The 406,038-nt window shown below is 46.4% G+C and overlaps 1 protein-coding gene across 2 annotated transcripts; it reads right to left on the bottom strand.

Moving 5' to 3' along the window:
- Positions 1–57,723: 57,723 nt before the first annotated feature.
- Positions 57,724–305,258, bottom strand: RAI2 (retinoic acid induced 2). 2 transcript variants are annotated; one of them, XM_069636830.1, is made up of 2 exons: positions 304,659–305,258; positions 57,724–60,034 (listed from the first exon to the last, which is right to left on the bottom strand). In XM_069636830.1, exon 2 carries the CDS (start codon positions 59,928–59,930, stop codon positions 58,254–58,256), a length of 1,677 nt encoding a protein of 558 aa, XP_069492931.1. In that variant the 5' UTR covers positions 59,931–60,034; positions 304,659–305,258; the 3' UTR covers positions 57,724–58,253. The 2 variants fall into 2 exon arrangements, with proteins under 2 accessions (XP_069492931.1, XP_069492932.1); XM_069636831.1 differs by lacking the exon at positions 304,659–305,258 and adding an exon at positions 304,295–304,634.
- Positions 305,259–406,038: the final 100,780 nt, after the last annotated feature.

The raw sequence follows: 406,038 nt of genomic DNA, 5'->3' as shown, positions 1-406,038 counted from the left end.
TGGAAGGGGAGCATTGCAGAATGGTGTGTGGTTGGAGGAAAGACACGTTCTGCAGGGCAGGCTTGGACCGGAAATGCATTCTTTTTGGTCACTCAACAGACTGCCATATTCTGTTATAGTGAAGTAAGTGGGCATAATGCTCTTTTGGGTGAGAGGGAAACCTGTGAAAGCTGGTCACCCAGGATCTGGTTGAAAGAGCAAGCAACAGAACCAAGCAAATGACAAACCAGGCTATGATGTGCCAGCAAGTGAGAAATCTGCCAGCAGCACAATCAGTACTGGTACCAGGTTCACTGCTCTAGTCTGGAGACAAACAGGAAGGTCATCAAGGTGCCACCCAAGTGGACATCAGGACCAGGGGAGGATTCTCCAGTGACATTAGAGAGTCCCACTGCTACCAGGCCAGCACTGGCAGCCTCGAGAAAAATGAGAAAGACATGCGAGATCTAAAATGTCTGACAGGCCAGTTATAGGCATAGCTGCACCCCATGAATACAAACCAATCCTAGCTTCACTGCAAGGGTCTAAGCAATCCCAGTTACTAAACGATTAGGCCTTTCAGGTGCAGACCATTCAAAATGACCCCCCAGGAGGCAATAGAAAGGTATGAACCTCAAACAATCCCAGTATATAGGTGGGTTCATGGATCAAGTTGTGACTGGCAGTTGGGGTATTCAGAGTGTGTTTCAAAGACTGTGGAGGAGAGGAGGCAGTGGAGATGAGGGGGGATGAGAAGGAGCCTAGTGGAAGTAGTGAGCGACCGGAGGAGGATGTAAAGAAGAGCAAATGAAGAAGTAGAGGTCCTGGTAACAGCAGGGAGAGGGTGAATGAAGAAAGGGTTAACATCGGAAAGAGGTGGTAAGAGACCGGAGGGGGTGATATCAGGAGGAGACATGGACAACCTGGGAAAAGAAGTAATGTTCAGCAGGGGCGTGTTTTCTATGTGAAGGCAGTGAGAGACAAGTGACGATAGTAACATCAGGAGCGAGGGAGAACCCCAAAGAGGAGTTTGGAACAGCTTGAGGAGGTGGAGTGCAAGCCAACAAAACCAGGAAGGTTCTGGTGGGCCAGACTGGTCCAAATCAGGACCAACCAGTGGGGTGAGGAATGAGACTTGTACAGGAAGGTTAAAGTAAGTTGGGAGAGGAAGGAGGACCTCAGAGGTCTAGATAGTGGTTGTGAGCACTTCTGGCTTCAACTCTAGCTGTATATATATCTGCTTGAGATGTCACAGTGACAGAAGTAGATTGTGCATCGGCTCATAACTAAAGGGAACGATTTGATGTTAGAGAGCCATTGGTATATGGCCCCGGAAATCATGCACCTAGTTGTTTACAAGGACTAGCCCACCCTATGAAAAGGTGTCTTGGCAAACCAAGGGGGAGAGACTTTGTTTCAGAGACAACCTGAACACGTTCTGATTTGTTAGTTTTTACTTTGTGTTCGACCTTCTATGCTTGTGTAAATAAAAGCCATCAAATGTACTTTCCGAGTCCAGTTGTTGTATGCCTCACTAGTCCTTTGTGACACTGCAGGTCAGCATATTCAGTGAAATGTTCCTGGTTGTTGCATTGCCTCCCTTTGGAATTTGCAGCCATATGAAGACGCCAATAGCGATCAGGTTTCCCATCCTTAGCACCTGCTCATAAATCAGTTCTGGCACACACCTCCAGCCAGTTCGTTAAGGCTGCCAATCACTTTATTGTGCCATTTTAGCCTCTGCCGAAGGAGGCATTCAGGTGCACATTCAGTGGCGGGCAAAGCAAATGTACCCCTTCCACTGCACAAAAAGCCAGGCCTCTGCCAACCACAGCCAATCACAGAATGATTGTATTTTATTGTATTTGGTTATTTATATAGCACTCTTTCCCCATTTGTATGGCCTCAATGCGCTTTGTGACTGAAACACCCTCAGTGCCCGTAATCAATGTGATGGAGGTTATAAGAGTTTAGAATTAAGAGATGCTTGTGTGCATTTTCGCCGGCTTAGGAGTTCAGTGGCTGGCTAGGCTCCACTAAGCAGCCCAAAGGTCAGGCACGTGGGTGGCCGCTGTTGGTGGTTTAGGATAGAGTGCTATTGTTGAAGATTCGATGTGAGTCCAGCTATACCGAATTTTCTTTTCGTTGGTAGTCACTGTATGCTAGTGGCAGAGGTGTTGAGATACGTCAGGGGTTTCAGTGTGGGCGGCTATGTGCGCTATTAGATCAGAATGGCATAGCCATAGCTGCATTCTATGGTGCATGGATGTTTGGCTGTGCCTGCGGCCTGTGTCTACAGAGGTAGTGTAAGGTATACGTACTGTATGCTTTAATGTAGTTCGGCTGCAGAGTTTTTTCTTTGTCAAATGTGGATGGCATGGTTTCATTGTTTGTGGTCTCTCTGGCGCAAAAGTCTGAGCTGTGAGAGCGAGTGAGGTTTATTGCAGTGTGCCTCCGCGTATGCTACCGGCTTCCCTGGTGTATTTATCGGGTACGAGTGTTGTTGTGCATAGGGCCGATAGTTTGTGAAGGTCAGCCAATGCGAACGCTGCCGTTATCTGTGCTGCAATAGGATGAGGAGTAAGGTGTATTGCAGTGTGCCTCAGCGAACGCTGCTGGCTTCCCTGCAGTATTTAACGGGTATGAGTGTTGTTGTGCATGGGGCGATAGTTTGTCAAGGTGAGCCGATGTGAATGCTGCCCGCATCTGTGCTGTAATTGGTGTATAGGAATGTTGGGTTCAGCAATGTAGTTTAGAGAGGGGTAGGGGTTCAAGAGGATGTTGGGAAAAGCCAGATTTTAGGGCCTTTCTGAATTTTAGGTGATTTTCAGTATTGTGAATATGTAGGGGTAGAGAGTTCCAGATAATGGGTGCTTGGATGGAGAACGAGGAACCGCCCAGCCTGGAGGAGTTGTAAAGTGGGCCCACTAGGCGATATGCTGTGCGAGATCCGAGTCTCCTTGAGGGCTGATAGCGCAGGATTTTGTGCTGAAGGAATTCTGGACCGATGTGGATTGCGCAGTGGGTGATGCACATGGCTTTACAGGTAGTGCGTCGACCAATCGGGAGCCAATGGAGGGCTTTTAATGTAGGGCTGATGTGTTCTCTGAGAGGTAGGTTAATGAGCAGGCGGGCGGCCGCATATTGGATTCTTTGGTGTTTCCCTAGTTGAAACACTGGAGCGCCTAGGTAGAGACAGTTTGCGTAGTCTGGGTGGGCAGGTTGATGGCTGAGAAGCGGTGAGGTAAGGAAAAATACGCCTGAGGATCCGTAGATGGAAGACGCAGGTTTTAGATGCAGAGGTGGTGTGTTGGGTGAGGGATAAGTCCGCGTCCAATGTTTTTTTACCATGTTTGAAGTTGCTGGTGCTAGTCCTAGGGATTAAGGCCCTGGAATCGGTTGGGGAAGGAGGGCTGTTTTGCCGCAAACTAGGATTTCAGTTTTCCCAGAATTGATTAGGTGGTTGTTCGTCATCCAATGGTCAATATCTGAGAGGCATGATGACAGGTCCTGACTGCCATAGCCTGGAGATTTTGGGATTTTAAGGGTGTCATCTGCATATGTGGGACACCTTTTCTTACTGGTCATGAGGTGGATGTGAACTGGAGGAGGGGCCTGTTTTGTGATCGATTTAAAATAGAATAGGAGATCCATGAGAGGGCTGTGTTTCTGATTCCTAGTGTTTGTAGCCTGTCTAGTAGGATAGTGTGATTGATGGTATTGAAGGCTGCGGAGAGTTCAAGTAGGATGAGTACAGCGCAGCCTTCTGCGTCGGTGTCTTGCTCGCTAAGAGTGCATGGACAGTTATTTATCACCAGTACATTGCATAGCAGAGCAAATACTTTGAACGCAGGTAGGCAGAAGCAATGATTCACACCCGCACGCATAGTTAGTAGATAAGTAGCACTTATATGGCTATTTATTCATAGCTAAGCATACATACAGCAATAAGTTGTAACAGAGAATAAATCACAGAAAAGATAATAAGCTAACAATAATACATCACCATGGTTGTAACTGAATTCCTCATCTCGCCAGAAGCGGCTGAAAGACCCTGGTAACAGCCAGGCCGAGAGCACAACAACCCACGGGGATTTCGGACCAAGGGGTCCCCCCTCCGACTGAGGTCTTTGTACTTTTCCCCGCCTGACTTTTTAAGAGCTCTGCATAATATGCCCTCCTCAAAAGGGGTGGCAATTTCTCAAACCTTCTGGCATTAGCGCTTGCGCGTTGATGAGTGACCGTTGGTTGCCGGCCAGGTCGACCGACGGTAACCCCAAGGAGCAAAGCGCTTCCCTCTCCTAAGGCACCACGGAAAACAATTCCATAACTCATCCTCAACCTTGGCACAGGCATAGCAAACCATAACAAACCTTATTGGATATCAGCCGGCACCTGTGGATACTAGCTTTCCCAGCACTGTGTCCTTGGCTGAGGCATGCATACCAGTCTCAGCAACAAATAACATTGAAAACATGTTTTTCAGTAAAATCTGTGTGCAAGTGCAGCTTTCACTGAAGCATGGAATAAATATCCATTATGGCTCCAAGTGCCCCCAGAATGCATTACACACCAGCGCCATGTTTTAGCTCAAGCATCACAGTCGGCTGTTCTTTTTAGGTTGTCCTAGAGCGGGACTAGGGAGGGTTCTGTTCCCTAGAGCGGCCTGAAGCCCGATTGTGCAGGGTCTAAGAGTTTGTTGGCTTCGGTGAAAAGGCCAAGCTGCTTGAATGCTGTGCGGTCCATGGGTTTGGCCATGAAGCGTGTATTGGAGATTGGACGGTAGTTCTGGGGAAGGAGTGGGTTGAGTGTCCGTTCTTTGAGGATGGGTTGATGTATGAGGTTTTTAGGGCTTCCGGGAAGGATCCTGATGTGATTGAGTGGTTGAGGATTGAGCGTGCGATGCTACCTGCACAGGTTGAGGCTAGGATGTTTTTGAGGAGTGTGGGTGGGCAGGCATCCTTAGGGGAGCCTGAAGAGCGGCTATCTGCTACAAGCGAGTAGAACTCCTGGTGTGAAATGGGAGAGAAAGAGTCAAAGATTTGTATCGAGGGGGGTGTTGATGAAGGTCAGCCTGTGGGTTGGTAGGGGGTGGAGGCATGTGTTCCAATTTAGAGGTGATGGGGTGTCTGTCAATAGTGACATTGTGTAAGTGTAATGATAAGGTGTCACATAGGGCTTGGGAGACGGGTCGGGGGTGGCTCGAGCAGGTTGGGGATTTGAATTTGGATATGATTCTATGCAGTTCCTTGCTTGGGTTTCAAGCATTTAGTATTTTGTTTTTTATCCCTCTTTATTGAAAAGTGAAAGACAACCAATTCAATAAATTTAAAACAAAGCTGTGCATCGTCATGCCAACCTTCATCACTTACCCAAATTTAAACAATCAGATGTAGTGGATACTCACATGCTAAACCAAATACAGTTAACCGTAGCTAGGCGATAGACTACTCAAATAGTCCTGGAATGGTCCCCACATATTTTTGGGTCTACAGGCCGGTGTAATCAACAAAATGTATGCTTCTTCACAGTCATTGACATGAGCCATTTCCTTCAGCCACATTTCAACTTTCGGTTCAGTCCTGGACTTCCACTTGAGCAGGATACATTTTTTCACTATCAAACAGCCCATATTGATTAGCCGTCTCTTTTCAGCAGAGATCTTCCCAATGTCACCAAACAGGTACTTAGGAAATTGCAGCGTCGGAGGAACATTAGTGCATATATCCGGAATCGCAGCCACTTCATCCCACAAACCTGTAATCCGAGGGCAGTCCCAGAACATATGTGTGTCAGCAGTCTCAGCACCACATCTATTACAGTTGGATCTCACCGAGGGGGCAAACCTGGAGACCCTCTCCGGGGTGTAATGCAGACAATTAAGGAGTTTGAATTTAATGAGTCGATGCCCTTTAGTGAGACCTCCATAGTGAGTCTGCACCAGCGTGCCCACCTAGTATCCTCCAGAGGGATGCCCAGATGCCTCTCCCAGCTCAGTCTGACAGGACCAGGCGGCAACTGCAAATCTTGGCATCTCTTATGCAATGCAGAAATGAACCCTCGGGTGTATCTGGAAGACACTACCCACTCCAGGGGCTGACAAACATCTGGCTCCTTAGGGAACGAGGACCATTTAGATCTAACTGCCGCTCTAATCCTGTAATATTGCAGAGTTTGGATGGGGTCTCTACCGAGCTTTTCGCCAAACTCCAGTAGAGTAACAAAAGTGCCCTCCGGGAAGAGGTCTTTCAGAGTCATCACACCCCCAGGATCCCAGCCCCCCCGAATAGACCCATTATACATGGGATGAAGCCCAGGGCAACGCAATAGGGGAATAGAGCCTGCATAAGGCTCAGTGCAATGTAGCCTCTTCAATACCCTCGACCAGGAATTAACAGTGGTGCGAACAGGGTCAAATGTACAGGTGTCAAGATGTTTGTTGGCAAGAACAATGGTGCACAGACAAGTGGAGGCAGCACTATATCTTTCCAAACCAGTGTGCAGTGGGAGAGCATGTGGATCATACCAATGGCTGGCAAAATGTGCCTGAGCAACCTTATAATAGAGTTCAAAATAAGGCGCCTGCAGTCCACCTTGTTCATATGGCTTAGTCATGGCCTCCCAGTTCATGCGAGGTGTATCGCTCCCCCCAACAAAAACCTATCGCCAAAGACCTAAGTTTATCAAAATACTTTCTCCCAGGCCACAAGGGTATATTGACAAAAAAGTAAAGTAATTTAGGGACAACAACCATTTTCAGAAGGGAGTTCCTACCGTATAGTGACAATGGTAATCTGGACCATATGTTCAATTTGTCAGTGAGAGTTTGTATATATGCCCAATGATTCTTAAGGAGCAGTGTTTGGTGCTGTTGTGTAATAATCCCCAAATATTTAATTTTATCTTGTGCCCATTTAAAACCCAAAAGGTTCAGTGGAGGGAGCGTGGCCTCATTCAACGGGAACAGTTCTGACTTTACCTCATTAACACGGTACCCAGAGAATATGGTGAATGTGCGGACTACTTCCAGTATTGGGGAGAGGTTGACTGACGGGTCCCTGATAAATAGTAATGCATCATCTGCATATAACGAGACTATGTGGGTAGGGCCAGTCATACGAAGACCACGATGTATGTGCCTAAGACGCAGGATGCAGGCGAGAGGTTCTATAGAGAGAGTAAGAAGCAACAGGGATAAGGGGCAGCCTTGACGTGTACCGGCGAGCAGGGATATGGGGGATACTGTGGAACCGGTCCTGACCTTCGCCTTCAGCACGGAATAGAGTAGCTTTACACATTGGATGAAATAATCACCCAGGCCCATCCACCAGAGTACCGAAAACAGAAACTGCCATGACACTGAATCAAACGCCTTTTCGGCATCTAATGAGGCAGCCACAGCTTGTGAATTCGGGTTGAGTTGTGACAGTATCCCAAAGAGTCTCTGCAAGTTATATGCCGTTGTCTGCCCCGGGATGAACTCAGACTGGTCTGGGTGGACCAGTTCTGGCATGTACGGGAGCAGCCTTGTCGCCAACAGCTTGGCCAGGATTTTAGCATCAGAATTAATCAAAGACAAGGGACGGTAGGAGCCCATATTTTTGGGGGGGGTCTGTTAGGCTTCAGAAGCACTGTGTTAGCGCCTCCGACAGACAGGGGGAGGGTTCCATGATGCAACGCTTCCTTCCAAGTTGTGAGTAAATGGGGGGCCAGGACCGAATTTAGCTCTTTGTATAATTCGATCCCGAGCCCATCTTGGCCAGGGGCCTTCCCGGATGGAAGAGATTTAATAGAATCGACTGAATGCCTGGCCAGCCGCCTCGCTGAGACTGGGGAGAGGTATGGAATCAAGGTAATGTGCCAGTTCCAAGGGGGAACACTGGTCTGAGTTGGAGTAGAGTGTTCTATAGAACTTATAGAATTCTGTGTTTATAGCTCAGGGAGAGTGATGGAGATTCCCTGCCTCATCAAGAATTCCCGAGATATGCTGCGTGACCGAGTCCCCTCGGACCGCCCGGGCCAGATGCCGTCCCGGTCTGTCTGCCTCTCCATATCTTCTAGCTTGGACAGGATGATATAGTAGCCGGACCTCTTGGTCCACCAACTCTTAGAACTTCAGAGGTTACCCTTAATACATCCAAGTAACGCCCGGTCAGGTGTGCGTGCATACTCGTCCTCCAGGTTTTTCAGGTCTACCTCAGCTTCTGCAAGATTTTTCCTGGTCTCACATAGCATCCCAGAGGCCTTGGAGATTATCTCCCCCCCTAACCCACACCTTAAAGGACTCCCACACTGTACCAGCTAGGGAAACCGAAGTTGCGTTCCTCTGAAAGAACTCCACTGACTCAGTGTGCAAGCTCTCAGTTAGCCCTGCATCTAACAGGCACCCCGGGGGCATGCGCCAAAGAGGGCGTATCGGGGCTGTGTCCTACCACTCAAGCGTCTGGGTAATGGGGGAATAGTTGGACAGGGTCTGTGGATGAATCACAGAACCAACCACCCGTGGCGCGAGGGAGACTGGAATCAGCCATAGGTCTATTCTGGAATGTGCGTTGTGCACTGTGGAATAATATGTATATTCACGTCCGGATGGGTTGCGAATACGCCATGGATCCATAAGATCGAAATGTGTCATTACACTGATCACCATACGACCTGCAGCAGAGAGCTCCCTCTGCATGTCCCTGGAGCGGTCCAGGGTGCAGTCGAGTATAAGATTGAGGTCACCCCCCAATATAATTTGTGAAGGTGGACCACCAATCAGGAGGTCAAGGATTTGGGAATAGAATTGGGGATCATCAACATAGGGCCATATGCATTCGCAAGCACAACCTTAACACCAAGTAATGAGCCCCATACAAGCACATACCTACCTAGTGGGTCAATATTTCGTTTATATTCTTGAAATTGTATAGAGTGGTGTATTAATCTGAGCACCCCACGTGACTGGGATGAATAACTGGTGTAGTACCGATGGGCACCCTAGGATTAGGCAAAGGATTCATTGGTGGGCCCTAGTGCATGTGTCTCCTGGAGCATTACTATTTTGGGGGAGCACCGGTTGATGTACGCAGACACTTTCCAGGCCTTGATAGGGTGGTTGAGGCCCCGAGAATTTCAAGACAAGAAGGTTAAATTAACATTCACACTGCTCATGGGTAAAAAGGTATAATTTCCATAATTGGCAAACTTTTAGCATGAACGAGGCACAAACACTGCTGTTGGAGAGTCTTTTACTTATTTTAAACTTTTGATTGTACAAACTTAATGTTAGAACAAAGCCAAACAGATCCCCCCACCCACATCATCACTCCCAACTTGACGATGCAAATCCTTTTAACACAGAGAATATCAAACCCTATGGAGTGCACTGTGAGCACGCCCTACGTGTCAGGCGGCAGACTGTACGTGCAATGCAGCCCCAGCGAAATATAAGGTCTTACCCAAATGGAATAACTGAGCTATCACAATCTGAAATGCCAGTATCAGTCATTGTCCATAATATCATGTGCATCCACGACCGGGGAGGACCTCTCACACCGTCCCAAGTCTCCCAGCGGGAGCGGGATGGAAATATTAGCTTCAATGTATGTTGTTGCTGCACTCAGGTCTTCAGAAAAATGAGCCCTGCCTCTGTGTTGTATGCGTAGTTTGGCAGGATACAGTAAGGCATATTGCGCCTGGCATGTACGCAGCAATTTCTTAACAGGGTTGAAGGACTTGCACCTGCATAGCACAGCCGCCACGAAATCAGGATAGATGTGGATGACAGAGGATTCAAAGCGCAATGCAGCACTCTCTAGCCAGGCAGAGGATCAGGTCCCTGTTGCAGTAGTTGAGCAGTCTCACAACCGTAGTGCGGGCGGAGTGCCAGGCCTGGTGACCGGGGCAAGAACTTGGTGTGCCCTCTCAACCAAGAAATGCTGTGAGAATTTGGAAGGATCAAGTAAGGATTTAAGAAAATTCTCAGTGAATTGTTCTATCGGACCTTTGCAGGCCGCCTCCGGGATCCCAACAATGCGAATGTTGTTGCGCCGTGAGCGCGATTCAAGGTCATCGCATTTACTGCGTACCCTGCTGAACTCCTGCTGAAGGTGTGCGATATCCGGGCATGTTTTGCAATCTGGTCCTCGTTTCCCCAACCATGGACTCCACCTCTGTGATACAGGCTCCCTCTTTTTCCAATGTGCCCTTCAGGGAGACAATGGTAGATACAATTTCATCTAACTTTATGTTCACAGCAAGAAAGCCATTTTGTACCGTAGCTAGTAGGTGATCCTCCTTGGACGTGGCGGCCGCAGGGACCGGCCCCACCGCAGTGGGACTTGAGTCGTCGACATGGGCCTTTTGTGATGTCTGCCGGCACGGACTGGACAGCAGAGTTCAAGGATCAAGGGGCCGACTATCAGGCACAGGGTAATCAATTCCCTCCTCACCCCCGACAGCAAGCCGCCAGATCATCCAACCCCGGCGACAGGAGCACCACATCCACCAGTTCTCAATCAGTTGGTGCGTCTGGATCAACTCAGCGATATTCTAATATCCTAGGAATATGGTGCATCAAGGTGGGGATCCACGGGGTGCAGCCGGCTGTGCGGCGACCAGCCCCGCAGCCGATGTTTAACAAGGAAGTGCTCAGGCATATGAGACCAGTCAGGTAACAGGAAGGGCTGGACCCTCGGTAACAACACGTCAGTGGCCGGATTATGGGCCCCAGTAGTGGCACAGGCGCTTCAGGACCAATTGAAGCCCAATGCAGGGGATATCAACGTAATTACAATAGGGGTTACTGCCACCACTTCCAATCACCAGCGTAGTCAGTATTCCATTCCCTGCAGGGCGCAGGTGAAGCAGTATCAGAGGGCCTCCAGTGGTGGGGTGGTGACTGTGGGGACAACCCGCCCACCACAAACCAAGAAAAGAATCCCAAATCACCCACGGGAGCTGTATAAGGGAGCCCACAAGGCAGCACCCCAATAATTCAGGAGGGGGGAGAAATACAGCCACCGGACTCCCCAAGCCAAGTCCAACCCTTCACTGGATAGGGACCCAAATCAGCCGCGCAACTCTGTTAAGTCCAGAAAGCGAGGGGATATACAAAGATCCTCATGGGGCCCACAGCAGCGTGGGAAATCAGCAGTCCTGCAAGGAGACGAGGCTCTCAGAGCTACAGCGCACTCCGGAGCAGGCCTCCCCAGCCAGGCCACAGCCCAGGAATGCGCGGTGGACTCGGGGGCTTGAGCAGGGACTCACCAGGAAAGTAGGATCAAGGCAGCAGTGTCAGCACCTCCGGCGGCCGCACTGCGCCGCCCAGGAGAGAGGGGGGAGGCAGTCCACCCGTGCTGGCAGACAGGCGAAGAGAAGCCCAAGAAGCCCCAGCGAGCTGCAGTCATCACGGAGGCAGCAATGGGACATTGCAGGCCAGTCACACGCAGGCCGCCCCCAGGTGCGGCGGCGCGAGGCAGCCCCGTAATCCAACTCACAGGAGCAGCACAGCACCCACACGCTGCAGTCCAGCCGCGGGCGGCAATCAGCGGCACCCTGCTCCGAAGAATCCAAATGAAGGGTGAGGTTTGCAGCAATATACGTCCTGGCAAGTGTCTCGGCGTTGCCTTCCCTGTAGTTCCGGGATGCAAACCCAGCATGGGAAGGCAGCCCAACTGCCAGCCAGGGCAGCCCACTCAAACACCACGATCTCAGCTCCGAGGCCCTGACTCCGCAGAGAATCTCAGCTGTGGGCGCTCGTGGCCTCACAGAATGTGGGGATATCAGCTGGCAGCAGTAAACATAGGGTAAGATCGGATTTAGTAACAAAACGGATTCCGTAGGGCAGGAGCTACGCACTCAGGCGGCCATCTTAGCTGCCGGCTCAACAGCGCCCCAGCATTTAGTATTCGGTTCTCATAGAATGTTTTCTTGATTTTTCTGATTTCCAGTCTGTATGCTCTGGTTTTTCTTCCTAGGGTGGTTTTGTTCTGGGTTGTAGGGTTGATTCTCCAGATCCATTCCAGACGGGGCTTGAGGGTTTTTAGCAATTTGAGTTTGGCGGTGAACCACCTGGGTGTTGGTCCTGATCTCTGAGAGGTCTGTTTTGTTGGAGTGAGGGATGCAAGGGGTATTGTAAGCCAGAGGTTGACGATTTGAATCACTTGGGGTTCTTCCTGGAGGGAATGTGTAGGGAGAAAGTTGAGGAGGGAGTGAGCTAGAGCTGGGGTAGTTACGACTTTATTCCATAGTGGAATGAGAGGAGAGGTGGTTAGTGGTGGTCGTGTGTGGCCTTGACCGCCAGCCGTTGTGCTCAGTGGTATGGAGAAGTAAACTGCTGGGTGATTAGTCCATGATAGGGGGCGGGAGGCTGGGTAGATAGGTTTGTAGTGCTGAAGATCACATTGAGGGTGTAACATCCTGTGTGGGTGGGTGTGGAAATGTATTGGGTCAGGTTGAGTGATCAGGTCATAGGGTTTGAGGGTGAGTCGAACCATATGTTGAAATCCCCTAAAATGGTGAGTGTTGGATGTAGGATGAGGTTGGTGGCCAGCGCTGCACCAAGTTTGTCTGCAAAGTTTTTGTTGTAGCCGGGGGGGTCTGTAGATGAGTAGGAAGCTGTGCGAGGTGGAGGGTGAGAGTTACAGTTTTATCAAGAGTGATTCGTAGTCTGTGTTGTTGGTTGCAGTGTCCTTAATTATAATTGGGAATTGGCGTTTGTGTAGTATTGAAAGTCCTCTGCCTCTTCACGATCTGTTCCGGACAGTAAGGTTGTAGCCTGGTGGGAAGGCCTTGTTCATGATGGGCTCGTAGTCATCAGCAAACCAGGTCTCAGTAATGAAAAGGATGTCTGGGTTTTCTTCTGTGATGAGGTCAGAGATGTGGAATTTATCTTTGGAGACTGACTGACCTTGCGTTGATGAGTACACAGGATAGTTGGTAGGGTGTCCTTGTAGGTGCTGGGTTGGTAGGTTTTTAGGGGGGCCGGAGTGAGGGGGCAAAGAGGTGGGTGGAGCAGAGTGAGGGGGGGAGGTGCAGTGTGGAGGAAGTGGAACAGCGGGAATGTGAGATGATGGTAATAGGGCTAGGACCGGGTTAGGTGTGGGTGGGGAGGTTTGGGTCCTATAGTGTGATGGCAGTGTTTGCGATCTGGGCTGGAGAATGGGCGATGCTAGGAGGGGCATAAGGTGCCTTTGGTCCGGGCCTTTCCTTGGCTTTAGGACAGTTCAAGGGGTGTGAATGAGAGGGTGAGGGGCTGTGGAGCTTGGGGTTTTGGCCAGAGCTGCTCTTGTTGCGCTGAGACTGGGGAAGCGCGAGTTGGAGGTGCTATGTTGTTTGGAAATGGTGTGAGCAGCTGGTGCAGGTGAGTGGTTGGTGGTGGGGGTGGTGTGTGACTCGTGTTTTATATGGCTCTCTGTGCAGTCCAGTATGTTCCGGGGGACAATGTTCTCTGCTCCCTCTCTCCATCTTGCCACTCTTAATTGAGCGGAGCGAGATCTACATGGGAGGGTAGCGATTCAGATTGCGGGGTGGTGGTCTGGTAAGGAGGGGCATATGTGAGGTGTAAGGGTTGCAGGTGGATGAGGTGCTGGGATGGGATGATGGGCTGTGTGTTGGTGGTGGTTGAGTTCAGCTGTGGTGGGTCACATCAGGCCTACCGGTGCACCAGCGTACTGCTCCGACTAGTGTGAGGTATGTTGTCCCTCTAGTGGGGTGGTCTGGGGGGACGAGGGGGGGAAGGGGTCCCACGGGTGAGTGGGTTGGGGAGGGGATGTAAGTTGCTGAGTGTTAAGAGCTTTTCAATGCTAACAAGGGTACAAGGTGCCCGTCACGGCTTTCCTTTTCCTTGAGATAAGCCTTAGGTGGGGGCAGTGTCATCTGCTTTGGGTTGTATATGTCAATGAAGGCTGGCTGTTGGTCGGTGGCTGCCTGCTTCCTCTGCTGACAACTGCAGAAACTTCATTGAGCTCCTTCTTTAGGAGTTGTTCTTTGCCTGGGGGGGTCCTTCACCAAGGGGCCCGAAGGGACAGGGGGCTGCCCTGGGAGTCTCATTAAAGAGGTGTAACCATTCAAGGGTGGCAGGGGATGTGAGAAAACACCAATCAGCAGGCGGGAAGGGAGGCAGGTTGGGCGAGAGGCACTTTGTGAGGAGCAGAAGGGGAGGGAAGCAGGCGCAGGGACTAGGGGCTATGCACTCACCTCATTGGATCGGACTGCAGAGGACTATGTTGCAGCAATGCTGAAAAAGTTATTCAATTTTTTCTCCCCTCCAGTGTCTCCCCCCACCAAAGAAAGCACCAGCAAAGGTCATCATCACCCCCCAATCTGGTTTATGTTTCTTTTCTATTTCAATGTAGCGTACACATTTCAGCGGAGCAACCTTTGGCCTAACATGAAATCAGTCTGCTACTTGAATGAAAAGATTAACTTTGCAGAGGGAACATTTTTCATAGACTTCCACCTTAGCAAACAATTACATTCTATCCCAAGAATAGGTAGCATGCAGCTCTCCAGGCATTTGGTTGTTACTCCCATGATGTCTCTCCATTTACTGCAGTACTCGTCACAGCCCACGATGCACCCTTTGCTCTAACATGAGACCCTTACTCTTGGCGAGTGGCACCTCTCCATTTTCTCCACATTGAGGGACTATACGGAAACGGTTCTGCCCATGCGCAATATTTTGGCTGAGTGCATGTTGTCATATGAGGATATGTTTTACAAAAAGACGTCCCCTACTTAAACAGTCAACACAAAAGAGTGTCCCAACAGGAAATTAAATCTAAACAGGAAATGATTTCCTATGATTTGTACGGTGTAGAGTATTGAAGGCAAGTAGAAAAAAAAATTGCTTCTAATCATTCTAATACACATTTAGAACGTCTTTATCTTTGTACTAAATAAATCACTTATAAAGGCATATTGGTATTCATTATTTGCACCATTCAACATTATTTATACACTGAACGGTGAAAATAATGAATACCAATATGCCTATGAATGTTGGCTGGGGTAGCTGCAGGGTCATAGCAACTCCCTTACAGCGTGCTTAGTTCAGTACATTACACCGTTATTGGTGTACTTTGTATGCCCAGGCTAGGTTTCCGTGACAAGCTCAAAATATTATCCTAATGAAATGTCTTTAATTTGAATTTTGGGTTGGGTTGTTGTGGGGTGAGGGCACCCTACAGATATTCAGATGTCAACTTCATGTAGAGTGCCTGATACCATCTCTGGTGTCTTTCAAGGTCCTTGCACATATTCACACAGGCAATTTCGATCTACCTTGAATGGAAAACGTGTACCCCCTCGTCTTCCTGCTTTATCTCATTACATGGAGTCCAATTTGAAGACAACCATAAATTTATTTGCTGCAATCGAGCAAATTCCCCAACTGTACCCATGATGCCTAAAATCATTGCCCTATAGATCAGCAATAAACCAAGTCTCATCTCTCTCTGGATTTCACTCACGCTGTCTACCATCACACGAGTGGGAAAGTCCACCCACAGAAGAGGACAATTAAGCACCAGGGTGAGGAAAGGTTGTACTGATTACTGGTTGAGGTTCCCATACATGCCAACGGTCCCTATTTGCAGTGGGAGGGGCAGACTCCTGATGTGTGCTTTCTTACGCTGAAATCACCCTCCCCAATACAACTCAATGTGCAGAGTTGCTTCTCAAAGTTACCCTTACAAAATATCAAAGAGTTAATGCTGTTCTGAATACTAGGATTTAAGTACATATGCGTGCTGTACATTTAGGTCCATGTCTGAGACCATTAACACCCTAATTAAGGAAAATGATGAGTAAATCGTGACCCATAAAACAGCTGTACAATCTGTGCATTGCTGTGTTTGTGGATGTATAGTCCAGAAATCAAAATGGGGCTGTAAGGCTTCATATGTAAGTGGGGATTGGTTTATGTTCAGTACGGGATATCTTTCCAAATGCCTCCATGAGCTCAGGATGTGTGTATTGTACATATACATATGCCCCATGTTTTATGTGACATGTAGTCCATAATGGTTATAAAAAAAATAAAAAAAAGACACACAACTTTGAGAGTCAGTAGATCATCAAAACAGGATATTATAAACATTAACAACATTTATTGTAAAATGTGGATACGTACAAACAATAATAAATAAAAATGAATACTGCACATTGACTAGCATTTGTTTATAGTCATATTTCAAGCTTCCAAAAACAAATAAGAGTATATAAAATCTCCTGCAATAAAAAGCAGAGGATACATCAAAAGAATAACTACACATTTCATGTGCTAAATATACCAGTTTACTGAATGGCCTGAAAATAACAGTTGAGCAGATTGAAACTCATTAGCCATTTGTTTCTGAAATAAACAGCATTTCGCAGAAGGCTGTCTTCGTGTATCAAATTAGGTGCAATATAGTGCTGAGATGTGTTGAAGAGAGGACCTATTTGGGTTAAAAATAGAAATATGTACAAATGTCTTTCTCAAATAAGGTAAGGGGTGATGGAAGTTGTGTGTCAAACATCCAGCCATAGCTTGCCTACCCTGTTCTACACTAATGCAGCATTCATATAGTGTAAGAGTGACACTACAAGCATCTAAAGCCAGGCTCTTTAACCTCTGGCTCTCCAGATGTGTTTATCAACCACCAGCCCTAGTCTTTGAAGGATTATGGGAGTCTGACCATGACATCTGGAAAGGCACAGGTTGCAGACCCCTGATATACAGGCTTTTGATGGCTAGAGGTACTCAATTGCTGCCAATGAGTTAGCATTTGTATTTTCATAACTGGCACTATCTTGCTATTTTCAAGTACCTAATGTTCTAATATAAATACAAAATGTACAGCCAGCATTGCAGCTTAAATGCAAAATTGACAATTCACCCTCAAACATTAACCATCAGCTGCAAGAGAAATTGCAACAAAGGATCCATCTTGTAAAATCAGATATTGAGAAGAACACTGCAGGAAATATTTTACAAAATGCTATCCAGAACAAAAAATAAGTTCCCAAAAGTATGGGAGCTCCCGTCCCCTGCATTCTATTGAAGGCCAGAATATAGCCTACAAATTCATAGATATGTCAAAGGCATACCGTTTGAAATAAATATATATATATACAGTTAATGATACATCATGTGATAATCGTAAATACATTTCCAAGTACACTCTTGTTGTGACAATGAAATGTGATTTAATATAAAACCCAACGCGTTTCAAGATTGCCATCTCTTCATCCTGGTTACAGTTCTTTGTAAGTACTGTAATTTAATAAGAAAGAAAGACTAAAGTAATTGTCTGTTCAGTTATAGTAACACTTCATAAGATACATGTATTTTATAGTGCACTGTAAGCTCGATAAGTCACCTCATGTGTTATGGTCCAATGGATATCTGTGTACTACCATTAGCTACCACTTGAGTACTCCTTGGAGGGATCAACCATAGCACTGAAAAGGAAATGTAAATGGAGAACCAATAAGTGGTCATGTTCAGTATTCGATGCAGCTGGTAAATTGAATCTGGTGTTCAAAAAATGAAATATATTCCTACTACCACTAAGGTCGAGGGATCTAAAAAAGGTTGATGGAATGTCACATTGTATTGAATGGTGCTCAATGGATAAGAAATGTCGTATCTAAAAGTGTAAACAGAATGGTGTACTTGATAGGTATAAAATTAGTTGATAGTGTCAATCGTCGTTGACATCTGTAAAGTCTCATACTAGACACAAGATACGTCCTCACCTTAGTGTCTATCCGCTAAGGTATACTATAATGAAAAGATTCTCCACTCAAATTGAGTCAAATTGACAAGAAATGTATTTCCTAATAATAAACGTAGTGTACCTTATAAGTATTAAATAAATAGATGATGTCAGTGATTATGGACCTCTTATAACTGTCCTGCTGACTACGAAATGAGACCTCACCTTAATGTCAGCCAAGTGAGGTATAGAAAAAAGTCCTTCACTCAATTTCTTATTATATAATGGGCACCAAGTCCCTAAAAAACATGAGGTAGGATGTGTAAGTCAATGTTACCATCAATAAAATGGCTCTAACAAAATTAATTGGAAAAAGTCCCAAAGTTTGCTTGAATACTTCGAGAATACTCACCAATAAATCATCAGTGGACAGAAATCCACCTGCTTGTATCATCAGCATCAGTCTAAAGCAGAGTCCGAGCCACCAAGATGGCCGCTATAAATGTGTGTGTGCAGGTGACGCAATGATGTCATTGCGTCACTCGCTGTAAGCTTTGTTTACAATTATTAACCAAAAATGTTTTATATAATAATGGTTTAAAAATCTTTGTTGTAATGTTGGCTATCGAACACTTCCAACATTATATTGTACTAGAATGTCAGGACTGTTAAGACGTACATACATTATATCAAAAGAAACGAGTTTATAGATAGGTGATCAAAATTTGTCAATGTTGGAAAAAAGTTGTGTGGAAGGTCAAAATTATCCACAATATTAGCACCTTATGACAGGATTAATCCTGTTGTAATTTCTTCGTCATAAGTGCTCTGTGGTACAGATCTCTGTATTCGAAGGATGTATCATATCTTTTATGGGCAATGTGTACTAGACTGTGTCCCAACAATAGGGGTATACAGATGTGGGATAACTAATCCCCAATGATGGCAAGATAGTCTCATAAACTTGTATAAAGGCATATCTCCGTAATGTTTTGTAATTGCATCTAAATCCTCAAAGAATGGAATGTGAAGACTGCTCAAAATCAAATATCCGGTGAATGAGAAAACTTAAGAGGTTACAAATGGGTCTTCTGAATAAAATATTCTAGTCGATTAACATCGTTTCAATGCCATTCCACATAGTCAAGATATGAAAGAAACAGTGGTCATGTGATAAAAACATTACATAGACGGTTCATGACTTTTATACAAAGTGTCATCTAAATATTTGGAATAGACCTCTATGGGCTTTATATGTAACAATAGATCACACTGTTGAATAATTACATTGACAAATATAGATTCAATATATCTTATGCAATCAAAGTTGGCAATGCAGTAGGAACACCTCATATAGACCTGTGAGTGTTCATATTCAAATAGGTCTAAAACCATTTAAGGGCACAAATGATATATTTATAGGTAGGGTGCAAGATAAAATTCTTCATTCATGCCGAAAGAACAAATGGCGTACACATGGTATATCTAATATAATTCCCATTAGGCTAGTTTTTTCTGTAAATCTCCCCTTGGGAGCGGGTGGACCACTTCCAGTATCACACATCTCATCTATGCTAATGTGTGTCTTGCCTCCTTGGAATACCTGTATACTGGGGATTTATCATTAGCAGTACTGTTGTTGGATTTGTGCTGCGTCCACCGTTCCTTTGCCTTTCTCACAGTTTGGCCCACAGAGTATTTCCCACAAGGGCATCTCAATGCATAAATTACACTTCATGTGCTACAGGTTGAAAACTGAAGGAGCATGATTTTTTTGCATGTATTTGAGTGTCCCCAATGTTGGTTTACGTTACACTCTCTCGGAGGACTTTCTGATCCTTTCTGCTTTGACCAAGGTACCCATAAAATTCTTGCCTCTCTTAAAGGCCATCATCGGAGGCTTTGGGAATAATTTGTGTAGCGATATGATATGATATTTTATTTCTATTGCGCTCGTACACAAGTGTTTCAGGGCAAGACAAGGCAAGGGACTGGAACAGGGGAGAACAAAACAGCGATCTTACTAGGCCTAGTGACATTGAGAACGCGCAAGTGCATGGGGGAGGGGAAAAGTGCATGGAAGGGGGAGAAGTGGAAAGTGCAAACCAGAGGAGAAACAGATAAATAACAATAAATAAATAATAAAGGCAACAAACAGTCTTAGTGCAGCCAGCAATTTGCAAGTGCTAGGTTTAAGACAGGGTAGGTCTGCTAAGTGCAGGAAGAAAAAGGGGGGGCTGTATGGGTACAGATACAGACAAAGACCCCAGTGCAAGGGGTGGCCCGGAGCCAGTGCGGGAGGGTGGCAGGGTGAGCAGGTACCTGGGCCCGGAGGACCGAGGGTGGCCAGGTGCACGGTGCCAAGAGAGAACAGATCAGCAGGGGAGAAGGGGAGCGAAGGCAGAAGAAAAGAGGAAGGTCTTGAGGTGCTTCCGGAACCGGAGATGGTTCTCCTCAAGTTTTAGAGTGGCATGGAGGCTGTTCCAGAGGGAGGCCCCAGCCGAAGACAGATATCTACCCCCAGCTCATTTCTTTGAAAAACGACTGACCCTGAGGGAGTTGGAGATAGAGGAGTGAAGAGCTCGAGAGGGGAGGTATTTGCGGAGGGATAGCTGAAGGTATTTTGGACCCAGGCCCCAGAAAGCCTTTTGGACAATGCAGAGGGTTTTGAATTTAATCCTTGCATCCACTGGGAGCCAATGGAGAGATTTCAAGGCTGGAGAGATACGATCCCAGGTCTGAGGCCAAGGACAAGTCTTGCAGTCGTGTTCTGGATTAGTTGCAGAGGGACGGAGAGTAGAGGCAGGTAGATTTAGAAAGAGGCTGTTACAATAGTCCAAGCTTGAGAGAACCAGAGCTTGGGATACCATGAGCTTCTGGGGGAAGGAGAGGAAAGGCAGAGTACCTCTGAGGAGGTGCAGCTGGAAATTTGACTTTTTAGAGACCTCAGAGATGTGGGCAGAGAATGAAAGGGTGGAGTCAAAGATGACCCTCAGGTTCTTAGCCTCGCAGGTGGGGGTAGCAGGAGGGCCAAGGGAGGCTGGCCAGAGAGAGAGGGGAAAGGATGGTGAAGGTGTGCCGATGAGGAGGATCTCCGTCTTGCTGGCGTTCAGACAAAGATCATTGGCGGCACACCAATCTTGAATGGCCGTTAGGCAATCGGAGATGAGAGTGGGAGAGGAGGTGGCAGAGGGCAGCCTGAAAAGAGTGTTGTCAGCGTAGCACTGGAAATTTGAGCAGAAAGTGGCAATGCAGTGGCCGAGAGTTGCCAGGTATTGTTTGAAAAGCCAGGGCGAGAGGTTAGACCCCAGGGGAACACCACAGGTAGAGAGGAAGATAGATGAAAGGAAGGACCCAAGTTGGACCTGGGAAGAGGTCAGCCAGGCCAGAGCCTGATCAGTGATACCCAGGTTTTCACGGAGACGGTTAAGCAGGATGGTATGGTTGACCGTGTCGAAGGCAGAAAAGAGATCGAGGAGGATGAGAACAGAGGGAATGTTAGAGTCAAGGTTGGAGAGCAGATCTTCACGGATGTTCAGGAGAGCAGTTTCCATGCTTCTGGCAGTTCTGAAGCCAGGCTGGTGGTCATGGAGACAGCCAACAGAATTAGAATGAAGGTTAAGCCGAGAGATGGCCAGCTTCTCCAGGAGTTTGCCAAGAAAGGGAGTAATGGAAATTGGGCGATAGTTAGCTGGACAAGAAGGGTCAGCTGTGAGTTACCTGAGACTAGGATGCACAAAGGAGTGCTTCAGAGGGGAGGGGAAGGATTCCGAGGCAAAGGAGTGGTTGCAAAAATCAGCAAGGGCCGGATCAAGGGTGCCAATGTGGTCCTTGATGGTTTTAGAGGAACAGAGATGACCCTGTTTTGACAAGTCTTTCATAGATCGGACTTGTCTAGCGACCTCTTCAGGGGAGAAAAGAGGAAAGGATGAGAAGGATGGTGGGGGGTGGCTAAGTCTGATAAAACGCCAGTTTTTCTTAATTATTCTGGACACGTGGTGACTCTGTGCAGAGTCTTTAGGGTACGGATCATCCTTGTGTTGTCCCTTTTAGGGGTTGTTCTTAAAAGGTCTACCGTCATGCGAGTCTCTGTCCTAGTTACAGCTTTCTCCAAAGTCTCAGATGGGTAGCCTTGTTTTTTAAATCTTTTTGGACATACAGTCATATTCATTCTGGAGTGTCACTGTGTTTTAAGGAATTCTCTTGTTCCTTAAACAGTGCCTGTACAGGACCCTTCCCTTAAGGTGTTCAAGGTGAAAGCTCCCAAAATGTAGAGTATTATTCACATCAGTTGTTTTTCGGTTAATATTAGTGCAAAGCTCATTCAGTTCAAAAGTGATCATCACTTTTAACAAAATGTAAATTGGGTTCCCCCACATCAACTGTGAACTTTATGTGGTCAAAGAATTGTGAGAATTCTACTCTTGTACCTTTCCATATGGCAAAGACATTGATGATGTACCTTCTCCAGAAAACAATTTTGGAAGACCAAGGTACTACATTGAGGATGCATGTGGATTCCAAGTGAAACAAAGATGTTGACATATGTTGGTACTACAGCTGAACCCATAGAGGTGCTTGAGATTTGGAGAAAGTATTGGCCCTTATATCTAGAGTAATTATTGTAAAGGATGATGTTTATAAGCTTGATGGCTAAGATTTGGTGTATTTGAACGTTATGTCTCAACAAGAACCACTCCATGGCTTCTATGCCTTCCCCATGGGGGATTGAGGTGTATAGACTGTTGACATCCAGCGAAAACAGAATCAGGTCAGGGTCAGTGAATTTGAGCTCACAGAGTCAATGTAGAAAGTGTGTGTGGTGTCATTGAGGTAGGCAGACGTTTGCTGTACCAGTGGCTGTAACACAGTGTCTAAATAGACCACTTGGCGGTCTAAGGCACTATTTGTACCACCAACTATTGGTCTAAATATTGACACATTGAACTTAGGTCTTTCCTATATTCAGCATAAAACAGCATACTTTTGAGGAACTAATGAATCTCTTCAAATTGATTCAAAAAATGTAATTTAAAGTTTTCTTCAAGACACTCCAGAATAAATATGACCTTCTGTCTGAAAGATTTTAAAAACGAGGATACTCATAGGAGATTTGGGCTAAATCTGTAACTAGGGTAGAGAATCACATGAGGGAAGACCTTTTAATACCAACCCCCTAAAGGGACAACACGAGGATGGGCCATACCCTAAGATACTCTGAAAACTGCCACCAAGTGGCCAGAATCATTAAGAAAAACTGGAGTTTTATCAGACTAGACTAGACCCAATGCTACAAAAATTATTGCCAGAGCCTCCGATGATGGCCTTTAAGCGAGGCGAGGCAAGAACTTTAGGGATACCTCGGTCAAAGCAGAAAGGATCAGAAAGTCCTCCCAATGAGTGTTACGTAAACCAAAATTGGGGACATTCCCTTGCCTGAATTGCCAACATTGCCTGAATGTCATCAAGGGAGACCATATTAGATGATATTAGACACCCCAAAACAGGCAAAAAATTATGCCTTGTCACTTTGCAACCTGTGACACATGAAGTGTCATTTATGCATTGAGATGCCCTTGTGGGAAATACTATGTGGGCCAAACTGTGAGAAAAGCAAAGGAACATTGGATGGGTCACAAATCCAACACCAGAACTGCTAATGATATATCCCTAGTATACAGACATTTCAAGGAGGCAAGACACACAGTAGCACAGATGAAATGTGTGATACTAAAAGTGGTCCACCCGCTCCCAGGAAGAGGTGATTTACAGAAAAAACAAGCCCAATAGAAATTATATTGGATATACCATTTGAATGCCATTTGTCCTTTAGGCATGAATGAAGAAATTTTCTGGGACCCTATACATAATTTCTGCCCTTAATTGGTTGTAGACTTATTTGAATATTAACACTTATAGGTCTATACTAGTTGTTCCTACCACAATGATAACTTTGATTGCATAAGAGATATTGACAGGGTAATTCAAGGAATTAATGTGTGCTGAAAACGGGGGTGCAAGCGTGAAAATCGCAGCACCGGCGTGCGAAAGCTGCGCAAGCACCCGTTTGGCGATTCATGGATGGCGCTGCGTGTGGCTTACCTGTGATCTGTGCCGAATCAGCATGTGGCACACATGTCATTGCGACATCCCGAAGGCTGTGCACGAGACGGCCAGTGAAGGCACACACCGCCCAGTGCACACACCTAAAAAGGGATGGAACACGCAGAATGGGGAACAATACGTGAAAATGTGGGCGTTACGGGAGAAGTACCTTGCCAAATCCTTGCAACGCCCACAGGCGCGCTAACAACACGTATTCATGGAATCGAACAGAGGAAACCTGCATGCCACAAAAGACGCGCTAAGCGGGAAACACATTTGCCAGGTGAAAGCTGGCGTAAGTGCCCCTGCACAGCATAAAAGTACACACAAACAACAAACAAGCTCATACCGCTACGATGAATGTACCGTTCCTCTCAGCAGTGGTCGTGGGACACCGCAGGAGGAGGATAGCAGGGCCCCACATTCTTTTACCCAGGGCCAGCCTTTTTGGGATGCCTGATGACTAGGTCTATGGCAGGTACAGGTTTCCACCCCATATCATCCTAGACCTCACATCACCCACCCTGTGCTCCCAAGCACTGAGCCCCTTGGAAAAGGTGCTCAATGTACTGAATTTCTTGGCCACCGGGTCATTTCAGCGGACAAGTGCCGTAGTTGGGGGTGTCTCACAGCCCACGCAGTCACGCTGCCTACACCAGGTGTTGGCGATCATGACTGCACGCCCCTCAGTCCGCAGGCACATATACATGCCCAGAACACCTGCAGAAAGGCAGGCCGTGGTCCAGGACTTTTACGGGGTGGCACACTTCCCCTAAGTGCTTGGTGCCATTGATTGCACCCATGTGGCTCTACGTCCTCCTAGGGCCAATGAGCACATCTATCGCAAACGCAAACACTGGCATTCCATCATCGTCCAGGTGGTATGCGATGCCAAGGGAATAATCACTTCTGTCTATGCAAACTATCCAGGGGCCACCCATTATAGTTTCATATTCAGAATGTCACCCCTAAACTGGGACCTGGAAGCTGGGAGGCATGGCGACACATGGCTCATTGGTGAGTACAAATGCCTGTGCACATGCATGCATGTCACACACAGAGAAATGGCAAAACCCAACTAATCACAACCATTAACACCTCCCCAGGGGACAGTGCCTACCCTCTGAGCACCTACATGATGACGCCAATACAGAACCCCACCGAAGGAAAGATACAATGCAGCCCATATTGCAACCCGAGGCATAGTGGAGCGCACATTCGGAGTGCTCAAGTCACGTTTCCGCTCCCTTGACCGCTCTGGTGGCCAGCTGCTAGATGCGCCCCCAGTAGTGTGCAGGATCATTGTGGCAGCCCGGCGGGGTGTGCCGGTGGACATGGTGGTGCCCCCACATCCCCAACCACATGCACAGCCACTGCGCATGGGAGGGGAAAGGGCACATGGCGAGGCAGCCCATACCCAGCTTGTGGCAACATTTTTCACCTGAAATCCCACTCCCGCGGAATGCACACAGGCCTGGCACATATCAGGTGACAATCGATGACAAATGGACAGTCAACTGTCACAACCCTACCACCCTGAGATTGTTTCCCTGGAAGTGCTACATTGTGTGCATCCCTAGCTATTTAAAGAGAGCCAATGCCGTGTCAGTAAAAGGCGCACATTCATGCTGCATAAAGGACTACCCCCCTTGCAAAACAGCACACCCAAATACTGCTATGTCACCCAACCCCTCCCAAACCCCATGTCACCCACCCGAGACACCATGGCATGGCATGCAATGTGAAAGCAACCAAATAAACGCACACCACATGACAACTGTCACAAAGTGCACCATCACAAATGGAAACAGGCCACTGAAAATTCCCTCTCACATATGAAAAAGAAACTGCACACATGAGCATGACAAATCATGAATACAGGACCCAACAGTGGCAACATCTGAAAGTGACCAATCACAATAATCCAAGTGTCACAATCTGACAAAGGCAGCATATCGACCCCTCCAGTCTTCAGTGAGTTGCTGGTAGGTAAATGTGGCAGGGTACTGCATACAGCATGAACTGCATCTGCAATGGACACAGGCAAGGTAACACATGAAGAAGCTACATGTAAATATGCATAATGAGCAATATTGAATACAATATAAAAATCAACCATGAAGTGGAGAAACCATCATTAATCCCCATTAGGGGTGTATACACAGTTTGGACTACAGACTGGCCACACAATTGATGGAAGCCCAATGCCTCTGTGTAAGTTACTGTCCCACTGTGCCACCCTTGCAAGCCCATGGAAAGGGGAAGCAAGAGTGGCATAGGTGTCTGGACCCCAAGCCTCAAACACAAGCCAAGCCTGTATGGGCCCAGCTGGAACACACAGTCAATGCCTATGGGTGCCACACAAAGCAACACACTGAATGCACAATAGACAAAAAAAAGGAAAAAGGAAAAATAAAAATTAAAGAAAAAAACAAAAATCAAAAATTGCCATGGGTAACCGGGGGTGGGGGGTGGGAACCACCCAGGAGGGAGGAGGTGCAGGGTGCACCCAAACACCCACATGCGTGGATAAAAAAAAATCCCTCCATATGCTCATGGCATGCATGGCTACCCGATAATGGGAGAACTGTCGTCGCTGTCGTCACCCTCTGGTGCTACATGAGAAGGTGTGCATGGTATGGGAGGCAGACCATGCAAAGCCCTGGCATGCTCCTCCATGGCAGCAAGCATGCAGGTTTGAAAGGTTTGATTCTGCAGGATGATGTTCCGGAGGTCCCCATGCAGCACGTCACGGGTAGCACAGAGTTCTGCCTGCAAGGCCTCACGTGATGCACAGATCTCCTCACGGGTTGCCTGGAGCTCAGCTGAGATGGTGCGTGTTAGCTGCTCCAGCTGCTGTTCTGACCTTCTACTCTGGGACACCTCAAGTGCACCCAGAGTACCTGTGAGGGAGGTGTTATCTTCCCTCAGGGCATCCCTGTGGGCCCGTGCCTCTGCAGATATGGCTGTGTGCGGAGCCCCCAGTTCAGCCCGTTGGTCCCTGTTGGCAGCCAACATGTCCTGCCTGTGTGAGCGGCATGTGGACCGCGTTGCCTGCTGCTGGAGCTCCAGCTGCCTTTTGGAGGGGAGAATGGAAGTGCCCACCCTATCCACAGCCTGAGCCATCATCTCACATGATGCCCCCTGTTGTTGTGCAATTGCATACATGAAGTTCTCCCACACCATATTGCCCGGTGGCGCACGGCCACCGTGTTGCTGGACACGACACCAGCCGGCCCCAAGGTGATGTGCACTTTTCTGTGCTGGCGCTGCCTGAGGCTGCAGAACTGCCTTCCTCCTTTGATCTGCTGCCCTAGGAACAGGAGCAAATAGTGTGGAATGTGACCCTGCATCCGTAACCGCCACAGGTGGACATTCCAACACTGAATGGGCCATTGAGAGGTCTACCCCCAGTGCAGGTGCATTGGACAGAACAGCATCCCTGGCAGAAACACTCACCTGTGACAGGACATTTGTGTCAATGTCAGATTCTGTACCTGAGCCATAAAGATCCTCAGAGGTGTACCCAGAGACACCTGTGGACAGGATGGTCTGTAGGAGCATAGGAGCAATGGTTTCTTATGTGGCCCCACCCCACATACTCCAGTGATGCTTGGTTGGGGCTCGGAGTACTCCTGCCCCTGCGCCATCTCCTCCTCCTCCACAGCATCTAGTGCCTCATCACCTGCACAAAATGAAAGTAGAAGTCATGAAGACACACATGAACAGCATAGCCGACACACATAGGCATCACAATGTACACATCCAATACATTAGACATGTCACATGACACAAACTCAGCCATGCATGCAGTGGCAATGAAGTGGAAGGGGACCCTGAAAGCAGACATGGATGACTACAAAATGGAAAAGCAACACATGTGCTGCATGGTGCATAGCCCCTGCATCACACATAAGCCTGTGAGTGGCATTGACCATCCACAAACGGGACACATGCCAGCATACAGATGGCATGTAGCATAGCCATGGCAGAACTGACAAGGACACTCAGATGGGAGTTAATCACTACTGTCCTCATCCATGTAAAATGCATATCATCAAACAGAACATGCAAAAGAGTGGAACAAAACACACGTGTCACACGCTGGAACAACACCAGTGTGTTCAAATACAGTGACTGGAGGCACATGGATACATCAATGGTAGGTCACTTGGGCATGACACAAGTGAATTGTCATGTTGAAGGTTCAACAGGGCTCAGAAGGGAGCGGGTGTAGTACATGTGTAGGTGCGCAGCAGTCAATCAGCCTGATTATTTTTGCTTGAAAAGTGCACATTTGTGCGTCTTTCTGGACAAAAATCCCAGTCTGAAGTATGGTGATATTTGGCCATAAAGGCACACAAATCTGCGTTTTTCATGCAAATGATTCCATGAATCAGGCAGAATAAAGAGAAAAACTGTAATAACAATGTCGTGGCATGATGGCAGTTTAAGGGCAAGTGTAGTCATCATGTGCAAAGTGTTTACAGTGGTCAGTAGGGATACAGTGAACCCCAAACCCAAGGGCAAGGGATGGCTTGGAGGCACTACATGGGTCACATATGGCAGTTATGACTACACATCCTGACCTGGCACTCGATCACAACACATCACTCAAGCAACATACTTATGGTCTGGACACACACACATGGGCACTCACCGGACATTGTCTTAAGATCTGGTAGGTCTCCCACTCCTTGGATCTGATCCTCTGCAATGAACCCTCCAGCGATTGCCTCATGTTCTGTGAGTTCATCCTCCTCTGGTGGTGACCCACTGCCAGTCACCAGAGTAGAGGCGTAATTAGAAGCCAGCTTGTTTTATGCTTGGCGTTTGAGGTCATTCCAATGCTTTGAGCAATCATCAGCTGTGCGCTTCACAAATCCCAAGGAACTAATGTGGTCCGCGATGCACTGCCAGTGGGCCCTATGCTGAGCAGGTGTTGTCTTGCACCCTGCTGTCACCAGCATGTCGCGGCCATTTTCTGACACGTAGCCCACAAGTGCATCTAATTCCACATTATTGAAACTCCGCTTCCTTGACGTGCCGGAGGGCTGAGCCGTGTCTGGGGTCCCAGCCTGTTCCGCAAGAGCACGTTTCTTCCTCTTGAGAGGTGGTGCGGACCCTGAGTGGCTTACGCCGTTCCATTCTGTATGGGCTGAAGCACAGGTGGACTGGGCACTGGAAGCAGGCAATGGCACGATGACTAAAGGTCTCACTGCAGGCATTGGCTGCTGGGTGCTGTTGCCAGGACCAAGCTGCACAACTGCCTTGGTGTGAGGGGCCGGGTCCAACACTGTCCCGGCTGGGTGACTCAGAGTGCCTCACCCTGGCTACTCGGGGCAGCAGATGACATTTCTGCCCCAGATCCACGTGGCCTGGTGACAGCAACTTTCACCGCCACACATGGCTTGGACTTCGTGACACGGAACTTGGCCTGTGAATCATCCCGTGCCTGTTCCGTGACCAATCCAGCACGTGCTAGTGGGCCTGAGCTGGGATGGTGTCAGCTGCATCTCCCTGACCCACTGGGGGGGGGCATAGGTGTCCCTGAATGGTCCTGGACACACTGCCCTCTTGGGCCACCCTGCCCACTTTGCCCACCGGTGCCACCTTGGCCACCCTGGCCACCCTGCTCATCCTGGCCATGTCCCCTACCGCTGACACCTATTTGAGGTCACCCACCTTTGCCTCCCTTAACACTTGGTCGCCTTCCAACCATGGCACTGATGTACTTGTGCGAATGGGAGGTGCAGAAAACAATTGTCCTGGGCAATTGGGGTGAAGGGAGCAGGGTACTAGATGGAATAGGTACCCCTGTGCTCCTATAAGGCTGTCTGTGACCCCTGGGGAAAAATGACGGGTCACCCAACGCTCAGGCACCCCAAAAACACAAGTGCACACGACCCCTCAGTAGCCCACATGCATGGAATTAAGGACCCCCAGTACACTGTAGCACCCAGAAACACAAAAAATGCATAGACATGGAACACGCAGGCTACAGTGACCTCTGAATGGGTACGCGACACACAGGGGCAACCGCAGTGGAAAAATAAGTGCGCGACTCACCGTCTGCCTTGAAAATGTACGGAAAAAACACAAACATGTGCGCGTTGGCAACACCCCCACCAAAACAAGATGTGAGCTCTGCCGCAGTAAAGAAGGAGTACACACTGCAACCGTTGTGCAGTAATCACGTGCCAACCTGCAAGAAGTAGAAGAATCACATGCTCGCTCTCCACAAAAAGCACATACAGGAAAATGATGTCCTACATGGACCTTTAACCCGTGTGCATAGCAACGCCTACGTGTGCCACGTCACTTACGCGCTAAGGGCCTTTCCTTGAACTACACGCACATGTGGTGATTTTTCATGTGCCAAGTCACTCTGCATCAAGCTGGCCATGCGACAACACATGGAAGACCACGCTCCTGCCCAGTTGGCCATTTACCTGCCCCCCGAAGCCCCGAGCAGCCTCCTATGAGCCATCTGCTGCTGCCAGACTGCCTGCTGCCAACGTGCCCTGCAATTAGGTGCCTGCACATCAGCCATCACCAGGGGTCAGTTGCTGTGACCACCCCTGCTGGAACAGAAGACTCCTGACTGGTGTTCCATTGCTCCACAGCCCAGCCCCAGGACCCAGTTGCCCACCCACACCTGCCTCTGTGGTTGCCATGTCGGGCCAAACAGCATCTGGGACCAGTGGCGACCCCCCCAGCAAGGAGGCAGAGGGCTGCCAGCTTCACTGCTAAAGAAGATGGCATCCTGGTGGACGAAGTCCTGGGGCATTATGATGCCCTCTTTGGACAAGCACACGCCAACAAGGATGGACGGGAGAGGATCTGGTTGGACATTGTGGGTTCTATCAACGTGGAGGGGGTGGCACCCCGCGACTGTAAACACGTCCATAAGCGCTGGGAGGACTTCAAGTCCAGGACCTTCACGAAGGCCCGGCGCCTCTTGGACGCAGTGGGGCGCCGGGTCCTGCTTACCACCAACCAGATGAGGGTCCTGGAGTGCATTCGCCCAGCGCTTCACCACCAGGTCCTCGAGAGGCAGACCCGTCTGGAGTCTAGCAATAAGTGTCCATGCGTTCTCTCATTCGACACAGTGGATGTTGAGGTGTGGCAGGAGTGTGCAGCTTGGACATGGCCGATGTATGGATTTGTAGGTGCAGGGGCATGACCGTGCTGCATGTGAGTCCAGTCATGTGTGCTGCACATCAATGGTGTATGTGTTGCAATGCATGATGCACAACTGCATGTGAGGATGCACACATGTTTGCATGCCTGTGTGTGGACTCACTGGATCACATTCAGGGAGGCATTTAGACTTCAAAATTTTTCCCGAAGTGTTATTCAAAACAATGTTTTTAGCACACAAAAACACTTATTGGGGTCCACCTTTTCAGTGTGGAGGCTGATCCTTATGTTGGTACCATTTAATGGGTGACCTCAGAGGATGGATTTCACAGAAGATTCCTCATAATGTATGGGGGCTCCTGTCCTTAGGCATGGGGTGCCTGGGGCTGTTGTCCATTTCAGAGACGATTGTGTGATTTCATAAAAACTTGGGGCCACATTTCAGTGAGGAACTATTTTTACTTTTTATTCGACCTTCATAAGAAGTGTGTGGTCCCTGAGTTATACGTCACTCGGTAGTATTTCAAGAGTGAGGTTTTTGTAGGAGAAATTTAAACTTTAAAAGCAACGAACTTCGTCCATAGTGCAGAGTTATATGGTGTTGTTCACAGGGTATCCCGAGTTGGTTTTTGGAATATCCTTAGTTAAAAAGTGGTCGACCGGTTTCGATGAATTTAATTGATCATCTTCTTCAGGACCTTGATTTTGGCTTGTCTCTAGGAGATCAGGGGTATGGAAGGGGCACCGTCATCCCTTTTACCTGGAATGAGGTATTTCTAAATGTCTTTGACTCAAGAGGTCCCTTAAGCGATTATGCATAGTCAAATGGGTAAAATCCCAGCGTCACTTTAAAGGGTTCAATAATCCCCAGAGTCAGTAAACTCTCTCTCTGTGGACTCAGCCATGTTTGAGGTGTGACACATGGCTGCTCATCCCACCTTCATGTACGTGCACGGTGTACATGTACGTATGTCTGTTTGGGGGGTGTGTGACTGAGACGCCATGGATGCATGCGACACGGACATGTAGGTACCCGATTGGCAGATGTGACACAGTGGACAATGATTGCACTGTGACAGGAGATGGAGATGGCCAGATGCATGTCTGTCTGGTGGCGTGTGTGCATGTGAATGGCATGCTCCATGATGCTTGTGACGTCATGCCACCCTTAGGATGTTCATGCAGTTCCATGTGAATGGATGCAGATGCCTGTTGCACGTTCCCTGCTTGTTTGTGCATGTGTGGGAGTTCAATTGTCCTGAGTGATGTGGATTGTGATGCCGTCTGTGATGTTTGCCACTGCCACTCATGTGCTATAGTCATGTGTCTAGCAGACTATTATACGGTGTCCTGATGCCTGTGTTCTGTCTCTCCCTGCCTGCAGCGTCGACTGATGAAGAGGGCGGAGACGGCGCTGTGGAGCCCAGCGGCAGAGATGCCACCGCCAGCCGGAGACGCAAGGCCCTGCCCCCCTCCGAGGTAATATCATCTTCCGGGAGCGAGGGGACTGGTGCCGCGTCCACGGTCACAGCTGCCAAGGGGAGGTCCAAGAGGCCAAGGTTGGATGTGGACTCCTCGGCAAATGAAGGGGCAGGTGAGCCCCACAGGACCATGCCACGGGAGACAGCACAGAGTCATCCAGGTTGGTGGGGGGTGTGGTTGAGGAGGAGGCCTTATCAGACCCACGCATGGGGCCTGGAGGGGGTGGTTCCACTGGTGCAAGTTGTGCAGTCCATGGGCAGGGGCAGGAGGCAGCCCAGGTTGCTGTGGAGGTGCCTGTGTACAATCCTGTCCCTAATCCTGTGACTGCCTCATCCTGCACCAGCAGGGATGCCTATGTCCAGGCCCCTTTGTAGCTAAAGGATGTGTCTACCTCAACTGGCCTTCCTCTACCTCCGGATGAGGATATCCGTGACAGGGTGGAGCCTGTCCTAGTTGGTGTCGCGTTGCGCACAAGGGTGATTCAGGATGATGTGTGTGGTTCCAGGCAGGACAACGCACATCATTTCGGACACCTGTGTGGCCTCGTCGACTTGCTAGGACAGGTTGTTGGCACAGGATTCCTCTGTGTGCTGGACGCTCTTGTGACCCCCTACTCATCTGCACACCCTATGCGCCAGTCATCCTCCGTGCTGTCTTCCTGCCCATTTCTCACCTGGGCACCCTGTGGACCTGCCCCATCCACCACGGCCAGGCTGGTGGGGAACACATCCCTGCTACAGTTGGAGGACCAATGGAAGATGTGCAGTCACCTATGAGCAGGGCTGCACCGGGGGATCCCATCGTCCCGGAGGCCATCGTGGATGCAGTCAGTTGGCATTAAGGTGGCGGCAGGCTTGAGGGGGGAGGCGTCAGGCCTCGGGCCGTCTACATCACAGGGGCAGGCATCGGCCGTGTGGCAGCGGTGGGCCTGCAGATAGGTGCAGAGCAGCGGCGGGCGGGGAGGCCACGGCTCACGATGGTCAGGGCGGAGAACTCCATGCACCGGGCATTGAGGCAGGCAGCGTTCCTGGAGGGGACTGGCAGGGAATTGGTGGAGACCATGGCGACGTCGCTGCGAGCCCTCTACGACACATCCCAGGCCTGCCTCCGGGACATCAACATGGAGTTCGATGATGCCCTGGCGAAAGACATTAATATCAAGAAGTGAGTCGTAGGACTAGCCCACCACTATTGTATATAGTTAATTAGGCTTAGGTTTTCTTTCGTTTCATTTTTATTTTGGAGTTGATGGACTTTGCTCCACTTTTTGTACATAGTTGTATTTCTGTAGGTATTTTGGTAGGTTTCATTTGGTTTTGGGAACATGGACCCTGAGAACTTTCATTGTATGTAGTTGTGCAACTGTGGACATTTTTATTTTCAGATTTTTCACACCCATGCTGTAATATTTTTTTTTCAGGACATGGACCACTGGGATTTTTTTCTTATTGATGACATTTTTTTGAATTGCCATCTCAGTTCTGTTCACTTTCATTTATCCTTGTCATTTTTGGTTTTCATTTCTGAAATGTCTTAATTTAATACATTTGCATCTGTTCATATATTTTGGTTGTGTGCTCTCATTGGTTTGGTGCATGTGTCAGTCGTCATTGCCTCAGTCATGTGGCGGTGGTGTGTGGCCATGTTTGGCATGTCTTTGTGTGCATGCATGTATGCTTCTGTGCATGACATGCCAAGGGGCCTGTACTGGGAAGTGGGGACAATGGATGGGTGTGGAGTTGCACCGTGGAGGGCAGTGTGGGGTGGCAATTGGGTGGACATTTGGTACATGCATGTATGTTGTATCAATGTGTTGGTTGGGTGGACTTGAGTCGGGGCCTGCTGGCAGGTTGCCGTCACTGGTGGGGGTGGGGGAGACATGAGTCGGGGCTTGCTGGGAGGTTTGCTGTTACTGGTGGGGGTGGGGGGACATGAGTCGGGGCCTGCTGGCAGGTGCCCGTCACTGGTGGGGGTTGGGGGGACATGAGTGGGGGCCTGCTGGCAGGTTGCTGTCACTGGTGGGGGGTGGGGGGACATGAGTCAGGGCCTGCTGGCAGGTTGCCATCACTGGTGGGGGTTTGGGGGGACATGAGTTGGGGCCTGCTGGCAGGTGCCTGTCACTGGTGGGGGGTGGGGGGACATGAGTGGGGGCCTGCTGGCAGGTGCCCGTCACTGGTGGGGGGGACATGAGTTGGGGCTCACTGCATGGTGCCATGTGGGCTGCCTGTGGGTCATGGTCACAGGTGTAGGGGGGTCCCCTGTGGTGTGGGCTGCCTGCGGGGCATGGTCAGGGGTGTTGGGTGGTCCCCTGTGGTGTGTGCTGCCTGCGGGGCATGGTCAATGGTGTTGGGTGTTCCCTGTGGTGTGGGCTGCCTGCGGGCATGGTCAGGGGTGTACAGGGGTCCCCTGTGGTGGGCTGCTTGCAGGACGTGGGGAGGGCACACCTGGGAGGGCCCACACAGCCAAATCGCGTGAAAGGCGCACTTGCGTACCTCGGAATACACATACCCCGCTCGCGCCGGTGAAATCACGTGAAGAGCACACTCGCATACCCCAGAATACACGTACGCCGCTTGCGCCGGTGAAATCGTGTGAAGAGCACACTCGCGTAGCCCAGAATACATGTTCCCCCTCACACCGGTGAAATTACGTGAAGAGCGCACTCGCGTACCCCGGAATATACGTACCCCGCTCGCACCAGCAAAATCACGTGAAAAGCGACTCGTGCACCCCAGAATACACGTACCCCGCTTGCGCCAGCCAAATTGCGTGGAAAGCACACTCACATACCCAAAGATTCGCACACCTGTGTGGAGAGGAGCCACATGCACCACCTGCAGGCAGCCCACACCACAGGGGACCCCCCTACACCCCGGACCATGCCCGGCGGCAGCCCTCATCACAGGGGACCACCCAACACCCCTGACCATGGCCCGCAGGCAGCCCACACCACAGGGGACCACCCAACACCCCTGCCCATGCCCCGCAGGCAGCCCTCACCACAGTGGACCACCCAACACCACTGACCATGCCCCACAAGCAGCCCATCACCCCTGACCATGACCCGCAGGCAGCGCTCACCACAGGGGACCACCCAACACCCCTGACCATGCACCACAGGCAGCCCACACCACAGGGGACCACCCTACACCCCCGCCCATACCCTGCAGGCAGCCACACCACAGGGGACACCCCTACAACCCTGACCATGCCCCACAGGCAGCCCACACCACAGGGGACCACCCTACACCCCTGTCGTTCTTGGGTGCGTAACTGGTGCTGCTGGATGTTTGCTGTGCCACGGCTGCAAATGGCTTTGGAAAGCAATGACTATGCGGTGCGTCTGAATGCTGTTTGGCACACACTGCTGGCGCACGCTCCCTTACTGCGCTGGCCGCGTGCACTAATTCTGCGCTGAATTCTATGAATTACCCCCTGAAACTATATTTGCCAATGTAATTACTCAACAGTATGACCTTTTGTTACATTTAAATCCCAAGGAGGTCTATCTCAAATATTTAGATGACACTTTGTATAAAAGGTCAAGAACCGTCTCTGAAATGTTTTTATTATGTAACCACTGTTTCTTTAATATCTTGATTATGGGGATGCGTATTGAAACGATGTTAATCCCCTAGAATATTTCATTTAGGTGAGCCATTTGTAACATCGTAAGCTTGCTCATTCACCTGATATTTGATTTTGATCAGTCTTCACATTCCATTATTTGAGGATCCAGACTCAATTACAATAGATTACGAAAACACGCCTTTTGACAACTTTCTGTGACAGTCTTTACAACGTCTTGACATCATTGGGGACTAGTTATCCCACATGTGTATACCCCTTTTGTTGGGACACAGGCTAGTACACATTGCCCATAAAGAATATAATATATACATCCTTCGAATACTAAGAAACCACACCAGGAATAATACTGTGATAAGGAGCCAATATTGTGGCTAATTTATACCTACCACACAACTTTTATTATTGACATGTGAAGACTCCCCTTTACTCTTACGTCCCATCCCCTTTCCTCCATACTGCATGGACGGAACCTTCTTCACCAGAAAAAACCTTCCTCTTTAAATTTAGAGGCGCGTGGGGGTGCTGCCCTGACTCCACCCTCTGGTTCCGCACCTCAGTACCCTTTTCCGCGTCGACAGGAATGGGCCGAATTCACCAGCGCTCTGGGTTTGGCTTCGGCCATGTAATTCCACGCACGGATACTTCTTCTCTTCTGTCTTTTTATCATTCAGGTACTCAGTCCACATGAGTCACGCTCCTCCCTGGCGCATGTTGACTTTTACAGGGTTCAGCAGGTGTCCATCCTGCGATGGGCTCTTTCCGACTAAAGACCCCCACGCCCTCTGCCTACGGTGCCTTGGCCCAGACCACGGCTGACAAGCTTGTACCATGTGCAACATGCTTTCCTCAAGGTCTAGCCAGGTGGAGGAAGCTCTTCCAGAGATCGCCTCCAAAGGACCTAAAGGACTTCATCTATCATCGATCCAGGCCCAAGGTAGAGGTGCTCTTTTCAAGTGCACCCTGCAAGGGAGACTCCTACCCAAAGACTCACCCGTGTGGGAGGGGCCGCCCAGGTCCTGGTACCAGCACAAGTACCGAGACTGAATCAGCTACCGGCCGACAGGCTGAGGAGTCAATAGATCCTCCCTTTGACAGTGGTGAGGGACCGGAAAGGTTCTTTTACCGGGTCTTCGCCCAAGGGGCTACGCCCTAGTACCGGCAACATGTCCGAGGGTGCGCCTGTACGCAGTTCTAGCGGCAGATCCGCTGAGGGCAAAATTCATACTGGGCCTTGGCCTGAGGAACAGAGTAGGCCCCATGATCCACACTCTCGGTAGGGCCCAGTGAGCCGAGCAACACGACGCAGGCAGGTGGAAGGCAGCTCGACAAAATGGCTGCCGTGCCAGAAAATCCAGACATCCGGCCGACGTCGCTCCAGGGAAGGAAGCAGGTGGAGGAACATGTGTCAACACACAACAGCTCCAGCAGCCGCTCGCTACCCCTTCAATATCGCCTACCACCACTCCGGCCTGCGAGGACAAGTTCTTTGAATGGTTCCTCTGGCTCATGAAATCTCCTCAGATGGGGGACATCCTCAGGGATGCCATCAGGGACGTGCCCCTGGGTCCTGTTCAGCCTCACCAGCCCGCTCAGACCCCCAGCCGATAGTCCAGGTGGTGCCGCCGCAGCCTGTGGCTCCGGTCTCCACACTGCAGCCCCCCGCTCCCAACTCCCTTCCTCCAGTGTTAAGCTCACCTGCTTCCCACAGGGGCGTCGATCGGACCCGGACAGGTGCGGTCTCCACCAACGTGATGCGTAGTGAAGAGATGACAGTCTGGACTGGCCCGCCTAATCTTGTCTGCTGGACTTGTAGAAGTATTCTCCTGCAAGTGGAGAAAGGGATTTAGCCACCCGTGTACTTTAGGGATGGCCTCCCAGCAGTTCTTTCGTTCTCTCCACTAATCACCTCCGATATTCCCTTTTGGTAACATCACCTTATGTTTTTAAATGATGAGCTCTCCATCCTGCATGGCATGCAGGGGCGCGTAGATACCAGTTACTTCACTGGGTTGAAGGTACTGGAGGAGTTCCGGAGGAATATTGACTCCAGTATCTATAAAGTTCAAAGAGTTCAATATGTCTGATGTTCACTCTTGTTCCATTCCCTCGTTAGGTTGCAGCTGGGTCCAAAAGAATATTGCCTGGAGGCAGCTGATGGCGTTCAGGTAAGAGTCTATATTACCAAACACTGTCCGGTAAAAGTTGCATGAGTTTAACTTGCTGTTTTCTCTCCCTTTATAGGTGCGGCATAGGAAGATGCGGCGAATTAAAGAAGAATACCTCCGGTGGTAAAGCAGGTAAGCCTATGGTGGCAAAGAGATTGTCCTTGTTGGTTTTCTCGGCTCACCTTGTTATTCCTTTTGTTTTCCCCCCAGGTGCTGGGTTTCGACGAAGAAAATGATGGAGGCAGTGCTGAGTCGAAAGATGCCGTGGACTGGTGAGTATAACGCGGCGCTGCTGCTGGCGAAGCGACGCGTGCTGAAAATGTCCTTTCCAGGCACAGATATGTGCTGGGTCCGGAATCAGGTAAGGAATCAAATAATGTCCGTGATCTAACCTCTTCTGCTTTCTTTTCCTTTTGTCTAGGAGCTCCGGATTCGAGGCGGGCGTGGCAGAAGACTGGATGCTGACTTGCAGACACGGTGAGCGTCACGCTGCTGGATGCAGAATAACGCAAAGCATGGGCTGCTGTTCGGGTGTGGTTTAAATAGCCTGCAAAGTTATCCCAGGTAAGAAGTTCCCCAGAACCACACCCGAGTGAAAAATAGTCATAGTAATAAAATAGTCCCATCCAGGCCTCACGTTGGCTTAGACTCATTTGCAGGATGGTCTGCATAAGGTAAGTAAAGTCTATGAGCCTGGCGCCATGTGGCGCCAGGACTGAATCCAAACAGCCCCCAGCCGGGGCTGTTGGGGTTTTAATGAGTATCTGGATGCCTGCTGATGGACTCGATCCGGATGCCCGGGGGTAGGCATCATGACATCCAGTCCCGGACCAACCGGACCCTCAGGTGGACACAGAGGAGGACCCTTACATGCCATCTTCAGCCAAGACCTTCCACGAATTTCTTGCAGGGCTGGCAAAGTACTTGGGCCTTCCTCAACCAGAGGTCGAGCAACCCGCAGAGGGGGTACTTGCAGAAGGCCTCACGTTACGTCCCATGACCAGAACGGGGATCCTGATGCAGAAGGATGTAGTTGCCTTGGCCAAGAAGCGTTGGCTCAAGTCTCACTCGGTCCAGCCAGTGAATAAATGTCTGGACGCCAAGTACAGGCAGATGGAGGGGGATACACTCTTGCTATCGGCCCATCCTCAGCCACACTCCTCTGTGATCTCTGTGGCATCACTACACTCAAAGCCTAAGTCGTCCTCAGCGTCCTCCTCTGCGGTACTGCTAGGCAAGGAGGAGAAGATCTTGGAGGTGTATGGGAAGAAGCTGTATTCCGACGCGTTCTTGCACCTTCATCAAGCCAACTCTGATGCCATGCTGGCAGCCGTTAACCTGAGGCTCTGGCGGGAAATTGCGGATTTCCTCCCAGAGCTTCCGGCACAGAGCCAATCACGATTCAAGGCGGGATTGGCAGAAGCCAAGATGGTGGTGCAGGACATCATGCAGTCCACCATGGCACACATTGACACCTCTGGCCGTGCCATCTGCATTGCCACAGACATGAGAAGAACGGCCTGGCTCCATGCTACGAAATTCAACCCAGATGTCCAGGATCGCATCTTAGATCTTCCGTACGAAGGGGCTGACCTCTTCCACTCCACAACAGACGAGGAGCTGGACAAAAAGAAAAATAGCTCACAAACGGCCAAGTCTTTATTCATTTGCCCAAAACGTACACCCAGTCACAGCAACGCTCAGACAAGAGACGTACATATGGAGGGTTCCGCGGCTTCCAAGAGTGGAGGTCCAGGCAGCCTGACCGTTCGCCGACTCAACATCGGCACAAACAACAAAAAGAGGGGTGGGGGGGGGGGGAGTAAGGGCTTTTTCCAATCCCCCTCCTCCGCAACAGCCTCAGAGGGAAAGAAGGCATGACACACACCTCCGAGTCCACGTGTCTCCAGTGGGGGGGCAGCGCTCTCTCCATGCACATTTCTGGCACCAGAATTTCGCTGACTCCTGATCCTCTCTGTAGTCTCAGTGGGGTACCGCCACCCTATCACAGCCTTTCCTCCCTCCTCCCCTCCCACAGGTTGGGACAGCAACTCTTTTGGCGGAGATCCTTTTGCTCATCCAGAGCCAGGCAGTGGAGGAAGTCCCAGCCTCCCAGCAAGGCTTGGGCTTTTACTTCAGGATTTTCGCCATTCAGAAGAAGCACCAGGCGGGCCTGAGAGTTGTTCTGACCTTTCCACCCTCGACCTCTCCCTACCTCTACAAAAATTCAAGATGGTTACACCAGCTTTGATGGCGGAGATATTGTGCAGGGGAGACTAGGTGTGCTCCCTGGATCTGAAGGACGCGTACCTACACGTCCTGATCTGGCAGCCTCATCGTTCTTTTCTACAATTCAGGATCATGGGCTACCATTTTCAATACAAGGTGCTTCCTTTCGGCCTCTGCGCCCAGGGTCTTTACCAGGCTGATGAACACAGTGGTGGCCCTCCTCAGGTCGCAGGGCCACCACATCAAATCGTACCTCAACGACTGGCTCATCAGGACCACATCTCCGGAAGCAGTGCACCATACTTCTCACGCTCTTATGAACACACTGCAGAGCTGGGTTTTTCACTCAACCTCAATAAGTCACAGCTGCAGCCCATGCAGAGACAGACCTTCTTTGGTCTCTTTTGGGACACGTGCTCCAAGAGATTTTCCCTCGGAGGACAAAATCACAGCCCTCAAGAGGGCCACCGCGCACTTCCTCAGCAGAGAAGTGACCTTGGCCTGGTGCTACCAACACCTACTGGTTCTCATGGCAGCAGTCCTCTTGGCCGTCCCCCACACGAGACTCTGGATGAGGAGGATACAGCTGCACTTGGCAGCCTCTTGGAACCAGGAGCGAGGCTCTCAGTCAGATTTTCAACGTTCCTCTATCACTTCACCCAGACCTCACATGGTGGTCCAGGGACAGCAACCTGTGGCTGGGCAAGCCCTTCTGGCAGCCTACCCCACAGGTCACCATCACCACGGACTCCTCTGTCGAGGGTTTGGGGGCCACCTGGGCAAGCACTGCATCCATGACACCTGGACCTGACAGGGGCACAGGACTACCACATCAATTGGTTGAAACTGAAGGCGATCTGGCTGGCGCTCAGATCCTTTCTTCCGGTTATCGAGGGCAAGGTCATCCTCATTCAGGCACACAACTCGACCAGCATGTTCTATGTCAACAAGCAGGGAGGTACCAGACCCCCCAACCCCCACTGTGCAGGCTTGCAGTCAGCATGTGGGAATGGGCCCTGGAGAACATCATCTACCTCATGGCTGCCACCTGCCGTGTGAATCCAACCCGGAGGCAGACAGGCTCAGCAGACTGGGAGCAGACACCTACGAGTGGAAATTGAATGACCTAGTACAAATGGCGACACCCCAGGTGGACCTCTTTGCCTCCTGGGACAACGGGAAGTGCCAACTGTTTGCTTCCTGGCAAGGTCAGGGCCAGGGCTCCCTGGGCAGCGCATTCCAGATTCAGTGGGACGGAATGACAGCATACGCCTTCCCGCCCACACCACTGACCCAGAGGGTGATATGCAAGATCAAGGAATCTCGCGACCACAGCATCATTCTAATAGCACCATGGTGGCCGGCCAGGCCATGGTTCCCAGAGCTGTTCAACCTCTCAGAGAGGCCACCCATTCGCCTCCTGATGGGTGCAGCGCATCTTCTGGTACAGCAGGGGGGCAGGGTCATCCACCCCGTGCCACACAAACTAGCCCTCACAGCGTGGTTCCTGAACAGGTCACGCTAGGGCACCTCAGCCTTTCCCAGGCTAACGTAGGGATCATACAGAGCGCCAGGAGCAAGTCTACCAGGGCCCAGTATAAGAGCAAGTGGTCCAGGTTCTACCACTGGGCAGACTCTAAGGGTATCAGCCCGCTTGCATGCACCTCAGACAACGTGCTCTCCTTCTCGGCGTACCTCGTCCATTCAGGCGTGCAGGTGGACACTTGCAGCACCTACGTGTCAGCCATTGGGGCATACAGAAACTCAGAAGAGGAGATTTTTTCCTCTTCCAACCAGATTGTTAGCAAACCTTTGATGGAACTCGCCAGGCTCTACCCGCCCATCAAGAGGCCACACCCTGTGTGGGACCTCGTCATAGTTCTGGGTGCCCTGGTGCACAAACCATTTGAACCAATGTGGGGACGCGGATATCAGGCTGGTTACCATTAAGACGGCCTTGCTAGTCTGCCTCCCCTCGGCTGGCAGAATCAGCGAAATCCAGGCGTTGGTCGCCTCAGAGCCATATACTACGTTTCACAGGGATAAAGTAGTCCTGCGGACACACCCAGCATTCTTGCCCAAGGTGCCTACTGCATTACATCTGAATGAAGAAGTAGTGCTGCCTATGTTTTTTGCTGAGCCCAAAGATGAGGCACAGAGACATCAGGTGTGCCTTGAAATTCTACTTGGACAGGACCAAGGGCTTCCGCAAAACCAATGCACTTTTTGTCACCTTCGGCGGATCAAGACTGGGGTATCAGGCTTCTAAGCCTCCATACAAAAAAGGTAGCAGGCGCCCCTCTCTCAAAAGAACAAGGCATGATAACCTGTTCAGTGGTTATTAACCACATTGAGAGTTCGCAGCCATTGCTTTTTGCTCACTGTACCTTCATAGATGGGAAATATCCATTTGCATATCAGTCTTTGTCCCGCCCACAAGGGCAGTCCAGCACCGAAATGCTATGGCAATTCCTCTCTGAACAAGAGTACCATCAGCAACCCCATACACGTGTTTCAGCCTTGTTGGGCATCATCAGTGAGGTGAAGCTGAGCCTCTCTAAGCACAGTGAGCAGGGAGTCCACGTCTGGTTGCCCCCAGGTAACCTAGGGTGACCAACCCCAAGTTCCTTTAAAAAATACAAAAAAGGTAGCAGGCGCCCCTCTCTCGAAAGAACAAGGCATGATAACCTGTTCAATGGTTATTAACCACATTGAGAGTTCGCAGCCATTGCTTTTTGCTCACTGTACCTTCACAGATGGGAAATATCCATTTGCATATCAGTCTTTGTCCCGCCCACAAGGGCAGTCCAGCACCGAAATGCTATGGCAATTCCTCTCTGAACAAGAGTACCATCAGCAACCCCATACACGTGTTTCAGCCTTGTTGGGCATCATCAGTGAGGTGAAGCTGAGCCTCTCTAAGCACAGTGAGCAGGGAGTCCACGTCTGGTTGCCCCCAGGTAACCTAGGGTGACCAACCCCAAGTTCCTTTAAAAAATACAAAAAAAGTAGCAGGCGCGCCTCTCTCGAAAGAACAAGGCATGATAACCTGTTCAGTGGTTATTAACCACATTGAGAGTTCGCAGCCATTGTTTTTTGCTCACTGTACCTTCACAGATGGGAAATATCCATAACCTGTTGGATGGTCTCGGCCATCAAAGAAGCTTATGAGGGACAGCACAAGCCACTGCCGGCCAACATCCGGCCAACATGCACACCCACGTGGTCAGAGCCAAGGCAACGGCCATCGCTTTCCAGCGGCATGTTCCCTGTAAATTCATAAGCAGGGCGGCCACATGGGCCACCCCCTCGGCTTTCTGCAAGCACTACTGTTTGGATGCTGGTTCTAGATCAGACGCGGCTTTCGGACAGGTGGTTCTTAGAAACCTGTTTGCTTAAGGAGAGTCTCCTCTCCACCCTGGGGCTACACTCAGTTGTAATCACCCATTAAGTATGGAGGAAAGGGGACAGGATGTAAGAGTAATCATACGTTACTCACCATAGTGACTAACGTACTCCGAGTCCTTAGCCCCCTTTCCTCCATGTGGAAGAAGGTTTTTTCTGGTGAATAGGGACGGCCATGCAGTATGGAGGAAAAGGGACTTAGGACAGTCACTACAGTGAGTAACTTATAATTTTTTGAATAACCAACTTCCTTTTTGTTATTGCTTGTGCACACATTGCCCATAATTATACAGAGATCTGCATCATATAACACTCATGGCGAATAAACCACAACAGGATTAGTCCTGTGATAAGGAGGCAATATTTTTGATAGATGGTCTCAATAGGTCAATGGTAGAAACTATCCGTATAAACTAATTTCTTTTGATATTATTTAGGTACATTTTAACAGTACTGACATTATAGTACACTATAATGTTGGAAGTGTTCCATATCCAACATTACAACTAAGATTTAGAAACCATTATTACATAAAGCCTTTTTGTGCACTTTAATTCCTAATTGTAAAGAAAGCTTACAGGGAGTGACGCAAAGACGTCATTGCTTCACCCACATGCACATAGTTATAGCGCCCATATTGGAGGCTCAGTCTCTGCTTTAGACTGATCCTGGTGATACAAGCATGTGAATTTCTGTCCACACATGGTGTATTGGAGAGTATTTTCAAAGCATTTAAGCAGATTTTGGGACATTTTCCAAAGTTACAGCCATCTTATTGATGGTAACGTAGTTACACATCCTACCTCTTATGTTGTTTAGGGACTTGACGCCCATTATCTACACTGTATAAGAAATTGAGTGGAGGACTTTTTTCTATATTATACCTCACCGGGCTGACATTAAGGTGAGGTCTCATTTGGCATTCAGAACAACACTTATAAGATGTCTATAATCACGGACAAACAGGCTATTTGTTGGATACTTATAAGGTACACTACTTGGTTTGTTTTTAGAACTTGAGCTTATTTTCAATTTGAATGGAGGATCTACTCATTATACCATACCTTACTGGATAGAGACTAAGATGAGGACGTATCTTGTGTCTAGTATGAGACTTTACAGATATCAACGACTATTGGCACTATCAACTTATTTGATCCTTATCAAGTACACCATTCTGTTCATTTTTAGATACTAAGTTTCTTATCCATTGAGGGTCTTTCAATACAATGTGATATCCCGCAACCTTTTTAGATTCCACGACCCTTGTGGTGTTAAGAATATATTTCACTTTTAGAACAACAGTTACCCTTTACCAACTACACCTAATACTGAACATAACCACTTACTGGTTCTCCATTTACATTTCCTTTTCAGTGCTATGGTTGATCCCTCCAAGGAGTACTCAAGTGGTAGTTAATGGTAGCACACAGATAGCCATTGGACCTTAACACCTATGATGTGACTTATCAAGCTTATGATGCACTATAAAATACATGTACCTTATGAAGTGTTACTATAACTGAATGGGCACTTTAGTCTTGTTTCTTAATAAATTACAGCGCTTACAAAGAACTGTACCCCTGATGAAGAGCTAATGTTGAAATGCGTTGGGTTTCATATTAAATCACATTTGATTGTGACAACAAGAGTGTACTTCAAAATGTATTCAAGATTATCATATGATGTATAATTAACTGTATACATATTTCTTTCGAACGATATGCTTTTGACATATTAATTAATTTGTTGGCTATATTCTGGCATTAGATAGTGGGTGTTCCAATACCTTTGGAAACTTATTTTTTGTTCTATATTTTATGTACAGTCCTGGTGCCAGGACTGGGTTTTTTCCCCAGCACCTTGAATTCAACTGTTTTTAATTTATTTTCAGTTTACTTATATTGTTTAAGAGGTGTGCATTGTGTAAATTCCTTTACAAAATGCTATCCAAGCATAATGTGTAGGCTGCTTAAAAATGCATTGTATTTTTGGTGCATCTATTTCCATGTTGTAATGCAGATTTAATTGAGAATACCCACAGTAATTTTCATTAAAGTGCTGATCGTCGTTGTCACAGTTCATATATAATTAGGTGGAAGAGGTGCATTTCATAGCCTATGAGAATTCAAAACTTATAAGAGCTATTACTACACAATATAATGCACTCTAAATATTGTTTTTGGAGGTGACCTCAGAGTTACAGACCCAACTCTTATAAGGATATTTCAAGCAACACTGATGCCTTTGGCTTTCAAAAAGACCATCCAAATTAGAACACGAGACATGATGCTGGTGTCATCATTCGAACAAAACAACAATCTCGGACCATCTAAGAGCCCTGACTACCTTGAAGATCAGATCCTGCAGGGATCAGTGAAGAGATAAGTTGGGGATGAGAGAGCACTGCCATATAATGAGGAACTCCCTAAGGGAACCATGTTTGTGATCACATGCAGTACGATTTTTAAGACAAATAGAAATAATCAGAACTGAAAGTGCTGACCCTGCACCATAAACCTGAGCTAGCTGTAATGGCTCCATCAAAGAATGATTTCACAATACGTGCCCTGCAGTTTCCACATTAAAACAATCTCATAAGACCATAGGAACAATCTGCTGGATCTTCACCATCTTGAAATGCAATCCACAGACACATCGATTCCTCTTCAAATTTGGATCCAGTTGGTGGTGTCCAGTCAAAGTTCCGAAAAAATAGTTTCGACAGGTAAATGTTTCGACACAAAAGTGCCGAAAACAAACGTTTACCATTTTAAAAAAAAAAAATTCAAAAGGGTTTATTTTAATTCGGTAAAAACATTCAAAACTCCCCCCCCCCCCCCCCCGACACTTTTGTGTTGGAACTTCTCACCAGTCAAAACTTTCTCGAAACAGTCACTATGAACCCCAGTTGAACTCCCAAGAGCCTAACATGCAAACACAAAATATATATCTCCAACCTCAATCCTATGCAGAGGTTCTTAGAGTGAGGGAGCAGGAATGATTGTTGAATGTCCATAACCAATGTCTGAGATTTTTCCTATTCTATAGATATTATCATGTTCATGCCAAAATCTGAAGCGAAGTTGAGAGGAAATTAATCCTTTAATGCTGAACATTATCTGGAAATAGAGGTGAAACAATGCTCCATCTGGTATCCAGATGACCAAATGCATGTAGATGTAGGTAGGCTCAGGGCATATCAGAAAGGATATTTCTGTGAGAGATTCAGGGGGCTGAGATTTCAATGTAAGGCGATGACCATAACCTCCACGATTGTCTCTCGCTAGAGCTACTGCAGCCTGAGAAAGGTGGACTAGGGCGGAAGGCTACCAGAATTCACACCAACTTTCTGTCATCGAATGCATTCTTCATAGAATCCTATGGCGTTGCAAAATGATTCTGGCCTAAAAACGGCAGTTAAAAGACAGACTCCTGCGACAAAGCAATCATTTATCTCCACAACCCAAAATGATGCATTGTGTCTACAAAAGACTGTTGCAAGAACCATTCCTTGTTCTTCATCGAATGCTACCTCACCTGTTTCTCCATCAGCTCAAATAGCTCTAAGCATTCAAAACCATTCTTGACTGTACTTATGGAACCTGTGAACCCGCCTTAATCTCGGGATGCCTAGTGGGTTGACCAAGGTGTCCGGGGACCTTCACGAGGTAGAAGATGGCCCCAGGGAAGTATGGGAAGGATCCGCTCGTCACCCTCACTTATCGCCCGTCGCAGGGCATGAGAAAATCAAATGCCAGATAAAAGTGCTTCTGGCCCTTCAAGGGCCTTCCCATGAGATCTGCAACCTCACTCGAGGCACTGTGTGCCCTCCCCAACCCATGCTCAACAAGATACAGTCCCCAACCTTACCAGAAGCTGTCATAACACATTTAAAAAACGGACAACACTTAACACGGGTCCCACTGCAGAAGTAGCTCTACTGCAGTCCATGGATGCTGGCACACTTGTACAGCCTAACAGACTAGAAATCGAAGGTGGAGGGCCAGCTTCTCATGCTACTGTCTAGCCACCGCTCAGATCACATGCTAAGACATGCACTACACCTGGGAGAAAATCTACAATAACCAATCACTGGGAAGAACTAATAAGGATACCCATGTGCATGCCTTAACATCCAGAACGACCCAAGCGGAGGACCCGCTATCGTCCCTTCTTACAATTGGACATTGCAAGAAGGGAAGGTGTGGGCATTTTAAAAAGGCTGTGGAAGGAGCGGGATTTGAGTTGGTGATTCAGGAAGGATTCTGTGCAAGTAGCAGTGAGACAGGAAATAGCAGATGAGGCTGAACAGAAAAGAGGGTCAAGAGACATCAGGGGGTGGTAGGAAGCAGAGATCAGGAAGAGGTGGTAAGAGGAAGGCATAAGGAGGTGGCCAGAAGAGGACATTAGGAGGTGGGAGACTGAAGCCATCAGGAGAATGTTAAGGACCAGGAGAAAGCACAAAGGCTAGTGAGGGGACACCTAGTGATCATAGGGATGAATGAAGGGACACACTTTGCCTAAGGCAGGGCGTAGGAGCGGAACCCCAATCTTTAAGGATAAAATACACAGTGGGAGGAAGAATGAGCATGTGGGGTTGCATTGATGGGAAGGTCCAGACACTAAAGAGCAGAGAAGTCGTGCAGATGGAAGACATCTGGACCCTAGGAAAAGGAGGGGAATAAGGCTCTCAGAAGCTCTTCTGGGGTGGGGGAGGAAAGACAACCTCAGTTGGATTTGTCTGAAAGATGGAAAAAAAAGGACAGCAGTATATGTGGATCGTAGCAGAGGCACAGTGCGTCTACAGGACCTGCAGGTAGGATCAGAGGTGGTAGAGACTGAGTGACCAGGTGTTGGCCCAGAAACCTGTGTTCTTCCTGACACTATGTGTGAGCTTGACCCTGGAGATTTTTGTTAATGAAACCTAATTTTACACAAGAGCATGTTTGGAATCCTAGACTCCCATAGCGTCGTATGACGAATCTGAAACCCACTGATAATGTCTGAGGTGTTTGCCGTGTTTTGCCGTGTTTGCCGTGCATGTTCCACATTGTAGAGACATACTCAAAGATGCATTTTTCAGCTCAGGTCCACCTTCTCATTCATTTTGTGACTAGCTGCATCCTTTGAAATCAAAGTAGGCCTAATAAACTAGGTGGATGGGCATCATTTTCAAAACTTTAGTAAAATCTGTGAAAAGGTTTTCCAGTTCATACCAGACAGAAATCTAAGAATGAAAACTTACCCACATCTCTCCTGATGAGCGGCTCTCATCTCATCCAACTTATACTTTGAGGATGGCTGATAAAGCCGAAATAGGCCCCCTTTCTTATGAAGTGAAAATAGAACAACTCTAGAAACTCAAGATTCTGTTGCAAATGCTAAAACACATAAGACCTCTGAACTGACATACTTGGCCATAGGATCATGAATTCAGCTTCCATTGGCTCATGATCCTCATCCTGGACCTTACAGACCCCCTCCTATAAAAATCCTCTCTCTTGAGGTCCACATTTAAGGGTAAAGCATCAGTCCCAGTTTATTCCAAGAGAAGAGTGCTCGAGTGCCTATGGCTCGTTTCTGGAGTCAAGCTTCACCTTGATTGAAGACTCATGACACAGGCACTGGAGCAGATCCAGGAAACCTAGGAAGAGCTGTTTTTGTTTCCTTACATGCATGTGTTTCACATATGAAGGGAAAAGGATTGCACTGGGTCAGATGTTTACACTTGATTACACTTCACACAATGCTTATATACTTGTAAGACCTTATTTCCGCACATAGCACAAAAGCCCATGCTGGTCAGGAAACCAACACCTGCATGATACTCCTTGCCTTTGTCTTCTTTAAACAATTACTGATAACACATGGCTTTCTGCCCAGCGCTCCCAATAAGGAGTGGATCTGTTCCTGGCCAGCTCTTATTCTCCCGTTAGTTCATCCTTCTATTCCTATGATGTCCTACTCATTGAGCCACCCAGAAGTCAATCAAGCCTGACTTACAGAAACATATTGCTCAGCTCTGGAGTCCAGAGAGCCCTGGCACTGCTATTCCTCAGAAGATACTAGAAAAAGGAGAAGACACACAAAGGAATGCTTATATGAAAGAAGAATGGTACTACAGAACTGATGTACAGAAGTAGCACCTCCATGATGCCTCCGTTAAACCTTTGGCACTTGCAGGTCATGTATCCACCATCTGAGATATTAATGCTGAATGCTCCAAAGTCTTCACTCCAAGGTTGGCAGAGCAGTGGACCCCCATTTCATGTAATTGTTTTTCATAAAATACACCAATCAAACTGCGCTTGTCCCATATATTCATTCAATGTCCTATACATCATTGGTATTTCCATCTTTATCATAAATAACCAGGCCTAAGCTTTGAAAATGAAGTCTTGCCCTAACAGAAATATTTGATGCCTAAGCACACAAAGATATGTATGCCTTAGCCGACACGCGCTTCGACCCTGGGTCGCTCTGGGTCCTCCTCGTGGCTGTACAATGGCAGGCCGGTCTAATACACATGATATCTAAACATAGTTCCCAAATAATTGAACAATCGGCAAAAACCAAAAACCTTTTTCGATAAATCTTTGTGCATATAGCAGTAAATGATCCCAAATGAGTGCATCTAATTTTAGGCGTTACCTCATCACAGTCGATATGCGAAATCAGTTGGCGCGAGTCACAGATCAACGACCTACAGTGGAGCAGGAGCTCCATCTGGGCACTGCAGGAGCAGTGTTTAGCCTAGGAGGAAAGAGCCCCTGTCCAGAGTATTACTGGTAAGCAGATTGCCATTCTGCACCCAAACCTTAAAGCCGTTCGAAAATTCATCTGAGCACTTCCGAAGTGCGTGCATCCTGCACATCCGATTCCATTTTAAATGGAAAAATGCTGCTAAAATCGCATTCTGCCGCCTGCACACCGAATCCACCATTGAGCACTACGAGGATTGCACCTTCCAAGATGGCGGTCCGAGAATTGCTTGCCTAGCACCTCCACCCAACCAAGCCTAAGCCCAGCTGCCTGGCTTCGGATTGGCTACTGGTGCTACATCTCGGCCTATCGGGCGCCGGCAGGCGTAAGCTGGCCCACCTCACCAAGGCCCAGGAAACAAGGCTGCTTCCTGTCACCAGCCTTCTCCCTCTGCCAGAATATCCCTGCGTGATTCGCTCCAGTACCTGTGCGTCAAGAAGGTAACACTGAAGCCCTAGCGGCTTCCTTTGCCTACCACTGTTGCCCTTACGGTGGCTCGGCCTAGGTGCCCAATTGCCCAGACTCATTCTGTTAAGTTTGTGACTGTCTCCAGTGCACACCGTTTTGTGTCCACACTACCGCTGCACTGAACTAAAACTTCTACCTGCACATCTACCCCTATCCTGAGTGTCTCACACCTACCAAGCTACCAGTTATATGCCATGCTATGGAACACTTGCTCCGCTGATACACATTTTATACCTGCCTTATATGTACTGCCTCACCTTTGCTGCTCAAACGACGTAGTGTAATATATGTACCGCCTACCCTAGTTGACCAACTACTATCTTGCTATGCTGCATCACTTGTATTTCATATTGGTGTTGATCACATTGCTAGTTGTAATTTTGCCTACTTTTATAACCAGCATTGCTATATTCTATATGCAGGGCGGCGACCTCGCCTAGGTGTCTAAAGCATCTTGTTTTACTTGTCTACCACTGCTGCATCATGCCTATCCTGTGCCATCATGCCTACACTGTGATTTAGCTTAGGTGCTTCACTAGTATTGACGCACTAGGTTCACCACTGTTGCATAACTGATCTAGCTTATACGCCTAGTTGCCCCTTACACTGGCGCACAATGGCTAATTGTTAACGTGGTAACAATAATGTTACCTAGATGTTCCATGCACCTATCTACAACGGGCCTTTGTACTAACTTGTATTACCTTCCTTTGCCTACCACTGTTGCCCTTACGGTGGCTCAGCCTAGGTGCCCAATTGCACTGACCCATTCTGTTGCTACTGCCCTGCAAGTTATTTTGTTGCTACTGCCCAGGCGCCCAATTGCACTGACCCATTCTGTTGCTACTGCCCTACATGTCATTTTGCAATGACCCATTCTGTTGCTACTGCCCTGCAAGTCATTTTGTTGCTACTGCTTAGGCGCCCAGCTGCATTACATTCTCTATTGTATTTGCGCTGTTTAAGTGGCTTCTGCTAATTGCTCCATTGTCCAGATGCCTCACTGACACCGCCCTATCTTTGCTGTTTAACTGTGCTCTGTGCTCAGGTACTCCCATTCATATGCTGCTTAGCTGCGCCATTTTTGTGCTATTTAGTCGTGACCTCGTCCAGGTGCCCCCACGCGCAGCGCCATACCCCTGACACTTTAACTGAGAAAGATGTTCATTTTAACAATACTGTACTGTACAATGGCTGCCACTACACACGTTGGTACCAGAAGCCAAGCATACTTCGCTCAGTCCCCACTAGCACCTACTTCAGACCCTAGCCCCCCCTACTTCGACAAACATAGTAACAAACAACGCCACTATCACTCAACTTATACATAATAGTGCTTCAGTGACAGCAACCGATGCTTCTCTACTCTGTGCCATGTCCAACAGAAACTCTAGACTCCGTGCCAGATTAACTAAAGTACATGAACCACTGAGAAGATCCCTACCGCCTACCAACCTGAAAACTAACTATAAGCCTAGCTTGAAACCTATTCATCCCAATCTGTCTCCGCCATTGTCCTCCACTAATTTAAATGCCTCCCAGACTAACAATCACAAGCGCAAGTTAAGTGATAACAATATAGCCAAACCTATCCTACTTAAAAAGGCACCTGAGCCCCCCCCCCCCAAAGGAGCGCTTCTCAATGTAAGATTGCTTGTCGCCCATGCCACTGACACAGCTGACCTAATTCCAGAAGGCAATTCGGATTTCCTTGGATCACAGAAACATGGCTTCACAATGCAGCAGGACCATCACTCATGTTAGCTATCCCTGATGGCTACACAATAGCTAGACAAGATCGAGACGGTGGACGAGGAGGTGGCATTGCCATCATTTCTAAAACTTGTCTCTCCCAAAGACTAGCCCCTACCCATCTGTCTCAATCGTGTGAAATTCTCTCTGCCAAATTCCAGATAAATAATTCACAATCACTCACCATCCACCTAATATATAGGCCGCCTGGTCCTCTGCATAACATACTTTCGAACAACCTTAAACCGTCCTCTCAATTACTCCTGTTAGGGGACTTCAACATAGGTTTCAATGACCAAATGGATAAAAACGCCACAGATATAGCTAATACAATCAACTTACTAGGTCGGGCTCAAAAAGTTAATAAACCCACCCACCTAAAAGGGAGAACACTGGATTGGATAGCGGACTACAACTGCACAGCTACTATCTCATCTATCCTGCCTCTATCATGGACAGACCATTCACTGGTGTCCTACCTATCCGCCGCTAGACCCACTCCATTGGCTCCTCCACTAGCGCCACCATGCCTAACCCGAATTAAAAAAAGTATTACAGTAGAGAAAGTAATCCCTGCTATCCTCCCCACCCTTGACGTGTTGCCAGAAAATCTTGAGCCCAGCATTTTAGTTCATGAATTCAACAATATTATGCTTAACACACTGGACAAAATTGCCCCTCCCAAATTAAGATCTAGCAAACCAATAGCTCATTTAAACAAATGGTTTACACCACAACTCAAAAGCCTTCGCATCTTGAAGAGAAAAAGAGAAACTAATTGGAGACTTTGCCCTTCCAATGAGAACAAAGCCAAATTAACCTCACTCTCCTTGCACTACAAGAAGCAACTCTTATGACGAGCGTATTGCCACTCCCAGGGCCATTCCACACGACTGGACTCCCCTTCACTTCCCCCTCCTCCCCCCACCCCGGTGTCCTGGGCTAAGGGTTCTACAGGCTTATGTTCAAGCCACTACTCGGTGGCTATGCTCCAAATCAAAAAAGAGCACAAGCATTTTTTATGTATAGCAAAACAGCCACTGAGGCAGGATTGTGAATGCTCTGGAATATTCTGTTATGCAACATTGCAACTAGAGGTTATTCATGCCCCCCTTGCAATGTTTCATTATGTTTCCCAATACAGGATTCTGTGTAGCCTGTTTACGCTGTGTATGCTGTCCTACCTACGAGCACAGCAAGTGATTTGATCACTATATGAAGAAATCCTATGTCCTGAAGAGGATGGTTCCTAACCGCTTATAACCGTCGAAACTGGTCGACCTGACCTGTTGTGGCCCCACCACAACACTTTATGATATCTCTAAGACAAGGAGGGGATACCAAGACACTAAATACCACAACCCAGTGTCAAATGGGTTTCTAGCACCTCAAGTGCGGAAAAACTGACATCGTTTTAAACTTTTTCTTTGTTCAGAATATATTTTTTATTTTTCCAACCTAGACAACCACCCCCATGAAAAGGATTTTGAGACATTTGGGTTAATAAAGGACTTACTTGGAAATCCCAATGCCCTTACACCATTCATGTTAGCTATAAGGTGCTTGAGTCATCACTTTGAGATATATTTTCCCTCTCTAAGCAACTTAGAACCTGTTTGGTGGTTGCTGTCGGTTTTTGTTTTTTCCCCAACAGGCTATTGATGTTACCACCATAAGTGGGGGATATCCACCACCCCACATAAAGAACACCATTCAATGACCCCCTGCCACCGATACAAAGCCCCACACTAAGGCTTGTTTACACTCAGGTCACCTCAGATATAATCCCCCTCCTCTCCACCACAGGTAGGGGTAAGGGTACCTGATCAGAGGGCCAGAACATCTCCTGATCTAGTGTTCATCCCGGACTTACCAACCTCCACTATCCATTCATGGCAGCTGTATACTGCTAATCTAAGTATCCTTTCCCCATTCAACCGTTTTTTTGTGTGCCATTATACCCGTACGGTTAGGGATGATAATTGTTCCTCTGGCTTAAGCAAGCCACAATTTGCCCTGTTGATATTTCCTGCCAGAGACCTATCTCCATTCATCACTAAACTGATGAATGCTTCCTTTGCCTTGGGTACCATCCCGGCCAACCTTAAACAGTCTTGGGTGCTCCCTCTCCTCAAGAAACAGACTCTAGATCCTCTCATCCCTACTAATTACCGGCCCTTTACCACGGTTCCATTTTTACTCAAAATATTGGACAAAGCCGCCTACAATCAAATTCAAAAACACCTCGAACTGCACAAACTCCTAGGTAATAGACAATCCGGCTCCTGCCCATTACATGGAACGGAAACAGCCTTAACCGATTTAAAATCCCAAATAGACGACCTGAGAGACAAAGGGAAGAAAGTACTTCTGCTCCTACTTGATCTCTCAGCTGGATTTGATCTAGTCGATCATAAGGTCCTCTGCAGACACATTGACTCTGCCGTCCACTTCTCTCTAGAGGCTATCAGATGGATTAAATCCTTCCTGAGCGAGAGAACTATGAGAGTCTTCTCGCCATCGGCAGCTGCAGACCCGACCCCTATCCTGTGCGGTGTTCCTCAGGGCTCCTGTGTCTCGCAAACTCTCTACAATATCTTCACCAAACCCCCGTTCGATGATCTGGACCATCTGGGTATCACCTACACCAACTACGCAGATGATACTCAGATTCTCCTCCCGCTTTCTGTGGATCATAGCAAGGACACGGAGTTGGTGAACAAAGTATATCTTATCATCCAAGCATGGATGGCCACTCATGGCCTATGCTTGAACGACGATAAGACTTGAGTTGTTAATCTTGGGCTCACAGGCCAACATCAAAAAACTAGGCCTGGAATATTCTTCATTTAATATCGACGGGAACACCATCAAAGTCTCCAAGGAGGTAAAAACTCTTGGTTTCTACTTGGACTCCACACTGTTTTTTGATAAACAGATAAAATCCCTGACCTCCTCCACAGCCTACACTTGTAAGCTGCTAAGAGCTGGCAAACCATTCCTCTCTGATGATAGCTGCCTGATCCTGGCCAGAGCCATAATACTCTCCAGAATTGATTGTTGTAATACCCTATTTAGCGGTGCTAATACAACCACCATCCGGGAAGTTCCAAACTTTACAAAATAATGCCTTAAGAGCAGCCCAAGGTATAAATAAAAGAACTCACATCTCTTCCCTTAGACGCCAACATAAATGGCTGACTACTGGCAATAAAATATAGCTAAAGACGTCGTCATTGACTCAAAAAGCTCTCAATAACACTGCCCCTCGCTACCTCACAGATAAACTTCAGAGAACAATCCCTCCTAGACCATCTAGAGCTGGTAATGTTAACTGCCTGTCTATACCTAGATACAGGCTTACCACTATTGGTGGTATTAGCTTCCCTGTTAAGGCAGCTAAATCTTGGAATTTATTGCCACAAGACTTGAGAGATTACCAACCTTACATACACTTCAGAATAAATGTTATAAAACACATAATCTCTACTGACCCCTAGCCTCATACCCTTTAGGCTGTGTTCGTAGCCGGAGGCATCTATGCACAGATTATCCTCATCTAACCAATTATCAGTGTTACACGGTGTGTAACATTCTGTAACTTGTAGATTTGTACATTGTATATTGTTGTAACCACATAAGCCGCTATATTTGTACATTGTATATTGTAATTACATAAGTATCTATATTATATCTGTATATTGTGTAACTATGTATGCCTTGCATTGTCATACTGGTGTGCCCTATTACCTACGGGTCTGGTGCACATAATAAGTGAATAAACAAGTACTGATATTGATTTCAAGTATTCATGCATTTCCATCCAAGATAATCTTATGCAAATAAGCTTGATCAATAAAAGAAGGATGCTTTTTTATGAGCATGCAGCCATACTCAGCATTCCGTGTGTTTCCACCAAAACCAAGGCTTATTTGCTTAAGATTATCTTGGGTGAAAACGCTTGAATACTTTAAATAAATATCAGTACTTGACTCACACCAACTGATTTAGCATATGAAGGCTGTGATGATGTAACGCCTAAAATTAGATGCTGTTATTTGGGCTCATTTACTACTATAAACACAAAGATTGATAGAAAACTTGTTTTCTTTACTTTCCAGATCATTCAATTATTTGTGAACTATGTTTAGATATCATATGACAGGTCTGCCATTATAAAGCCATGAGGAGGACCTAGAAAGGGTCTAAACATGTGTTGGCCAAGGCATAACTATCTCTGTGGGACTGGGAATCAAATGTTTCTGTGAGGGTAACTTCTTGTTTAAGGTTTAGGCCTGTTTATATTTGATGAAGATAGAAATACCCATGATGTATAGAAAATAAAAATTGAATGAAAATATGGGACAAGCGCAGTTTGATTGGTGTATTTTATGAAACACAGTGTATTTGGTTTGAGGTTGGGGCATGACCTCTTATACACCCACACACGCAGCAATCCATTTATGGCAGTTAGATTAGAGCAACGTTTTAGGATAAATTATACCTAGGTGCATTAATCACCTGGTTTGCCCAATTGCTATATTTCCCATTCCATTTCATGACTTAAGCCCAAAGAAGGATCCTGTTTGACCAACGCCCCCTGAATGGAAAAGACGAAAAGGAAAACCAAGTATCTTAAATGCATTTTTACATGGAGGCAGGTACTGTCATTCCATAGGGCAGGGGTGTACAATGTGCAGCTTTCCATGTAATTTGGACTATGAAAGTCTGGAGAGCGAAATGTTGCAGACCCCAGGCATAGATTAAATATTTGAAACAGTGATTTGTGGTTAGGCGTGTAGTGGTGCTTAGATATCTCTTATCTGGGGGAACGCTCAGACCGTATAAAATCGTGGAAAACCTTTTACGAAGAACATAGGCCTGCCTCCATGTGTGGGCTTAGCCGCCTTATGCAAGGATGGTGAAGAGCAGGACAAGCTGATAATTACTTTTTTTCGCGTTGTTGACCACTTGTTTATTGACAAAGCTTACTGATGGTTGGCCAAGATTTTTGAAAAAAACAAGGACAGTTGATCAATTACATAATTCCACAAAACATTAACACAAACAAACATTTATTTTTTTAAATATTCAATCTACCCATGAGGAGGACTTACACCATCAAAGCTCTTCATGGCAGTGGAAATAGCGTCACCCTCTTTTGTCTGAGCCAATGCTTCATCCGAGCAGCAAGAAATGTGAATGTTTGGTTGTGAAATTGTCTGTTATATTTACTGCTTCAGTAAATGCCAAGAATGTAAAAAGATAACGCTTTGTTGACTCTGCTGCTGTTCTGAACATATTATTGCACGGTCATCTCCCTCCCCACCCCCCCACCCCCCACTTGGCACCCTTTAAATCCCACCTCTCCCAACCCAAATAACTTACAAAGATATTTAAAGTTTTATATGCATAATCAAGTGCATCTTTGACATCGTACTTCCTCTTACAATTTAGAAAAACAAAAGTCAGCACATAATTACTTTCTTGGAAAAAAGGCGGCTAATCGTTGCTTTTTGATTGGAAGAATATGTATTTCTTGTGTGCCAATTTTCTTTAACTTTACATTCCTATTTTTTATAGGTTTTCTAAGTGAGTCTGCATTTTCCCGGGTTTCTGGTTGGCTCTTGCCATCGTAGCCATGCAGTCCTGTATCCTGGGGCATATCCCTCTTGAAGGAGAAGTTTTTGGTGGACACCCCAGAGAGCCCTTTTATCTTTCCGCAGAAAACGGCAGGCACAGCGTCTTTAACAGATACTATGACTTTTGCTGTTTGCGAAGCGGTCGACGCCTCACTGTTGCTGCCGGGCTTCGGCTCACAGACCACCCGGTTGCTTTGATCCGCCACCCACTTTTGCTGCCTGAGCAACTCGGAATGGCTAGTGCTCAGAATTCTGCTGTCCACGTGAACTGGGGATTCCTGGGTTTTAACCGGCGAGGCAAACTGGGCCACAGAGCTGGAGTTCTTCTCTACTGAAAGGCCTGGGTTCTCTTGCAAGAACCCACACGCTGCAGGCATTTCTGAATGGGAGCTTGGTGTATCACTTTTCATGTACGACGGGACAGATAGATCTAAAACTCCGTCCTCGTGGTAAGGTGGTGGACTCATTTCAATCTTCCTTTTTATCAATGGCAAACTCTTCATTGAAAGATCCAGAGCCTCGTTTTCGTTGCCCATTTTGATGACTGTATGGCGAGTGAATTGGGTAAACTCTCTCTTGTGCGTGGAGTCGAAGGGCTTGAATTCCTCCTTTTCAAGAGTGGTCTGTGTGCTTTTGCACTGGTACAGGCTGCTTGTGGAACATTTCACAAGTTCGGGATTCAGCTTAGAGTCTGCATTGTGGGGAACAGGAATTGGTATTGGAATGGGGATAGGCAATGGAACTGGGAGGGGAACGATGACAGGGTAAGGGACCAGAAGAGTCGCTGGGGGTACCAACGGAGAAAGGGGCGAGCTGAAGGCCTGGGGTGGCATGGAGTGAAGGTTGGCCGATAAGTAGTCTGGAGATGCTTGACAAGGGGATGAGCCCATGGAACTCTGAGATGGAAACAAATCCTGGAGGACAGCTGCAAAGCCAGGCGTTTGAAACAGTGGCGGTAACACAGACTCTTGCGTTTGATTTGAAGCTTTTTGGTCCAGCACCGGAGACTGTCCTACAGATGCTGATGGACCTGTGTATAAATGGCCCTGGATGGGGTTTGCAATGCACTGAGTGCCTGGAGGCAACACCAATGGTGAATTTAGGTGCTGAAAAACATGCTGCTCCAATAAAAGTGGCAGTGGCACTGGACCCTGGGTAGTCATCACATAGGGCGTACCACTTGAGTTTATTTGAGGCGCTGTGCTTCCACCCACCTGCAAATGTATGGGGAGGACGACCGGACTATCTCCTAAACAAATCGGCTGGAGCACCGTTGCAGCTACTTTCAGAGCCACCCCGTTTTGGGAATCGCCTGGAGGAGTTAAAAGGGATGTAGCTGGCATTGTCACTAAGGGCGGCAGTGCTTTCTTCATCATGCCGGTGGAGTTAATGTTCCAGGTCTCTGCTGTGATTAACTGCGTTACTCCATTCTCCAGTTTGTTGTTGGCAAGAGTAGAGGAAGGGTTGGTCACGTCCATGGGTAGGTTCTGAGAGTCTTTGTAAAGATCCTCCATTTTTAGGAATATAGAGACTTTGCTGAGCTAGAGCTTACATTGTTGCCAGCAGAGTCTGCAATGTCATAGATCTGCGAAGGCGGTCCACACCTACATAACTCCACCTGTAAACAGAAAAAAGGCACGGCTTAATTATGCAGCAAAGTGCAATATATAACATTACACACAGTAAGGTGGAGGGCATGTAGGGGTGTACAACAAAATATAATTCAAGATATCACTACAAAAGCTTGAGGACGGTTCTATGCGATTCCATCGACCACAATTACTTAGTGGTCTTCTAGTTTGTCTCTTCTATGTCAATTTTTGTTCTTGTAATGTGGGGGTCCTCCTATTCCCTGCGTCCTACCTGCCCCATCCCCATATTACCCCCACTTTGCCACCCCAAATCGATATGGGCGAGTTGAACTAGAAGACCACGACTTTTTTTGCAGTCGATGGCATCACTGCATACCCTTGGTGGTATATCATTATATCACTGCTAAGGCATCGGGATCTCTTTTCATTAATACAAAATTAACATTAGTGGTGTTTACTTTTTTGCAATAAAAAGTTTTTATTGGTTTTAAAAAAGAAAATGGGTAAAAAAAAATGACAAGAAGGAGGGCAACGTGGGTTCCACCCATAAAGCAAAAGAGATCATAACTTTCAAAACGTTACTTTGGTGTCGGTAAAAATAAAAAAAAGACTGTAGGTAGAGTTGGGGTGGAATGACATGGATACAGAAGCTTCTGCTTATCAGAATCAATACTTCCTGGAACTATAAGCACAGTATTGCAGGTAGAACGGTTTGGATACTGGTCATTTGGAATCAAATGATACTTTTTCACCATCATAATTGAGTTAATCGGTGCAGAAAACAGGTTTAACCCACTTTTTATCACACGTGATTCACACCCACAGGATGTGTCCCTGGCACTGAAGCTAGGACACTTACAACTGGAGTCCAGAAGCCCATTCTAGAACATGTTCCACAGTGTCGAGATCAAATTTGGACCATTACTCAATTCTCCTGTGAGAAAATATTTCTAGCTTGCATATTTCATAGAAAAGCAGATCGAAGTTTCCACAATGCTGAAAAAAACAGATTGACAGTTTCCGCTATTGTTGTAAGGCAAATATTCTCAAATTCCACATTGCCCACAGCAACAGAAACTGAGAGATTCTACATTGCCAATCCCCGCAGTGCTCAGTAACACAGAAACTACAGTTTGCACATTGCCAAGAAAAGTAGATCCGGCCATATTCCATGTTGCACAGTGAGCAAATATTCACATTCTCCACATTGCCTCAATATACAAGTACTGCCCATGTCTATACTGGGCCAGTATGTGGTACTGTTCATTTATAAAATGCCTGAGTTTTCATAGATGGCCAATTTTCAGTATCCCGGCAAGAAGCCATTGCCACTTTTACATGTTCCCCATAAGGAGGTATTGCCAGGTTCTACACCAGCCCCTCTGTCCTCAAAGGGAGCAATCCAATATGGAATCCCCTGCAGTGATCATAACACCTACATGCATGATTCATGAGCGCCATTGTCCCAAGGATAATCCTTGGTTGTGGATGGAGTCTCCACTGGCCTTCTCTTAGAGACTTGTGGACTATCGAATGTGGGTATCTGGACTAATCGAAAATTGATTAATCGAATTGAAATCCAACAAAATGTATTCATTGAAAGTCATTTCCATCAATATGCACTTTCATTGAATATATTTAGTTGGATTTCGATTAGGGTTAGGGTTGGGGTTAGATGGGGTGCCCTTGGGGGTTGGTGGGGTCGGTGGGGTGGAATCCCCCCCAATAAAGAAAATGTTACAAGAAACTGCCCAGTGCCGAAATACTTTAAAGATTTTACCTTTCAAAGTGCATATTCATCGAAACTTGTCCATTCCTTTATTCGATAGACAGGTTTCAATGAAAACGTACTTTTAAATGTTAAGATAGCATTTCGGTGTATTTATTTTTGTTGTATTTTTTTTCCATGGGTTTGCTTTTCGATGATACGGATTTGATTGAAAGACCATAAACCTCAAATGTGGCTGTTGGCTGAAAGGCAGCAACATCCCTTTGCATACTTCATGCGCGACATTGGCACTTCTGAATTAAATCTAGGGGAAGCTCTGGGTGCACTCAGGGACTTTGCTCAGTACCTGGAGGTCTCTCTGAACTCAGAGGGCATTGCTGTTGCTAGGTCTGGAAAAGACCCGGGGCTACGCTGATGTCGGAACTGTCGGGTCCGGGGGCTAGCTAGCCTTTTGGTTGTAGCTCCTGAGATTCTATCCGGGGCTACAACCAAAAGACCAGGGGCTATAGCCCTATTAGCCCCCCCAGCAACGCCTCTGGCTGTATGCAATCTTAACGTCACTCCGTCCAAGTTTTCACATTCTGGCCCCAATGCCCGATTCCCCCAACACACCCCTCCCTTCCCCCTTTCTTTATTAGGGAGAGAGGGGGCGGAGAACAAGTGGACTGCAGATTCCTCCACTCTATCCTCCTTCTGCAGCAACAAAACAGAAATCACGTCTGCGGGTGGCCCTCAGGGGAGTGACTCCACGGCTCCGCTCCTCCCAGCACTTGTGGCTGCGGGAGCATGGTCGGGAGTGAAAGTGTGAGGAGCTTCCAGGTCACAGTAAATAGGTTTGTTTATTTGTATTGCGCACCAGACCCTGGGGTATTAGGGTGCAGCAGTTACAGGAAGGTACAAAGCTTAGGTTACAGAGTTACATATTACATAAAGGGAAAAACATCCTAGTTACAAATGTACACAAGTAGAGTACATGTAGATACATGCCACACATGCAACATATATATTTACAGTCCTTACACTAGATTGCAGCTCCTTCAATAAGGAGTGAGTGGGTCTGAATTGCTGAGAGGTGGCTATATAGAAGATGGATGTACTGAGTAGTATAGGTGGGGATGGCCGCAATCAGTGCTGGTCAGAAGATTTAAGCCAGGAGAGTGTTGGACCTAAAGTTCAGGTAGGGTTGGGCTTCTCGTAGTGAGTGTGGCAGGGCGTTCCAAAGATGGGCTGCTTTAACAGGAAGGCTGCAGCCTCCGACTTTAGATAGCTTAAATATGGGAATAGAGAGGCAGTTTGAGTTGGCTAGTCTAGATGGTCTGGTTGAGGTCCGCCTGTGGAATCTCTCAGAGAGGTAGCTGGGAGCTGCATTGTTCAATGCTTTGTGGATCAGCGACACCCATTTTAGCTGGATTTTGTCAGTGGAAAGCCAGTTGTTTTGTCATTTAATCTCTTAGATATGCTCTCTTCTAAGTATTCCAAGTGCCGCTCTAAGTGTGTTGTTTTGGAGAATTTGAATTCTCCTAATGATGTATATGATGGGACCTATGTGAAGTGCGTTACAGTAACCTAGCCTAGACAGAATGAGGGCTCTAGTCAGGATTATGCAGGTTGAGACTGCATAAAATGTTAGCAGAATAAAGTAAGGGAAAATAGCCTTTTATTCCTCAGCTACTCAATGGTAATTTTCACACACAACATTTGATTGCAATAAAAGTGGATAAGTATTCCTAACAGTCACTTCAGCTGATCCCATGGTGTCTAGAACTGGGAAACGCATTGACACCATCTGCAGCTGTAATAAACCTCAGAATCATCATGGACAAAGAGTTAACACTAGAACCCCAAGTTAATACGATAATCCAGAAGTTAATACAATAATCCAGAAGTGCTTCTTCCACCTACAAACAATGAAAAAAATGTGACTATTCCTCTCATTCACGTACAAAACACAGGCCATCATATCCCTCATCCTGTCTAGAATAGATCATGCTAACAGCATATACCTCGGAATGCCAAACTACCTATTAAGGAAACTGCAACTAATACAAAATGCGGAAGGCAGACTTCTCCTTAAACTCAATAGAAGAAATCACATCAGACCCGCTCTTAGGATGTTACATTGGCTGCCGGTCAAAAAAGGAATCACTTTCAAAACAATGTGCATAACGCACAGAGAAATACACAGCCATGGAGTGGCATTTATTCAAAAGAAACTTACCATCTACAAACCAACCAGAACCCTGAGATCCTGCAACGAACCCAAGAACCCAAAGAATAGACAAAGAAAAACTCTTTGGATCAGCATTCTCCTACTTATCCGTGAAACTCTGGAACTCTCTTCCCAGGGAAATACGAACTATGGGGGACCATACACAAATCAGAAATCTTCTCAAAACCTGGCTTTTCAGCTCTGAACACAATGAAACCGACTGAACAGTGCCCGCACCCCTCGTAACTAGGCAAGTAATGAAAAAAGGAAAAGCAGCCCGAAAACGAATGCGGTATGAGTGATAGCACTGTGAGGAGAGACCTTACACAGAGATGCCCCCTCCCCTGCACCCCCTAAAGAGGGACTACTAAGAAACAGGAGAAACTGGTAGGCCCGACACGCAGGGACATTTCACCAAAATGCCAGGGGTAGCAGAAGTGACACCCTATGACCTTTGACCTCTGACGACATCACAGGCACTGATTGTCATCTGACGACTCCTCCTCGCCACCCCTGCCACTCCCCCCTCCCCACCCACCTGAAGTGACATCACGGAAGTGATGGGAACATGACCTTACAGCCCTTGACAAAACAGGAAGTGGCATCACATAGCATTGTTTCCAAGTACACTATGAAAAATATGGTTACGCTACCACTATAAAGTGATGAATAAGTTACTCTCTTACCTAGTAACGTTCTCTCGATGGGATGGTCCGACAACGTATTCCATATCTATGACAGTAATCACCACAGCTGTGCTGCTTCAGAAAATCTTCAGCGCCTGCGTCCTGTGTCGATGATGTCGATACGCCGGCCTTGCGGACCTCCTCCGACGGCCGACGTCACTGGATGTTATAAGTAGGACGCACAACGCCCGTAGCCTCAGTTGTAGTTTTTTTCCCAGAACGTGTGCCACCAGTATTCTGCCAGTCTGACACACAAAGCCTTGCAGAAACATAAGCTGCAATCACATAAGAAATTCTGTAGCGGGGAACGTAGGGAGGGAGCGATATGGAATACGTCGTTGGACCATCCATCGAAAGAACGTTACCAGGTAAGAGAGTAACTTGTTCTTCGAGGGGATTGGGTCCTCCGACGCATTTCATATCTATGACAGACTCCCAAAGCAGTACCAATGGAAGGAGGTGGGCAAAGAATTTAGAAAACAGAAATTTAGCATGCCCAATCAAATTGCGGAGTAAAGGACCACCTTGCCAAAGGCCAGATCCTGCCCCCGGATGGAATTGAGGGAATAGTGACATACAAAAGTATGTACTGAAGCCCAGGTGGCTGCATCACAGATGTTACGAATAGGAACACCCCTCTGCAGGGCAGTAGAGGCAGCCATACCCCTGGTAGAATGGGCCTGTAAGACGACCGGTAGGTCTTTACCTGCCAAGCGGTAACACTCAGAGATAGCCAAAATAATCCAGCGAGACAAAGTCTGTTTCGTCACAGCCTGTCCAAAACACTTTGCAGCGTAACCAATGAAGAGTTGATCGTCCACTCCGGGACATGCGTGAAATATAAAAGCTTAACGCTCTCCTAGGATCATGCCTATGGAGCCTCTCCTCTTCCTTACCAGGATGTGGAGGAGGATAAAATGCTGGAAGAACAACCTTCTGGCCTAAATGAAATTCCGACACCACCTTCGGAAGAAAAGAAGGACGAACTCTAAGGACAACCCTGTCCTTATGAAACACAGTGAAGGGTGGCTTAACTGAAAGTGCCTGTAACTAACTCACTCTGCGAGCGGAAGTGACCGCAACCAAAAATACAGTTTTAAGAGTAAACAGTCTCAAAGGGCATGAATGCAAAGGCTCAAACGGAGCACCCATCAGAAACTTGAGAACAAGGTTCAAATCCCAACCGGGCACCTGGAAAGGTGACGGAGGGAACACATTAGTGAGCCCTTTCAGAAACTGAGAAATTAAAAGGAATTTTAAAATAGGAACACTCTTCAGACGAGCGCTAAAATAAGGACAGCGCCGCCAGGTAACCTTTAATTGTACCCACTTGAAGTCCCCTGTGGGCCAAAGAAAGCAAAAAAGACAGAACCATGGGAATTTCACATGCAAAAGGATCCACATTCTTAAACCCTGCACCAGTCGCAGAACTTTCTCCAACGGCAACGGTACAGGGACTTTGTTGCGGGCCTTCTGGGCGAAAGCAACACCTCCATCACGTCTTCAAGGAGGTCCCAATCCCTATACCTCAACCTTTCAGAAACCAAGCGTGAAGGTTGAGGGATCTGACCTCTGGATGGAGAACCTGACCCCCCCTCCTGTGAGAGCAGATCGTCTCGGTAGGGAAGACGACGTGGAGGGCAGATGGACAAGTCGAGAAGGTCCGGGTACCACGTCCTCCGGGCCCACGCCGGAGCATTGAGGATCATCTGGGAACCGAACCTCCGTAACCTCCGCAGTACTTGCGGGATGACGGGGACTGGAAGAAACGGGTACAGCAGTGGGAATGAGCACTCCACCACGAACGCGTCTTATAAGGCTCCGTTTGGAGGAAATTCCCACGAGCAGAACCTCTCGCACTTCCGGTTGACACTGGAGGCGAAGAGATCCACTTGAGGGGTCCCCCAAAGGGTGAAGATCTCCAGGAGAATCTCCTGAGCCAACTACCACTCGTGAGAGATCGCGCTCTGCCTGCTCAGAGCGTCCGCCGTCTCGTTTTCGTCTCCTGCCAGATGAACTGCCGAGATCGAAACTTTCTGCTGGATTGCCCAGAACCAGAGCTGCATCGCCTCCCTGCACAGAGGAAGTGACCCTGCCCCCCCCTTTTTGTTGAGGTAGTGCATGGCCACCGTGTTGTCAGGATCAGGACATTCTTTCCTCGCACAGTCGGCAGAAAAGCCTTCAGGGCTAGCCTACCGGCTCTCAGTTCCAACAGATTGATAAGGAGTTTGGACTCCGACAGAGACCAACGACCGTTGACTGTCAACTCGTTGGCATGAGCTCCCCATCCCGTGAGGGATGCGTCCGTCACGATCGTCACCTCCGGCCAGGGCAGCCAAAATGGCGCCCCCTCATCAGATTGCCTTTGTCGGCCCACCACAGAAGGTCCTGGGCGACCGAAGACGGCACCTGAACAGGGTCCGACATCCTGCCGGAGGACTGAGACCCCTGGAGCTTGAGTGCCCATTGCAAAGATCTCATCCGCAACCTGGCCTCTGGCACCAGAAGAATGCAGGATGCCATGAGGCCGAGCAGTCTCAAGAACTCGAATGCTGAGAGAGTCTGGGCAAGTTGAAACTTGTGCACCATCTGCTGAATGTGATGAGCCCTCACCTGGGGAGGAAAACACTGCGCCAGGGACGTGTCGAGCACTGCTCCGATGTACTGGAACCTCTGAGTTGGTGTCAAATGGGACTTCTTTAAGTTGACGGAGAAGCCCAGCTTGTGGCAGGAGTGGCAGGTGACTGACAGATGATCCAGGACTTGCTCGGGAGAGTGCGCTCTGATCAACCAATTGTCCAGGTAGGGGAACACGTGAATCTCCCCTTTCCTGAGGTGCGTAAACCACCACTACCATGAGCTTGGTGAAGACTCTCGGGACGGATGTCAATCCGAACGGCAGGACCCGAAACTGAAAGTGCAAGTCGCCAACCGCGAACCTCAGCTACTTCTTGTGCTTTGGATGGATCGGCACCTGAAAATAAGCGTCCTTGAGGTCGAGAGACACCAACCAGTCCTGAAGTTGAAGGGCCTGGAGGACTTGAGAGAGAGTAACCATCTTGAACTTGTCCTTCCTGAGGAGTTTGTTCAAACTGCCCAAGTCCATGATGGGTCTCAATCCCCCGTCTTTCTTGGAAATCAAAAAATAAGGGTAATACCATCCCTTGTTCCTCTCCGCTACAGGCACCAGTTCTATGGCGCCTTTCTCCAGCAGGGATTGAATTTCCTGCGCAACGAGCGGATCCGGAGTCTTCAAAGAGATTCCCCGGTGGATTGTCTTGAGGCCTCTGCTGGAAAGGAAGACGGTAGCCGTGGGTTATGATCTCCAGAACCCATACATCTGAAGTAATGGCGCGCCACTCTGCAAGATGCTGTGCCAGCCTTCCCCCAACCGGCGAACCATAGGACATGGCCTCATGACTGAGCTGAAGCAGCTGCGGCGTTGCCGGATGGCAAAGAGGCAACAGCCCGAGTGGCCTTGGCACCTCAAGTACCTTGTTTTCCACCTCTGGCACTCCTACGGTGGCCGCTTTGACTGGCAGCTCCTCTCGCTTTACCAAAGGATGAGTAATAACAAAAGGAACCTCCCCTCCATTGCTCTCCCCTAGGACAAAAAGGCAGAGGTTGTCAAACTGCAGTGCCCAACGACTTCGCTGCAGCCTTTGAGGTCTGCAACCTCTCAAGGTTCTCGTCAGCCTTGCTGCCAAAAAGATGTTCCCCGTCAAAGGGCATGTTGAGGAGCCGGGCCTGCACATCAGGAGCAAACCTCGACTTCCGCAACCACGCAAACCTGCGTATCACAGTGCTCGCCACCATGGACCGGCTGACGCAATCTGCCATGACCAAACCCGACTGAACGGCCTCACACATGGCATCCTTGTCATCCTGAACCATGGCAAGAAAACCATCCCGTTCGTCCCCTTCGGGAATATGTTCAGCCGCCAAGGAAACACAGTTCCACAGAGTGTGCGTGAAACATGACAAGGCACATATGGAGTTGGCTGCCTGAAGTGCCATACCCCCTGCAGAAAACACTTTCTTTGCCCAGCCGTCAAAACGCTAGTCGTCCCTATCAGGAGGGATGGTAGGGTACAATGCCTGCTTTGGCGGGGCCATAGCCGCCTGCACCACCAAACTCTCCGGAGTTGGGTGCTTGGACAAGTAGCAGGGGTCACCACTGGCTGGGTGGTATTTCAGCAGCAAAGGCTTGCCCACTGCCGGGAGACTCTCCGGAGCAGTCCAAGCCGCTGCCACCCACCTCTGTAGAGCCATATGAAACGGCAGTACCGGGTCAGTTGGTGGACCAATGTCGAGGATATCCGTAAGGTCATCCTAAACAAACTCCCCCGGAGGAGCAGACCATCTTAAGTACTCGGTGACCCTCGTCATAAGGCGCCGGTACGAAGAATCGGCATGAGTGCCAGGCTCAGGCCTACAAAACTCCACCTCCGGAGAGGTGTCCAGCCCACTAGCTTATGTTAAATGTAAGCAATATATAAAAAACAAATCATTATTATTTGCCCAATCACACAATTTTGTTAATACGGTGGAATGCAGCTTTTCTGTTTCCAAATTATACACCTGTGCCATCACCAGTTTGACACAACTATATCATGCATCCATCAAAATCCCATTCAACACATCAAGCAAACTTACCAAGCCTCCCACCGCCTTATGTATTGTGCAATGGGTCGAGATGATTGGCATAGGTTTGATTGTTTAACCCGAGGACAGGCTGCAACATGCCTTCCATTGATTTGCGCTGCGTTCGAAGACCGATCAGCCAAGAAATACTCCCACTCACCAAATACTCTAGCCTATCATTTGTTTGACTTTTCTGTGAAACAACGGGGCCTTATAAGTGAACCTAACATCATATGAGGTTACAGAAACAGGATAGGCAAAACAGACATGGTTCCCTTTGAGGAGAAATGACCACATTGGGGATGCATATCTTCAGATGTTAAACCGGGAAAATAGGTGGATTAAAACATTCACAAAATGCATCTGTTTTTCCTCCAAAGTAGACTGTCAAAAACAAGGAAGTACACGCACTGTGAATTCATATTTGAAAAGTTGACTAACTTAATGAAACAAAACATACTTCCAGGTTTCAATAGAGATGATTAACTGCTTGAATTTTTAAAAAGGTGAGCACTCAGTATGTAAGCACTCAAAGGGGCCCTGGAAAGGTTTTTCAAATTGACCCCATTTTACCCCAACCGTTCCAACTAGGAGTTGGAGAGTTCTACCACAAAGAACATATGGAAAAAGTGGCTTAAATAGTGAATTTCAAAGCACATTTGTTAACATATTGGGATTAAACAGCAGTTAAACATAACAGAGGGATCTGGGGGGTGACAAGAAATGGAAGGAAGGGAGTAGGGTGCATGGGCGAGAGGGCAAAAGAGCAGAAAACTAGAGTACCCACAAAAAGAGGCTCAGGGTGCTGATGCCCAGTGGACAATTGCTGCAATTCCCTGAATGCCAGTCCACCTCTGGAATCAGCCATTGCTTGGTTACAGGGGACCTCTCAACCCTGCTCTGGGCGGCCAACAGAATCCGATTAGCTTAAGCCTATAGGAGACCAGCACATTTACATTCAAAAGTTCCACCCCGACTTGCTTGGAACTGAATTTTGGGATACCTTTATCCAGCACTTTCCCATGAAAAGGGACGCTTTTCTCTCTGTGTTCCATTAGGAAAGAATAAAAGGTTATCCATTCCCGTTGTGCTTAAGTGATATTCGTATATAAGTGATATGCATAAAAGTGACCGCCAACAGTTGTGGGTACTTTTTTGGGTTGTGAATAAGAAAAGGAGTTAATTTTGGAAAAAAGCGTTGCATCAATTATTTTGCTCCCATCTACACGGGATTTCATTCAACTCTTCGAAGCGCTGCTTGGTTTGAGCTTAAGGTAAGGAGGACCACTTAGAAGGAGATTAACTCCAGCAAAGAGTAAGTCAGTCCTACTTGGAGGTGCAGGTCAGCAGCTAAACTTGCCAAATCCGGTTATAAGCTTTCACTACAAACATTTGTACTTCTATAGAAATTCGGATCAATGCATGTGTCTTCAGGGCAGAGAAAAGGATGCATTCCTCTGAGAAAGCTGCACTTAAGACGCACAAGGCCGCCGCCGCCACCACCACCGGTTGAGATCTGGAAAATGCTCCAGCGAGTAATTACGTTTTAGCGATGGATGGAAGTAACAGAGCTTCTTTGCCAAAGATTATGAAAGCATTCCCATCTAAAAGTAATTTCCCTTATGGCGTGGCTTAGTTTCCAGAATTCGTAGGAAGCAACTCGATTCCACCGCAAGTTAAGGAAGTGTTCTACTTGCCATGTGACTTGGAAAGAGGCACAATGCAAAATGAATGCATTTTTACCAATCAAAAAAGACACAGCGCGGTGTCGTAATGATAGATTGCACATTTTAAATAGCATTGACATGTAATGGAGGCCTGTATTATTTGCAACATCCATTTAGCAAACTGATACGATTAAAACAAACCAAAACGAATGCTATAATGCTAAAATGACAAGCAGCATTTGTGTTGTAAACCCCTTGCAAGTAAAAGACCCGTTTCTCACATCCAAACACGTGCAGCATTGAATAGAGAATACACGAACTTCCTGAGGCTGAAAAGCGGGGATCCATGATATATGCGCAAATTAAAATGGTTGAATCCCATTTTGCCGAATGTTTTTAAAGCAAAATGCTGGTGGTGGTTCCCGTGTACCACCCTCACAAGCAAAAGGAAATCCTACCCCTTAGAGCTGACGGCCAACACCACCATCATGGTGGAAACAAGGACCTATGTGTGTATAAAGTCTACCTGGTCTGTAATGCGGTGGAGGGCCGAGGGCGGGGAATTCTGAAGCGTTGCCGTCTCGGGAGAGGAAGAGCAGCCACCCCGATCTTTCATATCTACATTTCGGGATAACGAGAGTGCCCGCAGAAGTGAGTGCTCTAGAAGTGTGAGAATGTTGGAACGGTTACTCAGAAAAGACGTGGCAGAATTGTGAAAAGCTTTAGGAGTAATGCAGACAGCCTTATACTTTATACGTTGTTCAACCGGGAGCCAACGTAAATAACGAAGGGCTGAAGATATATGGTCCCTATGGCGCAGATGCAACAAAAGCCTTGCAGCTGCATTTTGGACCCTTTGTGTTCTGGGTATGGACATTTTAGGCAATCCCAGATAAATGGCATTCCAAAAATCAAATCTGATAGATAAGAAAAAGCATTCAGAAGTTGGATCCTATGGAGGAACACAAAGTAATCCAGGAATCTCTTCAATGAGAGCAGGTGGAAGAAGCAAAAACTACAAACTAGAGAAATGTGGCCATCGAGAGATAACTAATCATCCAGACAGACTCGCACATTGCTAACCCTGGTAGCTGGAGCTGGGCAGGCTGCTAGTGTAGAAGGCCGGAACAGAGACGGCCAAGACCACACTGACGAATCCTCATAATTGGCAAACCTCTGCTTAGCCACAGTTGTCGAATATAACATTTCAGTTTTTTTTAATGTTACATTTTAGATTTGTATTCATCCACAGACTAATAATGTTCCGGGCATTCCTTGGCATGTCAGCTTGGAATCCCACAGCCTCTCCCACTTTAAAAATCAGTTATTTGTCATCAGCCTAAATATAAAACCTAACCTTGAATGATCTAGTTAGGTCCACTAGGGGTTTCATGTAAAGATTAAATAAGAGAACTCCAAGCTGACCCCTGGGGCACGCCACAAAACACCAGCTCAACAGCCAATTCAAATGGCGGTAGCACTACTGACTGAACTCTGTCGGTCAGAAACTATGTTGGCCGTGCTAGGGCCTTGCCTCCGATACCACAATTATAGAGGCCGGATAAGAGAATAGAGTGTCCGACTGTATCGAAAGCCACATAGGACCTCTGTGCCTCTGCAGTCAACCAACCGTATCGGGTCATCGATTGCTGCAACCACTACCATTTCAGTACTACATCCTGGTCTAAAACCTGCTTGCAATGTATCCAGCAGGCTCTGAGCTTCCACGTTTGGTTGCAGTTGTGGTGCGGCTACCACTTCCAGCAGCTTACTAGGATATGGAAGCAGAGAAATTGGACAATATTTAGAAATTTGATTGAGGCCAAAGGTTTTCTTAAGTAAAGGAGTCACACACTCTTAAATCATGCTGGAACTACACCTGTATCTAAAGAACTATTCATCAAGAGGCAGAGATCCAAGGCTATCAAAGTTCTTACATTCTTTACAGTCCTTGCCGGACAGGGGTCGCGTGGTGATCCCGACAGATGGCGAGTCACCAACACCTCCTGCAGGGAGGGTACAGAAAGTAAACTAAATGAAGAAAACAATCCCCCCCGGTGCTCTAAGCGCCTGCAAATTGCCATCCAAGAACGTAGCCTTTATCCACAGCTCGGTCTCCTTCAACACATATTGGAATTTAGTGATTTTATCCAGAAAGTTTGAGAAGGGATGAAAGACTTCCTTAAAGCCATTGGGGGACAGAGCTCAGACAAGGCTCTGAAACGTTCCTGAGCAGTATTTGAGCTAGAACATACGAGAGCCGAGAAATGTCTCTGCTCTGCCTGAATCAGCACGTTTTTGTATACATTCGTAGGCGTCGCTTGTACAAACATTGTGCCTGCTGTTCATAATTTTTTCTCCAGGCCCTTTCCAAGACTCTTAATTTACTTTTGTCATCTTTTAACACACTGGAGAACCACTCATTCTGCCTTCTACCCGTAACCTTGTCAACGGCAGCAGTAATTTTGGAATACAACCTTTCCAGAAGTTGTGATGGATCGGAGGGCAAAGGTCCCTGTTGGGATTCCCCCAATAAAAGGTGTCAAACTCTATATTGATGTAATGCGATTTGTGAGGAATAGAAGACAGACTGTCTGCATGTTCAAGTGGCAGATTTTCTATTAGCCTACTGCTAAAGGATATCGTAGCATCCTAGTCATTCAAGGAAAGGGAATTGGTGTATCCTTTTGTGGTTAAAAAAGGAGTTAAAACAATTGGGGTAAAATGGAATTCGACCAAATTTGGTATATCCTGAAAAGTGGCAGGCAGCAGCTTTTGTTTCCAGACGGAGAGGGGTGGTTTCGGGCAGCTCCTACAAAGACGTATACATTCTAATTGACTTGTACAGTTGGCCAGCTGGTGCAAGTGGATCTACATCACATGACCTCTTCCTCTCCCAACTAATAACCATTTGATGCTCTTTTTGAAGTTCTTTGTGGCTGCTCTGTCCTTTATTTCCCTTCTTAAGATGCCCCCCAATAACCTTTATGTTGTAGTTGGTCAGTTGATGCAAGTGGATCTTGGTCATGTGACATCTGCCCATTCCACCTTTCCCATGGATTCACTTGAAGCAAGCGTCTTCACCTTGTCTCTATGTCCAACCTCTCATAGAATGTCAATGGCCAGCTCAGCATACTCTATTCCATGCTGAGACCACCAACAGCCATGCACCAGGGAAACTTCTACTCAACAAACATAAGCCATACACATTTGGTATACAGAGGTACTCATTGACGGGAAGCGTGCAATTCTCGGACAAGGAAAGTGTTGGAGAAAATACCACAGACTAGAAGACCCTTTCATCCTGAGAGCCCTCCAATCAGGACGCAGGACACCTTGCCACAGTCAAAGCAAACTGCTTCACAACAACCATCATGAAAGCATCCAACAAGAGCAGGGCCATCATATATGGTTGGAAGCATTGCAACAACCCCAGCCAGTTACTACAATACTGCAATCTGCCGATAAAGTAATGCCATCAACAACTTGTACATCGACAACATAGACAAGATAAGCCAACACATTGGAAGACCCAAACCTCACAGATGTCCCATCCATATGTGCTTGTGACATATCCAGATGCACCAAATTTCTGACAGTGACTCTAGATGACTCAACCTACACATTAACAGCCCTCAAAATCCACCACCTACAAAGAAGACACCATCTCCTCTGCTGTGAAGGTTGCCTGGGACCTACTTACCTGCAATGTTGCTTACCTAAATACTGTCCTTCCCGAGCCCCCTGCTCATCTACCTCCAACCTTCTGCAAGTGAGCCGGTTCTCCAAGCAGTGATTTGGATGGAGATCCTTATCCTCAGCAGGTGCCTCCCTCTGGATAGCCTCCCGGCCGCTCTCCATCTTGAGCCTGACCTTCTTAAGTTCCGGAGACTCCTCAAGACTTTCCTCTTCTCCTTCTTCCTTCTCTCCCCCTCTACCTTGCTAACCTAGCTCTCTGCTCTTTCCCTCCCTCTCTCCTCTGCCTTACAACTTGCTGACTGGCCACTTGGTGTACCTCAGAGTCTCACAGGCCCAGGGCACCCCTGCCAGTCCTCTCTCGCACTTAACTTAGGGCCCTGCACCCCCACCCACCCTCACCACACTGCACTTGAGTAATAACCCTTGAGAGTGTCTCTCTCCGCACTGGGTGCACTTGGACCTCCCCCTCCCTGTGACTGTGCACTTGCATGATCCGGATGCACTGTGTCTGAAGATTGTCTGTCTGTTCTCCCTTGTCCTCGCCCCTTAATTGCACTTGGTAAAACTGCAGAATCTTTGTCAGGCCTATTTGCTTTGTCTCAACTGTTAAATGTATTACATGCAGTTATTCTGCCTGTGCAGACTATTATCGTTTCAGAATTTCACGGGCTCTGAGCGACTGTTTTTCCCTTGTTCCCACCCTCCTGGAGTGCTTTGAAACACTTGCCTGTGTATAGGCGCTTCACTGAAAACAGACGAGGTCCTACCGTTAACCATGACGCCGTCCTCAACATGCTTGGCAAGTGTTCAATGGAACAGTCCTGCAGTGTTTTGTCTCCTACCTCTCCAACATAGACCAACTCAATCAAATGAGCCCCAACATATTCCAATCACTCCGCAGTAGCGTATTCCCTGTCATCTTCAACCTCTTCATGGAACCTCTGGGTGAACTCCTCGCTGACATCAAGATATAACAATATGCAGATGACACACAAATGTAGAGACATCAGTTGACTCAAGAACGGTTTGTCCCTCATCCAAACCTGGATGCCAAGTCCCTGGCTGAAGCTCAACCTGACAAAGACAAAAATAATTCTCCTAGAAAACCACAAAAGCATACCCACGTCAAAAATTGGCTGGTTTACAAGAAGCTCAATATATTCACTCCTCAACTCTCACCCAGTGCAAAACCTCTGAGCTCTATTATTGACTGAGCTCTCATTCAAAAGACGTATTACTAAGAAGCTTGTGCTCCTCTCCAAAGTCAACCCTTTCATTCCTACCCTATGTTTCAGAAAGGTTGTCCAATTCCTGGTCCAAGATGCCCCTTCCGAAAGTCATCCAGCATGCCGTCACACACCTCATGAAAGGACTAAGAAAATGCAACCTTATCACCCCCATCCTAGAGAAGCTACACTAGTTACACTTTCAAGCAAGCATCATGTTCAAGACCGCCTGCATCACCTACCAAGCAGTCACAAGCAAAGGACCAACCTACCCGGCAGAGAAACTTACCATCTCTGGAGACCAGTGCACCACCCAAAGCCACAACATAGCTAGACTGGAAATAAAAACTGCAAGAGGGGAAAAAAACAGGAAGCATGCCTTTTCCTGCTACACACCTTATCTCTGAAACAAGTTACTAATGCAGATAAGACTGGCCCCATCTTTCCAACATATTAAAGGATAGTTCCGGGACTTTTTTTTTATTGTCCCTACGGGTCGGCCATGTGTTTGTAAGCATAAATCGGTAGATCGTAGGAAACTTTCCTATGGACCTTACCCGACTTTTCGCCCATTATCGCACTCGAAATCAGCCTCCATTTTGTGATAATCCTATCATTCCGCCGCATCGACCTGGCTCACCTGCCTTTGCGGCACTAAATCAAATCCCCCGCCCCTGAGCCTGACATCAGCAGACGCGTACTGCCCATTTCAAGCACGTCTCGTGTCAACAATCGCTGCGCCTCAGCTATTGACGTGTTGCCATGGAAATGGCAGGACGCCTCTTTCCCCAATAAGTATAAACAGACCGTTTCACAACATACAGCAGCAGATTTTCGATTCCATTCCTCTCTCTGTGTTACTTTGAGTATTCTGTGACTCGTTTCAGTGCTCTGGTCAGCTACCTTCGCCGCTTGTAGCCCGTGTGAACACCTGTACCATCTCTGTAAATTATTTTACTATCTTTACCACACAATGGCCACAATAATGCCGTATATGTACGAGCCCGAGTACACCGAGGAACTACTACTGGAAAGGCAAGCACGCGAAAACGATGGGGATTCGGACGGCAGTTGGGAGGACCAGTCAACGGATGAAGAGCCTGGACCATGTCGCATGGACGGCGTCTCCACCTGGTGCACGTGCAATCGGTGCGAGCTAATGCCAACTGAGGAGGAGAACTGCTGCTGCCGTGAAAATTCCGGGTGCTTGGCCTACATTTCGGAAAGCGAGCAAAGTCTGCAGGAAGGCGAGCAAAGTCCGCAATGCATCACCGAGCTGCCAGAGTTCAGGGAAGCCTGCCTCTCACGGACAGTGTTGAGGATGATGATGGTGCTTATGCACGAACTTCGTGGCACTGTTCGTCCGCGTAATCCGAGTAACGAGTAAGTATACTCTGTTTGTGATGTCAGTGATGCCACCACTATTTCATGGTCGTCTCCCACATATAAAATTACATTTACATATCATTCGAACGCATGTAAATTGGTTCCATATAGTGCATTTTCTAGATATAATTTTTTTCTAAGAAAAATGACATGTGTTACCTGAATCGACATTGATAAGAAAGTTTGGTCAGTTTAATACAGTTTGCATCTTTTTTTTTCACAGGTGGTACAGGCTGGTGGCCTATCGTTGCTTCACTTGGTGGCTTCACGGGAGGCTCGGACACCGCGTTCGGAGAGTAATACCTGCCTGTGCGGTACTTGCCATTAGACAACATTTCCCCAGTGACAGTGGACAATACCGCGGATTTTCCCTCGATGTGCTGCAACCTCAACTTTACAATGTGTAATGTTTATTATTTATGTTTAACTAAAATCTAAAATAAAGCCCAACATATATTTTAGCAATGGTTGTTTTGATTTTTTAAATGAATCTAGTGTGTCTCCGTTGAATAGCCTTCCAGTGCCTTGTCTTGTCACACCACATGTCTCCGGCCAGCATCCTCCCTCACGCTGGCCGCACACCTTCAATCCACATAACCGTTGAACCCATATATGCAGCAGTCATACATATATTATTTTGTGGGTTGGCATCAAGCGTTGGCAATAAAAAGCTGTTGGATTTTATTGATACAAAACATGGTTATAGGTAAATAATAAATATGGTTGATCATAATAAATCCTCTTTTTGGGCACCGGGTACAGAGATGACCCCCATATATTCTCCTGGGAGGGTGAGGTATTTATAAACTCACCCCCCTGCCTTCCATGTAGTAGATCCTGCAGCCATCCTCTTACATTCAGTTAGATGGCCTCTCCTTGGTGAGGCCCTGCGGCAAACGGGTCTTGTCTGCACGACCACCGCCCCGATCCACCCCCCCGCCCTATCAAAGGCAGTTCGCACCGGGGTACTTGTGCTGGCAAGTGGAGCTGTCAGGGAGCGATAAAGGCCAAGAGGTGCCAAAGACCATGTACACTTCAAAGTAGTCTATAGAGCATGGGTTGTTGTTCCCATGTCTACCTCCAGACCCCGTGTCTCCTGCCAAGCATCCCCCCTCACGCTGGACGGCCCCCTGCAATCCACATAAGTGTGTCTCCATTCACGAGTCTTCCTGTGTCTTGTCTGCACGACCACCGCCCCGATCCACCCCCCGCCCTATCAAAGGCAGTTCGCACCGGGGTACTTGCGCTGCTGGCAAGTGGAGCTGTCAGGGAGCGATAAAGGCCAAGAGGTGCCAAAGACCATGTACACTTCAAAGTGGTCTATAGAGCATGGGTTGTTGTTCCCATGTCTACCTCCAGACCCCGTGTCTCCTGCCAAGCATCCCCCCTCACGCTGGACGGCCCCCTGCAATCCACATAAGTGTGTCTCCATTCACGAGTCTTCCTGTGTCTTGTCTGCACGACCACCGCCCCGATCCACCCCCCGCCCTATCAAAGGCAGTTCGCACCGGGGTACTTGCGCTGCTGGCAAGTGGAGCTGTCAGGGAGCGATAAAGGCCAAGAGGTGCCAAAGACCATGTACACTTCAAAGTGGTCTATAGAGCATGGGTTGTTGTTCCCATGTCTACCTCCAGACCCCGTGTCTCCTGCCAAGCATCCCCCCTCACGCTGGACGGCCCCCTGCAATCCACATAAGTGTGTCTCCATTCACGAGTCTTCCTGTGTCTTGTCTGCACGACCACCGCCCCGATCCACCCCCCGCCCTATCAAAGGCAGTTCGCACCGGGGTACTTGCGCTGCTGGCAAGTGGAGCTGTCAGGGAGCGATAAAGGCCAAGAGGTGCCAAAGACCATGTACACTTCAAAGTGGTCTATAGAGCATGGGTTTGTTGTTCCCATGTCTACCTCCAGACCCTGTGTCTCCTGCCAAGCATCCCCCCTCACGCTGGACGGCCCCCTGCAGACCGCATAATGCCACGACATATACACGTCATTCATTCACAAACACACCCCTGTTTCGAATTCTTTATAACCCACTTCATATTTCTAATGAGAACTTCTTTGCGCTTTGCTAGTCAACCCGTGAAGGTGCTGGTTATCTGCTCTTCGTCTCTGTGAACTTCCGTGACCACTTTGAGCAAACTCGTCAGTTTGCAACCTGTGAACTGCTCCCTGTTCTACGACAAGAAACTACTCTGATCCCTGCATCTAACTGTTTGTTCGTCAAGGTAAGTCCATGTACCATAATCATTTTGCGTCCAATTTTTTAATTTATATCTATTTGCTAGTAGTCATCAAATTGCATCCATGTTTTCTTTTCGTTCACGACAGTACATGCAAGGAACTAGTCACATGTTCTGAGTTTAGTCAAATTACTTTTTCTATTTTTTTAAAGTTATTGAAATACTTATCCGCATGTGAATAACGTGTATAGTTCCAAGAACCAAAACAGACCTTGCATTGAACCTTTTATGTGTCATTTAATGTTTTAACACATTGGTATTCATAGAGAATTGTTGATCTTTACTTTTCAGAACTTTCCATAATGCCTGCCTGTTCCATTGGCGGTTGCCCTTCGAAGACCCATAACAAATTTGAAGATACTATAATGCATGTTTTCCCTAAGACAATAGATCAGATAAGAGAATGGGTCCGATATTGCGGATATCCAGCCTCTGAGCTAGAAAGTAGAGTCCTTGAAGTCTTTGCGGACAAGAGGGGTGATCGATACCGCATCTGCAGCAGGCACTTTAGCCCAGACATGTACTCCACATCATTGCTAATAAAGAAGAAAACACCGCGAGCGAGGCGAAAATTGCTCTCAACCGCTATTCCCACTCTATTCGTCCACATCCCTCCACTGGTGAGTCAAGTTTACGTATTTGTCTCTCGGCCTTGCGGTAGTGTGTAGCATTAGCTAACAATAATTTCCCCATTTATGTATCCACTCAATATGAAGGCGGAAGATTCTCCATCCGTGTCGTTATTGCAGTCATCAGCCACTTCAAGCGCCTATCGGGTAATCTTACTTAGCTATTCTGACACTGACTTGTTTTAGGCATGTAAATCAATAGTTTTAATTGATCGTGTAATCATTTTACCTAATGGTACACCACAGTACTCGTCCTCTAGTCTTTGTTTTCAGTTATAATTATTGTTATCCAAAATAATGCAAGTACTGTCTTTCAGGGAGATGCTGAGGAGTCCAACGCATTGACGACAACCGTAGATGTCACTCAGATGCTCGAGGTACGTTTCCGGACAGTTCCATCGATGGAGATCATCAGATCTTGCATTCTTGTAGCGTGATTGTTACACACAATGTTTCTTTCGTTTTTAGCCATTGGTATGTCCTTCTGTCGTCGCCCTCCTATGTGTCTTCTTTTTTCAATATTGTGTTCATTACTAATGAAAGTCCTATGTTTCAGGGAGTCGATGGAGCATTAGTCCAAGAAGAAGGGGGAGCATGCAGTTACGGGTCGGCGCAACAGCTTGCAGAAGTGTGCACCGCAGTTACAGCGTCCCTTGATGTTCTTATGCATTTCGAGGTATGGATACTGACAGATCAATCATGTGAGATCAAATGACGTGATTACATCCGCTATACTTCCTTCTTTATTAACGCAAGTACTATGTTTCAGGGAGCTGACGGAGCTTCTTCAACAAGAACATCACCCCTAGTAGTTGATGCAGATCTCTGGGTGGTGACACTTCCAACGATGGAGCAAATCGAATCATATTTAGATATCCATTATTTATTTTAGACAACTGATCATTTGTGCAGGTCTATTTAGATGAGCCGTTGACGCCTGCAGAAAGTTTATGTTCTTTTAAACAAAATAGAAAACCATACTAATGCAATTACTGTGTTTCAGGGAGTTGCTGAAGCGTCATCTTCAATAATATCATCAATGGAAGTCTATGCGGAGCCCGAGGTATGGATCTTGACAGTTCAATCTAACTAGATCAACAATGCGTGAACTATTGTCGTTTGAATGTTCTACACAATGCGTTCATTCGTGTTTTGCTATTGAGATGTACGTATGGGTATTGGTCCCCAAGTACATTTTGTGTTTTCAATATTATTATACATACTAATGAAAGTTCTATGTTTCAGGGAGTCGATGGAGCCTCAGTGAGTGATGGATGTGCTTATCATGAAAATATAGTCGTTGCAGCGCGAGAGGAAGTGGAGACATGCACACACGAGTCGGAGCAACAGCGTCCAGATGTTGAATTTCTAGGCAAGAAAGTTTCAAAGAAAAGAAAGCAAAAGAAGGTTAGTGTCCTGTTCACTATATTATGTTGTCTTTCACTGTCAATAGTTCAATACTGTAAGTTGTGTTTAAACTGAACATCCCTTTTCTAATCTGTCCTCTAGTTGCGAGTGGGTGTAAGAACTAGATCTACACAGACAGTGAAGCGAACGAGAGATGTTGCTTGTCAAACCTTTTGGCAGGGACTTGAGACTGGAGATGCATCGTGCCAATGGGAAGAATATGAAGTGATTGACAACGGAGCTATACCACCACCAGCCATTGATAGTGAATGTCCTCCTGGTAGTTTGGATGCAGTCGGAGATCAATTCACAGAATCCACACCCGCAAAAAATAAGAGCGCGCGAAAGTTGAAGACATTGTTTTTTTCTCCCATCTCCGGACAAGGAACAGATGTTGCAATGGAAGAGAATGAAGTGGACGACAATGAAACACCATCAATATCACTCAGCATAGCGGAAGACGATATCAGAGATTGTACCTTTCATGCGAGTGACATGTCCTCAACGTTACAGGCCGAACCAGCTGGGATGCAGAGTGACAGTATAAGGAAAGAGGCCAAATTCATTGTATTCGATAGCTGTTTGATGGATATTATTATGATGATGAAATGTGGGCATTGGGTTGGTGGGGAAGTATGTGGGGAGCCATTGATTAATGTGACTCGTGCAATTCGAGGCACTAACCTTAAAATACATGCCACCTGTACACAATATCATCCGTTCGCATGGTCTGCACAACCCATGCTGGGGCAACTGCCAGCAGGCAATCTACTTTGTGCAGCGGCCGCACTTTTTAGTGGTTCAAGTTTTAAAAAGTTACAGTATTTCTTTCAGTTTGTGGGAATCCATTTCATTGCGAAAAGTCAGTTCTACAAATACCAAACCGATTATCTATTTCCAGCCATCAGCGAAGCTTGGAGAATGGAAAAAATGTCAATGGAAAGTACATTCGCGGGCAAACGCTTCAGGCTAGCCGGTGATGGACAGTGCGACAGCCCAGGATTTTCAGCCAAGTACTGCACCTACCACTTTCAGGACATGGAAAGTAAGAAAATTGTGAGTTCGGTGGTCGTGCAGGTGTCACAAAGTACATCCTCAGTGGCCATGGAGAAAGTTGGCTTTGTAGCATCATTGCAAGAACTACAATCGCGGGGAATGGTGATCGACCTGATAGCCACGGACAGACACGTTTCAATTGCCAAGACAATGAGAGAAGAGTACAAAAATATAAATCACCAATTTGACGTATGGCATCTTGCAAAAACAATCAATAAAAAATTGTCGGCTGCAGGAAAAAAAAAAGATATGCAAGGTATTTCACAGTGGTCCAAGTCAATCAGCAACCATCTTTGGTGGAGCTCAAAAACATGTGAAGGGTCGTTGGAAATTCTACTGGAAAAATGGCGGTCAGTAATGTTGCACTGTAGCAACGTACATCGATGGTCGACAAATGAGCATTTCCACAAATGTGAACATGGCCATTTGTCCACAGAGGAGGCACGGAAGAAGAAGTGGTTGATTCCTTCATCACCCACTCACAAGGCCATTGAAAAGATTGTATTTGATAAAACTATAACAAGAGATTTGAGGGGACTCACGGAATTCTGCCACACAGGAGATTTGGAGGTGTTCCACAATATGTGCCTAAAGTACAGGCCCAAAAGATTGCATTTTGGCATGGAAGGCATGATAAATCGGACTCTTCTAGCGGTCTTGGCACATAACCATAATGTTGGCCGTCAACAAAGTAGGACGACCGGAACTTTAGGGACGCTTCGCTACAATAAGGCCTTCACTAAAAGAAGTAAACAATGGGTGATCAAACCAGTGTTTGAGGATATGCAATATGAGTTTATTGAGAGACTTATCGTAGATGTCCTCGATAGGCACATACATGGAGTGGTGAACGAACCTATGCAGGGGACAACTGCATTGCCACCCAACATTGCCTCTGTTCCATGTCCACCTAAAGCAGAGCTCATTGAGAAATACACATCACGGTTTAAATGATTGTAATTTGATTGTCTGTTCTCTCGAGTCTCCTCATGTTGCAGGCCCATTGCAATTAAACCAAACAGTAATATAAATCATTTTTACAAAAATTATAGAATGTTTCCGTATTACAAACACATGGCCGACCCATAGGGACAATAAAAAAAAAGGCACGCAGACAAGATGCCCTTACACTAACTGGAGCTAACTAGAAATGTGTGCTCGCTCAAAGTGAAGGTCAGCTGCTTTGATGTTTTGCTCGGGTGGCGGAACGGCCCACGACCCAGTATAAGGTTCTATTGTGATTTGACCTTGACAGGCCGAGACCATCCTGAAAGACTAAGAAAAGATAATGAATAAAATTTCAGAAACGAAACGATGAGCCACGTTCATTAGAAGAAGTAACGTCGGCAAAGAAGGAGTGGTGTTTCGGGTCTGCCCTACACAGAGACACAATGGAAAATGCAAATATAATGTAAGTAACTTTTGATGAGTTTATACCGCAATTTCATTACTATACAGTGGCTTTAAAGACGGGTTCAGTTGTACTTGTTCGTTCTATGTGGCATATTGTTTTCTACCGCGCACTATCTTGAGGAGAAACATCTGCTTTTACTGAAGCACCTCAAAACCTTCCTCTTTGCTTCTGCTTTCTCTCTCCCTCTCCCCTGCTACAACTGGTCCACTGTCTGCGACCTCGGTCCTGGGCCCTTCCACTCTCCACCTGCACTGCCTCCCTGTCAACCCCTGCACTGGGGGACTGTCTCAGTATCCTACAGCCCCCCCTTCCCAGCACTTGTTCTGCACTTAACTTGCACTTGCCACCAGCTGGCCCTATTTATTTATTATTTTATGCTACTTACCTTGTACTCCACTCCCCCCCCCCTCCCTGCCTCGCCACGCCTTTAAACACTTGTGTACACCCAGTAGCGCTGTCCTCGCTATGATTTTAATAAGGATCTGATGGTGAGACTAATTTCATTTTTTATGTTTTTAGGTACATCATTCACTACTGTCTGTGTCACGAGTACCGGACACCGGCGGACGGCTTCTACAGCCGCCAGTTGCTTCTCCGCGTGAACAACGTTACCACCCTGACCATTTTATGGGACGATCGCCAAGTACAAGTATGCCCTTACGCGGTACTAACGGTTAGATGCAACATACCTACCGTTGTGGTGGCCTAGTGCCTCGTTGTTGGAACAGCCATGCGATTATCAGTGCGACCGAAGAGCTTATTTTTATCGTAAACCAACACCCTGTGTACTGCACACGAACATCGCTTCCCTCAAGACGAACTAATTTGGATCGAGAGCAAAGAAAAATGCAAATCGCTGAATATTCTCTAAACATTTGATGTCCAATAAACGTACTTTGCCAAATGTACAATCTTGCCGTTTGCTTTTAAACCACGGTTTCACATTCCGAATTGTGGCGCTGTATTGTGAGATGCTCTAAGACCCTGTGTACAGCAAAGGACCATTGCGTTCCTCAATACGAACTTTTTGGAACATGAGCAAATAAAAATGCAAATCGCTGAATATTCTCTAAACATTTGATGTCAAATAAATGTACTTTACCACATTTACAATCTTGCGGTTTGATTTCAAAGTACAGTTTCATATTCCGAATTGTGGTGCGCTGTATTGTGAGCTGATCTGTGTTGATTTCCGGGGTCTGTGTGGAGTCGCGTAGAAGACGCCTGGGCGCGTTTGCCTACGCAGCTCAGTCACGTCACGGATAGAGGCGGGGAATATGAATGTTTTGATAAAGTCTGTTTCAGGGGCGGGGGATTTGATTTAGTGCCGCAAAGGCAGGTGAGCCAGGTCGATGCGGCGGAATGATAGGATTATCACAAAATGGAGGCTGATTTCGAGTGCGATAATGGGCGAAAAGTCGGGTAAGGTCCATAGGAAAGTTTCCCTCGATCTACCGATTTATGCTTACAAACACATGGCCGACCCGTAGGGACAATAAAAAAAAAGTCCCGGAACTATCCTTTAAGATGGACCCGAGGATCCTACTCTTCTAAGAACCTATTCTTCCCTCCAGTCAACCCTAATGTTTCCCTCTGGACTCCACCCCCCTCCCTGCTCGTCCTATCCTTCCCTGCTGCTCTTCTACGCCAGACTCGTTACTTGTAACACCATGGAGATAAAACAGTGGGAGGGGTTAGCCAGCATACGACAAATTACAGGAGGGAAAAGATAGGTGGGATAATTTGGAAGTAATATGGTTGTGGTGGTAGGCATGTGGGTTTCTTAACTGTGATTAATTATCGGTAAGCACAAAAGAATTTTCAAAATGCAAAACTCTTTAAAATAAAGGCTTTGCTGTTATGGTAATATGTAGACCAGACGATGCATGGTCACTCTCGATTATGGGGGCTCCCAGACCTTTTTGTGTATTTTTAGGAACTTGAGGTATCACCCCAAGTTACTCAGGGTAATCCAGACTTGGACCCCATGCTCACTGAGCGGAGACGGGGCACAACTCCACCTCACTGATGAGGCCTAACAAACACATATCTGGGGTTGCTGTCTGTACTCTTGTTCAGAGGAGAATTGGATAGCATTTCGCTGCTGGACTTCTCAAGTTGGTGTAAGTGGATATTTCTCATCCGTGAAAGTTACAGTGAGCTAAAACGTGGTTGTAGGCACTGCCAAGTGGGCACCTTCCCAAAGACCAGGCTATTTGGCTGTGTTCGCTCTTGGTAGAGGGGCTTCCAGACCCCTTTCCGTTTAAACCAAAGCCTTTATTGTTATGGTAATAGGTAGACCAGACGATGGATGGTACTAGATGTATTTGGTGTGAGATGGACTTGTGGTGTGATCAGATATGTCCCAAACAAGACTGGAGCTCCAAAATAATCGGATTGCTCCAAAAAATATTCTTTGAAAATCCCCAATTGATTAATCCCATCACTTAAAGCCTTAGTCTATTTGTCGTGTGCAACCAAATAACCGAAAAGCATTTTCAGACCCACTTGGGTTTTAGCATTAAACCATACGTAGGCATTCAGAGAGGCGCAATGGTTGCTTGGATCCTTTAGTCCAATGCCAGCACTGCGTTATACTCTGGAAGTGAAAGTGGATAATTCTAGCAGAGGAGGAACACAACACAGGCCGTGATCAGGAGAAGGATCAACGGTATGAGATAGGAGCTTAACATAAGCCATAGAGTACATGCTGTCAGGATAAGAAGATAACCACAAAGCACCCTGTGGGTATGATTATCTAGCCACATACCTGGGAGTATAACAGACAGTTTTGTCACAATCGAGTTTCATCTTCTTTAAGCTGATACAGTGTGTTTTTGTTTTCCCACAGGAAGGTAGTGAGAAGAATGTCCCTTTCCTCTAAGCAGAGAGAGGGAGGCTGTATGCTGGGGAAAATATGTCACCAGGGGATTTGCAAATATTGTACTTGGGTTCCTCGTTATCCACCCAGTCATTGAATGACTAAGGATGATTCCCTGTGGGGATTTCTGAGATTTAATAACATTATTTAAGATTGCGGAGCCTTAGAAAGAATTGGATATGCCAAGATATTTAAGGCCCTGATGACAGCACACAGAAAGTGCTGGATCCATTAAGAATTTAAATTAAACAAGGGTATGGGAGCCCCTCAACTGAGAACGAACATGGGTCAAATTCCCTGTTCTTCTCCGACTCGGGAGGGTGTACGACCACGTTTTAGCTCACTGCACCCTTCACAAAGGAGAAATATTAATTTGCATATCAGTCTGGTCCCACCTACAAGGGCAGTTCAGCACCGAAATGCAAGGCAATTCTCCTCTGAACAAGAGTAGCATCAGCAACCCCAGACACGCGTTTCGGCCTTGTTGGGCCTCCTCAGTGAGGCGAAGCTGAGCCTAGGCTGAAACACGTGTCTGGGGTTGCTGATGGTACTCTTGTTCAGAGGAGAATTGCCTAGCCTTTTGGTGCTGGACTGCCTTTGTGGGTGGGTCAAAGACGACAGTGAATATTTTCAGGAAGAATGTTCTAGTTCAATTAAGATGCCTTTTAAAAAGAGTAGGAAATAGGTTCTTAAATGTCACTAGGGCCTGTTATGGCAGGCCAGGCGGACAAAAACACTACAAATACATTTTAGGCTTGTTCTTCGGTCTTGACAGCGTGAAGAAAGGGCACTTCTCAACAGTTCCAGATAGCGCTTCCATAGGTTGAGTCAGTGTGCAAAACTGGTGAGACAACCACGTCCACAGGGTGAGGTCTCTGTCAAGATGGGTCACAACCATTGCTTCCAGCCAGTTGAATTGGTGTTTGAGACACAGTACATCGATGGATTCCACTGGGTTGAGTTGGTGGCTGAGACAGGCTAGACAATTGAGGGGCCTAAGGCAGTACAACATGGCTAACACGGTCGAGTCGGCTCAAAGAGCAGACTGAGGCCCAAGTATGCTGCGTTGCTCCTTTGTTGCTGGACCACACAGTCTAGGGTCTACAAGTATAAAGGGCTCCTTGTTCTTCCCTTCCCAGCCAGGAGAATTGCCAGAGAACACCTGCGGGGGTGCTTACCTACAGTGAGCAGGATCCTGGTTTGATAGTTCAGCCATAAGGTAGTCCTTGTCCAAACATCAGTTCACCCAACAAAGAAATTCCCCTGGGATACGTGAGGGAAGGGTCTTTCTCCCTCCTTGGAAGCCTCCATCTTCACCTCTACGATAGAGAAATGTAGGCAAACTGTGCCCACGATAGAGCTCCAGCGAAATCCTCCTCCTTCTGATGTCCAAACAGGAGTCAACTAAAAGGGGGGATCTCAGCCCCTTCAATTTGTCACAGAGGATTGGTATATTTCAAGCCTTCTGCAGGGTCGGACTGGGGCACAAAATTGCCTTGGGCACCAATGACAAAGTGGCCCACAGTTGCAAAACGCAATGACAGACTGTTTGAAGAGTTTTTTTGATAACAATGTAATGCAAATTGTCCCTACAGGTCAGTCAGAGCCTGATCTTCTGTATCCGATCTTGGCTATTATGATTGGTGTATTTTCCTGGTGATGTCACTTGCAGAGTGCTCTGTCTGCCGGAAGTGGGAATGGGGCACAGGAAGTGGGAGAAGTCTGGGATATTCCAAGATGGTGGGGCACTTCTCTGGACTGTAACTATTCTCCTGGCTACTCTAACTCTGTCCTCTCACTGGTCTGCCCTTTATCAAAGAGTCTCTAATAATTATCATCCTTGTGTGACTTTTCTCCTACTGGTAGAGCCTGTCCTTTACAACACAGGTGGTCTTCCTCCCTCCCAGGGGTAGATCCCGCTTTCCTGAAGACTTCCCAGAGAGAACAAAGGCTTTGCTGGGGCTGAGCCCAAATTATCTGTTTTGGGTGAAACTCAGTCCCAGACAGTGAATACACAGACGTCCCTGACAGAAGGAGTCATTAGAAACCAAGCGGTCAATAACAGCACAGCAATATATTTTTAACAGTAAAGTTGTAGACTCCCAGAGGCCACATATGAAAACCAGACAGGCCTTACATGTATTCATCTGCCACCAGGCCATGGGAGCACATAATTATGAAATGAGGCTATGGGCTGCCCTCGGTAAAAGGTAGTTCCTGGTTGTTTCATCTTTAGGTTCCATCAGACCCTTTGCATGTATGTACGTTACCCTGTAAATTCCATGTTTCCGAACCACACGGCAGCTGCTGAAGGGTGTCAGTACACAGTCTCAGCAAAGTTACATATTTATACTACTCTTCAGCATGGAGAATGAGGCTCAGAAGCAGAATTACTAGTCCGCCCTCACAGATGACATTCTGTCACGACTGGTCACCCACCTAGGGGATGCTTGGCTGCATGATATGTAGTCCCAGGCAATGCATGTCTGTGCCAATGCAAAATGCAAGAATAGGAATGGAACTCCTCAGGTATGTACAATAATAAATGTATACGTTTCGCTGGAGTTCTGTTTTGGGGGGAGCTGACCTGTGCCTGGCCTATGTGCAAAATATGTTACCCAACAGCATCACGCAATCACTGGCTCTGAGGAAGAGGTCAGGCTGGCAGGTACGAGCTGTATGCCACTGCTTGCCATATCCGCCCCATTGCCCGGCCATCTGAGTCTTTGCACCCCCTCCTGCTAGATAGTTGCACATTGCAAAAGGCATCTCAGAGGGACTAATGCCAGTAACACGTCCCCCAAATAGACGGTAACATTAATATGATTGCACGTGCTACAAACACGTCTGTATCTGACCACACACACCCCTGCCACACAAACCCTGGTTCGTTACCAAATCTTTTCATTATTTAGGAACAATAAACTGAAAAACAAACGAACACCCGTTTTAAAACATGTTTTTGAAAACGGCCTATTGTATCCCTATGATGCCTGCATAGCTAACACGCCCAAAAAACGTGCGCAGCTTGAAACGTGCTTCACATCATGAGTAACCAGCTTCTTTAATTGGCCAATTGATGGTCCTCATTACAAGTTTGGCAGTGTGGTAAAAGAACAGTGGTAATGCAGTCGTAACTGAGTTACCATTGCCTTACTGCCACATTACCACACCACCGAACTACAGGTTTGGAGGTAAGGCAAAGGAAGCATTCCTCTGTCTTACTGCCCAAAACCACCCAAATCAGCAGTTTTACCGCCAGTTGTAATCCCGCCGAAATCCTATGCATTCCAATTAAAGGGGACTAACACGGCCTACCACAATTTGTAATCCAGTGGTAATACAGCTGGACCAAGTGGTGATAACGGTAAAATCATTTGGTGGTATGTCAGTGGTATTACCACCGAGATATCACCACACTCGTAATGAGGATGAATGACTGAGACGATGACCTCAGCTATCAGTTTATTTTGCTATACACTTCTAAAAGTACAATAGTAAAACCTAGAGGCGATTTTGTTTTTAGGTATACAACAAATTGTTTTCTGGTACTTTTAGTTTTCCACGTATAATCAGGTTTATAAAGCTACACGCATCCCATTTTTTCTTACCATGCCTCTAAGGTATTTCTCTCTATGCATTGGGGATTGGGTGCGGTAGGTGTTGTCCCCAGCCAGCCTATCAACTAACTGACATGACTCCACCTCTAGCTCTGCCCCATCCAGGGTTGGATTGGCCCCTCGGCCTTTCGGCCTATGGCCGGGCCTAAATCGTCCCTGGGGAATGGGGGCCGGTTTGCAAGAAAGAAAAATTGGAGAAAAAATAAATCTTTTTTCAATTTTTTTGTTTTTTTTTCAAAAAGCCTTTCATCCTTCCTAGGTGGATAAATGAGTACCAGCACAGGTTGGGTGATATTGTATGCATATTTGTTCTATAAAAAAAGAGCTTAAGCGCAAGTGCTATACAATAACATTATCATATGGCCTTGGAGGTCAGCTTGGATTCACAGTAATTTAGTGTATGTCTATGCTAGATGCCACTTACTGTTTTGTCAAGGGATGAAAGGTCGTGTTTCATCACTTCCCGGGATGTCATTTTGGGGTGGGGGTCAAATGACATCACTTCCGCTGATGTCAGAGGTCAAGGGTCATGAGGGGAGGGGGGGCACTTTTTTTTGGGTGACGGGAATATTTCTTGTCCCAGTCCGACCCTGGCCCCATCTCTCACACCACACCTCACCAGTAGTGAATTCGTGCAGTAAATGTTCGCATTTACAGCCACAACAGTGCATGCATGTTTCTAGGTGGTGTTTACCTAATGGGCCGTGGTGTTGTCGTAGTGGATGCCTAACGCGTAAAATGTTCTAGACCAGCACGAGGCCAGAACGGGTAGATTTAATTTCGACTTCTTTCTTTTGTTAAACAGGCCTTTTGGTAACTAATAAGATGCCCCTGAGATATGTTGTCTTGTCTACTTGAAAGGTTTTTTGCTAAAAGGATATTACTATTTAAAAATGCAAACGATTTATTCACAATATCACGTGCTTGAAACCCCAGGCAACCATGAATTCGAGTTTGGAATAGTGGCGTGTCTCTCATACTTCATCTGTACTGTTTGGCAGGTCTTGCTCAAATACGAATTATATGTTCTTTTCAAAATATTCCCTGAACTTTAATTGCCTGAATGCAGTCCATTTCTGTCAGAGGACCTGCAGCCGAGGATGTAATCCGAATGCAGCCTTGGTGAGACCTATAACGCACAGAGCAAAGGAAAAAGTGATAAACACGACGAATGGCGATAACCATCTCCATGGAAACGGACCCACGTTTAGAAGGGTTGCCATGGCGACGTGCAAGAGCTCTTTAAATCTGCCGTTCCTCCGACACAGGTCTGGGTTTCATCGCCTAAAATTACAGTCGCATTACTGCTGGACGTGAATTTCCTAATCTTCCCCCTAAATCACTGGCGGCGCAGCTTTTTCACAGCTCCGAATGAGGCCAAGAAAAAGCACCATTATCCGCAGCCTAAAAGCTTTCTCGACAAGCCTTCCTTGCGACATCCTCTTCTGCTACAAGTGGAATCCTATACCACTTTTCTTGGGCTTCGCTCTAAGGCATGCAGCAAATTAAAATGCTCGCTTTAGTATTTTTTTCCCCTTCATTTACTATTTTGAAATCACTGGGGAAAACGTGAAGCAATGGGTGCAAATCTGTGGTGCTTCGCCCAATAGCATCCATGCAAGTTTGCCCCATTCCAGTCGTGAGATGTTTGTCCTGTCCCAGGTTAATTTTGTAGTTTGGGACTTCGAGTCCCAGATTTCGGCAATATAAACTCGGGACTACATTTATTTGTATTTTATTTATTTGTATAGTGCGCCTTGCCCAAAGGCATCTGGGCGCATATCTTAGTATATAACATAGTATACAATGTAGACAGTCAAGGTTACAGAGTCAAATATAGAACAAATCCCGAGAACAGTTAGACAGCATATACATTCTAGGTACTTACAAGATAATTACAGTGTATTTACATTAGACTTTACAAAGACGGCTAGAGGAAAAATACCACGAGTGATAAATCAGGATGAGGTCAATTTAAAGACCGGTGGATGTTGGCGAGTCTTGGGCGATCAGCCACTGTTTGGCATGGTTTTTGAAGGAGTGGAAGGGTGGTTCTGATCTGAGAGGGTTGGGAAGGGAGTTCCATAGTTTGGTAGCAGGGACCGGAAAGCTGGCTATGCCAGCTTTTGATAACTTAAATCTCGGTAGATAAACAATGGGATTGGGCAGCTCTCAGAGGGCGGCTGGAAATGTGGGGTGTGAAACAGCTAGTTGGGAGCCTGGTTGGCCAAACATTTGTGTGTTAGGACGAGCAATTTGAGGGAGATTCTTTGGGCTACTGAAAGCCAGTGTAGGCTGCGTCTGGTGTCAGATATGTGCCGATTCCTGGGAATATTCAATGCTGCCCTAATGGCGTTGTTTTGGATGACTTGAAGCTTGCTAAGATTTCGTTGACTCGTCCCCAGATAGAGTGCATTACAATAGTCAAGTTTTGACATAATGAGGGTTCTAGCAAGGGTGATACAGTTAGCCTTGGTGAAGAATGGACGGCAGGCTGTAATAAATTTGCAGGTGTAGGCTGATGCTGAGATTACGGCATTAGTTTGTCTAGAGAGAGAAGAAATCAAGATAGATACCCAGAGTTTTATTATCGTTGGAGACCTTAATAGTATTACCGTCGATGATGAAGGATTTGAAAGTGGGAGCGAGTCTGCTCAATCGGTGATGGGAACCCAGAATGAGGAGCTCTGCCTTATCATCATTAAGACAGAGCTCATGTTGTGCCACCCAGGCCTGAATAACCCGATATACATCATTTAAAGCTTTGGAGCCAACTGAATGGTCTCCAGTGATGGGGATTAGTATCTGGGTGTCATCCGCATAGTTAGTGTGAGGACACTAACTATGCGGATAGCCAGATGGTCGAGAATATCGAAAGAGCGGTTTTGTAAACACATTGTAGAGTGTGAGTGAGACGCAAGATCTTTGAGGGACCCCACAGAGAACTGGAGAGGGTTCAGTGGAAGCAGAGGGATAGAAGACCCTCATGGATCTATTGGCCAGGAAGTATCTAATTTAAGTAGCGGCTTTTTCTGAAAAGTGGGTGGCCGATTGGGGACGACGGCAGACAATTTGATGGTTGATCAGATCAAATGCAGCCGGTAAGTCAAGTAGTAGTAAGAGGCCCAGTTTGCCATTGTCTTTCAGATCCTCAATTTGAGTTTTTAGATCGATGAAGGCGGTTTGTTCCGTGCCTGGGATGGAAGCGAGATTGTCTGAGGCAGAGTAATTTGTTTGATTCCAAATATTCCTGTATCTGTAGGTAAGCAGTTCTGTCCAAGATTTTAAGCAGAAAGGGCACGGTGGTGATGGGCCTATAATTAGTGGTTATGCTAGGGTCTAAGGAGTGTTTTTGAGGAGGGGGATAACCAATGCATCCTTGAGGTTGTCAGGGACGATGCCCGAGTTGAATGAATAGTTTATAAAGGCAGTGATAAAACGAGCTAGCTGGTCAGTGGCCTCCTTGATGATGGGAGCTGGACACGTGTCGTCCTGGCAGTTGGATAGTTTGAGTTTGCTAATGATGCTTTCAACCTCATATATGGTTAGTGGTGAGAAGCTAAAAGGTTTATAGGTGAGAGGAGGTTTTTCCAGGAGGAGAATGGTGCTGTGAGTCAGACTGTAGGCTGTTTTATTTAGCAATGATTTTGGATTGGAGTGTAGAGATTTTGTCTAGGAGTTCTTTTTGAATGTTAGAACACCAAATGCTGTCTTTGCTACAGGTATCAGGAGGAGCAGCTCTCCCAGAATTCAAAGTCAAAAGCGGGTGTGATGAATTGCCATCTGGCAAGGGTTTCAAAGCCCTGGCTTCTTTGACTTTAATTAAATAATAAGAGATGATGCGGGTAATTCCATCTCTAAAAGGGAAATCTGCTAATCCGATTCCCCTGTCATAAACTCCATGCCCAACGCATAGTGTGCACTTGTGCTTTGATGCATCAGTATCCTGATTCGCAGGACCTGCTCTACCAGTGTCACAGAGCGGGTTCAGAGGTCACAGATTCCCTCTTGACAGCTACAGGGACACCCAAGATTCTGCCACACAGGGGCTGCATTTCAAATATGCACCCCTGTTCCAAAAACGGTACTATACTGGAGATCCGGCCCTGGTGGCACACTTAACTGCAAATATAAGCCATACGGGATTTAGGGTATGGTGGCCAGCATCTTCCAGAGTTATCAGACGCATTTAACTGATTTCGCACACGTCTCAGCCCTGTGGGCCTAGTTCAGCTATGGCAGGGTTATGTCTATTTTTCCCAGACATGGCCCACCCCTGTCCATGGGCAGGACAGCAGCCAGCCTTTGGGGATTTCATCCGTTTGTTCCTTTATAAGCACAGGTAACAGCATTTCCCACTGGACAGCCATTCCACAGGATGCTAGGCTGGGAACAGAAACTAAGAGGCACACCTATTCACCAAGAGCCAGGCCTCACACCAGGGGGCTGCATTTCTAAATACCGAGGAGGGGCAGAGCTAGGATAGCCAGAGAGGGATCTGGTCAGTTGTGGCAGTGTCCTGCCATCTTGAATCATTCTGCCTCTCTTTCCCCCTCCACTTACTCTTGAGCAAAGCACTTTGGATGTGACATCATAATGACAAAGTCCACACATTTGAAGAGCAGGGATTGAACCCCAAAAGCAGGCTAGCTTTAGTCCAATCAACTCAGGACCTTTTGCCTATAAAAGAAGGGGCCTCTCACCACTCCTTTGAATCATCTTGGCAATCATTTTGAGGCATCTTTGGATCATCACTTGTGAAGATTTTTTTGGACCCTGCTGGGACAGCAGCCGTTTTCAGAGTCCTCCAGTTGTGAAGCTAGGGCAGGTGTTCCAAGGCAGTGTCCCCTATCCATCTCCAGAGACCATTGGGGTGGGATCTGCTGCTGGAACAGGACCGGTCTCAGCCACAGCAGTACCCAGGACCCCACCATTTTGAAGGACCCCTGCAGTTGTGTGCCAGCCCACCCCCCCCGGTGTTTGGGAACCCGGAAACAAGGACCCATCTTGTCCCAGAGTCCCTGGAGTGGTACTCACAGCACCCCAAGAGCCAACACAGCCGGAATCATAGTGGTTTTCGCTGTTGAACTGCATGAAACAGGTTACAGGAATTGTACCACATTTGAACCACTGGGACTTGCCTTTGCTGCCTTTTGCTCACTCGTGATGTTCGCACAGCTCCATGAAATCTGGTTTGGCACCGCAAAACCACTAATAACTGTAAAAAGGGTACCATTGACTGCTAACCGACCCCATGGTCCATTTTTGGGCCCTAGAGACTGGCCGGGTCACTTTGAACTCCTTTTGCTCAAAAATACATATCCATGGTTGCTTTGCTTGCCTTTCCCACCCGATTCATTACTTAGAGTGCTGCATCTACAATCTTTGTTATTCTGTGTTCTTTCCCCCTTGGTGGGTTTTGTGTAGTGTTTTTCTAGTTTGTATTGTACATGGTGTGTCTGATTAACATATATATTTTATAGAACCTTGATTGGACATTCCTTTATTTTGGACTAACATACTTTGCTGTTTGGGTTGCTACTGAACCACATTCACACCCCTCTCAAGAGTATAGCCTTCCCTCTGCCCACGTTATCACAAAAGCAAAGGAGACCTATATCTAGAGTGTGCCCGTTTCATTTTTATTATTTCTTGTCACTCTTGGTTTGTAGAAGGGTGAGGGCTTACCGGGTGTTTTAGCCTCTACTCATCCTTGCAGTCCTGCAGGGCAGAGGTCAATTTGTGACAGCATGGCTGGAGGAGCATCTCCTGCACATAATGTGAGGGGAAAAGAATTGTGCAAGTGGTTTATTCAGTGCTCTAGCTAGAATTTCACTATAGGGAAAGCCGGCACTTTGTACCAGTTGGCCTAGATGGGGGGATCTACAGGATAACTATTTTATGATTGTGTACATTGTTGAGCGCTTATGTGATCGGGCCAATCTTCATTGCCTTGAAAATAACAGATGTTCCTATTATCCAACTAAATGGTACTCATTTTATTGACTGTGCAAGGCAGAAAGGTCCATGGCAGAGTTAAAATATATGCATGCTGGCAGGGCTCCACATGAGATGTTGAAGTGGGAGTATTTAACTCCCTATTTTCTAAAGTTGGGAGTAAAATGATTTTTAGGGAGTAAAAATGTAATTCCCATTCCCGCTGGTGGGCATTATTCAGGGGATGAAAAATATATGTTTACTCCCAAAACAGGTTGCCTTTTGGAATCCATATTTCTTTTCACCCAGTAGCTCATTGAGCAATAAGCCCCGAGAGGGGTGGGGGGGGCATTACCACTTTATGTAATGCCCCGGGCACCATACTTACAGGCCGAGTGAAGTGAGGGGAGGGCTCTAACGTAGGCCCCGGGGCATTCATTACCTGAAGTTGTAATGCCCCACCCCCCACGAGGGGCTTATTGCCATTAGTGCCACAGCCCGTAAGACTGGGGTACTAAAAGCATTTTTTTCTGTTGTAAAATGCCTCGGCATTTCCAACAGGCGGGTGAATTCTAGGTTTCTCCAACTTTGCTTATTTGTGGCACACTTGCCTACTGGTGTCATAGGAGCCTTTGGAAATTAAACTGTCCAAAATATCACGTTCCCTGGCAGCTCTCCGAGGCGACTCCTTTCCAGGTACTTGAGCAGGGAAAACATGTCAGTATGATTTAGCGCAGCAACACCGGATTCTCCTTAAACTGCGGTGGGAAATCAATGCCGAGCCAGGCCCTGAGAATCCGATGCATTCAACACAGCGGCATGCGCAACACCACAATCGGAGACACCACTGTAGAGATCAGGCTGTGTAGGTTTTGCAGACTTCAGTGTCTTGTGGCATTCGCCACTACATCGGAACACGAGGTGAGGAGACTGACGGAGGAAAAAGGTATGGAGGAGGTCCACCTTCTCAACACTATTGCAATGTGCATGCACACAGTGCATTGCCCACCTGGCTCTGACCCGGAGGTGAACTTCCAGCGATGGCTACTGGGTAGTGGCACTGCTGCGTGCGACTTCGCTTTCACAATGTAATGTACTAAAGGGTCAGAACTGACCCGTTTGAGCATTAAATATAGGAGTGCCATAGCGGCATGGCCCGCTACTGCACACACTCCCTTTCCATCCTCAAAATGAGGGCGCGCCTGGCAAATAAATGAAAAAGAAAAAATAATGCATACGAATTTCTAGAAATACCACCTGCGGACAAGGGAATATTGAGATGCAGCGTTTCCATACGGAAAACCACCAACATCATAATAAGAGCATCTGGTGCGACTCTTACTGGAGCACAACAAAAAAGCAGACCTTGTGTATTTTTTATGACAAGCACACTCAAGGTTTAAACAATAGCGAAACAACCATAAACCCATCATACTGTTTTCTATAAACGTCCCTGAATTGTGACATGGTTTGACAAATTAATCACCCGGAAAATACAGTTGTGCCAAACCCAATAAAGTAGCGTGGTCTTTCCCGGACCATTATCCAGGTCGTGGACACTGTGGCAAACAGCAGTGCTGGAAATGGAAATGTTCATCTGTGGGATCCCACCAGCAGAGGCTAGGGAAATAACACAAGAGGATGAACCTTTTCCTATAATACTGCAAGTAAAGTACACAAGGTGCAAATCTTTTAAACCTACAACGCTGTAATAAAATATTTTCTGAAGAGTACAAACTCAACAGGCATATTCCCCCGATGTACTGACCAGACGTTCGAATGGTCTTCTGTACAAGTCTCCTGACCTTGTTCCCAAAGACATGAGTTCGAATCCCGGACCTGGCAAGGAAAGCAGATCAAAAAAGTTAAAAGCCTTGAAGGGTCGAATTGCATTTCCTGGATCCAAGGAGAAATGTTTTGACAGATTTGGATAAATCCACCCCAATGACCAGTGCTGGCAAATAGGCTATATTACAAAAACAATTGGAGCAGGCTTAACCGCAGGATCAGGATTCAAACCTGTGTTGCGCTGCGTTGTCTTGCTTCCAAGACAAACGCATTGCCCCAGAGCTATCTTTCCTCTCTGCCTACAGTTTGCTGGTGGATGAGAACTTGCAAGAACTCTCAATCTGCCATTTTTATACCTTGGTTAAAAGGGCAGTTCTTTGTTGAAGAATTTAATGCTGATTGACGCCCACCCCAAAACTATTACTCACGTGAATATTAGTGACTCGGAGGAAGATGCAGTGGACTCTCCTCCCCGCTCCCTACTACCTCCGTCCAATAGTCTTCATTACACTTAGAGGCAGGACTTAAGTAGGCCGAGGCCAGCTAGGCGCAGCCCTGGCAGGCACCGACAATTGTGTCTGAGATGGGGCCGTGCCAGGCCCAGGGTCAGACTGGAGCATACAATTGTCACAGGCACCAATGAAAAAGTGGTCCACAGTTGCAAATGGCAATTCATTCCTTTTGTGACAGACTGTTTGAATAGTACCCAAGGGGGCGTTTATTGGTGAAATGTGATGCAAATGTGCATTTTAAAGATATTTATTCAGCAACACTAGTCAAAACTACCAGCTGCACAGTGAAGTAACTCATCAAACTGGCAAACATTGGACAAAAAAGTGGCTCACTGTGACCATAAAAAATGGACCCACACCAGCATTTTGCGTTTTTTGGTTCGGCCATTTCCATATTGCCCTATAGGCCATTCCGAGCCTGGCCAGGCCTCCCTAATTTCCCCGGCTAACCCCAGCCAGCTAGAAGCCAAGGCTTTTTTCCTAAAGTCTAAAGCTCTCACATATACACAACCAAAATTCCTCGCCTGCCTTTTCATTGCGGCAGCGACCCCCTAAAGCCACCCCTTTCATTAGAAATGCAAAGGTCATCACCCTCATGCCCCAGTGGCGAGGGGGATCGATGCAAAGTGGTGCTTGGCAGGGGGTCTCACCGCATTTAGGCAGGAAAAACTTACCTGATTTGAATGCCTCCCATCAGGCCACTACCCTTTTGTAGGATCGAGCCGAGCCTCTTATGGGAGTGTGGCCTAACAGGCAGCATTCAGCTTTGGCAAGTGTTGCCGCTTAACTGTGGTGCCCCTGCCAGACCACGCCCCTTTTTGCCCATGCCTCCCTAAGAGTCCAGGCTTGATTTGGCCGGCCACTTAAAGCACTGCTTAGAGGCCATTTCATTCTAGCGTATAGTCCCCAGAGATGCATTCCAGCATGGATTGGCCCCCCTGGAGGTCCCTGTGCCAAAGCGGCATCCAGCTGTGTAGGATATAAAAGAGCAGGGCCACATGATAATCGTGGATCTGTGTTACACGGCACAATAGTGGCAGATAGTAGCACACGCCAAAGGGTTGTGTTATCCCTCTTCCCCATAGGGGACAGTGGGGGGCGGGGAAGGCCATACACACAAACAGGTTAGCAGACATTGTTGAGCAGATGCTTGTTGAACTCCTAGTGATATGCCACCTTTGGTTTGCCAGATTCCAGTACAGCTCCCATGATCCTTCACCTTTGACTATGCTGGCTAAGGCTGATGGGAGTTATAGTCCAAAACATCTGTCAAACCAACCATTGCAGAGCTAGGCGAAGAGAGAGACAGACATGCCTACTGGTCCTTGGCAAATCTGCCAGAGGTGACGTTCGACTAATGCATGCTCCCCCTTTCAGCATGACAGGATTAAGAGCAGAACCAAGGGGATTATCTATACCTCCGGACTCAGCAGGACAAGGAAATGGACGCCGGTTTGAAAAAAAGCAAGGCCATTCCTTCTTGCCTCACGATGCTCTTGGCAAGCCTCCGTGGCAGGGGGGATGGCATCCTTTCTGGCATAATCTCATCCTGGAGAGCAGCAGGACGGAAGGTGGGTATTTGACACCCTTGTTCCCTAGTAGAGTGTATGCTAAATGATCCTGCGTGCCCCACCACTAAAGAAAGATAGGAATGCCATAGGCAAGCAATGCAGCAGTAGACTTAGTTCAGCCTGCTTCCATTTGCAGCCTAAAGCCCTGATCATCCATGCACTACTAGCACAACACTACTGGTAGTAGCAGCAGGACAGTAGCCCCAAGGCGCTGGACTGGGGAAGCACACCCCCAGCAGTAGCCCTGTCACTGACGCAGGTTGCAACACTGATGCTTCAACTCCACACCACTGTTGTGGCCCGGGGTGTTGCTAGGTTTGGAAACGATCCGGGGCTAAACTAATGTTGGGACTGTCGGGACTCGGGGCTAGCTAGCATTTTGGTTGTAGCCCCCGAGCTTCTGTCCGGGGATACAACCAAAAGTCCCGGGACTATAGCCACCCTTATCCCCCGCCTACCAAGGCCTCTGGTTGTGGCCATAGTTCAACAGCATTTCTTTGTGCTGATCACATCCTATTGCCATCCAGGCTTTGGGGGTGCACCTACTGGTGCCTTATGGCCTTTGGTAAAGTGTTTGTACTGGGAAGTGCCGTCTTAGGAATCGATATTGCGCCGTGTTAGTGATAGCAAATGGCGCTACCGCTTCTGTGGCACAACTCGTACTGCTATGCAATAACAGTTGTGCTGGTGGTGTCCAGGGATTTTGCTAGGTTTGTAAAAGATCTGGGGCTACGCTAATGCCGGGACTCAATGCTATCTAGCCTTTTGGTTGTAGCCCCCAAGCTTCTATCAAGGACTACAACCAAAATACCGAGAGCTATAGCCCCTCCACCATTCCCTTAGCAACACCTCTGGTGGTGTCGAACACCTGCATCTGAACAAAGTCCAAATGAGCCAAACAGATGAGCACACCCAAAACAAATGGCGCAATCAAGTTGGGGTTTCTTTTTGCTAAAAGATTCACGATTAGCATACGTCTGAGTGCTGGTCTAGCTGTAGAATGTCCTCTTTGGAATTGGGATTTTACACTGTTTGAAATAAGTGATAAGTAAAAAGATTAAGTCTGTCAATTATTCAGAATTATTGGACAAATGGTCAGAAACTGTAGACACCGAGGTGAAAGAAAATAGGGGGTTGAACATTTGCAAAAATGTGGATTTAAAATCTCTGAATCTGGGTGAAAGAAGTTGTCAAATCAAGATTTTGAATATGGTTTTTTGGACACCTGAAAGGCTTCATGTAAGGGGCCTTCTTGACTCAGAGGCGTGCTGGAGATGCAGAAATTCTAAAGGAACGTTTGAACATATGATTTGGGAATGCTGTGAACTGAGGCATTGCTGGAGGAAGGTGTCACTGAAAATGAATGAGGTTCTCATGCTTGGTGCAGAGTTTGACGATGTAAGTGTGATTCTGGGTGAAGATGAATTGGTGGCTGATCTCACGTATCCTCAAAGATGCTGGTTCTACAGGGCATCTAACTCTGCCAAAAAAGTTATTCTAAGGAAGTGGAAAGATGTGGAAAGACCCAAGTTTGCAGAATGGGTCTCAGACCCAAGACAGGTGGCCAGGATGGAAAGAATTATCCTTTTCAGAAACAAAAAGATGAACTTATTTGATCAGATTTGGAGTCGGTTCCTAGATCTGCTTCCATAAGATTTTCTTTTTACCCTCTACGTGTTACCTAGTGATGTTTAACCTAATGTGATGAATCTTGCGATATTTGTTTGTATCGTTTTTGTTTTAATTGAAATGTTTCTATGATATATGTTATTGCTTATCTGATTGATTGTAAATCTAATAAAAATGTAAATGTATAAAAAATTAAAATAAAGTCTGTCAAGTCGTTTATGAGAGCAGGAAAGTGACATCCTCACTAGCTTGCTAACATCACCCATAATACCACCAAGGGGTCATTACAGTCTGGGTGGTATTGCTAAACAATCTGAATTTGCACAATGCTGCTATTTTTAGCTCCTGCCATATTACAGGTTTGGAGGTTCATAACCTCAGTGCTATTCCAAGGAAAATAAAATGCTGCAGGTAAATAGGTCAATATTACAGGGCCTATTTTCACTCTTAAAAAAATGCCAATTTGGACCTCCATCCAAGAGGTGGAGGTAAAAATGGTAAAACGACCACAGGCATTGTTTTTGCAGTGCAGATGGGAAGGAAAAGCACTTCCTTTCAAAAAAGACACTGCAGTCATGGGACACTGGGAGGATAGAGAAAGTGTGCAACTCCGATCCCCCCCATCCTCGGACATGTGATGCCCAAAAGCGTCAGATGTAAGCCTTGTGTGTATTCAAAACAAATGTATAAACTGCCACTGCACACTAGCCGTTGCCATCACCAATAGGATGGCGGAAATCAATTGAAACAAACAAATACAGCAAGTGGTAGCTCTTCAGTCGTGCAGCGCTGTACCAGAAATACGACTTCCATCACCACTTGGCCAGTGGCGTTTCTAATATTGAATCGATTATTGGAAATACATCCGGTGGTGGTGGTAATTACCACCTGATTTGTTTCACCCAAAAAATCTGGCCAATTTATGAGGCCCCAAGATCTCGAGGAATACAATACGGAATTTTGAGATAGCGAGGCCCTGCCACAGTACATGGAATTGCCCTCCAATAGATTTATTTTCCTGTGGAGTTCAGTCATGGGTGATCAAATAGACTCAAGCCCCTCCTCTAGACAAGCAGCTACACACCTCACCGCTACCCGATTTCTTGGGTGTCTTTCAAGAAGCGTCTCTAGCGTGTATGTGTTTACATTTGCGGATGGTGGTGGCAATTGCGTAGTAGTTCAATGCCCTTAGACAGGCACCACTACATTGGCCTAAATCGCTGTGGTTCCCCAGTCCTAGCCGGCTTTAGCATGGGTGACCAGGGCGGTCACCCACACGCCAGCTCAGTGGAGTCTTTCAAGGGCTCCTCCGAGCTGGTGTGGTGAAGGCGCCCTATTCATGAAAAGCGCCCCATCTCGTCCTGGTGTCAGGCGCTTCAGCACAAGAGCAGGGCGCTTTTCATTTCAATAGAGTGCCACTTCTACACCAGCAGGGGGATGCCTTTCAAAGGCTGTCCCTTACTAGTGTAGCAGTGGCGCTCTAATTAAGTGATAAGCGTCCCGCTCAAGCACGGGACACAGAGTGCTTTCAATATCAATAGAGCACCTCAGCTACACCAGCATGGAGTAGGCTTGCTGCCCCATGCTGGTGTGGAAGCGGCGCCACTGCAACCCCAATTTCGATCTCTCCCCCCCAAGCTCCTGCCGCCTTGATGGGGGGGGGGGGGAGGGCGGGGCAGGGCATCAAATTTAGTTTTGCCCCGGGTGTTGTCATCAGGCCTAAGGCCGGCCCTGTCCCTAGTTGTCAGCTGTTGAGTGGCAATAGCGACGGGCGTTGTGGAAACTCCCTCCTCAGGCATTAATGACCACAATGTTCCTTGACTGGCCTGAGCGAAAGATCTCGAAGTTTTAGCATTAGAGGTTACCTATGAAATTGGAAAAGGGAAGAGTTCAGATCCCCCTCCGAGTGTGCGCTGGGACTATCGTTTTGCTAGTCGTCCCTTCGTTTACAGCACAGCATGGAGCGCAGACGACAAACCATGATGAGAACAACCGTCTGCTTCTTACCAGAGGGCTAAAGGTACCACTCAACAGGAGGGCTGCATCCAGGATGGACACAATACTGGAAAATCAAGGAACACACCACTACATCAGAAATGCAGGCGATACAATCTGTGATCTTGTCCAAAACCCTCAAGAAGATATTTATGCAGAAAAAACAACTGGCGACAGGGAAAAGAAATTCAATAATTGAATTTGCACATGATCTTGCTGTAAAAACGAGGTGTGGAAATGGACTGCATTTGCAAGGATTCGTACTAGAGCACGAGGTGTTACAGCGGCAACCAATTTTGTAAAATCAAAATATATGGAGGCCGAGCAGGGCGCGGCAACATGTACTGCTCTCCCTGTACAGCAGGATATGCTGTGTGATAAAAATCCGCCAGGTGCATCATCGCCCTATGCCAACACCAGCCACGTACCCGGTGGCGTCTCCATGAAGGGGCGAAGGGGACACTTGCCGCCCCAACAAAATGTTGTTCCGCCCCCCTCGCCAGGCAGGTGAGGGCTGAGTTGCTTGCTTGAGATGGCAGATATGGGGGCTTGTATTCTGGGTGATGGTGGTGCAGGATGACAGGAATGTGGCTTGTGCTCTGGGTGGTAGGATGCCAGGCACAGGGCGTCCATTCTTGGTGGTAGGTGGCAGGATACCAAGCATAATGTTTGTGCTCTGGGTAAAGGTGGGGGGAGGCAGGAAGCCAGGTATGGGCTTGTGCTCTGGGTGGCCGGGGCAGGATGCCAGGCACAGGGTACATGCTCTGGGTGGTGGGGGCAGGATGCCAGGTATTGAGCTTGTACTCTGGTGGTCTTGGGTCATTTGAGTTTGGATTTGTGGGGCTCTTCCTTGCGGCATTTGAAGCTGCACTTGGCACATTATTGCAGCCCCTGCGAGGCTAAACATTGCATTTAGTGGATGGCCACCAGGCATAGGACAGAGTTATTGGTGGATTTAAGGCAGCACTTACATCACAACATGTCCAACTGAGGCAGGGTTGGGCAAGGATGAAATGTTGGAACTGGCCTTATGTAGACTTTGATTAAGTACAGGTGTTTGAAACTGGCAAGGCTATGCTTAACTGGCAGGCTGGCACATTGCTCTGAACATTGTGGTTTTTAAGAGAACCATGGTGTATGTAAACATGACTCCAGGCAGGTTGCCACTTTTATAAGCAACTGTAATGGAGCCAAATGGGTAACTCTGAACTGACAGCACCCTGGAGCATTTGAGCAACGCTAAGGTATACTTTGAAGTAACTTGGCATTTTGGTGGCAACACCTTGCAAGCAATTGTCCTATTCTGGCATTTCCAACCCCGATGCTGTGCACTGCATGTTCTCTTGGCACAATATTGAAACTGGTGTCAAGTATCCGGGCCTGTGATGTATAATTGGCATTGTGCTTACAGTAGACACCCTGGCATTAAACGTGTTGGATTATTTAATGTTATGACCCATTTGCTTGCACATGTCTTTTTATGCAACTTTATCAAAGCATTGGGCTGTAGAAATTCACCATTTATACCTCCCCAGGTTCACTTTGGGCTACTTCGTCCATGTCAATTTGGGAAAAACATTCACATTGTCCATTTTTAGATGCCCCCAACCCTACTTTTGCCCGTGGCTCACCCTGTGCCCCTCCACCCCCCGCACTGATTTTGATTCCTGGAGACACCAATGCACGATCCTCGTGGAGCAACGCAAAGCAGGTGAACGTCCAATGCAGGGCTTAATGCAGGGCTTAATGGCTCTAATTGCAAGCTTCACTCTGTGCTAAATGTGCTTGTGCCAAACGGTGCCAACACTCGTGGTGCCATAGCTGCGGCTGTGCGTCAAGGGCACTCTGGCAGTAGGTTTCAGTGCGGTATGGGTGGTGCCCTCCTGAAATTCTTTGCAGGCCTGAAAAGAAAGCAAGCCATATACCCCCTGGTCTCCTCCCACCACCACAGACCTGCTCGACACACGTGAACTAGTTTCATATCAGGCAACCTCACAGGCCCTGCAGTGCACGGGTGGGTGGCAGGAATCTCAAAGCACTCTCTGCTGAGTCTTCACGGGAACCAACCATTTTGTGGTACACTACTGGTGCTGGTGACGATGACCCCAGACGAGCAGAGAAGGTAGGGGCAGCTTGCCAGGCTGTGCTCCGAGTTTTAAGGTATTCAGGGGGAATGGGAGTGGGGGTGACATACAGATATTTAACATTGAAGACTTCAGGGGTTTCTGTCTGACTCTATAATCAAATGCATGCCGGTGCTGAAAGGTTACAGCGTTAGCCAAGAATGTTTGCTTCAATGTACAGACAAGAGCAAAAGCAACCGATATTGGAGCAGAAAACCCCTGTATAGGAGAGGCTAGAGAGAGCACACTACATAAAATGCAATGCGACCTGTTTTATGCTAGTACATGGGGAAACCCAGATGTTAATCCCTGTATTTTCTTTTTTTTTTTAAAACTTCTTTTTATTATTAGGCAGCATGGCAGCATAACAACAGGCGAACAGCGCCCAGCAAATATAGATTAGCATTACAGTTCATGATATGGTCACATAAAGATTACATACAATATGATACGGGCACAGAGATTCAATCCACATATGAGGGAAAGTAGTTAAACCAAACGATACGGGAGGAGCTCTCGGACCAGTGAGAAGGGGGGGGTGGTGGGGGATCCACCGGGAATGTGCCAGACTAGTGAGAAGGAGCAGGCGGGGAAGCCACCGGAGAGGTGACGAAGTCGGACATGTAGGAACGGAACCTAAGCCAGACGTCCCTAGGCCTGGAGTGAGTGGGTTGCATGTGTGCCCAAGTTTCCTCGGTGTCAGAGGCCCAAGTGACCGCCCTCAGCCATTGGGCATGCGTGGGGGGAGAGGGGCGAAGCCAGCAGAGCAAGATGGACCGAACCGCTAAGAGCATGCAGAGGCCGGCCAGCTTCCTAGAGTTTCGAGGAAGGCCCGGGAGGTCGTGAAAAAGGCACAATGCAGGGGAAGGATCGATGGGGTGATCGAGCACAGCGGATACCGTTGAACAAACCATACCCCAAAACTGTGAGAGGCGGGGGCAGGACCAGATCATGTGGATGTAGTCCGCATCAACATGCCCGCAGCGGGGGCAGCTAGATGAACGCCCGCTGGACATGCGATGCAGTCTGGCCGGGGTGTAGTGGAACCTGTGCAACACTTTAAACTGAATGAGTTTAAATCGGGAGTTAAAGGACACCCGGTGAGTGCGGTCGCATAAATGTGCCCAGCGATCGTCCGATATCTCTACCCCCAAGTCTTCCTCCCAAGACCCCCTAAGTTTAGCAAATCCTGGAAAGGATCTGGACTGTAGCATGGAGTACAACCTGGAGATTTTGCCTTTCATGGGTGAAGGGGAAGTGAGCTCCTCAATGGCCGGGTCGTCTGGTGGTAACGCAGGGAATGTTTGATAGTTGCGCTTAAGGGTCCTTCGGAGAGACGCGTATTGAAGCCAGACGCTCCGGTCACTTCTCAAGGGTAGGGGGAGATCAGCCCACTCAATGAATGTGCCCTGGTCAAACACGTCCCGCAACAGCTCGTAGCCTGCCTCGGCCCAGCGACGAACGGTAGATGGTGCAACCTGAGGAACCCCCGGGAGGAAGTTCCAGAGGGGAAGGTTGCCGTGGAAAGCCTGGGTTATTCCGAGCAGTTTCCATGTTTTGGCCAATGCCAGGGATGTGCAGGCGACCGGACTCTGTGAGTCCAGTACCTGAGGAGCGGGTTGAATAAGTAAGGAGCGGATTTCGCGGTCACAGACCGCCAACTTCTCGAGCCGGACATGAGGGGGGGGGTCAGTTGTGTCGAACCAATAAGAGACATATTGAATTTGAGATACCAACCAATATCTGAGGAAATCCGGAGCCCCGAAGCCCCCCCTAGCCATGGAGGTGGACAAGGTCTCATATTTAAGTCGAACCGCCCCCGAGTGCCAGAGGAAGGAGGTAATTGTGCGAGTCAAGTCTCGGAAAAAGTCTGCGCCTGGCCACAAGGGTACGTTGGTAAACCTGTAGAGCAACTGAGGTAGCACCACCATTTTCAGTAGTCCCATTCTGCCCGCAAGAGAAATCGGGAGCTTGTCCCAGGCTGCAACCTTAACGGACAGATGTGAAAGGTACTTCCGAAAGTTCTCTTCGAGGGTCAGTGTCTGTTGACGCGTCACCTCTACTCCCAGGTAGGTGAATGCAGATTGAGCCCAAGTGAATCCCAGAGTGTCAGGAGGGGGAAGAGTGCACTCCGTGAGTGGGAAGAGGGTGGATTTCGAGCAGTTCACCCTGAGGCCCGAGACCCGACCAAAGTAGATGATATCCTCAAGGACCGGAGACAAGTTAAGAGATGGGGAGCGGATGAACAGCAACGCGTCGTCCGCGTATAGGGAAACTATGTCTGCCTTCCCGGCAGAACGGAGGCCTCTGTGAGCATGGCGGTGACGAAGCATGTCCGCAAACGGCTCCATGGCAACCGCAAAAACCAAGGGAGAAAATGGACACCCCTGCCTTGTTCCCCTGGCGATCCCAAAGAGAGGAGAACAGTGGTCGCCCGTGCGGACTCTAGCCACAGGAAGCGAATAGAGTAGCCTGACCCAAGAGAGAAAGGAGGGACCAAATTTACAGTTTTCGAGAACCCGCCAGAGGAATTGCCATGATACCGAATCGAAGGCCTTTTGCATATCCAACGTGGCCGCCACAGCCGAAGTCTCCGGACTAATTCTGTCAATTATGTTGAATATACGCCTCAGGTTCAAGGAGGTAGACCGCCCCGGAACAAAGCCCGCTTGATCGGGGTGAATGATGGATGGAAGGATGGGAGCTAACCTTAGGGCCAGGGCTTTTGCGTATATTTTGGCGTCGCAATTTATGAGGGAGAGTGGGCGGTACGAACCACAACGTGAAGGGGGTTTACCAGCCTTTAACAATACAGTGATCGTGGCCTCACGCAGTGAGGGGGGGAACACGCCTGTCTCCACCGACTCCTCCCACACTGCCAACAAGTGGGGAAGGAGAAGTGCCTTATAGGACTTATAAAATTCAACTGGGATACCGTCCGACCCGGGAGCCTTCCCGGAGGATAGGGAATCGATAGCGTCGGAGAGCTCCTCCTGTGTAAGCGGAGAGTCGAGAGAGCCCGAGGCCTCAGGGGATAATGTTGCCAACGGAAGGGAGTCGAGAAAAGAGTCAATCTCCTCCACTGACACCTCGTCTGAGTTGGAGTATAGGGACCCGTAAAAGTTGAAAAATTCCGTGTTGATGTCCCGGGAGGAGACAGCCAAAGAGCCGTCCGGTCTCTCAATCCCGGGAATGTGTGGGGAACCTGTCTCGTGTCGGATCAACCTCGCGAGGAAGCGGCCAGGGCGTTCGCCCTCACCGTATTTCCGTGCGATGCCTGGGTTATCCAGAAACTTCTGTTCACGGTCGGCTAGGGAGCGAAACGTGTCCAGCTCCTCCCCGATGGCAGCTAGGTTACCCGTGGTAGAATCGAGTGAACATGCAGCCTCCAGTGACGACAACCTAGCTTCACTCAAGGCTATATCTCTCCGAATTGACTTAAGAACCCCGTTTTCCTTGGTGAGTGCAATCCCCCTGACATAGGCCTTAAAAGATTCCCACAGTGTGGCAAGCGATGATACCGAGCCCGTGTTCAGCTCAAAGAACTCCACGATTGAGTCCTCGAGCTCGGAGTGGAACTCTGGATCGAGCAGGGCTAGGGGTTTCAATCTCCAGCAGCGGGACCGGCCAGGATCAGGGGCCCAACTCACGGTGATGGTCACTGGAGAGTGGTCGGACAAGGTTCTGGGTAAAATCATTAGTTGTTTCACGTCCTTGACCAAGACATTGGAGATCACCCAGCGGTCAATGCGGGAGTATGAGTCGTGGACTGAGGAATAGAATGAGTAGATGCGGGAATCGGGGTAGAAGAATCTCCATGCATCCACCATGGCCAACCGGGGCAGGGATGATAATGCAGCATAGGCTGCCCTGGAAAGATGACGGGGCTTGGACCCAGATCTATCAAGGGCTACATCGAAGATAGTATTGAAGTCACCCCCCCAGAGAATTGGTACAAGGGGGAAGCCATCTAGGAGAGACGTGATCTGTCTGTAGAACTCCGGGTCATCGAGATTGGGGCCATAAATATTCAACAAGACCACCTCCCTCCCTTGAAGCGTAGCGTGTAACAGAACATACCTGCCCAGGGGGTCAATGTGTGAGGAGAAGAGAGTGAACCGGAGACTCTTATGAATGAGAGTCATGACCCCACGACTTTGAGTCGAGTAGTCGGTGAAGAATCTATGAGAGCCCCAGGTCCTGGCAAATCGGACGCATTGGGCTGATCTAGCGTGTGTCTCCTGCAAAAAGAGGATCTTGGACCCATGGCGCTCGGCCTGCAGCTGGAGTTGTCTCATCTTTCTATAATTCCCCAACCCCCGTACATTCCAACTCATAAAGGTTAAGTCCCCCTCAGCCATAGATGTGGTAGTGGTAGAGTCGAAAAAGGTGACCAGGACCAGTGGGTGTGTGCTGCGCCACGGTCCGCCTTCGCTGCCAGTGCCAATTTTCTAACAATAACACCCCTAACATGTCCCACCCCCACCCACATCCCCCTCCCAAACAGAGGAATGACAATCCCAAACCCCTTCAGCCAAAACCAAACTAGCGGCATCATCGCCTGGGGGCCTGCAGGCCGTGCTGACCGCAGCGCTCCGGGCTGCAGCGGAACCAGTATAGCTCGAGGTGCAACTGCAATAACTTCTACAACTTAGGAAAGGCATTTTGCATTTAGCAGTATAGCACATAGTTGAGATAAGAGGAGAATCTTGAACAAGTCGAATCCGGGAAAGAGGATCAATGCGGCATCAGTACAGGGGGAAGGCCGGGCCCGGCCACCCCCCAAACGGCCCAGAGGGGGAAGCTGCAAGACTGTAGATAGAAGGGGGAAGTCAACCTGGGAAGTGTTCATCCATAAATTTGGAAGCCTCCTCCGGGATCGTGAAAAAGAACACCTGGTTAGCATGTTCTATGCGCAGTTTAGCTGGGTAGAGCATGGCACATTTGATGGAATGATCTCGTAGCCTGCGCTTCACAGCTTGGAAAGTCTTACGTTCCCGTTGGACGGTAATCGAGTAGTCGGGGTAAAGATGAATTCTCGCTCCCCCCAGTAGCAGCTCTCCCTTGACCCTCGCGGCTCTGAGTAGGGTGTCCCGGTCCCGGTAGTTCAGGACTCGAGCGATGATGGGGCGGGGTGGAGCCCCAGGCTTGGGTTTGGCGGAAAGGGCACGGTGTGCACGCTCGATAGCAAAATGAGGGGAGAGCTTGGGTGAGTCCAGAAGCGTCATTAACGTGTGCTCAACAAAGTCCTCCATTGGCTCATGGACTTCGTCCTCAGGGACCCCAATTATACGCAGGTTATTGCGCCTCGAGCGGGATTCCAAGTCTTCGTTCTTCTTCTCCACCTCGAGGACTCGGCCGGAGAGAGCGACAAACTCAGAGCGCAGTGCTCCCAATGCCTCCTCGGCAGAGCCGACCCGTGTCTCGACCTCAGACACGCGACCATCAGTCCTCTCCATGTGGGCCTTGATCGAGGATATTGTACCGTTCATGTCATCCAGTTTTGAGTGTAGGGCGGTGAAGCCCTCCCTGATGAAGTCCATCATGTTTTGGGGTTCAGGTGTCACCGCGGACGATGACGCAACAGGTGGCTGCTCAGTAGGGTCCTCCGGAGCTCTCACAGCCGCCCTCGCAAACATGTTAATGGAGCTTTGCTTCCTCGCGCCTCCCTTAGTCATTTTGACAAGGGTGATGGTAGTGTGGGGTAAAGAAGGGGGGGATCGCTAGCAGCCCCTAGTAGGAGACGGGGAGATCCCAGGCCGCGAGAGCCGATACTCCAGGTAGGGTGCGTAAGCGAAAGGGGAGCGGGGAGCGGTCCCGAAGTGTAGGCCGCAAGGCTACAGCCCGACTGGGAGGGCGCTGAAAGCGGCGGCAGGGGGCCTTGAGGGCGGGGGTGCCTAAAGATGGAGGGTAGGAAGCAGCGATGTTAGCGGCACCCTTTCGCCAAGTAACAATCCGGGTGTAGGGACAGCAGCTTCAAGGCGAGGAGAAACAAGCCCCCAGTGAACGGTAGGGTCGCTCAGGGCGTGGGATTCCAGACGTGCGAGGGCAGTGAGGGCCCAGTGGCTTCCCAGCGGGGGGAGAGGGCCGCTGGGCCACAAGACAAGGAGCCACGAGAGTCAGGGCCCCCCAGGCGGATCCAGACGTCACCGACCGTGGGCCTCCAACAACGCCGCAGGGACGTCCCACCAGAGAGGGGCGACCCCGGAGTCACAAGGCAGGGAGGCAGGTATCCAGGCCCAACAGTCCACGAAGCCCCCCCTGCGCACCCCAGGAGGCCGCAGCGCTCCGGCAGCGAGGCGCGTGCAAACTGGGGGGGAAGGGTCTCCACAACCCCCCCGCCGGATTCCACAGGAGAAGAAAGGAGATCCCACGGCGATTCACCAGGCTGGGGGGGGGAGAGGCAGGCCAGGAACAGCGAGAATTAAGGCACAGATGCAGGGAGAGTTTGTGCGCCTTCCGCGGGGTCGCCACAGAAAGGAGGAGCGGCCAGCAAAGAGCGAAGTTCCCCAGCAGCACGTACCTGAGAGCCGCGCCGCTCCAGCAGCGCGGCGTGTGCTGTCGGGGGGAAGAGGGGGCCCTGGGTCTTCACCACGGGCTGCGGAGCCGCGGGGGCGGCAGGGAGGCCCCGATGTAGCGCAGGCAGGCAGCGGATGCAGGCAGGGTGGACGCACCGCTGGGCCGACGTCCCTCCAGGGACCCGGGAGCAGGGACCCGGGAGCAGCGACTCAGCAGGACCAGCGGCCTGGCCGGCGGGTCACGGTCCCAGGACTCCGACGACCCCGCCGCCAGGAAGGTCGAGGCGCGCCAGCTCCCACCGATGCCCGGCGAATGCGAGGAGGAGCGCGAGGAGGAGCGCAGCAGGCCCCCGGCGGGAACGACCACCCTCCGCCGGGGCTGGATTTCAGGCGCGGAGGAGCGCCGCAGGAAGGGGGATGGGCAGCGTGGAGTCGGGGATGCACTTCCCGGCTCCGATTCAAAGCGGGATCAGATCCCCAGGATCCCAGAAGCAGCGGGGGAAAAGTCGTGTGCTCCGCGCCCGGCTGTAATCCGTGGAAACCTCCTAAATCAGGATTTGGAGGTCCGCCCGCCTCGGAGCACACGTATCAGGCGGCCATCTTGCTCGGCGCCCAACAGCGCCCCCCAATCCCTGTATTTTCTAAAACTGTTATACAGCGTGCATGGCCCCACCCACCCATACACCAAGGGATAAAATCCAGTTGGTTTTGAGAATGGCAAAAATGCTGATATATATTAACATATGTGCATTTTTCATAAACATACTAATGGTGGCTATTCAGAAAACATGACTGGATTAAACTATTCGGTGAGTCGGCAAACCGGCTGCACAATCCAACTCCCTACACGCATCACTAGAAATGCCGCTCTCCATTTACAGCAACTGCGCGCCAGTATCGACCAACCGAAAAAAGCACTTGCATATTAAAAAATATTCTGTTGCACCGATGACTGTTGCAGGCACAGTCTGGAGGCCAACTCAGAACATTTATTTCAATGCGTTCAACACATACTCTCAAGGCAGGTTGAAAGACCTAAACGAATCCCCACCTTTCGTAGGGTATCTAGCCAGAGACCTACCAAGAAAAGAGATTTTTTAAAACAACTTTTGAATACCATAACTGACCCTTGCTTTAATGTAGATCACAGCACACAGGCTGTGGAATGTTTTGTGGTTGCTTATCAAGGTCCCAGGATCCCAGCTGAGCGTGAAGCACTCCATGACCCATTCAAGAAATAGCAAAATACTATTTACTGGGCAGGTCAACCAGGCACCCAAACTACACTACGCATTTGCATTCACTTGGGTCTTCCAAATCCCTCCACAAACAGGCAGGTCATCTGTGAAGTTTGTGTGGGTCCCTTTTGAGCACATTAGCCCAAAATGACCATCGAGCTGGCTAGTCATGAAGTATCACCTATGCATTGTCATCTCGATCAGGCAGGGCAAGGAATGTTGCCCAGGCGAAGGCCGATTTTGTCTCCATTTCTAAAAACGATCTCATCACATGCTTGCAAATATTAGAAAAGGCCGTTTAAGCACTATTTTCCTCCACATTCTATACTAATGAAGATAGACTTCCTATCAAAGAAATTCATGATTAACCAGAGCTGCATCGTTCGTTCATAAAATAACATCAAGGATATAAAGAGGAGGTCTCCCAAGAGCATGGAACAGGGTCTCCTCTTTTAGTTGCCAACTCTAGACCCGCTCGGATCTAGAAACGTTCCACTACTGACCTCTAACCACTTTCTACTTGATATGGAGTAAGCAAATCTGTTGGAATAACTAATCTAGCTGTAGATGCTGAAATACGAACGACATAACATTGGGGGCCCTTGGTGTCCACATTCCCAGTAGTCATAAGTAGACCTAAATTCTAACACTGAGGTCTGTAGTTTTAGAATAATAATTTTTAAAAAAAGAACATTAATTCTTTGTTTTCAATCTTATACGGATGACACATTAATTTGCATGCCGCTGGGTATCTGGCAGTGCTTACCGAGGTGTCCAAGGTCTCAGAGACAGAGGCTGATGGCATGGGAGAACACAGACTTCCATTAACCCTTCTACTTCTATCCAAGTCCTAAATTCCATAGGAAATCAATGACATCCCGGCAGTGAAAGGGTTACGGGTGTCCAAGCCTGCAGTGCTTCCCCTCCCCCCCCCCCCACACTCACCATTTAGTCAATAACCCCATGCTTCACCCCACCATCCTTCTGTAATCTGGCATTGCCAGCCAAGTCACACATCCTGGCCTTATGTAGGAAGCAAGCTGGAGACTCAATGCTCAGATAATCGGGCAATTTTAGACACAGAGGAAGTTCAAACTTGAATATGGAAAGGCCTTGCATGCAGGCCCTGCTACATAGGAGATCGAGGGACTTTAATCCATACAGAGCACAGCAGTTCAACTGGGATTTGGAATCTCCAAACGAGACTCAATAGCATGTCGTCTATGCTCTTTCCACTGGCTTCTGATCAGAGAAATAATCTTGATAATCCTGTGCTCACTTTCTCATTTCTTTTTTTGCATCCCCCCCAAACCTAACAAATTACAAAGATATGCTTCCAACAGAGCCGCGCCTGCTGGTACTCGCAGAGCTTTGCTCTATGACCGCGGGCCGACATCAGATCTGCCATTCAGTCTCCTATATTCAGGAATACTCATCCCACAGCTATTGAAACCTTCTTCTCTATTCTGGTTTCAGGAAAGACATGGAGATCTGGCTTTTCTGCAATTTCTGAATACTCCTAGCATCTAGGAGGCGATTTGGGCCGCATTGGTCTTTTATGCTTTAAATACGCACAAATACTATTGATCACCAAACCATCTGTTCGTTGGATAGACAATCCAGTGCCTAGGGAAGCTGCTTGCAAGAAGTGTCATTCAAATAAAGGAAGACATTACAAGAGCTCATTGCTAAGGTTTCTTACAACAGTTTACTGTGACCCGTTTGGGGCTGTGTGGGAGAAGGCCTTGACCAAGACCTCTGGTGGAGCTAGATCAATAGAAGAGGAGATCGAACCAACTACTTTTTTAAATGGGACCAGCATGTTAACATCTGCTATGATAAATATGTAATGTAGTTGAAGTATATGATGAATACTCTTGAGCCCAAGAAAATTCAATAGTACACAATAGACTTCATAAACTCTGAGATCGCAGGGCTACGTAGTGTCAGGGCGGCAACACTATGCGAGGTGGCCTGAAATCGACAGTCGATATTCAGTGTTAGATATCCTAAAGAATATTTCAATACAAAATGGAGAAACAGCATAGTGCAATTGGAAGAAAATAAGAAAGCAGTGAAACGATGTTTTGGCACAAAATACCCCTACAATCTTCTTCATTCTTGTCCCACAATCTCTTTAAAATACAAAAAGGTTAATAGGAGGGTACTCAAATGCACATTTGTAAAATAAAATAAAAAGAAAATAGGCAGGAACCCACACGTGTCCCGCACGTTCCCACATAGACTTAAAGGATGTTCTGATCCAAAGTTTTGTTAAAATCCCTATGTAAAATTCTGAAGGAACAATGGAGTATCAACTGTTTCAACCTGTGCCGTCCGCAGTGGTACTGCGGCATGCAACAATTAGTAAAATCTTCTTCGTGGAGCGGATTCCACAAAGACAGTTCAGCTATAAACAAATTCCACTGTGCGGTTTCATTTTTGTAAATATGCAAACTGGGTGGAATGTGAAAATGTCCAATAATGAATGTCGAGATTGGAAATCAGTCAATATCGTCAAATATTGACCTTCTCTTGACCAATCACATGTCCAGAAACATCGCTAGGGTATCATCTATATACATAAATGTGTAAATAAAGATTTTTTTGTAAAGTGTTAAGGTTATCGGTGAAGACTGTAAATGCCAAAGTTATGGTAAAAAGCACTCAATCCAAAGGTAAAGTACACATACGGTGGGAATACGAATGTTAGGGTACAACCAGTCACACTATACCATTACTGCACACATATTTCTTTTAAAAGCAAATGTGCCCTGCTCTCGTGCCGACGCTTGCTAGAGCTGGCGCATTTCCTTTCAATAGGGTGCCTTTACCCACCTCGCCAGTTCGAGGGAACCTTTGAAAGGCTCCCCCGAGTTGGCATGGCAGGGGGAGCTAATGTGGTGTCCCGTGCAACTACCCAGGTCGGTCGGCCCTAAAGCAGCCCTGCGCATGCGGTATGGTATGGCGTGCTCAACCCGGACTCAATACGCACTGCTTGGAAAGACCAAGAAGCCCTGGTGGACCTTGACTTTCACAACTGCGTGTGGTGCTGTGTTAAACAGCCCGACCACGTGGATGAGCAGGGTCTTGTCCAAAGTGGTGCGTCATCATTAATTTGTTGTCGTTGCGCCCAGAGGAAAGTTCCACTCGTGGTTTCTTCTGGACACATTAGAACGCTGTCTTTCTAAGCTGTGGTGTCTCCGCAAAGTCGGATGAACTCTCACCTCACACATTGACTTGTTGTTAAGTTTGCAGAGAGGTTGAGAGAGGCGGGTAAATGAATTCCAGACTGAGAAGTGCTTTATGTAGTCGCTCACGCAACCCTCTCTAGGGAAACGCCCCTCTGGATATTTTTAACAAAACGTTTGCCACAACAGCCTGCCAGGCGCACATCCCTATTGAAACCATGTAGTGAGGCCTGGGCAACATCTGACCGGCAGCTGTCCGGGCTGCTGAAAGGTCAGCCTCCACGTTCTTGGTGGCCCCACTCTGTATCACAGGCAGTCTATTATGTTATGGTATGTTAAAGGTACTTATATAGCACACTGTCACCAACTGAATTGGTCCCCAGGCATTCTGGCGGATCTGTAAACAGGAAGGATGGGTAGGGTTAGTCGGGAGGAGGGGTCAAGGAGAGTGGGAGAAGTGGTGTGCTGTTGGCAGCTTCAGCTCGGTATACACGGGGTGCTGGGCTTTGGTGCTAGTATCGGATCGGGCAAGGCCTCGAGTGCTGTGGGTGATGTTTATGTGTTGTTGATGCGGTGTGGTAAAGTGCATGCGGATTGCTGGGAGAGAGATGGTTGTGTGGCTTTGTGTGGGTTACGTATGCAGAAGATTGAGGGTTGGGTTAGTGGGGTCTGTATCCTGATTCAGATACTTCTGGTTCCGTTAGAGTTGTATACCTGTGGGTTGGGTTATTGCTGGTTCCTCGTGGGCCGACTCGCTTTGGTGGTGCTGCGCTGATCCAGCTGTATCGTAGTCAGATTGGTAGGTGCGTCTGAACCTTTTCTTCAGGTGTGGGACTGGGTAGGTAATATATATTCTCAGGTTATCTAGTGTGACACTAGTCGCTTGTGGCTTTGAACGGTTCAGGATCGAAGTGGTGTTGATGTGGCGTCCTAGTGCATCCCTCTTGGTGAGCCTGTGTATTCATTCAGTCGTTCGTTTCTTTCTGTCCTGACTGTTTTTCCGTTGGTTCTTTGGTTTCCGTGGGGTGAATAGTCTTGGGGCTATTGTTTAATTGTAGTTTTTTGTGTGGTGGGGAATTGTGCTTCCTGCTGTGTAGTGGTGGACAATGACTAGTGATGAAACATTCTGTTTCTCACCGCCTGGATTGGGGCTCGTGGTGCAGTGCTTCCTTTCCCTCTCTATATGTGGTCCTTAGCGCTGTTGGGGATGGTTATAGTTTAAGGTCATGGTCCTCTATGACAAAGGGGAACAATTATATAAACCTAAAAACGGACCACACTGATCATATTAATGCAAATACTTCTACCATACTTTTCCTGCTGGAGTCTAGCATAACCAAAAGACTGTCTTGTTCAATATTGCTCCATTTTAAAATGTGCTGACAAAAAGGATGGATTTGTAGACTTGGAATAACGACCATGAAAATATAAGGAGAGGGTTGAAACAAACAAAGGAATGGTAGGCAGTGAGGTATGGGAGTAGAAACACCAATATAGAAAAAAATGTATCCAAGCCATCAAAGACCACACGTCGTCAAAACGGGACAATATCGGAGCGTTAAGATTTTGACATAGGATCATTTTTGCTGTGCTCTCCTAGCCTGCGCCAGGCCTAGTTGTTGGAAGCTTCGCAACAAACAACATTTTGTTGCACTGTGGGTATGTTTTTGCCTTTTTAAAAGTAAACTTCAATGGTTATTTTGCACTTTTTGGCTTAGAGAATGTGTTAAAAGCTTCAAAAATGTGCTTGCAGGATGAAGATAGAAACAGCAATCTTTCTCAACAACCTCCAGTTTTATCAAACGCCATCACCACAAACAAACGAGCGAGTCTCCAGGCAAATCTGTGGTCTACGGAGGAACAAGCCATCAGTTCTCCAAGTGGTTTTTCGCACAGACTCCATATTGGCGGTTCAAGGGTGGCCAGACATGTGATTTATAGCAAGATATTCCCCCACAAGCAATAGCTCAGACACAGAACATAATTTTATTCCGTTATGACCATGGAACTGGCATTTGCAGAGAAACGTGCCCTCGAACCAGAAAACCAAGTAAACTACTGCCAACAGACAGACTCTGGATAAGCCATGTCTTTGAGAAGGTATATGCAAACCAACTACAAAAGAATAAGATACCCACAAATCGCCATTCCATCATTACCAATTAGAGTTTGACTGCAAATGCAGCACTGAAAAAGTAAACACCCTTCAGATTATCAATGAACAGGATTTGTGCCTGCTCGCCCCCCCCCTCCTGGATCTCTGCTGCGCTGGACCACTGCAAGCTACTAACCCTACTGGCACCGTATGGCTTCTCTGGCACAGTCTCGAAATGGTTACCCCTCTACCCATCTGGCAGAAACCAGGCTGTCCAGAAGTGCCCCTCTAATCAGAATACCACCTCAACATCTGGAGTCTGTTTAATTCTCCCCCAGGTCACCCGTAACCTCTAGATGGAGCTCTCGGTTCACTCCTAGACAAGCACAAAATGCTCTAACAGTACGAAGACAATTGTATGAAATGGTCATGGGCCCACAAAGTATTGCTCGCCTTCGCTCATGCCATTCACACTTGGATAACCAGTGTCTATCTGATAACCAGTGTCTATCTGAAGTTTAAACGAGACCAAATTCGTACTTGGGCACCACCCCTTCAACCAGGAACCCACTCAAAAGGTAGCTGCACGAAATGCATTCTGGCAGGTTCAATCACCTAGCCCATTCAGCAAAATCCCCAGGCTTCGTTTGTGGATGAAAAACGATCCTTCTAAAAACATATCCCAAAAAAGACTTGGTATCTGACCTCTCTTCTCCGTAAGATCAAGCTCTTCCTCCCACCCATGACTTCAGAACGGTGGTGCATGCACTAGTGATGGCATATGACCAAGGGTAAAGCCCCACTCCTTCCTTGCATGGCTCCCAGCTGCTAGTCTAGCCCCCCTACTGCAGCTCACTTCACTCAGTACTCTAGAAAATGTGACCACCTCAACTCCACCATGTGCACAAAATTAACCTCGCTCCTCAGCCCGACAGGGATATGGTTAAAAACTGCAAATCTTCCCATCAAGGCAACCACTGATGATACGCCAGCCTACCTGGTGACCAAACCAAAAACATCAGGTGGGTCACAGTCATTTTGCAGTAAGACCAACACCAGCCTTGAATAGAAAGGCTTTCAATGAGAAACCTAGCCAACAGTCCTCTGGAACTTCATACAGGTGGCAATCCAGACTGATCCAAGTCTCTTTCAATTTAGGAAAAGGACCAAAGACCTGGTGGCTCTGCCAGGAACACTAGTGTAATCTAAATTCCAGTTATCTTGTGTACAGATTATATTGTGATAATTAATAACGTTGACATAAGACATTCAATTCTCACTACAAATATTTTGATCTAGGACCTGTATAGTGCTCACTGCTCCCTAGCTAGGTTCATGCTCCAACAATATAACTGTGCGCTAGGTGGAAATTGAGCTAGTAAATCTGTAGTTGGATGTGGCACAGCGACCTGCAGCAGGGATGATGCTTAATAGACTACATCGTCAAAGACTAGTGATCCATCCTAATTTGTTTGCCTAGTTGACAAAACAAGCAGGATTTAATCCTGAATCCTGACAAGTGCAACACTACACAGTTGCCAATTCCTGTGTGGCTATCTGGGTCAAAGGATTAATGTGTTTTCCCATGTGGGTTATTGGCTTAAGTGAACAGTCATTAAAGTATCACGAGATAGAAGGGAGGCAAACAGGGCACTAAAATCTTAGGCGAGAATCACACAGGGCTGGAGCATGGTACAAGAGCTGGCTGTGTAACAAAAGCGTAAGCAGGTAGACAGCCATAAAGCACCTCATTAGAGATTGAGAGGTGAAAAGGTCACAGTGAATGTGTGTGTGGGGGGGGGCTTGCACACTTCTGAAGTAGGGATCGAGAATAGTTTAAGTGCGAGTTATTTTACTCCCCAAGTTATTTAAGCTGTAGAGAAATTCCTTTTTGAAGACCAGAGTAATCGCCATTTCCAAAGAAGGCAGGATACTAGCCAGCTTCATCTGATCTAAACAAATCCACACAGCTGTGAGAAAGAAAACAAAGGGCAGATTCTTATGTGTCTGTTTTTAGGGAGCAAACGTGGCTGGTATGCCATGTTATCTGTCGGGCTGACCTTAGAGAAGTAAAGTAGCAGACCTAGAGAGCAAAACAGACATCCAAAGTATCAACATAGTAAAGAGTCGTACTGTGCTCCTGCAAAAGTAGCCAAGAGAGCTCAACCCACTTCCATTCTGTGGGTTGTTTAGAAACAGTAAAAACTGGTCTTTAGTTCCCTGCTTAAGCTCTTATCTGGTGACACTCCCAATAGTCAAGTGGGAGCCTTGAGAGTGCAAGGATAATCTTTTTGAAAACATTTATGGTACATCAGGACTCAAAATTTGCACTTGCCACCATTGGCTAGTGAGAACTGACTTGGCGAGAAAGAAATGGTGTGCTGCACATGTATAGAATCGAGGTGGTTAGTGACTTTATGGCTGGCTAGTAGCTTGCAACTTAAATTGTTACCCCTGTGGTATATCAACCCTCTGGTGATGCTATGTATTATCGCAACTGCCCTTCAACTCTGCAATACCCGTAGGACCGCCAAGAACCATAAAGCACGTCACGAACAGCAAAGGCAGCAATTCGGGATTCAATGTCTACCCACCATCCTCATTCAATAAGAGCCATCAAATCAACAACCAGCCATCAAATCATTCCTCAGTTAACTGCATGTCTCATACTGGATGCTCTGGTGAGGGAAGTAAAAAGAAAGTACCTCCGACAGACAAAAGAGGGGGGTAGGGCTGGTGGGGAAGAGGGGGTTGGGTGGCAGGATTCTCTGCGGGTGCCTCTGATGCCCCCAAAAAGGGGCCCCTGCATGCGCTCTTACCTCTTTTCTCTCATCTTCCTCGAAACGGCAACTGTTTTCCATGGCCTCCTCACTATTGTAGCAGAACAAGTTGATACTTTGTGTTGCCCTCGCACTGCCGCGTTTGTAACCAAGACTGAAAATGGAGACAAACCAAAGCTACTGAAAAAAGACTAAGGTTTCATGAGGGAATCACTGGAGGGCATTTGAAAGGGTCTAACCCCCGTGCTGACAAAACCGTCAGTGGTGCTATTGCCAAGACCAACATTAAACATAAATCGCTTATGTTTGTATTTTCAATTTTGATATTATAAAACGCATGCATCATTTATAGACAAGGCAGAGCACGTACTACCTGAGGTTGCATTTGGTGGGGTTGGACTCTTGGATACACGGAAGCGAAAAACCAACCTGCAAATAATCTCCATTACAATCCGGTAAATGTATTTTTGTTTCTGTAACTTATTAATTTTGGGCTTTCTATAAACCCCGACTGGCCGAGCCCTGGCTTTGTATTAGCGGTCCACCTCTTCATTTGTGCTCTGCATAAAGTGGACTTTTTACTGGGCGTGTTCAGTGTTTTCTTTTCTTTGTTTTTTTGCTTCTTTTAAAATTGGAAGGCGATTCCTGTCGAATCCCCCAACATCCCTCTCCCCGCCATCCAAATTCTCTCCTCATTCCCATCTATTTTTCTCATTTGTGTGTGTATTGCTTTGAACCACGTCGAAAAGGTATCCAGTCAAAATGTAAGCAACAAAAATGTAGTCAGTGAAAAAGTGGTGAAAATACCTCTGTAGTGAAAAGGTCGTCAAGCAAAAAGTAGTCAATAAATGCAGCTGTAAAGTAGCCAAAAATGTAGTGCGGCTAGGGTAATTGTTATTGTTAAGGAAGGATTGGTGGATTTGTGATTAGGGGCAGGATAGGAGTTAGGACAAGGCTAAGGGTAAGAGTAAAGATGTTGGGGTTTGGTTAATTGTTAAGGTGGATTCAGTGTTGGGGTTAGTGTTAGGGTTATGGTAAGCTACGGCTAATAGACCAATGGTTTTTGGTAAATGTTCAAGAAAGGGATATAGGGAGGCTGGTGAGGAGTGGTGACTTTCGCATAGGATAACAGGCAGGATAAACCTAGTGGTTAGGGTAAAGTAAGCATTAGGGGAAGTGGCAGAGTTGCAATTTGAGGAAGGATAAGGTTAGTATTAGAGAAAGGGTTTAGATTAGGGCAAGGGCTATGTAATTTGTGGTTTGCTGTGATGGGTTTGGAGATAGGCTCACTGTTTTTTTATATTGCGTAACATACAAATAAACTGATTTAGCGCGCTGAAGGGTTAGCCTTCTGTAAGCGTTCCAGTTAGAATATAGTTTTTTCGAGTTAGGGGATGGTTTAGGAAAGGAGTTTGGGTGATTGGGATGTTCCATTAGAGTTTTGGGTCCTGATTGAGATTACAGCCCTGTACTTTAGTGTATCTGAAAATAGCTTTTTTGGCAACCTTATTACTGGCAATATGTTCACACTTCGGATTACTTGTATTGAATTAATACATTTTTTTAAACGACTTTTTGCACATGACATTTTCACATGACATTTTCAGATATAGCCACTAAAAATGAACATTAAATTAAAAAAATTAACACTAGAAAAAAAAATCCACTTATGAGACTGGTCAATATATTTTGCTTGGATAAAGCAGCGAGCGATGTCCACATCTAGTGGGCTCTTCCAGTGGTTTCCAAGATGTTCGACAAATAAGGTCGTGGTGAAAGGACAATTGTTGTGTTTGGGCTATTTTTAGTTCCAGTTAACAGCCCCATCGACGTCATTTAGGGGTCGACAGGAGAGCTGTCCCTTGCTACCCCTTTGGTCCCTTGCGACCCCTAAAAAAAAAAAAAAAAAAAAAAACAAAAAAAAAAAAAACACGATATATATATTTTTTTACATTGAAGCACATGGGCTTTGGTCAGCAGCATGTGGCTCTGTTTCTGGAGTGGCTGGTTTTCTGATGGCTATAGCCGGTAAGATAGCTCAGTGAGTTGAGCGCTGGCTGCTGCAATGTGTGTGTGATCTCCAGGTTGCAGGTTCGACTCCCAGCAAGGTCAACTCAGCCTTTCATCCTGCTGCGGTTGATAAATGAGTACCAAAACAGGTTGGGTGATATTGGATGTATATTTGTTCTATATGAAGCGCTTAAGTGCAAGTGCTATTTATAATAAACACATCATTATCGTTTGCCCTTGGACGTCTGTTTGCATTCACAGTCATTTGGTAATATGGGCCTATACGCACTGATATTAACAATACATATGGTGATCCATTCTTGTATGAAATGTTTATCACTTTACAGTGATATTGTAACCATATTTTTCATAGTGTCCTTAGAAACAATGTTATGTGACGCCACTTCCTGTTTTGTTGAGGGGTGAAAGGTTGTGTTGCATAGCTTCCTGTGATGTCACCAGTGTGGGGTCAAATGACATCACTTCCTGTGATGTCACAGGTCAAGGGTCGTGTGATGTCACTTCGGCTACCCCTGGAATTTTTCTGAAATTACGTCCCTGAACAGCCCACTGCAGGCAGCCTACCATTCTGTAGGCAGTAGCAATGGCCATCTTGATGCAATTCTTTTGGCGATTAGGTTTAAAGCCACGTTCCTTCTCTAAATCCTGGTTTGTAAATATGCTCACCCCGGGCAAACTAAGCGGGACTCCTCGTACCTTCAATAGGTTCATGGATCCGAAACGTCGTTTGCAGAGAAGCATTAGGTATTCTAAGAGCTCTGTAGCTGGACAGATAATGTATCACTTTCTTCATGCAGCGAGACTCTCTCTATCCCCCTTGATGTCTCCTGTGACAAAGTAATACTTTCCAGAGATACGGCTGGAAGACAAAGCACAATGGATAGTACTGGTTCAGGACCAAATGTCATTTATACACTCTGCTGCCAGTGTCCATGGATCCAGGCAGAGCTAGTGTGTCAGGCAGGCATCCTCTTTTTAAATTAGCCTTTTTCCAGGTGACACATATTAGGTCTCTGATCGATGCTAAAAGAGACTGCTCAGCGCATTATTTTTGTGCGTGGCCTTTCAGTTCGACTTGCTTTGAGGCTTTCCAATTAGTTCAACATCATTTATCATTTTTTTTTTGTTGTATTTCCGCCCTGTTACCACAGTTCACAACAAACCACTCTAACCAGTGGACCCATATGCAGGCAGAACATACATGATCCTACCTCGGGTGTCTCGGGATTTGGCCCCCCACACCCTAAATAGCATTGCTTTGAATTTGGCAAATAAAAGGCTCTGGAATTTTATTTGTACAGATATGGTCATAACAAACATACTCATCATCACACATCTTAGTATACTGTACTTTTGGGCACCGGTACTTAGGTTACCCTCTCTGTCCCGTGCCGACTTCCTTGTCCCACGACAGTGTGGTCACCGTATGGTGTCCCGTCTTCTCTTCTCCTTGTTCTCTCCCTTTTTCTAGGGTGGGAGGGTTCTTGAGGAAAAGAAAAAGCGAGACTGTGTTCGCAGGGAACCCATGTGTTTGGGTCCCAAACTGATTGTGTTTTTCTCTGCAAACGCAATCATCATCACATATCATAGTATACTGTACTTTTGGGCCCCGGGTCCTGAGGTACCCCCCTCTGGCCCGTGCCACCACACTTGGGCTGGTTACTGGCTGTCCAGGTTCCCACAAAAGTCTGGTTAGTGATATTCTCTGTTAGCTAGGGAGTCTGTTATCTGTCTATGAAAATGCTCCATTCCTATACCCGATAGGTGTGTCCAACAGGCGATTTCCAACCTCCTATGGTTTTTACATGCTGTGCCCCCATGCCTCCCTGCCACGCAGTAGTTGCTGCACCGATTCTGAACAAATTGGTGCCAAACTCTTTTGGGTCCCTACCCACTTTAATTATGGCTTTCCTCAGGACCCCTTTAAACTGGTAGTGGCTCAGGGCTGAGGAGTCCCTATGTATTAAAGATGTTCCCCCTACCATGGGACGGTGCGCGCAGTGGAGATTAGTTATGCATGCATGGCAGTTGCTCACATCATCGATACAGTAAATATTTCTTTCTCTTTTTGCACCTGTTTTTGATCCTTTGGACATCAATGGTGACGCTGTCGGCTCTTACCCTGGTCTCCATCATCCCAAGGCCATTATTGACTTTGGTGCTGGATGCTAGGAGCTCGCCTACAAGAACATTTCCAAATATGCATGTGAGAAAGCCATTCTGAACAATAGTGTTTCATATGGGTGTGAGCATATGCTGTCTAATAACCCTGTTATTCTAATACATTTTTGAAACTCTAGTGGCCGTCGTTTATCTGTTTGTGGCTCTTCAATCCTACCCCAGCCTTTTAGAGCATGCGCGATTAATGCGCTTCCTGTGGGGTCTGAGTCACCTTGCCGTTTTGAAAAGTAGGTTACTGCCGTGGGGTGTCTTTTTGCCCAATCTCTCTTAGAACCCTGGTTGTGAGCCCACCTTAAAGCATCGATGTCCTTTATTGTTAATAACTCAATTGTTTTGCCCTGACAAATTTAATACTGTTTGTAAGCACTTATTTTATTGGGCTGCAGTGTTCTTTGCCATATCTATGAGGAACCCCGTGTCAGGGTCTGAATTTTCTGTAGGCAGAACACTGCATGCACCCGTGTTTGAGGTGCTTGAATGAGGTTGCGCATCCCGGCACCGGCCGTTTGGTGTTGGCGTTGATGCAGATTTTTCTATTCCTCCAGAATCGCCCAGCAGTCTCCTGGGATCAGTGTCATCTTTGTCTGGGCATGCGCCAAAGTGAGGCCCGTTGAAGTCTGTGAGGAAATCTTGCCGGACTTTTAAATGCTTCTTCACGTTCTCCCCCAGCCTTATGTGTAAGTGGGGTTTCCTGCATGGTTTTGTTTTTAGCTCTAAACTCCTAGAAAATACCCTTCCTTGTGGTATTATCCTGGATGCAAAATTCAAACTGCCAGCCAGTGATTGTATCTCCCCGACTGTTTTTTTTTCTTATTGCCCATCTTTTGAATTTTGTCTAATAGTGCTTCAATTTTTTTTTTTTTTTTTTTAAACTTTTCTTTATTGGCATAGAAAGAGTACAGACTACAAACACAGTGTGCATATCAGCTGGTAATGCAGTTACATGTATGACACTACACATCTTGCGAGTCTTAAACAGGGAGCTGAGCGCTCATGCATACAGTACAGAGTTTTTAATTGGCAGCAGGGGTTAACTCATCAGGTAGAGGTGATGATGCCCGTACAGTGTCTTCCTTGTTGTTCAGGTAGCTACAGAACTCTGACCATACGTTTTTTGGGCGGGAAGACAATGGGAGGGTATTAATGTAGTCCTCCTCGCACGCCTGAGTCCAGGTGAGGGCCTTTAGCCACATCTCGAATGAAGGGGGAGAGCGGCGTTTCCAGCATTGTAGGATACATTTTTTAGCTACCATGGTAGCAACATTCAGAAACCTAGCCATCTTCCTAGCTTCAGGTTCGTCCCACACACCAAACAGAACTGCAAGCGGTGCAGGAGAGATTTGGGTCGTTGTTATTTCAGATAACGCTGCAACAATGGCCTCCCAATATGGGCCCAGGGCCACACAGGACCAAAACATATGTATGTGATCGGCAGCAGTGGATTTGCATCTAGGGCACGACTGAGCCTGGCCTGGTGTGAACCGTCCCACCTTGTGCGGCGTGTAGTATAGACGGTTTAGGAGTTTATACTGCATGCATCTATATCTAGCGTTGAGGGAGGTTTTACGTGTGTGCAAACACATCTTGTTCCACAATACATCTGAAAGGGGGACACCCAGTTCATCACTCCACAAGTCACGCGCCGGTTGCAATGCCTCATCAGTGCTAGCCATCTGTGATTTATATAGCGATGAAGTTATGCCTCTAGCTCCGGCCGAGTTGGCTTTATATTGGATTTCAGGGGAGTCTGGGGGCTCATCTGGGTAGGAGGGCCACCAAGCCCGAACTGCTGCTCTTAACCTGAAGTACTGCAGCATTTCGAGTGCCGAGCCGGAGTGACCGGGTCTCCACGTCTGCGGGGTAATGAACTTCCCATCAGGGAAAAGGTCGGTCAACGCTCGGTAACCAAGGCTGTCCCAGCGTTCAATTAGGAGTTTATCATGAGTAGGGCTGAGACCCGGGAACTGCCAAATGGGTAGCCATTTGTAGTATGGGTGGTGGCCGGTGTTTGCCTGCAGCAATCGCCTCCAAGCCAAGACTGTGGCCGCCACCGGGTCGGCAGGGGCATCAGCTCGGAATGTGTGGTGTAGAATGAGGGATAGGGGGTTGATTTCCTCGCATGCCAGTGTCTCTAATTTCACATGTGGGGGAGGGTCCGTAAATGTGTACCAGTGTGAGGCGTGTTGTGCTTGTGCGGCGATCCAGTACTTTGCGAAGTCCGGGGCGGTGAAGCCCCCCTTCTCATAAGGGAGAGTCATATGCTGCCACTTTTTCCTCACCGCTCCCGCATGCCACAGAAAGCGGGCGCAGGCCGCGTGGAGGTCCCTGAAATATCGCCTTCCGGGCCAGATCGGCACATTCGCGAAAATGTAGAGCAGCTTAGGGACAATAATCATTTTAATCAAAGAGAGCCTGCCCGACAGGGACAGCGGCAGATCACGCCATTTCGACAGCCGGGACTCCATTAGGTGCGCCATAGCTGTGTAATTGTCAGCTATCAATGATGGCTTACCGAGGGAAACCCGCACTCCAAGGTAACCGATGCCCTCGGGCGACCAGCGAAGGGGGAACTCACAATCCGGTCGGGGGGTCGCCGCCGTGAGTGGGAAGATGTCGGACTTAGTGTAGTTGATTGTGAAACCTGAGAATGTACCTATTTTAATTATATCTCGGAGAATGGGATCTAAGTGAGCAGCTGGGTCTCTGATGTATAAGAGTACATCATCTGCATATAATGAGATGATCTCTGGGGTGTCTTGCATGCGTATGCCTTTCCGAGCATGTTTGTCCCGGACACTGTCGGCCATAGGTTCGATAGCGAGTGCGAAGAGTATTGGGGAGAACGGGCAACCCTGGCGAGTGCCTCTATACAGCGCGAAGGGGGGGGAGACTTTAGAGTTGATAAGAACTCTGGCCACCGGGTCTGTGTATAACAGCTTAATGTATGATATCATTCGCGGGCCAATTCCCATTTTGTGGAGAACTGCCCACATATATTGCCATGACACCATATCGAACGCCTTTTGGGCGTCAAGAGTAACTGCCACGGCATGGGCATCGGGATCGATTCTGGACATGACATTGAACAGTCGGCGAATGTTAAGAGACGTGGATCTGCCAGGGACAAATCCGCTCTGATCCGGGTGGACCAGATAGGACATTATCGGGAGGAACCTGCTCGCAATGATTTTGGCAAATATTTTTGTGTCTGTGTTTATTAAGGAAAGGGGTCTATAAGACCCGCATTCATCCGGCGGCTTGCCCGGTTTGGGGAGTACGGTTATGAGAGCCTCACGTAAAGAGTGGGGCAGCGTACCTAGTTCGAGCGATTCGTTCCAGACCTCAAGGAGTCTGGGTGCCAGGGTGGCTACATGTTCCTGGTAAAACTCTGAGGTGAGGCCGTCAGGGCCAGGTGCTTTGCCTTTGGAGCAGCTCGATATGGCGGTGGTTATCTCATCAAGAGTGAACGGGACCTCTAGCTGGTTTCTTGTGTCGTGGGAGATGAGGGTCATGGGGATTTGATCAAGAAGGAGGTCAGTGTCCTGCAGACTGTGTTCTTGTCGGGGACCGTATAGGGCTGTGTAGAATGCGGTGAAGGTTTCTAGAATGTGTTGGTCAGACCAGCCCAGAGTTCCGGAGGCATCATGGACACAGTCTATGCGTGTTTTGCCACACTCTGCACGGGCCAGTCTGGCAAGTGTCCTCCCGGGTCTGTCCCCCTCGCCATATTTCCGGGCAGCCATCGGGCGGGTATGGTACTGTAGCTCCCTTCGGGCATGAGCCTCGAATGTTTCAAGTTCCGACCTGATTTGTGCCAATATGATCGGGGAAGGGGTGGAGGCATATTGCTTTTCGAGGTCCTTAAGCTTCCCCTCCGACCGATGCAAGCTGTTTCTAATGGCTTTGAGGACCCCAGCTTCCCTGGAAATACACATCCCCCTAATGAAGACCTTAAAGGCCTCCCAGCGCACTCCATCAGAAGTGTCATGTCTGTTGTTACATTCAAAAAAAGTGCTGATGTCGGCCAAAATTTCGGCTCTGAAGACTATATCTTGGAGGGCCTCAGATTTGAATCGCCATGTTGAGCGGGAGGGTTGGTCTCGCTCCAGTGTGATTTGCAACGTTACTGGGGAGTGGTCCGAGAGTGTGCGCGGGTGTATCTGTGTATTTGCGGCCTTGCCAACCAATTCGCTCGATATGAGGAATAGGTCTATCCTCGATAGACTGTCGTGCACCGAAGAGTAGAAGGTATACTCCCTTGACTGTGGGTGGAGGACTCTCCATGCATCCCTGAGTCCTAGTGCATCCATATGTGTGCGCAGCCTAATGGCCGCGCGCGTGACAGCCCTACGAGCAATCCCAGACCTATCTAGGACGGTGTCAAGTATCAGATTCATGTCCCCCCCCCATATGATAGGGACCCCTGCATATTTTGACAAAACGCAGGTGATTGTGTCAAAGAAATCTGGCGCATCAAAGTTAGGGGCATATGTGTTTACCAAAAGGCATTCCCTATTCGCCAGTAGACAGTGGAGTATTATATACCTGCCTTCAGGGTCAATGTGACTAGTGCGCAGCAGGAACTGGACCGATTTATGAACCAAAGTGAGTACTCCTCTAGACTGAGTGGAGTATTTTGTATAGTATCTGGTAGGACCCCAGCTAGGGGCAAGACAAGCAGCTAATCGCCCTAAAGCATGTGTTTCCTGCAAAAGGAGTACCTTAACTGCATGTCTCTGGGCGTATGCAGTAATTCTACGTGCCTTGGTAAAGTTGCTCAACCCCCGAACATTCCATGTCATAATATTAATAGACATAGGGCAGTGTTATGGGACATCCCAACTGCGATAGACTCCTACGTGCATTGTAACAGAGCCCATTGCCGAACACACACATAGTGCTGCAATCGTGCACTCCTCTTCCATGCCTTTTCCGTTAACAAAATCCCCTTTTTTTGTGCCCCCCTCCCTCACTGCCCACCCACAACTTGCAGTGTAGACCCCCCCTTCCCAAACACAAGTGCCATCAGTTCCCCTTGTCCAGGCGTCTCCAGCGGGGCCAGAGGTCGCATCCAGACAACAGTCGGCGGGCAGCACCCAACGGGGGCGTGTCCCCACCGTGGCCCAACGGGGGCCCAGAAACAGTGGCAACAAGGTGAAAACAAAAAATAACATTGCAGCTGCAGAGAGGTGCGCCGTTGCCGTGTAGTCGGCGTTGTGAACTGTTGAAGTGGACAGAGTACTGTCCAAGGTGGGTTTCTGCGGAGGGCGGATCCAGTACATGATCCCTGTAGTCTGTGGGCCAATCCGAGTGAATAGAGTACGGAAGCAGGTGTGGTCAGGGCAGCCAGCCGAACAATTGCCACGAGGACAAGTGACACTGTGTGTTTCAAGCATTGGGGCAAGAGCCGGCAGCCCAGTCATTGGCAACAGGGATCAACATTTGCTAATTGAAAAGCGAGGTTGCCATCTTCACGTTGGGTGGATAGGATCATCAGATAGGGTTAGCATAGACAGGTAGATCGGGATATGCTTATGCATTATTGGGGCGGGCCCCCGCTGGGTTAGGAAGTGGGATCTGCGCCTCGATGAATCTCGTTGCCTCATCAGGGACAGTGAAAAAAAAAAGTTTTCCGTTGTGAGTAATCTTGAGTCTCGCTGGGAACAGGATGGCATAGGGAACATTGCGCTCTCTAAGCAGTTTCTTGACGCCTAAGAATTGCCTCCTCTCTTGCTGCACTCCGACAGAAAAATCCGGGAAGATTCTGATCGTATGGGCTTCCCAGCGCAAGTCACCCTTCTCTCTCGCCAGGCGCAGGATAAGGTCTCTGTCTCGATAATTAAGGATCCTGGCAATGATGGGTCTGGGTATATCGCCAGGTTTGGGGCGCGGGGACAAGGCCCGGTGCGCTCGCTCAACTGTTAAGAATGATGACAAGGAGGGGTTCCCTAGGAGATCTTTGAGTAGACATTCGACTGCGTCTTCCATGCGTCCCTTAAGGGCATTTTCAGGGACCCCAATAATGCGCAGGTTGTTCCTGCGGGAGCGCGACTCCAAATCCTCGCACTTCGCTTTCACATTTTTCATGTCACGGGTCAGAGATGCGACCGTATCCTGTAGTACGTGTATGTTATCCTCATTGGACGATACCCTAGCCTCAGCTTCCGTGATTCTAGTTCCGGCCTGGTCCACTCGTGTCCTGAGCGAGGCGACGTTGGCGTTGATGTCGTCCAACTTCTCGTGAAAGGCAGCAAAGTTTTTGGCCATTGACTCCATCAATGTGGTGAGATCCGGCAGCTGGGGAGCGGGGTGAGGGGCGATCTCAGGCTCTTCATGATCGGGTGACACCCGGTCAGTCTCAACCCTCGGGACAGACTTAGCAAACCTGTCCATGGCTCCCCCCTTATTACCCCCCTTGGTTCTACTCGACATTATGTGCTTAGGCTGATGATGCAGGAGGTCTGCGGCCGACGCTCCACGAAGGGGGGACCCAGGAAGGGCCACAGGTGCCGGACCAGACACCACACGTCCTGTATACGGGTAGGGGCCACAGTCAGCTATGTGGAAGTCAAACGGACAGGATATAGCTGGAGGAGGCAATGGAGAGATGGCCACAGTCCCGGCAAAGCGGATTGGTAATATTGAATGGGGGTTCAGCGAAGGCAAGTGATCACTGCCAGGCAAGTGTGCAAAGTAGTGCTGATGGGGCCGCAATACCCAGGTGGACCATGTCAGTGCCTCGTGACCCGTATTGACATGTTAGCAAGTAATGGCGTGCGCCAGCCGTCGGTTGATGGGAGCGGGATCACCCCGGGTGGGCACAGTGCAGGTAGGTGCCGTTCCGAGAAATAAAATTGGTGCCCTCAATGGAGTCAGCCCGGCGGCAGGCCCGGCAGGCCCCCCCCGCGCGCAGGCACGGCCGCAGCCGTCAGGAGCAGGCCCCCACCTCCTCACCTGGTACTCGGGGAGCAGTCAGACACCGCCCCGCGGCCCCGGAGGCAGCAGGGACACATCAGCAGCTGTGCTCCGTCGCGGTCCGCAGATGGAAGGGGGGAGAGGTACGGCCGGCGCACCAGCGCAAGGCAAGCCGCCGTCCCCCGGCACAGCGGTCCAGATGATGTCGTCACACGAAGCCCTCCACCGGCGCGCAGGGCCGAAGGGACGCCGCCCCCAGGCGGCCGGGCCACAGCCGAGCGAGGATCAGGCCACAGCTTCGCGATCCCGGAGGAGGCGGGAGCTCAATTGAGTGCGGTGGAGGAGGGGGGAGGGAAACACGGTCCGCGTCCCAGCGCCGGTAGCAGCCGCCGCTCCCCGGCACCGCAGCCCAGCCGGCACCGACGGGGGCAGCACACACCAGTCCGCCGAGCCCCTCGTCGCTCACCGCAGGGCCCCAGGCGAGGATTGCCGGCTCCAAGCCGCCGCCACGCCGCAGGCAGCAGCCCCAGGGGGCCGGGCCGATCCAGCCGCCGGCAGTTACACGGCATACAAAGCCACCCGATGTATGGAGCTGGCCCAAACTCACAGGGCGCAGAGCAGGAATGATAAGCAGCAGCTGGACCAAGTTATAGGGGACAGGATCTCCTAAGTCCGCAGATGCAAACGGATGAAAGCCGACGTTCCACGGAGCCAGAAAGCTAAGCAGCCATCTTGGGCTGCTCAACAGCGCCACTGTGCTTCAATTTTTTTACCTGGTATTCTGCAAAATCCCTGCAGCGGTGTCTATTTCTATTCCTAGAAAATGTATGTTAGTTGACGGGTTGGTCGTTTTATCGGCTGCCAGTGGGATGCCCCACCGTGCTGCCATTTATTACCATTTCTGCTAGTGCACTCCCGCATTCCCCGGTGTCGGTTGGGCCAATTACCATGAAATCATATAAGTAGTGTGCTACCGGATCCCCCAGTAATTGTCTTTGGAATGCCCACTGGAAAAAAAGAGCTGAATTGTTTGAATAGCGCACATGATACTGTGCAGCCCATGGGGAGGCATCTGTCTACACAGAATTTATTTTCGGCCCTATATTACTGATCCTCTTTTTTGTATTTTTGACTGGTAGCTGGGTGCAGCTGCTGTAGGGGTGGTCCTCCCCGCAGTTTGAGCAGTTGTGCTTGTACCTGCACTCTTTTCCCCATGTGCATTGGTTCTTCCCATAATTTCGGCAGGCGATTGTAAATTTGGTGGAATTGTGTGGCTTATACTGACAGCAGGTATTTGACCTAGCAACCCCAGGCTGGTTTTCTCCGACAGGGCTGCCCCACCTTTCCTATATTTCTCGTTTTCTGATGCCCTGGTCCCGCCTCAAGTGGTTTTACTTGTTTTGTTGTATGCCTGTGCTATCTCCTCCTCTGATGGGGACTTCCTGTACATCAGGTATAGATCATTTTGAACTTCATATGGTTGTTCTTTCTGACATGTTTCTTGTGAACCTTATGTCATATGCTATCCAGCCATCCCCTCCATATGCAATTTTGACTTCCTGGATTTTATCTATGTATGCCAAAAATGTGATCCCATCCCCCGGGTATTTCTCTAGAAAAATTGTTACTAAGATGGTGAACGCTTTTAGCCAATTGTCCCAGTTCCGCTCCTGTTATGCTTGATTTATGCTCGGTTCAAAATGGCGCGGGTGCGCATTGCATTCTGGGAGTACTTGGAGCCATGTTGGATATTTACTTCACTCCGCAGTGAAAGGCTGTACACATTTTGCTGAAGTGTTAGATTCACAGTGCTGAGACAAACATGCTTTTCCAAACTTGGTATGCAGTCAAGGCCATTTCTGCTGGGAAAGCTAACGTTGTTATGGCTTGCTACTGTTCTCCATGGAGCGTGTATTTAGAGCAGGGAGGCCCTGCGTTCCTTGGGGGGAGCTCTCGATTGACCCAGCTGGCAACCGACGGCTGTTCCTCCACTGCGCAGGTGGAATTTCCAGAAGGTTCGAGAATTAACTCCCCTTTGTGGAGTGTCTATATATGCGGAAACCCGGAGGGGGTCAGGTGAGACTTCAGCCAGAGAAGGACGCTCCGTCTGGCCTTCCTGTGAGCTGTGGTACTCTCGGCCTGGCTGTCCCCGGAGTCTTCCAGCCGCTTCTGGACGAGATGAGGACTTCAATTACGCTCACGGTGATGTATTTCCTTTTGACTTCTTTATTTCTTCTGTGAACTATGTCCATATTATTTTTATGAGTTATTTCTATGTACTTGTAAGCTTTGAATAAATAGCCGTAAAGAGCTGATTTATCTTCTAAGAGTGCGTGGTTGTGAATTATTGTGTCTGTTTTTTGGTTCAAAGTACTTGCTCCATAATTGCATTGATGATTTATGGTTGTTTCGTGCACGTTTCGGGGGAGAGCAGTACAGCGCCCCGTGTGCATTTCTGGCTATTGCTTTGGCCTCTATTTTTTTGGGGGTCTCTGAAAGTGTCCCTACCTTTGCGCTGTGCTTCAATAAGTGAAAACACTTCTATGAACTCTTTGGCCCATATCGCCTCTTTTATTGTTTGGTCTCTGTTCCATGCGAGGGATTTTTTGTTTCTATTTAGTATTTCTGTTTCTAATGCATTTCGTGTTTTTATTTTTATCTAACTACGCACGGGTGATCATTGTACCTTCTGATGCTGGGCTGGCTGCTGTGGATCCTTCTGTCCTTTTTTAACTGTAACATTTAAGCCTACTGTTCTTGTGCTGGGTGTGGTCCATGCTTATAATGGCCCTTCTGCCCCCACTTCTGTTCCTACAGTCCCTGACGGCTCTGGCTCTGTGGGTGTTCTGTTTTCTATAATCACTATGGGTTCCAGTGGGATATTATTTCCGATGTCCCCTGGTGGATATTTGGGTGTTTGTTGTTTGTCCTGATTTCTAGTATCATTTCTTCCATCTTCTTCATGCTCTCCTTCTGTTGTGCTAAGTATCTATCTGCAAAATTATCAAACAGTAAAGACAATTGTTTCGCCTTTTTACCTTTTTTCCACTCTCTACTGGTGGCTTGGGTTTCTTTGCTGGAGGGGGTGTGTTGTCTCCATCCGTTGTGTCCGCTTCCGCTTCACCTGTTACTCCATACAAGTTCTCCCTAAACCATTCCCAGCCATAGCACTCTGCTGCTTCCTCTGCAGTCTGTAGTAGCAGAGATTTTGCCTTCTGTGGCTTTCTCTTGGGTGCCATTGAAAATGTGGGTTGTGCCCCGTATTCAGGCTACTGCTGCGTTGTGCCCCGAGTGCAGGGTACTGCTTTCGTCGGTTTCAATTTTTTTTTTGTGTTGTGGACTAAGGAGAACGTGAAAACGATCGTTTTATCTGCTGTTTTCATTTCGGCATTGCGAGCCGACAAGGGGCTCTTGCCGTGTTTAGCTTGCTTCCTGGAGGAGGCAGAGCTTGCCTGAAGGCACGTGACAAACCACGTGATCCACATCATCTTCAAAACGCAGGCTCAACCGCCTGAGTGGCGAGTGCTGGTGGACTAAGGAGAACTGCATTTTATGTGAAAACGATCATTTTATCTGCTGTTTTCATTTCAGCATTGTGAGCCGACAAGGGGCTCTTGCTGTGTTTAGCTTGCTTCCTGGAGGAGGCGGAGCTTGCCTGAAGGCACGTGACAAACTACATGATCCATATCATCTTTAAAACGCAGGCTCAACCACCCTCGTGGCGTTTAGCCTTCCGGAGTCAAGTCCACTGGCTGTTGTGCGGCTGTTTGGCGCTGTGGCGCATAAGGTACTTTTGAAGCAGATTTATTATTACTCTTACGTAATCCATATTGTAAATTCGCTTCCTTAAGCACACCCACCACCTAGCTGATTAATTTACAGTCTACTTGTTTGGCCACAAATGAGACTTCGGAGTTCACCCTTAATGGAAGACATGGCCGACCAAGATGGCTCATATTTGGGTGGAGAGGGTGCGGCAGGGCCAGCAGTGTCTAATTCTGCCGCCCCAGGCCAATCCCAGCTAGCTCTAATGATCACTCATGCTCTCTTTCATACAGACAGACAGAAGATAAATGAGGCAATTATTCCCTCATCTCTTATTCAAAAGGGTTGGAAAAGAGGGCTGGAATAGACATTAACAACAAAAAAAAAATCCAGAGTAGAATTAATGACCATTTCGTCAGAAAAAGGAATAAGAGTACCAACGATCTAGCTGAATTAACAGACATTACCTGGCAGCTTTCTGATTAAAACCATGAGGACCTTGAAAGATCTCCTCTTACAGAACGTCCGCAGGTAATTCCATTGTCATCGACCAACACTTCAGTAAACAGATTAAGATTGCCTGGAACTCAGGATCAACCAGAAGGGCCCACAATTTCTTCTTTAGAGGCGCCCTCTCAGGCTAGTGAAAGTACACTGGCAGCTCTAAGTTTTGTTCTTAACTCCCTGGTCTCAGTGTTTGAACTTCTAAAAACAGAAGTACAAACCCAAGCAGGTCTTCTGCTGGAACTTTCTAATGAAGTCTCAAAGAATGAATCAACAATGACGGCGTTGAACAATATCATGAATACAATTTGATTCCGATCATAAAAGACTCACAAATAGAGGGAGTGAAACAAGGGCTGGACATCGCCCAAATTTATATCTTATTAAGGGAGGAGGCAAAGGGTAATGTTACAACACAAGAACTCCTAAAAAATCTCCCCTTGGAAATTCACAACTTTAAAAACCAGAGTCAGGTATTGATTGAAGAGGGTTCTATCGATTGTTTTGATGATACCCCGCTGTCAGACTCAGTCTTAGAAGAATTCAGAACACTAGAAAATGTAGACATTGAAGGAACAGAAGAGATCCTGGAGAGCCCATTAAAAGCAAATGCCGAAAACCTTCATGACTGTTTGATTGGTGAAGCAAACTTGAGTTTTGGGGTTTCCCAGAACCCCAAGAGAAGAAAGCGGCAAAAGCAGAAAACGAGGGGTAGTGTCAAGGATACCCTTCTACATCCACAGCTGGAGAAAACTCTGAAAAAATCTAAGAACCAAAGAAATACAGCCCCTAAAAAAACAGGCACTAACTCATTCCTGAAAAATTTGGCAATACCTCTCAAGGAGAAATTATCAGAATTCACTGCTGCCACATCTTCGGTCACAGAATCTTTTCAGAACATAAACCCTACCAAACCCAGCATCAGCAAACGGGGTCCCGGTAAAAATGGGAAAAAAAGGTACCTGCAAGAAGTAGTGAGGGATCAAGCGGCACTAAGGTACAAACTTCAAATACTGGCATGCAAACGGAACCTACATCTTCCCTCACTGTAGCCCCTAACAATCAAAATCCAAAAGTGGGCAATACAAACATTAAGATGGCCCCAATATTCTTAAAAAATAAGGCCCAAAAGGAGAAAAAAGATAAAACCGGCTGTGAGGACTCACAAGAAATCTCAAACATCAAAATCAAACTGGCTCCTATCTTTCTAAAATCAGTGGTGAAACCAGTAATTCCAATATTAACAACTGCACCCTCCCAGCCACCCCTTATTTATGAAGAGGTTCAAACTAGGTCTGCACCAAGTGAAGCTGACTGTCGGAATGGCTGGGGGAAATCTTGAGTCTCTTCCCCAGGGTGGAGAAAGAGAGGAGCCAGACGGATTCCATCACATTACAACTGCAAGAAAAGCGGAATCGGAGATGGCAAACTTCACAATCCCGAAAGTTTTGTTAAGACTTGAGACCCAATAAGTATACATCACTCTGTAGATCAGTCTTACTGTCGGAAATTAAGAAAACTACAATCTGTTTCGCTTTGCCTCAGAAGACATAGAGTATGTTAAATTCCCAGCAATTGATGACAAATTTTATGTGGCGATTCGTCGAAACTCAAGAAGAGCCCAACAGGCCCTTTTTAGTAACAAAAATGAGTTGGCTAGAGCAGGCCTGCTGGTATATGAATCGGAAGAGGAAGACGGACCTAGAAATCACCCCAATATAATACGAACGGGATCCGAGGACGCATCTGACTTTGCAGGAGTGGCCGGAACATCGAAAGAGCCACCAAGGAGTATGGCACCTGGGTTTAAGCTAAATGAGAATCTCATAGCAAAACTCCCTGAGATCATCTCACAAATCTTTTTGAAACTTGGGGAGGAGCAAAACAGTCTTTAGACAAAAGGGTTTAAGACTAGTCTCCTGGAATACGAGAGGCCCGAGCTTCTTAGAAAAAAAAACTAAAAAAAGGATCTGTTGCAAAATAATTATATTTTGTTATTCCAGGAGACCTGGCTCGTTAACCCCATTGAGATAGAGGGTTTCACAGTCTTAAATCTCGGGGCTTCACAAAAACTGAAAGGGAGACCGGCAGGAGGACTTTTAACAGTACTCAAAAACTCCAGTATTAAAGGAATTGTACCCCTGTGCAATAACGCGGTGGGCATACAAGCCTGTAAAGTAGAGATAGAATTAGATGTACCTCGCGCCACCCTGGTGCTTATTAATATTTATTAGAACCCAGCCAGTACGAACCTTCAAGATTTCACAGTAATCCTATACTCTATACTCACGGCGGTGAAGATTGATTATGAGGGAGCCCACATCATCCTAGCAGGGGATTTTAATTCAGATCAAATCAACCCAAGCAGTGAGAGGATTGGACAACCTAAGCCGAGCAAACTACGGAAGGGCAAATACTGGTCATCTTGGGATCTTGAAAGGATATATGAGAAAAATAGGGGTGTGGGAGCAGAAGGACCTACATGGCGCCAAGGATCCTCTCAATCCACACTAGATTACATCTTCGTAACATCGGGCCTCTCAATTCATTGCCCTAGTCTGACACTTAATTGGGAAGGAGGCAGTGACCATGCAAGTTTGGAACTCTGGTTTTCGGGAATACAGAAACCCCGTAATCAGCTCACCTCCCAGGAACTTGAAGGGTCAAAGGGCAAACTGAGTGGTTAAATATAAACATGTAGGAAAAAAGTTGAACGAACCTCTCGAAGCAGTTCCATCTTCAGCGTGGATAGAGGAATTTCACCCAGAGAAATTTGGGAAATTTGTGTGGTCTATCTGTCTTCCAAGTGAGGTAAACGCCGCAGGGAAACAAATACATATCCATCACTTGGACGAAGAAACATACAAAAAGAAAAGAATCCTGCGACAAACACTCCGCCACATAAGGAAAAATGGAGTAGAGGACCCCTTCGATTGCATGCAAAAACTTAAGGCTAAACAATCCTACAGAAATTGGACAAAGAACCACAAATCCCAAAAGCTGCAAGAAGATAGGGAGAGAATGCTCTATTTGTTTGTTTGTTTATTTATTTATTTACATGGCACACCGGACCAGAAGGTACGAGGGCACAAGCATTACAGGTATATTCTCAACTTAGTTGCAGTACTGTACATTATTTACATTATTATACAAGGGTGCAGTGAGTAGAAGCAGTTACAAGGAGAGTAGAAGCAGTTACAAGGAGACAGAGTAAAATGATGATAGAGTTACAGGTTGAAAAGTTTGTATTAGTTACGGGGTGTCGGTTATTGGTCTTTGTTCTTAAGCCACTGGATGTAGTTGCGCCTAAATTGGTGGTAGGTTTGAGGTGCTCTGACGGAGGGTGCTAGTGTGTTCCAGTGTTGAGCTGCTTTCACCTGGAAGCTATTGCCGCCTATTTTCGTTCGCTTGAATCTGGGAACAGCGAGCAGGTTAGCATTGCCATTTCTGGTGTGTCTGTTGGGCGTGTATCTAGTTATTCTGTCTGTTAGATAGCGGGGAGCTGCGTTGTTAAGTCATTTGTAAGTGAGGGAGGTTACCTTAAGCAGGATTTTGTCCGAAGTAGTGAGCCAGTTGCGAGTTCTCCTAGTATTCGAGATGTGTTCTCTTTTAGGGAACCTAAGCGCTGCTCTGAGAGCATTGTTCTGTAGGATCTGGATTTTATTGGTAACCTGTTTGTTGGCGCCTACATAGAGGGAGTTACAATAGACCAGTTTAGATAGTATGAGAGCTCTGGCTAGAGTAATGCAACTTTGGGTGGAGAGGAAGGGTTTGGCCGAGCGTATAAACTTGCATGTGTAGGCTGTAGTGGATACCATGGAGCTGACCTGTTTATGGAATCGAGGTAGATACCAAGGGTTTTCACTTCCTTAGTTACCTTTATAGGGTTGCCGTCTATGGTGAAGCTGGAGTAGTTGAGGTCCAGTTTGTTTAGGTTTGTGGCTGATACCAGGATGAGTTTGGTCTTGTCATCATTCAGGCATAGACTATGGGAGGCCATCCATGCCTGGATGATGAGGTACACCTTGTTCACCAAGGCCAAATCCGTGTTGCAATCTCCCGTCAATGGGATGAGGATTTGGGTATCATCAGCATAGTTAGTGTAGGTGATACCCAAACCGTTGAGATCATCAAAACAGGGGCTTAGTGAACACGTTGTACAGTGTGGGGGAGACACATGACCCCTGAGGGACCCTACATGTGATGGGAATGGGGTCAGCGGAGGCCGTGGTGGAGAAGACACGCATGGATCTGTTGCTCAGGAATGAGGTGATCCAGCCAATAGCTTCTTGGGAAAAGTGGGCAGTCGAGTCTAAGTGGCTACATAGGATTTTATGATCAACAAGATCAAAAGCTGCCGAGAGGTCTAGGAGGAGCAGTAATGCAGTTTTCCCATTATCTCTCAGAGTGTCAATTTGGGCCTTGAGGTCAATGAGTGCGGTTTCTGTGCAATGTTGGGGTCTAAATCCTGATTGCCGGACTCCTAGGAGGTGGTTTTGTTCAAGGAATTTTTGAATTTGTAGGTAGGCCGTCTTGTCGAGGATTTTTAGTAGGAAGGGGACGGTGGTGATGGGTCTGTAGTTAGTGGTACGGCTGGGTCGAGTGTGGGTTTTTTTAGTAGGGGGAGGACCCAGGATTCTTTAAGGTTGTTGGGGATAGTACCAGAAGAGAAGGAGGCGTTGATGAGTTTGGTGATGAATGGAGATAGGTCTCTGGCTACGTCTTTGATGATTTGAGGTGGGCATAGGTCACCTTGGCCGAGTATGATTTTTTCCACTTCTAGCGTGGAAACTTTGGAAAAGCTGAAGCGAGTGAGGGGGTTAGGGGGGGTGTTGAGGGATGGTGCGTGGGGGGATGTTGTTGGGTTTAGAGTTGGATAAAGTCTCTTTCTTGTTGTTAATTTTGATTTGGAGGCTTGCAACTTTATTGGAAAGGGCATTTTGGATGCTAGTGCACCATTGTTTGTCTTTTTTACAGGTGTCTGGGGCCGGGATGGGTGTCTCTAGCTCTTTTAATATGGTGAACAATTCTTTAGTGCTGGATTTGGCATGCAGTATTCTCAGGTTGTAAGATTCTTGTTTGGGGAGGAGGATTCCTTTTTTATAGGTAGAAACTATTTTGTTGAGGATCAGCTTGTTGCTGTCTGTGGGAGCTTGTCTCCAAATTTGTTCTTTTGCGTTTCTCTAATCCGAGTGCTTTTAGGTGGGCCGTGAACCAGGTATTCAGGTGTTTTATCGGCTTGGGTTTTCTCAGCTTGAGTGCTGCGATGGCGTCTAGTGCTAGGCGCATGCTATTGTTGTAACTTTCAACCAGATGGTGGGGGTTGGAGTTGGCAGGGAGTTGGTTCAGTGTAGGTAGAATGAGAGGGATGCGTTTTTCCACAGTTATATTTTTCTTGCTTCTAGTCGGGATGGCTGAGGCTAGGGAGATGTTAGCGATTGGGCTGGACGCTTCAAGTATGAAGGAAAGGAGGTGGTGGTCTGACCAAGGTTGCGGGGTGATGGCAGTGATGGAAATCACACAGTTGTAGTCTGCTATCCAGTCAAGAGTTCTCCCTTTGTTATGAGTGGGGGTGGACACTCTTTGGGTGAAGCCTAGTTCTGATAGTGAGTAATTAATGGCGGACGCTTGGGTGTCTTTAGGGTCATTGTAGCCAAGGTTGAAGTCTCCTAAGAGGAGGCATTTAGAGGTATTTTTTAAGTTGTTAGAGAGGATGGAGTTAAGGTCTTCCTCAAAGGAGCTTAGGGGCCCTGGGGGTCTGCATAGTAGGTGGATGGTGATGGTTTGGGAGTTGGTGGTGGGGAGTTTGGCTGTGAGCAATTCACAAGATGAGTAGTGATTGGTGGTGTCCGGTTTAAGGTTGATGTGGTTTTTGGCGATTATAGCGAGGCCACCGCCTCTAGAATCAGTTCTGGCTGCTCGGAGGATGAAGAAATTCTCAGGGATGGCTAGCGCAAGGGCTGGGCCAGCTGCTGCATGAAGCCAGGTCTCAGAAATGGCTAAGAAGTCTAGTACTTCCGTTAGGATGAGGTCTGCTATGTCTGTCGCGTGGGCTACTACAGATCTCGCATTGATTAAAGCCCCTCTTATGGGTGTAGTGGCACGTTTACTCGTAGTAGGTGAAGAGGATGATGATCGAGACTTCTGTTTGGTCGAAGTATTGGTTTGGGTGTGCTTAGTTAGGATAGTGCGTTTGTTGGAAGGGATAGCCAGGATGTAAGGCTTGGGCCAGTTTGATGGTTTGGTATGGGTAGTATCCCTAGCTCTGGGCTCATATTTTGGGGAGTCTGGCGCGTAGTTTGGAGTTTCTAGCAGAGAGGTTGCACGGTGTAGAGAGGTACATGGTGTGTGGTGGGGTTGTAACCATGCTCGTCGGGCCCGGGGGGGGGGTGAGATGACTAGTTGCGTGGATAATGTGGAGGATGACTCTCAGCAGTACTGAATATATACCCGGTAGGTACATTTTGGTAGGAGGAGGTGCGACCAGTGGGCGTTTGTCTAGTACCAGCTGGTTCCTGAGTTGTTAGGTTCCTGGGGGCTGGGCAGTAGATTTCCGAATCATAGGGGCGCGAGGAATCACCTTGTATTGCATATATTCGGTGTGGTGGGGCTTCAGAGGAGTATGAGAGTCATAAGGTATCTAATGTCACACTGGATAGTGTTGACTAAGTGGGGCCAGGGTTCACCTAGATTCAGAATCAAGTTGACAGCTGAAACATATTAGAATGCAATGACTAAGGGGACAGAGATTCACCTAGATTTAAATGTCAAGTAGGCAGCTAAAACACATTGGATTGCATTGACTAAGGGGGCAGAGATTCACCTAGATTCAAAAGTCAAGTAGGCAGCTAAACACATTAGATTGCATTGACTAAGGGGGCAAAGATTCACCAAGATAATAAAGTCAAGTAGGGAGCTGAGAGATTTTTCGCACTAAGTTGCAATGACTATCAGATTGTCAAAATTAGCAGCAACTAAAATGGATACAACAGAGAGCACCTAGATTTGGCAAGGTAAGTCTGGGATGCTCTACGTGCAAGTTGGTATCAATCTAAATCAGGTGCAGTAATGAGAGCAGTCAGGCAAAATCAAAAGTACAATTCACTGATGTGACCATTAATCAGGACATTTGCAAACAATCTGAATACAGTTTGGTCGGTAAGCACTCTAGTGGCAGCTTTAGCAAAACAGTCCAATGTTGAGCAAAGTGTTTGCACTCTATATGCCGTTTCCTGCTGTATCACAGGCAGGCCTGGTAGTAGAAGACAGCTCTACCTCCTTAATGCTAACAACTGCAGAAATGTCTGGGCAGCGTTAAATCAACTTGAGACTGGCTATGAAAGTTCCCTATGCAACTTGGTTCCAGAGCATAAATGGGTGGACTACCGGTCCAAAAATTTTGAACATCCGGGATCCAGAGAGTTCATCGGGCCTACCACCAGTTGGGCATTGACATTTAACATACAAGACAGAGGAGCTCATTGCTTCCTCTTCCACGTCAAAGGCTGCTGGGCCTAATGGACTCACCTATCAGGTGTTAGCCTAAACTATGGGCAAGGTTGCTGTACCATCTTTTTCAGGAAATCCTTAAGAACGGGATATATCCTCCTTCATGGAAGAGTGCATTAATTATTCCATTCTTTAAGGGGGGGGGCGATAGGCTAAGCCCAGCAAGCTATCGACCTATCGCCTTCCTGGATATAGACAGTAAACTATTCATGCGACTATTGCTGAAAGAACTTACGTCGTGGGTGGATTCTAAACAGATCCTCTCCCAGCATCAAACGGGCTTCAGGAAAGAACTCTCCACCAGCTTAAACGGACTCATCTTGAACCTACTTAGTGAAAGAACCAATGAGAAGGAGGGCACGCCGCTATTCGCGGCCTGGGTTGACCTGTCCAAAGCATTCGACCTAGTGGACAGGTCCCTCCTCTGGCAGAAGCTCTATAGCTGGGGGATTCCAGCACCCCTGTTGGCCATGCTTATAGAGCTACATAAGAACACTACCATTAGGGTGAGGCTGGATGATCTCTGCAATCTCTCTGAAATAATACAGGTACTCAAGGGAGTTCGGCAAGGGTGTCTGGGTGCCCCTTTATTTTTAACCTATTTCTGTCAGACCTCGGAGATTTCCTAGCTTCTGCATCGATGGCATGCCCTAGGATAAATGGCAGAAGAATACATTGGTTGGCCTATGCGGACGATCTCGTCCTGTTGGATGGTTCAGCAATTGGTCTGCAGCAGCTCTTGTCCAAATTAAGCGAATATGCCAAACTAAATGGCCTTATAATTAACCCATTAAAGTCCAAGATACTTATATTCAAACACCCCAAGAAAAATCTGTCCTCTAGGAACTGGACCTTGGACGGTAAGGTAATTCCTTGGGTTGAAGAGCTCTCTTATTTGGGCTACGAAATCTTAGCTTCCCCTGCCTTGAACAAGGTGATACCGGTTATATTTGAAAAGACCTCTAAAATTACTGCTCAGATGCAGAATAAGAATGGAAGATTTTGTAAATTTTCAATACTTCCACTCATCAAATTCTATATAGGGAAATCAGTTCAAGTTCTCCTTTATGGCTTGGAAGCAAAACCTCTGCTTTGGAACTATGATTGGAACAAAATCGAGGGACGCCTGGGGAAAAAAAACACTACATCTTCCATTATGTACCCCACTCGTCAGTCCGAGATTCGAACTGGGCCTGACTTCCCTAGCATGTCGAGCAGATTGGAAACTCATGTCTCTTTACCGTAATATAATAACAGCAAGTGTGACTACCCTTTATTTCGACGCAAATGAACATCTCAAAAAAGCAAAGTCGAAACAACTTCTTGGTTTGGAGAGAAAAGTGGGAGGTATCCTGCTCAAGTTGGATCTAACAACAGAAACGCTCATTCAAAATCCTATGAAGGTCAAAAAACATCTTGAAATGAGCAATTGGATCCAAACAATTGATGAGTAAGGAATCTTAACCCACCAAACCTCTTTTTGAAGGTAGAGAGAAAACTTGGTTCTCTTCCACGCTACCCCCAAAAATGTCCTGAACGAAGTAAAAGAAATAACTTTCTTAGGCTGAGATTAAACATAGCTTATACGAGGGAAATCTTGGCTCAAAGAAACCAGGGTGATAAAGCAAAAAAGCTTTGCAGGCATTGTGACTCTCCGAACTTACAATCACTCAAACATCTGTTGTTGGAGTGCGAAGGCACATGGGACACAAGATCACTGTTGTTGGGGAGATTTGTAGCTACAGAGGAGGGCTTAGCACAGGATTCGTTTTGGGATAGACTTATTTCTGGTCAAGAAATCATGCTCACTGCGGCAATAGTACAAGTTTTGGAAAAATGTTCTATATTAGTGAACTCTTAAGCCACAGGTCTTAGTGAGCTTCATTAATGAGGTTTATTTGTCTTCCCTAGTCACCCTTGGTGGTCTATACTATTTTCAGTTTTAATTTTCTAATGTAGTTTGTGTCTAACTCTGGTGTAAAAGAGTTTTCACATTTTTTTTGTAAAGGTTTTCTTTGTAAAAACCAAAAACAAATAAATAATTTTAAAAAAGGTGCCCTGTGTGCTGGCTACTGGTGTTTTGCTGTGAAGTTTTTAGCTTGCAAACTTCGTAATTTTGTGTTTAAACAGCCGTGTGCTGCTAGATTTCCTGTTGACCCCAGCAAATAGCTGGTCTCTTGTCTTCGTTATTTGTGCCTTGCTGCTTTCGTTTCGTGCTGCACAAATATTTTGTATGGGTGAGAGGAGTTGCCCGCGTTTGATAGCTTGGACTTCAAAAACGCTTTGAAAAGAGTTCAGGTCTGGCTTCGTTTTCAAAAGTACCTCCTTAAACTCCTCTCGTAAGGTTTACGCAGTCAAACACAATAACTTCTTGATTAAAATGTCTTAAATAAGCTCAAAATGCATTTTTTGTAAGAGCTCTCTGGGAGATGCTCAGTGTCGTCCTGCTTCCAAACGTGCTTTTTCAGATTTCACAAGCCGGTTGCCTGGTAACCCTGCTGGGGCTTTGAAAACTGTTACGCAATTGTGACTTGTCCTGATACTCTTTATAAAAACGCAGAAAATATTGATGTTAGTGCTTTGCTGCTTTCGTTTTTGTGCGCACAAAATAGATAGGGTGAGTGAGGGTGCCAGGGTTTGTCTTTTTTCAATTATAAAACTCTGAAAGATTTGCTCGGGCTTTGTTTTTGAAAATTGCCTCCGCTCTCCCCCTTTCCCAGTGCTCCCACCAATCAAACACAAATTGGGTCCTGTTTCCTTGCATGAATAACGTTGAAAAATGTATTGCAATACTTTCCCCAGAGACGCTCCGTGTCGTCTTGTTTCCAACGTGCTTTTTCATATGCACATTGCTTGGTAACTCTGGTCGGGGTTTCTGCAAGCTGCTACAGTGCGCCCAATGAACTCTCCGCCTCCCCTTCTTTGCAACTTGTTCGCCGGCTCTCTTGCCGCTCCTGTTGCCGGTTGCCCGAACCTCTGATGCTGCGCAGGCTTTTCCTGGTACTGCGGTGTTGAGAGGCCTCCCGGATCGTCACGCCTCCTTCACTCGCGCTCCCCGGGCCTCCGATGCTGTGTAGGCTTCCCCTGCTCCTCTGATGGCGCGGCTCCTCCAAGACTGTGGAGCTCCCTGCAGTCCACCTCCCAGGTTGGTGTGGATTTCTTCTGCTCCGTTGAAACCTCTTGCTGCAACCATTCGCGCCCGTGTTGGAGCTTTTTGCCACAGCGACCGGGGTTTGAGACGGCCGCCTCAACTCAGATCTTGACAGGAAGCAAAATGATTCTGCCGCAGCCTTCTTGGGACGGAGTAAGCTAAAACTCCAGTCCGAATGGGCTGTGCAGCTGAACAGAGCAATGTTCAAAAGAAAAAGCGAGACTCTGCGTTCGCAGTGAATTCGTTGTGTTTGGGTCCCCGTGCAGGGTCCCAAACTGATTGTGTTTTCTCTGCAGAATGCAGCTCCTTATATTGGACCCAGGAGCTGGCCCTGGGTCCTTGCTGTGTCCGTGTGGGGGGCTGTGGTGCCAGCCCCCCAGGTCGGCTGGTGGCGACATAGGCTGAGTAGTGTGGGCACCCCGTCGCTCTTATTCCTATTACCCTATTCCCCCGAAAGAATAGTACAGACAGGTTTTTGTTTGTGGAAAAATTATAGGCCGCAGGCTTATTTATTTTCTACAGAAAATAACACCAAATAATAATCATAACAAACACAGAATAACACCAACTCGCTTTTTGGGCACTTCGTGTCCAGGGGTTGTAGATGCCCAGCCTTCTCCTCGGCTCGTCTTAGTTACCCTGGGGCATCCGTTCCTGGACACGTGCCGCCGCCTACGACTTTCTTCTACCGTGTACCGAAGAAAGTACTCGGCGTTCCTGTTCCTTGTTCTGTCTCCTTTCCTTGTCTTTTTTCTGCTGGGTGGGTTAGGTGGCAAAACGTTTCCTTCTCCCCCTTTTCCAGGCCCTGGGAGCTTACCCGAGTGAGGTGAGCTCCTTGCCTGGTTGTGCCTATCATGCATTTCCTTGGGGTACTTATACCCCCCTGGCCCTTTGTTGTCCCTCTGGCGGGGGCGAACTTCCTCCTGCCCCCCTGTTGCTTTCCTCACACCTTTCCCCCATCGTGTGGGGTTTCCCTAGCAATGCTGAGGGTGGGGGCGCCGCTTGGCTGCCCCTCCCCTTGTATTTCGCGCCGTTCTGTTTCCCCCACCCTGCGCCTAAACCTCCAGGCCCTCCATCGTGCCGTACTTTGTACTGCACGGGGCCTGGGGCATAGGCTGAGTAGTGTGGGCACCCCGTCGCTCTTATTCCTATTACCCTATTCCCCCGAAAGAATAGTACAGACAGGTTTATGTTTGTGGAAAAATTATAGGCCGCAGGCTTATTTATTTTCTACAGAAAATAACACCAAATAATAATCATAACAAACACAGAATAACACCAACTCGCTTTTTGGGCACTTCGTGTCCAGGGGTTGTCGATGCCCAGCCTTCTCCTCGGCTCGTCTTAGTTACCCTGGGGCATCCGTTCCTGGACACGTGCCGCCACACCCGAGTGGGTGCCGCCTCGGCCGCTCAGGTCCCCCCAAAAACGCGCTCCTAAATGCATCCTCGCGCTGCTAAGGCTCTAAAAATATCCTGCGCCCTAGGGATATGTAGTCAGTATAACATTCGCCTGAGCTATCTCACAGGCTCTTGTCCTTTCTTCTGCCATCTCGTGAAACTTGCCCCCTCTTCTTTGACTATTGTGTGGGGAACCGATTGGCAAAATTAACTCCTCCGATTCCTCCTTCGAATGTTTGCTTTTCTTGCCTCTCCTTGCAGCCTGTGCCAATGTGTGGCCCCACTGGAAAACGTTTCCTTCTCCCCCTTTTCCAGGCCCTGGGAGCTTACCCGAGTGAGGTGAGCTCCTTGCCTGGTTGTGCCTATCATGCATTTCCTTGGGGTACTTATACCCCCCTGGCCCTTTGTTGTCCCTCTGGGGGGGCCGGACTTCCTCCTGCCCCCCTGTTGCTTTCCTCACACCTTTCCCCCATCGTGTGGGGTTTCCCTAGCAACGCTGAGGGTGGGGGCGCCGCTTGGCTGCCCCTCCCCTTGTATTTCGCGCCGTTCTGTTTCCCCCACCCTGCGCCTAACCCCCCAGGCCCTCCATCGTGCCGTACTTTGTACTGCACGGGGCCTGGGGCAATCTCAGCACCCAGGGTGCTTCCCTTTGTTGGTGGCCCTGTCTGGCTGCTTCCCGCCTATCTTGGGTGCTTAGCACCTCTTTTGAAAGAAAGGCAAGGTGTTATTTCACACCTCGCCCTTCCTTCTTCTCTTCCCTGGCCAGCGACTGCATGTCGACTTGTAGTTGTAGTGGGGAAGAGGGGGGAGCACTACCCTGTTTGTTGGGCTGTTTCTCGCCCCTCTCACCAGCCTGACTGCCATGGGGCACCGGTTATCTGGCCTCGCTTGGTGCCTGGCAGCGTTGCCCATTCCTTGTGGTGCAGGTCTCGAAAAGGAAAGAAGGGGGCACAGGACCACTTCTCTGGAAGCATACTAACCCCCAATTACAGAAGTATGTGGACTAGCCTAAATAGGTTGTTTCAAAGAATATTTTTCAGAGAAGAATTTAGTGGTGAGACATGTCTCTAGGTCTCACCAACTCTCACCTAGGGTAGGATATGGGCCAGAACAAGATGGAACCGAGCTTCAGCAAAGTTTGTCTTGTCAGAGTGCTGCCATGGCTCTGTTCTGTACAAACGCCCAAGGGCTGGCTTTCATGCAGGAGAAGCCTGCGTTTTGGAAGACTCAGCACACGAGACTGAATGCAGAAATAGCCAAAGCCTCACAACCGGTTTAGAAGCTGAACAAATTGGTATATATGTCTTGCAATTGATAGGAATTTTTGGGGGGATTATTGGGATCAGTGAAAAGAGCAGAGTCCAATTTCCCTTTCTTGCCCAAAAGGGCCTCTTGCTGAATCACTATCAAAGACATGTTTCAAATTTAAAATTGTGGGCATTCTTAGGTTCTCAAAATGCTCTTTGCATTTATACAAATCACCAGGCATAGGTTCCACGAAGAGATACTGTGCTGCTTGAAATGGCCAAGCATTTTAAAGAGACAACTTGAAAAGTAAACAAATCACATAATAAACTAACCTGCGATTATATAGACAGTTATAACAACATGCTAAAGAAAGACTATTGTAGTAACTTATTTCCCCTAAATGGAGAGTACAAGAATCACCATGAAAAGTTATGTGAACCTAAAGAAATTGAGGTACTTCAAGATTTAAATACACACTGTGAAAGAAAATGCATGATAAGATCTCCTGTTTTTAATCATTTCACACCCCTCTCCTTTGTAATAACCCATTCACACTTCTAAGGGGAGAGATCACATATAGAAGTCCCGGTCAATGGCCAGCTCACTCATGTATCCAGAGTCATTTGTCACGAATAGCTTCCGGTTTACAATATGATGCTAAAAACAAAGAGATACGTTATAAAGATGTTGATAGTCGTGTTTAAATGTGAAAATCAGACAGAGATATTTCAGGCTGAACTGGAAGCTACTCTGAAGGCTGGCTCGGAACAGCCACCAAAGCACCTTCACCACAGGCAACTAACGGCCTAGAATGCCGAAAAAACGGCCCATGTCCACATTTCTTGGTTGGGCTATTACGTCAAACCACTCAGCGGGTACCTGCTGCAGAGATCTGCGTCTAACCTGTGTGTGACAGATTTAAATCCCAGTATAGCGGTCATAGACAACCTCTCACAGGCAGCCTCTCATCCTTTTGAGTTCGATCATATCAGCAACACTGTATTCGGGAACAGTTAATCGTGTTGGATACTGCTTTAAAGCTGTGGATTGATGCATTTTTCTGGGAGGCTAACATGTTCATAGCACCCCCTTTGGAAAAGCAGACTCATATGAGAGACAAGAAACGTAAATATGGTGAAGGTATGGGCAGTCATTTTATCGTTTATAGGGCTGTGGGCCTGATTAAGTTTTTCCATGGGATTGCACCACTGTAAGACACTTCTGTGAAATAGTGCCTTTGTGAATGTCAATGTATCAGTATCTTTTCTTTCTGAGTCTAGCAACACGTACAGATCACCCATGATTGACTATTTACAGAATGTGCCTGGCAGTCGTAAGTGGTAACTGTGGTGGCATCAACATCATTACACGCGATTTCGTGACATCGCTTAAAGTTAGGGGTGTGGTTGAACGCGACCTACTCTCTGAAATGTTAACCCGTGCACGGCAACCACATCAAGAAAGGAGTTTCACGTTGTACCGATGGGACATAATTAATAAGTGCGCGTGACGACCTGTGAGTGACTACTCGCCCTGGCCGCAGGGGTGCCTGGGTAGGCCGCACTGGCTGCGATCCTGTCAGTGGCGCGCGAACGGCCTTTGGCGGGAAGGCCTGTGAGGGAAGCGTTTCTCACGTTCGTTTCCTTTCTGCGTTTGTTTGGCACGGTGCCCCTGGAAAGCTGCCCGCGGGGTTAGGCAGGGTAAACATCTGCCGCAGCAGTCTGTCAGGTGTCGAGTTATTGCTCCACCGGGAGTTAGGTCATTTGGATTCTAATCTTTTCCCGCGCGTTGAGGCTAAAGCGGAGGCACAGCTGTAACCCCCGTGACCGCGCTCCCCAAGTGCCAGTGTGGATTGGCCTGCAGACACTATGCGCTGAACTTATTGGAGGCGTGGTGATAAGGGCCACTAGTCGGTGACCATTCCACGATTTAACAGTTTATGTCTTTAAAGACATTCGTTTCGTGAGGTTTAAGTTTACTGACAGTGACGTTCCCACCCTTTCTCTGAAGCAACCCTATTTCAAATAACTCACGGAGAGGCCACCCCCTATTCTATCCAACATTCGAGGACATTCAAGAGGGAGATTTTGCACGAGAAGAGGGAGTTTGGTATTTTACATTAACTCCTAATGTAGTAAAAGTACATTTTAGGCAGGACAAGGGAGAAAATAAAAATTGACCATCCGAAGCGAGGAGAATGAGACAGTATGAACTGCTTTGGGTCTGTGAGCCCTATGTCCAAATCTTGGTAGCCCCACTTGATCACATTTTCTGGTCATGGGCAAACCTCTATACCTATTCGCGCTTTGGTTCAATGACATGCCTGAATTGCTGAATTGTAAAAGCCAATGGTCACTGTGGTGTCACGTGCACAGGTAGTTCCGGGTCACGTGACACGCCGGAAATAAAGGTACCACCGGAACTGGCGTTATAACGCCAGTCCGGGTTTATGCATTCAACCAAGTGGTCGTGTTTTCCTTTGCCTGCTACCACATCGCGCAGCGCGCCTGCGCTGGCCTGCCTAGGCCTGCGTATGACGGTCGGGCCCGCACATATCCAGCGGCCCGACTCCACACTGGCAGGCCGGAGAAGGATCCACGTGGGGCCGCGCCCCCCTTCTTCAGTGAGCGGAGGCTGACTGCTTCCGGAAAGCCGCGCGATCAGACGCGCACCCTGCATTACACGCGGCTGCAGAGCGGAGCGCTCTGTGAGGCCACGTATCGGCCACAACAGTAACGAGAGGCGCGTATCATACGCGCACCGGAAAAACAAAAAAAACTCCATCCCTCGCCGCGTGTTAGCTGCAACTACGCCGGCACTCAAATCACATCTCGAACATTCCAGGAAGCAGCGTGTTGACACACATCCGTGAGGCCATCACTGTCTTCCCTCAACATTCCAACACTGTCACTGGGATCAACAGGGGTAAAGTCATTTACACGCCCAACGCTTTGCTGCCACCATCTATGAAAGAGGAGAAGTCACTTTTAAGCCAAAAGCTCTCGTGTTCTAGAGTAAACTGGAGCAGCCTGGAAACTCTGTCTCCCACACTACATGCAAGACCCAAGATATCCCGTGGCAATGCAGGATGCAGGAATAACACCGGTGATTGTACCAAACAACCGCCCTCACTGAAAGCGTCCTTCCGTCATTAACCCCTTAGCAACATGTCCAGCTCTGAAACCAGCCCCGCGAGGGCCAGCACAAGCTCGTCCAACAGAAAGAGCCTTACCACTGACCACCCTGACCCAGCGCTGTCCACACTCATGCCGCCGTTTGACCCTTTCACCACGGGAGCAGCCATCAGATGGGAAATCTGGCTGCAACAATTTGAAATGCACCTTGATGCCAGGGACATCACCATAGCGAGAAAGAAGCACACTTTCCTTTTACTCAACATCGGGGCTGCCACCCTACGCTTATTCAACGCCACCCCAAACCACGGGGACAACAACAACTATGACGTAGCCAAGGCTATACTCACGAACATGTTCAAACCAGATCTCAACCCGGACTACAAACGTTTTCATTTCTGCATGGCAAGGCAGCGCGAAAAGGAAACTGTGGACAAATTTCATGCCCGCCTTCGCGAAATGGCAATAGGCTGTGAGTTCCCTGACGAAGAGTTTGCCATCCGCCTCCAAATAATCAACGGCATATCCTCGGAAAAGCTAAGGAGAGCCATACTATCCGAGAGAAACCTTCGCCTGTCTCGCATCCTAGAAATAGCGCGCCTTCACGAGCGGACGGAAGATCAGGTAGCAGTGATGGAAGCAGCGATCCAAAGGCTCCCGCTGGACAGCCCTAAACCGACAGAAGACATCGCGGCCATATCCAAACATCAGGGCACTCGAACGAAACAAGGTCAGAAAACACACCTACCACAAGGGAGAGACAAAGCCTGCAAGTGGTGCGGTGGCCCATGGCATAGAGGCGAATCCTGCCCAGCATGGGGGTCTACGTGTAGAAAGTGCAAACGCCTCAATCATTATGCTGCAGTCTGTTTAAACCCGCCAAATCGAAACGACAAGGAAGCTACCACGCGACCGGCACAAGATCGCCGAAAGAAGTTCGCCCCAAGAGAATCCTCCTACCAACAAGAACGGAAAGGGAAGGCCAGAGCTGTCGATCATTCCCAAAGATCCCCTGACACGAGTGACAGTGACGACAGCGTATCCCCCGAGAGGAAAGATAAGGACAGACGAAAGAAAGGGCATAGGCGGATACACCGAGTACACCTCATATCAGCCATTGAAACACACCGAGCACGCCAAAGGAAGAGACCATCGTGCACAATCCTCTCTAACGGAGAACCGCTAAAGGTGGTCATCGATACAGGTGCAACAGTAAACGTAATGCCAGCGACAGCATTCAGCAAACTTCATCCGAAACCCACACTTACCCAAGAAGAAAGTTCGGCTATATGCCTACGGATGCAAGAAGCCCTTACCCGTGCAGGGGTCATTTAAGTCAGATTTCGCCCACAAGAACACCAATTGCCGGGCGCACATCTATGTCGTGGATGCCGGCTGTGAGACACTATTAAGCTGCAACACAGCGGAAAAGCTGAAACTAATTCATTTTGCTTTCGACCTTCAACATGACGAACTTGATGACTTACTAGAACGGCATAAAGCACTATTCCAAGGCATCGGATGTCTAAAAGGCAGAACCATCAAGCTTCACATAGACCCTACCATCGAGCCGAAAGCTGTACGACACCGACAGATTCCTTTTCATTTGAGAGAAGCAGTGGAGAAAGAACTGGCCAAGCTTGAAGAAGCAGGTATAATAGAGAAAACATCAGGCCCAACCCCGTGGGTATCGCCCATGGTGGCCCAAAAACCCAAACAGCCTAACGCAGTAAGAATCTGTATAGACATGAGGCTTCCCAATGCGGCTATTGTAGGAGGACGTCATGTGACCCCAACAATAGATGAGCTCATTGTGGACCTCACAGGAGCAACCATCTTCAGCAAACTTGACCTTAGATCCGGCTATCACCAACTCAGACTAACCAGAGAGTCGAGATAGATCACAACTTTCTCCTCTCACCTTGGCCTAATGAGGTACAAAAGGCTCAACTTCGGAATATCGTCAGCTGCGGAGGTATTCCAACACGAAATCCGCAGAGTCATCACTGGCCTAGAGGGTACCACAAACATCAGCGACAACATTCTGGTGTACGCATCGAACGAGAAAGAGCATCACAAACGCTTGGCAGCAGTCCTAAGCAGGCTGGAAGAGGCGGGCCTGACACTACATGCGGAAAAGTGTGAGTTCAAGAAAGAAGAACTATGTTTCTTTGGATACATTTTCAGCGCCAAAGGTGTATCCCCAGACCCTTCCAAGGTACAAGACATAAAGAACACCAAAGCACCTCAATCGGCCACTGAGGTGAGAAGCTTCATGGGGATGGCGACATACTGCACGCGTTTCATTCCAGACCTCGCCAGCATCGCAAGCCCACTCCGAGAACTGACGAAGAAAGACCAAAAATGGGAATGTACCCCAACCCACCAACAGGCATTTCAACAAATCAAGGACACATTGTCAGCATCCACCACCATGGCATTCTTCAACATAGAAAGACAGACTGAACTCCTCGTTGATGCCAGCCCGGTTGGCCTGGGGCAGTACTAACCCAAACGGATAACAACGGCAATGTGTTCCCCATTGCATTCGCCAGTCGGGCACTCACTAGGCCCGAGCAGAACTATGCTCACATAGAAAAAGAAGCCCTCGCTATTCTATGGGGATGCCGTCACTTCAAAGTGTACCTGCTCGGCAAACGAGCAAAAGTCTTCTCCGATCACAAGCCCCTGATCCCGATATTCCGAGGATCTGCTCCTCACCCACCAGCACGCATCGAGAAGTGGATGCTGCAACTGCAACCTTACAACATAGAAGTTGACTATCGCCCAGGAACAGACAACCCCGCCGATTACTTGTCCCATCACCCGAGGCCGGCCACTGAAGGAGAACAACGCCATGCGAAAGAAACGGATGAACATGTTTGTCACGTAGTCGCCTGCGCCCGACCACGGGCCCTGACCCTACAAGAAGTGGCACGTGAGACGGAGTCAGACACCATCCTGCAACATACCGCTGCTGCCATCCAATCAGGGAATTGGAAGAACTACGTCGCATCCATGGCCCAACGCACCATGTCGGCTCAAGTCAAACTCCGAGCACTTTTCGGGATCCGACATGAACTCTCCGTTGCCCCCGAGGGAGTGCTCCTCAAAGGACACCGTATCATACTACCTGCGTCAATGGAAGAGAGGGCCCTCCGACTAGCCCACAGCGGGCATCAGGGCATTGTCAAAACAACGGCATACCTAAAGTCCAGAATGTGGATGCCCAACAACAAAGTAGTGGAGTTAGTAGGATCCTGCGCAGCCTGCCAAGCTTCAGAAGACCAGAGAACCCAGAACCCATCAGCAGTGCTCCAAGAAGCAGCAAGCGGTGGGATGCGGTCAGCATGGATCACTGCACAATTGCTGGTGAGGGATACTTACTCGTAGTGATCGATGAGTTCAGCAGGTATCCTGAAGTAGAACACGTGGCATCCACCAATGCTGAGACCACAATTCTCACGCTAGAAAAGATTTTTGCAACACATGGAATCCCGAGAAAAGTAAAGAGCGACAATGGTCCATCATTCACCAGCCAAGAACTACGTGAGTACTTTAAGGACGTAAACGTCAAACACCAGCGTATCACCCCAAGATGGCCCCAAGCAAACGGCGACGCTGAAAGATTCATGGGATCGCTCAACAAAGTCATTCGCATTGCTAAAGAACGAGGGCACCCATGGCTGAAGGCGGTATATCGGTTCTCGAGAACCCACAGGCAAACCCCACACTCCTCCACAGGCATCAGCCCTGCCGCTCTCATGCTCGGAGTGCCCATACAGGCAGAACTCCCCATCCACCCTCAGTGGATAGCTCCTCAGCCAGACATCCCAGCCATAGACGCCATGCGACTAAGGCGAAACGAACAAGAGAGCATTGCCAGGAGAGCCAGCCACAGAGAACTAACACCAGGCGATACTGTTATCGTCAGAACCGAGCCACGCCCAAGAAGATGTCACTCAACTTCGAACTCCAACCGTGGACAGTCAGTGCGACCAACCACAGCATGGTTACCACCACTCGAGGGAGTGAAACCGTAACAAGAAACGTGTCACACTTCAGGAAAGTACCACCTGAGCTATGGGAAGAGCACCCAACGTCCCCACAGGGAGAGACGGTGGCACTGTGCACACCCCGAGGACAAGTGTCGCCAAGGAGTCGTGACACACTAGGAGACTCTGAAACAACACACCAGCAAGAAGATAGGGCTGAACCCGAAATCCCCTGGGCAGACACATCGGAGAGAGGAAACACCCGATATCACCTGAGAGACACCATCATCCCGTCTCCGAGGTTACGTAGTAGGTGGAGCATACACACAGAAGACCCCATCCAAATGAACTCAGAGTAAAACTTAATGTGTCAGTATTAGTTCATAATGTTTGTCGTTGACAGTAGTGTAAACACCTCCAAGTTTGGGAGGAATGTGGTGTCACGTGCCCAGGTAGTTCCGGGTCACGTGACACGCCGGAAATAAGAGTACCACCAGAACTGGCGTTAGAACGCCAGTCCGGGTTTATGCATTCAACCAAGTGGTCATGTTTTCCTTTGCCTGCGACCACATCGCACAGCGCACCTACGCTGGCCTGCCTAGGCCTGCGTATGACGGTCGGGCCCGCAAATATCCAGCGGCCCGACTCCACAGTCACCATATCCAGCATTTGAGTGCCTGGAGACCATACAAAAGGCAGCGGTGCGCAGCATAAATTCTGATAACATAAATTTAGCCCCATATATACATGGGTATTGCAACTATCCAGGTGATTACAACACACTACATACTGGATGTAGCAGTTAAATGCACACAAGCACTGGGTGTTTTGTGTCGTCCTTTTAACAGCTGCATACTTCAATTATTGTTGTTCAGGCCGATTTTACTAAGGTTCATGCTACAAAATGTAAAGAAAGCCGGCACCGACGTAACTTGTTAGATAGAGGGTGACACGATAGTCCAAACCCTCCAGCAGCACCTGTAGCCAGAGACTTAAGAAAATCAAATAGCAAGAAACGCAAGGAATTTTGCTTTTGATAGGAGAAATGTATCAAAACGCAATCCAATTCTGAGGGCTTGGGCAAGAGAGAGGAGGGACAGTGACTCATTAATTTAAACACTGTAATAAACGGCACAATTTCACACATTTTTACACAAAAAAAGCATCATCAAGGTTGTGGAAGACTAATGGCATCCAGATTTGCCAAAGCGAAATAATTGTTGCTCATACGAAGAACAGTTCTTTTTCAACAAAACTGGCATCAACATGCCAACATTAACATTCCCCAACATTTCTCACTATTCATCAATAACATTATTTCGAACAGGGCTGTTCATTTGGATTACAATTGTTTGGGTAGCTCTTAAAGGGGTTCATAGCATGCCGATTTAAAGTTGATTGTCATCACCTTTTTGTGGTTAAGCTTGGAGTTGTCCTCCTGTTATTGCACCACTGATACTGCACTGTTTTGCATTTCCTCTTTTAATCCCCCTCGGGAGCTGCAGGGGCAGGAGGGGGGGGGGGTTTGTGGTGCTGGAAATGCATTGGAGGGACAGGGCCTCCATGTCTCTGTCCTGTTCTCCCTTATGTGTGTTCTGTGTTGTTTTCTGCCCAGGAGTCCACTTGGGACTCCTGGCAGTGCAGCTGTTCCTCTTGTTGGTTGTGGTGAACAGAGACCCTTGGGATACCCTTATGTAGGGTGACCAGAAGTCCCGGTTTTGCCGGGACTGTCCCGGTTTTTGCTGCTCTGTCCCCCTTTCTCAAAATTATGTTCCCATTGGAAACCGCAGTGGTCCCGGTTTTTTGTAGTAGGTCTTCATAGCAGGCAGGCAGGAATGCACAATCTCGCACAGAAGAAATGTGCATTTTACAACTTAAGATAGTGTTAGTTTGTGATTAATTATAATGCGTTTATTTAAACAGTAACACAAACTCCCTTCTCCACCCAACGCTACTGAAATGTAGTGCCTTGACAGCCACTTTCAAGTGCGAGTCCTACTTTTATGTTAGTTTTCATGTCCCGGTTTTTTGCTTTATAAATCTGGTCACCTGGCACCCATGGGTGGGGATACCCCTAGTGTATGTTTTTGGGAACCTGTGTGTGTCCCACAGAGCAGGATATGGGCTGGTGGCAGCTCCATGCTAAAATTGACAGGTGCTCCGAGTATCCTCCATTTTGGGATACCCAGGCCCTGCCATAGGAATCAGCGGATTCCTGATAGAAGAAAAGATGACCCCTGTGGCCTCTTGGTTTCTATTACCTGTTACCCTTTTTTCTCAAAGTCATGGGAAGCCCTGTCTGTCCCTTCCCCCGACTGGCTGTGGGGTGCAGAGCCGGCCTTAGGGGCACCAGCACCCTGGGGAAATTGGTGCCACCCCATCACCGCGTGCCCCTGGTCAACAGGAGGCAGGGCCAGGATGTGCCACTTTTTTTTTAACCAGGAGAATGTTGTGCATAGGGCGCACCAGCACCCTATTGTTATTAAATGCGCTCCGCGGTCGCATTTAATATCAAAGGAGCACCTGCCATGTCTTCTGCCACTATGCCAGCTCGGGGGAGCCCTTGAAAGACTCCCCCCGAGCTGGCGTGGTGGGGGGCTAATGGCACCCTTTTGCTATTAAATGAGCCCACGGCGGTGGGGCGCATTTAATAACAATAGGGTTCTGACAATAGCACCCTATTGTTATTAAATGCACCCGCAGCGGCGGGTGCCTTTAATAGCAAAAGGCGTCCTGCCGTGCCTTCTCCCACAACGCTAGCACGGGGGAGCCCTTGAAAGACTCCCCTGAGCTGGCGTGGCGGGGATAATGGCGCCCTAGGGGGGGGGTGTGGTGCCCCGGCAGTCACCCAGCCCACCCTCCCAACCCCCCCCCCCCGCAAGTCCAGCTCTGGTTGGGTGGATGGAAAAACCATATATGCTATTGTGGGCAAGTCCAGGCCAGACTGGCTTGAGCCTTCCCAGTGACTGTATGTATGTTGTGGGTGCACCCTGGGGGTGGGACCTGGGTGAATGGAGTGTGTGACCAATATGTATTCCATGTTATGGGTGTCTGGTATTTGTGTGTGTGACACAAAGAATGAGACAGCCCTGCCAGAAACCTACATGAATGCAGTGTGGTGAGCTGAAGGGCTGGGCGCTTGCCCCAATCCACATACCTTGTTATCGTGTCTGGGTGGAAGTGACTGGACTGAATGCACTGTAAGCCTGATTGGCATGAATGCCCTTCTGAATGATTGGCTGCCTGAGCATGGCTCAGCAGTGTGAATGAGAGACAGAACTGTATATCTGGGGACCTCTCACTTACCAGAATTGTTCAGAAGCTGAAGTTGAAACTTGAAGCTACTTATCCTTCAAGCCCAACTGGAAGAAGACAAATTGCTGCTGTTTTTCTTTGACCCGATCCGAAAGCTGTTAAATCTGTCGAGGACTGATCCGAGAGAGGACCTGGCAAGGAGACCTCTGCCCAAGCTACGAGGGAACATTGTGCAGAAAACTGATCTTCACCGAGGTACCAATCCCGAAAGACTGTCGACCGGAGAGTGGGTTCGCCGAGAAATTTGAAGTAAAGCACCCGCACATCAAGGCCATCGAAATTCCATTGCTGTCGACCAGGGTTTGGAGGATTTCCGTAACCGCCGCAAGCCTGTTGAGTCGTGTTGCCCAGAAGCGGGAACCGCTTAACACTGTGCTGCTCGACGACCGGAGCCGCAATGCTTCACCTTTTGCCCAAGAACATTTAAACCAAGGACTCCCTTGCCATCACCGTCAACCTGTTTGTCCCGCCGGAGAAAGTCGAGGTTGGCGACGAACCTAGGAGAATCTGCTGGTGGTGACAAGAAAATGTGTGGAGTCACAAACAGAATACTTGTGCGCTATTTATCACTACTATATTCAGAAAAGGCGTCTCTAGCAGCAATTCCGTACCCACCAACCCATCCACAAAGGCTGGCAACAATTAACAATAGTATAATGAAAACGGGGGTAGGAATGCGCTTGACACTGTTAAACTAAAGTAAATCAACAGTCTTGCTGAATACAATGTTTTTAATAATAAAGCTTTCTTTGAAGAACAGCCGACACGTGTTTCGACACTTAGGTCGTTTTCAAGGCACACAAAACTAAAGATCATCAATTAGCTGGTTATATCCGGATCAAAATATTGAAAAAGTTCCCATCACTTGGGAAATATGGCGAAATGCAAAAGAACAAGGTACTAGTTGCCGTATTGGCCGACTGAATTATATAGCCTGAAAGGAAACCGGATCTAATAAGAAAGCTGTCGATTTCAATCAGTTAAAGATTCAATATTCACCAAGAGGAAATTACTTACTCGATATATCGAGTGAGAAATCTGAATTCAACCCACGTGTTGTGCATCTCAAAAGACAAATTAATTTGGCTTCCATCTGTCGCAGTTTAAGCTGGAGATTGCCGCCTCTTTTCCCTTTATGTGCTTTCTGCAGACCAATAAAGCGCAAATCAGTGATTGAGTCCAATTGATGCTCTACTTGCCAATGAATTGCTAATGGTGATTTGGGTTCACACATCCTGAGGCTGGCCAAGTGTTCCCTGATGCGTATTCGAAGCTGACGGATGGTACTGCCCACATAGAGTTTGCCACATACACATACAATGGCATATACCACATGGGTAGATCTGCAATTAATGTAGTCCTTAATGGACACTCTAGTTCCAAATTTATCAGTGAAAATTTCACACTTGGGAAACGCCCAGGCACATTGATTGCAATTTCCACATTTACGAAAGCCCGTCAGTTGTTGTAACCAGGAAGTTTCTGTGGTTTTGTTATCAAAGAATGATGGACTCACCCGTGATTTAATAGTTGGTGATCTTAAATAAGTAAATTTCGGTTTAGGAGTCAGGTATGGCTCTAGATCCTTGTCAAGTCTCAGGATGTGCCAATGTTTGGCAACCAATTTGTACATCATGGAAGAATCAGACGTAAATGGGGTAACCAAAGAAATATGGGGTAAAGAGTCTTTAGATTTGGCTGCCTTGTTCAAGAGGTCTGGTTGAGTGACACCAATGAATTTAGCATGTGCTTCATTGATTACAGAGGCTTTGTATCCTCTGTTCAAAAAACGTTGACTAATAATATTAGATTCTTTGTCAAAGTCGATAGGGCGTGTACAGTTCCGTCTGGCCCTGTGAAACTCACCCGTAGGGATATTATTAATAGTAGTTCGTCGATGGTTGCTCTGTGCTGCTAATACGGAATTCACCTCAGTAGGTTTCCTGTAAGTGCACGTGTAAATTTGTTGATTCTCGACAAATATATGTAAGTCCAAGAAGTCAATTTGTTTACAATCAGATTTGCCAGTGAAATTGATCCCAAAGGTATTAGTATTGGCATAAGTAAGGAAGTCATTGAAGGTATCCTCAGTGCCTTTCCAAATCAAAAAGATATCATCAATAAAACGTCGCCATGTAACAATGTTGGCATGATATTGATTTTGATTCAAAATATGGGTCTCCTCAAAGTATGCCATAAAGAGATTAGCCAGGGAGGGTGCAAACTTGGCTCCCATGGCTACTCCCTTCAGTTGAAGATAGAATTGGTCATTGAAAAGAAAAATATTATTGGCTAGAACAAATTTGAGAAATTGTTTAAGCATAGAGACATGTTCAATATAAGATGCCGAACAATCTTTAAAAACATAATCTAATGTAAGTGATGCCAGATGGTGATCAATATTGGTGTACAAAGCAACAACATCAATGGTAGCTAGCAAAAAGTCTGATTGCCAAGTAGTGGCAAAGAGGTCCTTAAGAATATGGGTACTATCTCTGATGTAAGAATTCATTCGTATTACATATGGTTTCAGCACTTCATCCAAATATTTAGACAAGCTCTCTGTAGCCCAATGAATACCGCTCATAATAGGTCTGACCTCAGGTAGAATCTCATAAGGTTTGTGAATTTTAGGTAAAAAATACATAGTTGGTATGGTAGGATCAGTAATTAACAAAAAATCTTTTTCATCATCAGTTAAGAATCCTTTAGAATGCCAATGAGAAATCAGATCAATTAAATTTGACACAACACGTTTAGTGGGATCAGATTTAAGAGTGAGATAGCAGCCAGGGGTTGAAAGATGTTTGAGACCCATGGAAATGTAATCAGAAGTATTCAGAATGACAATGTTGCCTCCCTTATCTGCCTCTTTAATTACAATACTACTGTCATCGGCTAATTCTTGAAGAGCAGTTTTTTGATTTTTGGTAAGATTGGATTTAAAATGGGGTTTGGAGTGCTTGTCCATATATTGATGGATATCTCGAGTCAAAGCTTGATTAAATGTCTCAATGACATTGTCTCCAATAAATTGAGGTGTAAACTTAGATTTCGGTTTAAATTCCATGATATCCAAGTGCAATGGATTGATATTCAAATCATGGATAACATTAGAGGTGTCACGACCGGCTTCCTGATCCAAGGAAACCAAAGTTTCAATGGTTTTAAGGTCTGAAATGCTGAAAGTACTCGGGGGATCAGGTTTGGGTTTAGGTTTGTACATAGTAACCTGTGTTGCAAAATATTTTTTGAGCTTAAGTTTTCTCAGAAATTTGTAAAGGTCAATCTGAAAATTGATGAAATTGGTACACACACTGGGTGAAAATGATAAACCTTTATTCAGGGCAGATATTTCATGATCAGTCAAGTTACGATTGGAAAGATTAGTAACTAAGTCAACATCAACTATTGTCCCAAACGTTTTCTGGAGCGAGTCAAGATGCCCGGTCGGGCTAGTTCCTCGTCTGAGCTGCCACTTCCGCTTCCGCTTGCCCCCCCTCCTGCCCCTGGTATGTTTAGAGGTATTGGAGTAAATACTGTTGGTGTTTTGGTGAAACGAACTTGTTTGGTATTTGCGAATCTTACATTCCCTTTTTTGTATCTCCGAATTTCCCCTAAAAAATGTTTACCCTTTAAATTAGGTTCATTAGTTGGAACGTCATCCGTTGGTAATTCACTGAAGTCTGTTTCAGAATCGAGATCCGAACTTGCAGGGGTAGTGTTAGCTGAGGTCGTTGCTGAGGCGGATTTACCGCCAATATTAATATTGTCATATTTGGTTTGAAATGTATAGACCCTATCTTGACGATAATCCTTATCGTCTCGGAAAAACTTTCTGCATTTACGTAGTTTAATTTCATCCTGATATTCAACCAAGATTTCATGCATTTTGTCAAAATTCTTACGTTTGGTTTCTTCAGCATTTGGCATTTTAGTAATCTCATCTTTGAGTGCTGTGATTTGGGTAAGAACCCTTTTGTGTTCTCTAGTGGCATGTAAAATTAATAATTCTATCATGTTCTTAGAGCTTTGATTAAGGTTATCTACCCACTGTTCCGCTAAGTCTGCATCCTCTTCATTATCAAAATTCGGAAATGTTAAGTTGCGTAGGCCCCTCGGGATAAGATTGTTTTCAAGATAATTAGTGAGGGAAGCCTGCTCCCAGTATTTATTGATTTCTTTCTTGGATAATCTTTCAAGTCGGATAAATTTCTGTTTAAGAGTTTCAGAAACTTTAGTGTTATTGGCAAAGGCATTAGCAGTACTGCCCCGTGGGGCAAATAGGGCCGCTCTATCCTGGTCCCTGTTGGCCATATAGTCAGCCATTATTAATAGAGTGATGGTCAGCTGGCACAGGTAAAAAGTGACAAAATACAGTGACAAGAAAATGTGTGGAGTCACAAACAGAATACTTGTGCGCTATTTATCACTACTATATTCAGAAAAGGCGTCTCTAGCAGCAATTCCGTACCCACCAACCCATCCACAAAGGCTGGCAACAATTAACAATAGTATAATGAAAACGGGGGTAGGAATGCGCTTGACACTGTTAAACTAAAGTAAATCAACAGTCTTGCTGAATACAATGTTTTTAATAATAAAGCTTTCTTTGAAGAACAGCCGACACGTGTTTCGACACTTAGGTCGTTTTCAAGGCACACAAAACTAAAGATCATCAATTAGCTGGTTATATCCGGATCAAAATATTGAAAAAGTTCCCATCACTTGGGAAATATGGCGAAATGCAAAAGAACAAGGTACTAGTTGCCGTATTGGCCGACTGAATTATATAGCCTGAAAGGAAACCGGATCTAATAAGAAAGCTGTCGATTTCAATCAGTTAAAGATTCAATATTCACCAAGAGGAAATTACTTACTCGATATATCGAGTGAGAAATCTGAATTCAACCCACGTGTTGTGCATCTCAAAAGACAAATTAATTTGGCTTCCATCTGTCGCAGTTTAAGCTGGAGATTGCCGCCTCTTTTCCCTTTATGTGCTTTCTGCAGACCAATAAAGCGCAAATCAGTGATTGAGTCCAATTGATGCTCTACTTGCCAATGAATTGCTAATGGTGATTTGGGTTCACACATCCTGAGGCTGGCCAAGTGTTCCCTGATGCGTATTCGAAGCTGACGGATGGTACTGCCCACATAGAGTTTGCCACATACACATACAATGGCATATACCACATGGGTAGATCTGCAATTAATGTAGTCCTTAATGGACACTCTAGTTCCAAATTTATCAGTGAAAATTTCACACTTGGGAAACGCCCAGGCACATTGATTGCAATTTCCACATTTACGAAAGCCCGTCAGTTGTTGTAACCAGGAAGTTTCTGTGGTTTTGTTATCAAAGAATGATGGACTCACCCGTGATTTAATAGTTGGTGATCTTAAATAAGTAAATTTCGGTTTAGGAGTCAGGTATGGCTCTAGATCCTTGTCAAGTCTCAGGATGTGCCAATGTTTGGCAACCAATTTGTACATCATGGAAGAATCAGACGTAAATGGGGTAACCAAAGAAATATGGGGTAAAGAGTCTTTAGATTTGGCTGCCTTGTTCAAGAGGTCTGGTTGAGTGACACCAATGAATTTAGCATGTGCTTCATTGATTACAGAGGCTTTGTATCCTCTGTTCAAAAAACGTTGACTAATAATATTAGATTCTTTGTCAAAGTCGATAGGGCGTGTACAGTTCCGTCTGGCCCTGTGAAACTCACCCGTAGGGATATTATTAATAGTAGTTCGTCGATGGTTGCTCTGTGCTGCTAATACGGAATTCACCTCAGTAGGTTTCCTGTAAGTGCACGTGTAAATTTGTTGATTCTCGACAAATATATGTAAGTCCAAGAAGTCAATTTGTTTACAATCAGATTTGCCAGTGAAATTGATCCCAAAGGTATTAGTATTGGCATAAGTAAGGAAGTCATTGAAGGTATCCTCAGTGCCTTTCCAAATCAAAAAGATATCATCAATAAAACGTCGCCATGTAACAATGTTGGCATGATCTGCTGGTGGGTTTACAGCCATCCGAAGTCCACAAAGATGCCGACAAGGAAGATCCGAAAGCCAGTCGTGGTCAAGTCACAATCACCGATGCCGACACCTGAAGCCCTCTGCTGGGCCTGTTCTTCATCAAGTCATCTTTGCAGCTTCAAACTCTTAATCGAGGACTCTCAACGCCAGGGTTCAACTTTTTCAAGGACTCTCAACGCCCTGCGGCTCCTGCTTTACAGGGAGTTCACCCTCAAAGGACCCGTCGATGAACTGTCAAAGAAACTCTGCTAACTCAGGTACATTGGGGTAGTAGAAAATTTTACCAGGAAACAAGACTATTTTTAACATATATGGACTGGGTTGGTCAATACACTTTATTTACAGGTTGCCCAGGTGGGGGGGATCCTCACACAGAACTGCCTGTAGGTAGAGGGGGTCAGCATTCTGCCATTGTTTAACCCAACTTGTCTTCCTTCCTACATCTTATGCTGATTCACATTACTATTTGATTTGTATGCCATTGGAACGGTCAGCAGTTGGTGCATTTTGAAGGAGTCAATAGATGCTAGTGGTACCACATAGACATTGTATATATTTGCCAAAGTACAAAGTGTGTTATTTAATGTGTATATATATTGAACCTTATTGATATAAAGAACTGTGTTACCACATAACATAGTGTGTGGGCATTCCTTTGTGGGGGCTTGGGAATTACACTGTACTTAAGAACCAGCCTGCATCACCACCTGAGAGCTTATGCCTTGGTTGCTCGTCCATTGCTACCATATAGAGAACCTTGGCTGGGGTGCTCTGCGCTTCTACTCTGCCATACAGAGGGCAAGAGTACAGATAACCCCCATCCTGTCTTTACAGGTTGTCATTTGTTTCTTGTGATTGAGTTATCAGATAGTGAACATACAGGCCCCACATGTCACCTGGATCAGTTCGGTGAATCGACAATCCATTGTATCCCATCTCCATACCATTACCGTACAGGATATCAGCGTGCCAGTTCTCAAATTTTGGGAGTTTCGTCCCACCCCAAATCATCGCTACACACTTCCAAGCCAGAAGCAGGAGTAGCCCACCCAATCTCGTCCTACCACATAGGATCAATTTGGTGTAACCCAGCAATGCCATCATCGGGGTCAGATCTAATCTCTCCCCAATAACTTCTCCTATAGTTTGAAACACGAATTCCCAGAATGAGAAAACCAGAGGACATTTCCAGGCCACATGTATAAAGTCAGCTGTCCCGATACCACATCTGACACAACCACTGGACACCCCAGGGAAGTAACCGTGCAGTTGAGCAGGGGTATAGTAGAACTGGTGAAGTACTTCCAATTAGTTTAAATCTAGCATTTAGTGCCACCTTCCTAGTTCCCTCACAGCAATACCTCCATTCCTTGCTAGCTATTCGGTGCCCTAAGGAGAGTTCCCATTTTTCCCTAGGGGAAGTTTTCCCTTCTTTGGAGATATCTTGGATTATCTGATCTAATATGGGGGCTATCTTGGGCTGTTCCGGGAATGCTGGGAATGTTTGCTGTAGAGAGGTTCTCAGTCTGTAATACAGAAACACATCTAGATCAGTCATTCTCCCCCTGCTTTTGAATTCTTTGAGTTTTATGAACTGCCCATTGGGAAATAGATTGTGGTAGCAACCAGGGACGTCATTTAGGGGTCGCCAGAGGTCGCAACTGCGACCCCTGAGGTCTCCCTTGCTACCCCTGTGGTCTCTCTTGCTACCCCTAAAAAAAAAATCTTTTTTTAAAAAAAGGGGTCATTTAAAAAAAAAAAATCTTATGCAAGCTGCTGGGTTGTAGCCAGCGCCATGTGGCTCTTTGCTTCTAGAGTGGCTTGCTTTCTTGCTCAGGCCTCTTAAAAAAGAAAGAAAAAAAAAAAGAACAGGGGTTCCACAAGCAGTGACCCTTAATAGGAATCCCAAATAATGTGTCTTTCTGGAATTCTGTACAATAATTGCTAGACTCATCAAAGGTTTATTTCAGGCACAATTCAGTGGGTGAGTCACTGATTTAGTCAGTTCTTAAACCCCTCAACTCAGCCTTTCATCCTTCTGATGTCGATAAATGAGTACCAACACAGGTTGGGTGATATTGTATGTATAATTCTTCTATATAAAGCAATTAAGCGCAAGCGCTATATAATAACACATCATTGTCATTTGGCCTTGGACGTCTGTTTGCATTAACAGTAATTTGGTAATATGGGCCTATACACCCTGATATTAACGATACCTATGGTGATCCGTTGAGATCATATGATATGGCATTTATAACCCGCCTATACACAAGTGTTTCAGTTCTTGAATTAAATGTATATCACATTATAGTGATATCCTAACCATATTTTTCATAGTGTACTTGGGAACAGTGCCATGTGATGACACTTCTTGTTTTGTCAACGGGTGAAAGGTTGTGTTCCATCGCTTCCCACGTTATCACTTCGGGTGGGGTCTGCTACCCCTGGCATTTTGGTGAAATGACGTCCCTGGTAGCAACTCACCTTTAATCGTTTCATAAGATTAATAAAGCCCATTTCAGTGATGAGGGGGATCGCTGGAGTGGAGTATATACGACTGGCATTATTGGGGAGCAGAAGACCTCTCCTCTTGTTTTGTGTTCGATACGGGCCCATGCCCTGCAGGTCAATTCTACCATGTTTCTCGCTCTAGACGCCCTGTCGGGTGCCGTGAGGATGGAGGATCATAAGAGGAACAGTGCTGCTGTCGCACACTCCACCTATACATGCCTCCTGTCTCCACGGTCTCTGAACAAATAATGGCTAAACCCTGCTTGGGCCCCATTATAATACGTTTTGAAGTCGGGTAGAGCAAGCCCCCCCCTCATGTATTGGATCTATGAGCTTGTCCCCAAGATATTCTGGCTTGTTTCCCCGCCCAAATAAACGGCGTTATCGTGGATCTCAGGTCCCGGAAGTAATCTGCCGGTATTGCGATCAGGACATTAATATGTACAGAAAATGGGTCAGTAACACCACTTTGAGTAGGGAGATTCTACCATAAAGGTTAAGGGGTAGATTCCTCCATCTGGCCATAGCGTCTATGGCTAGTTGCAGCACTCTTTGATAATTGCTCTTATATAGAACAGTTGCGTCTCGGGCAATGTTAACCCCCCCTGCCCCCCAAGTATAGAGTCTGTGTTGTGTACCACTGAAACCCCCACCCATCCGGAAACTGTAATCATACCGTCCGTCAATGGGAACAAAACTGATTTTGCTGCACTAATCATAAGCCCAGAGAAGACCCCGAATTGCAGAACATCTTCCATAATGGGTCTAGGTTGTGACTGAGGTCATTAATGAATAGCACCATGTTGTCCGCATAGAGGGAGATCACCACTTTGTGTTTGAAAAGTTGAATCTCTCTGTTCAGATGAGCCTCCCTTATTCTTTCCATGAGTGGCTCGATTGCCAGTGCATATAATAGTGGTGAGAGGGGGTATCCCTGTCGGGTGCCACTCCCCAACTGCATTTTTGGTGGGAGCTGGCCATTCACTATGGTGACAGGCAGAGTATAGAGTAGTGACACCATAGCTATAAAGTGCTCTCCCATACTCATCCTGCCCATGACTGAACAGGAAGGGCCATTTCACAATGTCAAACACCTTAATGGCATCTAACAGGGCAGCCACTACGTGATCTTCTTGTCCCACTGCTGAGATCAGCCCAAACATTCTCTGTATCCCATAGGGGGTGGAACGTCTAGGTATGAACCCTGCCTGATCTGCCCTTATTATTGTGCTCATCAGGGGTGCCGGTCTAGAGGCTAGTACTTTGGCCAGGATTTTATTGTCCAAGTTAATGAGAAAGATTGGTCTGTACGATAAGCAATCATTTGGGAGCTTGTCCGATTTAAGCAGTACCGTTACCAGCGCCTCTCTTAGGGATTCCGACAGTTTACCCTCCAGCAGACGTTGGTGATACATCTGTAGTAAGTAGGGAGCAAGCTTTGAGGTATAATGTTTGTAAAATTCCGCTGTGAACCCGTCCGGCCCAGGAGACTTCCCCAATGACATTGGGCGACCCAGCCTCTCCCTTTCCTCGTCTGTGCACCAGTGTAGGGCTACCTGGTCCAAGTACTTATCCAACTCCTCCTGGGAGGTTTGTGTGTGGGTGGAGTAGAACTTACCATAGAATTGGCAGAACTCTTGTGTGATTTACAGATCTACAAATCGCTCCACTCCATGCACTTCTGTCATTGACAGAACCCGTTCTCTGTGATTATCCAACCATGTGGCCTTCGCCAGTTGTCTGCCCGGCTTTCGTCCTTCCCCATGCTGCTGCGCTGTCATTTTCCACCAAATTAGTTTAGCCTCTCTATGTGCCAGTGTTTTAAACTGTTGTAAGTGCTTAATAATTTCTACTTGTTCTAAGGGAGTCGGTGTGACTCCGGCTACCGACAGTGCACTTATGTGTGCCTCTGTATCAGTTAGTTCCCCCCTGATTTGTTTCAGCATTCCCGATTCTCTTGAGATGCACTCCCCCCTTATCACACATTTAAAGATCTCCCAGAGAACCCCAGCTGATTCTGCCTACCCAGCATCAATATCTATTGCCCCAGTTAGGCCTTCCCGGAACAGGGTGTCCGTCAAGCCTTTGCTCTTAAATCTCCAGGGCCTTTTCTCCATCTCCCGGCCCACCAGCTCCACATTCAATAGTACCGGGGCATGGTCCGATAGTGTATGTGCCAGTATTACCACCTTTGTGACTTCACCCAGCAATACATGAGAGACCAAGAAGAAAGCCAGGAGGGATGCTGAATTGTGAACCGATGAGTGGAAAGTATACTGCAGTACCCCCTGATTCTAAAGCTTCCAGACATCTTCAGCCTCCCACGTTTGACACATACCACACAACTCAGTGGCCCCCCCTAATCACCAGGCAGTGGGGGCTCTCTGTGCAGTCCAAGTTCGGGTCTATAACTGCGTTTAAATCCCCAGCCCAGATAATGTCTCCCGATGGGGATCCCCTCAGGTGAAGATCTATCCACTCTAGGGTTGTCACTGTGTTTTGATTAGGGCCTTAGTACATAATTAAGGTGTATAGTCGGCCTTGGACCGTTACTCTAACTAGTGGACCCCTTCCCTCCCGGTCTTTGATTGTGGCAATCATAAGAAACCCTATGGAGCTGTGAATGAGAATGCATATCCCTTTTGCATATGAGGAGTAAGATGAAAAATGGCGGTGACATCCCCAGTTCTTTCCAAATTTCGACTCCCCCTCTGCTGTTAAGTGCGTCTCTTGTAGCAACGCTAGTCCCACCCAATGTCGCTGCATATAAAGTAGGACCATGCGACATTTAGACTGACAGTTTAGTCCACTCACGTTCCCAGTGATACATCGAAGTGATCCAGCCATTAACCAAATGTGGTGGTTGTCCAGACCCAGAATCCATTTTATGCCCCACATGTACCCATGGAAATCACCTCTGCGTTTCCCAGTTTTTTTTAATTTTTTTACAATTTTTTCTTTTTTTAAAAACAACACACCAAACATTACAACTTTAGGACGTTCATGATCAGTGTCAAGCCAACACATTAAGCATTTTCTGTTCTCCCCCTTCCCTCCCCACAAACTCGAGCCATTTCATCAGTTTCATCTACATGAGTATTTTCGGGATTCACAAAGTCTATTGACTCATCTGAGTCTTGTGTTTCCTGACAGACCCGGTGGGGGGCAGCCATTGAGGTCACCAACTGCCTCCAGGCCATCAGGGGCCCCGCTCCTCTTCTCCCCCCCCCCGGTGGCAGCTTCAAACCAAACTGCAGTTTCTGCTTCTGCCCATCTTAGGAGGTCTGCCCACCATGTCTCCACTCTAGGCCTATGGGCTGCCTTCCAACACATAGCAATCCTGCGCTTGGCCAGGACATATGCCAAGTCTTTCATTTTACTAATATGCTTTAAGTTACGTGGCCTGGGGAAATTCCCAAGCTTGCATGCCCCAGCGGATCCCACCTCCAGCGCCACACCCCCTCTAGCCACTTTTGTCTGCATTTCTTCCCCGAATCTACACACCTCTGGGCAAGCCCAGAACATGTGCAACAACCCTGCCTCCTCCTCTCCACACCTGGGGCATTTCTGTATGGCAGAACCCCCAAACCTGGCTATTCTTCTGGGGGTCAGGTAGGCTCTGTGGGTGACATACAGCTGGATCTGCTGAAGTCTCGCATTCCGAGACACCTTTTTATGGTACCTCTGAGCTCGATCCCATTGTCCATCTGTCATAGGTTCTCCGATCTCCTCTTCCCAGTCATGCCTCAGCTGGAGTAGCTCCCTCTCTGCTTTGGTTCTTATGAGCTCATATATCCTAGATATTTCATGTCCACCCTCCGAGACATCATACATCATTTCCAGGGTGGTGTCAGGTTCTTCCGCCAGCGCCGTCTCAGGCCATCTTCCCCTTAGCCGTTTCAAGAGCCTGATGTATGTGATGTATTGGCCACTATGCACCCCTTTCTCCTCCTGCAACCTCCGGAATTCCAATACCTCCCCTTCTTGCCATATGTCCCGAGGGTGGCGAGACCCACCGGTTCTCAGTATCTGCAAACTGCTTCAAACAATTGGGGGTCCTCCCCGCATGGGGCCTCCCCGCATGGGGCCACCAGCGGGACCTGCTGAGATAGCGGGTCTGGGTCGCCCACCGTTTTCCAAGCTCTACGCCAGACTTCCCAACCCAACTCCAATAGTCTCCCCCTCCCCACCATCTTAGCTTTATGCATCCACACTGTCTCTTTTAAAAAGTATGGGGCTGAGTCACCCCGCAACAGCCTGGCCTCCGCCGAATCCTCCCCAGACAGCCACCTAGCAACATACATTAGCTGGCCCACTAAGTAATAGAGCTCAAAGTTTGGCAGGTTTATACCCCCCCCCCCTTTCACAGGTGTTCTGTAGCTTCCACAGGGCCACCCTATTCCTTGAGGTGCCCCATATGAAGCCCCTACACATGCCATGGAGTCTCACAAAAAAGCGTCTGGGGATCAAGTATGGGACATTCACAAAGAAGTGCAAGATTCTGGGCAGAACAACCATTTTGAGCAGAGCTGCTCTCCCCATCATGGCCAGGGGCAGCTTAGACCAGAACGCCATGCTGTTCCTAATACCCTCAATCACTTTCTCTGTGTTATGTGTGTGCTCGGTCTCTACCTTGTGGTAAATATTCACACCCAGATACCTGAATGTCACTGTCTGTCAGGGTATCTGCAGGACGGGTAGCCCTGCCGACGGGGTGCTCCTATACCTTCCCAAGGGGAACAAGCTAGACTTCCCGGGGTTCACTGATATGCCCGAGAGGGTGGCATAACGGTCCATCACCTCCAGCACAAATTGCAGGTTCTCTTCCGGGTAGCGCAAGTAGAGAAGCATATCATCTGCATACAGTGATATCAGGTGTGTGCCCCCTGTCGTGCAAATCCCCACCTCTCCATATTGTTGCTGCAGGCATATTGCTAGCGGCTCTAATGCTAGGATGTATAACATGGGTGACCAGGGGCAGCCCTGTCTGGTCCCCCTGCTGAGTTGCCATTTATCTGAAATTGTGGGTCCAGTTTTAACTCTCGCGATCGGGGAGCTGTATAGCAATTGAACCCATCTAGTGCACCCTGGTCCCATTCCGTAACCTTTCAGGGTCGCTTTCAACCACGGCCACCGCACTGAATCAAAGGCTTTCACTGCATTCAATGACACGATAGCCATCTCGCCCGAGTCGTCCTGAGTTTGATCAATGATGTGGTGCAGCCTCCTGTGGTTATCTGTAATATTTCTGCTGGGGACATAACCCGTTTGGTCTGGGTGCATCAACTTGCCGATTACCCGCTTTAGCCTATTTGCTAGCACTGCCGTAAGTATTTCGCTATCCTGGTTCAGCATGGACAAGGGCCTATGTGACCCGCATTCCACGTCCGGCTTACCTGGTTTCAGGAGCGGAACGATCACTGCCTCGCAGAGGGACGTCAGCAGTTCCCCCCGCTCATAGGCTTGGTTAAACATGGCCAGTAACGGCTGGAGCAGCTCCTGCTTGTATATTTTATAAAATTCACTGGGCAACCCATCCGACCAGGGTGCTTTACATGTGGGCAGGCGTTGGATCACCGCCTCCAATTCGTCCGTGGTAATAGGGGCATCTAAGTCTGCGCATTCTAGGTCATCCAAGGTGGGCAACCCTATATCCTCTATTGTGTCCAGTATTTCCTGGCTCATATCCTCTCCTGTATCCTCGTATAATCGTCTATAATATTTGAGGAACTCCCCGTTTACCCCCTCCTGGTGTTATAAGTTCGACCCTCCGCATCCCTGACCTCTAATCACCGAGCGGGGGGGGGTCTCGGTTTTGTATAGCCAGGCCAATAATCTACCCGGCTTATCCCCCCCTGCATGTAACCTCTCAGTGTATTTCTTTTAATTTAATTTACATAATCTGTCCCAGAGGTCGCTACAGGCTAACTGTAAATCTTTTATCTTAACGCTGTTTTCTCGGGCGGTTCTCTCGTTTAGAATAAGGCCCTCCAGTACTTTTTCTGTTTCTAGCAATTCCCGTTCAATACCCCCTTGGTGCCCCTTGGACTTGATATGGCTACCCCATGCACCACCACCTTGTTCCCACAGAGCGTACATTGCCCGTATTGATTTCAAAGTATTCCTCGATGGCCTCCCTCAGATCCTCGCGAAATTCCGCGTCCTCTAGAGCCTCTGTTCTGAGCCTCCATGTCGGGATACGCGCCCTGGGTGGTTGGTGTTGCCACTCAACAATCAAAGGCGAATGGTCGGATAATACCCTGGCCTTGTATTCGGCTCCCACCATTTCACCCGCTATCTCGTCCGCTACAAACACGTAATCTAACCTTGTATGCAGGTCATGTGGCGCTGCGTAGTGTGAATACTGCCTATCTATTGGGTGTAGCCTTCTCCACACATCCTCCAGACCGAGGTCTGTCAACAGTGTCCTCAATGCTTTAGCCGCTGGCGCCGGCTTACCTGATTTATCATCTGACCTGTCCATCCTGGGATTTAGGGTGCAATTGAAATCACCCCCCCCATACCACCGTGCCACCCACCAGGGGGCTAACCTTACCGTATAGGGACCTAAAGCATGCCGCTGTATCGTGGTTAGGGGCGTACAGATTTATAATATTCACCTCTCTATTCTCCAGAAGACCCGCCACCACCACTATTCTACCGTCAGGGTCAATTGTAGAGCTGAGCAATTGGAACGGCACATGCGGTGCCACCCAAGTGATCACCCCCCTTGCATATGCCGAGTATGCGGCACCTATGACATTACCCTTCCATTTTCTTCTGACCACCTCCAACTTTACCTTGGTGAGGTGGGTCTCCTGTAGCAAGGCTATGTCAATGTGCTTCCTCTTTAAATACATCATCACTTTGTTGCGTTTAAGAAAACTATTGAGGCCCCGCACATTCCAGGTCGCCACTCTGAGATTACCCGATGCCATCTGTTCGAAGAACTCCTGCTCCACCTTCCCCTCTGATATCTTCCCAGATGACCTGTTGTCGGACTCTTAACCCACCCCCCTCGACAAGTACCCCCTCCCACTTCCTAAGACTCTACCCCACTGCACACAACCCCTCCCCACGCCCCACCCTACCCAACCCCAACAAAAGCCCAGCTCCATCTCTGGATCTCAGGCCCACCTGCGTCTGGTCCCATCTTGGAACCGAGGACTAGGACCCCGCGGGGCGTCACCGATCTAACAGTGACCTAACTAAGTATACAACTAAGGGGTTCAAGGATTGTTCCCTAGGAGCTCCTACTTATCAGAATGGGATAGTTGCATTCAATGGAGTCGGTTAGCGCACATTTACTGCCACATATTCCCACAAGCTTTATTTAAGCTATATTAAAGTCCCAATGTCTTAGCCATGTCACTCACGGAGACCCATCCACCTACTACTTATCTTCGGCGACTCCCGTCTGAGCGTCCGGTTCCTGAGGGCAACCCTGCATATCCAGCCATTCCATAGCATCCTTTGGCGTCTCGAAAAACAGAGTTGTGTTCTTGTAGAACACTTGCAATTTGGCTGGTTATAGCAGCATGTAGCGGTGTCCAGCATCTCTTAACCTCCTTTTCACCGCCCGTAGTTTATCCTGCTGCACTGAACATGCAAAGTATAGTCCGGGTACGCCGTAATTCTCGCTGGCCCTCTTTCGATCGTTCCTCCCTTCCTGAAGAATTCAAGTATCTTCTTCCGATCCCGGTAATTCAGGATCTTTGCGATCACCGGCCGTGGGGGGGGGGGGGCACCTGGGGGCGGTATCCTCATCAAGGCCCTCTGCACCCTCTCAACTGCGAACCCCTGAGTCAGTACTCCGCCAGTTATCTCCTGCAGGAGCATGGTTTCCACATATTCCGTCAGATTTGATCCCTCCATTCCTTCTGGCAAACCAACAATACGAATGTTATTACGTCGAGCGCGCCCTTCCGCCTCCTCCGCTCTGCACTCCAGATTGCCCACCCGCTGTACAAGGGCATGGAGCTCCAATCCGTGGGCAGCGCACGCCGCCGTGTTGGGGGCCATTTCCTTTTCCAGGTTTCCTGTGTGCTCTGCGTGCACACGCACGTCCTGTCTCATCAAGTTAACTTCCTCCTGGACCGCTCCAATCTTGAGGTCCAGGCCCACTCTCAGGTCGTTCATCGCCAGGCCCAGTTTAGTCTCCCAAGTGACTTTCAGATCTGCTATCGCCGCCAGCACTTCCTGGATTGTACCCGGTGTCTCCGCTGCTGCCGTACTAATGTCTTTGCCTTTGCGCTCCTCAGCGCCTGGGGGCGACTTAGCAAAAGCCTCCAGCGTGGGCTGCTTGCTCCTGGGCCTTGCAGCTTTAGAGGACATCTTGCTGTGTCTGCCGGGCACAAGCTGGCAGCACCACCCCACATGCAAGGTGTGTCTCGCACTGCAGTTCCGGCACCTCCGCTTAGTTGGTCCAACACCTCCGTCATCTCACTGTTACCAGGGGGTACTGTACCAGCCTGGGGACCCAGCTAGCCCAAAGTATGGTGACTTTCCGCACGGCTTCACTACTGCACGCGCTGGCCAGTCACCAGAAAACCAAGCTCGACCACACTTCACTTGAGCATGCACACTCCACTAGGTCTCAGCAGCGGGTGTGCAGGTGTCTTCCTGCTCCCGATTGTCCAGGTGTATGGCCCTGGGGGCGCTCTGTGATATAGCTATATCTTGCTGTGCTCAACGGCGCGGCTTCGTATTTATCAAGCCCAATGTTGTTGCAGGCCGCCCCTCTGGTCGTGCCTGTGCCACCCAGGCCCACTGTCAGTGGTCAGACGTCCTCTACTTCCAAGGGCATCTGTGGTATCCTCCTCTGTCTAAAATAAGACTGCTTACTTCCAGTGAGCGCCTCCCAGCCCCTCTTCAGCTCCGGACTACAAACGAGTCTCCCTGAGCTTGGTCTTGCTTGGTCGTAGCATTCAAGAAGAGAATTCTTTTTAAAAAAAAATACAAAATATTAAAAAAAGGGGGGGGAGGCTGCAGTTTAATGTGCCTTAACAGACATCTCGTGTGCCATAGCTCGTGTTCCTGGCACTATCCAAACTGCCTGCTTCCCTTCATTCCGTTGGTGTGTGGCCGTACCCCAACCCATTACGCTTTTTGGGGCATGCCTTCAGATACTGCGGGCCTTTTACCATATGCGCAGCCAGCCGGTCCTCGACAGCTTCCGGTGCCCCTGTGCGATTGTGAATTACGAGATGAAGCCTATATCGAGCTTCCAAGTTAATCCACTGCTGCAGAGCGCGTAGTGAATCACGCCTGCTACAATTGTAACTCGTGGGTCGGGCTTTGTCTCTGTTCCAGCTCTATGATCAAAGTGGCAGCTCGCCCGCATCAGCTTCAGGGCTGCGGCCACTTTGTAACCAGACGCCTCCTCACACGCGTCGCTTCACCGATGCAGGCCTCTCCACATCAATGCGGGGGCCCAGTCTGTGACTCCCGAACTCAGCTGCACGTTCGCTAGCCTCCGATTCGGGCGCACGGTATGTTATATGCCCGCAGTATACACGGCCGGCACTGTTCCCCACTCCGGGAACACTCGCTTCATGCCTGCCTACAGTTTCGTAGGGCGTCCACCATTCTGACTCTTCCTGTCATTTCCCTTGTTTGCCTGGCGGCGGCCATCTTCCTCGCCGCCACGGCTAAACCTCGGGCACTTCTCCAGCTCCTGGCTCAGTGAACACGGCACGGATCCGCTCAACTTTCTCCACGCGTGCCTCCGGGCTTTGCACGCTCAATCCTCCAGTTTCAGGGAATTTTAGTGGGTATTTACGCAATGCATTACAGGATGATGTCCGGATCTCTGGAGCCCCAAGGAAAACGCGTCCTTCTACATGGCTCTCTTAGCCACGCCCCCCTCTGCGTTTCCCAGTTGTATGAACCCTGCCCATTTTGGTCCTCCTGCACTGCTCCCCTGCCTCTGTAACCCCTCCCCCATCGACAACCCCAACCTGTCAGTAATCCACTCCCCCTCCCCAAGCTGACCAACACAACAAGTCAGCATTGTCCAGTAACAAGCTTCCGTTTGAGTGGCAACTAGATGCTAAGCCATACCCAGCACCTTGCCACAAGAAAGCTCATTCCCCTGCCACGGTTGGTACTTTCTCATCCCTCGTGTTGTCTAAAGGTTACCATTAGGGAAAACGTATGTTAGTTGCGGCATCATTCACCGTTTCCTCCCCATGTCTGGGGTTCCGTGGTAATTGTTCAAGGAAGACATTCGCTTCATCCGGGGTGTGGAAGAACAGCATGCGATCAGCGTGTTCTACTCATAGTTTGGCTGGGAACATCATGGCATAACGTATGCCTCTCTCCCGCATACTTTTCTTCACATCTATGTAGGTTCTTCGAGACGCTTGTAACTTATCAGAAAAATCTAGAAAACATTTTATGGTGTCTCCCTTATACGACAGGGTTCACTTTTCTCTTGCTTTTCGAAGATCTAGATCTCTGTCCCCGATAGTTCAGCATTCACACTTTGAGCGGGCACGTGCGTGCACGTGTGGGGGGGCCCTGGGTGGGGTGGTTTACGGGTCTCAGCCTCCTTCCACTTGCACTCTTTCCACAATGAATACAGCCGAGAAATCTTCTGCTCCAAATTCTTCTCTCAGGATCTCTTCGACTAAGGGTTCCATGTTCTTTCGCTCCACTGCTTCAGGTCCTCCAATCATTTTGCAGGTCGTTTCTCCTGGATCTTGATTCTAGGTCATCCTGTTTTTCAGCCTGTTTTACTTGTACCATGCCCCTAGATGCCGTTGTTGATTCATCTTCTACTGCCGAAATTCTCCCTTCTGCTTCATCCAGTCTCTCCCCATGTTTGTCTAGGCGGACCTGCATCTGGTCCACCTTGCATGTTAAAGTATCCCTCTTCCCATTGAGAGACGGTATACTTTTTTGTAATTGGATAAACATCTCCTTTATATCGCAGAAAGCAGTTGAGGTCTCGTGAGCCATGGATTGAGTGCACCAGTCTCGTAAATCCATGGTTTCATTATCTTTGGCCTGGGTGGGGGGTTTTGAAGTGAAGTATGGACTGCTGCTACCCCCCTTAATTTGCCTTGTACATCTTGTCTAGTGTATAGCTGTTTTTCACTTAGGAGGTCTTGCTTCCCCCCCTCAGAGCTCAGTTTCCTGTGTTAGTTACTGATGACCGGTTACGATCTGTAATCTGATCTGATAAAGTTCACTGAATCAGGCTGGAGTTGTTCAACCCGCATGCCTCCTTTCAGCAATGGCCGGGTGAGCGCTGCGTTGTGCTCCAAGGAGTTCCCCTTTTATCTGCTTTCTCTGATGTTATTATTTTCTACTGGCCATTAATATTGGTGGGTCTCGATGCAGTAATCAGTTTACCCTCCTAGGGGGAGGTATGCCAAATCAGTTCCACAGTTAAGGGGGGAGAGGGGAGAGTTATATCCCTGGCAGCATCTCAGTCCCGGGTCTCTGCTCAGGGAGGTCGTTTTTGAAGTCCATGTAGTGGATGGGGACCCACCGTTCTTGGGAAGGGCAGAACTCCACCCTTGTACTATCAATGGCCCCAGTTGCTGCAGGTCGTTCCTCAAGGGCGAGAAGGGGGGGGAGAGGTTCCAGTTCAGCCCCACAGAGTCCTCCAGTCTCCAAGATTGGCTAGTTGATGCTCCTATTGGCACGTACCTTACTGTGTGCCTCCCAGTCTGCTCATTTGTTGTGGGCTCTCTCCTTGCTATGTATGAACGTTCTCCCCACTGCGCGGTCCATGTCTCCTGTCCAGAAGTGTCGGGAGACTCCCTGGAACAACTCTGCATGATTGCGGGCCTTCCTTAGTGCAGCTGGTGCCTCCCTGTGATCCAGGTGGCTCGGGCAGCCCGCTGTTACAACATCTGAGTGCACCTTTCGCTGCCCATCCGTTAATTGGGCAAATCGATATCAGGTCGGGCGTCACTCTGAGGAGCACCGCCACCGGTCACACGGACACTGCGTGCTGTCTCCCGATGAGTGATCGATTCTCCTGCACATTACATCGCAGCCCTCATCGCCGCTGCTCATCCCTCCTGGCCTTATTTCCTTTCCGTTATGCACGCCACTGCACACAGGTTCACCTCTAGCTCTGGACCGCCTCCACCCCGGAGAGGCCCAGCTTCACATTGCAAAGGCAGCGGCACAGGGGGGCTCTGGCGGTACTGTTTATATCTCCGCTCCCCGGGTCCAACAGACTCAGGAGTTCGTTCACATGTACACGGTACCTTCCTATAGCTTGCTGCCGCAGTAGATCATGCTGATCATCTGGGGAGATGACAGAATCTTATCTAGATATTAATGAGGTGCTGGGAGCTCAGGGGCCGCAGCCATCTTGGCTGGGCTCTCTAGTGCCCCTCCAATCAAGGGTTAATCATCTTAGTAGGTATTATAGGTCAAATTATACAAAAATCACAGTGTGCATTTTTCATAATCTTTGTTGCTTCTTGTGTGGACTCTGCAGCAGTAGCTCAGTAATGTGAAGTTATAGTTTGAGTCCAGCAGTATGTGACCATGTTCCCATTACACCAATTAATGCTCGGTGTGCAGGTGGCTGGTTGGTGTGCGGGTTTCTCAATGCCAGACACTGAGAACACAGCAGACACTAGCCACCCCAGACACAGAGTTCTAGGGGATTCCTGGATCTACGGAATATGAACTGTTCTAGTGAGATCATTTTAGACCTTTGCATTAGCCAATATATCACTTTACTACTGCCGGGGTGTGTGACTAAGGTTGCCTAACACACACAGATTCAGAAGTGTACATAAACTCTGAACTATAACCCTACCAGGAGGATTGATCTTTGTCAGTGGCTAAGTATTACCGTAATAAAACAATTACAAAAAAAAATCATCTAACATATTAATGGCAATTGTTTCTACTTGCAGACAATTTTCCACAGCACTACCCATTATCCCATTATGAAAGGTGTATGCCTTGCAGTAAAATACAGATACTGTGTGTCAATGTGAAAAAATGATTAATTAAAAAGGGTGGGGTTTTCCTTCTCCTTCGCACCAGTGACCGCAGTTGTGCCAAAGCGAGTGGAGAAATCGCTTCTTTTTAATGTATGCCCTATTTTGAACAACTCTGCCATGTGGCTTTCCTTATTAGGGCCCAGCCCTGGAGGCAATGCCCACCTATGTAAAGGACGTAGACATCCGTCGTCGTGCAGAGTCATCCATACTTACAGTTCGAGGATACGCTCAACCACTGGTCTGCAAACACCTTTTAAGATTTGCTGCCATCTACTTAAAATCTTTAGGATGTATCCTCACATGCCATTCAATACATTAAAAAAACTCCCTTAAACCTTTACACTTAAATGCTAATGTTCAACATATGCACCAACACCACCAAGGCTTCTTGGCACTATGAGCTGTGTGAACCGTTTAAGTGAAAAGAACGAAAAGCACCAGGTAACGAGGAACAGGTCTTCAACCACTGTTTTAAAGATGCTTCCCAATGAGCTCTTCTCTTCATTCTATTACCTCTTACTCTCTATTCCGTACTACTCTTAAGACCTATCTTCTTCACTTAAAACGACAACCATGGATACCTTTTTGTAGTGTTTAACCCTGCATTTTATTGTACTGTTCAGCGATTTGGGGTAAAGCGCTATATAAGTCACAAATAAGCTCGATAGCTTTGGGAAACCTGCTAAACATGGTGGTGCTTACCATCAAAAATGCACCACACCCGCCCATTCTTTCTTGCAACTAGGCGCCATTGCAACCATCAAGTTGGCCGATCTCATGTGCTGGTGGTGGACAAAGCGAAGACTACTGGCTTCAGCTAGCATCTCCACCCCTCCACCCGGACATATCCTCAGCGGCTATCAATCTGCTTGGAGGGTGCCAGAAGTGGCTCTTTAACAGTCCCCCTGTATTCTGCAAGACAGCCCCTTCCCGGAAACCCTCAACTGGCTCACTGTAGGCTCCTAATGACTACTCTCAGGGCAGGGGCCAGGCAAAGGACGGAACATCTTTGGCCCGTCCATGAGAAGTGGAAGCGAGTCTTGCTGATACGTGCCCATTTGCTTTTCACCTTCGTCTTTGAGGGGTGGGAGGGGTTGGAGCCACTACGAAGGCTGGAACACTCTTAAAGCATTCCTATAAAAATACAAGTGTGTAATATTTGTGATAGGCAGGCGATGCAGTACACATTCACCCCAAAGACACGAACAGTGTTTTCAAAGTTTAGCAGTGCTTTTTAGTAGGCGAAAGGATCACCATACTCAAACAGTATCGTCTACTGTAGTCAATGATTCAACAAGCCTTATACTACTCTCTGAAACCAGGAGGCCATTCTGGAATAATGGCCAGAGCGGAGTGTCCAGCTCCTTCCCATGCCCAACGCGAGCTTCTCCGAATCACACAGTAGACACAGGTTGACCAGGCCTCTTTTAGTAATGGACCCCTCCATTGTGACCTATGATCCTAGCCCCGTACCATTGGACAGGCCACCGCTCCTCTCAATGTCTACTATCACAATTGTTGCATTAGTAACAAGTGCTGCTAAGTGCCTCCATGGTAACAAGTTGGTGCTACACAAAAACAAAGCTTTGCATTCCTTGCAATGGCATGTCCCCCCTCAGCCCTGCTTATCCGTGTTCCCTGTTATCCCCTGAGCTGGCGCTCTCAGAGAGTTTAAGAACATGTGGCTGGCTTTGTGTGCCTCTTTTCTTTTAATCCGCATCCAGCATCCTCTGTTCCGCTGCCAACCACGAAGCTTTGCGCCAGAGTTGGGCCTATAAAACGTAATTCTTCCTAAACATCACACAATTATCATCCATTTGCTAACCTCATAATCTCACTAAATAGCTGTAATTAATTATGCATGAAATAAAAAGTTTTATATAAGCACAGAATACAAATTCCACGCACATGCCATACCGCATACCGTCGTGCACCAATTCAATTTAAAAGTAAACATTAAAAATAGCCCAATAAGCTTTATGCAGCAAAACCCCATAAAATGCTAATTATTAACAAATTCGACCCTTGCAGAATTCTGAACATGACAGTGGCAAGCTTCCAGCCGTTCATCTCTTAAATTTGCCATTTGTATATTTTATTGTAATTATTAATGTATTTTTAGGGCATGCACTAGACCCAGTGGGGGAAATCAAGCACTTTACAATGAACAAGCCAGGTGCCCAGAACAGGAATACATTGTTGAGCGAATAGTTAGATCACTGGCAGAAAAAAGGCACACATTAACAAAACCGATTCCAGTGCAGAGCAGGACAGCCAGGCACTTATTTTCAGTTGCTGTAACTCATCATAGAAAATTGGCAGTGCCTGGTAAAGGCCCCCTGCCCCAAGCCATGGTTGGCCTATATTAGATTCCTCCAGGGTGATAGTATATATACATTTAATGGAATCTGGTCTGTGCCTACACACTAGCCAGATTCTTTAAAAAAAAAAAAAAAACTACTCAGAACCAGAGAGAAAAGGCCAAGTCGCTTTTCTATGTTGTTGGTGGTCATCACAGCCCTACGGAACAGAAGAGGGCTGGAGCGATGGCCACAAAGTAAGTGGGGGGAAAAGGGAGAAGGGGAAAGAAGGTAGTGGGCACTTAATGAACAAGGCAGGGGCAGTACAAGGGGGCACAGACACAGAGCACATAGAAATATGGCAGCACAGGGGGTAAAAGGGAGTGGCACAGGAGGCTGGGAAGGAATGCAGAATTCTACAGGTACTGCAAGCCAATGTTCCTAGCCACCTAATTGGCTAGAACCACTCCCACTCCCCCAGTTGCCAATGATGATACAGCCCGGGTGTGACAAGCTTTAACGGGTGACAATGGCTACCTCCAGATTTATGAATCCGAGGCAAAGCGGAGGGCATCTGACAAACACTCACTCATCAGGGAGTCTCCCTGTATTATGGGGGACTCCCAGTTCAGACGTACGATGTAGGGTGGGGACGAAGTCCAAAATAATGTACTGCTGCCACTGCCAGCTTCCTTAAATAACCCCCCCCCCCACTCTCCAGATTCCCTGTTCCTGGCATTCCCTCTCTGGGGTGTAATCAAAGGCCCCAAACACTTGTGTATGAGCGCGATAGAAATAAAATATCAATCAATCAAAAAAACCAAAGGGCCCATTGGAAAATAATGACCTGCCAGCATTTATAACAAAACCTTCACATTGAATACTGGCATATTTAGACAGCCTATGTGGTATTTGTCTGCAGTTGAAACCCAAGGAAAGCCAAAACAGAAATGTAATCCAAGTGCAGATTGGAAAAGCAAATCACACTGCTGACTGAGACAGGAATGCAGCATTTTTCACTGAAACTGTCACCCCTCAAAAAGGGGTGCATTGTGACAATTCAGACCCACCTTTCAGCAGAAAAAATGACAGCAGATAATTAAAAGTGTATTTCATTAATGACTGAAAGAAACAACCCTGTACTTTCAGTGCAAAAGCAAAGTGAACCCTAATCACTAAAACATCATTTATGTCAGAAAAATAAAGGCTAATGTTAGAAAATGCAATATGTGAGTTCCTTCCAGCCAAGGACAAACAGCGGGTCTCTGGGCAAACTTCACAAAGGACTCCACCCACTGAAATCCTGGTTGGTTTATCTCAGCTGTTTACATTGCCAATAAAATGTGGCCTGCCTGAAAGGTGTTGAAAACTAAGTGTCCCCCAGACTTGGAGTCTTGAAAGTTAATTTATGTGCGATCAATGCTGAACTCTGAAAGAATACAGGAAAATATAAGCTTTTCAGATCAAAAGGTGGTCCCCTTTAGATAAAAGGACAGGATGCCAAATGTCTGCAGTGTGGGGTGAAAGGGGGGGATCTCTGTGTGGCTAGTGCATCCCGGGTATTGACAAGCTGCAGCCTAGACTTCAAACAACAAAAGACCAGTAAAAACACTGGCCAAGAGATGCACATGGTGCTGGAGACAGGTTTGCACAACCTGAAGATTTGCTATTAATTGTAAAGGAGGACTATTATCATTTAAGCGTTTTTCTCAGCAACCATAAGTCATACTTTCTTTGATTGATATGTACTTTTGTCAGGTACTTTCCAGGCAAATGTGTTGAAATAAAATTCATCCACCTGTGATTTAGGGAATTGTAATGGTGAGCCAAAAGGTGTTCCTGGCTGCTCTAAACCAGTCTTGGATTTAAGAGTTGGCGAGCTGGTGGAGAGGAAAATTAGGATATGTTCATAATTATTATGCTTTTTGTGTAAAAGGCGGAAAATTGCCACACAGCCATGCAACCTGGTGGTTGTTTTGTTACATTCCCCATGAGTAGCTGAAGTGGAATATATGTATATTCTGGCAGTTATTAGTAAATTATGATATTTTGCTACAAAACTAAGTTTTGCCAAAAAAGTGGACATGAAAACAAAAGGGGATTTCAAAGGGAAGTTGCCATAGGTCTGTTCCCGACTCTTAAACCAATCCGTAGAGAGAGAGGCTGGATGTGAGGAGATAGAATGTTAACTGGCCAATCCTCGTCGTGAGAACTCTTCCAGGGAACTGCCCAATGTTGTAAACGTTTATGGTGTCATCACTGGTATATAAAGTGCATGCACTGTGAGAGCTGTTAAAATTATCAGAGAGAGCTGCTAAAACGTACCATCTGACAGTCAGAACGAAATACCAAAAGGAGATGCTTAGTGAGAGTGCATCTGGGTGGAGCTGTCCATTGCTGGGAAAGCCTAAAAGCTGGCTGGGTCCTATTGTGGAGAGCTGGCGACCATCCTTGAGAGTGGAGTGACCAGAACGCTGCCCTGTCCTTCCAGAGGGTCCGGAAATGCAGCTGGCATTCCTGGACTTTAAACAGAGGTTTCCAATGTGAGAATACTTAAACCCTTTGCAACCCACATGTGGGGGAATCTGCTGGCCTTAAATCTTTTCCCTTTATAGTGGGTGGAGGGGGGTTGCAAAATGGTGTAGATCCTTAGACTTTTTAACTAAAAATATGAATTAAATTAATTCCCCTTGGCTGAACACTGCAGTGTGATTTTAGTTAAAACTCGAAATGAAGAAAGCTCATTTTCAGCGTGTGCTGAAAACTATAGACTTTTATAAGTGGGTAATCCTATTTTGCCTGTTAACCCCAGCTTCCCCAACACAGGCCTTTAAGTGGAGCGGGGTCTGAAAGCCCAAATACCTAAATCATCCCAATTGTTCTGTCTCACTTCCCGAACAAAGACCAAAGTAGGGGGGTCTGAAATACCCACTGCTAAATCACCCTGTGAAGGAAGGGACGCCCTGTGTTGAGGGTGCCCTCTTAATAAACCGTTACACCTCCTCCTGGAATTTCCCAGAGAAGCACAGCAAAGGCCAAAAGCTAAAAAGAAGATCATCAGTAAGCCATGCCAGCCTTCACCCATCATGCGGAACAATGTTCCAGGAGCTGGCTTTATAGAAGTGGTACAGGCCCGATTCTGGCATATTGTCTGCCAAGGAATCACAAGTTGACAATTTCTTAATAGCTGGTATATGCCCACCCCGCTCCCAAGTACCAAAATTACAATGTGTGAGGAATTCGACCATCCACACGGTGGGTGTGCGCTTGCCTGGGCTTTTTTGAAATTTGTAATGAAATGGAATGTTGTTAGACCAACCTCAAGAAAATGTGTGGGGCTAATCTGCACGTATTTTTCTATACTCACACTATGACAAAAACATAGATCTGTGTACTCTGGGTGGACACCGTGTACAGGCACAGTCCGCCCTGTCATATTTAGTTGCGATATGACTGCCAGGAGTACACCATGCCATCTCCAGAAACAGGAGGGAGGGCCAACCTTCCCCCTGCCATGGACAGCTTGATTAACTAACAAAGGCTCAATGGAGCCGCCCTGCTCTTTTGTTTGGCTCTGCAGCTGGTGGCAGTGAATATCATACTAATGGAGTGTACTTCAAATAGACCCACATGTGCCTGGCTGCAGAGGTTAACAAAAAAAGACAGGAAACCCCAACAACCTTCCATATGAAACTGTCAACCTGAAGCTAGCCCCCCCCCGTCCTCAGCACCATTGACAGTGAGCTGTCATGTCTGGGACTGCGTGTTTACAGTAGGTATCCCCGGTAGGGGGATTCAATTCATCAGGTACGGGAATGTGGTTTGCAGAAGCCAGAGAGTCTGGTCTTGCTGCAGCTTCAAGCCAGAACTGCTGCTTTAATCAGGAACCACAGAGAGAGCCATTAACCAGAGAGACTCTTATCTGCAACAGACATGAAGATAGGTGGGACTACGTATCACACGTTTTCACCCCTTTACCTTTCCTGTTGAAAAGCACTCTGGTTATGACCTCATGAATACAGGAGATTGTTGGTAAGGACCCCAGAATTGATTCATTAAGGTAGGCTTAGCCTACACCAAACACTGTGGCCCACTTGGCTTTAAAAAAGGGCCAAGCCTGAGCCCCTCTTTTGGCAGATCATCTGAAGACTATGCAAGGAGTAGCAAGAAGAATGTGTCATTGGACCTTGGCTGAAGGTACAGTATATACCTTACATCTTCCGCCAGTGAAGGAAGGCCAGGACCTCCAAAGAAGGATGCAAGATCCCTCCCCTAAATATCTCCCAGGGAACAGAAGGAGATAAAGACCTTAGGGGACCCTCTGGCCACTCTGGAACCGGTACCCTGCTTACACACAGCATGCCCTGCTAGGCTCTGCAGCAAGCTCCCTAGGTAGGAAGTGCCAGACAGTCTCTGAACATACACCCAAGGACAAGGCAGCTGCCTCCAACAAACTTCTCAGCTTTGGCCCATCCGCCTTAAAAGGACAACACAAGTCCATTGAGGAAGCTGGGAGAAGTGCCTCGACTAGCACCTACCAACGTCAACCTTAAAGGACATTTTCCAGCCAATGGAGTTTCTCGAGTTGCAACCGACTGCAACACTGACCGTTGGCAAGCCACAGTCGCTTAAAGACATCCGAGACATCTCGACCAGTGCTTTAGAACCACCGACCAGCACAGAGAATGATTCCTGACCCTGAGTCACCGTGTAGGCTAGCCTGACCTGCAGCTGTTCATCCAACCACCTTGCCACCTGATACCCACAGCTGACTCCTACCTTGAACTCTGTCACAGAAGCCTACAAAGTGCTCTTAAGCCTACTCAACCCTGTCGGGCACCAAGAACACCTACAGCACAAGATACATCGTGGTTCTGTCCCTTTTGTCCTTCCCAGAAGGTCCCTAGAGACATTTTAAAAACCATTGCTCCCTTTCTGCTGAAACCAAGAAACTAAAACTGTTGTGGTCATTACCCAAACTGACTACCCTCCTGTCGGTATCCAGAGTGAATCCCTTTTCCATCTTTGAAACTGTCTGTCCTTTGCATTCCTTTACAGGAAGAGTTGCAGTTTGTAATGTTGCTAAAATTGCCAGTTGTGATAGAAATAAAGTAGATATTCTGATACAACCTTGCCTGGCCAGTCGGGTAAGAATTGTATTTTTGCTGTGTTGCAACTAACCAACGATCCACAACGTTTCAGAGATAAGCCTGCCATTCCGTCCACGTTACCACAATTGGACAAGGAGGTTTATAATTTGTTTGTTATTCCAATCTTTTCGGATCCCTTCCGGGGTACTAGAGGTGTGGGCTGATAAATGGTTTAGAAACAGATATTCACCCCAGGACCACTGGTGCCCCAGAAGTTGATTCATCACACAATGTCTTTGCTCTACCTTTCCCTTCTCCTTTAAGTGAAACCCACCCCCAGTAATTGGAAGATTCTAATAGCGCCTAGGTAGAAGGGCTATACTGCTATCAGTCGTTCTATGCCCTCTGCCTCGTTACTGGGGGGGAGGGGAGCATAGCACGAGTGGTAGAACGCATGTTGATGGAATATAATGCCTGTCGTGAACTCATATTGCTCATTATATCCCTTTAGGAACATGCTGCCACTAGGTGACTGCAGTAAGAGTTAGCTTCTTTCCACTCTGTGCACACTGGCAGGGGTGAAATGTATTTGGGATCGGTTTTGTCAGGTTTCCTACCAGTAAGTGCAATGGTCACATTACATTAAACCAGAGCACAAGTGCTTTCTCAAGTCTTGACGGCCGAGACCAGATCCCTGATCACCTGAATTACATTTTTACTCTTGATTTTTATAAAAGTAATGGTATCCTTATGTTGTTGTCCGTGCGTTCTACTACACTTTACAGAGAAAATGCATAAGATTTGTCCAATGTTCTACTGTTTTTATTATGGCTGTACAATAGCCAGCAACCGGGGTTCAGATCACAGGTTGACTGATATAATTTTTCAGATATATAATTAAGTGTCTCCGAGTCCGGTCCCGGACAACTTAATCCACTCCATGTTTTCAGGTTAGCCACAAAAAATGTATTTGAATATAGTGCACCTTTATATGGGAGTGGTTTACATAGTCAAAGGTATGGTTAAACTGAAAACTTAGAGAAGGTGCAACATTCGAGAACTGGAATTATAAACATTTTAATCACAGCTCTGCTCCCCTTACCAGATTGGCTGGGATCTCAAGAGGGCTCACTATAGATTGGCATTTAGCCTTGACACTCCCCAGTGAGCGATACCCCTAGCCAGGGGAGTTGCTAGGTCTGGAAAAGACCTGGGGCTACGCTGATGTCGGAACTGTTGGGACTGGGGGCTAGCTAGTCTTTTGGCTGTAGCTCCTGAGATTCTATCCGGGGCTACAACCAAAAGATCAGGGGCTATAGCCCCGTTAGCCCCCCCTAGCAACGCCCCTGTCCCTAGCTGCCTTATTTAAGGCTTGGTGCCTTCTTCTAATGCACTGACACTATTATTTGAATTCCTTACTTTAGTTTGCTTCCAGTGCTGGAAATAGGAAAACATGACTCTAGGAACCCCCTCCTTCTTGCAAGGGGCGGTGCCAGGGAGGGGGGAGGGTGGGACCGAGGGGCGTGGCCCCAGGCCAGGACATGCAACCCAGTCTCTCTTCATAGAACACAAGCCTGGCGATTTGCATAAAAGCAAAGAGCCGCTTGGGAACATAAGAATGCCCACAAGTTTAAATTTGGAGCATGTCTGTGGTAGAGATTCAGCAAGAAATCCCTTTGACCGAGTAATGAAGTTGTACTCTGCTCGTTTCATTGGTCTCAACACTCACCTTAACAAAAAAATGTCTGTAAAATGCAAGACATATATACCATTTTGGACAGCTTCTGAACAGGATGTGAGGCTTCGGCTGTTTCTGCATTTAGTTTAGCATGCTGAGCCTTCGGAAGCATGGGCTGCTCCTGTGAGAGAGTTTAGCTTGGGAACAGATCTGGGAGTTTCCTGGGCTACCCCTGAAGCAGAGCTCCGGCAAGACAAACTTTGCCAGGAAGCTCCGTCTTGTTACAGCCCATTTCCTACACTGTTCCTCTCCTTGAATTTTGGGGTGTGCCCGGGCTCCTCCTCCGATAATTTGGTCTTAGCTCTGCCTCCTTCGTGGACTGGCTTGGCACTCAGTCTTCACTTACTTTCCCTGTTTAATTATGCGTCTTCATCAGAAGCACAGCAGAGCCGTTGCCATCTGTGCGTGAGAGGATCGCTAGAAGCAAGCCCGCCCTGGGCGAGGCTGCTGCCTCGTCTCGCCACTCACTCATGCCTCCACTGAAGGCTTATTCCACCTGAAACAGGTTCCATTATTCCCGTTCTGAGGATTGTGCTTTGAACTGCTCTGACTTGCACCTCCCTCATATTTGGTCCTTCCTCAATTTTCCCTTTTCCTCGAATGAAAACAAATCTACTTCTCACAGAAACCTTGACACATGCTGCCTCTGATCCTGAAATTGGTCACTATTTTCACTGGTTTTCGGAAATCTCTAGACTTGAAGGGAATAAAAGAGGTCTGAGCTTTGCTTCTCCCTGGCTCTCTGGCTAGAGCCACATGCTATTCCACATGTCTTGGGTTATATTTCTGTATTATGAACGCAATAATAAATAAATACATAAAGTACTTTTACACAATACTTATTTTTTATTTGAATTTAATTGCATTGCAATTTTTACAAAATACTTATTACATAACCAGCATAAAAACACACATTTCATCATTTACATGCTTACACAAACAGTTCAGCATACAACATACACATTTTAAAAACATCATTTTATTAGAAATTCGCATATCAAAATTATCTCATGGTATCAGATCCAAATCCTCTAATGTCGCCGATCACCTCCTCCATTTTTATGGAATACTAGCACCAAACATTTCGCTAAGGCTAAAGGAAGCGACAAGTGGGCAGTCGTCATAAGTCTGGGCCATACATCTTTTACTATGACCGCAGAATTAATGAAATGTTCATAAGGTTAATAACCTCGTATTCAGCATCGATGGACAGGACGCAACCAAATGCTCCAGTGATTCCAACACAGTGCCACAGAGTCTACAAAGGTGCAGTTCCACAGGGATGCCAATTTTGGTCCCAAAACATCCAACGTTGGTAAACAGTTCAGCCTAAACTTAAGGTAACCATCTCTCAGTTTGGCCGAGGGACATTTTTTCTGAGAAAATCTAACCTCTATTAGAGGCAGGTACAAAATGTCATGCCCCTTATACAGTTTCAAAGGTCCAAATATTCTGGATGTCAGCGGATTGATCCCACCCATTTACCTTCTTTTTCAATATTTCATAGGAGACGGAGCTGCTCATGTCTAACGGACTCATGAACAGCTCACATCTTTTCCTGAATCCGCCTAGAAAGGGGTTCAATTCCTCTATCATGGCATTCAAGTAAAAGTCGATCTGTGGTTTCTCCAATTTTATCTTATCTTAAATAAGAGAGAAAGATTGCGCTTCATACATTGTGCCCACCAGGACACTAGACTCAGCTCCAATATTTTCACACTCACTGGGACTGCCTGCCAAGATGTGAAAAAACATCCTATTCCCGAACCTCATTCATTTGCACCCATACAAAATGGTAGCAGAGATATTTGACCTGTAGAACACGATTAAGGGTTAAGAGCGAGTAGGCGCATAGTCTATTCTTGACAGATTTTGCCAAAGACAGACACACTCCCACTTTCTCTTGCATTTTCATTTCCTGTATTACCAGGATATGGGAAAACCCAAATATCGAATACAGTCCATCTTCATAACTACTGTGTCATTGATCTTCCATGTGCAGCTTTTCTGTTTCTTCACTTTTCTACAGGTCATTACGTAGGATTTAGCAGGGTTTATTGTTACTTGTTCTGGGCCAGATATATCATTGCACCTGACAGACACCTTTGCAGCCCTGCTGGGGTCCACAAGGAGCATATCGTTGGCATATGCAATCCATCCCAGCCCGAGTTCCATCCACTGTGGGGCATAACATCCCCACAACTTGTAAAAGGTTGGTGTTAACACACACCCCTGTCAAACCCCCTTTGTAACCTCAATTCCTCTGGAGGGTTCGCCTGCAAGGTTAAGTCTCACCGTCATGGTGTTGCTTGTGTAGAGCATTTGGATTTTTCAATAGGCCCGTATGTATGCCCATTCTCAACAACTTCCTCCAATGCCGGGCCATGTCCACATTGTGAAACACTGCCGATAAGTCGATGGCAGCTACAAACAGATTTTTCACTACGCTGCCACTGACCTCCGACATACAAGCATTCAGAGTCTTGCCGCTCTACAATGTGCCTACTCCCCTCCTAAACCAAAGCCTCCACCCATCTTCTCAGGTCCCTCAACAGCATTGTGGCAAAGACCTTGGAGGATGTATCCAGCAGGGCAGTGGGCTGATAGATCAGCAGGGAACACCTGTTGCATGATTATGCCCAATTTATAAATGGGAACCAGAATAGAATGTAGCCAGGCGATGGCACATGACCCACTACTTGCTATGCGCTCAAATAGGTTACACAGAATGTCAGCCCACAAAGGAGCGTTATTTTTTAAGATCATATTTGTCACTCCATCCAGGCCACTCCCTCTGGAAATCTTGAGATTGTTAATCACCGGTTCTATGTGTTCTCTCTCTCAAAATGATGCACTCACTCTGTGGTCTGCCCTGAAGGAAGATTCCTCTCCATCACCTGCTACACCTCTCCTCCCGAATGTGGTCATAAGAAAGTCCACCCATGCCTCTTCGGACACACTGCCCACCTCTGCAGGTATTTGGATTCTACTTTTTGTTGTTGAGTATCCACCAAATTGAGCGCATATTTTTTGACCAGGTGTCGTATTATGAGTTCCTAGTTGTTCTGAATGTATTTCTGTACCCTATGCTGGCTACTCTATTGTTTATACTTACTAGTCAATAACTTTTTCACCTTTCATTTCTCTGCCTCCGTCATAGGCTGGCACTTCCTTGCCGTCCCGATTTCTTTTCTCAGCTGTCTTCTTTTTTTGCCACAAAATCCCTGTCAAATGTATGCTCTGTGTTTGCCGGCACCACTTTTCTGTCGGGACACTGGCCCTTACCCTTCTCTCTTCCCAGCTTAGCTAACACGCTCTGGAAACTGTCCGGAGAAGACATGTCCCGCCTGGTCTCCAATGAGAGGCCCATTCACCAAGCAGCCAGCCTCTCATTCACCCGCCCTATGTTCTGATTGTACCGACTCAGTCGGTTCCTGGACACAGAAATCATCAGGTCTCTGCTGCCCATGGACTCCGCCTCTGTCTAAGAGGGTCAACATTAGCATTCCGTGGTCGCTCAATTTGGTTTTGACTATTTGAAATTCTTTCACTCTTACCCCATCCCTGTTTTTAACAAAAATATAATCAATTGTTGATGCTGCCACTGCATTGGACCATGTGGGCTCATATTTGTCATTAGCCTCCCGCAACAAATTGGTCTGACTAAAGCCCATCTCGACAATTGCGACCACCACATTCCAATGTTGTCTCTTTTAGAAGATTTAACACTTTCCACCAAAATAGCAAGGGTGTCCAACTGCTCAAACTCCCCTGGTGTCAACCATACATTCGTAATTGAAAACACCCCCCACTACAATTAGATTCCACAAGTCCTGGCTATGCCAGTCGGCTATGCCAGTCCAATAAAACGTTATCTACCTCATTCAGCACTTTCTCAATGTCCCCCATTCGGGGACTGAAATAAATGTTAATCAGGAGGGTGAGGACCTGATGGCCGTCTATCGTATCCCTCAGCTTTGAAATCAATATCCCCCCAGACCGAGATTTCACACAGTGGATAGAGCGCAATCTCCTGATTTTAGCCGCAATTAACAATCACCCCACCGGCGTCCCTCTCAGGCCTTCCTTTGCCTTTTTGGAGATGATTGTGTACACATCAAAAATCGGATTTGTCTTTAGCCAGGTTTCTTGGAGAAGAAGGTTTGTACCCATAAACCTTTTGTCAACATCCATATTCAGGAAAGAGTTGTGACCTCTTGAGATCCAGCATAAAATTCCAAACTTTGTGCCAACTTTGTCTCGGGAGGATAGCTCAGCGGCAACGTGCTCGCCTTGGAAGCAAGACGACACGGAGCAACACAGGTTTGATCCCCGGGTCCGCGCTTAGAAACCTCTGGGTATTAAGCACGTTATAAATAACCCATCATATCATCTCATATTAGAAGCCTGGTCACTTTCTCATCGCCACGGAGAGTGATGTGATAAGCCAATCCCAACTTGATGTGCCCCTTTCTCGGTTGACCTGCCTCTGATGGTCATGGCCAAAAGAACATTACACTATTAGATTGATTTGGTCATTATCCTGGTAGTTGTTTTGTGCCAGTTCGGCATAGTATGTCTCGTATCCATTTAATAAAAGCTCTTCCTGAAAGTCACTCATCATTATTTCCCCGATCTTCGAGTGGAAATGAACAGCACATTTCCCTAGTGATGACCGGTCAAAAAGATGCAGACATTTTATATACGAGGAGGAATTAAATATTAGGGTTGGCACCGAGGAGCGCAAAGCCAGTACGCTGTGCCTATTGAATGGCTTATCTTTGTCCTCTTCCAAACCTGATTCAAAGATGATTGGGCACAGTGCTGTCGGCTGCCTCGTGCTATCCTGCAATTTTCCCCGAGTGTCCTTCCAGGTACTCCCACACCCGGATGCCTGCCCCTTTCCCTCATATTTCCTATAACTGGTGTCCTTACCTACTGCTTTTGGTACCTCTTTGTTTAGCAAAGTCATTCTCCAAAAGGCATTTCTTTCCGATGGGGTCCCGCTCCTGTCCCTGTGTTTGCACAATTGCTGCTGTTGATATTATTTTCTTGCTCTTTTTTTGCCTGACCCTTCTGTTTACCGGTGTCATGCTGGAAGGGCATCTCTTGGCTAGCACTTCAGGTAATTGTGGTTTCACCCCCTGTGAATTGATGACCGTTATACACACACTGCCGGGGTTCACTCAGGACAAATTTTACAGACAGTTCACCGTAGACACCCCTTCGTCGGGTTCACTTCGCTATGGGACTTTAGATTTCAGCCCGTCTCGTTAGCATCCCTACGCCGTTCACTTTTGCCAACTTTTAACAAACAGTTCATGTATTAGTTTTCACCACGCAGGATTCATTTACCTTTCTTTCACAATCATTGCTCCATCAAAGACTTTCGACCGTACAGAGGATTTTACAAGACCCCTCTATGACCACTTTGACCTCTCTTCACCTCTTCCCAAGGCTTTTTGGTTATGGTAGTCTCTTATCAGTGGGTAATCACCTAGAGTTTCTTGCATGAGCACCCACATAGTGCCGATCGCCTCTCTTACAGAGTTTTCCCCTCTTTTCTCAATAGTTCCTTTCCAAGTTCAAATCAGCTCTTGCTACTTTCCGTTCAACACAGTTTGGTTTCTTATCAACTCTCCCCTCAACTCATCAGCTGTGATGAACCACTTGGCTTTCTTCTGCTTCAAGTGAAGGTTGGAACCACTGAGACAGGTGTCTCTCCCGGCTTGGTTATCAGTGGAGTAGGGTCTTGTGTACTGTAGACATCTGCTGCAACACACACTGGTCTTTGTTTGCTGCCTTATGTTTTTGATTGTGGAGGTTTCACAGGCATGGATCAGAAAAGGCAAGGTCACATCCCTCCTTGTCATTCTCTTGGTATTTGCCGTCTTTCGCCTACTCTTGAAATGCTGTGCTGAGTTAGCCCTCATGTCATGCAATCTGCCTTGCTCATCCTGGGCTCACATGCTCCACTTTTATCCCTGTGGGGAAAGGAAAGAGCCGTCAGGTGTGTGATCTTGGTCAATTGCCTGACTATGCCTGACCCTTAGGTTGGAACATGTCAGGTGAACAGCTCTAGAATTAGTTGGTTGTCTTTGGTGTTGTGCAAAGGTGTTCATGTCGGAAAGGGGGGGGTTGGAGTGTTTGAGTATCCCACAGGGTATAGAGAGGAAGAGGTGTTGTAGGGTGTGTGGAACAAAGGGAAATGACCAGGATTATTGTTGGGAAATAAACAGGGGGGTTTGTGTGAACTGTAGTGTTTTGTCGGAGCAGGTCGGGAAAGTATGAAATGATAATCAGAGGGACAGGATTGGTAGGGTTTTGTCAAGGTAGATGGGGTGTTCGGGAACAAATAATCAGAGGGACGTGGAGAAGAATGGTTGAGATTATTTGGTCGGAAAATAGGAAAATAATGACCCTGGGAGTTGTGGTTTTTTAGGGTAACAGTGTACCTTATTGGTCTACCAGGGTTGTCGAGGCGGCAGGATTTCATTAAGGGAACTTCTTTAGTTGGAAGGAAGGTGGATAAAGAATAACCCAAAAAAACTTCAGGGACATCATCCCTGGTAGAATACTGCATCTCTCCTGGGGTATTTCTTCAAGCACAACCCCAGGCTCCACTACCCAGGTGATCCTCCCTCGCTAGTTCACCCCCACGGTTGGGATCTGAGAGCGCCAGCCCTTCTCTGGCCAGCTGAATAAGGGATTCTCGAGGTCTACTCTAGAGAATAGGTATGAGTAGATAAACCAGAGGCCCATGTGCTCTGGATGGTGAGTTTGTGAGAAAGGGATGAAAAACACAGAGTGAATTCACAATTAACACATGTTTCAAAAAACCTGTATAGAAAACCAATTTGGGTCTACATTTATTTAAAGTTCAAAAGCATAAGTACAATCCATATATTGTACAGTTTCCAACAATAACTCATTGGACAGCACGTGCCAATGTTTCGCCCTACTCAGCTTTTTTGAGGATAACACAACTTGAATGTAATCTGTACAAAAACTCACAATTGGGGCTCTCTTCTGATTCCCGCATATGCATTGCTGTCATAAGTCACAGTCACTGTTCCATCATTGGGTCTGTTTCATGCACGAGTTACCGTAATGGTATTCTCATCAGAAAATCTCCTGTCCGAGTAGTCCTCATTTGGATCACTACACGTCTAGTATGAGCGTCTTCTGAAAGAATGCAGTAAGCGGCCTTACGTAGAACTGGCCCTAAAAATAAGGATGGAATAATTGACATGCAGAGTTTGCTCCAAACTACAGACATTATTATGGGTAGACACTATGCTAATGTACACGGCAGAATAGCAGGGGGCTGTGTGATAGAGGTTTCAGGCTGCTTTTAACACACTCCTTCCACGGTACAGGGGCGTGGCAGGGTATTGCATATCCCCTACTTGCTTCCTGTGCCCAACCTCTCACTATCCAACACAATTGAGCAGGAGACGTAGGTGCGCTAGTAGAGCAGTGTCAATCAATGCACTGCTCTGCAACATTGCCAGGAGCCAGAGCAAAGAGCAAAACTTCCTTTTTTTGTATGCAAGAAAGTGCATGATCCTCCTGAATGCATTGTGCAAAAAAGAAATATATATCACACACACTCACTTACTCCCACCCTCCCCTGACCCTCCAACACATATACAGCTATTTGCAACTTGTGGCTCTCCAGGTGTTTTGCACTTCAACTCCCATGATCCCCCATCATTGATTATAATGGCTAGGATTATTGGGAGCTGTCCAAACCCCCAGGTGAGCCAAAGGTCGTAGGCCCCTTCACTATGAGGAGGAATGTGGTGTTAAGGTCTAAACGGTGTAAAGACACCTTATTTATCCAACAGTACACGTCATTTTAAATCTTTAAATGAAACACTATTTAATTGAAATGCACTTTATTTACCCACCCTGCTCGCGCGCTCGACACTGGATTAAAGTACAGCAGAGGATAGGGAAATAAATCTACCCAACTGGCCAAGAGCAGAAGCCCCCAGTTACAGTCGCTCTGGACGAGGCCGTAACATCCGCCCGGCTGCGGGAACGCATATTTCTTTGACCTCTGCGACCTTGCCCATCATCCTGCCTGGAAGGAGTCTGGCTTGAGCTTCCTCTATGATGCGGCCTCGGGAGAGATGGTTAGAAGGGGAGGAGGAATAGGACAGCATCTATAATTCATCCCCGCTACTCACTGGCGGCCGGCCACACCCGGAGGCAGGTGCCCGCTCTGGCCACGGCCGCAACCTCTGCTCACAGCACCAGAGCCACAGGACGTCTTCACACTCACCAATTCAAAATAACAACAATAATAATAACAAGGATAACAATTTCTTAAAGGAATGGTGAGGATAAGAACCTGCAGGGCCCATGCCCTCCTGTCATCAATCGTTTTTATCACATAACATTGGCAAAGGAACTGAAAATGTGGGCGTAAACTTGAGCCTTTACAATCGCCAAATATGTGCACCTCGGGTCGCATTGGGAAGCTGTCTGCACGCCTGCCCCCTCGGGACAGGGTGTTTAACCCGTTCCTTACCCGCTAGCCCTGGTCTTTTCATCCAATCTTTTCATTGACCAGTCATCTTTTTTGCCACTGCTCTTAACCTCCAAGTGAGTGGTTTTCTGTCTTTTTATCCAGAAGTAATTCCCCAATGTTGAATTCCTAATATTGACCTAGGACATTGGACCGAGCACAACAGCCCCCGACCCCACCATCTGGATCCACTGCTGGTCTGCTTGTGGGGGGCCGAAGGTTGTTCTGCCCACCTCTCCAGATCAGCATGCCTTCCATCTTATGCACGGCAAAAAAGTTACCCAGAAAGAGGATATTCCAATATTCCAACATATTTGTTTTGTACAATGTTAACCCAGAAGCGACCTTCCATTCCTAATGTCATCAGATGATGCCAGGTCACCAGGGGCGACCTTCATTTCCAGTCCTGAGCTTTACTTTTACTATTTTATTCAATTGATTTACCTTAAGACTATAACTCCCACAATGCAGTTCTTATAGAAATGCACCTTGGCAACACGGCATTACCCAAACTATCAGCTGTACAGTGACGTACATAATTATACGGACACTGCATATAAACACCAAGTGACACCAAAAGACACAAAACAGCAGATTGGATTCTTTAGTCATTTCTACTGCACTCTAATTTTTGCAGCAAAATTCCTCTGGTATTTTCGCAGGGATTCTCTGCAGTGCTCATGAGCAGTGGGATCTGCGGGTGCAGTGATGTTCCCTCTAATTATTTTCCCTAAGTGCAGGAATGGCAGCTACCTTTCGTGCACACTTTATTTTCCATGTGCGCAACTAAATGACAAAGTAAGTCACTTTGTGAGTATGCAGCTCAGTGAGCCTCCATCTCTGGAGAGTTGGTATTTCCCCTAGCCAACCACTGCAATTCCCTACACATCTGTGTAAAAGATGCACCTTACAACAATTGTTTCAAACAATTTTAGGCTAAAAAAATATATTTTATATGCGATTAAAAGGAGAGCTCATCATCCAGTTCAAGACTTCAAGATATGCCATAGCACCTACCAAAAGTACTCCTGAACAGAGAAAAACATGCATGCACAAAAAAGCTTTGCATGATCAGGATAAACGATAGGTTTAGTTGCGGCTATTCATTCGTTGACACTGCTCAGACAATGCAGCACGTGTTTAATGCCTTTGAAATAAAACTCATGTTTTTTACAAAAAACACAAATATTGCATATCACTGATGTGGTTGTCAAATAATTCAAATAGAAACAATTTTAGCAAATGGAATAATAGCAGCTAAAAGGAATGTGTAAGAAAACATGCCACTAGGAGTTCATGTGCCACTTTATTGAAGTCATTCAAGGACCAGTAAAACATGCCTCTATTTGTGTAAGGACGCTAATTGCATCAGAATAACTGCACCACAGAATATTATCAGAATTCCAGGGTCTCTGCTTACCATCCATATTATGCTGCCCTGTGAGTTGTGACAATATTTACTCAAAACAAGCCTTACCACAAACAAGGTATGTAACCATTGTTTTTTAAGCTCTAAAAACAGGAAAATGTGCCCAACAATGGGAAAGCATGAACATATAGAGTCTACCCCCTGCTTCTACCCACAAGGTTCCACTGATATTTTTTCGAATCAGTGACCAGCAGAGCAGTGGCATAGGTAGGAGCACTAATAATATTACAGCCCGATGTCAAGAAGAATTTTAAGGGGAAAAGAACATTTTTACTAAGCAAGAAATATCCCTACTGCCAAAGCGAATTGTTTTCTTACTCCCTGAAAAATCATTTGATTCCAAGTGGGGAATAAAAAAGTATCAGAGCCATGCTTGTAAACCTGACATAGGAGGTGAAATGGCAGGGCACATAAAGCAGCGTATAGTTTTTAACCACCCTTCTTCACAACAGTCTAGCTACAATTCAACAAGAACCTTACTAAGGTTTCTTCAGGGGCTTGTTCAAGAAAATCCCATATGTTTGCCTTAAAAGTCAATAGTAGCAATGCTCACAGGTACAACAGATTTAGTGCCTTCTTCTTTAACTAGGGACCCCTCTTCTAAAATTCACAGATATAGATCACTTGAACAAGATGCAAGGGGATGCTAGAGGCAATAAACGCAAACACATGATTATATTGAAAGCCCTCAGCAGCTGAGAATAGAAAAAAAAAAAACAGAAGGTGCAGTTTCCTAGGATGCTACTAGAGTGTCTTATCCTTTACCAAAACTGCCAAAACATCCGATTTGGTTTTTGAAAGTTGCTGATTTGGTCCTCACCCCGAAGGAGTGTTCTCCTTTGCCTTTCCACCCATACCCCTCGTCGGCTCTTGTTCTAGCCTCCAATAATAGTAGATATAGTTCTGTAAAAAATGGGGGATTGTAATAGTAAAACAGTAACTGGGATATTTGCATACCCACAGTACTTTGCAAGCAAAACATACTAAAGGCTCACTATGACGACATGCAGTTTAAGAAGATGTAATGAATGTGCATATGCAAATTTATTATGAAGTGAATACAAGATTGTTTGCAACATACCTCACCTTTAAATTGTTGGGTAGGATTATACAAGCGCTCAGTGAAACCGTTTTTGTATACCAGTGAATTAACATATAATATGCATAACATTAGGTCTGCAATGCTTGATAAAAAAAGAAAGGCAATATCAACAGTCACGACTAAGGAACCAACAAAAGTTCCTTTTTGTGACCTGTGGTTCCTTTATTTAATTTTCATCCGATCTCTGAGATTGCATTAACTAAAATCATTGAACAGATGAAGACCCCACTGCAGAGGTGATGCCGGTTCTTCCATGATAATTAAAACCTGTATGCCACACCTACTGAGAGTGCATGTCACTGCAGTTGTCTCAGCAGCAGTCTACTAGGTTAAATTGCAATCGCACCTTAGACCCCTCATCACTCGGGATAGTGCCGAAATCATCGCTCGGGCGATAATGGTAGCCAAGATAGATTACTGCTGTAGCCTGCTGCTGGGCATCAGCAAGCATGACATGCACAAGCTCCAGGTGGTTCAGAACTGGGCGGTCAGAGTTGTTCTAGGACTCTCCCATTGCAATCATGTATCAGAGGCCAGGCAACTCTTCATTGGCTGCCTATTGCATCTAGGGTCAAATTTAGGGTCCTCGTCATCACCTTTAAATGTAGATTACAACTGATGCCACCATATCTGCAGATATACATCAAGGCTAAGGCCAATACAAGAGCATTGAGGTCTGGCACGCAAAACCACCTCACTCAACCAAGATGCAAAACATCGAAAGCCGAGAATGGGGGTTTCTTTTTGAGAGTGTCTAAACTTTGGAACCAGCTGCCAGATAACTTGCGTAACCAAAAATCTCTACAGGCATTTAAGAAATAATTGAAGACGCTATTGTTCACCTGAGAAGGGATGGATAGGCTATGCATCGCTAAGCATCTTCCTTAGCTAGGGCTTCCGCACACTCGGTTCGTTTAATGTTTTATGCGTGTTCTCAGTGTAATCTGTCCAGGCCTTCATGCCTGCAAGTCCACAGTGTGCATTATAAATGCTATGTAATGTAATATGTTAAGGCCTATGCCCCATGGAACTCTGAAAACTTGAAAAGGATGCAGATTGTGTAAAAAGCATTCTAGTTATCTGAATATCCGTTGCCCTAATACTGTATACGCGGGTTCCTAGTCATTGCATCGGATTCCTACCATCGACCTACCATTCCATCTAAAAAAATGCATCGAACAAAATTGCATCGAATGCATTTAAAAAATATATATATTTTTAATGGGGGGTCCCCCATTTCCCCTTTTTTAACCTTTAAAACCCATTATAATTAAACTAGACCCTTTACCTTTAAAAAAATGCATTCAATGCTTTTTTTCCGATGGTATTGAATTTGATGCAATGACCAGATACCTATACACGTAATGCCAGGCAAAGCCCATACCCATTAGTCCTTGCAGTTAAAGTAAATTATGTTGTAATGTTGCTCTCCACTTATAGGGTAAATGGTAAAGTAGGGGGTCGCTGAACATGACATTTGCAGACTCAAAACCTTTAGAGGGCAAATTCATATTTTATTTTTATAATGCATTCCCTTGCAAGGGGGCATTACAAAGTGCTTGTGTGACATATGTACAAAGAATAGGAAGCATGGGATGAGCCCACACATCCAAGTAGTCCGCTTACTTACAGTCAGTATCCAATATTGGCGCTGACAGTTGGGTTACATAGTCTGGCCCAGGCTTTTGCTAAGGTACCATGAGTAACAAAAATTCTTGTGCTTGAATGTCATTCATATTATAACAAACAAAAAACAAGTGGATGTAGGTGCAGGTCTGGTAACCTTTTGCAGAACCATGGTAGGCATAGCCACGGTTGTCTGGTAATATCTGAATGTGTGGTAGAGTCAAGCATAGGAGTCATGAGTGGGGAGAGAAGCTTATCTGGTTAATGTTTGCAGGCATATCTTAGTCATTTCTTCTGTCTGTGAAGCAAGCCACATTTTCATATTAGTTTTTAACCTCTTTTTTGGATTTTTAGGTTTTTAAGGTCACACTTTCATAGTAAGTCAATGAAAATAGGCTAGACCAGAATATCAAGTTAGTCCAATTTAGCTTTATTTTATGAGTAAGCAAATATTAGGTATCTGCTGTGGCTTGTGCCTTATTCAGTCTTGGTGGATAGGTGGGAATTGTCTGTGTGCGCTGCTAAAATTCTTCTGAGCAGCACCCCGAAGGAAGCTGGGCAAGCACACAGCTTTGAGGGAACATTGGTGGGCAGAAACATTACTACAGTAAAATGGTAGAATATCAACAATATGGATGATGGTCTTCACGTGTTGCTCTTTGGACGTCAATTGGCAATTACTAAGCCTATGTTACTGCTTGCAACCTCAGCACTTTAAATCACTCGGAGCAGTGATCTATTACACCTATGCCTTTAGCACTTGCCAATCTTGGTATGACTTTTCAATAAAGATAGTTGAAACAAACAAAACAAACAGGACTGTCGATCCTTGGTGCAACACCATCGAGCTTATTGGGCTCCAACCCCCCTGATGTTCTGGGCCCTTCTTGGATAGACTTGCTGACCTTCAGGAGCAAGGACGGTGCAATTACTTTCCTTTTGTAATCAGCAGGACCTCTCTTAGGTATCAATCTTTAGGCAATTGGAACTGCAATGGAGCATTTCCAACCGATTAACTAGCAACTGTGTGTCTGCTTGCAAGACAATTACATTGTGTAAAACAATAAAAGTCCCTTTTAAAGATTAGTTTATTCCCATGATTTTCACTACTATGACATAAAAAGCTTTTATGCGGGCATCAAATGTTCTTAAAAATCACGCATTATAGCAAGCTCGAAGTTTGCATCAAACCAGCTCTACGCCAGATGACCTTTTAACATTTCTTTTCAAGTGGGGATCATATTTATTATGACAATCGCATAGAAAGCATGTGCAAAATGGATACATAAAAGACTTACACATGCTTTTCACACCACGCCAATTGTAATAGTTGTATGGTGGAGAGGGGGCACCGAACACAATTGTCTTTTCCGACACCTCCATCCTCTCTCCGTCATACAAAGGCACAAGCATTTAGGCCAGCATGACATTTTCATGCCAGCGCAAATGCTTTGGAATCGGACTGCTTTTTTACACCAGCAAAAAAGGCAGATGCAAAGGAAGCCATTGCAAACTCTGCATGCCAATCATAAATGTGGCATGTACTCAAATTGCACTGCAAAGTGAAAAAAAATCAAGGTGTACAGGCGATTATGCATTCATTTACCTTTGTTAATGACTAAAATTACATGCAGCGGACCAGTCTGCACATTAGCGCAAACACAACAATGTAACAGGTCCCCGCCATGAAATTTACTTTTTAAAGTAAATGTATTTCTTAATATGCTGAAAGCACAGTGCTTTACAATAGGAGATTTTTTTAGGTGATCCTTATTTTATATTCTAGGACTTGCAATTTTTCATCCAGGATGTGGAAAATAATGGTACAATGATATTCCTTTGGCTTAAGATGCTTCTAGAAATATTTACGTATTGTCTGGTTGCTGTATTTAGTGGATTTGTCTAGTTATAAGGAAGTATTCTTTTAGTACTTGAAAGCTAAAATGTAAATATTTGTAACAAGTAGAGTTGAGAAGGTATGTGGTCAACAGCTTAATATGCAGAGGTGGTTAAAATATTGTGTCCACTGCTTTTAAAAAAAGTGTGTAATTTCACTTAACTGCAGAAAGTGGAGTCCTTCGAAATGATTACGTTCACACTAATTGAAAAAAACACTGGCTTAAAATGGGGAGATTGAATGATTTTATGGACACAATGTCTACTTGTGCTCCTCCATTAGTGCCCCCCAACCCCTGAGGCCACCACCTAAAATTTGCGTTATTGCAGTGACCCACCCTTAGTTCCCATGTTACTTAATTTGACATGCAGAAATATAGCATCAACAGCCAGTCATTGCGCCAGCGATTATATCGTAGCAGACTGACAACGTCCTGCCCGGTTGCAAACAGTCACCAAAGTGTCTTGGGCCATTCACAGCACTACCCTCTAACGAAAATGAATGAAACTCTACTATGCTTGGTTATGCTTTGTTATTGAGTATTGCATAACACATCTCTCTCTCTGACGATTTCTTGGAGCTTCACAATATGTACGCGGTGGGCTAGGGGACTAACACAGGGCAGGGAAAGGATGCTTTCTTGCAATGTTGATGTAGGCAGATCAGAAAAGATAGGTCTGTCTGTAGTGTGCAAGATGTAGCCATTTTGTGATTGTCGATAGCAGTGGTTAATTTGAGCACCAGGTTGCCAGCATAAATTGTTTGTGTGATGACTGGGATGTCTGCCAAAGTTGTGTTCAAAGCATATGGAGAGTTGTATTAGTGTAGGAGTTTTGGGTTGGTGTGTTTAGGGAAATCTAGTGTCGACATGTACTTTTGGTTGGTGTGCATTCAGTTGTGTAACCTATGCTTTATTGCTGCGAGAGTTGTGGGTCGACATGTGTAATTAGGCTAGGGAATGCTATGGCAAGACTTAAACTCAGGGCCCACTGTATCGAGTCAGTTTCCTGGGACCTCCCTTCTGACCGCACACTGACTTCTGAAAGACACCGCAGTTGCAGCACCACTCAGTCTTACATGGGATTATGGTACACTGCATCTGGATATACATAAGGAACTACAGACTTACAAAACCAACCATGCACCACAGCATTTCCATGCTGGCAGTTCTCTTCAGAATGTGCATTTTGTGTTTAAAACCGAACATGTTTCTGGGCCATGCCACTATTCCAATGGCCATTAAATTGCATCACTTGTTGCTAATTTGACACTACTTCCCACAAAAATGTATTAGGAGCAACTGGAATGGGGCCCCATACAAGTAAACTTGCCTCACCCATGCAGTCTCTGAAGGTAGCCCCTACCACTTGACACGTTGGCTCTCCCTTCCCCACCAAAGTTTCGATCTTGTTGCGCCTCCATTGTCGATCCTCAGAGTCGAAGAAAATGTGATCATTTCCGTGATGTCAGCGGTTTGATGAATATTTTGCCACTTCCTGTGGCCCTCTGAATTTGCTCACACCTACCCACTTGATTGCCATCCCTCTGCCATGCACTCCTCCTCCAAAATCGTTTTCACTATTTTACTGGTGTTACCATTAGGAAGATAGGGAAGATCCACCAAACCACAACTCACGATCAGGGGCGACCTTAGTTTTGGCATGGTCAAGGTGCAGAGAGTCGGGGGGGGGGGGGGGTAATCTCGGCTAAATAGAGCGATGCTTTAAAACCAGCATCCCATGGTGGTGTAGCAACAGCACCCTATTGAAATGTAAAGTGCCCGCTCTCGTGCTGGCAGTGGTTAAAGTGTACGAAAAGAAGTATTAGAACTAGGTTTCCTGCTGGCCTCCCCCCCCCCCACCCCGCTGGACACAAATCCCATTGCCATGACCCCTCCCAAACACAATACATACCCCCAAACACACCTGCTGTTTAAGAGAATGTTCAGTGAAGTGCACTGAAATGCAAGTTTCAACTTCTCCCTACACTTATTTTAAAACCTAGCCATTCCGGGACCGGTTACTTGAAAAGTATAGGAACAGTAAAACTTGAAAAGTAGAGAAGCACCATTCCCTTCCACTTCGAACACTGCTTGCTGGAGTGGAGAGTTAATCACTTCAATAGAGCATTGCTGCCAAACCGAAAGGCTGCCCCTTGCTGGTTTAGCAGCAGCGCCCTATTGAAATGAAAAGCACCCCGCTCCCGTGCTGGAGCGCGCGGTTTCAGCACGAGAGTGGGCTAATTTCTCGAATGCTAATCGCAGGCAAACAAAATCAAATGTATGTTCAAATGAATATTTAAATAAGTGGAGGGGGCCAACATTTTGGAGCTGTGCGGTATTGCTGCTTTCATCTACTTTACAAATGCAGTTGTGTGGGTTTCCCAGGCCAAAATTACCCAATTTGTTTGGTGCAGTGGGTGGGGGGGGGGGGTGGGAAGGCGAAGAACGTCCTAGTGAGCACAGATTGTGCTTCTGTGCTGCCTGCTATTAAATCTCTATGAACGATTCTCAGTATACAAGTGATCACGCAGGCCAAACACACACACATCACTCTCTCCTTTGTGTATACACAGCGGATGAAGACCAGTTTACTCCGTCCCTGCGGCAGCTCAGCCAGGGTGGCTAGACAGCATGGTGCCAGAGCACTACAAACAAAATGGAAGGCCGGTGCTTTATTGCCAGCTAGACGCCATTATTCCTCAGTCCACTGACAGCCATACCCACTGTAAAATAGCCACTCGCCGTTGAGGAAGTTGTTCATCACCAATTGCTGACACTATGCAAAGGAGTTTGGGAGTTGGGGGGGGGGGGGGGGGATAGGGCCGCAGTCCACGTAAGGCGAGCCGTGTAAATGGTGTTTTTATTTCTTGTTATGAGGTTACATTGGTGTGTAGTGGGCACGGCACACGTTTACTCCAGATAGGAGACCTCATGTTTGCAGAAATCTAAGCAGTGATGGTCTAGGAGAAGGCGCGCGGATATATCTCCCATGGAGACTATTTGGGTAGGCCTGGCTTCCTCCTCCGAATGATTTAACCAATCTCTCACACAGGTTGAACTTTGGAATTTAGGTAGGGTGACCAGATTTCCAAAACGAAAAACCGGGACGACCAACAAAATAAAAGAGGAACTACCCCATCCCAGCACACCAATTACCGCCCCTCCCCCAACACGCCCCCACAACCACCACCCAACCATATTTCCAGCACTTCTCCTTTCTATAAACGTATATAATATCGTTTGTGCACTTTTGTCTTTGAATCTTGGCATGTTAATTCAAAACGAGCGTTAACTCCGATTTATATCACATGGTTTGATGTACAATGATTTCCACGTCAGTCTCTGTGGCACAGTCAGTTAGTGTTGTGACTTATACCTGAAAGGGGTTCGAGGCAAACCTCCAACTGCACATTTCTGTAAGTGTGAAAAATAATTGCCATTTTAATGAAAGCAGCCACCCAGCCATGCAAACCCCAGACGGGGTTTCTAAATTGAAAAAACTCAATTTCCCCGGACTGTCCCGGGGAAAACCGGGACGTCTGGCCACCCTAAATTAAGGACACCGAGACTTAATTGAGGTCCACTGCCTTGTCAGTATTTCTGGGAAATGTTGAGGAGAGGGTTCTAGCTCTGGGTCTTGCTTTTCACAGGTGCCTTTCTAAAGGTGTTTAGAAAAAGTGGGACTCTCTGAAAAAGTGGTGGAAATGGAGAAAAAAAAATGATGGGGGGATCCCACAAGGGCCACGGTGGGTGGGGTTTGGGGCAGTGCCCAAGGAGGCAGGGTTTAGGGGGCGGGGCTGGCAGTTGACCTCCGATCAAAGGAAATTTGCAAAAGTAATAGTTTAAAACGGCGCTATTTCTTTCATGCTGTTTCTTTTTACCAAACTACATATCAATTCCACTATAACCCACTTCAATGGCACTGGTGAGGAGTTACTTGACTATACGGATAATAGTTTTGACCAGTGTTGCTGAGTAAATATTATTTAAAATGCACAATTTGTATCCCATTTTATTTTTTAAAAACTCCCCCTTGGGTACTATTCACACGGTGATTCCTGTTCGCCATAAGCAACGTTTTCTTTTACTTCAATCACACTTGGCACAGCGCCTGCAGCTCCCCTCTGAAAGCAGTCGTGTGGGATAGTTTCAATGTTAATAGGAGCATGTATTTATTCATGCAATGTTCGTCGGATACCTGTATATTTATTTATGCAATGTTCGTCTGATACTGGTATCAGACGAAGATTGCATAAATAAATAATCCGGGTCCATGTATCCAACAAACATTGCATAAACAAATAAACCGGGTCATGGCTGAGGACCAGGTTGTGGTTGAGCACTGTAACTTCCCCTGGTGACCCCTTGCATGGGATCACCAGAGGAAGTTACCGTTTGCTCGCAGGTGCTCTTTTTTTCCCCAATCGCCAGCGCTGCTCTGGAGAGAGTTAAGAAAAGACAAAAATAACAGGACAGCGCTCACACACATGGAACAGGGGTCTGCATGGACTACAGGCATAGGGTTAGTGCACATAAAAAAATAAAAATCAGGGGCACAACTAGATCAAAACGGCAGTGGTAGGAGGGAGAGTGCCCCAACTCTTCAAATGTTGGGGGAAGGGCTACCTTCAGAGACTGTGTGGGGTAGGGGCAACCTTACTTGAAACTAAAGTTAGCAGCAAATGATGCAATTTAAAGCACATCAGGTCACCGGCGCTGCACATAAACATGATAGGCAAAATACACGTTTCTTGTGGTACTTGGCCGCATGGTAATGCTGTGGTTGCTATATAAGGTGTGTGGTTGGCTTTGTCTGCTGCTACTTCATTGTGCACATCCAGCTGCATTGCACCATAATTCCATTCAAGCCGACGTGTACCATGGGTGGTGTCAGAAGGGAGGCCACGACTGCCATGACTGCAAATTGTGGGTCCTGAAGTTGTGCCATGACATAGTATAACATGACATTACATAATATAGCATAATAAAGCCTATGTCCAGAGAAAGAATATTTTGAATTGATGTAACCAAATAAATGTAACCAACTACAAGTCCCACAATGCAAACCAAGCACTCACCTGAAATGCAAGTGTTGACATTCCGATTACATAACTAAGACCGGACTGTCCTCACTAATGCATTATCTGCTTCACTATGTTTGTGCTCTTTGTTTTCAAATAAACTACCAGGGATTAAGTTTGATATTTTTGCAGAAAGGTTTACGGCATAGGAGTGTCGGTGGTTATAGGTCCTAGGGCACAGATGGGCAATCTACGGATTGGCAGATTTTTTTAGCATACGACTCCCATGATTCCTCAAGCGGGTTTATATGGACTACGCTGATGGGAGTTGCTGGCCAAAACATATGCCAATCCACCGTTGCCAGAAAATAGTCAAAGAAAGGAAATCTTTGTACCGGATAATCACCAGCAATATTCGACAGCATCTTCTTATACCTCTGCAAAGGCATAGGGTCTATATTTGACGACCGATGCCAGCTACTGTTTTAACCCTCTCAGTGCCATATGGACACATATATAAAAATGTGCCGATTTTACGCCCTGAGGGCGAGTGTATATACATACAAATTCTGAGGGTGGCGTGGGAGGGAGGGTTGAACAATCTACACTTACACACCGCCCTACACACACACCTACACACACACACACACGTTATCCCCTTGCGCTGTGGAACTCAGGGCTCACATCCAAAATGTAATACATTTGAAAAGATCAGGTGTAGAGAGTCTATTAAAATGGAAATTCCCTGCCCACATCTGCTTATGCACTTTCATAACTTTTAATGCAAAATTCCTATGGAATTATCCCAAGAGCAATCTACGACACTGATGAGTGTACAACTGCAGGGGGAAAAATGTTTGAACCTGCAAGAGCAAAATCTGGCAGGACACAGACATGCTGTTGCCAAGACAAATAGCATGCAAACGCCTCTCTCTCACGCCGCAGACCGGCGTGCTCGAAATAAGCAGCCGTGTTATATTGCTAGCCGCTTGAAAATAGTGAGCATAGGCATGTGACTTAGGGTGACCAGACGTGTCCCGGTTTTGCCGGGACGGTCCTCTGGAATTGTAAATATTTAAAATTACAGCTAGGGGACATTATTAATTATTGCATGTATGCACTTCCGTTGGTGATCGCCTGCATGTTATTAGCATTTTTTATATGACCCACTTAGTGATTTAGCACACATTTTTAAAAGATTTTGGGATCCGCCCCCTTAGTTCTCGCTTAAATTTACTCAATTACGGCCAATTTACTGTGAAATAACTTTGCGACAGCCTGTATAGATGAAAAAATATGGTGGATTTGTATTTCTAAAAGACTCACTTACTGCAATGCACAATGGTGGATATAAACGTTTTTCTGGGCTGGGGGCACCCCTTTCCAGGGACGTCATTTCACCAAAATGCCAGGCGTAGCGGAAGGGACATCACACGGCCCTTGACCTATGACATCACAGGAAGTGATGTCATTTGACCCCACCCCGAAGTGACATCACGGGAAGCGATGCAACACAACCTTTCATCCCTCGACAAAACAGGAAGGGGCATCACATAGCATTGTTTCTAAGTACACTACGAACAATATGGTTACGATATTCATACAAGAATGGATCACCATATGTATCGTTAATATCAGTGTGTATAGGCCCATATTACCAAATCACTGTGAATGCAAGCAGACATCCAAGGCCAAACGATTATATTTGATTATATAGCACTTACGCTTAAGCGATTCATATAAAACAAATATACATACAATATCATCCAACCTGTGTTGGTGCTCATTTATCAACCTCAGCAGGATGAAAGGCTGAGTTGACCTTGCTGGGAGTCGAATCTTGCAACCTGCAGATCACACACACATTGCAGCAGCCAATGCTCAACCCACTGAGCTATCTTGCCGGCTATAGTTATCAGAAAACCAGCAACTCCAGAAACAGAGCCACATGCTGCTGGCCACAGCCCATGAGGCTCAATCTATAAAAAAAAAAAGATTTTTTTAGGGGTAGCAAGGGAGACCACGGGGTAGCAAGGGAGACCTCAGGAGTTGCAGTTGCGACCCCTAAATGATGTCCATGCCCCTTTCTCTGTCAAACTGTACAAAACAAATACTGCACTTGTTGCATCAACTTTAAAAAAAAAAAAAGGAATATCTCCACTGCTTTGAGTCCAACTTGTTTATTTGGTGCAAATCCGTCCAACGGTTTTCACTGTGTGCATGTTCAAAGGATGCCACTTTTTTCCCCTTTGGGAACATTCATTCTGGAAGGCCAAAAAACAGCTCCCCCCCCTCAACCCCTACCCCAACGCTTAATTGCTTTTGAACTGTTACACGCATTTTCCCAAATATTTCGGTTTGGAGGAGGTCATGGCAGACATTGTTTGGAACATTTGAGCCAGATCCATTCAACAAGGCAAAAGTTATTAGCAACAGAATTTTGAGAAAAGGTAATGCCAACTTCGTTTTAGCTTATTTATAGGGTGGCGATGCCACTGGCACGCTATATCAAGCAGCACTTGCACACTGCTTTTGGATGGCGATTCAGATCAAAGCGTTACAGAGAGAACATCACTCCCTTTCCTGGAGGCAGCCATATTAGCAGTTGGGTTAGGAGGCTTATTTTTGTTGCACTGTGTTGGATCATGCAGGCATATATGGCGGTGCATGGAGGGGATAGTTTAATTTCTTTTTTAACTGGGCTGTTCTTCCATGGTGCCCAGGCTGCTGGCGGCTTCCCGGTCTGACCATGGACAATTGGGAGGGGGATTTGAGACGGACTATATTTCCAGGGGTGTATCCAGGATCGTCCAACAAGTGGGGCCTGAAGCTAATGTAGATGGGCCCACCGCAGTTGCGTTAACATCTGTAAATGCCCATACAGCACTGCCGAGTGAGCATTTACAGATTTTGGGTGGGCCTTGCCCGCTCAGGCCATACCCTGTCTACGCCTCTGTATATTTCTAACGTTGCTTCTTCTGGGCCACAAAGAAAACCAAGTGTCAGATGAGCTGAATTTTGTAGGGCTCATGAATAGGAAATTCACTTCCTGATCAATTCAAAGACAAAACAGGGAAGTGAGGCCTGCGTCTTCCGCTTACGAGTGCCGCCTATGCAGCTTGCACCTGTATGCAGGAGTCTGGTTTCTACCTCTGGAGCCAGACACAGGGTGGGGAAGCCTGATTTACATCCCCTCCTGAATCTTTCTCTGAAGGTCGGCACAGGCTCCGTTGATGGGAAGTCAATATTTCCAGTCATGGGCCAGTCATTGGGTATGCCCCGTGATCGCAGGATAATCCCATATGATAGCATCTCGACAACCTAATCAGAGGTACCAAAAAATGCTCAGGAGGGGGTGGGCGCTACATAAGTACTGCCACGCTCTGGATCTCAGATTACTGGGTTGGACACCTTATTGTCAGGCCGATCCAATGGATCACAAGGGTGTCACCTAGAGGAGGGCACCACCAGTGTACTCTAGCTAACAGGGCAACAAATCTGCCCCAGCCAGACCTTTGAGATGAGGGGTGCGATTAGCCATGCCGGCTTCACATCGTGCGCCGCAGGATGAAAACCTGCCGGGCACATCTTGCTGGTTTAGTTACATGCGTGATACCCCAGTGCTTTTCCATGGCATATGCTTTCTCAAGTTCCAGTCGATCTTTTTTAATTCTGCATGATCTCCATGCTCTCCATCCAGCCTAGTGTGTGTGTTCACAGCAGACATTGCATATCTGAATAAAAAGGACAATATGCTACAGCAGCCGATCCCTTCTGAATGGTCTCCAGGCAGTTGCTCATTATTCACCATCATGCAAACTCAACGACAGATTGGTATTAACATCTAATTCTGCATCTCCCTGCGCTACTTTCAGAGTGTGCTGCTTTGGGCAGTGGGTAGGACTAGATGGCATCCAGAAATATTTAACTTCAGGGGAAGTTACTCGGCGAAGATGGCATATGCCTACACCTTTTATGGTAAAAAAAAAACACAGACATTAAAAGTACTCATACACCTTTGTCCAATTTTCTTTAAAAAACACAAAAAAACAATACTATCCTGGGCACAGGTGTGGTTTGTAGGGCTGCTTCATGACAAAATGTCTATTCGCCGTTTGCGCATCTTATTGCAGCGCAGGAAGCACCATTGCTAGCAAGCTTTCTATAGCCCTTTCTAAAAGCGCCAAGAAGCAATTACACACCACGCCCCGGGAACATACAGTGCCCTAATTCCCGTGCTAGCTCACTCAAATCCTAATAATGAAAGGAATAAGTTATGCAGTAACTCTAAATAAAGAAACCTAAACCTAGATTGTCCCTTTCGGTCAATATTGGCTTTAGTCGTGCCTAGAAACTCTGGTGTGTACAGGCGCTTTATAAATGACTTATCATATCCTATCAGGGCAATACAATGCCATTTGTACTTCTACTGCAGTGCATGTTCACTCCAGAGGGCCGCTATCCAAATCTAGCCTCTGGGGGTTTGGAAGGAACACCGCCCTAATATTCTGCTCTCTACCTGCGCGTCTAGCAGTCTGTGACACTTGAAGCCAGTCCAGGAGCGCTCCATCAGCTGCTTATTGCAGGGGGTGGGGGGGTCGATGCGCCGTCGGCTATTGTGGACGAGCCGCTCCTGCATGTCCACCCCCCTTCTCTGTACTATAGTCTTCTTTACCCGTGTTAAGTCCTCCTGGATGAATGGCATTTTCATATTGTTTGTACAAATTAATGTAATATTTCTCATCTTTTTCTCCCTCTACATATCGTTGCATGTATTGAAGTATATGTCCTTTTAGATGCCATTATGTGCTTCTATATTTTTTTTCATTCATTGCCAGTTTTTTCTTTTTGACTGGTGCTTTCTTCACTCTACGATGTTGCAAATTCAAACACAACAATATATCCGTTTACTCGTCCAGTAATGTAAGGCAACAATACCGTGAGTAACTGTTAGTCAGTCATGTTTTGCGCTTTCCGCGTGGGAACATTTTCTGTGTGTTTTGCTGTGTCGGGTGTGCGGCCTACCCTTCGCTGTGCTGTGCTGTGCTGTGCTTGCAGGGCAGCTCCGGCTCCCCTCCCCTCCCCGTGCGGCTGTACGCAAGGCCGCGGCCCCATTCCTCTCCATCGCCTCTGCGCAGAGCAGACAGGCCAGGCCGCCTCTGCTTTATGGGAGCGCACCAGACAGGAAGCGGACCTGGAAACTGACAGCCTCGTAGGGTCGACGGGGAACCACATTGTGTCCGTCGGAGGACTCGTAAAGCGAGCGTTTCTGCAACAGCCCGGCCTATGAAGCCGAGGCAATAAAATACATTGAACAATACTTCAGGAAGGCCCCCTTTCTGCTTCCTACACTCTCGACACCAGGCGGCTCAGAGGGAGCAGCAGAAAAAATGACGCAGTTCACAGCTGTTTATGTTAAAACCACTTCTTTCACGATACTAAATAGTTCTGGGACTTGAACGGAATGCGGGAAGGCTGAAAGCTGGCGCGCTGAGCGGAAAGCAGGTACAACGGAAACTATTCACTCCTACGTCTGCGCTCGCCGTGTTTAGGCACGCATCGCTGTCCTGCACGAGGACTTTCAGCCAACAACGTTCATGGTCATTACTGGAGACTTATTTTGCCCTTAATAATTAAATCTCATGGGACAAACGCAGCATCTCTCCTGGATTCTTGAGGGCGCCGCCTGGGTTTGCTTTCAATTTGACATATATTTTCAATGAAAAAACCTGGTTAAAAATGGACGTTAATAACGCCCCTTTTAACAAGTTATGGTTAGTCACGTTATGGTTAAGTTTCTCTAATAAAAACATTTGAAATTGAGAGAAAAAACGGGTTGAAAAGTGACATTATGGTTACAGCGCAGAATCAAAAAACCAAACAGTAAGCCAAGCTATGGAATGATAAATTCACCCCACCATACAATGCTCACACTAACTAGGCCATCAAATATGACATCACAAATGGCATCATCGATGACCTCACTTATGACATCGCTTATCCTGGGAAGTTCTTTTTGTTTAGTTTAGCAGTTTAAGCACTGCCTGGAAAGTACTGCATTGAACATGACAATCATAAGTTGAAGGGGCCATACATATGTACGCCTTCACCTTGCAGACTGTTCTTAAGATAGTTTCCTTAAGGTTTCGCCTGAGCTCATGAACATACATGGAGGAATAAGCAGGACCCAGTCAGATAATTCGATGTGTATCCTTTATGTGTGTGATGACTGTTTCTATTCTTATTTTCATTTGCTCCTCATAGAATTTGTTTCCCATTTAGTAGGCGTGACCCGTCTGTGCTCATTCACCCACGTATCTAGTAATTCTCGTATACTTACTCCTTAACTTAGTCATGTCTTGTGTGTCAATATTGTTACAATGAGTGATGTCATGTGTGATGGTGATGCTATTTGTGATGTCATCTTTGATGTCCTGGATGTTAGTCCGAGTAGTGCATGGTAGGAGCACAAGTTATAGTTGCATAGCTTACCACAACTGGTAAATTAGTTAGTTTGAAAAAATTTTGTGCTGCAACCATAACCTCCCTTAAAAAAATTTCTCTTAATGTCAAAGGATTTTAATTAAGCTTAATGATAATGCCTCAAACTACGTTTTAAATTGAATTTCAAAGGTTTTTATTGGAACAACTTAAGCAGAACGTCCCTTTCACGTTTTCACTGAATTTCTTACTATAGTGAAACTTAAGCATAATGCTCCTTTAACAAAATGTTTTCATTTAATATATATTTATATATTACAGGGTTAGCAAAGTTTTTGGGTAGCTTATAACTTTGGCAAAAGCACGCTTTTGGAAGCATCTTGCAGAAGTTTGGTGTAAATCTGTCCAGTGTTTCGGGCTGTAGTGGCGAGCAAAATATTGTTTCCCATTTAAGTCTATTGGATTTTGAACATTTTGGAACCACAACTTCACAAAACCACTCCAAACTTTGTAAACAAATATAGACCCTGAATTATTTTACAAAGTTGAGAGGGGATTCAAACGGCGCCAAAGTTATAAGCTGCCCGAAAATTGCTAGTCGACCCTGTAATGTACATTTAGGCATGCATACTGATGAATGTCCTTGAATATTTGCCAAGTTTACAAACATCACAGCAATGTCCCCAAACAGATGTTCGCAGACATTTGAGAAGAAGAAAACACCTGACTTCTGGCCTTTTCTGGACATCTTATAACACATCCTAACCACACCTCGCCTCCCCATAGGTTGTTTAATTTGGAAGGTGAGTGTAATGTGTTTGTGAATATATTCTCACTGCTATGTTTGCAGACTACATGTGCCGTTCGGGAATCCAACATGGCGTCCATTTCAAAAGTTTGGACACACCTCATGTTTCTCAATGAACAAATCAGCACTTTTACTCGATCTCCGCAAATGCTATGCAGCTTCCTGATTGGTCCAGAGGTGTCCGGATACCAAATCAGGAATCGAGTCTGCGAACCGAACTACAATATCACACATTTTTGTTTTTGACATTTTTTTAAATCTACCTGGTGGATTAACATTTAATTTGCTAAAGCATGTTTTCGGGACCAGGCCGCTGCTCCTTGTATAAGTTTGGTGCAATTCCACACAGCAGTTCGGACTGTAGCTGCAAGCGAAAATGTTTTCCCATTCAAGGCCATCTGGATTTTGAAATGTTTTGGACCGCTCCCCAACAACTTTGTCTGCCACCCCTTGACAAAACTGAACCAAACTTGGCAGAATAATAAATCGGATCTACAATTTTCTTGCCAAGTTTCGTGTGCATTTGTCAAATGGCACCAAAATTATAAGACATCCCCAAACTGCTCCTCCTATGGCAAAGCCAACTTAACTACAGGGTCGGCATATTGTTATATTTCATTGTGCATTGAGCTATATTAACGTACAAAAGGCACACATTTTTTACGACTGGTAAAAGGTAAAATATTTTTTTTTTTTTAAAGTGCTGAGAGGTAGATTGTCACAATTTTGAATATAACATGAATTCAACGACTTATCTTTCTTGCATCATAAACACCACTGTGCTATCCACCTTATTTATTTTTCTCACTACGTCCGTGGCGGTCTCGGTTTTGTAACTGAAGCTGTTGCTAGCAGGAGAACTTTGTGATGTCACAGCAACGCCTCCCTCCACCCGGAAGCAAAGTTTATCGCTGTATTTGAGACAGGATGTTCACAGAAGCTGGCTTTGAATTGGTTCCGATTGGAACATTGAGTGCAAAATATCCCTCTAATGTGCAACGTATCCCCACAATGGCATTTTAAAGTTCTGAGATATCCTGGTGACAGAGCAGAAGATATCTTGGCAGGAGTGATACATTGGAATTGTAAAAAAACCATGAAAAGTAGTTTCATGTTCGTGTAACATACACACATATGTACATGAGATAAATAGAGCTGCATTGAATGAAACCATGGTGATATATATTGCAGTGTTAGAGTGCACATGCAATAGGTTTTGACATCCATCATGTTGCTAAGCAATAAAACCAGTCACTTTAGGCTGACAAGTTACTCGCCTTCTGCGTAACCCCTCTGTGACACCGTATCTCTGATTAACGCACAACCCAGTCTACGCTGTATTGCACAGATGGATATCGGAAATGTTTTTACATTTAATAATAATGCTGCAAAAAAGCTTTTCTCGCAGCTTCATTATCCATGGAGCTTTCTGTGTTTGCATTGACTTGCTTACGATATTGGCGGCAGCACCGCTATCGGTGCAGTAATGGCCCCATCAGTGACACTGTTCATCCAAACAGGTTAATGGGTGCGGGTACCAGCACTCACAGTGACTACACCCCAGAGACACAGCAGTTAACAGCTGTAAAATAGGAAAAAATGTACTGTAAATGGCCAATCCCGTAATCTAATTGGTTGCTTTAGTGGCGATTACTAACAGGTGGATGGAGGACTGTTTTAACAAACAAGTAGCACGGTTACTTGGCTGACTATGTGACATTCAGAGACGATCATGGAGTTTATAGTAAAAATGTTGATGTGATCAATTGTACTGGGTTTTAAATAAAAACAGAAAACAGTAATTAAGTCTTGAGGTTGTAGCCACACTGTGATGAATCCTGTGGAGTCATCACTAATTCCCAGACAAAGATCTCCTTCCATATGGCCAGAGGACGGCAGTCTCTACCTGATCCTGACCCCGGGGGTGTTATTATGGGGGAGGAGACGGTTGTTGGGGAAAGATGGTGACCCCATCAGGAGAGACGCAGTATCCTTCCCTTCACAGAGAAGAGGGCTGCATCATTCCTAAAATTTTGATGGCTTGTTGTCACTATCCAAGCCCTTCCCATTGTAAACCCCCAAAACCTCTTCTTGAAAAACACCCTACGCAAATCATCATTCATACCTCATACACACAGAACACTCCTTTAGTATCTCTTGTCTCCAATGATTCTCTGAACAGACGTTCTAAACAATATTACATTGGAAGCCACAGAAACTCTGAAACTTGAGAAACACCAAATTAAACAGACTAGTTGTTTTGGGGAGGTCCAAGTGAACCAACTTTTAAAAATGGTGTCCGCTTTAAAATCAAGACACCCGAAGGAGGAGGAAGCGAAGCCGGGGACGAGAGAAGCAGAGCCAAGGCAGACATCAGTATGGGTGAGGACTGTGCTGGAGGAAGCAGGCACTTACACTCCACTGCTCATGAGCGCTATATACCTGTGTGGCGCAAGGCCAGAACGGACACTGCAGGCACCGAGAGCGAACCGTTGAAGAGCCGGCAGCCACATCGAAGCTACCGGGAGCGCTGTTGTGCGGAGGAGCAGCGGTTATGCTGGTGGATGAAAGCAGAGCTGCACAGAGAGCTGAAATGAAGTCTGCACTGCAAGGGAGGCCGCCCAACAGAAGGAGCTTCACCATAGCAGCGTGCGACAGGTCAGAGACGCTTCCATACACTGGTGAGTATACCCAGAGCCATTGGGGACCCTGGGGCATACCGACAGGCATATTAACAGTTCAAGATATTTGAATACTGAACCAGTGAAATACAAAGACAAAACTTGAACAAATCCCTATACATGAGATATCAGTGTGGGGGAGGTTGGAACAAGTAGAACCTCAAGCCAATGAAGTAGAAATCACAGTGAAGTGATGCAACCGTGTTGAATTAAAAACAGTGAATTGAAGAAAAAGTCCCAGTGAAAGGAACACACCAGACAGTGTACATTGGGAGGCAAGATTCCCGGCAGAGGAGTATACCAGGATGTCAATTAAAGTTGTATAAAGAAACATATTTGTTTTGCAAAGTATATGGTAAAGAAGTACACCAGAGATACTTTTGCCTTTAATAAAGATAAAGATGTCTGATGTTGAAAAAAGTGCTGTGTCTGCCCCTCATCTGTGACCTCTCACATAACCCAGTGCTTTAAGTGGGCCAGGGCTAACAGGGTCCCCCTAATGATCCCTGGCAGACCCAGCCGCTAGAGGACAAGGCTTTTTTTCTAAAGTCTGAAGCTCTCGCCCATGTGAATAATTTCAGGGTAACGGCATTAATATAATCTATTAATTACCACAAGCGACCAAGCTTATTTCGATTTTTTATTTTTTATATTTGTAAGACTTCCACGAAGGACTTGACCGTATGGGGCACAGTTTTAACTGTGAATATTAAAGTACAGATACAAAAAGTCACTCAATGGTTAGTTTGCTACTATGTTCCTTTGAATTGTCAAACAGTTAGATGATTACTGAAACAGAAAAGTTTTTAGATCCTTCCTGAACTGAACAAGTGTCTGACATTCCCTGATCTTTTGCAGTATGCCATTCCATAATTTAGGTCCAAAGACTGCAAATCTCCTATCCCCTCTGGTAACACATGCTGACCGGGGGTGGCTTAGCAGTAGTTGATTGCTTGATCTGAGGTTCCTCACTGGGTTATAGGGTAAGATTATGTTCCTTAGATAACCCGGGGCCAATCCTTTTAAGCACTTAAAAATCATACACGCGACCTTAAATTTAATACAGTCCTCAACCATTAACCAGTGAAGTGACCTCCGTAAAGGAGAAACATGATCCGTTTTCCTCATACTACCAATCAATCTAACTGCTGCATTTGGGGGCCTTCTGAAGCCCTTAGTCAGGGAGCACTCACTAACTGTGGGTTTTGAAGGGGGCTCTAGAATTAGATCTTTAAATATTCAGTTGAAATGCTGCATTTTACAACACAATTCTTTCATGGCAACGTGTTAAAAAATAATACTTAATCAGTTCTCAAGGGTACATAATATGATGTCAGTACACAGGAACATTTAACAACATTTCCATGATGCATGTCCACAATACATGCCAGCATTGATACTGTAAATGACGCTCATGATGCTATACCCCCAAAATATGCCGACATAAATCTCACTTTTAAGAATCTGTGCATGGCCACTCTAAATCACTTTCTTGGGGGCTACACCCACAACATATGCCAGCATTAACATTGTAAATTACGTTCTCAACACTGTGCCTACAACGCGGGCCAGCATCCACATGTTGATGTTGAACACACAATATATGCCAGCATTGTTTATGTTGTGCCCACAATAAATGCTAGCATTCCAATTGTAAATCACTTTCATGATGTGCACACAATCTACTTAGCACTGCTACTCTAAACAACATTGACATCAAGTATGACAACTCACACACACACACACACAACACACACGCTCGGATGTACTCAAACATACACACACTCATTCTAACACGATCTCCGTATGTCTGTGTACAAAAAGGCCATACGTGGCCAAGCACTGAAAAACAAGAGATCAGAATGTCTAAGCCCACAGATGGACTGTATTTCATCCAACCACGTCCTCACACTCGTCCATTATTCTGTTTACTTTCTGAGCCTTCTGATCTTCTGGCAGCATTAAGAGATGCCTACCTGTTCAGAGTCCCTTCATCACACAAGGCTTTTTGAACAGCTGTAACTTGACCTGCATTAACCCTTTATCAGACAAATGCTCTAAGGAAATGTTATTTTCAGTGTTCAATTTAAAAGGTAGGACATTGACTACTTCACAAAAGCTAGTCAGGATAAACTTCTAGTAACTTATCCCCATAAGTAAAATTACTTCAACCTCTTTCCAGAACTACAATCACTTTGTGAACAATGAAATGTGCACCCCTCTGGTAGCAGCATGCTGCATACATTTGACCATTATGTTCTCATACAGGAACTTACATAATCTCTGGGGACTTTTCTATACTGTGCTGCGTATTATTCTACTAATCATGAATTACATTTATGACGCTGGCCCACGTTCCAGCTTGATGTTCCTTTAGGGGTGGGAGTAGGGAATCTTTCACTGCATTTCTGAACGTGACGTAGTTCAATGCTGGAAAGAAAATGTTCTGAAAAGCTTGAAAACGCGTTCCACGTTGATTGAAATCCAAAGAGGATGACCAATTATGGTAACATCAATGAAGCATCATGGAAATCCATAGAAAACAAGCATGCACATGTACGGAGAGCAGAACAGACACCATCAATGGACAACCCGTGCACAATTCTGAAAAGAGACTTCTGTGACAGACGCATTCACTTTCGATTTCTCAACACAGTCTATTGGACAAGAATATCAAAAGCGCGTTAAGACAGCATGGCTATGTTAGAACGTCTCTACATGTATAGCCACATTGGAAGCTAATGAGAAACACTGGCCATGTTATCGAAAGCTCCCGAGGAGCAGACCAAGGGCTCTAGTCACAAAATCGTCCAATGGAGCAAATGTGAGGGAGTCCATGAGCACCTCAGGTTTGCATGCACTGCCTGATACCGGATTCACACCCCAACAAGAATATAAATAACACCTTTTCTTTTTTTTTTTTTTTAAATTTCTTTATTGGTTTTACAACATCAGAAAAATCAATCATTACTCAGTGCAATATTCGTAGACCTGAACAGCAGGTCTTAACTAACCCAACCACCCCGTCCCTCCCCCCCCCCACCGAGACCCCATTGGAACTCTCAAGAGAAAGCGTCTCAGGCTCGTATCTCGTCAGGGCCACTTGGACTGTTCGGGGTGCTATCCAGTGACACTGGGTGGAGTAATGGCGTCGTTAAAGCCACCCATCGGTTCAAATCTGCGCTAGAGTCCAGTCTCTGTGTTTGGATTGCCGTTTCCCAAGCCGCCGTCTCAGCAGCTATCCATTTTTTGAGGTCATTCCACCAGAGGGCCCTGTTCGGTCCCCTTGCACTCTTCCAGCTCATGGCGATACGTCTTTTCGCTGTTATATATGCCAGGTCCTTGAGTTTATTTAGGGGCTTGTTCTTGCTGGTCCGTCGGTAGCTTCCCAATATACAGGCTGCCGGCTCATCGGTCACCAGCTCGATCTCAGCGGTCGCCATTTTTTCCCTTACGCCGCTCCAGAACTGCTGAACTGTCGGGCAGCTCCAGAACATGTGGGTCATTCCCGCCCTAGGCTCATGGCATTTGGGGCATGTTTGAATTGTGGCTCCCTTGAAGTTCGATATAACTTCGGGCGTGAGGTAGGCTCTGTTGGTGACATATAGTTGTATGAGTTGGAGGCGGGCATTCCTAGAGATTGCCTTGTGGTAGTGTGTTATTTTCCCCCATGATTTGTCCTCAAATTCGATCCCCAATTCGCTCTCCCATCTACCCTTGCTTTTCAATACGTCATTTGTCGTGCTCTGCAGGAGAGTTTCGTATATTCTGGAGGTTTCATGGCCTCCTTCAGCAGCGTTTAGCAACAGTTCGATAGCCTCGTTTTCCTGAAACCGGTTGGCGGCCTCCGGCCATCTCTCCTTCAGGGCTGTCATTACTGCTCCATATAGCAGGAACTGGCCCGGTGGCAGGCCAGTGGATTCGCAGAGGTCGCCGAAAGCCACAAATTCTTGCTCTTGGATGAGGTCCCCGAGCACTGCTACACCATATGGTTCCCACAGCGTGCGTGTGTTCACGTGACCCCATGAGGATTTCGCCATGATAGCTGCGATGGGGATCTGTGGGGAATACGGGTCCGCTACCCCTATTGCCTTGCAAGCCCTTCTCCAAAGCTGAGTCCCAAGTTTGATCAGGTAAGGGAGGCGTTGCGTGTTTCCCCATCTAACCCAGAGTAGGTCCCTGAGTAGCAGTCTCGGCAGGGCTGGCTGGAGGAGTCTAGTGTCAGCAGGGGTCTCATCTGCCATCCAGTGCATTACGTGCCTTAATTGGCTAGCCAGGAAGTACAGCTCAAAGTTGGGGATTTTTAGTCCCCCCTTCTCGTAAGGCCTCTGAAGAATGTCTAGTGCCACCCTGTGCCTGCCACCCTGCCACAGAAATCCCCTGCAGAGCTTGGACAGATCTCTAAAGAAGGTAGAGGGGATGTTAAAGGGTACATTGGTAAAGCAGTGCAGTAAGCGTGGGAGCGCCACCATCTTGAGGAGACCCGCTCGCCCGGCCATTGAGAGTGGGAGCTTCCCCCAGAACCCCATGGATTTCTCTAGCGCGTCCTTTGCCCTGACCGTATTAAGAATGTGTTCAGTGTTTGGGTGGCGATGGATGGTGATCCCCAGGTATCTAAAGGACGTGGCTTGCCATTGGAGGGCTAGCGGAGGCAGGGAGCCATACTCCTCACTGTGGAGAGCAGCTAGGGGGTAGAGACAGGACTTGTCTTTATTTATCTGTATGCCCGTAAGTGTGTGGAAGCAGTCCAGTGTCTCTAGGATGTAGGGCAGGCGGAGCTCGGGATCATGCAGGTAGAGCAGCATATCATCTGCGTACATAGAAATAAGGTGTGATACCCCATCTAGCTCGATGCCTCCGTCCCCGTACTCCTGGCGGAGGTACGCGGCCACCGGTTCTGCGGCTATGATGTAGAGCATGGGGGACAGGGGGCATCCTTGCCGTGTACCTCTGTGGAGGGGCCATTTACCGGAGTAGGTCCTGTTAGTACGGACCCTGGCAGTGGGGCGAGTGTAAAGCAATTGGGTCCATTTAAGGAAGGCAGGTCCAACCCCCATCTTGACCATGGTGGCGTACAACCAATCCCATCTGATCGAATCAAAGGCCTTAGTGGCGTCGAGTGATGCCACAGCGTACTTCTGGGGCTTTCCTTCGGTGCCATGTATGATGTGGTGCAGTCTACGTAAATTTTCGGTGATGGAGCGTCCTGGCACGTATCCCGTCTGGTCTTGGTGGATCAGAAGGGGGAGTGCTCTGCGCAATCTGCTTGCTAATAGTGCCGCGAGTATTTTGCTATCGACATTCAGCATAGAGAGCGGTCTATATGCTCCACACTCCATCCCATCTTTGCCAGGCTTTAGTATAGGAATTATTATTGCCTCGCTCATAGAATCCGGGAGGGAGCCCCGCTCAAAGGCCTCGTTGTATACCTGTGCGAGCAAGGGGGCGAGGGTCTCCTCATATGTCTTATAAAATTCCCAGGGGAGGCCGTCCATACCCGGCGTTTTACCCGAGGGTAGTGTTCTGATTATAGCCTTCACCTCGTCAGGTGTAATGGGGTCGTCTAGGGCTTCCGTCATCTGTGGATCCAATCTGGGTAACTGTATGCAGTCTAGGGCGTCTTCGATTCCGGTGGCCGACGAAAGGGGGGTCTGGGAGTAGAGGTCACGATAAAACTCGGAGAAAACCTCATTGATCTCTACCTGTGTGTGCGCAGTGCCGCCATCAGGTTTACGCACGTGACAGATAGGGGCGCTGGGGGTCTCTCTTTTATATAGCCAGGCAAGGAGTCTGCCAGGTTTGTCTCCTAGGGCGTGTGACCTTTCAACGTGCTTAGTGTAACTCAGTTTCCCGAGTGTCTCCCAGTGGGTCAGACAGGCCTGTCGCAGTTGAATCATTTCTCGCAGGCTCTCGGGGGTTACGTCCGCTTTGCTTTCTAGCTCGGCCAGTTTCCCCTCTGCCTCCGCCAGGGAGTCCGCGACAGTTCTCTGGGCTCCCCCCACCGCCATCAGCATGTCCCCTCTCATGACCACCTTATATGCCTCCCACGCGGTACCAATGCTGTCTACGCTACCCAGGTTAACCCGCCAGTATTCATCTGTGCTGTTCTGTATGTGGTCCCGGAAGGCTACATCTAGCAGGGCCTCAGCTCGTAGTCTCCACGTGGGAACCGGGGGTCTAGGCGGGTGCATCTCCCATGTGACCGTTAAGGGGGAGTGGTCCGACAGGACCCTAGGCAGGTACTGTGCATCGCTGAAAGTGGCCTGCCACTCGCAACTGACCAACATGTAGTCCAGCCTAGTGTAGACTTTGTGTGGTGGGGAGTAGAAAGAGTACTCACGCTTCTCCGGGCCCAGCTCCCTCCACAGATCGCAGAGCGAGAGTTGCGTCATTAGCTTAAGCAACACTTTGGCTGGGGGGGACGGGCGGGAGTGTTTGGCATCAGATCTGTCCCTGAGCGGGTCGAGGGTGCAATTGTGGTCCCCACCCCAGATCACCGTGGAATTTGCGTGAGGGCCTAGTCTGGTGTATAGGGAATGGAAGAAGGGGGTGGCATCATGGTTTGGGGCATAGGTGCTAACCAGGCACAGCTCCCTCCCCTCCACTGTACCCCGCACCAGGGCCATCCTACCTTCATCATCCGTCTTGGTGTCCGTTATCCTGAAAGGGACGGTCGGGTCTATCCATATCAGAACCCCCCTTGCGTATGAAGAGTAGGAGGATCCAATCAGGGTCCCTCGCCATGTCTTGGCCAGGGCTTTCAGTTTCTCCTCTGTTAAATGTGTTTCCTGGATCATGGCAATCCTGACTTTACTGCGCCTTAAGTATGTGTGTATCCTGCGTTGTTTCACGTAACTGTTCATGCCTCTGACGTTCCACGTCATTATTTTAATCGTTCCGGCCATGAGCATGGTTGGGTCCAATGTTCCCCCACTGTCTCGGGCGAGAGTTTAGTTGGCTATGTATCTGTGATAAGGATGTCCTGGGGTCTCGGCGTTTCCCTTTCAAAGTCCCAACGTGGGTGCAACTCCTCTGCGATTCCCTCCCCCCCAATAAACTTCCCAAACAAAAAACTGGTCTAACGGGGGGAACCCCGTCATGACTGTCCCGTTTCCGCTCCTTAGGACCAAACATGGCCGTCGGGTGCCCTACGGGCGGGTAAACGTACCCTAAAAGAGGAATAGAACTCCAGGGGGTTGAGGGAGCTGGTGCTTCAGTGTTCCGCGTGGTATGATCCGTTCAGTTGCTTGTAGGGCGCGATTCCGTGTCGTTGTGCATCTGTGGAAGAGCTCTTTTCATTATAGTTACGATGGGTGGTTCAATTCTGCTTACGTCTCTTATCTTCGATGTCTGGCAGTTGTTGCTCGTCCATCCAGTCACGAGCGAGTGCCGGGGTGTCGAACAGGAGGGCCCTGTTGTTGTGTAGCACCTTTAGCCTGGAGGGGTACAGGAGCATGTATTTCACCCCGGCCGCTTTCAATCTAGCCTTAGTGTATATGAACTGGGCCCTGTTCATCTGTACTTGGAACGTGTAATCCGGGTAGATCGCAATCTTGGCCGAGTTCCTCTGGATCTGTCCTCCTGAGCGCGAGAAGGCCAGGATGACCTCGCGGTCTCTGTAATTTAGCACCTTCGCTATCATGGGCCTGGGTGGGGCGCCCGGTGGCGGTTTCTTAGCGAGTGATCTGTGGGCCCTCTCTATGGTGAATCCCTGTGAAAGTTTCCCCGCTCCGATCTCTTGTAGCAGGAGATTTTCTACGTAGTCGGTGGGGTCTGAGCCCTCTATGCCTTCAGGTAGGCCTAGCAGCCGGATGTTATTTCGGCGGGCCCTCCCTTCGGCCTCCTCCGCCCTGTCTTCCAGATTCTTAACTCTCTGCCGTAGGCCGTCTACATCGTGTAGAAGTTGGGCCTTTGCTTCAGTATTTTCTCGTACCTGGGTCTCCAACGTCTCGGTCCTGTCCGCTAGCGCACGGACGTCTTGGCGCAGGAGCCCCAGGTCGATGGCCACGGCATCTATCTTGTTCACTATCGTTGCTTGGAATGAAGCGATGGCCTCCATAAGTTGGGTGTTGCTGGGTTCGGTCGGCGCCGCAGCGGGGCCCGGGTCCTTATTAGCCGTCGTTGCTTCGGGGCACCCAGGGGCTGGGTGGTCGTTGGCCGCATACACATCCAGGGTGGTCTGTCGCTGTTTAGATTTGGCTCCCCTGCCCGTGGATCTGTCTAGGCTGGCCATGTTTGCAGGTCCCTGGCGGGAGGTCCGCGCGCCTGTGTTCTTCCCTCGCCTCAGCGGGCGGGCTCGGTTCACTCTCCAGTCCCCGTCGGACCCCGCCGCGGGGCCGCTATATCTGCCCTCGCAGGGACCGTCTCGAACCCGGCGAGGTCTCCCGATCTTCCTCCGGAGCCTCTTCTCTCTCACTTGCGATGGGGGCCCGTCCCCTTTGCGGATCTCTAGGCCAGCGCGGGGCTTCACGGGCTTAGCAGGAGGCGGCCGCCATCTTGGTCTCAGATTACGCCGTTGTTCGCAAGCCGCGTTTGGGTCTTTTAGGGCCGCGATTTCCTTGTGTGAGAAGTCCAGGGGCCTCCTGCAGGCTTCCACCACTCCTTCGATGTTCCTGCGGGCTCAAGTGAAGCTTAAGTGTCCCGTAAAGCAGCTTATCGATGTCCTTCGAGCGGAGCTCACCGGAGACGCGTCCACTCTACATGGCGGTTAGCCACGCCCCCCTAAATAACACCTTTTCATGATAGAACTGCAGCCTTCAACACACGTTAAGAACCACCCTCCCAGAAGAGTGAGACAGACACACACACAAACACATGGAATCGTTTACTGAACCTAGCACACTATTCATCTACAAACCCAATTAACCAAGAGAACTTGCTTTAAATAGCCCAAACCAGACCTGCGTTAACTTGTCCTTTAAATAAAAAAAAAAAAGAGAGATGAGCTAAAAGAGCTGACTCATCAACCGTGGGCAAGGATTTAATATTCTGTCTTTGTTTATTAAACCCCCAGGCCACACAATTTCTTAAGTTATTTGAATCATTTTTAGATAATCTAGCAATCGTTCTTTCCTACAATATCCTTTTGCCATTCACATTCTGTCTTAATCTGCATTGGTTCGTGGTCATTTTCTGGTAGATCTAAATTGGATGAGAGTTTGGTTATCCTGCAGTTTAAAATATCTTGAGCATCTTTAGCCACAGACACTGTACTCCCTAATTTTTCATCTACCTCCCAATGTTTCTTTTTAACAAGGATCCTACCTCTCCACTCATAAGTACATTCTCGGCCCACTCACACCTTAATGCTTGAAAGTTGCACCACCTAAAATGGATGTCTAATGCTGAAGAAACCTAGGTTGTGCTATAGGTTATTTACGAAATGATCAGGCTGGTCCTACACAACTTCACAGAGCAAGCTTGTTTTTTTATTTATTAATTTATTTTTGATACTGTGCAATACAGAAATCATATGCGCATAAGAACAGTAAGGGCTGATGCTAGGTTGGAAAAAGGTGCGAGACAAGGTAAGTACAGGGTCAAACTAGGCCAAAGCCTGTTAATAGCAATGGAATTATTTTCACAAGAAACATTTTAAAAAGCACCTGGGCTGCATTTGTGGTAAATTATGCAATTCGAAGCATACTAGGCCACTTCCATTAGTCAAACCTACCAACAGTCAAGTGCACTAAGTGCTCAAACTGGACTCATTGACCTACAAGGTCTATCTACACTGGCCTTTTGGGTCGATATTTTGGGCATTGTTCTAATGGGAGGGCAACCTGTGGGTCTCCAGATATTTTGGGCTTAAAAAAAAAAACAAAACATTGCATAATCCCTCGCTATTGAGTACATTGCTAGGGCAGGTGGGAGTTGTAGGCCAAAACATCTGGCGAGAATACGAGGTTGTCCACCCCTCTGAGTATTACGAGAAGGAAAATACATCCAGATGGACGTAGTCGAGTAGCCGTTTTCCTTGATATATTAAAAGGTCCTTGCTAAACAAATACAAAAAATATTTTTGAAGTGTTCAAATGTATAGCCTCCAAATCCATTTTACATGCGTATTTTCTTTTACTGTAACACTTCTCTTGCAAGATTGTGATATTTTAGGTCATGATCAGAACCTCATTCAGAGTTTTAATTTATGGCATACTACTCTTTTGCGGAATGTAAGTTGGTATAGAGATGAGCACTGGGTAAAAATGAAAAAAATAATTGTCATTGATAAGGTTTTTTTGGGTTTCAAAGATATGCATGTGCACCTTTCTACTTCTCTTAGGCCGTACACACTCATACACACACCCCTATTTCCATACAAAAGGCTGTCAAAGGGTAAGTAGCTTGTATCTAGTCATTGAGGTTGTTTTGGATGTGCCCATCAGAATATCCAGTCTATTCATTGGACTCATTTCGGTCGGCATTAGGGAGGACATGTAGAGAAAATAATTAAGTTCTTCTCATCAACCATATTACCAATAAGGTATCCCAATCATTCATGTGTTATAAAGGATACTTTGGGACGCTTCAGGTACGTTACTTCATAAGTTCCTTTATTGCAGTTACATCAAGTTGCTTGGGAGGAATCCATTGGCTCCCACCACCCAGGTTTCATCTTCCACCTGCCCGAGTTGGAACACCTGTACACCAGCATTTCCTCACTCATCCATCAACACTCTCACCTCACAACATTCTCTCTGCCCTTGGCATTGCAGACATCCATCAAAGCACTCACAACAATTCGAATAGGTCGGTTTGGGCTTCAGGAGCAACATGTACATTGTTCACTGGATGATCCCTTTAAAGAACTCCATATATACACACTCTAGCATCAGTGGATTTATCCCAAGCTAAATCTACTTGCAAGATTGGTCTTCCTAAATATGGAATATTACCGTCACATAACTTATGCCATTAAAGTAAAGAGTGCAGGTATTTGTAAAAAAAAAAACATTCTGCGTTAATCTAGTCCTTGTATACCCTAGTTGTTCTTTATTAATTCTTCAGCCTTTCCCTCCGAGAATGTATTTCGACCGTAGGCATAACCTGCACATACGCTAAAAAAGTTCTTATCGCTGGAACATCGATAGTGGCCTGCTTGAAGAAATGTTAAGAGGGTGCAGAATGCTACGTAGGGCATGGGGAAGGGACAGGGGGAGCCCAGGTTTTTCGGTTTTAAGGAGGTTTGATGGTTAAAATGAGTTCATCATTTAGAAAAATGCATGGCAAGGTGCTTGGTGGTCCTCAAGATGTTTCTTCTTACTGTCTAGACATTTGCAATCAATGGTGCTATGAAACCCATTATAATTATTATGGTCTTGAAAAGTTAAGTCTTTCTATGTCTTGATTGATAATGGAGGTCTTGCTCATTGCAATAGATTAATACGTTTTTGTTTAAAAAAATGCATAATGGGTCATCTGGAACCATGGCTTTATTGTACAAAGGGGCATTCAACATTTTCCCAATATCCCATAAATATTCCAATAAGTCGTCTATGACCTATAAGTCTTTCATTGATGCGAAGTAAAAAAAATATTTCAGAAGAAGATTCACTACGATTTTCTGGTCAGTGAAACTGAATGCGATAACCACAGGATGGTCTGGTTTGCATCTTTACACAAGGCCTTGACAAGCTGATTTTGTGGTCAGTAAAATCACTGATTACAGTGCTCAGTTCTGTCCTCATCCCCACTCCTAACACGATCCCCCACCCAAAGGGGCTTGCAGGGAAGGGGAACGCTTATGTATAAACTAGAAGCTCAGTAGAGCCTGAGTTACAACCAGGTGTAGAGACTGTTAAAGCAAACCAAGTTAAGTAAAATAAGGTTTTATTTCAGATACACCATAAAAACATTGAACAGTCAATCATAAATAATATAACCACATTAAAAATCCTACTTCCCCATACAAATTATAGGCATTATTGTTAGAAAATCACTGTTGAGATCGCTATCCATTATCGAAGAAAGTTAATTGTATAAAACCTAATATCATTAACACAAAAGATTTCCAAATGGAAGACCAAACCATACATTGACTTTAAAAGCACAGTTAAAATTCAAAAGGTTCTATAGTCCGATATCAATCATGCTGCTCAGAAACATCTTCCTCCTATGGAAAGCACATGTTAAAAATGATGAAACTGAAAATAAATTAAAGGTGCTGGACACAATTTCATTAGTTCGACTGCTTCGGATACGGATATTAGGCCATAGCGAATGAAAAGTGACCGAAGCTGGCAAAACAACATGCAAGTAGAAAATGTGCTTCGTCTTCCTCATATGATTTACATAGAGGGCATTTCGTCACATAATCCTTTCTCCAGTGAGTAGTAAACTTGGCAATATGGAGAGGCAAAATTTCCGAAATAGAGGTAGGGTTCAATACTTACATTCATTTTAACTACCATGTAGTGGGAATAACATGCGTCTAGTTTGTCTTCCAGCACCCGGTCATAAAAGAAATTCCTCAATATACTTTTAGATTGAGCACCACACTTGGTCGGATCCTTCCATAGTATTTCCAATCCAATAGTCGTAAGCATGCATTTCACATATCTGAACTATGGGAGAGATTCTCCACCATTAGATAACGGTATATCAGAAATGCCCTCGCTATAAGGGGTTAAGATACTGGAGTTCCAGATTTGTATCCAGTTTAACAGTGGTTTTAACATGATTTCATATTTGACCTCAGTTAAGCCTAACTCTAGTGCTACTGATGCAGAGGGGGCAGTAGACGGTAGACCTAAGAGCTGTTCTATAGTTTTGTTCTCAGATGTCTGAATTGTGGGGCAAGGTACATAGCCCCATAAGTCTGCACCATAGTTTCTAGCCAGAATGGCTTGTGTTTTATAGACTGGTGGCAAATGAAAGTGTTCTCCTGCCAAAATGGGAGGAGAAACTTACAACAGCACCACCTTTTCTTGCGGCTGTCAAGGTGCTCTATCCAATCTGGCTTGCCCATTTCAGGTTGCTTGAAAAAGTAATTCCTATGTAGTGAAAGGTGTCCACGTTGTCCAATGGAAGATTATTTAGATGGAATTTAGGTAGTTCATTATGACCACTGCTGACAAGCTTCTATGACCAAACATTGGTGTTGGAGATATTTATTTAATTCGGCAGTTGTTCGAAATGGGAGACTCCCTGTTTGTAGGCCTAGGCTTGGGGCATCCACCGATGAATGGCTAACCATAAAAGCAATATCATTAATGCATACTAGAAACAGTGGAGGGGCAAGGACACATTCCTGTCTGACTCTAATATTGATGTCCACTGGGTTTGTACAGTCGACATACATGCCCATCTAATTTGTGCAAAGTTGTTAAAATAATATTTTTATTGCACAAGTGAGGTTGGTTGGGACCTGAAGTTCTTCGAAGGCCTTCCATAGGAGCTTTCTTGGAACAGTAGCGAAAGCAGTCTGCAGATCTACACAAGCCAAATAGATTGGTTGAGATTTCAATGTCACAAATGTTCACAAGATAAAATATAGTCTTAATGTCTGGTCTATTGTGGAGACCACTTTGCAGAAAGTTGTCTGTGCTGTTGAAGATTATTAGAGTTGTCGACCCATTATTCAAGACAGATCCGTGTAATTTTGGAATATAGTTTAACCAAGCAATCTATCAGTGACATAGGTCTATAGTTTGAAGGAACTGCTCCATCTTCCTTGTTATGGATTGGTAGCATCGTTGCGCCCCTCCAGCTCAAAGGGGGTTAGCAGGGGGGGGGCAGTGCAGGGGTGAGTCCTTTGTGTTGACCTCATTAAAAATCTTTGTTGAGAATGGAACCAAGATATCGACATTACCCCTGAAGAAATCCACTGGCAAAAAGTCAGGGTCAGGGGCTTTGCATGAATGTTGGAAAAGAATTGCTTTCTCAACTTTTGCCATAGAAAAGACCAAGGTAGGCATCATACTGGGAGAAAAGTTTGATGTCTCCAATACCAAGTTGCTCGAGGTACTGCAGTTCGAATGGAGAGGAACTATACTCCATAGCGTATAAGGACTACAAATAGTAATGGGCTGGTATGTTATTAGGTAGGGTACTACCATCTGTTTTAGTACCAGTCTTTACAATCTTCCAAATGTCTTTATGGTTATGGGACTTAGCTGCTTCATAAAGCGAGGACCAAAGAGCCTCGGTAAAGACTGCTTTCTTTTTGGTTATTAAGTTCTTATACTTGAGTCTTTTGCTGGAAAGTCTTTCAGGGTTTCTTCCCTCAGGAGACTTCCACACTTGAAAAATATCTGTTTTGGCTTTCCTGCACTCTTGGTCATACTAGCCTTATTTTTTGGATATATTAGGTCTGGCTTTAGCATTGCTCTCTACAAATGGACAACTCTTAGCACCAGAGAATTGTAAAAGTATGGGGAAAAAGAGCTGTATTTGGCTGCACGTATTCGTCCAAGAGGGGAAGCAACTTCGTAAATATAGTTGGTAGCGAAGCAGGATCAGGAGGAGGGGGAGAGCCACCTGTTTTTAAGTTAGCAGAAGTATCAAGAATATAGGATTGAAACAAAGGATGGGCATTATTCCCAGTTAGTAGCTGCAGAAAAGTAAGCAATTAATAGATCCTGGTAGCTTTCTAAACAATCAGGCCCCAGCCCTCCGCATTTATCAAGTTGTGGTCAATTAGGCTATGTTTATTATGTATACAGAATGTGGGATGGGCACCACAATGTCAAAACCGTAGAGAGCAACACAATATCAAAGCCGTAGGGAACACACAAAGACAATACTATCAACTAGCACAATACACAACAGGAACCTAGGAGTAAAGAATGCAGGCAATGCAATGCAATTCTGAAAAAAACGTGGCGCACAACACAATGCCAATACAGTACACAATTGATCAAAGAAGGGAAGGGGCTGACAAGTGAGAGGAAGGTGGGAATGCAGGGAGAGGAGGGAACAAGATGTGGGGACCTGCGATGTCAGGGAACGCATGTGGCAAGAGAAACAGGGTTTGCACGCGACCTAAGTCACGAGGGAACGCACGCAGCCTAAGAATGTGGGGGAGCGCTCGTGGCCTGAGAATTCGGGGAGTGCACGCAGCCTAAAATGCGAGGGGGCGCTTGTAAGAAGGGGCGACGTGAGCGCATGGAGTTGGGTTGCTTGGACCAGTTGCAGGGGGAGCAATGTGTATGCAAGAGGGAGAGGGGTCACAGATCGGGGGGAGGTTGCGTGGAGTGTAGCAAAGCTAACTCTCCCCACACCTTCTTACTTTGCAGCCGCAGACAGGAGGGTGAGGTCATCCACGCTCACAATCTGCGCCGCTACCCCATAGCCGCCAAACACCTGCACCGCTTAACACTGCGGCCTTGTCATGTGAGGGCTTTGCCGTAGAGGGTCTGAACCTCAGTTCTTATAGGTGCATAAGCGTGGACATAGCGATGAATGCTACGTATAATCGGCCAGAATCTCCTGTGCACCTGCATCGCTCAAAGAAAAGTGGCCTCGTCCTGCAAGGGCTTAGAGGGTCAGAACCACGGTTCTTATAGGCACAGAAGCGTTGACCTAGTGATGCATTCTACATATAATCAGGCAGCATCTCCTGCGCACCTGTATCGCTCAACACTGCAGCTTTGTCCTGTGAGGGCTTTGCAGTAGAGGGTCAGAACCTCGGTTCGTATAGTCAGTGGAGCATGGACGTAGCGATGTGTGCTACATATAATCAGGCAACTTCTCATGCGCAACTGCATCGCTCAACATTGCGGCCTTGTCCTGCGAGGGCTTTTCACGTCCTGGACAGCAACCTCTGCTTCACTCCACAATGGATGGCCTCTCAGCTCATGGTTCCTCCTGGGAGGGTCTGACAAAAAGTCTCTTTATGTTGAAAGAGCAATGACGGCTAGACTGCTCATTCAAGTTCTTAGGAGGACCTTTCATAGCTCTGCACCTCCTCCTCGTCTCATTACCGGTCAAGGAGCCCTTCATTAAGTCATCCCTTCCCTTCTTCATCTCAGTAACGGTAGGATATTCAGTTTCACATATATACATGGAAGTATATGGTATGGAAGTGAGGGATAAGGTGGGCCTCATGGACTGAGGAGGAGGAAAAGGAAGCGAGAGGAGGGCAAGGGATGTTGTATTGCATTCTCCCTAGAAGGGTGTCCTTGACCATAGAGCGGAGTCTCTCCCCATGAGATCCTCCCACCAAGCACCAACCTCAGGGGGACTATCGGGTAGCGGCCTCAGCAACCTGGCCTCATAGGAACTGGCCACATAAGAAGGGGCTGTCCCTCAGGGAGAAGTGACGACATCTTGGGATTTGTCACATTACCAAGTGGGGCCATGTGCTGCAGCCAGTCTTGTTTTTCATAGCCAACAGAACTTTCCATTCTGGGATTTGGAGTTAGTTTCATTTTTCAATTTGGTTTCAATCTTACAATTCTAAATACAGGTCTAGAAGTTGCAATATGCAAAGTTCTGTTAGCTGAAAAGCCAGAACTAGCTTTGGCAGTTATAAAAAGGGACCTGCCGATTTTACCTTTAGTAAAATGGCCTTACGAGTGAGCAGTTGTTTGTGGCCACGTTTCAACGGGTTCCCAGTTTCAGAATGCCAAGCTCCTGCACTTCTTCCTTTCATATTCTAGAGCAAGCTTCTTATTAGCACCCAGAGGAGAGGCACTGGCCAATAAAGAGGCCAGAACATGGCTGGAATTCATCAGTAACCCCTCACATTCTCTGAAACCCTCTCCTGCTCTCGACCCAGGTGCTGAATTACCTGTGTCCTGGTCTCCTTCCTCGAACCTGCTGTGTGGTGCCAACAGTGAGAGCGTTGCCCCCTCTGCATCTGTGACCACTCTACTGTATTCAAATGTTCTATACTCTCCATGACCAGCTATTTCTTTCTTTATTTTTTACATTTATATAGCGCACAGACAGCCCAGGGGCATTGTGGCGCTGTTACTTCACCACGGTGTTCTGCCATTCCCCTCTAATGCGAGGCATTTTTCATATTGCTTTGCCCAGTTCTTGACAAGCCGTCGCTCTCCAGTGGTAGCACCATCAGGAAAGGGGATAGCAGTGTCTGTGTTCCTTCTCTCATGTCGCTTCCCTATTTGAGTTTCTTCCACGTCAAAGGTGAACAATCACATTACATCTGTTTTGTAAATGTTCTTTTTCTGAATGACTAGCACTAGATGACACTGCTTGCTCCACATCCAATTGAGGTTTAACACAGGCTGCACTAGCCTCACATCATGCAGCTGCCACAGAGACTTATGTGAGTGCTCTGGAGCTTAAACAAGATGAAACCAGCACTAGAATACCAACATGGTTGTAGACACATTGTCTTGGCTGATAAAGGAGAATGAGGTTACCTCTTTCAGTCTTTGGGGGCTTCTTTTCCTCGTTCATTACTGGCCCTGGTGGTTGATAATGGTACACACAAACATAAGTGTCTTTTTGCTACAGTCTCAACATCATCTCAATACATCTCCATTTCAGCACAACCTCAATATTCTGCACAATGACAATATCAAAAAAACCAAATGACCCTTTCCTTGGGTCCATCATGTCCACTTACTGCCAAGGCATTAGACCTCATCCCCGTAAATGCCAAGTTCTCCATCCATTCTACACTTGCTGAAGCACTCCTGTTTTTTAACTGAAGGTCCCAAAGTATTACAACAGAAAGACCGATTTGAAGTCCAGCTTCAACTTTCCCAAAGTAGACGTGAAAATGAATACGACTTTCCTGCTAATGCTTTTACTATTTTTTTGTGATTAACATGGATCGGATTATGCCCCATTAGCATACAATGGAAATATGAAGGACTACAGCAACTTTAATGAAGGTTCCTCTAATACAAGTGAATTCATATACAAAGACCCCTCCAGTGCTGATTGACCAACCTGCTTCCTTGAACTATACCTGTCCAAACATCCCTCTTCTGACCAGCCTCTTTGATTAAACCATCAATCTTACCCCAGAACAAACATCTTCTAGTTCGAACTGATTTTCCGGTTCCATGCGTTAATATCACTGCAAAAATATCGCCATACAAGAATGGCGCCATATGTTTGTGGCAATATTAACCCATTAAACCTGTGGGCACTCCCCAATACACCCAGATTAGTTTAAAGGGAGCAGGGGACAAACCCGTAACCCCGCTTTCATTTACCCCAAAAATTATCCCCACTAATAATATCTACTATGGCCGTTCCCAACAACCATATATATGGTGATATTATTGGTGCGGATATGATGTTCCTTCATCCTCGTCCTCCCCTCTCAGGAAAGACATCTTAGGAGGCATGATGTCTTCCATCGCCATTCAAGCTCGGCATTTCCTGCAACCACACCAGTCAGTGCATAGGTCCAGACAGAGTTACCAAAATTCGGTGAACTAGATTCCCCAAATCCATCTCTGCCGCACCCCATTCGCTTGATCCCTGGCCCACCAGCCAGTTTCTACAGCGAGCAGTCATAGAAAGTGTGTCTGCTTTCTACGGCCCGTGCAGAGGGAGTAAAAAGATTGCGCCACTGAGAAGGAAGCAGTAAGGAGTGGATGGGGAGGGGAAGTGGCGTTGGGGCCATGGGGTCTGCTTGGTGGTAGGGAAGAGAGGGTCATAGAGAGTAGTGGGGAGGGAGTCAGGCCTGTGTAAGGAGGACACCCATGGGTGGAGGTAGTGAATGTGTCTGGCTGTAACAAGGGAAAGCAGATATGGGGCAGCACCCCCACCTAGGAGTGCAGATGGACATGGGAAAGGGTAAGGGGCAGAACCCCCCTCCCCATACTCCAGGGAGGCAGTAATAAGTGGAAGAAGTGAAAGGAGACAAAGCAGAGTGAGTGGTGGTAGGAGGGGGTTCGGCTAGTCTGGGTCAATGGGAGCCAATTTGTGGAGCCGAGATTCGGCACAAATACATAAATCCACGCAACCTCAGTGCAGATTCTTCCAAATGCCGAACTTGACACAAGAGAAATTATACCAGTCACATGACACTGGCGTAAATTCTTAGTCAACAGCTACTGGCCCCCATCTGCGTCCGATTGTATTCAATGGTGTGCTCTACTACTTAGCCTTTTTTCCTCCCACTCTTCACCACATTATTACCCACTCAATGCTATCCCCTTACTCATCTCCTACTAACCAGACTCGTCACCACCACAAACCCTATCCTTTCTTCCTCTAGTCTACCCGCTTACCCACCTGATCCATTATGCTTAAAAGTTATGTGCAGTTCAGTTTCAATTAGCTTATCTGCCAATTACATTTTAATTCTCATTTCATCCTCTCGCTCCTTTGTTCCCTTTCTAAGTGTGTGTCTACACATCACAAACACAGTTCTGTTAGCTAAAAGTTAGGACCTAGCAGAAGGTGTCACACTTGACAAAGTCACTTGGCACGCAGTTCTCCCATTACTAGAAATCCTGTCCTTACAAGCTGAGCTCGAAAGAAATGCCTCATTTGTCATAGTTTGTTAGCAATTAACTTTTTTTAATTTCTTTAAAATACTTACAGCCAAAATTGGCTTTGTATATAAACATCACATATCCAAACACTAACACCTTAGATCAATTAATTCCCCATAAACCATCTTCCAATCAATATAAAATCCCCAACGAAAGTTCACGTATAATTTCCATACATACAATATAAAATGTTACCATATGGTACATAAAACGGACATTTCCATCAAGTAACAATTGCCATAAAATCGTAGGTTCATAAACATACATCCCGTTATAAAGGATTTCATAAACTTTATCCGGGCTAAGACATGCACACATTAGATGTTCTGTGGATTCGATAGCAGCCTCCCCACGTAATATACCGAGACGTTCTTGCTTGGGGATTGCCAATTTTGCACCCTCAATCTCCAAGTAGTATGCAATATTAAATGTAATCAACAGGTACTGCCTTACTCTGAGGCTGTTTGGGAAAGCGTCTATATGGTAGTAAACTCCGTTATAGCATGTAGTTGATAAAAGGGACCACCATCGACATTTGGCGCCATTCTCACAATGTCAGCATCATAGCTAAAAAAAATTTGTATAGCTTATAAATAAATAAATCGCAGCTCTCTTTAAAGAGTAGTTTGGCAACCCATTTAAATTGGATACCTGGCAAGGCTACCATTTCTTATACATTCCCGACAACTTCCCCAGACATTCACAATTACTCATCCCCAAAAAAGCTTGATAAACCTGCACCATAATTGTATCATTGTCCAATTTCATTAGCTCCTAATAGAAGCACATATAGCCGATTTGTGTAATCTAGCCCCAAGGATGCGATACGTTATGGCATTTACAACACGCCTATACACAAGTGTTTCAACATATGTGCTCATCAGATCAAACTCCAAACTAATTCAACGTATAATGATTTAGGCATTCTTAGCAAGAGACGCAGGATTTTACCTTCAAGTTTTACCAATACGTTCTTTTAATTGTGTCCCCATACTTCAGCGTCGTATAGCATACAGGGCACAATTTTAGATCTATATAGCAAATGTACCGTCTTTATGGAGTAACCACTTTGTTTTTCAATAAATTGACTGAACGCTCTAGTTTGCCTCATGCATTTAGCGTATACTTATCTTCAATCCTAACGTCCAAATATTTATAACCTTTTACAATTTGCTCAAATCCATTTCCAAACAAATTTAGATTGTAAATGCCATCATTTTGGGATTGTCGATATAGATATGTAGGCATAATTACGCACAGCATCATCCAAGAGTTGAAGTCCTCTTGGGCTATAGTCCAGGAGTAGCAGATCGTCTGCATATCCCAACCATCCTATTAATAAGGTTCCATTCTTAACAGCAGGAGATGCGGCTGGAATAGCCAGGACATTGATTAGATCTGCATGATATACAATGAAGAGGGTTGGGTCCAGTATACAGCCCTGCTTAACCCCCCTCTTAGTCGATATTCATTCTGATACTCTTCCCGGCCCCTCCAATCAGACTCTGACCCTGGTATCAGAGTGCAACGGCATAATCATCGAGAACAGGCCGGGTGGGATGTTACATGACAACAATTTTTGCCATAGACTATTTTTCATACCAGTGATGAATGCTGCACTGAAGTCGATGAAAGCTGTACACTGGCAGTTGTCATCTATGTCAACGATATTCCACCGCCAACAAAGTAAGCAGGTTATGGACTGTGCTAGTTTTACCTCTAAAACCAGTCTGATTCAGTGGGAGAATTTTCATATGGTTCATCCATTGATTTAACTCATCCAACAGTATTTATTTGTTCATTTGTTAAGCGCACCAAACCCTGAGGTATCTGGGTGCTTTGCATGTTTACATTTAATGAAGTTGACATTACATTTTCAGAGCATTACATTTGGTTGCAATGCACATGGTTATAACTCGACAAATGAGTTGAAGCGGTTGCGAAATACAATATACAGTGACATTAATATACATTACATTACTTAGCAAAGGAATTGAAAATGTTACAAATGACAGTATGCCGTGACAATAATATACATTACTTTCCGGATAGAGCTTCGTACTTCGCAAATGATTAATGCAATTAGGCCTCTAGTGTGAAAAGCCTAGTTTTCACTTTTTTCCTGAAGGTCCAGAATGAGGATTCAGTTCTGATAGCGAGAGGCATGGAGTTCCATATTTTGGCAGCTAGAACTGGAAAACATTTTCCTCCTGCTTTCCGGAGCTTAAATCTGGGAATCATTAACAGATGTGCTTGTGCAGCACATGAAGGTCTGCTCCATTGGTTTTTGGTGAATTTGTTCACCAGGTATTTGGGAGCAGTGTTCGACAAGACATTTGTGCGACTAGGCTAAAGTTTTGAATGCTATTCTTTCTTGGATTGAAAGCTAGTGGGCAGATTGCCTCACTGGCGTGATGTGGCAGGTTTTCTGTTTATTGAGAGCTGCTCTGAAGGTGTTATTCTGGAGCACTTGTAGTTTTTTTAACGTTGTGGCTACCAATACGTGGGTCAAGGGAGTTACAATAGTCCAGCCTTGACAAAATCAAGGCTCTGGCTAAGGTAATGCAGTTGCTTTTTGTTAGAAATGGTCTGCAAGAGTTAATTACTTTTGCATTGTAGCCTGTAGCCGATGCCGTGGAGTTATTGTTTTGTCAAGGTAAGGGATGAGTCTAGGTAGATCCCGAGCGCTTTAACTGCTTTGGCCACTTTAATTGTGTTATTGTGTCGATGGTGAATGTTAGGAAAGATTTCCATTTAATGTGCAATTTTCCCGCCAGTTGTGTCCCCCCAACTTTTTGCTTTGTTTAAACACCATAGTCTGACTTTACCAGAGGAGCACAGCCTTCTGCTGCACTCCCCTGGGCTTTTCGCTCACTTCTTATGGGGAAACTGACATGCCCTTAAAGACAGTCAGTACTGGGAGACTTTGTTTCCCTTAGTCCTTGTCCATGTTGCAACTTTTCAGCAACATGTAACAAGTGTACAATGTACCTAACAGTACCGTGCACTTGCATATTTTTAACCCTTTCCTGCCAGGTAAACCGTGTTTACTGCGTTTGGCACAGTTAGGTGGCTTGGCTCCGAAATGGCCACGCCAGGAGGTTCTTTGTCCTGTCCTTTGGCCATCTTGCCCCTTCACCTTCCCCAGGTCGAGCTGACCCGGGTCAGTCCTTATTTGGGCATGCATTTTCCAGGGAAGCGCCAAGCTTTTGCGGGCTTCTGCGCGCACCCACAGGATGTAGACTGGACTGTCTAGTTCCAATACACATCCTGGGTGCCATAGAGTCTGGTGTGCTGTGAATGCCTGGGACCACTGTGGTCCATGATTGGTCCACGTAGGGTATGCCTGTATGTGAGCAGATCTTCCATTGGGTCCTCTTTGTTTTGGCACGAAGGAGATTTGGGATAAGAGAAAGCTCCAAACACCCATACCATGTCCATCTCTGGAGTTTTCACTGAACGAAGAATATGATCCAAGCATCCTGAAACTAAAGCTGTGTCAAGGAACCGCTGGTGACCTGCTGAAATGTTTGGCACCCTGAGCCTGCTGTCATCCCATGGTGTCCCTCTGCATCTGGCCGTCCTAGGATTCTCGGCACCGTCATCAAATCCTGCAAGTCAGCCTTTTTGGAAGTGTCCTTGGGCCAACTAGTGGGCTAACGAGCTTGCACAGGAGTTTTGCCCTGATACCGCCGCCGTTTCGAGGAGGCCCTTGAAACTTGGTACATCGCAAGCTCCGTGTTCACGGCACTCTCACACTGAGTTTCGTACACTTGGCGTTTCCGGGTCTGGAGTAAAGCGAGTGAGCCCGAACCGGAGTACACGCGGTTACCGTGTCGCCCAGCGGTGGTGACGAACTTTGCAAGTTCATTGCAGCTGTGGTCCTCTGTGCGCTGAAACCTGCTACAGCGGAACTAGCCTGATCCATCGCCCAGGAGTGGAAAAATTGACACTGTCCTGTAGGGGAATCAACAATTTATCTTTGTCGCTGAAAGCCGCAGAGCCGTGAGATTGCCGCACTTGAACCTGCAACCGAAGTGGACTTGACAGCTGAAGTTTGGTCCACAGTGCACCAGGAGTCATTGAGTAATTGCAACCCTAACCGGTGGCCCCTAGCACATCCATCCATTTTTATGCACGAGTGGCCCCTAAGGGCCCCTCTCCTTTCCACTGCTAGTGCAAACTATTCCCAACTCTTGAAATCGACTCTGCCTTCAAGTGGAGGCCCTCCTCAAATAGTGGGAACCTATTCTGCATCACCTCACCTACCTTCCTGAGCTGCTACAGCCCCTACAAAAGACCCTGCTTTGCCCAATTGAACTGCCGCATGCGCCAGCTTCGCAAATACATTTGAGCATTAGGCTCCCCTCATTTTAGGGATTTGACTGCCTTTCAGTTAGGACTGTATTTGATGCAGAAGGGTCTAAAATTTGCACTGCCTGCTTCCTTCCCTGTTTAGGTTGTATACCCATTTGCTGCATTCATCCTTTCGACCCCATTGGTCTTGTATATATATATATGTATAGATAGGATTGTATTGGTTTAATAGTATTGCTGTGATTTTCTTACTGTGTGTTGAATTGCAAAGGCCTTGGAAATATATACACAACTGACTGGGAGTGATTTGTAAGTGCACTTTATTCTGTGTGCTCATTGAGGTCTTTCAGTCACCCTCACCCCTCCTGAGACCTAGCTTGACCGCCGCCAAGCTACCTTGATTGGTCTGGCTTGTCCAGAAGGTTACCCTGTTCCAAGAAACTAGGCTGGCCTTCTGAACCTCTGCCCACATGGTCAGAGTTCAGAAATCCGTCTTAACAGTAAACAAGGTGTTTTGATTGTCTAATTTGTTCAGCCTGGTTTGGGATCCTATTAGGAGAAGCTCAGCTTTCTCATCATTCAGAAAAAGACCATGGGGAGCCATCCAAGCTTGTATGGTATGGTATATTTCATTCAATAAACAAGTCAGAGTCATAAGATCCAGTGATGGGGATGAGGATTTGGGTGTCGTCTGCATAATTAGTGTAAGAGACACCCACTGTATCCATGTGATCGAAAGATGGCTTGGTGAATATATTTACAATGTGGGGGATACACAAGATCCTTGTGGTACCCCACAGGACACTGGTGCTGATTCAGCGGATGCAGTAGGTGCAAACAGCCTCATAGTCCCATTAGTCAGGAATGACCATCCATAGCACCGCCTTGGGGGAGAAATGGGCTGCTGTTGCCAAGAGATTACCTAAGACTGATGATTGACTAAGTCGAAGGCCGCCGATAGATCTAGGAGTAGGAGAAGTACTAGATTACCTTCATCTTTTAGCTCGTCCATTTGGATTTTTAAGGCTAGGAGAGCCGATTCTATCCCGTGCCCTGGTCTGAAGCCTGATTGTCGCAGACCTAAGAGGTTGTTTAGTTCAAGGTGCTTTTGGATTTGCAGGTATGCTGCTCTGTCCAGGAATTTTAGTAAAAAAGGTACAGTAGTTTTTGGCTGATAATTCGTAGGTATATTCTGGGCCAAGGTCATTTTTTTAGTAAAGGTAGGACCCAGGCTTCTTTTAAGTTGATTAGGACGGTACATGATTCAAAGGAAGGCGTATAATAACCGTCATGATGAAAGGGGCAAGCTCCTCCACTGCATCTTTAATAACCATGGCTGGGCAGATGTCTCCATTGCATCTCGAAGGTTTGAGACTAGTGATGATTTTCTACGTTTCAGTTGCTGTTATCGGGGTGAACTCAAACTGGGTGTAGCTTTGTTCTGAGTTATTGTTAGTCTCCCAATGTTGGGGATCCTGTGATATGCTAAGTTTTCTCTTCTCGATTTTCGATTGGAGTAGTGCAATTTTATCTAGCAGAGTTTGCTGGATGTTAGTGCACCATTTAGCGTTTTTGGTAGAAGATTTCTTTGGTGGCACTGGGGATTCTAGTTCCGAGTATCGTGAACAGTTATTTTGAATCAGAGTTGGCATTTCAGATTGTATCATTGAAGGTGGTGCTTTTGGTTTGGCTGATGGCCGTTTTATAGTGGTTGGACGCTGTGGTAAAGATTTCTTTGTTAGAGGGTGTTGATTTTTTCTCCAGATACCTTCTGCATTTCTTTTAATACTACATAGGCTTTTAAGGTTGTAAGTGAGCATGAGGTTTAGCTATACATATTTTTAGAGGGGCAACTTTGTCAATGTCTTGTTGTAAGATGTAATTGTACAGCTCTGATGAAGGGTCCTTCATGTCTAGATTCGGGTAGTTGGTTAACGGGTGAAGTAAGGGCAATAGTTTTTCGGTTGTTATATATTACATTTATTTCTCGTAAGCGCCAGTGGTGCTAGGTTCAGGCAGGAGTTTGTGCTAGGTGTGTCCTAAACGGTGAAGGTGATGACATTGTGGTCGGACCAGGCGCAGGGTGTATTAGTTAGGATTTTGGTCTCGCAGTTGCTGTCTGCCAGCCAGTCAGTCCAGTGTTCTGTCTTTGCAGTGTATGGGGGTGGTTATTCTATGGGTGAAGCCTAAGCCTGTTAAGGTGTTGGCTAGTGATAAAGCATTGTTGTCTTTAGCATCATTGAAACATAAGTTGATGTCCCCTAGGATCATTATTTGAGAGGTATGTTTGGAATTGCTGGTGAGGAGCTGGAGGATATCTTCCTCAAGGGAGGATATTGGTCTTTGGGGTCTGTAGATGAGGTGTATAGTCAAAGTGCGGGAGGCCGTAAGTGGTAGTTTCATGGAAAGTAGTTCTGCAGAAGGGAAGTTCTGATTAGTTAGTTCTCTTATTCCTAGCAGTTTTATTTTGCTATGAGAGCAACCCCTCCACCTCTGGAGGCATCTCTATCCTTCCTGAGGGTGGTGTAGTTGTCAGGGATGGCCAAAGATGGGAGTGGATCTGCTGCTGCATGTAGCCAAGTTTCAGAGATAGCTAGAAAATCTGGGTTATTGTTTACAATAAGGTCAGTGATGTCACGTGCATGAACGAGGAGGGATCTAGCATTGATAGGGTGCCCTTGATTAATGGGGTCCCTGCATCACAAACTCGTGTTAGGCTTGTATCAGTATCCTTAAGTATTTGACTATTAAGCTGGGTGGTAAGGGTTGAGATCTTCCATGGCGTGGATCTTCCGTGAACCTTTGTGGTCATGTGGGCAAGCGTCGATTATTGCTTGGTAGGGATATTTGTGGGTTTTAGGTGAAGTGAAGGTCAATCTTGTAGCAGGAAACAGACGGACTGTAATAAGTTTACAGAATTTTAAACATTTCCATCCCAAACCTTTGATTTCTGACTTGCCATACAGTCAACTTTTACGTGCCGAAAGATGAGGTTCCAGAAATTCTAAACTGCATGCTTTTCAAAGATCTATCTGTTTGAAGCCTGAAGTTAACCGAAAGATGTTATTTTACCAACTTGCGAAAAGAGAATAATATTTTCACAGATACAACTTTTGAAATCACTACTGAAATGGTAGAAACTACCTTTGATTGCATCTCCACCTGCTGATGACAGAGCAGCTTCATAAAATGCATTCTTCATAAAAATTGGCAGTGTGCACTTATCATTGCGGCTCTAACTGGAGGAATCAATTTATAAAAACACAACCTGCGACAGAATCAACACAATGATTTTTTGGGTGAACCACAATTACTTTTTCAGGTCTTCTCTTCGAAAAGTCCAATGAGATGATCAAAAGTGACACAGTACAATTCTTATGCACATGGATAAATTCCACTCAAGCCCTTTGTGACCTGTGATTCGTCTAAAGTTGTCTATATCGGGCTTGGCCAAACTGTCAGAAAAGCTAATGTTTTCATCAAAGAACACAAATCAAATAGCTACTTCAGAAACTAAACTATTTGGCACTCTTTTTAGAAGAAGGACATTCTTTCAGTCAATAGCAATTTCAAGTTTTGGAGACAAGACACCATTCACCCTGAGGTGGTAATATTGAACAGAGAATTATCCAACACATGTGGCCTCATTCCAAGTCCGGCAGTAACCGAGCTGGAAAAACCGGAAGGTTGCTGTCGGAGTTGGAATGAATTACCGCCTCTGTGATTGCCGGAATCACTGTGGCATTACAACCCCAGTGACCCGGTAATTCCAGAGGCGGAATTCCGTAAATCCCCATAGGACTCCATGGGGATGGGGATAATGGAAACACTAGTTCTGTCTATGACGGAGCTGGTGTTTTCCATTTCTGTCTGCAGGCGGGTGGCGTTACTCCCGCCAGGTTAGACCTGGTGGGAGTGACAACACCCGCCTGCAGAACTCGTAATCTGCCGGTCCGGAAACAACGGTGGTGGCGGGTTTACCGCCACCGTTGTTTCTGGACTGGCAGACTCTAAATGAGGCCCATGGTCTTTTGGAACACAACTCCAGACGTTAAGCCCATGGCTTAAACAAAGAAAACGTTTTTTGCCCATTTTAGGATTAATAAATCCAGACGGCAGCTCCATCGCAATGCACTCTCCTTGGGAACAGGATGATGTGTGTGACAAGGATTGGATAGCCTGATCAGGTGGACAAAGCCCTTCCTCCTCCCGAGGCCAATAACAGTGACACTCATAACTATAGCTCTCAGAAGCTAGATAAACTTGATTTGAATTGCTATGCAAATCTCAAAAATATTGTTTTTTTTAAAAATATTTTTATTGATTTTATATTTTAAAGAACAAAACAGCACACAACATAATACGACTGTTACAGCATGTCGTCATCAAAGCGCCATGTTGCTTAACAAAAACACATAACATGCAAGAAACTCCCCCCACCCCCCATCAAACCAGAGCCGGCTCTCTTGTATCATCAGTCGAGACACCGTCGGGTGGAGCATTGTCCGTATGCTCATCATCCGGATTCTCGGATTCATCCAAACCCTGTTGTGGGTTGGTCATTGAGGCCACCAATTGTCGCCAAGCAAGCAAGCGCCCTATCTCCTCCTCGCCCCCTCTAGTGACCGCTTCAAACCACACCACGGATTCTGCCTCCGCCCACCTCATGAGGTCCGCCCACCAAAGTTCCACTCTCGGCCTGCTGGCCGCTTTCCAGTTCATGGCAATCCTGCGTTTGGCCAGAACATAAGCTAGGTCCCTCATTTTGCTCAAGTGCCTAGAGTTTCTGGGCCTGGGAAAGATCCCAAGCATACACGACCATGCTGATCCCACGTCCAATACCACTCCCCCACCTGCGAGCTTCATCTTAACCTCCTCCCAAAATCTGCACACTTCAGGGCAGGCCCAAAACATATGTAGCAACCCTGCATCCACCTCCCCACACCTGGGGCATTTTTGGATGATCGAGCCTCCAAATCTTGCGATCTTATGGGGAGTCAAATAGGCCCTGTGAGTGATGTACAGCTGGAGTTGTTGGAGCCGTGCGTTTCGGGACACCTTTTTATGATACCTCAAGACCCTTTCCCACTGGCCCTCTGTCATAAGTCCTCCCAATTCATCCTCCCATTCATGCCTCAGTTGGAGCAACTCTTTCCCAGCCTTTGCTCTAAGGAGTTCGTATATGCGTGATATCTCATGCCCGCCCTCTGAGACATCATACATAGTTTCAAGGTGGGTATCGGGGTTATCTGCCAGTGCCGTCTCCGGCCATCTCTTTTACTCGTTTCACCAGCCTGGCATAGGTGATATATTGGCCTCTGTGCACCCCCTTTTCATCCTGCAACCTTTGGAAGTCCAACGCCTCCCCTTCCTGCCATATATCCCCGAGCGTGGCCAGGCCCACCGGTTCCCAATGTCTACGGACAGCCTGAAACAGTTGGGGGTCATTTCCGCACAGTGCCACCAACGGGGCCTGCTGTGAGAGCGGTTCCGACTCACCTATCAATTTCCACGTTCTGTGCCATACCTCCCATCCCAACCTCAAAAGCCGCCCTCTGCTCATCAGTTTGTTCCGTTGTAGCCACTCCACCTCTTTTAGGAAGTACGGGGCCATGTCCTCCCGCAGCAACCTAGAGTCCGCCGAGTCCTCATCAGACAACCACCTAGCCACATACAACAGCTGCCCCGCAAGATAATATAGTTCGAAGTTGGGCAGGCCTATACCCCCCTTCTCACACGGATTCTGGAGCTTCCACAGGGCCACCCTATTCCTGGAGTTACCCCACACGAAGCCCCTACACATACTATGAAGTCGCACAAATAGGCTCTTAGGGATCAAATACGGGATGTTCACGAAAAAGTGCAGAAGTCTGGGAAGGACCACCATTTTAAGCAGGGCCGCCCTCCCCATCATAGACAGGGGCAATCTAGACCAGAATGTCATGCTATTCTTGACCCCCTCTATGGCTCTCTCTGTGTTGTGCCTGTGTACCGCCTCAATCTGGTGGTAGATGTTTACCCCCAAGTACCTGAACGTGTCGGTCCGCCACGGTATCGGCAACACAGGCAGCCTCTCCAGCGGGACATTCCTGTACCCGCCCAGAGGGAACAAACCAGACTTCCTGGGGTTCACTGATATGCCCGAGAGGACAGCGTAATGATCCAGTACCTCCAGTACATGCTGCAGGTTCTCCTCCGGATAACGCAAGTAAAGCAACATGTCATCCGCATACAGGGATATTAAGTGACTGCCACTGGTGGTGCTGATGCCCACCTCTTCGTATTGTTGCCGCAGGCATATCGCCAGCGGCTCCAGCGCGAGTATATATAACATGGGTGACCAGGGGCATCCCTGCCTGGTCCCTCTGCTGAGTTGCTAGGCATCCGAGACAGTGGCCCCCGTCTTTACCCTCGCCACCGGGCTGCTATATAACACCTGAACCCATCTGATATACCCAGGACCCATGCCGTATCCCTGCAGGGCCGCTTTTAGCCAAGGCCATCTTACTGAGTCGAAGGCCTTGACCGCATCCAGCGACACTATCGCCATCTCGCCCATGTCTTCGTTGGTGTGGTCGATAACATGGTGCAGCCTCCTATGGTTGTCTGTGATATTCCTGCCCGGGACTTATCCCGTTTGGTCCGGGTGGATCAGCTTGCCGATCACCTTCTTCAACCTATTGGCCAGCACCGCAGTGAGTATCTTACTGTCCTGGTTAAGCATGGACAGAGGTCTATAGGATCCACACTCAGTCGCCGGCTTACCTGGTTTCAATAGTGGGACAATCATGGCCTCACGGAGGGACAGCGGGAGTTCTCCCTGCTCGTATGCCTCGTTATACATGGCCAGCAGTGGCTGGAGCAGCTCCTGCACGTATACCTTATAAAACTCACTAGGCAAGCCATCCGGTCCAGGCGCTTTACACGTGGGGAGGCCCCGGATCACCACCTCCAGCTCGTCCAGAGTGATAGGGGCGTCCAGTTCGTCTCGCTCCGGGTCGTCTAGGGTGGGCAGACCAATGTCTTCGAGTGTGTTTAGGATGTCCTGACTCCTGTCTTCCCCTGTGTCCTCATACAAACGTTTGTAGAACCTGAGGAATTCCTCGTTCACCCCGTCCTGGGTGTTGCAAAGACGACCGTCCTCACCACAGATCTCATGAATAACCACCCGGGGGGGTCTCACTCTTATATAGCCAGGCCAACAGTCTGCCTGGCTTGTCGCCCCCAGCATGTAGCCTCTCGGTATATTTCCTGTGGTTCAATCTGCATAATCGATCCCACAGAGCACCGCACGCTATCTGAAGGTCCCTCGCCTTGGTCTTGTCCTCATGAGTGGCATTCTCGAGGCGAGCTACGCCCTCCAGTTCCCTTTCGGTGTCCTGGAGCTCCCTCTCGATACCCCCCTGAAGCCCTTTGGACTTAGAGATGGCCACTCCACGCACCACAACCTTAAAGGCCTCCCACAGGGTTCCCACAGAGCGCACACTACCCGTGTTTATCTTAAAGTATTCCCCGATGGCAACCCTCAAGTCCTCCCGGAATCCCTCATCCTGCAGTGCCTCCGACCGAAGCCTCCATGTAGGTACCCGAGGCCTAGGGGGTTGGTGCCGCCATTGCACCACCAGGGGCGAATGGTCTGATAATACTCGGGCTTTGTATTCTGCCCCCACTATTTCTCCCGCTATCTCGGCGGTCCCAAACACGTAATCCAATCTCGTGTATGAGTCATATGGTGCTGCATAGTGCGAATACTGTCTATCTGTGGGGTGGAGTTTCCTCCACACATCTACCAGTCCCAGGTCTCCCAGCAATGTCCCGAGCGCCTTGGCCGCCGGTGACATTTTGCCTTTTGTGCCAGCGGACCGGTCAATTCTGGGGTCTAAGACGCAGTTGAAGTCTCCCCCCCATACCATAGCACCCCCTACCAGGGGACCAAGTTTACCATATAGGGATCTAAAGTAGGCTGCTGTGTCATGATTGGGGGCATACAAATTAAGGATGTGCACTTCCCTGTTTTCCAGAAGCCCTGTCACCGCCACCATTCTGCCCTCCGGGTCTACCATCGGGTCAAGCACCCGGAACGGCACATGCGGCGCCACCCAAGTGATAAGCCCTCTAGCGTACGCCGAGTACGTGGCGCCCACCACATTGCCCTTCCATTTTCTCTTAACCACCTCCAATTTCTCCCTAGTGAGGTGGGTCTCTTGTAGAAGGGCTATATCTATCCGCATCCTTTTCAGGTATAACATTACTTTGTTCCGCTTGAGGTAGCTATTGAGGCCTCGGACATTCCAGGTAGCTATGCGAAGATTATCCGATGCCATCAATTCGGTCTGTACTCAACCCCTCCCTCCTTACAATGCTCCCTATGTCCAACTCTCTGCCGGCTCTCCCCTCCGTAATCCCCCACCCCCTTCCCTGTTTCCCAACTACATTGTTGTTTTGATCATGTGCTACTTTTGTATGTTCTCTATCTTGAATGTTCCTTTCTTTACTTTCCCCTTCTCCATTTTTTCCTCTTGCCTATTTTGATGACTTCAATACATTTTAGATGTTATAGATTTATATTTTTGCTTATAACTTTGCAGACATTGTTTTTTCCATTTCCTCAGTTTATATATAGCATTATTCAGCTGGACGCTCAGCTTACTTACCATTTCATTGTTTGCTCTGAGTCAAAAGCATGTTATAATACACAGTCTTGTTTCTTTCCACATAACATTCTGGCCACTTACTGTACCTGTTGAGGTCATGCCATTACTCACTGCATTGCTTCATGATTTCATAATACATATGTAGCGGCATTGCTGCACAAAGGTGCCCCGTTTTTAGGCTTACTTTACTAATGGCACAGGTCTAACAAAGCACGTTTGCCAGATTTACAGTCCGAGTGTAGTTAGAAAACTGATATTATGGCTATTGATTTGGCTTTTGGTTACGCGACTTCCAGAACGGATGGTATTTATGCTCCTATTATTTACTCTTAAGCATACTTTGGCAATTTAAGTACTTTATTGATTTACGTATTTACTTTTAAATGGTAGTTGCTTGCTCCTGAGGACAAAAAATACTGAAATACTTTGAGCGTGGTTTCATTTATCACAGGGTACACACACAAAAAAATGAACTAATTGGAAAATAATGGGGATAATCATACGTAGATACTATATGCTTTTGGTCTTTTAACAGGACTTCATCTTTCCAGAATCTTGTACATTTGGGATTGAAAAGATTGAGGTCACTTGACTATGTTTAGAGACTCAAACCCGTGGTAGAAGTGTACTAAAACAAATAGTGAAACTGTGACTCTAGCGGTGGTTGGTGTAGGTAGGTGTCAAGTTGGCAGCCAAATGGGTGGAATGCGGGCAAAAGAAGGAGGCTCTTCTGGATGGCTTTCATTGTTTTCTCAGTTGAAATATTTGTATAGCGCCTTTGTGAAATCCATGGCCTCTATTTGCGGATCTCGCTGCTGGAACCCTTACTTCCACCTTCCTGAACAAATACTACCTCAACAGTGGCCTGAAACTAGAAAAACCTGTGCTTCCATGAATAGAATTTGCTAAATTATTCTAAAGCCTGCCTCCCGAGGCTGAAAGTCTTTTATGTCCTCTGGTCTGACAAAGTCATAGTGATGAAGCATGTGATCCTGCATAGACAGGAAAGGTTCCATCCTGGGATGCACTATGCAATGCTATCCTTGAAGGAGTCAGAGGGAGCCCCCATGAAAGCATTTGAAGATGAAGCAGAGAATTTTAGGCTGAATTCTCTTGTGGTTCTTCCTTTTCTACTTGCAGGAACCGACCAATCATTTTTTAATTAAAGCTCATCTACAACTGAACACTTGTTCACTGGTATGAAGGGTAAAATCCCACATAGCTCGCAGATATTAAAATAGCATTCTTTGTGAATGGGTTGGGACCTTAAACAATCATAACATCTCAACATTCAACCTGAGGGGACAACTTGATACATTTTCCAAAAAAATCGGGGGAGACAGGGTGCGATGAAGGATTCCTTCTCAGTGTTAGAAGGTCCCCCCTGATCTTTCCATTGGATAAGATGATGCTAGGTAGAGCACATCCAAGCTTTGTGGATGTATGGTCAAACAGTGTTGCATCTGCTATAGGGAGTTAACATGTATAGGTATGCTTTAACTTAACCATTCCGGAATTGTGAAAACGGTCGTAAGAAAAAGTAGTGGAACTCAGGTTAAGTAAGTGCCTGCTTACTTCAACCTCTGACGCGAACGCTAATGTACTTTTACAAGATCTCATATATTTGCTTTGTGTACACAAAATGTCTGGGTACCTATTGACTTAAATTTGACCGTATTAGTGATTGTGTATTCTAAATCTCTTATAATTTCATACTTTCATAGTGCCAAGTATGGTTTGCATTACCCTAAAAGGGTGCACTACCAGCTAGCATAGAGTTGGGTTAGAGAGAGAGTGACAGAGTGTGTGAGTGAGTGTTTGTGTGTGTGTTTTATGACAGTATGAGAAAAAGACATGTGCGGCCTCTTCTTAGTCCCAGCTCAAGAACACCTAGATCAACACATTAATTGGCTTTGGCCAAATAAACAGCTTCTAAACATATAGTCATGTTTAAAGACAATTCAGGATGAAGTGTGCAACTTTTCATCTTCCATAACTAGTGTAATCATGCATATTTATAAGCAGTTCATATTTTTACTTACTAGTTGGTGAAAAACACAGAACAGGGTGGTACAAAATCTCAAGTCACGCCATCTTTTCCAGTATTGGTTGCAGCCAGGGCAGCGGCAATGTATGGCTCATGTCCCCCACCCCCACCCCATACCCGTTGTTCCCAAACCTACTCTGAGGGTAACGGAATGGCTCACGTCAACTGCATATGTATTTATTGGATATTTATAAGGAGCTTATACAGCAAGACTGTGTTTCAAGGCGCCACAAGGCAGTGGGGAAAGGAACAAGGGAACAAATAAACAATGTGATTGACAATGAATAAATAGAAACGGACAATGGTCCTACTGGGCCTTGTGACATTCGGAGTGTGCAAGTGCAGTGAAGAAAGAGGGAAAGTGATAAACAAAAAAAACAAAAAAAACGGGGGAGGTGGGCTAAGTCCTATTAGGGTCCCCTAGGGGAGGAAGTGCCAGTGGTGCCCCTTTGAGGTGGGGGGCAACAGGTAAGTGCATGGGCGGAGCCATCCCAGGCAAAGAGGAAGGTCTACTGCCCAACAGGTAGTGCAGAGCGCACATACACCACCAAACAGGTGGGTGTGGGCCCATAGGGGCAGTGCAGTGCATGGGGAGATGCTGGGGGTGATTGGGCAGAAGACCAGGACCCTATTGGACTCATAAAGGACCAGGACACCAATCTCAGTGGCAGAGGTGATGGTTAGCATGGGAGGAGGGAAGAGGGAAGGAGGAGGAGGAGAAGAAGAGAAAGGTCTCGAGTTGTTTGCGGAACTTGAGGTGATCCGGTTCAAGACAGAGGGGGAGAGGGAGACTGTTCCATAGGAGGGAGCCAACTGAAAAGAGAGATCTGCCCCCAGCTCGCTGCTTGGAAAAGCGTTTGATCAGCAGATAGTTGGAGCCAGAATATCGAAGGGATCTGGAAGGGGATTATTTAGTGAGAGGGAGTTGCAGGTAGGGTGGTCCCAGGCTCCAGACAGCCTTGTGGATGATGCAGAGGGTATTCCATGTGATCCTTGCAGCAAGCCAGAGCCGGTGGAGAGATTTTAGAGCTGGAGGGATACGGTCCAAGGGCTTGAGGCCAAGGATAAGTCTTGCAGCCCTATTCTGGATTAGTTGACGAGGAAGGAGCGAAGAAAGAGGCAGATTGAGGAAGAGGCTACAAAAATAATAAGATGGGTAGATGGATTCTATTCTTCTTTCTCTTGCCTGTACTATGTAAGGCCAGACATTTTCTCCTACACTGGCGTGTGCGATAGCACACCGATTTGGGGTAAATCGACGTGCTATCACACAGGCCAGTGTAGGCACTCCAAGAATTCTGGCATCACATCATTCCTCCTGATGGGCCATCTATTGGTGAAATACACGTAGAGGATGTTTATTTTAATAATGATTGTCAGATTAAATTATACTTTTAAACAAGCCCTGAAACTTGAAAATTAGGAAATCTGCCATATTGGAATGGAACATCATGCAAAGAGAAAATGCTTACTCTTGCACTAACGGTCTTAAGAAGAATATGCTTATAGAATACAATAATAGGGGTTTGCACACACCATCATACGAAGATGCTTATGTAAACAATGTCAGATATCCATATTAATATAAATCAAAACTAAGCAGGTGCAAATGCTCTAATGAGATAAGCTAACACACAGAATGTATTTTTGTTATAAGCTACACAGCAGTCCTTTTCTGTTTGGCAAGGTAGATGCTAATCAGCTGCATTTGGTAACACTGACCTTGCGTTTCCTTGTTAAAAGGCAAACATGGCAATTATATGTGCGTAGCAGACAGCGCAACTCATTTCATTTCTGTGTTAAAAAGGAAGTTTAGTTGCAATTGATTACATGAATGACACATTTGTTAGTATTTAATTGGCTAACTGGGAAACAGGGGTGGAACAAACTAAGCTGAAGGGGAGGGACTAATACTTTATAAACCAGCTGTTTTCAAACAGCCATGATCCACCTGAGATAAGACGCTGGAGGTGACATCATTGAAGACCCTGAGGGACAGGACATAAAGTCCAACAGCTGAACCCACAAGCTTCGACTGCTGGATAAGCAAGCAGCAAATTTAATGACAAGGCCAAGACTGCAATTCTAGTCTGTGGCCTAAAAATTGGCACTACATTTTCTTTTCAATATTCAGATTTTTAAATGTTTGCTTCAATAATTTGGAGGCAACCGTAAATTACAGAGCTGAACTGCTGTGGAATTCCAAAAGCAAACAGCTTTCAGGTGCCTTCACCCCGAGACAGTAAACTGCTCATGGGGCTTAAATTTGACACTTTGCCAATGTTTCCAAATTGAAGTTATTGGACTGTTTCAACATTTCCAGGGCTGAAATATGCAATTGTACCCATTTTTGCAACATAGATTTTAATTTTCCATGGTTACCCATTATGAGACATTAGGTTAGCCTTTTAACTGTCCCTAAGTTGGTGACACACTGAGTTTAAGGTGGTAGAGAGTTTTTCCAGAGTGCCCAAAGATAGGCTGTGATGTCCCTTGTAATTCTTTGGCCAGGATAAGTCAATCCATCAAAGCACAGAGAAATATTGAGAAGAAACCCTGTTGGAGGATTTAACATTAATTATATGTTATCATTTCATCCATGGCTGTAGTAGATTGTTTTTAGGTTCTTAGTTAACTGCCCATAGAAGCCATGGACCGTTGACAGCGTTCTTTTTTTTTTAACCTTTTACAACTAAGGGGTTATTCAGAGGTTGGTCTGTATAACCTCACCTATTCCCTGGCTTGCCAATCCACAGAATCACAAATGCGAGTACGATTTTCAAATGTTACTGTGATATAATAGCTACACACACATTGTTGATTGGTTGTACATAGTTTAAACATTTTAGAAGTGCACAGAAGAGTAGGTTGCCGGGTATCTACTCAACGACTTCATTGCTAATATTGGGAACTGCATATTCTTTCTATGTACTATTTTAATGTTCGTATTATCTATACAAGCGAATAAACCTACATAATGTTAAACAAGAGAGTGAGAGCTTCCTTAATGTTTTTCCATGTAAGAGTTTTATATACACTATATTGCAACTGCAAATACTTGTTGGGTTAGTGATAAAACTGGTGATGTGCGGGCAGTGTGTCCGGTGTCCTGTTTACCTGATGGAACAATTGGGTGGAGGTGTCTGTCTTTCAGACTGAGTCGGACTTCCATTACTCTGCCTGCAGGAGGAGCGGCTATCATTTAAAATTGCTCCAGAGTGCGGAAAGAGCGCAGTGTGCGGGCAGTGTGTCTGGTATCCTGCTTACCTGCTGGAACAACTGTGTGGAGCTGTCTGTCTTTCAAACATGGTGTAACTTCCATTACACTGCCTGCCGGAGTAGGGGCTATCATTTAAAATCCCTCCAGAGTGCATGCATGCACAGTGTGAGAGCCCTGTGTCTGGGATCTTTAGTGTCGAGACGGCAGATGGCCGCTCCCCCCTTTGCGGCTCAGTTGTGGATTCGACCCCGATAATTCAGTCTCCAAGTAAGTGTAAGCCGTTGAGGTACGGTGTAAAAGATTCACTGTTTGATCAAAATAACAGCTGGTCTGCTACATCATAAACTGTCTGTGTATGGTTTAGTAAAACACTACAGGCCTTGTTCCTCTCCAAGGAGAAATGACAGGAAAAAATAAGTCGTAAAAGTGATTATAATTTGCGGAGACCGAAGGGAAAGTCACGCCCGTCCCCTCTACCTCCCCACACACCCAGAGGAAGCCTCAGTCATAGTAGCGGGGCAAGGGGGGGGCACAGAAAAGCCAAACAGAAATAATCAAAAGAGTAATAAGAGTAACCTGGTATCTAAGGGTAACATAACTTTCTTTTGACCAGAGTCCCCACATGAAGAACGGAATTTAATAGACCTTGAAACAGAAGTCGAGATACATGCCGGTGGTGTGGAATGGGAGACTAAAGGGCAGTATGCCTGGTGATTACACCTGGAAGTGTGCTGGAAGGCAGGCTATGCTCAATTATGCATGTTGTAACATTGGTCTATTATCCATGGTGCAGGAATTAAAAGTGGGGGATAATGATTTCATTGACCATGCACAATTAACATTGAATATGAATTTGAACTTGAAAGCCCTAGTATCGGAAGGTTTTGGTCCTCTGGAGAGTAACAGTGCTGGTAACCAGATAAACTGGACCAGTCAGTCAATTAAAGGGATCACAGAACACATAGATGGTTTTACTGAAAGGGATATGCCATATCTAAATGCATTATCCTCCAATGATATGAAAATCTGATATAAAACCTGTCTCCAAAAATAAGCAGACTATTTTCGACCAGGAGAGAAGGGAGGAAAAGAGAAGAATGTGTACAGAGAGCAGGCAAATCAGGTCGCATATAGCCAATGGTAGTACTTGTGGAACGTAATTAGAGCTAGGAGAAAACAGTGAACGACATTAATCCGGTTAATGCCCACCAGTGCATGGAACATATTAGCAACACACTGATGGATAAGGATGTCCAGGATATACAGTGGGAAGGGCAAAACATTGATTTTGACATAATATGTGATAAAGAGGAACTCCATGGCTCTAGGCCCCAATGGACTAGCCAATGTTGTGTTGAACAATAATCCAGAGAGGTGGACTGAGATACTTTTGGTACTGTTTTCTAAAGTACGCAAAGAGGGTGTTATGTCAATATCATGGCGCTAGGCGATACTAGTACCTGTATATGAAAAAAGAGCCACAGACATTACCTAGCAATTACCAATTACTATCTATGCTGAGGGTGTCATGAAACATATTTGCATCCTTTATATTGAAAACATTGCAAGCTTGGGTTAATGATGCAAATATTTTAAACACATATAAAACGGGTTTCCGAGTAGGATCATCCACTGTCCACAATCTGTGCATTATGGCCAAACTGACAAGAAGAACTTACAGGGATGCTGAGCAGTCATTGTATGCTGCCTTAGTTGATTTTAAGGCTGCGTTTGATTCAGTGAAACGAGAGAAACTGAAAATATATGGGTGCCCTATGGACCTATTACGGATGATCCAACAATTGTACTGGACACCCAGCTATGTGTCAAACTTGACAGCAGGGTTGCAGTAACACCAATGATAGAGGTTAACCACAGGGTTAAACAAGGGTGCGTCCGTGCCCCCCTGCTGCTTAACCTCTACATTGCTGACCTCCCAACTAGATTGAGAGAGATTTCTAACCTACCTATGAAAATAGCGGGAAAGGGTGTGAATAGCATTGCATATGTAGATGATCTAGTCATCTATGATCATGTGTATTTCTGAATGACCAAGAGTATTGCAGAATTGTGGAAATATGCATCAGAAAATGCATTGGTTATCAATACGGTAAAGACAACAGTAACGCATTTTTCCAGAAAGAAGGTAGTTTGTCCACTCATTACATTGCCTGAGGGCCTCCTGGAATACGTTGACAGTTATAGATATTCGGGGATTGAGGTCAACATTAGTAAACCGTATGTTGAATTAATGAATGCGAAAAAAATCAAGGCTATTGCCCTCATCTCCCTTATTGCTAATTTTAGCAAGCAATATGGACGCTATTTCTTGAGGGGCACATTAACGTTGTATAAGCAATTGTTTTGTACGAGTGTGCTATATGGTTATGAAGCCTTGATGGCCAACCCGACTCAGTTTCTGCATGGCCTGTAAGGTCGTTTCTGGAAAAGAATACTGTGAGTGTCCTAATCCATTCCAATTGGAAATATTGGGGTTGGAATTGGGCCTAATGTCCTTGACCGGAATGGCCTGGAAGAGGCAAGGCATATTGTATATCAGAGCTTTAAAATACCCCCAGTGTCCAATATTGAGAACTTTGGGCTGTATAATGCAACACAATCCTGCAGATTCATACAGGGAACATGCAGAAGAAATGTATCAGAAGATTGGGTGGACTGACGAGTTTAGCTTTATGATTGTTTGGTAACTAAGCTTGAGAGATGGGATTGGTGTAGCAACTATGCACCAATTTGTATTACTATAGTGCATAGGTCAATTACCAGTACTCGTTAATGTGGGAGCTCAATTAAAGAAACAGGCCAGTAATCGAAATTGTAGGATGTGTCAAATCAATGGGCTCCTGGAAACGGATAGAAAACGTCCTAAAAAGATGTGCAACTAAAGGCTCCCTCTACACGCGTTTGTTCAGTAGTTTAGTGCAAACATATGATTATATCAAATCTGACCAGTTCTGGAAAATCTGTATCAATACCGTGAATATGCCTCTAAAATTAGCACATTACAAGGTTTAGTGTGCAGCATCAAAATGTTTGAAATTATTTTATATTACACATGTTCTGGGATTAGGGTTCATGTATGTAATCGCAAATAATGAATTGTGGAATTTTAGCTTTTTTTAAACATGAATGTATATATGTATTTAATTAGGTGAATTTGTATGGGTAACATTTTTATAACTAAAACATTAAATAAACATTTTGTGAAAACTGTGTAGGGAAGATATTGATAGCATCTAATGATTATCATACACACAAGGGTAAGAAGCATTGGTACATAGATACTCGCCAGGTAGACCCACATCAATTTCACAGTACAGTGAAAACTTTCTCCACAGATCCTTTCTTTTGGGTACAGCACTATTCTCGGATGCAAAATCTGCCAAGACCATAGGTGGGCATTCATACCAACTTTAGGAGTGGAGGTTAGACTTTGGCATGCAGGCTATGATGAAAATCATTACCGGTCCTTATAGCTCACCACACCTGCACAGTGCTGGATTCCCACGGTACACTGTCACCTCTCCTGCCCCCTTAGCAGCACAGAAAATAGGAGTTGGCAGGTTGGCACAAGCAGAGTTTTGCTTAGGAACAGCACACCTTGGTTTCCTTTCAGCAGTACTGGTGTTACTATGTCCAAGGGCAGTTTTTAAGTGGTGTGCAGTACACAACCACTTCCTAAAGTTACTTATTCTCAGTGAAGCTATTAGCAGCTACCCAGCAGATTGGCGGTGAAGTAGTCAGCGCTAGGAATCTGGAAATGGAATGTGTGGTACATGTTCCTTTTGTTTTGCCCCCAGCTGTTTTTTCCAATCTCGGACAGATTTTTTTCTGATGCTTTAATGCAGAAAGCAGACGGCATATTTAGCTTAGCTTTGATCACTTTAAGGCCTGCCCAAAAGAAAACTGCTGGAACAGTCCCATGATGCATCCCCTGGTCATTGTTCTGCATAAATGCAACGCAGAATGGCACCTCTTAATCCACACTACGACCTGTCTGCCCCCAACAGCAGTCCACGGCTCCTGCACACCTGCCACTTCCCGACACTATCTGCGGCATAACATAATGGCCATTTCCTTCAGTTCAAAATGCCCCACCATCTCAAAAAACAGTTCCGAAAGAGTTTTGTTTCAACCTCTGAACTTGATTCTAGAATATCTAGGCCAACTATGTTGACTTCAGAAATGAGGGAGTTGAACAAAAATGGAAAGAGAAATGGGGCAAGGCCGGGGGCTTAGGAACCTGGTGAGGCGTATTCCTTTCACTTTCCTGAGTGGGGGGCATAACTGGACTTCCCACCTCACCGCCCATTTTGCTGAGTGGGGGATACAGAAGCAGCAGATCAGGGGCACTTGTGAGGTTTTGCTGTACAAGGCATACAAGTCACATATAAATTGCTTTTTTTATTTTGTCGGGCAAATAAGGACATTTTCTTACAAAACTATACATATTTATTTCAACAACAAATTTGATTCAAACACCGTATTTTAAAAAGGTATACGTACCAATGCCCACATTTAAAATAGAATACACCCCCTTGCTTTCCTGCAAATACAATCCATGCCCTAAAACCCATTTCTCTACAGGCTGTTTTACTCATGTTGTACGACTATTTGAGGCTCTATCCCAGTCAATGTTAGGGGTGTACCGAAAAGTAGATTTAGTATTCAGCGAAATACTACACAAAATATGTGGCATTCAACAAAATATCAAATATACTATTCAAAGCCGACTGTGAAGCTTAATAGGTGTTGTATTAAATAAATAATGTTCCGTCCTTGCTCAACATGTTTTTTTAAACAAAATAAACACTATTCCAAATGTGTTTGTTTCATTAATTTCCACCAAAACATAAACCTTACTTAAAGCCAGAAAAGACTAAATGAACAACAAAAAAGCAGATGAAAGGATGCTGCATATACAAAGCAAGTGCTACTGAAAGTAGCAGACTTCCTGGATGCACAAAATGGGCATTGCCATTTGCAGTTGCCTTTGAGAATCACACACATTTGCAACCTCTTGTGAGTTGCAAGGTAAAGTAAAAAGGCAGAAAGTGAGTTTTCCTCTTTCTTTATAGCTCTCATGGAAATGTAAGAATGGTTGTTGGCTGCTCGTCTCAACCGATTAAATGGAAACCGTCTGTCCAGTCTCGCCCCCATGCTCCTACAGTTCAGGAAATAACTCAAGATCCAGCTCTTCAAGGAATCTCTCTGCCTCAACCCCTAGGCGATCACATCGCCCCTCGCTCCATCTGACTTGCTAGACGCAAAACGGTTGCAAATTAAAAGCAGTCTGTGCATCCATGCGGGGCGGCTTCAACTGTGCATGGCTCGGGCTCTGCAGGTGGGGGAACCCCATAAACCTCTGTCTACACCCAAAGTCATCTTTGCAATGCAGCGCTTTTCATGCATTGTGACCATGTCCCTTTAAGGAATTGGATCACTGCAAAAGTCGCTTTGTGAATGCAAATGCAAGGCGGATGGCCTGCTATGCCCTGCAAGCCACGTACCTACATTCAAAGTTGTGTGCATGGTGGCACAGCTGCAAAAGCGGGCTAATCATTGCTCCTCTGGTGCTCCACATTGCTCCTTTGACCTGCACAAGATGGATCCACACTGGACCGTGGAAGTAAGTGAGCCTACAATGATTCCTTATGGGAATTCAGGACAAACATACTCACCCTTAACACTTAGCCAGAACGCTGTGCTGCCATCAGGAGGTATGTACATATGGTCCCAGAGGTTGGGCTCTCTGGCAGCAGGAGTACTCCCAGAACATTGCATGCTCCCTTTAAGTAAGGGAGACGTCAGAACAGTGAGGTAGATGCACGGTCAATATCACGCTGCAAAGCCTCACGTTCAACCAAGAGCTCAATACGGGTGGGAAAACGGAAGTGACACACATCTGAGACTTCCTTAGCACCATCAGCAAAGAAGAGGCACTTGCATGTTGTGAAGTCTTTCCGTTTCCAAACATCCAGGACAAGCTCTGCTCTCCTCTTCTCCTACCTATTTCACCAGCATACCATGGTGACCTGTTGCTCCATTTCCTTGCGGAACTAAAGCGATATCCCAGCATGAAATTCACCCAGTAGCTCTCTTAGGCAGGTGCATGTCAATCTGCCTCATACATTACCGACTTCACCACAGGACTACTACTGGTTTCCACTAACTGTTGTGAATTCAAGTTTCCTCAATAACCTTGCCCATGGAAAAAAATCCATGCTCACCACGCTCTTCCTCACCACTCCATCTCCCCAACACACAAACAAATGCACTTGGTCTAATATGTAATCAGGAATGTCATCAGATAAGTTTTAATTACCTTCACTTTTGCATTCGCACCTGGGGACGAGCCAGTGACCAATCACGTTTCTGGAACAGCGGGGGAGAATATAAATTCTCCACGCGCTGTTTATAGCCACCTGAGACCCTTCCCAGGGTGCAGCAATTTTTCAAGCAACTACTTTGAAAGAAAAGAAAGATGACCACAACCAACTAAATATCTGTGCACCAGAAAAGGTACAACAAGCAATCAGGAACCTCTTCACACTAACATCTCTGTGGGGAATCAATCTGATTCAGGAATCCCCTGTTGCATGACACCGATCACACCTGAATCTCTCAGCGATACTTCCAACCAGAAGCCAGGAAGCAACAACACTCTATTCCCCCTGTGCCTTTCCACCCACCCCCCTCATCCCTTAACTAACTCCTCAGTAGTAAAACCTACCAACTTTCCACTTCCCTCGCCCCTTCCGACAATTTACCAGGTAGAATTCACTTACCAGAGTCATATCCTATGCACCTCCTACAAACAACCACTTCAATTGGGTGTGTCATCAACTCACGGGCAGCCAATATGACTAACCTGTCCGTCCCGGGCAGACCACAGTGAAGAGAGAAATGTTCGTATTTGCACAGGTAATGGTGTTTCTGACCTGCATCCATCAACACCACAGGTTCCAACATCTGCCTTCCTGCTATCTAACACACCCTGCTCACCTTTCTAACCGACCCATGCACATCGAGGCCAACATTATTGGCAAAAAGGGTGCTATATAAAAGACCACTTACCATACCATAAACATTGTCCAACACGATCAAGCGTCCATGAATTTAGCACTAACCCATCCTGCCTCTCCAAATGCAAAAAGAAAAACAGTTCCCTTTGAGGTATGGCATTGTTGCGTGTAGATTCCTGCGTATTTAACACACTACAGCTGGTCGGCTCCCCCCCCCCGTTCCCCTCCCGAACTGGGCCTGAGAGACTGCATCACCTCAACAGCCTGTGACGTTCATTTGCTGCCAGTTATTATTTGCTAAATGCATTTCAATGCCCTTTTCATCGCCCTGTGGCACGTGCCCCGTGCCCAGAACTATTACAGGCCGCATTGTTCTTGCACTCCTGCCCACAGTCAACCCCTGCACATACAAGCACCTGGGAGCAACTTCCATCTATGCACAGACAACTTACTTTCAGAACTACACAACAACGTGCATCCACTGAACAGGCACTGTCGTAACGGGTGCCCCAGCAGTGCCGTGCGCCCGCACATGTCCTGGGAGGGGGCCCCTTAGACTAAAAAAAAAAAAACAAATGAACAAGTAAATTCGAAAAATTCAAAAACAGAAAAAAAAATAGTTTCTTTTTGAAGTCACTTGCCTTCATAAAGACATCTCTGTTAACAGAAATAATTCCTTTCTGAAGGCAGAGTGACATCAAAAAGATACTATTTCAGAGAGCTCCACCACCCCACGATATGGAAGCCTACAGGCTGGAGGCCTCCATGTCATTGGGTGGGGGGTGGGGGTGTGAGTCCTATGATTTCAAAATGAAATAGTTTCTGTTTGAAGTAACTCTGCCTTCATAAAGAATTAATTTCTGTTCCGGTTCGGTCCTTTAACAGAAAGAATTTCTTTATGAAGTCAGAGTGACTTCAATAAGAAACCATTTCGTTTTTAAGTAATGGGGCTGCCCTCCACCCCATGACATGGAGGCCTCTAGATCTTCTGCAGATGATGGCAACAAGCATTCCTGGCTGCTGCATGGAGCTGAGGGTCTCGTTACCTGGACCAACGGATTAAAAGTTAAGAAAATATATTTTCTTTAAATGTGTGTGTGTGTGCGTGCGTGCGTGCATGTAAGTGTGTGTGTATATATATCGATATAATAGAATGTAATGTGCATTAACGAGTGAGTGCATGATGCGGCCTGGGTATGCCTGTGTGAGTGTATGGTGAAAAGGTTCACACAAACGTATGGGTGGCTGCTAGGGTATGCCTGTATGGTGAAAGGGTGCACACTTAAATTGGCTAGGTGTGCGTGTGTGTGCGTGTATTTGAGGTGTGTGTGCTTGTGTTCAGGGGCTTAAAAAAACTAAATTTTGGGAGTACTGGGATGAGGTAGCGGGACATGGAGGTAAAGCTTGGCTTAGGTACCTGTAATCTTCATTACACCTAGCCCCACTATTCCTCCTCCTAGTACTTACCTATGAGGCAAGGTGCCTCATATGCCAGCACTGGGGCAAGAAAGAGGGACGTGGAGGTAATTCTGCGCCCATGTGCTGATTTTGGGGGTTGTGGCATGAGGGTGGAGGGAGAGGGGGTGCGTGGAGGCAGGATTATCTGATAAATCATAATGGTAGTCCATCTCCAGGCTACGCAGGCATGATATGTGGCATTAGTGGCAGGAGAGGCATTTAGGTGCAGCCAGTCTAGTCATTTCTTAGCTTGGCTTGACATTTTATAACTGGGCATCTCTGGTAAAGCAGTCCTGCTAAGTGGAATTACTTGGCTAGACTGGCATTTGGATGCTGCCAGTTTTGCCATTTCTTACTGTGGCATTGTATATTTCTCTGGGCATCTGTAATAAAAAAAAACATAAGGGTTACTGCTTCGACTAGCATTGTGGTGCAATCTGTCTAGGTGTGTCTAAATGTGGCCCGACATGCTTTACTGTAATATGTTATGTGTCTAGACTAGGTCTATAATGTGCAGCCAGTTGGACATGTTTTGATTGTGACATGGTATTTTTAATAGCAAAGAATTACATTAATTAAAGCTTTAATGTTCCTGTGAACTGTTGGTGACTTGCAGGCATTGGATTTTTGGACAGGTGTTACCCTACAAAGCAAATTCAAACGCTCTGGCTTTTTAGAGTATTTTTCTGAGAAAGTATGCTGTATAATGCTTTAAAACACATATATATCTATATATATATATTCAATGAAGAAACATTGTTAAGGGGATGTTATGGTTATGTTGCACTAATAAAAACCCATTAAATTCAATGAAAAAACTTGGTTAAAGGGACGTTATGGTTCAAGTAAAATAGAAAACCCCCAGAAATTCACCAGTTACGGTAAACTAAGCAACCATAACTCACGCCACCACTGTGCACTGCTAAGACTAACACCCAGGACATCAAAGATGACATCACAAATGTCGTTGATGAAATCACTGATGACATCACATATCTGGGCCACTTGTTTTTGTTCAATGACATATATAGGCCAGGTGGTTTTGTTCACTGAGAGAATATTAACATTGAAAAGGTGCTATATATCTAGACATTAAGTTGTCATATGTTCTTTAAGTACTTTCCTTAGGGTTTGGTCTCAGCATATGGTGCACATACATGGGGAAATGAGCAGGCCTCAAACACACAATTCATTTGTATACATGAAGATAAACTTTAATGTTTATAACATTTTCTGATGATGCTGTTTCTTTCTTCCTTACTTTAGTTTCCCTGTATGTGCCTCTGATTTGTATGCATTGTGGTTCTTCATATGTATTGTTTGTAACAGCACAAGTGTTGTAAGTACAACAGCACTCCAATACAACGAGGAGTACATTCTTTAATAGTAGTTCATGATAGGTCTCCAGATCACCCCTGACATCTTGTTACCAACAATATATACACAACTCCTTGTAGGGACTTTTCAGAAAAATGTATATCACATGGGATGTCAATGACATTTGTGATGTCATCTTTGATGTCCTAGATGTTAGTCTTAGCAGTGCACAGTGGCGGCGCGAGTTATGGTTGCTTAGCTTGCCATAACTGGCGAATTTCTGTCATAATTTCCCTTTAACAAATTTTCTCAGTGAATTTCATGGGTTTTTACCAGTGCATGCTATTTTCGTACAACTTACTAATATTATACTTACCCAATATAGCAATATTTGTGTCGTGTCCAATTTACAAAGTGTCACCTAAAAACTCTGCCATTTTCCCACCTTCTAGAATAATTTTTAACACTTCTACACACTTTTGCAACTATTTCAACTAGTTTTGCATCCGTAGACGTCTACGAACATCTGACTTCATTGCGGACCTTCCGGACAGTGCCACATGACCATACTCTGGCGCACGGCATGATGACGTGTCCAAGAACCCGTCCACACTTCACAATAACATATGTGCTTCATGGACAGTTCAGAACTGCATTTTCTACTGATCTAGGAACTTTCAACTTCAAAATTTCCCTTGCACAGCTCCAACACCTATTCCTACTCATTATCCATTACCAATCTAGTACACAGTACATACTTTTAGCAAAACTGCTATTTATCTTAAAATGGCATCAGCTAATGCCATCCTTCCTCCCCAAGAGCCGCCACCACTGCTGTAATCAAGGAGCATGAGAAACACTGCCCCCTACCTTAGAAATAACACACGCACAACATTTTCCCTACCTGTCCCTCCATATTAGTGTTGGTGCCTTTTCCCTCATTCCCCCCCCCGACCTTTTATTCTAAGCTCTCCTGCCAAAAAAAAAATACATTCAAAAACAACAAAAGAAATGCTCCTTTTGGAACCACCTTTCATAGTTAAAAAATAGAACTAAAAAAAACCTTATAGACTCCCATCTACTTTAGATTTCTCAATAAAGTACATAGACTGAATAAGATTTTCCAACATTTCCATTTTGTGTTATGCTAATGGGAAAATTGTATCGTTCATCCCCCGTTGGATACCGGCCCGGAAGCCCAAGCAAAGCGAGGGTGGATAACGAGGTCTCCGGACCATTCTCCCCCATTCCAGCCCCTGTAATGGGGGATGAACGTCAAAAGCACCCTAGGTTCCCAAAGTGTGAACCCGTAGTGCTAAAAAAGGATTTTTCCTCCCCACACCGGGACGTGTAGGAAGGAAAATCCTTTTCCAAGATGGCCACCATGGAAAGGGAAGGTGGGAGTTCCATACAGGGCCTCTCTTCGCTTTCCATGGCAGCCTGCACAATGCGAAAAGAGAACCCTATGACCTTATTACCACGAGCACATTTTTCTTCCGTTTCAAACCTATCCCAATTTCACATAACTTTACCACAAAGCCAGTCCCAGATGGACATGGCCACTTTACCCCATGTGTTGTCCCTCGTGGTCATGGCCAGTAGCCAGATTGCCCAGATCATGACCTTATTCCACGATCCAGACAATCTGGCCACCACCCATGGCCACAGGCTCCACCTCAGTCACCAAAAGGTATTTCACTATTTTTTCTACCTACATTATGACACTTGCACACGGGCACATATGCATAACCATGCTTTCAGGTCCTTGTCAATGCTCCTTACACAAGTTTGCTGGAAACCCACCCATGTTTTATTTTTTCAAAAGTGTCAAATGTATGCACGTACAATAGTCATATAACCTATATAACCTAGCCCCCACTTGACAAAATCTATTCAGACTTTACGAAAACATATATATCTAGATCTATCATTTTTTTTCAAACCTCTGTGTAGATTTGTCAAATGGCACCACATTTATAAGTCTTTACATTATTTTAGGACCCCCTCTAATTTTGCCCCGCTTGAAAAAATCCCACCAAAAGTTGCATACTCCTATACAAAAATCTCATGCCGTTTCATGAAGTGGTGCCAAAGTTGTAAGCCATCCAAGAACTGCTTTTCACCAACCCTCTAATGCAGAGGTGTCCGCGAACTTCACAGGACTTTTAGCAAACATCCGGACTGTTTGTGGACTTTTACGGTGAAAAATGCCTGCTTCTTGCAGCCATATCCCATCCCATCCTCAACACCCCTCACCTCCGTAAGAGATTATTTGATAAGTTTCACAAGTGCAATGTTGTGTTTTTTAATATGTTTTTACTGCAATGTCCGCGGACACCGGCTGCTGTCCACGAATCCAAGATGGTGGGCGTATCCAAAAATCTGACGCACTTCACGCTTTTCACCATCCGATCAGTGGGCACATCCAATGTCTGCAGACACCACATTGTCTTCTAAGCCAGAGTCCTGTCCGCGGACCGGACAGGGAAGTGAGTCCGCAGACCGGACCCAGATATCACAAATTTTTGGACCTACTTTTTTGTCATTTAAGAAAAAAAAACTACTGGACGGATTTCCACCAAATTTCCAAAAGCATGCTTTCGGGACCAAGCCGCCACTACTGCCGTAAATCTGGTGAAAATCCGTCCAGCGGTTTGCAGTGTAGGCGTGAGCAGAGTATTTCTCCATTTAGTCTATGGAAAAAAAAGAAATGTTGGGACCCCACCTATAACTTTGCCCACCCCTTGACAAAACTTCACCAAACTTTGCAAAAGAACTCAGAGCGGGCCATATACCTGTTTGCAAAGTGTGGTGAGGATTCGTCCAGGGGGAGCGAAGTTATAAGATGCCCAAAAACTGCTCTTTCTATGGGTTTAGCAACTTAACCATAACTATATATGCTTCTCCTAGTACAGTGTGCGGCGAACCCCTGAAGCAGCAGGTTTGTGCGTATTGCGCAAGCGTGGTAATCTGGGCTGGCCCAGAGTGTGGCGCAACCCGCGATTTGTTGCAGAGCTGTGGGAGGGGTGCCTCAGCATGGCTCGCAGGGGGGCCCTCAGATTTTGTGTTAAGCTACTGTGCACAGTTTTATAAACTTGTAAAAAGGAACAATAAAATCATTCCAGGACAGAAAGCAGCAAAAGAGGATTTCCTGTGCACATTCACTAGTCAAATACAAACTTGTCCGTAGTTTCGTGGAGCCTGCGGGGCGTATATCTTAGTTCCATCGCTGACGAAGCACAGCCTTTGGCACCTCCGACATCTTGATGACACAGAGGGGATTGCTCGAAGAGCGTCTAATTCACGTAATGCTACCCTAGCCCATACGCCTGCGCGCGCATCTGATCTATGTGCTCAGCACCGGCCTGGAAATATTCACTGCACCAGACAAGCAATATGCGTTATACATGCGCCTGCATTCCTGACAAATCCAACGCTCGTGGCTACGTCTCGTGTGCACAATTCTCACCCAGATCTCAAAGTGCAAGGAGGTCTATGCACACAGTGCTGGACCTGCTTTTAAGTAGCCCGACAAGCGCATGAACCGCTCCCTGGACCAAGAAGAGACATGCACAGGTGTTTTATATTAATTTGCCCAAGACACACCTTAACTGTGCCAAATATATGTATACTCGGTAAACCTGGGTGTGTACCTTAACCAACATGACACTCGCATGTGGCACCAACACACAAAACAATGCAGCTTTGCTTTGCACATGGTAAGACAAGGACGGCAGCAGGGCCCTTTAACCTGTTCAGGTGAAACCCTGGGGTTCCTCAAGCAGCTGGCCCAGATGTTGACAGTCTTATCCTACAGAAAGCACACTCCCTTCATTTGGTACATGAAACGTGTACAGCGCACACGTCACGTGCTGCCATTGCTGGAGCCTGCAGGCCATCACCTCTTGGTTGCAGGCTGTGGAAATGGTCTTCGCACCTCCTTGACATTTTATTCAGGTTTCTCTGACATTAGAATCCATCTATCAATGAGCGATTACTAGCTTTTCAGCTGACATTCAGCGTTTCAGCCCAGTGCTGGCTGCCTGTCCCCTGATAATCTGCCTTGATAATTCAAGACTATGCTGCATTCTTTTTCCTGGGTAAGAATTTAAAAGCCCCACCGGCTACCTATACCCGTTTTACCCAGCTGTGAGGCAATGGAGCCCTCAAACCTCAAGTTGAAATGGGCGCCCCCCTCACCCCCATCAGCCCTGACAAATCTTCAGCAGGCCCTGAGGTAATATCATGACTTAAGTAACTGGACAAGAGCGGACCAGATCAGACATACCCTCTCCCAAAATAGACAGTCTTTCAGAGGCAAACAAGCATTGGCAAAGCTAGCAGTTTTGTCTTGTGTAGACATGTAATGAGCATTTTCCAGGCACTGCCTTTATGGGACTGCCTAGCCGTTAGGTGCAAACAGGGTTAACAACTAGGCATGTTATAGCAGTGCCTGGCAAATACCCATCTAATGCCTGTACCAGAGCCCAAACCATTGGCTTAACCAATGCTTGTTTAACAGGAATTGTGTGCAAGGGACATATGCAAAGGCACAGATACAACGTGTGCATCAAGAGGCTGCGGGAGCACTTGGTCAAGACACTATATTACACCAGGAGCTGGTTTATAGCAGGGATCACACCATTTCCTTTCAGAAGGCTGTGGAAAACCCACAGAGCTACCTCAATAGATCCCAGGGGGATGGGGTTTAGGCCTAGAACAGGCAGTGGGTCTAGCATAGCCGCGTGCAGTCAATGGAGGGTAAAAAGCAAAATGCACCTCAAAGGCTTTGTGTCCCTCCTCACATCTCATTTCTCCCCTATCCTCACTTCCAATGACAATAGTTTGGGTTGTGGGCAGCGCTTACAGAGTCACCTAATATCCCAAAATAAAAGGGATCCCCAAAAACTGTATTTCGGGCACCACATGCTAACCTCTGAGGTGACGCGGCATCTCAGACGTACCCTGTTAGCCCCTGTATTCTGTAAATACAAAAACGCCATCTTTTCCCCTAGATAAACACATTCTCTTCTCCCATTCTCCGTCACAGCTGGTCTGGGATCTACTCTTTCTTGTCCCCTCTGTCTCGCTCTTCCCAGCACTCCGTGGAGGCTGATTTTTTTTTTTAACTGTAGGGGTGTGAATATTTCCTACAAATATGGCAGAGTGACCGAGTGTGGACAGGGAGGGCAAACCAACCAAGGCGGGGTTCAGTCAGGGTCTGCCCCGGCAATGTTTTTTGAATAGTGGGCTAAAACTGTGCATTTTACAGCACACCAAGTGAAAAACTGGGTGAAACGCAATTCAGTTTGCAATTGGTTCTGTAGGGTAACTCATGAATAAACCCAATAGATGCACGTCACCAACCATGAACAGCAGCATTTCCCATGATGCCTTTGCCCACAATGTATGCCAATGTACAAATCCTTTTCATGCTGGCTGTGCCCATACATTTCCATAATGTTACACAATGCACAACTTATTGTAATTATTTCTGGTAGATATTCATTAGAATAAAGGTAATATTGTTCTATTCAATCTTTTAAGGTGAGGAGGAGACAATAAACAGTCCTTGCACATGGGCTGACAATTAACAAAACAAAGTTCCCAAAAGTATGGTACTCCCGGCCCATGCACACATTCATAGGACAAATAATCAGCCAAGAATGTAACTGTTTTTGAGAAACAAAATCATAATGCCGGTTTGATGACTCAGTTATCTTCAATAACTTGAATAAATCATGTAGGTAAATTGTATTAAATTAAATTGTATCAATACTCAAAAAATGTAAATTCAGAAAAATAAATGTATTAGTGTGACCCAACCCGTTTCGAGCCTTCATCACTTAATCAGGGGTCTTGACTAGTTGATACTTCTAAAAGCACTGTGTAGGTTTGATTTTGATAGATTTCTTATGCGCAACAGGCGGAAAACTAAATTCGGGCGCAGATGTTAACTAATATTGTATAATTTAGCTGTGATGATTTATACTCACCCCGAGTACTTAAATTAATTTAAAAAGAAAGGTTTTTAGTTCTTTTCTGAACCTTGCTAGTGTAGTGCATGAGCGTATATCAATGGGCAGCTGGTTCCACAACTTGGGACCAAACACAGAGAACCTCCTATCTCCTTTAGAGTTGTATTTTGTCCGGGGGATGTATACCAGGAGTTTATCTCCTGATCAGAGGTCTCTGGTTGGGTAATACTTGTGGATTCTCGTATTCACGTAGCTGGGTGCAAGTTTATGATAGCACTTGTGCACAAGACACGCCACCTTAAATTTAATACGATCTTCCACCATCAGCCAGTGGAATGCTTTCCGGGATGTGGAGACGTGATCTCTTTTACCCAGGTGGGCAGTTAACCTAACTGCAGCATTCTGGGCCTTTTGTAGTCTCGACATTTGTTTCACAGGTATCCCTGTAATAAGACTGTTACAATAGTCGAGATGAGCATTTACCAAAGCTCCCACAACCACTGGATGATCTTGAGGAGTTAAAAAAGGGAGGCCGTTCCTAAGCAGGTGCAAGGAGTAGTACACTGCTTTTACTTTTGCCCCTACTTGAGCTTCACTGGCCAGATTTCCTTGCCAGATGCACCTGAGATTTTTCACCTAAAATCTGTGGAATTATGTTAGTTCCTTCCTCTCTGTTTTTATTCTCTGATCTGAATAGAATTACTTCTGTTTTGGCTGCATTAAGCTGTAACTGGTTGCAGGCCATCCATTTTTTGATGTCTTGCATACACCGGTCTATCCTTTCAAATGCCTCCGGCAGATTATCTGTCTCGATATAAATCTGTGTATCGTCAGCATATGTGTTCTTGGACTGACCACAACCTAATTACCTTCAATATCCAGTCCAAACCTAGCAGCCTCCCTCCTAGCATTTCACCTGCTACGGACACCCGCAACAAACGTGACATTACATGCAACAGAGTTCTCCCACTCCTCCTCCCAGTTCTTAACGACCAGGTTCGCACATGTTCTGACCCTAAGGCGCTGATTGACACATTTAACCGCGCTATGCAAAAAGCCTTAGACATCATCGCCCCATCTTAACGGAGAAAATCCAAACCTCGAGCCCACCTAAACTCCCGGTTCACACCCCAGCTTAGAACCTTGCGCAAAGAAAAACGAACTGCGGAATCACATTGGAAAAGTAACCAGTCTCCAGCCAACAAATCGTGTCTATTCCTGGCTACCCTCAACTACAAGGAAGCCATACTCCAAGCCAAAAAGGACACTTACAACAAACGCATCGAACAAGCCAAATCTAACACTAAAGAATTGTTCAAAATCCTAAAAAAACTTGAAACTCCGGTCTCTGCACCAGACACCTGCACCAAAGATAGCACTTGGTGCAACAAAATCCAAGAGGCTCTCCTAGGTAAGATTGCCACTCTACAAATCAAAATTAACAACAAACAAACCAGCCTACAATCTAACCCTCAACCTAACCTCATCCCCACCCTAAATCACCACATCCCAGATTCTCTGACTCCATTTAGCTTCTCCCCACTTTCCATCTCTGATGTGGAAAAGATCATCGCTAGCCTTAAACCATCCAACTGTCAAGGCGACCTTTGTCATGCGCCTATTATTAAGGAAGCAGCTCATGACCTAGCACCATTCATTACCACGTTCATCAACTCTTCCTTTAGTTCTGGGATTGTTCCTGACAACCTAAAGGACACGTGGGTCATCCCTCTTCTGAAAAAACCTACCTTGGACCCTAGCATACCCACAAACTACAGGCCAATCACTACTGTCCCATTTCTTCTAAAAATCCTCGACCGAGCTGCCTATCTACAAATCCAAGATTACCTTGAATCAAACAAACTTCTGGGATTTAGGCAATCTGGGTTTCGCCCACGCTACGGTACTGAAACGGCCCTTATTGATTTAAAAACACAGATCAAAGATCTAAAAGACAAAGGTAAACTTGCGGCATTACTCCTTTTGGACTTATCGGCAGCCTTTGATCTTGTCAACCACGAAATTCTCTGCCACCACCTCAAATCTGCGGATCACTTCTCAGACAAAGCTACAACCTGTATTAGGTCCTTCCTAGACAACAGATCTATGCGCGTGTTCTCTCCACTAGCAGCCGCCCTACCAGCACCTGTCTCCTGTGTCGTGCCACAAGGATCGTGTGTTTCACCCACGTTATACAACATGTTCACCAAACCCTTATTCGATATTCTGGACTATCTGGGTGTCACTTACACCAACTACGCTGACGACACCCAGACACTAATCCCTATCACAGGTGACCACACTGCTGACTCTCGCGCTATCAATGCCATCTACTTGGTCATCCAAGCGTGGATGGCTCAACACAGACTGTCTAAATGACAAAAAGACAGATCTCCTCATCCTTGGCTCGCCTCAAAAACTCACCAAGCTTGACCCTGCGTTCAAGTCCTTTACCATCGATGGGAATACTATCCCTACTGCTAAGGACACAAAAACCCTTGGGATCTACATTGACTCGACCTTATCCCGGTCTAGACAAACCAATTCAGTGTCGTCCGCAGCGGCCTATACCTACAAGCTTATTGCAGCTTGCCGCCCTTTTCTCTCTACAGCCAACTGCGTGACCCTGGCTAGGACCCTTGTACTATCTAAGGTTGATTACTGTAATGCCCTGTCCCTAGGCACTAATCGTTGTAACTTAAACAAGCTACAAATTGTCCTAAACAAGCTACAAATTGTCCAAAACAATGCGATCAGAGCGGCCCTTAACATACCCAGGTGCCAACATATAGCTGACACTAGACGCAACCTCCACTGGCTTTCAATCCCACACCGAATTTCTTTGAAATCCCTGACTCTTACCCTAAAATGCCTCCACAACCAAGCCCCTTGCTACCTGGCCAACAGATTTGCCCTCAACAGTTCCACTAGACCCCGCAGAATGGCCCAAGTAAACTGCCTTGTCATCCCTCGTTTTAATCTCCAAAGATCAGGTGGAACCAGCTTCCCCATCATGTCAGCTAAAATATGGAACTCACTCCCCAATGAGCTCAGAGCAGAACCCTCCTTCCTGAGATTCAAACACCTTACCAAAACTTGGTTGTCCTCCCAAGACATCTAACACTGGACTCACTGCTTAACTTGTACTCAGACTTACCTTGTATATACCTGCTTGTCCTCTTATTATTATTATTTTTGCTTGCATATTTTGTACTATACCTGTCATTCTGTAAGTACTGCCTGTTTGTATTTATCTTGCTGTAACTAAGTGATGCGCCTGGTAGCCCCTGGGCCTGGTGCGCTATATAAATAAATAAATTACAAATACAAATGAATTGAAACGTAGGCCGTGTTTCCTCAAAATATCAAACATTGGTCGAATGTATGGGTTATAAATCAGAGGTGAGAGCGCTGAACCTTGGGGGACTGCACATCTCAGTTGTATTAATTCTGAGAGGAATGCTCCCAATGTCACCTGCTGAGTTCTGTCCTGTAGAAAGGAGCCAAACCAATCCACCACTACTTTAGCTCCTCTGCCTATGCTACCAATTCGTTGAAGTATGATCTTATGGTTGATTGTGTCAAACGTCGCCGACGGGTCGAGCATCAGCAATATTGTATTGCTTCCTTTGTCTGCGGCTTCCAATAAATCACACTGGACTGCCAACAGGGCAGTCCTCTGTCCCATGGTTGGGGCGAAACCCTGATTAGTGTTCATCTAGGCTATCTCTACTATCAACAAACTGCTGGAATTGATTGCAAACAATTTTTCCAGGATTTTAGTGGGCCAGCATAGGTTAGCGCGGGGAGGTAGTTTTTAAGTACCGTAGGGTCCAGATTGTTTATTAGTACGGGTTTTACCAACGCTCCCTTAAGTGAGTGTGGGACATAGCCCTCTGTTAGGGATTTATTCACAAAGGTGGTTATAAAAGGGGTGAGATTAGCTGCTAAACGAATAGTGGTACAGGCTGGTATAGGAAAGGCCAGGTCCTTAGTGGGTTTTAGTTGGAGTATTAAAGCTTGTATTGCTTCCTTCTCAATGGGTTGGAAGCAAAAGTTCTCTATTTTGCCTCTGGTAAAGTTCTATCTCGCCAATGTGGTTCCAGTTGTTCTATACGGTCTAGAAGCAAAACCGGATCTCTGGTTCATAAACTGGGACAACTATGAGGGCCGTCTCTGGAAAAGAGTTTTGGGTCTTCCAAACTGCGCCACCTTAAAAAGCCTAAGATTTGAACTAGGCCTAAAATCCTTAAACTGTATGGCTGATTGGAAGCTCATTTCACTGTTTAGGGAAATAACACTTAGTAAGGACTCGACGTTGTATGGCGATCTCAAACATGAAGTACTATTGAAAAAATCCGCTATTCTCACCTCGTTGGAACGGAAAACTTTGGAAATGCTAAAAAAATTGGACCTGAATGAAGAGACTTTGGCTCTAAACCCTCTTAAAGTAAAATGTAGACTAGAAGAACGGGACTGGATTGAAACAGTGGAGAAAGCACGAGAGGACCCAACTCAAAATATATTCTTGAAGGGAGAAAAGAAAATTGGATCACTCTCATGTTATCTACTGAAATCTCCAAATAGAAAATTGCGTTCGGACTTCCTCAGAATGAGACTGAATCTCGTCCACTGTGGGGCGGTTCTGGCAAGACGTAACCAAGGGCACATGGCAATAAAATTATGCTCAATTTGCGCAAACCCTGCCAAACAAACGCTAAAACATATCCTAATGGACTGCGAAGGCACCTGGCTCCAGCGATTAAGATTCTTCGGAGCTCAGGTACGGAGGGAGGAAGACATAGTCACAGACTTCCTCTGGGACAGAATAATCTCAGGGAAAAATGCTGCACTTACGTTTGCAGCAATCCAGGTGCTAAGAGAAAGTGGTGTGACAATCTAACACAACGATCCAAAGGATAGAGGTACCCAAGTAGGTAATTTATAGGAACAGAAAAAAAAACTTGGCAGGGTTGGCGGACAGTAAGAAACCTCAACACAAGTTGTGTCTTCTTCGTAATCAACGCAAACTGTTTTGTATTACCTTCCTTTTTTGTAAAGGCTTAAGCCAAAACAAATAAAAAAAAAAAAAAAAAAATGGGTTGGAAGCAAAAATTCTCCTCGGTTTCCTGGCTTTCTACCCCTTCTTCCTTTTCTCCAGAGTCTCCCCCTTCTTCCGTAATCATCACTTCATTGATGCTTTGCTGAATATCAATGATTTTTTGTTCAACGAAATCGTTGAACTTATTTGCCTGTTCCTGCGAGTCGGCAGTCGGTACTGCCATACATTCAGGGTTCCTAAACCTTGACACTACATTAAACAGAGCTTTCGCCTGATTACCTGCTAGCTTGATTTCTCCTTCGAGGAAATCTTTTTTTGCCACAAAAAGGGCATTTTTATATTCCTTTGTGTGGACTCTTCACTGCGTCTTCAACTAATTTATAAGAACTCCAAAGTTTGTTGGCCTGGTGAACCTGTTTGCGCATAAGGCCCAACGCTGGACTAAACCAGGACTTGGATTTTTTTAGCTGTCTTAAGTCTGAGTGGTGCATATTTATCACAGATTTCCCTTAACAGATCTTCCCCCCCTTACTGAAGAATTCTTCACATGTCTCATTAGTATCCAGGTATGCCAATCAGTTTTCAATTTCCTTCCCCACGCCTTCCGGCACCAGATTGGTGTGGTCTACCGTCCTTTCCCCCTCTGGTGTCCTGTTTCTCTAACAGTAGCTAATTGTAGATAATGATCCGACCACAAAAGTGGAATAGTGTCTCCAAATTGGACGGCACCCCTTCTTACTGCTAGAAGATCTAGACAGTGACCTTTCATATGGGAGGGTTCCCTGGTAATAAGCTCAAGGTCATGGTTATCTAGGAGTTGCATCAAAGCAACATGGTGTGGATGCAGATTATCCTTTTCTAACCAGATATTCCAATCCCCTATGCATGATAGGTCTTTATATTTGCTCCCCAGTAGTGTAAGGTGAGCATCAAATAGTTCTAGAAAGTTCCGTAGGGATCCAAGTGGCCTATAGCCCAACAATACTTTAATTTTTTGTGTATGTGACACCAAAATGGAGAATTCCCCAAACTGGATGAAGTCCTTCCAGTCTAGTTTCTCCAAATGTGAAATAATCATACCCGACTTGTAAATTATAGCAATACCCCTCCTCTCCTATCCTCTCTGTTAATAAATTGAATGGTATATTTCTCTGGGACCAATTTATAAAACATGGTTTGAGACCCTTCAGTAAACCATGTTTCTGTCAAACATAGCAGCTCCAGATCTAACTCTTGAATGAGTTCTTCCACCTCTACAGCATGTGCCACAGCTGAACGGGCATTCAGAGAGGCCTCTTTAAAAGTAATATTCTCCTCTTGCCCACTCTTCTGAAAATCCCTTTCCAGTCCATACTGGCGAATTTTGTTCAAACATCTTAAACGTAAATGACCCTGCCAGGCATTCCAAGATCTCATTTGTGTCCCTGTGTAACTTACATTCGTTTTTGGGTACTCCATCTTCTAAAGCTCATCTTCCCCAAAATGATAGCAGGGCCCTGCAGCACTGAAACCGGCAATGTTTCACGCCACTCCAGGCCGCAAACAGGCCGCAAACAGGCCTTGCGTCAGCGCTTTGCGCTGATGCAAGCCAGTTAAGGGCTGTGTCTCACGCTGATGGCGCATAGTGCGTTCGACTTGCACTCAGGCTTCTGGGAAGCGGAGTCCGTTAAAACTACACCGGACTAACGCTCTGCCCCAAGTCACGAGTGCAAAGTAAGAAATCCACACAAAGCATGTAACATATAGCAGGCGCAGTATATTTACAATCAATGCGTTATCCCTCAATTGAATTTAAACGTTATCTAGTTTAAAAATGAAATACATTAAAAGTCAACCTTGTATAAAAAACGGAATACAGTTAAGAGGCAGCACCTTCTGACTCTCTAGACTTGAAAGCCACTTCCCAGCTAAAGTAAACTAAGGTAAGTGAGGTATGATCCCAAATGTTCCTTTAGACAATCAACATAGTATCTTGTTTACAAGTACATGCTGTCAAAAAGTCTTGAAAATCATTCCAACTTAGAATCTCATCATATATATTTAAACATCTACCTTATTAATGCCATGGGCCTAAGGGTACCAATGTTCTACAGAGTAGACATGTAACGGCTTGCAAATTCGAGTATAGGGTGTTCCGTCCCGAATACCAAAAGATTACAAGATAACCAGCTTTTGTAGTCTCAAAATGTTACTTCAGATATTCAATCTGTAAGAGTAACGCTAAAGGGATGTCTCACCTCTCCTTTGACCCACACGGTTTCTTCTAAAATACAATTTGAGGAGGTACAGGTCTTCACTGTGAGTCTTCACTGTGACATGCTATTTGGTAGGCAATGTCCTCCTCCTATCAATGAAATGTATGCAAAAAGAAATTGAGGGTGTTGGCTCACAATAACATTAAAACTATGTTAAAACCTGATCGATCCTTAAAAAAGTCAAATTTGGTAACTCACCCGGTCTTATGTGTGAGATGATGTAAAATTTGTGAGAATCGCCACACTGAGCATGGTTAGAGTCAGGGAGATAGAGCATTGTTAGAGTCAGGGGATAAACACATCTGTGACCTGTGAAGCACAAAGGCCACTGTATGAGTTAGATACATGTCCTTCGATACCAGAGCATAGACTGAATTCTCAATGAGATAGCGGAAATGAATAGGGGAAGGAATGGAGGCTATAGAATGGTTCCTAGTGGAACATGAAAACATACAGATCCATAAGATCTCTGCCTTGAAATGAATTAATTTAATTCAATACAACAACTAGTTCAGGTATGAAGGGCAATTTTACCTACATATATCAGAGGCGTCTATGGGTTCCTCAGTAGCACCTACGTAAGCAAACATTTGTATGTTTCATTTTGAAAAAACACACATTTGACAGACGCAACCTTGGTCGTCCAAAATAAGAGGAATATAGATGACATGTTCACTATCTGGAAAGGCACTAAACTGGAACTACCACCATTTTTTGAGTAGCTCTATAGTAATTCATCCTGGAAATAAGGGAACCTGATCTACATTTTTTTAGATGTGTTGGTTACCTTCACAGGAGGTGAATTGCTTACGAGCATGTATAGAAAACTAACTGACGTTAACAACACACTGCATTTCAACAGTTTTCATCCACACACCTGAAAGAAAGTCTAATATATAGTCCATTCTTAAGACTGAAAAGGATAGTTTCCAACACAGACATCCTCCATGGAGAATATGACCTGATGGCAGACCGATTCAAGGATCAAGGTTATCCTACCGAGATTCTTGAAAAAGCAGTATCCAAATCGGAGTTACATAGGATGGAAGATCTTCTTAAACCAGGCTCTAAAATAAAAAAATACCAGACGATACAGACCCTACAATTTTCCGCATAGAGTCATCAAGTGAGCAGAGTGATAAAACAAAATTGGGATTTGATTAAAATTAAGTTTGACCCCACCCTACACATGTTATTTCCGGAACCACCCATGATGGCATACAAAATGGGAAGGCATTTGAGGGATACTTTAGGGGGCAGAAAGGCAGAGGAAATCCACACAAAGAACGCTGCACGAACCCAAGGTAGGCACATTCGCCTATCAAAAGTGCCAACATTGCTCCAGTATATAAAAGTATACATAAGGCACCCTAATACAGGTAAAAAGATCAAACTACATGATTACGCCACATGCAACAGCAAGAATGTCATCTATATATTAAGATGCCCTTGTGGGAAATATTAAGTGGGCTAACTACACACAAAGCTAAAGACAGGTGGACAGAACATACGTTCAATCTCAGAACATCCAACATCAAATCACCATTATAAAGACATTTTCGTAGAACATTGGTACCATTGGTTTATGTATACATGATGATGTTCTAAGTTGGAATGATGATCTGTAAACAAGATACTATGTTGATTGTCTAAAGGAATATTTAGGATCATACTTACATAACACTATCTTTTTTATTGTTTGTAAAAGTTGTTTGTAAAAGTATCAACTACAAGAACCCCAATGAAGAGATGAAAGCTTGAAACGGGTTGGGTCACACTAATACATTTATTTTTCAGAATTTACATTTTTTTTGTATTTATGATGTTTGAATTTTATTGAAATACAGTTTACCTACATGATTTATTCAAGTTATTGAAGAGTTATCAAACCGGCATTATGACTATTTTCTCAAAAACGATAGGTTAAATTCTTGGCTGATTATTTGGCTTGTGAAAGTGCGCAGGGGACGGGAGTCCCATACATTTGCATGCCAGCGGCACCAATATATGCCAGTATTCCCAAGTAAGAGCATACTTGTGTTTGCTTTGCTCATAATGCCAGTAATGATACTATGAGAAGAAATGTCCATGCTGGTTATATGCCAGCACCCCACGTAGGAACATACGTTGTTCTGTATGTTTATTGGCATTTCCATTAAAAATGCCATGCCACAATAGCTGCCCCAAAATACCAGTTTAGCCACGTAATAACACGTATCATGCTAGCTTTATCATAGATGCCGAGCAAAAAAAATACTGCACCCTTCTTACTCCTATCCCCTCCCCCTGCCAGAATCAGTGCCCCGGCCCAGCAAATACAAGGGCACACACACACACACACACACATTCCCATGCCCACCCATCACCATACACTCACTCATTACACAAGCCTACATGCATACATAAACATTAAACTTATTCTTACCTGCTGCCCAGTTCTGGATACTCCAACTGGCGCCGCCTCCCTGAAAGCGCCCCGGCTCCACTAGTACAAACAGGAACTATGAAACACAGAGCACTTCCTGGTCCCTACACATGCGCGGGAGTGTTCTGATGCATTACGCAAGTGTTCAGATGCATTACCCCAATCTGCTTGAATGTGGGGGAAGGTGCGGGGGTCCCCCCCCTTCGCACATACAGATTTACAGTTCTCCAGCCTGCATCCCCAATGGGTCATGCATGGCTGGGGAGGCAAAACTCTCCCTGGCTTGCATTGTCCATTGGATGTGCGCGCTCCTGAATATAAACTGTCAAAGGGAAACCACGTTTCTCTTTGGAAGTTTAAACCAAGGCTCCTCCATAATGTCAGGGGGGCAATTCTAGCAGCTCGCACCCACTTATCCATTGTGGACGATCCTCTCCAGCCAGCACTGGTCCGAGTTCCCTCTCTGCGAACTACCTCAGCAGAATATTTGTGCCCTTTCTTGGTCCAAGAGTAATAGTCTGAGCCCAGCTCTGCTAGTGTACAGTGAGGATCGCTCATTGGGAAGTAAAGAACTAACTCACCCTCGCCAAAAGTTCCTTTTGCAGTTCTTAATTCTCGATTAGCATCATTTAACATATGAGTTCTTGGTGTTCCGAGAAACGAGTAGGGTTTTTCTTTCTAGACATTTTTCAAAGCAATTCTGGATCTTTCAGGGAGGCAGATTTACCATACTGATTTATAGAAGTGGGAGGTGCCTTTCCGAGAATTAACAGTATAACAAACATGACAGGTACACAAAGAAGGGGGCCATTCCTAATTTAAAAGTAGAGAAAGGGCCAGCCTCACTGTACCAGTAAACAGCGACAGGCAGGCCAAGCTAGAAGAATAGGTTTTATTACAGAGAAGTGTGCCCAGGGTCAAGTCGAGGTAACACGTGGGTGGACGGTGTCTGGCCACTTTTTTCTGGTGGGTGGATGTGTCCTCCCTGCAGATTTTCCATTAATTTAAACTATTTTCAAAAAGTGCTGCCACCACTTGAGAAAGAGCCCTGTCCAGGATTCAAACCCAGATCATGCAGTTGAGAGACGAGAAACGTAGCCACAAGACCACAACAATCTTTAAGCAGGTCATTGTATCAAAGTCCTATTGACTCTTTGTTTTACAGGATAAGGTTTCTTACACATTTTAACACAAAGGGTAAACACCTTTTCTATTTAGCAAGCAATGCTTGAAGAAAACGTACTATCTTAGCAAATGCCTATTTGTGATGTTCACTTCCTTGAGTTGAGAAAGGTACTCTAAACCAATATGCTAATTTCTTTCAATTTACATTCACTGCCTGAGACGTCTCGTCCCACTACACATGTCAGAATCCCCCCCCCCCCACTTTTTTCTTAGGACTCGATCCATGCTTATAATAATATTGGTTTGAACCATCCTCCATGCTCCCGTTGAAGCGAATGGTGGCATCCTGAAATTCAGATCATAGGATGAATGGAGCACTCAGGAGAGACACACACCTAGGCTGTCTGCGGTGACCTGTGACGGAGTAATCTCTCATACAAAAAGTGTGTAAAGGGGAATAAGTATGCACAGGAAAATCAGTGTTATAACAAAGGATCAAAGGGGCCGAGTCAGCTCTCCTCACCACGTTGGACAGCACCAACCTTCACTTGCGAGATACACTGTTGCGGCTTCTATCTTTACTTGACACTAACAAGCCTTTCATGTCTTTCGCTAACTCACCGGTTGTGCGCGTTTCTTCCCTGTCACTGCGGCTTTGATTAACAAGTCAAGGTTAATACTACAGGCTTGGCCTTGCCTCCCCAACGCTGTCTTTCACCCAGGAGGGTCGCTGGCATCCTCGAAACACAATGCATGTTTCTTCCTATCAGCTTTTCTCTGCATCTCCTTCATGGTTTCCCAGAAGCAACAACCTTCTGTAGGAATCTTCAGGGTTTCCCTACCCTTTGCTCTAGCCCCTCAATCCGTTGTCCTGCTCCAGTAGGTTGGCCTTTGCCCTGAATGTTCTGCTCCTTCTTGTGTTCCACCTTGCTAAGAGTGTGTCTCCATGTTCCACCTTTTATCCGTGTGCTAAGAGAGCTAATGGATATCAGATGTATGTGATTAAAGTCAAGTGCCTTACTTTGCCTGACCCGATTAGCGGGACATGTCCAATGAATTATGTAAGTATTGGCCTCTTTACTCTCAGTCGCCCTCTTCCTCGGCCCAGTGTTTGTGTAGAAAGAGGGGGCAGTGGGAGTTGGGACGTTGGAGGATCCTATAAAATAGGATGGGGGAATATTGTGTCTCATCATCGGTTGCCTCACCCTCACTCCCCGAAGATCCCTCACCCAGGTGATCCTCCCGCACTGGTCCACCCCCAGGATCTGGATCCAAAGGCGATGGCTGTGCCCTGGCCACCTGAGAGAGAGATCCCCGGGGACTAGAAAGTGAGATTCCTGTTGGTTTCTCACATATGATCGGTTTATTCCTCACACCCACTGTGCGCATCCTCAAAACAGGGGAGATTAAATCGTTTTTCCTGCCCTTGACAAAATAACACTGTATTTATTGCATTTATGTTTACATTTATAAAGCACACTAAACCCGTAGGCATGAAGGCACCGTTACATCCAGTTACACTTTAGTCTTGAGTGGACATCCAGAGTGGGGGTGAGGGGGATAGGGAGGGGGTCGGGGGGGAAAAGTGGGAGGAATATACGGTCTGGCAGGGGCGAGGCCCTTAAGCGCGCAGTTAGTAGAAGAGCAATGTTTTCAGTGTTCTCCTGAACAGCCAGTACAATTGTTCTGCTATCAGATATGGCGGGAGAATGTTCCAATGTTTAGCTGTAAAAGGTAGGGAAGCTTGCCCCGCCTGCTCTGTATTTTTTTAATTTAGGAAGAAGCAGCCTGTTTGTGTAACCCAATCTGAGTGGTCTGATTGGGCTCGGTTGATCTTCTGGAAGAGGTAGGGTGGGGCTGAGACGGAGAGGCATCTGTGTGTGATGGAAAGAGTCTTGAAAATGATTTGCTCTTGAACAGGGAGCCAGAGATCTCTTCACTGGCACTAGAGATGTGCTCTCTTTTGGCAATGTTAAGGGCAGCCTTGATGATGGCCTGGTTCTGGATCACCTGCATCTTGCTGATGTTGTGAGGTGCCTGCGAAGAGGGTATTGCAGTAGTCTAGCCTTGCCCTGATGATTGCTCTGGTGATGCAAGGTGACTGTCCTGGGAGAGGAAGGCTCTGGAGGCATTGATGAGCTTTGTGGTGTGGGCAGCGGATGAGGCGATGGCATTCACCTGGCCTGTGGTGGCATCGAGGTAGACTCCAAGGGTCTTAACTGAAGAGGATACAGGGATTTTTATGCCGTCAATGTTGACGGATGAGTAGGTCGAGTTGAGTTTCTTAATTTCAAGTGAGGGGCTGACCAACAGGAGCTCTGTCTTTTCAGAGGCAGAGTTGGTGTTTGTGTAGAATATTCTGATGGAGTCCAGTAAGTCAATAATGGGTTTGGTGAATATATTGTAGAGGGTGGGGTCTACGCACGATCCTTTTGGGACTCCACAGGGAATGGGCTTGGGTGGGGCATTGACATTGTCGGTGAACACGCTCATGGAACGGTCTTTGGGTGAGAAATGGGGTGCTGTGCTGAGGTGGTGGCAGAGTATGTGGTGGTCGATGAGGTCGAATACTGCTGAGAGGTCTATTTGAAGGAGGAGGAGAGTAAGCATACCTTTCTCTCTGAACTCGTCCACCTGGTTCCTTAGGGCAGGGCAGACTCAGTGCCGTGGCCTGGCCAGAAGCCTAATTGTCATGTTCCTAGGATGTGGTGAGCCTCAAGAAAATGCTCTATTTGCGTATAGGCTGTTCTGTCTAGAATTTTCAATAGAAAGGGGACTGTGGCGATGGGCCGGGAGTTGTTTGCGATGGTTGGGTCGAGGAAAGCTTTGCTGATTAGTGGGAGGACCCAGGCTTCTTCAAGGCTGGCGGGTACTAGGCTGGTGGCAAAATATCAGTTAATGAATTTGGTGATGAATGGGACAAGGGATTCTAAGCATTCATTGACAATGGATGCTGGACACATGTCTCCTTCGCACCTGGTGGGTTTCAGGCTTTTTAGGATGGTGGCCATTTCATTTTCAAAGATAGGTCTGAAGTTGAATGGTGGGGTCTGTTCAGGGGTTTGTCTAGAATGGTCAGGAGTTAGGACATTGGAGAAGGGATCGTTTGTGGAGGATTTTCGTGGGAAGCAGATCTGTTTTGTTCAACAGGGCATTCTGTACCTTAGTGCACCAAGCTACATCTTTGGTGATGGCTGGGGGTGGGGAAAGCTAGTCTTTCCAGTTCTCTTAGATTGAATAACTCTGTTGTACTGGAGTTAGCGTTTGAAATTCTATCGTTAAATGAGGTTGCTTTAGCTGTGGTAATTGCTGGTCTGTAGGTTCGGGAGGTGCTGGCAAAGAGGATTTTGTGCATCTCTGTGGGGCTATTTCTCCAGTTGGCTTTCGCTGTGCGTTTTTTGGCTCAGAGCTTGAGTAGCTCAGGTGTAAACCAGGCGTTGCTTTTTTGGGTTTGCGTGGGATGAGGGGTGCAACAGTGTGAACCACGGTGGTGAGTGTCCTGCAGTAAAGGTTCGCTCGAGTGTCGAGGTCCTTGGAATGGAGGTTTAGGGGATCCAGATTCTGTAATAGTGGTGCAATGGCATCTTTTGAGCATTTGCGGGAGAGTGTGGGAGGCAGGGCAAAGTGTGGAGGGTTGGCGGTGTAGAGGGTGCGATGGTGAAGGACACAATGTGGTGGTCAGACCAGGAACAAGGGGTGTTGGTGCCAATGGCGATGTGGCGATTAAGATCCGCTATCCAGTTGAGGGTTAAGCCATGTGCAGTGAGTGAGTTGGCTACCGAGACAGCAGTGATGTCTGTGGGGTCATTGAGGCCAAGGTTAAGGTTGCCTAGTAGTGTAGTTTTGGTTGTAGGCTTGATGTAGGAACCTAGTAGATGAAGGAGGTCCTATCAAATGTTAGGATGGGTCCTGGAGGGCGATATATGATGTGGAGGTTGTATCTGTGCAAGTCAAACAATACCAGTTATTTTTGCTTGATCAGTCAACTAATTTAAGACATTACTTCAAAACGAGCAAGAAACAAAGATGTTAATTGCAATTTCAGGTACTTTTGTCATCTACTTTAAAAACAGGGCAAAAATAGTTACCAACATCATATCAAATGCAGTACTTGCCAACATATTCTTAATGATGGTCTTTTTTCAACAAAGTTGGAATAAAAAAAAAGGTACTCCAATTAATAAACAAACTGGATCAAACATAACATTACAAATGCCACCAATGGGCTCCCATTGCCATGGGTAATCGCTATGCGCAGAACTCTGGTACGCAAGCATGTGGCACTGGATTCTATATTGTGCACATTATGTCTTTTTGTAGCAAGACGTAAAAAAAGTTTATTGCAATTAGGCCCAAAAATTGGGGTCTGTAAAATGATTACATTTGCATGGCAAAGCCCTCTATGACTGTCGTCTCAATAGGCACCTTGAAGAGGTACCTTTAACACTGTCTATTGTGTAGCAAAACAGATACATTAAATTAGAACCAATACTGGTGAAGCTCAGAGTTAAACCACCAAACCTTAAATTACATGTTAATACCCTTTGACCTTGCTGCTTGTTGAGGAGACCTTGCATCCAGCGGCGAAAGCACACTCCCCCCCCCCCCCCCCCCCCCCGACAGGTACACACTTATTCCCCATCAGGCCTGAGAACAAGAACATATGCACCAATGATCCCACTCAATTTTTTCTTTGATGACATTGCTGAACACCCCCCACCCAAGCAGGAATTGCAAATGTATTCGGAACACTTAAAGAAGAGCCGATTATCAAATATGCACTAGCGTGTATTACACACTAATTGTAATGAATGGAAAAAATGGGAACTTTGATGGTTTCCAACTGCACACTGAAGTGGGCCAAAATGTTCAGGCATTATTTGGGGACAACAATCATTTTCATACACGTGAAATGGCAGCAAAAGGGCTGTAAATGTTCTCATATCTTAAGGGAAGACCCACACAGTGCACTGGAAGAGTTTGTTGCATAGACCAACACCTTCCATCTCACCATTACGGAAAGTTCACTGTGTTATTCAAGCAAAAGAAGTACATTTTTGGACACAATAGTGATGAACGGTAGTGGCATTTTAAGTACTTAGTCGTGTAAAAAGCAAAAGAACAAAACAATTGACTTACATTAACTTCCTCCTCTATCAATGAAACTTGTGTATCTTACTCTCAACTATTATAAATCAAAAAGCTCAAATTCAGGTTAATTTCTGGTGAAGCAAAAGCAAATAAACTCAGCCTTCCATTTGCTGAAAGAAGAACCCCAGACACATACAATGCAGCCAACAAACTTCAGGAGCACAACTGCTCAAACCATCACCTAACGAGGTTCTGCAAAATCAGACTGGTCTGTGCTTTACAATTTGGACCACGGATTGGACAAAACAGAAACAGTCAAACAAATATTGTCCCATTCTTGAAAAGGACAAAGAATGGGCAATGCTTCAAGGCCTCCCAAAGCGAGGCAGGGTAACTGCTGGTACCATTTGGCAGTCCCAGGAGAGGGGCAACTCCTTCCCCAACGCCTGTCACTCTCCTCCACTTACCACAGAGTCACACAGTCTCTTCCACTACAAAACAAGGGAAGGGTAAGGTGTGAACAAACACCTCACCCTTCCACAAAACAACAGGCTGCTAAGCACCCAGAGGAAACCACCAGTCAAGAAGGGAGTACACAATGACCTGCCCCCCCCCCCGGGTGCCCAAACAGTCAGCTACAGCCGGCCTGGGGGCTGGGCCTCAGCCCCCACAGACACACATCAAAGACCCAGGGCTACCCCTGGGTCTTATTAAAAGAGCTGACCAGCTCACAGAAAAACACAAACTGTTTGTGGACCCTGCTAAACTGGGACCCAAACAGTCAGGAGGTTCATTGTTCACTCAGCGTCTTCCACTCTTTCCTTTCTTTTCCGCAAAACCCTCCCACCCTAGAAAACAGGGAGAAAAAACAAGGAAGAGACAAACAGGACACTGTACAGTGAAAACAGCAAGTTGCGGGACAAGAAGGCGGCACGGGCCGGGGGGAGGGCTCACCTATGTACCCGGTGCCCAAAAGTACGATATTATTGTGATGTGAGATTATTGTTCTCCATAACCATATCTGTACCAATAAAATCCTACGGCCTTTTATTGCCAACACTTGAAAGCGGCGTGGTCCAACTTTTCTCTAGGGAGGGTAGGGGTCGGCTATTTGTACTTGCATGCATATGGGTCCAGCAGTTACTATCCACATTTGTCCAGCCAACCCACTTTTCGCTTGGAAAAGGAACATACTTTTGAGAGATGCCTTGATTTGTGCAGACTTGCTGGATGTATCTGATATTCAAAAGGGATTCCCACCTCTTAAAAAGTGCACCTGGGTCTGGGCCCTTCGTGCTGATGTTCCAAGAACGTATTTAAAGGAGGAACAGAGATTCATCTAGAGATGGGTAAGTCCATTTACTTAGAGACATTATGCAACATGGGCACGTTTCTCATAATCAGCGTACATACCACGGTCACAGTGAATGCATCCTAGCACGCCCGGCATGCAAGGCTCCCCTCTGAACACAAACACGTCCATGCCTTGACACAAAACGACTAGCACAGAACCGCACGTAGGGCCCGGGGGTACTTCCAGTTTGCATGCATCAACACAAGCGAAGCAGTCTTGCATTTTCTCTCTCGCTCCCACCAACCTAACCCACCTCCTTTCAGATCCACCAGAATGCCCAGAGACCTTAGAAATCCCCCATACATGGCAGCAGTGTGTGGTATTATTCCCAATAACATAATATTTGCATGATCAACTGCCCGTGCAAACCATTTTACATGAGGGCAACTACATGCAAAGTCAAAGAATGAATCATGGACTATAAAACAGAACATCAACACCACCCACTCCCCACCCTCTCCTCACATTTCCATCAAAACAGACATAGATCACCCAATTTGAAGTGTTGGAAGTCATACATAAACACCCAGGGGGAGGAGATAAACCTAAGGGGTTCCACACCAGTGGTAGTCAAGCTTTTTCATACCGTGCCCCCTTGGGTTAAAATATTGTTTCTGGGCCCCTCTCCCCCACCATCTAGTGTTTGTCCAGCACATGGGTGCCCATAGGATGTCCCGGAGACCCAGGCTCTTTAAGGGTTGAGGTGACAGCTTTTAATATAAAATAGTGCCCAAAACCGATTCTGTTGCCACATTAGTATCCTGGGATGTGCAAATGTTGCACACTGACATTGTGGATGCCATCAAGTCACTCAAAAATTCACGTGCTGCGGGTCCAGATATGATTAGCAATGTGAGGCTAAAGAAGAATCCACAAATCTGGGCCCCCTTCATGGAGTGTCTTTTCCAAAAGATTGCTAAATCCAATAGTTTGCCAGAGTCCCGGCTAACTGCTATTGTGATCCCGATCCACAAGAAGGGCCGTTGGGACAGACCTGAAAACTATCGACCCATTGCACTCTTGGACTCTATTGGAAAACTTTTTGGATCCAATCTTAGATTGAAACTTGTAAAGTGGGCGAAAAATTCAGGAATCCTCGATATTCGTCAAACAGGGTTTTCTAAGGGCACAGGAGTAGATGTAAACCTTTCAATTTTAACAGCCCTGAAACTCAATGCCCTAAAACGTAAAACCAAACTTCATCTAGCATTCATTGATATGAAGCAAGCCTTTGATGGAATCAATCGCGACTTGTTATGGGCGAAATTAATTAAATGGAAATGACCTGTGGCCATCCTCAATCCAATAATGGCGCTTCACACGAATACTTCTTTTCGAGTTCGCATCAACAAGAATGGCGTTCTATCTGACAGCATTCCAACTACAATGGGAGTTAAGCAAGGCTGCCCGCTTGCGGCAGACCTATTTAAATTATTTTTAGCAGATCTCCCGACTCACCTTGAGCAAGCCCACTGCTTTCCTCCACGTCTAAATAAGACTGCTGTTCGTTACATCGCTTATGCTGACGATCTCGTCCTGATTGATAGAACACAGATCGGCCTCCAACGCCTTCTAAGTTGTCTGAACAACTACTTAGTTAGTAATGAACTTGTCATCAATACAGACAAAACTAAAATCCTGTCTATTGGACCTACAACAGGCAGAAGAGATTGTGCATTCAAATGGGCTGTAGGTGGTCAGCCGTTAAACTTCGAACAATTCGATCCGCTATTTGGGTATTGAATTCAACAACTCAATATGTGAAGCACAATGGCTAAGGTTTAAAACGGAAAGCAGTAGGTTTAGCGCTTCAAGCGGCCAAGATCAACAAAAACTTTGGAAACTTTTCCCTAACTCCGGTTTTAACGTTCTACCTCCAAAAGGTAGTTCCTATCTTAACATTTGGTGCAGAAGCGGGATGGAATATCAGAGAGCAAAATTGGAATGTATTAGAGGGTCTCTTTTGGAGACGTGTCCTCAACCTTCCGATTTGTATTCCAATCATACTGATACGTCATGAACTATCGCTGAATTCACGCTTTACGCATGTGATCTGGAAGTCCATCTCGCTGTGGCGTAAAATGAGAGAAGCGGGCGGTGCGCCAGCTTATAGAATATTCACTGCCACTGACGACTCCATAATCACCTGCCTGTTGGATCAATGGAGTATAAGAGTTCAAGAGTGGATTGCTGCAGCTGATATTAACAATGTTGATCTATTTTCCCGTCCTCAAGTGGCCAAATGAAAATTTGAAGCGTGGGCTTGGATCGTCAATGTTGAAAAACATACAAACCTCACTGCCTCCCAATGGCTAGGCAATGCTAAAAAAAACTAAATTGCCAGCCTCATTACCTGACTCAATGTTATACTCGTTATTACCGTGAACAATTCCTTCGCTTCCGCTTAAATACGCTGAATACGAAGGAAATTCTATTTCAAAGGAATCAGCCCAATGTAAACAATAACCTTTGTCGCTTCTGTGCAGTCTCGGTTGAAACTTTGAAACACTTAATTCTAAACTGTCCAGCTACTGGTGACCTTCGTTCTATTCATTTAGGCAAATACGCCCCTATGGATGGACACATGTCTACTTGGTGGCTTTTGATTTCTTCCGGACAAAACACCAAATATGTTTGTGCGATCGTAAACTACTTGAACGCTATCCTGAGGTTTCCCCCTAACTATAAGGGGTTTCCATCCTGATGCCTCAGAAGGTTGCGTGTAAGACTGAAACTCTCTGTGTCTACAGTCAAGGCATGTTATGTTGTTGATGTTTTGAAACAAAGGTTTTTTTCTTTTATGATAAACTGTAGTTTTTCAATAATAAAAAATATATATATATGAAATATCAGCAGTAGAAAATCTGCTTATATTTCATATTAAAAACAGTCATCTTAATCCCCTTTTAAAGAGTCCAAGCCCCACTTGGACATCCTTCGGGGCCTCCTAGGGTGCCAACCCCCTTCCCCAGTTTGAACATCACGTGGTTACGCGAATGAGAAATATTCACCCCAGATGGTATTAATAAGCAATTACTAATTCATTTGCTTGGTTGATCCAAGTACTTTGGACATTTATAGTTTAATTTTGATATGTGTGATTACATCTGATTTTTTCAGTATTCAGTGGATGCACCTAGCCCATTCAATAGTGGTAAATTTGACTGAGTAATTTCGATTATGATCTCTGAATATACATATGCATGTATATATTTAAAGGGTGTAAGGGTATGGAGTGTGGGGTGTGGAGTAGAAGGGAGGAGGGCAGTTTGTAGGGAGGGGATTTTGGGAAGATCCTAAAAAACAAAACAAAGTTTAAATACATCACGGTCTAACTTCCCACTTTTAAAATTAACTTATTGTAGAGGCGCTGCTGAGCTGCAGCGAAGATAGCAGCTTGAGCAGGTAGCTCCAGCCACAGCAGAAGCCTTTTAGGAAATTAATCCTTGTCAATACCGGTTTGCAAGTCCAAATTGAACGGTGCTGCAGCAGGGGGGAGGGGATGTGCTGGTTCCGGGGGCAGTTGCCCAAGCAATCCAAGATCCAGCTGACCCGATTGAGGAATTGCAGTGGCTCGCAAGGGGAAGGTGCAGCCGTGCCTGCAATGTCGCTGTGACCCGGGAGCTGCAGTCCCTTTAATGAGATCAGGCAAAGGGGTAGATGCCTCAACGAGGGCACTAGTATCAGCTGGGGTCTCAAAGGAGACCACCATGCTGTATTCGTAGCTTAGCAGAAAGAAGAGGAAAAAGCACCACAGGCCACAACTGCAGCATAGTCTGTTTCCATCTGCTGTATGGTGAGGGATTGCATATCCTGATCTCTGGCACGCCTGCACGTGCACGCCACGAAAGTCCTGCATACAAAAAGAATCCTCATACTCCCAGAAATTCAGGGTAGGTCAATCACAAATCAGACAAAGGTCCAGCCTCCACTTGGCAAATTTGAATCCCAATGCCGAGACAACCCAGCCATTCCTCCTTTGCAGGTCCACAAGAGGAGTACCATTAAACTGAAAATATGAACACCTGCTATTACAGTGCTTGGAAGCAGGAGGAATCTGGCATGAAGTGCTACATAAGAACGTAATTATTATGATCCATTGTAACATCTGTAATCATGCCAATTTATTGACAAATTAACACTTGACCACCGAGGGTTGGGGGGTAGCAACGTGAAGTAAACAATTCTAGTGCGAGCAAATTCATCAATTAGTAGGAACGATGCTGTTGCTACTTTGCACCATGGCCACCAACAAAAGTTATTCACTGTGTTTTAAAATAAAAAAATGAAATTTTAAATACACTGAATACAATTTTGGTGAAAAAATAAAAATGCATTTAGAAAAAGGTCAAGAAGCGGACGAGTAGCTAAAGAAGCTACGGCAGATTTGAAGAGTGTTCGCAACACTGTTGCTTTAGAATGAAATCCCAGGACAGCCAGTAAGGTACACTCTCAGAAGCACAGAATCGCGACATGCCTATAGACAATATGTCTTGTATTGGACCTGCGTGGAGATTCTACTCAAGAGGTGGCAAACCGGTTTACATGAAAGCAAATACGCTGTGAGCACCCTTGGGGGAAAAAGAGACACGATGAACCCACAGGCTGGGAAATATAAAACACATAACCATGAAACAGCCAATGGCAACGGCTATCCCCTATTAACGCACACATACACCACAGCTTTAAGTAGAGCCCTGGCTGTCTCCAACATTTCTCACGAGCTGGGGCTCTCTTGGCTCCCACCGCTGATAGCCATCCCAAGCAATTTCACCTCACTAGGCTCGCCGGTTAGAATTCAAAGCGAGAAAGTGGATCCCTTACAAGTAGCGTGAGAAATATATTCAGGGGCCATCAGCAGAGCCAGCATCATGGCCTTTCAACTCTTTCAGATAAAATGGACCTCGATATTTCGGTGTACCCCCAAACCTCTGCCGCCGTGATGGTAGTCTTATGACAAAGCAAAATACTTTTCTGGACATTAAATGCACATTTTACAGTGCTCACATTACAAGGTACCTTTGCTGGCAGCCTCCCGCAGGCTTTGCAGCAACGTTCTTATCACCTCATTGCATTTTTACTCCGGTTTCAACTACATGTACACCTTGCTGACGAAGCGCAATAAATCACTTTTCAGCTGACATTTAGGGCAGAATTCACAAAAGTGTTTTATAATGGCAGAACCCCATTGGAAAACGCTCTGTGAATCGGGTCCTTAGTGTTTCAGATCCCTGCTAGCCGCCTGTCAAATGGTAATCAGCAACTATTTACCTCATGTATGTCTCCATATAATCCAAGCACCAAACGGGTCTCTTCAGAAACATGCGGCAGAAAAATTGGGCCTATTTAGGCAGACTGTGCAGGTGTCTTTCTGCAAGGGAATTCCAGAGAAGGCTAAAACAAACATGTAATACGAGTGCAGATTGCAAAAGCACATCAAGTTGTGGGCTGAGAAATAAATGCAGCAATTGTTCACTAAAACTGTCACCCATGAAAAGGGGGTGCACTGTGACAATTCAGATCCACTTTTCAGCAGAAAAAACGAACAGCAAGTAATTAAAAGTGTATTTTGTTAATGACAAAGAAATAGTCCTGCACTCAGCGCAAAAGCAAAGTGAACTCTGATCAGTAAAAACACACCATGGGCCTCATTACATCGATGGTAGGGGGTTAACGGGGCTGGTAGAGCTTCTGGCCCCGTTAACCCCCTACCGCCTCATTACAAGGTCTCCTCGCGGGACCCACTAAGGACACCTGGTTAAACCAGGTGTCCTTAGTGGGTGCCGCGAGGAGACCAGGATGCAAAAAACAGGGTTTGCATCCTCCCCATTCCCATTTGAGCCCTACTGGGGCTCGAATGGGGATGTACCGGGTCCGGGTTCCCTGAATGGGGAAATACCGGGCCCTCCAAGGTCAGAATGGCCTGGTATTTCCCCATTCAGAGAACCCGGACCCGGTACCCTGAATGGGGGTAGCCATGCTGCAAATTGCTACCTCCAATGTCGTAATGAGGCCCCATGTGTCAAAGAACAAAGACTGATGTTAGAAAATGGAGTATGCAAGATTGTTTAAGCCAAGGACAATGGGCCAAATTCAGAAGTGGCCTTCCCCACTGCCTGCCTGGTATGTGCATCCTAACTGTTTACAACTGCAATAAAATGTGGCCGAAGGGTGTCCAAAATAAAGTTTCCCTAGACCTATCATCTCAGAAGGCAGTTCTGAGCTGGCAAATGACATGAACATTGGGAGGGGAATCTCTGTGTTGCCAAGGAGCCAGGTCTTTTGCAATCTGTAGCAACCAACTTCAAATAACCAACAAAGAGACTTATAAAAACTCTGATCACAGGCTGACTGAGAGAAACAAATGGATTGGAGGATGCAAAGCTCTCATTTGCACAACATGAAGATTTACTATTAATTTAAAAGGACTATTAGAACTTAAGCCTTTTTCCACAGCAGCCATAAAATATACTACCTTGATTTGTGTGTCATTTGTTAGACAATTTTCCAGGCATTTTTTATTAAAAATAAATTTCCTCCACTTGCGACTTAGAGAAGAATTGCAATGACTTGCTAAAAGGTGTTCCTGGCTTCTATGACCTTGTCCCAATTTTGAGAGAGTTGACGAACGGGTGGAGGGTAAAGTTAGGAATATGGGTACCATTATGCCTTTTGTAAAAACAGCAGAAAATTGCCAACCGCTTTGCGACATCGTGCAGACCCAGCTGTCATTTTATTTAAATCCCCATGATTAGCTGAATTAGAAAATATATATTATGGCAGTTACTAGGAAATTGTGAATTTTCATCACATAACTCATTTTTGCCAAAAAGTAGACTTGAAAACAAAGGGGATTTCAAAGGGAAGTTGCCATATGTCTGTTCCAGACTCCTAAATCAATCCTTACACAGAGGCTGGATTTGGGTGGAGAGAGAACGGTAACTGTCCAATCCTATCTGTGAGAACTCTTGCAAGGTACTCCGCAAGATCGGAAACCTGATGGTGTTTACACAGCTATATAAAGTGGATGCACTATGAGGAAGGGAAAGAGCTGCTAAAATTATCATTGTACAGCAAGGTAACACCAAAAGTAGATGTTGCTGAAATTGCATCTGGAGTTGTCTGTTGCTGGGAAGGCCTAAAGACTGGGTCCTATGGTGAAGAGCTGGGGACCATCCTTGAGAGTGGAGTGACCAGACCCCTGCCCAGTTCTCCAAAAGGGTCCCGATATGCTGATGGCTTTCCTAAACATTAAACAGAGGCTTTCAATGTAAGTAGAATTGTGCCAATTTAAACCGAAGGTGGGGGAATCTGTTTGCCTTAAAACCTTTCCCTTTTTAGTGCGCGTGGGAAACTGTAGATCCTTAGCCTATTTAACTAAAAATATTAATTTAATGAATTCCCCTTGGTGGAACACCATAGGGTGACTTGTTAAAATTTGAAATGAACAAGGCTCATTCCCAGTGTGCGCTGAAGACTATAGACTAATTTAATTGGACAATCTTTCTGTTCAGCTTCCCCAAAACAGGCCTTTATAGAGGGGAGAGGGGGGGTTCGGAAATCTCAAATTCTTCAATCATCCCAATATTTCTCTTCAACTTCCCCAATGCAGAGCAAAGTGGGGGGGGGGGGTTTCAGAAAAAACGCACTGCTAAATCACTCTGTGCTTATTTTGAGCAAAGGTGTGCTTGAAATAGTAATTTCCAAATGCATTTGTCCAAATCTGTAACCCAAACTTTTAGCCTTTTAAGCGTGCAGGAAAATCGAAATTGCACAACACTGCATCTGTAAATTGTGTTCACTAACCAGTGCTAATTATTTCTTGAAGTGAAATCTGTAGAAGGAAAAGTATTGCAATTTGTCTTTTTCCCAACTCATTGGTGTGATTTTTGCAACAAGAAGTAAATTGTGAGCCACAAAGAAGGTCGAGTGTGTAGTTTAGCGTGATTTCTATTATCTAGAATTCAAATGAATACAAATATATTTCCTGTACACCGGCCTGGATCTTGGCTCATTTGTAGCTCAGGGGGGGGGTCCAAGTGGCGTGCGATGAGGCTGAGCTAGGGTTGAATAAAAGAACTGACATTAACCATTTATTGAATGACACTTAGCTTACGGGGTGGGAAGGAACTCCCTGTGTTCAGGTGGGAACGCAATAAATCATTACACACATTTGTCAAATATAAAAATGTGTGCAGTTTCTAATTTTAACAGAACAGAACAAAAACTTTCCAAAATGTTCCCAGAATTTTTTTATGTTTTATTAAACGTTTCCAGTTTGCAAACTAACATTTACAACACACAAAAAGAAAACTGGTTCGATAATGCTCTTTGATTTCTTGCAAAGGAGTGAGTAGTGCACATTGTTGATTTATGTCCTTCTCCTGTTTCTCAAAGGAGATGCATTTACATAATTAGGATTGGGAAGAAAGGAATTGGGGAGAAAGGATAGCTCAGGGGCAACACGTTTGTCTTTGAAGCAAGGCAACACGGAGCATCACAGGTTTGAATCCGGATCACGCGCTTAGAAACCACTCGCTGGTATTCAGCGCGTTATAAATGAACAATAAAATAAAAAATAAAGATGATTTACTCACTGGACCAATTGTTTCTATGCTTTGAGGGTTATTTACAGGCTGAAACCAGAGACTGATGTATTTACAATATGCAGACAAGATCACCCAAGACCATACTGAATGACCCAAAGAAAATGTTTGCAGGCTCTCATGATGTATTGTTTTGGGCATGCGGCCCTTGCACAAGCCATTTTACCTTCTCTGCACCCACGCACATGCCTGCTCAACATGGGTGACTAGCAGGGATTTGGCCACCCCTACCTGCCTTCATATTGCCTAAAATGCACACACGCATTCTATGACCCACTGATGAATTTCCCATACTTGGACTTCGGTCCCAAGGGCATTCAACCTACAGCGTGTTGAGACCATACTAATGGTGAAAGGCGCTATACAAATGCTCATTACATTTGTCAGGCCCATCACGCTTTAGGCTACACACCTTTGGTACACACCCCACCCCTCCTCCATCCGGCCCATTATCTCATCCCGCTTATAGCACTCACATACACACACACACCACGAACGAAGCGGTATGCACATTAATAAACGTAATTATTAAATCATATCTGGGCAGAAGCGGGGTGAGATGGGGAATGAACACTCCCCTCCTCCTTTCCCCATCTGTAAACCTGTGCCCAGTCTCAATGCATCCAACTGCTGTAGTTGCCATGAAGCAGAACACGGCAAGAGCATGATGGATGCGCCCGCTATACAGGCGGCGGGGCTAAGGCAAACCACACGGTCATTAGCGCTGTGTGGGATGCACAGGGCGTGCGCCAATTAATCCACCGCCCTCTGCAGACACACGCAGCCTCCTTTTTTATGGCGTTTGGTGGCATAGGCTGTGGCTGTGTTGTTCATACGGTTGGCGTCCGTGGGACTCTCGGCGTTTCTCGCGCGTGCTGTGTGTTTTGCATTGTGCGTGCATATGGCACGGCAAATACAGGCGCACGTCTGTGCCCTTTCCGTCTGGCAGTGCTGCCCAGGGCTGAGAATCCAGACATAGGCTTTGCAGCGAATCCCGGTGCTTGCTGCCAATTCCACGAGAGGACATGAAGGCGTAGTGCCAGGTCTCATTAGGGGGTACCGTCTCTTCCTAAAATGCTCTTCTGCCTTCGCCCCTCGCTCAGCGAATCCACTCTTTGCCTCCCACCAGCCCTGCTGCTTATCTCCTCAATTACCAGGCCCCCACACAGAAATGAGCTGCGTTTGGTCTACCAAATAGCCCTGGCAGCGATTGCTCGGTTTTCCGTGAGGGCGTGCCGAGCTGTCACTGGTCCCCTCCCTCTCCTCTCTACTAACCAAAATAGACCACGGGCTTATTCCCTCGTCATCTTTCACCGCCCCCAGACTAACAGTGTGCACGAAGTTATGCTCTGTATATTTCTAGCCAGGCCCCCGAGCGCCCGGCAGTCTCTCCGTCTAGTATGCCTTTCTTTCTTACTCCCTCCCCCCATCCAACAAGAGCAGCTGTTTTATCATTACGCATACCTAATGTGCTTTGAAGTCAACACCATGCGCTATATATTTTAATTCCAATAGCCCACACAATGGCATGTTTTGATATGGCGCCCGCCCACAGGGTTTGCGGGGTACGTGTATGCTGCCTGCGTCACGTCGCTTGGTGCTATGACGAAAGCAACATGAATCTTCGAGTTTGGGAGCACAGCTGCAACAAAGAAAAACATTAGGGAGCAGGAAACGCACCTCGTTTGTGCCTAAAGAGCTGCGCACAAAAGAGCCAGGTGGCTTCAGGGATAACCGAGAACACCAGAGGGTGCTGGAGTTCAGTGTCCAGTCCTAACTTCTGGTGTGTTGTGGCACAGGGTTTAGTCATGGATACCCCATGACTATGGGTTTCCTCCATGCGGGTCACCCTACACACACCCCACCCCAATCCCTCTCTCAGACGCACGCACTCTGACGCCGGCATCTCGCTCGCCACCGCCACTGCCAGCCACTGAAACCTCCGAAGGGGTCCAAACAGAACCCGAGTCACGTAGGGCCTACACACCTGAAACCAAGCCGGGCATTCAGAAGCCGGTCGAGGCTGGGCATTCAGAAACCAAGCCAAAGCGGAAGTACCAATAACGAACAGTCTGCGCTGGACATACACAGTGCAGGCTGGGCACACAGGTCCTAAACTGGGCCATACAGAACACAGTCCAGGCTGGCATACACACATAACCCAGTCCAGACTGGGCATACAGACACTAGGCCACAGTGGGAATAACTGGGCCATACATAAACCGAACCAAGGAGGGCAAAGAGAATCCAAGCCAGGCTGGGCACGCACAAAGGAGTCCAGAGTGGCCATACCCCAGAAGCTAAACGAGGCTGGCCATGCAGACCCCAGTCCAGGCTTGGCATACACACAGAGCCCGAGTCAGAGAGGGAGTGCACAGCGCGGGCCAGGTTGGGCATAAAGAACACAAGACAAAGTGGCCATTCAGAGCCCAGGTAGAAGGTCCGGCAGGTTGAGCCCACAGGAGGCTGGGAACACAGAGTGCGGTCCAGGCTGGGCATAGGGAGCACATGCAAGAATGGGCACATAAGGATGGGCGTATAGAACCCGGGCTGCTACTTACATGGTCCCAGTAACACCACATTATAGGAGGGAGTAGAACGGGTGGGGTGCATAACGCCCAGGCTCTCCCACAAACCTTTTATGTGGGGGTCCTTATATAACTATTCAACCTGCATTGTAAACTGCAACAACACGCACGTAAGTCCCAAGAAAGCTAAAGCATGGGAAATGCTGGTTTCGTGCCCAGCTTCCTGGACTTTGAACTGTGGCGGGCAGTTGCTGGCATTGCAGGGACTTCATTTTCATCTAAATAGCTGTATACCAAAATCAAGAGGCCAAGCAGTGCTACAAAAGATGTTTGTTTCTTTTGTGTGTATTTCTTTGGAACATGTAGAGATGAAGAGAGGAGTTGGTTGTGTCAACTGAGCTAATGTGTGTTATTGACCTGCATTGTGTGTTCCCTACAGAGGCTTGCTGTCTGTTTTGGAGGTGCGTGGCCCCAACCCCCTGCCCCCACTTACAGGCTAACACATTTCATTTGTTTTTAAAACGTTGCCACCACCCCCTCGTTTCATGCTTTTGCTTTTTATGGCTGTAGTTGAGTGCCAGCCAGTGTCCTCAGACTCATGACATGTTCCCTCTCTGTGTGCCCAAAAAAACCTCCCAAAAAAAAAAAAAAATCTTCCTGGGGGACCACTGCCAATGCAAGACAAAGCAGCAGCTGTTTTGGCAACACGTCAAACGGCAAAACATCAACTGTGATGTGTCTGCATTCCGCTGAATATGCAGAGAGCGCTCTGTGCTGGGGGAACAATGGGCCCGGCCTCCCAACATTCTGTGACAGCCGGGGGCTCTGCAAGGAGCAATGCTCTGCATTTTTTAAAGGACGCATAGAAAACTGTAGGTATACACAAGCTAATGTCTCATAGCATCACATTACTATATTTCCGAATAGGTCTGTTACCCCTTAAATGCCCACATGATTAAACAAAGCCGGTCCAACATCAATAAAGCGGGCAGGCTATATCCGCCCCGTGCCCTGCTGACAGCCTGGTATAGGGTGAGGGGGCAGTTCACATCATTCCAGCTTTATACAAATGACAGGGCGACAGGTAAAGGCACCGACCGTACTGTAGACAATCTCAGACCTCCGAAATGAGTACATGCAATACACACACCTGACTGCGGGCGCCTTGTAATAGGAAGCCAGTCGCCCCCGGGCTACCCCGCAACCCTGCACGCTTCCGGCTGTCAGCGGGAGCCTGCGCACAGGAGAAAGAAATCCGGCATTTGTTTATGTGTCCAACGTCCAAAATGTAAGGCAGAACTGCACGTAAGAGCAGCGAGGGGTAGCCTTGGAAATTAAGGGCGGCCAATGCCCTCTCCCTCAGTAATGTCAGGAACGGGGGGCGCCTGTTACAACGGCCCCCGGCCCTCCCCGGGCTCCGGCAGCACGCAAGGCTCCGGGCAGAGCGTCGAGGCGGGCCCTGCAGGTGACCTCTCTCCCGCCCTGGCGCCTCCCCCTCCTCTCCCTCCTCTCACCTCAGCGTGCCCGGGTTCCGGTGGGGGACGCCGGGTCCTGGCGCTGCTCCATGGGCGGCTGTCAGCTGCTCGGAGGAGGCGCGCTGCCTGCGCAGGGCCCGGGCCGCCTCATCCTCGTCTCTGTGCGTGACCGGGGAAGGAGGATGGGTGGCTGCTCCGTGCAGCCGGAGGGCGGCGCCTGCTGACCGCCGCCTCAGTGCTACACCTGTGCCCGCGGGCCGCACGCACGCACGCTTCTGGAACTGGAGGGGCTGTGCCGGAGACCTCCCCTGCAGCTGCCCGCCGCCTCCCCCCCACTCCCACCTTCTCTCTTTCTCTATTGCTCGTCTCCCACTGCCGTTCCCCCACTCTTGTCTCTGTCCATTTCTTTCTCCGTGCCTCTCGTTCTCAAAACACTCTCAGTTTTGCCTTTCCGTATTATTAATTTCCTTGCAAGCCTGTTTCCGAGTCAGCGCCTCTCTTTTTTTTACCGCACCCATGGTATCGTTCTCTTGTCTCAGTCGCTCCCACTTGTCTTTCTCTTCACTCTTCATAATTCGTTTACCACATTTTCTCTATTTTCCATGTTCGCATACCCATTTCTTCACACACTTGCTTCTCCCCGGCTCGTTGTCTCGCTTCTTCCTGGCCAGTTCCCCCTCAATTTCTATCCACCCTCTTCCCCTTACCCAGTTCTTAATTTGTAAATAAGTATCAGGGCCCAGTGCTGGAAATGGAAAAAATTACTCTGGGAGCCCTCGCCTCCTTGGGCAGCGGGTGGGGATGTGGCCCCGTATCTATTCATGGAACCCAATCCTGGTCATTTGCATGAAGGCAAAGAGCATTTTGTGAACATACGAATGCACACAATATTAAATTTGAAACACTTCTCTGATCATGATTCACCAAGGAACACGTTTGAGGCATTAATAGAAATTGGACTGCTCTTTTCATTGGTCACAAATATGAAAACAAAATAATAACCTGTTAATTGCCAGACTGCACCCAAGCACTTTAATGCTTCCCTACTCTCTCCACGGTATGCAGTGTTAATAACGAAAAATAAATAACGACAAACGTTTTCATTGACACACATGAATAACTACAAAAAAGTCGCATTTTTTAGGAAAAGTATATATGGGGGTTGGGGATAGTAGGCAAAGCTATAAAAAAAGCTGTAGAATCTGGGAGCTTCGGGGGATCCCCAAATTAAAAAAGAGAACACAAATTCAATGTGTGTTATTATTTTTGTTGTTATAAACACATGGAACCCTCTCCACTGACCTGGACTACGGTTCCCAAGGGCGTTCAACCTACAGCGCTTTGAGATCATAGCAATGAGTTATAAGGCGCTATACACATGCACCGTAACATATATACCAATTTGGACGGGAGGCAGTGCTTTGGCTGTTTCTGCCTTCAGTTTCGAGGTTAAGAGCTTGGCTCAGTAGCGGGTCTAGGGTTTCATTCACTAGTCCTTCCCGTAGGGACCTCTGCTCCCAACATACCGGCCCATTTTAAAAACTGTCTGGGCCCAAATATTTTCTAGCACCAGCTCACTGCCCACTGTTGCCCTCACCCCCTGCTGCTCGCCCAGTGTGTGTCATCGTCTTTGGAGTTGCAGCTCTACCTTCAACTGGCTCAATTGAGATAATTTGTTCACTACCCATGGCAGGTGAGCGATTTTACAAATAACAATCACAATAACATGGTAGAGTAGCTGTTCCCTGAAAGAAGAAAACCAATGTGGCACTCGGTTATCAATTTCTTCTGATTCTGTAGGTGCCAAGTGGAACATTTTGACTGTCTACCCAGATAAACTAGAGCAAAAGCCAGAATTCCCATTGTAAAGTGATGGATACATGCAGACAAAATCATTACTGAACTTGTGTGTCAAACACCTCAGCAAAACCTTCTGTAGGTGGACACTCGGCACAGGCACTATGCCTAGCCCTGGTTCTTTCGCAGGCTTTACCCCCTCTAGTGGTGCTGTTGGCTGGAGACAGTCCTCTTGTTGTCCTCTCTGTGCCAGATGCCCATCTGCCCCACAAAAGGCGCTGGCTACTGTGCAGAGCAATCACGGTCACGTGCCAGTGTGTGTTTGAGACTCAGTGAATTGGCGGCCTGGCATTGCCTGAGTATTCGTGACCCGCATGCTGGCTGCATACACGAAGTTAAATGGTAAATGCATAGCTTACGAAGGCCCTCCCTGCATTTGCTCAAAGAGGGACAGCAAATCCAGCTTCATACTGAAACTGGCACATACACATCTTCCTGTCCGTTTGCCTTCTGAATTAGTCATCTGCTCCTGGTACCGGCTACCTTGCTGCCTGCCACCTGTACCCCACACCCTAGACACCGACTCTGCTGCAGCAGCGCTACGAGCAAAACCTCACATCATACTTGAACTGAGTCTGAGACAAACACTGCCGCGGCTTACAAATAAGTCACATGGCTCTCAGCCTGGCAAATACCCCCACAATTAAGATCTGGCCCCACATCCCAAACTCACTGTTTCAGCCTTACCAGTCTCGCAACAACAGAATGGGCCTCATTACGAGGTTGGAGGTAGCCATGGCGCTATTAGTACCATGGCTGCCTCCAAAATCATACCGACTCCGGTCTGGTGGATGGAGCAATTACCGGTCCATTCCGAGGTCAGCGGGACCGGTAATTCACCAGAGCCATTCCCCATTCCCATTTGAGCGCCCATAGGGCACAATGCAAAGGGGGAAGGCGGCAATAACGGTACCTCAAATTGCGGTACCGTTATTGACCCCGGTGTCCCTTTGCGGGTCCTGTCCTTAACGCCTGGTAAAACCAGGCGTTAAGGAAGGACCCGCAAAGGGAACTCGTAGGGTGGTAAGGGATTACCGGCACCGGTGCCCTTGCCGGTCCCGGTAATCGCTTACCGCCCACCTCGTAATGAGGCCCAATGGCCTGTTTCTCCTCTCATCAGTCAGGGACGTCATTTCACCAAAATGCCAGGGGTAGCGGAACACACAACCCTAGACCTCTGATGACATCATAGGAAGTGATGTCATTTGATTCCACCCTGAAGTGACATCACGGGAAGTCATGGAACTCGACCTTTCACCCCTTGACAAAACAGGAAGTGGCATCACATAGCATTGTTCCTAATTAAACTACAAAAAATATGGTTATGATATCACTATAATGTGATATACATTTCGCACAAGAATGGATCACCATACAAATCATTATTCTCAGTGTGTATAGGCCCATATTACCAAATTACTGTGAATGCAAGCAGACGTCCAAGGCCAAATGATAATGATGTGTTATTAGTGTATTATATAACACTTACGCCTAAGCGCTCCATGTAGAACAAATATGCATACAAAATTACCCAACCTCTGTTGGTACTCATTTATCAACCTCAGAAGGATGAAAGGCTGAGTTGAGGTGATTAAGAAAGAACAGACTACATCAGTGACTCACCCCCTGGAGTGTGCCTGAAATAAACCTTTAATGAGTCTAGAAATTGTTGCATAGAATTCCAGAAAGACAACGTATTTGTTATTCCTATTCTTTCTGATTTAGGGTCACTGCTCAAAGTGTTACACTTGTGGAACCCCCTTTTTTTTTTTTTTTTTTTTTAAGGCCTGAACAAGAAAATCAGCCACTCCAGAAACAAAGAGCCCCATGGCGCTGGCCACAGCACAGGCGCTTACGTTTAAAAAATGAAATTTTAAAAAAAGTATTTTTTAGGGGTAGCAACGGAGACCTAAGGGGTCGCAGATGCGACCCCCAAATGACGTCCCTGTCATCCATCGTTCTTCGTCCCCCTTTATCTATTTCACTCTGTCACTCCTAGCCCCGCCTGCTGCTGGCACTCTCGCCCATCCCTTTCACCTCCTCTCTCTTTTTCACTTGCCTGTCTTACAGCCTCTAATCAGGGCCACCAATTCGCAGTATAACCATGAAGTGCTGTTGCCAGGTGTACAGGACAGACTGGTTATGGAACCACCTTTCTAAGTCTTTTCTCTCCCAATATCATAACTGCCCAGTATCCAAGGTCTTTTGACAAGGGCTTCAACATGTGCGCTATTTCTGCCCACAATCTCAATGATTTGAACTCAATATTGCAATTGTATGATTGCAACAATGTCCAGAGGTGTGTGTTATTACCCTCTGCATACACCATGCTTGAGACTGTGCATGCTAATTTGCATGCATGTCTGGGCTTCTTGCCCCATTGGAGATAGTCACCATGGTGCTTCAATACATGCTGCTTTGCATTTAATGGAACCTTACATTTTTCACGTTCAAGGAAAAGGGAAGATTCAATAGCAGACAAAGACAGATATTGCTGAGCTTAAAATACCTCTTTAATGAAAAACAAGTTAGTTGAAGAGACTTTGTTTCAATGCAAATCCTTACAATCGTTAACATTTGCCAGTTGAGGTTAGAAACATACACTTAACCCCTCCTTTCATGCACTTTCCATAACCTCACATGTGACGGTTTCGGACGAAATTTCTGAATAAAAATTACCGACCCCACCAAAAGACCTTAAACACACACCAGGAAAAGTTCTAACTACCAAAAGTTCGAACTTTTCATGGTATGTGTTTCGGTGGGGTCGGTATGGGGCTGGGGTGTGTCCGCCGCAACACCCCGCTCACTATAGGGAGCAGGGGTTGCAGGGGACACCCCTACAGATGCCCAAAAAAAAAAAGAAAAAAAAAGAAAAGGACCCTACGGCGCCGGTTCCCGATCATGGAAGTGAAAGGGAACCGGCGTTGCAGGGACACAGCGTAAAGGAAGAAAAGGTAAGTAGGGTGGTGGGGGTATGTTGGGGGTGTGGGTGTGTTGTGGGTGTGGGTAGGGATGTATGCATGGATGTTTACTATTGGATGTTCGCATGGGAAATGTACGAACATTTGTAGTGCGTACATTTTGCATGCAAACGTTTCCGTCGCGGATCCACATGTGACATCTCTGGTGGCATCACATCATAAATGACGTGGATAACCTTTCCCACGTCCACATTAATAACATCAACAATTAATTTGTAAAGATGTTATCATGATGTACAAAAAGAACCTTTGCTTGGCAAGCAAACTGAAGCTCACCCCTAATTTCAAAAATAATATTTTGCTTTGATCAGGCCTGCAGCTATGTCATGTTTTTGCACCATGTTCACAGGCCAGGATTTCAAAGCAAGTTGCACTCCACGTAGGTAGAGCAGTTTTTGGGCAGCTTCTAACTTTGGAGCCGTTCAACAAATTCACACAAAACATTCCCCCAAAAATAGACCCGACTGAATTTTTGGAGGAAACTTGCATGTAGTTTTGTCAAGAGGGACAAAGTTATAGGAGGTGAATGAATGGCAAAACGTTTGATTTGCTATTCATTCTCCATAGACACGTTATTGTCAGCGCTTACAGTCTGAACTGCTGAATGATTGCCCTTCAAACCTTTACAAGGAGCTTCTGTATGGTCCCAAAAGCGTGCTTTTGTAGATTTGGTGCAAGTCCAACCAGCAGTTTCATTTAAAAGGCCTACAAGGAGCCATTATTGATTTAGTGATACCTGGGTTTGCGTGAACAGTCATAGGTCTATACAAAGCCAATTTGCTACCTGATTCGCTAGTTAAGGTCAGTGTCCACAAATTTGCATCTGGGTTGGCCAAGTTCATAGACCAAGCAACAAGCAGATTGTCTAGATGTGAAATTACCAATCTGTTTGGTTGGGGGACTAGAAAATTTTTCAATTTTCAAACAGCTACCATTTTTTAATGTGGTCACTTGCAAGGTTCTGCGGACCCCGAGCTGCAAAGGGGCCTATTGTACCACCTAGGTACTCACTGTCATGCATTATTCACGCAGGTTTCCCTTGCGTCTATGGAACAACTGGCGACTATGCCGCCATTAGAATGTTCCACCCTTTTCTGTTACTTTCTGTGTATCCGCTCTAATTTTTCTGTCATCTCTTTCTTCTAGTTCCGTATTTAACCACACCCCTTTGTTTTGGTCAATGCGTTGCAACCCTTTGCATTTCGCTCTGGTTACTCGCGCAGCATTTTTCTGGCATTTTTGCTGAATTTTGCTTCGACCGGCTTTATTCCGGTCCTCTCTCGCTTTCTGTCCTGCTTTCCCTCTCGCCTTAGTGCTCCGGTGTTCTTACCATCGTCCTAGCTTTTCTCTCTCTCCTGTTTAACCTGTCATGACCCGGCGAAATTGCCCCTTCTGGACCTCATGGTCATTGTCACGAAGGGCTTGTACTCCTTGTTCCTCCCAACATGGCCGTACCAAGCTCCATGCTACGCACTAGCTTTCACGTCGTGGCACGTACTATAAATTGGTCACGCCACTGTGGGTCCGCGCGTCTCAACGCTATCTTCGGTAGTGACCCGACGTGTGTTTACTCTCTACATTGGTTTCCTTTGATCCTCTTACTTCCTTCCTTGCCTTTTATACTGTTCCTGGATTTCCCCCCCTACTTACTTGTTCATCGCTATCCTGGATACCCTGGAACCACAAACTTCCCGGAACTCTGAACGCGTCCTGCAACCTGACGAGGCTCGGGCGAGCCTATTCAAGACCCGAACCATCCACAGGAAGAGTCCTGCGGCCGAACTAGGACGATCCCGATCACAGGTGAGACGGGGGAGATTTATGACAGTTTGAGACGCCAAACGATCAATACGGATTCTACCATGGAGAATGCTATTCAGGACCTGATGCGCCGAATGCAAGAACTTTCCACAGAGATGCAGAATTTAAAAGCCGAGAATACGGCGCTAAAACAGCTTGTCTTGTCACGTGACTCCGCGAACAAGGACAGCGTATTATTGGGAGGAGTGGTTGATAAATACGACCGTTCAACAAAGACCTTACATGGATTCCTGGATTCTTGTTTGGTACATTTTACCTTCAAGCCCTACTATTTCTCAACTCCTAGGGCTAAGGTGGGCTTTATAATATCGCATCTTTCCGGTAATGCCCTTACATGGGCCACTCCTTTACTCAATTCAGGGGATGCTCTCCTGGATGATTATGAAGGGTTCATCACGGAACTCGAGACCATGTTCGAATGACCAGAGCTGGTCCACGGTGCTCAAGAGAAGTTACTTGACTTCCAACAAGGTCCCAAGACATGTTGACCTATGTTACCAGATTCAAACAGCTAGCCAAAGAGGCGGACTGGCCCCTGGAAGACAGTTTTACCTTGTTTCGCAGAGGTCTAAATGAAGAGATTAAGGACGAGTTAGCCAGGGTGGCACGTCCTAGTCCATTCCAGGCCCTCCTGGACTTGTCTATGCAAATAGACTTCAGAATCCAAGAAAGAAAGGCCGAAAAGAAAAAGAATAAAGTCTCAATTTAAAGAAACTCCCCAGAGAATACTACAAGGACAGAATCTGCCAAGAATCCGAGCACTGATTCTCAACCCATGCAACTTGGAGCCTTTCGTGGTCCAATTTACCCGCAGGAAAGGTTAAGAAGGATACACACAGGCTTATGCATGTATTGTGCCTCAGATAAACATCTAGTTAAAGAGTGTCCTCTGGCTCCTCCCCGACGCTCGGGAAACGCCAGCTCCCGATCCTAAATGGAGCAAGGTTTCGGGAGAGCGATGTTTGCTCCACATCAATTCCATCCTTGAACTCTCCTGGACAAAACAAATTGGTGATATTACAGGCCTTTTTATCGCCATCCAAGGACAAGGTCTACCCCATACTGGCCTTGGTGGATTGCGGAGCAATGGGAGTCTTCATTGATCAGGATTGGGTCAGAAGTCATAACATTCCATATGAAGCAAGAAGTTTTTCACAGCCAGTGGAAGCAATTGACGGAATACCTCTTTCCTCAGGACCCATAAGTCTTCAAACAAGGGAGATCCATCTTTCCATAAATCATCATCAAGAAAGAATTGTGCTTGACATTATAAAATCAGCCCATTGCCCCTTGGTTCTGGGCATGCCATGGTTACAAAGGCACAATCCATATATTAACTGGACGGCCGGATCCTTATTCCTGGGCTCGGAGTTCTGTATGAACCATTGTTTAAACCTGGATACCTCAGTCACAGCTCCTATAAGTCTACCAAGGTGTCCAGAGACACCACTCATGGTTTCCAATATTGTACAAGTTCCAGAGATCTATCAAGGGTATGCTAATGTATTCTCTACTGCCATTGCTCAAGCCTTACCTCCACATAGACCCGAAGACTGTGCCATAGATACTGAACCCTCAGCAGTGATTCCCTTTGGCAGGATGTTTATCCTTTCAGAACCCGAAAAGAGAGCCCTCCGGGAATACCTAGACACTAATCTTGAGAACGGCACCATTAGACCTTCAAAATCACCAGCTGGTGCTTCATTGTTCTTCGTTCCAAAAAAGGATACCATAGAGCTTAGACCTTGCCTGGACTATCGGGGCCTAAATCAATACACCCTGAAAGACAGATACCCACAACCCCTGATCTTGGATATCCTTGAAGCTGTGAGAGGTGCAGTGATATTCACAAAACTGGATCTCCGAGGTGCTTACCATTTGATCCGTATCCGGGAAAGAGAAGAATGGAAAACAGCCTTTAGAACACCCATTGGTCACTTTGAATACCTAGTCATGCCCTTTGGTCTAACTAATGCTCCCGCAGTCTTCCAGCGTTTTATGGATAGGGTGTTCTCTGACATGTTATTTCTCAATGTTAATGTCTATTTGGATGACATATTGATCTTCTCCAAGGACTCCTTGAAACATGAAGAACATGTAAAAGCAGTACTTCAACGTCTCCGTGAATATCAACTCTTAGCCAAACCAGAAAAATGTTTGTTTCATGTTACATCAGTTCACTATCTGGGATTTGTCCTTAGTTCAGAAGGAATTAGTATGGACCCTTCAAAGGTGAAGGCCATACTGGCTTGGCCCGCCCCAACATCTGTTAAGCAAATACAATCCTTCCTGGGGCTTGCCAACTTCTACCGGAAATTCATTCCCACCTTTTCCAAGATTGTTCAATCCATTGTTAATCTCCTGAAGAAAGACGTTCCATTTAACTGGTTTATACCACAAGACAAGGCATTCCAACGCTTGAAAGAAGAATTCACTCAGGCCCCCATCCAGGCCCAACCTGACATAAATCGTCCTTTTCTAGTGGAAACTGATGCCTCCAATTACGCCATAGGAGCAGTTTTAAAACAAGAATCCGATGATAAGTTGCAACATCCCATTGCTTATCTCTCACGGACCCTTACCACCAGCGAGACTCACTACTCAGTTCTGGAGAAGGAGTTATTGGCTATTCGTCATGCCTTCAATGAATGGAGACATCTACTCCTGGGTGCTAAATATCCAGTTCAAGTCCGTACTGATCATCAAAATCTTCAGGTCCTACAATCCATGGAGTGCAGGAACAGTAGACAAGCTCGGTGGGCCTACTTCTTTGCTCAATATCAATTTCAAACTTCACATGTTCCTGGATCGCAAAACTTGATTGCCGATGCCCTTTCTCGGCGTCCCGACTACGTTCCCTTGGAGGATAAGATCTATCCTAAAATGTTTCCACCCACAATCTTTGTAGCTCAAGCGATCAATCTCCTGGAAGAAATCAGAGTACAGACTCAATTATCTGAACTCTGGAAGGACATATCGAAGAAAAATCCCTGGCGTCTAACAATCAAGGAAGGATATTTATTCAAGAACAATTCAGTGGTCATTCCGACAAAAGAACTTCAACAGAAGGTAATGAATCTATGCCATGATACTCTTCACTCCGGCCATCGAGGAGTAACCAACACCTTCCGTCTTATACAAAGACAGTTCTGGTGGCCAGGGATAAAGTCCAGTGTAGTTCAATACATCAAGACCTGTTCTATTTGTAGTCAGAACAAATACGATAATCAGAGGCCGGCGGGTCTGCTTCTACAACCTACGTTGCCAACCAGACCCTGGGAAGTTATTGCCACTGACTTCATTGTTGAATTACCACCTTCCCGAGGATATACAACCATCATGGTAACCATTGACTTGTTCACTCATCTAGCTCATTTTACACCATTGCATAAACTACCATCTTCCTCAGAACTTGCTGGAATTTTCCTGGAACATATTTTTCGTCTTCATGGCCTTCCTTCCAAGATTATTTCGGATCAGGGACCTCAGTATATTTCACAATTCTGGAAACATCTCTGTTGTGTTCTAGGAATCCAACGTGCCCTTTCTTCATGCTATCATCCACAAACCAATGGGGCAACGGAACGAGTAGATCAAACCCTGGAACAATATCTTTGTTGTTTTGCCACCAAGGTTCAAGACGATTGGTCTCTCCTTATACCTTTAGCCGAATTCTCCTACAATAACTCAGATCATTCAGCTCTCAAGATCAGCCCTTTCTATTGCAGTCAAGGTTTTCACCCGTCTGTTTTACCATCAGTTCTTCCAGAATCTACTCCGGTACCTACCCATGACTCTTGGATTCAGATGCCGATCGACTTACAAAGAGAGGCCAAGGATCAGTTAGAACAGGCCCAGACTCGAACCAAAAGATATGCGGACTCTAAGAGAAGACCATCACCTTCCTATTCAGTTGGCGATCAAGTCTGGTTAGCCTCGAAAATGTTACCTCGACATCTACGACCAAACAAATTAGCTCCTCGCTATTATGGTCCATTTTCTATAAAGGAGATCATCAATCCTGTCTCCTTCCGACTTAAGCTCCCGGATTCCTGGAAGAAGATACATCCAGTCTTCCATACTTCCCTGTTGAAACCCTACGTTAGTTCTACTCGAAAACCCTTCAAACCCACACCTGTTGTTGTGGACGACCAGTTGGAATATGAGGTGTCCAGGATATGTGATTTCCAGGTATAGGAGGGGTCGACTACAATATCTGGTCGAGTGGAAAGGCTACCCCCCTAGCGAGAGAACATGGGAACCAGTTTCTAATTTAAAGACCCCTCGTTTGCTCAGAAGATTCCATCTTATTCACCCAGGCAAGCCTGGAGGAACCAGTCTTTGGAGAGGGCATGCTGTCATGACCCGGCGAAATTGACCCTTCTGGACCTCATGGTCATTGTCACGAAAGGGCTTGTACTCCTTGTTCCTCCCAACATGGCCGTACCAAGCTCCGTGCTACGCACTAGCTTTCACATCGTGGCACGTACTATAAATTGGTCACGCCCCTTCAGTAGTGACCTGACGTGTGTTTACTCTCTACATTGGTTTCCATTGATCCTCTTCCTTCCTTCCTTGCCTTTTATCCTGTTCCTGGATTCCCCCCCCCTACTTACTCGTTTATCGCTATCCTGGATACCCTGGGACCACGAACTTCCCGGAAACTCTGAACGCGTCCTGCAACCTGACGAGGCTCGGGCGAGCCTATTCAAGACCCGAACCATCCACAGGACGAGTCCTGCGGCCGAACAAGGAAGATCCTGATCACAGGTGAGACGGGGGGAGATTTACGACATAACCCGCAGTCCTGTCTGTTTTCCTTACGGCTCCGGCTGTATTTTCTTAGTTTCTTTGCTCCTCTGCTCCCCCCACTTCAACGCCTCGCAATTCTTTTTTCGGCCATTCCTTGGCTTTCTGTTCTTACCTTAACTTCTGCCCCTCTGTCGTACTATTGTTTCTTTTGCTGCTTTCTCGCGCTCTGAGTGTTCTACTGGCCTCCAACAGGGAACCAGTCACCACATGCCTTGTTTTTGGCTATCCTCCTCCTTCAGTCAAGGACTCCTAACTTCCCGAGGTGCTTCCCGGAAAAGATTGCTTCGATTACTTCTCATCACGTGACCAGGGATTTGGCCATCAACTCCAAAACAATACCTGGACATTCTATATTAACAAACTCTGCAATCAAGACAGAATATCCAAGAGAGATTTTTTAGCATCTGCTTTTTTCCTTTCAGATCGGCTTCTTCGGGAAGAGGTCCTTTGCTTTCCTGTTTTATCAGGTTGGCAGTGTGGCCTGTACCCGCGGAAGACCATTTCTCTTCACAAAAAAGAAATTGTCAAGGAAAAAGGGGCAAAGACACAAATCCTCTTCGGAAGACACAGGTGAGGAGGAGGGGGTTCTGGAGATAAATACTTCTGACTCAGAGAAGCCCAGTGCTGAGCTTGACACTCACCACAATCCCAATAGATTTTGATGGTAGGTCACAATCGGGTGCAATATGGCTTCCAAAGGAGTAGCAAATATAATGTTTTTGTGGGGGTTTCGAACCTTGACAACAGTGTATGGAATCAAACCTGTGTCTGCGAACATGGCACCTTTTTAAGAGGGGCAAATTGCAGCTGTATGGAATTCGCCATAACCTCAAAAAGTGTGAGGGGAGAGGTAATTGTGGGGTGCCATATGCATTGAAATGGTTCAGTGGCCACGTTTTGGGACTGCAATGGGGGAATAGTGGTGAATGGCTATGTCCACATTCCTACAATCGCGGAAAAGTGGCAAATGGGTCAAGTGGATGGCAAGGCTCACTGACCACTTTGGGTGGACTGGTGGGATAGGCGAAATGACCACTGCTCAAGTGAATGCTGATGGAAGATCCAACTCAATAGTTAACACTCAGGATCTTAGAAAGGCAGTGGATGAGTATATGACTCAATTTCATCCTAAGCCATCTTTGACTTATCCATTAACCCAGGCCGTTATCCCAGCAGTGGAAAAATCTGAATTAGAGGCTGATGGGAATATAAATATTGGGAGGGCCTCTGATAATCAATTTATAATACCCTCCCGAAATGATCTACCAGTAATAGATCCAGTATTTAATGCCCAAGACAGCCTTCAAAGTAATATTTTAATTTCCATCAAAGACTGTCTAGTCGCTCTGACCTCAGAACAAAAAACCCTTAAATCATCTCTGAAAGCAATGAATCATAGTCAATCTGATCTAGTTAAATCCCTCGATGGAAGAAACACTCTTAAGAATGTTTCGTTTAAATCTCCAGTCGAAGAGACCAAACATTGTCGGCATATAGAAACATCTAATAATCAGAGTCGCCCTGGAACGAAGGTAATATCTAAGAGTAAAATGTCCACTGAGTTATTTCCTTTATTTCTTAGTTGTCGTGGAGGCTTATTTCCAAAGTACACCATGAATAGACGAAGCATAATGCAAATATTCTCGGATGTTCCGAGCTTAGAGGACATCTCCTCTGGGGATGTAGCACAAGTAGAGTTTCCGGATGACAATGATCCAACGGTGTCCTGCTTGTGGATAAGATCTCGCATCATTTATAACATCATTTGGTCTGCTAGATCTGACCTTTTTGATTTGGGCTTTAATTTGATTCCAATCACAAAAGAGTCCCCGGCTGTTGAGATTGCTAAAAAAACTACTAGTGAGATGAATGGTGATGACAGCAACTCAGTTAGGGGATGTAGCTGTGGGAAAGCATAACTAAGAACAGATGAATTTGTTGCGCGATCCCAGAAATTTGTAGCCATGAGCTGGAATACTAGAGGACATAAACATCTGATAAATAATGTGAGTGGTTGCTTGGAAGAGTGCGATTTAATTCTTATGCAAGAAACCTGGCTAACTGTCCCACTATCCTGGGATAACCACTATGTCCACTTAGTCCCAGCTATCAAAGGACAAAAAGGCAGACCTATGTCAGGGTTGACAACTATCTCTAAAATGACCACGACAAGTATAATTTCAGAAGGGCCTAACCCTAATCCTTATCTGCAATGTTCAATAATAATGTTCCATGAATTGAAATTCCTAGTTATTAATGTATACTGGAACCCAATTGCAATTTTAACTTCTACTTTTTTTAATGATTTGAATGCACTGATAGAAGATACTATAACCACCACAGAGATTATGCATGTTATATTAGCCGGGGATCTGAATTTACATCTGTTGACACCAACGAAGAAAAGAAATATGGACCGGGTTTCCCAATGGATGATGTTTATTAACACCTGGGATTTAATAATGTTAAATGGAGCAGTTGACACTGATAATCCACCATCTTATACTTGGACTTGTGGGGCTCAAAATGCTACAATTGATTATATGTATGTTGATAGAAGGTTATTTGAGAAATTATCTGAGTTTAAGGTAATACCAACCTCAGCAAGTGATCATTGGATGCTGAGGGCTGAGTTTTCAATCCAGGTCAAGACTGAACCTCGATACTGTCAGTATCAACTGAATGGTCTGGTCATAAATCCCCAACGGAACAGGCTACAATGGTCATGTGATGCACTACAAGCTTTTGCGTCTAGTGTAGCAAGTGACCATCACCGCCTGAAGAGAGGCATGAATTCACCAAATTATCATGAAAAAATGCATCTCTTTGCCTCGGTTTCAGCCCCAGGTATTGGAAATGGTAATAGGTGTCATACTCATGTATTTGATCAGAGCATCAGAGAGAGGAAAGCTCATTATCGAAAACGGAAAAGGCAGATAGCCCTCTTACCGGTACATTATCGAGAGTCTGCGTTACGCAAATTGAAGACTAACTATAAGAACTGGGTTCGGGGCAATAAGGCAGCAATGTTCCAACATGATGGTGAAAAGTGGCTACAGGTGGCTAAAACTAAAAATACATCTCAAATTTGGAAGTTGTTAAATAATGGAGTAGCTGATACTCAATCAATAGTTCAACTTAATGGTGTATCGGAGGAGAAGTGGTTGACCTACTTTTCTAACATATACGAACCTCCAACTAAAAAAATTTCACAACCCAATTTCGAATTAATTAACCCATCTTTTCAAATTAACTTCGATAAAGAGGATGTGCTATTCTATATAAACAAAGCAAGCTCATCAAGAGCCCCAGGACCAGATGGTCTATCAAATTTTGTATTAAAACAGAATCCAGAATTATGGGCATCTATTTTGTATGATGTCTTTCAAGCCGTGCAAATTAAACAAGCAGTTCCTCCATCATGGTGCAAGGCCATTACTGTACCAGTCTATAAGAAGGGAGACCGAGCGAATCCTGCGAGTTACCGTCCGATTTCTCTTCTTGACGCCCCGGGTAAGATATTTAGTAGAATTATTCTGAGAGATCTTAATAACTGGGCGTCAGAAGAGAATCGGCGTGATCCATTTCAAACTGGATTTGTAGCAGGCCTTGGCACCAGTATTAACATAATGACTCTTAATGCAATTAAAGAGCTGTATGCATCAAGAAATCAACCAATCTACTTAGCTTATGTTGATTTTCGAGTAGCATTTGACTCCGTAGATCGGAATCTGCTATTCGAGAAATTATTAAAATTTGGGTGCCCACCTCCGCTTGTATATTTAATATATTTACTCCACTCTAATACCTCAATGAGGGTTAAATTGAACCTTGAAGGGCTACTATCTAAAGAGATCTTAACCAAACGAGGCCTGAAACAAGGATGTGTTCTTGCCGCTACATTGTTTAATTTGTTTATATTTGACCTAGGCAACGAACTCAGTAATGTAGTGAACGATGCTCCTAAACTTGGGAATCAGACCATTGCATGGCTCTTATATGCGGACGATTTAGTTCTCATTTCGCAAACGCCGAGTGGCCTACAGAACATGCTTGATAAATTGGACCAGTATGTCACCGGGAATAATCTTATTTTAAACTTGGAGAAAACACAAGTGATGGAATTGGGGAGATATAAGTTAAAACTAAGAAAACAGTATCGCTGGTTTTTGAACAAACAAAATCTGAACGTAGTGAATGAATATAAATACCTGGGTGTTTTATTCAGTAATTCTCCCACAAATATGCCTCAAAGAGACAGTTTAAACGGTAAACTGACCACACTAATATCTCAAGCGAGAATTCTGCAACACAAGTATGGTAAATTCTCATGTAAGCATATTCTTATCTTTTACCAGCAAAAGGTACTCCCTATCATTACTTATGGGTGTGAGGCTTGGTTGCCTTTGGAGGCTTGTTATTGGAATAAACTTGAAGCAAAATTCTGGAAGAAAGTCTTGAATCTTCCAAACTCGAGTCCAACAGCACTGCTTCGCTTTGAGTTGGGAATTTTATCAGTAAACATACATGCATCGTGGAAGAGATGCTGCTTATTTAGGAAATGTGTGCTAGGCCTGGCAAGCAATGGCATACTTAAGGTTCTGGCAGATTATCTACGCTCGGTACAATTATTTCCATCCAGTTGGAGAGCGGCTGTCATGTCTGATTTGACGAAAGCAAACATCTCATTAGATACCCTACTAACCAATCCTATTAAAGCCAAAACTAAATTATATCAACTTGATTGGAATCTAACCCAACAAGATTGTTTAAAATTAAAAGATTTTGATAGATCCTTGTTTGGGCATAAAAAACTCCGCCAAACCACTGATTATTTACTGAAATGTCCATCTCATAAACTCAGAAATCAAATACTGAGATTCCGTTTAAATCTATGGCCGACCAAAGAAATTTTGTTAAGGAGGGGCATCATTAGGTCAGATGCTTCACTCTGCCGATTCTGTAATGATGGATTAGTTAAAGAAAATCTGAAACACTTATTAATAGAATGCGTGGCTTTAAAAATCCAGAGAAAAGATATTATTGATAAATTGACAAGGCACCACTGTATAAGACGTTCTAATGATGAATTATGGAAGGAGCTATTTGCAACTCCAAAGATAACAATAAGAATAGCGACTATTCAATTTCTAAATAAGCTTCTATGCCCCAAATGTCCAAGTAACCAACTGGTTTGAAAAAATGGAAGAGTTGGGAAAGAAAGAACAGAATATTTTTTTTTTTTTTTTTCTTTCTCCCTTCTTTTTTTATTTTTTTTTTCTTAATATATTGATAATGCGATCATATCTATTTTACTGTGGTGTTTTTTTTTTAACTTTTAACTATTTATCTTCTTTTGATCCGTAAGATCAATTATGTTAATCATATGTGAAATTGTATGAATTTTTTTTTCTTTTTTCTTTTACTTTCTCCTTTTACGTGTTTACTTGGTATATTCTGATTACTTGTATTGTATATGTCTTACATAAAATCATGTTTTGTTTTGAAAGGTTAATTTAATTAGCCAACCAAAATAAATTAAAAAAAAAAAAAAAAAAAAGACCACTGCTCAAGGCTGTAGGCCATGGCCAGAAGACCCTGGACCCAAAAGTTTGCCACAGGCCATGGCTTCATTGCCAAAACACCTGCAATGCGAGTAAGTGCAATCAGTCCTAGTGGGTAATGTGGCTAGGTTGTGTATTTTTTGTCAAATCAAAAGGTGTAATATACATTGTTGTGGGGATGGGTCTTTAATCACCGTAACCCAAAACCAGCCCACCACTTAAGAAGTGAGTACACAGTTGTACATAAAGCACGTTTATTGTACAAAGCTCTGGGGAGCGGTTAGATGGTGTTGCAGGACAAAACTAACCCAAGTCTCAACAATACAACATCAGTTTGCATCTTATATACTTTGTGCACCATTTTAAAACACTCCCAGATACTTCATTACCATCCACCCCCCAAATATGATTGGACAAAACCTTGTCAAAGAAATCCCATCTTTTCCCCAATTCTTCCATTTTTATTGGCCAGTCTTATCGTAGTCATTATCTTCAGATCATATTCAAAACACACCTCTTCTCGAGATTCATCCATAGTAGGTCATGACATCAGTACATGGTTAATCATTGGTATTGAAAGCATAATTCATTGCTAGCAATAACTGGCCTAAGGCCTTTAACTTTAAGTGTGATTGCACATGGCCCGCTTACGTATTTTAGCAAATAGAGGAAGGCCTGCATAAGCAGGATTTTCCTTGAACTACTGATTGCGATCTCAATTCCCCAGACTCCTGAGGACCTTCTAATTTATGCAGCCACATACTGACTCTGATGACCTGGAAAAACACTTGACCGCTGTACCCTGGCTTCAGGCCTCGTGGTTATTACCATCAAACAAATGAATAACCCCCTCTAAAGATTTTAATACAAAGGGCAAGATAACATCTGTTCCCTTGCGGGACTTTAAACCTTGTCCTGTTCGTACACTGAACATTTTTACTACGTAGCTCATTCTTCTTTCCATCAAGAATGTCCCTGCTACTTAGAATTCATGTGCAACAGTTAATCGTGGAGCAAAGCATCCCATTGTGTGGACTGTATTTGTGTTGCATTTGCAGTTTTAATATTTTTTTAGTTTGTTTATTTTATTTTAACATTCATGGCAGTGCACCTAGCCCTCAGGCATCTGGGTGGTAGTTACATAGGTGGGGACAGTTGCATGGTAAGTATAGTTCAAGCCGGTGGTGGAGGCTATTAGTTAAACAAGAGAGTCTTTCATTTTTTTCCTGAAGAGTTGGTAGGACGTCTTCGAGCGAATGTAGAGAGGGAGATTGTTCCAGAGGTTAGCTACTACAATGGGGAAACTTGAACCACCTGCTCATTGCTGTCTGAATCTGGCAGTGCATAGACACTGGCTGTTGGAGGATCTGAGGGTTCTAGCTGGTGAGTATTTCTTAATCTTCTGTGAAAGGTTAGTCAGGGCTTTGTTTGCCAGGCACCGGTGTGCAATCGTGAGGATTATGAACATAATTTCCCAGATGGGGAGCCAGTGAGCTGAACGCCTTAGCTCAGAAATGTGGTCATTTGGTCAGGTGCAGTGCTGCTCTGAGGGCATTGCTTTGGATTATCTGGAGCCTGTTCAGGTTTTTTTTGGAGGTCCCATAGAGTAAGGCGTTGCAATAGTCTAGCTTGGACAGCACCAGATATTGTATCTTTCTACATGCATGAAGATCTAATATGTATAAATGCTAAACAATTGTAACACTAAAAGTAACAGATAATGAACTCCATTCGATTCATATGGATTTGCAACACTACCCCAGTTCGCTTCCATCCCCCTTTCATCAATATGGTGTTGGCAGCATGAATCCTTCGTAATGACGGGCCCCTCCTTGACCACCCTGACATTCCCCCTTTAGTTAATAGTTTAACTAACAAATCATAATCATATACCACTGGACTGAGGCCTGTTCCCCTCAGAGTTATATAAGGGCCAGACCACCCCTCCACCAGTCCCCCCAGTATCTTTTGCAGCACTTGCCTTTTGGGTCCCTCTCCCAGACTATCCTAACTTAGTCCTCCTGTCCACTGCACTCCTCCTACCCCCTCTTTCCCCTGTCACTTGCCTCCTCAACCCAACCAGCACTTGCCCACCCCCACCAATGGTGGCATTCCGCTTCTGCACTTCTCCCTCTACCCCCTCCCTCTTGCACTTATCCCCTCATTCATGCACTTGTACAGTAGGATTCTCACAAGACCATTAAAACAGTTTCTTTGTTGTTGCATTCTTATGATTTCCTATGTGCCTCCCACTTTGTCTTGTGGCGCCTGGAAAAACCTGTGTATAGGCTCTATACAAATGTCCAATAAATACATATAAAAATAAATAAGTAAATCTTCTTGTGGAACATCTCTACAATCATCTCTCACCCCAGTCTCAAATTGGCATTCTCCTCCACTGAATCAACCCAAATCACCACCCCCCCACCATTTCCGTAATCTACTTGCAACTCCACACAAGTATGCCAATTTGGTGGAGGAAACAAACCAGCTTCAGTTTGAATATCCATATGGAATGACGTAGTGGTGTGCTAGCCATGGACAGGGTTATGGTCATCATGGCAGCAACTGTTGGTACCTGAGCAGAGGAACAATGTAGGATTAGTTGGCAGGAACAAAAAGAATAAGTGCAAAGATAAAAATAGGTATCAGAATCTTCACACCAACGCTCAACCAGGGAGGTACTCACAAAAATAAAGAGTCAATCCATGAGTCGTTCGGGATCCCAGCCTCAGTTTCCATGATCAATTTCAATTTGTGCAGGGCAGCATTTGTTCAGGTGAGCATGCCATTTCCGGTGTCTTTGGGGGGAACAAATGTGTAGCAGGTACTCCCGATTTTCCGGCATACTCCATCCTCCATTTCTGTCAAGAAGTCAAGTATGTACCGGTTTTGCAAAGTTATGAGCCTTAGTGCCTGTAATTCTTCCTTAATGGCACTAAACGCTGACTCAGAAGTGTTCACGAAGAGCAAGAGTTCATACCTGGTCACCTGGAGCCAGTTGGCATTTGCTGCTGCTTGGATGCCAGGTGCCAGGAGGGTGGTGAAAAAAGTCTTGGTGTAGCTAAACAGCCGATATCGATCAGAAATGTCTGCTAAGGCCTGTGATGATGCTGCTGAGAGCTAGTTGGACCTTTTATTTTGCTGTAATTATCTGGGACCTTTGCCATCAAACATAGTCTCTGATTTGTCTATATACAGTGGTAAAGGGGCAGAGGGGATGAACAAGGCACAGATTTAATTTCAGGCATTGGATGGGCCAAAATCAGATGCTCTTCAGGCATCACATGGACGGGCACATGAAGGGTAGAGAGACTGCACACACCTCACCAGGCTTGAGGCTACTGCCTGTATGCACCCTGTCCACAGATACAAAAGTTGTTGAGAAGGGCAGCTGTAACTCCAGCCAAATCCGCAGTGCGTAGAGTGTTACTCAAGTTTCCATTTGTGCCAATGGGCACCGTGCCATCGCCCTTAAAACATTGAGAAAAATGGGTAAGTGTCTGTATTTTAGCAGGTTTTTCTGTCTCTTTGAGCCACATCAGATACTGCAAATGATTTCCCCATACTGTCCCACACTCGTTGTTTATTTGCGCCACCCCTTCATCTGAGAATCCCCTCATTCCTCCAACTCTGCTACTCGTTACCCCTCGCTCTAATCGTTTTTTTAGAAAAAAATATCTCTTTCCAAGGTCAATTGGATTTTTTGAGTACACCTAATATTTCTGTGCTCTGCCTGCTTGGCCATTGAACAATTATCGTCACTTGGTATGATTGATGCTGTGATGGACTACCCTTTAAACTGTCCTCAAACCCTGCACTGGGCTAAGTGCACTAGACATAGCGCATCTGCTACCTCTATCTCACTGGGTATAAACACTCTAGGAACACCAGAAGCATGGGGGATTGAAGAGCAGATGTAGCAATATCCTATGGATCTCTCTCTCTCCACCTTCCTCTTAATGCCACACCATACGTTGTCAGCTGCAAACCCATGTGCATTCATTATGGGAGTGAACTCATCATTAACGGTAAAATCATTATCAACATTTCTTCTTCCTCTTAACATTTTCTACTTAGACTTCATAGGATTAGACAATTTTGATTTGTCTCCATTCTTACTGTTTGCCATCTTCAAACATGATGACCTAAGGACCAAAACAAACACAATAATATTAATTGTTACACAATTTACAATCTTAAACATTCCTTTTCTTATACAAACGTTTTTTAAACTCCAGATCTCCAATCACACACCCCCTTGCACTGAAACAAACAGTAAATCCTTAGGGTGTACTTAACTTTTATGCCTGCTCCTGTGCAGGTGAATGGCTGCCGGTATCCCTTCGAGTGTCTTTCAGGTGGATCCAACTCTTATTGCCCTCCACCATCACAGCATTCGGAGACACATAGACCACTGTATGTGGCCCATGCAAACGCTACTCGTTCCAGTGATGCATGAAGGTGCAAATGTAGACTCTGTCCCCGGGGAGAAGCTGTATTTTGTACTTATCATTGGTAGTCTCACCATTTTCTCTTGTCTTTTGGTGAGAAGACACACCGTGTGATGATATAATTGTAACACTTTCGTTAATGCTGTAAGTATTCTCTAAACTCTTTTCCTAAGACCACGGCAGTCTTGTGTGCATCGGATGTCATATTTGTAGATAAGAGAGGCGTTTATAGCCCACAGCCAGTCACAATTTCATGAGGGCTCAAATGGTGAACCTTCCCTGTCTGATTTCGTATGTAAAATAAAGCTAGTGGCACGCAAACAAACCATGATTTACTCAAATATGCACATAATTTGGCAAACCAGGCCTTAAGTACCCCATTAGGCCTCTCCATAATCCTTTTGGCCTGCAGGTGGTACACTGAGCACAACCAATGCTTTATTCCTACCAACGAAGTGAATTCTGCGAACAAGGCATTAAAGAAGTGGGTTTTGTTGTCGGTGTTTAGAACTTCACAAATTCCCTACTTTGGAAGTACCTCTCTTACCAGAAATCTTGCAGTCGATTTAGCATCAGGGTGTACTCAAGGACAAACCTCAAGCCACCGGGAGAATGGACACGCCACCACAATAAGATATCTGAAATTACTGCACCTTGTTATCATGTCCACAAAATCGATATGGAGCTCCTTGAATGGACCAGAGGGCCTGGGTAAGACCCCCTTCACTGACCTCATGGTAGTTCTGCAATTCAACTACTTGCACACTACACAATTCCCTACAAATCTACTTACCTGCTGCTGTAAGTTAGAGATTAACTAATCCTTCTGGAGCTCTGCTGCGATTTGTCATCGAGAAATATGTGATGGTTAATGTAGTTGCTCTAGGGCCAAAAGAAGCAGCATTAGAAGAAGGCATTACTACCCTCCCCGTCACTACCTGTCTCCAAAGCAAATCTGTGGGTGTGAGAAAACATCCCCTCTTTTTCCAGAGCTCCTTTTCTTCTCCAGGGGCTTTCCCTTGTACTTCTATTATCTGCAGCACAGGGACTGCAGTGTATAGGGCTGGTAACTGTACCTGTTGGGACACGGTTTCCTTTTTCTGGGAATATGTGAAAGGAAAATACACTGCTTACATTTGCGGCATCATTTCCATTAGCTATTGAAGTAGTGCGGTTAGCATGGGCAGCATACTTCACTAGATCTATCTCTGCTGGCAAGGGTAATGCTTCAATGAGCGGGGATAGCTGCAAAGCATGCTGGACAGGCAACCAATCAGACCTCCTAAATCCTCTTCTCTGCCAGCTTGAAAACCCAGAATGGACGGTGGAGGTGACATACACAGAGTAAGAATAAACAGTGACTGTCTTCCCCTTACACATTTCTAGCACCTCTAAGTGCCTCCAGTTCCGCTGCTCGTGCAGAGTAATGAAAAGGCATTGTCTCCTCAGTCTGACCCGGTACTCCCCATCCACAAGTTCCACAACAGGTGCACCTGTATCCCTCTCACCCGTCTCTTGGTTGATGATCAAAGACCAATGAACAAAAATCACCTCGCCCCCCTCCAGGGTATCTTCTTCCCAAAAGATTTGCTGGGGTATCCGTAAAATACAACAAAGTTGCTGATTCATTTTGATTACCTACCTTGATATGAAGATCTTCAGTATAAGGAACCTACAGGACAGCCCCATAGAATCCCTGTGTGTCAATCGTTGTGCCTTACAAGGTGAATCACCTACGTTAGTATAAGACTTGGTAGCTCCTGTGTCGACCATGAATGAAAATATTTGGTCACCTTCTTGCACATCTATCCGGGGTTCCTCTTCTGGATCAGTGGTAATGGACAGTACTGGACACATTAGAGATCCCTGTTGGCTGTCCTACTCCTGGTACATATTAGTACCTCGGAAAGAAAAAGGATTTCCCCCGAAAATACTTGCTCCAGGGTAGTGCGCAGCTGTTCCTTGGGGATAAAAGATTCTTATCCCATGTCTGCACTGATGCTTGTGCTGGCATAGTCAGTGTGATACAGAAAGCCTTTGCAGCCCCAGCAGCTGTGTTCTGGTCAACCCATGCCTGCTGCAATTGCATAGAGCCTGGGGCTTATGGCAGGGTTGGGTCCTGCATCTGTTGAGATCCCAAGTTAAAGTATTGTGGCCGTTTACGACAATCCCGTGACACGTGCCCCAATCTTCCACATGGCCAACACTGAATCCCCTAAAATACTCCATAATTATTTCCTGTTGGCCCATTAAACCGGGGACCCATTCTTCCGACCCCGCTCAATTACCCACTTCCCTGTGAAAATCCTCCTATGCCCCCTCAGAAACCCTCTTATTGGCCTTGAACCGGGAACATACTGTGAGAAACCAGAAGGTGTCTCACCCACTAGTCCCCAGTGATCTGTCATCCAGGTGGCCAGGATATGGCCATCACTTTCGGATCCAGTTGTTGAGCGTGGACCAGTGCGGGAGGATCACCTGGGTGAGGGGTCTTTGGGGAGTGAGAGCTGGTCGCTGGATGATGAGACATGGTATCCCCTTCCCTGTAACACCTTTACCCTATCCTACCAGGTAGGATATTTAGAAACTCTACCCCCCTTTTACAACACAAACACTTTCACTTGGACAGCCCGCTACGGGTGAAAACAGACCAACATCCGAGCAGTATATCTGACTTGTCCCAATATAATAGTCAGGCGAGGCCAGGCAATTACTGACCATCACACACACCCAACTCCCATTAAGCTTCCCCAAATGGATAAAAGGCAGAGCATGAAAGCACACTCAGAGCGAGGAAAAGCACACGAGGAAACAGCAGTTCCAAGACGGCAGCAGAATGAGAGAGGAAAGACGGTACAACAGGAGGGGATCGCAACGAAGGACATTCCCTTGACCTTTCCAACGAGAAACCGTTACTTTTAAGAACCCACTAGATTAGAAAGTGTAAGACCAGAAATCCAGGCTGAAGAATCCTGTATTGTGTGTCAGAGATACTATGGGCCTTCCCGCTTCAAGAATCAAGGTGGGGAAAGCAGCAGCCGCCGTGGTACCGTCCTTGGCTCCAAGAACAAGCAGCGTCAGTGAAATCAACACAGCCGGTGAGTTTGGGAGACCGTTATAAGACGGTCTGTGTTGAAGCCAAGATTGCAAGCGGCAACATTGTGTGGTGAGCGCTGGAATGAACATTGTTAAAATGTGTGTGATAAAAGACGTAAGTAAAGTTGAAATGCTGATGAGTGATTGAACTTTGAAACCAAGATACAATACCTTTGACAGAGTGGTCCGGCACCACGTGCATGCTCAATCGAAGGTCTCTGTAAGGTATCCAACTGAGAAGTGGTTAAAGGGAAAGTTAAACAGTTGTAAAGAATTGTGAATAGAAGTGGTCCTGAGACGGGTTGAGCAAAATCCAGGGCACAGTCGAAAGTCTATGATGTTGTGAGAAACCAGAAGGCGTCTCCAATCTGAGGATCTGTCATCCAGGTGGCCTGGATACAGCCATCGCTTTTGGATCCAGTTCCTGGGGTGGACCAGTGCAGGGGAATCAACTGGATGAGGGGTCTTCAGGGAGTGGGACACAGGATGGTGAGACGCGCTATCCCCTTTCCTTTAACACCTTTTCCCCTATCCTAGTAGGTTGGATACTTAAGAACTCAACCCCTCCTCCTTTCCTGACACAAGCACTTTCTCATGGACAGCTCACTGTGAGAGAAAACGTAGTAACACCTGAGCCATATACTTGACATGTCCCCACACAATGGTCAGGCAGAGTCAGGCAATTACTGATAATTACACATGCCTGACTTCCATCGCACTTCCCCACATGGATAAAAGGCGGAGCAAAAAAGCACACTCTGAGCAAGGTAAAACACACAAGGAAGCAACAGTTCCAAGATGGTAGTTTAATACAAGGGGAAAGACGACAAGACCAGAGAGGGTTGCAAGGAGGGAGGTGCCGTTGACATTTTCAGAGAAAAAACACTACTGTGTCGATAACCAAGGTGGGAGGAGCGTTTGCTGCTATGGTACTGCCATTGGCTCCTACAACAAAGCAGCACCAGTAAAGTCAGCACAGCCAGTGAGTCTGGGAGACTGATTGCAGAATGGTCTGTGTTAGAACCAAGGTTGCAAGTGGCAACATTGTGTGAAGATATCTGAAGAGAACAGTGTGTGAAGCGTATGTGATGAACGAACCGAATATAATTGAACATCCAAGGAGTGACTGAACTTTTGAAGCCAAGATAGATACCACATACAGAGTGGTACAGCACCACGTGAGTGCTCACTCGAAGGTCTCTGTTAGGTATCCAACTCAGAGGTGGAAAATGTGAATTGTGAAATCGAAGTGGTCCTGCAATGGCACAAGCTAAACCCTGTGCACATTCGAAAGTCTTCGATAGCTAATATGAACTGCAATTCGTCCGAGCCTGGCTGAGGGAGACTTATTGTGTAAGAGGAAGGATCTGAGCCCAGCTGAGGGGGATCAGAGTTGAACCATGAGTCACCCGAGAAAGAAAATTTTCTAAACATTGGAGAAGGGAAACTGAGCCCAGAAGAGGGGGATCCAAAGTAACGATTGTGGTACAAAAAGGGATCTGAGCCCGGCTAAGGGGGATCCAGTGTGAATCACCGGGATTGAGTGCTTATAAGAGGAAAAGAACTTTGTGTATTGTTTTTGATACATCAGGCTTCTGAATCAAGAGACGTTCAAAAGTAAAGAGACTTGGGTACAGAAGGCCCTGATGCTGGTAATGAAACTGTATCCTCATGCCGAAGAAGCCAGAGTGTGTGCTTTGCTCGAGTGAACTGCCCTGTCTGCTGGGAGTCTGCGGACATGGAGGCCCCAGCACCCTCCCGAGAATAAACGGAGGACTCAGTCAATGGCAAGTACAAGCTGCGGTTTATTGCAAACAGGCATCAATACGAGAAACAGGAAGATTCTGGTACATCTCAATGCTCTACGGCATGCAGGCTGGATTTGTATCACTCTGGCATCATCACTTGGGCCCTTCCCATAAAAACCTATCAACATGAGGGATTGGGTATTGAGAGTCTCTACTACCTATAGGGGACTCTATAGGTGTTATTCTACTGATTCTCGTATGTCAGACCTTTCCATCCCCAAGAAACGATCTGTTACATTGTTACAGAGTAGTGGGCTTACCATTGGTTCTTGCCCCTTGCCATCCATGCCAGGGCTCCTAAATTGTGATTGGTTAGAGCTGATCCCCCCAGGCCTGCAACTCGATCAAGTTCTCAGCTCGATGTGCTCCTCTTCCAGGTGATGTGAAATGACTATGTGTCTGCATTGTAACTTGTGTGTACCACCTTTTCTTATAAGAATATTCTCCCCTCCTTGAAACACTTGTAGCAGTCTGCACCAGGCTGGCTAGGATCAGCTCCTCTTTCCCACCACAGAAGACTGTCCATTGTCTCATTCTGCTGTACCATGTTTTAGAGACCACAAAATTGAGCTGTGCAGCTCACAATTAGGAGGATTTATTCTGTTTCTCTGCAGCTGGTCCCCTTGTCGTTTGGAGATTGTAATGTGTCCTTGTATCTCTGACCTTGGTTGTGGACCTGTCTTGCACATCTGGCATTCTGTGCAGCCTGAGTCAGCTCGGCTCATCTCATGTTCAGTGGCTTGAGGCCTGCTGTAATTTTCCTAAACCTTATAATGCGTTTTCCATGTTATGCTATGTTCTCCATCTGTTAGTCACAGTTGGTCCTATCAGGTTCCATATATATCCCCGTAGTTCCATAGGGTTATTCGCGTTAAGCATCTGAAAGCTTGCTCAGGATCTCTTTTGCCTTGTGGTTCTGTGTTACTGCATTTGGCTAATCTATTGTCATGATCACTGCTTCCAAGGGGCTAGGACCAGCCCAACGTCCTTGGAAGCAGGCCTCTAACCTTCATCCTAGGCACCAACCGGTCCCCATTGGGACCTTTTGGACCCTGTGGCACCAGGCTCATCAAAATCACTGGTCCCGGCACTGGAAGCGCCGGGCTCATAACATGTATAAAGATGCTTGGGTGGATTTACCTGCAGCAGACCATGCTGCTTACTTACCAGCCATATGGGAATCCTCTACGAGCCAGGACTAGTTTCTTACCTGGGTGGGGCAGGCTCCACTCCCTGGATACAACACTGGAACTCTTCTAGAACAGGAACTCTTTTCTTCCTGGGCGAGGCAGTGGAGGAAGACGCCTCATCACTCCAAGGGTATTTAAACCACACCCAATTGATGCAACGTGCTTCGCGTTATTCTGCATCTGCAGCAGAACGCTCACCGTGTCGGTTCCAGTCTTCATTCTTCCGATCCTGAACCTGTGAGAACAAAAGCTTACCTTTCTTGTATCCAGCCTTCAGAAGCACCTGCAAAGACAAAGAAGCAACAGGTTAGCACAGCAACCTTCACTCGCAGCGCTTTCCTCACCTGATCCATCGGCAGTTACCGACTCTTCGCACTGCTCCTCCGCCATTATAAAAGCCTGTGAAGACAAAAGCATAATTATTCCTGTGGGGAATTTACTTACTGGCACCCCTCGAATTCCGGTTTTCTTCAACGCTGCATTCCTGCACCTGAAAGAGAAAAGGAGAGACATTAGGCAGGCTATTTACTCACGCGCCATCACGCCCTCCACAATTAGGCGCCTGCAAATACCCCGGCGTTTTCCAGAGTCTCTTCAGCATCCGAACTCATACCTGCAAAAGAAAAGAGACAATTGGAGTGCATTTCGAAAGCAGGCAACAGGCACTTACTTACGCACTCCCAAGCGCTTCATTTCTATGCGCTGGCTCGAACTCCGGCTCTCTTCAAACCGTCATCTTCCGCCTCAAGAGCCCTGCAAGACAAAAGGCACCATTTGAAAAGAACATTATACAGAGCCCTATTCCATACTAACGTGCCCACGCACCTAAAGACTGTAAGGACATTCAAGGTGCCCGGAAACTCACCGTTCGTGCAGTTAACGACGGTTAGCAATCCTCTGAAGTCAAGAGGCCTACGTTTCAACCCAGTGAAGGAACTGGTAACGGCACCCTGCACCAGACGCAGATGGAGAGTCCAGCATTCACCTATCTAAGGTGAGCACGTTGACCTTGGGGCTCCACGGAAGAGTGAGAGGGGGAGAGAGAGAGACACCCGACAATTCCAGGTCATTAACCCCATATTCTTTCACCTGCAGACATCTTACTCTTCGAGTTAGACACACAGTGCGAAGAGGCCCAGCCCCGGAAGCCAATCGAGTCCTGCACTTCACTTTTCAAGATACAGTTACCACCCTGCCAAGACCAGCGCCTCCGTGGGAATCAGGTGAGCGTTACAGAACGCGAAGCCCACCGCAAAACTCCTACCAAGGCGCTATGGAATCCTCAGATACCGATCAATTGGCCCAGTTACTTGGGGAACTAAAAGCGGAAGTACATGCAGCTCGTCAGGAAATGAACGCTCTAAGAAGAGAGCTGATTATATCCAAGGAGCAAACAGATGACCTTGCTAGGCAATTGCTACAAACGCAGGCAGGACAAACACCTCTGCCCGCTTCAGGAGGAAGCTATCCTTCAGCATCCTCCACAAACCCAGTGCAAATCAATCTATCCGGTAATGTGCCCTTGGCTCCGCCCGAACGCTTTTCTGGTGACCCAAAGAGATTTGCAGTGTTCATTAACCAGTGCTGCTTACACTTCTTATGTAGGCCAGCAGCCTTCCCAACAGATCAGGCCAAGGTGGCCTTCGTGCTTTCTTATCTCAGTGGCAGTGCCGCAGATTGGTCGATCCCTTTAGTCACTCAGGATGATCCGGTTCTTCATAATTTCCAGGCTTTCCAGTCCAGCATGGAGAAACTGTTCGCAAGACATTCACAAGGGCAGGCCTTGGACAATGAACACCTTTCGTTACAACAGGGTAATCAAGACCTTTTGACTTACATCGCATCATTCAACAGACTTATAGTGGAAACTCAATGGCCTGAGTATAAGAGAATTACGCTTTTCTACAGAGGCCTGCGTGGAGAGCTCAAGGATGTGTTAGCTCAAGTTGTGAATCCTCCACAAGACTGCTCAGACTATATTGACCTAGTTGTTCAATTGGACCACAGATTACAGAACAGGAAGGTTGATCGTTCCAAATTTGATACCCGAGTGTTTTCCAAACCGCAGACCTTAGCTAGGGGAGTTGACACCGTGGAACCCATGCAAATAGGGGGCATGAAAGGACCATTAACCCAAAAAGAGCGAGAAAGGAGAAGACCGCTGCAATTATGCCTCTATTGTGGAAACTCGGGGCACTTTCTTCGAGACTGTCCAGTGAAACCAGCTAAGAAGGCTGTAGGAGCTGCAGTTACCTGTACCACAAATTCTGAGCAGGGAAACAACCTAGCCCGACAAGTGTAGAGGTCCTCTTGCCGAGCGTTGAAATCTGTTCCGTGACCTCGCATTTCGTGGTGCCTATGGTCCTCATTAGCCCTGAACGTCCGGATCGTTTGCATGCAATTGAAGCTTACATCGACAGCGCAGCAATCGGCAATTATGTGGACCGTGAAATGGTATCGAGGATGAATCTACCTCTTTGTCCTAAGGCAGTAAAAGACGTCATTACTACAGTGGATGGCACGGAGATAGCCTCCGGACCAGTAACTCACACCACCCAGGAAGTGACGTTAGTGAGCCAAGATGAACACCGGGAGAAAATCGTGTTCGATGTGATCAAGGCCCCTCAGTTCCAGATCATTCTAGGAATTCCTTGGTTAGAGAAGCACAATCCTCAGATCGATTGGCGAGCAAAGACGGTTCAGTTTCCTGAATGTATCCCCACTTGTTATCCTCGGCCGACGTTTCACTGGCAGCAATCTCTTCTGAGGTTACCCAACTACCTCCTGAATACCAGGAATTCCAAGACGTCTTTCAGAAGGACCAAGCTAACTCCCTGCCTCCTCATAGGTCTTACGACTGTCAAATAGACCCGATACCCGGATCTACTCCTCCTTGCAGTAGGATTTATGCCCTCACCGAGCCAGAGAATCTCCACCTCAGACAATATCTGGACCAATACCTAGCTAACGGGTTTATCCGTCCTTCAAGATCCCCAGCTTCTTCGGCTTTGTTCTTCGTTCCGAAAAAGGAAGGAGACCTTAGAACTTGTATAGATTACCGCGCCCTGAACCAAATCACCGTTAAAAACAGATACCCGTTGCCTTTGATCCCTGAACTCCTGGACCCAGTCAAAAACGCATGTATATATACAAAGTTGGATCTCAGAGGAGCCTACCATTTGGTACGAGTAAAAGAGGGCGATGAATGGAAGACGGCCTTCCGCACCAAGTATGGGCTGTTTGAATATCAAGTTATGCCCTTTGGACTATGCAACGCTCCGGCCGCCTTCCAGTATTTTATGAATGACGTCCTCAGAGAACTCATAGATGTGTGTGTAGTTGTCTATATTGACGACATCCTCGTCTATTCACCATCTGAAGAGGAACATCGGAAACACGTTAAAGAGGTCCTCGAGAGATTGCGTCAACATAACCTTTTTGCTAAGCTTGAAAAATGCGTTTTCAACGTAACTGAAGTTGAATTCCTGGGATTCATACTGTCGCCTAACCGAGTGAATATGGATTCAAAAAAAGTCGATGCAATCATCAAGTGGCCTTCACCAATCTCTGTAAAAGGAGTTCAAAGCATGTTAGGCTTCTCTAACCTTTACCGCAGGTTCATTCCCGAATTCTCTCGAATAGTCCAGCCCATCACCGCTCTGTTAAAGAAAAACAAACGTTTTGAGTGGTCTACAGAGGCGGAACAAGCTTTCCAAGACTTAAAAGCTAAATTCATCTCTGCACCTGTTCTGAAACATCCCCGCCCAGAACTCCCCTACATCGTTGAAACAGATGCTTCTAGTCTTGCTATGGGGGCAGTTTTATCACAAAGGGATCCAGTTACACACCAATTACATCCTGTAGCCTTTTGGTCCCGCAAATTCTCGGCTCCCGAGATCAACTATACTACCACAGACAAGGAACTTCTAGCTATCAGATCGGCCTTTAAGGCCTGGCGGCATTACCTTTTGGGAGCCAGACACACAGTCACAGTAATGACAGATCACCGCAACTTACAATATCTGAAGACGGCCAAAGCTCAGTCTTCCAGGCAGCTCCGCTGGGCTCTGTATTTGGCTGAGTTTGACTTTATAATTACTTATCGACCAGGCAGTAAAAACGGAAAAGCAGATGCCCTCTCCCGGATGGGAATAGATGAACACTTGACCAATCCTGAACCAATACCCATAATCCCTGAACAAAGAGTTTTGGGTTTGGTCAGCGCTCAATCCCTTGAAGACATCGAGACAACGGTCAAATCACTCCTAACTCCGGCATAATTACAGGACTGGCAACTCAAGGGGAAGGACTTCTCAGTGGATCAAGACCTACCATATTTCCGAGGACGATTGTACTTGCCCTGTGAGAAAATACAAAAACAGGTAATCTCCTGTTATCATGACTCATTAATGGAGGGCCACCCTGGCATTACCAAAACCATGGAAAAGGTCAAAAGACATTTCTGGTGGCCATCATGGAAGAAGGACATTAGAGACTTTGTAATCTCCTGCAGTGTGTGTGCTCAGAATAAAAGCCAGAAGGAGAAACCAGCCGGCCTCTTACACCTGCTTGACATCCCTCCCTGTCCATGGCATACCCTGTCCATGGATTTCATCACTGACTTACCTCCGTGCTCAGGGTATAATACCATTTTAGTAGTCGTGGATCTATTCTCCAAGATGGCTCACTTCATTCCCCTAAGGGCCTACCTTCAGCTTCAGTGTTAGCCCGAGAATTCCTAGAAAACATTGTCCGGTTACACGGTTTTCCCTCGGTTTTGGTCTCCGATAGAGGAAGTCATTTCATCTCCCACTTTTGGCGAAGTTGCTGTCGCTTAGCCCAGATTGATGTGAGACTTTCAACTAGTCACCATCCCCAAACTGACGGGCAAACCGAGAGGACAAATCAAACTCTGGAGCAATATTTACGTTGCATGCTCCAACAAACTGAAAACCCTTGGAAGGACATCCTTTGGATCGCTGAATATGCTTATAACAATTCGATCCATTCTGGAACCGGGAAGACTTCCTTCTTCCTGTTATACGGAACCCATCCTAGGACCTCTAACCTGGATCCTCCCCAAAAACTCGAAACACCTGCTGTGGATCACTTGCACTCGGTGATCACTCATGCTTTTAAAGAAGCCACTGCCCATCTGCAAAGAGCTAAAGCACTATACAAAAAAGGAGCGGATCTACACCGTAAAGAGGCCCCTCACTACTCTGTGGGAGATCAGGTCTGGTTATCCACTAAGCACCTGCCTCTAAAAGGACCCCGCACTTTCATCCCGAGATACCTAGGACCCTATCTCATCTCTGCCATAATTAATCCGGTGGCTGTCAAATTGGAATTGCCTTCTCATATGAAAATACATCCAGTATTCCATGTCTCCCTACTAAAACAGTACAACCAGAAACCCGATTGACCAAACTCCCAGAACCTGTTCTAGTGGATGGAGAACTTGAGTTCGAAGTAAAGAACATCCTAGACTCCGAAATCTCCAAATCTAAGTTATACTACCTGGTTGATTGGAAAGGGTACGGCCCCCAGGAAAGGTCTTGGGAACCCTCAGAACATGTCCATGCACCTCGTCTGGTCAAGAAATTCCATCTAAATCACCCCGACAAGCCAAAACCCCCGGAGAAGACGCGCTTGGGAGGGGCCTTGAGGGGGGGTGCTGTCATGATCACTGCTTCCAAGGGGCTAGGACCAGCCCAACGTCCTTGGAAGCAGGACTCTAACCTTCATCCTAGGCACCAGCCGGTCCCCATTGGGACCTTTTGGACCCTGTCCTGGCGCCGGTGGCACCAGGCTCATCAAAATCACTGGTCCCGGCACTGGAAGCGCCGGGGTCATAACATGTATAAAGATGCTTGGGTGGATTTACCTGCAGCAGACCATGCTGCTTACTTACCAGCCATATGGGAATCCTCTACGAGCCGGGACTAGTTTCTTACCTGGGTGGGGCAGGCTCCACTCCCTGGATACAACACTGGAACTCTTCTAGAACAGGAACTCTTTTCTTTCCTGGGCGAGGCAGTGGAGAAAGACGCCTCATCACTCCAAGGCTATTTAAACCACACCCGATTGATGCAACGTGCTTTGCGTTATTCTGCACCTGCAGCAGAACGCTCACCGTGTCGGTTCCAGTCTTCATTCTTCCGATCCTGAACCTGTGAGACCAAAAGCTTACCTTTCTTGTATCCAGCCTTCAGAAGCACCTGCAAAGACAAAGAAACAACAGGTTAGCACAGCAACCTTCACTCGCAGCGCTTTCCTCACCTGATCCATCGGCAGTTACCGACTCTTCGCGCTGCTCCTCCGCCATTATAAAAGCCTGTGAAGACAAAAGCATAATTATTCCTGTGGGGAATTTACTTACCGGCACCCCTCGAATTCCGGTTTTCTTCAACGCTGCATTCCTGCACCTGAAAGAGAAAAGGAGAGACATTAGGCAGGCTATTTACTCACGCGCCATCGCGCCCTCTACAATTAGGCGCCTGCAAATACCCCGGCGTTTTCCAGAGTCTCTTCAGCATCCAAACTCATACCTGCAAAAGAAAAGAGACAGTTGGAGTGCATTTCGAAAGCAGGCAACAGGCACTTACTTACGCACTCCCAAGCGCTTCATTCCTATGCGCTGGCTCGAAATCCGGCTCTCTTCAAACCATCATCTTCCGCCTCAAGAACCCTGCAAGACAAAAGGCACCATTTGAAAAGAACATTATACAGAGCCCTATTCCATACTAACGTGCCCATGCACCTAAAGACTGTAAGGACATTCAAGGTGCCCGGAAACTCACTGTTCGTGCAGTTAACGACGGTTAGCAATCCTCTGAAGTCAAGAGGCCTACGTTTCAACCCAGTGAAGGAACTGGTAACGGCACCCTGCACCAGACGCAGATGGAGAGTCCAGCATTCACCTATCTAAGGTGAGCACGTTGACCTTGGGGCTCCACGGAAGAGTGAGAGGGGGAGAGAGAGAGACACCGACAATCCCAGGTCATTAACCCCATATTCTTTCACCTGCAGACATCTTACTCTTCGAGTTAGACACACAGTGCGAAGAGGCCCAACCCCGGAAGCCAATCGAGTCCTGCACTTCACTTTTCAAGATACAGTTACCACCCTGCCAAGACCAGCGCCTCCGTGGGAATCAGGTGAGCGTTACATCTATATAAATAAAAATGTAAATGTTCGTTTGTTCAGAATTTTAAATCTCCAAAAGTTCTCGACCGATTGCTTTGAAATTTTGACACAATGTTGCATTCGTATAGGCACATGTTTTTATATACCTACCATACATAGATGTCACAGGTAACAGGTAAAAACATGCTTTTTCTGAGAAACAGTGCCATCTGTTGGATGTAAAACAACAACACACTATACTAAACATTTTACTGCAAACCAGTGGCATCTGTAGGATGTAAAAGCAACACACACTGGCTCAAATACGTGCTGAGGAAGCAGCAGAGCGAGGTGCAGCCAGACTTTAGGATGCACGGTTGCGAGCACAGCGATCGTGTTCTGCAGCTTCGGACCTGCTTCGAACACGACAGGCTGAGAGTGGCTGAAAGACGTCAACGAGAAACAGCAGATCAGCGTCAAACACGACTCCGTGCTCAGCAATCACGCGATTACAATCGCCTTGCATTCCGGTACAACCCAGCTGATGATTATAGTTTGAGCCGTCATGTTCTCATAGGCACCATGACTGAAGTGTGTCCTTATTGGAAGGCTCTGAAATTTAATGGAAAAACGAAAGGAATGTGTTGCGCCGCCAGGAAAATTAAACTGCCTCAACTTGGAGAACCGCCAAAGCCATTAAAAACTACCCACAAGCATTGTGAAATTAAACATATTACAAGCGTGCGCTTTCTCTTTTCTTTCTTTTCCATTTAACCAGACTGAGCCACAGCAACGCATGGCCAGGCACAGCAAGTGACAAAATGATAAAAGCAATGACAGTATGTATATGTATCTGTCTTCTAGCTATATAATTGTGCGTGCATGTTCTTCATGTATACAAGGAGCTTCCGTATGGTCCCAAAAGCGTGCTTTTGTAGATTTGGTGCAAGTCCAACCAGCAGTTTCATTTAAAAGGCCTACAAGGAGCCATTATTGATTTAGTGATACCCGGGTTTGCGTGAACAGTCATAGGTCTATACAAAGCCAATTTGCTACCTGATTCGCTAGTTAAGGTCAATGTCCACAAATTTGCATCTGGGTTGGCCAAGTTCATAGACCAAGCAACAAGCAGATTGTCTAGATGTGAAATTACCAATCTGTTTGGTTGGGGGACTAGAACATTTTTCAAACGGCTACCATATTTTAATGTGGTCACTTGCAAGGTTCTGCGGACCCCGAGCTGCAAAGGGGCCTATTGTACCACCTAGGGACTCACTGTCATGCATTATTCACGCAGGTTTCCCTGGCGTCTATGGAACAACTAGCAACTATGCCGCCATTAGAATGTTCCACCCTTTTCTGTAACTTTCTGTGTATCCGCTCTAATTTTTCTGTCATCTGTTTCTTCTCGTTCCGTATTTAACCACACCCCTTTGTTTTGGTCAATGCGTTGGAACCCTTTGCATTTCACTCTGGTTACTCGTGCGGCATTTTTCTGGCATTTTTGCTGAATTTTGCTTCGACCGGCTTTATTCCGGTCCTCTCTCGCTTTCTGTCCTACTTTCCCTCTCGCCTTAGTGCTCCGGTGTTCTTAACGTCCTCCTAGCTTTTCTCTCTCTCCTGTTTAACCCGCAGTCCTGTCTGTTTTCCTTATGGCTCCGGCTGTATTTTCTTAGTTTCTTTGCTCCTCTGCTCCCCCCACTTCAACGCCTCGCAATTCTTTTTTCGGCCATTCCTTGGCTTTCTGTTCTTACCTTAACTTCTGCCCCTCTGTCATACTATTGTTTCTTTTGCTGCTTTCTCGCTCTCTGAGTGTTCTACTAGCCTCCAACAGGGAACCAGTCACCAAATGTGTTGTTTTTGGCTATCCTCCTCCTTCAGTCAAGGACTCCTTACTTCCCGAGGTGCTTCCCGGAAAAGATTGCTTCGATTACTTCTCATCATGTGACCAGGGATTCGGCCATCAACTCCAAAACATACCTGGACATTCTATATAAACAAACTCTGCAATCAAGACACAATATCCAAGAGAGGTTTTTTAAGCATCTGCTTTTTTCCTTTCAGATCGGCCTCTTCGGGAAGAGGTCCTTTGCTTTCCTGTTTTATCAGGTTGGCAGTGTGGCGTCTACCCGTGGAAGACCATTTCTCTTCACAAAAAAGAAATTGTCAAGAAAAAAGGGGCGAAGACACAAATCCTCTTCGGAAGACACAGTTGAGGAGGAGGGGGTTCTGGAGATAAATACTTCTGACTCAGAGAAGCCCAGTGCTGAGCTGGACACTCACCACAATCCTAAGAGATTTTGACGGTAGGTCACAATCGGGTGCAATATGGCTTCCAAAGGAGTAGCAAATATAACGTTTTTGTGGGGGTTCCGAACCTTGACAACAGTGTATGGAATCAAACCTGTGTCTGCGAACATGGCACCTTTTAAGAGGGGTAAATTGCAGCTGTATGGAATTCGGCATAACCTCACAAAGTGTGAGGGGAGAGGTAATTGTGGGGTGCCATATGCATTGAAATGGTTCAGTGCCCACGTTTTGGGACTGCAATGGGGGAATAGTGGTGAATGGGTATATCCACATTCCTGCAATCGCGGAAAAGTGGCAAATGGGTCAAGTGGATGGCAAGGCTTACTGACCACTTTGGGTGGATTGGTGGGATAGGCGAAATGACCACTGCTCAAGGCTGTAGGCCATGGCCAGAAGACCCTGGACCCAGAAGTTTGCCACAGGCCATGGCTTCATTGCCAAAACACCTGCAATGCGAGTAAGTGCAATCAGTCCTAGTGGGTAATGTGGCTAGGTTGTGTATTTTTTGTCAAATCAAAAGGTGTAATATACATTGTTGTGGGGATGGGTCTTTAATCACCTTAACCCAAAACCCTCCCACCACTTAAGAAGTGAGTACACAGTTGTACATAAAGCAAGTTTATTGTACAAAGCTCTGGGGAGTGGTTAGATGGTTCTGCAGGACAAAACTAACCCAAGTCTCAACAATACAACATCAGTTGGCATCTTATATACTTTGTGCACCATTTTAAAACACTCCCAGATACTTCATTACCATCCACCCCCCAAATATGATTGGACAAAACCTTGTCAAAGAAATCCCATCTTTTCCCCAATTCTTCCATTTTTATTGGCCAGTCTTATCGTAGTCATTATCTTCAGATCAAATTCAAAACACACCTCTTCTCGAGATTCATCCATAGTAGGTCATGACATCAGTACATGGTTAATCATTGGTATTGAAAGAATAATTCATTGCTAGCAATAACTGGCCTAAGGCCTTTAACTTTAAGTGTGATTGCACATGGCCCGCTTACGTATTTTAGCAAATAGAGGAAGGCCTGCATAAGCAGGATTTTCTTTGAACTACTGATTGCGATCTCAATTCCCCAGACTCCTGCGGACCTTCTAATTTATGCAGCCACATACAGACTCTGATGACCTGGAAAAACACTTAACCGCTGTACCCTGGCTTCAGGCCTCATGGTTATTACCATCAAACAAATGAATGATTTTAATACAAAGGGCAAGATAACATCTTTTCCTTGCGGGACTTTAAACCTTGTCCTGTTCGTACACTGAACATTTTTACTACGTAGCTCATTCTTCTTTCCATCAAGAATGTCCCTGCTACTTAGAATTCATACACAACAGTTAATCGTGGAGCAAAGCACCCCATTGTGTGGACTGTATTTGTGTTGCATTTGCAGTTTTAATATTTTTTTAGTTTGTTTATTTTATTTTAACATTTATGGCAGCGCACCTAGCCCTCAGGCATCTGGGTGCTAGTTACATAGGTGGGTACAGTTGCATGGTAAGTATAGTTCAAGCCGGTGGTGGAGGCTATTAGTTAAACAAGAGAGTCTTTCATTTTTTTCCTGAAGAGTTGGTAGGATGTCTTCGAGCGAATGTAGAGAGGGAGATTGTTCCAGAGGTTAGCTACTACAATGGGGAAACTTGAACCACCTGCTCATTGCTGTCTGAATCTGGCAGTGCATAGACGCTGGCTGTTGGAGGATCTGAGCAGTCTAGCTGGTGAGTATTTCTTAATCTTCTGTGCAAGGTAAGTCAGGGCTTTGTTTGCCAGGCACCAGGGTGCAATCGTGAGGATTATGAACATAATTTCCCAGATGGGGAGCCAGTGAGCTGAACGCCTTAGCTCAGAAATGTGGTCAGATTTGGTCAGGTCCAGTGCTGCTCTGAGGGCATTGCTTTGGATTATCTGGAGCCTGTTCAGGTTTTTTTTGGAGGTCCCATAGAGTAAGGCGTTGCAATAGTCTAGCTTGGACAGCACCAGATATTGTATCTTTCTACGTGCATGAAGATCTAATATGTATAAATGCTAAACAATTGCAACACTAAAAGCAACAGATAATGAACTCCATTCGATTCATATGGGTTTGCAACACTACCCAAGTTCGCTTCCATCCCCCTTTCATCAATATGGTGTTGGCAGCATGAATCCTTCGTAATGACGGGCCCCTCCTTGACGACTCTGACATTCACCCTTTAGTTAATAGTTTAACTAACAAATCATAATCATCTGCCACTGGACTGAGGCCTGTTCCCCTCAGAGTTATATAAGGGTCAGACCACCCCTCCAACAGTCCCCCCAGTATCTTTTGCAGCACTTGCCTTTCGGGTCCCTCTCCCAGACTATCCTAACTTAGTCCTCCTGTCCACTGCACTCCTCCTACCCCCCCTCTTTCCCCTGTCACTTGCCTCCTCAACCCAACCAGCACTTGCCCACCCCCACCCATGGTGGCATCCGTTTCTGCACTTCTCCCTCTACCCCCTCCCTCTTGCACTTATCCCCTCAGTCATGCACTTGTACAGTAGGATTGTCACAAGACCATTAAAACAGTTTCTTTGTTGTTGCATTCTTATGATTTCCTATGTGCCTCCCGCTTTGTCTTGTGGCGCCTGGGAAAACCTGTGTATAGGCTCTATACAAATGTCCATTAAATACATATAAAAATAAATAAGTAAATCTTCTTGTGGAACATCTCTACAATCATCTCTCACCCCAGTCTCAAATTGGCATTCTCCTCCACTGAATCAACCCAAATCACCCCCTCCCCCACCATTTCCGTAATCTACTTGCCACTCCACACAAGTATGCCAATTTGGTGGAGGAAACAAACCAGCTTCAGTTTGAATACCCGTATGGGATGACGTTGTGGTGTGCTAGCCATGGACAGGGTTATGGTCATCATGGCAGTAACTGTTTGTACCTGGGCAGAGGAACAATGTAGGATTAGTTGGCAGGAACAAAAAGAATAAGTGCAAAGATAAAAATAGGCATCAAAATCTTCACACCAACGCTCAACCAGGGAGGTACTCACAAAAATAAAGAGTCAATCCATGAGTCGTTCGGGATCCCAGCCTCAGTTTCCATGATCAATTTCAATTTGTGCAGGGCAGCATTTGTTCAGGTGAGCATGCCATTTCCGGTGTCTTTGGGGGGAACAAATGTTTAGCAGGTACTCCCGATTTTACGGCATACTCCATCCTCCATTGCTGTCAAGAAGTCAAGTATGTATCGGTTTTGCAAAGTTATGAGACTCAGTGCCTGTAATTCTTCCTTAATGGCACTAAACGCTGACTTAGAAGTGTTCACGAAGAGCAAGAGTTCATACCTGGTCACCTGGAGCCAGTTGGCATTTGCTGCTGCTTGGATGCCAGGTGCCAGGAGGGTGGTGAAAAAGGTCTTGGTGTAGCTAAACGGCCGATATCAATCAGAAATGTCTGCTAAGGCCTGTGATGATGCTGCTGAGAACTAGTTAGACCTTTTATTTTGCTGTAATTATCTGGAATCTTTGCCATCAAACATAGTCTCTGATTTGTCTATATACAGTGGTAAAGGGGCACAGGGGATGAACAAGGCACAGATTTAATTTCAGGCATTGGATGGGCCAAAATCAGATGCTCTTCAGGCATCACTTGGACGGGCACATGAAGGGAAGAGAGACTGCACACACCTCACCAGGCTTGAGGCTACTGCCTGTATGCACCCTGTCCACAGATACAAAAGTTGTTGAGAAGGGCAGCTGTAACTCCAGCCAAATCCGCAATGCGTAGAGTGTTACTCAAGTTTCCATTTGTGCCAATGGGCACCATGCCATCACCCTTAAAACATTGAGAAAAATGGGTAAGTGTCTATATTTTAGCAGGTTTTTCTGTCTGTTTGAGCCACATCAGATACTGCAAATGATTTCCCCATACTGTCCCACACTCTTTGTTTATTTGTGCCATCCCTTCTTCTGAGAATCCCCTCATTCCTCCAACTCTGCTACTCTTTACCCCTTGCTCTAATCGATTTTTAGAAAAAAATATCTCTTTCCAAGATCAATTGGACGCTTTGAGTACACCTAATATTTCTGTGCTCTGCCTGCTTGGCCATTGAACAATTATCATCACTTGGTATGATTGATTCTGTGATGGACTGCCCTTTAAACTGCCCTCAAACCCTGCACAGGGCTAAGTGCACTAGACATAGCGCATCTGCTACCTCTATCTCACTCGGTATAAACACTCTAGGAACACCAGAAGCATGGGGGATTGAAGAGCAGATGTAGCAATATCCTATGGATCTCTCTCTCTCCACCTTCCTCTTATGGCCACACCATACGTTGTCAGCTGCAAACCCATGTGCATTCATTATGGGGGTGAACTCATCATTAACGGTAAAATCATTATCAACATTTCTTCTTCCTCTTAACATTTTCTACTTAGACTTCATAGGATTAGACAATTTTGATTTGTCTCCATTCTTACTGTTTGCCATCTTCAAACATGATGACCTAAGGACCAAAACAAACACAATCATATTAATTGTTACACAATATACAATCTTAAACATTCCCTTTCTTATACAAACGTTTTTTAAACTCCAGATCTCCAATCACACACCCCTTTGCACTGAAACAAACAGTAAATCTTTAGGGTGTACTTAACTTTTATGCCTGCTCCTGTGCAGGTGGATGGCTGCCGGTATCCCTTCGAGTGTCTTTCAGGTGGATCCAACTCTTATTGCCTTCCACCATCACAGCATTCGGAGACGCATAGACCACTGTATGTGGCCCATGGAAACGCTGCTCGTTCCAGTGACGCATGAAGGTGCCAATGTAGACTCTGTCCCCGGGGAGAAGCTGTATGTTGTACTTATCATTGGTAGTCTCACCATTTTCTCTTGTTGTCTGTTGGTGAGAAGACACACCTTGTGATGATATAATTGTAACACTTTTCGTTAATGCTGTAAGATATTCTCTGAACTCCTTTCCTAAAACCGCTGCAGTCTTGTGTGCATCGGATGTCATATTTGTAGATGAGAGAGGCGTTTATAGCCCACAGCCAGTCACAATTTCATGAGGGCTCAAATGGTGAACCTTCCCTGTCTGATTTCATATGTAAAATAAAGCTAGTGGCAGGCAAACAAACCATGATTTATTCAAATATGCACATAATTTGGCAAACCAGGCCTTAAGAACCCCATTAGGCCTCTCCATAATCCTTTTGGCCTGCAGGTGGTACACCTAGCACAACCAATGCTTTATTCCTAGCAACAAAGTGAATTCTGCGAACAAGGCATTAAAGAAGTGGGTTTTGTTGTCAGTGTTTAGAACTTCACAAATTCCCTACCTTGGAAGTACCTCTCTTACCAGAAATCTTGCAGTCGATTTAGCATCAGGGTGTACGCAAGGACAAACCTCAAGCCACCGGGAGAATGGACACTCCACCACAATAAGATATCTGAAATGACTGTACCTTGTTATCATGTCCACAAAATCGATATGGAGCTTCTTGAATGGACCAGAGGGCCTGGGTAACCCCCCCCCCTCACTGACCTCATGGTAGTTCCGCAATTCAACTACTTGCACACTACACAATTCCCTACAAATCTACTTACCTGCTGCTGTCAGTTAGAGATTAACTAATCCTTCTGGAGCTCTGCTGCGATTTGTCATCGAGAAATATGTGATGGTTAATGTAGTTGCTCTAGGGCCAAAAGAAGCAGCTCTACGGGCATTACTACCCTCCCCGTCACTACCTGTCTCCAAAGCAAATCTGTGGGTGTGAGAAAACATCCCCTCTTTTTCTAGAGCTCCTTTTCTTCTCCAGGGGCTTTCCCTTGTACTTCTATTATCTGCAGCACAGGGACTGCAGTGTACAGGGCTGGTAACTGTACCTGTTGGGACACGGTTTCCTTTTTCAGGGAATATGTGAAAGGAAAATACACTGCTTACTTTTGCGGCATCATTTCCATGAGCTATTGAAGTAGTGCGGTTAGCATGGGCAGCATACTTTACTAGACCTATTTCTGCTGGCAAGGGTAATGCTTCAATGAGCGGGGATAGCTGCAAAGCATGCTGGACAGGCAACCAATCAGACCTCCTAAATCCTCTTCTCTGCCAGCTTGAAAACCCAGAATGGACGGTGGAGGTGACATACACAGAGTAAGAATAAACAGTGACTGTCTTCCCCTTACACATTTCTAGCACCTCTAAGTGCCTCCAGTTCCGCTGCTCGTGCAGAGTAATGAAAAGGCATCGTCTCCTCAGTCTGACCCGGTACTCCCCATCCACAAGTTCCACAACAGCTGCACCTGTATGCCTCTCACCCGTCTCTTGGCTGATGATCAAAGACCAATGAACAAAAATCACCTCACCCCCCTCCAGGGTATCTTCTTCCCAAAAGATTTGCTGGGGTATTCGTAAAATACAACAAAGTTGCTGATTCATTTTGATTACCTACCTTGATATGAAGATCTTCAGTATAAGGAACCTACAGAACAGCCCCATAGAATCCCTGTGTGTCTATTGTTGTGCCTCACAAGGGGAATCACCTACGTTAGTATAAGACTTGGTAGCTCCTGTGTCGACCATGAATGAAAATATTTGGTCACCTTCTTGCGCATCTATCCGGGGTTCCTCTTCAGGATCAGTGGTAATGGACAGTACTGGACACATGAGAGATCCCTGTGGGCTGTCCTACTTCTGGTACATATTAGTACCTCAGAAAGAAAAAGGATTTCCCCCGAAAATACTTGCTCCAGTGTAGTGAGCAGCTGTTCCTTGGGGATACAGGATTCTTATCCCATGTCTGCACTGATGCTTATGCTGGCATAGTCAGTGTGATCCAGAAAGCCTGGGCAGCCCCAGCAGCTGGGTTCTGGTCAACCCATGCCTGCTGCAATTGCATAGAGCATGGGGCTTATGGCAGGGTTGGGGCCTGCATCTGTTGAGATCCCAAGTTAAAGTATTGTGGCCGTTTACGACAATCCCGTGACACGTGCCCCAATCTTCCACATGACCAACACTGAATCCCATAAAATACTCCATAATTATGTCCTGTTGGCCCATTAAACCGGGGACCCATTCTTCCGGCCCCACCCAATGACCCACTCCCCTGTGGAAATCATCCTATGCCCCCTCAGAAACCCTCTTATTGGCCTTGAACCGGGAACATACTGTGAGAAACCAGAAGGTGTCTCACCCACTAGTCCCCAGTGATTTGTCATCCAGGTGGCCAGGATATGGCCATCACTTTTGGATCCAGTTGTTGAGTGTGGACCAGTGCGGGAGGATCACCTGGGTGAGGGGTCTTTGGGGAGTGAGAGTTGGTCACTGGATGATGAGACATGGTATCCCCTTCCCTGTAACACCTTTACCCCATCCTACCAGGTAGGATATTTAGAAACTCTACCCCCCTTTTACAACACAAACATTTTCACATGGACAGCCCGCTATGGGTGAAAACAGACCAACATCCGAGCAGTATATCTGACTTGTCCCAATACAATAGTCAGGCGAGGCCAGGCAATTACTGACCATCACACACACCCAACTCCCATTAAGCTTCCCCACACGGATAAAAGGCGGAGCATGAAAGCACACTCAGAGCGAGGAAAAGCACACGAGGAAACGGCAGTTCCAAGACGGCAGCAGAATGAGAGAGGAAAGACGGTACAACAGGAGGGGATCGCAAGGAGGACATTCCCTTGCCCTTTCCAACAAGAAACTGTTACTTTCAAGAACCCGCTAGATTAGAAAGTGTAAGACCAGAAATCCAGGCTGAAGAATCCTGTATTGTGTGTCGGAGATACTCTGGGCCTTCCCGCTTCATTAATCAAGGTGGGGAGAAGCAGCAGCCGCCGTGGTACCGTCCTTGGCTCCAAGAACAAGCAGCGTCAGTGAAAACAACACAGCTGGTGAGTTTGGGAGACCATTATAAGACGGTCTGTGTTGAAGCCAAGATTGCAAGCGGCAACATTGTGTGGTGAGCGCTGGAATGAACATTGTTAAAACGTGTGTGATAAAAGACGTAAGTAAAGTTGAAATGCTGATGAATGATTGAACTTTGAAACCAAGATACGATACCTTTGACAGAGTGGTCCGGCACCACGTGCATGCTCAATCGAAGGTCTCTGTAAGGTATCCAGCTGAGAAGTGGTGAAAGGGAAAGTTAAACAGTTGTAAAGAATTGTGAATCGAAGTGGTCCTGAGACGGGTTGAGCAAAATCCAGGGCACAGTCGAAAGTCTTTGATGTTGTGAGAAACCAGAAGGCATCTCACACGCTAGTCCCTGAGGATCTGTCTCCAGGTGGCCTGGATACAGCCATCGCTTTTGGATCCAGTTCCTGGGGTGGACCAGTGCAGGAGAATCACCTGGATGAGGCGTCTTCAGGGAGTGGGACACCGGATGGTGAGACACGCTATTCCCTTTCCTTTAACACCCTTTCCCCAATCCTAGTAGGTAGGATACTTAAGAACTCAACCCCCCCTCCTTTCCTGACACAAGCACTTTCTCATGGACAGCTCACTGTGAGAGAAAACGGAGTAACACCTGAGCCATATACTTGACATGTCCCCACACAATGGTCAGGCAGAGTCAGGCAATTACTGATAATTACACACGCCTGACTTCGATCGCACTTCCCCACATGGATAAAAGGCGGAGCACAAAAGCACACTCTGCGCAAGGCAAAACACACAAGGAAGCAGCAGTTCCAAGATGGCAGTTTAATACGAGGGGATAGACGACAAGACCAGAGAGGGTTGCAAGGAGGGAGGTGCCGTTGACTTTTTCAGAGAAAAAACACTACTGTGTCGATAACCAAGGTGGGAGGAGCATTTGCTGGCATGGTACTGCCTTTGGCTCCTACAACAAAGCAGCACCAGTAAAGTCAGCACAGCCAGTGAGTCTGGGAGACTGATTGCAGAATGGTCTGTGTTAGAACCAAGGTTGCAAGTGGCAACATTGCGTGAAGATATCTGAAGAGAACAGTGTGTGAAGCGTATGTGATGAACGATCCGAATATAATTGAACATCCAAGGAGTGACTGAACGTTTGAAGCCAAGATAGATACCACATACAGAGTGGTACAACACCACATGAGTGCTCACTCGAAGGTCTCTGTTAGGTATCCAACTGAGAGGTGGAAAATGTGAATTGTGAAATCAAAGTGGTCCTGCAACGGCACAAGCTAAACCCTGTGCACATTCGAAAGTCTTCGATAGCTAATATGAACTGCAATTCGTCCGATCCTGGCTTAGGGAGACTTATTGTGTAAGAGGAAGGATCTGAGCCCAGCTGAGGGGGATCCGAGTTGAACCATGAGTCACCCGAGAAAGAATATTCTCTAAACATTGGTGAAGGGAAACTGAGCCCAGAAGAGGGGGATCCAAAGTAATGATTGTGGTACAAAAAGGGATCTGAGCCGGCTAAGGGGGATCCAGTGTGAATCACCGGGATTGAGTGCTTATAAGAGGAAAAGAACTTTGTGTATTGTTTTTGATACATCAGGCTTCTGAATCAAGAGACTTTCAAAAGTAAAGAGACTTGGGCACAGAAGGCCCTGATGCTGGTAATGAAACTGCATCCTCATGCTGAAGAAGCCCGAGTGTGTGCTTTGCTCGAGTGAACTGCCCTGTCTGCTGGGAGTCTGCGGACATGGAGGGCCCAGCACCCTCCCGAGAATAAACGTAGGACTCAGTCAAGGGCAAGTACAAGCTGCGGTTTATTGCAAATAAAACCAACAGGCATCAATACGAGAAACAGGAAGATTCTGGTACATCTCAATGCTCTACGGCATGCAGGCTGGATTTGTATCACTCTGGCATCATCACTTGGGCCCTTCCCATAAAAACCTATCAACATGAGGGATTGGGTATTGAGAGTCTCTACTACCTATAGGGGACTCTATAGGTGTTATTCTACTGATTCTCGTATGTCAGACCTTTCCATCCCCAAGAAACGATCTGTTACATTGTTACAGAGTAGTGGGCTTATCATTGGTTCTTGCCCCTTGCCATCCACACCAGGGCTCCTAAATTGTGATTGGTTAGAACTGATCCCCCCCAGGCCTGCAACTCGATCAAGTTCTCAGCTCGCTGTTCTCCTCTTCCAGGTGATGTGAAATGACTATGTGTCTGCATTGTAACTTGTGTGTACATCTTTTCTTATAAGAATATTCTCCCCACCTTGCAACACTTGTAGCAGTCTGCACCAGGCTGGCTAGGACCAGCTCCTCTTTAGACTGTCCATTGTCTCATTCTGCTGTACCATGTGTTTAGAGAACACAAAATTGAGCTGTGCAGCTCACAATTAGGAGGATTTATTCTGTTTCTCTGCAGCTGGTCCCCTTGTCGTTTGGAGATTGTAATGTGTCCTTGTATCTCTGACCTTGGTTGTGGACCTGTCTTGCACGTCTTGCATTTGGTGCAGCCTGAGTCAGCTCGGCTCATCTCATGTTCAGTGGCTTGAGGCCTGCTGTAATTTTCCTAAACCTTATAATGTGTTTTCCATGTTGTTTGTTTGTTTTGTTTATTTATTTATAATGTGCTCCAGACCCATAGGTTACCGGGCGCAGCAGCAAGTATATGCAAGGCTTACAATGTTACAAATCTACATGAATAAGATTACAATATTACATATTACAATATTACAAGAATGTACAGTTACCGGTTGCAGTATTTACATGAATGTACAGTTAGCAATATACAGAGTTGACAGTTATAAACGTAGGGTTACACACATCTGAGTACATTACGTAGGGCTACACTTGTGAAGGTTCATTACAGGTGTCTAGTCATTGTTAGCGTTAATGTGTTTGATGAAGTTCCTTCTGAGGTGTGGGGAGGGTTGGTCTACTCTTAGGTTGGGTGGCAGAGCAATCCACAAGTTGGCAGCTCTCACAGGGAAGCTTGCGCCACCGATTTTAGCAAGTCTAAATCTGGGTACTACCAGGCAATTGGAATTGGCGAGTCTCATGGGTCTAATAGATGTTTTTCTTTTTATTTTGTCTGTCAAGTAACTAGGAGCAGCATTATTTAGGGCCTTATGGGTCAAGGAGATCATCTTTATGTGGATTTTATTGTCCGTGGATAGCCATTTGTGTTGCCGCCTAATAGAGAAGATATGCTCCCTCTTCTTTATGCCTAATGCAGCTCTAAGAGCATTGTTTTGTAGTGTTTGGAGTCTTTGGGTGATGGCTTTATTGGCACCACTGTATAGGGCATTGCAGTAGTCGAGTCGGGAAAGTATTAAGGCTCTAGCCAAGGTTAGACAGCTAGTATTGGACAGGAAGATCTTGCCTGCTCTTATCAATTTACAGGTGTAGGCAGTAGTGGAAGCTAGGGAGCTGACCTGTTTAGTGAAGGACAAGGTAGAATCGAGGTAGAAACCGAGTGTTTTTACTTCCCTCGAGACTTTGATAACATTTCCATCTATGTTGAAAGCTGAGTAGTCCGGGCCCAATTTGTTAATATTGGCTTGTGTACCCAGAATGATCAACTCTGTCTTATCATTATTCAGGCAGAGACCATGAGTAGCCATCCATGCCTGAATGATGAGGTACACTCTATTCACCAACTCCCTGTCCCTACTATGATCCCCAGAAAGTGGGAGGAGAATCTGTGTATCATCTGCATAGTTAGTGTAGGTGATACCAAGATTGTCCAGATCATCGAACAGAGGTTTGGTGAATATGTTGTATAGAGTCGGGGAGACACAGGATCCCTGAGGGACTCCACAGGTGATGGGTATAGGGCCTGCTGCTGCCGATGGAGAAAAAACTCTCATAGTTCTCTCACTCAGAAAGGATTCTATCCAACTGATATCTTGGGTGGAGAAGTGAGCGGCAGAGTCCAAGTGTCTGCAGAAGACCTTGTGGTCCACAAGGTCAAATGCAGCTGAGAGATCTAGTAGGAGGAGGGCTGTCTTGCCTTGATCTCTCAGTTCGTCTATTTGGGTCTTTAGGTCGATAAGGGCTGTTTCCGTTCCATGTAGTGGGCGGAAGCCAGATTGTCTAGATCCAAGTAGCTTATGCTATGTTCTCCATATGTTAGTCACAGTTGGTCCTATCAGGTTCCATATGTATCCCTGTAGTTCCATAGGGTTATTTGCGTTAAGCATCTGAAAGCTTGCTCAGGATCTCTTGTGCCTTACGGTTCTGTGTTACTGCATTTGGCTAATCTATATAAATAAAAATGTAAATGTTCATTTGTTCAGAATTTTAAATCTCTAAAAGTTCTTGACCGATTGCTTTGAAATTTTGACACAACGTTGCATTTGTATAGGCACATGTTTTTATATACCTACCATACATAGATGTCACACCTGTGACAGGTAAAAACATGTTTTTTCCGAGAAACAGTGCAATCTGTTGGATGTAAAACAACAACACGCTATACTAAACATTTTACTGCAAACCAGTGCCATCTGTAGGATGTAAAAGCAACACACACTGGCTCAAATACGTGCCGAGGAAGCAGCAGAGCGACGTGCAGCCAGACTTTAGGATGCACGGTTGCGAGCACAGGGATCGTGTTCTGCAGCTTCGGATCTGCTTCGAACGCGACAGGCTGAGAGTGGCTGAAAGACATCAACGAGAAACAGCAGATCAGCGTCAAACACGACTCCATGCTCAGCAATCACGCGATTACAATCGCCTTGCATTCCGGTACAACCCAGCTGATGATTATAGTTTGAGCCGTCATGTTCTCATCGGCACCATGACTGAAGTGTGTCCTTATTGGAAGGCTCTGAAATTTAATGGAAAAACGAAAGGAATGTGTTGCGCCGCCAGGAAAATTAAACTGCCTCAACTTGGAGAACCGCCAAAGCCATTAAAAACTACCCACACGCATTGTGAAATTAAACATATTACAAACGTGCGCTTTCTCTTTTCTTTCTTTTCCATTTAACCAGACTGAGCCACAGCAACGCATGGACAGGCACAGCAAGTGACAAAATGATAAAAGCAATGACAGTATGTATATGTATCTGTCTTCTAGCTATAGAATTGTGTGTGCATGTTCTTCATGTATGCAAGTGTGTGTTTGTGTGGTGCAGCATAGAACTGCATGTGCTTCATGTCTAACATTGCTTCGTCGTGGTGTCACTAATGACATTAGCACCGTAGCTTTGTGGTGCTTAATCGAGGCTGTCCATATAGGCGTCTCGGTCCACGATCTCTGGCTCTTCTCCCACACATGTGAAGATTTGCATTGCATTTGGTCTGTATGGCTGGCTGAGAGGATACCTTTCAGAGTACTTGTCAATCATAGGTGCACTGGGGATTCGTCCGAAATAAGATGGGTGGCTGCAGGCATTTCTGGCATTTCGTCTCGTCATGAATTTAGGAGGGCGGAAGGGTGGTCTCTGCACCCCAAACCTCTCTTCCGTCCCCATTCTGGTCGACATGTCAACCACATCCCGATCTGTTAAGCCTGTAACTCTTGGTTGCCATATCTTCGTTATTACCCTGAGATGTCCTTAGTAATGCACAAGGTCGTCAAAGGTCCATTCCCTATAACTGCTCTCTCCTTTCGAGTTGCACCATACCAACTTTCCTTGCTAATACTTTGCATCGAATGGGTTGCCCAATTTCATTGCTTCTAGCTGAAACATTTCACTGTTTACTATTCTCTCCCTCAGCTTGTCTATTTCCTCCACTCTTTTGTCTTTTGCACCTCCTATATTCACGTCCATTAGGACCTTCATTCCAATAGTTTACTCTGCCGATTTCTTGCACTGGACGATACAGATCTTCACCTTGCATAGTGTTGCTCGTGTCAATATTATTGCTCCCAATATCACCTTCAGCCCGTCTGACAGCCATGACGGCATCCACGACGATATATATGCTATCCAGCTCTGGCCTTTTCTGGTCCCCTTGTCTTCCTCTTCCATGTTAGGATGCATCTGAGATAGCTGAGTTACCGCTTCCGTCAGTGTGCTGTTCTCTACGTCATCGGCAGGTATAAATGTGCAACAGGAACTCAATTTTTGGGCACACCCTCCTCCTTCCATTGTTCTGAGCAGATCCAGAACATATCTATTCTGGACCGCCACCAACCTCACTGCTCGGAGCTCTTCCTTTATTGCATTGAACCCATTCACAGTAGCGTTTATTGTCATCATCAGCTCCCAGCGTGTGATCTGCAGCCACTTCTCATTCGTATATATGTTTGCACAGATGGAAGAAATGATGTGAAGAACATTTGCATTCTGCTAAGCAGTCTGTGTTCTCCTGGCACTTCATGCAGAGCTTCTTCTGATTTTAGTGAGAAATAGTGGCTTCTTTTCACTGTACTCATTTTTGCCAGCCTTTCCCCCTTGCCTATCTGTTCTCCTTCCATGGACCTTTTCGTCCTTTTGTTAGTGTCCATCCTTGGGAAGTCATCGAGCTTTACATCCTTCCGTCGCATGACTCACAATGGCATATTGATATGCACCAACATGCAAACTCCTCCCCAGTGTGAGAAAGTGTTTGTGTCAGAAAAGGGGCGGGCAGTGTTTTGGAATATCCTACGTGGTAGGCTGCAGAAAAGGTGTTTAAGGGCGGGGAATACCGCGTCTCACCCGTCAGTGTCCCACTCCCCAAGTTTTCTTACAAGCAATTCCGGAAGAAGAAGGTAGAGAGAAGGGCAGCCTTTTTTTCTTTAAACAAGGGTTACTTTACAGGAAAGAAACCTCCACCGAGGGTTTGGTTAAAACCCAGTTAGGAATACCAAAGAGACATCAAAAGTTTTACTGGAGAGCATGTAGGACAATTTAAAGCACAGGCGCATATTACTGGGACATTTTATTGGCCGGGTAGCCAGACAGATATAAAGACATTCATCCAGACATGCAAAATATGCCAGAAGACCTGCCTGCACTTCCCATTACCTACCCCTTTGAACCCATTGCCAATCATAGACAGACAATATCATTGAGCCATCCTCAAGTCCGTGGCCCTCTCCTATCATGTAAGTCACCAAGCCTGACCGTTCCTGGAGATTCTGCATAGACCTCCATCAAGACAATAGCATCTCAGACTTCGATGCCTATCCCATGCCACGCATCGATGACCTAATGGATAAACTCGGAACAGCCACCTATTTATCCACACTGGATTTGACAAAAGGGTACTGGTAAGTCCCTGTATATGAGCCAGATAAGGAAAAAACCATGTTCTCAATGCCTTTAGGACTATTCCAGTTTAAATTCCTCCCCTTTGGCCTATATGGTGCACCGGCCACTTTCCAACACCTCATGGATAGGATCCCACAGCCCTACTCTGATTTCTATGAAGCTTATATCGACAATATCATCATTTATAGTAAAACTTGGGAGGGCCATCTCTTGCACCTCTATACCATCACGAAAGTCCTCCGAAACGCTAGCCTAACTGCTAATTCAGATAAGTGCAGATTGGCCCAATCAGCTGTAAAATATCTTGGCTTCTTCATAGGGAATGGGAACGTGCAACCCCAACAAGAAAAGGTTAAAGCCGTCTTAGATACACTAACCTCTAAGACCAAAAGAGACCTTGGTGATTTCCTCAGATTAATAGGGTATTACTGTAGGTTAATCCCAAACCTTTTGGATAAAACAGCTCGGCTGACCGATAAAGTTAAGAATGCCGAACCTCAGAAACCTCATTGGAATGACGTAGACAAGATATGCTATAACATCCTGAAAGAAACCCTGTGTCAGAATCCGATCCTGAAGGTAGTCGACTTCTCAAAGGAGTTTGTGTTACAGACAGACGCCTCCCTTACCAGGTTAGGAGTCATACTATCCCAAATCTGCGATGGACTATAACATCCCATACTATACACCAGTCGTAAGTTATTCCCATGTGAAAAAATGACTCTTTGGTAGAACTAGAGACCCTAGCCATCAGGTGGGCTATTATCCATCTCAGATACTACCTGCTGCAATGGAAGTTCACACTTGTCACTGATCTCTCACCCCTAGTTTGGATTAGCCAACATAAAGATTCCAACCATTGGGTCATGCAATGCTTTCTATACCTATCAACCTATTGTTTCACAGTGGAAGACCGAAAAGGAAAGGACCAGGGAAATGTGGATTTTCTTTCCCAGTTCCCCTGCAAAACATATGCGGCTACATCGCATTGAGGAAGGGTATGGGAGAAACCTGAATGTGTCACCCTGTCTAGTCCACGAGGATCTGTCATCCAGGTGGCCAGGACACAGCCATCACTTTTTTATCCAGTTCCTGGGGGTGGATCAGTCTGGGAGGATCACCTGGATGGGGTCCTTTGGGGAGTGGGAGTGGGACACTGATGGGTGAAACGCTGTATCCCTCTTCCTTAAACACCTTTTCCCTATCCTACCACATAGGATATTCCAAAACACTGCCCCCCCTTTTCCAACACAAACACTTTTGCACAACACGAAAGACAACAGACTAACACCAGAGCCGTTTACCTGACACATCCCAATAAAAGGATCAGGAAAAGTCAGACAATTGTCCAGAATCACACACACACCTGACAGCCCTTTCCCTTCCCCACGGGGATAAAAGGTGCAGCACAAGAGCACAGGACTAGCAAGGCAGACTGCACGACGTGAGAGCTAGTTCCATACGGCAGTTCAAGAGGAAGGGAAAGACGGCGACAGTCGATAGGAGACCAGGGGGAGATTCGACCCTGCCTTTATCGACAGAGACCCGTAAAGCCTTGATTGAAGGAATCATAAGGACAATAACAATACCCTGCATGTGTTGCAGCAGATGTCAATGGTACCCGGGCGCCTCCTCCGCTGACAACCAAGTCAGAGATATTGATATTGATATTTTATTTATATCACGCTCATATGCAAGTGTTTCAGAGCGCAAATGGTCCCATGGTACCGGCCTTGAATCTACAGGTGTAAAAGTAAAGCCGTTCATCACAAACGGTGAGTCGAGGGGAGAACCGATAAACAACCCGAACTGTGATTAACAGAAGTGCTAATTGAACATTGAAATACAAAGAACTGTTATAAGAACCAGGGAAAACCAGCAGAGACTAGTCAGGCACCACATGGATGCACACTCATGGTTAAACCCCTATTGTGAAACTACAGGTACCAGAAGGCTTTGGGAGAAAGGTGAGATGAGGGGGTAAAGTGGTCATACAGGGGTCATGCAAAATCATCTGTACGGTCAAAAGTCTTTGACCAACAGATGCTAGTGAAGCGAAAGGGAAGTGAATCCTGCTTGGTAAAGTGAATGCATGAACTGTATATCACAAATGTTGGCGAGAGTGAACCTGGAAGAGGGAGGCCAACTAGCAGGGATAAACCCTGAAGATGTGTTCGAAAGGACATTAAGATTGATGAAACAATAAATTGAAAGAAAAGAAAAGTTAAATGTCCCACTTGTCATTTGGGATCCAAACCCGGCCGAGGGAAATCCATGGGGTGAAAAGTTATGACTAAAAGTTCACTGAGAATAGAACTGTGTGATTAGTCAAGTACGACTGTGAGAGGTATGCACCCAGAAGAGGCGGACCTAGGGCTGAAGTCATCACCCAAAACCATAAATTGAGCAGAACGTTTGTGTTTGTTTGTCGAGAGTATCAGACCTTCGAAGGCAAGGGACATTTGTTGAAAAGAGACTTTAATCATTGGCATCGTAGAACCTGATAGCTGGAGTGGAACTGGTAGCTCATGCTGTGGAAAGCTCGAGTGTGTGCTGTGCTCAGGAAACCCACCTTGTCCCATGCTGAAAACGTGGGGAAGGGAGACCGCTGGCAATCACACCCTGACTTATTATTTGAGAACATTTATTTCTTTATTTAAACCCTATCGCACACTCTTTTGTATCTCGTGTAAGGATTGGCAATATTTTTTCTTTTAGTATAGGCCCTTTTACGTTTACACAATGCCACTAGGACTGCCTTATTTTTATTTGATGGTTGATGCTTAATCCCATCTTAGATTTAGGTTTAGTTTAGGTGTTTTTCACCCTGCATTTCCAGTTTAATAAACACCCTTGAACTGTGATCACGTGTGTCTCTCTTTACTGTTGCCACCATGAGTTCCTTACACCAGTTGGGTGGCAGCTTCTCGTATGCCTTTCATCTGCATGCCCAGTGGTAGTCCATCATGCAGTGCATGTCTTCATCGCTACATGTTTTTCTATGCTTCCGCACCCAGTCTTTTCTCCAAATTCCACCTCACCGTCCTTCTGGTAACAGAATGCTGGCATTTTCAGGGGTATTACAAGTATTGATCCAGCTTTGTTCGCCATCCACGTGAGCAATTTTGCACTTGCATCCCACTTCTTCAGGCATTTATCATTCCCCTTTTATACCTTGTTCACTGGGGATTGTGCTAGGGTGAGCACCTTGCTCCCAACCCCTCCATCCTTCCGTCCATCCCCTGTGTATTCTTGAACAAACACAAGTATATGTGGTCACTCCCAGCATCCATGCTCTACTCCTGTCACTTTCACCCTTGTCCATGGGCAAAGCAATGGTTTCAGGGTTATAGTCTTTTTGTCCCCTGCTTGTGGTCCCTAGGTTATATATTGTATTGCTTGATCTAGCTGCCAATAATTATTCATCATATCAAGAGTCTTTATGTAATTGTCCTCATACGGGAACGTTGCTTGAGAAATCCATTGCACTGTTGGTGTTTTCCCTTGAAATGTTCCTCATGTTGTTACCATCGACAGGTACATCAGCGACATGCAGATGCTGGTCAAGGTATGGCTCCTCTCACAACTCTTAATGTATGACCTGCTGTGTATTGCTTACATGTCAAACAAGTGGTTACAAACTCAGCCACATGTACCACCAAATTAGGACAGAAACATGTCTCTCCAATATGGGGATACTGTATAACTACAATCAGCCTACCCAAAAAAGTGCATGCTGTACAGGTGTTGCATCTGCCCTTCTGAAGCCTCTCCTGAATCATCATGCCAGGCCTGAGTGTACTGTTGATGTCACATAGGCAGAGTCAGAGTACACAGCTTGTGCTGAGTAATGAGGGCAATCGCGCACTTCCTACATCCTCACTTTGTCCATCCTCCCTCAACCTCACCACTGCAGTTCCTGCATACCTGACCCCATCTGTCTGATCAATTGTCAAAGACCCATCAATGTACAGCACGTCTTCCCCCTCAAGTGCGTCCTCAAGTACCTTGCGAGTGTCACTGAATTCCTGTATGTCCTATGCGTAGTCGTGGGCATAGTCACCTTCTTGTAAGATATCTTCTAGAAAAACCACTGGGTCTGCACCTCAATGTCTTTAGTGAGGCATTTGATAGTATCACCTCATACTCTGATGCTCTTTGTGTTGTCAATGTGCTCTTTGGCTTTTGCAGAATCACAAAGAGTACATACTCCACGTAAAGAGTGTTGGTGCACCCCATGGTAGACCCTGCTGATTTATCTACTGAAAATGCAGCAGCAGCCTAAGCTTGTTCGCACTGGTAGTATCCTCTCATTATTGGGTCAAGTTTTCCACTGTATTATGCTATGGGTTTGTGCCCCAAGTGTGTCTTCTGTATCAGTACTGCTTTCATCACTACATCATCAGTGTGTGAGAACAGGACAAATTCCATTTTTATAATCTGGGATCCGTAGCACTGCAGATGTGCATATTGCTTCTTTGAGCTTGTTGAATGCCTCAGTAATATCAATTGTCCAGTTAATTGTCTTTTGTCCCTTCTGAGCGTCTTTCAGAGAGCCCAGTAAAGGCCTTGTGTGTGTGCTGTAGTCAAAAACCCATGCTCTGCAGTAATTGCACAACCCCAGGAACTGCTGCATTTCTCTCACTGTCGTGGGTTTGGCTGTCTTGCGTATTGTCTGCGCACTTTCTGGTGTGATCTGTCTGCCATTTTGTGAGATTGTCTGTCCGATGTACAATACTTCCTTCTGACAGTACTGTAGTATGGCCATGTCCACCTTGTATCACTTGTCAGCTAACACTGTCAGCATGTGCACTGAGTCCTTTCTACACTGGTCTTCTGTTGGGCTGCAAATCAAAATGTCATCTACATAGTGCAGGACCGTGCTTTCCATCTGTACATTTCCTAGGTTCATCTGGAGGATCCTATTAAATATAGATGGGGACTCGCAGTGCCCTTGAGGAAGTCTTGTATGTTTTGACTTCTGTTTTTTTTATTGAGTACTTGACAAGTTAACAAGGGCAATTACATACATAGCATAGTGAAAAACTGTGTAAGTGTGACAGTGACAACATCTTCAAGTTCAGCACAGTATGATCCAGTATGGGAACATTGAGAGGCAGCTGGTGAAACCGTTTTGATATATCCGTTTATAGGCATTCAGTGTGGATCCAGGGGGTTGGTAGGGCCAGGGCCCGTATCACCCTCAGCGGCAATATTTTGGAGGTAAGTTCTAAAAGGGGGCTATATATCTGTTGGGGCACAGCCAACCGGTTGTAGGGATATCCAGTGCTCCTCGACTAGGTGACATCCCAGAGCCATTTGTGTATGATGGGGGTGGCAGGCATCAGCCACAACAATAGTCTAGAGGACACATCAAGGATCATGCATAGACTGGCTAGCTTACGGTAGGCTCCGCTATGTGGCAGTAATGCATGGAACAGGCAGGTCATTGGATTCGGGTCAATAGTACATTCAAGCATAGTGGATAAAGTAGTACAAACCCTGTCCCAATACCCAGTAATTTTATAATAAGCCCAAACCATATTGAGGTATCCTGACTCATTTGAGTGGCGTTTGGGGCACTGGGAGGAGTGTTCCTGTGACATAATGTGTAGCCTGGCAGGAGTGTAATGAAATCTATGTAACACCTTAAATTGAATCAGGTGGAACCCGGCACTGAGGGAGACCTTGTGGGTCCGCCTACACATAGCATCCCAGCAGTCATTGGTGATGACGGTGCCTAAGTCCCTGCCCCATGCTTCACAGGGTTTAAACATGGGTTTGTTGATCCGGGCCTGAAGTAGCTTATATAATGCGGATACCACTCCCACTGGTATAGCACTGCCCGCTATGAATGCAAACAGAGGTTCATCTAGGGGTATTGTGGGGTATTCTCTCCAAGTTTTCTTGCATGCCCTACGGAACCCGAGATACTGTAGCCAGTGGGAGGACTCTTTGCCTGGTTGTTTAGGAAGGCCAGACCATGAGACCAGAGAGCCCATATCAAACATGTCGCCCATGGTAGAGTAACCTTGGTTGCCCACCTGTCTGCAGCGGATGCACTTATTTTGGGGAATCCTGGGTAGAAGTTCCACAGCTGCAAGTGCCTATGGAATGGATGAGGGTTGCCGGTCAACTTTCTAATTTTACCCCATGCCAGCGCAGTAGTAGTTGCTGGGCTGGGTGCCCCCGGATCTCTCCATAACGGGGGTAGAATCATTGAATGGAGATCCCTGTGTCCCATCACGTATTGCTCAATTCTGATATGTGGGAGGAGGGCCATCGGCAAACCAATATGGGGCCTGGGCTGCTAACTAATATTTCCTTGAAATCTGGGTCTGCTAGACCACCTTGATCATTGGGTCTCGCAAGCGTGGTGCACTTTAGTCTCACAGCTCCAGAATTCCATAAAAACTTGTTTTTGACGGATTTGAGTTCCGTGAACAACGAAGTGCCAGGTCATATTGCGACATTTAAGAAGCGGTAAAGCAGTTGCGGTACTTGCTGACGAGTGTTATGGGTAGTTTGGCCCAAGTACCCAGCTTTGGTTTAAACTGGTTTAAGTAGGACCCAAAGATCTGATCGTAAAGTGAGACCTGATTCCTCATAACCACTACCCCAAGAAATTTGATTTCGCTGGGGGCCCAGGTAAACCCCATGAGGCTGGCCGGTGCCGAGGTGCCATCAGTCAGGGGGAAGAGCTCCGATTTGGAGCAGTTGACCCGAAGACCGGACAGCCGCCCAAAGCGGATAACATCCTGCATAGAGGGGCAAAGTTCTTGTAAGGGTCCCTGATGTAAAGCAATGCGTCATCCACAAAGAGAGAGATGATTTCGGGGGGGCCGGAGAGACAGACCCCTCTATGCGAATGTTTTTGTCACATCAGATCAGCTAGAGGCTGAATGACAACTGCAAAGATGAGTGGGGAAAGCGGGCAGCCTTGTCTGGTGCCTCTGCAGACATCAAGAGACATGCAAAGCCGGCCATTGGTGCAAACCCTGGCCACCGGTGATGCATAAAGCAGCCGTACCCATAATGTGAAGCGGGGCCCGAAGTTACATTTTTCGAGCACCGCCCAGAGGAAGCGCCAGGACACCGAATTGAAAGCCTTCTACACATCAAGCACAGCGGCAACCGCCTCGTTATCCGGGTCCTTCTGGCCCAGTATTTTAAACAAGCGCCAGAGGTTGAGAGCATTGGACCAATCAGGGACAAAACCGGAGCAGTCGGGGTGCACCAAATGAGCCATATATGGAGCGAGTCAAAGGGCAAGTACCGTAGCAACAATTTTAACATTGCTGTTGATTAGTGATAAGGGTCGGTATGAGGCACATTGAGTGATGGGTTTATCGGGCTTCAGAATCACCGTAATAACCACTTCCCTGAGTGTGGGGGGGAGTACCCAAGTCGCACAGGACTTGTCCCATAGGGCACATAAACGGAGTGCCAGGATGGATCCAAAGCATTTATAGAAATCCATAGAGAGACCATACGGGCCCAGTGCCCTGCCACCGGGCAGAGCCTCTATGGCTCGTAATATTTCCTCCAGCTCGATCGGGGCACCGAGATCATCCCTGGTGTCGCCAGAGAGAACCGACAGCAGAAGGCCATCTAGAAATGTGTCTATTTCGGAGACAGATGCCACATCATTATTGCAGTATAGTGACGTGTAAAAAGAACAGAAGACCTCATTTACTCCAGAGTCCATGTTAGTAAAGTCACCCATGGAGCCCTCAATTAGTGGAATGTGTCGACTGCCGTCCTTCTGACGTGCCACCCTAGCCAGCAATCTCCCACGGCATTCACCCTCACCATATTGTTTTGCAATTTGCGGGTCGTCGAGTTCCGTCTCTGCATACACTCAGAAACTGTTGAGTGCTTCCTTGATTTCACCTAAGGAGGCCGGGTCAGTCGCATAATGTGTCTCTAGTTGTTTAAGGAGGGCCTCACTCTTTTGAATATTTTGGCGGATCGCTCCAAGGATCCTCGACTCCTTGGCGAGAGTCATCCCATGGGTGTAGGCCTTGAAGGCCTCCCAAAGTGTGGCCTGAGTGTCCACTGCCGAGTTCAGTCTTCAACACGGGATCTAATAGTGCCTGCGGTTTGAGCCTACGTAGGCGTCTGGGAGGCTGATGGTCGCTCCAGGTCAGCTGTACGGTAATTGGAGAGTTATCTGAATATGTCCTGGGTAGTATGTCAGAGTCAGCTATCCGGCCTATCAGTGTCCGATCAATTCTGGAGTGGGAGTTGTGGACAGAAGAGTAAAACGTATACCCACGGGAATGGGGATGTAAAAATCTCCAGACATCCTTCACACCAAGCGCAGCTTCTCTGTCAAGTATGGTCCGGGCAGCCCGGGTCAGTTGCGGATTCTGTTACCAGATCTGTCCAGGTTCAGGTCTACGATAATGTTGAAATCACCACCCCAGAGGAAAGGGACCAAGGGATACTGAGCTAGTAGATTGGCTATTAGTGTGAAGAAGTCAGGGTCATCTATATTAGGCTCATATATGTTAAGCGTGACAATCTCAAGACCCAGGAGCAAGCCATGCATCAGCACATAGCGACCCAGGGGGTCTACCCGAGATAGTGTATTGATTTGTGAATAAGAATCATTACACCTCTGTTCTGGAAGGAGTATTGTGTGTAAAAAAGCTGTGCCCCGCAACTACTGGAAAATCTTATGCAGCCTTTTGCCAGTGTGTGTATTTCCTTCAAGAATAGGATGCAGGCTTTATGTTGCTCGGTGTAAAGTTGCAACTTACGCATCTTTGCATGATTGCTGATCACGAACGTTCCAGCTCATGTACCTCAGCATGTCAGTCACCATCTGGCCATAGTAGGAGATAAGCCATGGGCTCGGGCTTTGATTCCCCTGTCGCACATGTCGAGTGCCATTTTACATGTAACGTACCACGTTGATTGCTTTAGCGCACACAAGGCAACTGTTACCTAAACCTTGGAAATGTGGGACCCTGTAAATGCAAACCATGTTACCTGGCTGTAAATGATCAATGCAGAGGCCGGTGAGCCCTCACAGTCCAGCCACCCCACAGACAGCGAAGCAGCGCTAGATCCCCCCAGGTGTCAATTGGGCATGGGCCACAGCCATTAGTTGGGTAAATCTGGCCAGCAGCGGGAAGCCCCCAGCATCATCAGGCCACGGAATCAGGGGAGCAGCTGCCCCTCCGAGAGCTGGCTCAACATGGTGTGGGGAGGCGCATCCCACCAGGCCCCCAAGTGTCCGTCCCCTCTCCTTAATTATGAGCAGCCCCCTCCATGGGGACAGCGGCACCAATGACTGGAAGCCCTAGAGTGGGGGGTGGCGACACCGGCCCACGCTCCGGCACAGGTGTACAGTAGAGGCTGGAAGGAATAGTTGTGGCAACCGCCGCCCCGCTTTTAGTCCGCCGAGATGATCGACGAGGAGGCCTGGGGTTGCCAGGGCTGCGGGTGCCCCCAGAGAGAAGTGAGTGAGGGGCAGTGGTGGCAGGCAGCACCATCAAAGGGGGCGGCATTAAGGGGGCACATGGTGTTGCGCCCAAGGCCTGCCTCCAGGTCACTCAGCAGGTCAGCTGAGCCCCAACAGGTCGGTTATCAAGGTGTCACAGCAGCAGCGTTACACCCATGCGGGGCCAGCAGCGGGTCGGATACACGGACAAGGGCAGTGATCGGCTGGTGTGGTATCACACACCTCCGGATGAAGCAGACACAGCTTTCAGAGCATTTACAGCGTTATAAGGATACATATTATGCTATGCTGTGCACAAGGCCTGCAGAGCCTAACTACAAGGTGACCATCTTGTTCACGTGCAACAGAGTCCCCCACTTCTGGTTTATATACATAAAGGAAGTCAAGTCTTGTGAGCATGGGTGTAATGGTACTGAGAAAAATGTATTCTTCAAGTCTATGACCGTGAAGCAGGCAGCTTCTGCCGGATGCTCTGCTTCCACAATGTGGTTTAGAGGGCATAAGACCTGGATAAAACGGCACAACCCCCCATTTGATTTTTTCACTAGTTACACTGCCGTGTTGCATGGGGATTCTGATGGTACTGGAAGGCCTCCCTCCACTAGCACTGCAATTGTCTCATACATTCCCTCATCAGCCTCCTTTGTGAGTGGATATTGTTTTACTCTGGTTAGAATTGCTCCTGGCTTCAGCTTTATCTTCACTCCCCCTATTCCTTTCATCAGCCCCACATCATAGGGACTTGTGGTCCATAGGATGCTGGGTACCTTGGCCAGATCCTCCTTGCAGAAGGATGGTGGTGCTTCCAGCGCCATCCCCATCCTCTGTGGTACTTCTCTGTAGTGAATACTCAACCAATAGGTTACACTAATCTCGAACACCATCTCATCCTCTGACCTTTCATCACTGAATAGCTCCTCATCTGTCACTGTGGTCAGCCCGTACCCTTCTGCCACCAAAATCACCCCTCGCCATGGTCGTCCTGTGTTGTCCATCCTGTGTACTGCTATCCACTCGTCTCTCACAACCACTGCCTCTAGCTCTATTGGAACTATTGCCTCATCCTGCCTCATCCAATGGTATATCCCGTCGGAACAGATACTTATTTGGGACACGCCAAATCTTCCCAGCAATCCCTGGGAGCCATGCAATTGCTATCTCAGTCTCGTATTGGAACAGCTCCTCGTCCACTGGCACCCCCCCTCTGTACCTTATGTCCACAATAGGCTTGAATGATCTCTCTTTCATTGAGCATGTGTATTCCTGGTGTGGAGCACACTATCCCCTTGTCTGCAAATGAAATTGTTATGTTTAGTCTGCTCATAATGTCTCATCCTAATATATTTAGAGGTTTCTGTCGACAGTAGAGAAATGGCAGAGATAAATCATGTTCCCCTATGGAAAGGGAGATATTGTCTGTGAAATGAACTACTTCCCGAGCCCCAGAGAATCCTTGAGTATTCATGGCATTGCCTGACAATCTAAATGCTCCTTCTCGAATGCAGGACCTAGTGGCTCCTGTGTCTATAAGAAAGGAAAAAGTCTTGTCACCTATCGCCACCCCTATGCGAGGTTCCTCCACAGGTTTGGGTGTGATTCACAGGATGGAACACCTCAAGTCTGTCTGTGGGCTGTCCTATTGAGAGAATAAGGACATCCAGTTTCCTGTAAAAAGTTTGTTTCCCACCATGGTTACTCCTCCCAGTTTTCTAGTGGGGACAGATGCCATGGAGTCCCGGTATGACACTGTGCCATTGTTTTGCTGCATGCTGTCTTGTACCTGGGGCAACTGCTGCGTGTTTCCCCAAATCTGTGGTGCTTGCAAATACTGTGGTACAGGTGCTTGCATCGGTTGTATGGGTGCCTGCTTTGGTGGTACTTGCTGGTGTGTGCTCTGTATCTGTTCTTGGTGTTGTTGGGGTTGCGCTTGTGTGTACAGGTCATCCAGGTCCGCCTGATATGCCTGCTGATACTGTGCTCCCCAGTTCGGCTGCATTCCCCTGCATCTACAAGCTCTCAAAATGTGCCCTATCGGCCCTCAGGTCCAGCACTGTGGTGGCTCCCTCCCTTGCCCCTGAAACCCCCTGCATCATTCCCTTGGCCCTGTTGCACCTGTTGCCTGTATCCCCAAAACTCTCCTGTGTAAACCCCCTTGGTTATGACGTATCTGCGGTCCATTCCATTGTCCTTTCAATGTCCCCCCTGCCTTGAAACCATTGCTGCATGTTTCCCCACCCCATGAATCCTCCCCCCGCGGGAAGCTTTGTGCACTGCTGCTGCTGTGTCCCCTGTGTGCTCGCGCTGGTCAGTACCGCCCCTTCCATGGCATATTTTGAGAGCTTCTTCTGCACCCATTTGGGTTCCTCTAACTTCCTTACACGCTCCTTGTTCTTTATTTTCTCTTGCAATAGACTACAGTGATGAACAATCGTAAGCTGTTTTTCAGGCCAAGATTTTGCTTCCATGCTTACCAACTTCCGTAATTGTTTCTGAACTGGTTCAGGTAACTCAAAGTATAATATGTGGTAAAATACTGCTACTGTTTTGTCCGACGGTTCTCGAGTTTCAAGTCCCCAAAGCTCTTGGATCGCCTGAATGTAGTGTGAAGAGTCTTCGTCTATCTCTATTTTGCGAGACATAATTGCTCCAATGTCTGACGTGTCTGGGTATTGGGTCCTTAAGGCTTGTCATATGGCAGATCTGCAATTTCCAAACAGCGAACCATTGTGCACCGTGTTCTGGGTTGTCACTCCAGCTAACCCCACCCTTTTCCCTATGTCATGTGCCGCTTCACCCAGGATCAACACTAACAGTCCTTTCAAGTCTCCCACTACTAGCATCTGGCCTGCTGTCATCCTCTCCATCTCATATATCCATTTCCCAGCTCCCGCTGATAATGATGATAACCTACATCTCACGCTTTCCTTGTCGATGTGCTTCCATGGAATATACTGAGGTCGGCCCCCTCCCTTTTCCAGTAGGGGCATCTGTGTGAATCCCACCTCCCATTCGCGCTTCAAGTCAGTCTGACCTGTCTGTCCGCATCTCTACTGTCTGTGTACACATCTATGTGTTCTGTTATGGGTATTCAAGTACTATCGGTAAGTCCCTCTGGGATCCTCTCTCGGGAACATGCTATAGCTGTCTCCTCCTTCATTCATCCTGGAGGTCTCGGAGTCTGTGTACGTATGGTGCTAGGTCATCGATGTTACATAACTTGTCCACTGAGCGTGGTGTCCATTCGTCCTTGCTGCCTCCTGTTCACCCGGCGTCAGTCCCACTCTCCCATGTCACCCTTTTGTTTGTCCCTGTTCTCATCGTTGGAGGCCTACGTATCGCCCCCCCTCTATTGTCCCCACTGTTTCTTCCTTTATTGTTGGATCCTGAGCCCATGTTGCTGCAGAAGTCATCTACGAAGCTTAACCTTCTAGTTGTCATGTCCATGCTGGGTTTCAAGTTAATGTTGATATCCGTAAGTCATATCTGTTTCCTCCTCCCCAGGTCGTAGGCCTGCTCTGTCCACTTCCATGATAGTCCTGCCCTGTGTGGTTGTACTGTCTGGTTCTGCTCATCCGCCCCCTCCTGTTATGTAAATTCCCTTATCGAATTACCATTGCGCCCTTATGTCCCTTAGTGCCACGTTCATCCTCCTCCTTTCATGTTTTTTCCCACGCTAGTCTCTCCACCTGCAACTTTCTTTGTTCTCTCTCTATCAACTTGTGTTTTTGCTGCTCCTGTGCTTCTCTCCACCTCTTCTACTTCCCTTATCCTAATGTCCCGCTATTCCTGTTCCTCCCGCTTTTTCTCTCTCCAATCCCTCTCTATCCTCTCTTCTCTTTCTCCCTGAACCTGCTCGTACTCGTCCTCTCCTCTTCTCTCCTCTCCCTGTCCTCTCTTTCTAGCCTCTCTTCCCTTTCCTTCTCCTTCCTGTCCGTTTCTTTCATTATCTCAGCCCAATCCACTGCTTTGCTGCTCTCCTTTAAGCCTTCCATTGCCTTGGTTGCCTGCTCTGTTTCCCCATCAGTCTTCACTTCCAGCTTCAGGAGGATCTGTCCCCCTATCCATTTATTTGTGGTTATGCCCCTTAACCCCTCCTTCGTGTCCTTCTGTGCCTTGCCGCTTGTTCCTCTCCCAATGGTTGGCTGCCCTGCGCCTTTCTGCCCCTCTTCCTTCGCATATGGTGGTGGCCTCTATGCTGGGATTGAATACCCCTTGGCTGATCTTAGTTCTCGTAGTGGGTACATCCCCTGCTCATCATCTGTGTCACATGAGATCACACTTGGGGGAACATGTGGGGGACCGGAGGGAGGGGCCGTGGGCCCCTGCACCTCCTGGTGGCTCAGCATCCACTGAAACCTCGCTGTGTCCCGCTCTCTCTCTTGGAACATCCTCCAGAGCTCAAATATAGCCATGCAGCTTGTTAACTTCTGGAGAAACTTCTGCAAGGTGGCCATGGTTTAGTTAACTTCCCCTCAGTGCCTTTAGACCATTCTATGCTATACTTGCAGAGTGTATCTTTGTAGGGTGGGAGGGTCTTGCACAGGTGCTCTAGGGGTATGTCACTCCTGCACTTCCCTTGATACATTGCTCTCACTTTTAGCTGACCTGAAATGGATGGTTTCAAAAATCCACTGTCAAGGAAGGAACACAATGTTATGACGATGTTGTTAAGTCACTATGAGCCTCTCTGGCTCCACAACCTGTCAGGCGTGCTCCACGTACCGCCCCTTTTCTACTCACTGCCTCCTCATGCACACCCACAATCTTGTGCATGCACCTTCTGCACCTCGCCACTCGTTCACCTCATCTGCCAATCCCAAAGTTTCCTATGCTAATTCCTCACCGCCTCGTGCTCTCTGTGTCCTATGTGCATGCCTACGGGTGACGTTACCAATTTACTAATCAAGGTAGTGCTGAAAAATAAAATACCGTGCACACACTGTTATAGCCCGTTACCCCCAAAATGCACAAACCCCCACAGCTGTCTTCATGCCTCCAGGCAGAGTATACCAATATTCTCTCACGTTCGATCAATAGTTGATGCAGCACTTAGCAAATAATACGCCTCCTCTTGAGACTTAACCAGTCGAATCACCTTCCACAATCTCGGTCAGTTCCCTTACTAAACCTTATGGGAATACCGTCATCTATGACTTGTGCTAAAATGCCCAACCCACAGGAAATCACTATTTACATAGCTTCTGTCATCCGTGCCTTCGAGTCAATAGTTTAGGTTGGTCACCAGAACCGTTTACCTCTAAACCTGAATGTGTCTTAACCACAGATAAAGGACATCTACCTCTGCTCCTGTCCCTACGAAGTTCGACAATGCTAAACAATACTTTGACAATACTCCACAATACTTCTACAATGCTAAACAATACTAATACTCCACATTACTCAATACCCGCCCTCGCACCCACAGTTGGCATGTGACTGGGTCAATACTTACACTGCGTGGTCTGCTGGCGCTGCTCGACTGCCATGTCCCCTAAAGCTGCCCCGTCCCCACCCTGGTCTGCCTGGATGCCTCGCTGACTTCGGGCAGGATATTCTCCAAGCTGGCTCCTGACGGCCTTTCCATGGGTACGCGTTCCTCATCTTTCTCAAAATATGCGAGGGTCCTGCAGCCTCTGAGGTTCTGCGGTGGAGGAGACAGCTTTGTGCTTGGGTTGGCGCAGCCAACCATCAGCTCTGCTACCAACTTGTTGGGTGGTACACCCAGGTATGCCAGAGTCTGGCTGGGAGTCCAAGGAGTGACTGAACATTTGAAGCCAAGATAGATACCATATACAGAGTGGTCCGACACCATGTGGTTGCTCACTCAAAGGTCTCTGTTAGGTATCCAACTGAGAGGTGGCTAATGTAAATTGTGAATTGTGAAATCAAAGTGGTCCTGCAACGGGTCAAGCTAAACCCTTTGCACATTCGAAAGTCTTCGATAGCTAATACGAACTGCAATTGGTCTGAGTCTGGCAGAGTGATACTAATTGTATAAGAGGATGGATCTGAGCCCGGCTTAGGGGGTCGGGGGTGAACCGGGAGTCACCCGAGAAAGAATATTCTCTGAACATTGCAGAAGGAGATCTAAGCCCAGAAGAGGGGGATCCAAAGTAACGATTGTGGTATAAAAAGGGATCTGAGCCTGGCTGAGGGTGATCCAGGGTGAATCACCTCAATTGAGTACTTATAAGAGGAAAATAACTTTGTTTTGTTTTTGATACATACGGCCCTCTGAATCAGGAGACTTTGATAAGTAAAGAGACTTGGGCACAGAAGGCCCTGATGCTGGTAATGGAACGGTATCCTCGTGCCGAAGAAGACAGAGTGTGTTCTTTGCTCGAGTGAACTGCCTTGCCCTGTGCTTAAAACGTGGGGAAGGGAGGCCAACAGCCTGAACACCCTGACATATCATTTTTGTGAACACTTCTTTCTTTTTCATGAACATTACCCCACCCTATTTGTATTTAGAGGTAAGGATTGGCAATAGTTTTTTTTGTAGTATAGGCCCTTTTATTTTGACGAGACTCCATTAGGACTGCATTATTACTATTTGATGGTCATAGCTTGCTCCCATCTGTAGATTTTGGATTAGATAGGCATTTATCAGACCCTTGTTGAAGTTCAATAAACACCTTTGAACTGTGGTCACTTGTGTCTGTCTTATTATTGATACCATGCCTTCCTTTCAATGTTGATATGGTAAAGAAAGTTTGTATTAAGTAGATAAATTGGTCCGAGCCTGGCAAAGGGAGACTAATTGAAGGTTTTGTGTTAAAGTGGGTCTGAGCCCAGCAGAGGGAGACCCAGGGTGAACAGTGAACACCCTGAGAAATTGGATACGTGAAAATCCTGAGAACATTGTGTCAGAGTGGGACTGAACCCGGCGGAGGGGGACCCGAGTTGAAAAGTGAATCACCTCTGAAAATTGTGTATATGTGAAATCCCAAGAAGAATGGAACTTTAATGTTTTTTTGTGGCATCGTGCCCTCTGAAATAAGAAACTTTGGGCCTCATTATGACCTTGCCGGTCCGGAAACAAGGGTGCCGGTAAGCTTACCATTTTTCCAGACCGGCAAATTACAAGTTTGTCTGCTGGGCTGCTGTGCCCGACAGGTCTGACCTTTGCGGACGAACAAGCCATGGTAGGCAGACTCTTCATGGAAGTGCCGGCACCGTTAGCAACAGTGCCAGCGCTTCAGTCTCCCCACTCCCATTGAGTCATATGGGACTCTATGGAAATGGGGACTTATGAAATCTGGTGCCTGACTTCCTGCGCCGCTGGGACTTGTAATATCCCGGTAGCAACGGGAAGTCAGGTGCCGGTAAAATGTTACGAATCCAGCGGCAACCCGCCGCTAGCACCAGCAGGGTTACCACTAGATTCGTAATGAGGCCCTTTGAATGGCAAAGAGACTTTGGCACAGAAGGCCCTGATGCTGACGTGTTGAACTGGATCCTCATGCTAGAGAAGCCTGAGACTGTGCTATGCTCGACTGTGCGACCTTGTCCTGTGCTAAAAACGTGGGAAAAGGGAGCCAACAGCTCAGATATCCTGACATATCATTTCTTGAACGCTTTTCTTTTGCATAACATTGTTTCCCACTCTATTTGTATTTAGAGTAAAGGATTGGCAATAGGTTTCATTGTATAGACCCTTTTATTTTGACAAGCCACCACTGCGACTGCGTACTTATTATTTGATGGTCGTAGCTTGCTCCATCTTTAGATTTAGGATTAGATTTGAACCCAAACCCAATTGAAGCTCAATAAACACCCTTGAACTGTGATCAGTTGTGCCTGTCTTACTGTTTGATACCATGCCTTCCTTACAATACCCATACACCCAACCCTGCGTCAAACCCGGTTCACTGTGTCCCAGTTGTCTTGGTTGTCCCTGCTGTCCATCCATAGAATTTGTAATTACTCACTCTTCTAAACAAGTCTTTTCCAATTTCTTTTGAATGAGGTTAGCCTCTGCTTTTTTGTGCCTGCTCTGCATTCTCCCTCTCATTTTCCTGTCTTGTCTTGCACAAATGCACGATGTGTTCCGGAATTTCTGGCCAACTCTTAGCCTCCATCCCTATTACTTTATCTAGATCGTGCTGGGCTTCTTCCGGAAGTCCCTTCTTCAGCATGTGGTAAAAATCACCATATTCTTGTCCCATGCTTCTCCTGTTTCTGCCCTCCACCTCTCCTGAATTAACTAGATGCATGCGCCAGGATCATCAACCAATTTCTTCGTCCTAGCTAAAATCAAATTGACATAATGCGTATCAGGATACACAATCTGCAAGGCCCCCCATACCTGTGCCCTAAGATTATTAAAAGCTGCTCCATTATGGGTATTTTATCCAACTGAACTCCCGGATACCGTGATCTCTTCCAAAGCTCATCTGACCGCTCCCCCATTAGGGCAGTGAATAAGCTCTTCATGTCCCCTATTGCCAACATGACACTGGCAGCATGTGTCTGCAATGCATAAACCCACGTCCCTGCCACTGTAGTGAGTAAAGGGTGTGCCTTTGTCAAGTTATTCCGGTCCATGTATGACCACAGGACATAATACACCCTTCTCAGGCCCTTCTGGAGCAACAGAAACAGAGTTATACTTGTTTTTACTAGGGCTTCCTGCAACTCTCCCCTACCACTAACTACAGCCATTTGAATACCCTGGAGTGTCCTATGGCTCCATGGTGTGCTTTCTATCACAGCTACTGGAGCAGGAAGGAAGGGCGCCTACACCCTGCTCTTCTTGCTCAACATCCCATTACTCTCCTTCTTCATCATCTATTCTGTCTACTACATCCCCTAACTCTTCTACAGGCATGGAGGCATAATTTGCACTACCATAAAATGCTATCTCCCATCCTCCCTGCTCAGCCCCTGTACCCACCCATGGCAGCTGGGCCATCTTAATCACTTTTGGGGCCTGGGGCACAGACATATGTGGGATTCCACATCATTCAAACCAAAAGGTTTAACAGGATCTGAATATCTGGTTGCACCCCCCCCTCATCACAATCACCACTCATAGCTTGATATGCTGCCTCTCAAAATAAGCATAGGTACTACCTTTCTGTCCCATTGCCCTCTTCATTCTTGCTGTAATCAGAATGATAAAGAAATAGCATTTAAAGGACACTAGCCATCTACAATAAGGGTACTTCTGTAGTATCATAGGTACAGGACACTTTTCATCAATAGCAGTGACACAGAAGCTATACTGGTCATAGTATGAATGAAGCCATACTGGTCATAGTATGAATGCAGGACACAGATCCCATGAAAAAGGTGCACATAATCCAGAATAGACAGACACCTGCAAAAGGGATCAAACATGGATACAAGAGACCAACTGGAAGCAAGGAGAAAGCTCCACATATCATTGCATAAATACTGGATGAAGATTAGAAGTTACTAGGATGGTGTCCATATCCACAGAGGCTGAGATTAGAAGGGCATATTTTGCAAGTAATTTTACCATTGGAGAGCAAAGAAACTAGTGTTTGTGGTGTGCAATATGTTAATGCTCACTATTTCTTTATAGGGGAAGTAACACTGTAGACATTGGGAGCATGGGTGAGGCTTTTTTGAAGACCATTCCCTGAGAACGAAAAAACACTCTGAGCGTAGACATTCTTGAAAGGTTTGGGGACTGGTAATTTTGACAAATTAGGCAATATGAGATTGGTTAAGCAGTGACGCTGGGATTCGTTCCCATTCTGCAATTTCTGCTAGTTTCTTTTCCAGATCTTATCATGAACTAAAATAATCTAACTGTATACAAGCAACTTGGAAAGTAGACAAGTCACATAACCTAACATAACAGTTGTTTTAAAACTACATTTTATAGAAGCGTATAATGAAAAATGGGGATGATTCTACCTTAATTTCCTCCATTAGCAAGGAAAGTATTTAAGTATCAGCATACTAATTGATGTGATCTTAAAAGATTTTAATCTGGGTTTCTCTTTTGTATTTTAAAGCTTTAAATAAATATTCCCAAAAAACAGGCTTGTGAAATTGTTATTTATTTATAATCGCACAGATAACCCTTTTCATTGTACAAAAAAGCAAACCGTTTTGTGTGTCAATTGAGCAGACTTTAAAAAATGCTTGCCATAGGCCTTCAATATCTGGTCCGTTTTCCTCTGTGTAGAACCCCTTCCACTCAAATGACCTATATAAAAAAGATCAGGTTATGGGCTAAACGATGCTACCAGCATGTAATAAAGCACTTCTGATTTCTATACCTTCACTATACTGATGCTTTTTGTTTTTATAGCAACCACTATCTGGTGCAGGTTGCTGTTAATAGCACCCGATATGCTACAAAGCAAAGGACATAGACATGCAGGTTTATCAACTGCAGACATCGGAAAGGCTGAGTTGTCCTTGCTGGGATTTGGTTTTGTAATCTTGCATATTAACACAGATCTCAGCAACGAGTGCTTAACATGCTGAGCTATCTTCTTCACCATCGCAACACTCAAATGTATCAATATGCATTTCAACTTTGGCTGTTGCACCAGATCAATAGGGTCCCCACAGAAAGGTAAAAATGAAACAGGAGCTGTCCTATTGTGGACGCACAAACTATGTATACACAGTGAACAAAGAAAGCATTACAGGATGAATTAATCAGATCAGAATGTTTTTGTCAACAACAGACAGGCCTCAGCAGCTGTTTAGCCTCAGCAGCAGTCCATTGAATATCCTAACGTGTGACATTTAAGTTTGCTCAACAATGGGAACTGGTTTCTAAAGATAATGCAGCCTTGTGAGGCCCACCGGCAAAGTGGGGGCCCGGGGCAAGTGCCGCTATTGCCCTCCCACAAAGACGTCTCTGCATGGCAGCATCCCTGTTCTCCGTGTACACCTCAACCATTCTGATAAACGAGTTGTCCAATCTAACAAGAACCTGCCCATGTCTCCACCTTCCTTCTTCTACATCCCTTACCGGTCTTCTCACTTCCTCCTGCTATTCAGCTCTCTGCTACCGTAACAGCATTACCTCTTCCTCCGCTTGCCGTAGCCCTCCCTTCATCCTTCCCATTCTTGCGCATCGACCACTGTTCGCAGCCTATCCTGTATCCTCGCAGGAAGAGCCCTAACCTCTTCTTTCTCTCTCATTTTCAATCCTTACTACGCTCTTCTAACTATCGGCCTCACTCTTTCTTGCTCCTCCACCCTTAATCTATCTCCTTACCTAGCAGTTGGGGGAGTTATGCCCTTCCCACTCTCTGTTTTCAAGTTCTCTGAAGCCTTAACCATTGAAGGCGTTCAGGGCCGTAACAAGGCGGGGGCAGGAGTGGCAAATTGCCCCAGGCCCCGTGCTTGCGAGGGGCCTCATTGCCCCCTCTCCTAAATAGAAGGCAGCACAGTCCACTCGTGTCCATTATCCACACGGGGGACTGTGCTGTCTCCTCTCTGCCCCTGCAATGACTTTGCTGTTTTTTGTGATGCTGTTTGGCTTCGCAACAAACAGCAAAATAATGAGAGACAGCAGGGCTCAGAAGTGAGCTCTGCTGCCTCCCGTAATTCAGCTGACAACGTGGACATGCTGAATGACAAGAGAGGACTCCTCTCCTGTTAGTCAATGAGTTCACGTTGCACAGCATGAACATGCTGACTGATAGCAGAGGAGTCCTCTCCTGTCAGGCAGCATTTCTACGCATCAGAGTGAAGGGAGGGCCAATCCGGTCCCCCGTGGCTGTTCAAGGGTGCATGGAGGTAAGGTAAGTGTTTTTTATTTTAAGTTAAATGTGTATGTATATATATGTATATATATATTTATGTGTGTATTTAAATTTAATGAGTATGTATATGTGCATGAATGTGCGGGTGTATGTTGGTGCTGTGTTTGGGTTTATGTTTGCATGCATGCAAGGAATTATGTCACTGGTGGATGAATACATGGGTGAAAGTGTTGTATGTGAGTGTGTGTGCCAGCGCCCACCCATACTTTTAGCAGACCTATTGGCCACTTAATTAAGGGGTGGGGTCATGGCATAAGAGGTGCACCTAGTCTAAACTTTCGGGGAGCGACGGAGTGGGACTAACACTTCAAATGTTGGGAGAGTGCTAATTTCGGAGCCTGTGGGGGATGATCAAACTTACTTGTGTGGCACATCTAACATCTTTCCACATTAGAATAAGACTATTCTGGTGAAGCTTCAATGTTACTAGCAGCTATCGCCTTCATTTATGAAACGTGACACTTAAGGGCTGCTGTGAGAATGAGATGTCTCATGTCACCACTTCCTTTCTAATCACTCCCCTTGTATGCAATGCTAACCCCACATCACAATTTCAATTACCTACAAATGTATGTTTATGAATGCAGGTGCCAACAGTGAAATATTTTCTGTTAGTAATTGCAGCGCCTTCGTTAACAGCAAAGCCCAGTCACCGCTTAACGTCTGTGTCTTGTTCCGTCTGGCCACGGCTCTGTTGGTCAGCCCAGCAAGGGCTGGATGACAATTTTGAAAGTGGATAGTGAATGGGGCCAATGTGGGGCCAATAACCCCATTCCGCTTTCAGTCTCCCCACTGAGGGATGGCATCTGGGTCTTTCAGCTTTTGCAGTTGAAGTGGGCCCCCAAGCAGCTGTCCCCATGTTGGCAGTCTTATGACACAGACACCTACTGATACTCTGCAGCTTTTAACCACCTCACTGTATTATTTTGACTTCATTATTGATTAAAGCACTCCACAGGTGCCTTGACCTATTTTTACAATCTGTAAGGCCAGGGGTGCCCCACAACCATCGCAATGAAATGGGCCCCCACCAGCCCTGACACATCTTCAACCACCCCTGCTCCCACTTCCCTTCCAATACGCTGAGCCCAGCTAGGAAGCTGAATAGCTATTTCACCCTCCCTTTGTATGTATGTATGTATGTATTTAATTTTTATATAGCGCCGGTAGCCCGAGGGCATCAGGGCACTTGTACATAAAACACTGGTACTACAAGACGGACAACACGTATGAGAAGGACGATGGGTACAAATAGCTATTGCGTAACGAGGTCTCTAAGAGAAGTCCTACGCCCAAGATCTCATCTAAAGAGGTGTGTCTTCAGCATCTTCCTAAAAGCAGAGTGATTAACTTCAGTCCTAAGGGATTCGGGGACGCTGTTCCACAGTTTTTTACTTTGGTAACTAATTGTACCTTTCACCCTAATGCTGTTTACTTTCATAATGCTATGCTAATCTCTGGCGAGGTGGGCCATCTAAAAGCTGAGACCAGAAGTTAAGACTTTGGGTTTATCAAAGTTAGTCTGTTGACATTGCATGGATAGGCATTTGTACTCTGCATGTTTAATGCTGCAGCCGCTCCATAACAAGAGCTAAGGGTTGGCAACACATCGAAAGAGGCCTTCTGCCTCAAAGTGGGAGGGCTAGAGCCCTCGCTAGCCAGGGGCTGGCCCCGCCCATGCTGCCAGGTCGAGTCAACAAAACCCAACATTTCGAGAGGGGGCTATAGCCTGATCGACTCAATTGTATTGCACCCTACGTATCTTTTACTGAAATCCTGTGAAAAACAAACATTGGCAAAGCCAACAGTTTTGGCTTGTGCATAAGTATTAGGCATTTGCCAGACACTGCTATTAGATGCTCAGGTACTCAAACCAGTTTGCATCTGCTAGCATCAACGGTCAGTTAATACCAATACAGCAGTGCCTTTCCTATGTCTACATGAAAGCCCAAACTGTTAGCATTGCCAACCCATGTTGCACAGGACTATGCATCAAGGTTAAAGCAGGCATACTACCTGGCTAAATTGGCCCACATTGAATTTAGGCCAATCGAGCCAGTAATAACACTTATGGTGCACAGTCAGCCTGGATATACTTTCTGTGGCATGGCATGTTTCCTGGCTGGGAGAGCGTACATGCTAATAATGGCATATATTGCTGCAGCCTGCATAGACCACATGGGAACAACCAGCATGAATGTATCTTTATACTAGCACATGTTGTGTGTAACAGCAGTATGAAATGTATTGGAAAATGTTCATGTGCACAGTTGGTGACTTGCAACTATTGGGTTTTTCCATGTGCTTCTATAAAAAAAAAAATATTGCAAACTGTATGGATTTGTACCGAATTTTACAAACAAAGTGCTGTAAAATGCACAATTGTAACCCAATGTTTCAAACTTTTTCTTGGGAGTGAGAAACCCCCTCAAATAACCCTCGTTTGGTGTGGGCACCCTCCCTGTGTTCTGTTGATCCTGCATAATTGCCACAAACATTTAAGCCTCTTCAGTTCAGAAATTCACCAGCCTCCACTGTTCATCATCTGTCACTGTGTATGAAGTGTGTTTTAATGCGCACACCGGGCAGGGTGCTCCTTAATGCTGGTGTCATGCACCACATGCCGTCATGCCAACCTATATATATTTATGAATATGATACAAAAGTTAGTATGGCTTAAACCTTTCTTCAGTAGAGGAATCAAATTTGCTGTAGTTGATTTGCAGTTGTAGTAATAAACCATATTTGGGTTCCTCCACACAAACTCAAGTGGAGATTTCTTGAGTTTCCTGTTCGCGAAGGTGCTGCCGCTGGCCCAGTGCGTAAAATCGAAAGGGGGCCTCACCAAATGCTTTTGCCCCGGGCCTCACCACATCTTGTGACAGCCCTGAAGGAGTTACCCTTTGACTTTCCTCAAAATCAGAGTTCTTAGAAAACATAACTGATGGAGACGTTACCTGTGTTCGTCTTGCAACCACTGAAGTAGCTGCTGGGGAAAATGGTGGTACGAACTCATGGTCTGTGTACCCATCTGCGGGTGATAAAGGATAGAACCCATATGGGAGTGGTGCAGAAGAAATTCAAGCACCCTGTTTTTAATTTCTCCCCCCACAATTTCAACATTATGGTGCTTCCCGCTTTTTTCAAACATTCTCCACAGTTCCAAGATGTGTAACCGCTTTTCTAACTTCAAGCCCTTGCGCTTTGTAGTTAAAACGCTGTGCAGGTTCTCCAGTATCCCTATATCATAGGATCCCTCAATAGGTCAAGAATTCATCATTGTCCCCTTACTCTCCCACAACCAGACTCTATGATATTTTAAAATGTTATCCTCATAGCCAGGCAACACATGGCACAAATGATTCAACAGAGTCTCCATACTCCAACCCAAGTTATCAAAAAATGGTATCACAAAAATCTGATACCGAGCCGAACCTGCGGCACAAAACATTTTTAACCCAGTAGCTCACTTTTTACTCTTACCCAATTCCTTAGTTGCACTTCACACTCCTTCACCACAACTACCTCACTTCAAAATGTACTCAAATTCTACTTCTCACTCATACACAGGAGACAGCCTCTTATCAAAAACACTTGCTGGCCAGTATTCCCAAGATATCCCCACCACTCGAGTACATGATGGGCGCAATGCTTTCCACTACAGCACTGCTGCTCCCGCTCTCTTCATTACTAGTAAAATGTTTTCTACAACAAAACTGTCTTTTCCTGACTACGTGAAGTTTCCCCTTCACTACTTTGACTAACCAAGAAAATTGAGGGGAGGGGCTCCGCCCGCACGGCAAATACAAAAGAATGTCAAGGCCTACTTCAGAAAGGTATCTATGTTTGGATTTACCCTAAAATTCCACCCCATCTTCAGGTGAGTTCTCCTGCCAACCAGACAAGCAAACTAAAGGGTATCAGGACAAGCTTCACACTTCAGGTCCCCCCTCACCTCTAAAATAACAAACTAGGTAAAAATATATATACAAAGGACTTACAATACAGTACAGTTCAGCCACTCTATCAAAAAATATCCACTTTTTCAAACCTCAACTAATTTCACACCCACACTCCAAGCCTACCCTCACCCCAAAAAAGAAAAGAAAAAAAACTTCAATCAAAGAAAAAGAAGCAACCCATTTCCCCCCTCCATTTCCCCCCCCTTGCTTTACATGTGAACACGAGGTACTCTGATGTGGTGCTTCATCAAATCGTTCCACACAGCTAAGCCGTGGCACCACGTCTCCGGGGAGCAGACAGACCTTTAACCAATATGGCATCTGCAGACCTCTTTTTCACCATGCATGGAAGACTGGTCCCTGTTGTGAGGTGCCATAGCTGAGAGGTGTGGACAGAAGCCCCCCCAACGTCTGAGAATGCTTGGGCTCCTATCCTGGCTCACCAAATGTGGGGATAGGCCTTTAATCACCTTAGCCCAAAATAGGCCCACCACTTAAGAAGCGAGTACACAGTTGTACATAAAGTAAGTTTAAATGGTGTTGCAGGACCAAACTAACCCAAGTCTCAACAATACAACATCAGTTGGCATCTTATATACTTTTTGCAACAATTTAAAACACTCCCAGATACTTTATTACCATCCACCCTCGAAACATGATTGGACAACACCTCTTCAAAGAAATCCTGTCTTTTTCCAATTCTTTCATTTTCATTGGCCAGTTTTATCTTGGTTATTATCGTCAGACCATATTTAAAACACGCCTCTTCTTGGAATTCGTCCGTAGTAAGTCATGACTTCAGTACATGGTTAAACATTGGCATTGAATAGATAATTATTTGCTAGCAATAACTGGCCAGAGGCCTTTAACTTTGGTCGACTTATGTATTTTAGCAAATAGAGGAAGGTCTGCATAAACAGGATTTTCTTTGAATTGCTGATTGCGATCTCAATTCCCCAGACTCTTGGCACCTCCAAAAGTCATTCTCATTTATGCGGTCACATGCAGCCTCTGATGACCTGGAAAAACAATTAACTGCTGGTCCCTGGCCTCGGGCATCATGTTTATTACCACCAAACAAATTACTAACCCCCTTTAAAGATTTTAATACAAAGGGCGAGATGCCATCTGTTGCCTTGCGGGATTGTAAACCTTGTCCTTTTCATAAGCTGACCTTCTTCTTTCCATGAAGAATGTCCCTGCTATTTAGAATTCATGTGCAACAGTTAACCGTGGAGCATAGCACCCCATTGTGTGGATTGTGTTTGTGTTGCATTTGCAGTTTTAATATTGTATCTTTCTATGTGCGTGAAGATCTAATATGTATAAATTCTATATGATTGTAACGCTAAAAGTAACACATAATTAACTCCATTTGATTCATATGGATTTGCAACACTTCCCCAGTTCGCTGCCATACCACCGTCATCAATACGGTGTGCGCAATATGAGTCCCTCGTAATAATGGGGACCCTCCTTGACCACCCCGATAGAAACTTAGAGCATATGTGTTGATTCTTTCCATTTGAGCATTGTAGTGATGTACACAAGAGTACATAAAAATGTATATGTAATGAAAAATATACGGTTTATTTAAATGTTATATCACACTTGATAGATCTGCATTTTTGAAGAAGTGTTGTTCAGACTGTGCAATTAGGACTTGCTTGTGACTGTAAATTATGTTTGGTTGTTTAACTGGTATTGGAGTAGTTACTGTGTTGGGGGTGTTTGACGTTGTGTACTAAACATCGGCAAAGAAGAGAAAAAGAAGTTAAATATGATACAGGTTCATAGCTTCACAAACATAGCTATTTTATATTTGTATCCTCATACTTGTAGTAAACATTGTACATTTAAATATTTCTAATCCCTGGGACAAGGGGGGTGGAAACAGGAGCTATTCAAAAATAAAATACAGAAAGGAATGGCTTCTAAGAATAACTTTGTCATAAAATTACTTCTGCCTACTCAACCCTACACTCCTACTAAACCAGCAGTGATGCCAAACATAATGACACGGGCACAGGCTGGTAGGTATGCCACCTTTGTTGCGATAGGTAGCGTGGGCCGACGGCAGGCTATACTCTTCAGGAGGGTGTTGAGCTGGTACAGAAACAATCTAAACTCCAATAGAACAATGGTAGCAAATAAAAAATATCTGACCATGGTTCTATAAAAATAGGATCTTTAATTAAACTAACAAAAAGGCAACAGCCAATAAAAACACTCCTGGCTTACCCCTATTTGGGATGCCTCAATTCCCATTCCCCCCTAGCATACCACCAAGATGGCAGATACCGCTCACTGAAGCAGCCCCACAGACCATAACCGGATGACATTAGTAAAGTAATCACGAAGAGGCAACCTGGCTGAACACACACACATGTATATGCATTAGACATGAAGCACACTCATTCCTGCATGAAGCTATGCAGACACTTCGGCGGCATTACTCTTAGGCATGAAGTACATGCTTATAACCCAATTAGTTAGTTGCACAAGAATGCACATGAACTGCTTGCTGACGCCTTTAAAGCAACTAACATGAGCATCCATGAAAATAAAGATGGAAGTCACATCTGCATTGAAATAAATGGAAGGCATTGGAAAGGCTCAAAAACACAGCAATGGGCCTGACACACTGATTTCCCGTATTTCCCTGGGAAAAGCAGACAGGGCTGGCAGTGCAGCTATTGTGCCTAGCCTTGCCGAGGACACTGGGAAAGAGTGTTTGGAGTCAACAAAAAAGATAGAACGCCTGCAAGGGCAGAAAGCTGAAATTCGTCATGAATGCAAGCTGAGAAACTCAAATGTGTGGTCCCTACACAGGTGATCTGAACCTGGGAAACTAGGCTGATTTATTCAAGGCAGGTAGAGACCGTAGTTCCCATCAAACTGACAACAGAAAATACAAAAGGTAATGCAGCATGATGTTGGAGGCTGGAATGTTCTTGCTCGAGACCAGAAGAGTCAGAGAAGTGGTAACCTTATCCAGAAGGAGGTGGTGCTCTGAAGCCATCCTCCCCATCCTTCATTGTGCTCATGTGTTGGTCATTTCCCAAGCTGAGAAGGCTCATGATGGCTTCTTGTGGGTGGTCCCAGGCGTAGCTACTCGATATGGCCAGACCCATTAGATCATTTATCCCTATAAAATAGACGTTTACCTATACTGCTCACCCAATCCTGTTCCACCTGAAGGCTCAGAATGTATCATTTGGTTATGATGTCACTATGCATCAAAAACCCCATTACCAGTCTGTAATGAGGTGAGAGTACATTGTAATCTGCAGAACTCTGTGTGCCTAGCCCTGCTTTTGAAAGCAGTAATTTGTCACATATCTGGACCCTTCCGTTTGTTGGACATGGGGGATTTCCCTCGAGCCGACCTCTGGGTTTTACTCTGCTTCACCCCTGCAAGCGAAACACATTAAAAGCAGACTTTAATATAAAGGGGAACTCTGATTTTGTAGACACATGGAGTAAGGCAAAGATCAGAGCAGCAAAATGTCAACATTTATTAATATGTCTCTCAAAAGGTAGAGAAAGGGATGAAAAGTCACCCGTAGCCTTTAAAACTGACGTGGGGGACAGAGCCTCCTTTGGGGCTCAAAAGCATTGAGCCAGGCTTTTTGGCATCAAACAGGGAGTCTGGGCACTTTCGGTGGTAACATGGGGTCAAAATAGGCAGTGGTGGCGATGGGGTTCAACGATGCAGTGCGTTTTCTGCACAGGCAACCGCTTGAAAAGATGCTTGAATGGCAGCTAATGTTCTGTTGAGGGCGCTGGAAGGCTCAGCTGCCATGGGTGCACAGAAGTGGAGAATGGCCTTCCAAAGTGACGCGTCTCGGCTGGCTCAACATGGCATTAGGGTACTGCAGCAGCAAACGCTTGGACCCCAAAAAAAGTTGTTAATCAGGCAGGCGGTGTACAGTTTTGGACCCTAGATGACTCTGGGGAGGGAAGAGGGTTGTCCGATCCTGAGAAAGTAAACAGACCTTTGGCATGCAGAGAAGTTCAAGAGTCAGGTCGAAGATGACTCCAGTGGTTCAGCTGCAGGAGATTGGATGGTGTTGAAGGTGTCCTAACTAGTGTTGAGGAAGTTCACAGTTGCAGGTAGAGCCAAGGCTCACGTCCTTGGTTCTGTGGTTGCCGGGAGACCCAGTCCAGTGTCTTAGGAACAAGATGAGTCCTTTTTTCTACCCTTCCCACCTAGGAAGGCTTATAGAGAGCATTCACCTGGGCTCAACCTTCTGCATGCAGAGCTCTGGGTACCAGTGTTTCAGCTGCCATAGGATTTGTCCAGCCAGCTGGTCATCCCAAATGGACCATTGGGATAGTTGGGGAGAAGAGCTTTCCTCTTCCTTGGAGCTGTCTGGTTTCACCTTTATGGCGGAAGACATTGCAATAGGCTGTATCCTCAACAGAGTTCCAGGTGAATCCTTCTTGTCTTGAGGCCCAGTGTTAAAGCAACTAAGAGGAACATTTCCCCCCTATTTAGGCAACATGCTGTTGTTAAAGGTCCAATCCTAGCTCCTTTAACAAGTGTCCTGTGGCGAACAAGAAGAAGGAGTCGGAATAAGTTCTGCCATGTTCAGGATGTTTTATTTCAATAAAAAGAAAATGCTTATCTAATCCTACTGCTTTGGGGCCAGTTCCCTACCTAACAAATGAAAAAATAAGGGTGCTCATCAAAGTCCAATAATAAATAGTCCTTAGTCCAAATCCTATTAGCTAAATAGTCCTTACCATTTTAGAAGTAAAATTAACAAAAAAGAAAGGAGGCCACAGCAATGGCCCCTATCTGTGGGCTTTTGCCTGGACCGTTTGGATCTCTCTCAATAGGCTTTAAAAGTTTGTCAGTTTCTCGTAACACAGTTCAGAACCTTTCTGCAGATTCTGTATTTCAAATCTCAATTCCATACGCTTCTCTCTCTCCAGGAATAAAAGTATTTCTTAATCCAATTAAGTTTAAAAGGTTAGTCAATATCTTGCAACAAACTTTACAACTTCTCTGTAGGATCTCTATGCAAAGTCTTGCTTCCATATGGTTTCCTCTTTCCAGGTAGAAAGGTTTTCTTAACATCATAACCCCATTTCCGACTTGGTGTTTGACAATGATTAATGTTTGGAACCCTGCGGGTTCCCTCTTTCTTCAGTTTGGACTGTCCTTCTGTTCTCAAGGCTCTCCTAACCTAAACCCTCTGGCCCTCTGCTAGGTTTGCATTAGTTCGGCTTAGATAGGGCACCTGCCCGCTCTCATTTGTCATGCTCCTGTAAGCCTTGTGGCACTCCCAGCCTCGACTGTTAATATCTCTCGGGTTTCTCAGTGCTCTCCAAGACCCTCTGCTCTTCTGATATGTTTGCTTTAGCTTGATTTAGATAGGAAATGTCCCTGCTTGTGTTTATCAGGCTCCTATAACCCTTGTGGCTTTCCCAGTCTCAACTATTAATGTCTCTCGATTTCTTAGCAGTCTCCAAAGTCCTCTGGTGCTCTGATAGGCTTACTTTCAATCGATTTCGGTAGGGTGTCTGCCCGCTCGGGTTTATCTGGCTCCTGTAAACTTGATGGCTTCTCCTGCCTCGACTCTTTATATCTTTCGGTTTCTCTGGGCTCTCCAAAGACCTCTGGTCCTCTGCTAGGTTTGCTTTAGTTTGGCTTAGGTAGCGCACCTGCCCCCTCTCGTTTGTTATGCTCCTGTAACCCTTGTGGCATTCCCAGGCTTGACTGTTATTATCTCTCAGTTTTTCAGGTCTCTCCAAGACCCTCTACTCTTCTGGTATCTTTGCATTAGCTTGATTTAGATAGGGAGTCTGCCTACTCAGGTTTATCAGGCTCACATAACCCTTGTGGCTTTCTCAGCCTCGACTATTGATGTCTCTCGATTTCTTAGCAGTGTCCAAAGTCCTCTGGTGCTCTAATAGGCTTACATTTGATCAATGCCGGTGGGGTGTCTGCCCGCTCTGGTTTATCTGGCTCTTGCAACCATGATGGCTTCTCCAGCCTCCACTCTTTATATCTTTCGTTGGCTCTTTGATATATTTTTGTTTGATTTCCATAGGGTGTCTGCCATCATGGGTTTATATGTCTCCTGTAACATTTGTGGCTTCTCCAGCTTTGAATATCTCTGTTCGCCGCTCTCAATGGCATACCACTTAGGGGGTGTTTGCTTCGCTTCTGCTGCTCTCCTCAGCAACTAATCCACTTCTCATGCAGAGCTCGGGCTTTCAGGCCCTCTGCTGCAGTCTGATCTCAGTGTCGGTTAACGGGCCCCGGGCCCACCACAGCTTCTGTGTGGACGTGCCACTGGGTGTGATGGTTGCTTTATCATCCCTGTCTCATTTTTGACCCAGGCCTCTTTGCCAGTCAGGATGCCAGCCTTCCAGCATCTTCTGAGCATCTCAATCGCTCTCCACACTGCTGCTGGCTCTGCGGTTTAACGTGGCTCTGCCACTCCAGGACGTCTCTCTGTCAGAGACTCGCCTCTGCATATGATCCTTCCTCATCCATTCAAGGTTCCTCCTGATTTTATTCATGTCATCACAAACAAAAGGGGGGTATCTTTCATCTTTGACTGTAGCATTCATGTGGAGTCCAGCATTACCTGAAGTCAAAGAGATTGAAGAAATTTCACTATTCAGTAAATCCTAAACAGAAGTCATGTCAACAGCAGAGTTAGTTAAAAAACAGGGTTTAACAAGTTACAAGCGCAATATGCTTCTGATTAATAGAGATTGGTTTTTAGGAGGGGTTGGCAGTTAAAAAAAGGTCTTAGCTCATCTCTAACTTTGGTGGTCCCCAGCTGGCTTCTGTCTTGATTGCAGTGTGCAGATGCTGGACACCAGTTGGGCTTCCTTCACTCCTTGAGTCCAGCACTCTGGTGAGGTGACTCGAGCATGGGTCGTCCTGCTTCGGGAGGGTCCTCAGGAGTCTCCTGGAGTTTTTGGCCGGCTTACAAAAGTTGCACTCAACTAGGGATTTCTCGACCCCTGGCACTCGGTTACAGCAGTAGCAGCAGCAGCAGCAAAGAACTACAGCCAGTTGGGGAAAGTCTTGCAGCAAAGTTCGTCTCAGGGTTAGTTGGTCTCACTAACCCAAGGGAAGAAGTCATCCTTTCCGGAGCTTCTCTTGCCAATTCGGATAAGGAGTTTCAGCACACCAGCTGGGCTTCAACGGGCAGTTCAACGGTCCAGGAGGGTGCAGCAAGCTTCTCTTCAAGATTCCTTTGTCAGATGTTTCGTCCAGTGGTCGACTCTGTCTTCAGTCCAAGAAGCCTCACCTTTTAACCAGGTTTCTCCCGTTCAGCCTAACTGTCACTCACACAGCAGTGTGGCTGTCCTGCAAGGCCAGCCAGCCAGTCAATCAGCACTGGGTGCATTCAGGTGACCAAGGAGACAAAGGACAGGGGAGATTTGGGCATCTCCCTCACATCCTGCCCTGCCAGACACACTGGAGTCAGAGGCGGGTTTCGGTACTGAAGTCCGCCAAAGGCAAAATGAACAAAGGGCTTAAACCTGGTTTGGCATGCAGAGTAAAACCCAAGTAAAACCTCACAAGCAAGAAATGGCAAAAAAGAAGACAGGGGCATTTTCACACAATGGTCACCCATGGGTGCTATACTGCAGCTGAGGATTCAGCCTGCAGTAGGAAAGCCCAATGGTAGGACAATTAAACCACTGTCACCAGCCATTTAAAGTAGTGAGGGTAACATAAAAAATGTTACATAAGTAAGTACAAAAAGGGGCTATAAGATGGGGTGAGCTGGATCTACTAAGAGAAAAGGTAAGTAAAGTCAATTTCACTTTACTATTCTTGGGAACAGTAGATCACACAAGAAAAGGTATTTAAACCTTCAGAGAAATCTAAAAGATTTCTCTGTGACATCGCACTGAAGGCGCTGTGTGTCACCATACAAAAAGCAGATGCCTATGGAGTTTGTCAGACCCCAAAACAAAGGAAACAGATAATCCAAATCAGGTCAAAATATATGAGAGAATGAGAAAAAGGGCACACTCTCTCTAGTGTGAAAACTAAAAAGTCCTAAAGTCCAGCAAAAGAGCTGGGAGTCTCTAAGGTTGAAGGGAATTAGCACAGAAATTAGAATTCTCCCTAACACTGGGTGCCTATAGGGGTTCATCTTCACAATCCGGTCTTTATTTAGCCTTCTCGACCTGGGATGCACTTACCTTATCCTGGTAAAATAGGGTAGCATGCAAATCTCAAAGCAAGACAGGGGTTTTGAGTCTGGTGACCAGATTACATGTCCATATCTACATACCTTTCTGGTGTTTTTTTAATTAATTTGCGTTTTTAGTTGAGTGGCACTTGCCACCTTATGGCTGCTTTAACCTGCTTGAACATTACATATTAAAGCAAAATAACACAATGAAACCTCACATACTGTAATCAGACATAACATGACATAACCAGCTAGTATAATCAGAAACTGGGAGCAAGGCTCGAAAATATAAAAAAGAAAACCCCAGACAGATTCTAGTTGACATGCCTTTCGCTATGGGAGCAAACCACATAGAACCCAGCAGACATGTCCCCTACAGCTTAAAAATATGATATGGTGTACGGTAACATAACACAGTGTAGCATACCAAGCCTAACTGAGCATAGCATTTCAAAGCCTGGCAGGGCAGAGCATAGACAACTTAGCATGTCGCAGACACGTAGCAAAACATGCCATAGCTTAGCTTATCAAAAAAATAATAATGCCACCCAGAAATAATAGAAGCCCAGTGGTAGCATATCCCAAAGTAAGATAATGGAGTGGGCACACACGCGCGCGCACACCTCCAAAACGCAGTTTCTAGATTGTACGTCTACTGCTGCTCTGGGGGTTGACTGTTTTCATGTTGTGAATGGAATGCTCTTTTGTGGGCGAAGGCCCAGGGTTCAAAGATAAGACTATTCCACTCTTCCATCAATCCACATTGGGGCAACATGTGGTTTCCTTGCATTAAGATGTGCTATTTCTGCTTTTTTAAAGTTCCGTCGCTCCTGACTACAGGAAGAAACATTTGGGGCCTTTTGGGGAAGGCGAGTCATGACTGATTCTTTGTATTGGGTTAACCAGGTGTTTTGGGTGACCAAAAACAATGTCTATGTTTGCTGCAGAAGGTGAATCCCCAGGCTCCCCCGGCCTAGTAAAATGAATGTAAAAAAGTTTGCTGTTGGATCACCAATCATGTGCTGACATTAAGAACAATATGGAGATGATGTCCTCTTTTTAGAAACTTTTTAATGGTGATAGTTGACAAATAAACAGTAGTGCCAAAATAAAGGTGTCAATAATACAAAGGTTACAGCCAACACGTTTTTCGACCCGTTGGGTCTTTTTCAAGGCACACAAATATCACTGTGAAATAAAATGTATCTTAAACACAATATTAAAATGAATTATAATAATAAAGAAATATAAATTACAAATGACAAAATACCCATACAATATAACATTAATACAAATCAGAATTCATACTTAGGATACAAAACTGCAGATAAAGTGGGCACCACGTGTAAAGTGCCAATTGGAAAATGAAAAGTCAGAAAATACATGTTATTGCTTTTTCTACTGGTACAAAAGAAATTGTCGACACTGGATATTATGCAGTAACCATTGTTTCCATGCATGTCAGGCTTATTTTTAAGAAACTACAGACATTTACACGGGCAACTAAGAAAGCACACCACCATCATGACAACTTTCGACACATTTTTGGCAAACTCACAATGTTCCCATCAGTGGCAATGACATCATCATCTCTCTTGATCTTTTTATTAATCAGGAAGTATTTACAATAAACTCTACACATGGTAGGAAGTGTGCATGAATAAAATACCACACATAAACAGTGGTGGCTGGTGATTTTTGTAGGGGAAAGGCGTAAATATTTCCCCCAAACATGCCCTAGCGACCAAGCGTAGCGAGAGGGAGCCCGAACCAAGAGGTGTTCGAGGGGATCTCTTTTTTTTTAAATAATGGCTTAAAATGGTACATTTTACATCAGTTTTTTTGAAAAATTTTGTAAAATGCTTAACAGTTTGCAGTAGGTTTTGTAGGGTAACGCATGAAAAATCCAATAGATGCAAGTCACAATCAGTGCACAGGAGCCTTTCGTCAACACAGTTTCATGATGCATGTGCCCACAATATTTGCCAGTATAAAACCATTTCCACGCTGGCTGTTCCCATAATCCTCCATGTGGCTGCACCAATATATGCCTTTATTCCCATATAAGAACATAAGCATGTTTGCTTTGCGCATAATGCCAGCAATGATACTATAGGAAACCACGTCCACTTTTGTTCTGCCAATATATGAAAGTTTCCCCATGTAAGAACATACTCCAGTTGGCTTTACCATTAAAAAGGCACACCACAGTATGAAAACATGCCCAAACTGGCTGCATTAAAAGGCCAGTCTAGCTACATAATAACACGTATCATGCTTGCTTTATCAAAGATGCCCCATACAAAATGTCGTGCCACAATAAGAAATGGCTAGATTTACTGCCCCAAAATGCCAGTCCAGTCACGTAATAACACTTATCATGCTTGCTTTAACCTAGAGACCCAGTAAAAAATTCCATGCCTGCTCCACAGTGTGCCAGCACATTGCACTCACACATAATCACACTCATTAGGAATGCGGTTATGTGGGAATGCGAGGAGCTGAGGGGCCCATGGGGCATATTGTGTGTTCGAGGCACTGAGGTTCCAGGGGACAGCCATGACATTTTTGATTGGGCATAAAGGCCCCTGGTGCCTTGCAGGCACACATAATTAATTGTGAACATGCGCAGCACAAGGGGGCCCAGTCATGGCATTCTGTACAACAAATAACGTAAATGCCTATAGAAAATGTGCATGCCTTCCCATTGGCCACCAGTACCTCATATGCATATATTATCAATGATGTGTGCATGCAAGGCACACAGGGGCTCAGGGGTCAGGCATGACATTGAACGCGAGGTGCTGGTATAGCCAGTAAAAAATGTCATGCCTGTCCCCTGGGCTACCCAGCACCACCCATTCACACAATGTATTTGATATGGGTTTATGCGAGGCGCAGAGGGGACTAGGGGTCAGGCATGGTAGTTTTTTACTTAGCACCTATCATAGATGCCCAGTAAAAAATTACTTACCTACCCCCTGGTCCCGCAGCGTCTAACACATGCACATAATCAATGTGATTATGTGTGTATGCAAGGCGCTGAGGGGCCCAGGGGTCAGGCATGGTATTTTTTACTTGGCATCTATCATAGATGCCCAATAAAAAAAATACATGCCTGCCCCCTGCACTCCCTAGCACCTCACAAATGCACACAATCAATGTGATTGCGTGTGTATGCGAGGTGCTGAGGGGCCCAGGGGTCAGGCATGTTATTTTTCACTAGGCATCTATCATAGATGCTCAGTAAAAAACATGACATGCTTGGTCCCTGGGCCCTCCAGCACCTAACACCCACACATAATCAATGTGATTATGTGTGTATGCGAGGCACTGGGGGGCACAAGAGGCAGGCATGATGTTTTTTACTAGGCATTTATCACCCCTACGCCTCGGAAAGAGAGCCGATTTTAGCCAGTTGGGACAGGGATTGTGCAAAAAAGACATTTTTAAAATGCTGTTGTACAACTCCCCACTGCCCTTCCACTCGCCAAAGCCAGCTTCCCGGCCCAGCGCACGCACGCACGCACGCACGCACGCACACACACACACACACACCATTCACACGCAGCATGCACTCGCTCATTCACATGTGCACCCATCATCATACCCTACTCATAACACAAGCAAATATGCAGCCATACACTTATTTACATAAACATTATCCTACCTTCTGCCTAGGTCTTGATGTTTCCTCACAGCACTCGAGCTCCTGTGTAGCACACACAGGAATCAGGAAGCAAGAACTTCCTAGCACCTGCACATGCGTGCAGGAGCCAGATTACAAAACTCCCCGCTCAGTTCATGTTATTTTAATTTGATTTACACCGTGCATCATGGATGTGTGGGGAGGCACAGAGGTGCACCCTCGTACATACAAACATGCAGTTCCCCAGCCAGAATTCCCAATAGGCTATTCAAGGCGGAATCGTACCAAAATGTCGCCCTCACAATTACGACGGTCGACAATGCTGACTTTTTATTTTTTTTTGGACCCCCCCTTACACCACATGTATATGTGGGGGGGTATGGAATATAATATTAATATGGGGGACCCCCGCATATACATGTGGTGTAAAGGGGTTTAAAAAAAAGCATTTGGAGGCGTTTTCGGCCATCGCAATAATCACATAGATCCATTCAAGGCTGGGGCGCAAAACACTGCTGGCCTTGCATGGCTCATTGAGCCTATGGGGCTGGGGAACAACACTGTCAAAGGGAAACTATGTTTCCCTTTGACAGTTGAAGCCAGTCCAGGAGCCCTCCCTCAGCTGCAAAAATACAGCTGAGGGAACGCTCAGTGTTTAGACTGGGCTGGCTCTTTGGAACCTCCATAATGGGCGAGGGTGCCAGTGGGTCAGTCCCCCATCGCCCATTATGGAGGAGTTGTCATTGCACATGACAGTGGGCCTCATTACAGGTCGGGCGGTCCGGAAATAACAGTGGCGGTAATCCCGCCGCCACTGTTAATTCCGGACCGCTGGATCCCGAGTCCTGCAGGTGGGAGGTGGCGTTCCCGCCAGGTCTGACCTGGCAGGTTTACCACCGCCCGCCTGCAGACGGACGAGGAAACACCGGCACCATCACGAGATGGTGCAGGTGTTTTCATGATCCCCATTCCCATTGAGTCCTATCGGACTCAATGGGAATGGGGATTTACACTATTCCTCCTCCGGAATTCCCGGGACACCGGGGTTGTAATGCCCCGGTAATTCCAGGAATCACGGAGGCGGAATGGTAATACGAGTCCAGCGGTAACCAGGCGGTTTTACTGCTCGATTACCGCCGGACTCGTAATGAGGCCTAGTATCTTTAATGAAACTTTCTGCAATGTTGGTCACAACAGCTATTTAAGATACCACCTAGGTAACTTTCGCTGTGATGGCAAATAGCATTATTTTTCCTTTATTCCCTGAAATAATTCTCTATTTTGAGCAATATCATATTAGGGATTGCTCCAGGGGTAATTATTCCATGGCACTGGCCTAATATGGATTTTCAAATATGCCAACTGAATTGCTTGCAACTCATTTTAACAAGGGGGTTAGCCTTACATCTCTAACTCTATGATGATAGATTATTCAGTCAATTAACCTGACAGAGGTGTTGTCCAGGCACATTGAATGCACGCTGTTCCCAGGTCACATTGTTATCATACACTGCTTCTTGCACTACCATTCCAAGAGGCACATGTGCCACACAGTAAAACAGCGACGGCGTTAAGCACTCGTGCTTCCCATGCACCTGCATTATTGACACGGAAAACAGCAAAACACGCCAAAAGGTATGATGTCACATTTTATTTGTGCTGCTTTGAATGTGCCTGGAAAACCCGCTTGAGAAACCTACTTGCGAAACCATTGTCCAATTTCCAGACACGAATAAAGACAATAAACATACAAGTGATCTCTCTTTTCATCGACTCATCAAGGTAGTGAAAAACGTTGTCAGCCTTTTAGTGCTCTGCCTACATGTAGCTGGTGCTTAAGGTTCTGAAAGCCGGCTTGCTTTCTTAACATGTACAAAACATACACTCTTCCTCTGGATGTAATGCTGCAAAAAACCATTAGAAACGGTGCATTCGGATGTCCAAGCACTCATGACCCTACTGCCTCTTTGGTAAAATTAAAATCTTTATTTTAACAAAAATGTGCAAACACAGTAAAATGAGCATTAGCTTTCAGCTCAAACTTACATGACAAAGTTGGTAAAAGTCACTCACCCTCCTGGGTGGACTTACGCCACACGTTCCGCCCAATTCTTGGGCTTCGTCAGGCTGTTAAACATTGACGAGATATATATATATCGCACAGCTCGACCGTTTCTATGCCCCCCTCAAAGTAAATCATGTTTGCCTCGATAGCCAGTTGCTCTTGTCTGATACCAAAACACTATCATCCCCCAAGTATTCTTTTATTCTTGCTTGTCTTGGAAACCTTGCAAATGATGTTCAGAATAGATTGGGCTAGTCCTAACAATTGCCAAAGGTGCATTACAAAACAATAAAAGAAACATATATATTTCCTTTTTTCTGCTCTACCAACAGTTGTGGCAGGGGATATTTAGTAATTCATCAAAGTCCCAGGCTAGGTTTGCATTTCAAATTCAGCACATTCAGCAAATAGTGCTGACAGCCAGGCAGCAACAAAGTTCCCACAAATAAAACAGAACTAAGAATTGGTTTACAAGACTGGATCGAGTTGTAATTCAATTGTCATCTTATGCTTGCTGTATGTTACTTGTTCTCATGTAAAGCACTTTGGATGAAAGGGCTATATAAATTCAATAAAATACAAATACACTACGAAGCATCATTTGTTTGATCAGTCAGGGGCCAAAGTGAAACCTTTTCATGTGACTTCTTACCATCTTCTTCGTTATCCGTCGCAAGATTTTACAAGCGATTTTATTAGATTAAAACTGAATGGGCCTCATTACAAGGTTGGCGGTAAGGCAAAAACGATGCCGGTATGGTAATACCGCCATCGTTTACCGCTCCGGTGTATTCTGACCTGGCAACCCGGTATTAGTGGCACCCTAAATAACGGCGCCGCTAATAGCAGCATGGGCGCGTACAAGCGCCCGTTCGGGGAGCAAATACCGGCATGCCGGTAATAGGGGGACATCCCAACCCACGCGGACATGCAAATACCGGCATCGCGAAGCCGGTAATCACGGGCTGCACAATGCCGGCCTTACAGGCATCGCAGACCACCCGCAAACAGCAATCAGGAAACAAGCCAACTGCCACAGGAGCACACAATCCCCACAGGTGGAGAAAATGGAGGCTGGGGCAGTATAAAATGAGCACACCCACACACCACACCCCTTCCAACACCAAAATGCCACTACTAGCTGTTGCAAACATGGCACTGTAGGACATGCCAATACTGCTATAACTACAGCAACAACACCAACCACAACAACAACTACAGCAGCAACAACAGGCAGCACAGAGGAGACGCAGGAGGAGAAGGAGGGTGAGACAGGCCCAGCAAATACCACCAGCGCAGCCAGCAGTGCCTCGTAGGCAGCCGCCAATCCCTTGCACCAGACCCAGCCTATTCAACCTAACCCCTGAGCAGATCCACACCCTGTACCGGTTGGACCGGGACACCATTACCACCATAGTGGACATGATGCACAATGACATAGGCAGCCTCATAGAAATACGCACTGCCATCCCCACCACTACTAAAGGTGGTGTCCGTGCTCCACTTCCTGGCCACAGGCACCTATCAACACACAGTGGGGCAGCTGCATGGCATTTCCCAACCACTTTTTTCACGCATGTTGAACCAAGTGCTGGATGCCCTCCTGAAGCACGCAAGCACCCACATATCCCTACCACGGACTGGCCAGGAGATAGCCGACACCAAAGTAGGCTTCCATGCACTGGCAGGCAAGCCCAATTGTGTTGGTGCCCTGGACTGCACCCATGTTGAATTGGTAGTCCCCCATGAAATAGAGGCGGTGTACCGCGATTGCAAGCAATACCACTCCATCAATGTGCAGATGGAATGTGACTCCAGCAAGATCATCACACATTGCTGCGCCCGATATCCCGGATCAACACATGATGCCATGGTACTGCGCAACTCCACCCTACCCCATCACATAGAGCTACATGCTGGACCACTTGCCTGGCTGCTTGGTGAGTTGCACAACTGGGCCATGGCAGTGCTCTGGGGTACTGATGTGTAGGGATGCATACTCCACCTGGTTGGGAAAGGGGTGGGGGGATGCATACCCCACCTGGGTGGCAATTGTCGGTGATTGGAGAATGCATGCAGAGCTAAACACTCCAGACCTGAACCTCACAAACGGAACATGACACATCACTGGCACAAATTAAACAAATAATGCATATCGATGACAACAAGTAAGATGCACAACCAGGCCACCATGGTGATGGCAAGCAACGCATGACTGTATAGGATGGCAACTGGGCCAATGTGGCTAGTGTGACCATGCATAGAACTAACTGCTTGAATGGGAGGCTAAACATTGTCGTACCACCACAGTACATCCACCTCAGCATGCATGATTACACCTTGCATCATCTATTGAATGCCATCCAGTCTACCACACCTCATAACAGTTTAGAATGCATCTAGGTGACAATTTTGCATACATACAGGGACATGTGCATGTCCACACCAAATTGATGTCGCCATGACTGTGCTTCCTGAAGGTGCCAGCTCAGAGTGACACACACCTATTTGTATTTGCTTGCAGGTGACAGAGGATATCCCTTGAGGCGGTGGCAACTTACCCTGTGCGGAACCCGCAGAACAGCCATGAAGATGAGTACATTTGTGTGCACACCCGCACCCGTGTTGTGATAGAACAGACCTTTGGCCTGTTGAAGGCACGTTTCCGCTGCCTAAGCAGGTCTGGGGGAGCACTCCTATATAGGCCTGAGAAGGTGGCAAAGATCACCATGGCCTGTGTCATGCTGCACAACATGTGCGTCCAGAGAAATGTACCACTGCCATCTGACATTGACATGCATGCCTCGGGTGAGGATGATGAGGATGGAGATGGAGGTGAAGAAGCCCCCCTGCTAGTATATGATGCATGGGATGGCCATGCAGTACGCCAAGCACAGATTCACGAATACTCCTGACCCACAGGGACTATGAAAGACATGTGTCAGTCAGACACTGGGCCAATGTGGACATGCACACAGGGAATGTTGGGAGTTGGGCACTGAACACTGTAACACATTAAATGGTTGCACACGAAAATAACAATGTCCAGCCATGGATTTTTCTTATCACAACGTGTGTATTATTTACAACAGCAAAAATGTGCCCACTCCCCCCTCCCTAACCCCCCAACAAACTCCCAGACCCCCCAACAAACTCCCAGACCCTCCCAACAAACTCCAAAACCCCCCCGACAAACTCCAAAACCCCCCCAACAAACTCCAAACCCCCCCCGACAAACTCCAAAACCCCCAACCAACACCAATACCCCCAATAGACTCCACAAGATGCACCCCTTCACCCCCAACCTTGTGTCCCACTCCCATTGTCCGCCCACACTACTTCCGGGACTTCTTCCTGTCCGGAGGCGGCATTTCAGTGTGCCTTGCACTCCTGCGTGTCTGGCGCACTGGGCTGGTGGGGACAGATGAAGCTGGTGGGGAGGTAGTAGATGAGTCGCTGGCAGGTTCCACACCTCCTGCAAGCCGTGGCCGCTGCATATGGAACAGCATTGAAGTCAGTACCTGTGTCACCGCCCCTAGGAAGTCCCTCTTTATCTGAGCCGATGCATTAACAGCGGCTGTGTTGGCTGCGATGGCCGCTGTGGTCCCCGCAATTGCTGTGGCAATACCCCACCTGGTTTCCTCCCTGTCCGCTATGTACTGGCAGAGTAGGTCTTACATGGCCTCCTGTCGGGCCCCCACCGTCGACAATCGTGTCTCCAGGGTTTTGGAGGGGGCTGGAGTGGTGGGTTGTGCAGTCACGTGGATGGCATTTTCGGGACTGTACTCATCAAAGGTGGGTAGGTCACAGTCACAGAGGCAGGGATCAGCTTCACTGCAGATGGGTGACCGCAGGTGTTGGGGCGAGGGGGTGGGCACGGGGCTCGGGGTGGCCGGGCATGTCACCTCGGTGTCTCCTTCAGGCTCCACACTGGCATCAAGTTCTTCCCCAGTGGAGGCAGGTGCTTCCAGGCACTCCCCTTCAACAGGTGTGGGTGTGGCCTGCTGGGTCAATAGTGTGTCAGGCACACTGGCAGTAGGTGTTGCTGGCTGTGTCCCAGCTCACACAGGCACACTGGCAGTGGCTGTGGCCTGCTTGCCTCCAGCGGATGTGGTGGTGGTGGTGGTAGCCCTCTTCTTAGGGTGTGAGGTGGATGCCCTTGTGGTGGTCTCCTGGGTTGCTTCTTCCTCATTGGTGCCTGGGGTGTAGAAGAGATGCAGGGCATCAGTGATGGTGTGACATGACCGAGGCATACGATGGTGCTGTTCATTATTAATTTGATCCTGCATTCATGTCTTACAGGTGTGTCACGCAGGGTATTCAGAGGAGGCATGTTAGCATTCACTGCATGGCAGGTGGCATGCCGTTGATATGGGGTTTGTGTGTTGGGTTACATGGGCATGGTCCTGGTATGTTGCCCATGTGTAGGTTATGGGATTGGCACTCAGCATGCATTTCTGTGTGGCAGGGTTTGGGCCGCAATCTTGACTTGGATATGTTGATGTGGGTGTAGGTACATGCATTGCCTTGCCTAGTCTCACATCCACGTCACTAGTGCTAAGTCATGTTTTCCCCTACAGGGATGTGCAGGGTCACTCACCTCTTTCTGTAGATGATGCCGCACCCATCTCCATCTCTCCGAATCCCTCTATTGACTCAGGATCAATAAAAGTGCTGGCAGTCTCCTCCCAGGGCATTAGTTTAGCAGGTGAATGTGGACCCCCACCTGTCTCCATGGCCGCCCTCCTGTTGCTCGATAGGATGTTTCGCACCCTCAAGCGGAGGTTGTCCCTCCTCTTGCGGCAGTCAGGCACGGTGCGTGGGGTGGTCCCCACGGCCGACACCTTCCGGGCAACCTCCTGCCAGATTTCCTTTCTCCTCATCTGGGCTTCTCACTTCATATCATTGCTTTTCATTATGGCTGCATGTGCAGCCAGAGTGTCAGCAAGCATATTGAGCTCAGCGTCTGAGAAACGCTTCTTCCGCTGCCAGGTGGTCGTCTTCCGGGTGGCCTTGGACATCCTCAGGGTTTTCCAACACAGCACGACACAAAACGACTGGTGGTTAGGGAGGATGGCAATGGATTGTGTTTTTAAAGATGGCCACCGGCCCATTTCCCCTTCCTGCGTGATGACATAATTTCCGGGTCTGGTTTTGCGAACCCGGTATTAGTATGGTGGTATTACCGGGCCGGTATTTAGGGGTTGCTCTTAGTCAGTGCCGGTATCGGCGGGTCCCATGATGCCGCTATCGGGGGGTTGGAGGGCCTTTAGCAGCATGCCGGTATTACCATTACCAGCATGGGGGTTCGCGCGTGCTCGCACACTCGTAATCACCCGCTATTAGTGGGTTCATACGAGCACGGACCCGCTCTTACCGGCATGCCAGTAATGAACCCGTTTTTACCGGGCTACTCGTAATGAGGCCCCATGTGTTTGTAACTAATCAGATTGTAGGTGCCAGAAATAAGATTGCGAGAGAGGAACGATTATGTCGGGTTTGTAAAGATGATAATGAGACTCTTAAACAATTATAGAATGTGACGCTTTATCTCCGAGACAGAAGCGTTGGTTGAGCAAATCTGGTTGAGACAAGCTTGCAGATAGATCAATTCTGGAATAGATTGTTCAGGGCCGAACAGACTTCGTTGTCTATATCAGTTTTAGTGTTTGCTAAATCAATTCTTGTTTAAAGTTAAGTTTTACATTTTTTTATGTGTATATTGTATTAGGATTGATTATTGTACTGATTATTGCACTGTTGATGATAATTGTGAAAGGTTTTTATAAAACAAACCACACTAAAACAAAACAAAACTAAAAAATGTCCTACTTTCCTTAGGTAGAGGCGCAGCACCTGCCTTGTCATTCATTCTGATCAATTTCCAATGACCAGTTGCACTTTGAGAATTCTCGTTGATGACTTGGAAGCATGGCGCCTTTAATAAACAATGGAACGTTAAGAAGTGGTGGAAAAGGGCAAAGGAACAGGGAAAAAATGAAAGAAAATGAAGCAAACTGTTTTGTGTCCTACACGTATAAATCACATTGACTGAATAATGAGAAAGTCCAGGACGGTATACACCAGGAGAAGGATGGAGAAATAAGGAAGGCATTCCAAAACAAGAAAAGGAAAGCAGTTTGCCATGAACAAAAGCATGAAAGTGGAAAATGTTAAGCAATTCCTCACAATAGATAGATCGTCAAAATGGCCTAAAACCTTTAACCTTTGGGGTAGCTTGTCTCAGCTGTGCTGCCTAGCGATGGAGCATGAAATGATGTAGACATGGTGCCCCACTAATTTAGCAAATGTGTAATCTTTTCATTCTCTAACTTGGATGCTAACCCCCAGTCCACTGTCCACTAATTAAAGTGTTAGTCGGCCACCTGGCCGGTTGTACAACGTCAAACCCCTAGCTGCATCCATGCAGCAAAGGGTTGGTGCTGTACTCATCTTGCTGAAACTGTCTGGCATACACTTGTGCCTCCAATTACGCAAGGTGAGATTTGACACCACCGCAGAAAACACTCTCCTCGACAGGGCGTGGTTGGTTGAACTCCAAGATGGTCTCCTGTGGCTTCCCAAGACAGCAGAGTCAGGCACAGGACAAATGTGTAAACAATGTAACAAAAACCATCCTGCTCTTTTGTAATAGTTGGTCAGTTGTTAAATAAGCAGTGTCAAGTATTAGAACAATGGAGTGTTCATAGTTAAGTGATTCATATAATCTCACTACATTAAGCTGTATTTCTTTTCCCTTAGCTCCAGGATCCTTTCTCTTGGATGTTTGGCTGCTGGACATCCTTCCTGGGCTGTCCTTCATCTTCTAGCCCTCCTCACTGTTTAGGCTGGATATCCCGTACTGTGGCTATGTCAGGCCATTTTCCCACCGTCTTTCCAAAGTGTCCTTGAGGCCTCGAGGTAGGAAGCTATTGCTGCCCAAAAGTGAGATGGGACACCACTACCCTGCCTCTGCTGTTCATTTGGGCCCTCTTGTGTCCCCTCTGCCATTGTTTTTGTTGTGGAATCATTTTATGTTGCTTGTCTGCTCACCTTTTTCCCATCAAGCCAACTGGATCTGATTGGTCGGGGCCCTCTGTTTTGCCGTTGCCTTCTCAACCAGTGCTTTCACTCCTGGCTGGTAGGCCTCCATCCTGGGAAGGCTGGTTGTTATTCCTTTGACTCATCTGGGTCATGGTTAGTCCAAGGTTCAAGCCCCTGGGGGTCAGGATCCTGTAACATGGCTTAAAAGAAAATATTTTTACTCACTGGGTGGTTTCACCGTGTTCTCGGAAACTGATAACCTGAGTACTTATCTCTGGGCCCAGGTCTGGTCAGTTATTCTTCAAACAGAACCTGCTTTGCTTTCTTTCTTGCTGGGGTACCTGGTCCCGAATCTGCAAGTGGAACTCTGGTGTCCCAAGGGGTAGGTTGCTGCCTTCTCTGCACCTGTGGGTTATAACTCAGACTTACCTGACTTTTCTCCATCACCACGGCTGTACCTACAGATTTTGTCCCATTAATTCGTATGGGTAACTTTTGCCGCCTTTGAAAACTCGACTTAAATTACTTTTAAGAGTACTTACTTGGACATTGCATTTTTCCTGGGTCCCCTAAGGTCTCTGGAGTTTTGTTTTACAAAGAACTGGAATGTTTGCTTGTACCACTGATTTTAAATGTCTTTTTAAATCTTTGCATTACACTCCTGTTCATGAAAATGCTGTAAGAAGTTACTTCTAATTACTACTGTATCTGTTTGTTTTCTAGGAGTGTAATACGACCTTATGGGTCTGGTACTATTAATCTAATTGTATCCTAACCTTTGGTGCCCATCTGGGCTTTGGTGGTTAGTTGTTAACCCCCTTTACTCCCTCTGGGTACTCTGCGTAATGTAGAGTGTGGCATTTGCAACATTGGTGCTGCTAAGTACTAAAGGTAAGTGGGATATTGTGACTCTGCACGAGTGCCATTTTGGGTCCTGATTATGACTCTGTAAATCTTTGTTATAGTTCTCTATGGCTCCCCCTACCCCTTAGCCTTATATATATTGTGCCTACCACCAGGAATTGGGCACACATTTAGTATAGAGATGGATTGGGTCATGCCTATTTGTATACATATACTGTGTTTTACTGTGCGTTATGTTCAACCCAAAGTACTTATTTGACCTTATAGATATTCTATGTGTGATATTACAATAAAGTGTACATGTATTTAGTATACTAGTGGGGTGTATTCTCTAGGAGTAACTATTAGGAATAACTGTACTTCACTACCTCCTCCCATCAAGGGTTTAGCCTGACCGCCTTGCCACTATTACGATTTTAGAGAGTTTGGTCGAACTTGAAACACAGTGGTGTCTTTAGGTTAGATGGTTTTACATCTATCACCAGGAAGCTATGGAAACATCTCTGCAACACTTGTGTTTTACTTCAAATGTTGCCTCGGGCAAAGCGTCCAACTATCCATGTGTTTGACTATATCATGTCCTTGTATTTCAGTTGGTAACATCATAGGCACGCTGCAGTTTACGTTGCACTGTGCCAGACTGACACTCACTCTGTAATTCCACTGAAGTTGCGATGTGCTAAAACCAAGGTGGGTTTCGAGATGTTTTTAAATCGGCAGAAGGGTTGTTGAGATTCTGCATGATTTTAAATTTGGGGCCTAGTCCTGTCCTGTCCTGTCTTTGCTGTCCGAAGCCCTTTCACATGCGCTGACTTCCTGTTAGGGTGATCCTCAACCTGGCAAGGTCCCTGTACTTCCTGTCACTTTGCAACAGTACACTGACCAGTAAGACAACCTCTAATTAGCCTTCCTTTGAATTTGGCTCTAGATTGTAAGCAGCACGATGCCCGGATGGAGTCTGGCTGACTTGATTTGGGACTCTCTAAAGAGACCATAACATAATAAGGGAGACATCCAGCTAGAGTTGGTTGTAAGTATTCATTCCGTCTCAGATTATTTTGATGTGTCACTCCCTTTTAACTTTAATTTATTTGTATCGCAAGAAACTGAATGATGCAAAAACTAAGGTGACGGGTGACTTTACATTGCCCTAAACAACAATTAAAGTAAGTCAGCATTTTACTTAAATCAGGAGTAATCAGCTAATTGACTCTCTAATGTCTGTAGATCCACTGGTACTGCACCGAGCTAGACATTCAGATGGCCCCTGGCTTCCCCTGCTTCACCTGTAAATGCATTGACAGACTTTTCATGTTGTAATGACCTTAGTACCCACTCATCAGTCACCAACAGTCTAAATAAAACATCTTTTTTGTTTGTTTTCTTCTTTCTTCTTGATCAGTTCCGGAAGATGAGGAAGGTTACTACCATACGTTGGGGAACCATTCCACGAAGTACCACACTAAATACTCCTTTTGGTGTAGAGATCTGGAAATACAAGACGCGGCCCTCATTACGAGTCTGTCGGGAAGGCGTTGCCGGCAGACTTGGCTTACTGTTTCCCCCGATTGACATCCCGATGCTACCAGGATATCACAGGCGATGGAGGAACGATAAGTTCCCACTCTGGAGTGCCATAGGACTCCAGGGGAATGACAACCCTGAAGCACCAGCACCTTTAATAACGGTGCCGACGCTTCAGTGTAGAATCTGCCTCTAGGTGTCAGATCAGAACTACTGACAGGTCAGGCCTGTCGGTAGCTCACAGCCCCTACCGGCAGAGTGGAAGTGAGCTTGTCCAGAAAAGGTGCTGGTAACATAGTTACCGGAAAATGTATATCCAGACCGGCTCCCTTATAGTGTAACGTTAAAATACGCAGTGGAGACCAACAAACAACAGCACCAAATATCCGTAATCCATCACGACAAAGACACCTATGATTACTATAAGGAGCTGAATTAGTTAATGGCCCTCTCAGGACAAAGTATTGCTTATAATGTCTGGCGATGGCAGAAGTTGGTTATTAGTGCTACCATTTCCTTTCCACCCCAAAGAGACAGATCCTTGTTTCCTTTCGTTCTCACCACAACTACTTCATTATTTGTCAAATATACGTGTCTGGAGTATATATAAGGGCACCTGGCTATGCCCTGAAAAACCCAGGTGGGTGTAGTTGAATAATCAAAACAAAATTTCAGGGTGAGAGGTCACACCAATCCAGTAATCTAACACATATGAAAGTCAATAGCAGCACGTATTTTGACTTCATGTACTTA

This window comes from Ambystoma mexicanum, chromosome 7p (genome assembly GCF_040938575.1).
Source record: "Ambystoma mexicanum isolate Mex_15411 chromosome 7p, UKY_AmexF1_1, whole genome shotgun sequence".
Classification (NCBI taxonomy): Eukaryota; Metazoa; Chordata; class Amphibia; order Caudata; family Ambystomatidae; genus Ambystoma; species Ambystoma mexicanum.
Note: the sequence above shows the minus strand (reverse complement) of the source record. Positions and strands in the feature narration are given on the sequence as shown.

What these genes read in the sequence shown, in the direction of transcription:
- RAI2 (XM_069636830.1), bottom strand. Translation starts at nt 59,930, where the DNA reads ATGGAGGATCTTTACAAAGACTCTCAGAACCTACCCATGGACGTGACC.